The sequence below is a fragment of the Dermacentor albipictus genome, chromosome 4 (assembly GCF_038994185.2).
Source record: "Dermacentor albipictus isolate Rhodes 1998 colony chromosome 4, USDA_Dalb.pri_finalv2, whole genome shotgun sequence".
NCBI lineage: Eukaryota > Metazoa > Arthropoda > Arachnida > Ixodida > Ixodidae > Dermacentor > Dermacentor albipictus.
The window spans coordinates 135,255,350-135,832,065 of record NC_091824.1 but is presented as its reverse complement, the minus strand read 5'-3'; the positions used below and the strand labels follow the sequence as shown (position 1 = coordinate 135,832,065).

The 576,716-nt window shown below is 48.2% G+C and overlaps 6 protein-coding genes across 23 annotated transcripts in view; 5 read left to right on the top strand and 1 right to left on the bottom strand.

The window, feature by feature from the left end:
• LOC135898385 (serine/threonine-protein kinase SIK1-like) overlaps positions 1-89,479 on the top strand; it is a 466,770-nt gene extending 377,291 nt beyond the window's left edge. For all 7 annotated transcript variants that reach the window (XM_065427280.2, XM_065427281.2, XM_065427279.1 and 4 more), the window contains 14 exons: positions 48,363-48,479; positions 49,371-49,434; positions 49,930-50,091; positions 50,963-51,087; positions 52,148-52,271; positions 53,541-53,767; positions 56,208-56,358; positions 58,090-58,229; positions 59,724-59,991; positions 62,362-62,477; positions 64,835-64,944; positions 70,015-70,145; positions 81,180-81,313; positions 82,272-89,479. In XM_065427280.2, coding sequence (XP_065283352.1) covers positions 48,363-48,479; positions 49,371-49,434; positions 49,930-50,091; positions 50,963-51,087; positions 52,148-52,271; positions 53,541-53,767; positions 56,208-56,358; positions 58,090-58,229; positions 59,724-59,991; positions 62,362-62,477; positions 64,835-64,944; positions 70,015-70,145; positions 81,180-81,313; positions 82,272-83,429 — 3,027 coding nt within the window. In that variant the 3' untranslated portion in view covers positions 83,430-89,479. The remainder of the gene's footprint in view (positions 1-48,362; positions 48,480-49,370; positions 49,435-49,929; positions 50,092-50,962; positions 51,088-52,147; positions 52,272-53,540; positions 53,768-56,207; positions 56,359-58,089; positions 58,230-59,723; positions 59,992-62,361; positions 62,478-64,834; positions 64,945-70,014; positions 70,146-81,179; positions 81,314-82,271) is intronic.
• On the bottom strand, positions 14,876-40,022 carry LOC135898435 (phosphate-regulating neutral endopeptidase PHEX-like). The gene is made up of 12 exons (XM_070538142.1): positions 39,870-40,022; positions 38,574-38,679; positions 35,405-35,724; positions 33,863-34,063; positions 29,422-29,583; positions 24,226-24,519; positions 23,155-23,507; positions 21,936-22,251; positions 20,148-20,260; positions 18,957-19,131; positions 16,204-16,461; positions 14,876-15,487 (listed from the first exon to the last, which is right to left on the bottom strand). Exons 1-12 carry the CDS (start codon positions 39,936-39,938, stop codon positions 15,254-15,256), a joined length of 2,601 nt encoding a protein of 866 aa, XP_070394243.1. The 5' UTR covers positions 39,939-40,022; the 3' UTR covers positions 14,876-15,253.
• A 2,451-nt stretch (positions 89,480-91,930) lies between the features above and the next one.
• On the top strand, positions 91,931-402,489 carry CdGAPr (GTPase-activating protein CdGAPr). 4 transcript variants are annotated; one of them, XM_065427287.2, is made up of 17 exons: positions 91,931-92,105; positions 178,927-179,067; positions 250,834-250,934; positions 297,354-297,438; positions 325,073-325,531; positions 357,217-357,435; positions 363,646-363,723; positions 365,079-365,157; positions 366,913-367,062; positions 369,649-369,751; positions 371,850-371,994; positions 374,694-374,881; positions 381,807-381,952; positions 383,434-383,629; positions 384,491-384,653; positions 391,800-391,941; positions 398,225-402,489. In XM_065427287.2, exons 3-17 carry the CDS (start codon positions 250,864-250,866, stop codon positions 401,473-401,475), a joined length of 5,475 nt encoding a protein of 1,824 aa, XP_065283359.1. In that variant the 5' UTR covers positions 91,931-92,105; positions 178,927-179,067; positions 250,834-250,863; the 3' UTR covers positions 401,476-402,489. The 4 variants fall into 4 exon arrangements, with proteins under 4 accessions (XP_065283359.1, XP_065283357.1, XP_065283358.1 ...); XM_065427285.2 differs by lacking the exons at positions 91,931-92,105; positions 178,927-179,067 and adding an exon at positions 204,747-205,283; XM_065427286.1 differs by lacking the exons at positions 91,931-92,105; positions 178,927-179,067; positions 250,834-250,934 and adding an exon at positions 284,278-284,391.
• A 7,986-nt stretch (positions 402,490-410,475) lies between these two features.
• LOC135898390 (phospholipase A2 inhibitor beta-like) lies at positions 410,476-422,529 on the top strand. Of its 2 annotated transcripts, none has more exons than XM_065427291.2 (3): positions 410,476-410,874; positions 416,370-417,411; positions 419,350-422,529. In XM_065427291.2, the coding sequence occupies exons 2-3, from the start codon at positions 416,372-416,374 to the stop codon at positions 419,618-419,620; spliced, it is 1,311 nt and encodes a 436-aa protein (XP_065283363.1). In that variant the 5' UTR covers positions 410,476-410,874; positions 416,370-416,371; the 3' UTR covers positions 419,621-422,529. The 2 variants fall into 2 exon arrangements, with proteins under 2 accessions (XP_065283363.1, XP_065283364.1); XM_065427292.1 differs by lacking the exon at positions 410,476-410,874 and adding an exon at positions 410,890-411,029.
• A 2,418-nt stretch (positions 422,530-424,947) lies between these two features.
• LOC135898389 (leucine-rich alpha-2-glycoprotein-like) lies at positions 424,948-432,653 on the top strand. 2 transcript variants are annotated; one of them, XM_065427290.2, is made up of 3 exons: positions 424,948-425,176; positions 428,026-429,114; positions 432,118-432,653. In XM_065427290.2, the coding sequence occupies exons 2-3, from the start codon at positions 428,033-428,035 to the stop codon at positions 432,428-432,430; spliced, it is 1,395 nt and encodes a 464-aa protein (XP_065283362.1). In that variant the 5' UTR covers positions 424,948-425,176; positions 428,026-428,032; the 3' UTR covers positions 432,431-432,653. The 2 variants fall into 2 exon arrangements, with proteins under 2 accessions (XP_065283362.1, XP_065283361.1); XM_065427289.2 differs by having other exon boundaries at positions 424,949-425,266.
• Positions 432,654-434,800: 2,147 nt separating this feature from the next.
• LOC135898392 (thrombospondin type-1 domain-containing protein 7A-like) overlaps positions 434,801-576,716 on the top strand; it is an 818,428-nt gene continuing 676,512 nt past the window's right edge. For 6 of the 7 annotated variants that reach the window (XM_065427299.2, XM_065427298.2, XM_065427295.2 and 3 more), the window contains exons 1-2: positions 434,801-435,216; positions 503,898-503,979. The gene's annotated coding sequence lies outside the window, so the exon portion shown is untranslated. Of the gene's footprint in view, positions 435,217-503,897; positions 503,980-575,182; positions 575,240-576,716 lie in introns of all 7 variants that reach the window. The other variant, XM_070537606.1, reaches the window with a different exon arrangement.

Sequence of the window (576,716 nt, the reverse complement as noted above, 5' to 3'; positions counted from 1 at the left end):
TAGATAGATAGATAGATAGATAGATAGATAGATAGATAGATAGATAAAGAGAGAGAGAGAGAGAGAGAGAGAGAGAGAGGGGGACGAACGGACGAACGGACGGACGGACGGACGGACGGAAATTTGAATATATTAGTGAACTCCTGCTGTGACGGCTGGCGTTTTTTCAAAACTGGAGAAAGTCACTTAACCAACGCCCGGCGCCTTCGTGCGAAACCAGCGTTTCGCGCAAGCGCGGGGGCGAGTCTTTGAACGCTCCTGACATGTGCTCGCTGTAAGGGTAAATGCTAGTCACAGACCCCCCCCCCCCCCCCCCCATTCTCCCCACTTGGAATGCGCTTTAACGACCGCGGAGCGCGAAACGGGAGTGTGATGCATCGGCTCATTGTCTCCCAACGAACTTGTCAAGCCATCATCGCGCTCAATCACTACGGTAGCTTGAGAACTACGCGGCTGCTTTACAAGAAAATGGCAAATGGTTTCTCCCGCCAGGGCCGGTAATTGTGAAAAGAAAATGTCCCGCTGTGTCGAGTGTCATTCGTCTTCACCTGAATGCGCATTGTAAAATGCACGCCGTCGAGCTCCCGGCGCGCACCTATGCATGCCTATCCTGGGAGTGGCATTTCTAGGTCGGTGTACGACGCACTGAGTACAGACGCACTCCAGACTGAGAGCTGTTCCATGTGCACGAACCTGCAAAATATGTGCTAGGTATCTGCCGTTAGTACATGAAAAAGCAAGAAAATGATTTATGCTCTTGCCTGTCTCGACGGCCAACCGTTGTCAGAGGACATTTTATTTCGCCCCATGATGCGATTGTAAATATAGTTTTGAGGCCATCGGGACCTTGCATTTCTTTTCTTTCTTTATGTTCGGGCCCTGTACTTTAGGCTATGCGTAGACCTGCCCGTTATCTGATTTGTCACTTTCCTCTATCCATCGTCGTCACTCATCTTGTTAATTTCCCTCTTCCCCTTTCCCCAGAGCAGAATAGCTGGCTGGAGGAATAGACGTCAGGTTGAGCTATATCTTTTTTTTTTTGCTTTCTTGTCATTAAATTATCTCTCTGTTTAATGTCATGGCATATAGCGAAACATGTGCGGGAAGTAAAGCTGTGACAGTGTCCCGTTCTCTTTCTGCCATGTCTAATTTAACGTTATCTTCTTTTAGCCAATGCCTTTATTTGTTCGCTTTTTGAAAAAGACCATACAGGAAGTGCAAACACTCTTTGGACCCGTAGGGATCCTATAGAAGCATGGCAGTGTTACTACGGATACAATGGCAAAAGAGACATAAGTATTAGAAACAACGTTGTACAATAATATACATTCTGAAGAAGAAGAAAGGTACAGCACTGAAATGCAGCAGAGAAGTTTTTCAAGAAGCAGCGGCACACTGACAAGCTATAGTCATTAATGTCATGATAATAAAACTAAGCCCATGTAGTGGTGTTTCAATAAAGAATTAATATTTCTGGGATAGTTCCATATCCGGGAGTATCTTGTTCCAAACTATGGCTCCAGTAGTTATAAGTTGACGTTCCCCATAAACCCTGTGAATAACAGCTAAATTAAAAGTGTGATAGGTAGTATTTGTGGACACACTGCATGAACAAAGAATTATGCGTATCTGAAAAAGGCTTATTCAGTCTAATGACCCGACTGACAGTCATGCCTTTTTACACCTTACGCAAGTGATCAAAGGGTAGTTATAAAACAATGGCCTCCTCGGGTGATCGTATCTCGAGTGTGCCAATCAGTCAGTCAATTGGTCAGGACCAAGTTTGTTAATGTCACGATGTATAAAAAAGAGACGAAAGAAATGAGAAAGGCAAGAAGGGGTGCGATCGCGCAAACAGCTCGCTTTTCCGTTCGTTCGGTCTGGCTGCTACGTCACAAAGTGGGCCGTCCGCAAGATTTGTGAGAACGGGAGGGAGAGCACAGCCAATAAACGAGCGAGCCCAGCCCCGGAAGTTTGCGTCACCAGTTTGGGCTTCGATCGGGGACAATATATTACGTGCAGAATGTTTGTGATGCTTTAATAATTAAACACGTAATATAAGAAAAAAACACTTTCTGTTGCAACATATAATCTGCGTCGGAAATGTGATGCGAGAGAAGAAAACTAATTTAAGCGGCATATATTTTGGTTTAGTCCGCTAGGTGGTATCGCACACGCCAAAACAAATTGGCAGGAGCGCGCAGTTCAATTGGCGATCATTGTTCATCGACTGCGAATCGTTATGTCGTCGCACAAAAATCTAAGACTTGACCCGCACGTGTCGCCGCACCAACGCGAACTGTTGGTCGCGTTCATAGAGGGCCATCCGTACCTTGTGCGGACATTGCGCGCGCTGACCCAAGAGCGTCCCGTCGACACAGGGCCGGTATTTTGTAGCGATGCCTTTTCCGATTCTATGCTTTTTCAGGCTTTTTGCGCTAAGCCAGATGTCAGAGCGACGGTCTGCCCCCACTATCAACGGGATCAGGCCGCCGTGTGTGGTGGATGATAAGAATAGCATAGAATAAGGCATAAGGCATCGCTACAAAATAGCGGCCCAGGCCACTACACCGGGAATGCGGCCGCGATCCGTAAAGGCCGCCTTTGCACTAGGCTTGCCGGCCGTTGTCAACGGGAAGCTCACCCAACCCTGTTGCTGTTGCCGGCGCATCCCGGTTATTGTTTCCGCAACTGCGCGAATGGTCTCGCTCACGGAAGCCAGCCCTATGGATACAAATTCTTCGCTGCCGATGGATCTTTGGAAGCTCCCCGTCGCGAACGGAGAGCACAAAGCACCTTGCCTTGCGTCGTGATGCCACCGGTCCGAAGGCCACCCATAACGTCTTCCAATTGCTCGCAGAACCACCGTACAGTGCTCTTCGAGAGCCTGAATTGCTCGCGGAACTCTTCCTCGGTAAGCTCGTCAAATGCGTCCCGAGAGATGCGTCGCCGAGGCTGCCCGAGAGACTCCAAAAGCGCGATAATAGGAGCTGTCATCGTGACTCGTGAGCGTCAAACCGCCGAACCATGAACGCGATTCTCTGAGCACAACGTGAAACGGCGAGCATTCTCGACAAATGAGGTCAGATCAAACAACATTAAAAAGAAGAACACTAGTTATATTTATCACAGCGCAGGCACAACATTTAATTTCACTGTGATCACAGTTGTTTTCAATAATTAACATCGCTAACGTTCTGCAGTGGCGGATCGCGCTTTAATCTAAAAAAACTGGACCCCCGGCAGGGCCAACCAAGCTCGGCGAGCGACGACATTACGAGCAGACGACAGGCGCATCGTCTGCTACTAGCGCTGCTATGGCAACGGCCATTCATTCTTCGAAACGAATGCCCTTGTCGACCGTTCCACGATAGCGGCCGATTTCACTCGGTTTTGGAATGATTGACAGGAGTGTGACGTAAGCGCATTTTGTGGTCCCGCCCCGGCGCAATGACGGCCGTGACGAAACGCGCGGGCGCCAACGAATCACGAGAGAGCAAGCGAGAGAACGGAAAAGCGAGCTGTTTGCGCGATCGCACCCCAGAACAGAAAGTCCGATTTGATACCCCACACTGAGGGGATGTTAGATAAGAAGAAGAGAGATAGAGCGCATGCACACCATCACAGTCGTTCACAGCACAGAATATCAATTAACTCTAATCAGTGCTAGAGTAGCTTGTGCAGGTTTAATGAACTTTTTAATCATTCACCCTGGACACATGTTGCAGTTGGGAAATTTAAGCCGAGCAGTAGAGAAGGTATGTTTGTTTATATATAGCGTAAATTCTAAGACTGGCACCACCATGTCTACTTCGCAGGAATCCTAACAATGACAGGTCTTTCGAGATATCGGTCCTCAAAAGGTCTCAAAAGTACACTGGCGTTTCACTAAAGATCGTTACAAACTACTACAGGGATGCCAAATGTATCCCTTCTTAGGATGTGCTACGAAATACATTGGCTCTCCACTTAAGTTTCTCGAAACCATCCCTCTGGTGGTTTACGACCTTAACTAAACGCTGGTGCATTCTTGAGTTGATTTTGGGGACTGATACCTGGAAAGTGCCGCTAGTCTTACTTGCTAAGCAGACATGACGGCACTACAGTTCAGAAATGTCAACATCTGCCTTCTATGTTTGCTTCTCATACCGCGCAGCCATTCCGCTTCCGCTCTTTATTGTTGAGTGCTTTTGCTTTCTCTCGTCCGTTTTTTTTTTCCTTGATCTCTTTTGAACTTGCTCCTACCACTTTATACTATATTTTCTATGTATTTCTTGGTTTTACTTTGCTAACTACGTGTGCCTGTATCAAAGGAGCACTGAAGGCAAATACTAAGTCGACGCGCACTGTTTAAATACCATTCCAGAAACCTACGAAAGAGTTCCCTCAGTACGTGCTACATAAGTGTTTTTCCAAGCGTGAAAGGAGCCCACGAATACACACGAAGTGCATCGCGCGGCAATTTCGCGCGTATTCGCAGGCTTCTTTCACACTCGGAAAAACACCTTTATGCAGCACGTATTGACCAACAGAAAGCTGTACCGGGAGTTTTTCATATTGCTCTGCAATTTTCTCATTGACGTTTTTCATCTAATTATAATATTTGAGAAGTTGATTGATTAATGAAGACTAAAGTAATTAGGCAGAATGCAAGAAATACTATCATTATCTCCAAGCGACTGCAAGCAACATTACCTTGGTTCTGTCCGGCTTTGAGCTACATGGCATTTGCATATCTTTAAATCATAGTGCATGAATGTTGCGACGCCCCGTATATGCATGTGGACATTGTAGAGGCGTGCTCCGCACTCGTTTTGATCGGCTATAGTTCGTCATTCTGTACTGATATTTCACCACCACCTCCGCTTTCACGGTACCGCAGCCGGGAAGCGAACCTACCTTGTGCAGTGCGGCGGAACGTCATAACCAGTGCGCCATCGCAGCGCTCACTAAAGCTGCGACGAGTGGATTCCGGTTAAAGCAATTAAAAAAATAACGGGCAGCGTTGCAAGCACGACATAATGTGGCGCGCATCCTATTTATTTTCCTTTTTTTTCAGTAATTTCGCTTCGTCGTCAAAGTCGAGACTGTAATGCAATAGGAAGATTTAGAAGATTACAGTGGACCCATGCATTTAGCGGTCGTTATATTGCATGCATCCTGCGCTCGAACGCACACGATGCTATAGTTTGGGTTCTGCGCACGCCTGTATAGTGCCGGTGACGTTGCTGTTCCTTGGGCACGCTAAGGAGCCTGCCTGCGGTGTATCTGAACTCCGTTAAACTGGTGTGGACATTCACCTTCCCGGAGTCCGCGCCTCCGTGATGTGAACGTTGAGCGGACGTAGACTTGGAAAGTTCGACAAAAGGAGAAGAACGAGGATATTTATTTATTTATTTATTTATTTATTTATTTATTTATTTATTTATTGTCTCAAAGTAACACTGGGCATCTGAGAGACGCAGTAGTGCAGGGCTGCAGCTCAGTTTTGCTTTCTTTAACGTGCACCTACAGCTAAGTACGCCATCGTTCTTTTTTTTTTTCGCTTCCATCGAAACGAACCCGCGACCTCGTGCGCTGCAGCATAACACCTTGGCCACTGAGCCACCGAAGTTGGCCAATACCTAGAAGGGCCTCTGGCGACTACACTCTAAGAAGAATTACAGGGAAAACGAGAGTAACTGCGCAGTTCGCCCCAAAAAGGGCGCTTTCGTCCCTCAAGGGAGTAACTGCATGGATGTGCGTGCCGTGTGCAAATTTTGGAGAGTAAGTGTTTAGTCCCTGGTCGGAAAGAGAGCAACGGGAGGACGAACGGCAACAGTTACTCCCCATGCGCTCGGCTGTTTTCGTCCGTGTCGTGCAGTGATGCGGCAAAAACTGTATTGTCTATAAATCGTGAATAGTTCGAAGTTCGTGCACTGTCCATTGAACTACATGCAAAGCAGCACTTTGCCTCTTCGTGAGAAAATTGCGTGAAATTTAAAGTTGGAATGTGACGAGCCATGCCCTTCGTGCGCACCCCATAAGTGAGCGATATAAATTAAACGCGCAAGTCATTGATAGACTGCCAGATTTTGCTGGTCAATAGTACCTAAGTACCTTTCGTTCCAAGGAGATTACGAACTTAACTGAAGCGATGTGTAGCTCAAACGGGACACACTAAGCGACAGAGCAATTGTGCGTCTCTGTCGTCTTAGGTGCCCCGTTTGAGCTCGCTACACGTTTACATCGCGTAGTGCCTCAGTTTAAAGCACCCTAAGAATACTCGGGCATATTTCTTTTCGCACTCACTGATGGTTGCAAGTACACTCAACGTTACACTCTCCCCGCGCAACATACACAAAATGCCGAGTCGCTTTTACATTGCCGCACCTGCGTTGCGATGCTTAACTTGTCTCAATTTCCTAGTCCCGTCAAGCAATCTGCCGTGGTGCAGTGGTTAGAGTAGCTAACATGGGAGCGCGAGGACGTGAGTTCGATTCCTGCTTTGGGGACGCGCTTTCTTTTCTTTTTTTTCAGCTCAGTAATCTTTTTTATTAGCGTATAAATGCCCAATTTAATTATTTCCACCTTTGCGGAGCATCGGAAATAATGACCGTTACTCCTTTGAGGAGCATCGGAAAAGAGCAACTGTTAGTCCTCGGAGGAGTAACGGCATGGGGAGTAACAGTTCATCTCCTCGCACTTACCCCCTAAAGGGAGGAATTCTTGTGGCACATCAGTTGCTCCCCTAAAGGAGTAACCGCAATACCCCATTTCCTCCTTTTCTTCTTAGAGTGTAGAAACAGGCGAGCTAGACTTCCGCGAGCCTGGTGAGGATGCGAACGAAAAAGCTCGGCGACGCGTCGTCGTCGTGTGCGGTCGCTTGCCCTATGGCGGTATTGACGTCAGCGCGCGATTCGATCTTGGTTTTACGACCAGTAGGGTGATGCATTCACAGGGGTGCTTGGGAAGAGCGTGCGCACATAAATGACGCACTTTGGCGCTGGGAGGAAGCCGGGTCACTGACTGAAGCGCACTTTCCGGCATCGAGTCGGTGTCGAGTGGAGAGCAGCAGCGTCTGTAAACGCGCTGCGCGCGTACCAGGTGTTCGTGCGCAGTGTTGCCATGCCCAAACTTAAAAAGTATAGCTACGAAATTTGTAAACGTAGCGAAAAGCTAGCTAAAATATATATATATGGCACAGGCCAGTGAAATAGCTGAGGAAGACGGCCAAACATGGTCTAACCGGTTGCCATAGGAACACACACTCCAACAGCAGCTGAAAGGGGTGGTGGTGTCCCGCAATTAAAAAAAAAAAGAAATAATAATAATGATAAAGTAAAACATAGACCGTATAACGTAAGACTGTTCCATTCTGACTTTATGCCTATCTCCATGACGTCAAATTTACGTGACCGCCGACGCAAGCATGACCACCCGCAGCGTTATTTGAAGCGCCAAATCAAACGGTCTCCTCGTTTGTAGGAGGTCAATTATAGTTTGGTTTGGAAGCGAATAACACTGCGCAACTTGCGGGGTTTTCGTTATCTCGTTAGCTGGCAAGAAGCGAGGAGCGCTCACAAGTGGAGAGGGTTTCAGTAGGCCCGAGCTAGGCACAGTGAAAGTAGATAACCGGATGAGAATGGCGGTGCAGGCATCTGCGATTGGTCCGCTTCCCCTTGCTCAGCAGCCGAAGCTGGTCGAACATCGCGGCGACGCGCAACGGAAGGGTAAGAAATACCGACTAGAACGAATCCTCAGCGAACAAGAGGTGGCAGGGCGAACGTGGGCAAACGATGCTTTCGCTGAAAGAAAGAGTTGGGCACGTCATTTAATGCGTGCAAGGGGTAAGCGGTGTTCCATTTGAACAGCAGCGTATATTCCCCGGGAAGGAAAACAGTCCTGGGCGTCAAAGGAGAGGATGTAGGGAGGAAAAGCAGGCAATAGGTGGGCTTGGTTGACGCTGCAGGCTAGGGGAAGCTGGAGATCTCCAATGGATGGATGGATGAAAAACTTTAATAAGGTTCTGAGGTACGCGACTCAGCGCGTTGCGGGCCGCTCCCACGTTGGGACAGTCAGGCCTTGCCCGACCGCCGCATCGTGGGCCCTTTGGACAGCCCATGAGAAACTTCTTGTCTTGCAGCAGAACATATATATATATATATATATATATATATATATATATATATATATATATATATATATATGATGCAATTTGCGTGTGGGCTCACCGACCCTGGCAAGCGTCATTTCGAACTTGTCCTGTCCTACCCTCGAAATACATATAACAGGGGCTTTTTTTTTATTTGCGGAAAGAACGGGTTGGTATTTTGATTAAAACAAGGGAAAGGGAAATGCCGGCGAAGGACACGTCGAAAGCAAAGCAAAACTTACGAAACGCCTCGCGTTGAAAAAAAAAAGAAAATCATCAGGCCACAGACGGCCTAACGACGCGATGCGCTGTACAAATGGGTGTTATTGCATAATAGAGCGGAACTACATACAGACTCTTCATAGGAAAGACACCGGTACCCAGCTTCCAATACCGGAGACATTCCCGCGCCCGTTACAGCAGCACTCACAATTCCGCTTTCCCGTCTGTATCGTGCACGGTGACATCAGTTCCAGTGCGGTACCTGGGACAGTTATGCAAATTGAAGCAATAAGCAGGTAGCACGAGTGAAGCCGTGCCGTTTCGCATGTCGCATGTTTGCACAGCCAGTTTTAGTGACGTGCAGCTGAGTCACGTCGTGTCTCGCGTCTCCGCGTTTCGTGCCACGAAACGAGAGCTTCGGTCCGTTGTGTATACAGTAGTGGGGTGTATATAGACGTGCAGAGAGACCGGGATTCGGTACGCGGTATAGGGAATAGGTCACGTACGCACGGCCAAACACACGAAGCGCGTGGAAATTTCGGAGATGCCATTTGATGGTCCCCTCTCGCGCGCGGAGGAGGCGTGCCTTGAACCGTGCAGTCTATTTGTAAGAGGACTGCGCCCCGCCCGGGCGCGTTTCTTCCTGGCCTGCGCCGACGACGACCTAGCGTTTTTTGCGGGCCTTTGGGGGTTGGCATATATCCGCATTCTTTGCAGATCCTGCGCGCGTGGAGAAACGTGGTAATCGCGAAGTGCTGAAGACGCGTGTCGTCAAGCTTTGCTCTAATGAGAATGGTGTAGTTATTACGTAATGCACGCGTGTTGAGTCTTGTCGACAAATTATTCGTTATTCCAATGTTTCGCGCCACTCTGGTGTTCCTTTGCGGGCTGCGTAGCCTTTTCAGAATCTCGGAGGCCGTACACTAGCCGTGACTGCGACCGATCACGGAGTACGGTTGCAAGCTGTGTCGGATTTTGTGGGCCTGTTTTATAGGAGTTCACTAAAGGTCGGCGAATTTCGCGTTGACCCTGTCGGGACAGCAGTTTCATCCAGATTAAGCTCTATAGATAGCTTTGAATCCGGATACACATTTACGGCGCACAAAACGCACATCCTTCAACGATCAGCGCGCCTGCGCTATTTCCTGCTTAAACGCTTGCATTGACGAAAGAATAGAGTGCGGAGCTCTTTATTACCTAGTTTTAAAGTCAAACTGAACTTCCTATTACGGTACTTCTATAAATTGATCAGCAGGGGCCGAACAAGGGTTAGTTATATCGGGCTAGTGTCAATGATTCCGTAGGTGGGGGTGATAAACTTTATTGAAAGGACTCCGTAAGGTTGCCTAATTTTGAAGCCCTGACGAAGACTAGTCGCCTTCTCTGAAATGTCTCCAGCTCGAGACATTCCTTGTTCGACTGTGCTCCTGCGGACGTCTTCTTGAGCTTCCACGGGTGCTGCGTATAGATGTTACTCGCTGCTTGCAAGAGCACGGTCGTGTCTTGCAAGAGGCTGTTCGCAGAGAACACAAATGAATCAATCTTATATGCAGTTGACCCACATCCATCTAGTCCTTTATCTTCCACGACGCGTCGACACCCTCTTACATTTTCTGCCCTTCGGAACAGCATACAAAAAGCACTTCCCATTTCAAATTAGGCGTGTGTCTTGTCCATGTTCGTGCGACTACGACGACGACAATGTATACCACCTACAACTAGACTGTCCCAAGCACATGTCTACACACAGACAGAGCCTTGGACTGCTGCTGCTTTTAATTGTCGCATCTCGATGGGGGCGAAATGCGAAAGCACCCGTGTACTTTGATTTAGGTGCACGTTAAAGAACCCCAGGTGGTCGAAATTTCCAAAGGCCTCCACTACGGCGTGCCTAATAATTTGAAAGTGGTTTTGGCACGTAAAACCCCATAATTTGTCTCATAACAGCCGTTTTTCACTTGCCAAGGTGTTAGGCCCATGACCATCAAAAGTGCATCACAAAACAATGAAAGCACTTCACCGATTCTTTGAAAACGCTGGCATTTGTAACAAATGTTGACTATACTGCATATTGTGTAATTGTCTCATTCGTGCATATCAAAGCTTTGTATCACTGACATTCGCGAACCAAGTGGAAAGGATTCTACGTTGCCAGCAAACGGCGACAGAAACTCTTCTGTTTATTTCATCTCAATAAAGATAAGGAGAGAGAGAGAGAGAGAGAGAGAGGGGGGGGGTGCAGGAGCGACTCTTTTTTTAATGGCTGGTAGGCATGTGTGAGTGACGCGACGAAATAAAGGAGAAGAACGTAAATTTTGCATGCCGTGCTTGTCTTTCGCTGAGCATCTGTTCGGACTATTTCGGCGTGCAGCGCTTGACAAGATAGGCAGCTACGGATATGCCATGTCGCGAGGCGGGGTGCGTCGGAGAAGAGAATGTCAGCTGCCCACGTCTGCATTCAAATCCCTACAGCGCCTTCCTATCCCTTAATGTTGTGCGCTTGTAAAGTTGGCGGACGCGGGTCCCTTTTGTGACTGGTGATCACTGGAATGGAGAGACGCATTGGTGTGGTGGTGCTTGGTCCGCATCACCATTATAAATGCAGCCGGCTATCATGAAGACGGGTCACTGGTGATTTATACCGTCGCGCTTAATATCAGTTGTAACATGAAGTTCCCGTGGTGCAAACGGATCCGAGACTTCACAGCGGCGCCAACACGCGAAAAAGCACTGAACTGTAAATAACCGTAAACTGTAACTGCGCCGAAAATAGCGCCGAGTAATGCCAACCCCATATTTCAACAATACATTCTTGCATTTACGACCATTATTGTTGGGCATTAATTAGTGTTCATGTGTTGGAACCGCGGTGTATTTTTGGTCCGGCCGGTTCCGCCCGGAAGTTGTTCCGAGTTTCCGCAAATGCGCCCAGCTCGATTCGCGAGTAGAAGAGCCACGGTTGTGTGGGACGTTCTTTGCAGTGGGTTGCAGAAGGCCACGCTCGGCACATGTGCTCCGCCCAGCGAAATGTCGCCCATCAAGGGAAACGTGCTTCTGCTGTATACCTGTACATCATTTTTTCCCATTTGGCTCCTCCATTCATTTCCGCTGTGCTTCACCACAAGGCCTGGCACGAACCTAGAGTTCCTGCCAATGGGAGCGGAGTGACCCGACGCTCGGGGGTGGTGGAGTCCGGGGGGGTGGGGATGGGGGTTGATAGATGCTGCAATAACGGCGCATGCCGCAAACCGATGGATGATGGCACGCGTTTTTACTGGCAATTTGTTTTATTGTAACATATCCATTTGGACGTTATAGGAAGTTCATGTTCATGGCTGAGCGAAACATATACGCAGAACGGGACCTTTTATAACGTGCTGGAATGAGCCTCACCGCGCGGGTTGAGTTGAACGTGCGTCGTTGAACAGTGGGATAAGAAGCCGAGGTCGTTACGACACGCCCCCCCCCTTTTTTTTTTCTTTTCACCGCTGTTCGTTTCGATAACTCCGGTGCCAGGCGCGGTCGGGCACTGTTGATAGATAACGCGGGTCACCTATCGTGCTCTTCGCCCGTCTGTTCCTCGCCGCCTACTCCGGATACATCGCCCCGGCTTCCGACTTGGGCTCGTGAGGACGAAGCGGCTGTCTTCTCTCGGCTTCCGCTTCGAACGTTATCGCGAGAAATGAACGTCGAAGTTCCTCAAATACGAAGAACGGGAACGGCGCGCATGGTGTCCACAAGTCTCATGAGACGTACGTATACGTTCTGCGTCGAACTCCTCTCATGCTGAAAAATAATAATAATGAAAAATAAATAAATAAATAAATAAATAAATAAATAAATAACGCAGATACAATGCACACCTTGGAATGTGTGCAGCGAAGCTTTTGTGGAACGGTCAGCCAAACGCTATAAATTTTCCCGCTTCATTCCTGCGTATTTGGTCTAATGGAAACTGGAGTGCGCGCCTGAACTGGTTGCGCGCCTATACATTGCGCGCAACCTTGCTGCGCCATGTGAAAAACACGGCGATCTCAAACAGCTCGTTGTAGTTGGTGCGATAGAAATTAACGTGCGACTGTGGCCTTATGGTTAGAGCGTCGGACTGCTGTGCTGGGGGGACCGACGAGCTGTCCGGTACCACCATCACGTACGTGTGAGCCATTCGACGAGAAAGCAGCAGCCTCCAACAGCACCTAGCTGCCACAGTTGGGGAGGGTTCAAAAAGAAAGCTTCGTCTTAAAAAAAAAAGAAAATTAAAGAAGAACTGCAAGGTTTATGAGGTGCCGTACATCGTAAGGGTTCTGTTCCGGAATGACGAAATGCAATAAGAATAGAAGAGAGTCGTTACAAAATGTTGGCCGACTCATGACCAGAAACGCCATGGTGGCTTGCACTAGGCCTTGGTAAAGCTGCCGACAATTAGTAATGCTTCGCGCCAACGACGTTCAATCACAGTGACGTGAGTGAGTATTAGCTGTATGTGAGTTTTTTCGTTGCATGTCACTCCTTTGCCTCTTGACAGCTCGCATTGCGACGACTTGCTGGTCTGCGCTAGAGGCTTTGTCATCGTGAAGACAAGTCGCATCGTTCGCTGAGAGCTGCGCATATTAGCAAGTGATGTTGGTGATTATTTGTATAGGATTAGGCGTTTTTCTTTTCATTGCATATGTTTCTTGTTTTGTATTATCTTTATTTCAAATGTGAGTCAACGTTTAAACCTAACTGGCTGCATGCATACTTCAATAAGACGCTGAATGCTTTATCATTACAATTCAAGTGGCTCGCGATATCACACATGTGAGTTTCTTCCTGCAATGTTCTGCAGCAGTTAGGTATAGGCTCACCGATTCATTGTAACCAAACAGCTGGTTGGAGTTGGCACGATAGAAGTATACGTGCGATTGTGGCCTCATGCGGCGGTCTGCTAGGTTGGTCTGCGTTCAGATGAATAGTATACATTGTGGTTCTGGTTGAATGGTCATCAGTTTTTGTTTTCTACCCTTTCTTTCATCTTCCTTTTCATTGCGCGTTTTCTCTTCCCTCCCTCCAGTAATGCTGACGTACGAATGACTTTACCCGAGTATAGAGCTGTGACGTTACGCCGTCCCACCTCCGAACAACGTGAAGTTTCGCATTCAGTCGACCGGTCATCAGGTAGTTTAGCGTTTTCAGCTATTAAACACTTTAATACTCCTCTTCATAAATAATAAAAAATATACAAATAATATAAGGAAGTCTCCGCGACATATACGTTGCTAGGTCTTAGTAACGCGCACCTTACAGCAATGATAAAATTATTTTAGGTAGGCAAGCTCGTTGCGTAAGCTATATTATAGACATTGCTAAAATTGGTGGCATGCGCTAGCGAGCTTATTCTGTGCAGTTTTTTTTTTTTTTAATACAGGGCCGAGTGCACTTTTCAATCAAACACGAGTGCACCTGACACCGCATACGTCCACACACCTCATCTCAAACAACAGCGCAGCACAGCGATTTCGCATCATCGCGAGTTGGTGCGAGCGCCGAGTGCCGTTTCCTATAGCCGTCACGGTTGACACCGATTTGAATAGAAAGCGGCACCGTTCTGTCAACTCAGCGCCATCGACTATATGTTACGTAACAATATAGCCCACGTAAAGAAGGAGCATGCATGTTGTATACCGAGTATACAGTTGCCTTTAGCTAGGAGGCTATGGTTGCGTTTACTAACTGGACACGCTCATCGATTGTGCGTCTCGCGTGCCGAGACGAAAGCGGGATTTTTTTCAGTGCCTTTTGCGCTTCCTCTTCTGAACGAGTCTCTCGTTTAGTAAGAATGGTAAACACGTAAAGCGACGAGGATAAACATGGTCGCGTCATATATTGCGGTTTAGATCCAGTCTTTTGCGGTGTAACATTAGCCAAGGCTATCCGAAGGGCGCTATGCCAGAATTATCTCCCTCTCTTTCTCACCCCTCGTTTCCCTCCTGACTTTATGCGCTTGTTTTCGGCCTCTTAACGTGCTTAGATTAAATTGCGCAATGTATCCCGGATGGCGCGACACGGCTCAACTGGATACGCACAGAACCATTGTTAGATGTTACAAAACAACGCTATGGGGTCGCAACTTGGTGTTAGGGTTTGGCGCTCTAACTTGTAGTTAACTAAAGCAATCCAACCTGAAGGCGATCTATAGACACCACGCTCCTCCATGTGTACGTCAGTGCGTCTCTCTTGCGCCTTGTTCCCGCGTAGATGAGCTACCCATAATGAGCTATCTTGCCCGCATTCAATCACACTATTTAAGCAGTTAGCCTATATAAACACAAGCAACATCCCGCCACAGCATTGTCATTGACTATAAAACAATCTCGTTGAAGACAGTGAGGAAACGACAACGCGGCGCTTATTGAAAAACACGCAGGAGTTGAGATTTCGGCATGTTGGCATGAGAACATGTATACGGTATTCCAGCACAAGCACGAACACGGGACGGAAAACAAATAGCGCCGTGTGTGTGTACTTTACGCGTCTTCGTGCGTGTACGTGTTCCTGCTTGCGCTGTACTATACAGTACCGCACGAGGCAAGTGCAGACGAGAATCATGCAGAATCGCTGTTGCAGAAGCTCTTTCGCTTCGTTACGTTTGTCGGCGAATTGCGATGGCGCGCGCACTAAACCACACGCAAACCTTGCGCGTCGTTACGGAGTGTCCGATTCGAGACTTCGCCGCAGGTTTGTCTTCCGTTATTCGCGCTTCGTACATGGGTGAATCGAACCGTTCGATAACACGCGATAGCACCCGTATGTGTGGGGGATGTATTGTCACAGTTATACAAAATAAAATAAAATGTCCTGCACGAAGGCGGCCTCGGCGCGTAGGCGTATGCGTAGAGACGCGCCGACGCGGCCCCTTTAGAAGTAGCTGCACTTTGCCTCCGGGTTCATGGGGGTTCCGGGGGCGCAGTTGAAGCTGCTCGCGAATCCGTCCACGTTGCGCACGGCGGAGTTGACGAGCTGCGACTCGGCGTGCACCCCCTCGGAGGAGGTGCAGTGCAGGAACGCGAAGGCGACGAAGAAGAGCTGGTCGCCCGAGAACTGCTCCAGGCCCTCGAGACGGGTGTCTTCGGGCGCGCTCGACCGGTACGCCTGCAGCGCGTCGCGGTCACGTGGGATCAGCCGCAAGGGCTGTATGACGTAGCACTTTCGAGCATTGAATTTCCTGCAAAAGAGCTCTTGCGCTGTGAACTTTGAGCCATGGGAGTGATAAACGCTACACGGATTTGTCTACTTTTCGTGCTCCTCGATTCAGGCCTTGCTTTTTGCTCTATTTGTTGATTTTATTTTTCTCTGCAAATTTCCGAAGCAATAATTATTTTCTTAATGCATGAGGGCGACACGTTTCTTCGCACATGCATGGTCATTGCGAATTTGCGCATTGCAAGAAGGTAACATTTTATTGACAAGTATCCATTTGCAAAAGTCGCAAAGCCGTTTGACGCCAAAAGCTATGCAGTACCCAGCGTATATCCATGTTCGCTGAACCGCCATATCTGGAGCTCCCGTACACACTAGTCCTTTAGTTCCCTGTCGTAATTTTTGCAGGAAACAATATGTTCTTGCGGTTATCTTTCAACGCTGCAGAGCCACGTTCTGCGTTGTATCACTTAGCTGTTATAGTAGCGGGACGCAACATTCAGCGCGATGCATATTTGTATTGGGACTTACCGCGGTGACTGTGTCGTTAGGCCGCGGGTGCGATTCGAAGCATTGTATCGACTGCTAACGGTGCAGACGGCAACTCTTCGTATAGGCGCAGTGTAAAATAAATAAATAAATAAAAGGCTCGCGCCAGTGTGTTATACCTGCCAGGCGAGACCGAGTGCCGCCTCCTCGGTTCCGCTCTCACGGTGGTCGCGAGTGGGCGCGTAGCAGGCGAGCCTCCGACTCAGCTGGTCGTGGCCGCCCGCACGGCGCAAACTTTGGTGCAGCAGCAGGAACAGGTGGGTGGCCACCCGCGAGCCCAGGGCGCCGAACCGGTGCGCCGCGCTCGTCCCATGCACGTATGCCGGCATCAGGAGCGCGCTGGGCGACAGACTGGCCGGCTGACCGTGATGGCCGCCCTGCAGAGCCACAGGTCTGCCTGGCACAAACTCGGCGTTGAAACTCGCACGCCACGGAGAAAGGAAAAATAAAATGACCCTGTGATCGATGCTGCTCCTCCCTCTCTGCGGGACCAGTCTGCGTTTTCTTTGGAAGTAGGCCCTCCGTGGTTGCCGGACCTTTCAAGGCATATTTTGGTTCGCGGTAGCGCTTAGTGACGCCTTCGTTATGACCGGTCCTCGACGCCCCCCCTCTCTTCGCTCGAGTCTCCTCCATACTCCACGTGCGCTCGGTGGCTAGAAATTACCGCTTGCTTATTCAGTTCAGTTCAGCTTTATTCAACATCTGCCAGATGTTTGGAGTACGGACAAAAAGCCTGAAAAGGCTTGACTGGGTCCGTACACCATAGCATGGCATACAAAAGTAACGATGTTGCGAAATCGGTCACGTGATAAAAAGGGCCACATGATGTGGCCCGCACCACATCACGTGGTGCGGGCCCTTCTTTTTCCATGGGCCTTTCCCTTACGTTTTTTTTTTATTGTGTTTCAAAAGTGTCACACGACGCTCGCTTCCAGCCTTTTTCCTTTCTCAGTGCCGCTCGCACACAGTTCCATGGATGCATTTCTTTTTCTAAACGGTTTAGTGGCCACTTTGCTCGTTCGATCGCCGTGGTTTACGCTACAACTGCCAAAGCGTGTTCGTCGATTATCGTAAATCCAACGTGGAGAAAGAAAAAGATGCTGAACACGCTTCACCAATATATTTGGGATCTCCCGTCTTAAAAGACAGCTTTGATGGCTGTACATTGCGGGTGACCGTGCTCCGAAGAAAAAGCGTATCTGGGGGTCTTAAACTATCTCTCGGCGTGCACACGTGCGTGCTGTGTGCGGGTACCACAAGCACCAGTAGGCGGTATATTGTATTGCTCCTCGGTCACACGGGAACATATTTGACTTTGATCGTAGCGAATTTAATGCGATGCGTGAAACGACAACGTCGATGGCGATGTGGGCGAACATTCGAAGTTTCGAATACAAATAGTAAGTGCGTGATATTCAATTATTATTCTAAACTACCTGGCAAGTTCGAATATTCAAAACTAGGCAAATATTTCGCAACAGCCAACTGTTTAAGCATCGTTACTGTTCTTTCGAAGAAATGGATGGATGGATGGATGCGAAACTTTAATAAGGTCCTGAGGTACGCGACTCAGCGCGCTGCGGGCCGCTCCCACGTTGGGACAGTCAGGCCTTGCCCGACCGCCGCATCGTGGGCCCTCTGGACAGCCCATAGTTGCACCCCGACATCAGGGCTCTTGATAGCGGAGAGCCACTTGTCTTCATTGATTTCTTCTGTGCCCCGTAACGAGGGGCAACGCCAGAGCATATGATCTAGGCTAGCGATGTCATTGCAATGCCTGCAAGAACTAGTGGCATAGGTGTCGGGATAAATTTTGTGGAATAAAGCCGGGCTGGGATATGAGCCTGTTTGCAGTAATCTGAGGGTCAATGCCTGCGCTTTATTTAACTTCTTGTGTGGAAGGGGAAACTCTCTCCTGCCGAGATAAAAGTGCTGCGCAATTTCGTTATATGTGGTCGGTTGATCTCTATTCTCCACCGCTGCGGGCCGGCGTTGCGGGCCGGCGTTTCGAAGAAATGCGTAAATAAATTGCGTAATACAGGCTTCGTTTACGGTTTCGTGGTGGATGCCTACGTGACAACCTGCGATTTCTGCTTACACTCACTTAACGGTTTTGGGTGTCTGACTGTATAACAGCTTTATCTTTTACGCTACAACCAGGGATATAACCAGTGTGCCGTAGATGTGTCGTAGTTAATATTTTTCGACACAGACAGCGAACGTGTGAGCAAGACAGCGGCGGTCGCACTACGTCCCGCACGCGCTTGTCCCTTTCTGCGCCAAATCTTTCCAGCGTCCGAACACGCCGAGGCCTTCGTTTACCAGCCAGAACGCTTAAACAGTATATAAAATTCTAAAGCCACGTCCTGGTCACGCGTGCTGGAGGTTAACTTGCAGAGGTGGGTGACAATAACAATAGAGTGTTCACCTCCTATTGCTGATAAGAACGCAGTAGACTGCAAGGGAGACAAAACGTTTTGTCTTCCTTGATGCCGTCTGCGTCTTATCGGCACTAGAAAGTCAACACCTTACGGCAGTAAATTTTGCGGCAGCTTTTTTTCTGGTGTAGGGAAGTAATGTAGTATGCGTGAGTAGTATTTGTCGTTGGGCTAGTTGGTTGACGATTGTTTACAATAGGTTTATCGCGAAGCAAATGAAACACGCATGTCAACTCTGGCTTTGCATGTAAGGTCGTACGCTTCGCGCTATATAGCAAAACCTATATTATTAAGTATTTTGGTACAGCCTCTCCGTTCTATAGCCTTAACGTTACCGCTTCCCACCGAACTGCACATGCGAAGCGTGCACGTCAGTAACACTTGATGCGGTAGCTCTGTGCTAGCAGAGTAGAGCAACTCGTTAAAAGGCGTGCCTCGATGTCGCCGGGCTCGCAGAAGCGCGTTTCTATGCGCCTCCACAAGCTGACGGGTTCGGCCCGGCGGCTGCGCACCGACCGATTCCAGTTGTCGGTCAAGTGCTCGACCATGTCGGCCATCCAGCTGTACGCAGGGTCCAGGTCCAGCAGCCTTGGGAACTCGGCCATCTTCCTGCATCCCCCCCGCCGGACGAGAGAGGGTGGCAGTGATGTAGAATATATCGTGTACACGCACATATATTTGCTTCCTTTCCGTTTGCGTCCGCTACCGTATAATACACGTCTGCAAAACGATGCTTTTTTTTTTAATTTGTCGCAATTAAAGGATCGTGCAGCGCTCCTTTTCTCTTTTTGGCGCACTTAGGTCGTTCGTAAGCCTTTCTGGGCCGTTATGTTAGGCAATGAACTGTTACGTCATTGATAAAAGCCGCCTGGGTCGCCCTCCCAATGCAGGTATACCCTATGTTCGCAGTGTCAGAGAGAAAGAAATATACATAAGGTAGTATATAATTGTTTTGACAGCCCTATATAGTATACCAAGGTTGCTGCATTTTCCGCGCCTGTTCTGCAAAATCCATTGTATTTGTTACATAGTGCATACAATCTGCGGAATGCGACGTCATGAAGATGCGGAGGCCCGGCTTCAGTGTAGGGAAAGCAGCTAGGCTTTCAGTGGGTTCTAGTCTTTAGCAAACAGACGCGGCAGAAACTCGCTGCTCGATTCATGAGAGTGTTCTTTGCAGACGGGTACACCTCTACCCTGGAAGCCGTATACTCAGGAACGGCAGCGATGATGGCGACTTCTTGCGAGACTATGTTCCGCCACGTTAAAAACATTCTCGTGCAGCACCTAATATTCCCATCGAGCGAATAAAGAGGTGTCAAAGTTATTCGTTATAATTTTAGGACGTGTTAACGCGTACCAACGTGTTAAAAGCCACCTGATCGATGAGTGGAGCGTACGCTCTCTCAGTGCAGTACGACTTCTCAAACCGTTGGTCGAGCACTGCGTCCTGAGACGCCGCCACCATTGCCGGTGCTCCTGCCTATATAGACGCATAATGGTTGTTCCCGCATACCACTATGTGTCTGCACTAACACGTCTACGCTATGCTGAAAGTACGTTATTGCGGGCGCAGCCTGCATGAGTACAGTATACGGTGTATCGTGGCGCCGGGTAGCACTTACTCGAGGAAGGAGCCTGTACTGGCGCTGGGTAATTCTCCGACGTCCATGTTGCGGAGCCACTCGCTCCTGCCAACGGCGCCATGCAGCGCCTGCTCGATAAATGCGGCCAGGTTCTGCGGAAACGAACGAGCGCTCGGCTGTTATAGTTCGCTGTCGCCCACGCTGTCGCACCTAGCTATCTGCATATTGTCGGGTTAACGGCGAGCAAGTCTCATATCTTAGCCGTATCCTTCCTCGTAAGATCTCAGACACGACCTTCGCTGAAACTCGTGATCCAGCCTGTCGAAGGAGTCACTGTTTCACCCTGCTGCGATGAGCTCTTTCGCACGGGGAACGGGGTTGACTACATTTGGCATGCATTGCCGGTTGGTTCGTCAAGCAAGCGCTCCGTGCGACCAACCTGTATTTATGCCGAGGAGAGACTTGCCGACAGTAGAGCATGGTGTACACGCGTTTATGTCTTTATGCATATTCAGTTAGATGGAAGAAGGAAGTGGTGATAGTTTACGAGGTTCTGCAGTATGAGAGAGGAGATAGTGTTGCATGTCTGTCGCGTTTGGAAAACGGCGCTGAGCACAAGGTCAGGGCCAGACGAAAGGTTAAGGTGCACAAAGGAGGGATATAGTGACACGTAGCAACGGAGTGCCGCAAGCCGCCTCGACCAGTCGACGCCACGCAGGTGGATAACGCGGTGTCCTCGTACAACCGTGGCGTTTAACCGCATCACCACATCGGCGAAGTCAGCCGTCGAACAAGAAAGACCGGAGAGACGTACAGTAAATCCTCGCTTGAACGAAATCGCTTTATTCGAAATACCGCATTATTCGCAGTTTTTCGCGTTCGCACGTTACTGTGATTTATAGTTTCTCCGCTTTAACGAAATACCGCTTATAACGAAGTCAATTTCCTATCGTGGTATCTCCTTTACGAAAGACCGCCTAAGTGCTGCTGCGATATTTGAAAGCTACCGGATTGAGTCACCGTCTGTGATCCGGACTGAGTGACCGATCGATATCTCCAGTGGACTTTCTCTTCTTCTTTTGATCTGTCCCTCCCCTTTTCCCTTTTCCCAGTGTAGGGTAGCCAACCGGGCTCATTCTTGGTTAACCACCCTGCCTTTCATTTATCATTATACATACATACATACATACATATATATATATATATATATATATATATATATATATATATATATATATATATATAGTATAAGAAGCCAACAAACAATGACACCAAGGACAACATAGGGGGAAATTACTGTTCTTTCGAAGAAATGCGTAAATTTATTGCGTCATACAGGCTTCGTTTACGGTTTCGCGGTGGATGCCTACATGACAACCTGCGATTTCTGCTTGCACTCACTCAATGTGTTTGGGTGTCTGACTGTATAGCAGCTTTATCTTTTACGCTACAACTAGGGATGTTTTTCTTGCAACTGGCCTTTTTACATCAGTATACGGTATGACAAGTCCTTCAGTAGCGTTCTTTTTCTTTCCTTTTTTTGTGTCTGTTGTTTTTTCATAATCTTTCTCCGGCGACCACTTCTTTTTTTTTTTTCTGCGCTAACAAGTCTACGCACTAGTAATTTCCCCTATGTTGTCCTTGGTGTCAGTGTCTGTTGGCTTCTTATGGTATCACTAATAAAAAAAATCGGGCCCCTTAGTTAACCCTCTTTCTTCTCGTTATATATATATATATATATATATATATATATATATATATATATATATATATATATATATTCAGGGCGCGACGGGAGCTTGGCAATGCAGTGCGCAGCGAACGTGCCTCAATAGACAGGCGAGTGGTGAGCGAGGCGGCGCTGTCCGTGAAAGGTGCGAGAACGGCCCAGCCGAGGAGCATTTCGGCTAGCGCCAGGCAGCGCTGTTGGTGGCCGGCGACGACGTTGCCTGCGACGTCGATTGCTTCCGCGAGGTCCTTGCTGACCAACGGCGCCACCTCCTGTAGCACGAGCCAGCCGACAAACAGCTCGGCGTCCATCTCGCCGCGTCGCTTGACCAGACTGCTCAGCGCTCCGAGCACCGTCGCCGCCCGTGAGGAGACCGCGAGCGTTGCGCTGGACTCCGAAGCGAGAATCTTCTGCCTGCGCGCGCAGTGACGTGTTGCTAGCTGATCGGGCCGTTTTCAACCGAAAATGTTGTAGCTTAAGTATCCCGACTGACTTTGAGGTACGTTTAACATCAGCGTTCTTCATCAGACACGTGTTCTTGAAGCACTCGTCACGTAATTAAGTAGATGCCCACATAAGCAGGCCTGCGATGACGCCGCTAGCGTACAACTCCACCCCCCAACCGGTTTTCGCAGGCTAAGCAATATTGTCTGTAGACGCAGTTCCTGTGACATAGTTACTTGCGCTAACAAGACTAACGGAAAAAAAGTTGGGACAGACTAGCACTCTGTCCTGTCCTAACATTTTTTCCGTTAGTCTTGTTAGCGCTAGTAACTATGTCACAGCAAATGCATCAACACCAACTAGCCCAACTTTATGCGTTAATTGCCTGTAGACACCCTGGAGAGCATAAGATCACGGAAGTTAGGCGGTGCTATTTACATCTAACAGTGCCTGTTCCGGGGTAGGCAAAGTTGGCAGAATAGTGCATTCACGAAGTGCACTGGCTTGCGTTTTCTTGAAACGCATGATTAGGTGCCTGGGGGCGAGCTATATATATATATATATATATATATATATATATATATATATATATATATATATATATATATATATATATATATATATATATATATATATATATATAGAGAGAGAGAGAGAGAGAGAGAGAGAGAGAGAGAATAAGGTTACCTGTAACAAAATAGCCTTCGAGATCGGGCAGCGCGCACCACCCGATCTTGGAGGTTATGCTTACCAACTAGAAGTGCCCCGTTTCCCTTTTCTGCCTCTCGCACTCTTGAATCCTATAAGGTCGAAAATGCCTGCTTTCCAAACGCGCAGCTGGTTGCATCGAGCGTCGAGAGGGGCAGAACGTACTCGCGCAATTGCGTCTCCCATCGCTGCTCGGATATGTCCGGCGTGGCCCTGGCGAGCCTCTCGAGTCCAGTCTGCGGCGGCGTCGTGTAGTCGAGCTCGTCGCTGCTGTTCGCTGGCTCGAGGGCAGGCGCGAACGCGGCGAGCCCGTCCTGCTCGATGTGCCGGAACGCGTCGTAGTCCACGCTGGGACTCCCCTTGGCGTTGAAGGCGTCGAACAGGGCTCCGTAGTAGTCCTTGGCCTTCCCGCTCGCCTCGTTTCGCTCGCGGCGCCGCTTGGCTTCGTTCAGGTAGCGCGTCACCGCGCGCACCTCGAGCACCGAGACGTTCCGGTCTCGCACGGGCTCCTGCTGCTCCTGCGACGCGCGCGAAGCGTTCAGTTAAGCCATTCGATTCCACCGACGTTGAGAGTTGCGAGAGACTCTGTCCTGCTCTCGCAAAAGCGCGATCCCGGCAGCTGTTGTTACGAAAGCTGCCGCGCCCACATCCAGACCATCTATACAATCCGAGGGCGGACGCGATCAGTTGAAGACCACATCAGCGGAAGCGTATACTAGATACACTCCTGCAGCTTCTCTTGGAGAGAGAGGTCTTCGTTGCTCAACTCGGAGGTGCCCCGGCCACTGCTGTTCCCGGAGTCAGCCCCTGATGACAATACCCAAAAGGAGATGGGAGCTATTAAACGACATTCGTTCGAACAACAACCATTTCTTTCATCATTTCGTTATCTGGCAGCGTGTATTTCTTGCGCAGGCTACTGTTGAACTTCACAATAAGTACGTGTATTTAAATATACGTTCAGTGAATATAGTTTCAGGCAGGCGAAACGTCGTCCTCCTGGCTGTATCGGAATGCTACAGTGTTGTCAGCGGATTGTGGCGTCAGTATTTCTCACTTCTAATTGAGCCGGACTTTCCTTGAAGCTTACTTGTTGACCGTTTATCTCGCTTATATTATGCAGCAGACTTTAGAGAGTACTGAGAGCGGCCTTGGCGGTAGCTGTTTCGTGGAAAACTGAAATTCCAAGCACCGCGCCGTTATAATACAATGGTTGCGCAAATGTTCGAGCCGGACCTTAATGCTGAAGAGGACGTGGAGTGCCATCTTGGAGATGAGCCTGAGCAGTGTCCGCAGCACATCCGGGCTCGGATTTTGGTTGGGCCAGTGCACGCCGACGTCCCTGAGCATGGGTCCGAAGCGGCCCAGCTCGCTCTGGCCTGCGGTGATGACCTTCTCGCAGGATTGGTACAGCAGGGCCGCTTTTTGCACCGCGCTCTGTGCCGCTCGCGCGGTGCTCACCTTTCCTGCGGACGTCAGAGCCTTGACCGCCTCTACCGAGAAGCGGCTCGCGAGGTCACTCATCACCGACTGCGCAACGAAACAATCCCCACGTGAGACGGTGTTCAACAAACAAACAAACAAACAAACAAACAAACAAACAAACAAACAAACAACAACAACAACAACAACAACAACAACAACAACAACAACAACAATAATAATAATAATAATAATAATAATAGTAATAATCGTTTATGCAGCATCTCTTGTGCGTGTTTACATGGTTCAAGCCTACCGAAGCCGTGCAAGGTACGCAAATCCATAGGTTTTAAATTAGCCGTGTAAAAAAATTGCAAAATACTCCACATCAAGAAGTGTATGCAAAACTTTTCGGTTAAAGCAGGGGAAAGCGCATGAGCGGATCGATGCAAGGGTCAATGTGAAATATGTTGCAAGAAGGATGCACATGTTTGAAGCAAGATGGATGTGATAACCAAATGGACCCATCTAGTGGATGCTATAGCGGCAAAAGCTGATCGCACGTGCTGCCATCTAAAGCAATATAACACTAGCAATAATGTCAGACAGAAAATTGCGCAATTACACGGTGCATTATAGAAAGCAATTGTTACTGCTACATCGTGCATGAAATAAAATAGACGGTAATAATGCATAATGACTGTATTGGATCGATGTTGGACAAGTTTTTTCAGCTTATGTTTGGAGTGGGTAAGAACGGCATTGGTGGCAGTTCGTTAAGGTATGCTGGCATATAGTATCTGCGCGTTCTCTAGATATCTTTCGGTGTAAGCGGTCGTGATTGGGCGTACATAACTTTGTAGTAATCGGACCAGAAATATTTTAATGCATTGCTTCGGTCAAGAGTGATATGTAATTGGTCAGCCTTAGTATATTGAAGACATCCAAATGAGACGCGAGACATCATAAGCAGTGATTTTCAACGGGGAACGCGATATGGAATTATTTCTATTCTGCCATCCAACAGCGCAGTGGCCGCATACGGTCAACCCATAACGGAGCTAATGCGTGTGTGATGATTTTGCGAACGCAAAATGGCGTGCAATACTTAATGTTGTTTAAAAGGCAAGACACCGATCGAAGTTTTTGACACACATAAGCGAAAGAAAAGTTTCGTGCGAGATCACAAGCAAAATATAAACCCGAGTATTAAACGCGAAACATTTCTTGACGAAAATTTGCTACTTCGACAGTATCTACCTTATTTGTCTACGTCTTGGTGCTCTCATGGTCGCAAAGTATGACAAGGGTGTATGACTAACATAAATGATAGGTCGTGACAAGGATGTCATGACATGCATGTCATGTAGGCCATGAAACAGCCGTATCGCTTCTAGGCCTTTTGGCTAAGATCAGAGTGTAACAGCCGTCTACATCTTGGTGCTTTCATGGTAGTTTCGTTAACTTGGTAGGCTCCTTGTACACTGACACTGCTTCGCATAACATCAATTCCCACAGGCCTTGGGATCTGCCGGCTTTTTTACATAACAGTTTATTCAAGAGCTTTGCGTATGCATGGCGGACAATGATATCTGTGTAGGTGTAGAGTACTGTCTTGTAGGGGGCGGAGAATTACCTTTATTTCAGTGTATCATAATCGCATTGATTAGATAAACATAAAACCAGTCCTTAGCTCTGTCGGATGCTTCCTGTAGTGCGGGGATTGCCTCTGAATATTGCCTCGATTGAGATATTATGACATCGTCGGCATACGGGAACAATGGAATCGGAGCCATTGAGATGTGGTTTTCAAAAATAAGTAATAAGGACTCAACGTAGAACCTTGAGGTGCGCCTGCCTTCGTCATTCAGAGCTTAACTGCGATTTTGGCCAATAGCAGCGAACTGCTTTCCGTCTGGCACAAAGTCCATCAACAACGCCAAAATTGGACCCCGGAAACCTAACAACGACAGTTTAAGTAGGAGAAGGCTATGGCAAACACTATCGAACGCTTTGCTGATATCGTGGAACAGTGCACAGACCACTTCGTTGTTCCCAAAAGTGAGATTTAAAGCGTCTGAAAAGTCCTGTGTGAAAACTGTGTGCCCTTACCTGAAATGAAGCTGTACTGCGATAAGGACATAATCGTCATGCACATTTAACAAGCTAGTCAGTCAAGAATAAATGTTTTTTCTAGAATCTGCGTAAAGGAAACAAGATTGAACTCGGCCGATAGTTTTCAACTTTGACACGCGAACCGCCCTTGAGAAGAGGAATAACTTCAGCTGCCTTCATGTTGAGCAGAAGGACACCATTATAAACTATTATCTAAGAAACACAACAAAACATTCTTAATGAACTCGAAATTCCTACGCAACCCAACACCGAAATTACGTCTACACCGGAAGACTTATTGAGTTTAAGGGAAAATAGACTTATACGCTGCTCTTTTTCTGAGCGAAGTGAAGAAGTTGATCAGACTAAAGCGCTATAGGATAATGTTCAGAGTCCACTGAAATACTTCGCAACACATGATAGTCTGGAAAAATGTTGGTTCAATTATTTAGTAACACTTACGCCATCATTTTGAAAATTAACCAAGATCAATTGCTTATCATTTCTTCCAAGTTTAACTAGCGTCGGCTATTTTTACGAGCACAGTCACATTTATTTCGAAAGTAGCGCCGCTTGGAGGTATCACGCCATTTAATGGCGTAACTGTTCATATTTGTCCCGCAATTCACATGTAGGTGTGCGCTTTTTAACCTTCCCTGAAGAAGGTCATTTTCGTCAATTCCTGCCATTGTCTCGCATGCAATCCATCGGCTTTCCTTATCTGGATGTCTGACTATTTAGCTGTGTGTAGTCACATGCTCAAATTAATTTGGCGTTTCTATGAAACGATCACATTTCTCGGTGGGAGGAACACTTGATGGCAATGAATCACGACTGTAACCTGCTACCGTTTCTGCGAAGCGCGCGGGATCAACCGCAGGGATTGTTTCAGCGCAATTATGAGCAGTGGGTGTTGCGCATGGCCGCGTTAAGGAACGGCGCGCAATATAATGGTCTGCGGCATTATTTTGTGTACTGCTTCAGATAGCGTCGCGAAATTACGAGCGCAAACACTGATATGATACACGAACGAAAACAACCTAAATGCGAGGAAACGAGTTCCTCTCGCGTGGGCGTTTCAGTTAAAACTCCGAAAGCTCAATTTTGATAACACATCCAAGGTAATCTGAAACCAGGGACAGAGTGAGACAAAGGATATCGATATTTACGTCACCTAAAAGGCACGCGTGTTCTTTCAGAGGGAAAAAAGAGAAGGCGTTATCTATTTCGCTTAAATAGAGGCGTGCGCTTCACAGTGGAAGGCGGTAGACCGATAAAGGAAGTAAAGGTAAATGTTAGGAACATGCGACATGACGAATACGGACTGAGAAAATAAAACGTCAATTTGTGGAATCGCCCGTGTTTCTTTCGCGAACATGGCGGCCCCACCACTTTTTCCTGAAGATCAACATTTGCAGCATGCAGCAGCAGCAGCAACAACAAAATGTTTTAAAGCCAGGTAGGCAAGATCTGAATAGACTGTCTGAGGAAACATTAATTCCAGTCATTGCAAATACATGGAAGAAAGAGTGAAAACGGAGAAGAGCAGCAAAATAATCCCAGTGCTTACGAATGCTACGAAGATTAACATGTTTAGCTGCAATGCCAATGCTTACGGTATAGTTGTAAAAAAATTCTTAACTTCGGCAAAGGAAGCGCTTCTAAATGATTGTGCTGCGTCCTTGCTTTGGCGATTTTATACAGGTCGGCCATTCTTTCAATGCGGATTGCGGGCCAGCCTTCCGTCTTCCTTGCTCGAACTTTGCCGTTCCGAGTCCAAAGAATTTTTCTTTTTTTTCATTTCCCCTTAGCCGAGCCAAGAGATAAAGCTCGCGGTTGGCACCCACACGGTTGGCTCACGATGGCACGGTCGTGCCCCAAGGCATTCTTGTTTAGCTACACTTCTCCGCGTTTTCACATTGATAGATGGAATCGAATCCGTCTTGGCTGGCTGCCTGTGTGTTGTAGTGATTTATCTCAAGTGGTTTGTTTGTTTGTGCCAAAAGTGAAGTTAGCTTTAAGTTATAGTTGGGCTTGTATATATAAGGCTATGGTACTATGTAGTCTAAGTTTTAGTGTATTAACAAATTGACGCTCCGCCGAAACCGAGGCGCACCTAACCGCGCAAGGCCTCGCCCGAGCGTCGACACGCGCCAAGCGTGCCACGATCAGTTTCTTGCAGAAATCACTAGAGGGAACTTTGGCGCTTCGATCGTTCAGCAACTGTGAGAATGACCGCGGTGTTGTTGCATGGTTTCGTATACATATTCCTGCTGGCGGCTTCAGACTTTCCTGTGGCGTTATTTGTTACGCTTTATTTTGCTACATTTTCAAGCAATCATAGTTTTCTTAAGGCAACAAGATTATAAGTATGTGCACACAAGCACAATCATTGCGAATTGTTGCGTTCGTAACGCAACATTTTCCTGAATACGATCGATCCGCAAAATCACGAAGATGTCCGAAGCCTTTTCGTAAAGCAATGAACGGGCTAGTTGGTAGACGTTCATGATTGTTTTGCGCTTAGTGGCATATCCTGCGTTGTTTCGGCACGTAAGCCAAATCAATCAATCAATCGATCAATCAACCAATCAGTCAATCAAGGTGGACGTCGTGGCTTATTATGCTTCGCAATTCAAATCAATGCCTGTGATATTAAGTGTTTTGCTGTGTTGCACGACTTTTACCTGTATGTAGTTACTACAGTGTGTTCTACTACTGGAACATGGTTTCACCACTTCTATTTTGGTTTATTGTTTGAATTTGTTAGCTTTCTTTGTATTATGCCACCGAAGCTTGGTCTGCGAACTGCAGCATGTTCTAATTAAATAGATTATTCGAATAATGAATGGTTTAATTATAGGCGAATTTATATTGTTCTAATTCATTTCTTACCTCGCCGGCTTTCCAGCCTTTGCAGACGTGGCTGTAAAAGTCGCGGCAGGCGTCGATGCTCCAGTTCACCGTGGTCGACAGACGCTGGGCGTATTCCACGCACGCGCTCGTCTTGCACAGCGCGTGCGATTTGGTCGCGGTGTACGTAGTGTTGGGCAGCACCTTAGTGAATTCGCATAAGTTGACGTGAGGCGAAAAGGAAAAATATTAGAATAAGGAAAAGGTATCGGCTAACTTGGGAACACCAGTATCGTGCTCCGTTGCGGGCTCCATCTGACAATTTATGTTGTGCTAAGCACTGGTCAACACGTTCCTTAGTAAACCCCGGCTTACTGAAGTACTATAGCGCCAAACAGACGACACAAGAAGAGACACGGACGAGCGCTTACCAGCAGAACTTTTTGTTGGGCTAGTTGGTGCATGTTACTGAAGTACTATAGCGCGAAACAGACGACACAAGGAGAGACACGGACGAGTGCTTGTGTCGTCTGTTTGGCGCTATAGTATACTTCAGTAACGTGCACCAACTAGCCCAGCAAAAAGTTCTGCCGGAAAACCCCGGCTTGCTTGGATAATTTGAGGAATGCATACAGAGAAAATCGCTCGTCCAGCGTGCATTGCTCCGCACATGCGGATGCGAAATTTCCGGAAGTCAAGAAATTTCTCTCCTGTATTTCTAGCGGGCGGAAAAACAAACTTTTCTAGGTTTTCATGAAATTTTAGAAATTTTGAGAATTGAAATTCCATTACAATAGCATATATTTATTATTCCAGTGATGAACATAACTATTCTTAAATACATGGGATAATTACGCAGTGAACTAGAAGAGAACGGAATGAACGCCTCGTTTTCTCTTCTACTAAAGATTGCTAACGTCATAACCGAAGAAAAAAGAAGGTCGGAGTGTCCTAGCCAAACCCGCTAAAACACACACTCGCATTATAATCGGTCGCGGCTACTTGCGCACACAAATTTGATTGTACTTAGACGAGTATTTGAACAAGTTCACTTGTGAGTCTGTTGCAAAGCTTTTTATGAACACTTCCAAACAGAGACTAGTTTAGTTTACAACTGGAGTTTAGTGACGGTATCTGCAGCAGCTTAGAAAGTATATAGTTGTCAGCGGCAGATTAGTGCAAAGGCTTTCCCACCGGGTTGACGGTTCCACATGCTTTGCGGTCTCCCAGAACCCATTGCTGGACCAAAATTCAGAGGGCGTCCTGTGTCCCGATACGTTTGAAAGTTACGCTACGTTTCCGTTACTAGGACAGTTGAAGAATGTACAGTCTCTGTGAATCCCGGTATTTCTGATAATACAGTGCTGTTGTTATCGTGTAGTCTTGAAAGACCTTGTATTGCACACTCTGAAATAGTTTCTGTAAAAGATTTTTTTGTGTGTGTGTGCCACAGATGAGAGTGTCCTGGATTACCGTGAATTAAAATTCAGCAGCTTTCAAGGCTCAGATGTTAATATACTTTGGAATCAATTTAAACAGATATGCGCTTACTGCCTCGATAATGTCGTACCAAACAACAACTAAGAAAAATAAAATCGAATCCCTGGATAACGAGAGATATCTTACATCTAAAAAGAAAACTTAAGTGCCTTAAAGAAAGAGAAGCAGCTCGAACGGCGTTTAATGGGGCGTTGAAACGTTCCAAATGGCATTATTTTCAATATATCCTACCAATTTTTTAAAAAAGAATCCCCTCAGAAGCTATGGGACTTTTCGAATCAGAAGAAAGAGTCTGTTGACGAGACACAACTCGATGGTGTTCGAATTGTTGACAAGGAGGCCGTTGCGGAACATTTTGACTTGTATTTTCACAGCGTGTTTTCTGTCCCTTTTGAAACAGTCTCCCCCCTGTGTCGTGCTCTGATCTCGAAGATAATGTATCGCTACTAGGTGCTGTGGTCATGCTCCTTAACGTGAAGACTAGAGTATCACCTGGTCCTGATGGTCTTTCAAATGCGTTCCTATGTCGCTACGCGGAATCGCTCGCCCCATTTTGCATGCATTTTTCGCGCAGCCATATCTGCGGATCAACCGGCTGACTGGCTAACGGCGCGTGTGGTGCCGACACACAAGAAAGGCGACACCTAGCTGATTTCAAATTGTCGTCCTATGTCTCCGACTTCTTCGAGCATCTAAGATGCTTAAACATATCGTCGCTAATTACGTAATCAAATTCTTAACAGGTAACAACATTCTTTCTTGTTTCCAACGTGGTTTTAGGAAGGGTTTTTCTACGGTCACACAACTAACCATAGTAATTCACAACTTTGCAAGCGTTATCGACAAGTCTGGTCAAACTGACGTCATTTTTTCTTTTTTGAACTGTCGAAAAGCGTTCGACCTTGTTTCACATCAAAAGTTAATCTTCAAGCTAAAATACATTGGCCTCCCCTCTAATAAACTGGATCATAAACTGGATTTCCACCTACTTAGCAAGCCGCACACAGTCGGTTTCTGTTAATGGTCACAACCCGCGTCGTTTGCCAGTTACTTCCGGGCTACCACAAGTTAGCATACGGGGACCACCCTTATTTATTATTTTTAACAATTACATTGATAGTGCTATTACTGAACCGGTACAAATACGTTTATTTGCTGGCGTCTGCATTTTGTTTTATGAGATTGCTTGCCGAGAGGATCAGGAACTTTTGAATACTAACGTTCATAACATTTATTAATGGTGTAAAGAATGGGACATGAATCAGAATGGAAGAAAAAACTGTATTCATGCAGATAACCAAGAAAAAACTGTAGGTGGGCGTTTTCCCTACAGTCTTCCTACTCATCCTCTCGTTGAAGTAAATGAATCTAAATACTTAGGTGGGACAATAACTAACAACCTAGGTTGGAATTTTAATATCTCTAATGTATGTGCTGCATCATTTCGCGAATTCTGTATTCTGCATCATAAACTAAAAAGAAAGCGTCACAGAAACTAAACTTCATGCAAACATATCTCAAATTAGGCCGAAAATGGAATGCACGCCGTCTGGGATCCACGTAATAAGCGTAATATGAATGCACTGGAAATGATGCAGCGGAAAGCAGTTAGGTTTATTTTTTTCCAAGTACCGTATAACTGGCTCACCAACAACTATCATGCACGATCATGGTATGCAGACATTACAACTGCGGCGGAAAATTCGAAGGATTAATTTTCTTTTACCTCAAAAATAACAAACTCTCTATTCATCCTGCTCCATACGCTCGATCGTTAACCTCAAGACAAACCAGACAACGCCACCGTGAATCCTTAACTCCCCATCAAACAAGAACTAATGCCTTCAGATTTTCCTTTCTTTCCCCCATACTATTGAATAATAGAAGGCACTACCATTATAGAATGTTAAACAGCACTGCCTCAGTTGATCTAATTAATTTTTTGATCTCTTAATTTCGCAACAGAGGTGTCAGCGTTTTGTTCGTTTTCTTCTAAATGCATTACTTTATGTAATTTTACCACTCCTGCTTCGGCCCGCATGAATGTGAAGTATTTTGTAAATAAATAAAATAAATAAAATGAAACTGAAAACACATAATGAAGACACTTGCAAACTGTGCGGCCACTTTTTGTATTATTATTTTTCTTTTTCGTCGTCGTCGCTTCTAGAATAGTTATACATGCTGCACAGCAAGGAGTGGCAAGTATTACTGTATGTGGAAATTTTAATGGTACTCTTCTACGTTCTCCGTGCTGAAAAAAACGAAAAAAAAATTGTTTTCTTTTTTTTTCTATCTTCCCGCGTTTTTTCCGTGCCCTTACATCTCTAATCCGCACACCAGCGCTTTTCCAAGAAGCGCAGTTATCTACGCCACTTGTTCCTAGTGTGCCGCTCATAAAACGGCGAAGAAATGAGGACGTGCACGCGTTTTTCGTTTGGATTCCGCCTGTGCTTCCACCATGCAACGGATCTATGCCTTGGCTATAGACGGTCGTTGTAGGTCAATTTGTATACACTGCCACGCTTGTTTCATGACCCGAGTGGACGACATTCGGACGTGCAGGACAAAGCGGAGGCGATGACGTCGGTCTCGTGCAGAAACACGTCATTTCGCGTGTTTCTTCCGCGACGTTTAGTGCGGCAAATATGCTATGCGCACTTTGCATATACTCGTTAACATTACAGGCTCATACAGTCTGGTCTACTGTTCAAGGAAAGACTAATGCGCGGTTCTTACTTTGCTATATATGAGGTGTCCTAGCTTACGTTATCCAAGTTGTTCAACGAAAAAAAAAAAGACATTTAGAAAACACTGTGCAAGATACGATTTTAAAACCTACGGTGTTCGAAGTCTAGTAATTGTATTTGGCAGCGTGTTTTTTTTATTTCTTTGTTTGTTGAACAGCTTAGCTAACGTTAGCCAGGACACACGGTACCTTAGATATCAGTCGTCGGTGAAATTCATCCCGCACGGTGGGTACCTTGAAGAGCACGACAGCGATCAGGATTCCGCAGGCGACTAGCGTGACGGCAACGAGGGGCACGACGTCGTTGTCCCGCTGGCCTTCTCCTTTGTCGCCGTCGGGCGACATCAGACCGGCCGCACTCGTGGAGAAAGTGCCAGTCGTTTGCGCTGCCAACGGCTGCTGCGCCGGCGCCTCTGCGGAGCGTCGGGGCAGTTCCTGCACCCCGCCACAAGACGATACAGCGGCGAAGACCTGCACATCACAGCTTCAGCCACCCGCTAAGAGCACGCGTGCGAAAAGAAAAAAAAAAAACCGATCCGATCCGCCTTGTCGGCAACCGCATCTAGGAAGTTTCCTGGTGCCAACAACCGGAGCAACCAACCATGTCTCCGATGCGTCGTCCGACGAATCGGATGGCTTTGAATTACACGCGTGTTCTCCATTTTATGGCGACGCCCGAGGAGCTGATCTTGGAAGGATCCATATAGGACGGCAATATAAGTCCATATGAAGTCTGCAGACGATCCTTCTAGATTAAGACTCCGTGCGCACAAGGAGTTCTAGCTTGTCCGCAAATGTATGGCCCTCCGCGGAATACCGGGTTATCGGAGACGTAAATGCGAGCGGTGTGGCTGGTGGCGCCACGTTGCGGCGCAGTGTTATACCAAGGAGGACACTGGTGTATTATTGCAGGGATCAACCATACCGCACTTAGCTGCTGTTGTAATGTGTATGCAGCCGTAAGCATTATTATGCAGGCTTTTTCCCCCCACTGCTACACGAATACCGTCGTAACACGAAAACTTATCCTGCGCCGTGGTTGAAGGAAACGTCGCAAGGTGTCGCTACAAGCACTTTTGCTGAGGTATGTGTATGCTGCAGCAAAAATACGGAGACGACGCAGCACGTCCCAATGGGATGCGAAGGGATTCACCCAGTGAGCCTCGTAGGTAACGTGCACCTTCCAGAAGTGCTTGGATTTAAAGCGGACGGAAGCATCAACCGGTCATCAGTCGAGATGAGCAAGGGACATTTAGAGTATTGGTAGAAATAAAGAAGGGAGGAGATTGATATGACCGGATCCTTTACAGGCATAGCTAGCGGTACCAGGTCGACGGAGAAGTTTTGAGGAAGAGAAAAATAGATTAAGGAGATGTATAAAAAAAAATGCTAGAATGAAAAGCATGTATCGCACACCAGATTAACCCGAGCAGGCTAGACGACTATTTGTCACCGCCCCATTTCCAAAGGGGATGCCAATAAATCATCGTCATCGTCATCATCCTCTGGCTTCTACGTCTCCAGTAACCCTGTGTTCCGTGAAGGTTAATAAGCTCACGGACAAGCTGAAGCTCATAGTAAGGTTCGTTACAGCGCAACGCAAGACAAGGACAAAAGAAGGTATAAAACGACGACACGGCGCTGTGTCGTCGTTTGTCCTGGACGTTCTTTTGTCCTTGTCTAGTGTTGCGCTGTAACGAACCCTGCTATGAATCCCAACCAACTGGCCCAAGCTGAAACTCGATCGACTCCCGCGTAGCGCGCGCAGGCACGCACCGCGGGGCTGAGCATGGCAGCGTTGTAAGGACTGAGCATGGCGCTGGCCGTCGCTCCCGCCCTCCTGCCCGGAGAGCCCCCGCTGGGCGTGGGCATGAGCTGCAGGTTGGGGGAAGCCACCTGCCGCTCTGGCTGCTGCGGGGGTCGATCACTGGTGCCTGGAAGGGCCGGCGCCGCCGATGCCGATATCGAGGCGCTCGCGGACCCGCTGCTGGAGGGGTGCAGGCCTTGCGATGACCCGCCGGCCGGCGGCAGTGTTTTGGCTTCGGGCTCCACTCCGGCGTGCCCAACGGAAGGAGACCGGTGGCGGCGGTGGCTGCCTGCGTTGGCAAGGGGGCGCGTTTGGCACTCATTTCGTTCGAAGGCGGCCGTTCGTTCGAGTCCCGAAGATCGCAGTATCTGTACGGAGGGTATATCCTCCCGAGACCCGAATGCAGCTATATATAGCGTAATCGCTTTCCAAGTCGGCTCCGACTTGTAGGTTATAAACTTTAAAGAATTTTTGAATTTAGTTTTATTATTTTTATTTTAGCACATGTCAGTTGCTAAAAGCAAAATATCGGTGTATGTGTGCAAAGTAACCATTTCCGCGTGTTTGTTATGGTAACCTCCCGTTTCAGTGCCTAAACTAAGACATCAAGACGTTACCATGTTGATGCTGCGTCCTGAATTTTCACGTCGTCTCGCGGTATTCGGCACGGACTGGCGCTTTTCGTTGCTTGTGGTGACACAGTGGCCTAGATAAGATTACCGTGGATTTTTTTTTTCGAACGCTGACGGCCCGCATATAACTAAGCCACTTTCATGCACTTCCGCAGGCATCCGATTTTCATATTCGAGAGGAATATTTTACGTACTAGTTTCAGAGTTCACTTTGAAAAGGTTTCCTTGCTTAATGGAAGGAAAAAAAAAATTGCACCCAGCGCTCGTATTTGTTCGCGCCACATGTGTAGCAACATGCTGCGTCGCTCTGCTACCGTGGTCACGAGAACCACGCGACAATGGCATTACGGGGCTCAACTGAGTACAAGAAATGTCAGCAAACGCCAGAAGACCGTATGCGTGGGAGCTGTGTGCGAATGCATCCGCTGTCCGCCGCGATGCGACCGCGTCCTTACCTGAAATTTGTAGACGAAAGCGTTTTCCACTTCGCGAATTTTCGCTGAGCTCACTTAAATGCATTTTCGTGACCACCGAGATCGCGAGGGCGAACGGTACAACTTGCTCAGTGTTCCAGCGCTTCCAGTTTTCGACAGACCCGCTCTCGCCTTTGTATGCCTGTTAGTCTGCCGGTTAGTTCAGTTTGTGTAATGGCTCGGAAAAGCGCCCGTTCCGGGTTCGGTCACCAGAACACCACGAGTTTTCAGTAACTTGGTGGATAAAACTTCAGGAGGACTAACCCGTCCAATTCTCTGTTGATCCTAAATAACGTTTCTTTTTTTTTTCTTTCTTTTTTTTGCCGAAGGCGTAGCAAGCTTCTTTCCGAGAAAGCCATCTTGACTTCTCTTGCAGTATTATGCCTTAAGTACATGGACTCGGCTATAGGCGGGAACCTGGTGAACGTTTTGCGGAACTCTAGTGGTTTGTCTTTGTCTCCCGAGGTTTCTCTCGTCATATGAAACTATGTGGACGACCCAGGGGCATCCGGTGCAGGCCGTGTGATAATGCCCACAGTTATTTGCCAGCTCTACCCATATACCAACGTTGCTGATTATTGCTTTCACTCCGTACAGTGCACGTGTGCACTTCCTTACAAGGAAATTGACCAGTGGTGGCTTCGATCGCCGCTGATGCAACTTGATTGGTACGACCGAATCGATTAGAGATTGTCGCACGGTTTAAACAGGAAAACTTCGCGAACGCTCCATGTGAGAGAACCCCTTCTACTGCAAGTGAAGCTTACTCAGCTTATACTCGTCTGAACTGTGCCTATACCTTAAGAGCCTGCGGATATTGCGCGCACTTGCCGGGTGGTCATTTCCGCGAGACGGAAGTTAGGGCGCGGTGCCCTTAAACGAGTAAAGACATTAGGGCTTGTTAAGCCGTTTTCTCGGAAAACTGCGCATTGCGACTCATTGCCTGAACCTCGGTGAACAATAGCCCAACGTGCGGTGACTGCGTACGTCAAACGAACTTTTTTCTTCGTATAGTTTTGGTTTCTGAAGCTGCATAATAAAATACAGTCGTCTGCACCCTGATATGCATGGACTGACATAAAATCGGCCCTGCTTGAATCGTAACGTTACGCATGTAGGCAGGTAGAGCCTATCGACTCCTCTTGCAGCTGTCTGTTCACTGCACAGTTTGCAAGCGAAAGTTCGGCCGCCTGCCCCGGTTAATTAACGTCGCGCTTCTTGTCGACCGCGCAGCTTTGAATATAGGTGGCGTTGCGTGGACTGTACAAACGCATGTGCGAGATCCACTTCGTGGCTGAGACGCTTATAAGTGAAGTGGTCGAAAATGCGCGCTCTCCTTATAGCTTGAGGAGCGACGCGTCACTTTTTTTTCTTTTTTTGTCGCTTTGGCGTTTGTGTTGTTCAGTGGACATGACGTCAAGTAGCTCGACTTGGAAAGTATAGCATATGTGCCCTGCGCTCGAGTTCGCTGCCGCACAGAAGCTCGGCCTGCGCGTTCTAATTGTGTGCCGTCGGAAATGGCAATGACCAGCACTGCCTTCACTGCTGCAGGTCTTCGGCGACATGTGCGAGGAATGACTGGAGAAATGTTGTCAATCGATACGAAGGCCAATATGAGATAGCCAGGACTTAAAATTTATGGGCTTGTTTTCAGCCTGTGCTGTTGATTTCTGGTGGTATTTCCCGCTTACTCGAAGGGTGTTTCTCGTTCTCGCACGGATTGCTGGTATTCCGGCAGAGAGTTCCGACGCAAAAACAACCACCTCCTCCTCCTCCTCCTCCTCCTCCTCCTCCTCCTCCTCCTCCTCCTCCTCGGCTACGTGCTGCAACATGTGTAACAAATTGCAACGCGGAAACACAGGTGTGCACGGTGTGTTTCTTTTGCTATACGGAATACCTGCAACCTAGGTTCATCCGACTGCAAGTCTCTCCGGGTCTCGCTGTTTGGATGGATAGCTTGCCGACATGCCAGACTTCTCTCCGCCGTTATCTTTTGACTTCCCGCTCTCTGAAGCTTCGAGTGATGCGCGTACCTTTGGGCCGCTTGCTCCTCTGCATCGGGCTGCCCTCGTCCGCACTGCCGGCACCCGCGAAAACTTCCTGCCCATGGGCGCCGCTGCCTCTCGGGCTCCGCCGCTTCTGCGTCAGTGGAATGAGCGATATGCGAAATTCTTTCTCTCGCTCTCTGAAATTATTATGCGAAGCATATTACTAGAGCTCAACCCAGCTCCTCAGGCGCGGCGGTGTCGCCTTCAATACCACGTGACACCGTGACGTCATGACAGAGGAGAAACGGGGCTCCAACTCGCGCCGTCGCTCGTGGCGTCGCCCCCCGCATCGGACGCGGTGAGCGTCGAGCAACGTAGCGTTTGGCACGACAACGAAATGTGCGCCTGAGCAAGCGCCGCACGCCTGAGCCGACGCCGACGACACCGGCTTTTCTGCGACACGAGCTCCTTAACGCTGTCGCGTTAAAATAAAGGCTAGTATGCTTCGCATCCTGGGCTTAACCTTAGCTAAGCCACAGCCATTTTTTTTATATATCCCTCTCTACATACTGTTCCGTTAGAATGGCAAAAGGCGCACTACCAGCGCCGCTCGTATAGCTGCCGCAGTTCCCGCTATGCTGTTCTGTAACATGGCGGGCGTGATGCCTACGCAAGTAACCTGTACTCTTATGATGTGCTTCCAAGCTGAACGTTTGTGTCAAACCGCTTCTCGCCTCTCATAAAATATTGCGCTTTAGATAGTGGTGCATATTTTTTCGCCCACATGGTGATACTTTCTGGTTCGCTGGGCGACTTGGCTTGTATATATCTATGGGTGGTGGCTCTGCCGAATTTTTTTCGCGACCTTACGCTTGCTCTCCATTTGTCTTTCCATTTCTCTGTCTATGCATTTCGTCGCCCGTACATCCAAACGCCTTTATAACGAAGAGCTTGGGGTATCTGAAATCATTCGTTATGCAAGTCGCTTCCTTGTAAAGATGAGTACCGCACAGCTTACAGTAGAACCGGGCCAGAATTATGTTGTAATACAGGTCATTTCGTTGTATAGAGACGTTCCACTAAATTTTTCTTGCAGAAAGTGTTGGCTGAAGACGGCTGTCTGACGGCCACCTCTAAAGCATGCTTTAGTGGTGGCCGTATAGTCCACGCATGGACTATGGCTGCGTACTAAACGGCACGTTTTAGCAGTGACTACCGTTTGACGCTATATATGCATAAAGAGATAGGGCGCTCAGCATCATTTTGCCCTGTATGCGACACCAGCGCTGCGGCGGTGTCTCGACGCCCGAGCAATGCGTCCCAACACGATGTCGCGCTTACATGCTTCTTGGACGTGTCGCCATCTTGCTTGTGCGGCGCGGCAGCGCCCTTGTCCGCCGTCTCTTCCATTGCGCCGGCCGCGTTGCTTCGAGTGGCGAGCGCCTGTTCGGTGAGCGCGGTGGACGTGTCACGTGGGACGCGTCTTCGTGCGCACGCGCCGTGCGGCTACCGGTGATTCGCTTTCTTGCTTCCAAGCGGCGGCACTTACCCTCTACGTGATGCTTGCCGAGAAGCAAAAAGAAGAAGAAAACGCAGCGAAGGTAGTAAGAAATGAACGTTATTGTGGGGGCCACTCAATAACATATTTAAAGAGACACTAAAGGCAAATAATAAGTCAACGCGGACTGTGTAAATATCATTTCAGAAACCTCGCAACGCTTGTTTTGTGTCAAGAATGGACTTAGTTTACCAGAAGATAGCATGTGAAGGGTGCGTATACCTTTTTTTTTTTCGAAATTCAAATCTCCCGCCATCCAACCCGGCAGTGGTGACGTTGCATACGCCATCACCACCCTTTGCTGACGTCGGTGAGTAAAACGGCGCCCGACAGACGGCGGTACCGAGCCAAAACATACAGAGCGATGGATTCGCCGCTGCAGCTGCTTATTTGGTCAAGTGGCGCAGACCGTTCGGGCATCCCGCGACATGTAATCGAAGTTGAATTGTCTGCCACTTGGAGTTTGTGAGAGTTTCGCGAGCCAGCAAAACCAGCTCAGCATTGCGCGATAACGTGGGGGCGCAGAGTAAAGTAAAAACGAAACCTTTCGGCCACTCGCGTCGTTGTCACGGATAATTTTAATGAGTTATTTGTCTAAAAATGAAAGTGAACTGAACAAGTAGCATTTTATTACGTCTTCTAATACTATACAAGGATGTTTTTTTGCAACGAGTGTTTGAGTGCTAGTAGTAGAATTTGACTGAGGAGTGCTTTCGTCATCGGACAAGTGCTTGAATGTCCTGGGGGAGTCTAAGCACGGACCTGGCGGAGCAGCTCTGGGCCGTCCAGCGAGCCCACGATGCGGCCAGGGAGTTATAACTCCCGGTCCCAACGTGGGAGTAGCCCGCTCTATGGGACCTTGCGTCCCGTAGCTCGCAGGACCTTTCATTATAGTTATTCCATCCATCCATCTAATCATGTCCTGCATTTACCTCAGTTTCTCGATTATTAAGGACCTGTTCGCGATAATATTGACGCTTTAGAGATTCTCGTGCACTAATCGATCACTTTATCTTGAGTTAATATTTGCCTTTAGTGTCCCTTTAATTGAATATACAGATGCGGGCTTAACAAAATGGGCCCTTGATTTTAAGAAACAGTGGACAGCGGAGCAATGTGGGTCGTCTGTTGTGATGTTCAGCGAAGCAAACGAGCAATAATGCACAGTCGAGAGCAATGTTTGGAATCCTCGGCATCACCTCCTCCCCCCCCCCCCACCTTTTCCACTAATGTAAGTAAAATTCTTCAACAGGCGCACTTAGGATGTACCATTTTATTTCAGCCGTCCTAGGCTGCCTTTTTTTTTTTTTCGCATCACCCGTGGTGTGTAGACTTTTACTGGCGACTATAATTTGCTTTGCTCTCCAGTACTTGAAACTCCTCTTCGAGAAAGTGACATAAATTTCTCAGCCCTTTCGCATCTCAGTCTGCATCCAGGTGCCGCATTCAGTGGAAAACCGCGAAAAATGTCTGCATGCGCACCGCTTTGTTTGGGTGAAAGGCAAATTCGCAGGCGCAGATACGATTCGCGGAATGAATACGGCGAAGCGCTCATGTCTCCATATATATATATATATATATATATATTGCGGTCGAGTGATCGAGTATGATGTGGTCACGACAGTACTGAGTAAACTCCCTCCCCTGTCTGTATTCGTGTACAGAAATTTGCCCGCGGAAGCTGGATGCCACACTTTCGAAAAGTTGCACATATACCGCATATATAATAATCTCTCATTAACACGTTTTTATGACATGGCGTATACCATCATATGAGATTGCTGGATATGTGTTATATGTGAAATAAGAGTTTTCTTGGTGGTTGAAAGCCCCACCCACACTGGCGGAAGAACGCGCTGCGTGTGGGTCTATAGCGGTGCTCTTTCTTCAGCCAGAGCACTGTCTCTCGCAGGAGCGCCATTTTCTTGCTATTTTGCCTTCTGCCATCGGTGCCCGAAGGTCGCGGGGAGAGACGGAAGCCCTGCGTTGCAGCCTTGCCCCGCGAGTGGCGAAAGGTTGAATGCATCGCTGCTGATATGTTGTGGCCCGAACCGCGGGGCTTCTTCGTACCCTGTAGCCCGGGGCTTCAGCGTTCACCTTTCCCCGTTCGACCTTCGGGCAATGCGCTGCCGCAGCGTCTCGGTACATACCACGTGGTTCCAGCGTAACGCACGCGTCTCTGGATTCGCTGGCACTTACTGCGGGCGGTGCCTGTCGACTTCGCTGATTGGACTTTCCGTTAACCGCAACCAACCCGCGAAACATTCGAGCGAATTTGCGGCCCGAGGGGCGTCCTGTAAATGGGTCGCAAAGGGTGGGCGGTCGGGAGAGACGGGACCGCCTGGGGATTCCGCTCTGTCGGCGCGTGGTGGTTCCCTTCTGAAATTGGGTGTCTCGATCCGTTTATGAATTTCCAGAAAGAGTTCGCGGTCGTTCCCTTTTAGCGTGTCCATCTATAGGCCGCGCTTCGAATTAGTGTGCGCGCTCTCTGTGCTGTTGAAGCCCCGAACGGTTTCGGAAAGGAACGTGGCTCGGGGCGGTCCGGCAGGCTCGAAATAAATGCCGGAGCGCTTTGAACGCGGAAACACATACGAGCTGCCGCGATCGTTTAATTTCATCGCGAGGCGGGCTTCTGTCTCTCACTGGTTTCTTTTTTTTCTTACGTCCTTTTTTATTTTGCAGAAGTAAACACGAGGCCATAAAAACTTATTCTGACCAGATTGACGGTCCGGCGAACGACTCGAAGCGTATTATAGAGTGCGCCTAAGTTAGAATCACTCGCCGACTTTAACCCTGGAGCACGTGTAGAATGGGTCATCAGTGCGAGGCCTTCGCGTCGGCACAGAAAGTTTGGATGTGGTGCGTTGAACGCAAAGCGGTGACCTTCTGGGGAGTGCTGCAAACGAAACGTGATGAAGAGTAAGCAGGACTGGTGGTTAACTAACATTTATGAAATTTATTTGAAGAACACATCATAGAAGGCGGCTCTTCTCCGTGTCCCGTCTGATTCTGCGGGCCATTATACTAGCCGCACGCTACAGCGCTGTTCCAAGTTTGGCTGCTGCCTGCCCGACGAGTGGCTTTACCGCGTAGGCCATTAAATTCCGTGGCGCCACCATGCGTGCTTCAAATTCCGCGCCCCTAACGTGCGTCACAGAGGGTTTACCTGCAGATATAGACAAGAACGGCACCGAGAGCGGCGCTGCTGCGCCGGCGTTGAGAGCGCCGCATGCGGAGCAAAATACTATTAGCCGGTGGTACCCCTCTCCCATCTCTCGTTCGCGCCGCCTTGATTGCCTCCTGCACTGCGCGTGTTTGGGCACGTTTCGCGCCGCGCGCGGTGTGTGCGCGTGGATATTTCCTTCGAAGGGCGGTGTACAGTCTCTCTCACATTTAGGGGAAAACTCGAAGCGCAGCAGCTCGCGCAGATGCTCGAGGGGCGGGATCTTGAACGGCGTCGTCTGCTACGGCGGCGCACGCTGGCCGCATTGTCGAGAAACGTTCTACTGTCAGGTGCAGGGCGCTGATCACATCGTTACTGCGTGAAAGGAGCCGGTATTCTTTGCTAAGCGTTGCGCGACGCCCACTGATACGCCTCGAATGTAAGTTCATCGCTGCATGGCAGTCATAGACGACGTACTGATTCCATGCATTCTTGACGGCCCATTTCTGGAAGGCGACTATATATTCTAACGCGATAGGACGCCGATCCACACTGCTCGTGCTGTGCAAGAACTGCTAGAAGAGCGCGCAGTCACTCTCTTGGAGCGGCCGCCTCAATCCCCGGGCGCCAACATCATTTAAAATGTCTGGGGCTCGTTGAAAGTATCGCTGGCGCAACATCCCCTCTATCAGTCGCCCGAGGATAGGCTTCGATCCACCATCTTCAGTGACTGAGACGTACAGCGAATGAACACATCCCTGATCAAGTCATTCTACACTTCACTGCCTTCCAGGATGAGCGCTGTCATCGCTGCCGCTGGGGACATGACGAGATACTAACTGAAGTTCCGAGCGTGACGTGTCCAATTCCCCACCGGCGGGCAGGGTCTGTCTGGTGTAGCGAATGATTATCGAGAAAAATCACTTCCAGCTCATTGTCTGAACCTAAAACGTTCATTTAATCGTGTCCGTTTGTTTCACCGTGTTCGACTCCCATTGTTGAGTGCTTTGTTTTCCTTTCGAGTCAAACAAAGACTGAGCACGTTGCGCGCACATCTTGGTGCGTTTTGTCGCTGCTCATTACGGTAGCACAAACAGTGAAGAAATATACGTGCACACGCTCAGTACTCCGGCCCTTCGAAAGAACAAATGAACCATGTTGTCAAAAGAAGTTTGTGGAACTCTATTGCGCCAATGAAGGATCAGAGTGTGGCGACGCACAACGTTTAGCAAAGAATATCAGCTCAGTTCCCGCAGTACCGATGAAATCGGTGCACTGCCCCTGACAGTACCACGCTTCCCGAAAATGCGGCCAGCGCGCGCCGCCGTAGCAGACGACGCAGATCACGACACCGCCCCTCAAGCGTGTGCGCCTGCTCGAGCTGCTGCCGCCGCACGACTCCATTGCTTGCCGCATCGCGATGCAATACGTTCCGAGTTTTCCCCTTAGTGTGAAACAAACTGCACACGCTATATTTGCCTTTAAGAAGATCGGTACGCTTGACGATTATTTTTATGGCTGCAATGCGGCGAAAGGGCAGCGTCTGCTTAACCATGTAAGGGACGCTGAGCAGGTAATTGGAAACGACATCGTATGTGCCGCCGGAAAAATCGTCAGCACATACGATGCGGCACATACATACGGCACCTACGAGCTAAAGTCATTTTTGCAGTTTCTCACATTATGTTTGCTGCAAATCCGTGTTGTCTCTGATGGCGACAACGGACTTCTATCGACACTGTGCGGAAATAAACAAGATATATCGCTGCGTAGCACAAGTACGACATGCGCACACAACTTTAACTAGTACGTCCCCTACAGTATGGAATAGAGGCAGCAATGTAGACAGCTTGGTCATTTTTTAACAGTACTCAAGAGACGGAAGTTGAAAGTATTATTAATCATTCCTGCTTCAGCAATGCCGGCGCGACCAAGACGCGGGTGTGTATCGTCCAGTAACCCGATCGATCGGTGCGATGGTGAAGCGGGAATGAACTCCGGTCATGTTCAATGCATCATGCACATATTCAATTTCTCGGCACGCGTGAACTTCGGCCACTGCTAGCGCATACAACAGACGTGGTTTCCATTCTTAGACAGCGCACACACAAACGAAACACGAGAAAGAAGACAGGACAAGCACTCGTTGAACTTAAAGTTTTTGTATGAATAAAAGGATTATGTACCGAGTAATTATTAATTTCACGTGGGTTAGATATAGAAACTGCCATACACTCAGGAGTGATCAATAAACGATCTCGCTTCGTTTGCCAGATGTTTACTTCGCTCGGCGCACTGCAGTAATCCATGTCTGTCGTCTGCTTCTTTCGTACCATTTTCTTGTGAATCGGTATAATTTCACTGGTGGCATCAACCTTTTCATGTTTACATTGCTGTCGTGACAGTTAACAACACAATAATAATTTCCGGTCATCCGAAGAGGCGCCGTCGCAAACAAGAGACGTTTCGCGCGCAGCGCGAACTGAACGCGGGCGCGACCGCGAAGGGAAGAGGCGACGGAAACCTACACCTTCTCGCGTGCAGCGCGCGCTCAGCCTGGCCTCCTCTGGCTCAGCGCGAGCGAAGGGAACCGGCGGAAGTAAACCCCCGGGGGATTGGAAACCGTGCCGCCAGGGGAGAAACGAGCGCTGGCGTCTCGGGCGAAACTTGGCGTGCGCTCGTCTATATAGCGTCCTATAGACGGTCGTGCCACGCTTTGTCGGGCAGGCTCCTGTCATTGTTTTGTTTGTCAGGCGGATTGTGCCCGAGATGAGCGCTGCTGTCGATTCCGTCGCATGGCGTAGACAATGCGCAGTTTTGCCGAACGCACGACGCAGCACAGCTCGGGCCACGCCTTCAGTGCGCGTCTCGCGTGCTCAACGGTGTCGCAAACAATCCCCAGCGGAAAGCGCCCCGCGCGCTCCGATGCGCGGCGGTGCGAAACAAACCTGTGTACGCCTGTTCGCGGTGGTTACCGTGGCGGCTCAAGTGCAGCGTGGCGTGAGGTTGAGGTGGAGAGCGGGAGGGTGCACTGCTTAGACATTGGGAACACTTTGCCACCGCTGTCGATTTTGACGTCTTCTTATCTTTCTCGGTACGACTGGCTCTGCAAACTGTTACATACCCTTTGATTAGCCTATATGAGTGAATCTGACAACATGGCGGAATTCTACAATTGTGCTGAATAAAGGAAATGCTCGCCAGGACAAGACGCCTCTAACTCATTTGTTATCCGAAACCTACCTGCCATCCCAGTTGGGCTTGAACCGCGCATCTTTGGCTGTGTTCCAATACTCGCCGTGGACGGCAAAGTAAACGGCTAAGCGAACAGCAGCCACGTAAAGTCTCGTTCGAGTTCTCATGAAGACGTTAAAGTAGACAGCTTTGTGAAGACAGCATCGAAATCAAAAACCGGTGCAGGCTACGTTCCTGTCCAAGCAAAATGGCCACTCTGCAGGACGCTTGAAAACTGGACGGGAAGGTCGTCCTCGCAACTGTTTTTCATGGGTTCACGCGTACAAAAACTTAAAATACAGAAATAGTGTGTGCTTTCTATATCAACTTCTTTTTTTTTTTTTTCTGTGAGATGGCGTGATGTTGCGGAAATGTCATAACGCCCCCATTGTTAGTTACGGCTAGGTGGTAGGTGGCATGTGCCACAGCCCCATTTAAAGGGCTCAGTCTTATCCATCCATCCATCTTCCAGCCGTCTCGAAATGCCTTCCATTACTTGGCCTCGAAGCTGTCTTACCTGGCTCCTTATCTGTCTACGTAGACTGTCTCTGAGAAAGAGAGTAAACTTTATAGAAAAGAGCACACGAGCTTAGGTAGCTCTCTGTTTGGCTGTGTAGTGGGTGGCCCCCTCTGTCCAGGAGTCCAGCGGCCTTAGCTGCCCTTCTCGCTCAGTTGACAAGGTTGAGCTGGTCCGCTGAGTCTAAGCTGGACAGTGCTGCCTCCCATTGCTGTGTTGTGGGGTGCGTTATGGGTGAGCTGTGGTGTGAGCTGTGGTGTGCAAGCTCACACCCATAACACAGCCGAGGTAAAATAACACATTCATAAAACCATACCATGTGGTAAAGTGTTGCGCATTGATTGCAGTTTGGGCATTCATAGGAATACAGCATAGGGTGTATGGCGCATTAGATACTCAAATGTGGATGTGTGTTTGCTTGGAGTTTTCACCATATTACGGCTTTCTCTCATGTCAGAGCATTATGAGGTGGTGGTAGTGTTCTTCGTGAAAAGCGATAGTGTTGTAGGATGTGCATGTAGGTTAGTGGCATGGGCTCAGAGCGGAACTGTCTCTGATGCTGGCCAGAGTTGGAACACACCCTTTGTTCTCTGCGTCCTTGAATGCCTGCATGCCTCCTTAACCTGTAGGAAGAGGGCACTACGTGAATAAAGTTTTGTTGACTGCACTGTGTTGTTCTGAACAGTGTGTTGTTTCAGAACTGTTGGATGTATAAAAAGGAAACTTGTTAAAAATGAAGTGTAAAAATAAAGTGTGGCTTTGAAGTAACATGCTAGAGAAATATCAAATGTTTTAGGTTCCTTGAGGGCACCATAGGAAATTTCTAGGCTGGCATCAGTACTTTTACATTGCTCCCTTGAGCAGTGAATGAAGCTTTAGGTTTATTCAAATGAATCAACATTCCTGCTTGAGACTTTGTGCACATATACAGTTGGCCATCTATGCTTAGAATCAACCTCTGAAGGTGTCTTGCTAAGCAGAAGTATTAGTATTTCGAGTGTTAATTGCAAAATTCATTTGTTAAATTGGGCCAGCACAACAGCTGCGTCTCAGTGCAGCTCATGTAAGAGGCGAGGAAGGTGTGCAAAAGCTTTAAAAAAAAAAACTCCACAAGAGCCAGAGATGCCACTTGCAGTAGCAGCAAAACTCTGGTTTTAGCAAACTCTAAACATGGCAGTGTTTCCGTCGTTTGAAAATGAACCCTTGGAATTGCATGAGAATGAACCTTTTAGGCAATAGTATCTACTTTATTAATAGTTGATGGCTCCACAAGTCTACGTGTTGTGTATAAACGCTTTACAAATTTCCCTGCAGCTTCATTCTCCTCTCACCTGCATGTGCCTTCTTTTTTTGTCCTTGCAGGTAGCCATAAAGATTATAGACAAGACACACCTAGATGAGGAGAACCTAAAGAAGATATTCAGGGAAGTCCAGATCATGAAGCTTTTACATCATCCCCATATCATTAGGCTATATCAGGTAAGGCAAATACTACTACTCATGGTCATCTTGCCTAAAATTTATCATATCTTTACGCAGTAGTCTTGTTCTTGCTTTTATGCTCTGTTTCACACGTAGGAGTATTAAGGAGAGGCTCTTTCCTCCCACTGCTCGCATTCATGGCCAAAAATAGACCAACAGATACGAATGAAATGTACATCTGTATGTTGTGTAATTCAATTTAACATTAAGTCTCATACTGATATATTGCTAAATATGACATAATTATTACATGAAATTTGTCGCAAATCTGAGTCTATTTACCACCGAACAAATTGAGTGACGCATTTGTGCAACCAGCGACCACAGCACACGACTTGCACTCATAACTAAAACATAGTATGTTGCATGCTGAAAGCATAAAGATGCATTAATGCGTGATTTGACGTAATCTTTTGTTCATATATTGTAGTTGCAGTATATGACATATGTATTCAGTAGAAAGCATGACAGCTCAAAAATAACTGCACTACAAAACACACGCAGTAAGATGTTCATGAACGTACTACTTACATAGTTTCCACAGCATTGCCTGCTAAGTGTAAAATGTAGCATGTAGCATAGAAAACACAGTTTCACTGGAACTCTGGATGTGTCAAAGACTGAAGCATTGTGCTTGTAAATGTGAATGAGAATTCGCCTCCTTTGTGCCAAACTATGCCACAGATTTTGCTATGTACTTCTCCACATAGATTGTGTGATTGCTTGTGAATATGTGTCATGCTAAAAGGAACATGTTACGCTGCTGTTCAAAAGTCAAGGATTCTGTGAAGTCACTAATGAGTCTTTTGTAGTTAAAAATAATTATGCCTATGCTGATATTTTCACTGTGTACCTTGGTGCAGTTTGTGTTAAATGTGTATTTTACAGGTAATGGAAACCGATAAAATGATCTACTTAGTCACAGAATATGCAGACAAAGGTGAAATATTTGGTAAGTGGCACCTATCACCTGCATTCTTCGTGTGGCTTTCATTGCGTATTTTTTAAGTAGAGTAGACTCCCTTTAAGATAAACTCGAGGGGACCATGAAAATTGTTAGTCTTATCAGAAGTATATCTTAACAGAAGTGATCCACAGAGCTATGAACCTGCTATTTTCGCTGCATCCAAATTTTCACAACACAAGATGGTTTGTTCAGCAGCATGGTTTCTTTGGTTTACCTAAGCAAACTTCTGGAAGCATGTTTATAACGTTATGAAGAATGGAAGAGTATGGGTCTCTATACCATCAGATTAGCAAAATTTCATTCGCACCCATAGTTAACTTGCAGACGCCAAAGTCCTGAAGCCTGCCTTTTAGCTCCAAAAGTCTCTAGTTATACGATAAACCAGTTCACTACAAACAATGTCATAGTAGAATTAAGCTGGAATTGCCTCAATATGAATGTTGAGTCATATTGAGCTTAATGTTGATAACTTGGTGGCAGACTACTTGGTGGCCACTGGTCCGATGCCGGAGGACATGGCCCGGCGGAAGTTCAAGCAAATAGTGAGTGCTGTCCATTACTGCCACAAGAGGCATGTGGTACACAGAGACCTGAAAGCTGAAAACCTTCTGCTTGACAGTGAGATGAACATCAAGATAGCAGGTGAGTGCAGCAAGCTTTGGCAGCCTCTTGCTTTGTATTATTTATTGCATTGTATTAAACCTTGCATTAGTATTAATTAATAATTACTGGGTTCCTGCAAGCATGCATTGTGAGCATTGCATGCTCACAGCCATGCGTGGCAGTAACGTATACGTTTTGCCGCCTGAGAGCTTATTGTACAGTTGACGTCAGAAGTTAATAAGGGAATGGTCTCGAGAAAGCTGAATTGCCAAGCAGCTTTTGCTTGCAGCCAGTAAGCCTGAATTCCAGACTGTGCGCTCAAGCTGCAAAAATATTCAACTTTTTTGCAGATCACCCCTTCGTAAACTTCTAGCAACCATATTAATGTTACTAATTAACCCTAAATAAGCAAGGGTGGGCTTGTTGTGTCAGGAAATGTTCTTGAATATTAGAAGTGAGGGAAATAGGCTTTTGCTCAGTATCTAATACAATTTCATAGTTATTTGGGTAAGTGTGCACACGTTTAGCGCCACAAACACAATTTGCGCCATGAGCAAGGTAGCTGGGCCTTATCTTGGCACTCATATTCATTGTCAATAACAGCTTCTTGTAGTTTTTTAGATATTGAGAGTGTGACCCATTTTACTTAAAGCTCCATTTCTCTTTGATCATATTATGCAGTGTATTACGACCAGAATTGAATTCCTTTGTTGCTCACATGGTAGAATTTCAGTAAAAGTGGCACGTATATGGTGTCCATGTGCCGTATTCAACCATTGTACCTTCATTTCACCATTTTATGGTTTACCTCTCGGCTTCTTTAAGTGAGCTTGAGAGACCTTTTCTTGTTTTCATGTCTACAGTGGTGTATATATGGTAGTGATTTGTTTACATTGTCTGCTCATTTCAGACTTTGGCTTCAGCAATCACTTTGAACCCGGCAAGAAGCTGTCAACATGGTGTGGCAGTCCCCCCTATGCAGCCCCTGAGCTTTTTGAGGGAAAACAATATGATGGGCCCAAGGCGGACATTTGGGTGAGTCTCATAGAAAAGGTCGATATTGAATTAAACTCAAATATAAGTGGTAACTTTTGCATCTGTTTTTGTTCAGAAGTGAGAACATTTCTTTGTTATATGTGGTGTACTCTGGAACTTGCTGTGTTTACATTTGACCATTTCTAGCTTTCTAGTTTTTTTGCTCTCATTGCTGATAATCACTGTCAAACTTAATATATGGGCCAGTGACATAAAAGCCAGAGTACTAGCCTCTATCTAGCATTCTGTGGGCATTCTGCCAAGACTGTTCTGCAATGTAATGCATAAGAAAAGGCAAGTCCAGGCAATTCTAAAAGTGATACTGACAGGACATGGCATTTTATAATACAACCAAATGCCATTACAGTGAAGTGAGCTGGGGACTCGGAATGCCCTTTACGTTTATACAGGTCACATCAGTTTAAATTTTGCATCCCTTGGAGCACTGAATAGGGCAAAATAGATATGCCGAAAGAAATTAAGCTTTATTCTGATACTGATGATATGTGTACTTTTTTTTATCAGTGATTAATTTCTACGCACACCACTTTGTAGAATAATTTAATACCGCTGATGTGATATTGTTAAGGGTGACAACATGCTTTGTTGCAAGTGCCTGCAGTTATTCTAGTAGCAGTTTCAGAGAGCTTAATGCAACTTTGCACTTCAAGGCAAGAGTGCAGAGATGTACTTTGCCTGGCCCTGTTATTCAGGCACTGAGTGGTCGTGCACGTTGCCATTGCAAAGTTACAAGAAAGCGCCCACATGGGCCTTTCAGCGTAACTTGATTACAAAATACCAAGGTTGCACAGGTTATTTCATTCTGCAGGTGAAGTCTTTGTAAAATTCTTCATTACTATGGGACTTACTGTGGAAAGCTGCCCATACCATGTTCTCCTCTTTGTTACACTGGTTATTTCATAGTAAAAGTGTTCATTATAATGTCGTTCAACTGTAGTATGACATATCAATGTTTTGTGAATGTGCTGATGTTGCTCTCACTACTTCTTGGTTAATGCCTGAACTACAATTTTGCCTTCCTTGTCTGCTTTGCCCGTAGAGCATGGGAGTAGTCCTGTATGTTCTTGTGTGTGGTGCCCTTCCATTTGATGGCAAAACATTGCAAAGTCTACGCACAAGCGTTCTCTCAGGAAAATTTAGGGTACCTTACTTCATGACGACAGGTAAGTGATGCCTTGCACAATATGTGCATACCAATGTTCTTGCTTGCACCAACCACATTCTTATGTACCATAGCTACCACTGCATTTAAATAAGAGAAACTTAACGATTTTATATAGCACCTGGGCATGATGTAACTGCTTACTCACACTAGGCCAACAGGACACCAACTTCGGTCTGCCGACTGTTGGCAACCGCGTTTTTTCCTTCGTGACGGCACCTCTGTCACACTGTACCGACGTGTAAATGAGCCTTAACTTATAACCTCCTGAACAATTTTTTTCTAGGCATCTTAATCAGTAATAAAACAAGTTCACTTACAGTGGTCTATCAGCTAAGCATCAATCAGTAGAAGTTAATTGCATGCAGTAAATAACAATTGATAAATATAGGCTCAAAACTAAGTCAGACCTGCAGGTCTTACTTGAATGGATAGCGTTAGCTAAAGCTAAATCTGTATGCTTTTAAGGCAGCATGTAGGGCATTCTTACTGAAAACAGAGATGAGGCATGCCATCAAATTATGTAAAAGTGAAAGGTGATGTCATCTTCGAGTTCGTAAAGCAGCTCTCTGTGATGTAATGGCTAGTAACCAAGATAAGCTAATTGTTAAGGTAATGCAGTATAACATCATTATGAAGAAGTCATATCCAATGTGAAACTCCCTTAAATGCAGTATTTGTTGCAAGCACACACACTGACATCAGCCGGGAAAAAATTGTGATTGGAGACACAATAATGTGAAACTATTCCACTCTGTTTTTATTGCGAATCCACCATCAGCCAACCTGAAGTGGCCAAAATTGCTTGAACCCCACCCTTACAGTGCTTGCAAGTGTTACAGTGCTAAACCATCCATTGGTGGCTTACCATGCCGATACATGGCATGTGCAGAACACTGCATTGCAAATGTGCAATCAGTGTTTCAAGTTGCTAAGTATTTGTCATTCTTTACTACGAAAAACAAAAAAGAACACTTGAGCCACAACTGAACAAACATCCTATTCACTGTAATCAACGTTGTTTCCGACCTTGACTTTTTGGTTTCATTATAGCAATAAAATACTCATTTAAATAAAGCATAGTCAACCAAATTTTAGATTAACCTAACTATATCCAGTTATCATTGCATCTGTACTTGTTGTATCAAGGTTTGGCTATCGTAGATTATTGAAAAAAATAACGATATTGCATGTTTGACAATCTCTGCATGACCTTTACCACCTGGGTGTACGCATGTGTGATCTTGACAACATGCACTCTTGTTTGCAGAGTGTGAGCAGCTGATCCGGCAGATGCTGGTGGTGGACCCCGACAAGCGCTGGTCCATTCGACAGGTGGTGCAGCATCGGTGGATGCGAATGGGCACACCGTACCCCGAATTTGATCGTCTCATGGAGATGCCTGTAGCCACTCCCACCGTCCACGAGAAGCTCGACCCCATAGTGTTGCAGCACCTGCTTCAGTTGCCAAATGTCACACAGGAGCAGATTGAACAGGTTTGTGCTCATGGTTGGCGTGGCACCTATGCTTTTCTTAGCATTGACATATGTCAGATGGTAGGTTTTTCAGAAGATGCTGTGTTCATGCATGTGTGTGTATGTGCCAGTAATATGTATGTTCCTGTTCCAATCTCATGAGTTAAGTTGGATTTCTATATACACATGTGTCACTCTACACTCCAGAGCAATCGCTGTTGCTTGCCTAGAGTTGAGATTGTACAACTGTACTTGTGTCGCACATGTAATCTGATGTCTCGTGCAATATAATTGGCGACAACATTCAAGAAATTTCGTATATGGCCAAGCACATCTTGCGCAAAGCGACGAAGTGGTAACAGTGATAATACTATGAAAAGTACTCATGGACTAAAAGTAAAACAACATGTCTGTGCCTATGTGCATTTCACACCTTATGGTTTATGCTTAGGTTCGGGGTTCAAAATTTTAGAAACAATTTTTAGATGCCTTTTGCCATGTTTTGTTTTTATGAAATTGGTCAGGGAGGTTAACCAGGGTTAACCAGACTGGTTTGCTACCCTAGCACTGGAGGAAGGTGAAAGCGCAGGAAAAGATTAAGAGAAGCAGAGAAAGTCAAGAGTTGTATGTACACTGGAGTTGCGGAAAATATTGAAAGCTCACAGCACTGTGTCACATATGTTGGCTCAGTCTAGTTGCTTTTAGGATTCACAGCAGTGCATTTGTGGCCTTCTGCAGCCGTGATATGAGACCATGGTCCCCAAGATCTTGTCCAATAAAGTCTTGAATCAAGCAGGTTTGTAGTGGCACGGAGGACAAGCCTCTCATCTTCAGTGTTGAGGCCATACCATAGAATGTGTTCTACTGTTTCTTCACCATCACAGGCATTGCATTCAGTGCCGTTGGTCATTCCTATCAAGAATGCAATGCCCAAACAGGAGTGTCAAAGCAGTGTTTCTCCACTTTGGGGGAGGCCAAGTAACAGACTGAAAGTCCCAAAAAGTATAAGTGATCATAAGTGATGTTCTTGGTTCATGTAAGCAATGGAAATGTCATTAAAGCTTGTTCCAGCTGTTAACATGATATATGTGCTATTTTGTGCATCTGAAGATATATCTTACCATGCAGAGGTTGCAGTAGCTTCAAGAACATTGCCCAATTAAAGGGCTGTCATTATGAGCTGTGCAGTATAATTCTCCGAAAGCACGAGTGTCGTTCTGTGCAACAAGTGACCTGTAAATGGCCGTATGCTGAGCCTAGTTTTCACAAGGAACCGTGCAAACAAGGGAACAAAGGTTGGCAGCTGTGAAAGCACTGTGTGCACAAAAATAAAGTGGACCAGAGAACACGAAGCATAATGAATGCACTTGTGGGAGATGGGCGACTCTTGACAGCTGGTCAGCTGACACAGTATGTTGGCACGATGTGAGACCCGTGGTCTCCAAGCTTTTTTCTTGGAGATAACGGGTGCTGACTGGGAGAAAACCCTTTAATTTGTGACCTAGATGTGCAGTCTGAGGTGGAGCAGTATAATGCACAAGTGTGTGGTGTGTGTTCTGTCAATGCAACACGTTTTCCACTTCTAGGCTTCACAGTTGTGCCAGAAGAAAAAGCGTAATTTTCACTACTGTCGCGGGCTCTAAGCTATAGCTCACAGTAATAGAAACGAAGCGTGTGCGTAGGTGAATGCATCAGTGGTAAGATCCGGGATTTCAATGATAGAGGCGTACACAATGGCAAGTGCTTGTTTCGGTAGACAACTCTGTTGGTCTGATAGGCATGCACAAGGGCACCCATCAGGGAAGGCCAAATGTTCCCGCAACACCCCTTAGTGCCTTTATAGCCACTTAATTTTCACCCCATACAACCTAGATTGAGCACATCCCTGGCATCCAAGCTGGAATACCCTGTCAAACATTAAAAAAGCCAGACGTATTTCTTACCCCTAAATATACCAGTGCATACGACAGTCTTCCAGATTCAGTCATCTGTCTCATTTGCAGGATACCAAGTGATCTGAGGCAGACTAGCACCCTCAATATAGGGGATTTGCTGATCAGGGGAGATGGCATTGCCCATTGCCTGCAGTGTTGTGAAGTTGCATTGTACTTTGCGGGGATAAAAAAAGCAGAACAAGATCGTTTTTGGAACTTTGCCCCCTCTCCCTTCTCTTTGCTCACATAGTTTTGCTGGGTTGATTGCGTGTCTGACAACTTCTGCATCATTTTTTTTAAATTTATACATACAGGCCCTTGATATTGATTTGCATTTATTTATGTTATAGTTTGTTGCTGTTATTTGTCGTTTCTTTCTATTTAGCTCCCTCTCTTTCTTTTTTGTGTGCATATGTGTGTGCGCACAAGTTACGTGTGCCAGAATATTGTATTTCGGGCTTGAGTTCCTGCTTTGTGAAATTTTTCACTGCCATCATGTTGCTGTCTTGCTTGCCACATTGTTGCAGTCTGTCCTGGAGAAGAGGTTTGACCACTACAGTGCGATCTACCACCTGCTTTGTGACAAGTTGCAAAACCAGCAGAAGCACGCCCTCTTGCCTCAGAACCTCCCGCTAACTGCACAACCACAAAGGAAGTCGAGCATCACTACCGGCATCGGTAAGAGCTAGAAAGCGATCGTTAACGTAGAGGCATAGACATTGGCTTGAGCTTGCTGGTACTAGCCTGCTGTGCATTCTGCACGAGCAAATGGGATGGGAGAAAATAAAAGGTGAACGATGGTGAAAAAGAAAGTGAAGTGCTACGCATGTACGTGTACGCAATGGTGCGTCTTTACTAAAGTCCGGTGTCTTGCATCAGCTACCTCTGTCCCAATCCTGCAAATTTCCTAATGTCATTATGCCACTGATAGTCTTACACCGTCTTCCTTTGCCTCTGATTTGTTGCTTTATCATTTGGCTGCTTTCTGCATTACACGACCTGGCCAACTCCACTTGTTCCTTTTAATCTCAACTACAATATCAATTACCCGCATTTGCTCGCTAATTCGTACTGCTGTCCTTGTGCTTCTTATTGCGATGCTTATCATTTCCTGTTCCATCACTTGTTGCTCGATTCCTAGCGCCACAGTAGGAGCTGCCTGCTACAAAACTGAACATGACGCCATAGTTTCCTAGTAAGTTTGAAAGTTCAGCGTCCCTAACTGTTAGGCCTTGGCTTGAACCATCAGGTTGTAATTCACGCTTTAACTAAGAGAGCTTTCCTTCCACAACTCTCAGAAACAATTCTACATGAAATACACTGTTCAAAATAAAGTCTGTCTGTAAAGTCTTGTGCTGCAATTGATCTTCTCTCTTGGTATATGTTTTAGCACAGGTGCATACCCAGGACTTCTTTCTGGGGTAAGGGAGGGGTAGGGCAAACCAAGGTAACTTTTCTATGCACATGAGGGGGCAGGAGGTACCTTTACTGGCACAAATGTGAATAATGCCCACCATTCGCCATAAAGACCCGTAAACCCGCATAAGAGAATTGAAATCAGATGCATCTCACAGGTACACCTGTGAGATACACCTCTCGTTTACTTGGCAAACAAGAAACCGCATCGAATAGACTCATGCATGAAAGAAGCTCAAGAAGAATGCTACCAAGAACAAATAAACAAGTGAAAGTGTAAAGATTTCTAGTAGTGCTTTCTTAATTAGCTCTGAAAGCGTTACAGATAAATATATATTTGCGGTACAATCACAGGTTCTCTTGGAACCCTCGTTTACTGCTCTAAAAGTGGCAAAATTGACTCGTATTATTATTTGGAAAGGGTCGTAATGATGGCGTGGTGAGCAGTCTCGTGCAACCGTGCAGAGCGCAGGACGCTGCGGTTTTAGACACATACTGCGTCCGCCGCGGAAGGTTAGAAAAACACCCACATTAGCACAATAGAAAAGTGGCTAAATCAGGCTGCTCAACTGATAACTGTAGAAGCATCATTCAAAACACGCGGAATTATTCTTCACTTCCGTGGCATTTTCTCTACTTTCTTTTTAATTAAACAGATGTTGATCAATAAATATTTTCACAAACAATGGTTAAATTTGCTAATTTTCACTTTTCCTTCCTGTTTGGCTGTTGCCTTGGCACTCTCCCTTAGTAGATCGCTTAATTTCTCAACTCCTTGCAACTCTTGTTTCCAACTGCCAATTTTGCACCAAAAGTGCTGTACTGCTATGAAAAACCAGATGAGGTAACGGGGACCTGGGCCTCCTCCCCCCCTGAGTACGTGCGTGTTTTAGCATGACTATATTACTAAGGCGCTGTCACTGCTAAATTTTGTGCTGCTTTTTGCCACTTGTTCTACCTTCTGACCTTAGTTACACTTGTGGATATTTGTAGTTGAAAAGAACCCGCAGCCAGTTGACCCAGACTCGGAGCCACAGCAGCCACAACCGAACCTGGTCCCGAGCCCTGTGCTGACCGTCAGCCCCATGCCAGAACTTCAGCCCATGTTGAGTGGCGATCAGTCACTTGAGAAGGTATGCGCACAAAATATCTCGGTTCTTAAGTTGCTTCGTATTTTTCTCTCTCTTATTAGAGTGTTAACACACACAACAGTTACAGCCTGTCCATGTAATGCATTAAACTAGACATCCAAGATGTCAACAGCAGTGGGAGCACTGGTAGCATCATCTTGTATTTTCGTCACCTGCAACACGTTGGAAACATCCTTGTGTTGCTCATTGCTCTCACAGAAGGAGAAAAAGAAAAAGCAATATGCCTTACAGTAATGATTGTTGCTGTTGATGCCTTTTGCACCATCATATGGGCAGAACATGCCTGTTGTGAATAAGCTTAAGTGTAGTCTAGTTGATGTCAGCATCACCAGATGGCGCCGCCAATGCTGTTGCACATGTCCGCCTATCTGGTGTTATGATGTTCCACCACAACCTGTTTACAGGCAGGCTAGAACACTCTATTATAGTCTTTGTTCTCTTATTCAGCAACATATTTCATTCCTGTCTCTTCATACAGTCTGTCTCGTAATTTGCAGGAACTAAAGTCATGTGTCCCTTAGGAGAACATAAGTAGAACTGCATAGGTGTATTGTGCAGAAGCTAAAAGTGGAAGAAACAGCACCAGTAACTACTCCACATATCTCCTACTTCCATGTAGTCCTGATTTTTGCTCTCCTGTATGATTGTTATTCCTGTTTGTTACAATAAGTCATGTGTCACATGCAGCAGCTAGACCAGTAGCAAGCTTTTATAATATGCCCATTTCTGTTATATTTCAGCTGCCATTAGCCCAGAAGAAATTAAATTATGTGTACATTACTGTGAATAATTCTGGTGCCTGTGTCCCAGTGATGTCTGTTACTCTTATTTCATAATCTGGCCTTGCACAGTGAGTCTTTCATTGCCATAGCGTGCCTACACACAACCTGTGCGCATTTGTTTTTTCTGTCATTCATGTATCCTTTTTCTCTTTTTTTTCTGTCTGCTGAAAATGTGCTGTTGCATTTTATTCTGCTGTACCAGGCTGAGTGTCAAAGGGTACAAATGCAGTGATGCTGCCTGCTGTGCATAGGTCCTGTTGTGAGAGGATTACTTTGGTTACTTAGAAAAAATAAAAGCGTACCATAACATGCAACACAAACGCTCATCGTATCTTGTGCTCCCTGTGTGTCATCTGCAGCATAACTCGAAAAATCCACTTCAAGCCAATTAGTGGATGTACAGTGAAGTGCCATTAACTCCTCTTTTATCAGTGTTGTTGGGTGGGCGAGAAGTTCATTGAACTGTCATGCCTTTTGTCCTTGGGATCCTTCATCGCCATGTAATGATGGGAACAGATAGTGGACGTACAGTGATGCGCCATTAATTCCTCTTATCAGTGGTGTTGGGTGGGTGAGAAGTTCATCGAACTGTCATTCCTTTTGTCCTTGGGATCCTTCATCACCGTATACTAATGGGAACAGGCATAAATATTTGCCAATCGCTTTCCCTCACCACCCTTCTGCCTGCTTGCAGTTCGGGGAGATCGAACTGGAGTCTGACAGCGAGGAGCTCTGGCCTGACCAGCAGGTACAGCCAGCAGTGTTCAGGCGGCACACTGTGGGGCCCGGGGATCCCACCGAGGGGGAGTGTCCTCCTCCTCCCCCTGTGGGGGCCCTGCCTGTTAGTGCTCTGCCCCACACAAACCTGCCCCAGAACCTGCCCCGTGTCCAGCACCACCCGCCACACAACTTCTCCGTCAAGGACCAGCACCTGCTCAAGCCACCACCCGCCATGGGAGCTTGTGAGTGTCACCATTTAGGATCCACACTACTGCTTACAGTGGCGTACGCGAGAGGTTCATTAACTTGATAAGGGAAGTATTCAGCGCATAAGGTATGGCCCCATCACTGGAGAGAAAGGACAAAGCAGTAACTCGCAAAATAATAATAAATATGTTACTAAGGCAAGCGGACACTCTCTAACACCGAATATGATGTGACTGACAGTAGTACAAGATAAACACATTAATGAATCAAAATCCAGTGAAAGGTTGTCCTATAATTTTTGTCGAGCTAGAGTCGCTCGGTGTCCTCAAATGGAATGCTAATTTGGAAACATTCAATTAATTAATCATCTGGAAGTGAATGTGGCCACTTGCAGCATGCTGTGAAGGCGAGAAAGTGTTGAGTGAAGAGGCTGATACAGCCTACAGAGTGACCCCAGCTGCAGCAAGGATGTGCAGACTGCAGGCACAGTGCAGTCTGCACACCCAGTGACTGGGCAGTGACTGGGAAGTTAACCCTTTCGCTGTCGGACCTTTCTGACCGTGACGCACCCCCAGTGTCGGCTTGGTTTCAGGGAACGTGCATAACAGGGAATGAACATAGCAATTTATTTTTGATTATGATTGGTATACAAATCACATAGTCAATGTAACATACACATTTCAGTGTTCTGCAGCTGTTGTTAGTAAACATCATCATCATCATCAGCCTGACTATAAAATCCCTTCAACATCCGAATCTGACGACGCGGAACCCTCTTCCTCGCATGCGACTCTGTCCGAGTCCGAATCCGAGCTCGGCTCGTATTCTGATTCGGAATTGAGCCACCGCTCCAATGAGCAGACGAAGGTCCCGCGCGCTGAGCCATCCGAAAGTAACCGCGCGCAGGGGGGATGCGCTTTCAGTCGCCCGCACAACGGAGATAAATGGGACGTTGCGTGATCAAGATGACAGAGAGAGATGGAAAAAGGCTAAACAAAGTTCGAAGGGCTTTACGTTTACAGCTGCAAGTCGAAAGCGAGGGTGCGGCGAGAGAGCGAAAGCAGCAACGAGTCGCTCTTTTCGGAGAGGCAACGGCACGTGCGCCTGAACTTGACGCGCTGTAGCAGGCACACCAACAGAAGAAAAATAAAAACCTTCAAACCAGTGGAGATGGCAGAGCAACCCTTGAACCCATAACCACAGGCGCGCGACGCATGATACAGCGAACACGGAGCCACCGCGCCACTCAGCAAAGAGAAAGGGGGGAGTGGCCATCGCGCAGTACTCTTCAATACATGGAGTAACAAAGGTCGGGGCGAATATACGAACTTGTAGAAAGAGTCAACAGATTGCGTGGCCAATCCAGGAGCGCCAGCTTTGCGCTCTGGCGCGAAATTTTGAACGCACGATAGAGAACGTACCGGTACGTCAGTGACAGTTTTGGGGGGGAAGCGCGATGACGTACCGGTACGTCCGTGACAGCGAAAGGGTTAAAGGGGCCATGTGTAACACTTTTTGAACATATGTAAAGAAATGTCGCGATTCTGTAGAAGAGGCTCCTGTGCACATGTGAGCCAAGCATTATCGCACTGTATGCAACAGGGAATTTACAATGTCGTAGTAAAATTATTGCCCTGCATGCAGCAGAGAATTTACAATCTCGTATCAAAAACTGTGTAAAATCACTTGCTCTCACCTACGAAATGTCGTCATGCAGCGATGCCCACCAACAGCTATTGATTGATTTCGTGATCACGAGAACATTCTCAGTAATACTATTACTGTTGATTTTGAGTTAAATAAGGGAACACTATATGTGTCTACGATTATCCATATGACAGAAACATTATTTCAACTTAGCACTGCCGGCCTACACACCACGGTTGCACGTAGCTGCATCTGCTGCACGCGGCGTCCGAGATAGCAGTGGCGTGCTGCATAGTGTAGTCTACTGCAGCCACCATGAGGTGCCGTGATCAGCTTTCTTGCCACCGGGACACTCAGCATTTGGGCAAGGCATTGCCTCCTCCATCACCGTGTAGCTTCCAGTGCGCTAGCGGAGGCAAAAGGAGAGGCAGAGCAGCTTATTGGTGCGATAACCAGGTGTAACTCTGCTTATACTTGAAGGATTTTAAAAAATTTCAGTAGCAGGAGATTTTTGAAGTGATGTCTTTTAGTTAGGTCATTCTATCATTAGTTATAAAGGTGTCTTAGGGCCCCTTTAACAAAGAGGAGTGAAGTATGGAGACAGTGTTTCAAGGGAAGGTGCCTGATGAAGGCAAATTGCCGGTCAAAATGTTGGCTCCAGGCTGCAACTAATCTTGGGCATGGTGCATCTTTTGGGTTCTCTGTCACCTGACCTTGTCTAATGTCTGTGTGTGTTTCGTCTTTCTCAACTCCAACAGTTGTGGGCTTTGGCCGGCGTGCCTCAGATGGTGGTGCCAACATCCAAATGTTCTTCCAACGTCATTTGTGTCAAGGCCAGTACAGCCACCCATCGAGCAAGGAGCTGCTCTCACCTGTGAGTTTGAAAGCTGTCCCTGTGCTGTGGCATTTCCTTGTTGAGCACGTGCTATGTGTTTGTGGTGCAGCGGGTGATAGCAGCATTAATTCCTCTCCTAATGTGGTTAAACTGCCTTGATTCTTTGCCTTCGTGGGCTTTTACCATATTGACATGAATCTAATGTGCACCTCTTTTCCAAGAAAAATGGGTCAGAAAATTGCCTGCACATTACAACCAGATATGGAACCAAACTGCATTCGCCCCGTTGGCAACAGCTTACAGTTACAACTGTCAGGCGCAGGTCATCGGCATCACAAAATGGCAAGCAAAGGTGGCGGTTGGTTCATTTTGGGTTCGACTAGGATCTAAAGCGGTATTCTCGGCCAATAACTTTTGGAGCTACTATCACTTTTGCGAGATTTCACGCGACTTGGCTCGGGATGCGTGGGTGTAATCAGGTGTTAGCAATTCTGGGGCTGTGCCAAGCTTGCTATCTGCACAGAGTGCTAGAAACGCTCTCGGACTTATACAACTCCAATGCAAAGTCTTATGAAAATTATTGCAGTATCTCTAAAAGTGATTGCTTGAGAATACCGCCTCTACATGCTTGGTATCTGTGGCCAATGAAGCGCAAATGGCCATGATGGCGTACTGATTTCATTGTGAAAGCTCATATCAAAACAAAATTTCCTCTTTGTGAAGTCAGTTCTGCACATCTCGTTTTTTCTGATTGTGAAATTCAGGCGCACTTTTATTTTCCTACTTTAAGCCCGCAATAAGTGGGTGCGCGTTAATTAGGTTTTGGGGCACATTCAAATCTGGCAAATATGGTACCCACATTCTGATCGTCCTGATCAGAAACTATTTCGCGCATTTTTGACAATGCTCGGGAAGAGCATTCGTGGGAACAAATGCATAGTGAGTGATTTATTTCAGAAAGTTTCTTTATTCCTGAGGCTCTAGTACAGTGCACAGCCTCCAACCAGCATCCAGCATCCTTTGTGGGTGATTGCTACAGGAGCTGTTTTCTCTAGGATTCTCATTGTCGCTTTCTTCAATGGTTTTTCTCAACGAAAATTCCTTTTTGGCTGAGAACCAGCAAGATGGTGGCGCAGTTTTAGTCTCCTATGGGCTGTTCTACATTTAAAGATACACCAAAATTTGCCAGCATACATAAAATACCTTTCCAGTTAAAATACCTTTCTGATTAAGATATATTGCCACTTGATGTGGTTCTACTAGACAAAGAAGCTAGTGTTAGTTTAAGACAACCACACTGTGGAGCTGGCAAGAAGTGTTGCTTTTTTATTTTTCAGCCTAACATAGTAGACTAGCGGTATACAATTGTCTATAGACAATTGTACAATCACACAACAGTATCAAGAGCGAAATAAAAAAAAGCTAAAGAAAAAGATGTCTTTTAGACAAAACGTCTAAAAGGTGCTTGTGTTGTGGTATAGTGTATGTCTGTGTAAAACCCGCACCTGCCAATCTTGGCTGTCAGTGCAATTTGTGCATGACCACAGCTTGTCGTTGGTGAATCACTGGGACAGCTGCTCTCCTTGCTAGAAAGAAAATAGTTTTTTAACCAAGGAAGGATGAAGGCAGGTGCAGCATTCTTTTCTGAGAGGAGCCTCTCATGCCTCCTTGACATGTAGCTGAGTTTCTATGTGATGAACTTCTTCAGTCACTGCTGCGAAGACCAGATTTTGTGAATGAGCTTTTTGTTTCTTTGGAACATAAGTTGGGTAAGCGAAATAATTGCATGCACCCTCCACCTTTCTTCTCACTGGGGCAGTGTTGCTGATCACTTGCATTTAGCAACAATGCAAGGTAGCATGACATTAAGAAACAACATTCCTTTAGTCTTTGCCAATAGGCTGTGCTATGCCTCAGTCACGTGGAAACAGAATATGCTGGCATGCTGTACTTTTGCAAGCCTACGGTGCCCAACATGTCATCTACCTCGGTGAATTTGTGCTCTTCTTTCCACATAATATATAAACACTCTGTTCTGTTGCCATTTGGTTCAGCATAGCAAACAGGACTGACAATGGGACAAGACAGACAATTGGACATGTAACATGTGTTATGTCACCTTCTGTGTGCAAATCTCTGCACTGTTTGCCATACTAGACACAAATAAAATAGTCCAACTTTATGCTGTCATACTGTTCAATAGATTGAGTGTGGACACTTATTGATGAGCCGCACGTCTGTGCTCTTTGTTGTAGGTATACATAGGGTTAAAGGAAATGGGCATTACTGAGCACCCTTTGAATGCTGGTGATAGTGCTTGAATTTAAAGCATATGCTAGAAGCCCGTTTGTTAAGTGTCTTTCTTTATTTTATCACTCTTTTCCTTTTCTTACCAGAAATTGTCTTCTGTGAGTCCTGCCGTGCCACCGTCTCTTCATCCAATTTCTGCACTTGGTGATGAATGCAAGGAGCTGGAAGAGCAGATGGACAGCAATGCCATCTCAAGGTTAATAGTGGCTCCCTTTGATTTTTACTGTTACTCTGTTTAGTAATGTCTTATAGCTGTTAGGGGCACTTCATTAAACTTTCATTTTGCCTGTTGCAAGTATCATCGTAATGATTATTATCATGCTTCCTTGACAGACGTCTCCCAAAAGAAAAAAAGAATAGGATTATGCACTCAGTGCATGATACTACCTCTCCTCATGCCTTGCTCCTCTTGCACTGCCCCTCTCCCCCTCCTTGCTGCCTGCGCTCTCCTCTTCAGAGTCCAAACAGTGCCACCGACCGTAGCATTTAAACTCTCTGGACGCCACAAAGAAAACCTAAGTAACTTCCACAGTAGCCCCAGAAACCCAGAAAAGTATCCACTATAGTAACCCAGTCCAACCACAGACCGCAACATCAAAACCTCTCTCACTCCATAAAGCAAGCTTTGCTTTACATTCTCTTTTTCCTAACCCAAGATTAATTTCCAGCCGCATTCAGCAGGGCAACAACATGAGAACTATGTGTAATAGTGAACTGGCAGGGCATGCATTGTCCTGTCAGTTCACTACTTCCTGTTCTCATGTTGCCGCACTACCAAAGGCAGCTATGAATCCACTATAATTTTTCCCTCTTTCTGTCCTTTCACAATTCACACCCAAGTCTGTGACCTGTAAACCATTGGACTATCATCATGCCATCATGACCATTGCTGTTGCGCTGGGGTTGTTGACAACTTCACAGTGTTGTCACTGTCATTGTCTGGGGACCAGCCACCACGTACTTGAGCTGCACTTAATTAAATGGACACTCAGGGAAAATATTAAGTAAAGCTAATATGATAGATTAGTGCTCGTGAACGTCTAAGGCATCAATATTATTGTGAACAAAGCTTTATTTAAATGTGGAACATGGATAGAGGCTCCCCGGGACATTGAAGTAGTAGCCTGATGGCAAATGCACTCCTCATTTTAATTGTCACGCTTGTTCAACTACCGGTAATAAAAAATTCATTGTATTGCATTATAAAATGAAAGGAAATGCTACTTGTCGAGTTCAATTTGGCTTTTAGAATAAAAGATCTCTTTAACGTTATGCTTGACAATGACGCGGGTGGCTTTAAGGTTTTGTTTTCTCCACTCTGCTGTGCTCGCACTTTTGCATTTCAGTAGTTTCATTATCATGTAGTGCTGCACTGGTTTCATTGGCTCGTGAAGCTCACACAAGCTGAAGTAGCAGAGAATTCCACGTCCATGTGATGTTGCGAGATTCCCGAATAGCCCATGCCACTTAATTAAGAGCAGCTGCAATGGCGAATCCAGCGCTTTGTCTTGGCTTGGGTTCTCCATTTTTGTACATTTGCGCTTTGCACAGAAAACCGCAGCGCCGTCTATTGGGCACCGTTTTACTCACCAACGGCAGTAAAGAGTGGTGATGTTGTATGCAACGTCACCGCTTCTCGCTCGGGGGCAAGTGGTTTGAATTGCGTTGAAGGTTTGCGACCCTTCAGACGCAATTTTCTTGTAAACTAAGTGCTGTGAGGTTTCGGGAATGGTATTTTAACACTCCATGTCAGCTTAGTATTTGCATTTAGTGTTTCTATGAGGCTTTCCTTTAAGTCTGCTTTTAGTTTTATTTTAAATCTTTCATTTGTCTCCATGCCAAATGCACATTCATGCAGCCACTGCCTGAAACATGGAAAATTTTTTATTCTATGTATTTAGTTATTTGTTTTAAATAGTGCCTTTTAGTGATGAGAAGAAATATTTTATCATTACGAGTCATTCTAATCATATTTCATTCATTCACAGGAACAAATGAACTATAGCAGTAGTAGCTGTCTTCAAGCGTGATTAGTGCACATGCTTCCTATTCTGTGATAACACTGGCTATACGGGAGATCTAAGAACTTGGAAGAAGGTAAGACATGGGAAAGCGCAAGATGTTAAACAACTAGCCTTGACTAGGCAACAGCCCCCCACGTTGTCCGCATCCCCTTTCTCCCTCCGTTTGGGGCCCGTAGGCATGTCAACTCTTGGAAATTGTGCTCTGCACATTGCTAGTTGGCAAACCCATAGAGTTTTCTGCTACAGTTACTACAGTGAACTCTGACACTACAACCATACAGCAAACACGGAATTATGCTTAGTACATGGATGTGTATCATCATTGTACTTGTGGCTTTGACGTTCTGTTGGCTTTGTTTAGTACACTTTATCTGTGTTTATTGGCCTTAACTTCAGAGCAACCGTATTTTTCTAAATGCCAATGACAGTAGAATTCCACTTTCGTGGGTAATTATTTTGAACAGTTGTAGTTGTAGCGCAATATTTTGCTGAAAATGATCAACTTGCAAAGTTGCAAAATTGCAAAGTCATTTGGAGCCAGAAGGATGAAGTTTAGGCACATTCATGTACTAACAAATGCTGGCTATTGCTGGCTAAAGTTTTACTATTTCGGCACTTGAACTATTACTGCGTGAGATTTCTATGCTGGCTGAATTACCATGCTTGCAGCTCCTACAGGGTGTGCACAGGTTCTTGAAACCCTTGAAAGACCCTTGAAGTTGAAAAGTATGTTTTCAAGGCACTTGAAAATCCTGTAATTCTTTTTCTTTTTCCCCTTGAAAACCCTTGAATTTCTCAAGTAATACATTATAAGATAATTTCATGACCAGCTTTCTATAGCACATCAGTGTGGATCCAGCAAACTCCCAATTTTAAAAAGAATTGATGTTACAGTAAAAGAAAAAAGGAGAGAAAAGAGCAAGCCATTGCAACTGCCTGCGTGCTGCACACCTTGGCCACACGTGCCTTTGATCTGTGCGCCGCACATAGAGCCTACAGAGGGGCTTTACCCCCACACGACAGCCGCCTTCGACAGAGTCACACCCTCGCACCTTTTTTCCATCTTCCATCCACCTTTTCCCCATCACTGCTGCTGGGCTAGTGTTTTGGAGGAGTGGAAAGGAGGAGGGAGAAAAGCGTGTGAGGCTGGTGATGTGGCAAAATCCTGCCGCAAAGGGTGCGTGGCACAAAAGCAGGTGCGGCAACTTACTTTTTTGTTTTTTCCCTTTTCTTTCGGCACTGTCCTCACCCTTTATCTTGGAGGTAATCTGTGGCAGATGCAGGAGTTTATTCATCCAAGATGGTTAGCGTCATCCCACTACAGGCGACGCTATCAGCGTGGCCCGTTATCAGCATCGTGACGGCAAAGTGGGCATGAAAGCTTCGCAGGCTTCATTTTGTACTGCCGATATTAAGATGCCATCAACATGGCATGGAACCGTTCCTCGGTTCACAGACTCTCAAATTCAACACAATGTCTTTTCTCCTCAGCAAAATAAGGTTTTCTTTTTTTTTCTCTCTCTTCTTTTTTCCTGATTACACGATAATGTGATAACTTCAATGGTCTGTTGTGCAAGAAAAATACCTCAGCAACTGTACTTATTTGTATAAAAAGTCCCATTTCAATATAATGAAATTTCAACATAACAATGTAGCGGCGCGACTATTGCCTCCAGAGCCGGTGAAGAAGACGATGGCTCACTAGCATGTAGCGCATGAATAAAAAACACGCTACCACGCTTGACCTGAATGGCCATGGCGTTGGCCGCTCCTGAGATCTCGCGGCACCATGGCTGGCTGGCCTAATAAACCGTGGCAATGGCGGCTACCTCTTCGTGCCACACCTCTTCACGCCGGCGATAAAGTGGCAATTTCACTGACTTCATTATACATGTAGTACTTAAGTTTAGCTATAGTGTTTTGGAAACATTGTTACTGTAAAAAAAAAAAATTTTAATGGGATGCTGCTCTGCAACTTTAAAAAAAGCTTTGACAAGGCCTTGAAAGTCCTTGCATATCCTTAAATTCTTGGCTCTGAGACTTGTACAAACCCTGTCCCATAGGCACTCTCACTAGTTCTATAGAGTAATTTTTGTAGGAAACTCTAGGGGCAGATCTTTCAGGGTGCTGTTTGCTTTGACGTAGTAATTTTGTAGCATCTGCCATCACAGATTTACTCCTTGTAATGTGTGAAAAAGCCAACACATAATGCTTGCCTTTTATGTGCAAAGCACACTGTTTGCGTGAGCTTTCCTTCATAATTTTATGTTGAACAACTAACTTGGCCCAGCGGTCATGGAAATCTTATGAAGGCCTTCTGTTTTCTTCTGTGTCATGATGCCACTGCCCCCTTGCTTTCAACTCAGCCTCTTCATGCAGTGGGGGAGGGTTTATGCACTCACCTCCGCACAGGTTGCACTGACCACGCCGAGGTGAGTGGGTTCTCGCAGACACGATGCCAGACCCGAGCAGGCTCCTCTTTATCCCAGAGTTGACCTTGCAGTCAGTGCCCGCCGCGCCTGACGACTTCTAAGCTGCGGTAGACGACATCTCAAAATATCTCCCAGGAGCTCCCCTGCTCCAATCGTTCCGTGAAGGCGTACACACTAACAATACTTGCTCCGCCGACTGCACCTAGCTATCTCGGCGCCGTCCCCTGGTTGACGCAGCGCATTCTTGTCTTCGCAAAGCCGGTTGTCGCTACAGCCGACATCCCGGCATCGAACGGCTGGGGAAGCAGCGCATTGTCCTCCCTACAAAGCGGGTCGCCGCCGCAGCCATGGTGGCGCCGAAGGGCTGGGGACTGACGTCTGGTCATCCTTTCAAAGCGAGTCGTCGCAGCAGACCTGGTGGCGCCTTTCCATAGGTCACTTCCCGGAAGATCGCCAGCCCCCGCTGGTCAAACATAACAATGCTGGAAACTTGCCGGATTTTCCACTTTACGGGGCATATAAGCCTTTCGCCTTAAATATACGTTGAAATTTATGATGTCACACTGACATACTGGCTCTGGGATTTTGGCATAAAATTCCAGAAGATGGGAACTTTGACGTTCACTTTCTCTTCTAATGATCAACATATTACTACAAAATTATCAAAAATATAGGTTTGATAAATTACTTTATTAGCCTGAACTAGTTTAGTCTTTCTCTTTGGTGCACCTTTGGAAGTAAGAAGAAAGAAGTTTGCTACTGGTAGGTGCAGCTTGAAACACTCACATGTTTGTCGCTTCTCTTGTGCAGGTATCTGCAGGCACGTGGCCATGGCAAGAGGCATACGGTTGCCATGGGCAATGCAGAAGAGGTGCAGGATGCTCAGTGGAAGCCCCGGCAACGGAGGTCTGGCCTGTTGACCGTCATGGAAAAGCAGCCAGGTAGTGAGATGCTGCAATCACCGCAGCATTCGAACTCGGCTCTGTTTAGCAATGTGCTGTTGTGTCAATTGGAGCTTGTTGGTATAGAATTAAAGTCAACTCTCGTTAATTTGACCTCGGGTAATTCGACTTTTCATTTAATTCATATGTACTGTACAATCACGGTGAGAAACCATACATTCCCATGGAAGGAAAACTTGTCCAATTCGAACGCGAAAGCATGCTGCTTCGGTTAATTTGACCCCCGCTGGTGACCCTTCATGCTAGCGCTAGTTTCCAAAAAAACATAAGAACATAAGAAATTAAGCAGACAGTGCTACTGCTTGCCTAAGATTGAAGCTGATGTAATTAAATTTATTTTTAACCTTTGGTGGCTGACGCTCTCTCCGCCCCTGAAGCCATTTGTTACCGCTCCTTTCTTGTCGTTCCATGTTGAGGCAGCACTCAAACATGTAGGCGCTCTTTGCCTCATGCTCGTCGAGTTGCACTTTAAGAGCAAAAAACAATAAGACATTACGGACAAATGAAATCATGGGTTTGACTAAAACTTGTCTGGTCAGGATTAATCATAGTGAAAAAAGAAAACACTAACCAAAAACATAAATGCCAACAAGTCTTTTCGGCTCACACAAGAGACCCTTCTTCATAAGCCAGATTGTGAACAAGGCTCCCGCATGGGAGCCAAAGCATCTTGTTATTATTTTTGTGGTTGGCGTCCATTTTACCTTTCTCTAGGTTACAGTCTACATTAAGCAACGAAAAAATTATTTGAATTTGTTCAATTTACCGCCATTTGTTATTCAACCGAATCTTGCAGTCCCGCAAGGTTTGCATTAAAGGCCTATCCACACGACGAACCAAATTGCTCTTTTGGACCGTGGTCCGCGCATCACATGATAGGACGTGACCAGTTTGTACGGACTTCCATTGGCCCATGCAAGACCGCGGCCCTCACGGTCCAACAAATCACCGAGGCTTTTTCCACATCAGTTTTGGCGACGGACCGCATTCAAATCGCAGCGATTTTGGCGTAGCCAATGAATGTTGTCCGGCAACAAAGTGTCTTCAGCCAAATCCAATCTAGTTTTTGACTCAGCAAAAGCTAGTCGTTTCATGTCCGCCGTTCTGCCTACACGTGTGTGCAGCAGATATATTTTTTAAACACCATATCCTCTTGAAGTGACGAGGAGGTTTTTTTAATCTTGTATCCCTTGTTGAGCCGTTCCCGGCTTTATGGGACTTGAGCCGGAATGATTACAATGATAAGGCGAAAAAGCATTAGTGTAGCTGGTTGGTCCGCTCTGCCTTCTGCTATGGCGGTCCGCCATGTGGATGTGCACTGTGCCAGACCGGACCACGGTGGGCTGTGACATTGCATCACATGATCGATTGGCCCGCAGACTTGGTCCGTCGTGTGGAACAGCCTTAACAAGAGTTTGCATTTTTAAGATCATCACAGCACAAGTGCATGGCAGACTTTTACACCTCACGGAAAAACAGTAACCAATTACAATTACAGCCCCACAAAAGTAACTGAGCATTTACTATATAGTAATTGATTACTTTAATGTTACTTTCATCCTTACTTTTATTAACTTTGCACGAATACGGTAAAAAGAAACAACTGGACTGGTTCTTTCATGCGTCCTATGCAGTCCTTTGCAAATAATTTTCACTAAGAATTGCTTTAAAAATGTTTCTTCGCTAATCTTCCCACGTTTTCTTGTGGAGACACCTGCAGCAACCTTGAAAAATAGATAGCTTAACTTTTTCCTTACTGTGCCCATTGTGCATCGTTAGCCAGTTAATGATGGTTTGAAACACCACTTTCGAGACCTTCCGCACCACTCATGGACACACTGCGCTATTGGAAGTGAAGGAGGAGAACTATGTTTTATTTTCTATGCAGTTTATTTTTTTTTCCCACAAGGCAGTGACTTTTGAATGCGCTTTAAAGTTTCGTGATCGTCAAAGTCGAAAGCAAGAATGGCCGCCCGCTGCCGAATGTTTGAAATGCTCCTTTCGAGACCTTCCGCGCCACTCATGAACACACTTCGCCATCGAACGTGAAGGAGGAAAACAGTAATTTTGTTTTCTAAGCAGTTCAATGTTTTCCCAAGAGGCGGTAATTTTTGAACGCGCTCCGAAGTTTCACGATCGTCAAAGCTGGTAGGAAAAGCGGCTGTCTCTGAGAGCGGCAGGCATTGGCAAATATAGTTTTATTATATGAGAGAAGCTCTAAGGTCGGACTTGTAAGAGAGGTGTTCAAATATTAAAGCTTGCCATGTTCATGTGATCGAGGCATAGCTGCTGTGCACTGATAACCCATGTACATGTTTGCATCGCTGTGAACACTGTAGTTCCCACAAAATTGAAGTGCTCATATCTGAAAAATCTAATTTGTTACACGTAATCGATTACCAAAAAAAGTTATTGAAGTACAGTGAGCATTAAAGACTAAACAAAGTAATTGTTGAATGACAAAATTACCAAAGAACAAAATTGATTACGTGTGATTAATTACATGTAATTCGTTATGTACAAGTCTGGTACATGGAAAAGAAGAAAGAATAGACAAGACAGAGTGCTCTCTCTTGTTTTGCACTACAAACATCTTCTTAGTAATAGCAATGTACTATTTTTACATCTTAACCTGTGCTTTGTACATATACTCACATAAGTTTTCAGATGTGCATGTGTAAATGTGCATTATGTTTAAGGGTAAAAGAAAAAGTTGCCTCGTAGCAGCGTCTGCGTCAGCAGGCGTTTGGTGTGTTGCGACACCACGTACCCAAGTACACGAGGGTTGGACCCTCCCACGTCTAACCATGCCAATTCCGGGGAAAGGGGGACCCTGGGGGTTGAGCCGATGCCAGGTGTTCGGACCTTTAAGGCCCCCCACCGGAGGCAATGCACCTCTTAGGCCTCTGCTTCACATAGACAGCACCCCCGGACTGCCCCTCCTGGGGGCAATCGGTAGTTGCCTTTTCCTGTCTCTCTCTCTCTCTCTCTCTCTCTCTCTCTCTCTCTCTCTCTCTCTCTCCAACCTTCGTCTTTCGCTCACATTCCACCTTTCCTGTCTTCTCCTGGCTTCCCTTTACTTGCAATTTTTCCAGGCAACAAGGGTTAACCTTGTGTGAATAGCCAACCTAGGTGATTTCATATTTGGTTATAGTGATAACGTACAGCTGGCACTTGCAGAACCTGTTTTTACAGTCCCTGTAGCGTCCCCTTGTAGGGCTCCGCAGTTGGTGGGTGGCGTTATTGCCGAAAACAACACATTCACGTATGGATAGTTCCTTCCCTGCACTCCCTGATCACCCTCAGAAAAGAGGGTGCACCGATGAAGTTTTCCAGTTGTTTGGTCGGCAAAAAGAATCCTTCCCCCGTTTCCATGTCATTCATTCTGAAAAACCAGATAAACCAGTTCGAACAATTTCACCCTTCCTTGTTTCCAAATCATTGACTGAAGTGTTTGGTCCAGGTTATAAGGCGTCGAGGATGGCAAGCGGTGATCTCCTCTTAGAGCTCCGCGATCAGAAGCAGTATTAGAACTTGCCAAAACTAGTGTCATTTGGGGAAACCCAAGTAATTGTAACCCCGCACCGTACGATGAACACTACCCGGGGCGTTGTCTCGGACGATGACTTGCCGGAGCTCACTGAGGCTGATCTCTTGGAGGGCTTCAGTGACCAGAATGTTATCAATGTCAAAAGAATTAAGGTGAGACGTGACAGCAAAGAAATCAAAACCAAGCATCTGATACTGACATTCGGCTCAAGTGTTCTGCCCGAGTTTGTAGAGGCAGGGTACATCAAGCTTCGTGTTAGGCCATATGTGCCAAATCCCTTGAGATGTTTCAAATGCAAACGTTTCGGCCACAGTTCGTAGAGCTGCCGTGGCTGCCAAACTTGTGCTAAATGCACTGCCCTTGAACATACCCTTCAATCTTGCGAGAACACACTGCACTGTGTAAACTGTGATGGGGAGCACGCCGCGTACTCACGGTCGTGCCCATCCTGGAAAAAAGAAAAAGAAATTGTCACAATCAAAGTCAAAGAAAACATATCTTTCAAGGAGGCACGTAGGTGGGTGGGATACCTGTCTAAGAGCAGCTTTGCCGATGTGACGCGTCTTGGGGCAGCGCCACAACGGCCTCCTGCGGCTGTCCGGTCCACAAACAGTGAACCGGCGGTGACGCCATCCGGCCCCCCGGCAGCTACAGTTTGTACTGTTCCGCCACCCCAGAAGAAGGGACCATCAACCTCCGGGCAGGTGGCCTCAGAGGCCTTGTCCAACGTGCCGATGCCTTCACGTCAAACACAGCGCTCGGAAGAGCGTGTGTCCAGCGCCTCGCAAGAGGCGATGGACACAACAACCAGCCAGACGGCGCCACCAGCACCTAAGGAGCGGCGAGCCTCTCTTGACCGCTCCAAAAAAGACAAAACTCGCGTCACGGCGCCTCGAAAGGGCCCGTGAGCCAATCCTCGTCTCTTAAACACATAGCATTAAACACATTTAGCATAATGGATACACAAATACTACAATAGAATGTTAGAGGACTTCTTCATAACATTGACGATATTAGATAACTGCTACACAAACATAATCCAAAGTTGCTGTGTGTTCAAGAGACACATCTGAAACCTACTAACACTAATTTTTTTTTAATTACTCTATCTTTCGGAATGACCATGACGAGGGTTACCGCATCTGGCAGTGTAGCAATAGTAGCACTGAAATCTGTCGCTTGCTGACCCGTCATCCTTAACACGCCCCTTGAGGCAGTGTCATTTTGAGACATTCTTTTTAGTAAATTAGTAACTGTGTGTTCCATTTATATACCACCGAACCAGCATCTCGAAAAAACAGATTTTTATAACCTCATTGATCAGCTTCCAGAGTCTTACATACTTGTGGGAGATTTTAACGCTCATAACACGATGTGGGGAGTCACGCGACACGAGAGGTCGACTCATTGAAAATTTCCTTTTAACCTTCAGTGCGTGCCTGTTCAATAAGAAGGAGCTGACCTATTACAGCACACAACACTACTCATATTCATCGATAAACCTAGCAATAGGCTCTGCTTCTCTTCTGCCTCATCTGGAATGGAATGTGATCAATAATCCTTTTGGAAGTGACCACTTCCCTATAACCTTAAACTTAATAATGCAGCATGACAACCGTCCCCGTGTTCCCATTTGGAAATTAGCATCGGCTGACTGGGGGCATTTTAAGGAATCAACTCATTTAACACCCGATTTTATAAGCAATTCTAGTATAGATGATGCTGTCGCATATTTTATGGCTTTTATTTGTGATGCTGCTGAAAAGTTTGTCCCGCAAACCAATGCTGGTTCACTTAAAAGACGTGTTCCCTGGTGGAATGAAGATGGTAGAGATGCGCGAAAGAAGCAGAATAAGGCATGGGGCATATTGCGCATATCGTCGAATACAGAAAATCTCTTTGAATTTCAACACATAAAGTCGCAGGGAAGGCGGATACGACGTCAGGCGAAGAGAGAAAGTTGGGAGAGGTTCCTTTCAGGCATAAGTTTGTACACACAGGAGGCCAAAGTTCGGAATGGCGTAAGGAGGCTGAAAGGGCAGCAAATAAATCCGTTGCCTCTGGTGAATGATCAAGGGAATACCTTAGAAGAGCAGGCGGACTTTCTTGGGGAGCTCTTTGAGCGTGTGTCGAGCTCAGTCCACTATTGTGAGTCCTTCCTTAAATGCAAAGAAATAGAAGAACGTAAGCCAATCGTACCTAAATGCAGACAGAATGAACCATATAACCGGCCTTTCAGTATTGCCGAGTTGAGAGCTACCGTGAACAAGAGCTCTGCACCGGGACCTGACAGAGTCATGTATGACATGATCAGAAACTTACATACTGACACACAAGTTACACACTACTCGCACTTTTCAACACTATTTGGGCTGCGGGTTATCTTCCATCCACATGGAAAGAAGCGATTGTGGTCCATGTTCTGAAGCAGGGTAAAGACCCTTTCTTGGTGGCAAGTTATCGTCTGATAGCTCTTACAAATTCTCTGTGTAAGCTGTTTGAAAAAATGATTAATCACAGACTCATACATTTCCTTGAATTTAACAATATACTTAATCCCTATCAGTGTGGCTTCAGAGAAGGGCGGTCGACAACAGATCATCTTGTGTGCATTGAAGGATATATCCGCGATGCATTTGTACATAAACAGTTTTTCCTATCAATATTCCTCGATATGGAGAAGGCGTATGACACAACATGGCATTACGGGATCTTGCGAGACTTGTCGGGAATGGGCATCTGTGGTAATATGCTGAAAATAATTGAAAGCTATTTGTCGAATCGTATCTTCCGCGTGAAAATCGGCAACATATTATTGCGACCTTTTATACAAGAAACTGGTGTACCGCAGGGAGGCGTCCTCAGTTGCACACTCTTTATTTCTTAAGATGAACACACTTCGAGCTTCGCTACAACCGGCCATTTTTTATTCCGTCTACATAGACGATATACAAATAGGTTTCAACTCCTGCAACCTTACAGTGTGTGAGAGACAGGTACCGCAGGGCTTAAAAAAGTTGTCTAAGTGGGCTGACCAGAATGGATTTAAAATCAACCCCTAAAGAAGTTCTTGTATTCTCTCTACAAGAAAGAGAGGCCTGGTTCCAGATCCTTGTGTAGAACTGGGTGGACAAGAAATTTTCAACAAGGAGCACAAATTTCTGGGTGTTATGCTTGACTCCAGGCTTACTTTCATTTCACACATAAAATTTCTTAAAGCAAAATGTCTAAAAACAATGAACTTACTTAAAATCCTATCCCACGCAACATCGGGTAGTGACAGCAAGTGTTTACTGAATCTTTACAGGAGCCTAGTTCGATCACAATTGGACTATACTGCCGTAGTATATCACTCTGCCGCACCGAGCACGCTAAAGATGTTAGACCCCGTTCATCATCTTGTTGTCCGCCTGGCCACTGGCGCAGATAGAACTAGCCCTGTCAAAAGTCTATATGTAGAGTCAGATGAGTGGTCACTCCATTTGCAGAGAACATACATCAGCTTCACCTACTTTCTCAAAGTGCGCTCTAATAAGGAGCATCCGTGTTTCACAACCGTTAACGACTTGATGTGTGAAACACCTTTTTTGTATTAGACCTTCTCTGAGACTTCCTTTGTCACTGCGTGCTAGAGAACTTAGCGAGGACATTGATGTCCCACTTCTCAAACATCGCCTAATGACTACAGCTAAGCTATTACCACCCTGGGAGTGGCCGGTGATAGACTGTGATGTATCCTTTGTAGAGGTCACAAACCATGCACCTGACCTTGAAATCGCTATGCATTTTTGTGAATTTCAATCGAAGTACTCCTGCTTCGAATTCTACACAGACGCGTCGAAATCACATGCTGGTGTATCTTACGTTGCTGTTGGTCCCTATTTTTCTAAATATGACGTATTGAACCCGCAAACAAGTATCTTCACTGCAGAAGTCTATGCAGTACTGTCTGCACTAAAACATATAAAGAAATTAAAACTCGACAGAGCAATAGTATTCACAGACTTGCTAAGTCTTGTAAAAGCATTAATTTCTTTACAGAAGCATGCAAATCCTGTTTTCATTGAACTTTACTCACTCTTGTGCAATATTTATCTATGACATAGACATGTAGTAGTATGCTGGGTACCTGGACATAGAGGTATCGAGGGTAATGTACTAGCTGATGAAATGGCCACATCACTCACATCACTAGCTATTATTCTTACGGCTGCTGTCCCTGTCACCGATTTGAAGCTTTTCTTACGAAAGAAACTGCGGAAACACTGGCAAGGCATGTGGAACGCAGAAATAAATAATAAACTGCATGTTATAAAGCCACAATTAGGTTTTTGGCCCTTCCCAAGAAAATCTCGGCAGACAGATGTCCTATTCTGGGTTCTCAGAATAGGGCACACATTTGGTACCCACAATTTTCTGTTTACTGGAAACAAACCTCCAACCTGTGGTCGATGTGGTGAGAGGCTGACCATCCTCCACATCCTCTTGGAGTGTCCGAAAGCCGAATCTGAGAGAAAGTAACATTTTCCTCTTGCATATCATTATTGTGTCCCTCTTCACCCGGCTATGTTTCTTGGTAAAGAACCGTTTTTTAACACCAAAGCAGTCCTCAATTTCTTAGATGATGTTGTCCTACGTGTTATAAGCCCATTAAATTCATAGTGCATCCTCTTTCTAGAGGATGCCGCTGTGATAGTTGTTTTGTATAGCGCATGCCTCCAGGCCTTTGTGTCTCAAGGGCTCTAACGAGGCAGTGGTGCTGTATTCAATTTTCACAAGTTAAATTTTTTGTATATCGTATCGTTATTTTGCAATCACCATAATCTTATTGCATATAGACTTTATGCGCTTTAGAGCGACCATATTTAAGGTCCCTTTACAGCCATGTCACATCAACTTCATAGAAGTCATAAGACCACTGCAAGGTCATCAACACTGGCTTGGTGCTCTTTGGCCATACCTGGCCCTTACGTCACTAAACACTACAGATTCATACAAAAAAAGTTGGCTCGCATTCCGGGTGCAGCTTGGATTAGAAACAGTGGAGAGAGGAAAAAGGTTAGTCACAAAAGAAACCTTCAATCTTTACCGAATGTGTTCTAGGAAATCTTCAGAGAGATAGGTTATTCAAAACTGGTTAAGTATTCATTCAAAACGTTATTTGTGTTTCTGTAGGAGGAACAGGTTGAACGTAAGCAGAAAAATGAAGAACCAGCATTTCTTTTTCAGAATTTCGCAACCAAGCTGCAGTGTCTGTCACATAATTTTTGGGCAGGTAAACTCCCCAGAACTTGTAAGGCTGAGTTGCAGCCTACTTAAGGATATTTAAAGTAGCCGTTTGTTCATTTAGACATAATTAACTACTTGAACAGACATCTTAAAGATCCAGGTTACATTGCAGGGAGCTTGTTATTGAGATGTCATGGTGAGGTCGCTACCTATTCTATATCTTCATCATCCCTTTTGCCTACTGAGTTTCTGCTTATGTTAAGGCTAGCCACTTTGGCATAATTTTAATCTAACAATTTAGCTCAATTGAACATTTTTCTTCAAGTGTCCTTTTCACATCCGAAGCTACTCTGCACTTGGCATGTGTATTGAACTGGCCTCGTCAAAAGGTACCAAAATAAATTATTTGTTGTGCTTTCTGGAAATGGAGGCTATATAGTATAACTACTGGGTTGGTGGCTATCTACTAAAGCAATTAAAATCAGACAAACATTTTCTGTCAGTACTCCTTTCATGCCTGCTATTCAGCATGAGCAAAGGGAAGGCAGAAGGAAACGATAAGAGGTCAGTGATATGACAATGGTAACAAGCCAAGAGATGATAATGCAAGATTTGGGCCACAATTTTGTAGTGATGCCTTTTCCAATGCTCTTTCTTTTTGTGCTTCATCAGTAGTCAGTGCAAAACTCCATCTGCATTATCAATGGGATCGTTGGCCATGAACAGTGGATAATAAGATTGGCATAGAATTGAGCTGATGACATCTCTACAAAATTGCAGTTTTGCATGCACTGAGGAGCTAAGGTTTACTTTAAAGCCTTGCATCCAATTTGCTCATATGCAAGAACCACACCGACACCCTAAATTCTGAGACACACAACACCTGTGTGGTTGTTGTTCCATGATGACGCTTTCTCATAGTTGCTTATAGTCTAGCAGTGTCATAAATTGCACTGCTGACTGACATACTCCAGCATGTATCGGGGGCAGACAGGGATATGCTGTATATTATTTCACACAGGCATGAATAATGTAGTGGCTACATTCTTAAGCAGCATGAAAAGAAAGGATTTCAGTTACATGAACACTTGAGATGCATTTGCGCTGTTGGCGCTGCTGTTGTCATGCTGTCCCACTGACTGTGCATGTGAGGCTTGCATGCTAAGGATTAGAGGATCTCTAGAGACACAGAGTGCATTTGGCTGCAAAGACGGCGACACAAAGTGGACGCACTGTCATCATCTCTATTGCCTTGGTGGCACCGCAAGGGCGGCATTCTGCCTTTTGATGCTGGCATAAGTGTTGTGTGCATGCACTGTATAAGCACGGTAGCGTTCCTTCCAAGCTCCTGTGTGTATGCTCTAGTCTGAGCAGTAAACATCAGGCTAATATTATTTAACATTTCAATCATCGCTGACTAACGGCAACGCTTTCCCGTCGGTCTCATCTCGTGCACCACAGAGGTCTAATGCATGCCACACCACCAGTGATGCTCGTCATGCCAGCGTTGTGAGGTGCCTGGTAGCTGCCAGGACACTGTTCTTTCTGCCCAGCAGGGGTTGCGTTCATGCTGCATTTTGCCAACATTTCACGCCTGTGTATAGTTAAAACGCCGTCCAAGGAGTTCAGACGGAACACTTTACTTTGCTATTGCTGTCAAGGCTTCGCCCTTCAGGTAAAACTGCCAAATTCTTGTGGAAACTACATTCCAAAAGCATCAATGGGCAGTTTGTGTGTGTGTCCTATGTTCCGTGTTGCATTGATAATTTGGCGCACCCTAACACAGTAAATGGGGCTTAGTAAAACTTTTAAATAAACAGAAATAAGTATGTAACTTTGGGTGGTCTGTGCTCACCACGAAATTATTTAAGATGCTCTATACTGTTACTAGTACTTACACAATGCCCCGTGAGGCTCTATGGCGAGCATTTCGGCCACAATAACTGCATGGTTGATTGTAGGGCAGGAAATGTACTAATTTTAGCTGGGCTGTGCCACAATAAATACAGACAGCAAAGTGTGGTTGCTGGCGCCAATAAGAATCACACAATTGGTCCAATTAGTTTCAGTCCAAAAGCATAATTGAGACCTATTAAAGCCATTTAATGCCAACTGTGCTCTTGAGCCATAAAGTCAACTGGAGCAAAACATACATAAACAAGAAAAAGTTGGGCTCCTTGACGTAGAAAGTGCAATTTTGCATTGGTCATGTGGTTCATTTATGTACATTTCAGTGCCAAGGAGAGCAAGCGATGGCTGCCCCTCTGTGAGCCCCCACCGGACGCAGCTTGAGAGGATCTACAATCAAACCGTTGCGGAAAACAAGTGCATAATCAAGGCCCTTCAGCAGGAGTGTCAGCAGCTGCAGGTACTCATCTGTCCTGTGTCCTGTATGCACCACACAGTCATATATGTATAACAAGCAGAAGAGTGTTGGGGTGGTTCAGCAGTGAATTTTATGGCTATAACTGGACAGTGAGACAAAACACGGGCAATAGCAGGTGGATGAAGAAAATAAATGGGATGTATGTGCTCTATTTCTTCATCTCTCTCCTTTTGTCCATGTTTATGCCGTGCTGCCCATGTGTAGGTGGGAACTTGCCACACATTTCAGCCAATCTGTAATGACTTTCACATGTGTGAAATTGTGATGAAATGAACTGGCTACTCAATGTGCTTTTGCACTTCTGCAAGTTGGTGTACTACCGCAGAGCTTTCCTTCTGTTAAACTACGGTGTTCAACAGAATCCTGTCCAGTTATAACAAGTTGCTAAGAATGTGGAATCGCTGTCACTGATGTTTGTCATTAATGGAACTTGAAGGAAACAGTGCTGAAAAACAGGCTGATGACGAGAGAAGACATACACGGTGCCGTGTTTGTTTCGTCTCATAATCATCCAGTTTCTTTAGCACCGTTTCTTTCAAGTTTTGTAATGTACCAACCAGCTGAATTCAACATGCTACTGCTTGTCCTTTATGATGAAATTTTCTTATTTTTACAAGCTCCTTGATCATGTCTCTACAGCCTCAAGTTGAATGTGGAAGGAATTATAAAAATTAGTGCATGGTAAGATCTGGTTTACAAAATTCAAACTAGTAATGTGTGGCACTGAAAAGAATTCTTATCCTTTGACATTTCACTTGGATCAGTAATGACAGGAGGTCCAGATAAACAGCATTAGTGTGTTTATAGGCTTTGTAGTAGCACTTTTTTCACAGCTGTCTTGGTTTGTTCAGTCGCGGCCATTGCCTCTCTTTATTTTCTTAATTTTCTTATATTGTTGTTGTAGAGCAGATGATAAGCACTGATGTTGATACTCGTGCAGAGGCATTGTTGTCCCATGGATGCCCAGCAGCAAGCCGAAATACAACGGCGGCATTCCCTGCATGTCCAGCAGATGGCACATCTACAGCCGTCTCTGATGGCTTCGTCAGTTTCATCACCGCCTTCCATTGCCGGGTCGCCCATACACCAGAGTCCATCACATGGGGCAGGGCCGCCGAGCCCTGCAGCCACCCTCTCACAGCACTTGCAGCGGCTTCACCTGCAGCGTCAGGGCAGCCCCGTTGGCTTCTGCCCTGACCCATTTGCCCCTGACCCGCTGGGTCCCGGCGGGTCGCCACCCTTGGACACCGGGGGCACGTCCCCAGGGGCATCGCCCCCATACCCATGCGGCAGCGCATCCCCACAGGGCGCACCCGGGGCCTCGCCGCCCCCTTTCTCAGACGCAGCCCACCCACGACTGCAGAGCCTTGTGGCTCAGCAGCTGGCGCGAAACAGCCCGCCGCCGGTGTTTCCTAATCTGGGCATGATCCGCGAGGACTCCACCGAGAATGGCGGCTTGGGCCCACTCCGGGTGCCCTGCCTGCGGCCAGAGATTGTGGTCAGCCCTGCTGTGTTCGAGCCATTCCCAGGTAGCAGCCGAGGCTTCCCACCACACATCAGCGTGACAGACGAGCTGGGCAAGGAGGTTCTGACGTCGTCCTCATCGTCCACCACATCTCCCTCGTCGTGCTCGTCCGCGACAGCCTACTCAGAGGCCTCGCTGCTGCCCCTCGACCTTGCTTACTCACCTGTGCGTTGGCAGGCGACACCGCTGGATGAAGTGCCCATGGCAGCCTGGGCACTCCCACCATCACCTCTGCATGCGTGCTGTGGCGAAGCCCCTCTGCAGAAAAGCCCCAGTGGGTCTTTGTGCCTGTTGCTTGGTCGAGGCATCTCACCTTGTCGGGGCACTGGCGGCGACCTGCTGCTAGACATCCAGCGGCGCTTGGATGCACATGCCCCTGAGCTGCCACTTGTTCTACAACCGTCGGAGCGGGGGCTGGCACTCAAGCACCCAGCAGCTGGTGTTCAGATAGAGCTGGAACTCTGTGACGGGCCGCACCCAGATGAGTGTGGCCTTAAGATGCGCCGCATTTCAGGCGACAGTCTTCAGTACAGTGAGCTGTGCCAGCGGCTCGTGGCGTGCATGAACATGTGATCTCCGGACAGCCCACCGCCGATCTAGCGGCGCTGCCAGTGCCTCTGTGCGTGTCTGTGCTTGTCCGTGCCTGCCCTCCAACCCAGTGACTACCCATGGCTGCATCAGCACTGAACTGTTGAGACTGGGTGCTGGCCGTCTGGCTGACCACACGGGTCTGTCATTTGTCGCGTCCTCGCTGGCCAACCTTTTTTTCCATGGCCACCCTTTGGGATCATCGTTTCACTCAGAAGGGCTCCTTTTTGACAGTACTAAACCAGCCTATCGAAATGGCCCCTTACCTGAAGATTGCAATGTGATGTCAGAAGGATGCCGAATAACCTTTCCTGTGTTTTGATGATGTGTGTATGTGCTCAGGGGTACGTGTGTGTGTATGAATGCAAATACAAAAGGAAGTACACTGGTGGTGTTTATTAAGTTCAGTCTTTTGTTTTAGTGTCAATTCAAATGAATTACGACTGGGACAAAAACCATGATGTCTATTTTTTATGCATTTTTATTTTTTGCTCTAAGGTAACAAAGCAGTAGGTTATAACGTTCAAAGATGGCTGTGAGGTTGGAGAGAGAATGACTGTTATTTAACATCTTTCTTTTTGTTTTATCTGAAAATGTTTGTCTCCAGGCAGTACAACTTCTTTTTTCCTTTGTGATACTGTAGAAGGCAGTGTGGGAAAGCCCACCAGAGCAGGAAATGCAGTTAAGGAAGCATGTAAATGTTTGGTGTGAGTGACAGTGTGGGCATATGCAATACAACAACCATCACTGTTTGGCAAGGTAAAGGTCATAAGGGCGTGGCAAGCACGTTTGCCATATGAGTAAGCTACGCTACGATCGTTTATTAACTTTTTTGTATTAATGCAGTGAAATTGACAGTCACGAAGAATAGGACTGGGACGTCTTATGCTAGAACAGTAATAGACGACTGTGTTTAGATTTTCATGTTTGCACTGTTTTCAGCAACCTCTAGCAACCTCTATTACAGCGCTTAAGTAGGGAGTTCTTGATGGCTCTCTAAAATCTGGTGGCTTGGTTCTGCTTTCTCAATGCTCCTGTGTGAGCTTTTCCTATTTGTGCCTTGTAACTAAATGTTAAGACCGAACCATTCTGCAAGATTGCCACCTGGTATGGAACTTGTAATTTGAGCATGCAGTTTGCATGTGGCTAAGGAAGAAAACCTGCTAATTTGGCACTTAATTGTGGATGAGCAGATTTGTATAAAATATTTTGAAATAATTTCTGTCATGAACACAGGCAAGTTCCAAATACCAAAGCGATCCCTTGAAGGTGGGTATCAAATATAACTGCCTTTGATCAACCTGTGTCTGTGAAAATTCATTGTGCACTGCTTGGATAATGATGTTGTCATTTTGTAAGATGTGTTGGTATATGTTTTTGCATCCAGAAGAGTATCTCTTTGGAGTTAATGAGGATGTTTCAATGACCATGTCTCAGTGGATGGTTTGCTTCGTAATCAGCATCAAGAGTTATCTTCCAAACTCAGTTTTATGAGTGGTGTGTGTGTGTGTGTGTGTGTGTGTGTGTGTGTGTGTGTGTGTGTGTGTGTGTGTGTGTGTGTGTGTGTGTGTGTGTGTGTGTGTGCGTGCGTGCGTGCATGCGTGTGTGTGCGTGCGTGTGTGCGTGTGTGTGTTTGTTTGTGTGTGTGCGTGTGTGATCATTACTAAGTGGGAAGATTACATCTTGGTAATCTGCATGAAATGAGTTTTAAGTTCATTCATCATTAAAAAAAATGGTGGCTGAGTGTAACAAATGCAAGAACAATGATAGGAGAAATGCATGAACTCTCTAAACTTTTTTATTTGCAAACTGATGCATTCAGCATATGGCTAAAGAAGCTCATGTGTGCAAAGCAGAATCAAAGGCAAGGAAATTGATGACTAGATCTAGGCGTCCCAGCAAAGGATGTACGTTAAACAATCCATCATAGGTGCAAGTGATAACAATGACATATTATTAATAACCTATGGACATCCATTACGAGGACATGGATATCCTAGGGATGTTTCGAATACATTCTGCGGACATCCCTCACAGAACCTTTTGGCCTCACTTTCCGTGTCCTGCAGACATCCTGTGCATGTCCGCAATAAACGTCATGGGGACATGCTGCATACATTTTGCGGACATATTCCAGGGCCTTTTACACGTTGTTCAATTGCTATAATGCTTGTTATGTTCGCAGCACACGTTGCATGGCAGATGCGTGCCCACACATCAAGAACAGGTACATTGCGTGAACATGTTACACATGCATGCACGTGTGTGGTAGTGCAGTATTACTCCTCGTTCTTGTAGGCCTTCCAAAAAGTGCAAGTGTCATATTGAACTAACTAAAGTTTTCAAAGCAAATTATGTCAGAAAATTTGCAATGGACAGTGTACACATGAGCTGCAGGCATGATAGTTTCAGACTGTAATTCAAACACACGAGAAAACAATTTCGTTTTGAGGAAATTCAGTATTCAAGTGTATGCTGAGAAAGGTCTGTGAGTGACATCGTTGGGACATCTTTGGTCAGATATCCATAACTGGATGTCTAGCATATGTCCCATTTTGTCCAAACAGTTGGCGCGGACATTAGGGCATGATTTGGATGCCTTATGGACGAAGTGTCCTTTCTTCACAGGGATAGCGCTGCTTGTGGTTCGCTGACACTCAGGTCCCATCTTTTCTGTCAAAATTTGCCTCTTCTAAAGGGCAGGCAACTTTCAGAGCATTTTAACTTGGGCACACTAGCTGGGCTGGGGTACTCACCAAAAGGAGGCGGGCACCCCCAGCCGATCAGCATGTCAGCAGCAGACCAAAGGGGCATGTCCACTAAGTGGACATTTACAGAATACCAATCCAGGCTTATCCTCAAATGATGTCGTAAATGCATACCTGCCAACTCTCCAGAGTGTTCTATAAGGTTAATGAACTCGGGCTTGTTTTGCAATTTTACGAATGTTGCATCCAGTTTTACAAAAAATAAATTCTGTCGGGAAAAAATATTTACTCATTGGTCTTGGAATCTTTCATTGGAGTCTCCCGATGGTGATTTGACATTAGAGGATTCTTGCTTCTAGTGAGTTTAAACGGAACAAGTTCTATAAGCAGGCGAAAGTGGCAGCAGCAGTGTCGATGAAAAAGTCACTATTATTTAAAAACACTGTGTTGCTTCTCAGTCTTTGCTGTTTCTTACGTGCTGTAGCTAAAGGTGTCAGTATCCTTAATCATTAGGTGATAAGGTTCATTAATAAAATGTGTATGTATCCCTCAAAAAGCATACGCTCAGGGCAAGCATTGAAGAAATGCCTGCTATCGCCCCTCCCCCCCTTTTTTTTCTTCAGTGTTGTATTCACGGGATATTACAAATATTGAAGTTTGCAAGTTGGCAGGTATGTAGATATTAAGTTGCATTACAAAATGTGTAAAGAAATTGATGTCTATGTGCATCTAGGCATTACTTTAAACTTGTAAGTTCATACACATATGTTGGGTACATTGTCGCTATGCCCACAAAATAAACCTAGGGCGTACCTTCGTGTCCACAGCTTTCAGGCGAAGAGAAAATATCTTGATTGCCGTCTTGTGTCAATAGCATTGAATCATTGGATCATGATGTTTGATAGCTGCCCTGCGTTGGAGTAATGCTAAGCCATGTGTTCTAAGAAAGTTGTCACATGCGAATTTTGTAGCTTTGGATGAACTGCTTTCCTGCATTAGGTGACATGCTGTTTCTGAGTGGTTATCTAAGTAAACTCATAAAAAGCCAGCACTGCAGAATTATGCAGCAACAAAACGAAGCTGGGTGTTCTAATTACATGCGTGGTTGTATGCAAAAAACATAAAGTTAATATGGCATTCAAAAATAATTTTCAGTGTTCATTGAACATCTGTAGACTTGTCTATGGACAGGTGAAATGAATTGAATAACGTGTAAAAGCACTGTGCGGCTTTTCACCGTATCCTACTGGTAAGTTGCGTTAGCGATAGCATCACTGTGCAATGAGTAGGTCAGAAAAACCGGATAAAAGATATGATTTTTTGGCGGCTTCATCTAGCAGTAGTCATCCTTGCCTGGTGCGATGAGAGTTTCTAATTTAGAAAGACATTTGTTGCCATGAAAACCTTGACCACACGTGAGGCGTAGAGACACTGCAGCACAGCAAAACCTTATACGAAATGTTTACTTTGTTGAAAGGCACGGACTGTGTTTATCACTGAATCGGCAATAGTGCTTGCTGCTAAGTGGATGCCATTGTGTCATTTTGGTCATTGGGCCTACCGAAGGGTGCTTCATCCTGTAGACGAAGCACGGCGCCACCTGAAGTGGTGCACAGGGGAGGGCACAATGATCTTCGGAACCGTACTGAAAAACCGATGTGGTAAGTTTTTCCATTGCCTAAATTTAGTGCTAGAGTGGGCACAATGATTTCACCTTACCTGGGGTGACAAAAATGGGTCGGAAGTGCTGGTGGGTCTGTTTCCTTTGCTATTGCCATTCTGAACATGAATGCTGACGCCTATTTGTTGCATGCATTTATCCAAAGATAAACTAGTTGAGAGCACGCATTTTGTCCTACTGCCTTTCGTGTACTTGTCTTGTTAGCTGCGCTAATTTTGTGTGATGTGTGCACCAACTAGCTGAACAACTGTTATGCAGGTTTGACAGGAAGCACTTGAGCTTTTGTAGTATTTGTGCAAGTGTTTGGTTATGTGGCACCATTTCAGCTATGAAGGTACATATACATTTAGTAATGTTTAATTTCTCAATGTTGCTTAGTTGTGCCCAAAGCAACTGTGAATAATGGGGATTTAACATGTCTGCATACACTGTGATCTGCTCTGCAGCACTTGTTATCGGTATTTTGTGGTATTCTGTCTTTAGAAGTGTGCACTGCTAGGAATACCTGATTCAGACTGTAAGCCAACTGTTTTTATTTCTTTTTTTTTTCGCTCCTTTTTACCTCAACTAACATTTGCATCCTGCAGAATCAGCATGAAATCATTGAACAGAGTTTGTGAAGGCAACAGTGTTGCAGAGTGTCCTTTCCAGATTCCTGCGCGTACAGCCGAACCTTTTTATGAAAAAGCCGCATTCAACACGAAAATATTTTCATTACAAATGCATTATTTGTCATAAGGAAAATTTTAAGATTTACTTCATCGTATTCTATAATTCGCTATAACCATGTTCGTTATATTGAGCTTTCTCTGTATAATTTTCTACCCAAGAGACAGCGTGTAGCTACCTTGTAGTCAATGCGTGTTGCCTGTGCATAAGCTGTCAATTTGTTGCTCTGTTCGTTTCGAGGGTACATATTGTCGATGCAAACCATTCCTGAACTCCCTGCTGCTCTTGTTGTGTAAATAGACGATGATGAAGAAAAAGTGGATGCTGCATAGTCGCAAGGTTTGTATAAAATGGGAAGACCTTCTGGCAAGTTCTTGCAGGAAGTTTGTGTACAGTTGCTACTACCTGATGTCATTTTCTAGACATACCACGCCTTTTGACCAATCTTTCCTGTAGATTGGCCGACCAAGGGACCCCTGTGTCGTTGGCCACCATGTATTTACTGACAAGAAACCCACGACTTCTTTTTTTCTTTAATGCTGCAGGTAAACGTCCAGCTGAAACAATGTGAAATTTTGAATCTGCTTTCCCTATGTGTTTAACTAACTCTCATGTGTCGCAGACTTGCAGCCAATGCAGACTTGAGTTTACAGGGGACTTAAGAGAAGCTCAACTCATGGTGACAGGCACTTCGAGGGTTGTTTACACAGCAACTCTGCGCCAATGTTTTAACCATGCAATTTCTGTACAGCATTGGTAATAGTTGAGGTAGTTACCATGGCTCCAGCTGTTTGCACGTAAAAGATTTCAGTATGCCACCAGCTGCATTGTTGGGAGTTTTGTTCATGTTCAAATAAAAAAAAATCTGCTTGGATAAGTGCTCCACCTTGGCCCAATGCCAGTGGGGATAGGGAGTTCAAAGTCATTGCAATAATGGGTGCCATTAAAAGGATCCAATAAAATATTTATTGATAAGTTGTTGGCGTTCACCGTGCAGTACATTGAATGGCCAATATTCTTTTCTTTATAATGTCCACACCTGGTTCATTTTGTATGGGACCGAAGTACATTGCACCTGGATCTGCTGTTACATGTTCACATTTTCTTTTAATGTTGCAGCAGGTACAAAGTTTGCATATTCTGTGTTGAATATGATAAATTTAGTGCCAGGTAATTTGCAGAAGTTGACATTACAAATGCAAGCCCCACGCCACACAAAAGCAGGTCTGCAGTGCTCTCATGGCCTGTAGTACTGCACTGAACATACCAAGAACTGGGAAAATTGTAGAGATGTCTCAATGAGTAAAAGAGAGATGGCAACACTTGCAAACATAAGCATATGTTACCTAGCTTAAAGCATTGAGCAAGAAGAAAAGGGCTTAATATATACTGATGGGCTAGTTAGTGAGCCACGATACTGAAGCAGTAGTACCTGTGTATGGCCTTTTTATGTGTGCGTGAATGTGTCGGATATAAGTGCGCTGCTTCAATGTCAAGGAAAAGAGGATCCAAGGGCTCTAGTCCTCATCTTTCTCTCTGTTTTTTTTTTTTTAAATAGAACAACTGTCAATGAAGCCAGAGAAAATGGGAAATTAACTTTTTTTCAGTAACAGTTGAATTCCCCTGATGCTTTATCTGGCGCAGTGAAGAACCTGTGGCAAGTTCTCACTTCAACTACTTTCGTTTCTTATTTCTTTATTTTCTACATCTTATTTCTACTTCTACGTAATATTTTCTATTTTATTCCTACACATAACAGTAAGTTTCATTATGCTTTCTCGGTCTTCACTGTCTATTGTCTTGATATGGCTGTAGCTTTAAGCATATTCTAGAGTGTGAAGTGAACGTTCAGGTTTAGGAAGACCGTGTTCAAGTTACAGAAATATGCGAAGAAAAAAAGATAACTAGTACAATAATAATGAAGACGCATCTCGGCATTTGTTAACTGGCAGGACCTGCGTGTGCGCTTGCCGACACCCTCGATTGGGCTTGCTAGTAAGGCGTGTTTTTGTTTTAAAGGCGAAGCATTTGTTCCCGATAGAACTGCTAATATGCGTGGTCATGTCGAAACAAACGTGTTTGAAGCTCTCGGTGTATAAGCTAACACTGACAGACTCCACGTATGCCCCATTAATCGGAAAATTATTCGGACATTAATCCGCTGTTGGAAGTTGACCGACCAGGCCATGCAAAGCAGCACGCAGCTCTGTGGTAGCTCTTGAGGATGAGGCATCGAACATTCCATTAACAAAAGCCGGCAGTTCTCGAGCTTACTGCCAGAACGGCCCTCTAAAGCGCCAAGTACAAGGGCACCATTGTGGACAATTAAGGCTCCCGCGTTTAAATGTCTTTTGTTCTTCCTTTTAATCTTGTAGTGTTCTTATGTGGTAAGTGTCCGTATTTTTAGAATCCAATTGCGCCATTATCAATCCTGACCAGACGAACTTGCGTCATACCCTAGATTCCGCGTGTACACTGTTCACTTCAAGGTTATGCATGCTCAGCACGGGGTGGACTTCAGCCACGTGGCACTGCCCTCTACAGCGTAATAGATTTGGCACTACGCGAATCCAAATGGCAGGTGTCAAGGCCATATGTCTGCCAACTCGTGAAATGCTTGGCGGTGCAATCGTAGATACGGGTAAGAGGTCGTCTATGGCGAAGGCCAGCGGGACCGGGTGTAACATTTCGTCGCTGAACGTTTGCACCAGTCTTTCCCAACTAAAAGCAACTAGTAAATTCCTGAATTAAACTACGACAGATTGAAGGCTATAACCATATATGTAGCACTTCACTGTCGTCGGTGAAATTATTGTACCCTATTGACGTTGCGTATGAACTTCGTTGATGTTTCGTAACTTCCAGAGCCCTGCCGGAAATGAGCTGAAGATAACAGAAATGGGATATAACACACTGCCATCATTATAAGGTGATGTGATTCTCACTGAAAGAATTCTGGAGTTCTCACAACTTTAAGGCAGAATTGTGCAAATGCATATTGACAAATTACAAATGAATATCTTGCCTCTAATAAATATTTGTTCCTTTCGTAAAAGAACATACTTGGTAGTTCATATTCGGAACAGATCACTCTTGATCAACCTTGTTGGTTTGTTGTGATCATTATGAAGTAGTAATATCAACTGCATTCACTGCAATAATATTTGGTTCAGGTGTTCACAGGAGCCTCATCTACAGATCAGGAGTGTCTGTCTTTGTAGAGAGCGCTGTTCCTGGTATCTGCACCGAAATAGTTGCATTAACAAACTTACAGGCTTGGTATCGGAAACGCAACGCAGTGAAAACTTGTGAACAAAGTATTAGCGACCCTGCTTTTTGCAAGATTTTGAAAGGCGCGCGGCTGGCCACTTTGACCAATCGAAGCGCTCGTCGCATATGCAGCTGCCGACGCCAGGGCGGGGCGGCGCTGCAGTGTCTGTCATGGCGGCCGACCCGCGGAGCGAGGCAGGTTGGTTAGTTGGCAGCGCGGAGTACGCGGCCGAGTTCGTTAGACCTACTTTTGAGTTGTGTGAGTGCCGTTTCTTGTGAAACACGTTGTGGATTGCGCCGGAGGCATGGAGCAGAAGAGAACGGAGTGACTCGGTAAGTCGTTCTCTCTGAGAAAAAAAAAGTATTTCCAGGCGTACTTTTTTCGGGTTTGAAAACATCGTGGTCATTGATCTGCTAACCTGACCCATTATTGCACAGCACTGAATATAGATCAAAAGCACGTTCACGTTCGTGCAGATAGTTCTGCTTCTGCGCACGACTTGTAGCACAGTGCGACCAGTTGGGCACCTTACTCGAACCTTATAGTGATTAATTGTGGATATCGACGGGCTACTTGGCGAGCCGTACTGGACGGAGTGCGCGCACTATTTTCAAACATGGGATAACCGCGTGCGCTCGCGTTCAACTTTCCGTGTTCGTTGCCCTGCTTCAGGCAAACATCGGACTCCTTCACTTATTAATTTGACCCTTTTAAAACTTTTTATCGCTGCAGTAACTTGTTTTGACGGGGTCACGCTGCTGCTTCACGCAGCGACGTTCATTTGCCTCGATCAGTAAAAGATGAGTCGAAAGAATCGGTGTCACGGGTCACTTATCACAATGCATTTCTACTGTCCCGCGATCATGAACGGCGCATGATAGCCGAACTGTACATTATCTTGTTCAGTGATTACAAATTCGCGATCGCTGCTAGGCGTGGTGAGCCGGAGATGTTGACTCGGGATCCGTCGGTAATGTAGAGCTCTGCGGCGATTCTTTCCTTTTGCCTCAGCATTGCGCTCACGCGATACCGCTGGCACAAAGCTGATCCGCTCATCTCGCTCGTAATTAGTGGCGACGGCAGATTTTAGCGTGAAATGTTTAAACCGAGGGCATCTTCACAGTTTGTCGAGGAGCCTCTAGCACGCTTTTTTTGCCAGCGGCGCCACGGCTGGCTGTGCAACGTATTGTCGTCCGGAACTCGTTTCCGCCACAAGTGGGACATACGCCTGTGATGAGATGTCAGTGGATGACGGCGTCGCTGGATGATAATAACTGAAGGCCGTTTTGAGGAGATTGTGACGCCTGCTTTCAGTTCGCAAGTATACCACGCATGACAATAAGCCGGGATAGGCTATCTGGTCGACTGAGAGCTAAGCTTCGCGCGAAGTGCGGCGTGCATATTGGCGGACGTTTCCCTACCGCTGCGCTTTCGCTGATTTTGTTTTCTTTGTTGCCTGATTTGCGCATGCACTTACAAGCAAAATGAGTCCACAGTTGATGCAAAACGCAGTATACCCGCGCATGGTACCCACAGATGCAGTGTGTCACGTTTGTTCTCGCTTTCACGTTTGTGTAGACGCTTGCAGTCAAATTGAAACTGACGGGAACAGCTCATCCGGAGATCTCCCGTAACTAAAGTCAAACATGCCCCCATTTCCTTATTATTTAATTTTCTTTAATCCATCAACATGTGTAGGTGTTTCGACCAGTGGCGTAGCTAGGCCGTCTGGCACCCGGGGCCCATAGGTCTTCTGTCACCTACCCCCCCCTCCCCTGGGTGTAGTCGGCGGAAAGAGGGGTGTCTTCAGACGTACATGACCTCCCCCCCCTCCCACTGGCCCCTGGCACCCGGGGCCCACGGCCCCCCGGCCCCCCCTGTTGCTCCGCCACTGGTTTCGACGCTATGTAGAGGGTTCAATGACACTTCATTGAAGGTTACTTGATCCACCATTGTGTCACAGACGCTGACAGGTGGCCTGTCACTTGTGCCGACCGAGATTCGGTACTTGTCTCTTCTCACTGGAGGCGAGGAAAAGCAGGAACAATTGCGCTACGTTGTACGGGTGCCACTTGGCTTTCAGCGCATGTTCGAGGTACCGTTTCGGCTTGTTCACTGACGGCGGTGCCACATGGCGCTGCATCGAGTGCAGACGTAATAAAATGTTGCTGTGTATCGGCGTTCCTGCACTTCCGAACACTTTGACGCCGCGAATTCTCGGCCTTCCCCGTGTCTGTCACTTAACGTTCCTCGCATCGTGTTACACGATACCATACAGTTTCTTACAATAATTACTAAAGGGAGCTCTGGCGCTGCGGTCTTTCTGCTACCCTAGGAATGATGGTTAATACATGGATTTGTCTGAACTTGGGGCTTGGTGCTTCGTTTGTTACGCTTTAGCTGCCTTGAATGACCTAAATTTGAAAGCAATCTGTACTTTTATTTTTGTTAATGCTGAAGGCAGTAGAACATGCTACTACGTGTAATCGCTACTAATTGCAGTGATTGTACTTGTCCATGCGTCCGTGGCGTAATGGTCTCAATATCGAGCTTCTCTGCTAGAGGTCCGAAGTTCGCATCTTGCCGTCGGACAATTTTAGTAATGTTTATGAATTATTTATACCGCAGTAATTTCTTGAAACTGATCAGTTTGCCAAGTCACGAAGCCGTTCAAAGCTAGAAGGAACAAGTTTGGGCAAATCTATGTACTAGCCATCATTCCAACTAGAGCGTACTAGGTTAGGGCAGTAATCTAGTACACTCTAATTCCAACTCTATGATGAGTCCCAGTTGGCTGAACCGCGCGGCTAGCAGCTCCCGTCGACACTAGCGCTACAGTTCCCTCTAGTAATTGTACGAAACTACGGGACATGAACAGTGCAGATCACTGAACGTCGCACTTACCTGAGCACTTTGTGCTTGCGTGCAGAACCAAACGAAACTGCATTTGCGTTGCAGCTTCCAGCATTACTAAATCCCAACAATAACACGATTGGTGTTATATGAGACTTGAGTTGTCGTTCTTTTGAAAGTAACCATGGCAACAGCCTGTTTCACATGCAGGGTTCTTCCACTGCGTTATTTGTAGTACATGCGAACTTGGCGTACAAGCATGAATTACGGCGGTTGCGATAGTACCTAGTAGAATTTACCCTTAGCGTTTCATCCCGCTTCAGTAAAATCAGTGAAACAAACTAGAAACAGTTTTCGTGAAACGTTTGTCGTGTTCAAACTCGTTTCTCTGCAAAAAAAAAAAAAAAAAAGCAGGCGGATTACCGTGGCGTGACGTCTCTGACGATCCGCGTCTGTATTGGTTCCCCGTACACGCCGCGTGTGCGATTTTGCAGAGAAGTTCAGCGCTCCGAACATCGAAAAATCCCGCGCGCGAAGGGGACGACGGCTGATATTTGCCGTACTAGAAGATTCGCAAACGCGAAATTGCACCATCTGAAAGCCTGAACGCATGCGGGGGTGCGCTTGTAGCACATGTCGATCGTTCATTAAGATGTACGCGTGCTTGTTAAATTAATTCAATTCTGGGATTTTATGTGCCACAACCACGATCTGATTACGAGGAACGCCGTAGTGAGGGACTCCGGGTTAATTTTTGACCACTTGGGGCTCTTTAACGTGCACCCAATGCATGGCACGCGGTCGTTCTTGCATTTCGTCCCCATCGAAATGCGGTCCCCGCGGCCGGGATTTGATTTCGGGACCTCGTGCTTACCAGTGCCGGCGTGCTCGTGTCTTTTTGTTGATGTAACGAGGTTCGCTGTAGCGAGACATTTGACATTTCTCCGGTGGTGTTGAGAGCCAGTGAATAGCAGCGAAATGCGCATTAAGGCGATTGTAATGTCACAGCGTACTGAATTGGGCAACACAGTGAAGGGCATGCGCGGAGTCACGTGCTTCCTGATCTGGACGCGCAATCGAGTTGGCATTGTTAATAACTAAATTTGCGACGAAGCAAATCAAAGTATGGGAGAGGCAAACCGGAGATGAAGTCGAGTTAGGGATTCGAGACGACGGGGGCGGTACTGAGAAATGGATGTGGCATGTTCTTTGTGGAACGACGCTATCTCTTAGACTTTCTTCGTTTTCCTGTTTGGTTACTTGGACAAGACAGCGCTCTGATGCGCATAATGGTACAGCGATGCGAACTGAATGGGCAAGAAAGCAAATGAAGGTTAACAAAACTACCCAGAATCGCTTTAGCGGCAGGCAGTACTGAGAAACGTTTGTGGTATGTTGTTTGGATCCTACCGCGGAAGCTACCGTGTGGAGAAAGCCTGTTTCGAACAATTTCTTGTATATCCCGCGCACGAAACGGACACCGTCTGTAGCCAAAACTGAGAGCACGATACCCGAGAATATGATCTGAGTAATAAATGTTGCTGTATTCAATATGCATCGAAGATGCCGTTCTACGCAGCAGGCGGTAGTGTCCGTTCGTCTTCTGCGCATGCAGGCTAAGCCATTTCCGGGGCGTCTTCGGTCTGAAGACTTCCGGGCCCGGCAGCGACAACGGGGCGGTCTTTTAATTCCTTAATTGAGTAATATAGGACACGATCAGGGCGCCCGTTCCCTCTCCATCCCGACGCTACGCCCCGCTGTCGCCGGCAGGGCTCCCCCGCTTCCGCCGCAGTCGTTGCATTTGTCTATTTGTGTATATTTCGAGCAGTACAGGGGGTTGAAGAAGACGGTGGTGGAAATGTCACAGATGGATGGATGTTAGGAGCGGCCTCTTTGAAATGGGGTGGTGGTCATAGCCACCAATTGTTTTCTTTCTTTGTTTGCTGTAGTTCTCCTCATAGCTGTAACTGTAATAATGTCCACTTTCGACTAGTCGCTTCGTACAGGCGTTGTTTAAGACAGCAGTTAAGCCAGTGACTATATAACGAAGCCAGAGATTCACTTTTAAAGCCGCCTTCCACGGATTCCTCGGCACTTCCAGAGCGCGTTGAAATGACCAGTCGACTATCTCCATTATTTTACTTCTGAAGTGGTGCATTTCAATCTTTGAAATAAAGAACAACAGCAACCAAACAAAACACGGTAGAGTTATGACTGTATAGAGTTATCGTAGATCGCAGCGGCCGAGATTGCCAGAATCTAGTAAGGATAAGGAGCCCGCTTGTCGTCGCACTAAACGGGTGATGTTAATTGAGAGAGATGGAGATGCCTGTCATTTGACAATTCAGTTCGCGTCTGAATCGCTGTATAATGTCAAGTTTGTGCATGGGCGTGTTTCTCGGTTTAATAGGCTCATTCGTAGTTTTGACAATCGGATACACGGACCAATATCCTAGAAGCTTTCGCGCACTTCAATTATTGTCGGGTGGCTTGTGCGTAATTAGACGGCTCGTACGCGCTTCTCACCTCGATCGGGTGAGTCCGTCGTATTCGTGGAACAGATTTATTTCATCGTCGTCTGTCGCGCTCGACGGGGAGAGGAACGGCTGCCGAGGTGCGACAGCGGAAGAGCCGACGGGCCGCCCTGATTCAGCCTCGTGGGGGGAAGTGAACAGGAGACGTCGTCGGGGGACGCTTCCGTCCGGGTCCGATGAGACAGGCGCATCACGTGCGCCACGTGTAGTACACTGGGCTGCGCAGCCCGCCCGGCTGCTATCGGAGACGTCGTTACGGACGCGGAGCGGCCCAGCGCTATCGTCTCTGTTTGCTTGGCTCGAGCATCGATCCTCCTCCGCTGTCCCGAGATCGGTGCTCTCACCCCGATAAGGAATGCTGCGGAGTATATACGAGGAGCACGAGCTGCCGGATAGTCGGTCGGCGGTTTGCCGAACGAGCTCGTTAATGAAAAGCCGGGCATGGTGTTAGGCTGCTGAGCATGAGGTCGCGGGATCGAATCCCGGCCACGGCGGCCGCATTTCGATGGGGGCGAAATGCGAAAACACCCGTGTACTTAGATTTAAGTGCACGTTAAAGAACCCCAGGTGGTCAAAATTTCCGGAGTCCTCCACTACAGCGTGCCTCATAATCAGAAAGTGGTTTTGGCACGTAAAACCCCATAATTTAATTTTTAAAAGCCGGGCGATGGCACCGTAAGAACCGAATTTATATACGTATAGTTACCTGTTTAGTTATTTGGGACATACTGCCAGTCCCAGTAGGGATTACTGCAGGTAGCTGTACCATGCAGAATAAATGCCATCAGGCAGCACAGTAGTTTCACGAACATCCGGTAAGTGAACACTTGTAAAAGGCTAGAATAGAAATTAACGTATTTGGCAGAATATAAAACAGGGATTACGAAACAAAACAGTAACAACACACCAAAAGAGAACAACGATGGTATACAACTTATGAACATATAACAGAAATATGAAACCATCATTGCGTAAGCGAAGGAAGAAAAAAAGTAATACGAGAATTACACCTATTAACTTTTATTATTGGTTGAAATTTAACATATTAGTCAAATTGTTTCTGTATCTGTCACCGAGAAAGTGGTAATTACGGTCCAACAATGTGGTTAGAGATAGGTGTGGTTAGCGCACCAGGTCGCCAAGTGGCTGCAAAGCCACATACGACAACTATAGCGACACCACTTAGCAAATTTCTCTCGTGTGCATGTAAAAATCGTAACGCAGGCGTCAGCATACGATCGCGATGCGCGGGTCGCGATCGACTGTATCCGGACCGAGCTAAGTGGCGATCGAAAGTGCTTGTGTGACATCGATATAATTGATTGCTTCCAAGGTTGCACCACACGTCGAAGCCCTAATCAAGCAAACTAATATGTTTTCTGCCTCTATAGTGCATTCTTCCCGATTTGCTGCTCCTATTGGAGTTTTCCTGTTCGCTTTTCATTTACTTATTGTATTTCATGGCCCTGCAGACACTGCAGATAACAACGGAGCAAGAATTTCGGGGCGCGCGAGATTGGTGTATCGGTGATTTGTGCATGTTTGATTGTGAGTCATGTGATTATCTCTGTACTGTACAATCCGCAGTGGCTATGGGATCCGGTTACGCTTTTTTTTTGTCACTTGTTGCCGCAACACGTTTTTATCTCTCAGTGTTTCTAATTAAAGGAATGAAACCATGATTGAATACTTTTTTTTTTAATTTGAAGTGGAACCATTGAGGTGCCACACCGCCAACAAAATAGAAGAAGGAAACGTTGAAGACGCTTAAATAAAGAGAACATTGCTGTTTTTTTATGAAGCGAGAATCTGCAAGAAGGTAGTTACATCGTTTTTTGTGTGAAGCGCAAACCACATGGAGCGCATTTTCGACGTATCTTCGGCGTCGCGCCGCCTGGCGTCAGCTGGTCCATGTTACGTTGCTTGATAACTACGCTGTATAATCCTGACCGGGATGTGTGATGTGCGTCTCATGCTGTTGTTGATTAAAGCGTATACCCTTATACAGTACATCACCCTTACAACGCCCTTACGTGGTTTATGGGTGACGTTAAAATTGATGCGCATCTCGGCGCCGAAAAGGCGCCAGAGTTACGTACTCTGTATGGTTGTATCTCGATACTGGAACTGTTTGTTGTAGTTTTATTTATCTAGTTATTTACGAAATACTCTGACCCTTTACCGTAGGCTCCGAGACGAATGTGTATATTTGGGTATACGAAGTAATTAACACTAAGAAACACGACATAGGCATGATGCTCATACAAGCTGCTAGCAAATAAAGGCCTGACTTGAAGCGAGAACAATTATACGAGGAGAGAGGGGTTTGTGGGGACGCTAACGGACCTTGCACAACCATTATTGTAAATTTGGCTCGAACTACAAAGTTAAAGCAATCCATTATTTATAATACATAGTTCATAAATTAAGCGTCACGAAATGGGCTGAAGTTATCACATGCAGGGGGGTACCAAAAGAAACCATAGTTTCTTCAATATCTTCGTGCGGTACAGTACCTTAGCTTAAATAATTCCTGTCATTGGTACTTCTTAGGAAGTATTACAACGTGTGTAACTAGTCGTTTTATTGTTTATTTCGCAGGATACGTTATATTTCACGCGTGTCGTAGTTGTTTAAAGTGCAGGCCAGGCAGAGCGCCGTGAAACCTGCGCGTGCCTGAACGTACTTGTACAGGAATCCGGCGAACACGATGAAAGGAAGTCCCTACTGAGCGGCCGAGTCGTGACGGTGATTTCCTGCTAGGAAAATTCAGGCACCGTCGCTTACTAATCTCCGTAGGCAGAGCAGACAAACGAGAGCTGCTGGTTTATATTAATAGTATACTGACCTGATGGAAGTCCGGTTAACCTCTTTGCACTTTCCCTGTCCGCTTCTCCCCCCTCTCTCTCCATCGGTGTGCTAATTAATGATCCAGCCTTCACCGCTGCAAGCGAGGAGCCGTCGGTTGCAGGTTAGTTCAAGGCTCTGCAGCGCAATAAGTAACGCCCTCCCGGGCGTTATCTATTGCCTACCGAGGCGTCTGGTACACGCATTTGCCGCATGACTTACGCGATTTGTGCCCGCAAGCTTGACCGCGCAGCCGTGCTTTGCGTCCACTTCGATTAACGCGAAGAGAATTGTATATATAGAAGCGGCGCTCGGAGCCGCGGAGTCGGTATGTGCCTCTCATGAATATGATTTAAGATCGTATGGACGGATATTAATTAGGACTCGTCGTGGGTGTAGCCGCACCTTTCGGCTGTGAATTAACCCAGAAGCTTTCTAAACACGTTTCTTGGCGCACGCTGTTTCACGGCAAGTCTGCCAGCAGGAAACGTCGTATGCGGCCGCGCTGGGCGCCGCAAAATTTTGTCGACTTAGCTATGTGTGCGTGCATCTATGTGAAAGAAAGAAAGAAGCCTATAGATCCCGGCGCCGCTTTCAGCAGTGCGTATACCAGCTCACGGAACCAGCGCGTACAACGTTGACGCACCAGACGAAAGCGGTCTGCCTGATCCCAGAAAGTGTTCTTCGTCAAGCGATGCGCATTTGCAGCGTTTTCATTTTCTCTCTCTCTCTCTTTCCCCCCCCGTTTTCCCGTACATTTATGCTCAATTTTTCCTGTTCTTTCTTTTGTTTCTTCGCTGGCGTTCTCACTCGTCGGCGAGTGTCGGCGTCTTGGTCGTTCACCCCTGGACGCTAGCCAATGTCCCCAAGTCTGTCTCCCCGGCAACATCAGCAACGGTGGCTGCCGCCTTTGCTCCGCTTTCTTTCATCGTCTCTCTAAGTTGGCCGCGACTGTGTGTGCCGAAACCCTGCCCACGTGATCGTAAAAGGGGTGGGTGGGGGGCGAAACAACTTAACGAGAGACAGAGAGAGAAGAAGAGGGGACGTGGTAGTCGTAGTGCTGACGTCCGTCTCACATCGATCGAGAAACTTTGCAGCTCGACGATTTTGGTGCAGGCCCGGTTGCCTGCCGTATTCACACCTGCAATCGCATGTTCGAATCCTTGCCGCTTCTGCTGTTTTGCGGCGGTGAAGTATCAAAGTGCTCGTGCGCTGTAATTTCTTTGTTTAATGATTATACTGTATATAGTGCGTGCGTAGCAATGTACTGATGGAACTATTGCGGCTGAAGTGGGGGCGCTGCGGTTGATGCAGGGAGGACTTTGAAAGCGAAAGCGGCCACGCCCGATGAAAGGTCAAATGTCGCGGTATATCGCATCGTGGTTTGAGATGGAATAGTGAAACGGTTCGGGTTGCGTAGTGAGAACGCTGCAAAAAGGGAGTGGCTGGTAACTCTTTTATGAGAGAGTAGGGGCATGTCGATCCCGTATGTAAGACTTTTCGTACCTTCAGTAGGAAGTAGGTTCACCGGGCTCGGGCACAGGCATAAACGTCTCCAGATTTTATTAAATATGCGCCGTCCCTCTTTGGTAATGATCGCTGCCGTTGATAACCTGCAGTTAAATGTTGTTCTAGTAACTGCGTCGTAAGTTTGGTTAGGTTTTTGGTAACGTATCATGACCGCAGTAACTCTTAGCCTAGGTTCACCCAAACCGCGGTAGCAGCTTGTATAACGGTACTGTCCTGTGCGCACGCCTTTGTGTCATTCTTTCTAGTTTGTGGGTGATCAGATGGATCGAAATGCAACGATCATTCCGTATGACAGTCATGGGGCCTCGCAAGGCCCGTATGCTGTCGTCTGTGAAGCGTTCTTGCTTGCTTTTTCGATCCGTGACACAGTTCACTAGCCCATAATGCTGGGGCAAGAAAGTTATGACGTCCGCGTAACTCCCATTTACCTTCCTCCCTTCCCCTCCTCGCTTTCTTTTTCTCCAACATTACTTATTTGTTCTTTCTTCCGCATCGGTCAGATAAGTCAATCACTGAATCACTGAACTCTCTTTCGCTGCTGATTATATTGAAATGCTAGAACTGCGATGCCGAGAATGCACTAGCTGGGCTGAACAACACCGAGCGGCAAGTCCTTCTTACTGAAGTTGAAATATAACGCGAAGGCCCCCGTCTACACAGATGGACAGAGGCGCTTACAAATAATGCCACGCGAAAGTCACGCGAATGAGCTGAAAAGGAATAAGAACAGGCGACACTCTGTCGTGAGCGGTGTGACTCTGCGCTGCAGGCTGCGTATTCGGATTAATTGCTTTTTTTTTTTTTAGAAATGACAGTGTGGCCGTCGGTTTCATACCAGCTGCTCCTACTGCAGCGAGCGACACATCTGGTGCGCGGACGTATGTGTAGCGTGTACTGTTACAGTACCGCCACCATGCTATCCTGCGTTTTCGTCGATGTTGTCGCACTTCGTTGTTTCTACGTTTCCCGTTCCGCTTTTACTCCTGTCTGTGTTATCGCTAACGACTGACGTAGGCCGTTTATATATATTATGTACGGTAGCACATATTTCGTTAAACATCCTTATTGTTATTTCAGGAAAATTTGCCGCGATGCATATGTGTAATAAAATAAGATCAACTAAAACTACACAACTCTGTTTCGCTGATGTATACCGGTCGGAATAAAAACTTTTGAATACCGAGAATAGGGCACGGGTGTCTTGTTAAACAGCGCGAAACCAGACGAAGCATGCAAAAAAAGGAGACGTAGACAAGCGATTGTCTACGTTCCCCTATTCTTGCATACTTTGATTTCGCGCAGTTTAGCAAGATAGAACGCCTACGAGCTCAATACCCTATATACTGCTAGACACGGATGTGCCGAACGAGCAGGGGAGAAGCGCTATCGGTTGACAACATATCGCAAGCAAACCTACGTAGGCGAAAATAAATACGAAAGTAAATCTGTTCTCGTATTCAAATGATGGTTCACTGCCGCCGCTTTGTTTCTTTTTCTTCCTGTCTGTCTGTGTGCCTGCCCCTTGCACCTCTTTGTGTTCGTGCGTGTGTGCGTGCATGCTTCATATCAATTCTTTCAGTGCCCGTTGAGGCGTTACAGAAAGGAGTGGTTTTCAAAAGTGTAGACAAATCCGTGTCGTAAGATCAGCTTATAGCGCAGGCAATTAAGGAAATGCAGATTTGTACAACGTAACATCTTGAATGGGGAATTGAGCGTGGAATGTTTGCGGCTTAGTACACGTTTGATGACCTGTCTGCGTCATGAAGTTAACCGCACGCCTTTCCCGTTGTGTCTAAGTTAACCCTCGCCATGGTCGTTTCGTTCCTTAAACTGAAGAGGTTAAAACCTTTAACGTCATATACTTCTTTTTTTCTCGACGGGTATTTCCACGCATGGTTTTAAAAACCTACGCCGTCCGTTACCGTTTCGTCCTGCTTAGGTCTGGCATACCCTTACGCTTACCAACTCTCTATATTCCTCGAATAACCTATACGCTGCCCTCGTTAAGTACGTGAGTTTCTCGCCCGCTAGCGCAGGTCGTCGTCGTCGCTCGCGGTCCAATGCTGGGCAGCGAGCGTCGCGAGGGGGTCGAGAGTGGCAAGCGTGACGCTCGTGTTGCAACGAACAGCGACGCGCCAACCGCGCCAACTCGCGCGAACGTGATCGCGCGCAGCTCGGCTGAAATTCATGCGTGCTCGTGGCGCTGCCTCGCTTTCTCCGCTGGCGGCGGCGAATTCCGCGTCGGTGGCTCTGGAGCGCGTCCCGCCGTTGACCCGTGCCCGCACGACGTTGCTTCTCTTCCTCTCTCTCTCTCTGTACGTTCGAGACTGGCTCGTTCGCGCAGGCCGCGCACACTCTTCCCATCTGCGTGTGCGCAGGCATTGCTGCGTTCGTATGCGCGAACTTTACGCGGTGACCTTTCACGATCGCGGGCCACTTGCGCTTGCCGTCTCGGCCGCGTCTCGTTGTGTGGCGGTCACTTGTCATCTTCCTTTCTCTTTTTTTCATGTTTTTTGTTTTCTTTTTTTCCTTTTTACACGCGGCTCGTTCGCCTGGTTGCATTGTGCCTCGGGTGGAGTCTTGTTAGATTTATGAAGGCGGTTGGGCTGGTCGCCGCATATTCCAATGCTCTTAGAGAAAATTAAGCGCCGTAGGAGTCGACGGGTGAGAAGAAACAGACAAGGCCGGGGCGTTCATTTCAGCCGGCGTCAACCGATCACGCGGGGCAAGGTTTGTACGTTTACTCACTGCAGGCCTCATCAGTGCATCCGGCCGACCAGAAAGCGCTCCTATTGGCAATGTCTTCAAATATTGTGGGTCGGAAAGAGAAGTCTGGAAGGGGGAAGGGGACTGTGGCTTACTAGCCAAAGAGGAAGGGGGAAAAAATGCTACACCGAAATAAAAGGAGCTCGCTGGGAGGAAATGCCGATGGAGGTCCAGTTTCGCAGTGGAATGAAATGGCGGGCGACTCCTGTCTTTCTGAAATTGCTTGCGACTGTACACTTTATCGAGCATCTTTTTTCGTCGTCGTCTGGGCACGTCTGTATACCCTCTCTCTCCCTTCTCTTCCCCTTCTCCCTTCCCCCAGCGTAGGGTAGCCAACCCGACTCTTGACTGGTTAACGTCTCTGCCTTCCTTATATTCCTCTCTCTCTCTCTTTCTCTTTATTTTTCTTCGTCGCAGAGACAGCTCTTTAAATGCCGTTGATCAGAAAAAGCATGTTCACTGTCAAATATTTTTCGAGATAACTAATCTCTTTACGACTGAGTGCCAGTGAAGGTGGGCCTACGCACTTGTCGCCGGCTTTTTGGATGCAAGACGCTTGCCCACTTGCAACTGCCTATAGAGCCGTCTCAGGACACGTTTCCATTCCAAAGTTTCAAACTTCACTTACAGCGCATACATAGACAAGGGACCAAAACAACGACGAAGACAAGCGCGTTGTTTTGGTCCCTTGTCTGTGTATGCGCTGTAAGTGAAGTCTGAAACAATGGAATACCAACTAGCTCGTACCCAAACCTTGCTGCATTCAAACGTTGGCGTACATCTGAACATTCAAACGTTGGCGTGCATCTGAAGTTAGCGCCCTGTCCTGCGTGTTGTCTTTTCTCGCGCTCGATTTGCGCCTCGAGTCTCCCTCTGTGCGATGTCGGAACGAGAGCATGCGTTGCGCAAGTGTGAGTCGACGCGTAACGGTTCGGTTCGGATGGGCCGGATCGTGTGTCACTCGAGCCGAGAGGCCGGCATTCAGCGGCCTCCCTGCAATCGCAAAATTTAGCGCCCGAAGGTCGCAGCAGCCAGCGCCCCCCGCTTTCTTTCCGCATACTGCTGGCAAGGTGCACGGTTACGAGTTTGGTTATTTGTTAAAATAGAGGATGGCGTCGTTTCGGACGCTCGACCGGTTACGCACATTTATTTCAGCGAGCGTGTTCTGTTGCGGCAAGTTTATCGACCAATCGCTTTTAGTTGCCGGCCCGACTGAAGCGGAACGTGTATGCTGGAAACTATAGTAAGAAACGAGGAAGGGTGGCACATCGGGCTTTCTTTTCTATATTTTTTTGCGAGGCGTATAGCGCGAAGCAGTAAACACAGGACGACAGGCAACAGAAAAGTCATACTGTCGGTAACTTCTAGCGCTTTTAGCGCTTTTATTGCCCTTGCGAGTATAGTTATAGTAACGAGTATAGTTGACGGGCTTTTGTTTGCGCAAGCTGTCCACCCGCCTCGTCGAGTGCTATAGAGGCTCCCGCCAAGCGGCATGAGAAGCGAACAGCTGCATCGAACCAGCCGCCATTGTCGCAGTCATACGCCCACGCATCCTTTGGCCCGCCGCCACAACACTTTCCATTGTGCAGCTCCCTGTTTTTGTCCCGATAAGCGCGCGGAAAGGATGCGTATCGTGTGCCGGAACTTTTTATTATGAAGCGGTATGCGGTTGACTCAACAGAAAGCGTTAGTAATGATGTCGAGAGAACGTGGCAGACGTGAATATCGGTTCTATTTCATTGTCAATATGTGTGTGCCTGTGAGTGGTGGTTTAGTGCTACGGATTCGCATTATACTCGGAGACGTACTGTAGTACACTGGTGAAACAAATTTCTGTAGGATAGTTTGTGTCATTTACGTGATGATGGCTATTTTAGTATTATTACTTTTTGCGTTTGCGTGCTTTTATCATGAAATTGAGAAAGTTGTTTGTGGCGCCTGCTGCGAAACGCACGTGGATCTGATGGTGGGGTGTATTTGGCAGTGTATTTCGGAATGGGATTAGTGCAGCGAAATTTCGGACCGCGTATATAGCATACATTTAAAGCGGCCTCCGTGCAAAATTTTACTTTCGAAATACAAGTGGATGCGCCACGAAAATATCGCAAGAACAGGCGTTTCCAATACAGCGAGCTGTAGGCCAACGCCCGCCGGAAATGACGCAGAACCCAGAATGTTGAGATCCACCGCGGCTCCTCGGCGTAAGCTCCATGATTAAGCGGCGCCCACGGTGGGCTGTCTACGTCAGAGCCTATGTGCTGCGATTTGCGTCACGTCCGCTATATAGGTACCTGCGTCGTCGACTTAGATGCTTTTTAAAGTCTGTTAGTTGGAAAATCGCAGGATTGCGAGCCCTGCAGCTTTGTCATTGCTTCACTGATGTACGCAAACTCATTTGTAAATAATTTAGGCAAAGCAAAACTTCATTGCACTTGGTCCTTAAACTAAACTAGGGAGGAGCCATTGGCGATAATAGAGCACGAAGTGGCGGGATCGAATCCCGGCCACGGCGGCCGCATTTCGATGGGGGCGAAATGCGAAAACACCCGTGCACATAGATTTAGGTGCACGTTAAAGAACCCCAGGTGGTCGAAATTTCCGTAGTCCTCCACTACGACGTGCCTTATAATCAGAAAGTCGTTTTGGCACGTAAAACCGCATAATTTAATTTTAATTGGCGATAATACTTAACCCTTCAACAACAGAACAATGTAGCGAAACGGTAGCGAGCCTTTGACGATGCTTTGTTCCAAAAGGCAGTTCGCGTAACGGCGCATTATAACGTAACAGTTTGCATAGCGCGCGTAAGAGGCTTATCTTCTTCCGCTTCGCTTAAACTGCATTTCTTGCTTCATTCTTTATCCCCTGTTACGGTGCGCGGTCACGCCGTCCCGGTTCGTGCGACGTGGTCTTGCCCGCGTGGCGGGCGCAGCGCCACGAGCGCGCCCTGGTTTTTGATGTAGACGCGCACGCAAGTTCGGATCGACGACGGAATGCGGGCTTCGTTGAGCATTGCGAGAACGCGCGTGGGGAGAAAGTAATTAGATGCGGCAAGCTCCGCTCGGTGGAAAAGCCTTGCCTCCTCACTTTCATGCGATGACGTTATTACTCTTCCCGACCCTGCCGAGCAACGTGCGCGGCCGCCGCAACTTACCTTTGCCCTCCTCCTCCTCCTCCTCCTCCTCCTCCTCCTCCTCCTCCTCCTCCTCCTCCTTCCCTTCTTTTCCCATTTTCTTCCCCCAACACCACGGTTGAGTTGTGTCCGCCAGTGTGTGAGACAGCTACTGTTTCTTTTCGGGAAGGGGGGCGGTGAGGAGGGGTGCTTCGTTGTTTGTTCTCTGCATATGTTTCCTTCGAACAGTTCCTCTTGCCTTTACCCGCCGTGGTTGCTCAGTGGCTATGGTGTTGGGCTGCTGAGCACGAGGTCGCGGGATCGAATCCCGGCCACGGCGGCCGCATTTCGATGGGGGCGAAATGCGAAAACACCCGTGTACTTAGATTTAGGTGCACGTTAAAGAACCCCAGGTGGTCAAAATTTCCGGAGTCCTCCACTACGGCGTGCCTCATAATCAGAAAATGGTTTTGGCACGTAAAACCCAAAATATTATTATTATTATCCTCTTGCCTTTACTGCCTGTACTGACGCACTTTTGCGAAGGTTCCTGGGATGAAAAAATTTGATTCAACCAAGCAAAAAAAAAAATTGTGGCGTTTTAGCGGTAAACGCGAGAGAAGTACGTTAGCATTACATCGTAACTCTTTGAGGTCCCGGACTCATGATTTAAACTGCGTTCTTCACCACATTGCAAAGTGTTGTTCAGGAGCTCACTCGACAGGCGTTCTCTCTCTCTCTCTCTCTCTCTCTCTCTCTCTCTCTCTCTCTATATATATATATATATATATATATATATATATATATATATATATATATATATATATATATATATATAAAGAGAGAGAGACGAGAGAGTTGGTGAGTGAGAGACGACGGTGTGCTACTGCCAAGGCCCTCGTTAAGTGTAAACGACGCATTACGGAGAGTACTCGAGCGGCGCCTGATGAGGTGGCAAACAGGATGTTATTAGGAGGGGGACGCTTATTTAAGGATTGCGCACCAAACGGGCGCTGTCGTGCGTGGGCGACGTGCAGCTACTGGCAGCGTGGCCGTCGGCGCAGTTGCATGAAGATTCGGCGCTGCGTCAAATAACATCGACTCGACTGCTCTTCCCCCCCCCCCCCCCTCGCGCCATCGGCCTTGAAGGAGGCCGCTGACGCGCGCACGCGCTACGGTCACCGAGCCCTGTGGCGCGATCGCCGTGGCTGTGTAGGCGACGTGCTGTGTCGATTACGACGCGCGATGTACTTTCTTTTACGCTTTGACAGTTGAGCCCAGCGTATAATTCGTTGATTTATTTTCAGCACAGCAAGATGAAAAAGATTACTAGCAGATGATAAGAGAGACTATGGCGGTAAGGTTTGTTTTTTCTTTTCACTAGAATAGATCGCCACGCGACTAGCGAACCCAGCGGGTGATATAATGCGTAGAAAGGAGGAGAGGTTGTCGAAGCAGCGTGTACGTTTGTGTGAGGCCTGCAGCTCCTCAGCGGGGCAAGGTGAAAGCGCAGAGACAAGGAAAGGTGACAGGTGACGGCGCAGTACCACGATTAAATGTATTTGCATTACTGTGAAATATACGTCTAACGCGGTATTTGCACTGTGCGCTCACTTTATAGTATACAGGAAGAAGTAATGTGTAGGTGATGCTGGCGATGATTGTTCTATAATGGCATACACTTTGAAACGGGACGGCGACAAGTAGTCACTTAACCTGCTAGAGCCAGTAAACTTTCATTAGATATTTAGCAGTCTAGCATTTTGTCTGTCCTTACTTTATGTTATACTTCTCTTCATTAAAGCCTCTATCTCTACACTATAAATTTAGTTGCTATAGCCTTTTAACGACCCGGCTCCACCTCTCGACTGCTGACCAGTTATAACGCTCCTATCAGCTTTGAACCCTAGCTCCTCTGGAAGGTGGGCGTTCCCTACAGTCCTGGCCGGGCGAATTTCTTGGCATTAGATTAAAATGCGCCAATCGCCTCCGAAATTTTGCTGCAGGTGACACGTGCCTCACCCTGTTGCGAACATTTGCTCCTGTATATGCACTGTAATTATTGGGGTCGGGCATGAAATATATGGTAGCTGGCCCATGCCTTCGTCCAACTCATCCACGCTGAGGACGTTGTTGAAGGCAGAGACTTGTTCTCATCGAGAACGAGGAATATGGGATTTATTTACACTATGTACATGAAGGGTGGAGGACGTTACAGTTCATCAGTCTAGCATGACACAAAGAGAATGCACACTGAATAGCCGACAACGGCTGCTTAAGTACACTCTGTCCTCCCTAGATCCCTAGGTGAGGGAAAACGACCGTTCAACCTTTGACCATTGGGAGCGTCCAAAGTCATCGTAGCCGACCCGCTTTTGAGGGAGAGGCTTCACACACTCACTTCCGCACAGGTTTAACTGAACACGCCGAGGTGAGAGGGTTTTCGCAGACAGAGGTCTTGGCCCGAGCAGGCGTCTCTGATGCCAGAGCTGAGCCCACAGACAGCGGCCGCCGCGTCTGTCCATTGACTGACGGCTTCTGGAGCCCGTGAGACCGCATCGCAAGACATCTTCCATGAGAACCTTTCGCAAAGAAGAATAAAAGGAACCAAGGAGCTTGACCCTTTTTTTTTTTTTTGATTAGAACAACCTCAACCCCACAGACAGTCGAGCCAAGGAAAGCTCAGGCAAAAAAACAGTGTTCTTCTTAATTGAAACGTCGAAATAATAAGAAGGAATGCGCTGGCTAGTAATCTGGCGCTGGGTAACACTATATCTAATACACAAGCACAAATAAATGCTAAGGCAAGCAGTACGGGAGGACAGCCGCCGCGGCAGCTCAGTGGTCGAGCGTCGCACGCGTTAATGCGGAAGGTTCGCCTCCCAGCTGCGTCCGCTTTTGTTTGCCTTTTCCTTATGCTTTTTCACTACGTTTAAGTAATAAAAAACATAATTTTCCCTATGCATAAAAGGTAGCATGGATTTCCACGCAGTATATTATCGGAATGAAATTACATATAAGCATGGAGGCCCTTTCCATGCAGATACTGCAAAAGTGACTGATAACATGTATTGTCATTGAGCCGTCGTTCATAGTGTTCAGGTTGATTTCGTTTGTCTCATTGTCTGTTGACTTCATCGGATCGTAGAGAGGGAGGGAAGAGAAGGCAGGGACATCGACTAGACTTTCTACTGGAAGGGAATGGGGGAGTGAAAGAGAGCGGAGACAGCAGTTCAGGTCAGTGACGCGCAACAGACTAGCCGCTGCATGTCTACAGTATAGAGCACTCAAGTCTGTCGCCTCCAGGTGCTCTGCGCAGAAGAGCTCGACCGTCCAGCTTCCTGGGCTGATGAGCTGTGAGGGCATCGGCTCCGAGGGCTTGTAGAAGGCCGTTCGGCCAGTCTGCTACACCAGGCGCACTGGGCAGTCTGGTGTTGTTTGTCGAAGCGGGAACAGTGGCATAGGGGATTATCGATAGATAAATAGAGTGAGTAAGTGGGAGTGAGAGAGAGAGTGAGTGAGTCAGTCAGTCTAATGAAAACTGGATAGGTTTGCCTGACAGGCTGCTCCAGGGGAATGCCATGACAAATTGATTGGTACAGAGAGGACATACGACATTTAGCACACAAATAACACACAAGCGCATCGGTCGATCGTCTCTTCACATCTGGACATGAGCGCATGTAGGTGAGTCAACCCTTGTGGCTGTAACTTTCGCAAGCACGTCGCGCGTTCTCCGTGGCATTTGTCATTTGTCGCCACAGTGTATCGGTCTTCCTCGTTCTGGCTCGCTCGCGAGAGCCCGTTTCGAGTCTCGAAACTCGTGCGCGGCGCAGACATTGGCCAACGAGCCAGCCAGCGTGAAAGGCGGACCGCCGTCACAGCAGCAGCAGCAGCAGCAGCAGCAGCAGCAGCAGCAGCAGCAGCAGCAGCAGCAGGAGCACCAGGAAGGCCGTGTGCCTCGCGTCGGGAAACGGCGCGCTTGTCTGGCTTGTCGCGAAGCGCACGTTCGCACGCGAAGTGGCCGCCCAGGGCCGAACTAGTTTCGCCTTGTCAAACGCGACCTTGGTGCCGGCTCGGCGCCGCCGCGGTGCTCTTGTTTCGCCCGTCGCGCCCCGGGGTCCGCGGCAGTGCGCTCTGTGTAGTCGCCGTCTCTCTGTAGTTGTGTGTAGCTGCGCGCGCACTCCGGTCTCGGACAGCGCTTTTTTATTGTCGCCGGCACGCTGTCAGGCCGAAGGACTCCGTGACTGAACAAGCAGGTGCTTCACTGTGACAGCGCGTTTCGTTTTCGTGCACGTACGCTGGCCTGTCTGTTACGAGGCCGCGTGTAGAACGGCGCAATTAAACGAAATTTGAAGTCTGAGTCATCGTGTTCTGGCGCAACGCGGCACGGTGATATCGCGGACAAAACGTAGCTCCCTAGTAAGCCCCCGCCCACATTTTATTCCCTCTCTTTAATTGGAAAATTGATTTGAATTTCAGAAGGACGGGCAGATATCCAGTCCGCGGAAGTTCGTTGTTTCCTGTAGCGCTGCAGTGCCCGCAGTGCGCCCGACGGCCGCAGTGCTGAAAAGGAATGTCGAATACAGAGTTCTCGCTGAGGGAGTCAAATCGACTCTGAATCTTCGCTTTCAGCTACCAACCCGAAGTTTTAATGATGCTGTTGTTTCTTTTTTTTTTTCTAAGAGTAGTGCCAACAAGCGCCGCGGAAGTATTTGCACTGTACAACCTCATTTGGCCGGGGTACTTTGACGGTTCCACTAATACTGTTCCATTACTATCCTTTTTCTCTTTAGGTTTTGCGAAATGTTTTGCGAAAATAGTGGGTGATAGGGAAGGAATAGAATCGAGGAATAGAATAAGGAATTCTTATTACTTTATACCTGTCGTGGCTTGCTTAACCGGCACATCGTGGCGTCTCTGTTCACTTCTCAGAAATACCTTATACCGATCTCTCTCATAACTCTCTCTATACCGATCTCTCTCATATATATATATATATATATATATATATATATATATATATATATATATATATATATATATATATATATATATATATATATATATATATATATATATATATATATATATATACAGTAAAAGCTCGTTAATTCGAACCGCAAGGGGAAGCCGCTTCAGTTCGAACTAACGAAAGTTCGAACTAACGAAAGTGAAGGAGAGCGACAGTACACTGCGATTTGGAAGCAGTAGCGAATGTCAGAAATTTGGCGTGTCAGAAAGTGATGGCGTGTGCCGTGGGCACACGCCATCTTCAAGTCGAAGCTCTGGGTCTGACTGTGCCACACCACCGATGTCCACCGAAACGAACGTTAGCCGAGGCTTAACACCATCACAATGAATTGCGACGGCCGATACCTCCTAAGCTGAAAACAGAGGTACACAACCGATGAAGACTGCCGAGACAAAGACGCCGAACATGTGAAGGTGGCGAAGGCCCTGATTCGTTGGTTCTTGATTGCAAGCGCAGCTGCGACGTACTTGATTCGCTGTGTTTTGGCGTTTGCCGTGCCAACTCGGCACAGCATTACCAGCTGTACAAGATTTGCAAAGCCTCCGAGATTCGCAACGGGCAAAAAGTCTCGGAGGTTACGTAGAACGGAGAGGCGGCAGCCGCCGCTGCCTTCTGGCTGACCCCGCGTCGGTTAGATTTTTTTCCGATTTTGCCTTCTCTCGCCGTCCTCTCCGTTTAGGAGGCAATACAACCTTGTGTGTAGGCAGTAAGCGCGTTTCTCTGGCCGTGTGCCAGGCGAGCGTAGTTCGAATTATCCGTGAGGGAGCCTTCTCGCGTTCGAATTAACGGACTTTTTTATACATAGACTTCTGTGGAGCTTGGCCGGACCAAATCGTACAGTTCGAATTATCCATAAATTCGAATTATTGAAGTTCGAATTAACGAGCTTTCACTGTATATATATATATATATATATATATATATATATATATATATATATATATATATATATATATATATATATATATATATATAATTTCAAGCAGAATGGCTTTGTAGGGCAGGTTCGCGCGTAGTTGAGAAAAGGGAGTACACTTACAAAGAAGAAGAGAAAGGAGGAGAAGAAGAAGAGCAATATTTTCTGCTGCCCAACCCGATCGAGCACGGCGCAACGCCCGGCCAGTGCGGTTCACACACTCGCCACGTCTGTGCTGCCGCGAAGCCGCCGCCGAATCGCCCCCCTCTGCTCGCGGAGCCTCCTCTCGTTGTTCTTGCAGCTTTTTTTTCTGTCTCGTCTCCTACAACCTCCTCGTTGTCGTACAGCCGCGCTCGGGTTGCGGTCGGCCCCGTCCAGGGCGCACCTGCCGAACGACCGAGTGGTTTTGAATAATCGATGCGCGCAAGCCGTGCTTCGCTTCTGCGCCGGCCGCGCCGGTCCTGCCCCGTCCGCCGCCTAAAATACATCGCCCGAGTCCCTGATCTCCGAGCCGGACCGGCTTCCCGAGAGTGCTTTTGACACTGGTGTCGCGCGATCAGTCAAACCTCCTCGATCGCGCCGGCGAACGAGGCCCGAGGAGGTTTGAGAACGAGACGCGGTTGGTGCGTGCGCTGTCGCGCGCGGTGACCGTAATAAGGGAGGCCAGGCGCCGCCGCGCTGTTGCTAACGCGCTTACGTAATAGAGCTCCGGACCGGGGGCAATAAGTTGGGGCGAGCGAGCTCTCTCGTCTGTCCTTGGGAAACCCAGTGGTTTGGCCGCGCGTGCAGTGGAGCGAGGATGTAATCAGAGCAGGCGCTCCCCCCTTTGCTTTGTCCTTTTCGTTTTTTGTTTGTTTGTTTGTTTGTTCCATGTTTCCGAGCAAAGGTTTGGGGTTGTTCGGTCAATAGTGCTCGATGAAATTGCACTAGATGGTATCGACGTTTTAACGACTTGACGGAGGGATTGCCCGGTTTCCACGTTGCGGCGTAGCTGCGTAGTGGTAGAACGGACTTGCTAGTAATAATTGCTGAGACTATACACGTACTTCTTTTTCTTTTTTATTCCCAGTCACATTCTGTACGACTTGCCCCGCGTGAATCTCCTATGATCTATACGGAGGGAGGAGCTTATTTTTTGTTATTTGCGCTCTGTGCAGCTCGTACGTATATGAGCCTAACCCCTATCCCCACGACGTGAATTCGCTCGTGGAGCCATCTTCTTTTGCGATTATCATTGGTTCTTCGTTGTTATCGCATTGGGTCGTGGTGCTGATGTTTCTACAGGCGTGGTTATCTTGGCAGACCAGCTAGCTGTCAGTTGCTCTGCCTGAGCGTCTCTTTCTGCTCCAAAAATTATGGGTTTTCACGTGCCAAAACCACGATTTGGTTACGACGCACGTCGTAGGCGGGGACATTAGAAAAATTTAGACCACATGGGGTTCTTTAACGTGCACCTAAATCTAAGTACACGGCTGTTTTCGCATTTCGCCCTCATCGAAATGCGGTCGCCATGGCCGGAATTCGATGCCGTGACCTCGTACTTAACATAAGTCCGACGCCATAGCCACTGTGCAACCACGGCGGGTTTTCTGCTCCAAATATGCCACCACGTGTGCGCCCTGTTGGTCAGCGGACCTTCGTCGTTAGAGGATGAAACACGTGAGACGAACTGGCGAGAATGTACTGTGGAGTTTAACTGGCGAGCTGCGCAATTGGCACAGAACCTCTCTCTCTCGTTGAAGGCTCGCCATGTGCATTCGCGAAGCCAGTCCGGCATTGGTCAACCAGCGTCTTATCGACATCGATACGTTGTTGAGCAACAACGTTCGTAAGCAACGAAGGATCATGTAGCCTATCGCTTTCTCTCATCTCACGTAGATGACAAATATTGAACGATAAGTCGCTTCTTTTTTCGAGATCGGTTGTCTATGCGAAAGCTCGTAGGTCTGAAGCAGAAACATTTCGTCTGGCGTATACCCTATAGTGTGGATTGTCTTGGCTGCACGCGTCTTAAGGACAAATTATTTAGGTAGCTCTGCCTCGCTGACAGTTATGTACGTTTGAGCTATAGTTTTAGGCGTGGAGCAACTTTACGCATTGTGATAATTGGTGCGTTCGTTTCAATGGCTCTATTTCTTGAATTTAGTTCTGCGCTGCGAGCTCGCAACGTTAATGCAAGCCGCAAACTCTGTGCATACCGGGCTCTATACGCTATGGGAACGCACAGCGGTCGCTGGTTGTCGCACTCTAAGCTTGGAGTCTTTATTATTCAGCGCCATTGTCAACTATACACTCATTAATTATCATAATATTGCTTCAAAACTATCTTTCATCACTTTCGCAGCACCTATAGACAGCTCTCTAAAACAGTCCGTCGAATATGCAGTAAGAGATTCATTCGGTTTTACATAATTGTTACGCAACAATGTATTCGGCATTTCCTCTTAAGTTTCCCGTAAGTGAAGGAAAAAAACAAGAATCAGATGTATAAAAGAAAATGGGGAAAGAAAAACAGGCAGTGTCGTTTTAGTGTTACTTTTTTAGGTATAATGAAATTGAAGCGTGGGAAAATCGCTCTGTTCTAGTGTCTATAAGGGTCCGTTTAACCATGGAATTTACTAAGAAAATTACTGGAGGGAACTCTTGACAGTAGCGCCTATGGGAGCTACAATCATGGCAGTTCAGCCAGCGTGGGAATGGTAGTGACTTCCTGGATTTGCCTAAACTTCGTCCTTATGGCTTCAAACGGCTTTGTGTGCGATTTTTCGAATTGTTGATTTCCAGCGAACTATTCCGTTGTAAATGCAACAATTCACAACAATTTTGTATGTGTCTTACTGCGTGTCTGCGTTTAGAAATATAGGATAAGTTTGACGTTTTGTCCGATAAATGCAGGTAAAGCGCAGTAAATAAAGCCGCAAGAACGTTTCAAGCCACAGGTACGAAGATCAGACATGTATATGTACTTACCATTATTATCGTGCTTGCCGAGCGATATCGCAGCGCCAGGGTTCTTTCTAATCCAAAATCAAGAAGGGGGCCGACAGATGTAGTAGCACACTGCGGTATGAAAATTACGTAAACGGCGGTAAAAGTGCCTCACTAAGGCTGGCCTGCGTTTCGATATGGGGACCGATAGGTGTGAAATATAGGTCCACCTACGAGGTGGGAATTCGTCGTGTCTTTTTTTTAGAGCGCAGCTCTTTGGCGTCCGTTCCTGGGTTTCGCGTCGTCGTCGTCGGCCTCGTAACCAACTCGCCGACGAATCTGCTGCTCCGCCGCCGCGCATGCGCGCTGTCGGCTCTCCGGGCGAGGGAGGATGATGGAAGGGAGGAGGAGAGACTGTGGAGGAGGGCTGGCTACACAAATGGCTCTTTGGCGTCCGTTCCTGGGTTTCGCGTCGTCGTCGTCGTCGGCGTTGTCGTCGGCCTCGTAACCAGCTCGCCGACGAATCTGCTCCGCCGCCGCGCATGCGCGCTGTCGGCTCTCCGGGCGAGGGAGGATGATGGAAGGGAGGAGGAGAGACTGTGGAGGAGGGCTGGCTACACAAATGGCTCTTTGGCGTCCGTTCCTGGGTTTCGCGTCGTCGTCGGCGTTATCGTCGGCCTCGTAACCAGCTCCGCCCCCCTTTCATCCCCCCAGCGCTAGCAGCGACCGACTGATACCGCTTTCGTGAGTCCGCTACCGCACTCACGAAAGACGTCGTGCACTTCCTGCAACTCGCATTAACCGTCCATCGATCCACACCGATGTTAGTAGTGGGGGACTTTAATGTTGACATAAAGACAAACAGCAATTTCCTAACACTTATGCGGGAGAACATCCCGTTCCTCTCGCTCGTAACGCGTCCCACGGCTGTGACAACCTCGCGAGGCACTTGTATAGATCTCGTCTTTGAGAATCAAGCATTGGTGTACCAAGTCGAACATATATCAGTCTATTTCTCCGACCACAAAGCTTCCTTCATGACTGTCAAGAACTGTTAGTGGAGTCTTTGTTAAAGGAATACGTGTGAAAAATAAAAAAAAATTCTGTGATAGCGCATACATGTGTTGCTCGATTTCTTTGCGTCAATCTATCGAAAAGGTGAAACAGATTATTTGCTGCGCTCAAATTTCGCATTAGGAAGTAACGTAATCGTCGGTAATTTTTTTCTTTTTTTTAACCTAGGTAGGACATTAGGCAGTATAATGTCAAGAGCATGGTGGCGCAACCTACCGCCCCGTTCCAAAGGGGACGCTCATAACATCCATCCATCTGACGTGCCGCGCGCACCGTCTGAGATCGGAGTGCCCTCTTTGAAAGCCTTGCGACTTGTGGTTGCAGTGCGGGCTGCGTCATCGAGACGCACGCTTCCGCGTTCACGCTTGCGTAGAGAGGAAAACAAATGCTGTTATGTCTGGGCTGCTGCGACGCGACATTTGAGCTTGCGAGCGAGCGTTGCTCTGGCTGGCGTGTTGTGACTATAGGGGTGCGTAAACTTTGCGGCGTTTCTCGGCGGTGCGTATTACACGTGGCTTGAGAAAGTCGCGCTTGAAGCACTCTTCACGTATGCTTGGCGTAAGCGAGAACACTTTCACCGTTAGGTTTTGCGTGGAATAGCCTTGCCAGCGCGTTTTGCGTCGAATTCATATACCAGGTGCGTTGTTACGAAAGCAGAAGAGAAAGAATTAAATCACTAGGAAAAAAGAAATCTTTTCTTTTTAATGTTTACCTCTGGATGTCTTCAACTGTTAGGCAGTTTAATAATACGGACGCCTTCGAATCACGTTTTATAGCTTGCTACGTTTCGTTTCTGGCACTGTCACTGATTGCCACTCCTGCTGGGCACTCTGGGCACAGAATAGGAAATGACAGGTTGATTTCGGCACGCTCCATTTGCTTCTCTCTTCAAACAACAACACATGACGACGAGGACGAAAACAACAACAATAAAAATTTCGCTAAAACTCTTATACGACAACTGTTAAAGCATGCGAATAACCTATTTTTTAAACGAAGATTAACTAAGGAAAACTTTCAAGTGTTCTTTCCTTTTCTCCTTTCTTTCTTTCTTTCTTTCTTTCTTTGAAGGGCGCCGCGAGCGAGGTTGCGCCCACATTTTTAGACTGCACTATCTTCGGGATCAGCTCACGAAAATGGTCAAATTTAGATGACCGCGGAAAGAAAACTGGTCTGGCGATCGATGCCAGGAATGCCATTCACATTAATAGTAATAATAATTGCTGTGACCTTCGCCGAGCCCGAGGGTTCCGGATCACCGTCAAACTTCTGAAAGTTTTCAGCGTGTGCGGACGACGAATCAAACGAGAGTCGCTGCATTTACAAGGACGGCATAAAAACATTCGCTTCGATAAGATAAGCCACTGTTCTGCTGCGCAACGCCGAGCAATGCGTCTCAATCGCCCGGACCGTCGCATGCTTCTGTAAGTTGTCGGTTCCAGCGTTCGTATATGCGATACGAGAACACGGCCAAGAGGCCCACCCGTGACGTATGCACTCGCGTGTACGCGCGCGTGACCGGTGACAAAAGAGGCCGTTCGGCGCTGACTGGGTGTGGTATACCGTGCATGCATGCCCCACTGCGTGGGGCTCTGGCAGCGCTGCGCCTGGTTCCGGGAAACTGGAGCCGATCGCGGAGGCCCGGGGCCTTAATTCCGCCGGCGGCATCGGCGATGTGGGGCGACGGAGTGCCCGCAGACTCGTCGTGCGCAATTAATTTAACTCGGCCGTCACCGCCGTGCCGCGCAGTGACGGCTTCGGGGACGCGAGATAGACATCCGCACACGCACGCAGCCTGCATGCCGAAATCCCGCTTCACTTACGCGCGCGCACGCCGGCCGCTGCGCCCCTAAATTGCGGCGGGGCGTTGGCTGCCAGAGCGGCTCCGAGCGGGCCCGATCGCGTGTATACACATTTGCGCGCAATACTAATAGACGCTGTGGCGGTGGCTCGGGTCTCGGCGGCGACCGACCATTTGCGACCTTCGATGCCGCGGTTGTCATCTCAGCTATTCCGCGCAGTGCAGGGAAGCATGCGTGGGTCGTCTCAGCCGACCAGAAAAGGAGAACCAGAAAAGAAGGGCTTCGCCGTCGGTCGCCTTTGACCGCCCTCCGATGCCGGATCGGATGAATGGAGGCGTCCCGGAAGGACTGGTAGAGCACAATGAGCGAACCCTCCAACTTTCTCTGATACGTGCAGCCTGCACAGCTTATTGATTGGCTGACACGAGGCCTAGCCCTTCGCTGCACTGCATGGAATTAGTGAGACGGAGTAGAGATGGTATTTGGCGGGCGCGGTTGGCGTAAATGGGATTCCTTTCCATTTCGCGCCGTGGCTGCAGTATGGTATTCCCATCGGCGTCCAGCGGTCAGAATTGTATCGCGTTGGCGCAACGGCAATGTCACGTAGGAGGAACGGGAGCACACGCTTTTCTACGTGTTCTTTTCTCATTAGGCAGTGCTGAATGCGGACACAAAAGCTTGTGGTCGATGGTCGCTGAAAAAAATTAAATAAACCGTTCCTTGATAGACTGCATACGCGGACCTCGCAATGTAGGCACATCGCGCACATAAGAACGGTCTGCTCATATAATAATAATAATAATAATAATAATAATAATAATAATAATAATAATAATAATAATAATAATAATAATAATAATGTTATTTTTTGTTGATAAAATTATCTCCAGTATTCACGTTCCGGCAACTGACTACGTACTTCGTGGGGCCTTTCCTGTCTGATCGCTGTATTTCGAGCGGATTTCTCGCCCTTATCTACGCTATCTTCAGGACGGTAGGAGGCACGCATATTAGGGCTTCCGTTAGAACTATTTTACTTTGAATAGCATTGGTGCAATACTGTGCAGCGCTGTTTCGCACAGATGCGTGCCTGCAGCCACGACCTGAAGTCCCCGTTTGCTATAGATGCTCGCAAATTCCCTTCGCTGTAGAAGTAAACGCCATCAGCGCTGAAGAGGCCCACCGACGAACTGAAAGATGAATTCATATATGTGACTGATATTTCACAACATACGGTGTTCGCTTCATTATGTAACCTAGCAACTTAAACGGTAGAACCCTTTTCTGGCGTCGTCGTCACTTGCCGTTTGTGATTTCGCTCATCAGTTTCTCACTTGTGCTTGCAAGATTTGAACGCACGCCGCTGCTATCTCAAATGACTTCCGCGGTGTCAAGTAGCCGGGACCGTTACCGGACGCATGGCCATGCGCAGGCGCTGCTTTCAATATCACGAAGAACGAAGTCATTCGGAGCCCCATTTCCGGTTTAGTTTCACCCGTTTCACTTTCATTTCCTGTCCATTATTCATCCATCAAGAGCAGATATTGCGCGGGTGCAAAGGCGCTAGAGGCTGCGGTTTGCCATTCCCTCGCGCTTCTTCCGCCACGTTTTCCACATACCTTCAAGCCACCTTTCCCAGAAAACCCGCTTAATACGGTGTCCACTGTTACGATCGGCCAGCGAGGGTAGTGACCTTCTAGCCTCTCCTAGACCGCTGCGACGAATCGTTTCGTGAAGCCAACATGCGGCTCCCTCGGACAGACTGCCGGCGCCGCATGGCGAGACACGTTTGTCGGACGGAGTATTGTTAACTGGTTCGCTGTCGCCTTCACGGACCAATTGGAGCAAGATAACTTCTGGAATAGGATGTTTTACGGCGTTCTCCCACCGAATCTGGTAATCGCCACAGTCGTTTGACAGACGCGGCAGCTAACTGCGGAGTCAGCTCAGGAACCAAGACGTGCCAGCTTGAATCAAATGTGACAACTCCTGCCTACGAGGTCCCACTACTTTCGGCGTGTTCAGTGAAACAAAAGTGTGGGACTGAGTGAGTCAACCCTGGCCCTCAAAGGCGGGTCCTTCGACGATTTTGGAGACTCTGACTAGACTAAGGTTGTATGGCAGTTTCCCTGGCCTAGGGATATAGGGACAAGAGAGGGGGTTTTAAGCAGCCCTTTTCGTCTCCTAGGTGTGCTTTGTTTCAGTCATGCTAGATTGATGAAATGTAACGTTCTCCACCCTTCATGTAGATATTGTAAATAAATCCCGTACTCCTCGTTCTCGATGTGAACAAGTTCCTCCATTCAACAACTTCCTTAGCGTTGATGAGTCGGACAACAGCATGGGCCAGCTACCCCGTTTTGACATGCCCGAGCCCAACTCATACAAGGCTTTGTTCAGGGATATATAGAGAGTGTTACTTCACTCCACGTGCGCGCATTAGTATACAGTACATGGCGAAACGCTAACGTCGAGGAGTGATGAACCTTCGCGCCGTGCGTCATAAAAGACTAAGTTAGTTATGTGATGTTATGCCATTACGTGGTGAGCTGTGTAACTGTGGCTCACTCGTCGGCAAAGCTGTGAACTGTGTGTTTTCGCGGACATCGTAAATTACATTTATTTATTTATGGAACTGTGCATACTTATACATGCTTTTGCGTATTTGCACCTGCCCATTTTTAACAGCTCTTTCGAGGCATTTGTGCTTGTGAGGTTTATGTCCGTTTGCCACCAAGCAGACACATTGCCAAAAGGTATATCAGTATGGCGCACCTCCTCCTCCTCCTCCTCCTCAAATCTTGTTCAGTGAAGAAAGGTCGTGCGCGACATCCCGTCTGCAGAAAGAACCGCTACGCGGATAGTTTCCAATCGCGTCGATTCGCGTGTCAAGGTATGCGTAGCCGTCGGCCTCGGGCTTCGCGCATCGTGGATCGGTGGGTTCGGCGACGCGCTTTCACCCAGTCTTTCTGCGTGCCTGGTACGCACTCGTTATGCGGCGAGATGGGGGGGGGGGGGGGGCATCGCACTCATTTCCCGCGTATCCCTTTCTAGCAAGGGTTGCTCGCTTTGTGGCCGGCAAAGGGAGGTTACTGGTTAGAGCGCGCGCGCGCGAACGCCTCGAGACGGTTGCGAATACCATATAAAAACGTGGGCGGGTGTGCTGTGCACGGGGGCTTGATGAGCTCGGCGCTCCGCCGGCGGGTTTTATTCTTCGCGCCGCCTCATTGTGCGCGAGCCTCACTTGGTCACGTTTTCGTGACCGTTTCGGTCCGGCACGCCGCCCCTCGCGTCGCACCTCTATTTCTGGGTTAAGAGCTTCGGCTCCCGCGAGATGGTCCCGTGCGCGCACTTTCACACCCTCTCGCCCCGTGGCTTCATTAGGGGGACGCGCGAGGTATGTATAATTGCGCACGTGCGGGTCCATTCTTTCCCCCTCTCTCTCCCTCTCTCTCTCTCTCTCTCTCTCTCTCTGTGTGTGTGTGTGTGTGTGTGTGTGTGTGTGTGTGTGTGTGTGTGTGTGTGTGTGTGTGTGTGTGTGTGTGTGTGTGTGTGTGTGTGTGTGTGTGTGTGTGTGTGTGTGTGTGTGTGTGTGTGTGTGTGTGTGTGTGTGTGTGTGTGTGTGTGTGTGTGTGTGTGTGTGTGTGTGTGTGTGTGTGTGTGTGTGTGTGTGTGTGTGTGTGTGTGTGTGTGTGTGTGTGTGTGTGTGTGTGTGTGTGTGTGTGTGTGTGTGTGTGTGTGTGTGTGTGTGTGTGTGTGTGTGTGTGTGTGTGTGTGTGTGTGTGTGTGTGTGTGTGTGTGTGTGTGTGTGTGTGTGTGTGTGTGTGTGTGTGTGTGTGTGTGTGTGTGTGTGTGTGTGTGTGTGTGTGTGTGTGTGTGTGTGTGTGTGTGTGTGTGTGTGTGTGTGTGTGTGTGTGTGTGTGTGTGTGTGTGTGTGTGTGTGTGTGTGTGTGTGTGTGTGTGTGTGTGTGTGTGTGTGTGTGTGTGTGTGTGTGTGTGTGTGTGTGTGTGTGTGTGTGTGTGTGTGTGTGTGTGTGTGTGTGTGTGTGTGTGTGTGTGTGTGTGTGTGTGTGTGTGTGTGTGTGTGTGTGTGTGTGTGTGTGTGTGTGTGTGTGTGTGGACGCGGTCATGTCTGACAGGGAAAGTTTGAGGCCCGCGCGCTATTGCGCGTGCCTTATCTCTGGCACGCCAGACTCTCCGATATTATTAATGTGGGCGCGACGTCGATAGGCGACTTCGTGCGCGCGTCGCCGTGGCGTCTCGTGCGCGTGCTCGGCCGTGTGGGCCGAGAGCAATAACCGAGTCGATGCTGTACGACGCGCTCTTATAGATCATCCGTTTCTTCAGCAGTTGCCAAGGGTAACAGTATGAGCGAATATGTGGGTTTGCTGTCTGGAATTTTCTCCTTAAAAAAGGAAAAAAAAAGGTATAATGTGGAAGGAATATCATAAATAGTAAGAGTTTAGGAGCGTGTGGCTGGGGCAAATGCGACAACTATTTCAATACCAGTGCCGTCACACCATTCAACCTGGCAGTCGGTCTTATTGCGAAAAGTAAAGGAAAAGAGAAGCGTGTATAAAGGGAAGCCACTTCAGAATCAATTTACAAGGCGCAGTGCATTTTCAGCATTGCATGTGTGCGGGGGAGGGGGCAGATGTGTACAAGATTTTGTATAAGCAAGCAATCTCTCCGTGATTTATTAGGGTTAGCGGTACACTTCACGCACATTTGCCGCTGCGATGCGAGCTGTTCGATCCGTTTGGCTGCGTAGCAATATCTCCTTCGTCAGTACCTGGCCGTGCTGTCTTTCTGCTGAAGGGGTCCCTCGTTCTATCTCCGCCATTCTCCCTTCACTCTCTCAATTTCTGTCCCTTCCCTTGCTTGTTGCAGAAAAGAAAAAAAAATTACGCGATAATCATGTCACACTTCCTCACCCTCACGCGTATTCACGTACAGGAATGAGGAAATCCGCTTAACGACAAAAGATTTTCATATCCTCTAACCAGGAAACAGGTGGATCAGTCAACGCGCCACTTCGCGCCCAGAAAGAATGAGCTTACCACTTCAGTTGCCGAGTTTTTTCTCATGCACAGAAATGCGCAAATTTGCCTAAATTTCTTTTTAAGGGGCCGTGTTTTTGTGATGACAATCTGATTCGAAATATACGTTATATGTGTGGGAGCCTGAACGCAAGACGAGTATGCGTAAGCAGTCTTCTAGCTCCGCAGAATGTTTATATTTCTATATTCATCCATATATTTGAAAGATTGCTCTAAATGAAAGGGGCTTTCCTTCGAAACATACGTTAGCAGTACATACGTGTGTGCGAAGCTATTAACTAACATTGTCTGAACTCATCCCCAAAGAATGAATGCATATTAAGTAATCAGCTGAGCGCGCAAGTTCAGCAGCATTCCCCGAAATGAGCTGACAAGAATTACTTAGCTTCCGGCTAACCGAGAAAAACAGGCTTTTTTCCCGGCATGAGTAGTACTCTTCTTTGGCTATACTGGAGAGTTTTTTGCTGGTGCTTGTGTGCAATTTAGCCTTATAGCTTTAGCACAACAATGGGACGGATCCGCGGACAGCGGCGCTGGTGGCGACTTCCTGCGACGTTGTTCTGAACCAAACCGCCGTGTTCATCTTATTGCATTCTGCGTTTGTGCGCTCTTATCGGTTTGCGTTAACTCTTCCGCTATGGTACCCACTTCCTGCCATTGTTAAAAATGTTGATAACCGTCAGTACTCCAACCAACTGAGTTGGTTCGGGCTAATAATCGTCTTACCTTAATTTCTTGAAAGTATTTCCGCATTCATTGATGTGACTGATGCTGGAAAGTTGCCTCTCGCTGTAGCATGCGATGCGTTAATTCTGGCCGCCAGATTTTTTTCCCCTTTGAAGTTTCGTTTTAATTTATAGTCGCCGCCCGTGTGGTCTGTATTCTCCTGTTGATTTTGTCAGCGACTTTCTTGCGCGGCTTTTAGTGCTCTTTACTATGAGGGGTTGGGTAAGCCTGAAAAGACGCAGAAACCAAAGACTGGTCGCGATGTCGCCTTGATGTTCCCAAACCAGCACGCTGCGACGTCATGAATTTTGACGGCGTCTGCTCAGGCCTATATAGCCAACTTTTTTGTCGGTAAAAAGGGACAGTACTGTATTCTAATACACCCAAGCACCAAACTTAGCAAGTTTCTAGAACATTTACTTGGCCACAAGGACCTCAATACGAAAAATTTCTTTGAAATCCGTAGCGTCACTCTGACGCTCAGGGCTAGCAGCGCTGGAACTTCGATACCGAATAATAATAATTTACGGGAAGAATTGAACTTTGATCGTCATTTTCACTTCTGGTAAACGTGTTATTAGTAATCGCGAAGTTAGCGAAAATGTAGTTTTTGAAGCATACTTTATCAATCTACGCTGCTATAGTGTTTCTGTTTCATGTCCCGTTGAGGAGACGACACGTTGAAGCCTTAATTGAGAGGCCTGATATGAAGCAGGAGAGCGTGACAGGGGAGAGCGCGCAGCATATATTTACTTTTTTATTTTATTTACATAATACTGCAGACCTCATGTGGTCCAAGCAGGAAGGGCAGATAACAAGGCATAGCTTCTTTAATCGGCGTAGCTTCTTTTAATCGAGCTAGCTGACAAGGTTCTGTATTTAAAACTCCGAGGAAGCTAGAAGTATATAGACTTGCGCTGCGTAAGATGATCCACTCTGTATAGGCTGTTAGTTATATCAGCGACTCGAACACCCAAGGAAGTGGATCGAACGTGTTCGTGTGCGGTGGAGGTGCAGAAGTATAACGAGGTCAAGGAATTTGTGTGCGCAGCTTGGACTGTACAAAACAGCGACAGGGAGAGAGCATCACGAAAAAAAAAAAAAAAGATGTTCAGAAGCGTACAAGTGGCAGGTTAGTCGGTGTCGCATAGTCGAGGATGAAACCGCGTAATACACAGAACAGATGGTTGGTGTTCGCCTTGCTGGTGTTGTTTCGTCTTGCGCTCGAGATCTGTTTTATCCTATAGACAAAAGGAAAGCGGTCTTGGCTCTTCAGACCATTTTATTATGATTATTACGATAACAGTGATATCCGCTGCCTTGTTTTAAGTGTCCGCACAGCTGAGAATGCAGCTGACAGAGCCACAATTTTTCTCCCGTTGTTTCGGAGGGCACAGCCGAGCAAGTATGCGTGCATGCGATGCCATCTTTAAGGGTGGCGGTCTCTGTTGGTGTGCCGCGGCGCCGGGGCGTTGTCGCGCGGCCGGGGCACGTCCTCTTTGTGAACGTGGTTTGCATTCAGCTGAAGAGGCCTTGATCAGCGGCGGGAATCGCCAAACATCCGAAGCCGCGTGGTTCGCTCCTTCGAGCTATAACCCTGCTGCTATCGAACGCTTGCGAAGACTATGTGCACTCGTCACTTCATCCTTTTCCACCATTTTCTTTGAAGGTATATCTCTCGAACTTCACGTACATCACGCCTTTTATTCCTTTCCCGCTTCGATAACTAGTGCAACTTCGTTGCACAACATAGGCGTGGCGCGCCTGGGTTCAGACGTTTTTTAGAGCGCAGGACTTAGGCGCCCGTTCCTGCGTTTAGCGTCGGCGTCCCTCGGCCTAACCGGGCGAATGAGCGCAGCGCGGCATGAAAAAGCAAGCCCGGAGCACAGCGGGGAATGAAAGACGACTATTGGCGGCGAGGAGTTCCGGAGTCGCCATCTAGCGGAAGCGCCTCGCTGGCGTAGTATGAGGGATCACGCGGCGCGCTCCTCATAGGTTTTGCTGTCAGCGTTCACTGAAAACACCACGCGCGAGCTCTCCCGGACATTTCTTTAAAAACTTTCGAAACGAGAGAAGTATTTTACTGTCTAAATAATAATCTTGGGCAAACTGAAAGCACACAATCGTTTACAGACGCTATCTCTTTACCGAATACGTACAGTCAACGCCACTGCGCGCGGTCGCCGCGATGGAGTCTCCCGAACCGGCTTCTTGCGTGAAAGATAGGTAAACGCTGAGAGCAAGCTATGTGAAATATGTCCTTATGGTGTTTGTATAACTAAATGGAGCGTAATAGAACTAAGCCTCAATGCAGCGACCGGCGCGTCTGGATGCTTGTCCGCGCACTGTTTCGCTTTCTCCGCGCGCGCGTTTTCGCACCGTGCCATGAGCTTTAGGTCGCAGAATATGAGCATTTGACAGTATACAAGCAACCATTGTTGCGTGGGTGCTATCAGAGCTGTTCAAAAATAACTTCATTGTAGAGTCTTCGACGCCTACGGGGACTGTGATGTGCCATCGCGACGATTCAATCTTTTTTTCCTTCTAAATTCTTTGACGTTTCAATATTTCTCGAGTTGCGTCGCACTGTATCCTTATCGGTGTTCTCAGCGTGCAGTTTCCCGCTGCTCCTTTTTTGTAATCCAGTGCATGCATTAATTCATAACACAAACATCACCATATGACATGCTTCTTTTAAATGTGCTTCTTACCGCTGCCTTTCCACTCTACTCAACTTGCCAGTATCTATAGCATCGACAAGTTCATAGACCAAACCGTCATGACATTAGTCGGGCAGCGGACTCGGGCGAGCGTCTCGGTGCGCGTTTTCAGAGCATCGCAGACCGGGCGCCGTAGCAGAAATCTTACTCGCGTCTGTGCTTGCTGCATACCCGAGTTGTAGCCGTTGTTTGCCGGTTTTATGTTTCGCAAGTCAAACTTCACGCAGCTTGTCCTGCGGCTACGTGCGAATAAGGCTGACTGCGGGCTCCGTTGTGTACATCCGGCATTGTGGCACCGAGCAGTAGCCTACCATGTTGCGCGCCTTCAAAGGCAGCCACTACCTATTGTAGTGCTTTCAAGCGTTGTAAAGGAGACACTCGAAGCGGGAAAATTTCGCCACGAAATGAGGACCGCTGCGTACGAGGGAATTGAAACTCTCGTTTTCAGCTCTCTTCGGCGCTCCCGAAGCAGCCGACGCGGCCGCTATGTCCACGTGATCCCTCCTAGCACGTCACGCCGACGGTGGCGCCAGCTTTTCCAGTGGTGGAGCTCGAGGCATAGCGATGAGAGCGCGAGGTGGAAAGCGTTGGAGGAGGGTATATGGCGAAAGCGCGAGAAGAAAAATTTAGTGCCGCGCAACACGGGCTCTGCGGCGACGATCGCTACGAGATGGCGCCAGACTAGCGCGCCCTCCAAGCGCCGTCGTCTGTGCACCGACACGATGTATGGAAACAAAGCGCTGCATGAGTGGTGGTCTGTCTGCGGCGCGGCGGCTGCTGTGTATCGCGCCCACGCGTCAACCATGCGCTGCCTCTTGCGATCTTCCGATTAGCGAGGTGGTCGCGCCACACTTCGCACCGTTTGCAACGTGCCGCACGAGACAGATTTAGAGCTGCGCTCAAATTTCGCATTAGGGAGTACATGTATCGTAATCATCGGTGAATTCTTTTGTTTCTAGATACAGGTTTGGAAGGTCGACTTCCCAAATTATGTTTAGTGCCAAGAAATCGTTCAATGCTTTAACGCCGTCATATATTCCCTTGGGTCGCAAGGCAAGTGAAAAAAAAAACAAAAAAAACCTTGTCGGTGGCCCGTACGTGTTTACTACAAATGCGAGGGTTCTGTGACGTCGCTATGGCGGCTCAGCAGGTTTCTGAGCAACGACCGCGTAGCAGAGACGGCCGCTTAGCTATTGCGGCTATAGGGACAAGTGAGCTGACGTAGGACTGTATAGTGACTCAGTGTGCTGACGAACCCGCGCTGTTGCAGGCCTGAAGTAAAGGTGTTGTGCTGCATATGTGTATTTTGGCATCGCAAGAACATTTTACTCGCAGAACGACAGTCAGGGAACGTTAACAGAGCCTGGAGTTTTCACTATAGATGGTGGCGTTCATAATGCAGTCTGCCCAGTGAACCCTTGCTTTTGGACCAACATTCTGCGGCGATCGTTCTTGAACACGTATTTCGCCCACGCTCCTCATCCATGTACGCGGTGACAACGTAATAATTCAGTACGTGCTTCGCCCAGAAAATCGCACAGCACCTCTGTGAATTCACGCTTCAAAATAAACACCGAAAAAAAAGAAGGGGGGGGGGGAGAGGTAGCTTTTCAAAAGTATAGTTTCTGGGAGACGTCAATGTTGAAAGAGCTTAGCCGTGACATCACGAAAATGAGCGAAGGTAAAGTCCCTTTGCGTCCACGTACACAAGCTTTCGTTGAGTAGGTCGATGATGCATTTGCCGCTGCATTCTAGGTTAGTGGCTGACTATATAGTGATTGTGTGCAGTTTTTACAGCATTGTGAGTTCGCTCATTGCTACATTCTTGCATTTTAATCGGCAAGTCCGTTTTGACTGCCGGCTGTTCCTCAATTCTGGCACAAACATCTCCATTCATGGCGCCTGTCGGACAACAATGCAATTTCTGAAATTGCTTTCCTCGTGCCGACCCGTTATGAGCGGCTGCTGGTCGATGGAAAATATGACCCCCTCCATTGCGTAACCCATCAGGAGGCTTTTATTGTCAGCGCTTCTGTTTCTTTATTTTAACTCTCTTCCCAGATAGACGGGGGATGAGCTAAGAAGAGCTCGGAGCACAAAGCACAAAACACGGCGCGTCCGCCAGCGGACCTTGAAGATGGGAGTCTTCACGTCGCTCGACTGCGCCTCCTGGCCGCGCGCTAACGTTGTGGCCTGGATCGTGAGCCCGGCACCGTGAGACGGGTTCCGCTCCTCAGGGCGGTGCCATGGAAGTCGGAGGGCTGTGTGTGTGTGTGTGTGGGGGGGGGGGGGTAGTGCTTTCGGGGGTGCAGAGGCGCGCTTCACTTTTAATTCGCCGCCGATATGCGGCCTTTTGTGCGCGCTGGTAGTGGAACCGTGTTCCCTCGATGCGGCGGCCCTCCTGTTCATCGCCTCAATGGAGGTCGTGACTGATGTGGTCTAATATTAGCACGGGATGGGGAGCGGTTCTCCTTTCTCCTCGTCCCCTTTGTTCTTTTACCTTTATTGAAGGTTGCCACGTCTTCGCCGCTGTCCATTATTCGTGGGACATGCGCGCGGCGTTGTCCTCGAACACCGCTGTTAAGTGGTTCTTGCTCGGTTATTTCCTGCGCGCTTCGCATCTTGCAGTCCCTCGAGTGGGCCCCTCTCTTTTGGGAACTGCCGAAAGGGGCGCTTTCGGCGCTCGGCCTGATCAACGTTTCTCTTTTTTGCTGAAGTTCGCAGACAACGACTTGCCACAAGTGGATTTTACACTTCATCTCGTTATGACTTGCAAGAAGTCTGACTGCTCCGTCGTACAGGAGTGTGACATGCTGCCGAACTTTTTTTGTTGTGTTCATTTTTAAGATGTTACTCTGGAAGGTGTCCTTATTGTTCTTGCGTCACAAAAGCGCGGAGTACGACGTCCGGCGCCATTTGACCTTTATCGCCGTGTTTGGCAGGTAAAACCCCGGAGCTCTCTCTTTGTCGCCATGGCGCCATAAGGGCCATCTTTCTCTTCTTCTCCCTTTCCGCTTCTTGACCATCATTATGGAGCAAACCAGAATGTGCGCCTTTAGTATTCAAGAACCATCGGCGATCGCGATTGGTCTGGAGCCGTGCATGCGACCGTCCTCGTGACTCAACTTTTGAACATATATAAACTTGCACTGGAAAAGGGATATATGGTCCTGAACCCGTTGGTATCGAAATGTGCGCTCGAATTGCGGAAGCAACCCGGTAGTAACACGCAACCGACTTCCTTAATTTGCCGTGCCGTTAAAGAAATGACGCTTTTCGTGCGCAGCACGAACAGTTCGGGTTGCCATGTAGCGCGACGGCATGCATACGCGACGCCTATAAGGTCTCGTGCACGTATGCCGCCGCGGCCGAATAATCGTCGCGCCGTCCCACTTCGGGGCTGCGTGCGAAGGGGCTCAAGTCACTCGCTAAGTGGCCGATTTGCCTCGCTCGCCGTTCACTCGACCGCGCCTTGTTTCCGCCCTGCGCGCGCGCCCCTCGTGTACGGTTCGTTGTACGATCGCGAGGGACAAAACAAACGACGCCGCCGCCGCCGGCTCGCGGTCTCTCTAAAGCGATTATTAGCGGCGCTCATATATACGCCCGCCAGGCACACGCGGAAAGCTCACACGCTCCACATAGATCAACGTGCGTACCGCTAGTATGCACGTACTCGCGTGCGTGCATGCGAAGTCGAGTATATTAACTACACGTGTTCGCGGCCCAATCGAGCGATTTTCCCGCAGTTGTGCAACGGCTGCGTTTTCGCCGATCTGAGGCAGCGGCATCGATTCATTTGCGAAACCAGCGGAGCGAAGCTGTTTTGCCGCCTCTTGTAGACCGTGTGCAACGGGCGTCGTTAATGCGCGGAGCAAGGTGTACGAACGAAGTAAGACTTGGTAGGTGGGGAGGGGCTAAGCGGAACGGACGTTGCCGTCGGCGGGAATCGCCTAAATTGCGATTAGTGTCGCGCGCGCAAACTTGTGCGGTCGTCCGTGGATTGGGCGGCCGATCGAGGTCGGCCGTTTGTTGATTGTTTGAACGGCGCGCGGAACGCCCTTGTGGCAGCGTTTTGCGGGGAGTTACGGTGCGCGACTTTAACGGCGTTTCCTCTTCAGCTACTTGTGGAGAAAGAGAGTAAACAAGTTTATTTGACATGTTTAAATGCGCCTCCGGTGTGGATATTTCGGCCTCGGGCCCCATATGTACCAACTACCGTCTCCGCTAGCACACATTATCTGTGTCTGCCGGCGGTACAGTGCTGAGAGACAAATGATGTGCAGAGTACTGGACCAGTTGGACAATCGTCCACTTTCAGAACTAAAAGCTTTAGGCCAATGCTCCGAAAGAACATCCGCGTTGAAGGCCTTACTCGCGCTATTAAGGTTCTTGCGGTCCACGGGGCTTCACGACGGTCTCTAAGAATGCCGCCCCCTACCGCTCTGTAGTGTACGCGCTTTGTTCGTGCTTGTCTCCCTTTCTTTCTATCTCCCCCTCCCACTCTGTTTCTTTTTATCCCCCTTAACCCTTCCCCTGCGCATGGTAGCCAACCGGAACTACCTCTGGTTAACCTCCCTGCCTTTCTCTGCATTATCTTATCTCTCTCTCTCTCTCTCCGCCGGCGCCCCGAGCCATTGTTGCATATACACGGCATAACGCAGTGGAGGGAACACTTGACATTCAACAGTGGCTTATCGCATCGACTTCTTCATATTAACCGAAGGCGCCCGACTGTTCCGCTTTGAGTTGGCACACATTGCTGTTGTGCAGCGTCATAGATAACGCAGGGCATGTAAGGAACTGCTGAAATTTGATGTGCGGTATATGACTTTAATTGTTGTAATACGAGAATGAAATTAAAACCACGATTTGATTGTGAGGCACGCCGTAGTGGGGACCTCGGATTAATTTTGACCAACAAGGGGATCTTTAACGTGCCCCCAATGCACGGGACACGGGCGTTATTTCGCCCCAATCGAAATACGGCCGCCGCCGCCGCCGGGATTTGATCCAGCGACCTCGTGCTTAGCAGCGCAACACCATAACCGCTAGGCAAGCCACCACGGCTGGTGCATACGAAGACATCCTCGTTGACGCTGTGATGGTCAGCAGCTTCCCCCCTCTCTCCCCAGCGAACTTAGATTTCTTTTTCTTCATTTTTGTGTGCACCGCGCATTTCAATTTGTGCGCGCCCTAGATCACGGGTGTCGTCCCTTTTTTTTTAATGCGCCACAAACCTTGCTCTATCTTGCGTATACGCCTTGCGGTTACGAGGACATCGCTCCGCCACTTGACGGGCACACCGTAAAGCTGAGTGAGGTAAAAGAACCTGTGAAAGAAAGAAAAAAAGAGAAAGAAATGAAAGAAGCGAAAGATCGCGAAAGGATGTGCTATAAGCCCTGACTTTGCTGCGGTGTGCTGGTGCTGTTGGTGTGCGTCGTATCTTTGCGACGCCCGCTATCGTGTACAGGCCGGCGTGTTTACAGCGCACTTCGTGAATGGTGTCTCCCGTATGGCGACCGCGGAACGGGCCGCGCGAGAGGTGCGCATCGGGTAATCAGTGGCGCGCCGCTGTCGGCCGCGAGCCCGCACGACCGTAAACAGGAGAGAAGAGGTCGGCCGCGACGTTGTTTGTGTGTGTACACGCGCACGCCTCTCGGCGAGACTGTCCCCGCGCTGGCGACAGTGAGTTATAAAAACTGGACGATGCGACAGCACTGCTTTGCGATGCTGCGTTTCGCTTACTAGAAAACCCCGTTTGCACGTGACAGGCTGATCGTGAAGGTTATCCGACTATTAAAAAAAAAAAAAGAATGCCAATAAAAATATGATGTATGTTTGGCCCATATAACGTCCTTACACAATAGTCGTAAATGATCATATGAGATAATTAAATGCACATGTCTATATGCTTTTGGGGTCAGTTTGTGGCTGGCAGTGCTCGCAACGGAGTCCGAGAGTTTACGAAATGCGTGAACCTCGCGGGAATCGTGAGTGCGTTGGCGCAACTTTAGTGTTTCGCTGTCAAAACGTGGTCCGTAAAGGCGCCAATTAATTGTCCATTTACGCATTTACAGCATCGAATTTTCCCCGCCATGCCCGTTCTTCTCACTCGCCCCTGTGGTATTTTAAATATAATGATTGATTGATCTCACATTGTCTTAATATTTCGCTCGGGGAGACGATGGATATCGCAACGCAGAGCACCACATAAGTTCCGATTATCTGGAATGCTTCGGCGTGGACCCAATTCTTTTTTTGTCGCTGGTGTCGCGGCGTTTTCTTTCTTTCTCTTTTTTTCTGGAATTGGTGTTTTACGTGTTCGGTGTTCTAGGTCGGGTGCGTTGTTTGTGTACGCAGGCCTCTAAAGTGAGTGTGTGCTGCTTTACGCAGCGGGACACGCTTCGCGGCTGGAATCAAACAAGAGTGAGCCAGCCGCGCGGCTCGCTGTTTGGCAACCGACGGGCTCCCGCCGGTTGCGTATACTCGTGCCGTTGCTCCCCAAGCGGTCAGAACAAGCGCTGCGTGCCTTGGCTGCGCTCCATCAGCCAGGTGCCCCCGTTGCGATGAGCCCGAAAGCGACGAAAAACGGATCGCTTTGCTTATGCTATATACTCTGCCTCGCGTGAACGACGGGAGGCTGTGGCTGTTGGAGCGTGTGCCTTCTTTGCTTCCCTGCTGGGTCAACTGGCTTGAGAGGCTGTTGTTGTTTCTTCGCAACAGTAGTAATAACACGCCGCTCAAGTGAACGTTGCGCGCGTAGGAAACTGTTTTCTTCGTCGTCTCCGTCGTCGTATATTATTTCGCGGAGGCGGAGCGAGCGGAAGGCAGCGCGGCCACTTGCGCAGTTTGTCGTCTCTCTCTCTGCGCACGAAAAAAAAAAAAAAAAGAAAAAGAAAAAAAAGACACCTACGTGCCGCGGAGCGAAGCATAAAACACGCGCTCGATAATACGTGGAGTCCCGGGAAACCGAGCAGAGATAGCGGGAGACGAATGAAGGAAAACAAACTGCATGCATCCTCCGTGCCTTCTCGATTCGGAGACTCTTCGCGACGCAGGCCACGCGAGCCTCTGCGGGAAGGATGCGACACAGAACAGTAAAGAAAAGAAAAGAAACAAATAAACTGAGCGAAAAGCCGTCAAACGACCGTAAACCGGGAAACAAACGGGCGTCGAAAAAAAGCTCGCGGAGCGGAGGGAGGAAAAGAGCGGCCAGCAGAGTTTGGAAGTCGCGATTAGGGTGAAAAATAACGCCTCCTTTGTATCGGAGCAGTGGCGACGACGATGCTCGTGATTTCGCTCCGAAGCGGAGGGAAAAAAAGAAAAAAAAAAGAAAAAGCCAGAGATGAACGCGCTTGACGAAGGCTCGTCCGCACCATACCTTCCGTATAGTGTACAGTGGCTTCTTTTTCAACGCTATACGCTGATCTGGTTTATAGCGGTGCTTGCAGCACCTCTTTCGCGCTGCCGTGTCGGGCGGCCCTCGTTTCTCTCCCGTTATCTCCGCGATGCCGCCTGTCCTGGTTCACATCTCTCCGGTGGGCGCGGTACCTGTTTTTTTTCTTTACGTTTTGATACTCCTCTTTATCTGCGGTGCCACCACCCGCAGCGGCCCCCGTTCTTCTGCCGCGCCTTTATTATTCGCGTCGCCGTAGTCGCGTGAGCGATGATAAAGCGCTGGCGAAGGAAGGAAACAGTAGCGAACAGTCGAGAGGTGAACGCGAAACTGCGCAGCGGGGCGGTTGAGAGTATCGCGTAATTGGGGTATAGTTTGTTTGCGCTCGTATATAGTCCTCGGGATCTTACTCGTGGGAAAGTATCTCTCGCACGCATACATACTGCAGGCTAACGCGCAGTCTTCTGGGCAGCTTGTGCGGCGATATGGAGAACAGCACATGTATGCGTATACGAGCTATATTTAAGGAACCAAACTCAACTCAACCGTGTTGCTAGTTATGGAACCCCACAGAACCCACACACTGTCTTCCAGAGATATTTGTGTCTCATTTATCCCCGTTTTTATTGCGTCTGGGTAGATGGGGACTCGATATTTCGTGTCTCTACGTTAATCATATGTGTGGTCGTTGCAGCCAATTGCGTCCTGGCTTTAGTTCTTATTTCAGCATTTAGACCGCCGTTTTCGTCTTGCTGTCTTGCTACTATGTGTCTTGAGTCGCTCACTCCGGTCCCCGTACGCACGTACACCTTCCTCCCGCTGACTCACTTTCAGTCAACTGACTCATTGTCGCTCATTTTGGTGGCGTAGAGCGACAGAACGGGGGACCCCAGTGAGGAGTTTACCTTTACTCTGAAATCTCCTGTCGTGGACCGGCGGAACACGCCCGCCCTAAGTATAGGTTTACCGCTCGTTAGACAGATAATTCTAGCCTCTTCTGCCTCGAGGAGGAAGAAAGGGTTGGAGGAGCGCGCATGCGTACTGACGTTCGACAGTGCGTACCCTGCTGTACCGGGCGCGTGTCGCGCAGAGTCGCTTGTGCGTCCGCTCGGATTGCTACCTTCGCTGGCGTCCTGGCTTGCACACTATAGGTCGATTTGCTGACAGTCAAACTCGCGAGTATATTTGTGATCACGCTTTCCAACATTCCGCCCTTTCCCGCTCTCTTTCCCTCGTTTTTTTTTCTTTAATCAGCCTACGCATTGTACCTGTGTTTCCATTCATACTTCCACATGCTTTGTTTCCCAGCGATATATCTGTTGAGCTCCAAGGTCAAAACACTTCATTTCACCGAAAAAGGACACTTATAAAAGCTACGCTTAATTTTGCTATTCTCTCTCTCTCTCTGCCACACACGCACGGACAGGCACGCACGCGCCTAACAAACGAAGTTTAAGAAAGACAACAGCCTATGAGTTACGGGAGAACTCTGTAGTCTCTCTCTCCCACGGCACCGCAGCTAACTTTACCGAGGGCGCGCCCGTATACGGTGCAACCGGTTCCCCCAGGCACGGTGTCAGAGCTGTATCGAAAAGCCTCCATTAATCAATCCTTTTTCAAAACCGGGCGCGTACGAATATGCGTGCGCCAACGCAGGTGCCTACACTTCTGCGCGCGGTGTTCCTTTCTTTCAGCGGCCCCGTGGCGGGCGCCTTCGCATCGTATACAGGCGTCATGGCGTGCGCGGTCTGTAATCATCGCGAGGCGACTGCGGGAAACCGGAGCCCGTGCACATTTGTTGTTCGAAGTGGCCGGCCGGCGATGATACGAGACTCGCTCTCCGCAACAATGGGGCGCTCGGGTGGCGCGCGGAACACATGCGCCAAGCGCGGTGGCGGCGAAAGCGAGCGGCGCGCTGGCAGGCGAAAGTCATTTTCCACGCGCAAATTGCTTCTATGCGGTGGTCGACGGGCGCTACGTACTCACTACCTTCTCTTCCTTCTCGCTTTGTTCTTTGAGATTGAATTACGATGAATAGAGTCTGAGGTTTCGGAATGACGTTAACAACGGCCGCGGATTGAAATGTGCGGTGCTCAGCGATTCAACCGCGTTGATCGGTCGTACCGCATGGCGGCGGGAGCTTTTCGCGCCACCGTCGAGTGCTGGGGTCAATTTCAATTAAGTTCACTCTACTGGACGTAGTTACAAAATGTCGTGAATACAGAAAAAAAGAACACGTTTTGATTGATGGCTCGAAGAAGCCTTGTGTTCCAGTTGATATACAGCAGGGTGCAGCATTGACCTGCATGTAAATTTACAACCTGTGCAAACTGCGTACGTAAGTACATGGCAATCACAATTTACCGGTCGTTACGCATATGTTTAACGGTTGTATCATATACGAAAAAAAAAAAAACCCAGCAGATCCCACGCCCTGGGGGAATTGATGTTATGCGAAGCAGTGTGCGAGGAGGCTGCCAAGTTACCTAAATGACCACGAGAGCACCAAGACGTAGGCGGCTGCTTCACGACCTAAATAATACGCATGTCATCAGCTATCATTTATGTTCGTCATGCACTCTTTTCATACTATGCCAATTACGGTACATACCAAGTTAACGAAACGACCATGAGAGCACCAAGACGTAGGCGGCTAGACAAATAAGATAGGTACTGTCGAAGTGGCAAAGGTTCGCCAAGGCAAGGCAAGGTTCGCATTTAAAAGCAGTCGCAGTGCGTCACAAAAGCTCTCGCTTTCACCGTGTATCAGCTCGGTGTCCCCGATGCAGGTCGGTGGCGCGAAAGGTGCCGGCAGCTAAGCACCGTGCGCGCCTCTTTGTGTGCGCGCTGCAGAGCTTGCGTGTATATGTGAGCGGGCCTAATTTGCGCGCGTATATCCGCGCACCACTCTGGCCAATTCGCAGTGCTTCGCTTCGCAGTCCGGCAATTCGCTTGACTGTCCGTAAACTGAGTGCGAATGAACGTGGGCGAACTCTCTGTTTGTTTGTTCGAGCGCCATGACAAACTGTATTGCGAGAGAAGCCGACTGAATATACGGCTGCGTGTTTTCATCTATGGGAGTGGCTCACGCGCGGTATGGCAGCGGCGTCCGGCCGTGCATGAGGCGATGGTATCCATTTAATTATGGGGTTTTACGTGCCAAAACCACTTTCTGATTATGAGGCACGCCGTAGTGGAGGCCTCCGGAATTTTTGACCACCTGGGGATCTTTAACGTGCACCTAAATCTAAGTGCACGGGTGTTTTCGCATTTCGCCCCCATCGAAATGCGGCCGCCGTAGCCGGGATTCGATCCCGCGACCTCGTGCTTAGCAGCATAACACCATAGCTACTGAGCAACCACGACGGGTAAGACAACAACAACGACAACAGGATGCAACTAAGTCATTGTTTGAATAGCATAGGGCACATAGGAAGGCAGTAGCGCTGTACTGAAACCATGGCCAGGCTTTGTATAAGCGCCGGTAGCCGTTATAGGTCTTTGGTATCTCACGCGCTCTCGAGCAACCTCTGTGCGCCTGTTTGCACAGACCGAACCTGAAGTGTGCACCTGCGCAAACCCCCCGTCGATGAATAGCTTGTCCGGCAGCAGCCTGAATCATCTTCGTTTGTGTAAAGTATGAAGTGATTTAACCACAATTAAAAAAAATATTTCTCTTCGCAGGCTAGTAAATGATTTCGCTAAGGAAGTCCTTCTCGAGGGACAGAGGTAATAAAATTCAGATTATATAGACGTTTCTCCTCTCTTACACCGCAAGAAACTGCGTGGATACCTATGCCGTCACATGCGGGAAGCTTTCTCCCTTGGAACTCAAGTCCCAAGTAATTAAATAATAATAATAATAATAATAATAATAATAATAATAATAATAATAATAATAATAATAATAATAATATAGGAATAGAATCCTTGCCAACAGAGCGCGGCAGGAGAAAGGGCCTAAATAACGGGGAGAGTTGATAGAACAGAGGGCAGAGGTATAAAAAGCTTATTTACAGCTCTGTTAAAGTTTGGACGAAGCAAATGTTCACACATAGTTTGCACGCGTGTCACTGCAGATTGCAGAAGTTGTTTGGGGCACGGTCAGAAATAGCCTCTTTCTCTCGCCCTTTCCTTATCTGCTTCTTGTTCATGGCTGTGCTCTTCACGCCCTGTCCAGGTGCTGAACGGTGACGAGTGCTGCACACTATAGAGATGCGTGCCCTTGTTGGCACACGTATGCAGGCCTGATGGACGACGTTAATGTTGGCAGTGGCGCGTGTAATCTTGCCTGTTCGATCCACCCGCCCTCCGTGTTTCGGTTCTCGACGCGCACGTTTTTATCCGCTCTATTTTCTTCCCGTTCGCTTCGTTCGAAATGGCTCGCCCTCATCGGAGGGGAAGCGATGGGGTCCCGCGCGGTCTTCGTATAAGCCGTGACGTGATTGAGGTCGGAGGAGCAGCTCTCGTCCTTGTCCAGGCAACCGTCTTCGAACAGCTCGCGACACGTGCTACCTCTGCCGCATCGCGCCGGTGTGCCACCACGTGATTAAGTAAGCTAAAAAAAAAGAAAGACAGACTAAGGAAATGATACGGAGGAGAAATATGAGACGAGTATAGCATACAGGCAAGAAGGAAAGGTTTCAGGCACGGAGAACTGGTGAGTGTGCCTTCCTCCTGGCGATGTCGAAAGGGTGTAATGTGTGAAACGCTTACGAGGGTAGCGCCGCAGTCGCGGTATTCCATAGGCGAAGGACGTCCCGTCACCGTTTGGCATAGATCGCCGACGCTTGTTCGCCGGTAGGGCAAGGAAGGCAGCGAGGCGGCGATTGTGCGATCCAGGACCGCGGCGGCGTCCCGATCCGGCGCGCGTTGGTTGCCGCTAATCACCCGTTGATGGAGCTCTCGAAACAATGGGCAAAGGCGATACCTTCGGCGTCTTATGCCTGCGGAGTGGAGGGAGGAGAATGGGAGAAGGCTATGGGTGAGCGACGCGAAACGAGCGCGCTAGCGCGCATCCGACCGTGATGATGGCACCGAAGCCCTCGTACGTAGCGGGAGGCTCTCGCGCATAGGTGCTAGGTATGTGCGGGTGTTTACTCTTTTGTTTGTATCGGCGGGTGCCCTGCGCGCTTGATTGCACTTTAGATTGCACAAGAATGCGCCGCCGCCGCGTGTCGGTGTTCCTCGAAGGGTATTGAAGCGTCTTTGTGATAGCGCGCATCTCGACGTGCCTTAATCACGCCGGCGACTTGAGGAGTTCGCGCGACAATTTGCGACTGGCGACTAAAAAGCGAACGAACACGACCGATGCTCACACCGGCAAGCCCGGGCGAGCGCGACCTGCAAGTCGCAATCCCGGAGATTACATAAGCAAGGCTTAAGGTGAGTCGTCAGTTGAACGCCACTGTGCACTCTTGTCATTTTGTGACCCTACAAGCGGGCAAACTCATCCTATTCTTTATTTTGGTTTCCGAGGCTTCGAGTGGGATGTTTCTAGCAACCGTGAACCTATGAGCAGCCGGTATGTTACCGTGACGTTACAGGCTTATCCCGATGCCTAGCTCATGTAACTGCGCAGCTAGTGCAGTAAACTTTTGACAAGGACTCTTCCGAAGGGCAATGAATGATGAGCCAGGAACCCATTTGCATTGAGGAGGAATTCTAATCAGAATCTCCTTGGAGCCGGTGCCCTTAGCCTTTTTGTGCATCGTTTCACTGGCTCTCGCCGACGCGCCCAGAGATTGAAGTTTCGAAACCTACGTCGGCTGCTTCTATCATTTAGCGATCTATGTGGTGCTACGATTGGTCGAGTCGATGGCGAAAGACGGCGAAATAAAGCGGCCTATGTTTGATTTGTTTATGCTCGGCTCTGATTGGCAGTGTTCCTTATACATCTCGCGCGAGTCGATATGCCCGCTGCTGAGGAGCGCTCTGCGCCGTACCGGCTATTAGGTATAAGTAATCACGGACTTGTAATGAATAAATTAGGACCGCGAATGAGTGCGCGGGGCAGCTCATGCGGGCTTCGTCCGTTCCCGAAGATTAAAGGCGATGAAACCGGTCGGCAAACAGCAATGACCGGCGTTGCGTCGATCTCGGTTCTCCTCGTTTGATGGCTTTGCCTCGGCGCGGCGTAATTGGCTCCGGAGACGAGTCCCCCTTAGCTTCCCCGCCGGACGCTCGCGTAGCGAGGCGAAGCGTCACATCGAAACGTGCGCTTGCTTGCTTAATATGGCGGCGCTCTGCGTTTGCTTGTGCGCAGTGCTGTCGTGCGTGCGGGGACAACGTTCCTTTAATGTTCGTGTGTGCGCTCCCTTCGGGCCGCATCTACTCGAAAACGCTATCTGGTCCAAGGACAACCCGCGGCGCTGCGACGCTGTTACGGTGCCTGCAGCAAACCTTGTCTTCGTGCTTTTGATTAAGGAATAAACGAGAAACCAACAAACTGTGCAGACGACGTTACCGGCTTTTACTGGCGCCTGTTGCACTCTGCGTGTCCTTGCTGCATGTTGTGTACAAGAGGTCAAAGACATAATCATTCCCTTGTAGATGCAGTGCAGATACGCTTACGTCAGTAGTTTCTCGCGGCTTTCGGGGTTGAATGTTGTTTCGATGCTTGCCTCGTTGGGGGGGGAGGGGGGTGGGGTTCTGCGCTCTCGTTTCACCGGATTAAGTTGCGCTCGTGCTGTTTAGCTGAACGCGTTTATCGATAGGCTATTTCACACGTGTACGCGCCAGAGTTCGCCCCATTACGAAAGCGTCTCTTGTTGACCGTTCCCATCTGGATCATCCAGCAAATGGGTCGTGGTTTCGTGGTTGGAAGTCTCCACATTTATCTGCGCACTATCTCTTTTGATATGGACGTGTCGAAGTGGCGCGAGTAGTCATGAAATCTTGGTGTCCGCATGCATCCTCTGCGGTCGACCATCTAGGCTGCGTCTGCGAGCTAATGGAGACACACTTTCTTGAATAGGTGCCCCGAAAGTGCTCCCTTTTCTTGTGTGTGCGGATTACGATTCGATCTCTACAATCTATACATATGTGTGGCTACCACTTGGAAGCAGGGCGACGCTTATAGACCGACGGGGCGGTGGTCCGGTTCGCTATCTCGGCGTGGTGTCCTTCCACGAAGCCGCGTATAACTTACCGCTGTTCCAATTTTGCGCAGCAGTGCATCTTCTGATGCCCACGCGCCGTCTACTGCTGAGCGACCTGGAAAGGAATAAAAAAGAAGAGGGCGGGAATTAAGAGCGCAGTGATGTTCTTGCGCGTTGGGGGTCCTCGTTCGATTTGATTCCTCCCATACTCGGCTTATCACTTACACGCGCAGGGACAGCTGAAGGGATTGAGCGTGCTACATAAGCGATTGGTACGCTACACGTATAGTATAGTCGATAGAAGGACTGATACGATGAGGTCACTCTACGCGCGATGCACTCATTCCTGAAGTAGCCAAGTAAACTTATGGCCGGGCCGGCGTCACAGTTCTCATTATTTCTATCTCTCTCATGCTGCGCGCAGGTGTAAGCGCTGTTGTTCTTGTTTACTTCGTTCTTTATTATTATTTTTCGCTTTTATTAGGTCGCCTGGTCTGCTCCGACTTCTGTCGGTCATCCAGGCGGGAGATAATATGTCTAGTTGTACTCCTGCTCCCGCAGTTAGCTTCTCTGCACGAGCTTAACTGTTAAGTGCGAGGCCATTGCTCGCATCACAGGCGCGCGACATAGTCCGCCTTCTTCTTCGAAGTTTCGCGTCCATTTAACTTTGAAGTCTCCCATTAAGTAATTATAACATGGTGAAGGCGCAGATTTGTATTAAGAAAGCAGTATTATCTTTTTTGCAACCTGCATGTGTGTGTGAGCGCATAGGTGTGAGCGTGTGTTATAAATAATGCCGCTCCGGTTCTTGTTAGTGCAACCATGATTCAGAGTGCATTGTATTCCCCTCCCCTCTCCCCCCCTTTTTTAATCTCTCGCTTTGCGTTCCGAGTCCTTACAGGGTTTGATTGTTGGTATGAAAATTGTGTCACTTCCAATGAGGGTCAGAGTTGTGAGCTCCTGGTACAGTCGCTTCCTTCTCTGTAGTCCGCATCTGTCAAGGCGCGACGCCTCAACATGTTGCAAACCTGTTCGGCGTCCGTGGCTCCGATAACTAGTTTGTTCGCCCTGCTTACAGCCCCGTATAGGACATGTACGATAAAATATGGCCGCTGAAGGAAAACAAATGCAGGCGTGCGTCTCAAAGTTACTCAGAGTTGGTAACGCGCAACTGACAAGCGAATGAATACAAGAAGTAAGCACCACGGTAACTAACACAAGGGGGAGAGAGAGGGACGCCGAAGAGGAAGGGGCACTGATTTGTGTTTGAAGTCGGCCGGAGCGAGCTCGATATTTTTCTGTCGAAGGAATACGCTCTTCTTTTTCTTTCTTTTTTTCACCGCTGGCCACCCGCAAATTGCGATGCCAGTGTAGGGAACGTATAGTAACAGAGGATTTATACCCTCCTTCCTAGTTTCTCGGTTGCCGAGAATATGATGGCGGCAGTGACCTGGTTCTGGTGCACTCGTGCGCGGCGACTTCTGCATCTGTCGATGTAAGCAGACTGAGATCGGCAACAAGCAGCGCGATTAATGCGTGGCTGCGGTCCCCCGCCGTCTCCCAGGCGGGGCTGCGTAATACTTCGGCGCTGTGCGTGGAAGCGCCCTGCCGAAAACCGGTGGTAGCAGTGCAGAGTATACGACGGTGCTCTGCGATTTGGAGCATACCGATCTGGATCCCTTTTCAATATACACCCTTCTCTCTCTCTTGTTGTTGCTCGCTGACCGCAAATACGACAGCTTGATATTTAGGAGAAGATATACGCACAAACGTGTATGCATCTCGTACTTAAAATTTGGCCCCAGGGGATCAAAATTAATCCCGGAGTCGCCGACACCACGGCGTGCCTCGTAATCAGATCGTGGGCTTTGATCGTAAAACCACAGAATACATATTTCCGGCGAAAAAATATCACTATTTTTGTGACCTGCCGAATCATTTGCTGTCATGCTGTCTAGTTATGCGGCGACGCATGGTCGACTAACAAAGAGGAAGTTTTCGAAATTGGGGACTTGACGTTAGGCGGTGGCCCCATCGGCCGGCCGTGCAAAACCAGTAAAGAAGAAACTTAGCAAGATTTGGATATTTGGGTATACGCTGTCACTTGGGTACACTACTTCTAAAGCCAGTTAGCGTGTGGTATTACAAGAACGACGCTTTCTTTATAGTTTGGCTGTATATACATATGCGGTAAGCCTAGTAAACGGGCGTGGTGTGAGATATATACTTCACCGTGGTAATAGGCAAGACGAGGCGCCAGGCCCCGTACGACTTGTACTAATGGCGTTGCTATCGTCGAGGACCCACGAAAAACACGCTGTCAGCACGTGGTCTTACAGCTCTCGTTTCTCTCTTATTGGATTAGGTGGCTTGCACAAACGACCTAGTGGGACAAAAGAAGTGGCCCACGCAGGTGGCCTTTTTACATCTCGAAGCAGCTCGCGTTCTGTGGTATATACGAATACATATTCACATGCGAAGCACGAGGAGGGCGTCGACCGCTGCCAGCAGGGTTTCGACGCGGGGGGAAAGGGGCGGGGCGGGGAATAAAGCACATTTTGCGCGCGCATTTGCGTCCCAGACCACGCGCCCGGCCCTCTTGCGTTATGTTCTGGCGGTCACCGCTATCCTTCGTCGGGCGTTAGGAGGAGGACTCGTTTTTTCTCGCCTTTGTTGTAGCAGCTGAGGTCGCTATACTTGGGTGAGGGTGTGGAGGGTTTTTCGGTGGGAGGCATGGCCGGCGATGCTTCTCCGGGGCCCTTGCGGGCCGACCGTCTTCGGGGTTAGGCCGGGATTAACCGTGGTGATTGCGGATCGCTATCGCTCGCCGGCCTTGCCTGGTCGCGTCCACCACCGCCACCCGTTGCGCTATACATAAGAACCCACGCGCGCTTCCCAAAGTGCGGTGGATGCTGCCCGATTCCTCGTTGGAAAGCGCAGCGCCCGCCCAGCCCGCCACGCGACGTATCTGGGATGGGAGACACGTAATGCGTTGGCCTGCTGCCGCCGAAACGAGGTGCCGTTGCCGCCACGCGGCCCGGACTGCCTCCTCCGTGACCCGCTGCGTGCTATCTCGGCTGTCCCTGTGTCTTCATTTGCGTGCTCGCGGGTGTCCCACGCGGAGTCAGCTCGTGCAAGGCTCGGTGTTCGCACATTCGTTGATCGGCCACCGCGAGAACCTGATGTGTTCGCGATATGCGAGTGCGAGTAGTTTCAAGTGCGACTGGTTACTGTGTGCTTCTTCTTCTGTGAGTTTCTGTGTGCTTGTCTCGCTTCTTCTCCCACGCTTGGACAGCGCAGAGTTGGAGCAGTGACAAACGCCTGTTAAAACCTCGTGAAAATGCAGTTTATTTATAAACTGTCTTTTTTTAAAGCACACTCTAGGCCTTCAGCTTTATCAGTGCGGGCTCCTTGAGCTTTTTAGCCATCGTCACTGGTGATTATTTAACAAGAAGAATCATCATGTATCATATAAATATAAGAGGGTGCGCGATTGAGCATTGGCTAAAAGCCATATTTAGGACGCTCTCAAATAGTCTAGAGAGTCTAATTTAGAGAAGACGACCGTCAGATTTGTTGGAGATTTCGGCCGGCACCTCTCCAGATACCTGCACATAAAAGGATTCTGCTTTAAAGAATTATCTAAAAAAATACATGAAAGCGTAAGCAAGGGAATAATTTTAGACGAGTTGCAGATGTCGTGAAGATGCCGCGACACTTATGTAGAAGTGAAAGAACAGTGTCAGCGTGTTCGTCTGCTCCTTGCGTTCTTTTTTTAAATTGTAGCAACATGGGAGCTGCGTTCTTATCACAAAACCTGAAATTCGTAACTTCGTTACTCCAACAACAATCTACACGGAAAAGAAGAGAAATGTAAAGACAAGAAGCACTATGCACATAGGAACAAACATGCGCACAGAGGTTGTCTCATCTGCGGGTACCAGCGCCTAAAGTCCAGCAACTATAGCATGGTCGCCCATTACAGGAGAGGAGAGTGGAGATCACAGAAGTATCGATCGCCACTGACCGGGCCGCCCACGTCATGGAACTCCATGGACTCACAAACGTGTAGTGCTGTAGGGTCGTGCGGGGACTCTGAGACCTACGTGCCCAAACCCTTTGGTCAAATAAAGTTGTTTCTCTCTCTCCCTCACATAGGCTCCTTGTGCCTACATGACGCGTAAGCGCAAACGCAGGCCACGCAAGATGACGGAGTAAACGAGTGCACACAACGACGCGTGTGCTCTCCTTCGTCTTGCTTGCCGCGGGTTTGCGCTCTGCGCAACAGAGCCCATTAGTCTGCCCTTCTGCCGCACTCTTCGTCGCCACGCCCACGTGTTTATAAACGCGAAGTTTGTTTGCGGTGGCCTATATATACGGGGCCGCACGCGTCGCCCAGCTGACGGATGGCCCACGAACGCAGCGTACACAGCGTACGCGATTCGGCCTATATATGCTTCGACCTCTGGCGTCGTTCTTTTGTATAAATACAGCCAGCCTTTCTTGCGGAAACGAAGTCGATCCGTGGGCGATTCTTTCGCCGCACCAACGCAACACCCAGGCGCGCACAGAGAGAGGCCCACTGCATCTTCGAGGTGGGTCGTCGTGGCGTCCAATACATGCAGCCTCCCGCGGTGACAGCTTCGGGGTTGAGGATTACGTCCCCGCCGCTGCTGCAGCGGCTTCGCTCGACGCAGCGCGTGTGCTGCTGCTATATTGGCGCGCTTCTTCGCTTATTGCCCGAACGCGCGCTTATACTGATCGCTCGGGCGTAGCCTTCTCTCCTCCGCATGTGACGCGCGCTGTTTCACCCGGCGCCTGGCTTGCCTGTCTCTCCGCAAGCGTTAGCGCAGGCGCGATAATTTACGCGAAAGGCACGCAAGCTTCCAGGATTTATGGAGGGAGCGTCGCGCGTTGGGTTGCTGGTTTGTGTCCCCTGACGAAAAGCGCACGAATTGCGTCACACGCGTTCGAGAAAGAAGCACGGTGTTGCTTCTCTGTTCGGTGGAGGCGTGTGTCGTATTAGCGGACTGCCGTATTTGCGAGGTTTTGGCCGCTCCTCCGCCTCGGCTCTTTCCACCACGTCAAAGCACGTTCCCTCAACTTATACGTCATGTTAGATAAATCCGCATATGCTATTCAAGCCGCGGCTTGGAAAAGGCGGCAAAGTATCGCAAAAGATAAGCGCAGTCGCTTATGTAAAATAAGAATAAAAATAACTAGATTATGGTGTTTAGCGTCCCGAAACTATGCAGTGGGCTGTGAGGGACGCCGTAGCGGAGGGGTCCGGATTAATTTTAACCACCCGGGGTTAAAATTCTGACGTGCACCTATAAAGCACGCACGGCACGCGAGCGCTCGAGTATACATGAGCGGTACACTATAAGCCCCCTTATGCATGGTCCCATCGGAATGCAGTCGCGCCGCGGCCGGGGATCGATCCCGCGACCTGGTGCTTATACGTGCGCTTATGCAAAGCGTCGTCGTTGAAGCGTAACGCTCCTTCCACAACACATGACAGCGGAGGAGCAATAATTTCCATCGGATGCGAATAGCTATTTGGGCGAGCTCGTCAAAGTTAGTGGCGTGATTTGCAACGCCATTTATACTGAAGTGCGGAAAGAAAATAACGAAGGGTTAGCGAATCGAAGGCTGATACACGAGCGCTGATTATAACTTCGGTGCTTCGCGCTTCAAATGAAGCCATACTAATTTCCAATAAAAGTAGGAGCCAGGGTGACGGTGTGCCGCGGGAGTGCGATCGCAGCTGTCGCACGGTAAAACACATCAGTGCGGTTCTGTTAACCGTGATGTTATTCGCTCCTCGTACGGTAGCTTTCACTAAACATTTCGAACAAAATGTTGCGAAATCGCTCTCCCTACTTCAACGAGGGCGTTTTCGCGCCTCTGTTTCTTACTGACTTCCTCCTTCTCTTTTCTTTTTCACTCTTTAACGGCGATCGTTAAAAAAGAAGTGCGACAAAAGTGGGAACATTTCGGATGTCTGTGAGATGCCTACGTTCGCGTAAGTACGGTAGTTCGAGCAGGAACTTCGTCAAGCGCGCGCGTCTCTCGTCGCTCGTTTGTTTCTCGCGGTGTTTCTGTTCGTGTCGCTGCACCATACCTAAAGGCTGCTCATCTTGTAGCCTGGGGGCGCGGCTGCGCAGCGGAAGAAGAAAAAAATCTGGCGTCTTCTTGCCGTTGGCTCTTAACCCCACAAAGCTCGAACACCATTCCATATTAAGAAACGCGGAACTTGTTCAAATTTATATCTGACTATGGAACATACGGTGCTGTTGGCTGCAGGCGGATCTAGCCTTGCCAGATTGGCTGGCAATTGCTCCGCCCGAGCGCCGTCTTCTAGCGGGGCTGTAAGAAACTTAAAGGGACACTAAAGGGAAAAATGATTTTTTCTGCATCAGTAAATTACCGTTCTGCAACACCAAAAACACCGCTCTTACAACGGTAAGACGTTTGGTAAGCCAGAAAAAGCGCAAGAACGAAATACGGGTGGCGACGCCTACTTAAGTTCCCGCGCCGGGGGCTGTGACGTCTTGGATTTTGATGGCATCTTCTAGGGCCTACCAATTATATATAGCGGTACAGATTGACTACATTGTGTTCTAAAGGAACCAAATGTTAAACATGGCAAGTTTCGGGAACCCTTATGCGGGCAACGCGGCCCAAATGCGAAAACATACTTTGGAATCCCTGACGTCACGACGACGTACTGGCGCTGGGGTTTCGGCGCGAAATTCAAATACTGATACTTGAACCTCCATTTTCGCATGTAATAATCGAACTATATTTTTTTTTAAATGACTGCCTGCAGGGTTCTCAAAGAATGCTTCATTAGTCTAAACTGATTTATTGTTTCGCTTTAGTGTCTCTTTAAAACCTATAGACATTCTTCATCGGGCGAGAAGGAAAGGGCGCGCGCGAGCATTTCCTCCTCTCTTGTTCGTGCGAGCCCGCGCGGCGCCGTCTGAATGCGTTGCCGCATGCACGCTGCGCAACGATTTGGAGGCGTTTCAGCTACTGAGCGTAATTTACGTGATCTCGGTTCCTGCGAGGTTGTCGAGCAACCACTGTTCAGCTGTGAATCGGGAAATCTTCTCACTCTCTGATCGCTTTACGTGCGAACTAAAGCATAGGAGTGCTCGTGTACGGCCAACCCAATGCAACCCCGAAGCGTCTAAGCGCCAATTTTTATATAACATTTGCATCAGCCACCGACATCGTTCTCACGCATTTCAAGTTGTACACCTCAAATCGCTATGTTTACGTTAGCCTCCTGTATGAGGCTGAAGGCCTTGTTCAACGCAGCGTGCACTGCGGTTGGTAACCCAACTCGATACATACGAGCTTTGTGCTTTTTCGCTTGCTTTTTTGTCGTGTAATGTAAGGCATACCTACTATTCAAAAGCGATCGCATAAAAAGAATCCAGCAGCTATGTGCAAGGACACAATTCCCGTAAGATGGGTGGGTGCGTCGTAGAGGAGGGCACTGACAAGACCGCAATAAAGAACATCAGAAAAAGCCTTTTCATTTGCGAAAAAGAAAACGCACAACACGGGATAACGCTGCAATAAGACTTCGCGTGGTCATGCCGCATGCTTGCTCCACTTGGAACATGCGCTATATAAAACAAAACAAATCTACTACTGCTTCGGACGCTCGCGCGGTCTACATTTGGTCTTTCGGCCACTCGACAAGTGTGGTTCGCAATGTACGGTATGCAGTTATTATTGCGATAGCAATTATATGGACTCTCTCCAGGCGCATTTCTGCCGTCGCCGTCGCCGTGTGGTTCTGTATGAGTGGAAGCGTGTGAGGAGTGTGAGGATGAGCCGGCGAACGCGGTCTCGCGTGCGCGAGTGAGGTACGCGGCCCGGATGCGTGCCCTCTCCTGTGGCGCTCGATGCAGGGGGGTGAGGCGAGGGAGCAGGGGCGTTCTTCTCCGGCAGCTGCTAGGGTGCCTCGTTGTCCTCCTCGCCCGCCATGGAGTTTCTCACTATTACGTAGAGGGAATTTTGGCGCTGCTGCGCTGTGGTATGCATGGGAATGCCGGTATATTGTGACTTCTGATTGGCATCGTTCTCGAAGAGTCAGGCAGGCACCGTTCCGTTTGTCACAATGACTCATTTTCTACTAAATCTGCACGTAAAAAGCTGTTTTAGTTTTATTATTACCCCAAAAAATGTTTTGTTTAACTGTGAGAACGTGTTAGTGCACTTACAATTATATGATATGTAAAAAAGTATCAGCGGGCCGCTAAAGTTAGAGGACAGACAAGATTCGCGCTCGCTTTGAAACAGTTTATCGTCTGTTTTTGCTTTTCTTCCCTTCGTCATGCATTTAGGTTAGTAAAGATGTAATTTGCGTGAATGGAAACATTTTATGAAGATTTTACTTTCAGAACGCGTTATTTGTGTAGCCATATCAACGTTTTAGACGAAGCCTCTTACAACACCAGCCAACACAAGTCTCGCAGATACATATACCGTCATTCCCATGATGGCATGGCGCCCCTTAAGAAACTCCCATAGACGGTGGCGCCAGATTTCCCTCTAGGTGTTATAGTGAAAAACTCTTATGTCGCCTGCCGTTCCGTACAGAGGGGAGACAACCGTGGCGTCTACTACGGCGTTGGCCACGCGAATCGCGGACGCCGTAGTAGACGCATGGTAGACGCTTTGGCGGACGCCGAAGAGACGTGTTTCCGGCGTTCGTGTGTCTTGAAAGCGATCTGCGACGTGGCTAAAGTGTAGCTAAAGTGGGCGCCCGCGTGGGCCTCATCTTCAAAGCGATCTGCGGTGTTTTCAGAGCGCGCGTAGTGCCGGTAGCTTCGTATCCGCTGTGCTTTCGATCTTTCGTTCGCGCTGAAGCGAGACATGCATGAAGGTCAATTCGCTTGCTGCTGCCGCGATTCCTCACTCCAGAATTTTCACAGCGTTGAAGGGCTAGTTGGTTTGAATCCATGATAGAATGTGTAAGCGCAACTGAAGAAGTACGCAAAAAGAAGTACACAAAGGCAGCGCTCTCTCTTTCTACGTCCTCGTTGAGTCACGCTTACATATTCCATCATTGTTAATTTATTTTTATTAGCCAAAACTATTTTATTTGTGCGCGGAAACCTTGTGCAGCAGAATGGTATCCGCGATGTTAGGATTGTCATACGTTTTGTTGCTACTCATTGCTTCCAAACCATAGCTTACAGGGTTACTGTGAAAATGCTGCAGTAAGGTCACATTCGTGAAATGAATTTTCAGCAATACCGAACTGATATCTGAGGCTGATTGTACGTAGGCTCGAACAAACGCGCACACTTCCCGCTTGGTGCTCCGTCCTGCCTAACGCCAGTATAAACTCCAGCCATACCGGCTTAAATCACTTCTGTACGCCTCACAGAACCGTTCCCCACGTAGAATACGCCATTTTATGCTATATATAAATAGAAAGCATGAGCGCAAAGAAACCCGCAATGAACTGCTGCCGAGCTTGTACCACAGCGTGCAGCACGGATTGTTCGCAGAAGCCGGCATGCAGACTGCCCATAGATGGCACCACTGCCTACGCAATATGGCGGCATCCATGAAAAAACGGTCTATAGGTACGACGTCGTTAAGTGCGGCATCATTCAAAGCGCATCGCTATAGACGGACGAACAAGGCGACGCGGGCAACGATGTGCGCAACAGAACGCAAGACCATCCGCAGTTCACGGTGCGGATCATCCGTTTTCATTTCCATTAAGTTATGATTTGTTTAATTCAACTATGTATATTCACATTGTTCGTCCGATTATATATATATATATATATATATATATATATATATATATATATATATATATATATATATATATATATATATATATAATCTGCGAAAGGTATATATATATATATATATATATATATATATATATATATATATATATATATATACCGAACGCATTACGCTTTCCATGGACCGCCTATCTGGGCAACCCGGCAAAATTTCTTTTTCGTGACATTTGCGCTCCAGGAGCTTCTCTGACCGGCAGCACGCTTCTTATTTCTACTAGTGTTTTTTTTTTTCAGTATTTTTTCCCTACTTTTGTGGTAGAGATGTATAGGAGGCAAGCATTTTTTTTTTTTTTGCCAAATCTCGTTTTACAATAAGTGAAGTGCCTGTCACTGTCAACTTGTGTATGCCATGCATTCGAGAGTAAACAGGTCTCGCCAGGAAAGCTTGTTTCGTGTTTTCTTCTCCTTTCGCCTCCTCCTCTTCTTCTTTACGCCCTCAATTTGGCCGTCATCTCAGCGGGCTACTTTCGTCGGCCGAAATCTCGTCATATGCGATACTCGTGCTTGTTCTGCTCGGCCGAAAGAGCACCACCGCGTGAGTTTGCGGCTGATGCAGCAAATCTGCCACGTGCGGGTATATATGACTTCCTCCTTGTACAGAAAAGTGGCAGCCCTTCCAGGCTTCGGGTGATTCGCCAACGCCCTCTGTGGACACAATCTCTCATCTCCGAGTAGAAAAGAAAGAAAGGGAAAAAAATAGTAACAAGTATGCGAACTCACTCCAGAGCTCCCGTCCTGTATGATGCTGACCCCGTTTCGAGATGACGTCCTGGAGGACGCATATACGCGCCACACACTTGTCGACGCGTTTTTTTTTTTTTTTTGTACGCTCTGCTGCTGGTTTGTCGTGGCGTGGGTTGGCGGATAACGCGCAGCTATCGGTGCGATGTCGGTCCTTAATAATCGTCGTGCCGTTCACTCTCGTGTATCTAAAAAAAAAAAGAAAAAGAAAAAGAAAACGTTTCTTATAGTCTCTCCCCATTCTCATCACTTTTATGTCAGCGAGACGCTTTCGGCCTTGATTGTTTCGCTGGCCCTCGAATGGCTGAGAGGGGAGAGAAAAAATTGCTCGCTCTGCCGTAATCCAGATTACATGTAAGCATAAAATGGCAACCGGTAAAGCAGATTGGTTGGAGATGATACCAGCCACAATCTTAAAGGGCCCCTCACCAGGCCCCATAGCAAATTTTTGTTATACGCTGAAAGTTGTTACGTGTCCTCTAGGGAGTGTTCTGCCGCAAACAATTTTTCAAGTCGGCTCATTAATAGCCGAGATAGAAATATTTCAGTGCCGCGAACCCAGGATTTCAGCAGGCGGACTCCACTGCACAGCGAGACTCCCTCTCCACTCGCCCCGTCTTGCCTTCGCAAGCGGGCTTCCTTCCCTGCGTTCTCCCATGCCGGACCTCGAGGATCGCGTGACACATACGTCACGGGCCCCGCCTTCAATTAGTTTTTTTCTGCTCGCTTACTTTTTTTTTTCGGTGATGCGCATTTGCCCTGGCGGCGTTGCGCGTGAGCTGTTCTCGTTTCGCGCAGCGCACGATTTTGCTCTCTGTACGCAAGGACACATGACTAGCGGTATAATTCTGTGCTATACGAATACAGAGGCAGAACAAGCGATTCGCGAAGCATGATCACGCACTGGAACACGGTAGAAAATGGCATAGTTTCGGTACTTGTGCACGTGACCGCATGACCGTGGGAACGAGCAGACGAAGCGGAAGTACATCTCTCTTGCTTCGGTGCGAAGTAAAGCAAAAAACACGCAGACGTTCCATTTGTGTGTTTTTATCATTTCTCTAAACTTCATTTCGTTAATTCAAGCAGCAGATCACGCAAATAACAGATGATGCCTTGAATAATTGTCGAAGTCACGTGTCACCACGAGCGACGTCACACTGCGGACTCGAGTACGTAGGCGCAGGGACGCGAGTACGTCATCCTCCGGCTTGGAGCGCGGTGGCTGCGAGGAGAAGGAAAAACGGCGTTCGGTTTGAAATTTCAGATCCCGAGGAAGTGGTACTCGAAGTACCGGTTGGCTTCTGCGTACGGGTAAGGCACCATGGTAAGGGGGAGTGCCCCCTATAACAGAGTGCAATATAGTGCCGCAAATAACCACCTCCCAATACATGCTTAACGTATTCTTGAATAATCAGCGGGTTGTTCTTCATATTATTTTTTCATTATCGAATAATATCAAACATTTCATCAGCGCAATTTCAGGCGTGTGCGTGTCAGACTGTGTTCAGAGTTTTAGTTTAGAAAGTATGGAGGACGCTTAACGATTTTCATCCTCAGATTCCTGCGTTTGTGGTTGTCCATAGTGTTGATTAAATGTGCAGACGAAATTTGCAGACAAACCGGAGCCAGCACGGAGGCTGAGGCGCCTTCCTCGGTCGCTTGGCGCGCGCGCGTGAGACAGAGAGAGACAGAGAGAGAGAGATTGTGAAGAGGAAGAGGCGCTATTTTCTTCAGCCCTTTAGGGAGCACGACTTAGAGCCTTGGGGAAGGGGAGGGGGAATGGCAAGCGAACGAGGAAGAAGCACTTGCGTCGTCTCTCAGCCAGCGATACAAATCACTTTTGTCGTACGATAACTTTCTGGCACATCCACAAGATTAGTGATTTCTCCTGTCACCAGAGTATAAACGCAGCTTTAGGTGCACGTTAAAGAAACCCAGGTGGTCGAAATTTCCGGAGTCCCCCACTACGGCGTGCCTCATGATCAGATCGTGGCTTTGGCACGTAAAACCCCATAATTTAATTTTTTTTATAAATGCAGCTGTCGTTCTCGATGATTAATTACATTGATCGAATTTAACGTCCCAGACCAACACGCAGGGCTCTGACACAAGCCGTTGTAGAGGATTCCCGATACTAGTAAAACTTATTGATCACCACCGCCACCACACTGAGCGACCTCGGTGGGTACTCTTTCTTTCTTTCTTTCTTTCTTTCTTTCTTTCTTTCTTTCTTTCTTTCTTTCTTTCTTTCTTTCTTTCTTTCTTTCTTTATTTATTTATTTATTTATTTATTTCTTTCTTTCTTTCTTTCTTTCTTTCTTTCGAGTTTCCGTGACGAGAACCATTTGTCGCGATATCTGCAGGTCTGCGTTGAAACGACTCGCAGACCGCCGATGAATGTAAAGCAGGGACGGCGGCTCGGGTGGATCGCTGGCGCAGAGCCGCCTTTTCAGGCGCGCCACATTAGAAATGGGTAGATGAGGAGATATTGTGCTCCGGCAAGGGCGTAGGTATGCGGGCGTTGGCGAGTGCACAAAGCGAGTGAGAAAGAACGGCTACGTGGCCGCAGGCGGTAGGGTGGGGGACCTCCTCCCCCCCTCCCCTTCCTGTTTCGGAGCGGTGCTGTATACGCCGCTGTGCCCTTGTTGCCTGTGGACTGAATAAAGTTAGGCGCGACACACACACACTTGGCCGAGGGGCTCTGCGAGTGATCGAGAGATGTAGAACGACTGTTTTCGTTCCACGATGTCGCGTGCCGACGAGCGTTTCTATTCTCTCGAGGGGCACGTTCGCATACCCACATCACGTAGCCACATCATGCGGGGACCAGGGCGTGCTTGATTATGCGCGCAATATGTGTATTCTTATGTTTTGGCTCGGGCGTCACGTAACTCGGTTTCTTTGGCAGTGTGTGTGCCGAGCACTTGAGGTGTTTTGGTTGGGGAGTATGCCCCGACGAGCATGGTGTGCAAAGGTGAGGACGAGATACCCGCTGTCATTCTATGTTGCGCGGTGTGTGTACTTATGCGCGCCTAATAATTCACGGGTTATGATACCTCCGCATATGTAGCTTTTCACGAAGAATAAATTTACGGTTGTGAGCGCTCCCACCCGCCGCGATAGCGCAGCGGTATATGCAGGGTGTTGCGCTGTTGAGCCAGAGGTCACGGGTCGGATACCGGCCGCGGCGGCCACATTTCGATGGGGGAAAAAATGTAAAAAAACGCTCGCAAGTACTCACCTACTTACATTCAGGTCTATGTTAAATAACCACAGGCGGTTTAGAATAATCCAAAGGGCCCCACTGCGACGTACCGCATGATCTGATCTTGGACTTGGCACACATAGTCTAAAACACGTATGTAATTTTAATTAGTGAGCTCTCCTGTGTGCCATCGCATCTTGTCCTATTATAAGTCTCTGTTTGTTCAGCCAAGTATGAATATCGCGTCAAACGTTTACAGTTCACTGGACAAGAGAAGGCGCTCAAGTTCCGTGAAGTTTGCAACCGTTGCCAGTAAACGATGAATACTATGTTGTAATCATATACCGGTGTACAGGCTTCAAATTGAAATACGACGGAGACTGTACGTGCCCTTGCACGTTGCAAAACTATTCAGCTTGTCATAGATTCCGCTGCCTGGGAACTTTTGATGGGGGACTTCACCTACCAGCCCAAATTAGCATCATTCCTGTTGGCTGGCCTTCACATTCATCCGCATGCGCAAATGGTTCGTGCGAGACCTTTGAGAGGTGCTTGATTTATCGACGAGATCGCTGACCGGCTGGAATTTGCTGTCAGCGGGGAATAAATCTACGCGCGCGCAGCTCGGGTAGCCGTGATTGCATTTCTTGGCGTCTGATCAAAGAAAGGTTCACCGGAAGAAGGTGCTACTGTGTAGAGCAAGAGTGGCACAGGCGTTGTTCTGGCGATTTGCCCGGTCCTTTCGCCACACGAGGAAGTCACCTTTATTACGCATAGGTTGCAATTTCGTGAACCGGAACGGAAACGGAAAGCTGCAGGGCACCGTTGCGAAAGCCGTCACCCGCCGAACCGAAACGGAACCCAGTGGGAACTGTTATTCTTTTTTTCCGCCGTCGGGCCTAAATGCAAGTGACTTTAAGTATAGAAAGCTTTCCGGTCGGAAGTTGTGTGACTTAAATGGGCTGCTTATTCTTGGCTCCCTCTAAGGTACGTAATCCGTTATGTCGCAATGTAAAGTTGCATAAGAAAAGACATCGAAGAAAGAAAAAAGAAGGAAAAGGCAAGTGAAGTAGCAAGGTTGGAAACGGGGCTTTGGCCTGTCCGCGTCTGCGGCACGGTTTGCGTTCACAAGTTTCAAATATGTCGCTCTCGAAGCACATTATGTGCCGCTCGCGTGTCCCTCCGTGCAGTTCTGCATGACACGTAGTTGATTGTAAAGAACTGTTTGTGAGAAATACGGAAAGAAGTACAAAAGTGCGGTCGGTGGTCGGTACTTGTGCTCTCATTTCACGCACCCGCTATTTGACCTCGTTTGGTTGGCGTCGTTTGAACGAGTATATAGCTTCTAGCCACGCAGCTCAGCGGCGGTGTCCGCGTGCCGCACCGGAGAGGCACAGGCTCACCTTCCTAATCCGCCCGTTACTCGCATATCTTAACGCATTCCGCGTCGGCTCCCACATTAATGGAGAAAGAGAGGAAGCGGGGGGGAACGGGGAATGTGGGGGTCCTCCTTAACGACCCTTCTTGGGGTCTCCATTAGCATGCGCTGATGAGTTCGCGCCTAATCTGTGGCGGCGCAGAGCCCCATCTCAAAAGACCCGAGCAGCCAGCCTGAGCGCACTCGCGAGGCGGCATCTCGCACCTTTCGCCGCGCGCGAGCGACTTTAACGTCACGCGAGACGACGGCAGCCACCGCGGAGTTGTGCGTGTGCGCGCCCCTACACACCCGGGGTCACCGACCTTTTTCGGCGCGGGTGCTGGCGCGGCTTGTGCGTGCTGCACTAGGTTACCACTGCGCCGAGTGTTTCCGTGCCCTTTCGCGTATTTATTTACCTTTCTTGTTGCCCGCGCTCGCTCGTCGCGGCCGGCTCGTTAGCGAGCAACCGCGAACTTTTCGGGCCAAGGGAAAAAAAAAGAAAAAAAGGAAAGTTCCTTCTCCACGTCTCCGTCGCCACGAGCTATAGTGGAGGCCCGCGCGGACACGCTATGCAGAAGGAAGCAAAAGTGTGCTACGAGGAATAGGAGATCGTAAATCACGCTTTTCCCGCTTCTTCCGTTTCTTGTCGCTGTGAGTCTCGTTTCTTCGTTTCTTCCTTCTTTTTTTTTTTTCCTGTGCCATCCCCTCCCTGTCTCTCCTTTCTTCTTCTCAAAGCCGCGCACTCGCGTGTTGCGTCGACCCTTATAGAACACACGTATTCGCGCATCGCTCTCGTGAGTGATGATCTCCTCGGCGGCATAGCGGTTGGCCGGCGCGAAGAGTTGCGTGGCGCAGACGCACTGGGGAGGAGACGCAAGAACCGCCGATGCCGCTCATCTACTCCTCCTCGGGCCGGAAGCGAGACGCGGGAGGCTTGTCGACATCCACCTGCTCCGCCGCGGGGCGCCAGTTGCGTTTGGTGGGAGTTCAACCAAATCGATTATACGCTCTAGAGAGTGGATGGGTGTAGTGCTCTGGCGCTGGAGGTAGAGGTTGCGGCTGCTTGGCTTCGAGCGGCCGGAAATGAAAAGACGATAGCGCCATTTGTCTGCGAATGTCGCGCTCAGATTAAATGTATATATGGCTTCTTTCTTTCTTTCTTTCTTTCTTTCTTTCTTTCTTTCTTTCTTTCTTTCTTTCTTTCTTTCTTTCTTCTCTTTACTATTCGGAGGTTGGCTACAGCTTTCGCCCTTGGTAATCGTTTCGCTATCGACTTAAGTCGTCCATCTTCTCTGACGGTTGTCGAAGCGATCCGATTCGTTTATCTGGAAGGAAGCGAGTGGATGTTTTATCTTCTTGGTTGTTTAATTTCCCGTATCACCTTTAAGCCGTGGCAGCCCGTTAGTAAATGTCGCCCATTCTGGAGTATACCGGCTCCGAGGTCTGCGCAATTCTCGGTACCTTGTCGTCGCCGGCGGTGTGCTCTGTTAGGATCTGAGAAATCATTAGAGAAATAACTTCATGGAGCAGCGGACAGCGCGCGCTGTCCTTCGAGGGTCGGTGAATTGGAGTATTGTTGCGCACTGAGTATTTGTCGTCGTAGTATAGCATATATATGTCGTTGAGTGAGTCGGAAGGAAAAGGACGCGAATATCGATCGTATACAGTCTCGTGTTTATTACGATTTCCACGTACCACTTTACGTATTTGTTAGTTGAAAAAATCGCTGTTTCAACGCTGCGATATTGGCGCCTGTGTCAATCCGTGCATCGCTCTCCACGCGCAATCACTCTGAGCGCAAATGCAGGAAAAAAGGATGATCGGCGATGTAAACACCGACTTCCCTGTCATTGCAGGATTTCGGCTGACCTCGGCGTTTTTGCCTTCCTTGTTCTCTATTTAGTTGTCTTTCTTTGCGACGTTCATTTTTATCCTTCATGTCACATCCGCGACATTCTTTCGCTCTTCGATCCTGTTCTTTAGCATTCGTATTTTATTTAGTGTTTCTCAAGAGGCCTTCGCATTTAACTGTGCGCTAAGAAATCGCGTTGCTGCCAATCTTCCGAGGTGCTCTTTTCTCCCGTTCGATGGTGCGTGGAGTAACCGGATTCATTTGCTCGAACGGCGGTGGTTTCTTTTTTTTTTCTCCTTTTGTTAATCGTTATGCGGCTTCGGCCTAATTGCGACTGCGCAGGCCTTTATGAACAGAGAGCAAGTCTATCCGTTGTATATTTTAACATGGATCCCACGACTTCGGCACTTCAATTACGTCTCCTCGTCCACTTGTGTTTGGTTAGTTCCATTTGTTCGTGGAGCTCCGCCTGCCATTTCGCTCCTGGCGATTTCGTTCCTTTGGGCTACACGTATTGGTCTGTTGCCGTGCCGATAGCGATGGAAGATTGACCGTAGGACGCTTTTTCGGACACGAGTCGGCGCTCTTGTTCCAAGGCGCTGATGATGATCGGGGTTAATCACTGTCAGCGCGCGGATATTCACGGAAGCCACGATCATCGATGTTCTAGATGCAGGGGTACTTGTCACGACAGCGCAGCCGCTCACGCCTATAATTCTGTGCCTTGGTAGCCTGTTTGCAGGGCAGCACTGTTGCATCGTGAAAATGTGGTTTCGGCGTCACTTAAAGGGACACTAAAGTGAAAGATGATTTCTTCTGCATCAGTAAATTACCGATTTTACAACACCAAAAACACCACTCTTACAACGATAAGACGTCTTGTAAGCCAAAAAAAAAGCGCAATAACGAAATACGGGTGGCGACGCCTTCTAAAGTTCCCGCACCTGGGGGCTGTGACGTCATGATTTTTATGGTATCTTCTAGGGCCTACTAATTATATATAGCGGTACAGATTGACCACATAGTGTTCTAAAGGAACCAAATATTAAACATGGCAAGTTTCTAGAACCTTTATTCAGCCAACGCGGCCCAAACGCGAAAACATACTTTGGAATCCCTGACGTCACGATTACGTACCGGCGCTGGGTACCGGCGCTGGGCACCGTCTTATATAGCTATCATTATGCTGCTTCAACAGGCAAGCTAGGATATGTGTCATGACGTCACACCAGTGTCGATGACGCCGGAATCGCTAGAGATTTTATCAATGAACATATCTTGCGTTTCCCCATCTTCACACGCTTAACGTGCGAGAAGCATGCGGCAGAGTGTCTACACGTTCGGATATATGTGTCAGCATGCTCCTCTAAAAGTACGTAAGGGCATAGTCGCTACATAGACGCACTTCTGACTTTGTATCTGTTCCTGTCATACGTGTATCGTTTTTCTTTTATTTGAATGCGCACGGGTGAATGCCAGGCGCCTCTAGAAAGCGGCGGAGACGGCGCGCACACTCATATCCGTGGTCAGCGGCGCGTGGAGACGCTTGGCGCGGGGCCGCTGCACCGGGCGCCGTCTTCTCGTCGAGCCGGAGTGACTCATTTCGCCTCGCATAGCGGCTCTAGTCTGTGGCCCTGAGCTAACGGAGGAGCTTGACGAGCGGTGCACGCGTGTGTGGCAGGAAAGCCGATAGTGCAGCGTACAAAAGCTATTGGGACCGTGGAGTAACGCTGTGGCGAGGAAGCCGGTCGTGCAGCATACAAAAGCTATTGGGACCGTGGAGTAGCGCTCCAGCGCAGTGAACCGCTCCGCGGCTCTAGTAGAATTCCTGTACGAGAGAAGCTGACCGCAGTATGGAATCATTGATGTACAGCAATCGCTAACATTTCTTGGTATTATGTTCTTGCATAAAAAAAAAAGATGTTTATATCTACTTATGTTGCAGTTCTCACATTTTTTTGTAGGTTATTCAATTGCGATTTTGTGTTTACACGTGTATTTGGCTTTGATGAAGTCTCACGACTATCCGTGAAGTGTTTGTGAAATTACTGTGTGCCCTGGAAAACTGTTTTCTGCTGTCCATACGTTTCACTATGAAGAATGTGCTGCACTCTCTTTCTCTTCGTGCATTTCTTTGTTTATTGCAAGGGACCGCCCCGTGTTTGTTAGCGAACTGCTTAATAGCTTAAAATTCTCACTCCAACCGTCATCAGCCTTCATATGTCTAAAAATTTAACATTTCGGATAATCCACCTGCATGCTGTACTTGTTGCCATAATTTCTGATTCATTATAAATAAATAAAATAATCGAAACTCTGAATGATCGAAAAGGAGTGGCGTGGATTATGGACGACAAACGTCAGATTGGAATGTTATGAAAGCCGATGAACATACGCGGTAAAATGTGGCCCGCATCCACAAAACTTGACGGTGGGCCACTGCTGCAATAGTTTCCCACAGAAACCATTAAAGGAAAAACTGCAGCTGCGGTCGCTCACCGGCCAAAAAAATTACGGTTGGTACGTTGATTTGTGTATTCTTTGTGCTTGTGGCTTCAGTTATTCTTGTGACGTTGTTTATTTCCATTTATCTGTCTAAATTCCTGCGCACTGACACTTTTCTAAACAGATAGGTACAATTAGTCTCCGAGCACACGTGAAACTGTTACGAAAGTTACATTTACAACGGAATATTTTGTTGAAAACGTTTAATTTCCAAAGTCACAGAGCCGTTTGAAGCCAGGCAGGCGCAGTTTAGGCAATTCCATGCGTTACTCATCGTTGCCATCGTGGCTTGAACTGCCGTGCTCGTAGCTTCCTAAGACAACAGCGCCGGAGTTAACTTCTGTTTCACTCAAGCTTTCGGTCTCCTATTTGTCCTGTGATCACCGTGGCAGGACAAGTCGTGTTGCATCAAAGAAGTGTGTGCACACACACCTCTCGGGGTCCTTGGGTCCTCGGTGGCCTCGGGACGCTATACTATTTCACCTATCTTGTCTTTCTTGCGCGCCTCATACTCTTGACGCGTATTTCCAGCCAGAGGCAGCGCCATCGCGGGCGCTTCCGCCACCGCGTTGGTCCACTTTGCGCGCCCTGCTCGAAAAGCTGCACGGGCGAGATTACTATCCCACTCGAAATATCGGCGCCCTGCGCTCTGCTTTCTTTCCGCTGGCGGTGATGGACGCTCGCCGGCGCCACTGTTTCCTCTTCACCGCATCAAGTGGTGTCGTAATTTCTTCAAAAGTGGCACATATATCCCCCCCCCCCCCCTCCCAAATATCTTGGGGGAGATGTATAACCGGGACCTTTGCTTCTACGTATATGGGCGACGGCATGCGTCGCGGACCCACGGGGCGCGCGCATCTGGTTGCGTATCCGGCCCCTTGCCCGCTGTTCCTTCGCCGCGCTCCTCCCCCTCCCAGCATCCAAGCGTCGTGCGCGCGGAGTTCCTCGAACTCGATCTCTGAGGCTGCTGCCCCGGAGCCGTCCCCTGGCGCTGACTTTCGCGTGACGTCGACAGCAGGAGGCTGCGACTACGTCACGTAGATGTCCCGCCGCGAGGAACGACGTTGTCCCCCGAGCGCGCGCGTGCCTCGTCTGTCGCGAAGACTATTATGCAGTATTATGGAATTCCAACCGGTGCCGCCAGTGTTACGAACTTGCACCAGCTGCACCACGATAACGGCTTTGTGGTCCCGTGGCGCTCGTCACCCGTTTCGTGACAGAGCGTTGGTAGCGAAGACTCCGAGCCTGGCGTCGATGAGAATAACAAAAGGGACTTTATACATTATATACAGGTTATCATACAGGACATGAACGGATCGGCACTGGGGCCGAGAGCTCACACAAACGCGACTGTTCTCGCACGACGGCGTCCGGCGAAAACGCGTGACACATCTCACCCCAGTCGGGAGCGACCCTCTCTCCAGGTGGGGTCGGCGGATCCTGTTTTTCAGGCGGCTTGTCACTGCTTTTATAATCCCCGAGGCCCATTGTCACTCAACCGGCCCAATACAAAGTCAGCACACGACGGTCGTCCGAGGGGTCCAACCAGCGACCGCGCTGGCCACTCGGTTCAAAGTTCGCGCGCTCGGTGACCTCCAGGCAAGGGAGGTGCGGCGCCGGGCCGTCGGGCACACGCGAACACGTTTGAACACGCTGCTCCGCCGAGGCTTCTCCCGCACGAAGGCGCAGCATCTTGACTTGTGAAGGGAGAATTGTGGCGCTCGCAGGATAGATTCTGCATCTTGCAGATTCGGGATCCGGGCTTGTGGTAATGGCACAACAGCATCCCCGCCCTCAGATAAGGCGCCGGGAAGACGAGCTGCCTCCACGTGGCTCGGATGCCAGGCGCGCACGTTCGTCAGGCTCGTCCAAGTTCACGTCCAGTGTCGGGACGCCAGGTAACCTCACGTGCCCAGGTCCGACTCGCCAGGACAGGAGCTCTGCTCACCACGTCGTCGCCAAGGCACCTTGACCAGCTCCGCTCGGGTCGTTCCTAAGACCTTGCTTCTCGCCACTGGTCCCGCTTGGTCGTTCTGCAGCTTGCAAAACCGACCGGCAAAAGGCAACACCCAACACGAACAAGTGCCCTCTGTCTCCCGTCAAACACCAGACAAGGCCATAATTCAAATCAACCTAACTAAATTGTTTTCCCCTTTTTTCTCCCGCTGCAACAAGAGGCAGGTGTACGATCTAGCACACAAGGCTTAAACAATCAGTTTTCAAATCAACAACACACCAAAATAGAAACAATTATTAATCAGCAATAATAATTACAAATAGAATGGTCCCCTTGAAATCGCTTTGGACCGAAAACATACTTCTGAGGAAGCAAATGAGGTCATTCATTTTTCCCGGCGATATTTCCGCGGAATCTGAAGCTGCTTATATTTGCGACCCTGCTTATCCGTGTAGCGGCGGTACAATAAGCCAGGTTCCTTGCCAAATGAAACCCCCTTTTTTTCCACTCCCCGTTTGACGCTCTTCCTCAGATCGGCTAATGAACAATCTTCCTGTTGCTCGCGAATCAGACTTTTTCTTTCAACTGCAGCCTGCTCCTGCCGGCTGGCGGAAACCGGAGCGAGTGTGGAGCCCGCGTCGCCTAATTGCGGCGTCGAGTCTATATCGCGGCTAGCACTGCACGCGTCACTCCCACTCACTTCCAGGACCCGCTCGTCTAGGCCAGCCTCCGAGCTCTGCCTCTCCCGCGACTGCTCGCCACTCAAGTTACCGTGATCGGTCCGTGTGCCGCACCGCTGTTCGCTCACCGACGCTAAGTCAAGTTCCCTCGACAGCGGGCGCGCTTTGGATCGCGTGGGGGCCATGTACGCCACGTCGGCAAAGAATGATTTGCCGTGATCCCTCAGCAACTGCTCCGAGCTATTTGAGAAGAGGTAGGAAAATTGCTCCGGGAGGGCGGCTGACACAGCGGCTTCGGTGTTAAGTTTCCCAAATTCTCCTTCAATGCTAACCGTTGCGATCGGTAAACAGACACTCTCCTTCTCGGCCACTTGCCGTATCCTAACGCACTCTCCCGTAAAATCACTCGAGGAGACGAAAGACGGGTGAACAACGTCCATAGTTGCTGCAGAGTCCCGCAGTGCTCGGCACTTCTTGCCGTTTACCTTAATTTCCTGCACATAGGGCTCCAATAGACGTATGTTTTTGTGAGTTTCCTGTATCGTTGCAAAAGCAATTCTCTCTGGGCAGCTTGCAGCGATGTGCCCTTGCTTTTTGCAATTGTAGCAGGTTAACGGTCTCCGTTTTTCAAAAGAACGCGTCATTTCGTTTCGCTGTTTCGGACCATCGTCATCATTCTGAGATGCATTCTGTCCATCCCTTACAGTTTCTTTGGGAAGGGACTCGTCGTCCCGAAACTCGCGACGCGTGATTTCCTTCCGTTCGTCGGGCTTCCCGTAAAACCCATCTCTTCTATCTGCTTTTTCTATGCGCATTGCCTTGCTGTGCAAGCTGCGGCGGGTGTAATACTCTTCCGCTAACTCTGCTGCCTTGTTTAGCTTAACCTCCTTTAGCCTATCTTGCAGCCAGAGCCGGACATCCTCATCAATGCAACGGTAGAACTGCTCCAACGCGATGCATTCGACAATTTTGTCGCGGTCGTCGTAAACCTCTTCGCCCTTCAGCCATTCCACCAAGTCGGCTTTTAGACGAAACGCGAAGTCAACATTCGACTCCTTACCCTTTTTTGCATACCGGAACCTCTGCCGGAAAGCTTCGGGCGACAATTTGTACTTCCGCAGTAGCGCTTCCTTCACATCACTGTAGCTCTCAAACGCCTCTTTCGATAAGCAAGTTATTACGTCTGATGCCTCCCCAGGAAGCAAGGCTAACAGATTCTGTGCCCAAAGGGATCGCTCAATGCTATTCCGTTCGCACACGTGCTCAAATTTCACGAGGTATTTGGCCATATCCTCTCCGACGACAAAGGGTGGAAGTTGATCGCGTATTCTTGGAACATTAGAAGTGAGACTAGGCGCTGGCGAGCTATTTCGGGTCTCCAACTCTTTCATTTTAAGCTCGTGCTCACGAATCTCTCTCCTTTCCTCCTTTTCCTCCTCGCGACGTTGCTGTTCTCTCCTTTCCTCCTCGCGACGTTGCTGTTCTCTCCTTTCCTCCTCGCGACGTTCCTGTTCTCTCCTTTCCTCCTTTTCCCGTCGTTCATTTTCTCTCCTTTCCTGCTCGCAACGTTCCTTCTCCTCCCTTTCCCGACGTTCATTGATACCCGCCCAGGCCTCAGCGGCTTCCTCAGCCGTTACGTCCCCGGTCCTCATGACCTCAAGGATCGCATTCTTTCTTTTGGTTGAGCCCAACTCAATGCCCAACTCCTCACAAATTTCGAGAAGTTCCTTCACCTTGTACTTCTCCATCGTTCACACTGTCCTCCTGCTGTTTACCCTTTTTGAAAATACCTGCCGTACGCTACTATAACACTACTAGTAAGACATATGCAAGCATTTCACACACTGCCCCGTTTTACCCCCTCAGCATCCCCTGGTTTTCAAAACACTCTTACTAGGCTTGAAACACACAAGGTTATCACAATGCAACACCAAATCCTTCCCTAAGCTACTATAACCTGTGTCAGAGAAAGTCTGGTGTTTGAGGTAAACTTCAGGCACTCACCGCGCCGAGGTAGCTGATGCCGGTCAATCCCGTAGCTGCCATCCAGTGTTATGAACTTCCAACCGGTGCCACCAGTGTTACGACATCCCACCGCTGCCACCAGTATTATGCAGTATTATGGAATTCCAACCGGTGCCGCCAGTGTTACGAACTTGCACCAGCTGCACCACGATAACGGCTTTGTGGTCCCGTGGCGCTCGTCACCCGTTTCGTGACAGAGCGTTGGTAGCGAAGACTCCGAGCCTGGCGTCGATGAGAATAACAAAAGGGACTTTATACATTATATACAGGTTATCATACAGGACATGAACGGATCGGCACTGGGGCCGAGAGCTCACACAAACGCGACTGTTCTCGCACGACGGCGTCCGGCGAAAACGCGTGACACATCTCACCCCAGTCGGGAGCGACCCTCTCTCCAGGTGGGGTCGGCGGATCCTGTTTTTCAGGCGGCTTGTCACTGCTTTTATAATCCCCGAGGCCCATTGTCACTCAACCGGCCCAATACAAAGTCAGCACACGACGGTCGTCCGAGGGGTCCAACCAGCGACCGCGCTGGCCACTCGGTTCAAAGTTCGCGCGCTCGGTGACCTCCAGGCAAGGGAGGTGCGGCGCCGGGCCGTCGGGCACACGCGAACACGTTTGAACACGCTGCTCCGCCGAGGCTTCTCCCGCACGAAGGCGCAGCATCTTGACTTGTGAAGGGAGAATTGTGGCGCTCGCAGGATAGATTCTGCATCTTGCAGATTCGGGATCCGGGCTTGTGGTAATGGCACAACAAGACCCATTTCGTGGTGCGCTATTTTTGGGGGTGCCACTGCAGCAGAACACGTGGCGAACTTCTTTCTTTTTCTTATTGTACTTTTCTTTTTTTTAAGGAAGCGTTGTTTACCTTGGTCGCGTAAGGAAATAAAAGTGTCTGTGGCGCGACGCAAGAGTTGTCGAGGAGTTTTGTTGCCTTCGTCGCCGCAATTGTCGCTGGCAGTCGGAGCGACGTGCGTTTTACTCTGCTCTGAATGTGTCTTTTAGAGTTAGTCACATGCATCAAGCAAGAGGCTGCTTTGCTCAAATGCAAGGAAGTAAAAATACTGATAGATCCTTTTCAACCGTGTATTACTCGCGGTGGCAGAGATCAATAAATCTGCGGTAAGCGCAAATTAACTTTAATTTATTATGCAATGTTCACTTAGCACGACTGAGTTTAATTAGCTTTAGCACATGTCGCGATTGACTGTTTGTCACGACGTGCATTCATGCTCCGCATAGCTGTGTGCCGGAATGTACAATGAAGTATATTAATGAAAATAGCAGGAACCAAGTTGCATTTACACGCACGTTTGATGAAAAATCACGCGGAACTCGTGCTTGTTTCTGGTTTCTTATTGGCAGGGGTGTCTTGAGCAGAGGCCGGCTTCAGTTCCGCAGTTTCTTCTTCATTGATTGATCGTTCGATCTATAATTTGATCTCGTCCTGGACTCGGCTCAGACTATGTGCTAAAATAATATATTAAGACCTAATCGGTGAACGTCAGAAAAATTACTCGCCAATCAGGGACGATCATGTGTATGAGAGCAGCATTCCGGGCTAGTTGGTAATCCATTATTCAAATAGTATTGCGCAACAAAAAACGACACGGACGTAAGAGAAGACGACACACCAAAGCGCTTGGTGTGTCGTCTTCTCTTACGTCCGTGTCGTTTTTGTTGCGCAATGCCATTTGAATCATGTGTATGTCCAACGCAGCCGCCGATAATGTGTGGCCTCGTCACGAAAGTATACATATTACGAGTGAAGAAAAAATTGACTCTTAATATGCAATCACATTTCCTGTAGCGCGGGTACACGGAACCCATTAGTGTTTGGTGCAAATCCTTTTGAGCTCCAAAAGATAGTGATGCTTCTCACCATTTTTCGTATAGATTAAAGGGTTTACGACTTACATTTAATGAGAGAGAGAGAGAGAGAAAAAATAGGATGAGTAGTTGAAGTAGCATGTCAGTGCTCCATTAACAGTGAGCTACTGTGGGAACGCGGCCGTATATTGGTCTGGGAAACTAGCATATCGTCCATCGCGTGGGTGCTGAATTCGTTATTGTTTACAGAGCCACTTTCAACATTCCCGAATGAGCGAAGAAAATTACTTCTCCGTTCATTTCTGAATGTTTAGCTCACGTAGATGTGTCAACGCGCCACTGCCGTAGGGCGCGCTGTTTCTTCTTTTCTTTTCCCCTGCTATCGTCGAAGCGGTCGTAGGCACTATTAATGGCGGGCAGCGACTCTAGACTCGCGAGGAATAGTTTCCGGTGTGCTCGTCAGCTTAACTCGGTTGCCGGGAGCTGCCGCGGCGTCTCTGTTCTCGCGTGCGAACCCGCTGCTGCTTGTTCGCATCTCGGCAAGTTTTGCTTTTGCGAACGTGGACGGGGAAGAGGCAGAAGACGCGGCCCTCGCGGAGATCGTAGATTCCGGCGGTCCGCGCGGTATCGGCGCGTGAGATCGAACGCCGAACGCCCGCGGCGGCTTTTGCGGTGCCGGCGCGGAAGCTCTCGGACTCCTCCCCCCCCTCCCCCCCTCTCTCTCTCTCTCACACATGAAGCTTCGCCGGATGTGGCACAAAATAATAAAGACCCCTCCCCCCTTCTTCCTATCCGTATACCGTTTATTATGCTTGCTTCATCTAACTCCTTTTAGTGTCTTTCCCCTTTGCTGTTTCTTTCTTTCTCTTCATTTCCTGAACTCCCATCCACAACATTATTGAGAACCACTTCTTAACCATTTTGTTTTTCTTTCGTTCTAAGATTTATCAATTCGGTTCTCTTCTCTTCCTTATATAATTATATTTCTTCTTCAGTTGGCATTTACCCCGCGATACATTGTGGCGCCTCCTCTCTCTCTCTCTCTCTCTCTCTCTGCACTCTTATTCCTCCGACCCTTCGCGGTAGAAGCGAGCATTGTTGCTAGCGTGTGTGCGTGCTTCCCGGCCGTATTTCACATTCGAAAAAAAAAAATAAAGCAGTTTCCGAGTACCGGGGCGTTCAGGTGTGGTCGCGCCCGGTTCGCGCAGTATCTAAATTTTATCGGCCACAAATCAAACGGAAGATGGCGATCGGGGTCCGATTTCCTCTTGGAACGTGCGCCGCCGCCGCCGCGGTGCGCTAGCGTTGCTTCCGTGTTTTTTATAGGAATGTAGGGGTGCTGCCGGAAAGGTGTTGCCGGAGGTGGCATCCCCGTGCCCCGATTCGTCGTCCTCATCGTTCGCGGCTGCTGAGAACGGACGTTCGATGCGAGCACTCTAGCTTGAGAACGGCTGCGATCGACGATTCCACACGTCGTGCGACGCACATGCGGCTCGCGACTGCGCCGCAGTTCCGTATATATTATCGCAGTTCGACCCACACGAAGTTAAAGGCAGCTGCAACGCTAACTTCGCAGCGCAGAAACCCGACCAACAACAACAACGACAAAAAGGTGAAGAAAGAAATGGCAAGAAAAGCCGGACATGGATAGCATGTAAGCATCATAGACCGTCAACCAGCTCCAGTCCTATATACCTTGTCAGGACTGCCCGCTTTAGGGTGGTATATCATTAACTCTACTCTTCCCTGCAAAGCCCTGCACTGCAACTTCTCGAATAGCCGCTGTGCTGCGCTTTGGGACTCAAAACTTCCTGAATCAATGGAGAGTTCTTGCACCGTTACGGTTGCAGTGTGGTCGCATTATCTTGCCATTTTGGCACAAAAAAATCCTAAGCATAATTTTTTCTTTAAACGTCATTTTGCCTGTCGAGTGCAATCGTCCCGTGCTTGGTGCGTGTACTCGGCTGCGGCGCTGGCGCCGCCCAGGCAGTGTTTGCTGGGAGGCAGCCTTCGGAAAGGACTTCGTGTTTCGATGAGAACGTCTGTGAACCCTTTGCCCATAACTGTGCGTGCGTGCCTTCCCGTCCTCGTCGTTTAATATCGTACGGGCGTCCCGATAGAGCTGTTCATAACAAGGCGGCCCCGTTCATTCGGGCCAAGATCTTGTTTGTTCTGTTTTTAAACTCGCGAAGTAGCTCTCCGTGCTTGTTCAGCGTTTTTCAATCTCTACCGGTCCCGGAAGTGGCGCACTGTTTTACGCAATCCCGGAGTGTGCGGGGACATAAAAGGACGGTCTTGGGTTGGCGAATTCTCGTGCTTGCCGCCGCACGATAGGCTATACGGCGAGGGAGCTTCATCTTGGGACTCTTGCGACATCCGGACCGAAGGAGGCTTGACGCTTGTGCGAAGTATAGAAGCTGCTGAGAAAGATAGAAAAAAAACTATAGACCGATATAGGTCGAACGGGCAAATGTTTTGCAGGAAAGCCGCTGTTTCGACCAAGTGCTTAGCGCTCGCGTAAGGAAGACGGGGGGGGGGGGGGGGGATATGGTCGATTGATTAATTTTATTGAGATGTCGGGAATGTTAGCAACGAATGCGCCTCTAGCTACTTGTGGGTCGCATTATATTGACGCGCGAGGCTTTGTGGGAGTAACCGCGTGGAACCCCTAGGTATTTCGCCGCAATTGCGGTGGCGGATATCTCAAAACACGTGCTAATCTGAACGTGCCTGTAATTACGAATAAAATGAAAAAATAAGGAGCCATTACACTTTGTGAAGGTGGATTACCAGCGAAGCTGTAGTACATCACACAGGCTTAGACAACGGCGCATGTTACGGCATGGTTAGACAACGACACACATTTTCATCATTTGGTAATTGCAGTGATGATAGTTTGGTGGTTAGTGTGATATACACTGATTGGTTTAGCTACAGCCTCAGACAGATTCTTGGCCAAAGTTAAATCTATACACGACCGTTGTTGAGTAGTTAGTGACTTGGATTGATGGGGCACTTCAAACCAAACTCTTCTAGCAGAGACTGAGTGAACGATTTCTCGCCTGGTTTTGAAATGTCCACATTGTCCACAAAGTGTGATCACAGGGGTAGTGTTATCATGGCTAACCGATGCAGAGTGCATGGTCATGTACTTCTCGATATCACACTGGGCGCGCCTGGAGATATAAAACCATGAGCCATTCCACTCTGTGAAGGTGGATGACCGGCGAAGCTGTGTAACGCACGACAAAAAGGTGACACAGAATTTGGAACATATGTACGAACACACCTATTTGTCTTGATCGGTGGTCATCGTGACGAAAGGTACGCACCCACATTTATCTTTATACCTCCGCGTTCATTCGTGTTATACATTCATTATATACATTCGTGTTTTCAGTTCGCGATATATTGAGGCAAAGAATTTGAGACCGATTTCACCGCACCGACTGGCAGTGGGCCAGTGCCGTCAGCGCCTCGAAGGGGGAGGGTATGGGAACGCTGGAATGATGAGCGGCAACGGAGCCAGCTGTGGAAGACGACGACGACGACTAACGCGCGAACAGTGGCACGAGTCATTGCTGATGATGATAGCTTGTGCTCGCGCAGACTTGTTGACGGACACCAAAAATGCACGGAACCCTAGCCATAAACAGGTTTTCTGTAATATAATGTTTTATAGTTATTTCATAATAGTTCTGTAATTATGTATCGTTAACAAAATCGTATTCAACTAATTGTGCGTCGTTTTTTGTCGTACAGGAAGTCGCCTGCTTCCTCCGTAAATCAGCGAAACGGACGCAATAGCGCTGTTCTACGAAGAACATGTTTTTTAGATGCTTTGTCACTAACTTAGTAGTGTATTTTACGCTAACTATATTGCCAGAATCAATGCGGAATATTAACGTGACGCAACCTAATCGGGTCGGGTTGTAGGTACTGCAACCAGATGGCGCCACACAAAGGTGCTTGTGCGTATGCGGATTTAGTCCCAGCACAGCACCGAGTCTTTTGTAAAGATTACTAGAGGGAACTCTGGCGGCTGCGATCGCTCAGCGATACAGTGGGACTCATGGGGTGGTACACAGAGTTGCCTCATCTTAGTGCTTGCTGCCTCAGATGTTCTAGTGGCTTTACTTACTACGCTTCATCTTTCTACCTTTCCGAGATATATTTCTTTGAACGCATGAAACCAACACGTTTCTGCATCCATGCACAACAATTGCGAACTGTTTCATTCATTAACGCGATATTTGTTCAATATTATGTATTTGTAATGTCACAAAGCCGTTGAAGCCATGAAGGTCGAAGTTTAGCCATCATGTTCATGCTGGCTGCACCGCCATTCATTCATTCATTCATTCATTCATTCATTCATTCATTCATTCATTCATTCATTCATTTGAATGCCTTCAAGGCCCGAAGGCGTTAAAGAAGGGAATGGGTAACGGATAAGTATTACAAGAACAAAGCAAGACAATGCCGCTGCGAAAAATAAAAGTAATCTTCAACAACAGCCTTAAATGCAAGCACAGTTCGGCGACAGAGGCGAGCAGGTGATTTCCTTCGTCGGATGTATTAGTAACAGAACATTCATGAAACAGCTTTGTGCGGGAGTGTGGCGCGTGTACTTTATGTTGATCAGTTCTGTTTGATAAATAGGATGGTTCTGGAAGAAGATCATGTTTTAATTGTATGTTATGGTGGATTTTATTGAACATAAGTATACGGGACAGTTTGCGAGCTGAATAAAGGGGTGGAAGATCCAAAAGTGTTTTAATAGATGGTGCACTACATGAACGTGGATAGTCTGAAGAAATGAAGCATGCACTGCCATTTTGGAATTGCAGCTCTTGTAGACACAATTGCCCCAATTTTCTTTAGTAATCTTTTGCTGCAAGCTCTATGCACCGTGGATGCAATTTCATACTGCGCGTTTGGCACGCGCCTCTCCGTTCTCTCCGTGCAGCCGAGCAGTGCTCCAGGAGGTTTTAAAAAATAATGAAACAACAACAGAAAAACATATTCTGGGTAGCGCTACCTGAGCGCGGTTTCTAAATGTGCGCTTGTCCTTTCGCGTTTCTCTTATAAGCGTGTGCGTCTTGCTTCTGCTTCAACTTCGGTTTCGCTGGCTCCGTGCGCGCGAGGGTGCCTACACTCTCTCCCTCTCTCCTGCGGGGGGAGGAGGAGAGCATTCAGGCACGCTAGTTCGTCTGTGCGCGTGCGCTGGCGTTTCTATAATTGGTCCGCCCCTTGCTATACTGGAACGCTGTGTGCATCTTCTATTTGTACACGCGAAGAGCAAGTTAGTTTGCCCTTTCCGGAAGCTGCTTGCGCCCTCCCCCTTCCCCCCGCCCAATTTTCCGACACTCGGAACGTACCATACGCACGAGTCACGCCGCAGTTAGGGTTTCTCTCTCCGTTCCAGGCACCTTTTTCACTGCGTGAACATCAACGTGGCGTCGGTGTGAGCTGTGAAGCTCAATGGAAGCCGTTGTGACGTCGGCGTCAGGTGCATAATGAACGGCGACATCCGCTGTCCTGCCATTGCAACTCGAGCATCTATTACAGTATACGTCTTGAGATGAAACAGCGCAAAAGAACAGGGCGTATAAGAAAGGGACAGTGGTCCCTTTGTTATCTCCTGTTCTTTTGCCCTGTGTCAACCAACCCAAATGCGTACGCTTCTGCAGTTCTCTTACGTCACTCTACAGACACTGTAGATTGCGGCGGCTCTTGATAGCATGGAAGGCGCAGAGCAGCGGAGACGCTTGGCGACAAGTGTCGTATACGGGGTGACTGAACATCTGAATCGTTATACTGCTGCGCGTAACTCGATGCATATACAGACCACCTTATATCAGTCGAGGCGAGAGGGAAAACGAGCACTGAAATTTCGTATCGCGCTGATGCAGCCTAATGCAACCCGTTTTATTGTGCCCTCTGTCGGAGCCCACCACTGCGTAAGTGCTGTGGCTGTCGAAGGGCGCATACGTTACTGGCATCAGTATTTTTTACAAGCCGGCGGTGACACGTTTGTGCTTCTATATGGTGGCCGGTGACACGTTCCAGTGCTTTCTATATGCCAGAACGTGAAATTCCGTACGTGATAGGGCTAGTTTCAGGAACGGAACTAACGTAAAAGAAGTATGCTCGTACGAATTGAATGTATGTATTCTGCATTCTGATTTGCAGTGGTACACGATGCTTTATGAATATAAAAAACCGCCGTCAAACTGTTGTTATTTGTGCCTTGTTTGCGAGGTGTCTGCACCGTTCTCGTTTTCTTCTTTTTAACACACAACACCATAACGCAAGCGACGGGCGATACTCTGACATGGTCGGTGAAGCTCCTACCATACGAGACGCAGCGACACAAGGGAGCACAAGTCGCCGACCTCAGTGAGGTCGGCGGTACGTATGCCCTTTGAAATGCGTTCCCAAATACGCTGTGGCTGCCGCGGTTTCCCTTCGCGTGTGGGGCGAGATTCCGGTCGGGGAGCAGTGGTTATAAAAGGAGATGGCGAGATGGCTTATCTCTGGATGAAGCAGTGTACGCCTGCTGCCGGGTCGGGAGTGCATTTCGCGTGGGCGGGAGGGCAACGTGCGCCGGGGAGCAAGGTCGGGGAAATAGTCTGGCTGCTTCGTTGTTGTTGTTCGCTAGTTAATTACCGTCAAGTGGTGCGTGCGAGTTGCGAACCTAAAGATAAGTAAGGAAATAAATAGACAAATAACCCCCTCTCCTGAGACAGAGAGCATCAGTGCTGTACGCAATGCCGTTCCAGCTGTATTCCTGCTGCGTGTGTATCTCCTTGAATTAGAGAGAGAGAGAGAGAGAGAGAATAAAGGAAAGAAATTAGCAGTTTTAAAGGCACTGGATTTCGGATCCCGAAGACTGTAGTTCGTATTTTAAGGGCGCCATTTCTCTAACACGTTCCTTCCCGGAGGGTCACACGCATTGAGCGAGCAGGTTCGTTTTCTACGTGTTCGTCCTTCATAAATGAGAGACAGGATGAGAACAAGAACATGCACGTCCAATTCACGGGACAGGGTCACCGATGTACGCTTGCCCACGTTTTTTGCGTACGCGTAAAACGAGTACTGCCTTAAAACAACAGGGGGCACCCCGTTTGACGAAACGGAGCGCAGCGCCTGCCCGGTCAAAAATAGGGCACACGCATCATCGCCGGGCGCGGATATTCCTTTTTCTTTCCCTTCTCTCAGTGCGTCAAGGAATACGCGTATATGCGCTCGGTGATGTGTATACATATACACAGCGAACGCATCGCGACGGTCGCATCAGGGAGCGGGCGCTCGAGCTGGGCCGTCCGTCCGCGTAGCGGGGCGAGTCGGTGCCCGAAGCCTCCCCAGCACGAGTCCGCCCTGTTGCGCCGCGCACCCCCCGCGGAGCGTTTCGGCGCGGGGTGAGGGTTATGAGAGCAGGTCAGCCGCGCATATTGTCGGGAGACGACGAGCGCGCTCGCGCGCCCATGGGGGCGATCCGAGTCGACGAGGATGCCGATCGGGTCTCCCGATTGCGCCACGACGGACCGCTCGCTCTCCGCCCGCTCCTCCGCGTCTCTCCTCCCCCACTGCACCCCTTTTGCGGCTGTGTTCCCTCGGAGCAGCCTCTCTTTCGCCCCTCCGCACCCGAATGGGGGTGCTCTCTCGCAGCGCTCTCGTCGTGCCATCGTTTGTGTGAGCGCCGCGGCAAGCGGACCCGCTACTGCGCACCGCCGCGTCGACTGCGTCTCTCCCTCTCTCTCTGCTCGATTCCTTGACGTGTGCGTGTCGCGTCGTCTGCTCCTTTTTGTCCGTCCGCGTCTGCTGTGCCGCCCCGCGTCCTCTCTTTCCTCGGCTTCGTGACCCAAGTGTTCGAGCGCTCCAGGTCTGTAAACTTGACCGCCGGTTCGCCCGCAAGCTCCCTGGTCGCCGGTAGGAGTTTCCTCGGTGCGGGTGCCGGTGTGTCCCGTTGTGGCTGGTGTCGGTGTCTGATCGGCTGTGTGGTTACCAGTGCGCGCGCATCTTCGTGTTGGTTTCGTGCGGCGGCCGTGTGTGTTCTCGACCGAGCGGCGACGCCTACGACATCGTCGGCACTTGGAGGATCGGCTGGGTCGTGCCTACTTGACTGCTCAGAGACGCCGTTGGACGAGTTCACGCTGATCGGCACGTGTGGGTTGGTGGGTCTTTTGTTCTCTGGTCGCTTCGCCGACCTTCCTCCGCGCGTGCTTCCTGCTGTTGAGGTCGGCCGTCCGTGTTTTCGCCCACGCCGAGTGCGCGTTGTGGGTGGCATGTTGAAGCTGCAGGGTAAAACCGTAACGCGCTTCCTTTATATTGTACGGGCGTCAGGGGAACGATGGCCTCGAAGTTTCAGCTCATAGAGTTGTCAGGCTAGTCGTCGAGACGGTGCCTTCCAAGAAGAGGTCATTGTTTCACTGCTTGCTGTACGGATTCACTCTTTCTTTCTTTTTTTTCTTTCTTTCATTGAAGTCTTCCGGCCGTTGTGGAACTCGATTCTGGTGTTCTGTGGTAAACCTACGAAAATGTGTTGTATGAATCTCAGACATTCCTCATTGAATGTGAAAAAATTGTGACCCGGGGGTACCAAGTATATTTATATAATAACGGAATCTTTTGGCTTTATCATTGTTCTTATATTTTTTTTTGGATAGACTCCACCGCACGATATCTGCAAGTCTAAGCAAAAGCTGCCCATCTTTAGCATTTCGTGATCAACTATTGTGCAGGGAGTCAAGGTGTCATGTTTTTCGTTCTGTGCCATGCTTAGCTGTAGCACTTGCCTGATTTGTCGAGAAAAAAAAAAGCAATGCAAACAACTTTGCGGTCCTTTCCATGTTTTGTACTTAGCTAATTAGAACGTTATTACGTTTTAGTCGCCAACCAGGTGTAGGGAGGTGAGATAGTAACGGGCCACACTGTGGCTAAAAATAATAGCGGAGGCCACGACTCATTGCAGGCGTGGGAGATTAAAAAAAGCAGCAGCCTGTGAAGTGATGCGTATCTTGTAGACATGCATGCAGCAAATGCGTTAGGCTGCGCATCAGCGCTTGCTCATTATGATAGACTACACATTAGACAATGCATACGCGGTGCAGCACTTGTGCACCGCAGATATGTGTGCTGCTCTATACTTCATGCATTTCTCCTCAAGTAAAGATGCCCGAAGGCATGTATTAATGACTATTCCTATTATTGCTGAAAACATTATACGTTTGCAGATTAGTTATTAAAGTGCTTTATTGACTGGTTCGCGTTCGTCGTTATCGTTTGGCTCGTTCAGTCAGTCGTGCTGATGGCTGTCGCGCCTTGGCACATGGTTAATTGTAGGGTTCAACGACCCGCAGATGGCTCTATGAGGAACGCTGTAGTGTTGTCGTTGTTGTTTATTAACTGTGCACGGATGGGACGGTAGGCTACATTAGAGCCGGCTGTCCATCCCAGCACACAGTTGAGAAAAGCCCATTTACCCGAAAATATGCACACACATACGCCACAAACAAGCAACACATACAAATTCTAGAAAGATGACGCCGGTGTAATTTTGACAACGTGGGGTTCTTTAAGGTGCACCCAAAGCCCGGTACGCAAGCGTTTTTGCATTCAACCGCCATCGAAAAGCGGCCGCCGTGGCCGCGGAATCGGACCCATGACCTCGCGCTCACCATCGCAGCGTCGTACCCACCAAGCCGCTGCTACGGGTTGGTGCGTGCTCGGGCCCATGCCTGGTGCACGCGCCTTCCCGGCACGGCATTGAAAAAATGGCTGCCTTTTGATATGTGGCTCTATCTCAATCTGCTTTCATCGCCTTAATGGAAGGCAGCGCCATTGTGTCCCGGATGGAGGACTGATAAGGTGGCTGCAGTCGCAACTCACATTGTCCGCAGCGTTTAGGAAACCGTTAAGCTGTAGGTCATTCGAAATAATGGCGCCGTCGCCTCTGTGCCACATTGAGAACGTTTAACCTTTGGCAGTGGTGTCTTGGGACGTTGCGCGCGCAGGCAGCGCGACGCGGAACATTCCGCGCCGTCAGTCATCCCGAGTCGCTGCTATTCGCTCAGCGGGTGGAGGACCGCATCGCTGAGTGTGGCTGTCGCTGCTATCTCCCAGTAGCAGCGATAAAAGAAGAAACTTTACAAGTCGTAGCCCCTGTATGTTACTCCATTGTGGGTGGTATAGGCGGCGTGCGTCCTTGTGTTCGTGACTTCGTGTGAAGCGCGCACCAGAGGCTGTGCCGGCCTGCGCTGCTCCTCTCGCCTCGCAGTATTTGAATCATACAGTTTCCTGCAATATACTAGAGGGAGCTCTGGGCGCTGCAGTCGTTGACCCGCCGTGGGAATGATGGGAAGCATATGGATTTGTCTGATATTCGTGCTTGTGGATACAGACGTTCTTGTGGCTTTGTTTATTACGCTTTATATATGTCTTCATGATCGTACTGCCAATGCGTCGGTTCGGAATTGACCGCCTTTGGAATCCCCTGCTTACCAGTCAGAGCTTACAGGTTTCACTAAAAGGCCCCGCCTATTCCCCCCCCCCCATAAGAACACTAATTATACGCCGTTACGTGGAACCCAATTGTACTCAATTTCTGGGATCCTTGTACGCGACAGTGTTGGAGATGAGGACGAATAACCGATCTCTCCTTTCGTTTGCTCGCTGACTCGCAGGTAGGGACCAAGAAGCATGACGTTGGATACCGGCTGCAAGTGTCGGCAGTCCCAGCGGCGCACCAGATTGCGCACACCGACCAGTCTTATTCCCATGGACTCATCTTGAGGACGAGCGGTCGACTCTCCTAGCGCATCGAGGTGAGTATTCCGCCTGCTGCCCTTCCTCTGTCGACGCACTGTTGTCTTGCGAAATGTTTTTGTGAAGTCCGACGACATGTTCGACACAGTGCGAATCGAAATTTCCGAGAAGAGCCGGCCGCGCGCAGGCCGTGGCGCTCGCTGGACTGCCCAGGAACGCGCGCTCGGAAGCGTGAAGAGCGCGTGCTTCGCTTTGCATTTGCAGTGCGGAATGGGCTTGCGACTCGTGCCATGGGAGTTTGCCGGGCAGAAGTCCCGTCTGTACTGAAATGAAGGCATCAGAGCTACGTTGTCGTAAGCGTACATGTTACCAGCATAGCGTTACCATTCTACCATTACCGCTACCGCTTGCCACCGACTGAGCATGCACAGATGGCGAAAACGGCTTCGGCGATGGGGGCGCTCTAAAAAAATGGGGGGTGGGGGGGAGAAAGAAAAAAATCTTACATCGTTTGGGCCTTATCTGTGTACTTCCCCAAAAATAGTCGTCATCTATCTTGCCTACACATTTCCTTCTTTTTTTTTTAACTATACGCGTTCGCTATTTCCCTCTCAAGAACTCTTTCACGCTGGTGTACGCGCATGCCGTTGCTGTCCGAAAGAACCAGGCACGCAGGGTTAAACCAAGGAAAGACACTCAAGATGACAATAGGGAAATTTTAGAACCAAGTGAATTGGGGAACGCTGTGGGCATACAAAATGGGGTGAAAGAAAGTAGAAAATCTAAAGAGTGTATGAAAGAACACGAAAGGGTATACAAAGGAGTTTGGTTTTTGGTTACGCCGAGCTCCTTGGGGACTTCTCAAGCTATCTGTTCTTTGGTGACAAGATTCTTATACTGTAAGACTTGAACGCTAAGACTATACGCTAAAATACTCTGTGAGGTTACATTTGATTGCAAAGGTTCCCACCCGATTTTCTTTGCAGGCTTAGTCTACTTCACCAGGGCGCGTTTCTGAATTATAAGGCGTGCATGGACAGTACCCTCTCGAATTGATGAAACGGAAAATATCGCACCTAATGTTTCGTGAGGTTTCTTTTTTCTTTGTATGCATTAGTAAAAGCCAGTGCAAGAAGTGTTGCATACTTTGCTTGAATTCTATCTGTGAGCTATTTATTTCAGGTAGGGTGCTGCCGCTGCTTCGTAGCGACAGGCGTGGAGGTATTTGTCGAATGCCTTCGTTAACTTGCAGCGTGGCGCCTGCTCTTGCTGCTTCTTAGAAGGCCAACTTCAACGAAATTTCGCACGACGTAAGAAGCGTAGATTCAGATGGTTAAGGCTTAGAGCAACTTCCGTGCCAAATTCGGCGTTTGAAATACGAGTGGATGCCTCACGAAAGCCACGCAAGACTAGGAAGCTTTCAAAACAGAAACTATGGGAAAAAAAAGCGCAGTCCTTATTCTTTGACGGAAATCACGTAGTGCCTGGAAAATTGAGACCCAGCACGCTCCGTCGGCATAGGCTTCGAGATTAGGCTGCGTCCAAGGCGCGCTGTCAGTCTCGAAGACCACGGTATGAGATTTGCGTCGCGCCAAACCAGCAGCACGTGCGGTCTGCTTGAGTTCTGTTTCAAGTCTGTTAATACGAAACAATTACAACTGCCAGTCCTGCAGCTCTGCGAAGATTACTTCTATGATATTATGCGCGCAACACAGAATCTTACGAGATGCAGCTTTGAAGTGCTCAAAAGTGTTCGAACAAGGCATTCCGCTATAGAGCCAGCGTTTCGCAACAAGGGAACTTTTTCTCCGTCAGGACAGACAGGTTCATTTGTCGAAACGTTGGCCCTCGCGACATTCCTTATTCGACCACTGTTGGATCACTCGAATGATACATACTATACTTATTTATAACCGCTTTAGTCGAATTGGAATTTCTTTACAGTTGGCCTTTCAAATTCGGCACATTTACGTGCACGGCAAGGAACTAATGGTCGCAAAGTGGAAGTGAACTTTGTGGAAAAACTGCAAACGTACGCTCTCAAAAGAGAAGTCAGCTTTACTTGCCAGTGGCCCTCAGGGAGGGTGAGGGCATTAAACCTTGTTTGCACTTGCGACATTTATTGCACATTCGATAGGACATTTGGTGGGCGCTCTCGCAGCACCATAGGGGTCGTGTAAGGCCGCAACTACGGTGAACTAGTGGAGGTACCCGGCTCCATGGCAGCATGTAAATTAAAACCTGACTAATTGTCGTGGTTCTATGGCCCAATTACGACTGAAACAGAGCCTGAATTCTGTCCACTGCTTTATAGAGCTGGCGGATCGTTCGGAATGACTCTTCGGTGATGCCATTAAAAGTTCTCCGCGTCAAATAAAAGAAAGAAAAGCGGGGAGAACTGGTTGCCGCATACAGCAGACAAATTGCGCCCACACATAAGGACGTGACAATGTTGGCTCGGTGCACCAGTGGACCTTCGTTTCACTGTGTACGTATGTACGGACGGTTATCTACTCCACAGACGAAACCGGTGCCAAGTGACCGTAAATCACCGCTTACCCCGTAAAAGCGTTTTCCTTTCTACCGATCCACCGCCTAGCTCTTGGCTGTTATTTTATTTTTGTTTTTGCTCCTTGCCTTCTATCCTTGCGAGCAGCATCGGGGTCAACGCGGCGTCAAATCGCACTTTGTACCCGTTGCGGCCCCCTGCGCACGGCCTCATCAGCGCATTTGTCTTGCTTGCTTACGTTAACTTGTTTCCTCGCTTTCATGCGGTTTCTTGGCTCTGACGCTACCGCTCTGTTTCAAGCGGGGCCTTGGCTTCCAAGCAACGCTGCTCCTCGTTCACCCCTTATGTGGGGATAAAGAACAAGAAATAACGGGCTCCACGGATAAAAGGAACAACCACAAACTGGTCTCCTTAAAACCGAAATTTCAAACATATGTGCGTTCCCATTTTGCTGGTGTACGCGCTGCGACAGGCGGCGAACTCGGCCCTGTGGGCGGTGCACGGGGTCGACAGACGAGCGTGCGTAGCTTCGCGGTGCCAAGCCGAACGAACGAGCGCATTAGATCGCGTATTCTCCCTGTTCGGCGCGTGTTGTACGTCGCGTATCTTCGCCCGCCTTTTTGCTTGTCGTGCGGCGCCCGAAGAACGTTACACGACGCAGAGGAAGCAAAGAAAGCGCGCTGGCGGCCAGCTTTCTTTCCTCGGTTCTTTTTTTTTTTTTTTTTCTTGATCTAAAAGGAGCTCGCACTTGCTGTGTGTGCGCCAGGCTTGTTCGACCTGCCGTGGCCTTTTCCTCGCTGCCGGTCTCTCGTTCCGCGGAACAAGGCGTCCGACCCGATTCTGATGTCTTGTACCTTCCTTATCTGCGTCTCTAGTTTCTTCTTCTTGGTCCACGCTTGTTGGTCCTTGTACTTGCGTACGCGAGTCGCTGTACCCGAAACGAGCTTCGCGCGCGCGCGCTTACGGTTTTCTATACTTCTCCGTAAGGTCAGGGCGACGTGAAGTGCGCGCGTGGCGCTGGGACGAGGAGTGCGCGTTTCCAAGAACCTGAGAAGCCATCGCGATGTAGCCAATGCAGCGTCGAAAAGAGGGCTTCCATGCTGGCTGGATGCTGTCTTTGGCTTCCCCTGGCACCCGTATAACTCCCTCTTCGTCCGGGCAATGCCTCCTTTTTCCAGATCTTTCTGATCAGCTGTGTGTGCTCGCCGCTGATCGCGCTTTCGCGTGCGTCGTCGCCCGCCCCATCGGTCGTCTTGGTCTTTTTTTTTTTTTTTAACCGGCGAGAAAGACCTGCTGTGACGTCAGCGAAAGCGCGACGCGATCCACCGCGCTATGGGGGTCATGCAGGTGGCCTGGTTGTTTTTGTCGCGCGCTCTCCTTTTTGCATCAAAAGGCTTGTCCCTGGCGTTCGAGCGGTTTCGCCATTTTGGCACATTTTATCGAAGATCGGGTCCGGGGCATGATATGGTTCCACATAATTGTACGCGGCTTTACACCCTAAGCCCCGTTCGCATACGTGAACGCGAATGTAGAACGTTGAATTCGCTCTCGCTAATAATGTACAGCAGGGTGCCATCGTTTGCATATAAAGCGCGGCGTATGGCGATACCGTGTCGTTGTGCCGTGCGGCTAGACTGACGAGCAGTACAGTGCAGCGCGCGCGCGCGCGCACGCACGCACGCACGCACGCACGCACGCACGCACGCACGCACGCACGCACGCACATGCAACACACACGCGCACAACAGATAGATAGATAGATAGATAGATAGATAGATAGATAGATAGATAGATAGATAGATAGATAGATAGATAGATAGATAGATAGATAGACAGACAGACAGACAGACAGACAGACAGACAGACAGACAGACAGACAGACAGACAGGCAGACAGGCAGACAGACAGACAGACAGACAGACAGATAGATAGATAGATAGATAGATAGATAGATAGATAGATAGAGAGAGAGAGAGAGAGAGAGAGAGAGAGAGAGAGAGAGAGAGAGAGAGAGAGAGAGAGAGAGAGAGACCTATACAAACGTCGTTTGTGACGTGTAAACCAGCGCCACGACACAAGTGCCTCATCTTGAAACACATCCACGCTGACTTCACAGCTGTTCTTCATGCTTTCCCTCTCCGCACCTCAGCTATGCTAGATACCCTTCGGTGCATTAACTCTGCGAGATACTGAGGCCAAAACCAGTGAATGTGGCATAGAACACATAGGCCCGCATGCGGCTGTTTTGCTTCAGCATTATCAGGGTCCATACACGCGTTTCATTGCCCTGCCTCCAGTATCGGCTTGCATTACGAACCACATTAAAACGAGTGCCAGGGCACCTATTGTGGACTGGTGTCACAATCGTTCGACCAACTCACTACATTTGATGACAGTCTCCAGTATTGGTCCACTTTACCATTACCCTGTCTCCGGGATTAGCCTAGTTTAGTGTGCGAGACGCACGACGACAGGACAAACCCCGCGAGGGTGATCAAAGAAATCTTCGCTTTAAATGTATAGAGAGTTACGGGGACTAAGGAGGGGATTCTGAGTTTGGCTGGAAGAAAAGGCCTTGATTTAACTTGAGCCGCGGGAAAAACCGATATTTACATTTACAATGTACTTTTTCAAGTTCCTGCGGATACCTCCTTGTGGGAGCGACCGCCAGAAGGTGTGTGCACCCCTTTACGACATGTGCGGTGTACTGCTTCAAGTGTACCCCTAAAAGAAGTGCACCTCTTCAAGACAGTTCCCAGGCAGCTGAGTGCGTGAGAACTGCTATAATCACTGTGCTGGGACCGCCTATATTACGAGCGTCTGGCGCTATCTGACACTAGATATAGTCGCAGTTGTAGCTGTCGAGTGTGAGGACGGGAGTTCCTGCCAACCTGTAGAGAGCCACTGGACTGCTAGGGTTATAATACGAGTCCGGCTAGTATGGCGTGTGCACGCAGCAGTATGCGCATTCGCGAAAAGTGGCAGCGTACTATACACATACAGTATACGAGTGCATGCGTCTTTCAACGCCGCAGACCCTCATATAATGCACTTTGAGGCTAATGGATGTGGACGGGTCGGGTCAGAGCCCACGTACCGGTCGCCCGAACACGGACAAAGCTTTGCGGCGCGGCTGCGTTCGCGTGCGACGTATGACGCTTGCATAACTTAGAGGGGGCGCTTACGTGGTTGCGCAACCCGATGCGCACCCTTGTACCCTTCCCATACGCGCGGGACCGACCCGTCGTTCGTGTTTGGGAGCCGGCTCGATTCTTCCGCAACTAGTCCCGTGTTTTTCTTTGCTCGGGAGAATAAGTTTGGATCGGATTTTATGATTGTGGTTCTTCTTTTTTTTTTTTTTCGGCTGATGCTAGGCGCATAAAAGGGCCCGTCGCCGTCTCGCCCCGCGGGCCGCTCGTTCTTGGTCGGCTGCGTGCGCTTCTGAATAGCCCCTCGGGCGTGCCGGGCCCAGTTCGCTCCTCTGCACGTCTCCGCACACGGCCGCTCGCGAACACACTCCTCCATAGTTTGTCGTCTTTGTCGGATAGGAGAGCAAGAAGACAAAAAAAAGTGGATTGAAGCAGGAGGTGGTGTTCGTAGAGGAAGCAGGAGGTGCGGGTGTACGCAGCCCTTTGTTGCGCCAACGTATATGCAACGGTCGCGCGCGGTGTGCTGGCAGCGCGCGTCGCGTCGCATGTTCTTTCTTTCTTTCTTTCTTTCTTTCTTTCTTTCTTTCTTTCTTTCTTTCTTTCTTTCTTTCTTTCTTTCTTTCTTTCCTTCTTTCTTTCTTTCTTTCTTTCTTTCTTTCTCCCTCTCTTTCTTTCCTTCCTTCTTTAAAAAAAGTTTTAACTCGCTCCAATGCAGGAACCGGTGCGTTTCGGTTCGTTTTTCTGGTCACCCGTCTACCGCCTTGCGCGCGAAGAAAAGAAGAAAAGCTTGAAGATGCTGCCTACAAGCATCCTTGATTCGTGCTGCCATGCGCCTACTGGTGAAGAAGAGAGAGAGACTCGGATCAGCGACTCTCGAGCGTCCTTCTTTCGCAGAGTGACACCCGTGCGTCGGTTTGTTGTCGCATGGAGTCACTAAAATGTTGTCACGAGTCGAAGCTCTTCTGGGTCGGGCGCAGTGGCAGTGTATGTTATACGGCGGCTTGACTTAAAACGTCCGTGTCCAATGCACGAGCGGCAGTTACGTCGATGCCCACGCCGACTGCGTGATTGAAGATGTCACAATTGAGAATCGAAAGGTTTTTCTTTATCTTGTTTTCCTATGATGATTGACGGCTCACCTGGCTTGACCGTGCACGTCTTCTGTTTCCGAGTGCGTGTTTCACTTCTGAGATGCGCTGAATGTCTAATATCCTTTTTAAGTAAATAGAAAGAGCAAGAGAGATGAAGAGGAAAGGCAGGGAGCTTAACCAGATAACAGTCTCCGGTTTGCTACCCTGCACTGGAGATGGCAGATAGGGGTTAGAAAGAGGACAGAGAGGACAGGGCAAATTCATATTACTAGTATAAGGCAAGTTCTTATCCGCTCGACTCTTGTATTACTCTTTGTTTACTGAAACTGAAGCGCGCACCTTTTGGTCATATTTCGCCCTTGCTATCATCTTCGTACGTTGCTAGATACTGTAAATCTTACTATTCTAGTGTAACGGGCAAGCTTAAGCAGTGTATACCGCTCCCAACGCGTTCCGTCCCACTTCCCAGCGTCCATCCGTATCCTTCTTCGACATTCGTTTGAAGAATCTGTTCTGTTCTGCTCTGTCGTGCGTGGGTTACAGTGGAAAGATTGAGGTCTTGATAGTCCTTTGGCATTCCTTCCGTTTGCTGTGCAGCTGCATTTCGACAGGAGCGCACGTGAACGCTTTTTGTGGCTTTCTGTGGATGTCCCTGCGTGGCTTCGTCCTTTTTAGGGGGGGTGGGGGTGGCACAGGAATGCAATGGCTGCTCTTCATGCGGTGTTCTTTGTCTTCAACGCGCACAGCGCGGTATTTCTGCAGACACAGCCTGCTCGGCCGCTTCCTCGGTGCGTAAACGGTCGCGCGCTCCTTTGCCAGGCAGGTGTTCCCAACGCGCGAGCGCTGAGCTCTCTGCAGGCGCACTTCATGGCAGCGGCACACGTAACAACACCTCGGGCGCTGAGCTCTTTTATTCCGGCCTTGCCCCGGCGTTCTCTCCTCAGTGGCAGGCCGCCTGGCGTCTAATGGACGCATGCTCTTATCGCGGGTTGCAAATAACCCTCGTTCGCCTGTTATGCGACCCGCCGCGGCCTTCGCCGTCTTGCGCATGAGCCGTACGCGTCGCTGCGTCGGCGCGTATACGCGCGCACCGTTCTGCATCTCATATGTGCGCGGATCAGAGCTTGCGTTCTGGCTGTCGCCCGAGGCGACAGGCTCCGTAGCCCCGCGGTGACCCCGCCAGAGTTACTCCCCCGCATTACCCCCCCCCACACACACACACACACTTATTTCTTTCTCTCTTTGTGCATGCTTACGTGCACTAGGTTGTGTTTGCACGTGCGTGTGTGCGTGTGTGTGTGTGTGTGTGTGTGTGTGTGTGTGTGTGTGTGTGTGTGTGTGTGAGAGAGAGAGAGAGAGAGAGAGAGAGAGAGAGAGAGAGAGAGAGAGAGAGAGCGCCTGTGTGTGTTTGTGTGCGGGTGTTGCTGTGCTTGAGCGAGTGAGTGAATGTGTGTGCGCGCACGCGCTCCTTGCCCCACATATACGCGGCCCGGCCGTCTCGCTTGGGGTGTCGCATCCAAGGGGAAAGTGCCGTAATTGCGGCGTGAGCGCCGAGATCTCGCACTCTTTTGTAACGCCACTAGCGTTGGCTTACTTCCAGGCCCCGGCTCCGGCTGTGCTCCCTTCCTCGATGAAGTCCGCGAGGGGCTCGGCAGCTTGGAAGGAGTTTGGCCGGGAAACGCGTGCGGTGCTTGGGGCGTGGGACATGGGCGCTCGTGTTGTCTGACGTGCTCACGAGCGCATTTGCCTGTGTGCTGTATAATTGAAACGATTGCGAGCCAGCTGCCACCTTCCGCTCCGTTTTCACTGCTGGCGCCTTTGGGGCACCTGTTGGAAACGACAGCCGCGCAAATTTGACGGATAACTTGGCACTTGCCCCTTCTGTTTGCTGTGTGGTGTGCGGTTGCCCGATATTTGGCGTCCTTTTTGCGTCATCGCGTGTAATTACCGATCGGCATTCAGGGCTTTCTCGTTAATGTGTTTGGTATTTATAAGACACTCATAATTAGACGCATAATGTGTCCTGCCTTGAAGGCTTGGCGACAAGCTTGGAACAGTGGCGGCTTAATACTATATGCTATGAATACTGCGTGAACCATGACGCCATGGACCCTCTGCTGTACTGCATAGCTTCGTTTGCTGCCTATTTGCGCCCCTGAATAATGCAACCTCGTGAGAGGTTGCAATATATGTAATAGCCACATTGGTACTTAGCCTGCATAGAGCACTCGTTCCTTACATGAAAGGGTCCGCCTCGCACGTGACGCTACTTTGACGTGTCACATTGAGTTGAATCATTGAACAAATGATCGAGCTAATATTTTTATCGTAGAAACGGTTTTTCTCGATCTTTTCTGCAGACTCCCGGATGCAACTGATGTATGCCATTGCGGCATAGTGGAGTTTGACCTGCGTCAGGCCAAACGGATAGCCGTTTGTAACTAGGGTCTTTCGTTCTCGGATTTTATATATACACACACATATATACACACACACACACATATATATATATATATATATATATATATATATATATATATATATATATATATATATATATATATATATATATATATATATATATATATATATATACATAGTCATATAATGAGAAGCCAACAAACACAACTTCTCATTATATGACTAATAATTATCGGGTCCCTCGGTTAACCCCCGTTCTTCTCGTTTCTATATATATACATATATATATATATATATATATATATATATATATATATATATATATATTTGAAATTTGGGAGATAAAAACCGGGTGCTCTGTTTAGAGGAAAACCGGGGTTTTGTTGCCCGGCAATATAGTTAGGGATTTTTCTGGTTGAATTATAAAAACAAAAAAAGGAGGCAATGACCTTCTTTCAGGCACAAACGTTCTACTTAAACAAGCGAGATCACTCACGTCAACATGTAATGGAAAATTATGTGACGAATTCATCTCTTCAAATCTTCGTTGTCACGCATTATTTCGCATTAAAAAAGATCCACGTTAACAACAAACAGGCGCGGGTTTGGCGATCCGTTCTTTGCATTGTTCTCCGCACTTTTTTAACGCAAGAAGAAAGTACAAGGATCAGTCCACAAGGGCGTGCTTCGGATGAGGTGGGATGACTTTCCTTTTGATTAGATTATGCGGTTTTACGTGCCAAAACCACGATCTGTTTATGAGGCACGTCATAGCGGAGGGACTCGGGCAATTTGGACCACCTTGGGTTCTTTAACGTCATCTAAATCTAAACACACGGGTGTTTTCGCATTTCGCCCCCATCGATTTGCGGCTGCCGTGGCCGGGATTCGATCCCACGACCTCCTGCTTAGCAGCCCAACACCATAGCCAACAACACAACACAACACCATAGGGAATTTTCCCCCCCTTATGTTACAAGCGCTTGGTCACGTAAATATAACACATGCATTGGTAGCATTTCTATGTCTATCTTAAACCTGGCGGCCTTTTCGTCCTTGTCTGTTGTCCGGTTTTAATTGGGTCCCAATGCACTCTCTTACAACAAAAAAGCGGAATACCAACAATACAAATTAGTCACCATTCTTTGAACGTAAGCTTGCTAGATAAACATCGTCTCAACGTCACAGCTACCGCTCGCAATACACATCGTCAGTGTTGCGTTAATTTGCTTCCTACGAGATTACCGTTGTTTACATGATGCTACCTGCGATCAATGCGATGCAGTGTGCCATTTTCGTATTCACTTAAACTTGGCTATCAAAAAGAAAGAAAAACGAAAAAGCAAGGTTTTGTTCACTGAAGGCTGGGATGGCGCTGAATGTAATATACCGTACATTTCCTGCTTGATTGTTAAGCGAGAACGAGACATGTAATAATAATAATAATAATAATAATAATAATAATAATAATAATAATAATAATAATAATAATAATAATATATTCTCGCCCACTTGCTCTCAATGGATGGATAGTGTTGATTAGTTTTGTAACACTTCTACTACTTATTATCCTTTACAAAAGAGCGAAATTCGGGCAGAAATCGTGTGTAATCCGCTTCTCGAAAGTTTTTTTCGGGGTCCAAAAATAGAACCCGATGGTTCCTATAAACGAAGAACCCTATTTATAACCTGTTCGCCCTCTTCACGGGTAGTGGATGGTGTTGTATGCTATTACTACGCCTTATCTCACTTTGGCAGCAAAGTTCGGGTGTTATCTCGCGGTCTTTTTGAGATTGGTTCTTATCATCGAGGGATGAAGGCTGAGCCTGCGGTCGAGCGCACAGGCAGCTCGCAATGTCACTGCACTGGAACAGTGGCGCCGTCTGCTACGGCGAAAAAAAAAAAGGCAACACACGCCGCCTGGATACAGATGGCGCCACCGTACTGTTGCAAGGAAATCGCTGTCCTTTGAGCAGGCAGCACACGCCAGCATAGATACTCCCATCGCTCATGCATCAGCATTCGGACGCGTCCAGTCGTCTTTATAAATGTTTCCTGAATTTTTGACGCATCTTGCATGCTTGAGCTTGTCGTGGCTAAACTTTATGGCTAAATTATGTGTGTGACGACCCTGCATGCCTACGTCGGGAGCTATGGTTGCCTCGACGGCAAATAATTCCGAAGCAGTCTAGATTGCACCGCCATAGAAAACATATGGCTGTATTCCCAGTAGGACCTCCCAAACGAGGAAATCTTGGGTCTGGCCTAGTGGCTCAAACCACGCGGATGGGTTTCCACGTGCTAATACAGGTTTTAATGTCATATGCTTCCAAACCTATTTGTGCTACGTTCACTGTTTCTATGGCACTCAGCGGCCACAGCCTTGGCCGTAGCTTACTTCGGTTTAGAAATTTCGTTAGCGTGCCTTCGTTCTTTGTACCGACCGAGTGCTGCATGAAGAACGATCTCATAGATGTTCTAGATAGTAATCAATCAATCAATCAATCAATCAATCAATCAATCAATCAATCAATCAATCAATCAATCAATCAATCAATCAATCAATCAATCAATCAATCAATCAATTTGATTAGCCTCCCCAGGAACAACAGGCTGGTAGAATAATAATAATAATAATAATAATAATAATAATAATAATAATAATAATAATAATAATATGGTTAACCCCGCTCTCTCTCTACCATATGCCTTTCTTGTGACGCGGACATACTTAAAGCATCCAGTCAGGCTGTTAATTTCGCCATCCTCTGTCAAAGCGTTGCTGTCCCCTTCCACCCTCTTCAGTTACAGTTTGATCCAGAAGGTTTCTTTTCCGGCTGAGTTTTCGACAATAAGTGATGTGTGGGTACACGTAGCACATTTCCTTGCGCATTAAAAAAGCGGTCCAAAGGACTAGTCCTCTTCGTAAAAAGTACAGTAACGCTACATTGATCTTCTATTCGGATTATGGTTGAGTCCATGGTTCCAGTATATTTTATTCCGTCAACGCTATCTGTTCAAGTCGACTTCAAGCGCCACGCAAAATCTGTATTTTATCATCAGCGAAAAGGCAGTAGATGAATATAAGTTCTAGGATCTCGTTGGGGGGTGGGGGGTGGGGGGGGAGGATTTCAAAAGTGGCACGGGACACCTCCTATAATGCCGATATGAAGCCAACACGAAATTTCAATCATATTTTGGGCCTTCACTAAAGCTGTTTAATAATAATAATAATAAACGTACACATACTATCTTGCTGTGCGATTATGCTTCTGTAAGACACGCGGCTTTGCATGCTCGAACCCGTGAACTTAGCGCTGCAGCGCAACAATGATGATTTCCACTTCACAGTGAAAGGCTTTCAAAATGGCAACAGGCCGTTTGAAAGGAGTTAGATTCTCTAAAACGGCGAGAGGCTTCAGTGCATTGTTCGCGCACCGAAGGAGCCAAATTGTGTGGCAGCTCCTTCGAAGCGACCCTTTGTTACCATAGCGAGTCGGTGAGGATCGCACGATCTCATCAAACGCTCCCTGCGCTTATGCGCTTAATTTCTGGTGACCTAGTTGTTTACTGAAGCCTTTGAACTGCTTTGACTCGCCCAGATTACCGCCTCAGATCCCAAAACGGGCAGTAGGAGACTAGAAGGCGCTTTAGCGACGCGGGCCGTCATTGTGTGCCGTCCTTGCATCGACCTTTCATTTGTCTTGTCTGCCCATACAACATAACTAGTGCGTTGGCTTTGCTGAGTATTCTGAATCTGGAGCGGCGCACTTGCTTTTCTTCGTTTTCTTTTCCTTCCCATCGTCCTCCGTTCTCTCGGCCTGTGCTGCGTCTTTTGGGCGCGCTGGACTATTCGCGTTTTTACTGTCGACGCGCCAGACATCATTCTGGCGTAGCCGCAAGAATGTGGACTCTGCAAGCGTACGCAGAGGAAGGAGGGAAGCCGACGAAGCATAAGAAGTCGCCGGGAGTACAAGCGGTACGAGCTCCGGGACATTTGTCGCGCTTTCGCTGTCGCCAGCGCGGCGGCACAGTTTTCGCTCTTTTGTTCCGCGTGCGCTCTCTCTCTCTCTCTCTCTCTCTCTCTCTCTCGCTTGTCTCATCTTCTGCCCTTGTGTCTGTAACGTGAGCTGCTTCGTCGCGCTGGCATGTTCGAGATTTCGCGGCGAACGTGAAAGAACTTTCCTCTTCCTCGCTTTTTTTGGGGGAGACTTTCTTCTTTTCCTTCTTCGGCTTCTTTGCTTCCTTGGTTTTTATCTGACCCTGCTTTTGCGTTCGCCTGTCGCCAAGCGCGTCCGTCGCTGACACGCCGTTGCTGCAATGCTACTGTCGCTGTGCACTGCACTGGGACGCACACGAGTTCCTCAGTGCCATCGCATCCTGGAAGTGCTGGCGACAGTTTCGTGGTTCTTACAGACTAAATGACAACTACTAGCAACTAGGTCGTGGCCTCAGCCTTCCTTCTCCTTGCCGACCAGTATACCCGGCGGTGTTTGAACTTTTGTTTCAGAAACCTAAAGCACTGCTATTTATTTCCTGTAGGGACGTCTAAAGAAACAGAGTCCAATAGAGCTTCGTTCTCGGCTTAGTCTCTAATGTGCGACTGAACGCGAGTTCCTTTCTTAGAAGTTACTCAAATTTTATGCATCTCATACGCGTTTGATGGTCACCTGTTTCAGCCGGGAAAATTATATTATGAGTTAAGTAAGTAAAGAAAGAATGTTCACAAAGTTCGTGGTTTTAATTAATCATCCATTGAAGAAAAGTAAAGCAAGTAACAAAAGTGGCACCGGCCCCTCCTCGCCAGGTTTAGAGAAGCTAATACTGCTCTTCATCTTCCCCTACTGCCGAGACAAAGAAAGCACTCACGCGGTCGGCATCCTGTTCTTGAAGGAGGTTGTTTGCTCTTTTAATGTTCGACTGCCTTCCAAAGCGGAAAGTAAGTGTAGCTGCTTGATCTAGTGGCATTTGCCTAAGACTCAACTCGCGACTTCGTCTACGTCCGAGGTACACGCGAGTTATTTGCTTAGATAGGATGTCTCGGTTCCAGCACCGCGCTATTAAGGAGCCGTATACTTTCTGCGCGGTTATTGCACCCGGCTAAGTCAAGGTATTACCTATCACTTCGGGGGAGAGGACCGTTAACCTTCGAGCTTGTTTACCTCTATCAACAGCGGTAGACGTTCTTGTAAGCAGCGTTTCCATAGCACCGCGATTTACTATATAAGATTACCTGCCCCTCACGCGTGACCGACGTTATGCAGTTCTTTTATGTAACAGGCAAACGCCTTGTAACGAAGCGCTTGGAACCTCTGAACACCTTCGTTATACGGGTTACCTGGTATTAATAGTCGCACACCGCACCGCTCACAATAGAGCAAGATAAACGCGTTCAACAACAACAACAACAACAACAACAACAACAACAACAACAACAACTACTACTACTACTACTACTACTACTACTACTACTACTACTACTACTACTACTACTATTACTACTATTACTACTACTACTACTACTACTATTACTACTATTACTACTACTACTACTACCACTACCACTACCACCACTACTACTACTACTACAACTACTACAAAAATCGTTGCTTAACAAATGAATTCAAGATATACTTAATCAATAACGCTCGCTACTTTCTGCTCCACACTTCGTTCGTCGGAATGTGCGACTCCAGCCAAACTTATATGGCATCGAGGATTACTGCATTTTCCTTGCCTTTGTTGAGAGAGAGAGAGAGAGAGAGAGAAACAACTTTATTGACCAAGAGGTTCGGGCACGTAGGTCCCAGGGTCCCCGCACGACCCCACTGCGCTATACGTTTGTGAGTTCATGGAGTTCCATGACGTGGGCGGCCCGGTCAGTGGCGATCTTCTGCCTGGCCGGGTCCGTCGAGCGCAGAAGGGTCTCCCATTCCTCCCATGTAGTCAGGAGCTCCGGGCCCCGCGGGGGAGGGTCCGCCGGGCATTCAAGGAGAATGTGGGTAAGCGTAGCATGGGGGTGAGTGCATTGAGCACACGAGGGGGTGTATGCTCCCGGGCGGATGCGGGAGAGGAAATAGGGGGAGGGAAGGGTGCGGGTCTGGTGGCGGCGCCATAGTATTTGGTGATAGTTGCCAAGGGATTGGTGGGGCGGGGGGTATAGCTGACGTTCGGCGCGATATGCCTGGGTCAGCTCGCTGAAAGAGTGCATGCGCTCCCGGGAAGAGCTCGACTCCGATTCCGCCGCCGCCCGGTTGATGAGACCTCGGGCGTGGTCATTGGCGGCTTCGTTGCCGGGGTTCCCAGAGTGCGCAGGCACCCAGATCAGTTCCACCTGGCGGGGCGGGTTTGCGGAGGGCGAGCTGAGAATGCGGAAGGCGGTCTCGTGGACTCGTCCTCGTGCAAAATTTAGGAGTGCGGTTTTTGAGTCGGAAAGGACGTACCGAGCATTAGTGTGTGTAAGGGCAAGCGCGATCGCCGCTTCTTCCGAGGATTCCGGGGTGGATGCGCCAGGAAGGTGGAGAGTTGCGAAGGGTTGGAGAGTATTGTCGACGGCTACAGCTACCGCGTCGTCGCCCGTGCAGGCCGCATCCACCCATACGGCGTCAGCTTCGTTACCGTAGTATTTGTGTAGAGCTTTTGCGCGGGCTTTGCGGCGGGCCTAATGATAGGTGGCGTGGGTGTTCCGAGGGAGAGGTTTTACTGTGAGCTGAGTGTGTATGGGGCGGGGAACTGATAGGAGTGTAGGGTCGGCTGCTGGTATGTGAATTCGGAGAGCGTCTAGTATGTAACGTCCTGTGATAGATTGAGCTAAACGAGTGTATTGTGTTTGCCTGTGGGCCTCTATGAGTTCGTGTGTGGTGTTGTGGAGCCCAAGCTGGAGAAGTTTGGTGGTTTGCGTGTTAGGGGGGAGGTGTAGGGCCACCTTGTAGGCTTTGCGAAGCATAGCATCTAGGGTGGCGATTTCTTCTTGTCGAAGTCGAAGATATGGTATTGTGTAGAGGAAACGGCTAAGTATGAAGGCATGAATGAGACGACACAAATCGTGCTCCTTCATGCCATAGTGTTTGCCGGAAACTCTTCGGATGAGGTGCGACAGCGCTTCCGTCACCCGCTTGAGTTTCCGGATAGTGAAAGTGTTCCGGCCGTTGCTCTGGATGTGTAGGCCCAAGATCCGCAGTGTGTCGACCTCGGGGACGGAGTGTCCGGCCAGAGTAACGGTGATTGGGGCGGTGGGAAGAGTACGTGGTGAGGGACGCATGAAAATTATCTGAGACTTTTCCGGGGAACAGGATAGACCAATGCTTTGTGCGTGCTGTTGTGTGATGTTTGCAGCGGTTTGTAAGGTTTCCTCTATGTCACCATCACTGCCGTGGGTGGTCCACAGAGTGATGTCATCTGCATAGAGGGTGTGGTGAAGGTGAGGGATATCTTGAAGAGCATGGGCTAAGGGAATGAGTGTGGAATTGAAGAGAAAAGGGGAAAGGACAGAACCTTGCGGAGTACCCACTCCGCTGAGGGTGTACGGAGGGGACGCATGGGAGCCCATATGAACCTCGGCCGTGCGTCCCGAGAGGAACGCTTGTATGTACGCGTACATGCGGGCGCCTACATCGAGGGGGGAGAGAGCCGCCATGATCGCTTGGTGTTCTACGCGATCAAAGGCCTTGGACAAGTCCAGGGCCAAGACGGCTTTAGTATGAGCGGGGATGAGAGGGTCAAAGATGTCGTGCGTCAATTGAAGCATTGCATCTTGGGCGGAGAGACCTGGGCGGAAGCCCACCATGCTGTGCGGATATAGGTTGTGGTCATGCATATGCTGATTGAGTCTGTTTAAAGCAACATGCTCCAGAAGCTTCCCGAGACATGATGTGAGTGATATGGGGCGGAGGTTTGATATGGTTTGGGGTTTGTTCTGTTTCGCGATGAAGATAATTTTGGCATGGCGCCAGGACTGTGGCAGGGTGCCCTCTCTCCAGCATTGATTAAAATATTCTGTAATCTGTGTGATAGATTGATCGTCCAGGTTACGGAGCATAGAGTTTGTTATTCTGTCCTTTCCCGGTGCAGAGCTTGTGCGGATGTTTTGCAGGGCCATGCGGACCTCTTGTTCCGAAATATCGGTGTCAAGGGCCTCATTCGCGGCTCCTGTGTAGGGTGGTAGAGGGGGGGAGGTGCCGGGTGCCGTGTGTTCTGTCCGGAGTTGGTCCAGAAGGGTGTCGGGGGAGAGCGTGGAGTTGTGGATGAGGCGTGTGATGTGATGTTGTGATGCTGTGCGCGAGTGTGTGGGGTCAACAAGATGCCGTAGGAGTTGCCATGCGTTCTTGGTAGAGAGGTTGCCAGATATACTGTTGCACACTTGACCCCAGTTGGAACGGCACAGCTCCTCGGCGTGTGCAGCGATTTGTGTCTGTAGCGTGGCCAGTCTTCGTTTTAGCTTTCTGTTATGTTTTTGGCTTTTCCATCTCTCTAGGATGCTATGGTGTGCCTCCCAGAGGTGGGCTAGGCGCGTGTCCAGTGTTGGGGTGTCGGGTGACGTGGTAATGTGTTGTGTGTGCGCGGTTATATCGTTTAGGAGAGATGCGACCCACTGATCAATGTCTTGTATCGGGGTGTCTGGGTGTTCTTGTCGTGCGGACCAGATTGCATCCCATTTGATAAGATTGTGGGTGAGGAGTCGAGGGCTGTGTTGCGCGTGAGGTATTTGGATGGCTATCATGTAATGGTCGCTTCCGAGTGTGTGTTGCGTTCGTGACCACGAGATACCTTTGAGGCAACGGCTAAGTGTAAGGTCCGGACTAGTATCCATGGTTACACTGTTGCCAATTCGGGTTGGCGTGTGAAAGTTGTTATGTGTAGTAAGGCGCAGGTCTTGGACAGTAGTCCAAAGCCTGCGACCCCGTGCTGTGGTGTACCGATAACCCCAGTCTGTATGCTGAGAGTTAAGGTCGCCTCCTATGAGTAGGGGATTTCGGCCCGCGATGCTATGAATTTTATGGAGTAGAGTATCGAGAGTGGTCATAGCTTGGCGCGGGGTGTGGTATATGTTGGCAATAAAGATCGGAGGTGTATTACGTTTCGTGGGGATGATTTCAATGAGGACACACGGAGTGGTGGATGTGATTGTGTGTTCTTGGTAGGTAATAGTGCGATGTATCAGTGTGGATACCCGAGGGTTGGCGGTGGTGTCTGAGTGTACTGCGTGGTAACTGGGAAGTTTGGCTTGGTGTTGTGTGTCCTGCAACAAAAGGATCTTAGGTATGGCAGGGAGGGTAGGTATTAAGAGCTGCAGCGGCGCTTGCTTGCCCCGAAAGCCGCGGCAGTTCCATTGAATTAGTGATAGGTGGGTAGAATTATCCCGGCCCGCCATATTGGAGCGTGGGTGGGGCGAGGATAGGTTCTCGTTGTGGTAGTGGAATAGGAGGAGTAGGCAGGTGTAGGATGGAGGCAGGGGAAACCTCCTGTGAAGAGCTGGTGTTTGTCTCTAGCCTCTGAAGGCGCGTCTCAAATTGTGCAAAAGTACGTTCAAGAGTTAGGCTTAAGCGTGTGAAAAGTGTGTCCATCTGTTGCTCAAGGCGAGAAGATAGCTGTTCGGCGAGTGTTGTGAACTTGGTTTCGAGGCGCGTCTCCAGAGCTACCAATTTGGCGTCAAATTTGGATTCCAAGTCTTTAAGATCAGCCTGATAATCGGCATGCGAGTCCGATGTGCGTTTCTTTTTATGGGGGGGTGAGGCGGGTATGGCAGGTGCGGTGGGTGATTCTGCAGTGGGTGGGAGGATTCGCTCTGGGGAGGGTTGCTGGGGGGTGGAGGGGGGAACGGGGTTGTGTGTTAAAAGTGTTGTGAGGCGGCTTACCTCCACACGCAGAGCCCGAAGCTCCTGGTCGCGGGGGTCCGGGGTATGCGGGGTGTGGCTTGCCAGTTTTGTGTTCACGTTGGGCGTCTTCAGCTTGTCCGCCCATGTCGGTCGGTCCGAGCTCTTAGAGCGCCCTGTTTGTTGGCCGGCAGATGGTTCCGAGCGTTGGAATCCTGAACTGCGCGGTGAGTTGTGGTCGTCTTGTCGCCGGGATCGTGCTTCGCGTTCGGGGGTAGGCTTCGTTGTCCTGTGGAGGTGGCGGTGCTCGCATTCCCGGGTTCCGGACAAGTGCGGGCCTTGGCAGATGATGCAAACGGGAGTGCATGTTGGATTTGGTTCCTTCGGGTGTGATTCGCCGCATCTGGGGCACTTGTGTGTCCTAGGTTGGATACAAACATCTGTGCGGTGGCCTATGGTCCGGCAGTTGCTACAGGTCTCGATCCTTGGTGTGTAAGGCGTGCACATATGCAGTCCTCCGCCATAAACAATTTTTCGGGGGACGATGGCTTGACCGAAGGTGATAAGTATCGAGCGTGTAAGACCCATCCGTCGAGCATCTAGTATAGTAGCGTAGGGGTTGCGGGCGATCAAGTCTGCTAGAAGCTCTTGCGGCGATTCTTTCCAGTAGGCATTCGTGATAACTCCCCTAACTGAGCCATCAGGGGGTGCGATATATGCCGCCATGGCATACTCACGTTGGTCGTAGATGATGTGCTGGAGTTGCACAAGCTTGAGAGCGTCATCTTGATTCGCCGCAGACACTATGCAAGTGTTATTGACCGGGTGAATTCGAAGTGTCAGCGTGGAGGGGTCGGTAAGTGCAGCGGCCTGCATGAGAGCGGTGAGGAGGTAGCGTGGCTGGAGCATCGTCAGGTCAAGGCCTCCCTGGGAGCGGAAGACGACTTTATATTCGTCTGGCGGAAGAGCCGGCAGCTGCTTGATCTTTTGTGCAGCTGTACGGAGCACGCGTAGCTGCGTCGAGGAGCTGTGTGGTGCGGGAGTTGTGGCGGTATCCCGCGTTTCCCGCGGCTGACTCTGCGATTCCCGACCGGTAGGATCGGCGCTTGGATCTTGGGTCGCTTTTCTGGTTTTCCGGTGATTCGCCTGTGTTCTCAGGACTTGGGTCCAGTCCCGAGGGTCATACTGGCTCGGGTCCATGTCGGTACCTTGCACCTGAACCTCCATGCTGTATGAAAGCGTTGGTGTAGTCGTGCGCACTCGAGATAGCAGCGACCGGCAGTTTTCGCCGTCGCGGCGGCCGAGCGTCTCTGCCTTTGTTGATGTGTCGACCGGAGCGCGCTATGTGCACCTTGGTTCATTGGCGACTGCACGGTGCACTGGTGGCGCCACCACGTGCGTCCGTTGTAAAGCAACAAATCAGCCGCTGGGGACGTCTGCATCCCTTCGCTGTGCAGGCTTGTTTGTTGTAGAGACTTTCGCCGTAAGAGTGTCGGCAATACTCAGTAAAAATAGGAATTTGACTGGGGCATATGGAAACCTTAGTTATATATGCAGGTCATTTCGTTGTAGAGGCCTTCGACCGCAGCTGTAGCGTAGCAGTTTATGAAAACAAGGCATCAGGAAGCCGCATATTGGAGTCTGTGTTCCGTAGCCGCGCACTTCTCCCCAACCACGCACTTTATTTTACTTTATTTGCATTAAAACTTACTTCATCAGTGCATAATATCATGCGGAGGCTTTCTTTTATATTGCCACACATATAACGAGATATTGGCTCACAAATACAGCGCCGGCTACTCGTTGGCTTTTGAATATGTGGTACATACAACAAAGTTGCGTTGCCACATACGCGTCAAAATAACTACACGAAATTACAAAGACGCTCTTAAAGCGATAATGCGAACAGTGGTGTCGAATAACAATTCAAGGGTGTTCATTCGAAAGAAGTAATGAGGCTGGAGACGTCACTTTTCCTGCGTCTTGTGCTGGCTACCTGTTCTCTCATCGCTGCTGAGTAGTGCGAAAGGGATTTGCGTGATAATGACACTGCAATCTGGCCGTAATAAGGCGCGCACACCAACCAATTCGTGCAGCAAGATGTAGGAAGCTATTTTGCTATTTTAAGATTGCGTTTGCAAGCTTTCGACACTTATTTCATTATGTCTGCACGTATGTAGTAATCACCTTTAAAGCTGGTTTGACCGTGCTAGCAGGTTATGTAAGGTGAAGCCCACTTCTGCAACTTCTTTCGTTTTGCAGGCTATGGGCAATATTTCATTTCATTTATTTACTCTCAAGGCCGTGCAGGCATTAAATATGCCTAAATATGCTAAATGTTCCGTGTATTGTTAGGAACGGCCTGCGGAGGTACTGACATGCAAAGTTTTCTCAGCCAGCTGCACCTGCGAGCGTGGCGAGCTTCCCCGAAGCGACCATGGAAGCCTTCACCACCTGCCGCGGTGACTCGTTTCGTAGGAATGACGATGTGCCGCGTCAACACCGCCTCGGCGCCGCTATGACTAAACGCGGTCGGCGGACCAAGCATTGTTCGTGGATTCGCCGTGTCCTCTATTTGAAGCAGGGGAGCCCCTGGAAGATATTTTGCGCGGCCGTCTCACGGGGCTTAGAAGTAATGGGCGGACGCGGTGGCCATTGCCTGCGGGGCCAACACTGGGATGAAGAGGTGCCTGCCCGGGCCAAGCCCTGTGTCTCCAAGAATCCACTCACCTCGGCGTAGTCAGTAAAACCTGTGTGGAAGTGTGTAACGACGACGTTGGACGCTACGAATTGGCGATGAACTGCCGTTTTTCTCTCACCTAGGGATCTAGGGAGGACAGAGTGTTTATAGGCAGCTGTTGTGCGCCTGCTGAGTGTGCTTTCTCTCGCAGTCATGCTAGACTGATGAACTGCAACATCCTTATGTAGATACTGTAAATAAACCCATATTCCTCGTTCTCGGTGAGAAGCAGTTCTTCCCTTCAACAACGTCCTCAGCGTGGATAAGTTGGACGATGGCATGGGCTAGCTACCATCTATATCATGCCCGACCCCAAACATGACAGTATATGCTTCATCAGCCGCCGCGGTGGCTTAGCGGCAACGGCGTTACGCTGTTAAGCACCCTGCCGCGGCGGCCTTATTTCGACAAGGGCGAAATGAAAAAAAAAATAATAATAAGGGAAAGAGGCTGTGTACTTAGATTTAGGTGCACATTAATGAACCCGAGATATTCAAAATTAATCCGGAGACCCCCGCTACGGCATGCACCATAATGAGATCGTGGTTTTGGCGGAGCAGCCACGCTAACTTCGTTCGAAGTAGGGATGAACAGGATACAGAGGCTTCTTCTATAAATTGCGATGGAGTAAGAAGGGCCTTGCAAAGCATGACCCGGAGAAAAGAAGAAAGAATAGCAGTCAATTTAAGCACGGATGGAGGCGATGTCTTGCTTAAAAAGCTTGTGGTTGTTTATACGCAATGCCTCACGACTTCGTGTATACCAGGGAGCTGGAAGAATGCCAACATTATACTAATCCATAAGAATGAAGGGGTTAAAGAATTTGAGAATTATAGGCCCATTAGCCTGCCTTCTGTATTCCATATAATATTCATCAAGATAATTTCCAATAGAATCAGTGCAATACTTGGCTCCAGTCAACCAAGCGAACAAACAGGCTGGCTTCAGGAAGGGGTATTCTACAATCGATGACATCCATGTCATGAGTCAGGTATATGAGAAATCTGTGGAGTATAATCAACCTCGCTATAGGGCTTTCAATGGTCATGAAAAGGCATTTGATTCAGTTGAGGTACCAGCAGTCACAGAGGCATTGCGTAATCAAGGGGTACAGGAGGTGCACGTGAATATCTTGAGAAATAAATACAAAGATTCGACAGCTACGTTGGTTCTTTACAAGGAAAGTAGAAAGTTACCTACCAAGGAAGAGGTCAGGCAAGGAGCCGCAATCGCTCTAATGCTAATCACTGCATGCTTAGAAGTATTCAAGCTATTAGACTGGGAAGATTAGGGCTAAGGATCAACGGCGAATATCTCAGCAACTTCCGTTTGCGGATGACATTGTCCTGTTCAGCAACAGTGGAGACGAATTAAAACAAATGATTGAGGACCTTAACCGAGAAAGTGTAAAAATGGGGTTGAAGGTTAACAGGCAGAAGACAAAGATAGTGTTCAATAGCCTGGCTAGGCAACAAGGATTCAGGATTGCCAGTAAGCCTCCAGAGGCTTTATCTGAGTCATTTACTCACAGGGGACCCTGATCATGCCAATGAAATTTACAGAAGAATAAAAATGGATTGGAGTGCATACGGCGGGGGGCGGGGAGGTGGGGCGACTTCGGAATCATTTTTACCACCTAAGGTTCTTAAATGCGCACTCGTGCGCGGTACACAGATATTTTTGCATTTCGCCCCCATTGAAATTCGGCCTCCGCGGCCGGAATTTGATCCCATGGCCTCGGGCTTAGCAGCGCATCTCCAAAGCCGCTACGCCACCACGATGGGTCGGCAGCAATATACAGGAAGAATGTACCCCCTCGTGCGATGCGCCCGCCTAGACGTTTTCTGTAACTAAATGTTCAGTGGGAAAGACAGTTGTTAAGAAATAATATGTTAATATATACATAGTTCGCGAGCAATCATTGTTTCAAAGCTAATTCGCTGTTCCCTCGCATATTGCTCAAGACTGTGTGTACATGCGTAATCGAAAGCTTGCTTTACGGTGTCACACATCATGAGGAAGACTAGCCTACCGCACGGTTCTGAGTATATGGTTAAGGCGAGCTTATCAACTTTACTGAATACAAGGAATAAAAGGGAGAAAATTCAGAATGTTCTTTTCGATCAACCTGGTGAGAGTTTGTGCGCGTTTATTTCTTCTGTTTCTGTCTGTGTCATTGATATTGAACTTTTTGGGAATACTTTTTACCCATCGGTATTATTAACTATCTTTTATTGTTGTTCTTTAAAGTTTTGTCAACTGTTATCAATCTGCGTCTTGTTATGTATATGTATTCTTTCTATTGTGAAGGCTTTTATTCCCCTTACACGTAACGTCCTACGGGCACTGTACGTACTGTAAATAAAGAATACTAGGGCGCTTCCTCTTGCCTCCATGCTAATCTCAGCTGTTGAACGCGCCTTTAGCCATCAACCAACCATCTCAGCATTTATATTGAATACGCGTCTGCACGTATCTGGGTAATGCCTTTAAAGCTTGCTTCCCCGCATAATGGGACCTTGTGAGGAGAAGCGCGCTTCTTCAATTCCCTCTGTCCTTTATGGTTGGAATCAAGATCGCTGCATTGGCAGTGTGTTAAAGTAGTTATATACAATGAAAGCATATCAGCCGCTATCGAAAGCAAGCCCTCTAGAATTTGAGTTACCATGGAACGAGGAGATATTCACAGATGCGTACGCGCGCAGGCAGCGCAGTGAATAGAGCAAAATATATATTTTTATTTTAGCGCACCCTCGTACCTTTAATTCATCTTACCGTTGAGGGACCTTGTGGCCCAATTTGCTTGCTCGTATGTGTGCCATAAAATAGGGGTAACTAGTTTAGAACTTGGTGCTGCCACTTTTGAGAGATTTAGCATTCCGCGAGGAAGGCGCTCTACATGAGTAACATGACGGCGCAATTTACTCTTACGTAGACTTTACTTCCGTATGGCTGCGCAATTTGCGCGTTCAAAGTTGCAACGCTACGCCGACGGCACGCAGCGCATCGCGCTGCAGCGCCTTCACGTGCGTTGTGAGCGTGATTGCGAGATTGCTGCATCAGAGCCTATCAAAACGCGGGAAAGGTGTTACGGCGCGTACGAGGCAGGACGTTTTGCGCCGCGCCGCGAGGTGAACGAACGGCTACGCGTGGCCCCGTTCTTGAGAACGAGCTCTGTTCGTGCGCGCGTGCTGCGTTGTGAAAACAAAAGAAGCGGCGGCGCCGGCGACGATTCGCGCGCGAACATCTTCGCCCCCCGCTGGGGGAGTTCGCCTCCGTAGAAATCGAGATGCTGACGGCTGCGGGATGGTTGGTTATCCATCGGTGATTGAGCTGACCAATTCTGACGCTACAGCGCAGTAGCATCATTTCGTCGCCGAGGTGGCCACGCATAGCCGAACGAATATGAAAAGTGAATATTTCGAAACTTCAGCACGATTCGCGCAAATTTGTACGCTCAAATTAGGCTGTAGTTCACATAATGCACCTTGATCGACCTACAATCCCGGATGCCATCGTCAAAGCCTTGAAGACCCGTAGATATGGGCTTTTGCTGCGAAGTGCCTCATTCCCTCAAAAGGAGAGACGAAGCCGACGCCAGCGTCGTTGAAGCTCTGTCGCGGTTTCCCCCTGTTTCGCCCTTGTCACCTCGAGCGCTGCCGTAACGACGCCAAGGCATCGGGCTGTCCGCGTCCTTTCAGACGTCTCCTCCAGATGGTGCGGACAGCCCACGCACTACGCGCGGGTTCCTCACGAGCGTCGATCGATTTGTGGGCTCGCTCACTCTCCCGCTTTACGTCGTGTTCGTCCTCCTCCCTCGCTCTGTGTCCTTCGTCAGGCAAGTGGCGGCGCGTGGCGGCGCGTCCCTGCACACGCAACGCGCACGCGGCTGTGCGAACGCACGCGCGCGGCTGCGGCGGCCCCGGCGAAACGGGCGGCGTGTGTGCCTGTAGACGCGCTCTCCACTCATCGGCGTAGCCACGCTCGACGTAGTCGTAGTAGTACGCGCGCATCGCGGCGGCGACGGCAGCGCCCAGTGTTGGCTTCCCCAATCGGCGCCCGTTTTGCTGCTGCTGCGGCGGCGGTGGCGGCGAGCGTGTTCCCGTGCCTTCTGTTTTGTACATGCGCGCGTCGCCAGTGGCCGTCCACTCGTGGCTCTGTGGTGCTCGCGCCCGGTGTCCGTTTACCCAGTGCTCTGCTCGGAGGCATCGGCGGTGGTTTGTGTGGGTCAGTCTGGCCTTCGGTTATGCGGTGCCCCTTTCCCTTCGGCCGATGATGTGGTGCGTGCCGCCCTGGTGGTGGCGAAATCGGCGGCGTCCGAGCGGGCCCGCCTGCGTGTCTTCGGGCCTCTCCTGCTGGTCACTGTCGTGCGAGCCGATGGCTCCCCGCGGTCCAACCGCCTTCCGGCGTGCTTCGACCACCTCGTGAGCTACAGCGGCGACCTCGCCCCCTGCTTGTGAGTCAGCGGCCGCTGTTCAGAGTGGGAAGCGCTTCTCGTCGCCTCCGGAGAGATGCCATCGGGCTGGAGCGAGCTGGCGCTCCAATGCGTCAGCGTGAGTATGACGGCGGGGAGACCGCCCACCTCGTTCTGTTCATCACTTGCTCCGGCTTGCAGATTTCTTCGGGCACTGTGAACCTTGTCGCCGTTGTGGTTGGAGTCCGAGGAGCGTTGGCCAGTGCCAGGAGACGGGGAAGATTCAACAGACGGAGCATTTCTCCTTCTGTCCGCTTCTTTCTTACATCTTGGCGCTGGCAAACGCATCCCGTCGTTCGCAAAATGCCGCTATACATTCTTACAGTTTTATTTCACATGATTTATCGAAAACATACCCTCTAAGACGAATTTTAGAGCGTTCTCGGGCCCTGCAGTGAAGGAAGTTCGTTATGACTATTTTGAGTTGTAGAAGTGTAAAAATACTTTATCGGTGAGTACAAGGACCCTCTAATATTGGAGGTATACATGGGACAAACAGCAAAAGAAATCGATTTTTGCAGTGCAGGGATAGCTGCGTGTGCAGGAACGCGTTGCGTTAAGGAGATAAGTACGCCGTGGTATCGGTTTTTGGTAGATTAGGTAGGAAGGCCGAGCAGTTAATTACTGTCTTTTAACCGGCGTACAACGTGCGGTGCGGTGGCATTGAGATGTCAAAGAGGCAGCTCCGTACTAGCTATACTGATAATTAACGCGTTAGCATCGAGCAGATCGGGGCACAAAAGAAAACAGGAAAAAAAGAAAAAAAACTGGGGGCGGGGGGGAGATGGCGTACTGGTTCTACATCTCCAAGACGCGGCAAGCGTTCTTAATGCCATTTTCGTGTTTCCTATCTCGTTCTTTACGCCGGTGATATGCCAGTTTAGTTCAATAACCAGTTGTATTGTCCGACCCCATGAGGCGCAGTGCTCCTCTCGGTTTTTCTTGAGACGCCCGTCTTTTACGCCTAGTCGTTCTTTTGGTTTCATAAAGTTTTGTTTCTATGCGAGCGAGTATAAAATATATGTTACGCATTGTGTTAGTGGATATCACTGGCCCACTTTTCTACGCTCTTGCACAACAAACAAATTCTGTAAAACCATAGGTATTATAATAGTTATCTTTCTCGGATTTGTTAATAAGAAAGTTGAAGTCTCGTACATGTTATATGCAGTTGACGAAGGTTGATGGACCCAACTGCTTTATAGACGACCGGGGAGGAAAGGTAATGTCTATTATAATTCGTCATCACGACAGTGTTAGCCGTACTGTATTCAGGTTCACAGTAAACTGGTTTTGCGGTAGACGCTGAAAGCGCTGGAAACACCGGCGCTTAGACGAATGGCAGTAAAATGTTGATGCTTCCAGGTCATGTACAAACACCTAGGAATTTCAGCGTGCGCAGCGTGTGAGGAGCGAAAAGGCGGTGGAACGACTGTGCTTGTCAGGCGTAACAAGATCCGTACGTCAGGCATGCACAACACGTCGTTGTCAGCGAGGGTGGAGAGGAAAAAAAAAAGGCCACTGTGCAACGTTGTGTCATTTCAGCGCATTACCTCATGAACTCACGCTACTGCGTAAGAAAACTCACACAAAAGAAGAAGAAAAAAGTGCTCGAAGGCAGAAAGAGAGAGGGAGGGAGAGGGGGTAGAGCGTGATTGGTTGAGACTCACGCGACGGCAGAGTGTTTCTGGATGCATGCGTCAATCATTCGCGAAACCTGACTCAAAACGTACAATAAGCATTGCTTATAACATATTCAATTAAAAACTTTGTTATGAGCGGTATTTCGTTAAAAGCGGATAGTGACGCGTAAGCGCGTACAACAAAAGCATATTACAACCAAGCCGCGCTCGATAGCCGCATAGTCTGACTGTAATCAACACGTGATACAGTTATTAGCACGGATGGTCTGCCATGTAACTGAGTTACCTTTCCCGCGATCATCGCATCTCTTAGTTGACAGGACCCGCCTTAGCGGTTATGTGCTGCGCTGCTGAGCACGAGGTAGCGACATCAAATCTCGGCTGCGGCGGCCGCATTTTAATGGCGGCGAAATGAAAGAACGCCCGTGTCCCGTGCTTTGGGGGCAGGTTAAAGATCCCCTGTTGGTCAGAATGAATCCAGAGTCCCTCACTACGGAGTGCCTCATGATCAGATTTTGATTTTGGCACGTAAAACCCCAGAATTCAATTAAACTAAGTTGACAGGAAAAAACGCAAATGTTTACCATGGATCGTCTCTGGCCCATTTCCAGTTTCGTGCTTTGTACGAAGTGTAATCCGATGCTACTGAACTTCGAATAATGCGTTGTGTATTGCATGCGGTGCTGTCGGACCGCGAAATACTTCGAATAAAGCGATATTTTAGATAAAGCGATTTCGTTTAACGAAGGACTATTCTATCATGAAATAATTTTCTGGGCCTTCTTTCGAGGTGTTCGTGCGATTGCCTAATCCTTATCTTTAATACACGTGTTCACATTATTAATGCATAGATGTACGAGATAAAAAGAAAATTATCCTACACTTTGGTTTCACTTCAGCACTCGTGTCTGTTCATTTGTGCTTGCTGCGCTGGTATACAATGGAAATGCAGTATACCGGCTTGCTCAAGCTGCCATCCTGCATAAAACTTTCGGTGAATGCATAGCCGTAGTTCTTAGGAATACTTTGGATGTGTGTGCGTGTGTGTGTGAAGTTCCGTAATATACGTATGCTTTTAATTCTCTTTGTTCTTGTATTTTTTTTTTGTTGCATTCCTTTATTCGGCGCGCGTTTTGGAGGTGGCTCTATGCACCGTTCCATGTCATTACCGCTATGTATGCGGCGGGCTGCAGTGTCTGCGTAGCTGCAGGATTTCCTTCTAGGCAGCGGATACGCACGGTCACAAATGTTACGTAACACGGGTGACGTAAGGCGCGACAGTGTAGAGTATATAAGTCGATTACTGTTCCTCAGTTCCGCGGTTGCCTTGAATGCGTGCTTCGCTTTCTTTTTTTTCTTGTACGGCTGCAGCATCTCAAATATCGAATGAGTCCGTCCTTTTCCGTTTTGCTGTCGCTGTCAACTTCGGCAGGTCACCTCCTCGCCCTCAACCTCTACCTCGTTATGTGGCGAGAACGAACAAATATTTGTCCATAACCGACACTATAGGGGCTTCGAACTAAGCGCTTGTCGAAATGTGCATTCGAAACCCGGGCGCGCCTATACCACTTCGCTATACTACGCAATTGCATGCTCGTCAGTTTTTGTGTGGAGCTTTTTTGGACCACGCGGACTCTTGAGAATCCGTGATTGTGTCTTTGCATGTGTGTTTCGGAGGCCACGACAAGCAACATACATATGTGCACTGTAGCGGATGAAGACGACATTGGCGCATCGCAGCGAAGTTGCTCTTGAGAAGATGACGCTGTTCGCTGCGTAAGCCTACTGGGAGAAGGAGGGGGGGGGGGAGTATTCTGTAAGAGTTTACCTAGTGGACTGTCCATTCCGGCTGCTGCTGATTGGCTAGGGCCGCTTGTCTCCTCCTCTCTCATACAGCTGCATCCAATCAGCAGCGGACGAAATAGACAGTCGATTAGGTGAACTTTTACAGAATCCCCCCCCCCTCCCCTTTGCTCTCGCAGTTGAATGAGTTGGGGGTTGAGGCCCTGGTCTGCGAATTGTTTTTATTTATATATTTATTTATGCGGACTTCGTCGAGCGAGATAATTTCGAAAGTAGGTAACGGGTGATAGCCGGCGGCCGCATGGGCCTTATCGATGTCTCCGATCATAGAATAGTTATGAAGCAAGCTTGCGGCACACAACTTGGTGTTTATGAAGCTTGCTGTAAAACCCGGAAAGGGCATTGCAATGCTCACTCGCGAGTCTCAAGGCCACGGCTGTGACGGACAACTTTCTGGCGCTTCTAGTCTTCTGTTTCCCTTTGCTGTCCCGGTAGCCTTGTGATGCACATGTACGCTTACACAGAGCGGGCGTGGTGTTAACAGACGCGATTATTTAGAATATACAAACAGATGCCACACGCCGTGGGCACCCATATTATGCGAATAATTTTTTTAGGGAGCTGTCTAATATCGAGCATCGTTACCAAATAGCGAGCATTGCCAAATATATAAACGTGTTTGCGCAAGGCCAGAAATTGTGTGCATGAGCTGGCGAGCTTGCGTGTGACGATCACGGCAAGGCGACGACGATAGTGTTACGGCAATGGCGTTACCACTGATCTGCTGATATTTTGTGCAGGAGAAGGTTCCACAGTCAGTGACTCTGCGAGGACCTGCTATGCGCCTATGTTAAAGGGTCGCCAGACAGAAAAATAATTTCTTCTGTATGAGTAAATTACCCGTCTACAATATCAAAAACACCTCTATTACCCCGATAAGAAGCTTGGTAAGCCAGAAAAAGCGCAGTAAGGAAAGACAGGTGGCGACGCCTCCGTGAAGTTCTCGCACCAGCTCACTCTGACGTCATGGGTTTCGACAGCGTCTTTAAGGCCTAGTTAATTCTTCAGTGGTAAAGATAGACTACAGGAGTTCTAAAGGAGCGAAAGATTGAACATGGCGGGTTTCGGGAACTTTTGCTGAGCCAACGCTGCCTAAATACAAAAATAAAGCTGCTTTGAAATCCGCGACGTCAAAGTAATGCGCCGGCTTTGAGTTTTCGGCCCAAAATTCGAAAACCGAAACTTTGACTTTCATTTTCTCTTGTAATAACGAACTTCTTATTCCGAAATTAAAAGTGTTTGAAAAAGCTTTATCCGTTTAAACTGATCTTGCGTTTGGCTTTAGTGTCCCTTTGTGTATGTATAAAAGAATAAGTTGCAGCGACAATACTGAAGACAGGAAGTTACCTGTTGCCGAGTGCTTTATTGCAGCAAAGGTATAGTGCCAGTAAAGAGATCATTGCACAGGGCTAAGTAGCTATTTCTGCCAAAATTTAAAAGCGCTATGCGAGACAAACATATTGACATCGTAAAACGGACTATTAGAAAAGTCCTCAATCTAAAAATCAGCATGATATAATATTAATAAAAGAAAACAGTAAAACAGACAAAAAAATATGCATTGTCATAGTTAAGTTTTACGTACCTGTTTGTGTATAAAGTAAAGTGATCACAATTCTTACGTAGCCCGTGTCATATCTGCACGAATAATACCCTTATCATATAGATTTTTGAGCATGCATACCGTAGCATGTCATTAGGCACCGTCTTGTGTGCGGTGCATGGAGGGGAGAGTCTTGAAAGATCTTGGGAGGAGGATACAAGGGGGTAGTAGTACAGGATTCAATTCCAAAGCGCTCCGCTTTGGAAAGCGACATTTCAGCTAGAAAACGTTTATTGCGAAAAACAGCCTCCGTCGTTTGAGTGCAGTGGCTATGACAGTTTGAGACTCAAATTACTTGCCGTATGTTCCGCGCGTCCTCCGTGCGCAAAGTTTTTTTCCGGCCCCCTGTCACCTCGCTGCGCGCGCCAGATATGGCAGCCTGAGAGAACAATGCGAACCGGCAGCACTACGCATGTCATTTTTCTTTCTCTGTTTCTTGGCTGGAAACACGAGATAAGTTTAGGAATTTTGTCCTCGGGGTGAAAGCCTTCCGCTTTGGAAAATTTTACTTCTACCGCACGAAACTTCGGAAACTAAAATGAATTGTGCACGACGAATGAGTGCGAACAACCGCAAGAGCAGGCTCGCGCTACGCGCATCTGTTTTTGATAAAAGCAGCGTTACGCAAAACCTCGTGTATGTTACTGTGTGCACGCCTGGATAGTTTACGAACATCGATGAAATCACTGCCACGTTCCTGGCTTGTTATCTTTCCGCGCACTTTCGAGCCTTCCGTTCTGTCTTCTTGCAGCAGCGACCAGGGAGATAGCCAGCCCAGCGCGGTCGCTGGTGCGGCCAGTGGGGCGCTCGCTGGCTCGCGGTTGACGGCGTGTGCACGAACCGGAACCGCGCCGCTGTCGCTGGGCGGAAGCAGCGGCGCATCGTTGAGCGGGCTCGCTTCCGGTGCCGGTCTCGCGTATCCGCCGCTGTGCGAGGAAGGGCATGGATTCACGGCTCCGGTGTGCGTGCGTGCGTGTGTGTGTGTGTGTGTGTGTGTGTGTGTGTGTGTGTGTGTGTGTGTGTGTGTGTGTGTGTGTGTGTGTGTGTGTGTGTGTGTGTGTGTGTGTGTGTGAGAGAGAGAGAGAGAGAGAGAGAGAGAGGTAACTGTGGCACGTTGGCGAGGTTACGATGGTACGCCGTTATCGTCTTGGTCTCGGCGTGCACGGTTTCGGGCGGCCCGCACCCGTAGAGTCACCTCCATAGGATCCATTGCGCGTTCCTGCAGGCAGAGCCTCCGCGAAAATGCGGCTTCTGTACACGCGAGAACATAGCGCGACTGTAAGGCGTGTGTGGTGGGGGAAAAGGGGGGGGGGGAGAGGATGCGACATGTAGGGGACCTTGGGACTTTCTTTCTTTTTTTTTCTTTTTGTTACAAGAACCGCCGCCGGGTTCAGTTGGTGTGAATATAAACCCCTCTCAGTGTGTTTGGCGGCTTTGCAGACCTGTTACAGGCCTCGATGTTTTTATATATAGAGACAAGTTTGATGTATACGGAAGGGGTGAGTTGGAGATGCCTCGTTGTTCTTTCTGCTTTATGTTATTTTTTTCTAGTCGCGGCAAAGTGTGTGGCATTTAGTATCCCTTGAGTGGCGTGCCATGTAAATGGAGTGAGTCTTCTTTCAGTTTGACATTTTGATGGCGTAGGCTGCACGAGATGGTTGCAGGCGTACCTCCCTTTTGGCATGTCGGCGTGTCTCGGGACTGGTCTCGAGCGAAGAGGCCCCTCGTGTATATTTTGTCGGGCGCGGTTTCGACGAAACTGAGAACATAGAAAGAAGGCAGCTGAGCACAGCGAAACTGAGGTTCCTCCGTAGCTGATCTTCAGTGCGGGGTGATCGGGGAAGGCGGGAGGGCTTTAAGCGAAACTTCTGTTTCCTTCAGCCCTTTCCTATTCGGAGAAGGCGAAGGGTTGAGACAGGTCAGTTTTCTCCGACGCGACTGCATCGACAAGCTCCGCCGGACGATGCGGCGGCGTCTCGCGCGAGCGGCCGGTTTGACGCGCTTGCGGCTTCGCATGCTGTGTACGAGTGCGGGAGACACATGGTGCGATTTTCCGTGCGATCAGTCGTACGGCGCGTCGTGTGCGACTTGCCGCATGCGGCGATTCGGGACACATGGTACGAATGACCGAGCGGCGGCTAGCTCCGCCCAGAACCGGCGCCCCTGCCTGCGTGGAAGTTTGGAATGCTGCATAACTTCGAACAGAAAGTGAAAGCAAACGTATTTGCACAGCTCTCTTGTTTGGAACCAACGATGACAATATAAACACGCCCATGGAAGCACTGTAGACGTGTTTCCACAAGGCCGCGTTAGCAGTAACGGCTCCTTTGACAGCCGCCGATGGCTGTGCCGGCAGGCACAGCTCGCTCGGCCACCGAATCCGACACCGGTGGCGCTTGTGACACGATCGCCGATCGCTTGCAGCTCGTAAAACGAAGCGTCTATGTTAGTCGGCACAACGTGTACGCAGTTATCCTACGCTTATATTGCAGCACATTTGATTTCATTGGCGCCGACAGAAGCGAACGAGCATGCCAGGCGAGCTTGCGATCGCTGGGAGACCGTGTAGGCCTAGCTCGCCGGCCGTCTATCCGAGGCCGAGGGCCCATGCCGATGCGTCCGCAGCTCGTAATTAAGCGCCTAAATTCATCAGCACAATGAATGCTTGAACATTTATGTTTTTTCTTAAGTGAAAATACGGTTAGTTTTCTCGGTGCCGTTAGTAGCGATGAGTAAACACGCCACTCAGGCGAGCCGCTTCGTATAGACGATTGCTGGCGCATCTGCGCTGACGGCGTCCGTTTACTATATCGCACGACGTTTCATAACATGCACTCTTTTGAGGCCACTTTATTCTATAAGTTATTTCATGTCAGAAACAAATTGCTGCTTATTTATGTGCCGCCGTCAGCGGCGAAAGAGGCCCTCGTTTCGACCAGGGAGAAAAAAAACAGACATGATCGGAGCGGCGAGGCGCTCGCTCGCCGGCTCCGCCCCGTCGGGTCTATGACGTGGCCGTGACGTTCGCGCTACCTGCGCTGTCATTGGCTGCGGTCGCCCGACCGATGCGGCGGTCGCACGAGAATATTCAGCAAGTTGGTCGCATGCGCGGCGTGCGATTCGGCGCCGCGTGCGGGGGATTTGGTTGAGAACCTGTTGAGTGCGGCTGCCGGTGCGAATAGTCGTACGACCGATCGCACGGAAAATCGCACCATGTGTTATGCAAGTCGCACCGTGTGCGACTTGCCGCATGCGGCGATTCGGGACACATGGTACGAATGACCGAGCGGCGGCTAGCTCCGCCCAGAACCGGCGCCCCTGCGTGGAAGTTTGGAATGCTGCATAACTTCGAACAGAAAGTGAAAGCAAACGTATTTGCACAGCTCTCTTGTTTGGAAGAAACGATGACAATATAAACACGCCCATGGAAGCACTGTAGACGTGTTTCCACAAGGCCGCGTTAGCAGTAACGGCTCCTTTGACAGCCGCCGATGGCTGTGCCGGCAGGCACAGCTCGCTCGGCCACCGAATCCGACACCGGTGGCGCTTGTGACACGATCGCCGATCGCTTGCAGCTCGTAAAACGAAGCGTCTATGTTAGTCGGCACAACGTGTACGCAGTTATCCTACGCTTATATTGCAGCACATTTGATTTCATTGGCGCCGACAGAAGCGAACGAGCATGCCAGGCGAGCTTGCGATCGCTGGGAGACCGTGTAGGCCTAGCTCGCCGGCCGTCTATCCGAGGCCGAGGGCCCATGCCGATGCGTCCGCAGCTCGTAATTAAGCGCCTAAATTCATCAGCACAATCAATGCTTGAACATTTATGTTTTTCTTAAGTGAAAATACGGTTAGTTTTCTCGGTGCCGTTAGTAGCGATGAGTAAACACGCCACTCAGGCGAGCCGCTTCGTATAGACGATTGCTGGCGCATCTGCGCTGACGGCGTCCGTTTACTATATCGCACGACGTTTCATAACATGCACTCTTTTGAGGCCACTTTATTCTATAAGTTATTTCGTGTCAGAAACAAATTGCTGCTTATTTATGTGCCGCCGTCAGCGGCGAAAGAGGCCCTCGTTTCGACCAGGGAGAAAAAAAACAGACATGATCGGAGCGGCGAGGCGCTCGCTCGCCGGCTCCGCCTCGTCGGGTCTATGACGTGGCCGTGACGTTCGCGCTACCTGCGCTGTCATTGGCTGCGGTCGCCCGACCGATGCGGCGGTCGCACGAGAATATTCAGCAAGTTGGTCGCATGCGCGGCGTGCGATTCGGCGCCGCGTGCGGGGGATTTGGTTGAGAACCTGTTGAGTGCGGCTGCCGGTGCGAATGGTCGTACGACCGATCGCACCCAAAATCGCACCATGTGTCTCGTGGCCACTGTTTCGTCACGCCTGTCTTCTTCCTCAATGCGTACGCGCCTCGTTGTTCCCTACCCTGGCGTGCGTACACCTAGGAGGGTGCTTTGTCCGCTGTTGCCCGCTGTCATTGCTCGCACGCCGACCCGTGTTTCGAGCGTTTCTTTTATTTCCTTCTTTCTTGGCTCGCACGGCGTTTGCACGCGGCTTACTCAGTGCTTAGGGAACGGTGGAACGGGTGACGCTCCGAAAAAACGTGCGTTTTCTACGCGGAAAGCAACAAAGTGAAGCCAGCGGAGAAAACGTGACTACGGCTTCTTCGTCTTTCTCTTCGTCTCCGTCCATTGCGCGTGTGTTTGCGGAGAGATCGTTGACTCGCCACCCTTCCTCAACGCCTCCTCCCCTCCCCCGACCGTTTTAACGGCGGGAAAAGTTGTACGAGGAAGGCGACGGGCACCTCCGTACCGCGGCGGAGAACCTGAACTGTTGGCTTGGAAGAAGCGAAGAGAAAGCTCGCACCGCGCGCACGCCCGCACGCCCGCACGGAGCCCCGGCGAGTGGTCTTAGCCCGTTCGCCGTGACAGCGGTGCCGGGTCTGAAGATTCTATTTGCAGAAGTGCTCGCGTGCTCTTCATGCTTACGCGAACTGCTTACTGTTTGCTGCCGCCGCAGCAGCCCTTTTGTTCGTCTGTCCGGATGGGCGCCGACGTCGGCATGCTTACACAGCTTACTTTCTTACCGCGCCATTCTTCTTTCTCTCCAGCCTTTGCGGCCCATTGTCGAGCCCGGGCCCGGTCGTCGCCTCCGAGATTTCCGACTGCTATACTGTTCCTTGAATATCGGAGGATCTGTTGTCACGCGAGGCTCCGGCCTTATCTCCGGGCACCGCCGTGTAAACCTGGCTTGTACCGACAATGCGCGACCTGAGCGCGACAGCGAAGCTCTTTGGAATTTTAAATTACTGCTGGAAGTCTCACTCCGCTTCGTGTGTCAATCATTTGGCGGTGAAAGATTAATTAAAACGCATTGGTGGTGCGCGCTGATTCGTTCCTCAAAGCTGTCATTTTCCTGCAGTTGCGTACCGATTGCAAGGTTGAATAGTGCTCGCAATCTCTTTGGTGAGACCAGTATTTCTGGCCCCCACACGGCGCTATTGGATGCTTAGCGAGGATGTTTCGTGTCTCCGTACATCGTAGAGCTTCTACGGCGCACGATATCTCGACAGACTTTGAGACACTTTTCTTAATTGCGGGCAAACAGCAAGCATGTCTCGGGAGAGACATTAATAAATCACCCGTCTTTTCTTCATCAATCTTCAGACCTGAATAATCTAGCATTACGAGACAAAAAACAGAACTTCCTAGGAAGGCCTTACGACAGATCCGCTGTGTAATCAAAACGGGCTGTCGCTGCTCTTGAGCAATTTGCGGTTGAAAAATGGCGTCTCGTTGAGCACTCCATTCCAGCTTGTCGATCATTCTTGTTGTCTCAAGGCCGGTTGCGCATAGACGGGAGCGAAAGAAAGAAAACAAAGAACAAACAAGCCGAGCTTCGGGCAACGGTTTCGTCACGCGATATTCAGGGTAAACGGATTGTGTGCGCTTTAAGAGTCCGAACTTTGATGCCGGCCGTTAACTTTGGGGCGTCGAAAGCGCTACTTGCGCGCCCGTCCCAGGAAGCGGGGATCGCATGTTCGTACGTGCGTGGCATCCGAGATCGTCGTGTGACGCAAAGTTGCAAGGCGTCGATGGTCTCGGAGGCGACACTATAGTTGGACGTGCTGCTCAGGATACCGGGTCAGAAGCATGGACTTCTGGAACGAGAACGGCAACCCATATCCCGCTCCCCAGATAAGCAGCTGCATAGGTAGCTTTTGTCGATCGTGTACTTCGGCAGAGGCTTCAACCATCTGCGTAATGCCATATGAAGGTTCCTGGGACGCCTAAAGCGGTACCGACCGACACAGGTGTTCTTGCGTTTTTCAGGTCAGCTGACACTGATCGGCGCTGTCTCGCTGCGTACTCAGCGAGTCGGCGTGTTTGCACAAACGCATAGCGTGGGCACGGACATGTGGGAAGCCACCAACTGTTGCTGTTGCTCATCTCGCACAGGCAATGTGGCTGCATTACAGGAAGATTCATTTCCTGGATATTTTTGCTCAGCCTTGGGATAAAATCGTGGCTCCAAATGCTCCATGCCTCTGACTCTGTTAGGCTGCGTGTTTTCTTTTCTTTAGAGGCCGTTCAAATTGCGATGGAATGCAGTCGACTTATAAGTTGTGTGGAAATGTCGGGCATTTGTCATGCGCTGTGCAGTGGTGACCAGGCAATTTGTGTAAGCGTTATACACAAAAGACATCAGCGTTTTTTTTTTTTTTTCAACGTCCACCTTTCTTTTGAAGCTAAGCTCCTCCCAGCTCTGGGAAGCGCCGGCAAGTCAGCGAAAGGACTTGCCTCGACCCTGGGTCATCGCGTAGTGGCTAAAGTTATGCCAACGACTTGCTCGCTTACGTAGACACCACTCTGTCACAAGTTATATGTCTATCTTTTTATTCGAATTGCATGCAAAAACAGGCCTTGGCAATAAATGAGACTTCACCACTGCGTCGGACGCCTATAAATAATGAGCAAGTGTCCTTCACCCGTTTCTTTCGCTGGCATACGCGTATGAAAGCGATGTCAGCAAACCTTGGAATTGAGATACGACCCCTCTCCACGGTTTGTGCTAGCCGTTGCTTCGGCATAATTCTGCTATGCTTTCTCTCTCTTTCTCTCTGCCTCGTTCCCTTAGCGTTTTATTGCATCTGTCAGGCCGTTGGTCTAGCTCGACCTGCGGAGGAAGAGAAGCATTCATCTGGAAGGTCGACGAAAACGTGACGCTCGCGGTATACGGTGTCAAAGAAGGGTCAAGAAGAAAGCTTGCTGATTCAGCGAAGAAGTGCCAGTTTTACTCTCCCTCAAGCCTTTGTTCGCTGCGCTAACTCTGATTTTCCCAGTATGACTGCTGTTTTGACCGTCCTTATCCTGAAGACTTTTCTCTCTTCGCAGTTCCTTTTGTCCTTTTGACTGGCATGTTGTCAAACAGACGAAGTCAGGTTTCCTTGCTTTCGTATATAATCAATTGTTTCGCACTAACCGCTGTTTGCTGCGAGGAAGCGCAAGGGAACAAAACGCAAATGCACTGAAAAAAAAAAAGCAAAGGCTTAACGACGTTGGCTTGCCACATAGCGAGGGGCATGCAGTTAAGAAATCGCGTAAGAAAGAAAGTCAACAAATATAAAGTGAGATATCATACGGTATGAGAATCGGGAGCGGAAAGGTTCATGTTAGGCAACCGTAAAAATGGCAAGCGTTTTAAAAGGGACGCTAAAGCAAAACACTAAATCAATTAGGCTGATACAGTATTGTTTGACAACTCTATTGTCGTTAATTTCGCAATAGTAGGTTGATTATCATAAAGGAAAATGGAGGTCAACATTTGAGTTATTGAATTTCAGAGCCGGCACGTCAGTGTAACGTCACGGATTTCAAATTCATTTTCGTATTTGGACTGTGTTGGGCTCAGCGAAAGTTTTTAGCCGGAAACTTGCCATGTTCACTCCTTGGCTACTTTAGAATACAATGTAAATTTTAACCCATAGAGAATCAGCTAAGGCCTAACAGGCTCCGCCTAAATTAGTGACGTCGTGGTGGGCCATGCATGGTGCGGCAAATCCCAGGCGGCGTCGCCACCCGTCTATAGTTATCGCACGTTTTCTGGTTTACCAAGCGTCTTTTTGTAGTAAGAGCGTTGTCTTTTTTGTATTTTGGAAGGGTAATTTGCAAACGCAGATGAAATCAGTTTGTTCTTTAGTGCCCTTCTAAGTAGATGTACACGTAAGCGAAGCGAGTTACACTTATTGCATTGTGAGCATAGATATACGTTTGCGTTAGTATGAAAACTATGACGAAAAATTGTTACAAAGTGGAAAAGACGACCTTGCTGTTCGTACTGTGCGAATCCACGGCCTTCTCGTGCAGGCAGCAGTGTTTACATTGAATAAGCGTCGTAAATTTTGATTGAAGGAAGTTTTGTATATATAATATATATGGCGCCCTCGCGTACCGTTACTGCTATCGCTCTTGCCTTTTCGCAAGCGCGAGTTAGAGCCGGCGAATAAGCTTGGTAACTATAGTCGGGACGTTAGCGGTGCGCTTCAAGCGATGTAGTATTCAATTCTCAATTGATCGTCCTTGAAAACAGCTGGGCGCCTGAAAGTCGACCGCGAGCCTAGTCGGGCGTGTCGCGCTATCAAATGACCGCGACATACATGCGCGCTACTTAACCTCGTTTTCCTTTCTCTGTTTCCGTTTCGCTTGTTCGCGCCGTGTAATTGGGCACCGAGCATGAGGCACCGAGCCCACGCGCTTCGTCGTCGCTTTGTTGCCGGTGCTGCTCGGCGTAGCCTGCGTTCGCCGCGCTGCTGTCATCCCCCGTTCCGATCAAACATCGCGGCGCTCGTCGCACGGACCACCTGTTTCGAGTCGAAGTCGGACGAGGCCGTCTTTCTTCGCACCGATCGCGTGTAGTCGTCGTCGTCGTCGTCTTCGCGGTGGCCGTGACGGCGTTTCGTTTTACTCGCGCGGGTGGGGGACACGGAGGGGGGGGGGGGGGAGACCAGCAGCACGCGTGCGGTCTCCGCGAGCACGTGGGCGACGCGGGCGACCTCCGCTCGCCTCGTGTCGCCCGTCGCGCGAACGCTTAGCGCGCGTGCGAGCGCGGTTTCAACAGCGGCAGCGCGCGTGGGGGCAACGTAACGTTCGGCGGGCCGGGCTGCGCCCGACGCGATCCTTGCCTGGCGCGGCCTTCGCACCTGAACGCGACAGAGATTAATGCGCGCCGATCGCGAGGCGCCCGCATTATATATACACACACGTTCGCTGGAAGAATTCCCGTGTCAGTGTCCCACTTGCCGCTGCCGCCTCTCGTGGGGCTTCTTGGCTTTCAAAGTAACAAGCAAGGGTGTTTAACTGTTTCAGATTTATTTATCTATTTATTACAGCTTTTTCCTTTCGTGTTTGTGTCCTGTCTCTGGGGGAAGGACCCTTAGTGAGGTGAAAACTGAACATTTCTTTTTCGGGATCAACAGCATACTGGAACGAATGAGGGTAGAGTGTTAGATATGGAGCTGGTTCCTGCGATTACTTCGAGTTCCCCAGACCACATCGGATTGCAGCACAGCTAATTGAGGAATGCAGAAGCAGGAAAGCGCATTCCAGAGAAGCGGCCGAGCAGACAAGTTTAAGGTGGGGGTACTACGGCAGCCATCTTGCGAGTAGTTCATATTTCCCCACCAGGCGACGCCACTGAGTCATGACTGAAGGGATGCTCTTTGCCGATGCAGCACAGCGTTCGCTCGGAGCAGGACATGCCTGCGCCTGCATGTATAGGAAGTTGCTCGAACGTTGTCGATGCTTCCATCCGTTGTTTGTAGTCACCGACGCTTATGAAATCGGATTGTATGAGCGACGCGAATTGTCTAGTACTTACTGGAAGACACGCGGGAAGCAGGGATTACTGTGGAACCTTCGATTACTCATGTATAAAAGCCGACGCGTTTCGCCGCTGATCAGATTTCGACGATCGCCGACTGTGTTTGCCGCTATCGTTGTGCTTAGAGTACAACTTGCTTTTGTGGGCACAGGATCGCCCAATAAAGTCCGTTCCGTCAGTCACAGTTTTGCGACTGTTTTCTTCACGGTCACTACTACGTGGAATACAACTGAACAATAATATGACAAAATCCTTCACACCATGAAGCTCACTGCAGGTTGCCTTTGCAGCGCCACTTGATTAGTGTCTATTTAGGAATCTCAGTAGCGCGAAGGAACACGACACAAAAGAAAAGCAGGATAGTCTGTCGACCTCAGTGTCTACGCGACAATGAGACATTTCCGGAAAGACGAATGCGTCCATGTCGGGTTCTTTTTCTATTTTCCCTGTATTTGCGACCGTTTGCCTGGCCGTCCCGACGCACTTACCACGTGTAGATGACGAGGCGTGGATTTTATTCGTGGTTGTGAGAAGAAAAGGCTGAGGGAAGTTTTGCTGGCCTGACAATCCGGATGGCTGACAGCTGAACGTCGGCCAGCAGGAGCATAGGGTAAAGAGTAGAGAGGAGGGAAAGTGATAACTCAGCGCACTCTCGCATTGCGTGGCCAGCGCTGTTTTGTTCCGCGCGACATGCAGGCCGTGGACAAAAGCGTGCACGTGGGCTTTCGTCTGCCGTGAGGATGCTGTTCTAAGGTATCTCGTCAAAAAGGCGCATTCTTGTAGAGCAAATTTCGCTATTACTGCGTTCTTCGATTTTTTTATTTGAAGGCTTTGCTAAAGCAGGCATTTGTCTTCTTTATTGATATGTGATGTATGTAATGTTTTCACTCTATTACATTCCTAGCTTACTTCAAGGTCATAAAAACTCGCTACAATAGATTGAGGTACAGAAAAGCGAAGATAACGGAAGCACGTAACGATGTTATTTATCACACTTTCTCGACACGTATGGTATTGTGCAAAACAACACATGAACGAGACACTCTAGCTAATAAGGCTGTATATCGGATCCAGTCATTATTTACATGTTTCGAGAGGGGGGGAGGGGGGGGGAGGTATGAGCTAGCGAGAAGAAACACAAATAGACGGGGCATTCGCAATAAAGCTGGACACGAGGCTCCCTTTTCATATTTCTCGTCCGTTGATTTCGGGACCCTCGTCTGCATATTGTGTGTACTAAACTGATGTTTTATTATGTATTCATCATTATCAACATATGAGCTGCTCCTTTTTGTGCGCTTCGTCACGTGTTCTCTCCTTGACGTTACTTATGACAATGCAATATGCAAAACTTTTTGCAATAAATTCGAGCTCGACTTTTAGTGAAGTGTTAGAATAGTATATTGAATGGCGAAATTGCACATCAGGTTTGAATAGCCTGCCAAAAGATGTCGTAATCGATAAATACGATCTCCGCGGCGTTCGTTTTTCGGAATGGTCGACTGTTGGTGAGTTTTCCTTAGAAGGTAGGGCGTTTTAGGGCCGCCAACTCCCATATATTTGCAAATCGTCTGTTAGGTTCGTTTGTAGTCACAAATCAAATCGTAGGGCGTGTGCGATCCTCACTTCAGCAGTGCATACTCAGGTCGATTTTATACCGAAACACTACCAGGGTGCACATGCGCAAATGACAAAAAAGAACGTATCGATTAGAAACGTGCGTCCAAATAGGCAGGGCCCCATTATCTAAAACATGACACCTATAAGACAGAGTGGAACCTTTGACAGCATCTTTAAAATTTTCTTTCTCTCTCTTCGGGAACTACACCTTGAGGTCAGCTATTACAGTTTATGTATCCAAACGAAGGACAAAGGAAAGAGCGTACGTACAACAAAAAAACCCATGGTACACAGCACACTTTCATCACGTACAGTAATATAATATAAGGCTAGGTCGCTTAGCGGTGTTCTTGCCCAATTTCAGATAAGCAGGATTGAAACAAGCATTCGGCGCCACAGTCTTGTTGTGAAATATGCGCGAATCATGTTCTACTAACATGTGCTTCCTTTGTCATGTCAACCAGGGTTCACGATGCTTCAAACAAGGGTAATTTTGCAGATCGCCGCCATCAAAATGCGGCCGGTACGGCCTGGTGTAGAACCAGTGACCTTGACTTCAGCAGCTGACACGTGCGTCACACGGGTCGGTAATATTTTTCTAAAAAAAAATATGGTGAAGAAATTCTGTTGGACACATGTTCAAGTATCATCGCACTGAGCGCGTCTCTGGCTTGGATACGCCAGTTTGTGCTGCTGAAAGGTGGCAGCCGTACCATTGCTAATTTCTGAAACCTCTCATGAAAAGCATTCCCGCGCTGGTCATAATTCATCCGTGTCGAGAACCATTTTGTCGATGCTGTCGGCCCTTTCACCATAATCGCGCGAGCCGTGACCGAAGGGTGTCGCGGAGTGAACGGCCGATCACAACATCCCGTCCACCGGCTCGAAAGGGGGCAGCTCATCGGTGCCCATTGAAGAGGCCTTGGCCGCTCAGCAGACGGAGCTCCGGCTCGAAGACCCAGGCTCGCCAGGAGGACCGAAAGGTCGATCACAACAATGCGTTTTCCTTTATTCTGTGCTAGTCTTATCCACCGCTCACGTCCGGCTGATCCCGTTGATAACGTGAGCGGACCGCATACTCAGGTCGATTTTATACTGAAACACTGCCAGGGCGCACGTGTGCCAATGACAAAAAAAGAGCCTATCCATTAGAAACGTGCGTCAAAATAGGGAGGACCCATTATCTAAAACACGGCACGTAGGAAAGACAGAGTGGAACCTTTGACAGCATTTTTTTTTCTTTTCTATTCTTCAAAAGACTAGTCACTACAGAGAGCGTTACAAGTCGTCTGTTCACGAACACTGATAAAAGCAATAAAAACAGCGCTAAGCAACAGGACGAGTGAAGGGACACAGACAACAGCGCTGACTAACAACCAAAGTGCCAAAGTGCCTCGGAACCCCCATCTGCCTATTGTGAGTGTGCTTGCAAGCCGCGAGACAACGCCGGTGGCAAGTCACCCTTTCTACGGAAGAGCCCTTGGAGCAACCCCCCCCCCCCCCCCCCCGCCCGCCGTATATGACTGAACTCGCATGGGCGTCTACCATTGTAGGAAAAAGGCGACACCTGAGCGGGCTCGACGATTCGCCGAAAGGGACGTGACCTCGAGGCACCGAAGGGGAGACAGGGAGCCGAGAGAAGCATTCCTTCATTCAACTCTTTCGGGCTTCTTGCCATGGGCCGCAGCGTCCGATCTACTGTCGGCTTACTTCATGTGTTTACTGTAAATAATGTAAATAAATCTCCAGTTTTCATCTCAAAGTCCTCCTCGACGTCGGCCAACTCCCGCACTCAACGGCAAGATCCAATAACTGGGGGAGAGCGGTGTAAGATTGTCCTCCAGATCCAACACCGCTGACCAAGCACGAAAAGCACGAAAATGCATTATCATCGGAAAGGCTTCGCTACAAAATACTGGCCAAGACTAAAGGGCGACAACAGGTGGTGTGGATGAGGTGTAATTCGTTCTCTACAGTCTCGTCTTACTGCGCGTTGAGTACTACAACATGCGTGCTTTTCTGTAGTTCATACAATCAGATTACATAAGCGCCGGTGACAACAGACAACGGATAAAGCATCGATAACGTTCGAGAAAATTCCGATACATGCAGGCGCGTCCTGCGTTCAGTGAAAAGCGGTCACAGGTGTACATATGTCAATACAACTCCATTCCAATGCGTTGTGTCAGCCAAAGAAAAATGAGACGGGAAAGATTCCTTTATTGTGTTACCGTAATCGCACCACCTACAAAGTCGACAACTGAACAGAAGTTTCACGGAGGAATTTTAGCGCACCATAGGCGAGGCCTCCTCCCTTCTTCGGCCACGCAAGCGGCTCTTATGCTTGGCTGGCACGTGCTTTCACCATGGTTGCTATGCACGTACTAGCCCAACAAAAGCAGGAAACAACAGCATGTCTTGGGGCCTTGGCCATGCCTCTGGAAGTGGTTTTTCTATTCAGGACGATTGACAGGCATTGTGGGCGAGCAAACTGCCGGAATCTTATAACGGTTCCCAATGCGAACCGGTTCGCTTTACCACTTACGTCGCTAAATAGGCCACTTTCAAAGCCTGAGGTGGAAGACGGGGAGTACACGACCACTAAACCAGAGGGTGCCGCCTCTGAAGTGTACGTCATCATATGACGAGGTAAGAATTGCGTAATGTTTCTTCTTGCTCAATAAATATGAACTATTATTTAAATATTGCCCTGAAAGTTTTCAATTGTCGTCGCATGTTGACATATTCTTTTATTGAGCATTAGGCAATATAAAATTGCCGTTTCTTAAACTGTTCGTCGCCAAGTAATAATCCACGCGTTAAAAATTGTTTACAGTCGAATCAAAGGATCATCACCAACAGTTGAAGCCCCATCACCAACAGTTGTGCGAAAATTTTGAAAGTTGGTTCTTTATTGTATGATATCGTCGCACAGGGACATTTTCTTCGGGTCGTACGTCTCGCACCGGCAAAGGGCGATGGCTGCTCGTCTCCTTCAGTTCGTCGCACAGCCATCGGATGGTTCCCTTTGACAGACGATAATGACGACGAAACTGCTCATCGGTCATCTCTGATAACGCGTCTAGCACCTCCAGTCGTTGGCGGGTCGGGGAGAGCAACCCGAGGCAAAGAATGAGTAGCGCCACCATGTTTTCATGTGTGTGAAGTCGTACCTTAGAGACGATCAACGCGCGCGAGCGTGCACCACCCGCGAGTCTCCCAGGCGGCGCGGCCATGGTCGCAAGCAGACAGCCAAGCCACAGCAACGGAACCCAAAGCGGACTACCTCTTCGCCGGTTCCACTCAAGGCCGACTATGGGTTCGCTTTGAAAATTCTTGACTTGTGCGTGACGTGTTCAAAATTTGCAGTACCGCCCGCTCTCTGATTGCCGCTGACGCACCCACTATTCTGACGAATCACGTGAGGGCATGGGAACCGGCTCTCTTTCGGAACCGTTATAAGATTCCGCCCCGTGTTCCGCCCCAAGAATCGTTCGGCAGAAAAGTCTAAAACGTTCTTTCCTGAAGTAAAATGTTTTGGCCCGCCACATTCGGAGAAACTGTGAACTTCCAGGCTCAGCACTTTTGTGGCTGTCGTGTAGATGGCGCTAGGTGAAAATTTTGCATGCAAGTGCGAAAATAGTATAAATTTCTTGCTTTCTTTGCAGTTTGTCGCTGTGATTACAGCATATTACAATAAAAATGACCATAACTGCTAATTTTTAATATACGAGCCCTTAGATTATGGTACGGTTTGAACGTTGCGTCGACTTTATCGATGTTACCAGTGGCAAAAAAAATAGTAAAATTCACGCGTCCCGTACAGCGTTTCTTTTTGCTTCATTGGAAAAGCACGCGTTGAGATTTTAAATTAAGGCTTCTAATTGTCTCATCCAAAACCGCAACTTCGTAGCTTTAGTACCTTTCCGCAAAAATGGGCAAAAGTAGGACCAGAATTCTAAATATTGCCTAATTTCTGTCGCATTATTAGGAAATCTAATAAAGGTACATGAATGAAATTTTGTGTCCTAAATGGAAATTCCTTGAACTCTAACTTATCCAAAATTTAGCTTCCTTAAACATGTTATAGCCGGACTGTTTAGATTAGAAGTTGCGATATTTGGCAATTTTCAAAAGCAAATTATTCAAAAAGTAAAAATACAACATTATTTTGCTGCGTCTAGGAACAAGATAAATATGTCGTAAAGCTACAGAGCAAGCCGCAATGCCGTAAATGCGGTAGTTTCTTCTAAATATGGTCACAACTTAGACACTGTTCGCAAAAACCATGTATTTCGTGCTTGTTCTTGAACATTTATTTCTAAATCACATTAATCAATTTTTTTATATTACATATAGTTGGAATCTACAAGAAATAATCTTTGTTGTGGTATATACGACAACTTTATATCCTAAGTAGAAGAGCCGCCACGGTTGCTCCAAAAGTACTGAAAACGCGGGGCTCGTGCCGCTGTAGTGGGACCGCCACCTTAAGGCAACGAGTTTACATGCCAACAAGTTCGTGCGCCGCCGGGATTAGCAGGTGGGCATCCGACAATGAAGCAGGTGCAGCCCTCCCCTTCTCTTTGTTCGAAGTGCATTGCCAGTCTGCGATGCAAGACCGCAGCAAGCCGCCAGGTGTGACACCACGACACGGGCGCCTACCATTGGCTGAAAGTGGCGTCATCGGAGCGTACTCTCCCATTGGTCAAACATGACGTGACTTGCAGTGCTCGGAGGGTTTATAAGAAGCCTTCCAGAGAGACCTGAGGATTCTGGGACATGCCCTGATTCCCTGATTCTCCTCTCTCGAACTTCTTGCCGCGGGCCGCAGCGTCCGAGTTGCTGTCGGCCCGTAATGACTGTACGTCTGTTAATTGACGCTCACCCTCCCTGTATAAATGTAGAATAAATCCTCCCAAGTTGTGGTTTTCATCCCGACGTCCCGTCCTCCAACCCCTACATCTGGTTGGCAGCGGTAGGATCGCCTCCGAATGCATCAGCTGGTGGCAGCGCTACGGATCAACCTTCGTCGAGAGAGACCCTAAGGAACCGGGAAGAGCGAAGAAGAGAGAGCCTTCGTCGAAAGAGGTCCGAAGAAACTGGGAGTAGCGAAGAAGGAGCGAGCCTTCGACCCAGGGAGTCCGGAGGAACCGGGGACAGCGGACGAACGAACCGGATGGCAGGGTGCTGCAACCGTAAGTGAGCGCGTGGTTTTTTTCCTTATGATTCGCCAGACTCAAAGGTTGTGTGTTCAATTTTGATAGTTCTGGGAATCGGGAATTTGTTGCATTGTGTGTTTGCACAAATTAATTAAGGAAAACAGTTTTAACCACCTGTCGGGGCAGCTGCCATGGATCTTAGAAGGTTGATGAGGTTGGATTTGTTGTTGGTGTGCGACGATTTGGGAGTTGAGGCGGACGAACGGATGAAAACGCCAGCTATCATAAAGGCGATTAACGATAGTGGCAATGATGACAAAAGCATTGAGCTTGCTTGGGAGGTGATACAGGAGCCACGGGAGCGTGTGCGTCGTGTACGTTTGCGAGAGCGTCGTGAGCTTAGGAGTGAGCGTCAGCGTGAAGAACGCGAGAATGAACGGAAGCAGGAGCTTCAAGAACTTACTCTTAGGTGTGAGCGTCACGGACGTGAGAATGAACGCGAACGTGAGCGAGAGGAAAAGTATGAGAGAGAGAAGGCAGCACTGATCAAAGAGATACAGTATTGTGATCAGTTATTGGCACAGAGACAACGGCTGTCTGAGAATTCTGTAGGTAGTACAGAGCGAAAGAATGAGGAAGCATCTAGCAGATTTTCGCCAGAAGCCGACGAAAAGAGTAGTGCTTGTGAGATTGGCTGCCGATTCATAAGTAAAGGGAAAAGGCTAGCTGCTAACGATGCCTTAGTGGCAATAGAGGCCGTTAAAGGCCAGAGTGAGAGCGACGAGGTGCTGTGCCAACAGATGACTGTGGAGACAGCTAGGCCAGCTGCGAACAAATTGGCACAGTTACCGAGTGTGTGCGTCGCTGGTGATGTTAGCGAAGTTGCTAGCGAAGAAAAGGGTACTTCTGACCCGACAGAAGCGAGCACCCATGTAGAGCCAGATCTGCGTGCAGGAGTGAAGTGTGAGCTGAGCGGTGCAGTTGAGGGTAATTCTCAGGATTGCGAGCTGCGTAGCTCAAGAGAATACAACTGCATTGTTCAGGGATCGGTGCGGCTCTCCGCCAGTCTAGATAGCCTAGATAGGGATGGTTCAGTTATTAATCATTCGGACTGTGCGCGTGAGACAGCGATCGATACCGACGGGCTGTGTGCCGATGCACAGCGTGAGCTGGGCAATGTAGCAGAGGGCAGTTCGCAAGAGTGCGCGTTGTCTAACTCGAGTAAAGCCTGTTGCATTGTGCCAGAGTCGGTTGGGCTGTCCGCCAGTCGAGGCAGAGAGAGAGTAGATTTAAATGTAAATCACTCAGGCTGCGCGGGTAAGAGGCCGATCCGGGCCGACGAAATGTGTACCGGCCAGCACGAGGCACGAGACGGCGACATGAAGGCTAGTGCAAAGAGAAAGCGCCTTAAAAAGAAGCGCGGTAAAAACCGAAAGTCGGTAATTAATGTAGCGCCGCCAAAGATGGCGAGAAACCCAAAAGGGCAGGGCGCGAGGAAGAAGGTGCGGTCGTCTAGGACGATGTTGACGCATCCAAAATGGTCGAGCCACCGGTCAAAGGGGGACCGCGAAGAATGTTCTGCGCGGACGCGGACAAAGGGCACGGGGCAGTTAATCTCCTCGTCGTTCGGTAGTTCTTTTCATAGCTCAGCGTGCAGTTCGAAGAAACGCAAGGTGGCAGGACGAGACCAGGTGGGGAGAAGCGACGCGGTCAATCGGGTTTGTGTTGAAAGCGGGGCGCGAGGACGCAAATTGGCAGGAGACCGTAACGTCTTGGGGGAGCTGATAGTGAGTCAGCCCTTTTGTTGTCTCTCGGCAGCCAGAGTAGCTTTCAAGCCGCGACCACCGCGAGGAAGGCTCAGAGTACGAGTCAGACATAAGCGTTTGAAAAGGGAGGCCAAGAGAGCTTCCGTAGAAGTAAAACGTGTTATTTTTTTTATTTTGAGCATCGGAAGGTTTTCGGGATTTGAGACTGGGAATTCTTTCAACGTGTAAGGCATGAGCTTTGTTTATGTTTTGGTCTGAGAAAGCTCCGTGATTTGAAAGATGAGGTTTATGTAAACATGTAGTCTCGCGAGATGCTCATTAATAAGTAGATAGGCTTTTTTTTGTGTGTGTGTGAGTAACCTGAGGGTCAAGGTTATCGTTCAGAGGCCTATGGTAAAGCGCGTGTGTTATTTAACCTTCTTTCTTTTTAAGCGTTTTTGAATTTTCTAAGGTTAAGCGCGTACATTTTCAGTGAGTGCATGATTTGCACGGAGAAGCGTTCTTAGTTCCAGTTAGCGCGTGTCCTGTGTGGACGGAAGGAAGCAGATTTATGACTGGGTTGCTCGTGTGTGGAGGGCAGCCGTATTCTGACTTCTTTAGTGAGCGTGCCTGGAACTAGTTATTAGAAGACGCATCATTTTAAGAGTTCCGCGGAGTGTGTAAGTCCCGCGAGTTTAATTGTTCGTTTACGTCACGTGTCCTGTAGGACTTTCAGGACAGAAACGTGAGTAAGCGTGAATGAAAAGTTTGCCTACAATGCAAGTACGCGTTCTGTTTAGTGACCACAAGGCTGGTGCACTTGTGATTACGTACTTGTGAAGTTGACCAGATTGTTCAGTGGCACCATTACGTGCGATAAGTACGCCACTGCGATAGATTGGAAACATGCTGTTCGTGTAGTTAGGCCACTTAAGTTATGTTCGGCTGTTTTCATTTGTTGTTTGCATCGTCAACGACCCTTTTGTTTTGCAACAACAATAGTACTCTGGTCTTGTCGGCATTCGGGGAGAAATGGATAGCGGTTGGGAAGGGTGGTTGGAACTGTTTTGTCGAAATTGGGGAAATAAAAGATCAGGGTTGATTTTGACTCAGTAATAGTCTGGCGAGTCAGGGGTGAAGAGCCTGCGCTTACGCGTGGTGCAGCGCTGTGCTGTTTTGTTTGTTTGACGTCTGTTCTCCAGGGCCAAGGATCCCGAAGTTCGTCAAACGAGGCTCGACCCCAGTACCCTGCAGCTTCTTTCAGCGTTCCTCATGGCCAGCGAATTGATTTCACCGGCCATTCAGAACAACCGGGGCGAGGACGAGCTGTTAGATATGGAGCTGGTTCCTGCGATTACTTCGAGTTCCCCAGACCACATCGGATTGCAGCACAGCTAATTGAGGAATGCAGAATCAGGAAAGCGCATTCCAGAGAAGCGGCCGAGCAGACAAGTTTAAGGCAACGAGTTTACATGCCAACAAGTTCGTGCGCCGCCGGGATTAGCAGGTGGGCATCCGACAATGAAGCAGGTGCAGCCCTCCCCTTCTCTTTGTTCGAAGTGCATTGCCAGTCTGCGATGCAAGACCGCAGCAAGCCGCCAGGTGTGACACCACGACACGGGCGCCTACCATTGGCTGAAAGTGGCGTCATCGGAGCGTACTCTCCCATTGGTCAAACATGACGTGACTTGCAGTGCTCGGAGGGTTTATAAGAAGCCTTCCAGAGAGACCTGAGGATTCTGGGACATGCCCTGATTCCCTGATTCTCCTCTCTCGAACTTCTTGCCGCGGGCCGCAGCGTCCGAGTTGCTGTCGGCCCGTAATGACTGTACGTCTGTTAATTGACGCTCACCGTCCTGTATAATATGAGAATAAATCCCTCCCAAGTTTTGGGTTCTTCATCCCGACGTCCCGTACTCCAACCCCTACAAGAGTTAGGCGCATATAGCTCAGAACATCCGTAATGGGCACCGTAACCTTCAGCCCTCTCTAATGTAGCTCACAGACATGCGATTGAAGATGTCAGGTTGGTGCCGAGGAACGTTTTCAGTTCAGTTGCTCTCGCTCCACCTCTTGCGGCAAGCGTGCTGCAGGAAGGCGCAGCGGCATAGGGCATGAGGTGCGGACAAAGCGAATTGAATATCCCAGATGAGAAATGTGGTGAATGACGGAGGTGATATCGTTTCTCCGCGTAGGACGCGCGTGCTTCGGAGGCCACATGAACCGTTTTTGCGGACGAGTACAACGTATATTATACACGTGTGGTGCGCATCGAAAAGATGACGTTGCTCTTCTTGAGAACGGGGCAGTGTCCGCCGAGCGAGGGGCCTGCTGCAGTCGCGGTGAGCGAGTTCGGAAACGCAGGGATCGCTTTAAGTCCTCGGGTCTTCTTGCGTCGCAACCGGACGCGCATATACATTTGTATTGAACGTACGGATGCCGAGATAAGTAATGTGTGTCGTGCGGTCGGCGGAAGCCACTTTATCTCGGGAAGACGTTTCAATCGGCCGCGCTCCGCAAATTGGCTTCTCTCTTCGACGTGTGAGAACGCACGAGGCGAGGGTCTGCTGCACGGTCGGCCTCGGCCGTTTGTTGTCGGTTTGACCTCCACTCGCGCCTTCGCGAACGTGGTGGCTTTTCATTCTCTGTTTTGGCCACGCACACGCACGCACACTCTCTTTGTGGCCTGCTATCGACTGCGACCGCAGGTGTTATTCGTGGTTAAGGCCTTGCTGGTGACATGCGAAGCTGCTTTACTGTCTGCTTCTCGCCTTGGGCTTCCGTATCCGATAAACAGCACAGCACTTCTTGTTGCTGCGAAGAGCCAGCATCGATACGTATGCCGCCTAATTGGTTTCTTAAATGCGAGGGAAAATGGATGGTCTGCACATGTGTTCCTCGCTATGATGTTCAAGGTTATTCATCTTTCTGCGGCACTCTTGTTCTGTCGAAGTATTGCTTCAATCTCTCTCTCTCTCTCTCTCACTCTCTCTCTCTCTCTCTCTCTCTCTGTGCGTGTGTGTGTGTGTGTGTGTGTGTGTGTGTGTGTGTGTGTGTGTGCGTGGACGGGCGCGCGTGTATTTGTGTTAATGCGGTTTTTGTTTTGATATTAGTTTCTTGTTTCCTTCGTGCTCGCTTCCACAACCACACCCGATTGCGGGCAGATCTTTGTTTGCCAAAGGGGAGCAGTCTGATTAAATGAGTTTCCCTAACACTTCGCGTTTAATGGCTTTTAGATATATAGTTTGATGCATTCGCTACGCGTACCGCGAATGGTGCTGGTTGGTACGGCATCTCGCTTACCCCAGAGAATCTAGTGCCGACGAGTATCCAGGCGCGAAAACGCACCGATATCTGCGAAGCCGGGCGAGGTTGCTGGGGTGGGCCGATAGCGCCATTCCTTTAATATTGTTTTCTTGCTTGTGAAGTGATTTTTGCCATATCCTACCGAGTTGCATTCTGTGGAACTGTGGTCTGCACTCTTTAAGAAAGTTTTGGGTGCAGCGTTGTAGATCACTGCAGCGTTTTTAGGGGGATGATTGCTTTTCTTTTCAATTCACTGTGTCGCTTGCAGCAGTGCTCGTGAGCAGCAGTCTCGCCAGTTTTGCTTAGGCTGCATAACCTTATTGAGATACATTGAACCTAAACGAAATTGGCCAAGGGCACGCATAATAGAGCTTAGCCCTTGTGATTTATGACGGGCGATTCGATTTGAGAAATGGCCTTTGCCTCATGGGGGACCATATTTATTATGGCTGGGCGGCGATTAATGCCTTTCGTTGGGTGAATCGCCAGCCTCGATCAAGTTGATTAATCGATCTATGGAGCGATCGGCTGTGTTGCATGTTATCTTACAAATGAAGGGTGCAAAAACTGCGTGTTTTGTGATAGTCAGCTGGCTCTTCGAATCACCGCCAATGAGTAAAATATGGCATTTGCAAAACTCGTAGAACTGCAGAATTGCGGCATGACGATTGCATTTACCCACAAGGGCCCTAGGTGAACGGAGGTAGCTTGACCTACTGATAAACGTGCAGCAATGGAAGGTAAGCTACGTAAACACGAAAGCTGTACAAGGCCGAAAGAGCATGTCAGAATCTCTCTCTCTCTCTCTCTCTCTCTTACACACACACACACACACACACACACACACACACACACACACACACACACACACACACACACACACACACTATATATATATATATATATATATATATATATATATATATATATATATATATATATATATATATATATATATATATTCCACGGCATAAAATCACTTCGCGTACCGGCCGTGGTGACGTAGTAGCAATGGCGTTGCGCGGTTTTACACCCGAAGGCGCGGGATCGAATCCCGGTCGTGGTGGCCGCATTCCGATGCGGGCGAATTGCAAAAACGCCCGTGTACCGTGCACTAGGTGAACGTTAAATATCGCCTGGGGGTCAGAATTAATCCAGAGTCCCCCACTACGGCCGTGCCTAGTAATCATATCGTGGTTATGGCACCTGGGACGGCAGAATTCAATTCAACCCCACTTTCAGAGGTTTGAGAATGTGAGCGATCTTATCAGACTTGATAAAACTACAACCACCGTGGCAGCTGCCGTTGGGGAATTTGGATTGTTCCACCGCTTCGCGCAGTCTTTACACGAGTGCCTGTCGAGCATCCATACAGGAGCAGATATACGCTAATTATGGAGGCTCTTTAACTCTTTTCTCATTTCATTCAGTCTCCTCATCCCGTATATCTTACCACCCTCTCCTCCACCACCGGGCAGGGTGGCAAACCGGATCACTTGCATCTGGTTAACATCCCCTTCACCCCTCCCTCCTTTCCCATCTCCCAGTGTCTGTGTCTGAATCGACCCTTGTTTTCACTTTTGGCCGCACGCACTGATGAGGGCGACCCAAACGGCGCTGTCGTGCGCTCTCTCTCTCTCTCGAGTTTGTTGCTTATGCATGCCCGACTATACGCTGGACGTGCGTTCATAACGCGTTTACGCCGGAAGCGAAGCAGCCTGTCTGGCTGCACGCGAGCGCGCCGGTTGCATAATGCAATGCTGCGGCGCAGCTACTGACTGCAGCGGCGAGCAGCCTTGGGGCGCTGGTCGAGTCAACAAAGGCGGCTCGTGTTTCCCCGTCGTGACGGACCCGCCGAAGCAAACGAGGTTGAAGCACAGTCCGCGCGATCGCCGCTGTCTCAGCGCCCCGAAATGCCCGAAACGTCTCTCCGCTTGGCTACTCGGAACGTTGCCCGTGTTGCCGCGTGCGTCAGCTGGCGAGGCGTGCGGTTCGGCATCGGCTCGTTAGCGGGAGCGCGCGCTGGCCTCGTTGCCGATTGCGTGGCCGCTCGCTGTTGGGGCCGAGCCGATGCTGTCGGTGGAGTAACGGAGTTTGGTGGGCTGTGATGGAAGGTGAAAGGGGGGGGGGGAGGCAGTTCAGCCGAGGCTGTTCAGCCGTGCTGCAGCCTGGGGCGAGTCAACGGCACCATTAGCCCCTGACTGTACCCCTCCGCGCAAGCGCTCGTATTGTTTGCTTTGTGGTGGCCGTACGATTCCCGAGGGCTCTCTCTGGTGGCACGCGTGCTGCAGAACCATCGTGGTCGTTATGGTGGCCCTTCGCTGTTCCAACGTGGCTTTAGACGGCTCACGTTCTACCCGAGGGTCGTTTAGATACGCGGGGCCGTCGTAGGTGTTGGAAAAAAGTCGCGTATATATGTGGTTGCCGTCGCGATCGATCACTTTCCGGGATATAATTTTCAGTGCGCGCGTTGATTGGCCAAGCCGCAGCGGAAGCGAGTGGAACTGAAGGCACGCCTCCGATCGGCGTTGTCTTCACGTAGCTTATGTAGTTCACAAGTTCATTGACAGGAACATGCGCGTCGCTTCAGCGCGGCGTCTTGCAAACAATGTATCGCTTCAACTATTCGTTGGAGGATGAGGACCGCGGTCACTCGCGATCGCGACTTTTAATATATATTTGTTTGTGCGACTTTTCTATACCGTATTTTTGTTGAAGCGGCGTGAGTTTCTTTTGGCGCTTTTAATACGCTTGTGCAATTAGTAAAAGCTGTAGGGAGTATAGTGGGCTGGAGAAAAGCAGTGGAAAAGCTTCCTCAGCCAGAGGGGCTTAGGGATATCCAGCCGAACTGGTTTGTAATCCCGGGGTGTCATAAACGGTCTGTCTCTCCATTGTCATTTTACAACTTGTCTTTGCCTTTCATATCTGCTTATTTGTCCGCACAAGTTCGTGGACGACCGTCGCTCCGAACTCAATATCTTTGCATATCAATCCTCCTCACATCATCTCACCATCGTTTCTTAGCCACCTGTACTTCCTTTATGTATACACCTTGTATACCCAATACCGCTTCGGTGGCGTGCTACACTGGTCCCGTAAACTTGACCTTTACAATTTATTCTCCTGTCGCAAATGGCACGTAGGACGCCCTTCCATCCTGCATCCAGGATCCTGCTGATCGAGCTGATTGTTGGCTATCGTGCCCCCCCCCCCCCGCCTTTAAAAAAAAAAAAAAAAGAGAGAGAGACAGCGCACCGTTTAGTCCCGGCAGCACCCCTTCTCGCCTCGGACGGCCCCGGCTGACCGCTTTTTCACGGTCCGCTCGGCCGATATACGCGAGCTGCGACCGGCTTGTCGATTACGCGCCTCGGATTGTCGGGAGCTAAAGGATTACGCCGCAGCCTCCTCCCTCCCGCCATCCCAGGCCAGCCACCCCTTCGCTCCCCGACTCGTCGCCTTGCGCGCCTCGCAGTATACACACTGCATTGGGCCGCCTCTATTTTTGGCGATGCGTCGCCCGCACAGCCGTTTCGCCTGCTTCCTCTGTTGTTCGTTTGAACGCCAATGTTTCCTTCTTCTGCTTTGTTTCCTTCCCGCTTAACTCGCATGATTTGTGCCGTCCTCAAGGCGCTTGGCCATCACGATTAAAGCGCCCCCCCCCCCACCTTTTTTTTTATTATCCTCTTGCTGTTTTCTTTCGTTATGGGCTCCGCTGAACTTTTATCGAACTCGCTCTTCTAGTTAATTTTTTTTCGTCGTCGCTCATTTCTGCTTCTGGCGAGGCGTCGTGGCGCCACCCGCTGCCGCCCCGCGCCGACTTCGTCTCGTCATCTGCGCGGCCGATCAAGCTCGCGAGGGCTTCCCGCAGAGCACGCGCGGGCGCGTGCAGGGCGCGTGGGGTTCTCGCGCGCCTCGAGCCCCTCTCGCTTTTATCGGATCGATCATCGGCGACGGCCGAGCGAGAGTGTCTTCCCGTGTTTTACGGGCGCCTCGGCGGCGGCGGCGTCGATACTGCAGGGGTCGGTGGGAACGCGAGACTTCGGGAGCGATTTATTTATCGTCTCTCTCGGCAGGCGAAACGGGTATATACGGCGTTGTATGTAGGTGCGCCCGCTGCGTCGGCGGAGTCGGGCGACCGGGCAACGATGCCTGTTGTAATAGACCGCATAGGCCTGGAGCGAAGGCGCCTATATCGGAGCACGCGGCTGACCTGCTCTGCGTGGCGCAGTAGTGTGTCGGCGTATTGGATAAAAAGAGCGCTTTCTCATTCGCCGTCTTTCTTCCTTTTCTGGGTGCGGGGTCAACGATCTCGTCTAGTGCGACAGCCGTATTCTTCAACGTTGCTGCACTGGGCACTGGACCTCGAATTAGGATAGCGATGATCTGATGCTTGATAATGATCTGCCGATCAATCCGTAAGCGGTGGGATGATGACCACGATAATTATGGAAATCTGCCGATTAATATTTTGTAACGTGCGTGTGGGCAAAGCGTACATTGACAGTTGAAACGTAAAGCGAACAAAGAAAATCTACTTAAGGAATGCAGAACAGGCAAGGACAACGAAATCTTGTTTAGCAAAGCTTATACATCGCGGTGCTGGTTGACCTGACACATTCTAGACGAAAACGTGCGGTTGCAAAACTATCAGACAATGGAACAGCACAAGAACAGTGCACATGTCTGCCGTATTTGTGTACCTCGTGTACACGTCTACCGTTCTATGATTTTGTCCAAAGCATGGCAAAGCCGGTGCGAACTTTCGGTATGCATAGCTCAACCTCCTTCCGGATAGTATTTAGAATTTTGTACCTAAAGTGTTTTGCTCAACCGAATAATCTTCTTGAGCCCGCTGTTTGGACACGAAGTGAAAGCTGTGAAAATAGTTACAACGAAACGTATTATTATTATGCGATTCGCAACATTTGTTCTGTGTATACAGGATTGATGACGAGCTCCTCAATTTGAGCTCTTGGCTGTAGGCTTTTCCAATAACGCGGTTCCAGGTGCGTTGGTCCATAGAATGAATGCTAATTTTCGTAATTCTATTCGCGCGGATGAGCTCTTGACTTGTATCGTAGCAACCGCTCGGAGGAACCCAATGAAATATCGCTCTCTGCAGGAACTTTCAGTACAGTTTGCTACTCGGTCTATGTCTTCACAGCTCCAGGTCGTGCGGCGTATATCTTCCGTCCTATACGTGGCTGGTGTTTCTGTTCGTTTTCGCCTGCAGAGACAAGGAAGAGCGCAGGCACGTTTCCTTATTTTATTTTTGTGTTTCTCCACTTTCTCAGCAGCCACGCTTCCCGCACCCTTCCTCACGAACGCACGGGGTGGTGCAAAACAAATGGCCACCACGTTCGCCTTGGTTCCAGGGGTCAGTAACATTGGGGAGCCGCAGCCGATCAGGTTTTTCTCGCCTTGGTTCGGCAGATCGCGCGGGCGCGGAAATAGGCTTCTGCCCGCCTTGGCTTACACGCGGCCTTTCCTATAGTGTATACCGACAATTCGCGTCGCGGAGGCGCACAACGTCCGGTGAAAGTTTGCCTTTGTGGTGCTTTGCGCGCATGTATACAGCAAGACACTGCACCGGCAAGGTCGGTTGAGCACCTCCTCCGAAATTTTATTTCTTGTCTCGTCAAGGATTCCTGTACGAATTTCGCACCGACCGAAAATGGTGGGACGCCATGTAGCGTCACACTTACGGAAGGCCGGATCAATCACTGAATGGGTAGCTTTGATGACTTCGACGGACGTTGATTCCGACGAAAACTGTGTTCACTCTAGGCGGCACGTGTTCCTCGGGCAACTTCTCGCCGCATGAGTCGCTGAGAAGCGCCGTGCCGCGCTTCGTGGAATCGAGGAAGGGCTGATAGTCTATAGGCAACTGTTCGGTTATGTGGGGATTCAAAAATAGCCGATAGGGCCGCGTGCTTGTGTTTGTCTGTGCGGTAGGGTGTGTGTCGTTCGCGCCTTTAGGAAGAATTACGTAATTCAATCAGCACATCAATACAAGGCCGGGCCTCGTAACCGTGTCGCGTCACACACCTTCAGACTTCCGTAACCCACTGCGTGCCCCGCTTGTGCTTTTTGATGTTGGAATAACAGCGCAGCCGCCGGACGGCACGGTGTCCGAGAAGGAGTTCGTCGAACCTCGCCTAAATATATGTACACCGTCGTCGGCGTGTTCCTCGCTCCCATCCCTCCCATCCGTTTCGTGTTAGAGGATGACTCACCGGCGCGTCTCTTCATTTACGCCTCACGGCCTTGCATGCGCGACGCGCGTGTGCGGTGCGAGCGTAGCGTAAACGCCGTTGCAGTACGCGTTCTCGTGTACCGCGCGATGTAGACAGTGCAGGATGTTGCGTAAGGCTTCTCTCCGATTCCGCGCTGCGGTCGCGCACGCCCTCTCGCCCGCGGCGCCTTGCTTGCAGTGTTTCCTGCCGCCCGCGGCCGCTGTGGTACGCAGAGAAAAACATGTATGTCGGCACGCTCTCGTTCAGCTGGGGTGGTCCTTTTGAAGTGATAGTTTGCGGGCTCCGCCGCCACGTCTTCGTTTAGCACGGAGTGTGTCCCAGAGAGTTGTGTTCGCTGCCATTCGTGCTTAGCTTCATCTAATCGCAAACGGGAACGCTTCCTTGCAGCACTTTCCAAAAGGGCCTGCTCTTGCTGCCCATGCTCCTCCCAGCCATGAACGTGAGCATTCTTTTAACCTCAAAGTGGGTATGTTTCAATGAAACAGTTGGGCAGTAACAATGCGCAATTATTCATTGATTTGGCGCCGCTAAAGCGGCATCTACCTCACCCCGCGCTGCGCGCCGTATTGCTGCGCTCCCGTTGGAAGGAACCCTCCGGGCCAGTTTTCGTGGTGAAGCATAGCAAGACGAATATGTGCTGCTGAAGCCAAAGGAGAAAAATTATATTCGCATGTGCAGAAGAGGTGCCAAGGGGGGAAGGGAAGCGCAGTCGTGGACGGCAGAAAATTAGGTGGGGTGATGAAATGAGGAAATGTGCAGGCTCAAGTTGCAATCAGATAGCGCAAGACAGGGGCATTTGGAGATGGCTGGGAGAGGCCTTCGCCCTGCAGTGGACATAAGGATGGTCTGATGATGATGGTGATTCAGGAGAGGCGCGCCTCCATTGCTGGGCGGAGCAGAAGAAGAGCGGGCTCTTTTGCAACGTACTGAAAAGAACATTTCCCGTCGCAAACGATGCCGAAATCATCACGTGACGTCTGAGCACTGCTGTTCGTAGCAGCATTGGCACGGTGGATTCAGATACACCGTGCCAGACGAAGCGGGAAGAGTGTATATTGTTGCCTGGTGACCGTCATGCTGCGTGATTATGTGTTTTCAAGCGTGTGCTTCGTATGATATTGCTTAGATCAAATGCACAATTAAGTTTTATGCATATATAGATGGAATAATTCATTAATTCATTCATTCATTTAGGCTTGCTTCATTCAAAGCCCATCTTCGCTGCTTCGATGGTCCAAACTTGAATGGGGTGCTAGCTCTACCCCCCGCGGTAGCTTTTAGTGACGTTTGCGTTGCGCTGCACTGTAAATAATTTACACCCTAAAAAGTGAAAAAGGGTGTAAATGTGTCTATAACTCACACCCTTCTATAGGATGTTATCTATATAATGCACACCCTAAGGGTGTGAGTTATAGACACATTTGCACCCTTTTTCTCTTTTTAGGGCGTAAATTATTTTACAGGGTGATGTGTTTGAGGTCGCGGGTTTGCTCCCGCGGCCGCGTTTCGATGGGGGCGAAATGCAAGAAGGCTCGTGTATTAATATCTAGGCGCGCGTTAAGGAACTCTAAGTTAAACCGGAGTCGCCCACTACAGCCTTATAAGCCTCATAACAAATCATAACAGCCTCATAATCAAAAATCGTGGTTTTGACACGCAAAAATGACACGTAAACCCATAATTCTATTGAAAACTTCAATTTTATGGGGGCGTTTCATCGCCGTTATTTACGGGAGACCTATACGTGCAAGACTTTTCCATCATATCCTTTGCGCGTGAGCGAAATAGTACGTCTTCCTTGTTTGCCTGTCAACTTCTCGCAAGCTTATGGGCGCTTTGCTGAAACCGCGGCGTCAACACTCTCTTGCTGATAAGAATAAGCGCTGCCGCAATCATATCGCACGTTTGTAAGGACACAGAAAGTCTGTAATGTTGTCCGGGCGACAATTTCTAGATAAGGAATAGGCGCCATCCGCTATAGAGCAAGTAATGGAATAACAGTATTTGCGTTCGCGTGCAATGCGCCAGAGTCGGCGGCGGTTCATTGACCCGGCGGTGTTTGGTCAATAAGCGGCCGCTGGAGGGACCTGGTATTGTAAATGGCAGTGCGATGTCAGGCTGTTGCGACGAGGGTGAGTCGTCAGGTTTCTCGTTTCGTTCTTGCGGAGGAGCATTTATGGCCTTTTGGTGTGCTCAACACCACGCTAGCATTTTTCTGTATCTATAGTCCAAAAAGGTTCTAGGCCTGCTACGAGGTAATGACATTGTGTTTATGTTGAATAATCTGTACGCGGCGTTGTCTCCTTTCTCTTCAGCAGATAAGGCGCATAATACATACCGTCATAAGGTGCTGCAAACTTTACTTTGTACTTTACTTTATTCGCTGGTTTCTTGCGTTAACTTTCATTCTCTATAGCAGCGGTGTTTCTTGTGGCATTTCTCAAACAAACAAACAACTGCAAAAAGACCAAAATCGAATTGTTCGTAGACGGCACCAACGCTTGCAGTCTCTTACGTGAATCAAGCTGTGATCTGCCATTCTCGATGAAGGCCGTGCAGAAATGTCGTATCTCACTGCTCACTTTCTTTCTTTCTTTTTTTTTTTTGCTCATCCACGGGCGGCGGCAGCCGCTGGTCGCTCGCTATCTGATGCCCATTGTCTGTCCATTTCGGGTAGTATGTACGATTGCCCGGCACGGATGCGTCCGCTCGAGCCTCAATTGTTCGTCATCCCCCCACGTATATTCGTTCTCTCTCAATCTCTCCATCTCTGTGGCGCGAGCCTACATGACCGTCCGCCTTCCTCGTGGCTTAATTGCTCGGAGCACGAGTGTGTGTGTCACGGGCGGCGCCGGCGCAGCGTCCACTTTTTTTCCTGGCCGGCCCCAAGTCGCGACGGCGCCGCGCTCAGCTATACGCGACGCCCATGCGTCATCGTGGCTCGCGTGCGGAGCGGTGTAGTGGTTGTAGCCGGTGCCACGTAGCTCACACTTGGCGGTCCTGCCGTGTATCCGGCGCGTGCGTATAATGTTGCGGCCGAATCGCTGCGGCGATGCAGATGCGCATATAGTTGCCATGGCACCACGGTGCCGGCGACGTGTTTTGGTTAGTTTGTTTGTTTGTTCAATTCCCACGATGCCGGAAGTGGGTGCCTCCTGTCGCCACTCTTGTCGGCTACCGCGCGCATCTCATGTATGTTCCAGAATGGCGCTCTCCCTCTCCACTTTTCCCCCTACCGTCTCCGTGTTATTTCTTTATGTTCTATCGTTGTTTTCGGACGTCTATACGGTCGCACGGACTTTCCCGTCACGTGCCGCAGTTTATGGCTTCTTCCGTGCGCCTGCGCTTGTCGTTTTGCTCTTATTTTTGTCCTTGCCTACACAGCGTTCCTGAGTATCTACTGCGGGGCGATCTCGTGCCTTCCCTCTCTCGTGGCATACACCCCCCCCCCGCCTCCCCCCACTTCGCCGCCTTCCGCTCCGTCCGTCTCGTCTATGTTTCAAAGCAAGCGATGCCACCGAGGGCGTGGTCTGTTGCTGTTTACGTTGCCGCAGTCCTTCGCGTAACCGCCCCGCATTGCCGCCGCATTCGTATATAGCCCTCGTCGTCCTCTCGTGGCTGCATCGCCGGCCCGGGGAGAGCGCGCACGCCTCTTTGGCGAGTCGTTCCTATATATACGGGCTCTTTCATTTTATAGTGCGCGTTCTCGCACGCTGCGCGCCTACATTCACGTAATGGAGCGCCGCTGCGCGCGGCTGCATACAGGGTTGCGCCTCTCACTTTTCCTCGTTCTTCCCTTGTCCGGCTCGCCTTCTACAAGTTTCGCCCGGCCGTCCTATAGCAGAAAAAAAAAAAACAGCAGCACGTGGTCTCTCTGCACTGTCATTGTTATTGCAACCGCAGCCGCTCTTACCGCAATTGCAGTTCGCTTCGCCGTGCCCAGCTATACAGTCTGCGTTGGAGCCGGGAAAATCCCGTTACGCTGCCCCGCAGGCCCGTTTTCTGCTTGCTTTCCACCTCCACGAAGCTTTGGCAGATCGATACAGGGCGGCGCGGTGTGCTACGAAACGGCAGTCTTGCCGTGGTCGCTCGGTGTGGTTAGCGCGAATAACTTTCCCGATGGACTGCCCGGCCTCTTGTCGGGTGGTTTCGGTAATGCTCGTTCGTACCTGTACCTGTGCTGTGGTTTCATTTTTGACGTCCGTTCGCTTCAATCCACGGAGGGCTTGGTTTACGCCGACGTGCGGCGCGAAGCCGCTGCCGCGGGACTGGCGTGTGTCGCGCGACCATCGGGCTCGCGGGGAGAGGTCGTTGAACCCGGCACTCGCAGCTGATGTCCGTGCATTGATCGACTTTGGTGGAACGCGCTTGCTCACCACGCGGAAGTAACGGGACTTCCCCCCGTCGCTTTCGGCTGCATTGGAAATGGTCATTGTCACGGCCGCTTCGCTCGCTGCTGTCTGCATTTGCAAAGTTGGTGTAGGTGCGTGTCTGCGTACGTGAGGAAAGTCACCGGGGGACGTGGCGGTAAGCTTGAGGCATGACTGCACGCCATATATATATATATATATATATATATATATATATATATATATATATATATATATATATATATATATATATCGTTCGGAACTCTTTTTCTTGTTCCGTCTCCGTCTGCACAAGAGGAAATAACAAGAAGAGAATAACGCGTGATATCAACTAGCGGCTATTCAAAGTTGTATTGCAGCCTGACTCTACACCTGCTCATGCATTGTACTCGGGTGTGCAGGCTCGTGCGCTCTGGCATAAAAATTCGCTTGTCGTCCGCCATAATTTCCGCATGTTTTTCACTATTCTTGTGCTTGCGTATAATTGGTCGCGTTGGATTTGTATGCAGGATTAATGAACGCTATTTGCGTATAATCGATTGTTTATTTGTTCTAGAGCCATTTTGTTGCTCTCGGTGAAAGAACTGTAGTTTATCGTAATCGCGGCGGCCTGTTTTTAGAAATCTGCGCGTTGGTAAACAAAAGCGCGTGGTGCCGTGTACAGTAGTGTACGAACAAAGAGCAGATATTTGACACACCGCTTCCGTTTCGTTGAACAATAGTAGTAAGCAGCTAGCTTTTCGGAACTTGCCTCCAGTTGCTGGTCTTCCTTAACAAAGCTTGCCACGAGAAGCCGTGCTTGTTTGTGGAGAGGCAAACTTCACAGTTCAAGAGAAATTCGTCCGGGGCCCAAACACATTTCGAAACAGGACGCATTTATCTTTAACGGCGAAGCTTCCTCTTTTGTCTGCCTGCTGTAAGCAGATGGATGGCGAAGTTTCCTTTTATCAGTAGTTTACTTCCACCCTGTAGCAGATTTCAGCTGAGGCGATTTGCTCATATGAATGCTGTACTGCATCTGAAGGCATTCTTTTCTCCCCTGCAGCACGCCGCCGACAAGACCGAGAGTTACCGCGCATTCAATTTTTTTTTTTTTCGTCTGCTCAAATCGGAGCTGTACACGCGAAGTGCGCGGCGATGACAACGGTACAATGGAGTGCTCTCCCTCTCCCATCTCGCATGAAAGGAAATGAACAGAACTAAAAATAGAGAAAAGAAAACACGCGCACACAATGGCACGCAGACATCCGAAGAAAACGTAAATGAACGGGCGCGACCATTGTTTCGCGAAAGGCGAACACGCGACACAACGCCACGATGGTTTCTTCTCCTGCCCGTCCGCCCTGTCGTTTTCGCGTGCCATTTTCTTGTTCGGCGGCTCCCGCTTGAGCGGCCAACCGTGGGATTGAGATGAATGCAGTCACTCGGCGGGCTCTCGCGAGGGAAGAAGACGCCACAGCAGGCTCGCGCGTCGCGGCCCGGCGCCGTTAATTCATCGCAGTCAGACTGCGGCGCTTTTGCTTGTCCAGTATCCGCGGCTTCAGTATAGTGCTGTTCTGATTGCCATCAAAACGGACGACGACGAGGAATGGAAAATGTTCTGCCCGCTAGTTCCTGATGAAATGGCTAACTACTTGACTTGCCGAAATCTCTCTCGTGCTGAGACTATAGCCATTATGTAGAAAATTCAAATCAACGTCTATGCGTGACCATGGCGCTTTCGTTTACGTTCTCCAGTCTTTCTTGTTTCGCTCGGAAAGGCTCGTAGATGGTCCTGCAGTCAGATCAGCAGGTAGGCGGTTTCTCTCACCCGCGTCCAGGGAAGCGTTCTAAGGCGGGAGACACATGGTGCGATTTTCCGTGCGATCAGTCGTACGGCGCGTCGTGTGCGACTTGCCGCATGCGGCGATTCGGGACACATGGTACGAATGACCGAGCGGCGGCTAGCTCCGCCCAGAACCGGCGCCCCTGCGTGGAAGTTTGGAATGCTGCATAACTTCGAACAGAAAGTGAAAGCAAACGTATTTGCACAGCTCTCTTGTTTGGAACAAACGATGACAATATAAACACGCCCATGGAAGCACTGTAGACGTGTTTCCACAAGGCCGCGTTAGCAGTAACGGCTCCTTTGACAGCCGCCGATGGCTGTGCCGGCAGGCACAGCTCGCTCGGCCACCGAATCCGACACCGGTGGCGCTTGTGACACGATCGCCGATCGCTTGCAGCTCGTAAAACGAAGCGTCTATGTTAGTCGGCACAACGTGTACGCAGTTATCCTACGCTTATATTGCAGCACATTTGATTTCATTGGCGCCGACAGAAGCGAACGAGCATGCCAGGCGAGCTTGCGATCACTGGGAGACCGTGTAGGCCTAGCTCGCCGGCCGTCTATCCGAGGCCGAGGGCCCATGCCGATGCGTCCGCAGCTCGTAATTAAGCGCCTAAATTCATCAGCACAATCAATGCTTGAACATTTATGTTTTTCTTAAGTGAAAATACGGTTAGTTTTCTCGGTGCCGTTAGTAGCGATGAGTAAACACGCCACTCAGGCGAGCCGCTTCGTATAGACGATTGCTGGCGCATCTGCGCTGACGGCGTCCGTTTACTATATCGCACGACGTTTCATAACATGCACTCTTTTGAGGCCACTTTATTCTATAAGTTATTTCGTGTCAGAAACAAATTGCTGCTTATTTATGTGCCGCCGTCAGCGGCGAAAGAGGCCCTCGTTTCGACCAGGGAGAAAAAAAACACATGATCGGAGCGGCGAGGCGCTCGCTCGCCGGCTCCGCCTCGTCGGGTCTATGACGTGGCCGTGACGTTCGCGCTACCTGCGCTGTCATTGGCTGCGGTCGCCCGACCGATGCGGCGGTCGCACGAGAATATTCAGCAAGTTGGTCGCATGCGCGGCGTGCGATTCGGCGCCGCGTGCGGGGGATTTGGTTGAGAACCTGTTGAGTGCGGCTGCCGGTGCGAATGGTCGTACGACCGATCGCACCCAAAATCGCACCATGTGTCTCCCGCATAAATCTTAACCGAGACTGCGGACAGGGCAGCGAATGCCATATACATGGCTCGTCTCAGCCGATTCTTCACATAACGAGAGACGGCTCGCCTATTGCGCGTCGCTGAAGCTGAAGCTTTCATTCAGTCGGCGTCGCGTCCGATGCCGGTTTCTCCTTTCTGCTTTTCTGGCACGACTTACTGCAATGCAGTTAGGGAGGCGCAGTACCGGGGTTCTGCTTCATTTCCGTTGCCGATAGTGCTGTCGTCCTATGCTCTCTGCGGATAACCAGTGATTCCAGTACGTGGCTCGAAATTATTTAGATTATTAATTAGATTGCTCAAGCTCATCTAGTTCTTCATGTGGTTCCCCTTTCCCTAAAACGTTGATTGTCAGATGTACAGTCAACCACAAAAGTTTACGGACCACGGTATTTGGGAAAACGTTCGATACCCGAGCAGCCTGTAACAGTAGCCTGTGAAACCGAACGTCAAGATGTTCTTCACATATGTACTGGCAGACGCTGTAAATGTGAATTGTAGGCTGCGTTGTGACGCTGCGCAGACGTTCAGCTTTTTCTCAGATCTCGTGTTCCGTAGAATTTCGGGGTTGACTGTGCTCATCTTAAGCACTGGTGCAAGTGCTGATACTTCGCTGTTGACCTTTATAATACCGAGTAAAATGAGAGAGCCTCGAATAGCAGTTAGTGTGTCTACGCCGCATGATCGACGTATGTTCTCTTCTTTTTTATGTTATGCAATATCTTGCAATAGCGCGTGCGCCAGTTTGCGTTCCCATGGTGACGAGTCTCCGTAGTTGCTGTTCTTAAGGGGACCTTAAAGGGGGATGCTGGATGTAGCTGTATAAGTGAATTATGACGGACGTATAACATTAAATTACGTAATTACGACGTAATTGAAATAGTGCTCTGGAATTATAAACCTCTGTTGGTAGTTTCCACTCTGTGTGTCTTCCTGTCCTTCCTTCTCTGGTCGTTCCCTCTGTGCTATACAACACGATGATCATGAAACAACAAGCCTAAATGTCCTCTGTATTGAAGAACCACCACTCTTGCATTCGTTATGTGGGGTAAATGAAATAAGAAAACCAAAAGAAACAAGAATGTTTCTTGATGCGGCCAATTCGCCCTTGCCTAGCTGGATGAAGGAAGGAACCTACCTTCATCGCCTGTCATTTAACTAATGCATAAGCAGTGGAAACATCATCGCGAAATGCTTCCTACGCCGTCTGCCTGCAGGGCGTGCAAACCTTTAGTGACAGCAGTCATTAATTACCAGGTTTTCCTGCCCTCCCCCTTTCTTCGTTGCCGGTCTGTACGGGAAGCATTAGAGTGATAGCAACATTCTCTTCTTTTTCTTACGCCGTCATACACTCTATGTTCGTCTTGCGCAACAGTGGCACTGGTATTATTAATGAGGCTTCCGTATCATCAGCACACCGCTCGTAATTTTTTTCTCTTCGCACCGCGGCTGTCTCACGTGGGAAAGCTGCTGCGTGTAACGCTCACTCACGAGGGGGAGGGGGTGCGCTCCAGCCCGTCAGCGAGGAAGCACAGCGGCCGCGTCTCCTGTGGTCACTGCGTAAGCATTCTCTCGGGGTACTTTGAATACATAATTTGTCGGAGTTCAAGTTAGACAATCAGTGACGTACAAAAAAGAGCTCTTACTGGTTCCCCTCCACTTTGTCATCCTTATCAACGCAATGCTTGCCCGCCGGAGACGTAAATGGGCGAAATAGGCATCAATATGGAAGTTTCCATGTGTGCATGGGCGTGTGTGTGTTTTGTATAATCATATAAAGAAATCAGAAGCGACGGTTCCTCGCTTTGTTGTTCGTCTCGGCGTCGGTGAACGAACCATCTCGGCCTTTCGACTGGCAGCCTGGTAGAAAAGTAACTGCTGTATAATCTTTTTGTTTAACCACGTTCTCGATAGTTGTCTCGTTCGTGGTCGTGCATTTATGCGGCTTCCTTGCATTGGAAAAATAACTGAGGCGCAGCTGCGGACCGTTTCTTCAAGTGGACGTCGCTTTGCAAATCATTTGATCTCGTCCCGTCCGTGTCTGCATGGGGTGTGCGCCTCGCTGCCCGCCCTTGTAGCGATTTCCACCGCCTTTGATGCGGTGGAAAGGAGGCCAGACAGCGTCCAGACACCGGCTCTGTGTCGAATTTAGGCCTTGGAAGTGCGCAGCTATTCCGACGCAAAAAGAGGGGTGAGGGTGTGTGTGTGGGGGGGGGGGGAGATGGGGGCCGAGGTCGGGAGCTTCGGTCCTTGGCAGGCTGCCCCGGTGTCGCGACGTTGCTTCCTCGTCCGTGCCGTGTCAACGGCGAGATCCAGCCAGCCGTCTGCAGCCGCGTGTGACGGTCCTCAACCCCTTATCGTAAACGAGCGCCACGCGCGGTGACTGCCCCACCGAGGGTTTATTTGGACTGCCGCCTGGGTGCTGTGCTGGAGACTGGAAACACATTACAGACATGTAACTGTGCTATATGTACCGTGATTGAAATGCGAGCAGCTTTGCGCGTGCTTTCTGCGCAGGCCAGGGAATAGCAACAGGCACGAGGACGTACGACAAATATACTCACGTGTCACGGACACTGCTTGAACGAGAAGAAAGGGGGTTAACCGAAGGGTTAGAATTTTAATAATCATATCAAGAAGTCATATCAATATCAAGAAGTCAACAAATATACCAAGGACAACACACGGGAAATTACTTGTACTTAGGTGTGTGATGCTATGCTAGCGTCGCACACGTAATGCGAAGGCGTGGGATCGTTCCCCACCTACAGCAAGTTGTTTTTTTCATCCACTTTTATTTTCATTTCGTTAATTCAGTTAGTAAGTACAAGTATTTTCCCCTGTGTTGTCCTTGGTACGATTGTGTGCTTCTTATGATACGGACACCACTTGTGGTACATCGCGGTTGGCCGTTCATATGCATGAACTTCACTTTTCACTGAGCTGCGCCAAAAGCACGCGCACAGCAGTACGCATATTGACTGCAGATAGTACAATACTGTCTTAATGATGTCTTGATGAAGACAGAGAATGTAAAGTAGAGATGGCCAAAGTTCTAGACTGCAATAGATGTAGTAAAACCTGACTAGCTCAAGTAGGCTACGTGTCTGTTTGTGGCCGGACCGTTTCAAAGGGGGACGTGAATAGAAATAATAGGAAACCATCAACGCACTTAGCTGGGGCGACAAGATGTAAAGGAGCTTGACGAGAGGTGGCTACGCATAATAGTAGAATTTGAAACTATAGGGAACACTTTCGTTCTCTGCCTAACATATTAAGCTGGACATATTAAGTGATGCAGATGATATTGCAGAAAATAATAGCCAAGTGCAAATGTTGATAATAACTGCGTCTGGGTACTCAATTTTACTCGTTGCACTGTTTTTAGCTGTACAGGGTGAAACGAACTTGCACTTTAAAACTGTTGAACCTCACTACCGATCTGCAAGGTTCTCGCGCCGCCCATGTAAGAGTACAAAATGCATTGTAAGCGTTATAAGAGTATTCATTCATTCATTCATTCATTCATTCATTCATTCATTCATTCATTCATTCATTCATTCATTCATTCATTCATTATCAATACTTTACAGAGAAGAGTGAGTTACATACATACGAAAACATGCAAGGAAAAACGTACTACAGATACGTAAAGTAGGTAGTGATGGCAGTGTCGGAAGCATTGACTTAGATAACGGAACTGATTGAGGTGCACGGGAAAGTGTTCTATTCCCTGGTTGTAGTAGGGGCTAATGCGTTAAAGTACAAATCATTGTGGCAGGTGCTTGCGCCTACAGTTCACCCCTTGTACTTGTGGGTGATCTTTGGAACAGGGAATATACGATGGAGGAAAGAAAGTACTATGGTATATCATATTGCAGACCAGGACTAAACCGGTGTACTCTGTGGTAGAGACGGAGACGAGGAATTTTTCACGTGCACAGCGCAAGAGCCCCCCACATCAAGATCCTGCTCTCCACTGCTACCACTGAGGACCGTCTCTCGTCGCTCACATTACCGCGCAGAACGCGTTGAAAGAGGCGAAAAATGCGCGGCGGTGATAACCCTGCGATGGAGCTCTGTTATCCTGTTGCGAAAGGAAAAATATAAGCGTGCGCGTCCTTGCAGCTGAGCGAGGTAATAGGAGGAGCTCATGCCGGCGGTCGCTTCAGTTCGTCCCTCATCCTCCCAATACCGTTGTATCCCCTCTCCCCCTTCCTTGGAGGGTAGCGTGTACGCGCTTACTTCTACGCCGGCAAACCTGTCCGCTTTTTTTGCTTTAATATATAATGAGCAGTTCTTGTTCCATTTCTATTTCTCGGGTCGCTTACTACGTAAGTTGGCAGTAGGCTACGATCACACCTCGCCTACACTGCGGCAGTGGTTGTAATGTCTTCTATAACGAGACACAGCGACGGCGCAGTTACGCCGAGCAATTAATTCTCCAGCGTTGGAGGAATGGGTGTTTTCTACGACCGCTGCGGGCCGCTGCTTGCGAGACGTTCTTGGGACCGCCGTCGGAGATTTTGCGCAACAAGCCGCCTTCTATTTAATTGCAACATATATTTTAACAGTGCACGCACGGCAGCACGGCCACTGCGAAATGCAAGCAACTCCAAAGAAAGATGCTCCAAAGAAAAAGACACGCTCAGAGAAAAGTCTCAAGCACCGCCCCCCCCTGCTTCCTCCTCTTTTACACACTCACACACACACGCACACCTGACCTGGAGACTCAATTGAGACTCCTAGACCAGGCCCGGCGCGTGGTCTAGGAGTCTGCATAGTCTCTGCATAGACCACTGCATAGTCCTGGACTGAGGAGCCACCCTCGGGTCCCCTTAACCCTATTTTTCCTGAATAAAATGTTGTCTCTATCTCTCTCTTTCGTCGCCTGGTCATCATCCGGGCTGATTGTTGTCATATCCAGCGCAACTTTTCTTTATGGGTGCTTTCTCTTTTCTTTTTTTAGCCGGGCTTCTTTTTGGTTACTTGTACAGATTCGTTCTTACATTTGTGTGCACGTATCATGCCGCCTGCCTATATTAGTTTGCATTATTGTAATTATTGGATAGGTTTAAGTGGGGGTCCTTCAGTAACAACGTGCTCTTCTCTTTTTGTACTTGCAGGGTGGCGGCATCTGCTCGGTGACGGAAGGCATGGAGAACCTGCGCGCCCAGAATCCCACCGTCTCGTCACCCGCCAGCGTCCGCATCAAGAACATGCCGCGGTGAGTAGAAGCCTTACCCTGTGCGCTCGCCGCATAGCGCTTGGTGTGCTAATGCCGGACACACCCGTGTCAATAAACCCGTATGCCCTATAACTCCCACATGCAATGATTCCGCATGAAACGTATGGGATCCCATATGAGGAACCGCATGGGCTTCCCGTATGTAATATGGGATTATTGGAATTGGTTTGAGTTTCTTCACTCGGGATATGTTCAGCGTGTGTTTAAGGTACCCCAACTGCAAAAATTTTCAAGGCACGGGATCTGAGACAACAACAACAACAACAACAACAACAACAACAACAACAACAACAACAACAACAATAACAACATGAATAATAATAATAATAATAATAATAATAATAATAATAATAATAATAATAATAATAATAATAATAATAATAAGTAACAGTAGTAATAATAGTAGTAGGAGTAGTAGAAAAAGAAACAAAGAAGAAAGTCTGATAACGTGTTCGTCCCAGAAAAGCAAATCCTACTCCGTATGTCTTCCCCGTGCAACCATCAGCATTAGAGGACTATGCAGTGGAAAGGATACGACAGAATTAAGATTTTTTCCTGTATTTCTTCGTTTCACGTGCCCCTTGCTGAAAAAAAGAAAGAAAGCAAAGTTAATAAAATGTGCACACAGTCGGCATTCTATGTGGCGGCGGTAGCAAGTTACAGGTTGGGAACTCGCTCGTATACACACGATCACACACGTTGCTTTCCCTCTATCAGCTGACGAGGCGTTACGGCTGTCTCCGCTGTTTTGGTGCTTACTCAGGATGGCTGTTTGATGCATGTTGTTTTCGTTTGAGAGCAGAAATAACGAAACAGCAATAGGTCGTGTGCCTCGTCTGTTTTACCGTGAAGTGATTTGGCACTGTTTCAGGGAGCAAACACTTCGCTCAGGAGAGGCAGAGGTCGTTCCGTACGGGGTCTGTTTATCCCCTCGAAAATGGGAGATCTAGCTCGAGCTATGTGCTAGTTGATGCGAGTAGTAATAGGGTTGGTAGGGGGGGGGGAGGCAGGGAGGGCGGGGAGGAGAGTGAGATTAAACGCGAGTCCTCTCCATAGCAGTGGAGCGCCCATGAAGCAGCTCTAGAGCTACTTATTCTGCACTCATCCTGCAGTGTGCTAATTGTATGCTAACGCAACACCAACAACGTTGGCTCTCTGAACACGAAGCCGCGGGCACAATTCCCGGACGCGGCACGATGTGGAGTGGAATGCAGAAACGCTGGCGTGCTTAGTAAAGAGGTATTCCGGACTAAGCGCGCCAGTTCTAGAATTATTATAGTCCACTGTGTAGCTTTGGGCGGTATTGCTTTGGGACGTAAACCTCGTCGGTTCACGTGACCGATGGGCGTCACTGGGTCGGCAGTATAGTCCGACGACAGCGAGCAAGCGCCGGTGGGCACGTCGACAGAGCTTACACGCGTGCTTTGTGCGTGTTTGCGCCTGTCAGTGCGCGCTATCGTGCCTGGTATATTGGCGTGCGTTCCGGCCGCCCGGTGAAGGGCGTCGCGCGTCTTCCGCCGCCGCCTGAGGCCGGGGCGGACGCGCTGTCAGCGCGTGTCCCCCCGCGCTCGCGTGCTCCGCTCGAGCGCCGCGCCGCTTCGCATTCCCCCGTTGCCCTGTCGGGACCCGATCCATCCTGCCCTCCCCTGCCTCCGCGAGCGATGGCTCTTGCGCGCGTTTGGCCTTGGCGTAACTGCTGCCGTCGTCTTGTGCTCGGCGCGCTTTCGCGGCCAGAAAGGGGTCCCGTGGCGTCCCGCTGACTAACGCGCTCGTTGCGAAGTGCACTTCCCGCGCGACCGCTAATGGGCCGCCGCGGCGTTGTGGAAGTGCTTTTGCGCAACGCTTATAGCAGGATTCGCTTTGAGTGGCAGTGTACACGCGTGGAGATACTGCGAGAGAAAGCGAAATTTGTGCTCAACAATCGCCCCGCCCCGGTTGCTCGGTGGCCGTTTTGCTGCTGAGGGAAGCTGTGTGACCGGTCGTATATAGTTGGTAATACAGCAGCTATATACGGCGACCCTCAGCTCACTGTGTAGCTTCTAGACGTTAAACTCAACAATCATTACAGCCGCATCCCATCGCTCAGTATACGGGCAAACGCATTGACTGCCGCATCGCACGTACGCTTATACAGTCCGTGGTCTGCGGTCACGCCTGAACTTTTGCGCCGTAGCGCACTTGCGTCACGAGGATCCCGCGAGGCACTTCGCTTGGCCCCTGAGCGCCATAGTCCATGGCGTGTGCTCACGAACGCGTTGACCAGGGTCGGCCGCGTGCTCCTGTCCCGGCGTGGCCGACGTGCACGGCGGCGGGCCTGTCCGCGCTGACCTTGTTCTCCGCTGTCCCCGATGACGGCTCCCTCGCTCTCTTTTCCGCTGCACTGTGTCGCCCGTAGGACGCTGCCGTAGCAGCCACATTCGCTTCCGTCCCGTCGTTTGCACGCAACGCGACCGAGTCGCGTGGGACGCGCTTGCCCTTGCGGTTCTGTTTGCCGTGAGCGCGCCGTTTCGGCCTAATGGGCCTTTGAAAGCCCCCGGTGAGAGTTGCGTTTGCTGGCTTTTCGGTCTCTGTGGCCCGTTAGCGTGCATGGCGTGGGTCGCTTGCCTTGCAGCAGCGATTAACCAGCGCGGCGCTGCCTCAATTTTGACGAGCGGCGGTGAAGTATAAGTGGATGGCGTGGAACTTCAGTTTGACAGCTTGGGATGAAGAGGCTCATTTAATGGCTGCGACAGCGGCGCGGCTAGGGGTTAATGTAATTTCGGAGGGGGCTGCTGTCCTCTCGTATGTAAATGCTTCTCGTTGTTCCGGTGGTGATAAATGAAATTTCGGGTCAGTGTTGTGCTAGTGGCGCCACACGCGGGCCGTAGATGCTCGGATGTTGATCTGGACGCCTTCACAGCGTAAACGTGCACCTCCAACGCGTGAAATGAACTGTCCTGAATACAGTTTACGGACATGCGACAAATGGTGACTCCCTCACATGTTGTCGACACTCCTGTGCACTTATAAGGAGTGCGTAGCCCGCGGCTCACCGCCAAAAAGAAATATACGTGGCCCGTTTCCTGTAGCCGAACTGGTAGTCTAGCCTTCTTCTGAAGAAGGAGCTCGCGTGTATAAGGGTGTCGTACAGCCTCCAGGGCGCGTCTTATGCTGCCGCTCCTGGCTCCGCGTATATAATTAACAGCGACGAGGGACGCCGAAACCGCCGTGGGACAGTCGTCGCGGGAGGGCGCGCACGTATTCGGCTCGCCGCTTTGGCGACACAGTGTCACCGCCCCGATTTTAGGTTGCTTCTCAAGCGACGAACACCCGAGATTGTCTTTACACCCGGGGAAAGCGGCGTTGTGACCGAGGAAATCGTGGGTAGTATATAGACCGCCACCCGCGCGCTGTTGTCCAGCCCCGCGGCTATGCGACACAGCCCCTGTGACGTCGCGTGTAGGTATACATATACTGTATGCGACTCGCGGGAAGAGATCGGAGGGGACGATGGTCCGTCTTCCTGGACGCTCCTCTTTTTTTTTTTTTTTTTTTTCGGACGAGGATGGATCGCGCGACCCGTGCCCGTGTGACTCGAAATGGAAGCAGGGCGAAGGAAACCGAGTCAGTCCCCCTGCTGCGCCGCGGACGAACCACGGGGTCGCCTTTGCCGCTTGCTGTCGTTGCGGAGCCGGCGCTGTGTTCGCGTATATATATGTGTGTGGACGGTTCCTCTAGCTGTTATTCTCTTGTTGCTCTTTTCCTCGGCACATTTTGCGGCCGTAATGTATTTACCGCAATTATAGCAGTCTGGGTGGGCGTATAAACGCTGGCGAAGGCGCGGGTGTGGCCGGGGAACGTTATCTTAATTCTTTCTCGTCCGTCTTCGTCCTCTTCTTATGGCGCGCTTTCGTGCGGAGGAAACTCGAGATAAACTCGGTCTTCGCCTTTCAGCCCACTCGGGTCGTTGACTGGCAGTCGTTTAGGCCATAGTGAACTTGAGTTTCGCGCGAACTTACCAGGCTCGATTGGCGGCTCACTTGTACGCTGTGTAGCTTGGGACCACATGTGACGCTGCCTCGCTCCAGCATTCATTCCCCATGAAGCTTGTTCTTCTGCGCCGTCCCGCGTATTTTGCACGGGCAAGCTGTAAGTTGGCAAGCACTCATTGCCCGCGTACGTGCCGTCATCTTATATAGTTGCAACACTAGCATTCGAAATCAATTGATTGATTTTGGTTTCACAGAGTGCCGGTATAGCGATAATGATGAAGTAGTCGACTCCGTATGAATTTCGGGCGTCTGGGATAAAGTGAGTTTAGCATTGGGTAAATGTACCCACGGTATTGGAAAGCTACGACCAAATGTTGCTCCATTGTCACTCCGCAATCCACTGTGCGTCCGATTTTGCAAATTCGACGTCGACTTCGAATGTGCGGCGCGCACATTGACACATAGAACACGCTGTGGGATTTCTCTATAAAGATTCCATCGACAATAGCCGTTAAAAAGTTTAGGCTGCGTAAGTTCTTAGACTGTGTATGGACTAATCCATAAAATTTGCCTATAAAAGTTGTCTGCAGACACTCCAGTAGTCTTATAGACAAATGTAAACGCAGGCTTTCTCAAAAATGTTTGCAAGGCTTAATTCAGATGATAAAACGTACACTTGGGGCCATACTCCACGTTTAGGAACAGGCTGCAAAGCGATTACCCATCGCACTTCCATGTAATTGCGCGCAACAGGCGTTCTGACCAGCCGTTTCCTGTTCTCGTTTATGTCGGTGGCGCGTCTATCTTTTGCAAAGTGCCAACGCGCGTCGCTTGCGTTTTGCGGCAGGTTGACGCGTCTGGAACTGGCTTCTCCCAACAGTTCCACGTCAGCCCCGTTATGTGTATAGGCGTGCGGAGACTACTACATTGCATCGATCCGTCACGTATACACCGCGCGGCGTTGGCCCGCTCGAGTAGCGCTCTCCTCGGCGCACAATAGAACCGACATCTCCGCGCTGCCGCCCGGCATAGCGCGTTGCGCCCCCCCCCCCCCCCCCCCATCCCTATCCCATTTCTCCGGCGGCGCTCCTTTTGTCTCTGGTTCCGCAGGTGCTCTCGTCACGCTTGTGAACCGACGCCTGCCGACAGCCGTTCTGCCGGCATTTCGGCGATGGGCTGCGACTGGCTTGCTGTCTCAAGGAGGAAGTTAGTAACGTAATACTTGGGACTCACGTTCCCCGCAGCCACTCGCTATGCGTATATACTGAGCGAAGCCATATATAAACGTACTTGTGTGTAAAAAGAAAACGGAAGAAAAGCGGCGACGGCAAGAATCTGTTCGTGGTTCGGGAATCTATAAGCAGCGCTCGATCGCGACTGTTTCTTTTTCTACTTCCAGAAGCATAGGCCCAAATAGGTGCGGAAACAGAAATGTGGAGAGGTGGGGAAGGAGGAACGAAAACGTTTCGAATTATTTGTAGCTGACTACTACTTGAAATGTTGCCACTGTAGCGTTTCTTTTGCCAGCATGTGCTTGCCCTGACGTCGCCCATAGGTCACTTGGAGCGCTTCCCGGAGCTGCCCGGCACGTTTCTGATTTCGATGTAGTGTCCCTTGCTTCAAGGGACACTAAAGTTAAAGATGATTTCTTCTGCATCAGTAAATTATCGTTCTACAACACCAAAAACACCACTCTTGCAACGCTAAGACGTTTGGTAAACCAGAAAAAGCGCAAGAACGAAATACGGGCGGCGACGCCTACTTAAGTTCCCGCACCTGGGAGCTGTGACGTCTTGGATTTTGAAGGCATCTTCTAGGGCCTACTAACTATATATAGCGGTATAGATTGACTACATTGTGTTCTAAAGGAACCAAATATTAAACATGGCAAGTTTCGGGAACCTTTATTCAGCGAACGCGGCCCAAATGCGAAAACCTACTTTGGAATCCCTGACGTCACGTTGATGTACCGGCGCTGGGGTTTCGGCGCGAAATTCAAATACTGATACTTGGACCTTCATTTTCTCATCTAATAATCAAACTATTTTTTTGAAATGACTGCCTGCAGGGTTCTCAAACAATGCTTCATTAGTCTAAACTGATTTATTGTTTCGCTTTAGTGTCCCTTTAAGGACAGCTACTATAACGTCGATTAACTACACTTCACGCTTACACTGTCCGTTGCCTTTTTGGCACGTAAAACCCCATATATTATTATTATGTCCGTTGCCTCGGCTTGGGCTTCGACAAAATTCGATCAAGAAGTGCGCCCTGAGCCAGCTCGACTCTTGTGGCAACGTCAGATGCTCGACGCCTGCTTTAGCTGCGCCCTGGAACGTGGGTTGTGAGGCATTATATATTAAGAAACGCTGGACTAAAGCAATATGCACGTGAAAACTACACCCGCTGGGTACCGGATGCTAAATATGCAGACATTACTGTAGTTCTTGCGCAACGCAGATTTACAAGCTTTTATTGGACATTTTTATACCCCATATGCCTCGCGGTAAATCCTCCCGATGGATGGGAAGAAGAAGAAAAAAAAAATCCATCTACCTCGCCGTGGATGCGCAGAGAGATGCAATTTAGCCGCTTCCATGGCTTGGTGCAAAGAAATGGCTGAATGTGCCGTTTGATTAGTACGGGACCCTCAGTGTGCGTGGCTTAAGCACGCATGTAATACAGCTATAGGCTAAGTGCCGCAGAGCGCAGCATTTTGACGCTTGCGGTGCATTGCTTGTTACGAAGGCAGTGTGCATCGCCTTAGTAGCCGGCGATATATTATCACTCCTCATTTGGCGCGGGCAGGGAGCCGTCAGCAACAGCGGCGCCAATATCGTGGAGTCGGCCGGAAGTAAAAGTGGAGATAAGCGACCCACCGTTGCGCGATGTCGCTTTTGCGGTTGCTACCGCAGCAGGTGGGAGGCGGCGCCCCTCCCGTGTGTTCCATGGGTGTGGGTCTGTCGCGGGTCGTGCCGTGGTGTGACTCGATCGTCACCCATCTGCCGGTTGCGTCACGCCCTCCGAACGCGTTCAGAAGCACACCCCCCCCCCCCCCCCAAAAAAAAAAAAAAGTGCGCATCCCAGATTTGCGAAATATAGTGCTCTTGCGCTCGTGGCCTTTTGGCAGCGCCCTTATATAGTCTGCCGTTTCTTTTTCTCGATTTTTTCTTCTTTTCTTCTTTTTTTCCATTCACACGCAACACCAAATAACTATATACACAACAACAAAAAAAAAAGCCCGCAGGCTTGTGTGACGTTGAAGAATTGCAACTCAAGTTCCACCGATGCCGTTGCTTTGGAGCGGTTAATTGCATTAATAGTTTCAGTCGCCTTAAGAACGCACTTTAGAACGTTGTCCTCATATGGCTAACGCGTCTGAAATATTGCCCGTATTTGACGCTTTCAAGCACTTCCTTAAGGAAATTATAGCCAAAGCCCACGCTTCACCTGTGCACATTTAGCTTCGCATTCACATCAGCCATAACGCATCACCTGTGAAGGCGTTCGTGGAAAGTGCCTGAAGAGAAGGCATCTGTGGTACGGACCACTGTCAGAGGAAGTACCAACTCGGCGTTCCGTCAAAATTCAATTTGTGGGGTTTAGTGTTACAAAACTGCACTGTGGGTAATGTGGGAAGTACGGCGTAAATGAAACTTTCGGATTAATAAGCACCGGGCTTTATTTACGGGCACCTACATCTAAGAACTCAAGCGCGTTTTTTGCATTCCGCTCCCACCAGAATGCGGGGATCGAATGCTCGACCTTGTGCGCAGCAGCAGAATGCCATAGTCACCGAGTCACTTGCGGTGGATATTAATACGCAAGTCAAGGAATATTCACATTTTAAAGTAAAGTCAGCTGCTGCTGTAGTGCATTAGGTCGAGGTCAGTTGATAAAATTGCCACTGCGGGTTTTTCCTTGTCTAATCTCAGTAGCAGTTTTTGCAGGCATTCTAATTAGGTGTGTCCTCGCTTTACTTTAGAATGATGTACAGTTTTTGGCTGGGCTGAAGTTAAGAAATCGGTCTGTACCGTTGTTCGGTGAACCAAACTCACCGAGGGCGCTTGAGGACTAACAAACGCGTCAGTCAGTCCTCAACTAACCCGCCTACAATATTTTCTTGGCGGAGAAACGTACTGTGATATACAGCGGTTAAAATAATAATAATAATAATAATAATAATAATAATAATAATAATAATAATAATAATAATAATAATAATAATGTAAGGAAGATGAGGAACGTGCGCGCAGTCAGCAGCATCGGCAGCATCAAGCGCGCAGCAGAGGCTCGGCTCGAGGACTGTGCTCGGTGCATCGTAATAATAATAATAATAATAATAATAATAATAATAATAATAATAATAATAATAATAATAATAATAACCCAGACAGGCAGGAGCGTCTTTCCTGTCTGCCTGATTTCTTAAAACTTTGTCACCGCTATATGCCACGGTAACGTGTATACCGCTCAGGCAAATATTCCATCCGTTCTGATTATGTCAGCAGAAGTGCCTACTGCAATGCTCAGTCTGGTGTTCATGCGCTGCACAAGCAGATTTGTCATTCGAGAATGCGCAGCAGCATTTGTGTGTCCAGACTCAATTCACTGTGCTGTGCTGCAAGCTCCTTATTTCGGGAACCGCCTGTCTTCCGGAACACCGCGCTGTCTGCATGTTCTTTCTTGTTCAGAAGTATGATGCTGGAAATTTTTTGTTTGTTTGTTTGTTTGTTTCTAAAAATAGGCAGGACATTAGGCAAAATAAGAAGGGCTTGGTTGCGCAATCCACCTGCCCCGTTTCACATAAGGCGCTGGTTGCGTCCAGGCGATAGGAGGATTGGTGGAAGAAAAAGTAGGGCAGCGACAAAAAACGGTGACGTACAAAAGTAAAGTTTGCAATAGGGGATCAGAAAATTTGGTTGTGGGAGTTCATAGTGTTTTTTTTTTCTTGTTTAACCTAGGTAGGACGTTGGGCAGTATAATAGCAAGAGCTCGGTGGCGCAACCCACCGCCCCTTTCCAAAGGGGACGCTCATAACATCCATCCATCCATCCATCCATGCATCTATCGCGCGCACTCCGGAGGCGCGGCTCTGGCTTGTCTTGTTGACGTGCTGGCGAGCGCGCTCTCGTCTTCACGCCCGCATCAAATCGGCGGTCGCTGGCGCGTGAAAAGGTGCGGGCGCCGCTAAATCTTCCCCGCCATTTTTTTTCTCTCTCTTTTATTTCTCTTTTTTTTCCCACCCACCTTTATCCCTTGCCGTTTCGTTCGTTGTTTTCTTTTTGTCTTTGCTCGGTCTGTGCGTGCGGCACGTGTAGAAGCTGTTTTTCGGTTTCGTATGCTGTGATAAGGGATCGTGTTGCTTCTGCTGTTCTTGTACTACAGTCGGGGAACAGCAGTTGGTCGACTGCGATTTACAACGGAAATGCAGCTTTCTTTTTTCTGTGGGTCCGCGTAAACTCACAAGGTTATATAATCTGAAGCTCTATGTACTAGGCACCGCGGACACTAGACAGTTTCAATAGTGGGGCGCCGTGGCTACAATTAAATTCAGTTTTCTTTCGTTTTTCGCGCTACCGTGCTTCAAAAAAAAAAAAATGCCCTATGGTGTTGTACAACTCTTATTCTGCTTCTCGTTATTTTTCTCTGTACTAAGAGTGCTTATGTATTCGCATTGATGTTTTCCCTTCAACTAAAGGACACTAAAATGTGTAGCCATGAAGTAGCCTAGGCAGTCTAGAGCATAGCATTTGCATGTCGTAATTGGTACGTGAGTGAGATATCTACCAGTATTCCGGCAATGGGGTGTGTAGGGATCTTTGCGCCTGTTGAGTTGGGCTATTAATTGTATAGCGTTTGTATTTCTTTCGTGCTCTTTTTTTTTTATAGGCTCTTACTCGAAGGTATCCCACAAGATTTTTAATTTTCAACGTTCTAAGCTCTTGAAATAAAGAGGCTGAAAAAAAGTTGTGTGACGTGTTACATATAGAATGAACAGCTTTCTTTTTTAGTTCGTACAACTTCTTAATCTTTGTTGCAGAATTCATACACCATAAAAGGTAATAGTATAAGTGGCCCATGAATAAGGAATGATATATTAAGTACTTAATGAAACGGGGGAAAAAGTTCGGTGAATAGACCAGACCAGCGATTTACGAAATGTTGCCTGCAAGGAAATCTGTGTGATTATTCCAGGTCATGTATTACACACAAATATTTCACAGTTTCAGCGAGTTCAGTCGTTGAGCGATTAATTCTAAGGTATTCTTTCAAACTTTCGAAGTGACTTGCATATTTTCATCGCCAGAACAACACGACCGGCTAACCTCCCTGCCTTTCTTCACACTCTCTCTCTCCCTCTCTCTCTCTCTCTCTCTCTCGCGCCCACACACACACACACACACACACACACACACACACACACACACACACACACACACACACACACACACACACACACACACACACAAGCATTAGTATTTATGCTGCGCACCCAATGCGCCAAGCCTCGAACATGATATATGGGAGGGCATCGTCCATTTTGTACGTAATTCCTGTTTGCTACCGTCGGTGCGGAGATAAGCACATCTCCCTGTAAGCGTTTGGTCGGTTGGAGCACACGGTTTGCAGCAGGAGTTATACTGTGCCTGGTCCATGTGTTCGCTAAGGCTTCGTACGCGCGGTCAGTCACGTATGCGCGCACGCCAGCTCCGTCACCGCCACCAACCACCGCCGCGCTCGTGCGATGTACCGCAGTTGCTGGCCCGGTTATCATCGACGCATTCCATGGTTTGTTTGGACATTCCCTCCTCTTGGCATGCGCGTGTCGGCGACTTATTCTTGGCGCGCATTTAAACCTTCCGCGCACTTCGGCACCCTGTCTCTCATCTGGTTCGCCCCCCCCCCTCCTCCTCCTTGCGGGTGCCCTTCGTTTTGCCTTCTCCCCGGAGTTGCAGTTCAATCTCGGTATCTCTTTCCTCTCGCCGTTTCCGCGAGGCCTCGCTGCGGTGTTTGTTTTGGGCTTGTCTGTAGCTCGCCGACACGTCTCGGGTTTCGCACGAACCGCGCCTGCGCGGTGTGTGTACGTGTGGCCCTCGGTGTTTTCTCGTGCAGGAAGGCTACGCAAAAGGATGGTTAGCCTGGTGGCCTCCGTTCACCGAGCGCACGGCGCCACCCGAAGTGCAAACGTCAATTTTCAAAGGCAAAATAGCTGCAGCTGTAGCCCCCACGGGGTGAGCGCGAACCTTTGGACAGCAGAGAAGTCGATATGTATCTAGGGCCGCATCTTTACATCTTCCTGGCGATGTCCCATCTCTTCGTGAGGTACCGTGCGCGATCTTGTCTCTTCCGAACACCAGTATAACAAGTTCGTCCTTGTGATGTACGGTACAACGTGAAGTGCAGGACATCGAAGAGACAGGCAGAAAGGATATCAGAAATTTAAGAGAAAAACAACAACTATTTACATATATAGTACATTGAATAGGTAAAAGTTTATCCGTAGTTTGCCCGTGAAGGGACAGTTAACTCAAGAGGGATAGTCACTTGGCTGGCTTCGCACATTGGCACTGTGTAGTTCGCGTAGATTAGTCGAGTTGCAATACCCGACTGCTCGAGGAAGTCGCACACCCATGCAACCGAGTTTCCGCTTGTTCATTAAGGTCTCGTATTACGTGCGACTAAGCCTGTTTAGAAAGCTCTCTCGCAAGTACTACACGTTAGCCTTATCCTTTGAGACAACGCATGCTAGTACGGTTCGTCTCTTTTGCGCTCGCTGAAGCTGTCGGCACCACTTTCTTGGCGTCATGTACTCTGAAGCCGTCTGCGCAAAACGGCAGAAAGCCACACTGTGGCGATTTAGCGGTAAATGCGACAGAGATGCTTTAGTGTTACGCAGCACCTACTTGAGGTCCTGGATCCATGATTTAAACAGCATTCACCACATTGCAAAGTGTTGTTCAGGCGCTTACTCGACACACGTCCTGCCCCTTCGAGGAGGTCCGAAGCAGACAGCCGTCAGTTGCGCTACATTGTACATACCACACACACACACACACACACACGCACACGCACACGCACACACACACACACACTTCCGAGCTCACCCATCCCCTCACTGCCTATACCACGTGACCGGCTTCCCACATTTCGCACATACTTTTTCCACTTTGACATTCTTAATGCTAACGGATTAAGTGCTACGATAGTAGCTTTGCATGTGCATAATTAAAAGCTTTTTCAAACGGGACTACCGCCTTCTGCGTGTAGAAGCCGGTAGGACTCCTTATGCGCGCTTGGCCTCGAAGCCACCTGCACGGTGCAACAGACTATCCAGGCAGAGAAGCGTGCTTCGTCGGGCCCATCGGTTGGCCTTGGCTTGCGCGTGTCGGGCCCCTTCTGAAGGAAAAGCGCGCGCGTGATAGTGGGACGCGCTCGCCGCCCTCGGTAACCGACTCGTCCGTGCTTGTTTTCGTTTTCACTGGCCGCTAAAAAGGCTCGTCGCTCTTTATGAAGCGCTGTCGGCAGTTTCTTGTTAACGCGATACTGTTTTCTAAGAGCGCGCGTTGCAAGCGCATTGCGAAGCTTCGGCGCTGTTGCTTGCGTGTTCTTCCTTGGGCCTTCTCTCTCCGCTCCGGCGTCGCTCTCTGTCGGCGGTGCGATTGCCGCCTGCTTCTTTCGCTGACATAAATAAAGGGCTCGTGTGTCGTACAGCGTCCTTGTTTATCTGTGAGAAGGGAAAACAGTCGTCGTACGACGAGCAATGAGGCAAAGAGTAGCCGCCCTGCTCTTTTTCTTTGCATTCTATCGGGCCTGCTGTCGTGCAACGTAGAAAGGAGCGTCATTGGTCCTATAACGTGCTGCGTTAAAGCGATGCAAAAGAAAGGAGATAGCAGTTTTAGTGGCTGCTGAAAAACTTGTTGCGTAGCCCGGAATCCGGGCTGGCGCGCGAGGTCATCGTTAAAAGGTGTTAGATCGAATGATTCCAAGTGGTGACGAAACCGTGTTACCCACTGGACTGACTTTCGTGCTTCGCTGTTGTGCCAATGTTTGCAACGGAAAAGAGGGAAAATCAGAATACTACTGCTCGGAAAGCACTCCACCAACCTTGCTTCGCATTCGCGACCGGGAGATTCGACAAAACTGGCTGGTCTACCAAATAAGAAAGCACAGTTGGTTGCAAAAGTGTGCAGGCAACCACTTTCATCTTATGAGCGGGACATCTCACGCATATGCTGTACTTAGCGTCTATCAGCGACCGTTAGTTTGCTAATTTAAACGCGTTCTCGAAGCTGTAAAGTTCATACGTGCCGTCAACACATAAGAAGCTGCCGCGCTTGGGCGTCCTTCACAATTGTATGGCGTACCGTGCCGCGTACGCGCCGTGTCAAAAACAAGCTGTCTCTTCTTCCTCTGATTTATTTATTCATTTATTTATTTGAACGGGCCAATGCAACTGTTCTGTTTGAGATCCTCAATCGGCATTAATTTTGCCTACCTAGCGTTCTTCGACGTGCGCCTCTACGCGGTCGTTTTTGCGTTCTGCCTTCCACCGAATTCTGGCTGCACCACGGCCGGGACTCGAACCTGCAACCTTGTTCTCTGTAGTAAAAATGCCACAGCTACTGAGGGCCACCGAGGCCGCTTTTGTTCTTGTGTTTGTTACTTGTCATGTAGGCGCAGAAGAGTCGAAAAGAGGCGGTAAACTCCCGCACTTCCCAACAGCTCGGCTTTCACCTGTTTGCGCGGAAGAGATTTGCGCGCTGCCTCCCTTCCCCCTCCCCTCTCCCCTCACAGTGACACCACAACTCAGTGACCGTCCCTTGGAGATTGCGCAGTCAGCTTTCGTATTCACAGGCGGGGAAGGCTAGCACCCAAGAGAGCAAAAGAAGTAGGAGTAGAAGGAGAGCATGAGTTGCGCGTTTGTCGGCTCCGGCGCCCGTACTTCGGAAGGCGCACGTTGAGCACGTAGATAGCAGTGCTTTCTGCTGCCGTGTCCCAGTCAATTAAGGCGGAGGCCCTCCCGTGGGGTCGCCTCGTCTGAGGGACTCGCGCTGCGCGGCTGCTGGCCTAATGACACCGTGATGGGCGCCTCGCGGTCAACTCTTGAGCGCATCTCATGCTTCCTTGAGAACTGCGTGATGTCGTCGTCGTTCACCTCTGCAGCACCTCTCGGCAGTTGCGTACAACGGATACCTCTGCCCTTGCCCATTACGCAACACTTAATTAGTTTACTTCTGCTGTGAGTGCAATCGCAGGCCAGTATCATTTGCAGAGTTATACGAAAGCATTTGTCCGTTTATGGATGTAGGAGCCCGTATCCGTGCCGACAACACACTGTAGGGGTTGGAGTACGGACTTCGGGATGAAAACCAAAACTTGGGAGGGTTTATTTACATATTATATACAGGGAGGTGAGCGTCAAGTAACAGGCGTACAGTCATTACGGGCCGGCAGCAACTCGGACGCTGCGGCCCGCGACAAGAAGTTCGAGAGAGGTGAATCAGGGAATCAGGGCATGTCCCAGAATGCTCAGGTCTCTCTGGAAGGCTTCTTATAAACCCTTCGCGCACTGTAAGTCACGTCATGTTTGACCAATGGGAGAGTCCGCTCCGATGACGCCACTTTCAGCCAATGGTAGCCGCCCGTGTCGCGGTGTCACACCTGGCGGCTTTCTGCGGTCTTGCCTCGCAGACTGGCAATGCACTTCTAACGAGGAGAAGGGGAGGGCTGCTCATGCTCCATTGTCGGATGCCCACCTGCTAATCCCGGCGGCGCACGAACTTGTTGGCACGTGAACTTGTTGCCTTAAACTTGTTTGCTCGGCCGCTTCTCTGGAATGCGCTTTCCTGCTTCTGCATTCCTCAATTAGCTGTGCTGCGACTCGAAGTGGTTTGGGGAACTCGAAGTAATCGCAGGAAACAGCTCCATATCTAACAGCTCGTCCTCGCCGCGGTTGTTCTGAATGGCCAGTGAACTCAATTCGCTGGCCATGAGGAACGCTGAAAGAAGCTGCAGGGTACTGGGGTCGAGCCTCGTTTGACGAACTTCGGGATCCTTGGCCCTGGAGAACAGACGTCAAACAAACAAAACAACACAGCGCTGCCCCACGTGTAAGCGGAGGCTCTTCACGCCTGACTCGCCAGGCTATTACTGAGTCAAAATCAACCCTGATCTTTTAGTTCCCCAATTTTGACAAAACAGTTTTAACCACCCTTCCAAACAGCTATCCATTTCTCCTCGATTGCCCACAAGACCAGACTATTATTGTTGTTGCAAAACAAAAGGGTCGTTGACGATGCAAACAACAAATGAAAACAGCCGACCATAACTTAAGTGGCCTAACTACACGAACAGCATGTTTCCAATCTATCGCAGTGGCGTACTTATCGCACGTATTGGTGCCACTGAACAATCTGGTCAACCTCACAAGTACGTAATCACAAGTGCACCAGCCTTGTGGTCACTAAACAGAACGCGTACTTGCATTGTAGGCAAACTTTTCATTCACGCTTACTCACGTTTCTTTCCTGAAAGTCCTACAGGACACGTGACATAAACGAACAATTAAACTTGCGGGACTTACACACTCCGCAGAACCCTTAAAATAATGCGTCTTAACTCGTTCCACGCATACTTATCAGAGAAGTCAGAATACGGCTGCCCTAACACACACGAGCAACCCAGTCATAAATCTGCTTCCTTCCGTCCACACAGGACATGCGCTAATGGAACTAAGAACGCTTCTCAGTGCAAATCATGCACTCACTGAAAATCTACGCGCTTAACCTTACAAAATTCAAAAACACTTAAAAAGAAAGAAGGTTAAATAACACACGCGCTTTACCATAGGCCTCTGAACGATAACCTTGACCCTTGGTTACTCAAACACACACAAAAAAACCTATCTACTTATTAATGAGCATCTCGCGAGACTACATGTTAACATAAACCTCATCTTTCAAATCACGGAGCTTCTCAAACGAAAACACAAACAAAGCTCATACGTTTACATATTGAAAGAAATCTCAGTCTCAAATCGCGAAAAACTTTCCGATGCTCAAAATAAAAAAAAAACAAGACACTCCATTTCTACGGAAGGGCTCTTCGCCTCCCTTTCCGAACGCTTACGTCTGACTCATACTTTGAGTCTAACCCGGGGTGGACGTGGTCTGAAAGCTACTCTGGCTGCCGAGAGACAACAAAAGGGCTGATTCACTATCAGCTCCCCCAAGACGTTACGGTCTCCTGCCAATTTGCATCCTCCCGCCCCGCTTTCAACAGGACCTCGACTGACCGCGTCGCTACTCCCCACCTGGTCTCGTCCTGCCACCTCGCGTTTCTTCGAACTGCACGCTGAGCTGTGAAAAGAACTACGGAACGACGAGGAGCTTAACTGCCCCGTGCCCTTTGTCCGCGTCCGTGCAGAACATTCTTCGCGGTCCCCCTTTGACCGGTGGCTTGAACGTTTTCGATGCGTCAACATCGTCCGAGACGACCGCATCTTTTTCCTCGCGCCCTGCCCATTTGGGTTTCTCGCCATTTTTGGCGGCGCTACATTAATTACCGTCTTTCGGTTTTTACTGCGCTTCTTTTTACGGCGCTTTCTCTTTGCACTCTCCTTCATGTCGCCTTCTCGTGCTTCGTGCTGGCCGGTACACATTTCGTCGGCCCGGATCGGTCTCTTACCCGCACAGTCTGAGTGATTTACATTTAAATCAACATTCTCTCTGCCTCGACTGGCGGACAGCTCAACCGACTCTGGCACAATGCAGCAGGCTTTACTCGAGTTAGACAACTCGCACTCTTGCGAACTGCCCTCTGCTACATTGCCCAGCTCACGCTGTGCATCGGCACACAGCCCGTCGGTATCGATCGCTGTCTTACGCGCACAGTCCGAATGATTAATAACGGAATCATCCCTATCTAGGCTATCTAGACTGGCGGAGAGCCGCACCGATCCCTGAACAATGCAGTTGTTCTCTCGTGAGCTACGGAGCTCGCCATCCCGAGAACCACTCTCAACTGCATCGTCCAGCTCGCACTTCACTTCTGCACGCACATCTGGCTTTACATGGGTGCTCGCGTCTGTCGGGTCAGCAGTACCCTTTTCCTCGCTAGCAATCTCGCTAACCTTACCAGCGACGCACACACGCGGTAACTGTGCCAATTTGTTCGCAGCTGGCCTAGCTGTCTCTACAGTCATCTGTTGGCACAGCACCTCGTCGCTCTCCTTGCGGCCTTTAACGGCCTCTGTTGCCACTAAGGCATCGTTAGCAGCTAGCGTTTTCCCTTCACTTATGAATCGGCAGCCAATCTCACAGGCACTACTCTTCTCGTCGGCTTCTGGCGAAAATCTGCTAGATGCTGCCTCATTCTTTCGCTATGTACTTCCTACAGAATCCTCAGACAGCCGTTGTCTCTGTGCCAATAACTGATCACAATACTCTATCTCTTTGATCAGTGCTGCCTTCTCTCTCGCATACTTTTCCTCTCGCTCACGTTCGCGTTCATTCTCACGTCCGTGACGCTGACACCTAAGAGCAAGTTCTTGAAGCTCCTGCTTCCGTTCATTCTCGCGTTCTTCACGCTTATGCTTACTCCTAAGTTCACGACGCACTCGCAAACGTACACGACGCACACGCTCCCGTGGCTCCTGTATCACTTCCCAAGCAAGCGCAATGCTTTTGTCATCATTGCCACTATCATTAATCGCCTTTATGATAGCTGGCGTTTCCATCCGTTCGTCCGCCTCAACTCCCAAATCGTCGCACACCAACAACAAGTCTAACCTCGTCAACCTTCTAAGATCCATGGCAGCTGCCCCGACAGGTGGTTAAAACTGTTTTCCTTAATTAATTTGTGCAAATACACAGTGCATCAAACTCCCGATTCCCAGAACTATCAAAATTGAACACACAACCTTTGAGTCTGGCGAATCATAAGGAAAAAAACCACGCGCTCACTTACGGTTACAGCACCCTGCCATCCGGTTCATTCGTCCGCTGTTGCCGGTTCCTCCGGACTCCCTGGATCGAAGGCTCGCTCCTTCTTCGCTACTCCCAGTTTCTTCGGACCTCTTTCGACGAAGGCTCTCTCTTCTTCGCTCTTCCCGGTTCCTTAGGATCTCTCTTGACGAAGGTTGATTCGTAGCGCTGCCACCAGCTGATGCATTCGGAGGCGATCCCACCGCTGCCACCAGATGTAGGGGTTGGAGTACGGACTTCGGGATGAAAACCAAAACTTGGGAGGGTTTATTTACATATTATATACAGGGAGGTGAGCGTCAAGTAACAGGCGTACAGTCATTACGGGCCGGCAGCAACTCGGACGCTGCGGCCCGCGACAAGAAGTTCGAGAGAGGTGAATCAGGGAATCAGGGCATGTCCCAGAATGCTCAGGTCTCTCTGGAAGGCTTCTTATAAACCCTTCGCGCACTGTAAGTCACGTCATGTTTGACCAATGGGAGAGTCCGCTCCGATGACGCCACTTTCAGCCAATGGTAGCCGCCCGTGTCGCGGTGTCACACCTGGCGGCTTTCTGCGGTCTTGCCTCGCAGACTGGCAATGCACTTCTAACGAGGAGAAGGGGAGGGCTGCTCATGCTCCATTGTCGGATGCCCACCTGCTAATCCCGGCGGCGCACGAACTTGTTGGCACGTGAACTTGTTGCCTTAAACTTGTTTGCTCGGCCGCTTCTCTGGAATGCGCTTTCCTGCTTCTGCATTCCTCAATTAGCTGTGCTGCGACTCGAAGTGGTTTGGGGAACTCGAAGTAATCGCAGGAAACAGCTCCATATCTAACAACACAGCGTGAAGGCGTTCGTGTTTTGCCCCCGCGAGAACGGTCATGAGGCTTCGGCTAAAAACTACAGTGAGGAGGGAAAGAGATAAGTAGAAGGCAGGGAGGTTAACCAGGATAACGTCCGGTTGACTACCCTACACCGGGGGAATGGGAAAGGGGGAAACAAAGATAACAGGGAGAGAGAGGAGGGAAGGAAAGAAGGAAATTGCGGTGAGTAAACTACAGTGCAAGCTGAAAATTGGCGATGCCGCAGGTTTGCACGTCAATTCACGCGAAATATCTTGGCTTCTTAACTTTCGCGAGCAAAGCTCCAGGTTTGCAAGGTTTGTTACAATTAACAATATGGCTGCTTGTTGATGACTTCGTTTTGCCAGAAGACATATCCCACGTACGCGATGTCGTGCATGGCGTTGTCTTACTGCTTGAAACGGTATAAAACGGGGTCGCACCAAAGTGAGAACCAGTACCGTCCGGCACTGTAGAGTCATTCGCGCACATATTACTCACGTGGCAAGTTTGCGCAACCCTTAATGATACAGCGCAGCCACCGGAGGTGACGCCGATCGCAGGAGGGGAAAAAAGTCAAATGGCGTGAAGGCAACGTCGCCTCGCGCTCTTGGAAATTATTTCTTCTTCTAGCCTTCTACGTAATTTTTGTCCGCTTCTAGAAGGCATAATAAAAGCGAGACCAACTTTAGCGAAATTTTATTTCGACTAAAATCGTTATAAATGAGTATAGTGTATAATACTATTGAAGTATAACGTTGCACGGCGGAGCTGCAGGGCTAATAATTGTATAATTTTCTTATCGACAGCCTTTAAATGGCACATCATTAGACGGCGTGTGCCGTACCTGGTGATTAGCGGATATTAAAGACGTAAACCCCGACAGGCCACTTCTATAGAGGTGGCCTGTCGGGGTTTAGGCTGGAAGCCGCGGGCGGTGCCCAAATCTGGAAAGGGCTTGCCGAGAAATTGCGTTTGCTGTCAGCGTTCTGGGCCGTATGTCACTTTCGGCAAGCGGTATTGGCGGCATGACTTTTTCTTTTTTTTGCCGTATTTTTTTTTCTTCCTAGCTCGTTATCAAAAAACGACTATTTTGCGAGCCTTTCCCACGACGCATCTGCTGGTATTTCAAAAGTAAAATATTGCACGGTAGGTGCTCTATATGTACACTGTCTACACTATTAACCTTCTTGCGCGGTTCGAAATTTCGTTGCAGTTGACGTTTAACAAATTTGGATGCGCTCCTCGACATGATGTGTTCACGATGCAAGGATGTTTGTCTCTCGAATCGGAAGTTTTTTTCCCTTAATAAATCTGCTAAAAATGTCGCCGAACGTTACACGAAAGCTTATGTTTATGTGAACGCCATGTACTTTGGACGTGCCTTGAGACAAAGATAATTCGCGAAAGTGTATTTAAAGATGTGAAATTGAACAGGGATCAAGCTGAAGACTATGAAAGTTTGATTAAGGACAACACATTTTATAAGTCATTATTGCAGTATCTCTATGGGAAGAGCCTGCATGCTTATATTTAGTTCCATACTGACGCTATGCCGCCTAGCAACTCAAGCGGAAAAAAAAAAAAAAAACGTGTGAACGAAAATATCATCATCCAGTGAACCTAGCATGAAGCTACGTATAGGCTACATCGGCTAGCATTCTGGTTAACTGAATTGAGAGAGAGAGAGAGAGAGAGAGAGAGAGAGAGAGAGAGAGAGAGAGAGAGAGATCAACACGGCTCTGTTATCCGCGCTACTTCTGCGGCCTCGCGGTCCGGTAACTCTCGAAAGACTGCAATTATACTTTTCAGCGCGTATGAGCGGGTTCTGACGATGGCAGTAAATCATGATTATCGCCACTAGAATGGCATATTCCTGTGATACATCTTTAAAGTTGTGTTTTGCGACCTTGGTGGCAGTTCCAGAGCGCTCAGAAATGACAGCGCGAGTGGGTCATGAGATTGTGTTTTACGTGTTGCCTTGTCTCAGGCGTTGAGCATCGGAGAAGAGGCACGTGACAGTGTATACTTTCACAGCGCGTGCTTGCGTGCACTTGTCCTTGGCCCTCGCTGCGACGCACTGACCGAGACTGAAAGCGTGGAGGCGGCGTGGCAGTCCGCTTATCCGAGCCTCCGGGTTTCGTCCTGTATAGGGCCGGAAATATAATATGGGCGGTCGATTTGCGGCCGTCAGCTATACATTTGTGTACACTGCGTAAGAATGCGGCGCGACGTGGACGAGGATGGATGCGGGGAAGGAACGTAACGAATGAATCAGTGGCATGGAGGAGAACGGTAACTGTATTCAAGAGGAGATGCAAGCCTGTTTTCCTCCACGGCGGCCACGAAGTGCGCATGAATGAATGCCGAGCCTATGTTTGCCCGCAGCCGTGAAGAAGTGCGCGCTTGCATACGGCATAGGACGGACGGAGATGCAGTTGTATCCGTTCTTCCGCGTACGCGCGAAATAATGGAATCGCTTCCCGATAGGACAGTGGAAATTGCGCGCGCCCATTCCTGACTCCCCCGCAGAGTGCGCGGACGATATTTCGGGCGCGCCGTAATGACGCCTCGCGGCATGTTCCGATTTCTCGTTTCTTGGCTTCGCGACGGGGTTACCGTGCGTGTGCTGTTGCGCTTTTGTGTAGACGTCAGGAGCTTGTTTTTCTCGCCCCTTATTAACATTGCACGCTTTGAGTGTTTTAATGCCAGCTGTCTCGTTGTCGGCGGGGCTATTGAATGCGTCCGCCTGCGGCCGCGTGTGGTGCAGTCATTATAGCATTCAGTCTGGCGTGATGAAAACGGTGATAGCAAAATCACTGTTCTCTACTCGAGAGCATCCCCATTAGATTCTATGGCAGTCGGGCCAGGTAACATGACGTCATGGATCGGAGTGAAAAGACCTTGTGCTATCTACGTGGTGTTGGATTAGCTGCGCCATTAGTGACGTCGTTGCTCCGCGTCGCAGCCGGGCGCGCGCGCAGAAGGTTCTCTCCGGCTCCGAAATGAGTAAGCCACGCGTCATGCGTACTTCTGAGGAGCAGGTAGCTGTCGATCAGCAACTTCGTGAGCAGAACCGGAAACGAGCTCGTCTACGCCGTGCCGATGCTGTAACCCGGGCACAAGAACATGTAGGCTCGTGCAGCCGAGCGCAAGCAGCAACTGCGTACCGAGGATCCGGCAGCCTACCAAGCTGTCGTTTAATGAACAGTCGGGATCCCCAGTGATAAACACCGGGGTCGCACATTTCAGCTTCGCTGGTTAACCATCTGCAGGGAGGGCTTTGGTGGTGTTTTTTTTAAAAGCGAAACTTTATTTGCCTACACTTCCGGGTATGGCGTGGCTGCTGGCTGGGTCCCTTAGCATCGCGGCGCGCGTGTATATTATATATTTTCGCCTAATTGCGCTACCAGCGTGCGGGCTTATATAAAGTGCAAATGCACCCGTTTCTGCATGACAAAAAATAAGATCCTCCACGTAAGGTTGGCGCACATATATGTAAAGCACACTGACCTGTTATTGGAATGGTGAATCGTCATGGTGCACCAAAAACAGGAGACGAGGACGTGTACTACAAAAAAAAAAAACAGCCTGTTTAAGAGAATCAAGTGTAGGGCCATCTATTTCGTCTTCGGATCCTCCACACTACGAGACTGAGTGCGCTAAAACTCATGCCGTTGTCTATGACGTCTACACAGAGCAGACGTACGCGGCAATACTTGACGGATTCTGTGATTTCTTCCCTCGACAGGCATAGACAGGCGCAGACGTCTTACACTGTGCGTCCGACTGATTTAGAGTTAGCATTTCGACATATCTTGAGAGCGGTGCAGTTCGTAAACATGAAAATAGGATGAGATAGTGAACTTGTGATTCTTGTGGGACAAAAACAATCATGAGATCGCACGTTACATATGATGAAAGTAAACAAAGTTGTACGCACATCGATCAGTGGTAAAACGTTTAATTAATCTCCTTCCTAAACCTTCGCTTCACATACATTCCAGCGTATGGGTTGAATCTGCGTTCTCTCTTCTCTATATCGTATATAGATATGCTCAACGATATCACATATAAAATAGTTTATCTAAAGTGGAAATTCTCAAGTCTGCCGATTTTTCATTGAGAAAATTTGTGCTATATTATCATTCTATTGACCCTTTAGACGAATGTGCGTATATACTTTCCATGGCCTGCAAAATAAACAATAATGGCGTTCTTGGTTTGCATGGGAGCTTGGCTTCGGTGTTCCAAGTAACTTAGAGATATAGAGAAAACAGTAGATACCCCCTCACCCCCCCCCCCGCCCAAAAAAAAGCAGAAATGATGAGAGAAACCTCACTGTATATCTTGTTTTCATTTCTTCTTCTTTTTTTACGAAGTTTTTTTCATTACGAACCTTTGCAGGCTTGTAACTGTTTGTGTGAACGCAAAGCTTCATTAGAAACGCAATGAGAGTCACGTATATTCTGACGTCGGCGCATTCGAAAACCAGTCGTTGATCGCTGATGTTAGATCTTGTTAAAATTTCATCTAATGGTATATAGAGCTCGCGAAAAAGACGGGATTGTGGCTCAGTTATATTGATTTTGCTAGATATTTGACTTAGAAATCTACGGATTGAGCATTAAAGTTTCATTCAATGTCGATACTGCCCGCTTACTGTCATAAGCTTGTGTAATTTTTTTTTATGCTAGCGAAATTCGGGAAACTTAAGGGCTCATGAAATCCGATATACCTAAGGTGTGCTGGGAACACCGTGTGACCCTGAGCCGAGATCGAAGGCTCAACTTAGTCGAAATTCAGGTGCTTGATGCAGCGCAGCACTTCAGCCAACAGGCGAAGCGGTGGTCTAAAAATAAAATATTTTCCTCAATTAATCTCGAGGCTAGCCGTACGCGCGTGCTTCCGCTGTTTTCGCAGCTGTGTAATCTATGTCACAGCTGCTTGCAAAAGTGCCGCGTATTGTTTATTCAGGTGCGCGTTTAGGCATGGCTGAACTACAGGTACAGGTGAATAGGTAGGCTGGCCACATTGCTGATGTATTTATTTATTGAGTGGTTGACTGATTGATTGATTGATTGATTGATTGATTGATTGATTGATTGATTGATTGATTGATTGTGCCGCGTATTGTTTATTCAGCTCTGTGCTTAGGCAAATGAGGTTATATAGTAGTATGGAACCTCCTTGGCTTATGTACGGGTGGGCTACAGGTGCACGTGAATAGGTAGGTTGGCAACACTGCTGATATTGATTGATTGATTGATTGATTTGAAGAGAGTCGAAATGTAGAGAACCGCTGTCGCAAGTTTACCCATCACTCCAATATTATTGATGATTGAATAAACGCGATGGAGCTGAAATGAACTTTTTCAGTAGTACAAGTCCTGCTCCATGCGACGTAGTTACTTCACACGAAACTTAATAAAACTAGTAAATTCAGCATTGCTTTCTTTAAAAAAATTTAGCCGGGCTTTTACGAAGTTCAACGACAAGTTTAAATTTTTCACGAAAAGAACGTGTTGTCTGGTTTTTCCTTTTTGCCAATACTCCGGAGCGCTGTCGTGCTCGCGCCAAAATGTAACCGAGATTCGAGCTTTTGCGTACAGCCATGGCTAATGTGCAGCAGCGGTCGCCGCCAATATCACACATATCTTTCTGCGAGCGATCATCTTTTATCTGCAGGCATTTGCCATATAGCCCTGGACCGTACGCTGTTCTGACGCTTCCTTCTTTTGGCGTCGCCCGTCGGATGCACGATGTTTCACGCGGAGTGTAGTCCTTGAACATTTCACCGGAAACAAGAGAGCAGTTTCTTCTGAGAAGCTGTAGTTGCAGCGCCCCTCCCCTATTCCTGCCCTTTCGTCGCTTATGGAGTGAGGACGTTAGGCGATTGCATTGAAACTCGAGCTGCACGCTTTTCCCATCGTTGCAGCTGGAAGAAGTGAGCGAGAAAATAAAGACGTACAGAAAGACCGGGTTCTAATGACGGCGGAAACGCCCCGAGGCTGGGCCATCTTTTCGCCCCAAGTCTGGCGCAGCGTGATATGCTAATCTGCTATTGACCGTCACGTGAGTCCGCCGTTGTGTTGCCGCCGGCATGCGTGTGTGGAGACCGGGTGCAGAGAGAGAGAGAGAGAGAGAGAGAGAGAGATTCGAAGGGCGGGAACTGCACCTGCCGCCTTGCTACATCCCAGACTGCTGAGCCCGGCAGATTGCGTGGCGGCGCCAAATAGATGCGCGCTCCGAACGCCGGCAGCCTGGCCGTATGGTGCTGGGGCGACGTTTATTTGGTTCCATTCTGCCCTCGCAAATGTGCTGGCAACGTTGTTCTTCGGCATTCCTGCCTTTTCTTTGTTTTTTCGTCCAGAACTCGTCCTGAACATCTTTTCTTTCGATCAGCCCATGTTGTAATAGGTATATTGACCGGTTCGGTTAAGGTATAGTTTTCGCGCGAGATCGTTAATGTAAGTGGTGCGGTTTTTAGGAGCGCTTGCAGCTGTTTGCTCGCTGCTTCATTCATGGAAGATTTCTGGAGTTATGAATGCCCGTGTAGTATATCGCATGCTGTGTAACGTATCCGGCGTTATTCATGCCTCCGGTTATACCGTTCGTATACCACGGTACGTATACGCCGAAGTGAACGCAGCGGCGGTCGGTATCGCGACTAATTGCAGCCGATCGCGATATCGCCTCCTCACCTGCCCCCGCCGTCGAGCTTGATTAATCGCTCATATAGTTTCCTGTTGAGTTCCTGTTGAGACTGTGCGCGCGCTTATTAATGATCGTAGGATGATCGATCACATGCACTCCACCCCGGGGTGCTTGTACGGAAAATCTGGCTTAGGGGTTCTCTGAGCAACGTTCCTTCCGTTGTTGGACGATTTCATCAAAAGCTTCTTCCTGCCCCGCTTACCGTTGTTAATTTGGCTAGACACTTGCGAATAGCAAAATATCGCTGACTGAAGGCAGAAAGACATTGCGCGTTGTTTACGCGTGCTGCGGTAGCAGGCCTGAGCGGAGGGAGGTACGGTTTATATTCATTCGGGCATGATTCCATGCAGCCAGTTCTGTAACGACCTCTTTCAGGAACGCTGCCACCGACGCTCTTCGATCGTGAGACCTGTTAGTTTTATTATTGTTACTGTTGTTGCGTCATCCGCAGAATCGCATGCGAGCGCCTCTTGGGATTTGTCTCCATACACAACCAGTTCCCGCAAGGACGTCTCGTTTGTCGCTGAGAAATCCACGGTCACATAAACTTCTGGTCATACTCGAGCTGAGGAAAGTAGGAGGAAAAGGTTTGTTTTCCTTCGCGTAGTGGAACCTCTGTTTAAAGTCGCCATATCAATTTGCATCAAGCAAACAGCACCTTCCAATCAGTATTTAGCCTGAAAAACTCGGCAAAGACACCGTGAAGACGAGTCTCGTAACTGTTAAGTTGGCTTTTCTGCTCAGTCTGCACTGCCAGTGAAGTGACAGCAGCGCATGTTTCGAGCAGGCACTCAACGCATTTTCTTCGCGTGTTCGCACATTAAAAAATGGCTTTGTTTAAGCGGTGCCGTTTTCGTTAGCACATACGGCGACATCCACTTCAATATGGGCAGTGTAGGGGTTGGAGGACGGGACGTCGTGATGAAAACCCACAACTTGGGAGGGTTTTATTTACATATTATGTACAGGGAGGTGAGCGTCAATTAACAGTAGTACTGTCATTACGGGCCGGCAGCAACTCGGACGCTGCGGCCCGCGGCAAGAAGTTCGAGAGAGGTGAATCAGGGAATCAGGGCATGTCCCAGCATCTCAGGTCTCTCTGGAAGGCTTCTTATAAGCCCTTCGAGCACTGCAAGTCACGTCATGTTTGACCAATGGGAGAGTCCACTCCGATGACGCCACTTGCAGCCAATGGTAGGCGCCCGTGTCGTGGTGTCACACCTGGCGGGGCTCTCTGCTGTCTTGCCTCGCAGACTGGCAATCCACTTGTAGGCTGGAGAAGGAGTGGGGTCACACCTGGCGGGGCTCTCTGCTGTCTTGCCTCGCAGACTGGCAATCCACTTGTAGGCTGGAGAAGGAGCGGGGGGGCGCCCGTGCACCTGCTTCATTGTCGGATGCCCACCTGCTCCCGGTGACTCGGCTCCGCAGTGGTGGCAAATGCCTTCTTCAAAGACGAAGGGGGTCGATTGCGCTCCATTGTCCCAGGCCCCCTTCTAATCCCGGCGACGCACGAACTTGTTGCCTTAAACTTGTTTGCTCGGCCGCTTCTCTGGAATGCGCTTTCCTGCTTCCGCATTCCTCAATTAGCTGTGCTGCCACTCGAAGCGGTTTGGGGAACTCGAAGTAGCCTCAGGAACCAGCTCCATATCTAACAGCTCGTCCTCGCCCGGGTTGTTCTGAATGGCCGGTGAACTCAATTCGCTGGCCAGGAGGAACGCTGAAAGAAGCTGCAGGGTACTGGGGTCGAGCCTCGTTTGACGAACTTCGGGATCCTTGGCCCTGGAGAACAGACGTCAAACAAACAAAACAGCACAGCGCTGCACCACGCGTAAGCGCAGGCTCTTCACCCCTGACTCGCCAGACTATTACTGAGTCAAAATCAACCCTGATCTTTTATTTCCCCAATTTCGACAACAGTTCCAACCACCCTTCCAAACAGCTATCCATTTCTCCTCGATTGCCGACAAGACCAGAGTACTATTGTTGTTGCAAAACAAAAGGGTCGTTGACGATGCAAACAACAAATGAAAACAGCCGAACATAACTTAAGTGGCCTAACTACACGAACAGCATGTTTCCAATCTATCGCAGTGGCGTACTTATCGCACGTAATGGTGCCACTGAACAATCTGGTCAACCTCACAAGTACGTAATCACAAGCGCACTAGCCTTGTGGTCACTAAACAGAACGCGTACTTGCGTTGTAGGCAAACTTTTCATTTACGCTTACTCACGTTTTTTTCCCTGAAGGTCCTACAGGACACGTGACGTAAACGAACAATTAAACTCGCGGGACTTACACACTCCGCAGAACTCTGAAAATGATGCGTCTTCTACTAACTCTTTCCACGCACGTTTACTAAAGAAGTCAGAATACGGCTGCACTCCACACACACTAGCAACCCAGTCATAAAGTCTGCTTCCTTCCGTCCACACAGGACACGCGCTAATGGAACTAAGAACGCTTCTCCGTGCAAATCATGCACTCACTGAAAATCTACGCGCTTAACCTTACAAAATTCAAAAACACATAAAAAAGAAAGAAGGTTAAATAAAACACACGCGCGTTACGATAGGCCTCTCAACAATAACCTCGACCCTCAGGTTACTCACACACACAAAAAGAAAGCCTATTTACTTATTAATGAGCATCTCGCGAGACTACATGTTTACACAAACTCTTCAAATCTTTCAAATCTCGAGCTTCTCAAACGAAAACACAAACAAAGCTCATACGTTTACATATTGAAAGAAACTCTAGTCTCAAATCGCGAAATTTTCCGATGCTCAAAAATAAAACCAAATAACACGTTTTGCTTCTACGGAAGCTCTCTTGGCTTCCCGTTCCCGATTGCTTACGTCTGACTCATACTTTGAGTCTAACCCGGGGTGGACGTGGTCTGAAAGCTACTCTGGCTGCCGAGAGACAACAAAAGGGCCGATTCACTATCAGCTCCCCCAAGACGTTACGGTCTCCTGCCAATTTGCGTCCTCCCGCCCCGCTTTCAACAGGACCTCGACTGACCGCGTCGCTACTCCCCACCTGGTTTCGTCCTGCCACCTTGCGTTTCTTCGAACTGCACGCTGAGCTATGAAAAGAACTACGGAACGACGAGGAGCTTAGCTGCCTCGTGCCCTTTGTCCGCGTCCGCGCAGAACATTCTTCGCGGTCCCCCTTTGACCGGTGGCTCGACCATTTTGGATGCGTCAACATCGTCCTAGACGACCGCACCTTCTTCCTCGCGCCCTGCCCTTTTGGGTTTCTCGCCATCTTTGGCGGCGCTACATTAATTACCGACTTTCGGTCTCTACCGCGCTTCTTTTTACGGCGCTTTCTCTTTGCACTCGTTTTCATGTCGCCTCGTGCCTCGTGCTGGCCGGTACACATTTCGTCGGCCCGGATCGGCCTCTTACCCGCACAGTCTGAGTGATTTACATTTAAATCTACTCTCACTTTGCCTCGACTGGCGGACAGCTCAACCAACTCTGGCACAATGCAGCAGGCTTTACTCGAGTAAGACAACTCGCACTCTTGCGAACTGCCCTCTACTACATTGCCCAGCTCACGCTGTGCATCGGCACACAGCCCGTCGGCATCGCTCGCTGTCTCACGCGCACAGTCCGAATGATTAACAACTGAACCATCCCTATCTAGGCTATCTAGACTGGCGGAGAGCCGCACCGATCCCTGAACAATGCAGTTGTTCTCTCGTGAGCTACGGAGCTCGCCACCCCGAGAACTATTCTCAACTGCATCGTCCAGCTCGCACTTCACTTCTGCACGCACCTCTGGCCTGACATGGGTGCTCGCTTCTGTCGGGTCAACAGTACCCTTTCCTTCGCTAGCAACCTCGCTAACATTACCAGCGACGCACACACGCGGTGACTGTGCCAATTTGTTCGCAGCTGGCCTAGCTGTCTCTACAGTCATCTGTTGGCACAGCACCTCGTCGCTCTCCTTGCGGCCTTTAACGGCCTCTGTTGCCACTAAGGCATCGTTAGCGGCTAGCCTTTCCCCTTCACTTATGAATCGGCAGCCAATCTCACAGGCACTACTATTCTCGTCGGCTTTTGGTGAAACTCTGCTAGACACTTCCTCATTCTTTCGCTCTCTACTACCTACAGAATTCTCAGACAGCCGTTGTCTCTGTGCCAATAACTGATCACAATACTGTAGCTCTTTGATCAGTGCTGCCTTCTCTCTCTCATACTTTTCCTCTCGCTCACGTTCGCGTGCCTTCTCACGTTCGTGACGCTGACACCTAAGAGTAAGTTCTTGAAGCTCCTGCTTCCGTTCATTCTCGCGTTCTTCACGCTGACGCTCACTCCTAAGCTCACGACGCTCTCGCAAACGTACACGACGCACACGCTCCCGTGGCTCCTGTATCACCTCCCAAGCAAGCTCAATGCTTTTGCCATCATTGCCACTATCGTTAATCGCCTTTATGATAGCTGGCGTTTCCATCCGTTCGTCCGCCTCAACTCCCAAATCGTCGCACACCAACAACAAGTCTAACCTCGTCAACCTTCTAAGATCCATGGCAGCTGCCCCGTCAGGTGGTTAAAACTGTTTTCCTTAATTAATTTGTGCAAACACACAATGCAACAAACTCCCGATTCCCAGAACTATCAAAATTGAACACACAACCTTTGAGTCTGGCGAATCATAAGGAAAAAAACCACGCGCTCACTTACGGTTGCAGCACCCTGCCATCCGGTTCGTTCGTCCGCTGTTGCCGGTTCCTTCCGGACTCCCTGGGTCGAAGGCTCGCTCCTTCTTCGATACTCCCAGTCTCTTCGGACCTCTTTCGACGAAGGCTCTCTCTTCTTCGCTCTTCCCGGTTCCTTAGGATCTCTCTCGACGAAGGTTGTTGCGTAGCGCTGCCACCAGCTGATGCGTTCGGAGGCGATCCCACCGCTGCCACCAGATGTAGGGGTTGGAGGACGGGACGTCGTGATGAAAACCCACAACTTGGGAGGGTTTTATTTACATATTATGTACAGGGAGGTGAGCGTCAATTAACAGTAGTACTGTCATTACGGGCCGGCAGCAACTCGGACGCTGCGGCCCGCGGCAAGAAGTTCGAGAGAGGTGAATCAGGGAATCAGGGCATGTCCCAGCATCTCAGGTCTCTCTGGAAGGCTTCTTATAAGCCCTTCGAGCACTGCAAGTCACGTCATGTTTGACCAATGGGAGAGTCCACTCCGATGACGCCACTTGCAGCCAATGGTAGGCGCCCGTGTCGTGGTGTCACACCTGGCGGGGCTCTCTGCTGTCTTGCCTCGCAGACTGGCAATCCACTTGTAGGCTGGAGAAGGAGTGGGGTCACACCTGGCGGGGCTCTCTGCTGTCTTGCCTCGCAGACTGGCAATCCACTTGTAGGCTGGAGAAGGAGCGGGGGGGCGCCCGTGCACCTGCTTCATTGTCGGATGCCCACCTGCTCCCGGTGACTCGGCTCCGCAGTGGTGGCAAATGCCTTCTTCAAAGACGAAGGGGGTCGATTGCGCTCCATTGTCCCAGGCCCCCTTCTAATCCCGGCGACGCACGAACTTGTTGCCTTAAACTTGTTTGCTCGGCCGCTTCTCTGGAATGCGCTTTCCTGCTTCCGCATTCCTCAATTAGCTGTGCTGCCACTCGAAGCGGTTTGGGGAACTCGAAGTAGCCTCAGGAACCAGCTCCATATCTAACAGCAGTTACGAATTTTAACATTACGTGCTGAATATGCTGCTTCCCGGAAGCTGACTCAACAATGGTACCTGGAAGGGTGACATTAATGCAAAGCGGCTTTTATGGTGCCAACGACGCACGCAGAGTACAAGCAAAGGAGCGAGAAGGCGTACAAGCAAAGGGGTGAGAAGCAGGAGGTCCCTTTATATGAATGACCTCCGAGATCTTCAACGCGTTTGTAATCTCGGACGCCGCGTTCTAGACCAGTACCTGATCGAACTATTCCGCGGCATGACATGGGGTGGTATGTCGGCGCAACCAGGCTTGCCACCGGCTACCGTGGCATCTTTTGCTTCTTCGGTTTGGTCTGTCCGTCCGTACGTGTCTCCCTCCTGTCCTGTCGATGGAGACCGCGAAAGGCTATCGCGCCCCAGGGCCAGTCGCGGGTCACCGCACGGAGAGATTCCCGGGGTGATTAGGGCGGACCGCAGCAAGTTTGGCGGCAAGAGGCGCGCGGTTGCGCCATTCGCGTGTGAACCGTTTCGGAACGCGTTTTATGGCCAACCGCACCGCCGCGGGATGCGTGTCTCCGCGGCCATTCCTCGTTCCGCCTGCTACTTGCTTGGTCGGTTGCGGTTCTCAAGCGCTGCTTAATGCGTCACTCGCGTCTTTTCTTTTCCCCCTCACCGACGAAGACGACAATCTTGCGTATACGAGAGGTTGTGCCACTGTACTGCCATAGCTGTATTCGTTTTTCTCGCGCGTTTTCCTATTTCTTTGACTGTCTTGTTGTGCAAATCTGACGGACCTAGCTCTTCCGGAGGCGGCTTGCTCGACTGAGATTCTTGTCTTTGCCGTCTCGCGGATTCCTTCGTTGTCTCGCTCGCGTTACTCTCCCACGGCGAGTCGCGGTTGGGTCGCGCCCGTGCGGGTTCTTCGCGCAAGCATCTCACGTCCCATCTCGTTTGATTGAGGAGCGTCATGTCGACGTCGAGCGGTGTGAATTCGTTGACGCTTTGCAACGAGGAAACGCGCACTTTTGACCTGTATACTTTGTCTTTGCCATCTGAAGCAGTTAGTTGGCTGCGCGCGGAATCGACAGATTTCTGGACAGCATCACTCGCGGTGCACGCCTGGCGATAGTTTAGTCTTAAATATTAAATGGCTGTCGCGTTTAACTACATGCAAAAATAAATGAGAACATGTGTTACGTGTTAAACAAAGGAACAAAGTGGTCAATCTCAGCCTTATGGTTGCTTAAGAGATTATGCCAAATATTGTAGATAGACAGACGTCAAGGCGAGAATGTCGACACGTTGACCGGCCGTCACTCAGAGAAGAAAAAAGAAAAGCGAGGAGGCCTACACATTTCTTTAGCTAATATTACTTTAATTTGTGCGTCGGTTTGGGGGCAATTTTCGAAATGTGTTTTTCTCGATGTTATTGGCTGTCTCTTTTAATCCAGGCTGTAAGGAAATTAACGTCATCTTCTGCCATGGGGCTTAAGTACTCCCCACTTTATATAGATATGCCCTCATGTTTGTGTTCAATATCTACACCTGAATCCTCGGCCGTTCTTCACCAGCGGTTATGTGCTGCAATGTATTGTTATCAAGAAGATGAAGAAGCGATCACGCTGTAAAAGTCCAAAATTTCGGTGCCTCAGTGCTCGGTTTTAGCCACAGGGACGTCTTTGGTGCCGTTTGTGGTTTCATTCAATCAAATTATCTTAATGATATTTCTGTGTTAAATCCTAGCAGTGCCATAATAAATTGTTCTGTTTAGGAAAATTGTTAATCTCCCTGCTCTGATCGCACAATTGCACATTACTTGTAGTTTCTTGAAATATTATGCAAAAGTGCAGGTGCCCATTTCTTGGCCTATCCCCGAGTGTGGGTGTGAACCATAGTATAGGGACATCATCATCATCATCATCATCATCATCATTATAATCATCATCATCATGTTGCGTCATTTCTCTAGTGTACGAATACAACGTCAGTTCTGCCAGCTTGCGGGGATCGCGCTGCCACCTCAGCATCATTGCCAGCACAGCATCAGCATCAGCACAGAGGTCAGCGACGGCGGATCTTTCACAACGCGATCGATTTCCCTTGTATGTGCATGTGTGTGTTTGCGGTTGTCGACACGTCGACCGTCGGCGTCTCATCCGCAGCAATGGAGCTTCCTAAGATCGTGCGGCGTTGCTTCAGCGCGGACTGCTTGACGCATGCCGATTCGGCCGAAGATATTTTCGACGAGCCCTCGACGTAAGTTCCCTTCGAGGGCGTCCCACAATTCTTGTGTCGGCGACGTTTCGCGTCGTCTCTGTTATTGCCGAGCTCAGGACGTCGTACGTGACAGGTAACCGAAGGAGTTCGTAAGAACACGTGTACAAGTCGATCCACTGTTTAACGGAACACTAGTTTTGCATATGGCTGGCTGCCAATTACCGATGAATAATTGCACGGATTTATGGAGAATAATTTTCATTCATAGGTGTCAGGTTGATGTTTACTGTCAGCTATGTTTTTCTTCTCTCGATCAAGTAGAAGTGTTTCAGTTATATTGACATTATTTCCAGCCGTGCTTTCCCTTCGAGAACGGACGGTGCTGTACATTTCAGGAAAATATGTTTTTATCGTCATGCTTACTTTTCCATGTCATGTCAGACTATGGGAGGCAGTCTGATGTTATGAATAAAAAAAAAAAGGGAGCGAAGATAGTTGGCGCTAACGGTGTCTTGTAGGCGCCGCTCGAAAATGAACGCAACCGCTGTTACCGTTCCCGCTGCCGTCGTGCTATTCATGGTACACTCTGAATCAAAATTACACCCTTTGCGTCGTATCTTGCCACACAACGATAATCGTCATCTGTCTTGTCCGCATTTCCTTTCCTTAACGCTGCGAGCCTGGTACTTTCAAGTCACGAACGGCATGCGCGTTATCAGCATGACAGCATTCTCGGCAGGAAAGTAGCGAGCGCAGCGTTTTCAAGAGAGGTAACGCAAGCAAGACAGATGACGATTATCGTTGCGTGCAAATATACACCTCAAAGGGTGTACCTTTGTCTAAGAGTGTAGTATCGTGGGCTTTGGGTGGTGTGTCGCTGTCCTCTTTTTGTGCGTAAAGGACCCGTCATCATTTCTGTCGCATTAGCTCGCGAAGAGACACGCCACGCACGATGAACGCATCGGTGCTCTTCGAGAGCGTAGGGAAAAGCGAAAGCAGGAGGATGGCCGGCGCTCACCTCCTTGTCCAAGCTCACTTTTCCTGCAGAGCAAGCGTGCGTGGCGGAGAAGCCCAACAGTTGTTAGACGAGGAGGCGTCACGAGAGGTGCGTGGAGGAGAGAAAAGAGAGAGGGTCATCACGCGCGCCGAGGGCATCTTTGTTCCGGCGCCTGTGTCATCCGTTGACGTGCCAGCAATCGAGGCCAACGGTGCGTGCGCTCGCGGCTGCCTGCGGCGACGCTTTGAAACCGACGCCGGACAGCTGCTGCCGTCAGTGGCGTAGCCGCGCTCTCCCGCAGTTGCGCTTTTGTAGCGTGGAAGCGCCGCGGGGGTATTCACGCCGGCCGCGCACCTTGGAAGACGAGGCTGTTGCGTGTCTGCCGGATATACGACACCGGAGAGTCAGACCCGGCGTTCGCTGCTGCGAATGTAACCCCCCTCCTTAATGCGACCCCTTTCGTGCGGTCGAAGGTGATGCCTGTGTCTTGCAGAGAGCGCGCAGTTTCGCCCGGTTGCGCCTGCTGAGGCAGCGGCTTCCGCTGCTGCTCGTTTTTGTTGCGTTTGTCGTATTCGGCGCGTACAGCGCAAGTACTACGCGCTGGACCGTTTCGGCGTCACCATTGCTATACTTTGCCGAACTCAACCAATTGCGCGTGGCGCGCTCAGCCTCGACCGCACGGGCGGGCGGGCACTCGCACGCTTTATCCCCGAACCGCGCCAGTCGCCAGGAAGGAGGCATGGTGGCCGCGCGTTGGGCCTTCCGGAACTTGTCGAGCATATCGGGGCCGCGCCGGATAAGACGGAAGCGACTGGCGTCGTGGCCGCGGGTGATATTTGCGGGCAGCCGCAGAGATGACCCCGCGCTCTCAATTGGCGGAGGATATATGAAGTGTATACATTTGAGGACGCGGTTATACTATATGGCTGACTGCCAGACACCTCGCTCCCGTTCTCTCATCCCCCCGTCAGCAGCGAGACTGACTGGACAGCCTGGCTCAGTTCCGGGGACGTCGACCGACAGCTTGAACTGGTGGACTGGGCGGAGAAGGCCAAGCAGGCCCAGGGCCTTACTTGAGCCCTATCCCTCAGCCACGTCTCCCTTTACCCTTCGCCCTTTCAATAAAGTTTATCACCACCACCACCAGACTAATGCGCATTGCCGTGCGCCATGCAGCTTGAACCCTGTAGCTTGAACCTTGCATACCTGCGTGCTCCTCAGTTGTTCCGCTGCAGAAGTTAAGCACGCGGAGAAGGAAGCTGCTGTGTATGTTGGTGCCATGAAACGACCCTGTGAACGCTTCACTTGGCATACACATATTGGCATGAGCCCTATGTAGGCAGTTGTTTCAGTTGTTCTTGTGTGTATTCTCTGCTCGTGCCCCGAACACGTCCCACATAGCATCATGCGAGGCACTTAGGCGTTCCCCGATAACAGAAAGCAAATATTTCCATGTGGTATACCTGAACTGGTACAAGGCACGTGATTAGAGGATAACCGTGCGGATAGCTTGAAAGTGTGGCACTGCTGAAACTCGCTAAAAGTCCTTGCTTTAGCTGTCACTGCATTAGTATATTGGCGTTGTTGGGGCTCCGTGATGGATATCGCTTCTTTGATCAGTCGACTGAGTGTTTTGAGTTCGTTCTTTAGCAGGCACGGTTTTGACACCGAAAGGTTCACATGGAGAGGAACGAACTGCAACTTTTGCATTCCATTTAAGTTTCACAACGCGTTCCGCCACGCGCGGCGTTAAGTGGTGACGGACTGATCATGTGCGGAAATGGCGCCGCGTCATCACGCTCTGCGGCAACAGTAACACGCTGGGATTAACCGATTGAATGCCCTGAAAGAGCCTTGTGCCAATGCAAAACTGTGTACTTAAAATGATATGCCCTTCTATAAATGTTGCGTAGCGCAAGTTTTCATTACTGTGACGGGTTTGGAATAGCTGTCTGCAATTCTGACTACCACTTATTACTTTTGTTATGTTTTATCTGATAATTTACGTGTTTCAACATTTATTTGAACCACGTATGTCAGAGTTTCTTCACGTCGCCAGTTTTCACACGCTGTCCCGAAGCATTGAATGTTCTCACGATACGCATAGAAGCCGGACACACTGAATCAGGTTGCGTTCTGTGCTTATGGCTAAAGATACTTCGCAGTTCTCGTACTCGCAGTTTCACTTCCGTAATCCTCGTCGAGGACCACGGCTGCAATGCCATTAGGGGAACCCCACTAATCTCTCTCGACGTCTTTGTGTGCAGGGAATCGTCGCTATCTTCCTTCGTAAAGTAGAATCGGGGGCACGAACAGGTGCACCGTGGGTCGCATCCTGCGAGCAGTCATCGTCGATGATTGCGGAAGAACACAGAAGTGACCCGTAGCACGCGCGCTCGCGAACATCGCCACCTCTCCCGAGGCTCGAGCATGCGACCGCTAATAATAACCGAGCACCGTAAATCGGGTCGTGGCCACCGCGAAGCACCCTTGCGCACGGCCACGACACCAGCATATTGCGACGCCTGCCGCCGCCGCTTCCTGGTCCGCAACGCGGCGCCCGCCAGCGAAAGACTGCCGCTGGTCGCACGCGTCGTTCGGCGCGCGGAGCGACAGAACTTGGCCGCCCTCGGGATTATATGTACGCCCGTCGTCGTGATGCGCATGAGAGGCACGGCGTGCGCTTCCACTTACTTCTGTCATGCGTGTGTGCGTGTGCGTGCTGCTATATGTGCTTGCAGCCGGTTATACGTTGCGGGCGCAGGCAGAGACACTATTCCGTTGTTATAACGAATGTATAAGAGAGAGAGGGTGCGTGTGCGCGTGTGGGTGAGAGAGATGTATATTGAGGGAAGAGGCGAGCAACGGGTCGTGCTGCCATCGGCGGCATGCCGGGGAAAGGAGGGCCGCCGTACGGCCATCAGCTGTCACGTCATAACCAGCCGACCGTTGAGAGCACCTTTGGGAGCTCAACGGACCGCCTTGTGTGATAGGACGCTCGATGGCACCTCCGTGGCGGCAAATGTAGCGGGTGCTCGTCGGGCCATTGCTGATGAGGTCACAGCTGACGGCCTCGGGCTTCCTCTCATTGTCCGTCTGGTATGCGGCATGCGCGTGTGTCCTGTGCGCGGCGAGCGGTCGGCGATTTCTTGAGCGCTTGTTTGCTGTCGCCGATCATCTTCGCGGTGGTCACTGGTGCGCGCGTGGACATGCGGGTCTGTTGGACACCTTGCGCCTCTTCATCATGTTCGAGGGGACATTCACTATATCTGTATGCGGTCGCTGGAGATTGGTTAAACGAGACATGACAGTGTCTTTGACTCGGCGTCTCTTTTCTGTCTCGTCTACATATGTACACGCTTCTATCGCCTTGTTTGGACCTGGAAAGCATTCCACCAGATTCGCGTAGTTTGTTATTTCTCACTTATTGACAAGGGCTTTGACAACGATGTGGCTTGTTTTTGTTTTGGTGGTAGTTGTGTCTACTGTACGAGCATAGCGCTGCCTAATTGCCACGTATGCTGAAGACGCGATATCAAATGCTCTCGTCTCCTTGGCACCCCAATTTGAGAGGGTCACTCGAAGATAATGGAGATAGAAGAAGAGCGATTGCTAGTTATAGGTCATTTATTACGGCGCTCACAGCAGTGAGCAGTCGAGCCAAGGAATTTGGCAACTGGATACGAACGGCTTTGCGCCTGCTGCACTCGAGACGCTTTTTTATAATTTTCCGTTATACTTTTTGTACCCCGAGCGCTTTCTGGTCGTTGCGGATGACTTCCGCAGCCTGAAGTTGGGGCACGTACCGACGAACTTTGAGGAAGCGCAGAGCTAGACGTTGCGGTCCCTCCCTTAGCTCCGCTACATCCAGGAAGCACGGTTTAATCGCTCGCCTTTGGGCAGCGTTAACCTGAAAAGCCTGCGCTATAGCCGGACATCGGCGCAGGGGAAAGCGTACGCGAAATCGGAGCGCATCTCTCCGAGCACAGTCCCTCTTTAACCGCCGCCATAAAAGCATGCGTCGCTGTCCCCCACTGAACGCGGACGGTTAAAGTTAAGCAGCGCCCTTCGTGCTGCTGGGTATATACGATCGGTGGCTTGAGAGGCATCGTCTTTGTGGATGCTTTCTTTTCCAATTTTAGCGTCTCGTCTTCGCGAGGTCGGTTCGCGCAAAGGGGCCCCGCGCTCGTTACGAACCATCGGGCAGGCTGCATGCAGATGCTCAGCGGGTACACGTCGCTCAAGAGAAGCCCGACGTCTCGCGCAGAGCCAGTTTGCCGTGAAAGTCGGTGGCTCGCGCTGGTATTTCGGAGGCGTGCCTCTTTTCCCCTTCGATCGTAAAACGCGCAGCTGAACGGTGCCTTTGACTTAACGGTGCCGCCGGCATCTCGAGCCGCTTCTGAATTATACGACGCGCCTGCGTGCAACGGTAATGGGCGGCGAGCATGCGAAAGGGGCCTCCTCTGTTTTGCTTTCTCGCTCGCCTTATGCGATGCCGTTGCGACTCTCCCTTAGTCGCACGAAATGGAAGCAACAGTCACGAAAGAGAAGACAGTGCTTTGTCTGCGCCGTCTTCCCTGTCTCTTTTTGTGAGCGCTCCCGCTGGTCAGTGTGCCAGCTATAGCCCAGCGACGTTCTCTTCTGTAGTTGTCGTTTACTACCAGTCGAATTTTGTTTCATTGGTAGCATGCCGTTTAAACCTATAGCATTCTGTTTTCATTAGATCAATAACGGCGTGACATATACCTAAGTGTAAAAAGAAGAGGAATAAGAAGTAGAGAGAGGTTGAAGACCACCACACGTGAGCTGCAGCGTGCTCGCCGCCGTACAAGACAGTTTGAAAAGCGGACAGGTGCACTCACTGCTGCTGCCCGCCCACCGTGCTTGAAAAGCATATATAAACAAGGAAGTAATCATTTCAGATATAACGCACGGAACCCTGTTTTCGGCGTATTTTGGATGTGGCGTCGGTCCACGGGCGGAGCGTCGGCGCGCTGATTTTGCACTGCGTACTGGACACAGCGCTCTAAGCCCGGCCAGAATGTTGTAGCCGTGGTTGAATGTTGCAGCCGTGGTTACACATTTCATCCATGGTAACAGCCTAATTGGGCACCCGCCGTGGTTGCTCAGTGGCTATGGTGTCGGGCTGCTGATCACGAGGTCGCGGGATCGAATCCCGGCCACTGCGGCCGCATTTCGATGGAGGCGGAATGCGAAAACACCCGTGTGTACTTAGATTTAGGTGCACGTTAAAGAACCCCAGGTGGTCGAAATTTCCGGAGTCCTCCACTACGGCGTGCCTCATAATCAGAAAGTGGTTTTGGCACGTAAAACCCCATAATTTTAACAGCCTAATTGGAATTCATTGCGGCCGGATGTCGCAGCGCCAGGAACATTAGTGAAACGTTCCCCGTGTTTGCCGCTTGAGCGTGTGGCTGAATCTGGACGGGAGCATTCATTAATAGTAATTATTTGACCAAATTTTAAAGTGTTGCTTCAAACGCAACGTCTTCAGTGGAGGAGTTGTACAGAGCCTGTTGAGAACTATCCAAATAGTTTTTGTCGGTTATGACAGCTACTGTTGCTCGAGTTTGTTCGGGCTGAAAAGAAAACGGGCGAAATTTGAAAAATGTATACCACGTGACTAGGCGCTTGCGCGCATTGACATTAGTGCCGTCAAACATGCTGCGAACGAATGATCGATGCTGCACGCAGACCGAAGGCATAAATAGGCCGCTAGCAAAAGTGACACGCGATGGCAGCACCGTCGTCTTCGATGTATCATCATCCGCCGCCAAAACTCTCGGTGGGCGGAGACCGCGCGCATTGAGGCGTCCTACTCTCGCCCTTTACGCTGTCTGTCAACAGCAAGAACTTTGACTGAGCGTCAAGAATTACCGTGCATAGCTTATCGCACATCTAGTGGCTCCGTTTCCTTCGTTGCTTCAACAGGCAAGCTATCTGGGGAAAAGTGAAAGACAAGACCATTGTATTTGCTAAATCTCTATTGCTTAACGTATCTTCATGCAGTAAGTCTACGTGTAGCATAGACCATTCGTTGGTACAATGCATGTGCCGAGTCGCGTGGTACTTTTTTTTTTTTTGCAGATCTCGCACGCCTTATTTGCAGCCTGGAAAGAATTAAAACCACAGCGACTATCACCGCCGAAAAACACATTTGGATATTTTTCCATAGGCTCTAGTTTCTCTATTCCAGATGTCGCTTTTGTATGCTTCAAGAGTTTGTTAATTATTGTTAATTGATTATCTGTGCTCATAACGAAAATATTTTCAGTTGCTCAAGAAGATAGTGAACATATAACTATGCTAGTTGCATTCTCGTAACGCTCTGTAGATTTTTTTTTCTCTTCTTTTTCAGGCTTTGCACAGTGTCAGCTGAGACACTCTGTTTATATTGTAGAGTGGCGGCTAGCTCTGCGGAAAGGGGATGCGAACACCCCGACCTTGTGAAACATACATATAGAGAACCACCAGGGTACAGCATCAGTGTGCAGACAGAGGCAAACGGAGATGTCATATAATATACGAAAGTTGAAGTGAAGGGGATTCAACGCGCTCAGCAAGCAGACTTGCAGCACTATAATCGTGACAAAAACTAAAAGCCCGAGAATCCTGGCTTGTCAAAAACGTAACTGGTTTTTAGGGTGACCGCGGCATAACTTATGCCAAGGAACTATCATTTAGGCAGGTAGCTCTCACGGGGTCAAATGCCTGTTCACATTGTCACTCGTAATCTCATTGCCATGATCCGGTAAGTATTTATAGTCGAGTCCGCGGCGCCCGTTTATTACGACAGTGATAAAAGTCAAAATCTCTTGATCTGAGCGTTACAAAGTTAGCAGCCATAACGCATTCACTATACAGACTCTATTCGAAGAACCACAGTTAGGTCAAATGAATCACAAGTACTACATTATGTACTTTTCTTTTAGGCACATATTTAGTACATAATATTTAGCGGTTCTCCACTTCGCTTATTTATTTACATGCCTATTTGCTGCCTGTCAATGCGTCAGTGTACTTCGAAAGGTCATTTCGTGGGCCGTGCAGGATTTTATCTAAAATCGTCGGCACTCTTGTACGTACTGCGAAGGGACATTGCTTCTATGACCTATATCTAAAAGAGGCCGATTTTGCGGCTTGAAAAGATCCCATTTGTTCAAGACAAATGTGATCGTGACGAGGCTGCCGACTCCATCGGACGTGCGTTCATTTAGCCTCTATACTGCTTTTGGTGGTTTATTTTTTGGTGGAACCACTCAAGAGTCGTTCCGCCCCCCCCCCTCCCCCTTCCCCCGCATATCTATCCCGACGACGCATTGCAACAGTTTCAGAAACATAGAGTCTGCCGTCTTCCGAAGCACCGACCCTCTTTTTGAAACCCGCCGTGGGGCCTTGAGAGTTAAAACGATTATCATGTACTATGCACTGCATGGGTACGCGTATATCCCCCCCCCCCCCCCCTCCCGCGTCGTCACATATTTAAATGGCCGCATATGTACAGCCGCGAGAGCAGGGCAAGCGGCTTCCTAAGCGAGCGCCTCCAAGATCGCCTTGAAGCAGGCATGCAACTGCCGTAAACGATGCTCGCCAGTCACGAAGTCGAAAACGCATTTACGAAATGCGATTCGGGACGGCAGTCTCTGGGCCGTTTCTTTACATCACCGCCAGTGATCGAAGCACGCGCACTGACGAGTGCCTTATGGCTATCGAACTGTGGAGGGGCCGCCCTCGGTGTGATTAAGTATATATGCGGAAGCCTAGGCGTACCTGCGCGCTCGTCGAAGCTAACGGCGCAGCGTAATGGCTGACTGGCTTCTCGGCGCGAGCGAGGCCTCGTGTACGTAATAGGTTTGGCGGTATAGCTGACTGGAGAGAAAACGAGTCGTAGCTGCCTCTACAGGGATGCGAGACACGGAGTGCAGGGGGTGCATTTTGCAGAGGACGTGATGAACCGAACGATGCTTACTGTATCACCGCAAGCTTCTCGTCTGTGTATACAGCTAAAGTCTCGGCAGGTGCTTGTCTCGGTTGATGCTTTGGTTATCGGCTGGTCTAACGTTCGGATTAAGTTTCGGAGATAGCAGCCTCTGGAGGCACTTGGGTTCACATTCCTAAGGCTTATCTAAGACTCGTCCTGTAGCGCGCCTGGTGCTTCTGAGCTAGGAGAGTCGCTTTTAACCCGGCCGCATTGATTATGTTGACAGCGTCGTTCAGTTATTGAAAAACAGGCGTGCAATCACGGACACCAGTAGGAACGGAAAGGACAACACAAGCGCCTTAATTGTGCATGTGCTTGCACGCTTGTCTTTAAGTAATATACCAACTTGCTAAACTTAGCAAGTGTCTTTCATTGTGCGAACTGTGTACCATTTTGTTCAGAGCCTCGTCCTTGTACTTGTAAATACATTCTGTAAATAGTCGCAGTTTATATTTTATTTAAGTAACGCTTTGGTAGAGGTGTCATCAGAAGCCAACAAAGAAAGACGCCAAGGACGACATAGGGGAAATTACTTGTACTTACTGATTGAATTAAAGAAATGTAAATTAATGGCAATCAAAGTGGATGAAAAAACAACTTGCCGCGCAGGTGGAGAACGATCCCACGTCTTCGCATTACGTGTGCGATGCGAGCATCGCACGCGTAATGCGAATACGTGGGATCGTTGCCCACCTGCGCGGCAAGTTGTTTTGCCTCGCACGCGTAATGCGAAGACACGAGATCGTTCCCCACCTGCGGCAAGTTGTTTTTCATCCACTTGCCATAAATTTATAATTTCTTTAATTCACTTAGTAAGCACAAGTAATTTCCCCTATGTTGTCCTTGGCGTCTTTGTTGGCTTCTGATGATATGATTAATAAAAATCGGGCCCCTCGGTTAACCCCCTTTCTTCTAGTTCATTTGGTGGAGGTAGTACCTTATACACTCATTTACGGAAGCACTGGCGTACCGTCATCTTGGGCTGTTCATGCCGCATTTTTCTGTATGGAACAACACGTAATGACTGTAAGCTTGTATGACAATCGAGTCGTATGCATGAAAATAGTTGTACAGACACGTCCGGTGGTAATTTTCAGTCACTATAGGCACAAACGTGAGAAACTGTTCGTGTGCGGCGACCACAAAAGCGTCGTTTCCTTTTACCTTCGTCGCATCGGTCAAACGGAGCGCTCTAACCGCAGATGCGACGATATCTATACGTCTAAGCCAGCTGGCTCGCCTGCGGTGGCCTTTCGTCGAGCCGAACCCTGGGTTCGAGCACTCACTCGGGCCCGCAAGTGGCTGTCGTCGAGGCGCAAGTGGGTCGCCCTTTCCACAGCCGCCCCCTTTCCCTCCGCCCGTCCTCCACTCGAGTTCGTCCTCTACCGCTTAGCCGCAAATGCTGGCTCGATATCAAGCTGCCGTGCTCCGCCTCAGCTGCTGCTCGCCAAGCTGCTGCCGCAGTCGCAGTTCATTGCTCTCTCGCTCTACACACATCACGGTCGCAGCAGTCGCGCTGGAGCGTTCGTGCGGCTACGTTTTCTCGTGCGGGTGCTCCTGGCCCGCTGGTGCAGCGGCCGTCGCTCATGTTTCGCACCCGGCTGCACTCTTTTTATAGACTGCGTTGTCGCCACTCGCTGCGCGAAGCGTTTACGAGAAAGCAATGGAGATTGAAAGTTGCGCACTTTGCATCTCCCGGCCGTTTGCCTCCCCCTTCCCGCGCGCTTGTCTTATTCCTAAGGCGTGGTCGTGGACGGTGCTGCATACAAGCCCCGCTCGATTGAGACAGCTAGGAGAAGCCCATTTCCTCCTTGCGCTGTTGTCGCTCCTTCGTGGAATGAGAGTCAGATTGAGCCGTTCCGGCTTCTCTTGAGAAACGGTGTAATTGTTGAGCCTATACGTGCTTGCATGCCGGCGCCACCTGCTGGGCGCCCATCGGTCAAGACGCCCGTTTCCTGCATAAGCCCGCTTGCAGGAAGCATCGAATGTGACAGTAAGTCTCCGTGCGACCACTTCTAGAGTGACTATATATAGGGTACATAAATATTATGCAGATTCAGCGTACATTCTGGCATCTGTGTGAGGTGAAGCTTTCGCGAAGCGCCTAGTTAAGTGGTGGAAACGCGTTTTCACCACTTATAGGCAGGTACAGCCGGTATGCGTACAGGCACGTATAGCGATTACGTGCCTGTACGCGCCAAATCCGAAGAACGCGGAAAGCCCCCACGTGAGTTCCGCGACCGCGGATTACACGGCGGCAGTGTCTACGGAATCGGCCCAGCTTACTATTGCAGTAGCTTCACCATCGGGCCACCTTATTCGGCAAGAAGCCAACCTACCAGACTCGTCAAAGACATATAAATGGGCAGAAAGCACAGCTTTAATAGGCGAATTATGCACTTGAAGGCTTGTATTTGTTACGGTGAGGATATTTAGGTATCGTTTGTTGTTTGCTTATGTAATTCCGCACAGAACGGAGCCGGCCACCTCCGGCTCTGTATGCGGGTCGTACAGATGAGACCGGTTCGTTGTATGAGTGCTATCCTGTGTGTGAGCTACTGGGCGAGACAGCAGCAGCCACGGTTACCGAAGTCCGGGAAGATTCGCAAAGAAATATTCGCTTTAAAAGGAAACCTTCTCGTACCTGTCGACAAAAGCGCTGTCGGTTGCACGAACCGTTACACCCGTCGGTAAATTTACCTATACGAAATCCAGCGGCCACAGGCACGAGCCCATTTTTACCTCGCTAAAATTAATCGTGCAGGGGACCGCTGGATTTCGTTTTTGCCGCTTTTCTGTCATTTCTCTCCGAAAGCATGATATCTTTGCCAAGGACGGTGCTAGTCTGCCCCATCCACTGCTGTCAGACGTGAAAGCGGTGCCATGTAATATAATATGCTGCTCTGGAGCCGCCGAAGAACAAATGTTTCCGTCCTATACACAATCGGTCGCCGGAAGCAGACCATTGCAAGGTCGCTGCAATGGTTCGCTTTTTTTTTTTTTTTCTGCCAGAATGTCCATTGTTATATGCGTGTCCTGTGCGCATGTGTTAAAAAGAGAAAGTGAGAGAAAGCGGACAATATCTGTCCAGAATATGGAATTCCATTTCTAACAGCTTGCAGTACTGATGCGTTTATGCTTATCGTTTGTGTTTAGTATAGTTTGTTACTTTAGTACGTTTAGATGAGAGCACAGAAATAGCGCTGCCAGGGAGCGCACAAACGCGCTTCGCAGCACGAGCGAACTTCTCGTAACTTATAATGCACACATTGCGTGTATGCTGCCACGCCACGGAGTAACACGGGACAGTTCACACTACGAGCACTTAATCGGATGAGGAAGTACGGAAATACTTTCGTGGTTTTGACAAAGCACTAACACAACTTTCATCACTTTCATCACTCCGTGACCTTGTCAGAAAACGCTCTCGTGTTTCTGTACGATGTTTTTAAGTTTGTAGAGGCAACGGTTTCTTTTTTAATTAAACTTCTAGATAATGGTTTTTGTTGCTTCAAAGCTCTTCTAACTGCAAATTCTTACTTTGTGGTTGGCACATCATAGGGTCAGTTGCTTTCGCGTCATAAAGAACTAATTAACTAAAGTTAGTTAGGTATATAATCACAGTACAATTACTTCATCACTCATCCAAGCGACGTCAATGTCTCGTGTTTGTACGCGAAGGGTTACAACTCATGCGAAGATCCATTGGCATTTGTGCAAATGGCTACACATTGACATCACATCCCACAAGGCGTTTATATGAACACACGGTAAAGGGGCTAGCCGAGTTGGTAATAGTATGTAGTGCCTATAATGGTACAAGGTGATACCAGAATGCCTTAACTCTATCATAGACATTATAGTCAAAGTAGACTGTCTTCGCTGCTGTTAAGAATTGGAATATATCCATGACCGATGCGAGGCGAACAAGCCGCCTCTTGTTGTGTCTCGGGTTTGGTTGCAATTGTTCGTACGTAAACGTGTGGCTGTTCTCTCCTTCAGGAACGCCGAGACCGGGACGCGGTTCCCCAAGCTGGGAGAATGCGCCCACTTTCACTACGACATGATGGACCTGGGGACAGTCCAGGTGAGTTGGATCTTTCTTTAACGCACCGACGGTCTTGCCTTTTGCATAAAGTTTATCTAGAGAAATCGCGTCACCCACTTACGACGCCATGCCGAGCGCGAGCAAGCCTAAACCAGTCGAAAAAAAAAAAATTTCTAGACACAGTCGACGTTGTCCCGCGTAATTATCGCGAAATCTCATTTGTGTTATGCAAGCACGTATAAAATCACACGGGGCCTGATGTTTCGTAGTGACTGTTGTAATCTCAGTAGTGGGCAAGCTTCGTGTCATCGCAAGCCACTCATCGTCAGTGCGCTACAGGAGCTCGGCGCCCCGTGTCTGCGGCCCTGCCGGAGGGGTCAGTAGCCCAGGCGCGGAGAGTCGGGCTGCCAGAAAGTGGTGAGGTGGCGGTCGTCAGCCTCGCGGCTCTCGGTAGCCGTCGCCGATGCTTATCTCTCCTTCTCCTCGTCGTTGCGGGGGGGAGGAGAGCCTGCGCATATACGCGCTGCTACTATTTGCTCGGTGCTCCCGCTGGCTGGCCTGGCTGGCTGGCTGCTGCCGCCACCACCACCTCGCTCGCGCCGTCACGACCTAGCGCCGATGCTATCGCCGCGGACGGCGTCGTCTCTCGTTATATGTGCGCTTCGGGGCCGTTGGGGCCGCGTATTGTTGTCGGCGGCGACGCTCGCGAAACCCACCGGGCCGCGGCGTGATGAGACACGGCGCGCGAGTCTTTTGTGGCGGCGCCTGGCCGCCTGTCGCCCGCCTTGCCTCTCGTTCTTCGCTTTCTCCTTCGTTCGGCGCTGCCCGGACTGTGAATGGCTCGCGGGCACCGGCAGCGGACTAGCGACGTCGCGGCGATTAGCACTCCGGCGGCTCCAGCGAGCGTTGCGCTGTCGTCTCGCTTTCCCGCACACCGCACAAACGACGTAAGCCCTACCCGTTGGCTTCTGGCTCGTTGTTTTTCCTGAACTCTCTTACCCCTAATCTTCCCCTCGTTTTTTCCCTCATCGTCCGTTTGTGGTGTTTCCTTTTGGCTCGTGCTGCCGTCGACCCAGTGTTTGGTCAGGGGAAGGCCGCCTACGCGCGTCGAAAGAGTCGGATAGCGCCTTGGTCATCATATCCATCTTCACCCCGTATTTACCGAGCATCTTGCAGTCTCTACCTCTGGTCGATTGAGACGAAAACCAGCGAAAGCAACGCATACACAAGATGCATGGAGTATACAGGTCGAACGCTGGGCTGACACGTCAACTTAATTTGTTGACATAAACCAGCAAGGTTTCACTGAGAGCACGCGCGGTACAAAGCAGTGGCACAACCACAAGTGGTTGTAGCCTCTGGTTCCCCCACCTGCGTTTTCGCGTACCGTGCAGCGGCGAACGACGGTCGAGCTGGCTTCCGGCGCATTTTGGTTGCGGGCCAAAGCAGTATTTGAAAATGAAACGCGGAAATATATACGTCACACTACGTGACGAAAGTGTCGGGAGAGCAACGCCATCCGCGCACTTGAACAGCCGTCCGCGTCACGACACTGTCCAGGCAAGCTGGCTTTTCCGCAATACACACGAATACGCAGCAGGTGCCCGCCTACGGGCTCTGGTGGCACTTGCGGCAATACTCGCCGGCTGCACCCGAGATGGTCGGTAAACACGCGTGCGAGCCACTCCTGGCGGTGCCCTTATTTGCGGAGCACTCCTTTTACCGCCCCGCCGGAGAAAACGTGAGCACTATCGGTGGGCCTCTGTGTGCCTGTCTTTCCTTGGTCGTTGTTGGGTTGTGCACGAACCTGGCATTCGTATCTGGTGGAGTCCACTGCGCGGGCTGTCCGTCGTTGCGCAATTAGTTCGTTCCACTTTTGAAGGTGATTGTGCGGCCGATACGGGTTGCGTGCTCCGCGGTGACTAATAGATTTACCCGTGTGTCGCCGTACTTGATGTTCTATAGAACGCCACGTTCTGCTAACGGCTAACTGAGCACTGCTAACTTGCGATGTGCCATGGATGATTGCCCGAGTTCTAAGGCTTGAAAAAGCGATGCTCTTAAGTCTTCCGAGACGCCGTGCTTTGGAGACATTGAGAACGCGCCTTAACATTGGCGAAGGGACGCTTTCCGCTCTCGATCTTTCGTTCAAAATGCAGTAGATATATTGCTTGTTAACGAAATTCGAACACATGTACGTCGCGAAGATCTTAACTGTCTCATTCAAGGCAAAGCAGAAGAAACGAAGAGGCGTGCGTTGGGTACCCCCTTCATGGGACAGGATTATGTGCGCGAAATTGATGCTATATAGGCCACTATACTTAAAGCCAAGCAAGCAGATCTGTTCGGTACAGGTCTTTGAGAAGATTGGTTTACTACTTCGCTCTAAGGCTTGTATCTCGCTTAAAGCAACTTGGCGGACGATTGATAACGTATACTTACTGACCCATTGATTGTCCTCTCTGCAGCCTTATCTGCAAGCGTCCACTGACCGCGTGGTCATTTTCCCTCCTCTATCGTATTCTGCCTCGGTGAAGAAATCACAAGCAGAGCGCGTTGTAACGAAAGGACTGGGTTCCGGGGACGATGCTTATTCCTGCTACAGCCAGCAGCTGCGCTTTCTTCCATTCCTCGTCTGTGCATCCTCCATCCGGGGCCGCGCGGTCCCTTCGCACCGAGCTTGCAGCGCTCGGCGATCTTTCCTGCGAGAGCTTCTATCTTGGGACTGGGCCACCGGCGGGACCCGCGGGGTGGCTGTGCACTGTTTGCGCTTCTCTCTGGCTTCAAAGAGGAGACACGGCACCCGGCTGGTTTGCGCAGATGGCTGGCTGCAGCTGCGTGACCCGGGCTCGCTGCATGCCTCCTCCGGCTCCCCCGCCTCTCAGCTTCCCACCCCTGGACAGGTTCCAACATCAACTCCCGTTTCTCAACGCTCTAGAAAGTGTCTGTCTGCGTGCGCGCGTGCACACACACGCGCGCGCGCACGTGTTTAACTTTTCAGCGTCTCCTGATTCGCGACCATTCTGACACCGACAGAAGCCTTGCAGCGCAGCAGATATCGCTGGTGAATGACCGGGTGGGCTTCGGGCGTCGCGTTCGCGGTCCGTCTTCTGGGAGACGAGTGCACACTGCTTAGTTGCACGAGAAGAAATTGAAGGAAACGACGAGAGAGAGAGAGAGAGAGAGAGAGAGAGAGAGAGAGAGAGAGAGAGAGAGATGGCAGGGAGAATCAATCAAGCATAGCCGAAATACAAAGTATCATCTCGTCGTTACGTTCCATCGCTTCCCCGTACGCCGCTCCGTCGAACCTGATATAGCCATTCCAATTATGCGTAACTGCTTTGCAGCGCGAGAGGGGCGATTCAGAGGCGCCTCATTTATCGCGTGCTCTAGCTCGTGCAGTTGTCTTCGGGACGTGCAAGTGCCTTAGTTCATGGGGACCATGTTTTCCTGCGCGGTACGCAGTGTGCGGCCCGACTGACCCATGAGAAACCAGCGGTGCCCAGGCGGCGCTCGTGAAAAACGGCCCTCAGCGCCGTGAGTGAGAAAGTGCCGTAACATTTAGACTCCCAAACAAACGCGAGGCCGCAAGGACCACGTTACTTTTACGTTCTGCAAGGCTGTAACCTTTTACGGAACTGTAACCTTAGCGAGTTTGGCGGGTTTCTCGTTTTAGGCTCTGTCAGTATGACTATTAGAAACGGTGAAGAGGCTACATACGATCATCGAGGATAAACTTCTATTTTAAAAAACACCCTATGTCTTGCGCGTAACACGTAGGAGCCGCCACCACCAGGAAGCGTGTATACGTACTGCCGATAGTGTTGGGATACAGTTGCAAAAGGATCGAGTAGCCGTAAGAGTGCTTTCATCAAGATATCTTGAGAACGGCAAGTATTGCATACAGCAAATTGTTTTCCGCCTTTAGAAAACAATGCCTGACAACGGCGGTTCGTCGTTCAAGCGAAAGACAATTCACGAGTCGAGGAGGAGGAGGATTAAACTTTATTTGTGCACAGCAGATTTGAGACCTAGGCCTCTACCTAAATGACGGCCTCGAGCCCTTGGGCCCTGGCGGCATCTTCGGCCTGCTGGATTGCCTTGCGTTGGTCTTCCGGTGCACAGCTGAGCAACGCGGTCTCCCACTGCTCTCTGGTTTTAATTATTTTATTCTGTATGGGTGTACGAGGACAAGCCCATACCATGTGTTGTAGGTCCGCCCTTTCTTCACAGAATCTACATCTATCCGTGTAAAGGTCCGGGTAGTAGCGGTGGTAGGCCACCGGGTTCGGATATGTATCTGTTTGTAAGAGGCGCCATGCCGTCGCTTGCCGTCTATTTAACGAGGAGTGTGCCGGGGGGAAATGGGCCCTTCCCAATTTATAGTGTTTGGTGATCTCGTTAAAGCTGGTCATCCGGTCTCTCTCCGTTCCCAGTATTTGTTGCGTGTCACCTGCTCGGCCTGTCAGTTCTCGAGCCAGGTTGTGCGCTATTTCGTTCCCGGGAAGGGAGGAGTGTGCGGGTGCCCATATAATGTGAATGTCGCGATCTTCACGAAAGTTGTTTAAAATTCTGAGTGCTTCCGGCGAGATTCTTCCTTTTGCATAGTTCTTGACTGCTGTCTTGCAGTCGCTTACTACGGTGTTGGCTTCCGTGGAGGCTATTGCCAGTGCTAAGGCAGCTTCCTCCGCCACCTCTGCCTTCCATGTTTTCACCGTCCCACTAACTCTGCAGTCACCCTCTAGACTCGTAGCAACTATCGACATACTCTGTCCATTTGCGTACTCCGCCGCGTCCACATAGACCACGTCCCTGGCATCACGGAATCTTTTGTGGAGAGCTCTCGCTCGTGCGTTTCTTCGATCTTGGTGAAACTCCGGGTGCATGTTTCTGGGGAGTGGGGGTATTGATAGATGTTCCCTTATTTTCTTTGGGATGTCTCTCCGCACTCCGTGCTGTGCTTCGTAGGTTATTCCGATGTCATCTAAGATGTGTCTCCCCGTCAAACTCTGCGTAAGCCTTTCATACTGCGCTACTCTCTGTGCCTCAATAAGTTCGTCTAATGTATTGTGCACGCCGAGCGCCAAGAATTTCTCGTTTGACGTATTTGCCGGAAGTCCCAAGGCTTGCTTATAGGCCCTTCTAATAATGCAGTCTATCTTGGCTTTCTCCGCAGCGTAGAGCTTGAGGTAAGGAACCACATATACAATACGACTGATTACGAATGTTTCTATTAATCGGATGAGATTGTGCTCTTTCATGCCATAGTGCCTATTGGATATCCGCTTTATTAGTCTGATTGTTTGATGAACACTATTGTCAAGTAGTCTAATGGTTTCTCCGTTATGGCCGTTTTTGGATATGCGGAGTCCCAGTATTCTCAGGCTCTCCACTATCGGTATTGTGGTGCCTTCTACTGTGACCACAATGCCCGGCCTTTCCCTAATGCTTTTTCGACCCCGGCATGTGGGCCTATAGAGCAGAAGTTCTGATTTTTGCGAGGAGCATCTCAGTCCCTTGTCTTTGATGTAGTCTTCTACCGTGTTTACTGCGGTTTGAAGGATCTCTTCCACATGCCCATCGCTTCCACCCGCCACCCAAAGGGTGATGTCGTCCGCGTAGAGGCTGTGTCCGAGTCCTTCTATCTTTTCGAGTCTCGCAGGAAGACCAATCATTGCCACGTTGAATAGAAAGGGAGATAGGACTGAACCCTGCGGGGTACCCCTATTACCTAGCTTGAGTTCGTCCGATTTGGATTCTCCAATTGAAATCTTTGCGGTACGATCTGTCAAGAAGTCTTTGATGTACGCGTATGTTTTACGTCCTACATCCAGTTTTTGGAGATTTTGTAGTATGGCCTTGTGCGTGACGGTGTCAAAGGCCTTAGTTAGATCGAGACCTAGTATGGCCTTAGTGTCTAGACTTTTCTCACCCGCATCTATGATCTGATGTTTTAGTTTGAGCATAATATCCTGCGTCGATAACTTTGGTCGAAATCCAATCATGGTATGTGGGTAAAGTCCTCCATCATCCATGTATCTCGTGAGACGTGTGAGAACCACATGTTCCATGAGTTTACCGACGCAGGATGTCAGGGATATGGGCCTTAAGTTAGTCAGTTGTGGTGTCTTTCCAGTCTTTGGTATAAAAATAATTTGGGCTGATTTCCATTGACTTGGAATACTGCCTTGCTCCCAGCAGTTATTCATGTAGTCCGTGAGAGCTCGGATGGATACATCGTCGAGATTTCTAAGTGTTTTGTTACTTATCCCATCAGGTCCTGGTGCAGATTTCGAGTTGAGCCTGGTCAGTTCATATCTGACTTCTGCCTCCGTAATAGGGGTATCAAGATCTGGATTCTCGTTACCTAGGTAATCCGGAAGTACTTCTCTATCCGCATCTCCAACGTACATCTTTTGGAGCTCTCGGAAGAGCTCTTCTTGTGTGCCGTTGTAGCTGTGTATAACCTTCTGTAGATTGTGTCTTTGTATGGTTTTTGTACTTCCGGGGTCCAAGAGGCATCGGAGAATGTTCCAGGTCTTGGACATTCCTATCTGCCTTTCCATCAAGTCGCACGTGGCTTCCCACTTCTGTTGGGTTAACCTATTTGCATATATCTCGATTTCCTTGTTTAATTCCACAATTCTCTTCCTTAATTTCCGATTATGTTTTTGCTTTTTCCATCTTTTCAGCATGCTACCTTTCGCTTCCCACATGTGCAATAATCTGCTATCCATCTCCTCTATACCTGCCTCCTCTGGAACAGTTTTGGTAGCTCGTTTAATGTTTTCTTGCAGTTTCTCTGCCCATTTCTCTATGTCCGTTATAGTGTCTTCCGCATCATCTTGTCGGATTTTGCGGAAAGAGTCCCATTCTACTAGCTTCAGTTCTCTCCCCCTCTTTTTCCTTGGGCCTGCTTGTACCGTTGTGACGACGATGTAGTGGTCACTACCTAAGCTTTCCTGCATGTTTGTCCATTTAGAAATTGCTACATTCTTCGTAAATGTGAGATCTGGTGTCGTGTCGTTGGTTACGCTGTTTCCTATTCTGGTTGGTGCCTGAGGGTCAGTTATGAGCGTTAGGCCTTCGTGCTGAGCGTCTGCCCACAGGCTTCGGCCCTTAATGTTCTCTATGCTGTATCCCCAAGCCGCGTGTGGCGCGTTAAAATCGCCGACCACGACTAGTGCCTGCTTGTGCGCTACGCTCAACACTTTGCGGAAGAGTGGGCCGAATTTGGGCTTGTGCCGGGGTGGACTATATATGTTCAGAATAAATAGACTTCCCTCTTCTTTACGGGAGGGGATTATTTCAATCAGGACGTGGTCTATGCCGCGCACACCGGTATCGTGCTCGACAGCCGAGAGGTTTCTGTGTATGAGCGTCGTGACGGTTGCCTTCTCGCCGGAAGCACTATACGATTTATACCCCGATAATTTTGCGATCCCCCCGGTTTCCTGCAGGGCGATGACATCTGGCGCCTCCTTACTTGTTATGAACTGCTGCAGGTTTCCTCGCTTGCGACGATACCCGCGGCAGTTCCATTGCCAAATCGCGTATTGGTTACGCGGCGCCATGTTGATTTATCTGTTCTTCCCCGGTGGCCTTGCTATTTTCTACCGCATTCGGCCTGCTATACGGCTTGCTTTTAACCGGTCCTGCGCCTGCTGGCCTAATATCCTTTGGTGTGCTTTCTAGTGCCGATACTCTATTCTCTAATCCATCGAATCGTTGTTTAATCTCTACATACATGTTTGTGATTTGTTGCTGTAACCCATCGAACATTCCTTTAAACGTTCCCATAACCTCGCCGATTGCAAAGACGTTCTTTTCTTCAGCCGTTTCTCGCGCCCTCCTTTTGTGTGGTGGTGCTTCTCCGTTCGCTTGCGTGGGAACGGGCGTTGGAGCCCGACTCCGCGTCGACGTCGTACTGGCGGAGGGTGCGTTGCCATTCTTTTCTTGCTGAAGCTTCGCGTTTTCTGCCCTAAGCTGCTTGATCTCATCTTTAAGCAACGCATTCTCTCGGGTAATCTGTTCTAACATGTTTGTAATCTGTGTCATTTCCTGTTCTAGGGCGGACCCTTTAACTTTAGGCGATTGAGTAGCAGTGCCGGAGACCGCGCTTGCCCAGCTCACCTGTGCTTTGCTCCCGTCTCCCCCTCGATTAGTTCTCGAACCGGACCTCGACCTTGATCTCGTCCACGATCTGGTCCTGGACCTGGACCTGGAGCGTTGGCGACCGGCTTCCCCTGGCAGTCTCGGGAAGGAACCGGAGCGGTGTCTTCCATAGTTTTTCCTGCTTGTGTCTTCTCTGTCGGTTGAGGGCTGCTTGCTCGCTACAGTCTTATGATTATTATTGTTGCTCCCTCTGTTTTCATTGTAGTTGTGGTAGTAGTACTCTTCCTCTTCGGCCTCTTCTTCCCTCCTCCGTCGCTCCCAGCGGCGTCTCCTGACCAGGTACGGTATCTTGTATCTTGCTTGGCACTTCTTGTCTCCCGTGAGGTGGTCTTTGCCGCACTGTTGGCACTCCGCGTTGCAGTTGTGATCCTGCTGTGGATTCTTGCACCCACACCCCCGGCAAATCTTGTCTTCAGGGTTGGGGCACACGTCAGCCCTGTGCCCTGTTCTTCCGCATCCATAGCATATGTCGATGTGTTTTTTATACAAGGAGCATTGGATAAGCATCGCTCCATACCTCACATATCTTGGGACGTGAAAACCTTCAAATAAAACGATCACGTTGTCAGTGTTACCCATTCTCTTGGCGTGCAAGACTCCAGGATTGCGTGGCGTGACCAGACTGGTCACTATGTCCTCCGGACTCTCCTCCTGAGATATTCCTCTGATGAGACCCTTGGATGTATTATCAGGAGCGGCTCTGTAAGCACTTGCTTCAAATTCTTGTTCTCCAAGGCGTAGCTTATTGATAGCCCCATATTTCCTGGCTCGGTCCTCGGAAGGCGTGCTGAGCACCACTATATTTTGTTTGCTGTTTATGCATATGCTGTCTTCCTCCGCTGTCTCTCGGCCGACCCCGGCAGCGTTGCGCAGACAGTAGTAAATGCGATCCAGCTTGTAGTCTGATACCTTAAGTCCGCCACGTGGACGCACGATAACCCTGTAGTCTTCTTTTGGCAGGTTAGGCAGCCTACTTGCTTTGATGATTTGTCGCACCTTGCGTTCGTTCTTCCATTTGTTTCTATTTTTTGCTTCCCCGACGAAGGCTCTTTCCTGCTGTTCGTGTCCCGCCAATCCGGCACCACCGCTGCATCGCTTCTTTGTGCCTCTTCTAACTTCGCACCAACCTGATTCTTTTCCGAACTCCTCCGGTTGCATTTCATCGCCTCCCACGCTCACGACTTCCATTGGGGAGCAGGGCCTGGGTATCTCCGTCGGTAGGCCGAGCTCTCTCAGCCACCGCTGCGGCGGAGCCGTTCGAGGTGTCGAGGCGTTCTAGTTAGGTGTAGATCTACCGCCACGCGCAGCGAGAGGAAGGACCGATTGACGGCCGAAAAACGGGCCCACCTGGTAGGGAATGGCGTCCTTGGACTCCTTGGCACCTGTTCTTTTGATGATCAATGGATTTCTCCACAAAATGCGATTTTCCGCCGAGAATCATAAGAAAATGCGGAGCTGACGCGATGTGCATTCGCACTCCACGGCTTCTTCCTCACGAGTCGAAGAAGGTATTTATAGACACCGTCCGAATTTGTTCCAGCGATCACTTGTTCCATTTATTCATGTTCTAGACGATATAATAGAGAGTCCGTTTGTAAGCATGCATAGTGAGGTTAATTTCTCTGGAACTAGTTATGATGTACACGGCGCCGTAATTAAAGGCGCTTCTACGTTAGCGGCACGGCAACTCGCCGCATGCCATTTGGGGTTCCTGGACTGCCGGCCGACGGTGGTCCTGCTATCAAACGGCGAGATCTGCTTGTCACACAGAGGATCTCTCTGCGGTGCAGCGACATGGTCATTCATCGACAAAGGGGAGTGGTCGCGGCTACGATCTGGCGTCGTCGGCAGCATCGCCACCGCTGATCGTTCGCCGTCGATATCGTTGATGTGTAGGCCTGTTCTGGTTTACTTTGAATCTGTAGCCTGATGCCGCTTCAGAACAAACCACTCATGCTCCCAAGCCGCGATGTTTTCTTACCGTTGTTGGCACTTTACGTTCTCCTCGCAATTAATTGCATAAGAAGAAAACATGCTGATATTTGTGGCGCCGGCGGCAATGCGAGCATGGTCGAGGCGGTTCGCCATCGGTATAGCCGTGCTTATACAGCTGAACTTGACTTGTAACGGAACTCTCGTTTGTGCTAAACGTTTCACTGTAGACGTCGCTTTTAATAAAATGAACATTACGAGTCACTTCACCCTATAGCGGACATCATTATGTCTGGAATAGAAGCTTATATATCCAAAACAGCCAACGTTTGTGTCGCCGGTCGCGGAGATGTGCTGTTGCAGCATCAACACGCTGTTTCTGCAGTAAACGTGAAGTGTTCACCCTTTACGTTGGCTGTGATTTTGTATTTATAGCAATTTCATTTACTGCCTTTTCGTTTTGCACTGTCAAAGGCGCACACCGCTGAAAACCCACTGCGGCATTTACGCCGGCTGGCACTAATGTTACTCTTTGCGCTCCCTAAAGAAATGCCGGCTGTATATATTCTAATTGCCATTTCGCTTTCAATTAAATCAGATGCACACGGATATTTTGTCCGAGGAGCTGTAGAAATAATTGTTGAAGCGGCATGTGATCGCACGTGCCTGCATCCAATGTTGCCGTCTCTCATGCTCCTAGGTTTCACGAAAAATAATAGAATGACATGGCTTTTCTAGTTGACAGGGCTTTTCTGGAATGCGGCTTTTCTAGTTGTGGATTGACCATGCAGAAGTAACCACGACTTTCAAGCTTTCTTTTTTTTTTTTTTTTGCACGGCTTTTTGCACAGTACCGCCGCTGGCCATTTTCTTCTATTTGCATGACTGAACAATGCGCGCGATGTCCGTAAGGGTGCGCTGTGTGTCAGTTCGAAACTCCAGCGTTGGTTCCCCATTGAGCCAACTATGTTCATATAGTGACTGAAGCGTCTTCTTCATCACCGTGAGTCATCACGCGCCATTGTTATCACCACTGAGAATCGTCATGTCGTTTTACAATGATGGCGTGAGAAAGGATAATTTAAACGTTCTTATGTTCCTTGTTTAAGCCATGGCCAAGGGAAGCATATACAGGGTACCTACCAACCGGGAAAACAGGAAAAGCCGGGAAATCTAAGTGATTTTGAATAGTCTGGAAATACTCGGGGAAAACTCAGGGAATTTGTTCTTCCATCAGGGAAAATTAGCTGTAATTTAATTTAAAGGGAACGAAATTCGCGGTAATGCTGGCTGGAGTAACAGAAAGGAATCGTGACGCCTTTGAACTTTGACGTGAATCGTGAACTTTGACGCCGTGTCGTCGGCTGGAGGAGTTGTCAGTGTCAGCGACCGATTTTCCGGATGCCCGATAATTCGGACAGCTTCGCGGCACCACCACGTACCTCATGGAGTCGATGTATAAAAACGTCTGAAATTTTGGACGCAAGAACCTTTCGCCGTCCGATTTTCCAGACACTTTGCCATGACCGCAGGTCTGAAGTGGCATTAAACAAACAAAGCCACCACAGCCGCCATTTTGATTACCTCGCCGCCTCGAACCGGCGTTCTCGCACGCAGATCCGCTGGCAGCCGTCGCCACCACCGCGGCCGCGCTAGGCCTAGCTGCTTCGACGTTCGCCGTTAAGTTTCTTGTCGTTCGGTGCCGTGTTTTTCAATGAAAGAATTCGCCACTGTTAACAGTGCGATTCCACTTTTGTGGTCCTCACTATTAGCTTCGAGGCTCGGAAAGCACAGTGCCTTTATGCCTAATGCCGGTTTCTGAAAGTTGTCTTCGGCTTAGTACAGTAATGTTACGTGGTGAAGCATACGCGAAAGTATTGCGGTGAAGCATAACAAGCGTGGGAAGGGGAAATTGTCACGGGACGCAGTATGTATTCCTAAATTATACACGCGCGCACTCGCCATCTCTGGTCACAGTACCAGTACGGATATGCCTGATAAGTGTACTGGCAGACATTCAGAGCTTTTTCAGTTGCGCTTGTGACGATTTGAGTCCTTAAGGACAGTAAAAGGCATACATTCATTTTGTCGAACTGCCCGATTTTTCGTATGTTTTCGCGGCCCCCAGGAGTACTAAAGATCATACGTTGACGGTACAAATGACCAGGAGGATGGTTCAAATGGTACGTCAAGTTAACGTGTGTCGGAAGGAGGACGGAAGGAGGACAAGAACAGAAAGCACCTACGAATTGAGGATTGAATGGGAAAGGAAGCGTGCTGCCGCCGTTTTGAAGGAATTTGAGCTCAAAAAACGAAGTGTTGGCTAATGCCGATGTGCATTTGTCCCTCATCCAAACCAAAATATTTGCTTCTGTATGCATCTCCTTTTTATTAGTATTTGAGTACGTTCGACTCGATTCACAATAGGTTTTACCATTTTTTTCAGGTATTTTATTTGCTGAGCATTTCACTACCCCCCCCCCCCCCCTTCCTTCCTTTTCTGTTTTCTTATTGAATAAAACAAGCACTGCTCCTTATTATAAAAGCGGAATTAAGTCGTTTTTTTTTATTTTTTACATGCTTACTAGAGCGTGACAGCATCGGGTGACATGGTGTCAGCTCGCTTTGACATAAAAAAAAGTTCTGTGTCACTCACTCAGGAATAGATTATTTTACTCGCTGAAGTTAAACGTAGACGGGTTGCTCATACAGCGTCTTCAAGGCTCGTGTTGCGCGCGCTAAGAACCACCGAACCTACGCATGTACGTATTTGCAGCTAGCACCCCAAGTCTCCGTGAACTAAAGTAAGAAACGATACTTAAGGCCGTTATTTATTATCGTTATTAATTTTTTGCGTGCGTTCCCACGAGTGTCCCGTGGCGAAGCGAGTACAAGACGTTGCGCAAGGTCTTCCGTTCTCGTCCCGGCGTGGTGATTGGATGCGGTGCCGGTTCGTGAAAGGCGTTGTCTTGCTTTGTTGCGCGCGTGCGTCGAGTGCGTTGACGGCTCACGGTGCGGCTTAAATCGAGGGGGCGTGGTTGGGGATCGGTTTTGCAGGAAAAGGGAGAGAAGGCGCGCGAGGAAGACGCCGCGGGCGAGAGGCCTCGCGCGACGAGAATATTCGCACGCGTTTGCGTGCAATCTGTCTCCTGCTCGGATGCATGCGCGCTCTCGGGAGGGAGAACGCGCCCCGTAGCGGCGGTCTGGAATGCAGCCGCGGTCAGCGGCATTAAATCTTGATTACGCCGCCGCCAGGGTGAACTCGGGGCACGCTCGCTACGCTGGCCCGGTGAGCAAACCGGACTGGCTTCTCTCGCGCGGGCCGCGGCCACTGCGCCGGCGGCTGCCAATTACCTCGGCTGGCCGTCTCACGTGCGCCCAACGCGGGCGCCGGCAATTCACTGCGCTAGCTGCGCCACTCCGTTGCCGTGGCGACTGCTTCAACAACCCTTCCGCGTCGTCCTTGGGGCTCCGGCGCCGGACGTACGCCGATCCCGATCACTGACCTCCTCTACCGGTTCGCGCGTGTGAAGTGCGAAAGATATTATGCCTATGTAGATGCCATCCGATGCGACGTAGAGTGTGAATCACACTTGTCTAGTGTGGTGAATCAGCCCATTTGATCGCCATCTTTCGAGGAAGGCAGTACAGGCCGACGCCGCACGAAAGACCGCGTATGTATGCATTCCGCATGCTTAATTGATCCATGCGGTATAGGAGGAAGAAGAAAAAAAAAGGGGGGGGGCTGCAACTCTGCTGTTGCTGCTGTTGGCGACCACTGGCGCAGTTCGTAGCTAGCAATTTGACCACTCTACTGTACAGACTAGCAATTCACACTGTATACACTGCTGCACAGGGAAGTGGCATCTGGTGCATCCAGGGATCCAAGTTTCTGCCCACTGAAATATAGAAAGCAGTCTACTGGTACGAAGTGAAGCCGAGACTCGATGAACTCAGACGTACGGTTTTGTCCCGTACGTGTGTAGGTCGCTCCTGTATTAGTAAATAGATAAATCAACGAGCCCTCTTCCTCATGTTTTAAATTTTTCTACAGTCAGCGCTAACGCCTTCCTAAGGATTCGCCCGTAAATAGAATTAATTTGACGCACATGTGCTTTTCCATGTCGAGCGGCGACCACAAGAAACGCATTTCCGACGTAACTTAGCGGCGACAAGAACTTGCAGCGTCGGTGCGCCAACGTTTGCGACGCGCTACGACTTTGCTCCTCTATATATAACCGTATGATGCCTGCAGAATAAAAACAGAAGGGAATAGTTCTACGCTATTGTGACCATAGTGTGCGAGCAACGGAAGGTGAGCTTTGTGTCAGTTTCCTTATAGGTAGCGGAGAATGTGTTTTCGAGAAGGGCACATATGCACCTTGGCAGAACTTCTTACGTTCCGCGTGCAAGAATTGCAAGCTTCTTCTTAGAAGAGGCAACGTTTGTATCATGTTGCGCCAGATAGGAATACTCGGAGCGTGCTGGAATTTGTGTGAACCGGCACTCTTCTAGGCGCATCAGTCGCCTACTGAAACCTAACGGTTTCTGAGAAAGTAATCCTTTTCATTTTGGCCCTTATGTGCGTTCCTGCTCTGTATACAGACGCCAGAACCCTGGCGCAGTAATGTATTCACCGTCACGACGCCCGCTCGACGCCTCCAGACGATGCCAAGGATGCGTCGTTAGGCTAGCAGGTGTTTGGAAAGCGTGGCGGTATGCAGAGCGCCGGGGCAACCGGAGCTGCGGTCTTTTGCCTTCGCGCGTTTATTGCGTCTTTTCTTTCTTTTTCGCTGCTAGAAAAATAAAACATACGTGAGGTCGAAGCAGCTACACCTTTACTGGCGCGGCTAATCGCATGCTCGAGGATATCCCGTGGGTCGACGGCGGAGCCATGTTTCGTTAGAGGAGCCGACTTAATGTCAGTGCCAGGCTGCTCTGTGCTATATATACGTGGGCGGCTGGGGGAACGTGGCGCGCCTCGCTGAAGAGCCAGACCGCGACCTGGTGATTAGGTTTAACCTAACCCGTATGCACCCAGGGGGGTCTCGCCGAATGTTTTCACCGAAAGTGGCTGGAGAGAGAGGTTTAATTGGAGTGCTCGTTGCTTGGCGTTGTCGATCGAGGTGTCCAGAAGCGCTTGCCGACGCAGATGTGGTGCGATCGCCTTTATTGCATCCTTCGTTCGCAGCGCAACAGTCCAAAATCCAGAAAGCTCGTCTGGTTTGTGTGATTCTGCACGCCTCCGTTGGGACTACGAGGAGAACAGTGTTGGTGAACATTAAATGTTGGCTTACCTGTTACCACTGAATTTGCGCCAGCTAGACGAGGCAGATATATGCGCACCATACTGGTTAGTCAAAATAGCAACTGGCTTGCTAACCACTGTCAGGATTGGGGGCTCAATCCCATCGTCCGTGGTCCTTTGCCAAGATTGGAGTACGGCATGAATTCGGAGGTAGCTGGCCCATGCCGTCGTCCAACTTATTTACGCTGAGATCGTTGATGAAGTGAAGAACTGCTTCTCATCGAGAACGAGGAAAATGGGTTTATTTACAGAAATTAAATCAGTCTAACATGACTCCTTGAGAAAAAGAGTATTAGTCCAACAGGACTGCATGAGAGAAGTGACTCAGTCTAACATGACTGCTCAAGAGAAGTGTCCTTAGCATTCGCACAACCACAGTTTTTATACACTCGATCCGCCGGTCCTACGACGCGGCGACTGTTCGTTTACTCATCACCAACGCGCCGCTGCTCTGCAGACCAGTTTACGTACACAAAGGCAACCGCGCTCTGATGCCCGACGACGGCGTTGGCGGGTGCCGTTCCGGGAACTATCGTTGCCGCTCGAGGGTCGCTTGTCACTCCGAACCGTGAGAAGCACAAAAATACGTCGTTCCCGTGGCAGCTTGTCCATGCGTTTCAAATCAGCTCCGCGTTGGGGAACTCCGGAATCATTGTTCACGCACCGAACTAGTTCCGTCACAATGTCGAAGGGGCTGGAGGAAGGTGGCGGATTCCAACGCAAAGGCCTCTTCTTTGAACGCCTCCCAGCTGCAGCGACGGAGAGGGAGAGGTGCGCGTCTTGCACCCCTTGTCGTAATCGGGTGGCAAGGTGGCAATCTTGCTTCGAAGCTCGCCATTCTTGACACCACATGTAAAAGTTCTCCTCAACAAGTTCCAGGACGGCAGTGATTAAAGAAGATAACGATGTACGCATCGCATTGCAAAGCGGTACTCTATGACTACCATATCACTCGCACAACTAAGTAGCTCACGGGTTCGCGTAAATACCCGGCAGGTGTTGAGGAGCATGGCTACTACGATTGCTGGATTGATGTAACACCGTACATGATCTTCGGAGGTTGTGAGTTCGATGCCCACTAGCGGTCGCAACTTCCACAACATAAAAAAGTCGCTGCAACAACTCGCATCGAAAGCGATCCATTCGTGAGTGCACAGCTCCTAAAGAGCGTCCGTCGAAGCTGGCTTCTCCACATCAAGTGCGCATGTGAGGTGAAGCGCGCTTCAGTGGCGAAGTGTTTCTGTTTTTGCATGCGTGTGATCATGTGTGCACCGGTGCCCTCATTGCTCTGGGAGCGTCACTGCTGCAGGCTAAACTGTGGTCTCCGATTGTCACTCATACATCGACGAGGACTGTTAATCTGCAAGTACGTGCGCAGTGCAGTCATAAGCATTATATGAAGGCAGGTTATCCCCCAGCTTTATGGAAGCCTTGTTTTTTATAGCAGTTTTAGCCTTACCATATAATTCGCAGAAGTGGTAGAAGAGCCAGACAGAAGGTTTTGCAGAAAGCGTCAAGCAGTCTTAGATGGAGAAGAAAAAGAGGAAGAAGGCTGCCTTTAATTCCGTATGCAGCACCCAAATCCCTTCTAGCACTTACGTATGGTATCTTCTATCGCGTAATTGTAGGCGAAAATAAACATCTATGTTTTCTTACCCTGTCCCACCGGTGACCCGCAATGTGATCACGGAGGGAGCGAATAGGCGACACGCATTTCTTGCTGGGCAGAGCGTCCGTGTCCATGACGGAGGTTTCTGGGTTCAGTCCGGCTCTTTGCATATATATAACTGTTTCTCCACAGCTGCCGTCCTTATATTGAACGCTGTTCCTCCCGAGTTCTCGCAGAAAGCGATGTAAGTCAAACGAATGGACCGAACGGTATACTGCCGTTTACAAATAGACATATGGATGGAATATGGATGAGATAGTTCAAGTGGCTGAGGAGTTCTATAGAGATTTATACAGTACCAGTGGCACCCATGACGATAATGGAAGAGAAAATAGTCTACAAAAATTCGAAATACCGAAGGTAACGCCGGAAGAACTAAAGAAAGCCTTAGGAGATATGCAAAGGGGGAAGGCAGCTGGGGAGGATCAGGTAACAGCAGATTTGTTGAAGGATGGTGGACAGATTGTTCTAGAGAAACTGGCCACCCTGTATACGCAATGCCTCATGACCTCGAGCGTACCGGAATCATGGAAGAACGCGAACATAATCCTAATCCATAAGAAAGGGGACGCCAAAGACTTGAAGAATTATAGACCGATCAGCTTACTGTCCGTTGCCTACAAAGTATTTACTAAGGTAATTGCAAATAGAATCAGGAACACCTTAGACTTTTGTCAACCAAAGGACCAGGCAGGATTCCGTAAAGGCTACTCAACAATAGACCATATTCACACTATCAATCAAGTGATAGAGAAATGTGCAGAATATAAGCAACCCTTATATATAGCTTTCATTGATTACGAGAAAGCGTTTGATTCAGTCGAAACCTCAGCAGTCATGGAGGCATTAAGGAATCAGGGTGTAGATGAGCCATATGTAAAAATACTGGAAGATATCTATAGCGGCTCCACAGCCACCGTGGTCCTCCATAAAGCAAGCAACAAAATCCCAATAAAGAAAGGCGTCAGGCAGGGAGATACGATATCTCCAATGCTATTCACAGCGTGTTTACAGGAGGTATTCAGAGACCTGGATTGGGAAGAATTGGGAATAAAAGTTAATGGAGAATACCTTAGTAACTTGCGATTCGCTGATGATATTGCCTTGCTTAGTAACTCAGGGGACCAATTGCAATGCATGCTCACTGACCTGGAGAGGCAAAACAGAAGAGTGGGTCTAAAAATTAATCTGCAGAAAACTAAAGTAATGCTTAACAGTCTCGGGAGAGAACAGCAATTTACAATAGGCAGCAAGGCACTGGAAGTCGTAAGGGAATACATCTACTTAGGGCAGGTAGTGACGGCGGATCCGGATCATGAGACGGAAATAATCAGAAGAATAAGAATGGGCTGGGGTGCGTTTGGCAGGCATTCCCAAATCATGAACAGCAGGTTGCCATTATCCCTCAAGAGAAAAGTATATAATAGCTGTGTCTTACCAGTACTCACCTACGGGGCAGAAACCTGGAGGCTTACGAAAAGGGTTCTACTCAAATTGAGGACGACACAACGAGCTATGGAAAGAAGAATGATAGGTGTAACGTTAAGGGATAAGAAAAGAGCAGATTGGGTGAGGGAACAAACGCGACTTAATGACATCTTAGTTGAAATCAAGAAAAAGAAATGGGCATGGGCAGGACATGTAATGAGGAGGGAAGATAACCGATGGTCATTAAGGGTTACGGACTGGATCCCAAGGGAAGGGAAGCGTAGCAGGGGGCGGCAGAAAGTTAGGTGGGCGGATGAGATTAAGAAGTTTGCAGGCACGGCATGGCCACAATTAGTACATGACCGGGGTTGTTGGAGAAGCATGGGAGAGGCCTTTGCCCTGCAGTGGGCGCAACCAGGCTGATGATGATGATGATGACAAATAGACAAAGTTTCGCGGCGTCGGTCCGTGTTGTTTTCTCACTCCCAGCTGTTCGCGTCCAGTGGTTCACTCCATCTTCTCCGTGCGGCCTTCGCATCATCCCCCGCCCGGAAGCCGGAAAGCCGCGACTTCAGTTCTGCGCCCCCAACTGCCCGCTGGTTGCCAGAGCGTCTGATCTGCTTTTAATTTTTAATTCTCCTTTTTTCTTTTTTTGACGGCGTTTCGCGGCGTCCCCTAATGATGGAGCGGCGCATTGATGAGACGGCAATTAGGTGCGCTTTGTCGGCTCACCCGTGCGCGCCCGACAGGAACGGCAAGCCGAGCTGCGCTGAACGAATAAACAAAACATCGAAATGAGAGGAGCTCGGAACCGTTCGCCCGCGCGTGCCGGTTTTATAGCGTGAGTATAGCGAACGTCTGTGTAGCTGCGGCGGCAGCGGTGGCCGTGCAGAACGCTTCGCGGAACCAATCGGTCGTTGAAGGCCGCTCCGGAAAGGGGGCCAGGGTGGCTCAAGGTCACCGGACCACCTATCTTCGCCCGTATTATTATTTCTTTCCCGCATCTCATTCCAGCCTCAGTTTCTCTCTGCATATTCGCGTTTCTTTTGTTCCGCACCCCTGACCGGCGGTGCGCCTCCTTGCAGAGCGCACCAGCTGGCCCTTCATCCATTGTCCAAAACCTGCTTCAGAGCCCGCTTGGTCAGCTTTCGTGCCAGTCGGCCAGTTCCGCAACTTCCGTCTATTAGGCGAGCCCGTGGGGCGATCTCGCGCGATCCATCGCGGCCATCCGAAACTTTCGGTTCCGTCGTGACGCGAATGGCAGCAGGGCCCACGACGGCGCGAGCGCGCACGATCTGTCATCGCGTGTGCGCTGGGAATGCGGCTCGCACTTGGCCATTGCGCGTATACACGGACGAACTGTGCACCAGCTCGTGCGAGTGCCCTATACGTAGTATAGCCCTTTGCAGCCGCCGCGTTTGCAAGGATGGTGTAGCGAAGCCAATTTAACCACAGCGGGGGTTACGCATGCCGTTGAGCAACATGCCGTAGAGCAACTGGCAGTAGAGGCTGTTTACATTGGTCTTTATGTAGCGCAACGAGCTACATCAGTGATGACGATTTCATAGAAAATAAGGAAACACCTTGCGGCGTGAAGCTTCGCGCTGTCGCGCTTCAGAACAAAACCGTTTCTCCACTGCCAAGCATGTGCAACCTAACATTCCCAAGAGAGCGGAATGATCATCCAGACAGCGAAGCCAAGGGACTTAGAACGACAGAAAGCTGAGCTAGTTGGTAAGGATTCATTATGCAAAAAAGACGTGAGGCATGTAGACAGGACACAAGAGTAGAGAAGTCGGCGTTCGTGTTGTCCACTTCTCTACTCTCGTGTCGTGTCTGCACGCCTCACCTCCAAGGGACTTGCATCTCATTTCCACAAATTTCGTTTCTCCACTGAACCGGATGCTTTTGCTGCACCCACTGTCTTCAGCAATTGCAGTTTTTTTTTTCCCCTCGTTCTTCTGAGCCTGCAAAACCTGCTGAAAGCGCAATTGTGGATCCTCGATGTGTAGCAGAATAACCCTGCACGACTTGTGAAGGCGCGCGTCGTATGTGAAACATGTTCAAGGCTACGATAACAGGCCTTCACATGCTCGCGCCTTCTCTTCCGCCCGTGACTTCACACGGGGAGACCGCTGCTGCGAGTCGTGATTACCAGTAATTAGGCGTTCTTGTTATCATGACTGTGCTTTTACAACATGTATACGTTGTAGGGGTTGGAGGACGGACTTCGGGACGGAAAACCCAAACTTGGGAGGATTTATTCTACATTATATACAAGGAGGTGAGCGACAAGTAACATTTGTACAGTCATTACGGGCCGGCAGCAACTCGGACGCTGCGGCCCGCGGCAAGAAGTTCGAGAGAGGTGAATCAGGGAATCAGGGACTGTCCCAGAATGCCCAGGTCTCTCTGGAGGGCTTCTTATAAACCCTTCGAGCACTGTAAGTCACGTCATGTTTGACCAATGGGAGAGTCCGCTCCGATGACGCCACTTTCAGCCAATGGTAGGCGCCCGTGTCGCGGTGTCACACCTGGCGGCTCTCTGTGGTCTTGCCTCGCAGACTGGCAATGCACTTCTAACGAGGAGAAGGAGAGGGCTGCTCATGCTCCATTGTCGGATGCCCACCTGCTAATCCCGGCGGCGCACGAACTTGTTGGCACGTGAACTTGTTGCCTTAAACTGGTTTGCTCGGCCGCTCCTCTGGAATGTGCTTTCCGGCTTCGGCATTCCTCAATTAGCTGTGCTGCGATTCGAAGTGGTTTGGGGAACTCGAAGTAATTGCAGGAAACAGCTCCATATCTAACAGCTCGTCCTCGCCCCGGTAGTTCCGAATGGCCGGTGAACTCAATTCGCTGGCCATGAGGAACGCTGAAAGAAGCTGCAGGGTACTGGGGTCGAGCCTCGTTTGACAACCCTCGGGATCCTGGGCCCTGGAGAACATACGTCAAACAAACCAAACAACACAGCGCTGCACCACGCGTAAGCGCAGGCTCTTCACCCCTGACTCGCCAGGCTATTACTGAGTCAAAATCAACCCTGATCTTTTAGTTCCCCAATTTTGACAAAGCAGTTCCAACCACCCTTCCAAACAGCTATCCATTTCTCCTCGAATGCCGACAAGACCAGAGTACTATTGTTGTTGCAAAACAAAAGGGTCGTTGACGATGCAAACAACAAATGAAAACAGCCGAACATACTTAAGTGGCCTAACTACACGAACAGCATGTTTCCACTCTATCGCAGTGGCGTACTTATCGCACGTATTGGTGCCACTGAACAATCTGGTCAACCTCACAAGTACGTAATCACAAGCGCACTAGCCTTGTGGTCACTAAACAGAACGCGTACTTGCGTTGTAGGCAAACTTTTCATTTACGCTTACTCACGTTTCTTCCCTGAAAGTCCTACAGGACACGTGACGTAAACGCACAATTAAACTTGCGGGACTTACACACTCCGCAGAACTCTTAAAATGATGCGTCTTCTACTAACTCTTTCCACGCACGTTCACTAAAGAAGTCAGAATACGGCTGCCCTCCACACACACTAGCAACCCAGTCATAAATCTGCTTCCTTCCGTCCACACAGGACACGCGCTAATGGAACTAAGAACGCTCCTCCGTGCAAATCATGCACTCACTCAAAATCTACGCGCTTAACCTTAGAAAATTCAACACTTAAAAAGAAAGAAGGTTAAATAACCCACGCGCTTTACCATAGGCCTTTCGACGATAACCTTGACCTTCAGGTTACTCACACACACAAAAAAAAACCTATCTACTTATTAATGAGCATCTCGAGAGACTACATGTTTACATAAACCTTATCTTTCAAATCACGGAGCTTCTCAAACGAAAACACAAACAAAGCTCAAACCTTACACATTGAAAGAAATCCTAGTCTCAAATCGCGAAAAACTTTCCGATGCTCAAAATAAAAAACAAGACACTCCGTTTCTACGGAAGGGCTCTTCGCCTCCCTTTCCAAACGCTTATGTCTGACTCATACTCTGAGCCGTCCTCGCGGTGGTCGCGGCTTGAAAGCTACTCTGGCTGCCGAGAGACAACAAAAGGGCTGACTAACTATCAGCTCCCCCAAGACGTTACGGTCTCCTGCCAATTTGCGTCCTCGCGCCCCGCTTTCAACACGAACTCGATTGACCGCGTCGCTACTCGCCACCTGGTCTCGCCCTGCCACCTTGCGTTTCTTCGAACTGCACGCTGAGCTGTGAAAAGAACTACGGAACGACGAGGAGTTTAACAGCCTCGTGCCCTTTGTCCGCGTCCGTGCAGAACATTCTTCGCGGTCCCCTTTTGACCGGTGGCTCGAACGTTTTCGATGCGTCAACATCGTCCTAGACGACCGCACCTTTCTTCTTCTCGCGCCCTGCCCATTTGGGTTTCTCGCCGTCTTTGGCGGCGCTACATTAATTACCGTCTTTCGGTCTTTACCGCGCTTCTTTTTACGGCGCTTTCTCTTCGCACTCACTTTCATGTCGCCTTCTCGTGCCTCGTGCTGGCCGGTACACATTTCGTCGGCCCGGATCGGCCTCTTACCCGCACAGTCTGAGTGAATCTCACTTAAATCAACACTCTCTCTGCCTCGACTGGCGGACAGCTCAACCGACTCTGGCACAATGCAGCAGGCTTTACTCGAGTAAGACAACTCGCACTCTTGCGAACTGCCCTCTGCTACATTGCCCAGCTCACGCTGTGCATCGGCACACAGGCCGTCGGTATCGATCGCTGTCTCACGCGCACAGTCCGAATGATTAATAACTGAATCATCCCTCTCTAGGCTACCTAGACTGGCGGAGAGCCGCACCGATCCCTGAACAATGCAGTTGTATTCTCTTGAGCTGCGCAGCTCGCAATCCTGAGAATTACCCTCAACTGCACCGCTGAGCTCGCACTTCACTTCTGCACGCACATCTGGCTCTACATGGGTGCTCGCTTCTGTCGGGTCAGAAGTACCCTTTTCTTCGCTAGCAACCTCGCTAACATTACCAGCGACGCACACGCGCGGTAACTGTGCCAATTTGTTCGCAGCTGGCCTAGCTGTCTCCACAGTCATCTGTTGGCACAGCACCTCGTCGCTCTCCTTGCGGCCTTTAACGGCCTCTGTTGCCACTAAGGCATCGTTAGCAGCTAGCCCTTTCCCTTCACTTATGACTCTGCAGCTAATCTCACAGGCACTACTCTTTTCGTCGGCTTCTGGCGAAAATCTGCTAGATGCTTCCTCATTCTTTCGCTCTGTACTTCCTACAGAATTCTCAGACAGCCGTTGTCTCTGTGCCAATAACTGATCACAATGCTGTATCTCTTTGATCAGTGCTGCCTTCTCTCTCTCATACTTGTGTTCACGCTCAAGTTCGCGTTCCTTCTCACGTTCGTGACGCTGACACCTAAGAGTAAGTTCTCGAAGCTCCTGCTTCCGTTCATTCTCGCGTTCTTCACGCTTAAGCTCACTCCTAAGCTCACGACGCTCCCGCAAACGTACACGACGCACACGCTCCCGTGGCTCCTGTATCACCTCCCAAGCAAGCTCAATGCTTTTGCCGTCATTGCCACTATCGTTAATCGCCTTTATGATAGCTGGCGTTTCCATCCGTTCGTCCGCCTCAACTCCCAAATCGTCGCACACCAACAACAAGTCCAACCTCGTCAACCTTCTAAGATCCATGGCAGCTGCCCCGACAGGTGGTTAAAACTGTTTTCCTTAATTAATTTGTGCAAATACACAGTGCATCAAACTCCCGATTCCCAGAACTATCAAAATTGAACACACAACCTTTGAGTCTGGCGAATCATAAGGAAAAAAACCACGCGCTCACTTACGGTTACAGCACCCTGCCATCCGGTTCATTCGTCCGCTGTTGCCGGTTCCTCCGGACTCCCTGGTTCGAAGGCTCGCTCCTTCTTCGCTACTCCCAGTTTCTTCGGACCTCTTTCGACGAAGGCTCTCTTCTTCGTCGCTCTTCCCGGTTCCTTAGGATCTCTCTTGACGAAGGTTTATCCGTAGCGCTGCCACCAGCTGATGCATTCGGAGGCGATCCCACCGCTGCCACCAGATGTAGGGGTTGGAGGACGGACTTCGGGACGGAAAACCCAAACTTGGGAGGATTTATTCTACATTATATACAAGGAGGTGAGCGACAAGTAACATTTGTACAGTCAGTACGGGCCGGCAGCAACTCGGACGCTGCGGCCCGCGGCAAGAAGTTCGAGAGAGGTGAATCAGGGAATCAGGGACTGTCCCAGAATGCCCAGGTCTCTCTGGAGGGCTTCTTATAAACCCTTCGAGCACTGTAAGTCACGTCATGTTTGACCAATGGGAGAGTCCGCTCCGATGACGCCACTTTCAGCCAATGGTAGGCGCCCGTGTCGCGGTGTCACACCTGGCGGCTCTCTGTGGTCTTGCCTCGCAGACTGGCAATGCACTTCTAACGAGGAGAAGGAGAGGGCTGCTCATGCTCCATTGTCGGATGCCCACCTGCTAATCCCGGCGGCGCACGAACTTGTTGGCACGTGAACTTGTTGCCTTAAACTGGTTTGCTCGGCCGCTCCTCTGGAATGTGCTTTCCGGCTTCGGCATTCCTCAATTAGCTGTGCTGCGATTCGAAGTGGTTTGGGGAACTCGAAGTAATTGCAGGAAACAGCTCCATATCTAACAACGTGCAAGTAATTGAAACTTTGCATAGCTACATGGGGCTTTCCTGTTCCTGCCGCCAATAAATCGGTGGTATCTTGCATTACTTGATCGAAATTTCTATACATGTGCGTGTCACGAGCATGGCGGGTATCACAGCTGTCGAAGAAAATACGCGAGTAAATTTTTTTCATATGTCGTGCGAAACACTGCGGAGAAGCAACTCCGTATGACGCAGGGCAGCGTGCCTCTCTTTATTTGCTTTTCTCACTATGCCTTTCAATAAAAGAAGCGCGTTTGGTCCTCTCACAAACTGGTGTTTCGCCGAGTTCTGCGCACGTGATCGTCGAGCCGTGTGACCGCCGCCTGAGCGCTATAGGCATGAATACCCTGTTCCCAGTACACGAGGATTGAATTTTCACACACGCATGACCGAGTACACGTGTTAGGCCTTCAAAGTAGCATCGTGCCCTGCGGGGGTGCGACATCCAATCTCGTCTGCTCCTGATAGGACGCCGAGTAAATAATCGAATCAAAACCCGCGGACACGAACCGAGCTAGTTCCGCGGCTGCGCTGTCAGGGTAGAGAAACCGACTCGCCTCCCAGAATTCCTGCATTGGTCCTCGCCCTATACCGGTGACTTCGGAAGGCTTTGTGACGGACTTGGGGGAAACTCGCATCAGAGTATTTCTGGCTGCGAAGTATGGCGGTTCAATCATCGCGCGAATGATTCGATATAGTACATCGATTTGGCCTAGTTACCGTCCTTCTGGCTTGATTTGTGACTTTAGAAAGCGATCATCTTCAACAATGTGTTGCGTCATAAGTTACGGTTATGCAAGCGCGCAGAAACATATATCGCTTTCATGTGTATGAAAATATAATTGCTTGAAATTTTAGAAAGATAAAGCGTAATAAATAACGTCGCCTCTGAGGCCACAAGCACGAAGATTATATACAATTCCGTGTAGCTATGCCTATCGTTTCCGTAGTGGCTGAACGATCGGATCGCCAGAGTGTTATTGGAAGCGACACCTGCACGCAGTCTTGCCTGCAGGCATCTCGGGCAAATAATTTGAGATAATTTGAAATGTTCAGATAATTGAACACACACAAACACACACACACACACACACACACACACACACGCACACACAGGCTGTGCCGGCACTTTTGCGAATGCGCCGTAACAAGAGAAAACAGTGCGCACTTGAATTTTACTGAGAAGTGTGCACATGTTTGATCACTGTGCCGATGAGGCATCCTTGAATAGTCCCGCGCTTAGCTAAAGAGCGTTTTACGGCAGCATAGAGTCAGGGTCCGCTTCTCTGCGGGGAAGGAAACTCGCACATATTTAAGAGTCTGTTCGCAGTGTAAACGCCGGAGGATGCGAACGGCCGGTTTCCGCAGGGATACAAGTACGCTTTAGTACTGTACTTTATAGCTATTAGGATGATACGGCAAACTGCTGCCTTAGCTGTATGGGACAAGTATATGTTAACCTATCCAAGCTTTCCAGCTGCCAGGCGTATTCAAACGGTATACTCGTCCTTTATGCGAGTTCAAGAATCCGCAACAAGCGGAATTGACGCCTGCCTCATTTTTATTCAGTACCTTAATTTTCCATTAATGGCTATTGTTCCCCATTTGTAAGATTCTTTTCAAAGTGGCATTTTAACTTTTCTAGGACTTAAGTGACAATTAGCACTTTCGATCGTCATCGAGCCAGATCCTAATCGATTTTCTCAGCAGCGATTGGGGAGACCCTTTCACAGTCTGTTCGAAGGATCGAGCCAATCGCAATCGATAAATTCGATCCTGATCGGGCTCGATCGCGATCGAAGGTGCCCCTTGTGACCCCGGTATCTCCCACGCGACCACTTCTGATCGAACGTATTCTTTACATTTAATAACAGTGCTTGCACACCTTCGGATCTCTACACGCGCACCTCCTATAGTCTGAAATTGATGAAACGGTGAATACGGAAAAGTGCCCAAACTCTTGTAAAGTGAAATGCGTTCCCACGTGCGGTCCAGGTCAGCTGTCGGTGTCCAAGTAAACTCGCCTGGTGCGCCACCGTTGACATTGATGGTGTTACAATGGCCGTGCGCATGCCGTGAAAGCGAGAATATGTAACGAAGTTTAAATGAAAACGCGATACATGTGCACATAAGGACCAGCTCGCGTCCATTTGACTTCTTATTTCATGAATGCAGCGCACAACCGCAAATGAGATTGAGTTGCGTGATGTCAAAATACGCTTCTGCTGGCACGCAGGTTTGGAGCTTGATTGGCACAGACGGAAGTTGTATGCGCCTAACTGAGCAATGTCCTAATACTGTCAGGTTAGCTGCCGACGTTATGCGAAAGCGCTTCGGCATGTGCATGTAGTCCAGATACAATTGCACGTTAAATCATGCGGGGATATGAAAGTTCGCGAGCATGAGCTTGTTACGTGGTTGCATGTTCTGGAGTCGTGACAAAACTTTCCGCGCTTCTTCCCCGCAGATGTCCCTGGTGGAATGGAGCGCCGCCGGGCGAGGCCACGACGAGGCGGACAAGGAGAATCGCGAGCAGCCCGCCAACCAGCTGCAGCCGCAGACTCCGCAGCAGCAGCAGACCCAGCAACAGCAGCAGCAAGAGCAGCAGCAACCGACTCAGCAGCAGCAGCAGCAACAACAGCAGCAACCGACTCAGCAGCTGCAGCAGCAGACTCAGCAGCAACAGACGCCGCTGCAGCAGCAGCACAGCAACGAGAGCTGCGGCGGTGGCACGCCGGCTTCTGCTGCGAACTGGTGGGCGGTCCAGGTGACGAGCCGCGAGCGCAGCTGGACGCTGCGGCGCTCGTACGACAACTTCCGGCTGCTGGACGAGCAGCTGCACCGGTGCGTCTACGACCGGCAGCACTCGCGCCTCCCCGAGCTGCCGGACCCCGCCGACCTGCCGCAGGAGCCGCAGGAGCGAGAGGTCGGTGGGCGCGACTCCCTTCTCACTAGCGCACGCGGATCGCGTGCTGTTCGTTTTCAAGTTGGCCACATCTTAGTAAACACTAGATGCGCACCTCTTTCCGCTCGAGCACACATTAAAGTTTCTTTATAAGTGGTTTTAGGTGCAAAACATAAGACACGGATAACAGAATAAAAGACACGGACAGGCGCACTAGCAGACGTTAAACTAAACAAACATGAACTCTTGTAGACGATGACGAAGGAAAGCGCGGATACCTCTAACTGGGACCGGCGGCTGCTTTAGACACCTGGCCTTGTCTGGGAAAAGCTTACAGTTGATTGCGAGTTTGAGCGGTATGTATGGTGGTTTGAAAGACCCCAACAAGGCACAGTTCTTATCGAAAGTTTCCACGCCGCTTGACGATCGTTCCATCCACTCTCCAGAGCTCTGGAGTGCCTGGGACCCCACTTCGTGCTGCGCCGTCAGGTCTTGTCATACACCCTGTAGCCTCGAAACTTTCTACAAAGCGAGCATATGTTGGGGGATCGCACTAGAACGTTGCGCAAAGGGCGAGACGCCCGCACTGCGGGCCTGTTGCAGCTTCACACATCCTCATACTATGGGTTCGTTGACGTCGCCGAACGCTTCAGAATAACGCTTCCTCGCCGCCTGATCGAAACCTCGCAGTGTAATTCGAAAGCGCCGCGTCTTCCTGGAGGTCAGTCATTGCTATTGTTCTTCGAGGAAAGTGCAAAGGATGATGGGAAAATGCTGTTTTCCTCAGTTGCAGTCCTTCTGTCTTTCGGCGGCCCACTGCTTGTATGTCTTGCCTTTGATATGGCAAAACAGCGCGAAAGAGAGAGAGAGCGCTATCTTTCGAAAAGCAGAGGGGTTAGCCAGCGTATATTCGCCTACACGCCAGTGTGCTGGGAATGTGACAAAGAGGAAGAAAGACCTTAGAGGAAGGCAGGCAGAATAAAGCAGCTATAATAAAACAGCGCGAAGTACTTAAGGTGCATAGGTACATACAGACTCTGTTGTTTCCTTTTCTGTCCATGTATTTCGCGTTACTTTACCGCTTTACGTTACTTTGCCTAATGTTATAGCGGCTATACCAAGCATGCCTCCGGTACTATGATTGCCCAAATCACAAGCTGAATTTCACCGTCGCCGTGGCTGCCTGAACAGGAAGTGAGTGAGCATTAGTTCTACAATTGTACCAGGCACCGTGGTTAAGCGCGTTCGTAAACACCCGAAAGCGTGTCTTGGCAAACCTCGGCGTATAGCGACCGTTCTACACAGATATCTTTTTTGGGATCCAGTGGGTTCGCCTACATGCACTTGCTTAACCTAGGAGGTGCTGCACTGCGTTGCTCGTTTGAAACGGTTCAGACTTCGAGCAAGAAGAGCTCGCGTAATAGAGCACGCTTCTCGCAAAATGTGCGTTGTTCGTCTCTCACAATCACAAAACCATCACTAAATCAGTTCGAGGGGCGTGCAGGGCGAATCACTTTTCACTGCGTTGTGCCTATATATATATAGAGCTACGTTGTTTTAGCTTGTAATGCGTTTGCGGAATATCTGGTTGCCGGTTAGGTGTACGGCAGCAGTCGGCTAGTACTACGTAACACATACTACGTATCCAGCTAGTACTACGAGCACATTCTACGTAACTGCTTGTGTTGATATCGACGTAGTCGTTAACGTGCAGTATTCTTACAATTTTCCTTCGGTAATAACACTGACGCCACACAATAATTTATCAAGCACGTGGTAGTTGGACAGAACTTCACAAGCTGTCGCTACGAGCTCTACCTTATACTATCCTTTTGCTGCAAAAAGTTTGTGGACTAGCGAAATCTCTGTTGCCACAAAAGTACCAGGCAGTAGAAACGGGGGGTCGCGCAAGAAGCTTCCCTTCCTAATGACCTGTTCGCCCTGTCACTATGATTTACCGACTCGCTTAGTAATCTGCCTTTTTGACACGTTTTCATTGTCATGTTAACCTTGGAATTAATCGTGCAATCACATGCTCCTGACGTGTTGCCCTTGCGTTACTCTGAGGAAGAGTTGCGATTATAGCTTTACAAGTACAATTACAAATCGGCGTTGGCTGTTTGAAGAGATGCGCGAATCACGTGACCTGTCTTGCCGTTTGTTGCACGTCCGTGGCCAGCACCATCCGCAATAACCGCCGTTTTGCAGGTCGCACATTTCTCTCCTTTTCATGTCTTTTATAGGGCGTTTGATGGTCTGACCAAGCGTGAAGTTCGAAAGGCTTGAACGTAAAACCTGTATGCTTTGCGCCAGGGTATGTTTTCGTTCGATGCGCTTGTCGAGGGGGGCAGGTAAGCCGAGGTTGCCTGGATATCTGATCTATTGTTAAGACGGCATCGTTTCGGATGGCAGCGAAATTGGGCCGGTCGCCGACACTTGCACAACACCTCAGGCCTGGCGCTTGGAAGGTTGTGTGCCGACGTGCTGCCAGAAAAAATGGGTCGAACCCATCCGTGATATTTCGGCGGAATCCGAGGTTTTCGAACGGGCACTCTTTTGTCTGGCCGCGGCAGCGGTCTTTTCTCGCGTGTACGTTTTCGGGGCCACGTGAGCCTCCACTGGCAGCAGCAGCAGCAGCAGCGGCGGCGGCACAGCAGTTCATCGGGGCGTCCCCCGGTCCTTTTGACGGGGCATCGCCACGTGGGCCGCGTATCCCGCGTGGCGTGCGCGGTAGCCGGCGCGTCTCCGCGGCATTCCTCGCCCTCGCCTCCTCCTCCGGATTCGCGGCCGAACCGGGCGGCAGCCCCAGCCGGGCCGGCTGCGGGCGTCCAAGTCGCGGCGGCGAGAGCGGGCCGCGCTGTCCTATTTCGGCCCCGCGAGGGTTCTCTCTCGCGAGGCGGCCCGGCCGACCCATATGCCGCTAGCGCCGCTCCCCGTCGCGCCGCGTGCGTGCCGTGCTCCTGCCGCTCCTGCTGCTGCGGTTGTCGCCGCAGCCGCTTCTTCTTCTGCTGCTCCTCGTCTTCGTCGGTCTGCTCGGATCCCCCCTACGCCAGCTGCGGCGGCTGGCTCTTCGCACCCGGGCCGCCGTGTTCGTCCGTAGGCAGGCGCTCGCCCCTGCCGCCCCCGGAGGGTCCCGTTCGTGCGAGAAAGCCGCGGCGGCGTGTGGGAAGCGGCAGCCGCCGCGTCTGTCGCCCCGCGCGTCGTCGCCTGCCGAGGCGCTGCTGCCACCGTGGGCGTGTCTAGCGGCAGCACCGTACCGTCTCAGATTTTAAACATTCCGGACCGCTTCTCCGTTCGCGATCCTCTCGTGTTCCTGCCGTCGCTCGAAGAAGACGTCTGGCGGTGCGGGGCTTGGCGGGTCCCCCCCCGTTGTGTGGGCCGCAGCGCCCTGGCCGCCCTCCTCTCCCTCGAGGCTCCACCGCTGTGCTCGCAGCAGGGGTGCTCGCGCTTCTAGAGCGCTCCGCAGTTGAGCGCGTGTGATCTCGGAGTGACATCGCCTGCTCGCATCGGTGACGACGGTCGTGCCGGAAAGTGCCTCGGTCGCCGGACCTTTCTCTGCGCCGAGGCGGTCGATTGCACGGCGAGTGATCACACCGAACTGTCGCCTCCCGTTTCCCAGTGTAGAAAAAAGGATGCTCTCCCACGTCGTTTTGGAATTGCGCAATCTCGCGGATTGCCGAAGAGGAGGGTATCTCGCGATCGTCGTCGGTGCGTGGTCGTCCTGCTGCGCTGCGTGCCTCTGCGGCCTGCGGGATTGATCGCCCTCGAGGGTGCATTCGTCGCCGCCTTCGGTCTCCGGCGTATTTTCCCACCTCGTGGGTAGGCAGGTATATTGTGGGCCCATCGCTCGTGTACCGAGCAGCGAAATACCCTCGCCTATTCTCAGTTTCGTCCGGGTCTTCGATATCCACTCGCGGGCCCGCAAGTGGGATCCGTCGCTTCAGCCATACTTACTTCTTTCATTTATCTTGTCTAGGTCGCGTTCAACGCTTACGTATTATTCGCGAATGCCATCCGTGCGATTTCGTTCGCTTAGTTCTTGTAGCTGCTGCGGTCTCGAGTCGTCAGCGAGATATCGTCGTCGCCCACTCTTGTCTATCCTGAAGCCTGGCTTTATAAGTACATCGTCAGCAGACGTACCTGTAGCACGCTTTCCCGTAATGATTATTCCGTGATGTAAACGTGCTCAGCTTTCACGATTGGCTGTACTAACTAGTTCAGCCTCCTTCAGTTCGTTGTTGTGAGTGAATTCGTAGACCTCAATTGCTAAGTAAAAGAAGAGAGAAAGAAACAAAGGAAGCAAGAGGAGAAATAAATTAGTTCCGTGTTTGTTTATACGCACGTTCACGAGACCTGCCTCCCGAGGCGCGCGCATCGTTGTCGTTAAGAAGCGGGTTGTCAAAAGAGCACAAACGTTCGTGAGGACTGCTTCCCGCGGCGCCCACTTCGTTGTGATTCGGAGACGGATTGCCAAGAAGCGACAGTTGTGCAACGGCGGACGGAGGCCGACGATCACGCCGCTCGCTTCCTCCCCCGCCATCAGTGATGGGCTCTGCACTGACGCGGTGCAGCGTTTGTGGATGAAGACACCACGGGATATGCCTTTCGCTCTCGGTGAGTCATTCCCGTGTGCATGACCGCGCGGGCATCTGACACCGTTGTGTCAGTTTGCCCGGGGCCTCGACAGAGTTTGGCCCCACCGCGACGCAGCCGAAGACTATTCCTTTTCCTTTGCGGTCGTTTGAATTTGTTATTGCAATTGGAGGAGAAAGGGCAAGACGTGGCGTGCGGGCACATGTTGAGTAGTTGCGAGCCTTTATGAAAATGACGGCGCGCTGTTTCTCTTTTTCTTTTTTTTTTCATTGCGATCACTAAAAAGAAGTGTGCGGAAGAACACAACTAATTTGTTAGCTCAAGCAATTTGTTCTGTTTTCTGCTTAGGAATGACTCGTTAATTCTAGGATAGCCATATTATGCTCGATATTTCTAACGCAACATCATAAATAAAAGATTATGAATTATGACCGCTGTAGGGTGTGCATCAATTCCAGCGTATGCCGGTTTGTCATTTTAGGCCTCCATTGAACCTTGGTTCGCGTAGCCAGTGTTCTTTCTGCAGAAATAGAATTCGTTAACTCCTTCCTTGTACCGACATCATGTACTGAAGTTTATGAGGAGCATGTGGAGTTTCCTTCAAGAGTGTTGTTTGTTGACAAAAAAAAGAAAGAAAGAAAGAAAGAAAGAAAGAAAAACCCGTTGCTAGCGCCATGCGTCTTTGCCACTTGTTATTGTTCTTCCCTCTTCACCCCCTCCCCCGCTTTTTTTCTTTTTAATTTCGAGGTAGAAATGCGATGTGATTAGCCTGTTGATGTGAAAGCCTGTTGTGGATTATCCATTAGGCAGTAAACGCACTGCTGTCAATACATACAGCCGAGGTCAATGCGCTCAAACTCGTAAAATCGGTGAGCATGTCAGTTAGGAAAACTAGAGAAAACGATGTAGCCCGCTCAAGTAAAACCCGCTCCTCCTGCGCAGTTTTGTCGTTCGCAGCTAAGCCCAGCGCATTCTCTCTCTCTCTCTACCGTCCCCCACGAATGGTTGACAAGTAACTTCATCCGAATTCTCGAGCCGCCTTTGCACCCTCCTGTCCTGTCCGACTGCCGTGTAAACACGTCAGCGTATTGTGCAGTGTCGACTGACAAGGCGTGAATACCAAGCTTTGGGTTGACTTTCTTTTACACGCGCACTCCATGCACAGGTTCACAGAGCCACGTGACGGCTCAACTTATATCCGTTTTGAGGATTTCCTTTTCTTTTCTCTTTTTACCCTTCAGGCAAGAATGTTGTGCGTCAGTGTTGTGTGGGCTCTGCGTTCACGCGCGTTTTGTCGCTTTGAAAACGATGCTGGTTGTTCGCGGATGTCACGGGTAGTGTTGGCAGTAGTCACAGGTGTTGTACGCAGGTGGACCTTTTGCCACCAGTCTAGCAGAGCTTGATGACTTTTGCTTTGGTTATTGTGAGATTGCCCTATCATGGCTCGAAGTATTCGTGACAAAAAAAAAAAGAAAAAAAAAAGTGGGCTTCGTTCCTTGTATAGATCCGCCTCAAAGTTTCCACTTTGCCTTCAACCACGACTTTATTTTTCTCAGTTCTGTATACGTGTTAGGGTAATATTCATTCCCATGTCACATATATTTACGTAAAGCATAATTCATTTCATGTTGTTTATCAGTGTTATGTTCCGTGGACGAGAAACACGATGAACGTAGCCTAATATTGAACCCTGCGAAACACATTGGGCTACTTGGAAAATGTTAACGACCTCGGGCACCAAAATTGGGATCTTCGCTGCTGGCTGCGCGATTGGAACGCAAGTGTCTCCCGGCGTGACAGCGTGTTCGCTTGCCGCAGTCACGCTACTTTCTCTCGTCGATGACTGATTATGTGCCCATCCCGTTTGACCGTTCACAGTGCCGCATATCGGTGAAACCCATTTCCTGCAAAAATAAGTCGGTTGCCGGACAAGGTTATTTCTTTCTTTCTTTAACCAAAAATCTATCGTACACCGACTACAATTTTTCTCTGCAGTTGTCACCTGCGAATGCAGCCGGCGTTCTTGGCGTGTGGGGTGCGAGCGCACGTCGCAGACCCCGTTGAGGCGAAGTTGAAAGACGTCGCCGTCACCACACAAAAAGTTGCGCAGCAAAAGTTTCTGCGCGATTCGCGACTGCGAATATTTCTAAACGTAACACCGCGCTCTTTGCTGACGCCGCCCTACAGGTTATAGAGGCCCCACTATATGTCTAACATTGATGTCTATTAGTTCAACGACGCGCGTTGTACAAGTCGTCTTGATCGGCGGGCTCGCAGCAAGGCTTTTGAGTGCGCGACAGTGTCACTTGCGTTACCTATACGTTCCCTGTCGTTTTCCCGCCGTATGGATGCACCAATGTACGCGTCATTCCCATGGTCGTGTATGATTCGACTTTTATTCGCCCTTCGCGACCTCAGAAAAGTAACCAGGCGTTCTCCTTAGCGCCCGTGTTGCGCTGGCTTAGATGTCTCGGCGTCGTGCCAGCTGAATAGGTAAGCCCTCTCGAAAAGCATCGAATGCAGGGCTCTCTTAACGCCAGCCAGTGCGCGCACTCCTCGACCGCGGCGTTGCGTCGGCCAAATCTCAAGCCCGCCGCCGCATATACGTGACAACCCTTCGTTTCTCTGTTTTGCTTCTCGTCGACTCTCGCCCGCGCGTGCCGCTCGCGTCTGGCCCGTGGCCGCGCCGCCGCAGCGGCCGGAAGCCGCCGTCAAGGCACGTCCATTGTTCCAACTCGCCAGAGCGGCCCGCCGACACTGGCCCGCATTGTTCGCCGCAGCAACGCTCGGCCGGCATGTGGTCTCTCGCGGAGTGCCGCCCGCCATCTCTTCTCCCCGCTCCATGACGTGGGGAGAGCAGAAAGGATAGCCCGTGCATCGCGCCGTTCCCGCTAAAGCCATTCAGCGCTGTTAAGAGCCAGGACTGACGCCTTTTAATCAAGGAGCAAGATTCCGCAATGTTGCGTCAAAGAACTGGCCGAGAATGGCCGACATCTTGGCCTTCATGCCGCTTGCAACCCACCCCAACCCCCCGCGATCGGCGTGGCCTACGCTAGTGTCGCCGTCGCGCACTCTTGTGAGCCTTTACGGCCAGCTTCCATCTATTATTAACGCCCGACTGCTCTTAACTTCCGTAACGCTGCACGGTATTGTATAGACGGAATGTATTCTGTCTGGAGATGAACAGCCGGGGTTTGCGGGCGCATTGCTCTCTGCCTGTTCCATCCCATAGTGGCTTCGACTCGTTCTGTGTCCGGGATGATGGTCGTGCCTCGTCTCGTGCAGCCAGCCACTGTGCGACGGTGTTTCTAAGTGGTCTCATGGTTCGCGAGGCGCGCCACAGCACGCAGAATGCAAGCGCAGCCGAAGGCACTCCTAGGTTGATCACGGGACTTTCGTCAGAGTCGCCAGCTCACTGAAGCCATGCGCGAAAGTTGTCTCGAGAAGAAGACGTGCAGGTGACGGCTCGAAAATCTCGCAGAGGCTGCGTTTCTCTCGTTGGTTTTCTGTGGCACTCTACCTGGTCGATACAGTTACACTTCTTCCGAGCTTCTTCCAATTTTCGTAATACCACTTCGTTTCTATGAAGCTTAATCATTTATTCGATTAGAGAAAAGGAAAAAGAAACAACCAAGAGAATAATACTACTTGCCCTCACCTATGGCAGGAATGCAGCCGAGTGCTTTACAAGCTTTTATTTTAGTTTCTAAACGCATCGTGAGAACATTGTAGAGTAGCGCTGACATACGAGTACGTATAAAGATTTAACCTTGTCAGCGTACACTGAAACGGTGGGGAGTATTTTGCACGACGCAGTCGCTCAAGCCCACGGGCGTATGAAGACTGCACACCGTCGACGTAGTTAGCTGAGCCATCAGGGCTGTCACGTGAAGGGAACCCTCTTCCTCGGCCTTCTGCTTGAAAAGATTTACCTGTGCTAGAACGTCCGAACACCACATACCATACTGTGTCTGCGATCGTCCACGGAAGTATGCTCGTATTTCGTATCACATTCGGGCAGGCCAGCTTCCAAAGAGGGCATCGTGCATGCGTGCTTGCCCACGTGTCCGCCAGGCTACCATTATACCCGAGCTACGTTTCCTCGATCCCGTGAGACCTGCTTGCGAGATTTCCCACGCCCGTGCTGTGGAGCCAGCTTCACGAGTGCAGCTTGCAGGCGGAATCCACGCGATCTCGGGCAAACAGGCCGAACCCCTTCTGTCGTGCGTACGTGGTGGACCTCGGTAATGGCGGCGCCCTCCATCGAGACGTTGCGGCAGAGGGCCTTTTGTTCCTGCGACCGCGCTCGGCACCGCTGAACCAACAGCCGCGCCTAGCTCTCCGGCGGTTGGGTGACCCCGGAAGAATACTACGTGTCGGTCGGGATGCGGTGTAATGGCAGGGTTGGCTGAGATGGGTGCGTTCCGCGGCGCCCCGGCGGAGGGATCCCCCTGTTTGCGCGGCGCACTCTGCCGCGTCCTCGTTGGTCCAGGTGTTCCGAGTGGGCTCGCGATATGATACACGCCGCCTGTTCCCGCCACAGCGTCGTGTGAGGTGCTGGCTTCTGTTGCGCGACTGAGTGCCATGCGCGATCGTCGGACAGATGGTGCACCTCTTCGTAGCTCGGCAAAAAAGATGAATGCTCGCGGCCACGTATGCAGTTTCTTGCGGAGTATGGCGCAACGCTGTATTGTGAGGCCCTGCTCCTTGTCGTGTCGCTGGATAGGTGATTCTCGTACCGTGAGCTGAAAGGGGGTGCATGATCGAATGTCTTGTAGCCTATGCTGTAAGGCCGTCTGATCTCGGCATGTTAGAGTCCATCTATGTCGCGGTCTCCCCTCGTCGTGCTTTCCCGAGCAGTTTCCTTTGCTGAAAGCATGTGTCACTGGAAGGTGCACTTTTATATCGCATATCGGATCATTGATGGCGGTAATTTTTTACGTGCTCGAATAGCAGCTTGTGTTTCGACAGCAACTGTGTTTTGGCAGTTGGTCATGTGCTAGCTACTCAACCGGGCAGCAATAGCGCCGTCTTCCCCCCTCCTATGCAGCAAATAACTTCAATCTTCGTGCAGTCCACGAAAGCAACATATTCTCTGTGTAAATACTAGAGACTGGAGAGTTTTTGTTTGGCGTACGAAAAGCACTGGCGTACGCTGTAGAATTATCAGTCCAAAATCCGCATAAAAATCTATGAAGAGCCTTCGGGCTGCGTACACACGCTAACTTATGCATTTGCATTGCGGGCTTTGCGTGGCTTACATAGTTATAGCGTAGCAACATGCCTCCCCCCCCCCCCCCCCCCCCACACACACACACGCTAAAGCGTTGCTCATCTATCCGTGATCCTTCCGTTCATATGGGCAAGCGTGCCTTGTTCTCGTTCCTGATTGGCCAACTCAACCCCTACCTTTCGCCGCACTGCCCTGACTGCGTGGAGCTGGTAGGCAAGACGGAGCACCGCGGGCGATTATACTTGCTTCCGCAGGTCTATCTGATGACCGAGGTTGACGGTGTGTTGTCCTAACGTTAAGCTTTAGCCTAATGCAAGAGGAGCTGAGCGCGCCGATAGCTCTTTTAAGTATATATTGTCGTCTCAACGGGAGGCAGGAAGTAATGTCGACTTGATCGATGAAACGCGGACGTCTTCTTGTATACGCGCACACACTTGCGGAGCTCGGGCCGGCGCGATATCTTTCTTCATCTCAGACTGACACGCGCGTGCTTGTTTTCCTAGCGTGTCTGCCCCGAACGCATTTGTACGAATGAGCGATGTTTCCAGCGCCCGCGCTTCCGCGTGCCGCGCGAGCATTGTGGGGAAACATCTCTCGCCGGCGTAACGGGTTTGTTTAGGGAAATGGACGGCGTATCGGCTCGGGAAAGGGAGCCGGACCAGCGTCGGCGCGGCGTGCATACCACTACCCTTGTCTCGCTAGAATTATGCAGCGTTCAGCAATCTAGGCGGTGTGCTCGGGCGGTTACTATAGCGCGTGGCATGATGCATTCACAACTCTACACTGGTGTAGTGCGCCTATACGTATTATTGCCGTAGTCCTTAGGTGACGTTGACTCGGTTGGACGTGTTTAGCGTGTATAAATTAAGTATCCACCGGAGAACCGCCAACGTTGGCGAGCAATGTGTGCTACATTTGCGAGCTCGCCTTATGCGTCAGTTGTAGTAAATTCATTAAATTCCGGGGTTATGAGGGACGTCGTAGTGGAGCGCTCCAGGTCCATTGTAACCACCCGGATTAACGTGCAGCTAGACCTAAGTATACGAGCATCTTTGCATTTCGCCCTTATCGACATGTGCTTGCTGCGGACGGTAATCGAACGCACGACCTAATTACCCAAGAGCATAACTGTATCGTACTCTTTAAGAGGAAGCTTTAGCTTAGGGCCAACTCAGACGCCGCCTGTTCAGATACATTTAAAACGCAGAAATAGTTTTATCAGAAAACCCCTGGATCGATATGAATGACATTTCTGGGATTTGAGAAAGAAATTTAAGTTCTAGAGAGTGTATAGAAAGAGAAATTTTGAACGTGCAATTTTTTACGAAAATTTCTGAAAATTGATGTTTAAAACAAACAAAACAAAAAAATAGAAGAACGAAGTTTATAAATCTGTAAACTGCATTTTGCTAGAGCATATTAACGTACAATTTTAATGTGTTATTTTACAGCTTACGTGGTTCTGTTGCAATGTCTACAAAGGAATGTGGTTTTTAAGTAATGTTCTATCAGACGTGCATTTAGTTAGTGTTTCTCTTTGTGCGCTCGTGGCCCACACTCGCTGCATGGTTTTCGTGAGACGTGTTGCGGATTGCCGTGTGGGACGCGCCCCGCTCAATCTTGATTATCTGCAGGCGTGCTTCGCCGCTCTCCTCGTATTTGCCTCCTGTCGATTCCGATCGACACGTTAACCCGCACGCCCACCGCGCCAGTTGTCCGACGGGAGTCTTGACGGCGCTGCGCCAAGAACCAGGAGTGGGGTGCACAAAATAACTTTTGTCAAGCCGAGGAGTTCTTTATTTTGCTGTCGTTCACCGCCGCCATTTTCAGCAGTCTCTCGCTCTCATGAACCGGCGACCAAAGTTAGCTTGACCCGGGAAACCAGAGCTCACATCATGGTTGACCCCGTCCCGCGAAACATCCACCCAGTGCATAACCAAGGAAGAAGATTCGCGAGAGCCAAGTCCATCCTTAAAAAGATCAATCAGCAGAAGCTAGATGCCCTCTTTGTCGATGCTGCCAGATATGACAGTGGGGATAAGTTCGCTGTCTCGGTGGTAGACGCGGGGGGCAACCTGGTCAATGCAGCCTCTGTTTATACTAAGTTTGCCCATGTGGCGGAGGAAGCGGCGATCGCTCTGGCTTTTCACAGCTCAAAAGTTCCCTCTATCATCTTCTCGGACTCGCGCACCGCGGTTAGATCCTTCTCGTCCGCCCTCATATCTGAACAGGCGTACAGTATTGTCATCAAAGCACTACAAAGGACTAGGGAGAGTACCGAAGGAGGATACCAAATCTCGTGGTTCCCAGCCCATCTAGATAGCTCAATTAACCCGCTTGGATGTAATCCTAACGAGCAGGCCCACCGGAGAGCGCGCGATTTCACGCACCGCGCTGTCGCGGGTAGCCAGGCTTGGAACGAGGTCAACATCCACAAAGATCCATTAAGTACATTCCACGAAATTGTTTCTCATTATCAACTAGGCAGGAGGACATTTCCACCCCCTCACCCCAAATTGAACAAACCCCAGGCTACCACACTAAGACTCCTGCAAACCCGTACATATCCCACTCCTCGGTCTCTTCACAGGATAGATCCTGAACACTCACAGTCGTGTCCCAAATGTTGTCATGACTCATGCTCCTTTGACCACATGCTCTGGCTGTGCCCAGCCCTTAACGCCTCTCCACCCATCACGAAAGAACAATGGCAGGACTCTCTCAAGAGCACCAATCTCAACATCCAACTCCAGGCTGTCCAGAGGGCCCACGACATTGCCGCGGGACTTGATCTCCCGGTTCCATCGTGGCCGGAGCCACCGACTTGATCTTCGGGAGCCTTCGGTTTGGCTCCCCGAGGTCTCAGTCCCTCAGGACTCAAATAAAGTTCTTGTCATGTCATGTCTCGCTCACTGCCGGGATTATAGCTGGCGCCGGTTCTTATCTTACAAACCGTACCCCTTCAGATCGTACGCGAACGGCTTTCTAACGACCGGCTTACCGTTGGCCGAACCGCTGTTGTGCCATTACCACAAGCCCGGATTCCGAATCTGCAAGATGCGGAATCTATCCTGCGAGCGCCATAATTCTCCCTTCACAAGACAAGAGGCTGCGCCGTCGTGCGGGAGAAGCCTCGGCGAGCAGCGTGTTTAGACGTGTCCGCGTGTGCCAGACGGCCCGGCGCCGCACCTCCCTTGCCTGGAGGTCACCGCGCGCGCGAACTTTGAACCGGGTGGCCAGCGCGGTCGCTGGTTGGACCCCTCGGACGACCGTCGTGTGCTGACTTTGTATTGGGCCGGTTGAGTGACAATGGGCCTCGGGGATTATAAAAGCAGCGACACGCCGCTCGAAAACAGGATCTGCCGACCCCACCGGGAGAGAGTGTCGCTCCCGACTGGGGTGAGATGTGTAACGCGTTTTCGCCGGACGTCGTCGTGCGAGAACAGTCGCGTTTGTTGTGAGCACTCGGCCCCAGTGCCGACCCGTTCATGTCCTGTATGATAACCTGTATATAATGTATAAAGTCCCTTTTGTTATTCTCATCGACGCCAGGCTCGGAGTCTTCGCTACCAACGCTCTGTCACGAAACGGGTGACGAGCGCTACGGGACCACAAAGCCGTAATCGTGGTGCAGCGGTACAAGTTCGTAACACTGCTGGCACCGGTTGGATGTCGTAACACTGGCGGCACCGGTTGGATGTCGTAACACTGGTGGCACCGGTTGGAAGTTCGTAACACTGGTGGCAGCGGTGGGATTGACCGGCATCAGCTACCTCGGCGCGGTGAGTGCCTGAAGTTTACCTCAAACACCAGACTTTCTCTGACACAGGTTATAGTAGCTTAGGGAAGGATTTGGTGTTGCATTGTGATAACCTTGTGTGTTTCAAGCCTAGTAAGAGTGTTTTGAAAACCAGGGGATGCTGAGGGGGTAAACAGGGCAGTGTGTGATATACTTGCATATGTCTTACTAGTAGTGTTATAGTAGTGTACGGCAGGTATATTCAAAAAGGGTAAACAGCAGGAGGACAGTGTGAACGATGGAGAAGTACAAGGTGAAGGAACTTCTCGAAATTTGTGAGGAGTTGGGCATTGAGTTGGGCTCAACCAAAAGAAAGAATGCGATCCTTGAGGTCATGAGGACTGGGGACGTAACGGCTGAGGAGGCCGCTGAGGCCTGGGCGGATATCAATGAACGACGGGAAAGGGAGGAAAGGAGAGAACAGGAACGTCGCGAAGAGGAGGAAAGGAGAGAACAGCAACGTCGCGAGGAGGAAAAGGAGGAAAGGAGAGAGATTCGTGAGCACGAGCTTAAAATGAAAGAGTTGGAGAACCGAAATAACTCGCCGGCGCCTAGTCTCACTTCTAATGTTCCCAGAATACGCGATCAACTTCCACCCTTTGTCGTCGGAGAGGATATGGCCAAATACCTCGTGAAATTTGAGCACGTGTGTGAACGGAATAGCATTGAGCGATCCCTTTGGGCACAGAATCTGTTAGCGTTGCTTCCTGGGGAGGCATCAGACGTAATAACTTGCTTATCGAAAGAGGCGTTTGAGAGCTACAGTGATGTGAAGGAAGCGCTACTGCGGAAGTACAAATTGTCGCCCGAAGCTTTCCGGCAGAGGTTCCGGTATGCAAAAAAGGGTAAGGAGTCGAATGTTGACTTCGCGTTTCGTCTAAAAGCCGACTTGGTGGAATGGCTGAAGGGCGAAGAGGTTTACGACGACCGCGACAAAATTGTCGAATGCATCGCGTTGGAGCAGTTCTACCGTTGCATTGATGAGGATGTCCGGCTCTGGCTGCAAGATAGGCTAAAGGAGGTTAAGCTAAACAAGGCAGCAGAGTTAGCGGAAGAGTATTACACCCGCCGCAGCTTGCACAGCAAGGCAGTGCGCATAGAAAAAGCAGATAGAAGAGATGGGTTTTACGGGAAGCCCGACGAACGGAAGGAAATCACGCGTCGCGAGTTTCGGGACGACGAGTCCCTTCCCAAAGAAACTGTAAGGGATGGACAGAATGCATCTCAGAATGATGACGATGGTCCGAAACAGCGAAACGAAATGACGCGTTCTTTTGAAAAACGGAGACCGTTAACCTGCTACAATTGCAAAAAGCAAGGGCACATCGCTGCAAGCTGCCCAGAGAGAATTGCTTTTGCAACGGTACAGGAAACTCACAAAAACATACGTCTATTGGAGCCCTATGTGCAGGAAATTAAGGTAAACGGCAAGAAGTGCCGAGCACTGCGGGACTCTGCAGCAACTATGGACGTTGTTCACCCGTCTTTCGTCTCCTCGAGGGATTTTACGGGAGAGTGCGTTAGGATACGGCAAGTGGCCGAGAAGGAGAGTGTCTGTTTACCAATCGCAACGGTTAGCATTGAAGGAGAATTTGGGAAACTTAACACCGAAGCCGCTGTGTCAGCCGCCCTCCCGGAGCAATTTTCCTACCTCTTCTCAAATAGCTCGGAGCAGCTGCTGAGGGATCAGGGCAAATCATTCTTTGCCGACGTGGCGTACATGGCCCCCACGCGATCCAAAGCGCGCCCGCTGTCGAGGGAACTTGACTTAGCGTCGGTGAGCGAAAGGCGGTGCGGCACACGGACCGATCACGGTAACTTGAGTGGCGAGCAGTCACGAGAGAGGCAGAGCTCGGAGGCTGGCCTAGACGAGCGGGTCCTGGAAGTGAGTGGGAGTGACGCGTGCAGTGCTAGCCGCGATATAGACTCGACGCCGCAATTAGGCGACGCGGGCTCCACACTCGCTCCGGTTTCCGCCAGCCGGCAGGAGCAGGCTGCAGTTGAAAGGGAAACTCGGATTCGCGAACAACAGGAAGATTGTTCATTAGCCGATCTGAGGAAGAGCGTCAAACGGGGAGTGGAAAAAAAGGGGGTTTCATTTGGCAAGGAACCTGGCTTATTGTACCGCCGCTACACGGATAAGCAGGGTCGCAAATATAAGCAGCTTCAGATTCCGCGAAAATATCGCCGGGAAAAATGAATGACCTCATTTGCTTCCTCAGAAGTATGTTTTCGGTCCAAAGCGATTTCAAGGGGACCATTCTATTTGTAATTATTATTGCTGATTAATAATTGTTTCTATTTTGGTGTGTTGTTGATTTGAAAACTGATTGTTTGAGCCTTGTGTGCTAGATCGTACACCTGCCTCTTGTTGCAGCGGGAGAAAAAGGGGATAGCGATTAATTAGGTTGATTTGGATTATGGCCTTGTCTGGTGTTTGACGGGAGACAGAGGGCACTTGTTCGTGTTGGGTGTTGCCTTTTGCCGGTCGGTTTTGCAAGCTGCAGAACGACCAAGCGGGACCAGTGGCGAGAAGCAAGGTCTTAGGAACGACCCGAGCGGAGCTGGTCAAGGTGCCTTGGCGACGACGCGGTGAGCAGAGCTCCTGTCCTGGCGAGTCGGACCTGGGCACGTGATGTTACCTGGCGTCCCGACACTGGACGTGAACTTGGACGAGCCTGACGAACGTGCGCGCCTGGCATCCGAGCCACGTGGAGGCAGCTCGTCTTCCCGGCGCCTTATCTGAGGGCGGGGATGCTGTTGTGCCATTACCACAAGCCCGGATTCCGAATCTGCAAGATGCGGAATCTATCCTGCGAGCGCCATAATTCTCCCTTCACAAGACAAGAGGCTGCGCCGTCGTGCGGGAGAAGCCTCGGCGAGCAGCGTGTTTAGACGTGTCCGCGTGTGCCAGACGGCCCGGCGCCGCACCTCCCTTGCCTGGAGGTCACCGCGCGCGCGAACTTTGAACCGGGTGGCCAGCGCGGTCGCTGGTTGGACCCCTCGGACGACCGTCGTGTGCTGACTTTGTATTGGGCCGGTTGAGTGACAATGGGCCTCGGGGATTATAAAAGCAGCGACACGCCGCTCGAAAACAGGATCTGCCGACCCCACCGGGAGAGAGTGTCGCTCCCGACTGGGGTGAGATGTGTAACGCGTTTTCGCCGGACGTCGTCGTGCGAGAACAGTCGCGTTTGTTGTGAGCACTCGGCCCCAGTGCCGACCCGTTCATGTCCTGTATGATAACCTGTATATAATGTATAAAGTCCCTTTTGTTATTCTCATCGACGCCAGGCTCGGAGTCTTCGCTACCAACGCTCTGTCACGAAACGGGTGACGAGCGCTACGGGACCACAAAGCCGTAATCGTGGTGCAGCGGTACAAGTTCGTAACACTGCTGGCACCGGTTGGATGTCGTAACACTGGCGGCACCGGTTGGATGTCGTAACACTGGTGGCACCGGTTGGAAGTTCGTAACACCGCTGAGGCGTGACCGGCCGTCGGCCATGTCATGTCGAGTACGCCGGCTCTCATCATAAGCACTAAGGCTGAATTGTATCGCATTGGTCTCGGTCTGTGCTTGGGAGGGAGGCCAGCTGGGTGTACGGAGTGCTGATGGCTGCTCCCTTTCTGAAGCTATGGGTCGTATTTCGTGTAAATACACTTCACTTTTCCATTTTACGTTTCTTGTCAATCGTGGCACTGAGTGGCTAATCCCGTTGACTAAGACTGCACGGCGACGTCCGAGCCAGGGCATAAGGACGATAAGAATGGAGAATAAAAATGGATCGCTTCAAAATACTGCTCCTGCGGTACGTGTGCAACAGCGGGACGCTCGAACAAGAGTTATCCTGACACCTTAGTGCGAAAGCGACTTCATAAAGCTACAACGTGCCTCATAATTGTCATTGTCATCATATAGGTATAGTGATCACCGTAATCATTAAAGGAGGGCACTCTAGCAGTATAATTCTTGGTTGATGGCCTATGGAAACATTCAATCAGCCATGCGTTGAAGTGCTTTAAGAAACGTTAACGTTGCTGTACTAGAACATTAGTATAAACTACGTAAGTATTATGGGTCCAGCGTCTTCTCTCACAACGTTTCGCGTGGCCTATAGGGCGTACAAGATTGCGCTTTCCACGACCCTAAATTCGCGTTTTGTGATGCGCTGTGCCAACTTCCTATTAAAATTTGAAGCCTCCAGTCCAAGGCGCCGTCCCAAGCAATACCTATGCACCCTGCACCGTTCAGAGGGCGTTGCGACGTTGCGGTTTATCAAGTCCAGTGTTGCCGACACCATCTGCCGGGCACGCGAAGAAGGTCAGACTATAGAGAGTTTTAGATGAGGGGGACGCTAGCCCTATAGCTACCCCCTCATCTAAAACTCTCTATAGTCTGACCTTCTTCGCGTCCCCCTAATCTAAAACTCTCTATTAAACTATCCGCGTTCATCAATATGAAAAGCTGGGTAAGATTCGCGCTTTTAACTTCGATCGCGAGAATGCCGAGTGCTGCGGAGCATGCGTGCTTGGACATTTTCATATCTCGGACACTCTTGCCTCGTGATAAGCGATCCTTCGGATGCACTATATATGCCGCGGTGAATGTTACTATCGCGTCCCTCCCATTTTCGCTTCCACCGCTGGCTAAGCTCTATGCTCTGGCGCTGCTGTAAACTGCGGAATGCTTAATTCAGAGCAGGGTGCCTAAAGAGTCGGCCTCGAAAGTTTACGGCCCACTGAATTTTTTAAGAAAGCTCAATTTCCGCGAATCCAAGTGGCACACTGCCTCGAATTAAAAGTTCCCCTCTGTAGTATAGTTTTGGCGATCTACGTAGTGGTCCATTAAATTATACCGAGCAGTAATACACATTTGTCGTGGAACCCAGTTCCCGTAAAGTTTTGTGTCCGTCTGTATATACATGCATGGTAGTACCATTTTCTCGTGTTTTCGCGTGGAGCTCTTATGCCATCCAGTGCCCTGCGTTGAAGCCCGTTAGGTGTCATAAAACGAATGGAGATTCTCCCTCTCGCGACTTCTTAACTCAGCGCTATATAACTGGCGCTCCCCTCGTGCGTGCGAAGTGGTTGTTCGAGTGTGCGCAGCCACCCACGCGCATATAGAGGTCGTGGCACCACCTCGTTTGGGAGGCGTTCGAAACGACAACCGTTGTGTTGTGCAGCTGGCGGTCGCTCGGTTCCGCACAGCGCCTGGCACGCACTGGGGCCGCTTTTTGTTTGCCGACCGCGTGGCCGCACTTTTGCTCAGCGCTCCCGCCTTCTTCGTTACTTTGACGCGGAAGCGTGTTATGGCTATATACGTCTGCCGAACTTATTGCAGGAACGGTGCGATCGAAACTGTGTCACCGCTGTAACACGTTTGAGTAGTTCCGTTTAAACTTCACACGGTTGAATTACGTCGTTCTGTACTGGGGGATACTCACCGGGAGCTTAACTTTGACATTCGCCTGTTGTTGATTCCGCAATCGAATTATCGAGCAGCTAATTTCTTTCTTTCAGTTCCCACTCATAAACCGCTGCGAAAATATGGATTGTCGATGGAGCTTGACTCCCAAACTTGCACGGTGCACGGGATGCCTCGGGGGAGGGCTCCGCACAAGCTCTGCGTACTTGGGGTTTTCTTTAAAGTGGAACCGAATGTTGGCGTACTCGCGCGTTTGCCGTATACCCTGCCCCCTCCAGTCATGAGGCCCCCGCTGTCGAAAGTCTAACACGGGACCTCGTACTTGGTAGCATAACGCCGTAGAGCTCTGCTTACCCACCGCCGCCAGTACGACAAGATATCGGGCTCTATGCAAATCTCGCACCCGTCAATATCGTAAAGATTAGCGCGTGGCTAGTTATTGAATGTTACAGTATCCGCATGTCTTCAACAAGGCTAAGCTTCTGCACCGCGTGCCGCGTCATTATATGGCAGCTCCTGACGGTCTGTCTTGTTCTTTCACCGGCAGAACGCGGCCGAGGTTATGATGCGCATCTCTAAACATCTGTCAATATCGCGGTGTCAGCGGTGGTGTAATAAGACTAGGTCAACTTTGTTGCGGCTTGCGCTTTCGGATCCGCACTCTTTTTTCTCTTCGGAATTTGCCTTTGGCATTTGGCTTGGGCATTTGGTTCGAACCTCCGGTTGCGCGCCATTCGAACCGCCGAAGCCGTCGTGTTGGCCCTGCGCGGGTGCTTTGACGAGCGGATGCGAATGCCCGTCTCCCACCTTGCCTTGCGGGGGACGCGAGGCGCGCGTCGAAATCGCCGCCCGCACGATCGCTCACGCTCCCGGCGTGTCGGTCAAGGCGCGCGCCAGCTGCGCATTCGAGGTCAGGGCGAAAACTCGGCCCCGCGCTTCAGTCGGGCGCGGCGTTGGCCCACTGGAAATTAATCTCTCGTTCCTCCGGGGGTGGGGAGGGGGGGTCGTCTTTCTTTTCTTACGCGCCGCCACCGCCTGACCTTCCTGGTTCAGTGGCTCGTGCGCCCCGATGTAGCAGCACCACCGTCCGTCCTTCTCTCTCGGCATCGCCTTGTGTTTCGGTGTTGTTCTCGATCCTTCCTGCTTTGTGTGTGGGCGATTGAGGGGGAGGGGAGGGGAGCAATTGAACGGTGGTGCCTTGCGGTTGAGCGTGCCGTGGAATTTTTGCGGGGTGCTAAGCCTGGTAGCGCGACTTGAAGCCTGCTACAGAGTTCTACAGGTTCAGCTCCGCGTCGGGCTTGCTTAGTGTGGTTAGTGCCGCATTGAGCGAATGTTTCCTTTAGTGTACCGTAACACTACGGTACTATAGTCTTCACTGACCGTGAACATATGGGGCACGCGCATTGGCTGCATTACTGAGAAACGTATACTAAGATCTATTTAATGGTCGCACGCACGCACACACGCACACTTCATATACACTTTTTTCCACTTTGATATTCCTAATGCTAAAGCATTGCAAGACAGTGTACTACAGTAGTATTAGTGCGGGAACTAGCTAGTAACGCACCACCGACGCAGCGTTCGTTTTAATTCCCCAGGAATGGATACATTGAGAGAACGCTGCTGATCCAAAATGTTTATCAGCTTCACTGATAATGCATACTTTCAACCGCCGCTCAAATGCTTGCTTCCGCTGTTGGCGCCGCGCCATTTCGTATACAATTAAGAATGATTAAATTCTGGGCTCTTAGGTGCCGGAACCGCGATCTGATTATGAGGCACGCCGTCACTAGGGACTCCGGATTAATTTTGACTGACTGTGGTTTTTCAACGTGTACCTAAATGTAGGCAGGCGAGCGTTCTTTCATTTCGCCACCATCGAAGTGCGGCCGCCGCGGCCGGGATCGCACCCGCGACCTCGAGCTTAGCAGCGCCGCGCCCATATTAGCCTCCAAGCTCCCGCCCCGGTGCACGCTTTGTTCGTCATTTCTTCTCTCGCTGGGGAGGGAGCTTGCTGCCACTCGGTCGACAGTCGTTCCAAGTGCGAAATCCTCGCGAGGTCATCTGTAACGGGCCGCGCTTTCGCGAGACCACCGGTTGCGCCGGCCGTAAAACCTCGCCGCGAGACGCGCAACCGCCCCGTAAATCCGCGCTTACGTTATCAGTTGCGCGCACGTGATGGGAAGAGTGCGAGCTTCGCTGCTCGTTACATCCGTGCCAGCCGCCGCTTGGTCACATGGTATCCCACTGGCACCCTTCTTCCTGTAATATGTATTCACGTGAGCCGTTCTTGGGCGACGCCGACGATATAACTGTCGGCTGCGCGGACTCCGCGTAGCAAATCGGAAGTTACGTATCGCGAGGGCATCGCCGCACGAGAGCGCCTGCTTTGTGTGTGTTGCGCGTGCCGTGCTCGTTTAACATTCCGAGTTGTTTCGGCTGCAGCTTCTTGTTTTCTTTCCGCGCCTCGCGCCTTGAATGCATTATTCACCGTACTGCGCGCGCAGTCGATCGTCGTCGGCCGCTCCCTTCCCGGCACGCCGCCTCCTTTCAGCTTGGCGCGTGGCGATGCTAACCGCCTTGGGTGTGCGCGTTCGAAACGCACACGACGAGCAGTCGACGTTGTTGCCTGTTCTCTTCTTAAGCGGTAATTACGGCCGCGCGTCTCAACGTGCGCCCGTATGAGTCTGTCGGAAGGGGCGCGTATATTATAGATGCGTTGCAGTGGTCGGCCGGGTATCGTAGGAAAACGCTGAGTATTTATATCGCAGATGAGCGAACCAATATAGCCAACTCGCCACGTAGCAAAGAAACAGTGAGGTTACACTCGTGTCGGCACAGTCATTCCACTTCGCACGTGTGATCAGTCTGTCATGATTTATGTTTGTTTGTATTTATAGGATTATTCTGTGACATGTGGTTCTGGCACCGGTTTGTGTTCTCTCCCCTCTCTCTCTCACTCTCTTGTTAACCTTTGAAGGAACAGGGAGAGTTTGTGTGGCCGGATTGTGAGCGAAATTGACTGCTAATTTGGTCGTCCTCATGGCGTTGAGTTGGAGACGTATGCTCTTGACCGTGACCGTTATACGTTTGATTGCGCCGGGACATTACCGTTTTGGCTTGTACTTGGGCGAAATCGTGCGCACGAAGATCTCTCCGCGCTGAAGATTTGACGGTTACAAACAAGTCGGAGACAGAGTTCGTTAACTGTTTACCTAGAGTCGGCGTACTTGGCGCGTCAATAACATTACGCGTACCAGTTTGCCACACCGTCTGTAGCCGAGCAACAGTTAATTGGGCTACTTTCCTCTCGAATACAGCACTAAAAGCTCACTTCTTACAGTTCTTACAGTGCGCTGTGCAAGGTTGAGAGATGACGCACTGCGTATGTGCTTCGCCCATGAAATTTGCAAACTGCTGGCTCATCGGGAACTGAAATCCACTGTCTGACAATGGCCTGCGGCAAGCCAAAGGGAGCGAGCATGTCCCGGAGTCAAGCTATAATGCGACGTCCAATATTGTCGATCATCGAACGGAGGTAGCCACTCTTTCTGCGAGAATCGACGAATATTATTAACTGGTGGTTGGTCTCGAAGCAGGCAGATGTGGCGAAGGCAGTGAACTTTATTCAGGTCCTGAGGAGCGACTCCGAAACCCCCTTACGATCGTGGGAGGAGCCGTCGCGGGCAGTTCCCACGTCGGGACGGGCAGGCCGTGCTGGAAAACAACTAGCTAGAAGTATCAGAACTATTCCTTCTTCTTCCATGGCAGACGAAAGTTGCAGACTATGCGCGAAGTTGCGCGAATTGATGGCTTTTAATGACGGATGGGTTAATAGATGGACACACCGCTTGAAATGGTGCAATGAAGAGTGCCATCACGTGGACAAACGTACGCAGACTATATGGATGTGGGCGAAAGCGGCAGCGATGGCCGCGGTGCGGTGGCGTAACAAATGTGAACCGCTTGCACAAGTGCGGAAAAGATTTTCCGCCAACTTACCACTTCCCAAGAGTGAGACAGAACGAACACAGCGAAGGATGAAAGCGAACGCGGAGTACAGCGCGAGATAAAAGGCGGCGATAGGGAAGAGAGCGCGAGGAGCAAAGTGGAGGAGGAGGGTGCAGCGGAACCATGAGGTGGAAAGCGGAAGTTGAGGGCCGACATGGAAGTCGACACTCCATGAAAGGTTGCTAGTAACATACAGGCCAAGATATTTATAGGAGTTAACGACCGACAGGGTAGTACCGTTAATAGAATATGGGAATACATCACAAGAGGTAGAGCTAGAGAAGACGCGCGTACTTTTGCATTTAATTATGTTAAGCTGCATTAACAATTTGTCGCATTAGTTGGATACGCTATCCACGTCGTCCTGTAGCTTACCGGAATCACTAAGGTTAGTTATTTTGCGATAGATGACACAATCGTCCGCGAACAGCCGAATGGTTGAATTAGAGATACAGTCAGGAAGGTCATTAATGTAGATCAGAAAAAGCAACGAACCGAGTACCGGGCCTTGTAGTACGCCGGATGTTACGGAACAAGGTCTGAACGAAAATTCGTTAGCGGTTACATGCTGGGTAAAGAGGAAATACTTTAGCTATGCAAATAACTTGGGGTCTATATTAAGAAGGGAAAGTTTAAATATCAGTAAATCATGAGAAACAGAGTCGAAAGCTCGCGAGAAGTCCAGAAATACGCAGTCGCTGTCAATTTCCTGGTCCGCATTATTGAACAAATCGTTCTTAAACGAAAGGAGCTGCGTTTCACAGGAAAATAATTTTCAAAAGCCATGCTGCGCGTTGCTAAAAAAAGGTTGGTCTCGAGAAAATTAAGATGTGAATAAATTATATGCCCCAACATTTTACTCGGGATGCATGTTAAGGAAATTGGACAGTAATTATTAGCGGAATGGACGTCACCTGATTTATGAACCGGATCCACCTTTTGCACCTTCCAGTCTTTCGGCAAGGCAGAAAGCTGTAAAGACTGGTAAAAAAATCTTCGACAAAATAATAGATGAAAATAATTCAGTGCATTTTAGCATTTTTGAGTATATGGAGTAAGGGCCACAACACGAAGAAATTTGTAGACTGCTGATAAGTTTGCCAACGCCCACCCAGTCAAAAGCGATGGATTCCATGGCCGCAAAATTTGCGTGTGATCGGAGTGGCACAGCAGTTGCAAGTGACTGCTGTAAAAATGAGGAACAGGTGTCGTTCAAGGTATGACAGCACACGTGAGGCAAAACAGGCACGGCAGACTGAATTAACTGCATGACATTCTTTTTAGTACCAGTGAAAACAGACCAAAATTTTCGAGGGTTAGAAACCAGAAACGATGGAAGAGTATTGCTCAGAAAAATTTGTTTGGCATTGGCTAACGCCGAACAAAATTCAGCGGCACTGTGGCGATAATGGGACCAGTGATCAGGATGACTTGCAACCATGGCGCGGCGAAACACCCGCTTTTTCCTTGTTGCGCAGGCGCTTTAGCGAATTGTTACACCACGCTAAACGGTGGTTAGAAGGTATATACCCTTGTTTTAGGCACGTAGCGCTAAATTAAAGACACAAGTTTGTTCTTATACAGAAACAAGTTTTCATCTACAGTTCGTTGTGAGAAGTGCACGAGGTAGTGTCCAATGAAAGGCTCAAACTTGGCAGTTATTTAAGAAGCATCGGCTCTCTTGTAATCTAGTATAATTTTTGAGCTCTTCTTACTGCTAACATGCGCCTTAAGAGTGAAGTGAATCATTAAATGGTCGCTTATTCCTTGTAGGAACGTTAGGGGATAAACCAAGTTGGGTGCAGTGGTAAGAATAAGGTCGAATGGGTTGGCTGAGGATGAAGGGGGCCCCCATCTGATGATGAAGGGGGCCACCGTCAATTATTCCCGAGCAACGACGGCGGCTTTGGATTCTCAGGTTGCTATCCTGCCGCATATTCCATACCATCGGGTTTCGGAGACGGTGTTACTGCGGAGCTTTGCGATAGCATAGGCGTAGTATCGCAACGGATTCGACGATTGTGATTTGCTGCTGGACATTCTTCAGATTCCCTAGGCGAGACGACGGTATTAAAGGCGGATGCTTTTCGAGCAGTGGGACAGAGGGGAGGGTCCTGATGTGAAATCGGACGTCTAACTTGCTCCTGCATAGAGTGGGCTTCCGTAACTGAGGCCGTGTAACTAAGTCAATACACATCTTTTTCCTTCATTCGTATACTACCGGACGTAGTCGTCGATGCGTTGGTGGATTCCTTGCCCTAACGCTACCCTAAGTCGCAACAGGCTCCGACCGCCTCCGAAACGTTGGAGCGGGGCTATTTCCAGGCGTGCGGGATTCGGCTCGTATGGCCGTGGTCTGGGGAATTGCACCCGCGGGAGTATTGCTCGGCGCCGCGCGCGGCTTTTATTGCCGTCCATTATGAGAGTCGAAAAGGTGCTTATGCTTAAGGGGCAGTTATTGCCGTTATCGCATTGCCGTCACACTGAGTAGTAGCGGGGAAGAGTCACAATGAGTAGCGGCCCTATAGGGCCGTTAGCGGTGCCTCGGTGCCTGATAAGTTGCCGCGGTGCCCGATGAGTTGTTTGCTTCGAATTTGGGCTGCGGCGATTCCCATCATACAAATATATACGCGAACGTATCAAAGAGGCACACTGCATGGTGGCACAGCTGCGAGGTTTCCGGCCCTTCGAAATTGTACCGGGGTGCTGTTGCAATTCCTCCGCATTGTTGAATTCGTCGTCGCTCAGCTCTGATTGGTCTAGAGGTCTGCTGCGGCCTCTCTGATTGGCTCAAAACGCCGCCATTGCAGTGTTTGGCAGTACGGCGCGATTACACAACTGTGATGCACGGACGGCGTCGACAGCCTCAATTCCCCATGCATGGCCGTTCCCGTGCGCATCGCGCGTTTCTCGTTATGCTAATGTTTCGGTTTCATTTAACTCGCAGCGAATGCTATACTGATAGCGGGCTTCTTGCGACACTGGAACATGAGCGGACGTGTGTCGTTGAGCGCTTCGACCGACGCTAACTCAGTGCTACGCATGATGGTAGTGGCGGGTTTCCCCCCCCCGCGAGTCACGGTCTCCTATATAGATCTACCGTATCGTGCGTGCATTGAGGGCGACGGAGACGACGTTCGCGGTCGCCGCGCTCATGCTGCATGATGTTTCCTCCACGAGTGGCCATGTGCAGTTTACGGCCAGATGGCTTTCGCCGACGCAGCCACACGCAGCTGTTGCGGAATCGACGCTTCCGTGAACTTCTTGCTCTCTCTCTCTGAGCACCCCTCCCCATTTTGTTATGTTTCTTTCCCCCTTTGAAAAGCGATCACCGGACGGACGGTCAGCAGCGTGTTGTGTTGTCTGGGGCCCCCTTGCGTCGGTCAAAGGTGCTGCGCGCTGATGGAGACTTCCGCCACGGAAATGGGCGTCTTCTTTTTCCATCATTTCCTCGCTTTCTCCAACCTCCCGCTTTCCCATTAGACTCCTCCATTTTATTTCTTCTTCCTCTTTTTTCTTTGTCTTCATCTTATCCTCCATTCTTTCCTTTTACGAAGCTGGCACGCGGAAAAGAGTGGACGTTGACATTACTGAGATAGCGAGCGGCTCTGATTAAACTTTCCCTGAATCGCGTGGCGAGAAAATTAAATTGCTTCAACCGTTCCCGTCGCGTTACTCCGTTATTTCTTTCTCTTTCGGTTTCTTTTTTTAGATTAAATCGACAACAGACGTTTCTAATCTTTTTCCTTTTATATCCGACAGTGTTACCGCGTTCGCCGACTTGTGTCCATGGGATTCTCTGTATATATAGCCGACTTTCTCGGCGAAGGAAACCCTATATGTACACGCACGAATGGGAACGGAAAGGAAAGCGATTCTGACGCGCCGCCTCCCACTGTATACGTATACGGTGCCATTCGTGGAAACAATCCCGCAAGAGTGCGCGCCTTATAGCTTGACACCGAAATAGCCGAATTTCCTTCATCGCCTGCCCGCTATATATTTTCCGTGCGCTTAGTTTCTTCCCGACTCGCGGCGGCCTCCCGTCTGCTCGTCTCGTATACTTGCGTTCTCGATTTGTACGGCGCTCCTTCGGAGGTGCGCGCTGAAGTTGTGCCGGGGCAGTCGGCTGCTCCTTCGTGGGGCCACCCGAGCGCTGGAGCCTTGTTGCGCGTGGCATCCGTCAAGACTATGGAGAGCCGTGTTTGAGTAGGGCACGAAAATAACGTGCCTCTTATGCGCCGCATAACGCGGCCGACGCATCCGACACTATAGACTGACTATATGAAGAGGGGGGGGGGGGGGCTACTTTGGCAGGGCTGTTTATCGCAACTTGCCAGCACGCGAGGAATTCGGTTCCCTCTTCTGTATACGCCTGTGCACGTACAGCCCGCAGCTTTCGGTGCCGGTCGAGGCATTCGAGCGATGCGGACAGCGTCTGTATAGTTCTTTCTGCTGTTCACGCCGCCCAGAAAGCTTGTTTATCTTACACTGAATCCCTTGAGCGGCTCACCAACTATGCGCGCTTCTCTGGACTCGGCGTGGTTCGGGAGCATGCAAGGCATCAAACAGTTTGTCTTCGGTTGTCGATTAGCGGCCTATGCATTCCGCTTCTGCGTCGAAGCGGCGTCTCCCGGCGATATGCGAAATTTCGTAAGCGGGCTTTCACATTCGGCTAGCTTGCCCTAGCCGTGGTGGTCGCGTTCCAGCTTTAGTAGCACTATTTAGCCTAAGGCCCGTTTTCAGAGCTTGTACTCTCTAAGAAGAAAAGGAGGAAATGGGGTATTGAGGTTACTCCTTTAGGGGAGCAACTGATCTGCCACAACCATTCCTCCCTTTAGGGGGTAAGTGCGAGGGGATGAACTGTTACTCCGCATGCCGTTACTCCTCCGAGGACTAACAGTTGCTCTTTTCCGATGCTCCTCAAAGGAGTAACGGTCATTATTTCCGATGCTCCGCAAAGGTGGAATTACTGAAATTAGGCATTTATACGCTAATAAAAAAGATTACTGAGCTTAAAAAAAAGAAAAAAAGGGGCCCCAAAGCAGGATTCGAACTCACGTCCTCGCGCGTTACCTACTCTAACCACTGCACCACGGCCGTTTGCTTGACGGGACTAGGAAATTGAGACAAGTTAAGCATCGGAACGCAGGTGCGGCAATGTAAAAGCGACTCGGCATTTTGTGTATGTTGTGCGGGGAGAGTGTAACGTTGAGTGTACTTGCAACCATCAGTGAGTGCGAAAAGAAATATGCCCGAGTATTCTTAGGGTGCTTTAAACTGAGGCACTACACGATGTAAACGTGTAGCGAGCTCAAACGGGGCACCTAAGACGACAGAGACGGACAATTGCTCTGTCGCTTAGTGTGTCCCGTTTGAGTTACACATCGCTTCAGTTGTGTTCGTAATCTCCTTGGAACGGAAGGAACTTAGGTACTATTGACCAGCAAAATCTAGCAGTCAATCAATGACTTGCGCGTTTAATTTCTATCGCTCACTTATGGGGTGCGCACGAAGGGCATGGCTCTTCACATTCCAACTTTAAATTTCACGCAATTTTCTCATGAAGAGGCAAAGTGCTGCTTTGCATGTAGTTCAATGGACAGTGCATGAACTTCGAACTATTCACGATTTATAGACAATACAGTTTTTGCCGCATCACTGCACGACACGGACGAAAACAGCGGAGCGCACGGGGAGTAACTGTTGCCGTTCGTCCTCCCGTTGCTCTCTTTCCGACCAGGGACTAAACACTTACTCTCCAAAATTTGCACACGGCACGCACATCCATGCAGTTACTCCCTTGAGGGACGAAAGCGCCCTTTTTGGGACGAACTGCGCAGTTACTCCCGTTTTCCCCGGAATTCTTCTTAGAGTGTATTGTGCGAGTGAGGGAAGACAGCAGGAATGGTGTCAGCAGCCCGCATTTTGTCACCTTCTAATTAAGATTCTAACCCGATATCCACCATCGTGGTTAGGCATAACTTGGCGTGCAGAGAAGCACACTTGCAGAATTTCGCATATCCCCCTTTGTCTGCGCCTCCTGCTTGATGGTCTGTTGCATTGTCAGCCTTGCTCGCCACCTCCGCAAACAAACAAGCACATCGACATAAGAACAAACAAACAAAATACACTTTATTTTTTCATCGACCGGCACACCGCTGAACCTGTCGCATTTTTTACGATATTCGATCTGTAATCACTACTCGCTTGTTCAGCTTCAACCATTTCAGTCGGTTTAAATGGTAGGGCTTTCAGGAGTCACAGTGTTCGCTTTGTCGTCCGCCATTCTGCATGTCACCGGCGAATACATGCCCCAGCTATAATGTAGCCCTGCTTTCCCGCATAGGAGCCGATACCAGCATGCTAAGGACATCACCAGCAGAAACAACAGTGTACCATTTGCGTATAAATCTGATGTTCCGATTATCGGAATGCAGTACTCGCTGTCGCGCCCAGATTGAGAAGGGAAAAAAAAGTCAGATCTAATGAGTTGGACTCTAGATACAGCGAAGCTTTGTTTGAGTACATAAAGAGTCGAAACGCGCGTTTGTGTTTTTCTGGTTCTTTTTTTTTCTTCCCCCCACATGGCCGCTGCCGCGGAGGCGAGCGCCATCTGTTGGTAGTAAATGAACCCAGCGGCGGTGACGTCGCGCACGTCCTCCGCTGTGATTGGTTGTCCTATTCGGCTAGAGAACAGAAGCACTGCACCCACGGTCACGAAAACCCGGCGAGGTTCGCAAAAAAACCTCGCTTAAAAAAAAATGCCGAGCTTGGAGAAAACACATCGCAAAATTCCTGCGGCAGTCGCTTCCTGTTGCTTTCACTATACTCGGGATGCCTCGCATGCAAGTACGTGCGCGTATATGGTCTCGCGATACGAGCTGTGCGCCCGCTGCGGCACCCTGCCCGAAATGGGACTGTGTATTTGCGTGTGCGCGGAGCTCCCGCACGGCCCTTGCTTTCGCAGGGCGAGCGCGGGAGGCCCGCAAGTTATTCCTGGCGACTGCGACCGACGGGGTGCCTTCGACAGACTCCCCGTGCAGGTCGCCTGACATGTGCGCGTGTACTCCGTGCGCCACCAGGAAATGGTGAAAGCACTCGAAGCGCTCAGTCGGCTGGTGCGTTTCGATCGAAGTGGCACAGCACATCGTCGCTTGTTGGCGACCGCGCAGGCGCTCGCGGTATAGGATGAGAGACTTTGCTGAGTCGACTCGTGTCCGTAAGACTGACGGGACCCTGCGGCGGTAAAGGTGGCAACTATAGTGGTTGTAACAGTCGATGTTACCCGCCTTCGCTGCGTATCATATTTGTGCCTAAAGCGTGGACGCATTCATACATTTGATGTGGCCCAGCGGGGAACTCAACAGCTGCAGGCAACACGATGGGATAGAAAACGTTTGCTTCAACACGACTCAACGGTGTTTGTGTGGTAAAGCACAATTATGCACCGCTTTCGCTGAAGGATTGCCTTCGCGATTTCTTGAACGAAAAAAAAAAAAAAGCAGAGCGTACGCGGAACGAAACGCAATCTACTCTACAATATTCTCTTCGTCGTCCGTCTCGGCTTTTTAACGCCTGCTTCACACCGCCGCCATTTTGCAACGCGAACCGACTTGCGATAAGCGCCACGCTTTGTGAAAAGAGGCCAGTGAGGCGCTAAGAATCGTTCGCGTCTTCGGCGTGCGCGAACATTGGCTGACGGATAAAAAGAAGCTGGCGGGCTTTTCCTTTCTCTGGAAAAAAAGGAGCACATTCGCCCTGGTCATTACTGAAGCAATTTGCGCGTTGGCGAACGCGGCACCTGGACATTTCGCGCGACCCAGAAGGGAGGGACGGCCGCGCTAAGTGGGCAAGATAATCGTGCAGAGCGTGGATATATGCCGGTTAGCACTTGTGCTGACGTGGCAGACCCTTTCAAGGCATGTATATATTAGCTTGGCTGAGCGGGGGAAGGGGATCGTGGAGCCGTAATGATGTAGTGTGCCTCGATGTCGGCGTCGTCGTACAAGGTGGTGAGAGCCATTGAACCGTACAAGCGCCGCCTCAGCGCCACATTCGTTCAGAGCGCTAATAAATCGTGTTTTATGACTCATGTGCAAGTGACGAAGCGTCGACGGGTTAAAACCTGGAATTAGCGCGGTGTAAGCGCGTCTTTGATACTACGGGGAGGTTTGGCGTGCCGTTGACGTGCTGGCATTGACATGTCCTGGAACACAGAGACGTACCCGAAAAACAGCAGCGCTAGTTACGACATGTTATTTTGCACTGCCTTTCTGCAGTAGATGCGCCACTAGATTACCGGAACACTGTCACGAAGAGCTCTGCGCGCATTACAGCGTTAAGGCTACGCTATGTTAAAGCTAATTGTGGTGCTAGGATAGTTTATCCCAGGTGTTTGCCAGTCCTGTTGGGCCTGTTTTGGCATGCCACCTCCAGTAGTCAAACGGTATCCAGGCACACCAATGGGGCCCCGGGCGCTCTTAAATCGGCGACTAAAACATGAAGTTCTGTGTTAGCATGCATTGTGACACTATTGCGCTCCGTCAATGTTTTCGCTGCGCCTCGTTCCTTTTTCTGACAGAAATGAGATTTCTTTGTTGTCACGCAATTGAACACCTGTTGCGGAACGCGTGCAGGTGCTGGTGCGCGACCTGCTGTCGGACTACCTGTGTCGCTTCTCGTGCCTGGTGGGCAACCTGGTGAGCTGCGGCTCGGTGCTCAACTGGCTCGAGCTCGACAATCGCGGCCACCGGCTGCTGGTGACGGACGAGTCGGCCATCAACACGCCCGCCGTGGCCGCCGCCTACGTCACGCGCAGCTACGCAGCTCAGGCGCCTGATGAGATCTCCTTCCAGGTGCGTATATAGTGGCCACGCACGTTTGGACTGTTTCACTCCGCGTTCTGGGCCGCGGGATTGCTTATCGCGCGCTGTAGGAGCGTGTGCGCTTTGTGTTGTGCTTTTATCCACACTTTTTAAGGCATATTCTATATTCTAGATTGCATTTGATCCGCTGGTATCGGCGCGTTGTTCAGTGCAGGTCTGCAGAACATGGCTGTTAGTTCTTCTAGATTGCGTGAAAGCTATGCTGAATAAGTTTTCTCTTTCGCATACGAGGTCTTATTTCTCCGAATGATGGAAAGGGAGCAGTCCGCCCATTTCGCGTAAAGTTGCACTGTAACGATCGCCAGCTCGCGATTTTTACGAGCCTGCTCATTTCGACATGTGTTCGAGCTAACCGACATGGGATTTCACACTTTGCAGAAGGCACCGCCAGTTTCATTTTGCCATTCAGCGTCCTGTGAAACCACTTTGATTGCGGAACAGGTGCACAGAAGTATGTGTCCGCCCTGAGCGAGAAAGTTACCGTGGCAGGACATTCGGATTCACGAGGGGGAGTTGGGCGCATGACATGTATTCCATGTTGCGACGGGCAGTCACAGCGAGGTTCTTGGGCATCTGTACAACTTAGCAGGAGTCACCAAACTGTTAATAAACAGCTTTTAGCTTGGGTGGTCAATCAGTATCTAGGTTAACGAAGTGAGCTGATTCCTTGTGGGAATTACCCTTCTCTATATTTTCTTTGCGCCCGTAAATTTACCGCTATATTGCGTTTTAGAGGCTTGGAAATCTCCCGCTCACTCTCCGCTATTCGGTGCATGTCCTCCGCGAACGTGGAATGCGCTGCAGCTGTCCGAATCGCCGGAGAGCTCATCGCGGCCGTGCAGGGGTGCACAGGATACGCGAGAAACAGCTCGCGCCGTGTCCCCTTGAGCTGTCTCGTATTTCCTTCACCGTCGGGTGGCTGGCGTATCGCGCGCATCTAGCGCGCGTAGTCATCGCCGCCGCGCTCCCTTATCGGCGTCTGTAGCGACGCGAGACCACCACATGGCGACATCTGGGGTCGAGCAATCCGCGCGGCCGCACCAGCGCTGCTCCGGGCTCGCTCGACGTGAGCAGCGCGGCCGCCAAAAGCTTTACGGCGGCGGGGCCAGGACCCCTTCGGTTGAATGTGCAAGGCGTGCCAGAACCAGCTGGGACGACTTGCGCCAGCGGCCCGGCCCGCCTCGGCAGCTGTAGTACACGAAGTGCTTCCGCCCTCCCCCGTGGAGTCGCCGTCCCCCGCTTTCGCCCGATAAGACGCGATTAGAGACCGTCTCTATGCCCCGTCCTCTGGTCTGCTCGGCGACAGGAGCGAGCAAAATATCCTGCCGTTGAAAGCCCTTCTCGCTCACGTTTCTTGCCCGCCGGTGCTTAGAGGCGTCGCCGGTGCAAGCTCTCGGAATTACGAAAAGTGCGACGGTACCCCGTGGAAATATCAGCTGTAGTTGGTCACACTTGTTTAAAACAGGACATCGCCAAAGACGCATGTGCGTATAGAAAGCGCACACCATAATAGACCGCGTTTCACGTATTTTCTGGCGCAGTACGCTACTTCACGCGTTGCTTCGTGTTCGCCTAGTTTGCCCGAAATCAAAAGAAGGGGAGGAAAAAAGATGTAACGTATTGGACCGTACGGTCCAATACGCTAATGGTGTTGTCGGGCCCACATGCGTAATCCAGGGAAGCGGTTGTCCTCGCCGTCCGTTGACGACATCGGTGTGAACCACCACCTCCACACGTCGCCCTCCCTCGCGTATCTGCGTGAACACATGTATCCAGTAATTTGGCGACTTAGCAGCGGACTTTGCCTGCATATATTTTTGCCGCGTTACCATGACCGCCAGAGTTCGGACGACTTTTAAATAGAGCCTCCTCCTCCTCGGTCGGCCTCCGAGGCAGAAGCACATCTGTGAGATGTGCCAGCCGGTGACCCGCGTGCGTGACTCGCAGCCGGCCTCCATTTAGTCCTGACTCAACGTCGCGTGGCCATGCGCGGCGCGCCATGTGGTGTCTGTTTACTCTTGAGCGTTGGCTGCCTGCTCGCCTCGTGCACCACTTTTCCTTTCCAATGCGCGCATTATGCAATTATCCGAGCGGGGGCAATTTTCTTTCAGCAGGGCGTGGGCATATGCGATCGCAACATCGGCGTTGGCCAGCGCCCCGTTTCCAAGTTCTGGGAGGAGGGCGAACGTGCTTGTCTTGGCCGCTTGCGGCTCTGGAAGGGGCGCTGTCGACGTCGCATGACGAGGTCGGCCCGCATTTTTTTTTCTTGCTTTCAGGAGGCGATCATTAGGCGAACTATTAGAGCTGGGCGGTGGCTAACGCCCGACATATTCTTTTGCTTCGGCAACTCGTCGCCTGCTAGCTCCTCGGCAGGCGTGATTTAAAACCGTCTGTTTCGCACTGTCATTCCTCGTGACGCGTAGTGCAGTAAGTGGACCCGTCTGGCCAGGGTTAAATGTCGTCGCCTCGCCAGAGAGCGCCGCGTCGTTGACAGAACGTCCGCTCCTGCTGGTGTGAACCACTTAGGACAGCAGCGCTTTGACTTGGCGTTGCTGGAAGCCGTGTGGTATACGTCTTCTCGGAGTGCTCCCCGACGCACGTGAAAGTCGCGACACTAGGCATTATATATATATATGTATATATATATATATATATATATATATATATATATATATATATATATATATATATATATATATATATGCGTTAGGGGTATGGTTGCTATTAACACGTAGAGTTAACAGCAACTCAAGGATAGAACGTCCGGCTGTTGCTCTAGTGGCCTTGTTCGAATCTCTTTCTTCTTTCATTGAAGAAACTCCAGACGAAGCCAAGCAGATCGCAGGCGCAAAGTGCCTGAGAGGCAAAGAATGTTTAGCATTAAAAACAGAATAAAATCAACGAAACAGCAAGACACGATTGCGTAACCACGGTTCGGCGACTGTTTCGCTGGGACTTCCGCTTTGCGCTGGTGCAGGATTCCGCCGGGCTACCAGAAAGATAGCACAGGGTAGATAGTGGTCCGCTGAAGGGAGCGATCATTCCGTCACCGCAAGTTTCCCAGATGTGACTTTTTTTTTTCTTCTTTTGGTCATTCTTTTGGCTGCGAGAAGACCAGCCTCACCTTGTGCGCACTGCTTGACTTCCTTTGCGCCGCCCTGCGCCGGTTTGACGGGTGCGGCTATTCGTCACCTGTCATTCGTCAACATGCCCCAGCGCGATGCTCAAGCAGGATTTCTTGTTCGTCTCCGTTTCCAAGTAAGGTTGCTGCCGGCGCCCGTAAGAATGTATCGATTCGGGGACCCCCCTCATCGTTGCCGTTACCACAAGAGCCCGAAACCGCCGCGCACACCTGTAGTGTGCACGGTGCAGCAGTTGCGGTTATATCACTTTGGCCGCTTTTGCGCCGCGGTGGTAGCACAAGATCAAACGACCATTCCACGGGGCCTTGAAGTCCATCGCCGTGCTTCGCGAGCAGGCATTTTCGGGGCCAAACGCTAGTGCACCTAATCGAGGAAAGCCATCGTTAGGGACAGGCCGGTGAGAAAGAGACTCATCGCAATCGAGGTTACGTGGACGAACGGAGCGTATTCCACGGGGGACGGGTGAAACGCCGAACTCTCCCGGTGTCGCCCCGGTTCCGCCGGCGGTCTTGACCCCCCCCTTCCGCTTCGGTCTCGTTAGCCCGAGGCCCTCATTGTTTACGGTCGCTCACGGGCCATTAGTGGCAGTGCCTCAATCGGCCATGCGTCACTCTGCGACTGTGGCGCAGCACAATGCACGCGCCAATTCAAGCTGCGCGCCGAATTCCAGCCGGCTCACGGACCTTGCGGAGTGTGGCGGCACGTGGGGGCCCCTCTGAAGGCGGGTCGGCGTCAGGTACCCGCTCACAAAGGAACCGCCTGGTCCTCCAACACTCATACCCGTCGAGAAAATAAACAAATAAATAAAAAAGCTACGAATGAAACTGGAGGGGAATTCGTGGCTCGGCGTCGGAAGGCGGCGGCAGCGAATGATGCGGCCCATTGTGCGCCCCGACGTGGGTTGTCAAGACAATGTGCCGCCGCGATCCCTGGCGGGGCGTGTAAGCACGCAAATGGTGGTCCTGTGGCCGCGCCTCGGGCGCTGCCACCGCGGCGTCGTCCCGCGAGACGATGGCGACGACGGCCGCGGGGCATTGTCTCCTGGCGCGGGCGTCGTGCCATCGGTTCTGCCCGCTGTTGTCGCATACTCGGTGGCGATCTGGGTCAAGGCTCCTTCGGCTCCGCGCGTTCGGCGTGCCCTCCTAGAATCCGCGCTCGCCGGCCCCGACAGAAAGCTCGGGGGGTCGTTTTCCTTTCGACCCGCGCCCGACCTGGAGTGGCCCGGGCGTGAAACGCGATGCGCAAACAAGGGATTATTGTTCCCCGGTGTGCGAGGGCGTGCCCCGTCCGCCCGCGGTCCTGGCGCGGTGCCTTTGAAAAAAATGGCACGCTTTGGAGCACGGCTCTCGATCGGCCCGAACGCCAACCGGCGCTCTCCCGCTTGCCGTGCTCGCTCGTCGGCATGTGTTTGTGGCCTTACGGCGGCGTTGGTCGGCTGTGGCGGCCATGCGAGACGCGTCGAACTTGTCACCGACGGCGCCTTTCGAATCGGCTACACGTTCACGCGTTCCCCCGGCTGGCCGGAGTGGGCGCACGCGATTGTATTAGCACGATTGGTTTCGGTACCACTATGCGGTCTGACAACTCTAATTCTACTGCGCCTGTCGAAGCAGCAGCCAGTTTCGGCCTCATGATTCCTGCGCCGACCATGGGGGCTGCAAATGCGCAAACACAACGAGATTGCAGGTTCGATTTATAATTTCGACTGCTACTTTTTCATGGAGGAGGAATGTGAAGATTCCCATTTACCCACCCATGTTTAAGGGACCATTAAATAAGTAACCCTTTGAAGTAAAAGGTATATAGTCCCGAGCCCTCCACCGACCTCTGTCATAGGCAAACTGTTGCTTTGGGATGTTAAACTACACACTCGCAACGCGTAAGTTTTCAAAAATAAAGCACGTGCACTGCAGTTAGGATACTGTCAGTGTCTACAGTGCTGTGCTCGTTGACTCTGTTTTGAGAAATATGTCTGCAAACAGTGTTGTTTTCAGTGTCTAGTGAACATGGTAAATGCTTTGTTACATATACCTTCTTTGGTCAAGTGGCATGCCTTGTTGCATACATTAGCATATGCATGACATAATATTTGCCACAAAAGGCACATGCGGAACAATGGCTAGCAACGCTGGCAGTACTTTCAGTGTGCCGTCCGTCTTTGCATCTTTTCACAACAAGCTGTCTTGCAACAACAGGGTTATGAACCAGCTACTGAGTGCAGAGATACTCCTAGCTCTGGAAGAATGGCCTCCCCTGAAAGCAAAATGAAGTCATTGATGCAGGTCTGATCGCAAACATCTAAGTAAGCGGTGGGACCAGCCTACTTAGCCTACTGCCTGCACTGTGCCTCCAAATACTAATAGTTGCATGCAATACATTTGATTATTAACTAGAGTGGAGCACATTAAGAGCGAAGTGAGTTCGTGAAAGCGGTAAGCTTAGGTACTTCAATCGTGACAACAATCTGTTTTCCTGTGCATCTGCCATTGTGTATGTATTGCTGCACTTTGCAAGTTCTTATGATACATATGTGGCCACATGCGAGCAATATTGGAAAAAGTTGGGGTGAAACTTTGGTGGTCTGATATTTCTACGCTGAGATGTGTAGAAATAATGAGCAAATATGCTTAGGACATGCAAGTACTTGTGTGTCACTGCTCTCTGTAGTTGTCTCTTGGCGTTTGGTTCTGGCAACAGTGGCATCTTCCTCCCTAACATGAGATTATTCTGCTTCTCTATTCATTTGTTCTTACACTACATGTATATATAAAGTATTTCTTTTTTAGTTAAAAGCATGTTAATTTACAAATTACAACTGTTTGTTAGATAGAAAGCAGTCTGTCCTTGTGAGTGCGAAGCTTCAGAGGAATTGTTTACCGCACTGGTAGCATGCTGATCCTTGGTGCATGATTGTTTATAGTAATAAAGTGCTGCTACATGAAACCACTTGCATTTCTGCTTAGTGGTTCTGTTCCCCTCTACTTAATAAATGTGCTCAATGATTATTGTGTCATTGTTTTCTACTTGCTCACTACAGGTTGGAGACATGGTATCAGTGATTGATATGCCACCGGCAGATGAGTCGATGTGGTGGCGTGGAAAGCGAGGTTTTGAGGTATGTTATCGCAAGCTCAACACTGATTGTAGTGCTAGATTGTTTTTAGTCAAAAAATAAAAAGGCGAAAACAATGCTTGCATGTGTTGGCATGGAAATCACTGAACAGTGTAGTGGAAGCTTTAAAAGGCATGACCACCACCATCACCATATTTAAGTACAAAGCAAGATGAAAACCTGTGCCAAAGATCTTAAGTACAGTGAACCACAAAATTTTAAGGAACGAGTATCTGAGAAAAAGCTGAATATCTGCGTAGCCTCGCAACACAGCCTGGTATTCACATTTACAGCCTCTACCAGTATATGTGAACAAGATTGTGATGTTTAGTTTTACTGACTACTGTTACAGGCTGCTCAGAATTCCAACATTTTTATGAGGTCCTGCGGTCTGTAAACTTTTGCGGTAGACTGTACCTCCACCCTTGTTCAGCAGAACACTTCACATACCTATGGATTTGCTTTCATCAGTTACATCTAATATTCTGTGGCCCTCAACTGCATCTCATTTCCTTTTGGACCCAGACTATTTTTCTGATAGACTGCTTGTTGCCTGCTTTATGCACACTATATGTCTATTGCTTGTGTGAATCCACCCCTTGTACTTAATCCAAACTACAATATCATATGCCCATGTTTTATCTATAGCCCACATTGATGTTATTCTATATATGAATGTTATTCCTAAATTATATTTTTTACCATTGCCTGTAATCAATCAATCAATATATCGGCTTTATTATCAAGAAATGCATACATAATACTCAAATCAAATAGCCAACAGGCTAATTTCAAGTGCAGACAAAACTGCATGTACTAGTCACTAGAATAGCAGCTTGGGCTTGTTGGTTTTCCATCCTGCTAGTAACAGCGCAAAATGTAGACAAGGGACGAGACAAGAAGACGAGACGAGACACCGCAGCGCTTGTGGTGTCTTCTTGTCTCGTCCCCTGTCTACATTTCGCGCTGTTACTAGCAGGATGTACTAGTCAGTCATAGGAGAAATTAGTTACATGAAATTTAAACAGTTCAGTGATACTTCAGTGATATATAACTTCAGTGATGTAAAGATTTTTACATTCACAATGCAAGCTTAAACCCATCACCAGCATTGAAGCAAGAAAAAAGAAATTCCCATCCAAGTATGCAAGAGCAGGTCACTTCTTAATGTTTGAATTGATGATTTACACACTGAGTTTGAAAATTTTCTGTCAGCTTTTACAATTTCGTGGCAAATCATTCCATATTTTAGCATCATGAAATTTGGCAGTGTTCAGGTTATTTTATTAGTGCACGGCACTTCTTGATGTTGTCCCTGGCTCTTACAAACTCCTGACCCTGCTGCTGTTTGCCCCTAGGTTGGCTTCTTCCCAAGTGAGTGTGTGCAAGTGATCGGCGACAAAATTCCTCACAACCTGAAGATTCCCACAAAGCCAGGTGATGAGAACTCATTTATGCACTCGGCATTCTTTCCTCTTCCAAAATATATTGTGCCTAGGGTCTGGAATGTGTGCTGTATTGCTCGAAAATCTCAAATCAATTGAATTCCTTAAAAATAAGCAGCTGCACCTCTGACTTCATCAGCTAGCTGGCTAGCTTTCCAGACTCTAGAGGTAGCTGAGCTCTTGCTAGCTGTGTAACCATAATTCTAGTTGGAGATTTTATTCACTTGTAGAATTACTATTGTGCTGCTTTTGAGTGAAAACTGTTTTTGGATGCTTTCATGTTCTCATTGTGTGATAAATAATCTTGTTACAAGTCTTCTAAATGGCATGAGATTGCAAACCCATGAGCTTCTAGTTAACATCTTTTAGATTGTCATGTAGTAGTGACAGTGAAAAAAGAAAAACTGTGAATGGCAAAACTAGCGTTTTATTGGGCGAACTTTTGCCCACAAAGCAAGTTACACTCAAAGCACAGCAAAAGTGGCAAACACAGTCGGTGGTTGTCGAAATCTCATCTGCCGGTCAAGTGCGTCACTTTTTTACAGGAACCATCGAACTTGCCAGAGTAATTTCTGGTGCCCACATGTCCTCCAGAGAGTTCTACACCATTCACGTCACGCATACATGTAATGAGATTACACAGCACTTGGTGACGATAAACAGCAGATAGAATCGTCGATGACATTACAGAAATTTCCTATACATGCAGGCACGTCCCGTGCTGAGCAGTAACATTTCTTAGGCGTTGACAAGCGCTCACCCGAAAAAGTCCATGTGTTAATATATAGATTGATGCATTAAGGGGATATCTTTAATTGTGCAGAAGAGCGTATTTCATTGAATATGCAAACATTTTTCTGTTCTCGCAGCTTTCACATAATTTTATTTTATATTTTCATCTTGTGTCTGCTACTTGGACCTCAAGTATTATGTTTTACATGATATTCTTTGCATTTCTCATGTGGAATTAATTACTGGGTAGAACATGAAAAGGCTGTGCCAAAACATGCATGTAAGTAAAATATAAGGCTGAGTTTTCTTTAATTTAGACTTGACTGAATTTTTAATGCTTGCAGCAGGACATTGTAGTGACAAGCTGAATTGGACACTACAGTGTGTGGTAAATGGATGCAAGACCACTTGTAATACCTGGAACACTTTTTAGTTGCATGCAGTTTTATGACCAACAGTATTCTTAGAGAATATCCTTTGGAGTGACAGATCTCTGTTTTCAGTGTGGCATGTAACACTGACTAGGTGTATGGGTGAGGGTGAAACCCAGAGGAGGAAGCTTGAGTTGTGCGAGCACATGCATTTTACAGTTAGTACAGCCTTTGAAACCGACTGTTGCATAATCGGTCTCTGTACTTGTGGAAGTAGGGCCCTTTGTACTGCAATTTGTGGCTTGCATCACCTTAATCGCTGGGCTTCCTGCCATAGCTAAACACCCTCATCACTAATTGTGTGCTGGATTGCCGCCTATGCAATGGTCTTGTTTTTCGGCTGATGGCATCAGGCCCTGTTCACCGAGATTTGCGCCATAGCACTGCTGCAATTGTCATTGCCACTTTCATGACTTCCCCGTAAAGTCCTTACACTGTTTGAAGGTGAGAAATGGGAAGCAGTGGTAGCTGAACATAAAAGGAGGCTGTGTGAGTGTTCTAAAATGGCTGTAACCACTGTGTGAGTTTGTATGCACTGCACGAGATTTCACAAAGTGTTTGGCTTGGAACGTTGTGTGCTGCAGTGTTGCGGAAGCACGGCAAGCTGATTGCCTTCTTCCGGTCGTTCCTGCTGTCGCGGCCTTCGCGGAGGAAACTCAAGCAAAGTGGGATCTTGAGGGAGCGGGTCTTTGGCTGTGATCTTGGTGAGCACCTCACCAACACTGGCAGAGATGGTTAGTATGTTCCTCTTTCCACTATGTTTTCAGAAAAAACATAACACTTTCTGATTGAAATCACTGATGTGTGATGCTGGCATTGCACTTTCCACTGGCCAATGAAAATCAAGAGGCAGGTTTTAACCAACCGATTGAAGACTTGTGTGTTGCATAAGGGACAAAAATATATATATATTGCTTCAGGGATATTTTTAACAGTTTAAGTTTCTAAGCTGACATTTTGAAGGACCCTGAAACACCTTTCAAACTAATCATAGAATGGCCTCACTATTAAAGGACATTGTCTCACGGGTCTGATGCTGCAAAAATTTTTGAAATTGTTCAACTATAAGTGGAGTTATTGTACTACTACATAGCTTTCTCCCTCGTTCCATCTTCACTAGTGTGCTGGAAGCAACATTGCGAAGAAGCCAAGAGGGCAAAGGCCCGGTCAAAAGTTGCGTGTTTCAGCCGCCAAAGGGCTCGTTGTGGCACCCTGTGGCAGCCGCAGTAGACTAGGCTATGCAGCCTGTCGCTGCCATGTTTAGGCCACACGCCGCAGACACAGCTACACATAGTGCAGAGATGAAATTATATTTTTGTCTTTTTGAGATTGTTGGCATGTGTATTTTTCATTGATTTAATTAATAATTTAACATTAGCTATGATGCATTGCTGAGAATGCTCTCGCGATTGTGAAATCAGCCAATGGTGTTGCTGGGTCACGTTGCTGTCGGTGATGCTGCACGATACCATTGTGAAAGCAAGAGCAAGCGATCTCTCACCGTGTTTGACAGGAGATTGTAAATTCTCCTGGGCATGTAGTGCAGTAATGGCATTTGGCCCTCATGTTGAAACCAGCCTCGATGACAGATGAGCAACATTTTCTTGCGATGTTCAAAAAGTGTTTCAGGGTCCATTCAAATGGCTTGGCTTTGTCTTCTGGTTCACTGCACTAGTCTGCACTGGGTTATGTCAACACATGATGTGAAATAATTTGCATCATTTGCAGCTGTGAAGCTTGGAAGTGCTGAAACCATTCAGAATTAAAATTATTCAGATATTCACTGGGCAGAACAATCCGCAGCAAACCAAATTTTAGCTTACATGTCTGTACAAAGTGGAGGCATATGAACTTATTCATCCAATGAATCTGTACTGAGAGTGATATAGACGTTCCACAGTGAGCAGGCTGTCTGTCAAGCTGCAGTGGCTGCCACAGGCTCGTCGCCATTGATTGCCTTCTGAATCGGGTTCAAGCAGGTGTCAGTTGCCACCAGCTATTCCAATAACATTCCATTAAGAAGCTGGAGATCGCTTAGTAATATGGCACTATTTATTTCAAATGTGGAAGTGCAGAGGGAGGATGTGCTCGGTTGTGAACTACAAAAACACTGTCGGATACTTGAAGGTGTGGGATGAGAATGTGTGCGAGCTTCGTCCCCCTCAGCTGCACAGGGAGTGCCGGTATTCACAACCTTTCTTCATGTACACCTTTCCACAAGGCAAGCACAAGAAGCTTAGCGATGAGCATAGGAGTGCCAATTGCAGGCAAAGACTGGCAACCTATTGTCAGCAGGGACTACCAGGCTAACACCGGCTGCAGCAATAGCACGACGTTACTGCCAGTATGCCCTGCACAACACATCACGGAATGTTGAACTTCGATAAGTGTGCAAGTCAGTGCTACGTCGTTCCCATGCAGGCACGACCGACTTAAGCAACTTCACTTTCCATAGCAGTGAAGTCAGACTTGGAATAATATGCGGGCACCATGAGGTTTCTTTCTGTGCCGTGAATCGAACAGCAGGCAAGCGATCGCACAGCCGCTTGCAACATTTTTGCCCACGGGTTTTTTGAATACGTTTTAACCTGCGATGTAAGTAATCGGAAAACCTTTGGCAACAGGAATAACGTTGAAACCAGCCACCGTAAATGAGCAGGTCACACACACACACCTATTCCTGAGTGAAGTTATTGCACATACAGTTAGCAACAGCCTTGGAAATCTACTGCTGTAGAGGCTAGAATATAAGGGGTGTAAAACAAGCCTTGGGGCGCTACATTCATCGCCTTCAGCCTGTAGGCTTGCACATAATAAGATTGCAATGCAGAGAGAATGAATAAACCAAAGGTACTTGCACTGTCTCCGCAGCTCTAACCAAAGTGCTGCATCGTCTACCCGCTCACTGCTCACCTTCGGGGTCGAAATAGCGGCTGTCTGAGCTGTGCCTGCCACCTCTGTGCCAATTGTAAACAAGTGAGGAAACACCGATTAGAAGATGTTCAATGGTGGGCACTGTCAGATGATCAAATATGACAATGCCCATGGATATGCCACTGTAAAATTTCTGGACCCAAAAGTGATGACAGAGAGTGCAGCCCTGAATTAGGCATATGAGACAGGCAAAAAGAAGGACTTGAGGGTCATATACGTGTCCATAAGCACTTCATCTTTCAGGTTTTAACTAGCTGGTTTTTCTATTCTTTTGTGCACCCTTGTGTGTGAGTGTGTGTTTGTGCTTGTGTATATGAATGTTGTGTTAAGCTGTTCGTGCTGAAGTTTTTGCATGATGCTAGAAAATGGACGTTTCCTGTTTCCAGTGCCCTTGGTGCTCTCAAGTTGTGCCAAATTCATTGAACAGTTTGGGATCGTGGATGGCATTTATAGGTTGTCTGGTGTGACATCCAATATCCAGAAGCTAAGGTGAGTCAGGGAAGGATAAAAAAATCACATTTTTGTTAAAATATTTCCCATTGAGCTTTCTCTTGCAAAAATGACCTGAGACATTCTGTGCTTAAATTTTTAAAAAGTTGAGCCCAAATTCTGACCAATAGTCTGTGAACAATACATCTGACTGGGAGGCAGTCAAGAATACTGCAGCACGGTGAGCATAAGCGTATTTTCTTGTATGCTCTCACCGATTTGGGCACAATTAGGAGCTTATAATTTTGTAAGAGGCCGGCTAGGCTGCATCCTTAAATATGAAGAAGCATTACCTGATCTCGAAATGGAATAGATAACAGCCTTTCGTGTGGTTACTTCCTGTGGTCACCATGTGAAGTGCCAAGCCACATTGTGTTCAGTGATTAAAACTGTGTTTTCATTGTTGGATGAATAATGTCAATTTCAACATTACTGTGTGCTAAAACATGTTTTAATGTTTAGCAATTTTAACCAAAGTTTGTATGCATGTACTGAAATGTGTGCTGAGCACATATTTTTGGGTTTGATATTAATCTGCAGCAGCACTCATTAGGCAATTTTAAGGAAAGCCCTCAATCTCTGTTAAAAACATGCACACAAGAAAAGTTTTGATCAAAAATATTTTTTTATTGTTTTATGCGAAGCATATTACGAGAGCTCAACCCAGCTCCTCAGGCGCGGCGGTGTCGCCTTCAATACCACGTGACACCGTGACGTCACGACAGAGGAGAAGTGGCTTTGGCTCAACTCTTGCAAGATGGGCTGGGTGGGAATCGAACCAGGGTCTCCGGAGTGTGAGACGGAGGCGCTACCACTGAGCCACGAGTACGATGCTTCAAAGCGGTACAAAAGCGCCTCTAGTGAATGCGGTGTTGCCTTAGAAACGAGCTGTTTCTAAGGCTCAGGCGTGCGTCGCTTGCTCAGGCGCACATTTCGTTGCCGCGCCGAACGCTGCGTTGCTCGACGCTCACCGCGTCTAATGCGGGGCGCGTAGTCGCTGCGCCGTAGCCCATTGTCATACACCCCCTGGCGGGTCGGCGGGAACGCTTTCGCGTTCCACTCTTGAAGGCGATGCAGAGTAACGCATGAGTTGTTTCTTCGTCTAGCCGAACCAAATATAGCCAAGCAACAGCAGTTCACCAGGTTAAGCAGTGGTTCAACAACTAAAATAAAGGCTAGTATGCTTCGCATCCTGGGCTTAACCTTACGTAAGCCACAGCCATTTTTTGAGTTGCAACACACACATGTTTTGCATTGTATTGCATCCTTTGGCCCTACTAGCAGCAAATAAAGTTTTATAAAATGTGCTCCCATACCAGATAAGATACCATAAGTATGTATGAACAAGCAGGCATTTCCAAGGTTAATGATATTTATGTAATTAAGGAAATGGAGGCTTAGCTAACTTTGGAGCAAATATTTAAACAAGAATCACTACTCAACAAACTCCACAAGTTTAATTCAGGCACCTTCATGTTCATTGAGGCACTTTCATGTATACCCCTATTCATCTGCACATGATTGATCAAGTCACTTTCATGTGGGGCATGAAGCCACCTGGCTGGCTGCCATGTCGAACAATTGTTTTGGTGTCTTGCCTATTGTTACTCTTTTTCCAGTACATTAAGGAAACTCGCTGCAGAGGAATTAATAAGTATGTGACTAGTTTTCCAGGCCTCTTAAAGAGAAAGGAATGGCAAATGCTTTAATGGATTTATGGAAAGTAAGCTTAAGTGATAGATTATGGCCTGGAATATTTGTCAGAATTTGTTCAGTGCCAAGAGATTGGAAATACTATAGTGAAATGAACAAGCAAATACACATGTACTAAACTGTCTAACTTTACGTTAGTACTGGTTGTGGTATCAACACCAACGCGTCACAGTGTGCAGGTCTGAGGATCACTGAATTACAAACGCTGCTTTCGGTTTGCATCTTATCACACCATTACTTAGTCATTCATATGTTACATGAAAAGCAGTGCATGTCACTTTTGTTCATAAAGAATTATTTCTTGACTGCAGCATTTATATTTATTACCTCTAGAGCTCTGCTGGAGCATCGTTGTGCAAACATTTTGTTTTTATCTTTGTTGCAGGGTAACCTTTGACGAAGACAGAGTGCCAGACCTGAATGAGGAGGAGATCCGCCAGGACATACATTGCGTGGCCTCTCTGCTGAAGATGTACTTTCGAGAACTGCCCAACCCGCTACTTACGTACCAGCTTTATGACAAGTTTGTTGTAAGTGAAAGGCTTGCTCTGTGGGGATTTTATTGCATGCTATGTGAAAGCTCGACATAACTGCACTCAGACTTGCACATCTCTTCAGGCAGAGCACAATGGACATGCATTTTTCTTGCAGCATGAAATGTCACGGTTGGCATGGAAAGGATGGAGCATGCAAGGGCTTGGTCATGTCATTCTTCTAATGTCCCTTGTGTTTTGCAATGCAGGAGTAATGGATCACTTGCCATTTCTGCCTGGTGTATTGCTAGAGGTATAGGCAGCTTGTCAATTGAGCAACGTTAGCGCCATTGAGTGCTATCCAGCATCTCTGTGTATGTTGGTCTTCACACACGGCTACCTCTGCTAGTTCCTTCTCCATGCTGCGTGGGGTTTCACTATAAGACACAAATTGTGAGTCAGGCAAAGGCACAAGGGCTCACACAGGACTCACGCTCACGAACACCATCTCATCCCCTTTGGTACTTTGAGTGGTTGCTTCTATATGCAAGACTGCACGGAAACTAAAAGGGAGCTGTGAGTACTTGAAAAGAGACTGTTAGGATCAACCCAAGTGCCTGATGGAAACTAAGTTTCATTTATTGTGCCACATGACAACCACTCCAAGAAATATTTAACCTTCAGTTTAACTGCCAGGCAGCAACAGTATGCTTTACCGAGCTCGTTTTCGATAGATTGTTATCTTCCTATTCAAAATCAAACAAGGGTTTGTAAGAGATTAGCATTTTGTCTCGTCACTAGCGCTGCTGCAAGCATCATTGGCTGTTACGTTTTCCCAGATCGCTCAATCTTTTTTTAGTGGTCTCTTAAAAAATGTGTCAATGGGCGCGCGGTAATGTGCTCAAGCGTGCACCAGGGGGGGTAGGTGTGGTGGGTGCACATGAGTGTTTGTCTTGCCTGCCCTCCACAACACAAAGGCTGAAAAGGCTTTGTTGAGCTGAGATGGCCTTGGCTTCCCATGTGTTTGGTGCTGGATGTTACGAAATCTTGAGTTTTGGAGACTCGTTGAAACGAGAGGCAGGCGAAGCGTTCACTGTCCTCTGCCTGCGCTTTTCATGATAGTATCGTCCCACTGCAAGTGACCCTTGCAGCCATAGGAGAGGAGTGGATGTGAAAGCATTGCAGGCTTTGCCCGATAACTCCAAAAATTTTGCAGCACCTCCTGTGTAAAAAAAATTTGTCGGCAACTGCACTTACTTTGTCTAAAAGGCGGAAATACAATGTTGTGAAATTTCGATATAAGGAAGTAAAAGACTGATTTTGTAGACTTTAATTATATCAAGCTTTAACATTATTTGCCCCCAGCAGCGAGGCTCGTTTGAAGAATGCATTCATGCAGGGGCACAGGCATCTGATGTTGGGATGCACCATATTCATAGACATTGCCATTGTCCAATGCAGGGTCTACGAACCATGAATGCATGACATAGTGACTGTGGGCATGAACCACAACTTGGTGGCGCATACAGTCATGAAAATCTTCCCATTATGAATCCTGAAAACATTGTAGATATCCTTAATGTTAGTTGCGTGTACATGTGCCTCTTGTATCCTGCGACACCATGCCTATCAGTATGATTGATTAGACAGTCGGTGCCAAGAGTGCGATATGCCCTGGAGAGAGCATTATAGAGAGTTTTAGCATGTGTGGTATTCCGCTAATCGCGGGCAGATCCAGTGGAATACTGGTTGAGCTTGAGTGAAAACATGAGTGGGCCGCAGTGCATAGATCTTTCGCATTCTTTTCACATTGCTGGATGGGCCGTTCTGCCCATCCAGCAGAACGGCCAATCTGCCTGCGTTTAGTGGAATACCGGACATACTAAAGCTCTCTCTTGTCAACTTTATAGGCGCCAGCTGGTGGTACCATACATATCTTGACAAGGCCAGTCATATTCCCCTACATTCAAAACAACCGACTACCCCACACTTTCTAGATTCTAATGACCCACAAAATGATATTGGTATCAGTAGTGACGGTATTACTGTGCATTGGTGTCGATAATAAGGGGGTATTCTCACATTCTTCCCTCGTGACAGCTAGTTTTTTGAGATGCTGTTCATTGAGATTCTGCCCCTCTGGTCAAGGATGCAGGCACTGCTGTTTGAAACGCTACGGCTCTCAGAATAATTTCTATTGGTTATGCATCCCATTCTCACCTCCAACTCACACAGGGAGACATTGTCTTTCATCGACGTAAACTAAAAGATCAATAGCCTTCAAATTTTTTTAGGACCTCTATTCTTTGAGTTACAGGACTGAAAACTTGTAGAGAGAAGAGAGCACTGCCTTAAAGAAATTATTAGTCAAAATTTTCATGCTAGTATAGTAGATGTTTAGCCCTTTCTCTGCCACTGACGATTATAGCCATCATGAGAAAACACACCTCATAGTGTGAATCAGAAGCAAGTGTGTCTGCCAGCTTGCTCCTTGTTGCAGTTTATGACAGTGGATGGCAGTGCCTGTCAATGACAGTGGCATTGCGTGCAGTTTTTATCTTAATTGCGGGCTACTTGTGCGTTTGCATTGGAAACATGGCTGCCTGTGCATTGTAGTTCTGAGAAATTACTGGGAAATTTAGTAAAATTTTCACCATTTCCTGCAGTAGAGAAAGCGTTAGAATTTTCATGTGATTCCTCTAATTAATCCTTTCTGTGCCGTGTCTCTCACTGGCCTTTCTTGTTCTGTGTCACAGGCGGCCATGCAGCTTCAGGGCAACAACCAGTTGCTACGCATCCGGGAGGTGGTGAAGGAGCTTCCGCCACCCCACTACCGCACTCTCGAAACGCTGGTGCGCCACTTGGCAGTGGTAGCTGCTCACGGAGACCGCACTGGCATGACAGCCAAGAATGTCGCCATCGTCTGGGCACCCAACCTGCTCAGGTCAGTGCTCACCACGTCATAGGAACCATTGTGAAGTAAACAATAGAGACTTTTAGCGTGTCCGCTATTCTGGCAAACCAGGGCAGTTTGGGTGGATTACCGGATGGTAGGGGGCGTAAACCTGAGTGGCCGGAGTGGTGCAGCCACCTGGTGTCATAGAGCTCAGTCAGACAAACACGGAGCTAAAACTGAAGTAACCTACTTTATTCTGCTTCGCTGCTGGAGCAAATTTTCGGCAGCGGCGTAATTGTGTTCACAATTACGCTGCTGTCGAAAATGTACACCCTAGCTAAGAAAAATATAGTAATTGGCTCTGTGTTTAGGTGGTTGAGCTTTGCACCACCAGCTGGCACCACCAATCTGGCCACTCAGGTTTACGCCCCCAACCATCCGGTAATCCGCCCAAACCGCCCCGGTTTGCTGGAATAGCGGACACGCTAGAAGTCTCTATTGTCTCCACCAAAGGTGTAACAAGGCATTATTAACGTCTTCTATTTATCACCTGCAGGCTGTCACGATACTACAGTCAAACCTGGTTATATTGAACTTGCCAAGAAACATGTACCAGTTTGATATAAGGCATAATTCAACATAAACTTTTAAAGAATTCGACAACATAAAAGCACATACCATTTGTGAAAGCACTTTGTTGATGAAATGAATTTACTTTTGATTTATTGTGGCATGAAATAGTTGTGAATCTTCTTCTGCATCAATAACTTTGTTGCCCAGAAAAGCATGCATTTTTCAACGGTGTCCAAGGACTCTGAGCAGTTGAGGCTGCAGCCTTCCACGTTTGCGCAGAAGCGCCGCTACAGGGCAAGCTTATGCTTCACGTTGGAGCTGGTGGACAGAGGATCCAAGTTGTCCTCACTGTTTGCGTCACTCGTGTCTCGATTCACAATGTTGGCCTTGTTCTGGCAAAGTCCTTGTCCTCAAGCTCTCTGGTGTTGTGGCACCTCCGTCCACGGATGTACACTTGTTGACCGTTGACCTGTAAACAGCTTCTGGAAATGCTGACAACTTACTATATACTTTGTGCAAACTGGCGACAGCTTTTTTGCACCTGTCGGAACACTTTTCGTTGTCGTCATTGGCAATCCGGCAACCAGCTTGACGGACGCAGTTTGGATTGTTTCCTTCTTGTCAGCCCAGGGTGCTGCGGCAATGTCAGATTTCCTTTCTCTCTGCGCTCTACTCGATAATTTGCAACTTCACGGTGAATGGCAGATTCTGCCACATTGCGCTAGCTATTCAAAACCATAGGCAACACGTGGGAAAACAACCCAGTGAACTGATCCTGTCCTGCCCTGCAGCAAGCGACCAGGATTTTTAAGCGAGAACATTACTTGGCTCATTGTGCGACCCCGCCATCATGAGAAAGCCGTGGCAGAAAAACTGCACACAAATTACATCATGCTCATCTAACTAAAAGATAAAAGTGGCCATGGTGAGGCTCAATCCTCTGCCCCACCACCACTGCGACCGCTCCGCAAACGAGCATGCTAACCACTGCACCACCGTTGCATTGCGCCACCGTTGCAATAGGCGACAGTAATGGATATCTGTAAGGCCGATCCCAACTTAACTCGCCTTTCCAATGTATGCAATCACCACTTCGCAAGACACCGGAAATGACTTGGTGTTGGAAAACTTACCACGCATAGTGCACGAAGAAAGGTTCGCATCGACATACTACTCTGATCGCGAGGCCATGCTACTGTCGATCAACTTGGACCCGCAGACGCTGACGCCCATCGATGACGACAACAAATAAGATGCGATGTTCTTGGGTTACCCATTCGACGATGACTATGACATTCCCCCAGAGTATGAGGTGGAGTTTGCCTACGAACCCAATGAAGAAATGTAGTGTCAACAGGATGCTGCTGCTCGGAAAAGTACTATCATTGCTAGGCAAAGTGGTGTCATCGTGCTGAAAAGTGGTGACATCAAGAAAGAAAACTCACTGCAGTGTGCGTGAAACACTACTTTAATGAAAACTCTGCAAATAAAACTCAGCTGAGAGCGCCAATGCAGGAGCGGTAGTATATAGACGCGCAGGATCGAACTAGCTATAAAACAAACCGTGCAATGAAAAGTGCGTGAAAAATATTTCCTGTATTCCCACATAGTGGCAGCACATGACAGAAAAGAAAAAGTTAGGAAATTGGCGAGCCTTTTAAACATAGAGACTACGGCGTAAGTACTATACGGCATCGACCATTTTTGGACTTGTTCGCGGTGCCATATATTTACATCATTGACCCTCAAAGAGTTAATAGATACATACGCAAAAACCATGGTAAAAAATGAAAGGGCCCTTTTTAAAGACTAAATACTAAATATGCTTAGGCATTATGTCACTGACAGGGGAGCCCAGTTTGCAGTGTTGAGAGCAAAAGATCACAGATTTTGACATCTGCCACAGGCAGTGGGTCTATAGGCAGTTGGCAGGTTTTCCTCCTGCTGCTGCAGTTCAGTGCACGCATAGTTTCTCAACGTACAGGGATTACAGGGTCAAGAGCATGCTATCATGATTGGAACTCGGAGGATGTTATGTACATGCTTTCCCAGTCAACCCTGTTGCCTGTAAACCTGAACTACTCAGCGATAGTTTTTGTAGATGGCTTTCCTTTCCTGATATCTTAGCAGTGTTGTTTCAGACTTGTTTCCGAGTCCACCTGGGTAAGGCTTTTCTGCAATTTGCATGGGGAATCTTATAAACTTTGCCTAGGAATCATCCCTTAGCTGTTCGGTATGGCTCCACAATTTGCTGCTCATGGCATAAATTCAGGAGTTCTTACCCTAGTTTCCAAGAAGCCATGGGTGCCACAGGTCGCTTTATTTGAGTTTCATAAGCACCTGAATCTGTGTGTACACATGTCCTTGCCACCAATTTCTGCACTCTTCAGAGAGACGGGTAGTTTTGCTTGACTATAAGACAACCTAAATGACTTTGTTCACCAGAAAACAGCAGAGATGGGCAATACTGGTGGAGACATCACATTAAGTGTTTGTTTGCCAACATTTGTCAACATTGGTTACTGTTTTGCTATTCTACTTCTAACTTCACGATTTGTACATCTTATCTTTTGCCAGTAAATACTTTCTTGCCCGTTCTCTAGCCCCTTTAGTCCTTAGTGTACCTAACAAGCTCTGAACATTCTTATAGCACCCCCTGCATGCAATGTTCCAAACTGGAAACTGTGATGCGAATGTACGAATAAAAAATATAGTAAGCAGTGCGTGGCTGAGGCTACAGGTAATTTCTTGTTAAAAAATCAACAAAATGGTGCATTTCAAGGAACAGAACATTTAGCAGATTTCCGTAACCTTTCCTAAGCATATACAGTTAAACCTGGATGTAACGAAGTTGACAAAAGCTCGCAATTTTTCGTTACATGCAGGTTTTCGTTACATGCAGGTTTCGCGTTAAGGCTCGTACGAATGATGCAGAAACGAAACCAAATAGCTCAATATATCCGTGAAGGTGAACTCACCCTTCAAGCATTTATTTTACACCAAAAAACTGCGTAATTTCTGCTTGCTTCTTCGGCACAAGTGACGGCACAACACGCCGCTCCAAAGAAGCTAAATCGTGTAGAGCTCCTTCATCGTCGAGCGAGCCGATGAAACGGCGCATAACGTCCATTGCGTTCATCACCTCCTTTGCAGAAGGCACGTCACACGGATCTGCCTCACAGGCACCATCATCACCGCCATCGGGATTTTGCACGCTTTCAGCTACTGCTGCATCAGACATTTCTTCTGTAGCCACGGCGGCGTTGTCGGCAAACAAAAAGTCAGTCAGTTCAACGTCGTCGGGTACACCACCGTTAGTACATAGCTCATTCCACGCTTCGGCCACATCGGACGGAGTAGAAAGGTCTTCTTCCTCCTCCTTGTCGGCACCAGCCCGTGCGTTTTTGGCTATTCCGGCCTTTAAGAAGCAATTCGCGATAACTTCTGCCCTGACCTCTTGCCAGGAGGCAGCAAGCATCTCGACTGCTTGACAAATGTCGATCTTCATCTCCCGTGTCGAGAAGTATTTTCAGGATTAGTCGGCGCCGGTAACAGCATTTAAAACTGTTAATGACCCCTTTGTCCAGGGGCTGTATTAGGGACGTGCAGTTGGCCGGGAAGTAATGCAGTTCGATGTTCGACAGCTGCAGGCCCTCGACGTGGTGCGCCGAGCAATTGTCCAGCAGTAGGCAAACTTTACGGCCTTGCCGCTTGACGTCCTGGTTAAATTCCTTCAACCACTCAGAAAATATTGGCCGAGTCATCCAAGCTTTGGAATTCGCCACGTACTTCACGGGCATACGCTTCGTTCCCTTAAAACACCTGGGACAGGCACTTATGCCGACAACTAGCGGGACTCGCTTGTCTGTGCCGTCGAGGTTGGCACACAGCAGAATCGTTATGCGGAGCTTGCTCTGCTTTCCGCCGCGGCCGTCATCGCCTTTTAACGCTAGCGTGCGGCCCGGAAGCATCTGATAAAATAGAGCCGTTTCGTCGGCATTGTAGACATCAGTCGCCTCGAAGCGACTCAGGATTCCAGGCAGCTTGTCAGCCACCCACGAAGCAGCAGCATCGCTGTCTGCGGAGGCAGATTCACCGCTGATTACTCTTCCGACGACACCATGCCGGCTCTTAAATCCCTGCAGCCACCCGTTGCTTGCCTTGAAATCATCATGGCCCAAGATAGACGCAAAATCCTTTGCCTTCTGTTGCAAGATCGCGGCACCTATGGGTACATTTCTGGCTCTCGTGTCCAAAAACCACGTGAACACTGCCTTGTCCACATCAATGTATGTGGACAGCTTCAGTCTTTTTTTCTTCAAGCTTGTTCCCGACTCCACTGCATTTCTGATGCTGTGTTCCGCACTCAAAATTGTTGATAGTGTGCTCGCTGGAATGCTGAAACGGGCGGCAACGTCCTTCTTCTTCTCGCCCGCGGAGACTGCATTTAAAATTGCGAGTTTGTCTTCAGAAGACAGAACTTTTCGTTTTCTGGCAGTAGAACTCATCACGACCAGCCGACGACGCAGTTAGAAGCGGAGACGCACGACTACACGCCGACAGGCAGGCCTAGCACCTCCAAAACAAGCCGGACAAACCAGTACCAGAGCACAGTTGACACACGCACACGTGCAGAACGCAGGACAACACTCAAAATGGCGAATGCAACGCTTCCACAGAGAAAGAAAAAAAAAGTGACGCATGTCGTTCGTCGTGGAGTGTCGTTCGTCATCGTCCCTCCCCCTCTCCCTTCCCGCGCCCTGGCAATGAAAGAACCGGCTATCAGCGTTGCTTTTCAAGTGAATTCTTACACATAATTGTGTCTAAGCCGTTGAAGCAAATAAAAATCACTAAATAAGAAAATAAGAATGCTTGTCCTCAAATCCATACGAAGCAAAATAAATCTGAAAGAGAAATCAGCTGCCGATACCAATGCCACCTGGTGTCACGCTAGACAAGCAAAGCCTGAAAAGACTGCTACGTTAGGCACGGAGCGGCGCTAGTTGCCGCCATCATCATCATCATCGCTAACTTTGCTCTGTCGCGGCAATCCCTGGCGTTTGCGTAGCTGCTGGCTCCTGACAATATTAATATTCAATAATCTAGAGCATTTCTTTGGCCGAATGTTCCTTAAAAGTGCAAAAAGTAATGACTGATCAGCTTTGGGAGTTCGTTACATCAAGGCTAACCGCCGCAACGCGTTCGTTACATCAAGGTCGAAAATACATGGGCTTCAATGGGGGCAGCGTTGGGGAATTCAAAAACTTCGTTAAATTAAGGAATTCGTTACATATAGGTTCGTTACATCCAGGTTTAACTGTATACCAAAGGCAGCGACAGCTTACAACTGGCACTCCCCACCGCTTCCCCAATCTTCCGTCGTTCCTATTCTTCCAGGGCTCAGGAAACACGCCAGGTCCACTCTGCCGCCACCTTTTTTTCATGCTGCTCCTTCGTGAAGGCTTTCTTTTGTTGTTGTTGGGGGAATCGGATCCTACAAAAAGTGCAACCAATTTTGTACATACGCCTGACATTGGACATCATGCCACTACTAGCACACTCCCATGTGCTGACACGACATAAGACAAGCCCTGCCTGTACAACGGTTCCCTGGCCCATTGTCAGCCCCCTTGCAGTAGCTGCAGGTTCTGGTGCGCTATCTCATTCAACCTAAACCTTCATTTATATAGGCATAATTGTCCCAGAAACATTTTCAAACCACCGCAATCATTTAGAGGAGCTGGTGGAGTTGCGCACGAGTTTCAGTCTGCTGCGTGTTTGTCCCTTCTTCTCATAGCAATTGCTTATTGATTTTTGTAGCACCCTGCATTGCCTGTAGCATGTGTTATGCAGTTTATTGACCTTTAATCATTACTAGTTGCTTTTAAATGTTTAACCAATGCACTTTTACGACTTTCACCAGTACCTAAACAAATGCTTCTCTGCCAACTCCAGTTTTTCACCCCAATATCAAACTGAGTTTGAGCATTGAAAATGCTCAAACTCAGTTTGAAACTGGCGTGCCATAGACTGGACACAACTCCACAGAAAGCACTAAGGTGTAACCTCAACAGCCAACACTGTTAAAGTGCTACAAAGCCTGCTTCTATAGTCTTGAATTCTGTAATTCACAATTATCAGATTGTAATTAACAATTTAAAGCCTTTGTTGAGCTTAGTATGTTGACGGCGAACTGTTTTAGGCAGCATCTTTTAAGAAATTTAGGTTTCTAAAAAACGTGGATTTGTGTTTTGGTGAAATCTAATTAGGCCTTTCTCACTCTTATGTTCCACAGATTTGGTGTAGCTCTGGCATGCATACTTATTTATTTTTTTCTTGAGAACCACCTAAATAATGTCTCAGATTCGCATTTATGCTGTGGTGTTGGCAAATGCTGCAGGTCCAAGGATCTGGAGGTGGCGAGCGTTGGTGCCCTGCACGTCATAGGTGTCCAGGCGGTGCTGACCGAGTACCTCATCTGCTACGTTGATCTCATCTTCAACGACAAGATGCCGACTTATCCAAGCAGCCCTGAATCCGTAGAGAGTGAGTCCAATTTTAATTCTCATTTCCCCAGTTTTCAATAGCTTAGTGATCTTCACCTGTGCTCCCAGTCACTCACATTGAGGCACGCTTTCAGTATTGCACATCATAACCAGTGCTATCTGAGGCTACCTGGTGCTACCTGGTGCTACAGGCGTTCTGTCAGTGTCTTAGCTGATCATCAGGTGCTGAAAGGAATCCCTTCAGAATGAAGTTATTTGCTCACTGAATTGGAGATTTTCCCTTTACCCTTTAATGGATGGTTAGACATACTGTTCCTTCTTGTTTCAGCTTCAAGTACCGTAGAGCTTCCATCACATCTCATGATTTAGCTCTGTTTCTATGTGGCCAACAAATACTTATTGTTTTATGTTTGTGCTAAGACAGAATCATATTGCCTAGTGGCTACACTTCTTCATTCTTAGGCAGATTTGTCTGTGCAGTACACCTCGATCGATGTATTTGATGACACATTTACGACAAATGCTGCATTATGCTTGAATTTTAATAATTTAGATGCCTAGCAAATGCTAAAACATTTGGAGAATTGGAATTTATCTTGTGTATTTTTGGAAAGGAGAGTGCTAAATTGGTATGGAGATAAGCAGAGAAAATGAACAGGAAAGATGCATGTTCCCTGCTTTTTAATGCGTAAGCATTCTTTGGCAAGTACCCCAGCGAAATGTGTATGTCACCTGAGAAGTGTAATGCCTTGCATCTGCACAAAAATGCGTAATTTCCAAAGTTAAAACATTTAGTCGTTATAATAGCGTAAATTTAGACGATTAGTAGCTTTTATAAGCAATAGGGAACAATTGAAACCAAAAATAAAAATAAAAAAAATTGATCTGAGAGAAAACCCGTTCTTGTCAGGCTGCCTTGAAACTACTTTTCCGCATTGCGGGTGTGTGTGCAGAAAAGCCTGCTGTGTGGGGCTGCTGAGTTCAACCAGCTGATTGATATGTGATAACAGTTTAATAATAATAATAATAATAATAATAATAATAATAATAATAATAATAATAATAATAATAATAATAATAATAGATTGGCAGCATTAAAAAAAACTGGTTGCATCATCGCTGCATCAAAATCATAACAAAAAGGTAAAAGAGGAAATAGAATAAAAGAAGGGGGGGGGGGGGGAATAGCAGCCGTGGTGAAACCGGTTATGACGGCATTCCAGCTCAATTGATACGATCGCTTTGAAAGGGCCATACGGTTTCCTGGCAAATCATCTCCACACCGTTCAGTACACGGATTTCCTTTCTTTGGCACCGGAAAAGTGATGGGTAGACATGCATGAGCTATGAAAAGCCAGTAAGCAAAAGCGAAGTAACAGCCGAGCCAAAGAATGCTTATGCATTAGTAGACAATTCTCAGAATTTCTGTGGCATCTTTTTCATACCACGTTATATGAAATGTTGTATCAACTAGCCCAGCAATTGACTATCTTGTGTTCTTTTATCTTTTTTTTTTTACAGGCACTCCTCGAAGGGGCAGCAGGCCCAAGTCTCTGGCCATCTCCACCCCCACCAAGCTGCTTTCGCTAGAAGAGGCTCGCTCACGGGCGCTGTCATCAAACTTGCCTGGCAACCCACAGCAGAAGTACATCGACGTGGGCGGTGGACCCGAGAGTCTGCCAGCCAAGTACCACACAGTCATTGAGCTGCCCCATGGGTGAGCAAACAGCACAACAGCGAATTTGTGTTTAGCTTCTACATTTATGAGGTTTCTTGCATATCGTGCAGAAAGGATAGTTGGGGGGATGGGTATGTACCGAGTGTTTCGTAAGTAGGAATGCCTTGTATACATGACTCTCCCAGCTAAGCCACTGGCAATAAAATTTCGCACAGAGGTAACATATTACGGTAGTAATTTAACACCATGTTTTAAAAGCATTAACGTGCCTGTTACATCTGGGTGCATATTAAACTGAAGGGCATGTTAAAATTGGTCAAATACTGCCAAATGTAGCAGTAATGTGTTTGAGCGGTTTTTTCTGCCTCTTGTTTAACTTCACCTGCTAGATAATTAGTATATCAATTTTGTCATTCCTGTCGGGGTTGAATTAATGGATGTCAACTGGACTTTTTATATCTGATAAATTGTTCTATTCGCATTTTGTTATATGGAGGTTTAACTTCATTATTGAGGCATGGAAAGAAATAAAAGGAAGAGGAACATTCACAGCTGTAGGCCTCTAAGGTACCACAAGCTATCACTGTCTCTTGTCCCTAATTTTTCTCAGACAAGCTACTGGCTTTCTATAGAAGTAGGAACAAAAGAACTCATTTATGAGTAGTTGGGCCTCTCAAGAGATCAGTCACCAACTTCCGTCTCATTGCTTTTGCAGCTCTTCATATTTTCAATTCATGCTAGAGTTGGTAGCTACACTACTTTCATTGCCACATCCTAACATCATGCACATAATGCCATGTGTCACTCCGTCAATGTGTGCTTGTGTAAGTGAAATTAGATTTGTCGTCATCGTCATCTTGTGACTCTGGCTGATTGTCTTGCCCCTGTCTGTTGGTGCAGAAAACGAGGTAGCGGCAAACTTAAGAAGTCCCCGCTGGGATGGAAGTCGTTCTTCGCGCGTGGCTGGCACTCGGGTAGCACCAGAGAGAAGGACAAGCACGGACCAGGCCTGCGCAAGGCCAGCACTGGGTCGTTGCCTCACCATCAGAGCCTGCCAATACAGGTAAGGGCAGGTGCAGGGGCTAGGAAAGGGCTAGGGAAGGGAAGGGCTAGGGCGCAGTTCTAGGGAAGCTGGCCCACATAGCTTCACCTTTGTGTCACTGGTGAGCCTGCCGACCAATTGTGCAGAGTCTTTGGGATCCCCATATGGGGTCACTTTCAGTCTGGTGTTGGCTGATTTGAAGCAAGAATGGCAACACACAATAAATGAATACCTATTTAGGCACTTCTAATGCATACTTCCTTTTCTGAGAAAATAGGCCTGAAAATTGCGTATGCATTATAATTGGATACAAAACTGCAACTGCATTGCATTCGGAGCATTGACAACAACTTCCTGTCAGAACCATCATGGCCACCGTTGTCATCACAACGTGGCCGCAAAGCAAGCGTTTGCTTAGGTTGGCGATAATGATGTGCCATTTACATTATAATAGGTAATTGAAGACGGACATTATTTTATCTGCTAAGCATGCGCTAACAGATTCATCATGGGCTTTCAGCTTTTTCTAATCTTGTCTGCATTGCAGAATGAAATGAAAAAGTGGTGTAAGTTTAGGCGCAGTCCATCACGTCATTTGCAATGGCTGCAGAGTTGTTCAAAAAATGCAGAATGTTAGACACAGTGGTTTGCATGGAGAACAGTGTGTAGCCCATAGCAACAAAGAGTTGTCCAAGTGTGATTATGAAAAGCATTAAGTGTAAACAACATTCCATTCGGTATAGGCAGACTCTGCAGGTTTATATTAGAGGGTGTCAAAAATTTCAGTGTTGAAGCGAATTTGAATAACGAAAACCAAATGCGAATCAAGTAGAATATTTTTAGGATACAATTACAGTGAAACCTCGTTAAACCATAGTTGGCCAGAGCTAGGAAAAAGTATGTGCTAAACGGTAGTACTGCTTAACCGAAGTAACATGAGGTCGCCCACTTACCTGTCAAAAACGGAACTCTGGGAGAGTGCGAGGAAAGGGGAAAAAACATGCAGTATTTATTCACTTCGCGCTAGAAAAGTGTTATTTTTGTTTGATGCAGCGGTGGCCTAGCAGCAACGACAACGGCGTCAAACTTACCGAAGCTGCGAGCCAGCTTTTTAGCCAGCCCCCTCTTCTCTGCAAACACTCGCATGGCAGATTCCTTGTTGGCGTTGCATGTTCTCCGTGTGCGCGGGCAGTAGCGCTGCAGAAGTTGCGGGGCATCTCTTTCATTGCGGAACGTAACACACAGATTCTGCTTCCGTCGGGCTTGAATCGCCCATGCTTTCGCTTTCTGTGTCGTCCTCATCACTGTCGCTAGTCAACACTTTGGCAACAACAGAGGCAACGATGGCGAAAAGTCTAATCTCGTAGCCAACATCTTTTCACGGTCGCAGCAGCGCTGCCGAGCAACATCTTCGCCTTCCAAATGCCACACACCGTAGTCAACAGTAGATCCCTGTCACGTGCCAGCGCCGACTTCTTCATGCCGCGTTCGATAGCACGAACAATGTCTAATTTTTCTTCTATGCTGAGGACCCGGCGTCTTTTTTATCCGAGCTTTGGCATTACGCAAGTCCTTGTTTGCACGACGCCACAATGCTCTCTGGCACGGCGCTGAAATGATGTTGATATTGATGTGGCTTCATGCGCAAACGCACAGGGTGCTTGCAGGCTGCTGTTCTGATCTCTGAGGCTTGTTGTTCTGCCGAGCCTCCCGATGGAGACAAGGCACCGCCGTGTTTGTATGACGAAAAGTGGAAACACTGTGTTAACCAATACGCATGCAATAAGCTGCTACAGTTTATGTGGATACAAAACACATTATGTTCAATGGCCTAGAAGTTGGGGATTTGACTTTACTACTTTTGAAACGAAACTTTTGTTTAAGCGGGTACAGTTTAACGAGGTTTTACTGTACTATTGTGTTGCAGAAATGCAATTTTTTTCGCCAACCAGAGGCATAACAAAAAAGAAAGTTTATTGCACAGTAAATAATGTGCAAGAATATTATGCTTTGTGGTCAAAAACATTCTCTAGAACAACACCTTTGCTTGACAGTATCATAACTGCGATTATTTAATGTTGTCATGAAGGAAGGATAGCCGCTCAACATGTTCGGCGAGCAGTGACATTGTCGTGCATGTAACAATTTCTTCAGACACCGAAAAGAGCTGCTCACTGGGCACCCTAGTGTCTGGTATCAGTAGGTATCTTTTCGCAAGCCGAGTTAACAGTGGGCACCATGCTACACCACCACTCATATGGATCTTCCTGCGCAAAATTTCATCGTGCACATATATTTTTCAACCTGTGCTTGTTGCATTGAAAATTGCTGCCAGAAACAAGTAAATATGGCTACTGATTGATGAGCTCATCAAAGTCGTTCCACAGTGTTGACTTGGAAGGAGCATTCTAACAACTTTTGATTGTTGAGTACGTATCTGGGTTCCTTGGTGTTGAAATTTTTCTTTTTTCTTCTAAACTCAAGTTTTTAATCCAGTTTGCCATTGAAGCCTCCTGGTGGTACTCAGCTACTTCAAAACGAGCGTCTAAAAACATTGCCAAGCTTGCTACTTGGCCAGATTTGTAGTTTGTAAACTGTGTTTTTAAGCACTTAGGCAATTAGTAGCAGCGAGAGGTTTCCACCTGGTGGCTGGTGTTTTCTAGATCCATTAAGAGTCGGCACAGTGTCAGGGCTAGAGCTGGTGTCGGGTAGCTATCGTAAGCACAGTCACAGTGCGCCTTCTTACTTCTTACGTGATTCACTGCAATATTTTGCAAGATTTGCCACATAAAACAGCTGTGATCTGGGGAAGCTGATTTAAAGAACCGACAAAAGCAATTTTTGGAGTATCGAATATGTCAAATATTGAGACTGTCTCCCAAATCGAACCGATTACTAACATATTTGGATCGAATATTCACACACCATTAGTTTATATCCTTTTCTAACTGCAAGAAAGGAAACTATGGTACATCTTGCTTGTTTTAAAGTAGGGTATGCATCACGTTTCTTTCAGTGAACCCATGAAAACTGGTTGCACAAAGGAATTGGCTAAATGCTGCCATATAAAGCAGTGACGTGTTTGAGATTTTTCCTACCTCTTTTATTTAATTCGACCTGCTGTATAATTTGATCCATCAACTTCATCAGCTAATTCATAGCAAGCAGTGTCACTGTTTGGTGAGGTGAGATTAATATGGTCACTAACGAAGGCAAATTTGCCATTATTCAGTGGTTTGGCATACTGATACAGTTAAACCTGGATATAACGAAGTTGACAAAAGCTCGCAATTTTTCGTTACATGCAGGTTTTCATTACATGCAGGTTTCGCGTGAAGGCTCGTACGAATGATGCAGAAACGAAACCAAATAGCTCAATATATCCGTGAAGGTGAACTCACCCTTCAAGCATTTATTTTACACCAAAAAACTGCGTAATTTCCGCTTGCTTCTTCGGCACAAGTGACGGCACAACACGCCGCTCCAAAGAAGCTAAATCGTGTAGAGCTCTTTCATCGTCGAGCGAGCCGACGAAACGGCGCATAACGTCCATTGCGTTCATCACCTCCTTTGCAGAAGGCACGTCACACGGATCTGCCTCACAGGCACCATCATCACCACCATCGGGATTTTGCACGCTTTCAGCTACTGCTGCATCAGACATTTCTTCTGTAGCCACGGCGGCGTTGTCGGCAAACAAAAAGTCAGTCAGTTCAACGTCGTCGGGTACACCACCGTTAGCGCATAGCTCGCTCCACGCTTCGGCCACATCGGACGGAGTAGAAAGGTCTTCCTCCTCCTCCTCATCGGCACCAGCCCGTGCGTTTTTGGCTATTCCGGCCTTTAAAAAGCAATTCGCGATAACTTCTGCCCTGACCTCTTGCCAGGAGGCAGCAAGCATCTCGACTGCTTGATAAATGTCGATCTTCATCTCCCGTTCCAGACGGATGTCGAGAAGTATCTTCTGGATTAGTCGGCGCCGGTAACAGCATTTAAAACTGTTAATGACCCCTTTGTCCAGGGGCTGTATTAGAGACGTGCAGTTGGCCGGGAAGTAATGCAGTTCGATGTTCGACAGCTGCAGGCCCTCTACGTGGTGCGCCGAGCAATTGTCCAGCAGTAGGCAAACTTTACGGCCTTGCCGCTTGACGTCCTGGTTAAATTCCTTCAACCACTCAGAAAATATTGGCCGAGTCATCCAAGCTTTGGAATTCGCCACATACTTCACGGGCATACGCTTCGTTCCCTTAAAACACCTGGGACGGGCACTTTTGCCGACAACTAGCGGGACTCGCTTGTCTGTGCCGTCGAGGTTGGCACACAGCAGAATCGTTATGCGGAGCTTGCTCTGCTTTCCGCCGCGGCAGTCATCGCCTTTTAACGCTAGCGTGCGGCCCGGAAGCATCTGATAAAATAGAGCCGTCTCGTCGGCATTGTAGACATCAGCCGCCTCGAAGCGACTCAAGATTCCAGGCAGCTTGTCAGCCACCCACGAAGCAGCAGCATCGCTGTCTGCGGAGGCAGATTCGCCGCTGATTACTCTTCCGACGACACCATGCCGGCTCTTAAATCCCTGCAGCCACCCGTTGCTTGCCTTGAAATCATCATGGCCCAAGATACACGCAAAATCCTTTGCCTTCTGTTGCAAGATCGCGCCACTTATGGGTACATTTCTGGCTCTCGTGTCCAAAAACCACGTGAAAACTGCCTTGTCCACATCAGTGTATGTGCACAGCTTCAGTCTTTTTTTCTTCGAGCTTGTTCCCGACTCCACTGCGTTTCGGATGCTGTGTTCCGCACTCAAAATCGTTGATAGCGTGCTCGCTGGTATGCTGAAACGGGCGGCAACGTCCTTCTTCTTCTCGCCCGCGGAGACTGCATTTAAAATTGCGAGTTTGTCTTCAAAAGACAGAACTTTTCGTTTTCTGGCAGTAGAACTCATCACGACCAGCGGACGACGTTGTTAGAAGCGGAGACGCACGACTACACGCCGACAGGCAGGCCTAGCACCTCCAAAACAAGTCGGACAAACCAGTACCAGAGCACAGTTGACACATGCACACGTGCAGAACGACACTCAAAATGGCGAATGCAACGCTTCCACAGAGAAAGAAAAAAAAGTGACGCATGTCGTTCGTCATCGTCCCTCCCCCTCTCCCTTCCCGCGCCCTGGCAATGAAAGAACCGGCTATCAGCGTTGCTTTTCAAGTGAATTCTTACACATAAGTGTGTCTAAGCCGTTGAAACAAATAAAAATCACTAAATAAGAATGCTTATCCTCAAATCCATACGAAACAAAATAAATCTAAAAGAGAAATCAGCTGCCGATACCAATGCCACCTGGTGTCACGCTAGACAAGCAAAGCCTGAAAAGACTGCTACGTTAGGCACGGAGCGGCGCTAGTTGCCGCCATCATCATCATCATCGCAAACTTTGCTCAGTCGCGGCAATCCCTGGCGTTCGCGTAGCTGCTGGCTCCTTACAATATTAATATTCAGTAATCCGGAGCATTTCTTCGGCTGAATTTTCCTTAAAAGTGCAAAAAGTAATGACTGATCAGCTTTGGGAATTCGTTACATCAAGGCTAACCGCCGCAACGCGTTCGTTACATCAAGGTCGAAAATACATGGGCTTCAATGGGGGCAGCGTTGGGGAATTCAAAAACTTCGTTAAATACAGGAATTCGTTACATATAGGTTCGTTACATCCAGGTTTAACTGTATATAATTCAAGAAATTTTGCCATTTATTTATGATCCAGTAATGGTATGGATGATTTCCTAGGCCTTTATAATGTGCATAATCACACTGCATAAGTGTAACAGAGCACTACGTTACAAAGCAAGAGCTGTTGGATGTGTAAAATGTGGCATATCACTTACCATATTTACCCGACTCTAACGTTAACTTTTTTTTTGATAAAGCAGGTACAAAAATTGCCCACACGTTAGAATCGAGTACTATCCTAAATTTGCATTATCACATCGCCATTGGCATTTCAGTATGGCCGCCTCGTACATGCTTTGAGCCTAGCTGCCATATCTTTCTCCTTGTGCTGCAGTACGTGTGCCTAGGCAATGCTTCCTTTGGCTTAGGTTAGTGCACCGTCCATCTTCCTGTTTTCTGCGTTTGCTCTATCAGCATGGAAGTGCCGACTGCAAGGACATGCCGAGTTCATCACGATGTGGCAATTAAAAGGAAAGCGATCACGTGTGTGGTGATGGACGGAAATCGGGCCGCATCACGGGCGTTCGCAGTTCCCGAAACTTGTGTGCGAGACTTGCACAAACAGGAGAGGTGTTCTACACCGGTGGCTGCTACGTACGGCGCGGCCGCGCGGCCCCTATCTTGAAAGCGATCTGCAACAGAGACAAGAGTCTCCGCATCTAGGCACACCGCACTGTGTTCTCGTCGCTTAGTTTGCGTTGAAGCGAGAGGCCGCACAAAGGTCAATTCCCTCACTCCTGCTACCGCGCTTCCTCACTCCAGCATTTTGATATAGAGTTTCCACGGTCATTGAGTGAGACGTGTTTATGTTTGCTTGTGCGCACGTGATGCCATGCTTGTTAATTTAGTCAGTAAGTGAATGTTTAAAGTTTATATGGCTGGTAAAACTACTATCCTTACTTTTCGTATAGCTGTTTAATAATTTGCTATCTAATATTTCCTAATAATTCGCCTTTGGGCGAAACTGAGACTTCTTTTATTTATCGTAACTTCAGTGCATTGAGCGTAAATCCTTGTTTTTTTCCAAATGAGAGAAAGTTGTATTTCTGTATGAAAGAATGAGGTGTGCGGTGCTGTAAAGAACTTTTCTTTTTTTTAGGTCACGGCAAATGGGTGCGTTTTACAATCGAGAGCATTCCCCCCCTTTGTTTTTGCTTGCGGAAAACAGGTGTGCATTACAATCGAGTAAATACAGTATGTTTGCATGTTTTGTGGCTGACAGCAACAGCTGTTCCATGTTTAGTCATGATGATAGCAAAGGATCCTTCATACTCGTCACTAGTCAATGATCTGCTAATCGATAGTGCCTCCTGTCCTCATCCTTGTTGGCTCTTCTCGTATATAGATAACAACTGTTTTTAGCACACCATTACAAATAAGTGCGACTTGTTTACAGGCTAGCTAACTTTTATACATTCTTGTTCATTTCTTTTTGCGCAGGACAAAGCACTTACAGAGGCAGACCTTACACACAGTGCGTCCAAGCAGCTTAGGAGTGTCAAGAGCGCCGAGTCACTCATTTCCAGTGGTGGACACTCGGGCCGAAACTCTGATGTTCTGGACTCTTGCAATTCGTCTTCAGGTATGTACTAGTGGCTGATTCTTGCAGCGTGCTTCTGGGTTTATTGGGTCAGTTGCTTAGCTGCCACAACTTGCCTGACGACTTTGCCTATTACTGTGCCTGCTAGGCAAAGTTGGTAGCGTGCGCCGCTGCATAGAATGCAGTCAACGTCCGCTCTTTGAGACTCCCTAGGCACCACAAGAACATCAGAAAACTCGGGCAGTCCGAAAGTACGAATGCGTGCTCTTTACTGTCCTGGAAGGCTCAAATCACCACAGCCTTGTTCGAAATAGCTGTGAAGGCCTGCCAGTACAGTAGAACCCCACTGATACATTCCTCGTTCACATGTTTTCCCAGCTAAAACATTGCTAAAATCTGGTTCCTGCAATGTTTGAGAGCTTTATATGTTGCGACTTTGGCATATACAGTCGAGCCCACCTATAACAATAGCGGATATAATGAGCAGCCGCAGCATTGTGAACCTTTGCATGCATTCTTTGGTAAAATAAACTATTTAAAACAATGTTCACGTGGTGCGTTATCGGTTATGACAATTAAACCTGGCTACTGGGTGTTTCTGTGGAAAGGGAGGGGGTGGGTGGAAACATCTCAAGCTGCCACACACACATGCATGCTGCTGGGCAGTAAAGCAATGAGACATCCTGCGAAAGAAAAAGAAAAAGATATTGGGTAGGCTGTCTTAGGTACACAGAGCCACAGTGGGTGACATGAAGTGTCTTGTGTGTGCTGCAGAAGGTGTATGAGCACTAGGGTTACATTCGGAATGGCTTCTTTCCTCTACAAAACGATGTGAAAGTAAGGCATGTGGGCAGTACGGTTGCAATGATATAAGCATTGCCAGTCTTGTGCATCTCTCTCCCCCTCTATTGGGCCCCCCTGAAACACGAGTAGACGGCCACCTAGCAAAAGGAGAAATCAGCTGTGTGGTGTAGGTGTTCCGTGGCTGCACCTTCAACTTTTCCTGCGTGTGCTCAGTCGTTTTCATTGTGTCCAGGTGTAGCATCCCTCCCAGCCATGTGGTCCCAGCACGCGTTTGGTTTCCACACTTTGTTGTCTTACTGCCGAAATGCAAAACGGCTCATCAGCCCGCGAATTATCAGCAGTGCACTAAGTGGTTGCCAGTAAAAAATAAACGTACTATTACTGTATACCACTGGAGACAGGAATATTCAGAAGGACCACAATGATGCTCAAAAGGTCTATGACCACGTGAAAAAGCGTGAATTTTCACAACAGATGATGTCAGTCTAGTATCGGCAAGAGGCTTCTCTTCATTGCATAATGATTGGTTTTGCCCTTAATTTCTGTCGTAAGTAAAATGTTTTGATTATTGTTGCATTTCTTCATGGCGTGCAACCCAGTTAAAACAATAATTGGTTATAACAATGAAATTTTCTTGGCACTTGAATGTTTTTATGGTCGAACCTGGATATACCAAACTCACATACTGTATAACAAATTACAGTGTCTATCAAACAGCTGTAAAATCCTCTTGAAAATCCCATGCAAATGTGTAGGGCTTGTGCACGTGTATGTAGAATGGCCGTCCACCAGCACATTCAATATATCGAACACGGCACCACGCCAAAGACTTCAAAATGCACTTCGTTGTACACTTTGAGGTCTTCTGGTGCCTGTAGGTGGAGAAGAGAATTGCGTGCAAGAGAAAGTATGGAGGAGCGTGCTGAGTGTGCAACAAAGCAATGCCACCTAGAGGAAAGTATAGGTGGCATTGAGCGAAGGGGGGAAGGAGAAACGAGGTGAAGCATCGTGGCGACCCATACGCTTGTGAATCACTCGCATTGACGAAGTGAAACGTCGCTAACCTTCCTTTTTTTTTTTTTTCGCTTCTTGCATCTTGCATGCCTCGTGTGAGCAGTCAGATGAGCACCGTAGAGCTGTTCGGCTAGCCTGCGTGCTACCTCAAACGTCAACATTCCTTTTTTCTGATCTTCATACCCTCCTTGCGCGGGTTGAGTGCCTATTTGTGGTGTCATTTTCTGTAAGCGATGGCCGCTGCAATTCTAAAGAAAAGAATCAACTTGGACATTGCAATGAAGTTGAAAGTGATCCAACTTGTTGAGGCAGGCTAGAAGTCCACGGTAGCAGATAACTTTGGCATTCTGAAGAACACATTGAGCATGTTTGTGAATACAGTCTCACGTTACAGCGGACCCTGATAGTCCGTCAAAAAACATCCGTTCTATCCGAAGTCCGTAATATCCGAAATGCCTCGCTTCGAAACTTTCGTTGTGATGTCTAACAACTTTATTGCAAAGAGTGAGTGACGAACGTCCAAATAAAAAACAAACACAAAACGTCACAGTTTGGCCCGAAAAACGGAGCATCGATTGCGACAACAAATTATGCAAGATAAGCACGGCAGCAGCAGCAGCAGTAGCGAGTGAATTGACCTTGGTACAGTCCCTCGCTTCAATGCAAACTAAATGTTGCAAGCGCAGTGCATACGAAGCTACCGGCACTGGGCCCACTTTGTCCACACTGCAGATCGCTTTGAAAATGAGGCCCATGCGGGCATGCACTTTGTCCACATAGCAGATCGTTTTCAAGATAAGGCGTCCGCACCGCAGATCGCTTTCAGAATACGGCGGCCGCACTGTAAACAGAAGCCACCAGAGTAGAACCCCCCCTTTCTCTTTCTCGAGTCTACCCCCCCCCCCCCCTCCCCGTGCTTCGCGCGCTAAAGAAGACTGTGCGTTTCCATCTTGCCATCGTCCCCCTCGCATGCGCGATATTGAGCTGCAGTGGTTGACTGACCCTCGCAAGTCAGTTGTCGGCCCGTGTTGGCACAGCAAAAGTCTGGCAGATTTTGACAAAAATTGCCGCTAATTTTGACCGCTGTAGCCGTCAGTCCATTGTAATGCGGTCTGTTAAAGGCGAACTTCATTGCATTAATAAAATAGGTAGAATAAACTAAGACTGAAATATGATCCATTATATCTGAAAGCCTGCTGTACGCGGGTTCGTTGTATGAGCGTAGACTGTGTATATCTACCTAGTATATCAAGCTTTCTTGCCATCCCCTTCAGATTCAATATATTGGAGTTCGACTGTATAACTGGGTTTAACACTATTTACAATAAGAATATAAAACGTACCCTCTATAACATAAAAAATTTATAAGAAAAACATCAGCCGCACTAGACAACCTAGCTGTGTACTTGTGACCACTGCCAATGTGTGCTTTCGATACACCATGGCGTTGGCGGGTTTCACTTTATGGCTGTGCTTGCATTACTGCAGGCTATTTGGCCATACAGTCGAGTGAAAACAGCGCTATTTTGGTTTTAAACTTTTAAGAAATCGTTGGCCCAGTCGTCCGCCATGTGTTATGCCTCCTCAAAGCCTAGTCTATCCAATAGTTGTCAATTGCACCCCAATCTACAAGTCAAGCCAAGCCAAGCTGCTAAGTGTTTAAAGGTTGCATCAACTGTCTCGTGTGAGCAGTTTATTTGTGTGCATTGTTCATTTACCTGTTAAGTAGCGACATTGGTGTTAAATAGCGACATGATCCTAGGCAACCTCTTCAAGTTGTCTCATGTGGCACTAGCTCAGCCCTTGAAATCTGCAACGACAAGGGCAATGATAAATGAGGGAAACGTCGGTCAGCAACTGTTGCAAGGAAACCTACAATCACTCCGCCACTGCAGCTCAGTCCACTTCTGTAGCACTACTAGGGGATGAAGTTAGGGTGCATGCATTTGACTGCGCTTTCATCTATCTGTAGCAACATTATGACAATGGTCGAAATGCACACTGACCAACTTGCAGACAGCACATGTGCACACCGGTTGGCAAGCTTGGCCCGCATTCTCTTTCGGAGGACCACTTTCAAAAATGAGTAACTGTATACAAATGACATCGGGTAGGCCGAACTTCTGGTTTAGCAGCACTTAGCAGAGCATTCTGCGTATTGTGCCAAAATGCTATGCGCATGATGATGTCGTGTGTGAAGAAATGTTATACGCTCGATGATGTACTGTCACTTTCGTAGCACTGGATGTGTCGATGGGCGACAGCAATTCTGGCACTATACGATGGCATGGTTTTGACAAGGATTGTTGCATTTGAAAGAGAAACATAAAATCTAGTGACTGTTGGTTTTGAGTTGTTGATTTAGGTCGTCAGTTCTTTACTAAAAATGGGCAAGAATTGCAAATTCTCAAAAAACAAAACTATCAAGTTTACAACTCTGTAGTTCAGTAGTGAAAAGTGATATCACAATTCTGTGAACTGCATCTAATAGTACATCTAAAGTGGACAAAATTGATATGTCACACATGAATCTAAAAAAATTGAGTAATATGAAAATACAGCTTTTGCAGGCCCCTTGTACACAACATAACAAGTTCACGTAAGCTATAAATTGACATATAGAATTTGTCCGCTTTAAATGATCTAATGAAGGCTGTTCACAGAACCGCGATATCTGTTCTTAATGCAGAGCTATTTATTTGTAAACTTCGTGCTTCTACTTTCTTTCAAACTTTCGAATTTTTGAAAATCTTTCTAAAAGAATTCAGGCCCTAAATCGAAATTCTATTTCCAACAGTCACTAGAATTTAACTTTCTCTCTCAAATGCAACAAATTTCATTTATATTGGTCCAGGGGTTATCTCAGAAAGATGTTTCTGTGTTTTACATGTATTTGAATAGGCCGTGTCAAAGTTGGGCCCGAGCTAAAGCTCCCTCTTAAATCCTTGCTGGGCTTTCCACTCTTCGAAGCCATCGGCAAAGATGACGCAGGTGGAGTTAGCACCATTGCTCACAGCGACAAATCCTTTGAATGAAAAACGTGGCACCGAACAGCAGGAAGCTTGGTAGTGAACGTTGAGGCAGCTATACCTAACATTGCAAAGCGCATGACAACACAAAATGACCACACAACCACGCACCAAACACCATGGGACCAAAAATAGATGTCTATGGTGGCTACAGTGGCTATGACTGCCAGCAGGGTGGCATGCGAGAGCGCTGGTTCAAGGCTGCGAGATCATCAAAATTGCAGTCCTAGTGGCTTCAGTTAATGCCATTTCAGACTTTCTATCACTGCAAAAAGTCTGAAAATTCTGAAAGGGAAAGGTTTCTGCGTCAGAAATTTTGGACGTCTTTATACATTGGCTCTACGGGTCATTGATTTGGTCATTGATCGTTTGATGAAGAGTGGTCAAACGTGACGTGACCTCCGAAGTAGTGTGCATGCTCCTGGTCTTGGAGGCCAAGCAGTGCGTGACATCTTCTCATTGTCCACTGTGTGGTTGCAAGCATGACAAACTTTGGTTGGAGGGTACAGATCTCAGAGGCAATGCCAAGTGTGGCCTCACTTCATTGTCTCATGTGGGGGTACCCACAATGCACAATCATGGCTTGTTGATGCTTGCACTTGTAGCTCTCTTGAGGTTCTGAGGAGCTTGCGGTTGCTCTATGCAACATTGTTGCTCGAATTTAACCGCATTCATTTTCTAACATAAAATTGGGCCTCTTCTAGGGGAGAAACAACACGGTATAGAAGCTGGATTAGCCTGGGGGCCCATACACATAGCAGCATTGACAGCATGCATATAGTCATCAACTAATGCATACATTCCCACTTTTTTTAAGATTGCAATATGTGGCTATTGATGCATGACGCATCTTAAGAAACAGAAAGATACATGTCTTTTGCATTTACACAAGCAGCTCACAATGTATTTATAATTTATAATGGTTTGACACCCACATTAAGACTTGTAAGGACTGTGCATTCAGAGACATTCCCTCCAGTGAGTGTTCCTTGTTTGCTACTCATCACATGGTGTATATGGCGACCCACACAAAGAAGTCTGTCTTGTGCGTATCACTTCTCGTTTTGGCAATGCAAGACTCTAGTCCGCTGCAAAGCATGTGCGAAGTGCCGCATCTAATTGCCTTGCTTCACATGTGCTGAGCCGCATAACATGCTACCACTCTTCTGTCACTTCAGTGAAACTGCCGTAATTCAGGCAGTGGTCAATGTCCAGGTTGCAGAGGAAGTCCCGAGTGTGAATGGTGCTCAGAGATAAGGCATTTTCTGCTGAGTGGTAATGTTGATCAAAAACCAACCGATGGAAATACTTGCTCTCTGAGGACTGCTTTTGTGATTTCATAAATGATTATTATCATTAAAGAAAGTTGTAGTTCATAGGCAGCCTAGTTACGAAAATGTACCAAAATACAAAACTGCATGTGATCAGCACAACACCTCTACTCACTCTGGCTTTTTGTCACTTCATTCCCTTTGCAGATGCCTCAAGAGTTCAGCCATTCCAGTGGCTCCCTGAAAGCACACCTGCCTCCTCTCCAAGTGGACCACACAAGCACGTGCGCTCTGTCTCGCACGACTCTTACTTCGAACGGGGTGGCCTGGACATGTCTCTGGAAGATGTGCACGCTGCGTTTGCGCTCAGTTCTCAGTACAATGGTGCTCGAGTCGACCGGGTAGCTTCCCCACCGGTCGGCCCGCATAAGTCACCTCGAAAGCAGAAGCTCTGTCCTGACAGTGGCGATGGTGCCAGCCCAAAGGTGCAGCGGCTCAGCGATTGCTCACAGGCCCCCACATTCCACTCTAGTCAGGAAGCCAACGTGGAAGGCACATGTACCAAAATGGACACAGCTCCTTCCGGCCACCATGCTTCATCTCATCCCCAGCTTCCGACGTTTGCGACAGCTTCCAACGAACAGGCAGCTGACAGACGACAGCAGTCAAGTCGTTCGCTGACTCCCTATACGAGCCGACAACCAATGGCTGTACACAGCCCTGACGATATCGAACCGTACACATCCCCATCGCCTCAAGATTACCCACAGCCACCGAGCCACTTCAGGAATGTGGAGATTCCCCCACCTCACCATAGCAATGAGAAGATGGTTCTTGTAGAAGTTCATGCCGTCGAGGAAGGTGGCGACTCCTCCCGTGAAATGATTGATGGTGGGCTCGTCTTTCATCGCCCTTTCGTTGAAGATGTTGACGAGACGAGTGGTCCGTGTGAGAGCGCAGGCGGCTCAACCGACTTCGACGAATCCGAAAGCAATGTCGGGACAAGTTTGTCCCTTGCCGAGGACATCGCAACTTCGCTTAAGATGAGCTGCTGCCAGTTTGACACAGACTTCCTGGTTGGCGACACGCGTGCTGCAAGCCTCGAAACAAGCTTTCTTAACCGTATGAGTGCTTCGCTTCCGTACATTGAGGACACTGACACATCAGCATCACCCTTGTCATCGCCTTGTGCTGGGTGCGAGTTGCTGCCCCAGGATATGTCAACTTCAAGGTCAACACCATCACCTGTCGACGTGCAGCAGAGTGATGTTTGCGACGCCAACAGCAGTGAACACATGAACTCATCCATTGTGACGGGTTCGGTTGTGGACGAGAGTCTTGAGACCCCTGTGTCTGTGATGCCAGAGGACGATGGCCTTCGGACGTTTTCGGACAGTGATCTGCATGGCCTGTGTGGAGGGGTTGACATGGTTCAAAGAGTGGAAGCGTTGAACAGCAGCATTGTTCCTGCTGCTGAAGGGGAATGTGTCGTGGCTGCTGATGGACGGAGTTCCTCTTCAGATGAGGAGGAAGATAATGAGGAAGCCATGCCATACTCTTACTTAGATGAGAGCCCATTGTTGAGTGATGCTTGTGGGGGCATGCTGCATTCTCAAAGTCAGGACCAGAACCTTTGCCTCCTCTCTCCTCAGGAGCCAACAGCTGTTGAGGATGAGAGAGAAGTTTCAGGTCCAACTGAGATGAGTGATATGGCCGAAGAAATATTGGGCTCGGCTGAAGAGTGCAGGATGCAGGTAGAGTCTTGTGTAATCGAACCAGCGCCAATGTTGTGTGACAGTGGTGCAGACACGGGGCAGGCCATTTCTGGGGACATGGAACACGCACTATTAGATTTTAGTAGCGACTGTGGTGAAGGACCAAAAAAAATTTGTGATCAGGGTTCACCTGACAATGAGAAGAATTCTCTACTTAATTCTAGTCCTGAAATCTCACTTAATTCTACTTGCTTACCTGACCATGATGTTGTGGCAGGCTCCAATTTGGAAAGTGCCACTCCCTCTGATTTGCAGAGTCCTGTCGATAACACTGACATGAGCGAGACTAATTTATGTAATCAAGGAACTGTAGTCACTGATGATTTAGCTGGGGAGCTTCGGCAAAGCGAAGGCGTTGATTCAGAAAATACAAAGGAAGTAGAACCACTAGATAGTGTTGGTAAGCCAGTTGATTTTGCTGTGCCAAATGAGTCAAAACCACTGATTGACTTCAGTGATGATGAGGTGCAGCTCAGATCATCACCGCGACAAGTAAGAGTGGTTGAAGCAAAGCGAAAGTCTGAAATGGCAAGATCAAATGGCACCAGTCTAGATACCGACAGGAAGCGTTTATCTGAACCACCACACTATTCCCGTTCAGAGAAACGAGGCTCTGTGAAGGAACTCATGTCGAAGTTCGAAGCAGGTGATGCGCATGTTCCTGCAGACTTAAGTCCCTCTAAAACCTGCCAGCCTAGCCTGTTTACACAGCTCAAGGTTATGCGGCTACAGTCACTTAAAAACCCATCATCTCCTTCCGCCAATTATGATCCATGGTCTGACCCCATACTTGACCAAGAGGACCAAGAGGAGAGGGTGTGCTGCACAGAAGAAACTTCCACTGCCAGCACTGTTTCCAAGAGTAATGCACTTCATGAAGAAATAGGAACAGCACAGACAACTCAGTGTTCGGCTTCAGAACCACAGGCCAGTGATGCCATTGCGGAGATAGTTTTAGACGTTGCTGTAACAGATGGCAGTGCAAGACCTTCCACACTTGAATTGCGGAAGGTGAATGTGCCGATCCAGGCAGAGGAAAAACGAATTGACCCTGTCCCGCCCAAGCCTGAAGCAACACGTAGTGCTTCAGTGCCAGCTGTTGAGAGTGAGGTGAGTCGCAGGCGGATCGAAAAGATCAAAGAAGAGCGCCGTGCTCAGCTGAGGGAGAAGCTCAAGTCTGAGGGCTGCCGCTCCCAGTCGGATGAGGCGGTGACAACCAAAGCAGAAGTGAAGCTCAGGCGGACTTCGGAAGATGTCGCCCTGTGGAACGTGGACGTTGTCCCGCTTCGGCAAGTGAATCGAGAGAACGAGCGGCATCAGCTATCCAGTGTCAGGAGCTGGCCGAAGCAGGCAACTTCGGGGGACCAGAGGAGAAGAGACTCCACAAAGCAAATCGGTGCCGACGTTGTGGATAAGAAGCCGCCGCCTGGCAGAACTTCACCTGTGAAGACATCGCCTGTTAAGAGTTCGCCTACGAAGACCTCGCCTCTTAAGTCATCACCTGTCAAGTCACAACCTACGAGGTCACCGGCTCAGCAGACAGAGACCATTGTGCGAAAGCAGGACCTTTCCCCGCCAAAGCGGATTCGTGACAGGGCAGCTATGTTTGAGTGTCGCAGCCAAAAGGAGCAGGCACGTCCGGCACCACCACGGCTCGCCCGGGCAGATCTTTCTTCATTTTAAGAAACTGGCCACCATTCCACAGCGCCCGCTGCATGTCGCTTTCTGGAGTCTTTTATTACTCTTCACCTTCTATTGCGTGAAAAAGCGCCCTCGTTTAGGTTCCCACTGTGTTGTCGCAAGTGAGCATGGAGAAAAATGTTTGGTGCTACTTTGTCGTAGTCTTGTTCTGCGTGTATGTTGTGGGGCACCGTGTTGTTATTCTTGTAAGCATTGACAGCATTTGACAAACTCTTTATTTGGTAGAAGAGTTAGATGGTGGAAATTGCGTGATGTAGTCTCATTAATGACGAACAAAAATTAGGGACCTCCCATGACACGCTAAACTTTGCCAGCTTCTAAGTAGGGCTTGAACATTTTATCTGTCTTGCAAACGTAAAAACAGCTTCCAACTGAAGAGCCAAAGTATGCGTAGTGACAAAACCAAGAAGTGTCGCTTTGCTGTACAATAGCTGTTCTCCTTTTTCCAGTATACTGGTAACTGCGCTCGGTGAATGTACATGTTGTATGTTTGTCTTCTTCTTTCACAGCGCACCGAGATTACGTCTTTTCTTTTTTATTCAATTATACCATGCGAGTGACATTTTTGTTCATGCCTAGAAAATGGGGTTCAAGAGGTGAAGTACACTTGTTGCATCTGTTTTTTCTCAAATCTTAATTTTGTTTTTACTTTCATTGAATGCTGTGTACATACTTGTTGCTGGTTTTTACGCTGTAATAAGATTTATATATATATTATAGATATATACATATGAACATTTATGAGAAAAATATATATGTATGTGGCATCATCATAACAACACGCTTGAAGCCTGTTTTCTTTTATAAGCAATATTTATGTGTAATTCACATGCAAATCACTGTGGTGATGCGGGGCTTCATTAGGTAGGGGAGATGACTCCTCTGCTGCCGATATGTGGGAGCAAATGCTTACATTGACACTGTCATGCATTAGCATGAACAACAAGTAAAGTTAAATAAAAAGCTCTGCAGGTTAGTTTGTAGTGGTGACAAGAATGTATGTACTGTCTTTATTATAAGTGAATTGAGAGTGCGAAGCCCTGCATGTTCTATTGCTGGCACCGCATTCGTAGTGCTGAATAGGAAATGCTACTACCCGATATATGTCATTACTTCGGTTTAAGTTGTTTAGTGGCCCCTCCACAGGTAGTCCACCACCTTTACTGTGAAAGCTGTATATGCAGAGTTGACCATAGGATAGATTGTGCATGTGCTCACTCTATGTCGTTACCATAGCAACGAGGTAGGCTTTTGAGAGTGCAGAGGGAAACATGAAGGAACTACACAAAATATAAACAGTATATGCCATTGAATAAGTTCCACATGGGCAAAGCTCTGGCAATCTGAGCAACGCCTTTGCACTAGGGTACTGTGTGGTTGCATGGGCAAAGGGACATCATTGGCAATGCGAATGCTGCAGCACTTCAAGGGAACCATACTCCAGGGCAAACTATTCGCATTTGTGCCCACTGGAGGATCACCACTTTGGGCTGAGTGAAGGGATGTCACTGAAAGAATGAGAAGTCTCGCTGCATAGAGAGCTTCTTTTATCACGATGATGCTGTCATGAAAGGCGAGTGCACGATGAGTGCTAGAGATGTTAACCATAGCTGGGTCTGCTTGGAGGCAGTGACGGAGTAAATTTCTTTTTTTTAATCCGCCGATCTACTACCATACCGGCTACGTGCCAGCTTTGTGCAGCTAGTTTTTATGTGCACGCACCCCTTTACAGAGGTGGTGTGATGGCTGTCAAGTGCTTCATTGCAGCATTTGATGTATCGGCTATCGACCCAAGATAAGCTGTAACACTCGTTATCGCGGCCGGACACTCACTGCGTTGATCAAAGGTTTGTGTGCTGCAGACGGCATGCCCCTTATATTATTCGCTTCTGCCGTAACATCCGACCTACGACGTCTGAATGCTACTTAATTGCTCAGTCACATATAAACATCAGCAATTTCTGAAAAAGGTTTTTGCCTTATAACATTTGTTCTCCCCAACCCTAGTACTTCGTAGTTGTTTATCAATATACCGATCTCACCGACGTTCAGAGCCAAGGCGTAGCGTAGCTGGCGCCACAACGACAGTACAGATTCACAATACATACACACAATGTACCTAGATGCTCTATTCTGGGCACAGAGTTGATATAACGCATTCTACAGGCAAAGATCTTCATAGCGCCCATGTATTGATACCGGTAACCGTAAGGGTGCCGCCATGTTGCTATGCTGGGCAGGTGCGCAGGTCTTGAAGACGAGATACGATTCATGAGATGAGCAATCTCGATATCTCGAGCCTCCCTCAGTATGGTGGCACCATCTGTTTCAGGTGCCCTCAAGCGCACTTTCAAACACTAAGTTCTACGTAGAAATTTTATAAATAGCTGCCGGATCTTTCTCAAAAATACACGGAGTGAACTTTAAACATTGTCCATACGTACATGCTACGTGATAACGCTTGTTCCAGCATCGTATTCTAAATATATTTAGCATTACGAAAACCAGAGGTAGAAGCATGGCGCCGTCATTGCAGTAGCCACTTTTTAGACGTAGCCGCAACACGTACAAAATGGCGCTGATGGCCCTGTTCACGGAGGAAGGAAACTAAGGAGAGGCCCTACCCCCTCCGCGCGCTAGGAGAAAAGTGTGGCGGGAATGACGTAGTAGGTTCTCATTTTTTTTTGCTGCTTTTTTTTTGCTGTATGGTCACGTTTTTTGGGTCACAATGGCGGCGTTGTTCTGATTTTGAGCGCTCACACGTGTTGCTCTGGTAGGTTTCGTGCCGTGGCAAAGGCGCTGTGTTGGGCGGGTTTGCGTTAGTCACCGTGTCTTGTTGCGCTGTGTTACCTGCAACGTGCTCTGCCGGATGTAGCGCGAGCGCGCGCGCTCCGCGCGCGAAACAACGCGCAGCGCGGCGTGGTTTCGCGAAAGATGTAAACAAGAGAGGAGGGTGGCACAAAAGGCGGAGCATCGCCATGAGCAACGCCAACTTCCGGCTTCACTTTTGCTTCACAAAGAGTGACGTCAGGGCCTCTCCTTAGTTTCCTTCCTCTGTGGCCCTGTTTTTCTTTCGTAACTTTATGGTGGGTAGAAGGGGGCAGTGTGGCGGGCGGGAGCCGGCGGGGCGCACAGAAGCGCGATGAATGGTGTAGATGGCGCTAGTGACAGCTGGTGTGCAGCTTTGGCTGATTTTGGAGGTGGCAGCGCACGGCGACTAGCATGCGCTTCGCGTTCACGTTGCCTCGCGTTTGAATTTGGAATGTAATGCGCGGTGCAAACATCACAAAGTCTTTGCAGCTCAGAGATGCATTATAAAGAAGGGTGACACTTCTTCGGAGAGCGGAGAAAGGAAAGATGCGTTATCTGCAACACCGGAACACGCAGCAAATGTTTAGCCATGCGATTTAAAAACGGATGAAGATCACATTTGAAGGCCACTCTGGACGAGTTGGTTTTTGCTAAAAGGCTTCGGGTTAGCGCAAGTGAACATGGACTATGAACGCAAACAATCCAAAATGCCGCATTTCATCTTTCTTTCATTTGCTCATCTGCTGCAAATGTAGTCATTGGTCGTAAAGAAAATTGTACACGCAAACAGACAAAAACAACGCTGGGGCTGCGCGCAATGAATCTGGGAATATGACGTCACCACATTGTTCAGTTCACTCTCCGCGTCCGCATGCGCCAGCAACATGCCGTTTCAATATATTTAGCTTTGAAACAAAAAAAAAGTGAAGAGTAGTAAGTACACTACAGTACAGTACAGTAGTAGTACAGTTATCCACATGCACACACCAGACCAAGCTTAGCAGTAAGCTCTACTTCACTCTCCTTAATGTCAAATGTTCCTGGCGCTCCATTTGAAGAGTCTTGTCCTTGCCCTTGTTCAAGATTTTGTGAAAAAGTGCAGTTTAGTTGATGCCACAAACTATATTGCTTTTACATTGAGCACTTTGCGGTGGAGCTTGCATCCCACTTGGGGGAGTGTTAAACTGCTCAAGAACTGCATAAAATCACGCACACTGAAAACATAAAGCTTCTCTGTTAAAAAAAAAAAAGCGAATGCCTCCTCTAGCACTTTAACGGGCTCCAACGTACAACACCCCTCCCCTGTCAAATTTTTGCGTGAACACGCTGTCGGCGTTGCATTCAGCTGTTTCTCTAGTGACTGCGAAACGACATGCACAACGTTGGCAAGAAATTTGTATAGTTATACAAAATGTGTTCCCGCTTTCGACGCAATAAGTTCACGCCGCGTTATTTATTACATAACGCAGGAACAGCACACTATCACGCACTACGCAGCTCAAAATAATCAGTGGCACAAGTGCACCGCTTCCCAGCTTCCAGGTGATCACGATTGGCGTGCAATGAAGCGTGGACTACAAGCCTACGCTTGCCCGGCAGACCTCTCTGGCGCTACACTGGCAAAGGCCGCGCTGCGGCTTGTCCTTGCACGGATGGATGGATGGATGTTAGGCGCGTCCCCTTTGGAACGGGGCGGTGGTTTGCGCCACCAAGCTCTTGCTATTATGTTGCCTAGTGTCCTACCTAGGTTAAACAAGAAAAAAAGAAAGAAAAAAACACTAAACTCCCACAACCAAATTTTCTGATCCCTTATTGCGAACTGTGCTTTTGTTCGTCTCCGTTTTTTTGCCGTTTCCCTACTTTGCTTCCACCAATCCTCCAATCGCCTCTTACTAATCCCTATTGCGGACATGTTGACTTTTCCACTGTTCTCGCTGAACCCCAGGGCTTCAAAGAGGCCAGTGGTGCCTAAATCGACCACTGGGTAGACGTCTTCCCATTCTAATAAAACGTGCTCCATAGTTTCCCTAGCTTTACCGCAGCAAGTACATGCTTCTTCTTCCTTAATATATCACGCTTTATAGGTCCGTGTTCTAAGACATCCCGATCTCACTTCGAAAAGTAATAAGCTTCCCTTTGAGTTATCATAAATTGTTTCTTTCTCGATTTCGTTTTTTCCTCTTAAGTAGTTCCTTACGGCAGGTTTCTTTTCCATTGCCGCCACCCATGAGATTATCTGACTTTCCGCTTGAAGTGCTTTGTTGCTGTGTTGCCCACCCTACAAGCCGCATACTTGCTGGTAAGCTTCCTAGTTCTTTTCCTCCACTTCACAGTTCAATGTTTTTCCTGTACAGATACCTGAACACTCTCCCAGCCCATTTACTTTCTTCCATATTCCTCAGTCGTTCTTCATACTCAATTTTACTGCGAGCTTCCCTCACTTCAAAACTAGTCCAGCCCGTATCACCCTGCACAGCTTCATTTGTAGTCTTCCCGTGAGCGCCCAATGCGAGGCGACCCACCGACCTTTGGTTCCCGTCGAGTCCTGATTGTACCCTTGATTTAAAGCAAACAACCGCATTTCCAAATGTAAGTCCTGGAACCATTACACCTTTCCACATACCTCGGAGGACCTCGTACCTATTGTATCCCCATAGCGCTCTGTGCTTCATTATGGCTGCATTTCCCTTCACCTTTACTGTTATGGTTTTTTTCTGTGTTTCCATATATCCATTGCCTTCGTTTATCCATATACCAAGGTATTTATATTCTGTTACCCGAGGTATCTCTTGGTCTTGTATCTCCACTGTCTGTTCACTCTTTTCATTGAATATCATAACACCTGATTTTCAAACCTAAATTGTTCCCTTCCTGTCCACAGATATTAGCCAGACGTTGGAAATCACTTTGCTTGCTCAATAGCAACACATTGTCGTCCGTATAAAATAAACCTGGGAGCTGCTGCTTTTACTGTACCCGTCTGTTTGTATGACCGATTAAACCCGATTTTACTTCATTCTAGCGCCCTCGATCTCCATCCTCACCATGTACATCATAAACAGCAGCGGGGATAAAGGGAACCCCTGCCTCAGTCCCGTGTTGATATGAGCTTTCTCCTCGCTCCTCATCCCTTCCCATTCAACGCAAACGATATACACCAGTGCTTCGGTATATGGGTGGATGGATGTTATGAGCGTCCCCTTTGCAACGGGGCGGTGGGTTGCGCCACCAAGCTCTTGCTATTATACTGCTTAATGTCCTACCCAAGTTAAACAATAATAATAATAAAAAAAACACCAGTGCGCTTCAGCGCCCCTAGCGGCGCCGGAAAATTTCATCGCTCATCGCTCGCACGGCGCAGATACGGCGCCCGGCTGCTCTGGCCCCTTCTAGCTACCATAGTAACCGGACGCAAACTTACGTTTTGCCGAAGAAGCTAAAATGGAGGCACTGAACATTACGTGCTTGATGAAGCAAAACAGTTTTCCTCCTCACTGAATATAAAGCAGCTAACTGAAAGCGTACGATTATTCCCTCAAAAGTGTATTTCGCTTCCGTAGTCTGCTGCGTACAAGCCATCGTCTTCATTCGTCATCAGCAAACACGACCTGCCAGTGGTGATGAGCCAACACCACCTAGATAGCACAAGGCCTTTTCACTCCGATCCATCTGCTACCTGGCCCGACTGCCATATAATCTAAAGGAGACGCTCCCGACAAGGCAACAGTGATTTTGACGTCACCGCTTTCATCACGCGAGCCTTGCCATGGAAATTTGGGGCCAGGTAGCGTGACATCATGGATCGGAGTAAACAGGTCTTGTGGTATCTAGGTGGTGTTGGATGAGCGCGCGTTCTGGGCAGCGTTATCGCTATTTCGTGAAACGTTGTCATGAAACGTTATCGCTATCGCATGCGCAGGCCTTACGCTTGGGTCTGCGCATGCGCAGTACTATCGCCCCTAGTTCTTGCGTGCGCGAGCCGCTTGCGTCCGCTAACCGCGTTGCACCCGCCACATGCAGCCACTTGAGCGACGCAAGCGCCGGTGCTGCCATCTCTCGTTCACTTCGCTGCTTATCGGCACCACGTGAGAAAACTTGAAGGTGTCGCCTTGCGTACATTTCATTTTATAAATAAAAACACCGCCGTTGCCACCTCCGGTGATGTGGAAAGTCATTAATATTAAATCACCGTCGAGCTTTCTGCATCTACAGCGAAGCTTTGTAAGCGGACCCTCCCGGATTTTCCGAGCGTGGCTGCTGCTGCTGGGCTCAGCATAACGGGTAACAGCATATCATCAAAACTTGTTCTGCCGAATAGGCGTGTGTCTCACGTCGCGTACGTAGCACGTGCGCGCGAGAGCATGTGCGCTCGCGGTAGTTTTAAATTGGGCCTTGGACGCTGGAATGAAACGGGACAAATAATAGTCGACCATCTCACCTGCCTTTCGCCTCGTCTGCGTACTTTTCTCCGTATACATCCGTCCTCGCCATTCTTCTTCCCTCGACAAACAACACCTATGTCTTCGTGACATCACTGCGTTAACTTCTTACGGTGTGCATTCGCATAAACTGCCGTTTGCATTTCGGCTTAGATTGGGAATGGTGTAGCACATAAACAGTGGATCACACTAAAGTGGTCAGTACGGTGCATAAACATAGACATTGCATGACATCGCACATTTCATAGCTGACAATGAAGACAGTTATATCATCGCATTTAGCTTATGTTTTTTTTGGTAACTGCTTCTCGAAAGCTTAAGGATGTGGACTGATTGGACTCAAGTGTGCGACCCTTGACGTTTGCTTGTTTCCGAGAGGGAGTGCTGCTCAACGCGACCAGGCCCATAGAGCCTTGCTGACAACTTTCATGCAGAAAACTGACTCGGCCTTCCGTTAATAGACATTTTTTTTCCGTGTTCCTACTTTCTTTTGTCCGTATCTCTGCGATTTGTTTATTTCCTATTTTCTTTCCTATTTCCTTGTTTCCTATCTTTTTCTCCTTTTATATTTTCATTTCCTCCTCCCGTATGAGTAGGCAGGCAGGCGTTGTGTCCCTCTCGGTGGCAGTTGTCAGCTTGCTCCCTTCCCGCTTTCTTTCTGTGATTGTATGTTTCCATATAATAATAATAATAATAATAATAATAATAATAATAATAATAATAATAATAATAATAATAATAATAATAATAATAATAATAATAATTGCTTCACAGATAGGAGGGCAGGTGGGTGTTTTCGCACGTAGTTTTGTGCCAGGTATCCTAAAGTAGATAGAAATTTCGGGATGGTAACGTGCCCGATGTGACCAAGCTTCCTGGCTACGCCCCTGATGTGTTGCAACGGCTACGCAATGTGGGACAATGGAAACTCGCAAACCCCCAAGAGGCCCTGATATGTGAACTCTGCTCTCGTCCCGTCCGTGCTTTTTATGTGTTTGTTTATATCGCGCTGCGATGTACATTTCGTGCAGGTGTTTTCATAGCATTTGTGTTCTGGAATGGCACTTTGGTTGGACATCCTATCTATTGGCGGTCTGTCGTTGATGGCTGAATTGCTTTCACATCTTGTGCGTTTCTATCGGTAAACTTTATCGACGAAAAATTATGCGGGCACCGTACGTGCATACGTACTGGTTCTTGAGCGTAATTAATGTCGTCTGTACTGGAATTAACCGGGCCATTTCTTCGAAAGAACAGTTCGCATGAGAAAGGGCTCGGACGGCCACGGCGGCCGCAGTTCGATGGGGGCGAAATGCGAAAACACCCGTGTACTTAGATTTACGTGCACGTTAAAGAACCCCGGGTGGTCGAAATTTCCGGAGTCCTCCACTAAGGCGTGCCTCATAATCAGAAAGTGGTTTTGGCACGTAAAACCCCATAATTTTTAATTTTTTGCGCACTCGCGGAGTGGCTTGGAAACTTATAGCGTAGACCGTAAGTGAACCGCGCTGCTGCCCGCACATGAAAACGACGTCCGAGAAAAACAGTTAACTTTTCACTTCCGAGGGAGAAACAAATAACTGTGTCACCACACTGTTTTTTTGACTCCGAAGAGTACATACATGGCGAGTCGTGTTGACACATTACGCTGTTTCCAAGTGAAGAACGCGAGGCTCCCAAGCGTGTCATCCGCGCGTGTGGCCTCACGTGTCGTGTCGACGACGGAGTGCAAATGAGCGGGATTGGCTTTCCGTTTCAGCCTTTTTTTTGTTTTTTTTTGTTTTACGTGCTCTTCGTTTCAAGCACACGCCGCGCGTGCATTCCTATGCATCCGCATGAGAAACGGTGCGGCCGACCGACGGAAGGGTAGGTGTGAGTGGGAAGCGGGCTCCGAATTCCTCGGATGCACGCACGTCTTGGAAGGTCGAACGTCGCTTGGTCCGCTGCTCGCGCGCCTCGATCTTCTCGTGCGCGGCGGTGGTTTTTAGGGGTTTCCGCGGGCTCGAGATAACGGCTGATAACGGCGACCCGTGCTTGCGCGCGGCTCTCGTCGCTCTTATCGGCGAAGGCGGCGACCAACGGGAACGGCGGCACAGGCACCGCAGCCACGGAGACCCAGCCGAGCTTTCAGGTAGGTCGACGTGTTGGGTGGTGCACGCGATGTTGAACTGTTGTGAATATACGAAGCATGGATCTACGGTGGAGGCTAGGTCGAGTCATTAAGTCGTGATCTTCCGCGTACAGCACGCAAAAAGACGAGACGCAAAAGAATACACCCACTTAAGTGTGCGTGAGCCATTCTTTATTTTGTATCCTTCCTTTGTGCACGCCGTACGTAGAATACCGTGAATGCGAACGATGAGCATAATTCGGACATAGGCTAAGGGTGCTTTGTGTTAAGTGTCGAAGTGCTTCCGTGTATAGCAAACGTCATACGCCCAGAGAACGTATACCTCTGAGCCTTCCGGGTATTCTGCGACGTCGGAGTGAAACACGAACGAGAACAAAAAGAACGTAACACCTCCTTCGCTTAACGTGTTGAAATAGGCGGCTATACGCCTTATATTGACGAAACCGGGTGCTAAACAAACTCTGGTCCTGCTCTAAGGGTCCGTGAATGAATCACGCCGGCGCCACATACATTGGCGAATGGGGTAAGGGAAATGCACCTTCTAGTTTGCTTTTTCGTGCTTGCGTTTCGTTCGGGCGGGGTAGTACGTTAACGCCGCGGAGAACGCGGCGTTCTCCGGAGTCGCGATGTAAGACGAAGCGAAGAAAGCGACAGTAATTTTGTACCATGATTCTGACGGATACACTCTGGCGTTGCGATAGACGGACCGGTCATGTATAAACATGTGGCCGTGCCAAATTTGGCATGTTGGCATCGTGCGTTAGCAGTAGAATCGGTCTTTCTTAAGGTGTCCTGCATCTTTGAGACACACATGGTCGTACAAATTGATTACACGGGCACCGTTACAATGATCTAGGTCCATCGAGCGTCTCCTCTACTGTCGTATTACTCGATAATGTAAAACTTTGGAATGGAAACACGGGGTAAGTTCGAGGCTGCTTGTAGCGTTGAAGCCACTGCCCGTAAATATGTTGAATACGCAATCCCGCTAATACGACTGTTCGAACATAGTTCGCCTTACGAGTACACAAGACGGTATTTTACGGAGGGCCTCCTCGTAAATTAAATTGTCAGTGCATGCTCCCTTTGTGAATAACATTACTGCGGGATTCCTCGACATTTCCTTTTGCACGTTGTTCCCACGAAGGAGAAGAAAAAGTAATAAATAGAAAAAGGAAGTGAAAGCGAGAAAACTGATCTTCGAATTCAAGGAGCAATCGCTGTTCAACGAGGTTCTCTTCTTATAAGAGCTGACTGTGCAGAGGTATATACTGTAACAGGATACGGATTGGTTGGCAGTTTGCATATATACGGTATCATACTTCGTTGCAGCGTGACAAGAGGTAAACGTACACGCGAATATTCGCCTTTTGAGTGACTGAGCCTGGGGGTTATTACTTGGGCCAAAAATGCTTCATTATCCACGAAAGTGAAGGATCTACCGCGGCGCGCGCGCATTCAGCCTTGCTCTTGAGTATACACGCACATCGCGCGGCAGAAAATTTCGCGGTTGTGCCACCCTCCATAGTATTGGTTCGGGACTACGGCTCGGCAAGATTTAATTCACAGTAATTGCTGTGTTGAGTTGTCGCATTCCACACTCATTGTCCTGTTCAAAAATATTTGTTCTTTCGCATATGAAGTTTCTATCGAACTGATGTTTCTATATATCTGCATCGATTGCCGTTTCGCTCACCACTGTCTCTGAAACTTCTTTCTGATTTATCGTGTCCCAACGAAATGTCGCAAAGAATTACGAACAAACGGAAGACTTTTTACGCGAATGGCGCCCATCGTATATCGATAGGCGTTGTTTGTGCGTGCTAGTCATAAGTACCTTTTTTTTTCATTTCGCTAAATAATTATTTCAGTTTAGTGAAAGTAGCGTTTAATTAACTTACCTAATCTATATGTTTGTTTACAACAGTCGGCAGTAGGCGAAAGGGGATTGTTCAAATAGTTTAGCATTGATTTTATTATATAGCCTGCAGATGTCCTGAACACATCGGTAGTGTTAGAAAGTACAATTTCACGCCACCGTGTATCAATTTTGATGTGCAAAGCTAAGTTTTGCGTTGCCGAGGGACGTGAAATCGGGCGGCCTGCAGAAATGTCAAACAACGCCGACATGACTGATAACATTGCAGTCGCATAGATGCGCAAAACGGGAGATTTACGGACAGCTGCAGCGTTGAAGACGAATTTTTAAGCTGCAGCCGGCCGGCCGACACAGATGCAAAACTGTTGCCGTGCGAAAATGTTTGCTCATTAGAGCAGTCGATTTAAAATTCCATGAAATACAAGTGATATTTTGTAGGTGTGGGCGAAATTTCGAAATTACGAATGCGAATCGAACACATTTCGCAATTAGCTTCGCAGTCGATTCGAGAGTACACTGTTGGAAGTCGTCGACTATGCGTTTCTGCTTGAATGCAAAGGACAAGAGCACTTAATTAATGGAGTCTAGAGGGAGAAAGCAGGATGCAAACGCTGACTGTTCCAAACGATGCTGCTGTTAATTGTGTGCAGTCACGGTGGCGGCGCGGATGCCCTGCCGTCGCTGAACGGACATGTGCAATAGCTAATTTCGACTTGATAATTTCCATCCATGCAATAAGGATTCCTCACTTTTATGCAGTCTACGAATTTGTATTTTCGATCTAGTTATAAAGCAATTTATTATTTGAACGCTCTCACCGCGTTTGCAACCCTTTAAAACAATATGCGGTGCTCTACAGTTGGCACGTGCTGTTTGTTCGTGTATTTCATTACCGTCATTGTGGTGGTGTGCCAGATACGGGCACTTTTTAGTTGTTTTTCATTTGCAAGCTCCTCACTTAAACCGGAATTTCCATGGGGAGAGACATTATACATGTACCAAATAATATAAATAACCTTCCCCCTCATTTTTTTTTTATCAATCGGACATTCTGCCTCACTTTTATATTTCACATTGTTTATCGCAACAATGTCGCTCAATTTTCAAAAGTACTTTTTCTCGAATAATTGCATTTGATTCGATTTGACAATTTCGCTATTACAACAACCGCAACATATTGTTTAATTAACTACTGGTCTTGCCTTTATTTTATAAATTGACTATAATTCTCTCTCTCTTTCTCTCTTCGCTTCCCCCATACAGCCCAATTCCTGGCACATTACCCCTGCATTACGTATGTGAACAACAAAAACAACAACAACAAGCAGGGTGCAGGTAGCAAGGCAGCAAACGCCATGAGAGGATACATTTCCAGCAGGCAAACCTCGAGGTAGATGCAAGATTGCAACGTTTGCAAACGTGGGATAACTCTAACCTAACTTGTACGTCCCACCGAGTTCAGGATAACGAAAGTCGACTGCACTACACCATGGAGTCGTAAACAGGCTCTTTCGATGTTTAGCTTGAACAGACGAATCTTCACTGTAAGCGCTCTTCGTTCTGTCAAAATAGGTTACCCAAGGGGATCACTGGTAAACCGTGAAAGGTACCGGTATAATCCTTTACGTAGCTCTGTAAACAATGACATTAACCAGATAAAAAAAAGAAAAGAAAGGAAAAGTAGGAAACATGAAGCAGAAGGAAACGTATCCTTAATGGACCAAAAGCAGACAGAAGGCTACTGTGGAAGCAGCATGAAGTGCAGTGTTTAATGCTGCGTTGCTTCTTTCTTCACATTCGCTGTGTCGACTCGTATTAAGTTAAGTCGACTGCGCAGATAACTTACAAACCTACCTACGTAGTTAAATGATCATCTTCACTTGGAGAGAGAGAGAGAGTGAGAGGCTCTTTACTGAATCTTGCGTGGAGAGGTTTGTCTAGCGGCTTGCCTATAGCATGCTACTCCAGATGGATATGATGAAAATTGAAATGGCATGCACAGTTCACAACACATATGCACAACACATAAGCATTATACAAAGAGCATCACTCAACAAACTAAAGTATCTAACTGAGACCGGTAACTCTTAGGAAGGGTAAAAGTGTTATCGTTGTGTGAGATGAACCGGCAGCGTTTGTCTAGGGACCAAGTAGTACGTGTTGCAGCTTCTCTAGAAAGGCGAAGTCTTGTGGAAGCGCGATGTTCGTCCATAGAGCGACAGGTTGCACCGTAACTACCAAGACAATTATCGATGTAAATAGATACAAATATCCATATGCTCCACACGTATGGATATTTGCATACGCTCCATATGCAAATATACATACGCACAACTTCTCGTTGAAGTCGTTTCGAATTCATTTTATGCGAAGCAAAAAATATGAAGAAAGTGAGTTCAGGATGTCGTAGTTTGGCGCGTATACCTCTCACCGAAAACGTATTGAAAGCAGTTTATGTAGAAGGTAGTCTTGCGTGTTAGTTATCACATTTTGCCCTTTAGTATTGTCCATGGCAATGCCTTTGCGCAGTGCCGTGAAGCTGCATTCAAAGACAAGTGTATTTATTTATTTATTTATTTATTTATTTATTTATTTATTTATTTATTTATTTATCTGAATACCTTCGGGGCCCATAGGGCGTTACTGAAGGGAGTGGTAACAATAAATAGGAAATAAAAAACACAAATCAAATATTAGGTAACATATTCAAGCGCATTTTTAAGATCACTGGGGTCCGTAATAGATACAATGCAGGTGGGCAAGTGGTTCCAATCATTACAAGTTCGAGGAATGAAAGAATGAAGGTGTTGGGGGGGGGGGGGCGTGAAGGTTTACTTTAGAGTGAAGTTGTATTTTCGTGAAGTCGGACAGTATTTCAACACAGAGTTGCGAAGAAAGTGACGATGACACGAAAAACAAGATAGATTCCGGAGCTTTGTGCCGGCAATTGTACCACGATTATACGATTTTTTGTATCCGGTTATTTGTACGGATTATACGGGAATATGATATTTGAAGTTATTTGTCAGGGTTTGGGGCGGTTTATTCGTAAGGCATGCGCAAAAATACGATATTGGCTTCAGCCTTTCTAGAGATATGCGATTATATGTAAACTGAGGTAGTAGTCATAGATTGTGTTCTTTCTTTTCTTTTGGTGGTCTGCAGCGATAACGACACCGATAAAAGAGCGATGCTGCAGATAAACCATACTTAAGGGCCACCGTACATTGCGGTATTCATGCACGGTGTAAATGTATTTGCCCCATACTTTTGGCGCGGCGCTAATAATACAGGCAGTACGAATGGTGCCCACTATGCAACCAGGGTTCAATTTCATTCCACGTGGTTATCACGTAAGCGAAAACAGAACGGGTATATCAGCCGTTGTCATTTGAGCTGGCGCACCAGCAACAGTGAGTGCGTCGTGCTAAAGCATAAAGTTTAAGGCTAAACCTAGTATGAATTAAGGACATGTCGTCTTCACTGAGTATTCAGTCTTCCACGGATGTTAATATATAGTCGCGCGAGGACCTTTTAGATGCCACTGGCAGAGACAGCTGGCGACGCATTTCACTCGCCCTTAGTTGCTGGCTGTTTACATCACTTTCTCTTGCAGGAATGAAGACCGCACTAATTTTGTGCATCGTGTTCTGTTCGTCAGCTTATGGAGGACCTGAGTTGACGCCAATGTGTCCGCACGACTGCCACTGCGGGGACAACTTTACGGTTGTCGCCTGTTCGCATGGGCAGTTGCACCGTTTTCCCGAGCCGCTTCCCCGCGGTGTTCAAGAACTGGACGTCAGTTTCAATTCCATCGAGGTCGTTCCGACTCTCCAGGTGGCGGGGCTCACCAAAGTCACGTTTTGCCACAATCACGTGAGGACAATACCGCGCGGCACTTTCGCCCACACGACCGCTCTGCATACGCTGGACTTCAGCCATAACTGTCTGGTTTCACTCTCAGCCGATGATCTGGACGGTTTGGAATCGCTTACACATTTGGATCTCAGTTGGAACGAACTCCGCAAGCTGGAGCGATACGCCTTCCACAGGGTTCCGAATCTGAGAACGCTGAAGCTATCGGGAAACCCGCTGAGGTTTGTCGACAGCTCGTGGTTCAAGAACTTGGACGTCCTCGAAACGGTGGAGCTGCGGGCAATAGATGCTTACAGCCTGGCCCCCGATGTCTTTGTGCTCGCTCCCAGGCTGCACACGATTGATCTGTCTGAAAACGACTTCACCGATGTTCCGAAAGGGCTTGACAGCGCACGGAATCTCAGATTCCTAACAATGGACCAGAACCCCATGGTGAACTTGAGCAGGGCTTCTCTGTCGGGTGCAAGAAATTTAGAGGAACTTCACCTGAGTGATATGCCGCGACTCGAAAGCGTTGAGAAGGGCAGTCTTTGGAACATGAGGCGCCTAACCCTCGTTAATATGAGCAACAATGTGCGACTAAAGGAGATAAGTGACTCGGCGTTTCATTGGGTAAAGTCGCCGGTCATCAAGCTTATACTGACCAATAACAGCTTGCAGACTCTTGATTACGCGTACAGCGGTCTCTGCGATGCAGGAATGCTGAACCTTGATGGTAATCCGTGGATGTGCGACTGTCAAGTGCTATGGATGAGACGCTGCAATGCGACGCAAGATCTAAGGTGAGCAAGAACGTATGGTCCTCTTTCTTCATGTAGACAAAACCCGGCGCATAGGAATCTTGTCGAGAACATTAATTATTGGTATCGCTTTTCAATCATTTTCTGTGACAAACACAGACCTCAAGATTTCGATCTGGAATTTCCGCACCGCGCCGAGCATTTACTATAACACTATGCGAAATACTCTAATCTTTTGTTTTAAAGAGGTTCAGGCGCAATGTTAGGGTCTATACGGAAATTCAATACGGCAATTAGCAATGCTCAAGCGCCCGCTCCCTACCAACCAATAATAAAAAAAGTATTGTCTGCAGTGTCCCCGCAGACCGCACCGCGGACCATTACAATTACGTGTCTTTGATTTAAAATATATATGAGATTTACAGTATTCCTCACCCCTTTCTGATCAATCTCGCAGTGGTAGAAAGTTAATAGTCGTTTTCTTGCTGCGCAAGATGCACGTTGCCTGTGTACTTTTCCAAGGCACTGTGGCTAAAGGAAAACAGAGGGGTCGGGGGTGGGGGTGGAGGACGTAGCAGTGAAGGGTTGAGTGGTTCGGCATTGAGTGGGCAATGTCAAGGTTTGGAAAAATGGGCAAATTGCTGCCGGCCCGCTGCAACTGTTTAGCTTGAGAGGCTGACACTTGAATGACGACGAGAACAGGGCGCTGAAGGTGTGGGAGTAAAGGACAGGGAAAGAGGATAGCAGAGATGATTGTGGAGTAGTTGCTGTATTATATATAGAATAAACGAATTGATGAAGTAAATGGCTGAACTTGAGTGCAATATGAAGGCTAGGCGAAGATAGACTGATTGAGGCCTACCTTTAATTCACTTCCTGATTCATTGCAGGGACGCGCTGGTGCAACAGTTCATAGATATAAGAAAGAATGCGTGCTTCGAACTGTGAAGTCACGTGGAAAGGCCGAGAGCACATATGTTTCAGCAGGAGTCGCGGGTGACCCTTGGTGTGATTGTAGTTTTCAAAAATACCGCTCTTCAGCAAGTGCGTCGTCCTTCCTATAAATGACGTCATGTACAGAGCGACCATTTCTCTCATTTGACTAGAAGGTAAATAGACGCGTTAAACGACGTCCTTGTTAGCGGCTTCGTGCTGTGTGTCGGCAGTGAAAAAGTGGGGGCCCCTGCCGCTGTCTGAGCGTAGTTTTCATTGTGTGTACATAGTCTCAGAAACTTGAACTGCGCGCCAATGTTCAAATCTTGGAAGCTATACGAGGGCCCTTTGCACTTACGGAGCCGTCCACAGGATGTCACTTATGATCAAGAGTCAATGACAATGGTGGAAGAGCACGATAACACGTGAGAGGAGGCAGCGATACAAGGTTACGCATAAGGGAGAGAAAAAAAAGACAAACATAGTTACCTGCATGCCTGTGCGCCCTGTGTGAATGGAACAGTGATTTGTCTACACTGAACGCATATTGAATTCTGTCTGCAGATGTAGCATTTTATTTTGGCTGTTCGAAACCCCGTGTGGCAAGGCGTACTTAGTTCATAACGTACACAACACGTGGTCGAGAACACATCATGGTCTAGAGTAGCCAAGAGTTCGGAGGAAGGGTGTCGATGACAATCTGTGTCTTCTGTCACATTAACAGCGAGTACAAGTCTAAAAAAAAAGAAAAAAAAGGAACTATGCAAAGTGGTATTAGGAAGTGAATAGACTTAGCATAAATCCAAAGAAGGCAAAGAATGGGGAATATACTGCGCTGTTCGGCGGGAAAAGGGTTGATGAGGGGGTTAAGACGTCCATCAAAGCTTTAACAGATCGATACATTTTATACGAATTACATTGTGCGGGGCTGCACCCGCTTTCTCCGCCGATGGAGTTATTTTAGTGTTCAACTTATACTCTTTGTCCTTGATCGTATATTTCGTGTTGTTATCTGACCACTGCGTCCCCCCCCTCTTCTTCTTTAAGGTGTAACGGCCCGCCAACCTTGGCTGGCAAGTACATCGGCCACCTGACGCTGTCCGAAATGACCTGTCCATTGAGCCAGCGACTTCTGCTTCGCTTCGAAGAGACTGGCAGCAACAAACTCATGCTCGCGATTGTGGGTGTGTGCGCGCTCGCTCTGACGTTGGCCGCCGGCTCGTGCTTTTGGCGGGGGCGGAAGCGGCACCTGCAAAAGGGCGCCCGTTATAGCGCCGTCCACTACGCTCACGTGACTCCGAAGGGCGACGCTTCGTGAACGTGTGTGTGAACCTGCCTGCTGAAAAGGAAGGCACTTCGAACCGCAAACTGCAGTGGGCGCAACCGCACCGTTTGTCGCTGATGGGGACGTGACCAAACGACTTAGCGTGGAAGCTCTGGCCTGTTCGCGATTCACTGAAGAAAGGACACAGCGCAAGAAAGACAGGGACACGAGAGAGCGACACCCTCAAAGCGCTGACTTACAACAGTTTATTCATGAAGACATTAAGGAATAAATATATAAGGTGCTACCATGTGCAATATGTGAGTGATCGGCAAAAAGCCTGGATGATCATTTGCAATGCTGGTAACGATAGCCACGTGCCTACAGAGCGCACGGAATGCTTTCCATTGAAACCCTGTCAAGACACGCCATTTCCCGAGATAATAGGGCAATCGAAGGAGAACTGACGCACGCGCTATCAAACTTCCTAATGAGATCTGCCTCAACGATTTCACGTGACAGCTGTGATTTATGTTTAGCCAGCACTTCGCTTTTTTCCAAGTAGGGCTTACACCCGTGGTCGTGGCAATGAATAACCAGCGTGTCGCCCTCTCGTGTCCCTGTCTTTTTTGCGCTGTGCACTTTTTCCAGTGACGAAACCTTTTGACCTTGCGTCAACAAGCACGCAATTATAAAACATCCACGTGTGACACTGCACCACATCACCACCAAAATTCACGCTGCACAGAATGGATAATATCGGTGTTTCATAAAACCTTAGGAGAGTTAACTGTACCCTTGGGTACAAATGTGCCAAGCGTGTGTGTGCTTGATTACAGATGTTCGTGTCACGCCGAGAATTTTTATGATGGTAGTTTTTTTTTCACGTGACAGAAAATGAATGGCGTTGTTCGGGAAAGTTTGCATCTTTTATTTTTAATGAAGACAACGTGGCCTTCATTCAACAATAATGACATTTCCTGATTTCATTTCATTTCACTTTAATGCCCCTATAAGCATATATCATATAGTTGGGTTGGGTATACAACATATACGAAGAAGTCTTACCACAGTTCTCAAATCAAGATAAAAGTTTTTGCATATTGAAAAAATTTTGACGAGCAGGTGATGGCAGTGATTTGACGAAGAAGTGTGCTACTTCATATACCTGCCTCAAAAAAAACGAGGCTTAAAATGCATTATTAATAACAATAGCTAAAGAAATTTAAAGCATAAGGAACCATTTGGTATTATCACTCCTTCCTGGTTAACTGGCGACAATGAACAACCACCGGTACACGCGGTGTCATGCATGGAAAGAGCCTTGGTCCTATCACGAGAAACCAATGTGTGAACAGAGCGGGGGGCTCAGCCACCGCGATGCTGCGTCGTTCGACCGAAAAAGCAAGGAGCTTGCTGGTAAATTATTATCGAATGAAGAACATATTGTTGCGGAACTGTTCCAGTGGGACTGGTTATATTTCAATAGTGGTTCTTCAGAGGATATTTAGTGCAATTATTGTAGTAAAGCTGCGACAGGCTAGTTGGTGCGATTTCGTCATCGTCAAAACTTGGCAACGCGCTCTTCCATGAAGCGATTATCGTAATCGTCATGCTCAGCGGCGAGTATTACATCGGGCTTACCCGCCGTGGTTGCTCAGTGGCTATGGTGTTGGGCTGCTGAGCACGAGGTCGCGGGATCGAATCCCGGCCACGGCGGCCGCATTTCGATGGGGGCGAAATGCGAAAACACCCGTGTGCTTAGATTTAGGTGCACGTTAAAGAACCCCAGGTGGTCAAAATTTCCGGAGTCCTCCACTACGGCGTGCCTCATAATCAGAAAGTGGTTTTGGCACGTAAAACCCCAAATATTAGTATTATTATTACATCGGGCTCCTCATCCGATTTGACATGGCCGTCTCGGCAGCTGTCCCTGTTTAATATGGCAGTGGTAATATTACATTTATGGGAACTACGAGATTGACGTGACCTTTAGTGCGCTACGGTGTAGGTTGAACTCTCCCTATACAACTTTGCTGAGGCTGTGATCTACACTAACATCCAATTCGTTAGTCGCACCCAAAACACATATCGCAACGTTCGTAAGCTATACCTGTTAGTGTCTTAAGCGAACAAATTTGATATATTTGGAGCCCACGCGCAATTGTTACACCATTTGCGTTAGCTTCGCAAAGATCTACTTACAAGCAACGTAATACTCCATCGCTGACAGATTTCCTCCGGTTTGGTCGTCTTAATTGATGCGTTCACAGTATTGAGATATCTGCTTTCATAGCGAAGTCAAGAAGGTTGTAAGGCTAACGCGTCAGAAGTGCTTTGCTGCGGACTTGGCTCCTACTGAACAAGTAACTTACTGCACGAAACACAAGGCCGGATAGGACCACTGCCCTCTGTCCTATCTCTCTTTCTCGCCGGTCTTGTATTTCGCATAGCATTCGTTAGCTGTTTGGTGATGGTTCACCTTTTGGAATTCTCGCGTTGCCTGTGATTCACCTCATTAAAAAAATATACTGAAGCATCAAAGCTGTGATTATATCGTGTGTTTCACGAAACTAGAATCAAACTTTAAGTATAGACTGTACATGTTAGACGAATGAGACCGACGCATAATGTTCGCAGTCGTGTTGAACTACTCGCACTATGTGTTGAAGTGCGATTAGTTAGCTATAGTCGGATACAACTTTAGAAAAAAGGGGAGGCCCCGCCCAGATGACCGAAGCGGCGAAGTCACCGGCCGTCCGGCGCATGACGTCGGTCCAGAGTGCGCGCCCATTGGTGGATGCTTGTGTGCACCCGCCTCGAAGGAGTAAACGTCCCCTTTTTTCTACAGTTGTATCCGACTATAGTTAGTTACGTTTCTTAAGTAAAATTAGAAACATTCATTTGAGGACATGAGTCATAAAGCCTGCTCAGAAAAAAATAAATTTGTTTCGATGACGTTATCTTTTACGCGATTGGTTTTCCCGTGTTCTGCATAAACGCATAACAAAATAATGACGTCATTGCGCCCCTTGCGCGTCTTGATTTCCACGCACTCAGTCGTGTTTCCAAAGAAAAGCCCGCATGTCTGTCGAAAGGCAGCGAGTGCGTTTGCATCTTTGCTCAGCGGTGGTCTATCACTTTTTATTTAAGACCGTGGACCGTGGTAAATTTAATCTTCATAGCGACGGCACGTGGGAACGTACGCTGGGCGCTGTGGCCGCCCGCTTTCTTTTGCGATGTGCCTGCGGGCTTCGTTCTTTCGAAACGCACTTGAGGGCGCTTCAATCCAAACGCGCAGGCGCGCAATAACTTTTTTTTTTTTTGTGGCCTTCGCTCAGAGTTTGGAAAAAAGGAAACGCCTAAAAGGCAACGTCATGGAAACTTCTATTCAAAGTCGGTGGGAGCACAGCGCGAATATTCGCCGCCCCCTGCTGATAGAGACACGGAATGGCCTTTGCTGTCCTCTATACACATGGGCGTGACACCGTGCCCTATAGTAGTCCTCGACGTAAATAATCAAATGATTGGGGTGATAAAGCGGGTGACGCTATAGGCAAGTAACAATATGGAAAGAATGAGAACAAAAGCGCTGAAAAAAAAAAAGATGAAGCATCTGCAATCAAAGCGCGTGGTTCTCAGCGGTGTTGAGACTCTGGCTGCAAAAGGCGCCGTGCAATGACTGGAGCGGCTTACGGCAGCTCTTTACATACTGTAAAGCCTGTTTCTTGGCACCCGTGCTGCTCACGCGGGGGAAGCCCACGCACGAATATCTTCTTTACTCGTTTTTTTTTCTGAAGTTTCACTTGAATTAGTTACCTCAGCCACGATCTGGGAACTGGATCTGGAGCAGAATGCTGGACTTGCCTTCGCCGTTGTGCATTCCTCTTTTGCATCATCATCATTGCTCGTCACTCCTTTACGTGCCCGTTCCCTCCTCCCCCTGTGCAGAGTAAAAGGCTATAGTGCGCTAGCCCAGACCGCCCTTTATACCTTCCTTTAAAGAAACTCTCTCTCTCTTTCTCTGCCCTAATAACGAATATTTATGATCTTGCATAATTAACCGTGATTAATTAGCTGTTTAATTGCATTTCAATAAATGACTTGAATAACTCAAGACGACTGCCAACGATATGCTGTTGTTCTCAGTCATTCGTTTAAGATGCGCTACTCTATTTTTAATGTTTGGTTCTATAGAACCAAACTATATAATTACGTGAAACACCTGGTATATTCCAACAGCCGGTGGGTGGAGCGTATCTTCCTCTTTAAAGTGGAGACGAAGCCCACCCGGTCCTCTCAGTGCATGTCAAGCAAAAGCTTTTCTCCGTTTTCGTGTTCCTAAACAAAAGATTCAAATATTAACTTTTCTCTCATGGAAGCTGCGATGACGTAAGCGAAATAGCGGAAGAGAAAAACGACACCAGATGAGAGGCAGTGCTTGTTCCCAAGTAAGTGCTTCGAGTAATATTTCATCAAAGGAGACCGCGATGCGTCACGCAATCAAGCGCGTCATTCTCTGTATGACGCGCTTGATCCTTGAATGCTCTGTCACCCTCGGGAGAGGTAAAACAAGTTGACGTGATTGCGTTTGTTTATATTTCTTTGTTCGTTCACACTAATCATTCGCCATAGCATTCCAGAGATTTTGATAGTCTAACCTCTCCAGCTCTCAATAAGTCTCTCTCTTTGAACACGTGACCTGAGCGTGACAGGCACCTCAGTGCTTTCACATGACGTCATTGCGATATTGAGGTTAGACGTCACTGCAGCAGAACACGCTGAGAGGCGGCCGTATATATATATATATATATATATATATATATATATATATATATATATATATATATATGTGTGTGTGTGTGTGTGTGTGTGTGTGTATTAGGTGGATTTGTCGGTTGCTTGCACACAGTGAAATAACAAAAATGAAACGTTCTTTACGTTGAAGCAAGACAGAAAGGTGGGCGAGCTGGTTAACATTCCTCGTACTTTTGGCAACAGCGCAAATGCAACACGGGCGAAAGGACACGGCCGCGTTGTCGCGTTTTTTCCCTCCCTTTTGTCCGTTTTGCTTTTTGCGATGTTACCCAGAAGTACGACGAAACATTCTTTAGCCAGCTATTGTTTCGTCGATGCGAGATGCAGAATGCCTTCCCCCCATTCCACCCTTTATTTCTCTCCATTCTCGCCTCCTAGCATCGCTATAACAGACGCCCCTTTTTAACGAACTTAAGCGTGCTGCAAAGTGTTATATACCGAGTAACCGGTGGTATGCGACCACAGCGCGCCGTCGTCAAGGCACGTAACACGTCACGTGCTTATCTCCCCGCGTCGTCACCTACACGGCTCGCGCACGCTTATCTCGCTCCTCGGCGCGTCCCCGGCAGGCGCGCACTTATGGGCCGCGTCGCCAGATAATCTGCACTCCCTCCTCTTCGGAAGCTTAGCCGATACGCGCGGCGGCCGCTTTCGAGCACCGCCGTTGCCTCAGCACGACACGACTTGAACTCTGGAGCCTGGGCGGGCGGCGATAGCCGCGAGAAAAACACGTCTCGCCGTGAGACGGAGCGGGAGCGCGCAAGTGGACGCCTTCCGTGCCCACGTGAGCTGGTACTGGTGATTCTTCGTCTTGCTTTGGATTGGGATGGCGATTATGTGAACGTATTACAAGCAAGCCCCACTGTTCCGTACACGGGAAAGGTAACGTGCTATATTTGTCAAACGCACGTGTTTATAAGTTTTCTCGGATGCGTTCATCGAGCGACCGAGCGTACTACTCGACCCGCTCACTGTTTAGCTAAGTTATGATGATGTTGTGACATGAAGGCCTGCTGTGGCCTTGGATGTGTAATAATAATAATAATAATAATAATAATAATAATAATAATAATAATAATAATAATAATAATAATAATAATAATAATAATAATAATAATATAGTAAACATACACAAGATAAGTGGTTTTCAATAACGCACGAAGTGCACAGTTCAGAATGCTTTATTTTTCCCACTTGGTTGAGGGTAGCAGTGCAAGGTGCGAGCTAAAACCTTCGTTTGATGCCCTTTTACCGAGCACGCTGCTGGATACCATTCTCGGGCCGAATTGATAAAGACCTCCATTCTAGAAACTGCTTGCCACTTGCTGGCTGACGCACGGAGGTGCTCCGGCTAGTTTTGTCGCATGAAGTTCCTACCACATGAATCTGAATCGCTGCTTTCTTCTTGCGCATCACTTGCTCAGGTTGCTGCTGCCGACTGAAGCTATAGGGGCTGTTTTCTGTTGTCGCGTCTAATATTCTTCACTTATTGTTAACTGGCGAATACACGACGAAAATAGTTGTAAAGCCGACGTTTCAGTTTGTTTTAGGGAATTTTGAAAATGGTGCGTGATATTCTTCAAGAAATTAGAGCGCTTTATTCATTATAACTTTAATTTACTTTGTCAGTGAAATTAACAACAACAACAGCAACAAAAGAAAACACAGAATTTTGCGCATCCGAGTGTACGACATTTGGTGAAGAGTGACGATTATTAGGCGTAATGGACTTTCGTACTCTTGTCGAGCGGTTTCAAGAGCTGTTACATTTTTTTACGGCTGAGAAAGGAAGTCTTGAGTTTACTGTCAACATTGGTTGACATTGGTTTTTGTAATGTTGTTAGCATTAGTTGACTACAGTGTAAGTAAGAGAACTTTGTTTGCTAGGCAAGCAGAAAGATAAGCTAAAAACGGACGAGCCTTGACCGCTGGAGTGTTTTCGGTAACATCACCCCTGGTGGAACTAACTCGCGCAGTGCGTCCGACGGAGGACTACTCAACAACGTCACTTTAACAGATGTGACCGATTGGTGCAAAAGCGGGGATTTGTGAAACTTAGTAGAAATAAATGAATAAATAAAATTTAGGTTACTTTAGTTGTCTCGCTCTGGAATCGTTGCCGTGATATCACATCGTTGGGCTTCCATGCTTGCAGCATATAGTACATGAGATATCAATTGTCTATGGCATGTGTGAACGCTTTCGAAACATAAATGAAGACAAGTTTAGAAGAGATTTTACGGACACGTGGTCTTCATTCTTCCTTGCGATATTCTGCGCACCGCGGAGTACATAAATCAGCTTAAACTGGTGATTTGTTCTGTCAAAACATGGCGGAGAAAAATTGGGGGAAAATTGAAAGATTCACTTGCTGGGAAAGTGTTTTTGCTAACTTTGAAGGAAATGACAGTCAAACTTACTTGCCGGGTTACAAACTACACAAGGGCTACATAAATGAAACGATAGAACCGTGGTCCTTATGCTGGCCGAACTTGTCGATGTGCACTGACTAGCCCAGTAAAAAACCGCACAAGCTTTCTTATCCTGAATTTCGCACTGAAGCATAAGCGCTGGTACGTCACTGTGACGTCGAAAAGTATTCATTTCGTCTTAGTTAATGGGGGGGGGGGGGGGGGGTTGAGTTATTTATTTACTTGGTATACAACGTAGTTATTCGCTGTACTTATAAACAATTGACCAACTCAAGTGGATATTAAAATAAAATTTTAATTTATAACCTCGAAAACGTTTTGCAAAAATTGCGAAGGTTCAGTGAACAAACAACAAGAAAAAGAAGATCAGTCAGGCAACTGGAGCCTCAAGTTTGCTACTTCATGACTCCATACTGAAACAGATATGGCATATGTAAAGTGTATCAATCATGCATTTCATTGTATTATGACATCTGTTTTCATTACTAAGCTGGAGCTGCAAAGTTCATGCCTCAATTTAATGAACGCTTCTAATTTTAGGCAATTTTAGCAGAAGAATGAAGGGGGTTAAATAAAAAGCTTGCTCCCATCAATTACTTGACCTTACGTTTCTCTCTCTTTGAAATGCAACAAATCTCACTAAACTCACTCCACTAGATATCCAGCCAAACGATTTCTCTGTTCCCACGTACTTAAGTGGGAACCCCATAAGTGAAGCTTGCCCTTAAGAGGAAGCTGTGGAGCTCAGAAGGTCATGCATTGTGTCTAAGAGATAACCGGTGGCTTATAATAGATTAAGAGTGCGTGCCGAGGGAAGGCAAACATATTTCAAAGCGCCAGACTTTTAGATGGAATCGTGTTACAAGCATATGAGTATGTTTTTTGTCGGACATGGGTCGGACATAGGAGACCTGGCTTTTGTCTTAATCTATTAGGACAAAGAAGGCGCTGATGACGACCACGATAATGTAGTCACGGGTTTTGAATACATGGAATCCTTGCAGTCTGTATCAAGCGTGCTTCAGCAGAGCTATCGCTGAGCTTCGGTAATTTGCAACATCGTTCCCGATCTAACACATTCATTTTGATGCATGCTTCCGTGCCACAAAAACGCCAAGTTCAAGCACGTGCGACAAACTACTGCGCACTCTGCGTGTCGGTGTTTTCCACTTATTTGAGGAGTCAGTCTATCTAACTTTTCTTGTCCAGGTGAGCCATGGGTAAGAGGATGCACCTGAAGCCGTGGCTGCTGTTGCTGCTAGTCGCCAAAGTTGCATCTGAAAGTGCCAAGGAGACGTGCCAGGTGGCTGGGTGCGCATGCAACGTGTTCGATGACGTCGGCGAAATGTTCCTTCAGTGTGCCAACCGCTCGCTCCAGAGGCTACCTGAACTGGTCAACGCCGTGGTCGGCGTTGACGCTAGCCATAACATGATTAACGAGTTGATCAAGTTCCCCAACCTGCCTCTTGAAGTGTTAGACTTGCACTTCAATCGCATCAGCGAGATACCGGCCGGTGTGTTTGCCGAACTAAGCTCACTCGAATTCCTTGACCTGAGCCACAACAACATCGCCGACGTAAGTCCGGAATGCTTCGAAGGACTCGAGAGGCTTTCGGTGCTGAATTTGACTGAGAACTTCCTAGAGGTTCTCCAGCCCAAGGTGTTTAGCACAATGCCCCAGCTCAAGAAGCTTCTGCTTGCTGGAAACACTCTCACAGCCATCGACTCATCGTGGCTGGCCGGCTTGCACAAGCTGGAACACTTGGACTTGCGCATGCTTGGCCTCCGTTCGCTGCCCCAAGGCGTGTTTCGGGACTTGCCGCTGCTACATCTGCTGGAACTCTCGGACAACGAGTTCGAAGACGTGCCAACAAAGGCGCTGTCCAGCGCGAAGTCCCTGAAGATTTTGCACTTGGAGCACAATCCTATCGTTACACTCACTTCCGAGTCCTTTGCCGGTATCGTCGCTATCGAAGAGCTCCACCTATCGGCGATGCCCAAGCTGGAGTCTGTGGAGGAAGGAGCCTTCACTGGCCTCCAGCATTTGAAGATCCTGGACCTGGCCAACAACCCTGCTTTGAGTTCCATCGCTGCCGGCGCTCTTAGCATAGAACCCAGCAACAATACCCTGAAGGAACTGTACTTGGCTTACGCCAACCTGACGTCACTTTCTTTTGCCGGTTTCGAGTGGTGCAGCATTGACGTTCTGGACCTGCGTGGCAACCCTTGGCATTGTGACTGCTCCTTGTACTGGGTCAAAGGCTGCCACTTCGCTCCGGAACTTATGACGAAGTTTTTGTAAGCGATAATGATTTTTTACCTTTTGCATGTCTCTGTTCTTTCTCGAATGCAATTTTCTCTACTATAGATGATTTCATATGACACTACCGTTGACAGTGCATCATGTTTAGTTACTACTCATAGGTTTAAGAACAAGTTTTACATAAGGAGTTCTCATATAGATATACATGAATGAAACAAAGAAAGAATTTTTGTTCGGCGTCCAGTGACGTTACTCTGTAGACCAGGCAAAGCACATTTCTTGCTTATCTCTTGTTGGTTTTACGTAAATATTACGTAAAATTGAAATATCTAAATTTTATGAGGCATTAAGTATACAATTCCGTAGCTCAGCAGTGAAAATAAGCTGTACGACGCCGCGAACTGTGCATCAACTAGGCCGTACTATATATGATTATGATGTATAATACAATGTTGTGAAATACACGTATATCTGCAATTTGCGAATAAACCTTTTTAGTAACACACATAAATGAAATGAGCGCAATAATTTCACGTAATCTCTAAACTAATAGGTCATATTTGCCTGCTTGAAATGCTCAAATGGACGCGATTTACGCAACATCCATAGCTGCACCTGGTGCGGAGTTGCGGTGTTGTAAACTTCGTTGTTCAATTTTTAATACGACGCATTCTGTGCCTCATAGCAGACACATTGCGGTGGGTCGGTAGGCATAAAAATTCCTGACCCGGTCACGCGGTCCCCCTTCGCGCTCGGGAAACAGCCCACAAAACACTGTGCGATTCCTTTGGGCAGCCGGGCCTCGCCATTTGGCTAATCTGCGTTACCTAACAGAGCCGGTGTGCGGGGCCGAGTGATAAACACACTCGAGGAAGCCACTCCACAAGTAAACTATGGATATTCTTACCTGGTAGCTCTTTTGTAAATATGCAATTAGTTCTCCTTTACTTATACGTCTGTGCGATCCTCACTCCCTGTTCTATTGCTCAACTCCCCCCCCCCCCCCCCCCCCCCGCCTTCCTCGTCCACTGCTGACTCCACACTCCAGGCGTCAGCAGACTCCGATAGAAAATTACTGCAGCGAGTAGTAATTTCTTTCCGTTCCTTTTTCTCTGTTTACTTACATATCTAGCTATTTATGTATACTATGAAAAACCAATTTCTGCTACTACTACTACTACTGCAAACGAATGACATTAAGTATAGGTCCACGTTTTTAGGTTGGACCCCCATATTCGGAATTGGCCCACATTTTTGTTGGGATAGCTATATAGCCGGAAAGAAGGGTGTTGAAGCGCAAAAATGCTGTACGCATTAAAATACGCATCTGACAGTGGGATCGAATCGCACTCATCACGAAAGCCCACTCTTGCCGCTCACCAGTCTCAGTTGGAAAAAAGCGCATTTCTTGTTACTGTTCTGCACAACATGAGCACTTCGCAGCAACGTTAGTGAATGTTTGCTAGTGTTGAATTGCATTGAATTGAATTAAATTGAATTAGCGAATGTTTAAAAAAAACTCACCGCCATGAGTAAAAACGCTAGCACGTGCGATATGCTCGGTTAACGAAGCGGCAGCGAAAAGCGTCGAAATTTTGACGAGGATCTTCAAATTTGGCGTGGTTCTCTAGGTAATTAACGTTCAGGAATTTAGTACACCGTCACTAGACTCAAACAGATCACACGTAAAGATAAAAGTAAATATTACTTTCAAGCAAAAACTACAGACTCCTACTACGAGGAGGAGGAACTACCAGACGAGGGCAGGCCCCGCAAATGCAGCGTTGCGACTTGTCCGCTTCATTTGCACGTAGTTTGTGATAATCACTTTTAGCGACTTATTTACGTTCACATTTGGTCTTGCGCAGCCACGAAAACGATTAAATTTTTCCCTTGTCCCACTTCACCGCAAGAACGGCAGGCGTCGAACGCTATTCGTAAGGTACTGGTTGTATTTCATCAGCATCATTGTTATTGACTTCCCACGAGCCACAAAAGAACTGTGCGAGGAAATCACGCGTACACGATAACGTGTGGTCAGCCTTGCACGCGGCGTCTGTGACGTCGCAGTCGCTTCCTTTGTACAAGGTTTATCAAAAAGGCTGCAGCGACAAAAAAGAAAAAGAAAAGGAAAAAGGACGTTTACTCTACGGCGCAGACAAATTCGCGTATTGCCCTGCGAAAAAACTGAGAAAGCTTTGTCAAGTTCGCGGAGATTAGAAGTGTCAATCCATGTGAAGCCGACAGTGCTGACACAGTGGCGGGAAAGGAATGATGTGGCCTTTTGATAGCAAGAAATTGCGCACACCAACACGCCATTGCAAAGGTATACCGAAACTCACACATTGACAAACGCGCAGAAGCTTGTTGCTTAGTGGCATGGACATTTTCTGCGCTATGCAGGTAAAGAACGTGAACAGGCTGTCAATTTAATTTATTCATTTGGGAAGAAATACAATGAGCAGATCTGGTGAAGTCAAAGTGCCATCAAAACGTACATTTTCTTCAAACACATTGTAAATGTTTCAAAACACAAACACACACAAAATAAAAGCTCGTGCACTACTTATTCTGCTCGATATCCCTGCTTTCGCTTGGGGATTTCTTCGTCCCCTTACTGAACAAAATTTGTTTAAGTTTTGCGTTGTTATTTTGGGGGACTGAAAATTTTGCCCAATTTTTCAGATGCTTAAGAAAGAAAAAGACAGTTTCTTTTCGACATATTCTCTCCCCTCAATTCTCTTCGACTCTCAAATCAAAGCGAAGTACTGATAAAAAAAAAAACAGGAACTTAAAATGCTTGTTGTTATTTTTTTGTTTACTGCATTGGACGGTGTTCAGTGTATATATGCGAGAGAATGTATTAATTGTGGTAATATGAATTTAATATGTTGTTTCACCAACTGCCTGGTCATTTTACAAGCACTGCGTGCTTAGATTGACCAGCGAATTCACCCTGTACAAAGAAATTTGGATAAATAAATGAATGAATGAAATGAATGAAATGATGCTTTAGTCACCGCCACACCAACCCGCAGGTGCGACTCCCCGGCCTATCTCTCGGGCATGCCGGTGACGCAGCTGACGGACGATGACCTGCAGTGCGTGCAGCACAGTGCAGCTGCTTCGGGCAACGGGCAAGAGGAGGAGGAGCACCACCACGGTCACATGACGCTGCGGCTGCTGGTGGTCACTGCGGGACTCGTGACGCTTCTCATGGTGCTGGCCGTGGCGCTGGTCGCCTTCCGGCACAAGGACATCCGCGACTGGTTCCAGGACCGGAAGCGCATCGGCGCCGTCTACTACGTCAAGGCCAACTCGGGCCCCTCGTCGCGTTGCTCGCAGGTCTGACCAACGCAGGATTGAAAATCGGACGAATCTTGGCCCAGCTACTTCAGAGACCCCTTCCCCGGGCCCCTTGTTCTTCTTCAGGCGGACTGCTCGTGCAAATGTATAATATTCGAAGGATTGTGAGTGTTTGAGTGTTTTATGCTTTGAGTGTTTTCTGTTTGAAACACCAGGGTGCCTAAGAACACAACTGCTTCTTCCAGTCATGTGACCCCTTTCTTTAAAATATAGCTGCGGATAGGCTTTTTTCCGCGACTATCATAAGTGCAGCTAGGGCTGTTGCTATGCCGTCTGCTACTATGCCGAGATACTTCGCTTCCACTCGTTTTCGTATTTATCTTTGTTAGAAGCTGGCGGAGGGTGATGAAGTGTGCGTACGGGAGGGTAGGGATTTGAGGAAAGAGGACGACAAGCACGAAGAGTTGAGCCGGTCGGCACTGACAAATTTTGTGTGTAGGTCCTCTCAAAGTTAGTGTTATCATTTAATTGCCCAATGCTTCGTCTTGAATGTTTTTCTTTAAACCTATAGGTACTTTGTTGAGTGTACTTTTTAGAAAATTCAGTGTGGCCTAGTCCCCGTCGCGGGTACGAGTCATATTTTGAAACAACAACAACAACAACAACAACAACAACAACAACAACAACAACAACAACAACAACAACAACAACAATAATAATAATAATAATAATAAATGAGGAACCTCCGGATGCCCACACTCAGTGTTGACGGACAGAATATGCTCCGTTCTCGCACCCAAGTTAACTGTCATACTAGGGCGCTTCTATTACAGGAAAAAAAAAAAAACACCATCGCCTTAATCATGCGGCATAACGGGCAAGTTTCTGGCAGGGCGCAAAATACGCTCATGTATATGTGGTAGGAGGCACCGTAAAACCAACCCGTTATTCATATTCGTTTTCAGTGGTTGTGCTCGCTCTTTCATGCAAAGCGTGCTGTCATCGTGGGAGGCAATTTTACCACACACGCCTCACAAAATAGGCCGCTCCGTTAAGCGGCGTTGCACAAAAGGGCCTGCACTTATCGTGACGTATAGAAGCTTGATCCATACTGAACACAGAAGTTCGCTTTTAGCTGATGCTGTTCTTGATGTATCCCTATTAAGAAGTTTGCATAAATCCGCTAACGACCTCTTTTTCTCTTCCCGCTTTTGTTCTCTCATATGACGCTGCTATCTAGGGGCAGTGTTGTGATTCATGTTTAGCTAGTCAGCGCAATACTATGGCGGCGGCGGGCGGGGGGGGGGGGGGGGAGGCGGAACTGCAGTTCAACAACAGAAGAGCGGGAAAGGAAATATAGCTTCTTTAAGGGGGGCGTCATGTTGTCCCTTGATTTCCCTTGTTCGCTCTTTCGACAGTATAGTTTTTTTGCGGTCCTTTTTTGACACCACTGCACCGCTTCTGAAACCTGTGCGCGTAAATTTCGATCATTCAGTGAGTCTTTTAACTAACTGATCAGCGTTCACGAGGCAGCTTCTTTAGATGGTGGAGTATGTTATCGAAATGACGACATCCCTGTGGTTCAAGCGGGCACGCTAGAAACGCGTTAGCCGCGTGTCCCCCATTTCCATCCCCGCACCGTAATGCTTTTTGATTTGCGCTGCCAAGTGGTCTTACATTTTTTGTCTACACTTCAGCATAAACATATCACGCACCCTCGCTCATAAATGAGCGTGTTATTTTTTTATGCGCACAAATATTATTTATAGTTTTTATTTGTGAACTGCTCTTGATAATAAAAAAGGATTTAAGGAAGCTGAGTATTTGTCACTGTTTTCCGTACAGAGTTATGTATATTTGCTTGCGCTTGTATAACGCGCACCCAAGCCTCTCTTCCCTCTCATCCCAAGCCTTCTGCTAGGGCTGCTAGGGATGAGAGGGAAGCAAGATAAGAAGGTAAAATGAGCATTTAGAAAAAAAAAAAGGACTTAGTGCCCGTTCGCTCTGTGAAAAAGTATGACCAGCGAAGCTGTGTACGTGGGCCCATTAATGGCGAACTGCACCGCCGCCGCGGTTCGGCACTGTATTGCAAAAAGTGTCGGTCTACGCGTGGACGCGATCTTCCAGATCCCAGCCATAGACAGCTCAGCTGTAAAAAAAGAAGGTGTTTTGCGAAAAGTTGTACGATTTGCGCAGGAAGTTATGTGCGCAATTTTTCGAACCCTTTATAGTTATACTGAAAAGCTTTCATTTTGCTATTCTGTTCATGAAAGGGAAAAATTACCAGGATGAAAGGATACTTGTTTCCGTAAACACAAAGATGCTTCGCATCTACTGCAATATAATGTACACTTGCAGCAGCAAGCCGCGAGTACTGAACGATGAAGATTTACAACAAGTGACACGCCCCCAGACCCTAAGAAAGACGCACTTCTAAAAGTTTCCTGGCACTGCCGCGAATGTGAATGTGCTCAAGATTTGTAAAATTTTGATAAGACACAGGAATGAAGAAGTTCGTCGGTCTGTTCAAGGCGTGCCATATCAGTAATTGCGGCAGCACACTCATAAGCTATCGTTCGGTAGCCTTCATGAAGAACTGCCCAACTGCCAAAGGAACTGTCGTGCCTGAACTGATGTCAGTCGTGCCCACGATGGACGGGTTGGCGCTGCATTCACCAGAGCATGTGCTAATACGTCGCTTCATGCGTCTTTCAGTAGACGTAGGCGTTTGCGTTGTCCTTTTCGTTCCTTTCGTGCCGGTTTTTTCTACGCTTGACCTTTCGCAGCGTGACTCGTATTTCCTCGCGACGTCGGCTCTAACTGGAATCGAGGTGAGCAATGTTCTGGTCATACGGGGAACATCTGTTGCACGTTTTGTTGAGAGGGCGGGTGACTGGCCTCGACGAGATTTTTTTTTTTTTCGTGGATTCTGTGTTTCGGAAACTTGTGTCGTTAGGAGTATACCTCAACTCTAGAGACGTTATATATTATGACATGTACCGTCGCGAAAATGCCAAACGGACTCCTTTCGTTCTGGTTGAAATGGTGACAAAGGACAAAAAAAAAAAGTGTCGAAATCAGTCTTCGCGATTTTGCAGGAGACGATTAAGTTGGTTACGTGGCGTGTTCTGAATTTCTGTTCACTGCAGTCCTATACTGAATTGCTCGAGGAAAAAGAAAACGATGCAAAAGAAGGACGCTTTTGCATATAAATAGCAATGCATTTTTGCGAGAGAAGATAAACAGGAAAAGACTTGCACATACTTCAGCACTTGAACAAGTGCAGGCTGCTATTTCACCTGTAACGCAATCTAGACAGCATAGTATTTATGAGTTTGGCGCCAATGCTATGAAGAGTGATGGCATAGTACAGATCAACAGAGAAACGTTTGCGAGGTTATGGTCTTGCAATATGCCGTGCCTTTCACTTTTGCAACGGGAATCCAGCTACTATGGCAACTTTGACGCATGAAGCATAACCTGTAGTTTCCGCTTTTCGTCACCACTGACGGTCCGTGCAAAGCGTTCTTTAAGCAATATTTTATAACGTACGGAGGAGTTTATAGGCAAAACCATTGACTAAACCTTCAGATGCCAAATCACGCTCGCTTACTCGAAAAAAGAAACTGATCTCATCTGCGTACATAGCTGCGCGCTGAGATGTAATAAAACCATTAGGCTTATACTTTGCATTCACCTAGAAATTGTGCGTGGTCTTCTGCATTTAGGCAACAGATAAGCGATCTCTACTGAAAGAAGGATCGGTTGCTTGGCAACGCCACCTTTAAGGGAGTGACCACGACCACTTTGCGGAAGCGAACAGAAAATACATTTGCGTTGTATCGCGTGCACCCTACACCACAGCGTTATTCGAGACTTGGCGTCCGCAACCATGGCCTCTAATATATGATATGCGGAGGCCATGCTGCAATCAGTCTCCTGTAAGCATTGCTGGAAGGAATTCCGACGCTGCGATTGTTCGGCCACCGTGGTTACACATAGATTTGTTACGCGCTTTTAGCTTCAGACGTTCTTGTGGCTTTATTGCGGTTTATTTGTCTAAATTTTCAAGCCTCAATATGCGAATATCTCTAAACACACCAAGGCATATGACATTGCGTAAACGCATAGTCATGGTAAATTGTTATATTTAGGACGCAAACCTTTTGTACGATATGATCAAATTACAAAACACGCAAGGTTTTTTGAAGACCCCGGAGGAATTTAAGCAACTCTATCTACTGCTCGTTATTCCGCTGGCGGATCCATAGGCAGCGGTTCTATCCTGTGCTAGTGCGCAAACATAATTGCCATGTTGACGTCAGTGTGCTGTATTATCACATGTACATTGTTTTACTTTTTAACGGCGACCGTTTTTCACCGAATTATCACTGCTATCGATTTGTGGCTCTGTGCATGACGGACATGTCGTGCTGCCGCGTTTCTTGTTTACGCAGTTTCTTGAAGTGCAAGTACCCCAATATGTCAACTACGATGACCTCAATGCAAATAATTATATAATTTTGTACACGCCGCTTATCTAAAGCTTCACTTCATGCACTTAGATTCCGGCATTACCGTTAGGTCGGCAAAATTTTCCCCATACATTGAATAACCGCCGTCGGCAAAATAGTAAATGTATGCGTGTTTGATCGAGAGTCTCAAGCTTACGGTACGGTCGTACGTAAGCGTAAGAGTACGGTCGCAAAACCGTACTCCCGCATGCACGCCATGTGGGCCGTCAGCAAGCGACCTGCGGGGCTTGGAGCGTAAGCCAGCCAGCTACGTCAGCAACTTCATTGTGAAGATACAAAGCCACCACGGTCGCAAATGATAAGATACAGGTAGTCGCCGGGGGGCATATAGAAACACACTGTTCCTGTTTTATGGGCAACACGCGCATACTTGTTGAAAACATACTTGAGAGAGCTGCGACATTATTTATTACACATTTCGCTACCTCTCGTGATAGCATGGAAAGTACTAAATTAAAAGCAATTCACAACTCCAGAATCCGTTATCTGTGCTAGCAACGCTCTTTAAATAAACAAAGATGGCTGTAACGCAAAGGTCAAGGAGGTTAAAGAAAGACTGCTGGAGTGGAAGCTCCCGTAGCTTCTTACCAGGAAAGATGAAGCCAATGCTTCCCCCTCCTTCACCTGAACTAGAGCCTTGTCGGGTGATCTCCGCTTACAGAGTAAGTGATTTGACTCTGTTATTCAATTGTGTTAATATTATTATGTTAAGGTTAATGTTATTCAATTAGTCAAATTAGAAAATAAAAGCTAGTTGTTCCCAACGAAAATAATTTCTTCTGAACACTGATGACGCTCGGAATATTCTGAATATACCAGGATATTCAGATTTCACACTAAAAGCAGTAATATAGAGGTACACGTAGATACGTATCTGTCTGGTAAAATAAATCACGATTATAACCAAGGAGGTTGATTAACTGTTGGGAAGTGTGCAAAAAGCACTCCTTCACCATTTTTTTATCGTTTATTCATAGTTTATCGTGCCCCCCCCTGTGCGGGTTCACCTTCGGGAGATCGGTTCCACTCCAGCAGTTTTTCTTTAACTTCCTTGACCCAGGTTCACGCCGGTTATTTCACTTGGTGCTCTGTGCGCTGTGCTGAAACTTCTCATTTGTGGCGTAGATTCCAGGTGTTTCGTCGAAATCGAAAGGGTCCTTGCTGCTGATTACCTTATTTTCATCGGTCTCAAAGATTTCGGTAACGAAACCGCGGAAATGGTAGCGCTGCGCGTATAAGTGTCTGTCCTGCCGAACGAGCCGCACCGGCCTTTTGAAAGAGAAAGCCAAGTGAGCCGGAGGTTGGGAAAGGGGGACGTCTGTGCATAGCAAACCTCCGAAAGGTGCTGCTCCACTGGTACAGGTACAATACTTGACTGTTTTCCACCTTCATATAAGCAACTCTGCACTGCGGCTCGTGCTGCAGCATAAGTTCATTTTCCAGGTTATATCGAGTAGTATCCCACATTTTATAGGCATTAACGTCTGTCGTGTCTTCAGAAGCTAAATGCGGATATCGTGTACTGATAGAACGATGCTAAAAATTCTCGAGTTACCTAATCAATGTGTCTCGGGGTAAAAAAACAAAAACAAATGAGAGTTCAGGTTGTGAGTCGGGGTGCACCTTTCTCTTTATAGTTTGCTGCTCCGTGTGATAAGGTAGTCTGCGTCTTACGCTCGCAGTATACGCAATGTTTGATGTAGCCTCCAGGCTTGGGGGACACAGCAGACGCCTGCCGCCCGCAGTCATTCTCAAACTCCGGTGAAACGACGCGAGACGCAAATAACGACCAATCGGACCAAGCTGCGTGTCTTCCATGAGGCTTCCGAAATTTAGCGAGGGTTTTCTTTTGAGCAATGCCACTTGTATTCGGGTAAATGCGTGGCTTTGAAACGAATCAAACGAGTTGTGGTTGAAGTTAGCTGTGTGCACAGAGTGTGAAAGCAAACTAGCGGCGCTGTGGCCAAGTCGAATGCCCCAAATCTGGAACGAGTGGTGTTTACAGCTGCTTCTAAATCTATTGCCAGCGCATGTACTGACGACTCGCCACGCGAGTGAGAATACATTTTCTTCTCGCAACGTTAAACTAAAGCCGTGCTGCTGTCAAAACCATAGGTCGCCTCGCGGCATAACATGCGGACACGCGGTGCCTGCGGACAAAGGCACATTGGCGAGGATATTCCTGGTGTTTAAGGCATTATCATAAAATCAATACTGGTGCAGAAATCTAAACTTAAAAAACACATTACAAATGAAGCTTAAGCGCACATCACTGATTTATTAAAGCTCCTGCCTAAACAAAATTCACTCAGCGATTTGAAACGCCTGCAACATATATATATATATATATATATATATATATATATATATATATATATATATATATATATATATATATATATATATATATATATATATATATATATATATATATATAAAGAAAGCAATGTTCTACTCACCGGGAATCGAGTATAGGATATCCCGAGTGAAGTGTTTCGAATAATCCAGCATAGTATAGTTCACCAATGGCCGTCGTCTGCTTCTTCAGCGAAACGATGAAATCATACGTTGCTGTCTTTCCTCTACGATAACACGCATAATGAGACACACCAAAAATTCTTTTGGCATCCGATACTTTTCTGTTTTTTGTTCGGGCTTGTGCGCGGCGGCATCACGGCGATTTGAGAACTACGAGGCAACCTTGCAGCGCACGGTGTAATTTGAGAATGTCCGGTTCAACCTACCCTCACTCCGCTAGAGAGTGAGCATTTAGTTGGAATCGCGAGTAGCTGCACAGAAAGAACTCCATAAGGTACTTGTAATCACCCCGTACAATATTCTAAGGTAGTCGTTACTAAAATTGAATTTATGAAATTTGCATAATCGATTTTAACTTATCATGGCGAAAGTGAGCTCGAACGAGATAGGGACGTAAAGAATGACATGAGCGCTTTCTCGCTAGTTCTTTATTGAGGAAAGCAACGTAATTTACAGAGTCGTGAAAGACGGCCCAAAAAGAACAAATAAAGAAATGAAGCCAATGTGGAGGTTTAACGATGATTACTAAATTATTCTGGCAGCACCACACGTGATGGTCAAGAAAGCGAACTATTTATCTTCACTTACATATAACAAAGCGTTCTACAAACAATATCATCACTAGCTCAAGATGACCGTAAACAGCATGCCGTTGATAACACCTGTCCACGAAGATATTTAAAAAGTTTGGTTGTATGCAGTTACGTGACAGACTCTGTATATGGTCCCTTTTGCACCAAGCTTCAACCTCCTTTTCTTTATATTGGTGTGTGACGCCGCAGTAAGCTATTCGCGTTTAAAGAAAGAGTGTCGGAGAGTTATTGCAGTGCCGTCTGTCGAGATGGCTGCTACCGCCGCGCGGCGCTGTAGCTTGCTGGGATGCTCGACTGCGAAAGCGGCTGCTAATTAGAAACTTCGCGCGCGAAGGCGCCAGCGATGACGGTGTTTATATTCACCTGGACGCCTGCGGCAGTCGAGGCGACGTCGAGAGCGCGGGTCATCTGTCCGGGAGATTTTTTTGGGGGGTGAAAACTTCTTACTTTAATTAGTGAACTCAGCAGAGCACGGGGGCTAATCGTCTTAAGCGAGCGAGTGCACCGAATAAAGGGCGTCATTGAGTCCGAAGCAGACGAAGCACAACACGCACCGGCAACACCGGCTCCACTGGTGCGTCACCGCATGAGAAGCAGCCACAACGAGTTGAGTGCAGCGCTTCGTTATCTTTTGCTTAGTGGCAGCTGCTGCGTGCAGTATGACTCAGCAAACTGTTCTCAGTAATGAGTTTACTTAATAAACCGTAATAATGACGCCCGAGGCGGCAGAAGGACGCGAACGAACTTTAATAAGGTTTAAAGCTCCCTCACTGAACATGGACACAAAAGAAAGCTGCTGAACTTTCTTGCTAAATTTGGAAGAGTAACTGGAAACTTCCGTGTCTTCTGAACTCACATTTACGAGTGATTATGGAACGACGCTGTTACTAGGATGTCCGCGCAAACAGTTTCCGGCACTCTGCCCACGTCTACCGATTGTAATCGGAAGCCTCCGGGGACGGTTGGGACGGCAACCATACACAGTGCACGCGGTCTACAGTTACACGGAGCATGTCTAGCTTCAAGTGGCGGCTGAAGCTATGTTCGGTGCATTGCATGCATGTGTAAGAAGGTGCGCGGTGACACCACCCGCCACTCATCTGCTGCAAAGCCGGCGATTGTTCACTTTCCGGAGAAAAATACTCGTGTCTGCACAGCACTTGTATACTCATAAATAGTGGATACAACTGTACGTTGGAATATTTCTTGGACAGGTAATTCTGGGAGTATCGAAAAAAAGAATGCATCCGCGTAATAACAGCAACTTACCTCGGACTACTGATGTGAGTCGCCAGTCATTGAGAGAATGCTGACTTGCGCTTTATTTACAACCTCTAAAGTTCGCGCCTTTGGTTAGGAAACCAACCGCGCATCTCTGAGGAGAAGCAAATGAGCAAGTGATTAACGAACGTCAGCGCCACACTGTTGTACAGGGTGTCTCACGTAACTTGGGCCAAGAGAGAGAGAGAGAGAGAGAGAGAGAGAGAGGCAAAGGAAAGACAGGGAAGTTAACCAGAGATTATCTCCGGTTGGCTACCCTGTACTGAAGGAGGGACAAGGGGATGCGATAGGTGAGAGAGAGAAGGATAAAACATTAAGAGAAAAGAAAAAACCTACAAACACAAGCACGTACACACAAACTGTTTCTGTGGGCACTGTCATGCAGCCCGCAAAGGTGTTCCTAGTGTTATGCACTGTCACCGTACAATTCTGCGTCACACAGTGAAGTCACAATCTGTCAGAAAGTCCAGTGTCCTTTAAGTACCGCAGCAGCGCCTTCATAGCCGATCGCGCTGATGTTCGCGTAGGCCAGTTTTCAAGGATCTAAATGATGATGGTCTTGTTTTCTGTCATTGGGCGCTTGTCCAGTTTGTCTAGGGTGTCTGAGAGGACTGCTCTTTGCGGGTTGAAACGAGAGCACTGACAAGAAGGTGCGCGATTGTTTCATTGCACCCGAAGAAGTCACAAAGTGGGCTGTTGGCCATTCTGATAAGAAAAGAGTACGCATTTGAAAATGCTACTTCAAGCCATATACGAACTAGAAGGCTGCAGTCGCGTCTTGGAAGCTTGAGCCAAGATTTCGAAAATGAAAGGTGCGTCGGAAGGGAATTGAACCGAGCGCATACTATTCGCACTGGCCTATAGTAACTCAGGCAATTTCTTTGTTTACCCCATATCTCCCCATATCATACAGGAAACAACTTGATCGGGGGTTTCTGAAGGTACTCTACAAATCTGCTTAATTAATTAGCGGGTTATCGGGAATACAAAAATATTGTCTGAGTTACTATAAGCTATTGCGAATAGCATGCGTGATGTTCAATTCGCTTCCGACGCGCCTTTCGTTTTTAAATTCTTGGCTCAAGTTACGTGGGACACCCTATAGATTATAAGTACTTTACGTGAAACTAACATCTGTACGTATCTAAGACGCGCGTAAGATGAAGAAAGCTTATACGTTACCTCGTTATTCTTTCTTAAGAATCACGCTAATTAATTGCGCACGGGTGTTACAGCACTGGCTTTGCAGCGTTTTCTAACATTGTTTTCATATTTAGAGTACATACTTGCGGCTCGAATAACCAGTATTACTCGGCAATATTTCTGACGAAAAATACTTCCCAAACATTTATCTTTCAGTTCAATTGTTTCTCAAGTACTTTAATGGAGGACAAGACAGCTCAGTAATCAAACCTTACAAATTCTAGCCCTTTTACGGCTAAAAAAATTAAATTGTGGGGTTTTACATGCCCAAACCCCTTTTTGATTATGAGGCACGCCATAGTGGAGGACTCCGGAAATTTCGACTACCTGAAGTTCTTTAACGTGCACCTAAATCTAAGTACACGGGTGTTTTCGCATTTCGCCCCCATCGAAATGCGGCCGCCGTGGCCGGGATTCGATCCCGCGACCTCGTGCTCAGCAGTCCAACACCATAGGCACTGAGCAACCACGGCGGGTCCTTTTACGGCTCAGCACACTCGTTCACAAATTAGTGGCATATTTGAAAGCTTCGTTATATGAATTCCGGGCGCGTTGAACATACTTGCGCAACTCGCGGGATTGTAAAATCTGTCTTGATTGTGCAGTTGCAGTATCGTGATCTCGATGCTTCAGTTTTAAAAGATTATTATATTGTTCGTCGCTTTTGTCGAGTATCAAAGCCTCAACAAAGCATCTGCTACCAACTGATCAGACTTCAAAGTTCACTTTTGAATGCGATGAACCTCATCAGAAGAGGTGTAATGAATTGAATGCCTTGCTGAAAAAGTTGGAACACTTCATGACCGAGCAAAACAAATAAATAAAAGAGCATCAAGTGTCCCCACTTGTTCTTTTTTTCTTTTGTAGGTTAATCAGCGCAACAGTGCATGTGTGTCAGTATTTACTGTCTCTTATCACATTTAACAATTAATCAGGAAGTGGTCGCCGTGATGAGCATGCGGCAATAAATGGGCCTTTACGTCTTCTTGTAACCATGTCATCGGGAATTGGTTTAATGAAAAAGAAAACCAAGGAAGAAAACGGTGTAGCACACAGAGAACTCTAACGACTGGTCTAACGGCCGGTGCGGGGTGCACCAAATACACGACGCAGTCTCGAATTGTGGCGTAGCGTGGAGGCAGGATTTTACTTCCTCCATGCGGCAAAGGGTGCGTGCGTGATTCGGGGCAACAGCAAACAGTGCGCTCACGTACACGTAACTGACACTGTCTGAAACTTTTCCAAGAACTTGGTCGCACCGCGAAACTGTCGCTATACACTCTGCTGCGTCGTAAGAAATATAAAGAAAGGCAAATGTGAAAATGTTAATGTAGACTGTTTGACAATCAGGCGCACCAGTTTGAAATTCTTTTTAAACGAAAATTTATCTCTGCTTTTGTGATTTCTGCGCCGGCGATTTTACTTTTTAAGTTGCTAAATATGGCGATGGGGGAAGAGGGAGAAAAAAAAATGGTTTTGAGATTCTCGCATCCGACACCCCCGGCCTCTCTGTCGGCGTGGCAGTTATGACTTTGCACTCAGAAAATGGTATTATATTTCAACAAAACTACCACCTCCATCACGCCTATACAGCTCCACTGAGAGCAATTTGCGCACCGCCGGAGAAAAAAAAAGAAGAAAGGAAAGATTACTGCTGTATATGCAGCCCTGCATTCCTTTCGTTGTGCCTTGTTCTTCGGGCTTCCTTCTTTATCACCCCGCAGGAACTGGCCGTCGCCATCGTCACTATATTATACAGCGGATCCAGACACAGTGAAGTTCCATTTCTTTTTAGTTCTCTGTCTGCCTTTTCATAAGTGAAGCCTTGCGGGGTCATTTGATTGCGCGATATTGCATTATGCGCCCGTATACTTGCTAGAGGAGAGAGAATGAAAAACCGTGCTGGCTTAGCAAATGGCACGATTTAGGTGGCTGTATTTTGTTGTCTGTTTCTTTTGGCCAGTTTCCATTAATGTTGCGGAACCAACGTTGTAATGAGGCCATGCTGCAATACTAAAGTAGACTTGACTGTGACGTTGTTCTTCCGCGAAAAGCTCTGTTTATTGCGGTACGCTGAACGAATAGCGCTCGTGGGAGAGTATGGTTTGAAATTGCAGAGATTTGCCAGCTGCAGGAACTTAGGGAAAAATTAAACGTTACCCGTCAGGTTGAAATGAGCCCTGGTTCTGCAGGTGGCTGTTACCGTAAATCACCAGAGAAGGCACAAGCATGGTGCGGTTATAAATATGCGCGAGTGAAATGTTTGCGCATTCTCACCGTTTTTTCCTCTTAGCATTGTGCAGTACAAAGAGGGTAATATACAAACTTAGTGACTTCGTCTTTGATTGCTTGCAGACCTTTTCTTGCGACTGGTCTCTTGTGCTTCCAGATAAGTGCTGTTGGAATTAACGTCCCAGGAGGTGGTCATAGAGATGATGGCATTATAGCTATACCTCGCATAGAACGGCGTAAGCGCCGATAGTTACGAGATATTAGGACGAGTATAAAAACCTGCGAGGGGCAAATCGGTTGGTCTTGACTGTTTCGCAAGGTAAATTCTGTGCTTTTTTTTCGAATGAGCGTTTCAGATCGATTTGGCAGCGATAGCGATATTGTTTGGGGCAGCAATGAAGCTTGGATGCGAGCGTAAGCGGCGCTTCAATGGAGATAATGAAAGCTGAGCGTTAGTATCAGTCTTCTTACTCTAGTAATACATTTTGACTGCTGTCTTACATGACTTTTTCAGCGCAGCCGGGGTGCTTTGAAAAGACCTTTCGTGTGTATCACTTACTGTGTTCATGACAAATAATTAGAATTGTAACAGAAAGTCGACATTCTTATCTTTTATGTTTACTCTGTCTATGGTCAGTGCGTTTACTTCAATGACTAATTTGCTGGGTCACAGCAGAATTGGAGCGGCTTCGAGCAATCCGCCGTCGCGCGGAAAGAAGGTACAGGCGCACCAAGTCCATCTACGACCTAAGGGAGGCGAGACGCATACAGAAGAAGATCCAGCGTCGTATCAACGCCCTGCAGTCTCTAAGATGGAAAACCTTCTGTGATACCCTTGATCCGCATAAACCCCTGTCACATATATGGAGAACAGTGCGTGGTCTTCGAACATCACCGCAACAACGCCACCCCTTCAAATGCCTGGCTCTCTACCAAGGTCGCAGAGAGCTCGACGTAGCGGACGACTTCTGTGTCAAGGTCGCTGGTCTACCGCCATCGTTCGCTACACATGATCCCCGTGATGTTCCAATCTCGCGGGATTCTCGTATGGACAATCTGTTTTCCATCGAGGAGTTGCAGGCGGCGTTGGCAGCGTGCAGACGTTCCTCATCGCCTGGGCCTGACGGGGTGACATACGCAGCTCTTGGAAACCTCGGTCACACAGCCCGGCATGCACTTCTAGACATGTACAATAATTCATGGCGTGAAGGAGAAGTTCCAGCTGCTTGTGCCTTTGCTCAAGCCAGGTAAATCACCCCTAGACGTGGCGTCTTATCGTCCCATTGCTCTGGCCAGTTGTCTAGGAAAGGTGATGGAGAGGATGGTGCTGACGCGTCTAGAGTGGTATCTAGAACATTACAAGTTATATCCTGACGCTATGGCAGGCTTTCGACGCGGACGCTCTTCTATAGACAACGTCATAGATCTTGTCTCGTCTGTTCAGCACGAAAAAAGCCTCAGGAAGCTGTCAGCGGCGATGTTCCTGGATGTTAAAGGCGCATATGACAACGTAACCCATCAAGCCATCCTGGACGCCTTGGGTGATGTCGGCCTAGGCGGCCTTGTTTTTCGGTGGATATCCAGCTTCTTGAAGGACAGGTCATTCTTTGTGCAAACAGAGGACGGTGCGTCATCACAACGCAAAACCTACCGAGGCGTACCACAAGGCGAAGTCTTGAGCCCCACTCTATTTAACCTGGTGCTCATCGACATGGTTCATACCCTTCCGGAATCCGTCCATGTGTCGATCTATGCAGACGATATATGCATTTGGTCATCAGGAGCGACGCGTCCTCAGGTGCGCGCCAGACTTCAAAAAGCGGCCACACTAACATCAGGTTATCTTCGAGCACGAGGTCTGGAGCTGTCTTGCGAGAAGTGCTTTATAGTCGCTTTCACGCGTAAAGCAATGAAACCATACGTTATCAGAATTAATGGACAGCCAATTGCCTACGAGAAGACGCACCGCTTTCTAGGAGTGATAATAGACCGAGACCTTTCCTGGAGTCCTCATATCTCCTACCTAAAAAGGAAATTAGTCATGATAACCCAGTGCTCAGATTTCTTGCGGGAAAGTCATGGGGTGCGTCTGTGAGTGCGATGCTCCAACTCTATAACGCACTGTTCCTCGGTCTCCTGCGCTATAGCTTACCTGTACTGGGTGGGACCGGCAAGACCAACCTCCGTGCCCTCCAATCTGTACAAGCTCAAGCTCTGAGAATTTGCCTTGGTCTTCCTAGATGTGCGTCCACGGCAGCAACAATAGCCATCGCGCATGACCACCCTATCAACACGTATCTTCAAGTCGACACTTTGAGGATGCATATCAGGCACTTCGCCCGACTTCCATCGCATCATCTCGCCTCCCTTCCTGCCGCTCGACCTCGTTCAGCGTTTAGTAAGATTATTGCCGCCAACAATGGAACTTTACCGTCAAACTTCACGCCTGCAGCACGACCATCTCAACCGCTGTGGTGCCTCCATCCACTCCAGGCTGTCCTTGTTATTCCCGGTATCAAAAGGGAAACAGAGATGTCAACTTTTGCCCTCAATCAAACCGTGCTTTCAGTGCTACATGAACAACACAGAGGACGCATCCACGTTTACACTGACGGTTCTGTATCCTCTAATAGTTCAGCTGGAGCAGTGGTGATTCCCACAGAGTGCGTCACCCTCAAGTTCAAGACATCTCACATTACATCATCGACGGCTGCAGAACTCGCAGCTATCCGTGCTGCTCTGGAGTTTATCGTTCAGAAATCATCACATTCATGGTCCATCTTATGTGACTCAAAGGCAGCTCTTCAGTGTCTGATGTCCCCTTTTAACCATGGACCTAATGAGCAACTAGTCGCAGACATCCGACTACTCCACCATCACGCAATCAACAAGGGACACAACATCATCTACCAGTGGATACCGGGTCACTGTGGAATTTCAGGAAATGACAGTGCGGACGACGCTGCCCGGTCGGCTCATGATGGCGCCCAGATTATAGCCATACCACTGTCAAGAACAGATGCAGCCACAAGTCTTCGCTCCCTCGCCCGCGAGCTTACACAAAATCTGTGGAACACCAGTGACTTCACGAACGCACGTCTCCACAAATTGGATCCACGTCTGCAACTCCGCCTACCACCAGGGTTGCCACGAGCGGAAGCAACACTTCTGTGCCGCCTGTGGCTCGGCGTGGCGTTCACGAACTCATATTCATTCCGTATCGGAATGGCCGACAGCCCTACTTGTGACACCTGCGGCTGCGAGGAGACGATTGAACACCTCCTTTGTGACTGTCCCCGTTACTCAGTGCGAAGAACAGTGCTTGTGACCGCTCTCGCAAAACTGGACAATCGCCCCTTTACAGAGGAAAAAGCTCTAGGACATTGGTCCAGACGGGCTTCGGCACTGAAGGCCTTAGGGGCTTTGTTGAAGTTTTTAAGGACGTGCGAATTGTGTGACCGCCTTTGAACGTTGTAGAGCGTAGTTTCGCGTTACTCTGTGAATTTTCTTTTTTTTTTCTTTTTTTCCCTCTTCTTCTTCTTTCTCCTTTTATTCCCTTTACCCCTATCCCCAGCACAGGGTAGCCAGCCGGTACTTACACTGGCTAACCTCCCTGTCTTTTCCCTCCTTTGTCTCCTCCTCTCCTCCTGCTGGGTCACTCGCAGCAAACCCTGTTGCATAATTTGCTCTTCATCTTAGACTCAGAGATAGAAGGTCCCTTTAACATCCTTGAGCTGCTAGACCTACTTTTGTATGTTACACAGCCAGGAATTATATACATATTAGAATGGAGTTTGGCCGCTGCATCCCCAATGCCACCGACACCACCGACATCACTACGTACACCACCTCCGCCGCCTCATGGCGTTCCGTGCTTGAGCTTTCATGGTGACGCAAACAGTGACCTAAAGCCCAAATGAGAAGCTTAAGAAAAAAATAAAAATAAAACGAGAATGTGTCCCGTACGCAAGAATCAAAACGACGTTCATCGTAGCGGTAAGCTTAAACTCCGTTTGTAAATAGAACTGCGCTACAGCCCAACCGAGCGCGCTTGCCCACCAGCAAGCATCTAGCGTTTTGCGTTTGATTTTGTTCGTTTGCGCAGAAACAAAGCAGTCTCTAAATTCAAATTTTCCTCGAATTATCTAAATTCAAAGAAAAAATCAGAAGAAAGTATCAAAGGTGAATGTCAAAGTAAGCTAATAGCTTTCTTAATCCGCTGAATTATCTGCGGAAGTCGTCGGCGCAACGTTTCTTCCGGTTGCCATGCGGTCGTTGGCGGCCTCACGTCACTTTTCCAGTTTTTGTGCCTTTTCTGCTACAGACTTCACAGCAGCGCCCTAGGCAGCCGCTTCGCCTACTCGCAAGGTTCGCAAATCACTGCCGTGACGTCAACGCCTCTCCGAGCAACAAGCGAGTTCCGGAGATACCGGCTACTTTCCCACTTTCCCAGTAACCTACTTCCTGTCCGTTGGCTCCATCTGTATAGCAGCCCACTCCTTAGGCCTATGCCGCTAGCCTTGCCTCATTCTATGAGCGGAGAAAGTCCGGCCGCCGAGCACGAAAACTGGGGAAAGTGACCACGCTGAGTGCGCATCCTCTTTCGCTTCTGTTGCAAGGCACCATCTATGCTTTGCGAATACAAACTTAGGGAGGAGGAGGGGGAGGAGGAGTGAGAAAACATTTATTGAAAAGAAATGAAGAAAAAAATTCCCCGGTGATTACGATACTCCCTAATGCGAAATTTGAGCGAAGCCCTATACGAGTTTTCATTTCGCGATACATTGGCTGGCGCGGACAGTCTGTCTCGTGCGGCACGTTGCAAGTGGAGCGAAGTGTGGCACGACGGCCTCGCTAATCGGGAGACCGCGAGAGGCCGTGCCTGGGTGACGCGTGGGCGCGATTCGCAGCAGCCGCCGCAGACAGACCTCCGCTCATGCAGCGCTTTGTTTCCAAACAGACGACGCGCACTGCTCTGGCGCCATCTCGTAGTCATCGTCGCCACAAAGCCCGTCTTGCGCGGCGCTATACTTTTCTTCTCACGCTTTCGCCATGCCCTTCTCCTCCGCTTCCGGCTAATCCCCTCCTCCGCTTTGCTCCTCGCACTCTCTTCGCTATCGCCGTCTTTCATCTCCAGCTGCGCTCCGCGTTCGCTTTCATCCTTCGCTGTGCTCGCTCGCTTGGTTGCGAGGGGCGACGCCGACGCCAACGCTAGCCGCATTAACGGGCAGCTAAAAGCTGAGCTCTAAAAAAAGGAGAAAACAAGCGGGCGTCGGGGAACAGCCCATCAGCGAAATTTTGCATAATGTGCCCGTACGACTGTGTTCCAATGAAGCTGTGTTGTAACTAAAGTCAGACGAGTACTAAAGTTTCATTTCGTTCGGAAAGGGTTAAAACGAGAGTTGGCAGATAAAGAAAATGAAGAAGTATCACGAGGGGCCCTATCTGACAACACTCAGCCGTGCCAGCTGTCGTGTTTTTTTCTGACTCGATGGCCTTGTTTCTTTGTTTTCGGCGATGGTGGGACTTTTTCCTCCCAAATCCTCTGTAATACGACGCAAGTTCATTTGGAGAATTCATAACGACCATGCACTGAAAAAAAAAAAGAACGACCCCCTTTGTCATACTATTGAAAGTCTGAGCGCGTTGTCGTCTCGAAGGCGAAGTTGCACAATCGGAAGACACATATGAATGCGGAAACTTCTGGAGTGGATCGGTGTAGCAAAAGTAACCTGATGTTGTTTAGAGCGCTGCAGCACTTAATACTAGTGGAAACTCTTGAAGTTTGGAACATGGCCGGATAATATTTTTAATTAAAAGAAGCCCTGCTTTTCTCCGACCACATCCCCTTTTCTCGCCCAAAATTGGGGTCGGGAGTTAAGTGTTTCGCAGTAAAGGTTGTAAGTCCTGAAAATTTATACGTACCCGTTTATACATACATCAGCGCCTGTGTATGTCCTCATCATTCATGTTTGTGTGAACATCTTTTTTGCAAGTGCGCTGCTTCACCAAAATCATGGATCACCAACATGCCGTCAGTATCTGTTAACGAAATTTAAAGAAAAGAAATGACTGGGGTACGGCAGCTTCTCATGAAATGTTCTGTCTGTGTGTGCGTGTGTGTGTGCGGGTCTGTGTGCGTGCGTGCGTGTGTGCTCTAGTTGATTAGAGCACTTGTACCTACTGTGTGTACGCAACTTCCTTTCAGGAAAATAAATTACAACTTGTGGTGCGCCAAGCGAGATATGCGGGAGCAGGTACACGAGAGCAAGACGGGCGAATCTCTGGCGCTTGGAAATTCGTGCCTGTCTTAGCGCACCACACAGGCTCTGAGAATTGTGGTATATGTGCATGTATTTCGAAGGCCACAGTGGGCAACACTGTAGCGAACGAAAACGACTTTGGCTGCGTTGCAAAGAATTTGTACTCGACGGAATGCTGTGCCCACTGGGAGTGACGCTGCTGCCCAAAATCGGGGTCAAACCACTGTAGATTAAGATTAATTCAGAGCCCGAGGAAGGGTCGAAGTCGGCGCATACCGTTTACGGAGACGTTAGAATGTTTGTGATATAAATACGAAAAGGAACACAAATAAAGAAAAGGGGAAAAAAGGAACAGCAAGCGTCAACCGTTGTAAGGAATCAACAACCTCAGCAAATAATGGCGGTGAGAATTTGCACTTTCTGGGACCGTTGTGCGGTTGAATCCGAGTTTCTTCAACAAAAACATGTAATAGGTAAGACTTTTTCAGGCATGTGCGTTGCAGTGACTTCCGCACACTTTATAGTGTGTGAGGCAAGCCGATTGTACTGGTATAAACCTTATTTATTGACACTTAAGTAAGCAAAGAGCATCGGTCCGGCCTCAAACGAATGTACAAACTTCTTGCTTCAAAGCGCCATGGCAACGCAAGCACGTTAAGTACGGCGATGGCACTGTGCGGAGGCAGCTGCAAACCTAATCCTCGCGTTTTAAAAGAACTGTACTGCGAAATGGTAACGTGGAACGCATTCCTTGTGGATCTGCGTCGGCCGTTATCTTGTTTATTTTACATCAAACGAACAATATCCATGGTGCCGCCGTGCCTGAAACGTATTTCGTTGCACTCGCTGTGTTAAATGAAAGCCTAGCAGGATTTAATGAACTCCTGAGAATAGTGAACCTACGGAACGACAAGGAATAAGTAGCTGTTCTCGAGTATCGTAATTTTCGAATTGAATACGAATGTTCGATTACATACAACAAAAACAATCAAATATAGGCTCGGACACGAAATATTTTCTCGTTCCTAAAGGTAGTGAATTATAAATGTTGTGCTAAGTCCGTTGCCGAAACATCAATGCCTACTTAACTAATATGATACAAGCAATGCCGTTCAGATGTGGACGTCCTGTCAAATGCAGAGCTTGTAAATGACAAACAAGTGAAAGACGATCGCATGTTCTACACCGACCACATTGGTAGTAATAGAACACAGGAACAGCACGTCACCAGGTGCACGTACAGGGTGCCGTGTTCGTTGAATGGAATAGGGTGTAATGCTGCAGCAGCGCACGTCGACTAACATAAATGCCATCATGGTGAGATTTCTCAAAAATACTCAATTGCTTTGCTGAAATGGAGAGAACCGTTTCTTTAACTGCCTGACTGTCCTTATTGATCGACTGGAAATTATTGAGCAGCAGCCAGTTATACTGCATGCATTTGCTCAGCAACTGGCCGCCACCGCGGCTCTCTAGTATAGCAGAAGCGTTCTAAAACGGCCACCACTTGCATCTCTTTTTCTCTCTGTAAACTCCAAAATGCTTTGTTCTCGCTAATAGTCGAAAAGCAAAAAAAAATTGGACAACATCGAAATAGTGAATTTTGGAATGCTGCTCGAGTCGAACAGCAGGAACTGTTAGATATCGTATTCGAAATTACGAATGTTCGCACAGCCATAAAAGTAAGTGACAAGGCCCGTAGGCTGAGGGCCTGGATATGCAATGGAAAGAGAGAGAGAGAGAGAGAAAAAACAAGGGCAGGAAAGGCAGGGAGGTCAACCAGAACAGCATCCGGTTTGCTACCCTACATTGGGGGTGGGGGAATAGAAAGAGGAAGAAAGGGAGAGAGTAAGCACTGAGTACGTGTGGGAGGGACACCATACACAAGGGCACTCTAAACGGTCTGTTAAGCCCGTGCACTTCAAGTACCGCACTAGTGCACGAATCGCTTTTCGAGCCAGTGACGGGTGTGGCCACGGTCCGAATATCTTTGACTCGGTGAAAGGTCTCGAGTCCAGTCGGCGTAAAGTTGCCCGCAGAGAGAGGCGTTGGACATCGTAGCGAGGGCAGGTACACAATAGGTGCTGGATGGTCTCCTCGCACCCACAGGAGTCGCACATCGGGCTCTCGGCCATTCCCATACGGTAGGAGTATGCATTCGTGAACGCCACTCCCAGCCACAAGCGACACAAGGTTGTTTCGCCGCGGGAAAGGCTAGATGGCAGTTGTAGCCGGAGCGTGGGGTCCAGTTTACGTAATCTGCAATTGAAGGAACTTGAACTCCAGAGTTCTTGTGACTTCTTGCGCGCAAGTAGGCGAAGTTCTCTGGCAGCGTCCGACCTCGCCAAAGGTGTTGGAAATACATTTCGTGTGGGCGGCCGCATGATTTTCGTCAACGAAGCTTATGTGAGTCACTGAAAATTTAGCTGTCGAACGTCCTGTTGGGTTCGAGCAAGGTTCTGCGGCTGCAAGGACTGGAACTGGGGCCACGAAGCAACGAGCGTTGCACGTTTGCACGAAGCGCCTGCAGCGGTGTCGCACACTTCGACTGCGTAAATATGCGCGGATTAACAGCCATGCATGTATATTTCTGATATCCGAGAGATGCGACGGTGCCAGTGCAAGGGTACCTATATGGAAACACGTACTTAAGGAGCGTATAATACTTTAGTACGAAGATAACAGCAGTCCTACATTCCTAATTCCTTGCCAGGAATTAGACAATGAGAGTGGACGTTGGCCGCTCACGCTGCCGTCGTAAGCTTTAATATTTGAATTTTCCGCAATGACGCGAAGAGGAAGGTAGAGGTATGCCACCAATAACCATAAGTTAAGCCGAGTTAACGGAGCAAGCAAGCAAGCAAGCAAGCAAGCAAGCAAGCAAGCAAGCAAAAAAAAAAAAATGACGCGGATCCAACTCACATGTTGGGATCGCGTGAAGCGAAGTATGTAGTAAATAATAGCTGCACACCTAAATGCGTGGTGTGCACTTGTTTACTTTTATCCTATGCAACGTATAGCCTTAAGCAAGGTTTATGCATCACACAGGTTGCGATTTTAATCTAACGCAACGCTTATTCATTATAGCGTTCACAAGCTATGCGTACGCCTTAACCAAACTAGCGAACTCGGGATGGTGTTATCGACGAGTTTGACCGGTCATTTCGGCTAAATAGCAGGCTTATACGTATGATATTGCATTTCTCTCTCTTTCACTCCCCATTCCCCTCTCACGTGTAGGGTAGCAAACTGCACTCAGTTTGGTTAACCTCTCTGCCTTTCCGTCTTCCCTTCTCCCTCTCTCTCTCTGTCTCTTGACGTTTGACAACGTGACTTGGTTATGAGTATCGCATCTATAAAACAACTTTCTTGTCGTTGTGAGATGCGCTGTCATGACCAGCTCATGTCGGAATCTTTTCAGTTTGCAAAACCCATGAAATATTCCAGTCGACGCCGTAGTTAGCTTGTAAATCATTTAGTCAGCGAAAATAACACTGCTTATGTGGGATTTGGGGCTAACGGTCTATGGGGCTAAACGTACGATTCCTCCACACAGATAAGTTATTCGCAAGGAAAAAAAATATAAAGAAAATGTCGTTTTCCTATAAAATACGCGTCTGTTTTGAGCTCTCAGTGAGCGCTGGTTGTTTATATCCCTATAATTTGGTTTCTTTCGACCACGTATTTGTTAGGAATTACAGACTGTTCGGATAATTCTGAATTCAAAAGCTAACAGTGAAGATAAATATTTAGCTCGGCGCTGAAATAAACAAGGTTGTTACGTCCTGAGGAGCGCAAAATGAAAGCGAAGCTTCATAACATGCGGGTTCAAGCTCGCTCTAATGGAAGAGATTATAAAGTACAGTGACTTGGGGGTTTCAGTGTAATCCTCTCATCGGGGATAATTAACTGACGTTCATTTATAACGCCAAAGCTAATTGTTGTTCCTTATGTTTTCCTATCAGAAGTTCTTTGTTTTTAATTTTTTTGCTAAATACACATGCGTAGCGTTTGAAATATTGAGAGGCTAGTTGCTTGTTAGTGTTTTTACTGGTAGAAAGTGCGAAATGGTGACCCTCAGGAGAAAGAAGCAAACAATTCAGCAAGCGAGAAAAAAAAATGGCTGTGGCTTAGGTAAGGTTAAGCCCAGGATGCGAAGCATACTAGCCATTATTTTAGTTGTTGAACCACTGTTTAGCCTGGTGAACTGCTGTTGCTTGGCTATATTTGGTTCGGCTAGACGAAGAAACAACTCATGCGTTACTCTGCTTCGCCTTCAAGAGTGGAACGCGACAGCGTTCCAGTCGACCCGCCAAGGGGTGTAAGACAATGGGCGCGTTAAGTTAGCGCGCTCCGAACTCCAAAGGAGCACGCTCGAGTGCGCTCGAGTGCGACGCCTTCGGAGCCTAACTTAACGGCCATTTTCGCCGACTGTTTTCGGGTGCGTGCGACTGTTTTCTGGCGAATGTTATGTTGCTTCCGCATCCGCTATTGCACTTCGCGCGCTTTTCGAAAATGGCCCCGCCGACCGTACTTTTGCAGTCCTTGAGGTAGAAGAACTTGACGCGCGGCGACGGAGGCAGCAGCAGCGAATTACGATGCGATGCAAGCTCAAAGCGCGCCAACACGTTGCCGATCTCGCCTGACAGCAGCTTCAGACGCCCGGCAGCGCGGCGGCGAGAGGAACGAGTGGGCAAGGAGAACGGACCTGCATTGGTTGAAAGAGTAGGAAACACGTCATTTTTCCGGAAGCCGTAGCAGGCGCGCGCTCTCGCGCACCGTTTCCAGGATGGTGCGCGTAGAGCGCGCTCCGCAATCACGCACCGGAAGTCGCTTTTTAGCCGTTAAGCTTAAAAGAGCGCGCTCTGCTGGCTAGAGCGCGCTCGAGCGCCTTAACTTAACGCGCCCAATGAGCTACGGCGCAGCGACTACGCGCCCCGCATTGGACGCGGTGAGCGTCGAGCAACGCAGCGTTCGGCGCGGCAACGAAATGTGCGCCTGAGCAAGCGACGCACGCCTGAGCCTTAGAAACAGCTCGTTTCTAAGGCAACACCGCATTCACTAGAGGCGCTTTTGTACCGCTTTGAAGCATCGTACTCGTGGCTCAGTGGTAGCGTCTCCGTCTCACACTCCGGAGACCCTGGTTCGATTCTCACCCAGCCCATCTTGCAAGAGTTGAGCCAAAGCCACTTCTCCTCTGTCGTGACGTCGCGGTGTCACGTGGTATTGAAGGCGACACCGCCGCGCCTGAGGAGCTGGGTTGAGCTCTCGTAATATGCTTCGCATAAAAAAAGCTTTCGTTATGCGCAGCTCCTCATAAAGGAGCAAGCGAAGAGGCCACCATAGCGCTCGCATATGCCTCCGCGCAAGCCAGTGTAATAATCATTGATTAGAATACAGCATGTTCGTAATTTGCTCAAAGGTTTCAGTTCTCATTTAACATTGCGCATCATTAAAGGCACCCCTTCCGACCGGCACCGCACACTACAGTTGATCTGTGCTCCGGGCAACTCCGGTCTCGCTGGCAATGAAGCGGCTCACAGCTTCATCCGCGAATTAGTCCACCGGTCTCGCTAGACATTTTTGGCGGAGAGCGACAATCAGCCCTCGAGTCAGGGCCTCGTGGCCGCATCAGACAACCTGCGCGTGTAGTAGGCGAGGAACCGCATGATCACTTGCGGCGAGATCCTCCAATACTATCGCAAGGCGCGCTTCAAATACCAACCCCTCACCGCTCACTCAACGAACAACAGTCTAGCACGTGGAGCTTACTTCAGTCCAACAGCTGCTCTAACCCTAAGCTCTACCATCGCATCTACTGCGAAATTTACTCCCCGCTCTGCACGTTCTGCAACGATCTTGCCGACCTACATCACATTATCTGGGCCTGCCCATAGGTAACGCGCACTAACAAACATGGCGCCCATCCTACACTAACCATTACCGCTGCTGACCAGTGGGAGGCTATGTTGCTCAGTAGCGACCAGGAGGATCAGCTCTGGGTCGTCCGGATGGCAGCGGACGTCACCAGACTGCAAGGACTGGCCGCCGTCTAAGGGAGGGGGCGAGATCACTCCCGCCCCTCTGGCCGCCTTTGACGAGCCAATCAAGGACTCAATGAAAGTTGCTTCTCTCTCTTACTAATATTTCCGCAATTTGCGTGTCTCACACAACGCTAAATTCTCTTTTACCGAAGAATGGATGAATTAATAGTACTACGAAATTCGCACCGACTTCACTTTGTTCATTGTAACCTTATGCATGCGCCCATGTCCTTTCCGCCTTCTCTTACGCTGTGTCTCTGTTCCTCAAGCCTCTCTGAGAACATGTCGTGCTAATAAGCGTAGTTTGTCGTAATGGTGAGAAACTTAATAGTGAAACCGAAGAAAGGCTTAGAGCGAGTAAACAGCACCGCAGACACCCGCGAGTTAGCTAGTGTTTGTGCATAACTTATTCTTCGCCGTCGGCCTGGCTCTGTGCATCTCACCGTGATCTACAGTTGACTCGTGCTTTGTTTCGCGGAATCTTGACTTCCAGCTGTGCCCACTTGCGGAGTGCGAGAGAAAGAGAGAAACAGAGAGGAGGCGAGAGCAAGAGGCGGTTTTTCCGCGAGCTAGCTCCGCGAAATTTCGCCCGTTACAGTTTTGGTCGTGCCGGAGTGGCTTAGTGGCGAGGTGGTCGACGAGATAGCAGTTCCATAGCTGCACGCACTCGTGACGAGAACGTATGCGGGTGATTAGCGCTGCCAGCTGTTGCGAGTTCTGCGCGAGCCTTGCGCGCCTACAAGCACCCCGCGAACGCACGCTAGTAACTGCGCAATTCCTAATTAGAAGCCTACAGCGGGCGAAATGGAGGTAGCGTTCCCGTTCTCACGTATATAGTGTCTATATGCACCTGGCCTGGAGGAAGGCGCGTCCCGTGATGACTCTAGAACACTGGCCGGGAGATAGAAGGTTCACATGCTTGATTTAATGGCGCGAACAATCATTAATTAGAAGGAACCGAGTGGCTACTCGCTGACAGTTCATAGAAATGCGCAATTCATGTTACTTGAGAGAGCAAACATCTGCGCTGCGTGTATGCGACCGCGCAGATCAAGAAAAAAAAAGTGACAAACCTTGCTGCTGTCTTTGTTCTCGCACTCCCGCTAGTGGTTCAACAAAATGTAACGCGTATCATGTTGGTACGAAAGTGTGGGTGTTTACCCAGTCTGTCGTGAGATACAATAAAGTGAAAGGTTTTCTACAGTTGATTGATTGATTGATTGAATAACTTTAATGAGGTCCTGCGAGCTACGGGACACAAGGTCCCATAGAGCGGGCTACTCCCACGTTGGGACCGGGAGTTGTAACTCCCTGGCCGCATCGTGGGCTCGCTGGACGGCCCATAGCTGCTCCGTCAGGTCCGCACGTGCTGCGTAATGCTTCTTGTAGCCTGGCGGAGTCTTGATTCGATTTTAAAGTGTTATTTTATAATCGACTATCACTGTCAACATTTATACCCATCACTCCCGTACTGAAAACGAACAAGTCCATCAATTTGTTTTATGTGCGTACTTATTCGAAAACTGAGCTTAACTCTACAACGCAATGACTGAACGATAATCTCTAAAGAGTCACCACGGCTGTCACCACCACTGCGTGGAAGTTGTGAACCCGGACAGAGTGGCTGAAAGGAATCTTGCGCAGGGGCTTCTGTGACGTTCAGTAACGGCTAACTGTAGATTGCATTGTGTACGCAGTTGTATGTGTTTCGCTATCGCATGCGACCGGATAAGCCCTCAGCCGCAAACTGAATTTCAGTCCACCGCCTGAACGTGACTCGTGGCCACGTATGAGTTGCGGCTCGAATCGCTTTTACACATTGAAATTAAACGCAAGAAAGGCTAACTAAAGTCAAGAAATGCATTAGGCGAAAGTGATCCGCTTGTGCATTCCATCATCAGAATTGGACGTTTCTATCGAGGATATTAAATAATCGATGTGTGTGACTCGCTAGAAACGCTCCGCTGGGGTCATTTTTTTTCAGTTCATGCTGCACAGATTACCTCGCTAGAAAGGAAGTAATGAGGGCTTTGTCTTCAAATTTTTGTTTCTTGTGGTCTAAGGACAGCTGTAAAATTACTGCACTGCAACAGAGGTGCGCCCAATAACTGAAACTTCTTGTTCCTTGTCTGTGGTACGTTTTGTCCCCCGAACTGATATAGGACCGCGTATAATATTGACCGAAAATAAAGGCGGGGGGACAGCGCGAGAGAACACAAAAACAACACGGGCTGTTTTTGTGCTCTCTTCCACTGTCCCCGTCTTTATTTGTGGTCAATATGATATGCAGTAAACACCAACTAGGCAAAACGGAAGTTCTTCTGATGTAGGACCGAAGTACCGACAAGAGAGAGATAGAGGAAGGGGGAAAGGCAGGGAGGTTAACCAGAGAAAAAGATCCGGTTTGCTACCCTACGCTGGGGAGAGAGGGGAGGGGGAGGTAAAGTGGTAACAAAGTAGAGATAAGGAAAGAAAGGAGCATAGACATACAATCACAATCGGTCACTGTCACCGCATACTGTCACCGCACAGCGCAGTAACACTTGCAGCGCTATCAACATCTGTTCAGGCTACAGCCACTTGTCCAATTCTGTTGCCCTCAAAAACCGCAACAGTGCCCATGTCGCCCTCTGCTGCGATGGCTTGTGATGACGGCATTTTAAAATAAGTTCCTCTGTGAGAGGTCTTCGGTCAAAGCACGCTATCGCGATTGTGAGAGATCGACTCTGTAAATTGTTGCGAGGACAGTCACAGAGAAGGTGTTGAGTAGTCTCCTCGTTACCACAGTCATCACACGAGGCGTCGTCGGCCCATCCGATTCGGTATGCAAAAGACTTGGGGAACGCCACCTCTAGCCATATTCGACAAAGCAGTGCAGCTTTGCGACGGCAGAGCCCAGCTGGAAGGCAAAGGCGTAGAGAAGAGTCTAGGTTGTGCAGCCGGTTGTTTCGAAAACTTGCTGCATTCCACAAGGAGAACGTGATATCACGGCTGAGAATTCGAAGCTTTCTAGCGGCATCTGTCCTTGATAATGGTATCGGCTCCTCTTCGTCGCCTTGAAGGGCCGACCGAGCACTGTTATCGGCATGTTCGTTCCCTATGACGCCGCAGTGACTTGGAAGCCACTGAAATGTCACACGGTGTCCTTTCTCAGTCAAGGTACGGATTAGTTCTCTAATCTCGAATACAAGCTGTTCGTGTGGTCCACGTCGCAGGGCTGATAGCAAAGACTGCAGTGCTGCCTTCGTGTCACTGAATATTGACCATCTTCGAGGTTGTTCTTGGCTGACGAGACGAAGTGCCGCGCGAAGAGCTGAAAGTTCCGCAGCCATCGCTGTCGTTGGGTGACATGTCTTGAAACTGATGGTAGTGGCTTTCGCTGGGAAGACCACGGCTCCAGAGGAATACTGGAGAGTTGCCGATCCATCAGTATAAATATGTACGTGTTCGGCGTACCTCTCGTGCAAAAGGAGGAGAGTTGTTTAAGAGCAGGTTATGACAGCTCAGATTTCAGAAGTACCGACAAACTATTAATGTAACAAACGGACTTTCTCGAGAAGGAGAAATAGTGTGCGGGACCTCTAGCACCTGTCTTTCAGCACACTTGATGAAAGTCTACTAGTAACAGTCGTAGAAACATCACCTACGCGAAAATAAACGCTATATATAGTGAAAGCCCTATCTACCTGCACTATAGGAGAGGGCATTCTACAAAGTGACTCGTCGGCTAGGACGTCGGGTTGGCTTCCTTGTTCAATTTAGTTAAGTCATCGACCGAGCTGGGTGTGGCACCTTTGCATAAATCTCCCAGGGCATTGCGACAGTGAAAAGCGTTCACACTCTTTGCAGAGCAATGACTTTCGCATTGCATCACGGGCGTTCTACAGTCTTATAGAAAGTGAGACATGTTGTTCTTACCTTTCGTAGCATTGTAGCCTTGAGCATATCTAAAAAACCCAGACGTACTTGGCAGCACAAGCTCCTGTGAAGTTTGCGGAGGGTCAGAGAACTGTTGACAATAATGTTACGTGCGTCAAATTGGAAAATAATAGCAGCGAAAAGGAAGACATAGATGTGGCAGGAAAAAAATTATGCAGGTCTAACGCGCATGTTCGAATATATGTGAAACGAAGGTTTATTAAGCTGGTTAATTAAATGGGTTACAAATAACTGCGATGAATACAATTTTAATTACTTATGCAGATTCAATTCTGCAATTCTGGAGCATTGGCCAAGAACGGGCACACCTCCGGTGTCACATACCGAACGGCAAAATCAAATAAAGTAAATCAAAGAATTTGTGCAATATAATTCACACTTCTATTACCAGACCGGTGTGATTTAGAGATGCATGTGAAGCGTCATTATATGCTTAAGTGCTACGTAGGCAGTTTTGTTTTGTTTTCTTACGTTGGACAGAGGTGCTCATATTTCGTCAGTACACAAGGTTTATTAAAAGTTACTTCGCAGCACTTTTATACATGTAACGTTTGAATATATATCCAGAAATACATCCACTGATATAGCGGCCGATCGAGTAGCCAGGCAACCACGCCCTACCCGAGAATGTAGGCAAAGAAAACTTCGCTTTAAGATGGTTTCGCGGAACAAAAACACAGTTGAGTAAGAATAGAGAGATTCCTGAAGGGATAAAGGTAGTTAGTTATCAAAACAAGAACGACAGACCACATAAAAAAAACGCTCATAAAAAAACAGGGAAGGGAGGAAAACATCAGGCTCGTGCAGACATAGGGGACCCCATAGGAAAATACGTCTTTCGAGAATAACTGTTGGGTTTTTTCGCCAACGTTGTGCTGAAACAACGAGGTGACGGGCCTTCAGAGGCCGAGGTGCGTGCCAGAACTTCATGCGCGGTTGTTTCTCCGTCCTCCGAGAGCACACCTCAGCCGATCGAGTGGGTGCGAGTGCGAGAAGCTCGTGGCATATTGTAGATACCCCGCGACTTGCATGTCTTCGGAAACCCGCATTGATGCACTGGAACCGCGTCCTCCTGTCTTGGCGATGACGAAAGTCGAAAAGGGAGTCTCCACCATCAAATCACACCGAGTGGCTGGTTCCGCGAATTCCTACTCTAAGTGAGTCAAATGAGTAGACAGGGATCTTTGTTCGGCAGTACCGGAACGTTCGCAAAACAGCGCTATACGCTTTGAAGCGAACATAGACCCCTTTGTCTACACTATTCCGGATTTCGCGTGCTTCGGTGCAGTCTCGCCGATTAATCTGACTTGTACAGCAATGAACGCTCATAGATAAAGTAGTGCCAGTGAGAGCACCAGTGTAATGCGTTATGAAACATTAAACCACAAGATAAAATCAGTACATATATCGTCGGTTCACTGGAATCTGTCTCGCATATGCATCTTAATGGACAAGCGCATGCTGTTCAATGGCATTGGTTGTATTAAATTTCTTATATTTGGCGTATGTCATTCTTGGGATGCTGGATATATTGCTTTATCAGCATGCTCTATCAACATGGGTAACAGGCTTATCTCGGCGCCGGACTACACGGCGCTCGCGTTTCCCAGAATGATCCGCGTGTATATGACCGGCCGACTTTTGGCTCGGTGTGAACGTAACCATGGTGGAGCTGCAAGCACGCGAAGCATCATTGTAGGAAAAACACCATAGGCAAGCGGCCGTGCTCATCATGGTTGCGCGTGGCACCGACACCTGTATTCGGAGAAGTGGGCCTAGCATCCGTCCCTTTAGTACTGCTGTCTGCTAACACTCGATGTACGTCTCTGTCGAACAACGATAGACTACAAAAAAACTCAGTGCCCTTCCCCACTGTGAAGAAGCATGACTAACGAAGCTGTGTATGCGGGCCCGTAATGACGAACTGCACCTCCGCCGCGGGTCGGTCCGGCATTGCACTATCTTCCGTATCGGCCCACGTACGGGGAGTTTTGTTTCTGCAGAAGGCTACGATGCTGGGTGAACTATCCTTTAACAGCTTCGATGTAAAATTGCAGTGAAGTTTCACTTTGTGTAGCTTCTCACTATACAGTCCAGACTGTTCACTGACTTCGACAAAAATGTCACTAACGGCATCTTCCGCTGGTCGTTTTGGAGCGCTCTAGACCGCTTTCACGAGTAGCGTTGTCTTCGAGTGGTTGAAATAAAGCACGTGGCTGGAGTTCGGCTGGTTTCTTTCGATAAGTCGCCTCCCGCGCCAAGCGTTCTCACGCACTACAGGCCATTCCAAGCCATGTCGTCGGAGCAGTCGTCGAGACTGAGAGCGTTTCCTGCCGAATCATAATGACACAGCGTCACACCGCTGTGGGCGACTATCCGCCGTAACCGGCCATTGCCTACTGGCGTCTTAACAGACACTCGTCCCACCGGTGCGTCTGCCGTTTTTCGTGGCGGCGCCGGTAGCGTTGGGTAGGCGGAATCGTATGTTTGCTGTAGTCGCATGGTTTCGCACCGGCCATTTACACCTTCGAGAGTGCGTCACGCGTTCGGCTTGCATGCTTGTCCCGTGTCGTGGAGTTCGAAGAACGCCCGATCTGCCCGATTCAGACCTGGCAGGACGGATGCGACCACTCAAAAGTACCATTAGATTTGCCTCTAACGTACTTAACTTTACTACGGCTTCGCGTCATCTCCCTGCTAATTATGTATACATGTGGCTGTTGTAAGACAATATTACATCGATAAACGTGTTTTCTTTCCTTGTGGTATCAATCTCTGGAGGTACAGCGATCTAGTTGTGTGGTTGTCAACACTTTACTTGACCTTCATAAATACACTTAGGAGTGGGCTTAGGAGTGAGGAAGGCTTAGGAGTGAGGATCAACGCAGTATATTTCAGCCTTCGGTTTGTAGGCACTATCCTGTTCAGTGACACTCAGGGATGAAGTACAACAATTGATTGCGGTCCTTAACCGAGAAAGCTTAAGAGTAGGGTTTAAGATTATTATGCATAAGGCAAATATAATATTCAATAGCCTGGCAAGGCAACAAGGATCCAGGATCGCCAGTCAACCTATAGAATCTACAGAGGAGTACGTTTACTTAGGTCAATTACTCAAAGGGGACCTTTATCATGAAAAGCAAATGTACAGAAGAATAAAAATGGGCTGGAGTGCATACGGCGGGTAATGCCAAACCCTGACTGAAAGCTTTCCATTATTGTTGAAAAGTGTACAATCATTGCATTCTCCCAGTGCTAACATATGGGGCAGAAACCAGGAGGTTTCAAGTTTGAAGTTTATTCTAATAAAAAGCATATGCAAAGGTGCGTATGATACTGTACAGAAGGAGGTCCCATAGTGAAAACATTGTAGTTGGACCTCCTGTGATATGTTATATGAAATGGAAAAGTACTAAACATATACAAACAAACAAATAAAATACGAGCAGTAACATAATTATTAATAAAATAATTAAGCAAGTACAATCACTTCAGTGATTAAACAATTATAGTAAATGAATACATAGACATTCTTCAGCAGAAAATAATAATGGACAGGCTATTTCATTTGTCAAATTGTGTTATTGGTTACGAATAAAATCACAAAGCAAACGTTTAAATGATGACACGGAAACAGCAGCTTTGATATTAGAAAGCAGAGAATTCCACCTACTTAACTAAAGCAAAACCAACTCTATAGGTAGTATAGTTAGTCCGGACTTTTTCAAGTGCTCCGCAGCCACTGGGGACTGAGGACCACAGTTTAATTGCAAGAGTCACGAGAGGGGTAACACACATGTCACAAACGCACAAATATGCCAAGTATACAAGTGAATAAATGTAAAATGCGCTTTTGTAAGGTTTCGATATCCTAATTAGTGTGCACTGCGATACAGGTGATAAGACGGTCTGCTGCTTAGCACGAGGATATGTTGGCATTTTCGGCAGGTTTACAAAGTGGGTTGAATTGAAAAATTTTTGGATGTGGGGTACCATAAATGGGCGTCCTTGTGTAGGTGTTAGGGAATTCCAGGGTCCTAGAATTTATTCAGAGTCCCCTCTGCTATTTGCTGCGACATCTTTCGCAGCAAGTGTGCGTTATATCGGTGTGCTAAATCCCGTAATTTATTTTTATATAAGATAAATAATAACTAACGTGGGCTTCCAATAACTTTATCGTAGACATGTTTATAGCGATACCGTCCGGAACACAGGCGCAGGGGAGGTTACTTGTTAGATGCCTGTAGCAAATTATCGAAAAAAATATTGCACTAGAAGAAAAAGAATAAAAGGAACTCTGCAACGTTGGTTTTTAAATTTTTCTACGTAGGACAAGACGCCTGCTTAGAACAGGCTAGCTGCGTTCTCGGGCGCGCGCTCCATCTGGCGTTAGCACCTAGAGTTCGAGGCCGGCTCGATCTGAGCACGCGCGGATACATTTGCGAGATGAAGCTAACAAGAAGGTTCCTTTCTGGAAATTATTGCTTCTATGCGTGGTTTTCTTTATGCACCTTTCGTATTGTCTTAGATTGCGTTGAGTGGTCTCGGTCAGTTCCATTCTGCGGCGCAGTTACAGCAAGCGCACTGTTGTGAATACGTACCCTTAAGGCCTTTCCGGCATGTGTCAGCAATAAGGAATGTAAAAAGTTAATCGCTGAAGGGGGGGGGGGGTGGAGGGGGGGAGGACGCCGAGGAGGCGGGAGGGTAGTAGCCTGCCTCTGTTATTCTGCCTCAAGTTGAAGTGCTGTTTTACTTCTTATTGGGCACTAGAAATGAACTAAAGGTAAAAGAAAAAATCCACGTGTTGGAGTCTCGAAGGGAAGTTCTTCGGGGTTTCTTCGCGGTACGCGACAGAGACGCATCGCGGCCACATAGACCACTGTCCTAGAAACTTTCCTAGGACGTCCGTATTCCCAGGGCAGCCTTGCCGACAGGTTAGAAGCGCGAACAACAGTGAAGCTGGCCGGAGAAAGAAGGAGTGAACAAAGATGTCAACGTTGATCAGGTGGCGAGCCTGCTGAGATTTTACCGACTTGGGTAAAGTTTCGCGTGAAGACGTAGATAGAAATAAAACCAAGAAGGAAAAAAAGCTACTTAGACAAGGAAAAAAAAAATTGAGTAGTCCTAAGGTGCATAATAGTCTACTGTAAGGGTCGGAGTTACGTCAGGGAAATGCCCGGTGGAATTCGCGTCTCGCCTCGTTCCCATCTAGACCTGTCTACTCGCCTTTCACGCTAGCTTGTCTTAGTATTTTAACTACTGTGGTATCGAGGGCGTCGTTACGAACCAGTGGAGAAGGAAGCCGAGCGACATCGGCAGCGCATTAGCCTTTGTTGGCTCGTGTCAAACTTTCCTATTGTCACTTCCTTAACTGAAGCAGACACGGCCTAGGGAAAAGGACCGAAATAAACTATGGATTTTGCATCACCCTAAATAGGGGACGTCAGAAACAAAACTTCCCACGCGCGGTGATTATGTGTTCTCGGTTTTCTCATTCCTAGACGATGCAAAGGGTCGAAAGCCCAATGCCCCATCGGCATTCCGTGGTTTGTGCGCGTCAACTCTCGAACGATGCGTCGTAAGTGGAATACGCCAAGCGAATTTTGGTCAGATCATTTTGGTTTAGCATCGGCGACAACATTAAAGAAATTTAGATTGCCGAGGTATCACTGAATAACGCTGGTATTGCGGTAAAATCATATGCAACACCACTACGTGCGTGATATCTGGTGACTCGCACTGAGCCCACTCCGATGAGGCGCGGGCCCCACAGGATCTCATTGGCGTTACGTCACGTGAGAATGCTGTGGACTTCGCCAACCAATCAGGCGCCCTTCTGTCTCCTCCTCCTTGCTCTTGCTACCCTCTCTTGTTACTGCCCTCTCCACTTTATCGTGCGACAACGCCGTCCCTCCAATCGTTAAAAATGCGAGAAGTAAACAAAGAAACGTATCGCTTTCTATAACCACAGCGGTGCACAGAAGGACTAGTACTATCTGCTCAACGAAAGCTGATTCAGTATGCGGAGATAGTATGTGCAAGTATAAACGCCTAACTCGCTTCTCTCGGGCAAGGAACCGTGTGTAAACTCAAGTTCATCTCTCTCTGTCTCTCTCTCTCTCTCTCGTCCAGATATGTGTACCCTATAAAGCGTCCTGAAAAATCATGGCTTACGGAGTGAGATAATCAGAAGCGCCGACTCGCCGTTCCAACTTGTCCCGGCGAGCCAGCTGCCATGTGGCAGAAATCGTAGATGACGCGAAAACTTCTTGCTAGCACCAGTGGCGTAGCAACAGGGGGGGGGGGGGGGGGGGGGGGGCCGGGGGGCCGTGGGCCCCGGGTGCAAGGGGCCATAGGGGGGGTGTCATATACGTCTGAAGACACCCGGAACTTGATATCCTCGCCTTCCTCGACTACAGCCGGGGGGGGGGGGGGAGGTGACCGAAGACCTATGGGCCCCGGGTACCAGACGACCTAGCTACGGCACTGGCTAGCACCCAGACCTGCGTCGCCTGCAGAGGCCCAAGCGCGGCGTGGTCGGTAGCGAGGCATAGTGTGCTTTTTGTTTGTTTACTAATTCCTTTGTAAAAGTATTAAAAAATACTACAACAGCAGAAATGCGTGCCACACGCGCATATCCGCCGTTGGCCGCGTGACGCTGTGTGTGTATGTGCGCGCACACGCAACGTCGACCCTCAAACACAAAGGGCAGTGTGCCTTGCTATTTGAGGCTTGAGCTGGTTTCCTAAGGACAAAAACATGCCGCAGCAAATATTCGCAATTAGATTAGACATATGTACGGTGCAGCGAAAAATCCGGAGACCACTCAGCATATCCTAATGGAGTGCAAATGGATTCACCTAGTGAGACTAGTAGGTAACGTACACATTCCAGAGGTGCTTAGATTTAAAGGAGACGGAATCATCTTAGAACTGAGGTGAAACAGCGCGAAAAAGACGGACACAAGGAAACAAATACCACAGACAAGCGATTGGTATTTGTTTCCTTGTGTCCTCGTCTTTTTCGCGCTGTTTCACCTCAGTTCTAAGTATGAACCAACTAGCCCTCATCAAGATCTTACTAATACGGAATCATCAATCGGTCAGCAGTCGAGATAAGCAAGAGACATTTGGCGTATTGGTGGAAAAAAACATGCAGGTGAGAGATTGGTACGACTGGATCCGTTACAGGCACAGGTAGTAGTACAAGGTAGATAGAGAAGTTTTGAGGAAGAGAATGAAGATTAAGCAGATGAATACAATAATGCTAGAATGAAAAACATGTTTAGCATACCTGATTAACTCAAGCAGGCTAGGTGACTATGTGTGACCAGCCCTTTTCTAAGGGGATGCCAATAAATCGTCATTGCAGCGCGCGCTATTGAGTACCGCTTCTCCCCTGCTGAAGTTCGCGAGATATTTGTTGCTTTTAGATGCATAAAAGTTTACTGTTGTAAATGCTAGAATCATGGTAGCGGCTGTTAAGCATGCCAATTTTTCCATGTTGGTATGCTTTCACTGAAGTTACATTTGTTAAAAAAAACTGCCTCGCGTCTGTATGCATTCAGTAGATCACCGAGAGAAAATCTGATTTATAGGTTTGCTTACTTGAGTGTATTTTAGTATTTTGTTTGTGTTCGTGAATTTGACTTTCCGGCATGGTTCGGCCTGTGTCGTGACATCCTTCAGGCGGCATGCTGTACATCGTGCGAGTCCCGTCATAATTTTTTTTTTTATGAGGACCTGGAACAACAACGACGCCTCGTCGCCAGGGCCAAGGAGGCAGCGAAGGCCAGGGGGTTCCTGGAATGAGGAAACCTCCCACCTATAAAGTAGCACCGGGGCTTACCCCGGCATACTGTTTTAAAAATAAACGTTTATTCTTCCTCCTCCTTCTTACAGAGTTAACGTGAAGTTTCGAAACTGTCTACGACAAAATGATAGCAGTGTTGTTATAATGCAAAAATTATGGTTTGAAGTTATGAAGTCACTTTAGCTGTCTGATTGTGCAGCAGCGCGGTTAGGTAATGTCGTTTGGGGGTTGTTTATACAGGACCTGACGAATTTGGAGCAACACGAACAAGCAATAACTGGCGAAGTCCAAGCGCTGCGTCGAGCAAAAAAAAAGAAACAAACGAGAAAAAAGAAACAGCAACGTATGTTTACGAAGCCTGATAGCTTGCGAATTTCTCCGAAGTCGAAAAAAAACAAAACAAAATGGAGAGTTTGGTTTCTTGAGCTTAAAGTTTTTCGAACTCACTTCCGACGCCTAATACGTCCGCCGTGTGACCGGAATACCGAGGGGTTTGTAAAACAATTTTGCTGGTCCCTCTATTTAGGTAGTGGAGCGTTTTTCGGCCAAGTTGTTCAGGTTTTTCTAGTGAGTGCCCATCTCGACATCTGCGCTGCGAGGTCGAAAGCTGCTCATCCTGCTCAAGAGGAAAAAAAAAAACTAAAATTGATGGCGAAATATGTGGGGCCTAAGTGATTGCCGATTTTCAATGAACGACTCGGCGAGAGGCAGTTGAGAAATGTGACTAGTTGAGGAAGTTCCAAGTCGGAACTTATATGCCCTCCCATAATAGTACTTCAACCGCTCTCCATATTGCCTTTACAACACGGTTGGCTTTCTTGATATGTTTTACTGGAGCTTGTTATGAAATGGGCTGATGAAGTCACGGCCGGCATTTTACTCTGACAGCATGTAGTTAAAAACACGAAATTCGGTTTGCTGTTTTTATGTGCCCCTCCCTTTCCTTATGCCGGAGTCGTCACCGTACGGTCGTCGCTGCCGGTTCACTTTCTAATCTACATCTGTGCTGTACAGCAAAAAAAAAAAAAAAAAAAGAAAAAACAAAACTTTGCCTCGAATCGTCACTGGAATATAACTCATGCTTTGAGGCAACTTGAAGATAAGAGGAGGAGGAGGAAATAACATTTTCACTAGGCGCGGGGTAGCTTGGTGGCTTCGGCGTTAAGCTGCTGATCGAGCGGGAGGTCCGCATTACGATGAGAGGACGGTAATGCAACAACGCTCGTGTACCGCGCATTTGATGCACGCTAAGTAATCCCTGGTGATCAGAGAATTCATCCCGTGTCCTCCACCAGGCCGTGCCTCGTACTCGCGTCGTGGATTTCGCACATAACACCTCATAAATTATTAATGAAAACAAAAAACAAAAAACAAAAAACCTTTATTAGTCCCACGGGAGAACGAAGACTCCAATCCGAGCCTATTTGGTCGGCTCACGTCTCCCCGGCCAGCGCACTGTGACTTGACAGTTCGCACGGAGTTTTGCACACGGCGCGCAGACGCCGAGTCCGTGGGCGTCCTCGCATGTGTTTCGGAGTCTACAGCAGGCACTACTGTGTAGCGGACAAAGGAGTTGTTATCGAGAAGCTTGCGGCGTGTTTCGTGAGAGCCTGCTGCCGCCGCATAAAAATGCGCTCAGATTATAAATATTCGCTGATGTGGGCTGATTTTCTTACATTTAGCCACACACGATGGCATTTGCCGCATCAGACAGTGCCTGAACTTAGTTTCTAGTGGTTTTGCGGCTTAGGGCGCGCTCTTGCGTTCATCGTTTCCCTCATTTGTTTATGTTGTCTCTCCTCTTTAAGGCGATTAGCGCTCTTTGGGAGCTACATCCACATGGCAGCGTTGTTGTTTGTGTCTAACGTCATTTATGCCAACTTTGGTCACTGGTTATGCGGGACTAGGTATGTGCCGTTCTGCAATGGGTCTCTCATTGCGCGCCAACTTGGTTCGCTTTTTTTGTGCCACCGGGTATGCGACACTCTTCCACGACAAAAAATAAAAAAAATAAAGAAAATTTATCGGGTACTGCGCTGAATCATACCCGAGTCATATAGGTATATTCAACCTTGTCTGAATGCACAGGGCGTACCAACTGTCGTACACCAAAATTTTAATAATATGCAAGTACCACGCAAGTGGACTTAACCAAGGTAATGTCGTCTACCATGGCTCGGAGATAAGCTATATTTTGCCTTTCGCCTAATAACATGATTAGTCTTAATCAATTTGTCAACTTCTCAAATATTACAATCAGATAAAGAAGTCAATGAGAAAATTGTACAGCAACATTAAAAACTCGTGATGCAGTTTTCTGTTGCTCAATACGCGCTACATAAAAGTGTTTTTTCCGAGCGTCAAAGAAGCCCGCGAATGCACGCAAAGTGCCTCGAGGGAGCAGTCGCGCGGCTGTGTTGCGTGTATATTAGGAGGCTTCTTTCACGCTCGGAAAAATACTTCTATGTAGCGCGTATTGAGCAACAGAAAACTGCATCGTGAGTTTTCAATGTTGCTCTACAATTTTCTCATCGACTTTTTTGTCTGATTATAATATTTGAGAAGTTGATAAATTAATTACGACTAATAATATCATTACACGGAACGCAAAAGTTACTCCGAGTACCGCCAAGCGACGGCAAACAAGGTTACCTTGGTTCTGTCCAGCTACGCGGCATTTGCATATGTTTAAATCTATGTGCATGGCAGTAGGTACACCCTGTATATTCAGACACGTGCCGCTTGCGGACTTCGCGGCTCTGCTAGATGGCGGAGTGCGTCCAAAGGGAAGCGCGAGAGAGGAGCCCCGACTTTAGTACACGCCTCATACATGACGCGTTTCAGCGGTGGCAATACGGTGTATCGCTACCGTGATTCACTGCTAATGGCATTAACATTGAGAGTCATGCTGAGATTGTTTCTGCCAGAATTGTTTCCCCTATCTAATGCCGGCAGCTTATGGAATTCGAAATAGCGTGCCGTACACAGAAAGTGGGAGATGCATCGTGCTGCAATTCAAAGTAAAATGCGCAGCAGAGATGAGCTATATGCGACTAAATTAAGAAAATACATAAACACACGCGACAACTGAAACAAAAGCGGCATTCAAGGAACAAGCCGGCTGGTGAGTGGCACCGTTCACACTATAGCGAATATCATCCTGCAAAATTAGACAACCGTAAACGGTTTTACTGTGGGGCAAAATACAGACAATAGCACCGATAGCATTTTTTTTTCAGAAGAAGGTACGATGATATACGCAGGACAATGTGGTGTTCATTTTCCACGCCTGTCGTAAAACAATACGCCTGGTGTAAAAGCGAGGTGCGGGACTTGCTGCAGTGTCATAGCTTGCTGTGTGCACAGAACCCGCATTTTGTTTCTTCAGTGCTATAAAAGAGCACCATCCAGCTTGCCCGTTCATCGAGCCCACCATAGGTTTAGGTTCTTTGAGCCGCCTGCGGGTATTGTTTTTTTTAAGAGTTCCAGAAACATAAGCCGAACCCACGTCGCTGGATTCTCAGGAAGATACCGGCAACTATTTACGTTTGGATCAAAGATCCGTGGGTGTGGGTGGCGATAATTTCTCAAGAATTTAGGAGAAACGTCGCACCGAGGAAAAGACGTGGCGAAAATGCGAAACGTATAATGCGGGGCTATAACGCGTACAGCGACAACGTCGTCACTGCTGTCGCTGAGATCGTTAAAGAAAACGGCGGCAAACAAGTACAACAACACGCACATCCAACGCAATGTTGAAAACTAAATAACGCGAAGCTTAGCTGAGTTTGCGAGGTAGCAGCCGTAGCGGATATTATGCAGACGGCCTCTTCGCCTGTAGCTGTTTGCTCTTCGTGTCAAGAGTACCAAGGCGATGAATGGTGCTTGTGGAGGGAAGAACGATTATAAGAGGTGCGTGGGGGCACAAATAATTTGTACCTATTGTGTCACCTATTCGTACAGGGGAGATTAACCATGAACGGTCACATTACCCGTGGCACATACCCAGGGGCAGTAACCCAGTTAGCCAAGAATGGAATAGCCTAACATTAAGAAATATAAGAAAACAAAAGAAGCCGTTGAAGGTTGCGTAATCTTATTACGAAGCGTATGTGCTTTACATGCATATACTTATGAGCCGACATTACGTGTACAGGTTTTATGTCGTGATGTATTGTCTGATAAAGAGAGACAAAATGGGAGGAAAGACAGGGAGGTTAGCCAGTGTAAGTGCCGGCTGGCTACCCTGTGCTGGGGAAGGGGGTAAAGGGAACAAAAGAAAAAAAAAGGAAACAGGAAAATTCACAGAGTAACGTGATGCTACGCGCTACAACATTCAAAGACTGTCGCACAATTCGCATGTCCTTAAAAACTTCAGCAAAGCCCTTAATGGCTCGAATGTCGAAGCCCGTCTGGACCAATGTCCTATAACTTTTTCGTCCGTAAAGGGGCGATTGTCCAGTTTTTCGAGCGCGATCACGAGCACTTTTCTTGGCACATTGTAACGGGGACAGTCACAAAGTAGGTGCTCGATCGTCTCCTCGCAGCCGCAGATGTCGGCCATTCCAATGCGGAAGGAATAGGAGTTCGTGAATGCCACGCCGAGCCACAGACGGCACAGGAGTGTTGCTTCCGCTGGTGGTAACTTTGGTGGTAGACGGAGACGGTCGTAGACGGATCTAATCTGTGGAGACGTGCGTTCGTGAATTCACTGGTGTTCCACAGATTCTGCGTAAGTTCGCGGGCGAGGGAGCGCAGAATTCTTTGATAGGAAAACTGTTGCATCCAATTTCTAAAAAAAGACAAGTGTACATTTAGCGACAACGTAAAAACACATTTTTAAAAGGCCTAGTCAATCCAATAAATTGTCTTTTGAACGTGTCTACTGGCATGCCTCCAAGAATGAAGGTGGGATACATTGTTCTTTACATCGAAATGTAAGGCTATGTTAGGAGTAACTATGCACCTCGTTGTATATATTGCACGGAACACCCACACTACCGCGATTATATCTTGCTTCTTAATATTGCACATCTCGTTTGGCATAGACCCACGTGCCAAAGAAACACTGAGTATTCGCATCGGTGTAGGCGCTGATTTTCTTTTTATTTGCGTCGAGTTTTTCTGTTCTCGTCTGCTGAAGATTGCCAGTAGCTTGAAGCTACACGATTCTCGCTGGTGAAGACCACGTGAAGAATCCGATGTTTACGGCAGAACACAGAGGCGCGCGCAAGGCGGCCATGATTTAATTAAGTGCTGCTAATTCGCAGAAGGAAAGCCAAACACAAGTTATGCAGACCAGGAACATCGAATCTAGGCGGTGTTACTAGTTCGAGGGAAATTGAGTTAGATCTACGGTCTCTCCGAGTGAAAGTTGGTTGTGCACACGCATAAGCGTACTATATTTGTTTGTCATCGACGTTTACTCTGCTCTTTGTAACTAATTACACGCAGCGCTGAGTATTCTCAGAGCGCCTAAGCGAAACGGTTTCTCATGCCTGCGCTCGCATGACCGAAAACCGGAAGTGCTTCACTATCGCTATGTCTACCGTGCACGCAAAGGTGGATGGTGCGAAAAAAAATCCCACAATTCCTAATGAAAAATGAGTGGTTTCAGGGAGTAGATAGCAGAGGGCATCGCTACACTGATAGTATTTTCACCGGCAACTGTTTCAATACATTCAACAGAAGTCTCGGTAACTTAACCAACTCCGGTAAGAGAAAGAGAGAAAAAAAAAATAGCTCTTTGTCGATGGTGGCCTAATTGCATTGGTTGCTTGCGAGGCGAAAACTGTGCTGTGCCGATGGCAGCCGCAGGTGCCTGTAGCCGTAAATCTTGCTGGAAGCTTTGTCGATTCTGCACTTAGAGCTTCGGGCCATCCTTCGGGAAAATACAGTAAAAACTCCGGCTCTCCTCCTGAGACACAGGTTGAGAGCTTGAGTCAGGAAAATATTGTGCAGAGGCCACGCACTGTTGGAATCGATGTTATGCGAATCATTTTGCAGGTACCTGCCTAGCCAATATTGTTTGGGGTTCCGCAAACCATTACGAGATCAACCAACGTGCTTGTGTAAATTGAGAAGTTTTATGTGTGGGCCGCGTGCGGTACGTGTGTGTGACGACAGCAGCACAAGGACTGCCACGTCGAAGACGACCGTATGGTAACAAAGACACATGCCGGCCATGCAACGCGAGCTTACGACGTGGCGATTGTTGGGTTCCTTATAGGTAGTGGACGGGTGCAAGTGAGAGAAACACATATCTTTTACGTCATCATAGACTACGTATTATACCGGATGTTTTGCGAACACTTTCAGAATTAAAAAAAGGATTGTATATGGCCGACAGCACAATTCTAGTCCGTGAGCAGGTCTACTCGAAAAGGTGGACACTGCTTGCACAAATGATTGAAATGCATAATCGGCTGATTAACAAATATTAACTAATGACTTTATCAACTAGTTACCCTATGGCACATGCTGCAATTTACGGGGAGTTCGGAAGGCAGATAAACACCCGTGTACTTAGCGATAAACACCCGTGTACTTAGATTTAGGTGCACGTTAAAGAATCCCAGGTGGTGCAAATTTCCATAGTCCTCCACTACGGCATGCCTCATAATCAAAAAGTAGTTTTGGCACGTAAAACCCCATAATTTAATTTTTTAATGCCTGTGGCAGAAAAGATGTTCCACATCTGCCGCCATGGTTTGTGAGTAGTGGTGCTGGCTAACACACCCATGGTTAGTTCTAGTAGTAAAGCATAAATACTTATAATGTGGATGGGAAAATGGCGCCGCGGTAGCTTAAATGGTAGAGCATCGCGGTGAGTTGTTTTCGGAACGTGTAGGCCTTTGTAAATGCCACTCGGAGCCAGAGGCGGCACGATACTGCCGCCACAGAGCGGGAAACTTACATGGCACTTCTGGCTTTAGGGATGAATCAAGTTTGAGTGACAATGGCAACATACAAGGGGGATGTTTGAACGAGCACAATCCAAGAAGAATGCATCAGGATGGAATTTGACACCTCGCGAGCAAAGAATGAAAGCTTAGAAAAAGATTTAGAGCTCAAAAACAGCCATATGAAATTTGGGAAAGGGCAAATTTCGCACGTTGCCTTTAAAATTCTGGCCAAGGTACTCGAAACCTGGCGCAGATGCACGCAACTCGTTTGGGCCCCGGCGAACTCCGGTGTTCCGGGAAACGAAGCTGCTCGCAGTGCGGCCCGAGAACTGGCCATCCGCTGCAGCACGACAACATCCTACGGTGAGCAGCTCGAATCCCTCCGCCCTTCGGGCAGGGACCGGAAGGTATCCTACAAGGAAATTCTCCAATTCTACCGCCAGGTCAGGGGACGTTACCCCGCTACTCACAACATCTTACATAAAAAGCAACCGGTAACCTGGCACCTCTTACAGACGCACACTTTCCCAAACCCAGTGAAGTACAATCACCTCTAACCCGCGCTGTAGACAGCAGATTGTAAATTATGCGCAGGTAGAGCCGATCTTCAACACATCATGTGAGCGTGCCCCTGATAAAGACAATAAAAAAGACGGACCAGCTCATTACCTCCCCTTCTCATCACCATCCTAAGCAATAGGAGACTGCATTGCTCAGCTCAGACTCAGATCTCCGATTCCGGGTCATCGAGATGACCGATGACGCAGCCAAAGCGCAAGGCCTGGCCGCCGCCTGGGGAACAAGAGTATGGACCCTCCCACTGTCTTCCTCTAAAACCCCATCGCGGACAACATAGTTTACTACTGTTACTACTGCGATCTACATGCCATCTTATACTGTTCATATCTGAAGTCCGCTCACGCAGCCTCGGTCTAACCATTTAAATAGTCTGTGAGCCGAATGGAGCAGAGAAATGTACATCTGGGCGTACGATTTTACGAGCAGATGTTACCTAATGTTCTGAGAAAAGAGCCATCCAGTCCTACGAAGGCAACAGCAGTAAGACTGTTTCAAAATCCCACCGCCTCTGCGCAGCGATGACAAACATCGCTACGTGACTGCCTAGCGATGGCTATTTTTCTAGTGGAGAATTGTTTTAGGTGAAGTAATGGACGCAGGAAGTGGCTCAGTTCCTTTTTATTAGGTATTTGTGGCGCATACGAAAAAAAAAGAAAGGAAAATGCTCACCTCAGCTACTTCCACTTCTACTCAGTTGCTCCAACCAAGAACGGCCTTTGCCAAGCGCTCGCGAATCATAGAGCACGTATAACGTGCTCGTTTAACGTTTATCGTGGTGTCCGGGAAAATAGCGTAGTTTTGAAGCTTGTATCTCACTGTTTTTTTTTTTTTGCTTTCGATATTTGTGTCGCCTGACTTGACTTTTTTTCTGTTCGAATTATTTCTCTAGTTTTATATCAATGGCTCCTCTGACCATGGTCTCCACCAACATTTCGGTCGTAGGTGGAGAGAGCTGAAAAAGTTATCGACTAGTTGCCCAACGAACCATTGCCAATGCCGAAGTTGGCTTGCTCTATCGTTTTTCCTCACGCTTAGGGAAGCACAAGGACACGTCTGTGGTGCTAAAAGGAAGACACAAAATATTGACGAGAAGTGCACAACTCTATGACGCCAGGTGAAAAATAAATTACTTCACACCAGCAACACACCAAAATTGTAATATGGAAGGCGACTGCCGTCCTCCTCTTTTACGGTGGTCAAAGGAAGAGTGGGCGGCCGGAGAAGAGCGAGGCTGTCCTTTTCAAGAGCTCCACTACGGTATCTAAATCTTCAGATGTCCCGAACCTCTCGCGTGACAGCGCATGCCTCTCAAATAGCTATAATACTTGGCTTTCGGTGACGAACGCGTCCGGCAATTCGGTTGCGCAGGAGTAGGCGTTGTGTCGGCAGTGACAGACCGACGTCTGTCGACCAGCAAACAATAAAACAAGCGATACAGCCAGAGAAAGGTATTCGCTTAAAAAAAATAGTAAACGCCAAAATAAAGCGACAAACGCTGGGTCAGGGAGAAGGCATCCGCTTTGAAAGGAGGAAAGCACAGATTTGGTGCTGGAAACTATAGATAACGTTGCAGGCGGTGCAAGCACATATTATGTAGCTCCTTTCAAAGCGAATAGCTTCCTTTGGCTATTTCGCCCACTTTCGCCGTGGTCGGACTTTCACTACAGATACAAAGGCGCCGATGCAATAGGTGCCTGCTCTCGCGCACTCGAATTGCCGGCAGCGTTCGTCTTCGAGCGCCATCTATTGTAGCTTTTTTTGAGACGCACATGTGATTGCACAAGAGGTTTGGGGCGCCTGAAGGTTTAGATGCTGTTATGGGGCACTCGGGAACGGCGGCTCAGCTCTTCTCCCGCTGCCCTCTCCCCCTCTGCTGGCTGCGGGATGGGGATGGCAGTTGCCTGTCCTACCGGCGCTAGCGACACTGGAGACAACGGACGTACGACGAAACCGCTTATATGTATAGCTATTTCTACTACTGCTACAAATGTGTTGGTTAACGGCTACTTTCTGTACGGAATTACGCAATTAATAAATGAAGGCTGCCTGATTATTCAGTGCAACAAATATACGCCTTCAAGCACACAGAAATAAAGCGAATAGCTTTCTAGAACTGTTCAGCTTTTCGTTTACATTGACAATCACTGCCGATGGTTACTGCAAAATTTTGTTATAAACCAAACAGATGTAAAATAAAAAAAATCGCAGTTCCGCCCGAAAGGCAAAGCAGCTATTGCGATAGCAAATTAGTATAGATATCTGTACGAAGTAAGGGTAGTAGTTTTATCGCCCGTATAAACTTGTAAACATTAGCTTACTAACTAGAGTAACAACGATGAATTATGTAAGCGAGGCTCAATGAGGACGTAGAAAGAAACAGACACACAGAGACAGCGCTGTCTTTGCATGTCTACTTCTTTCTACGTCCTTGTTCAGTCGCGCTTCCCCATTCTATCATGGATTCAAACCAACTAGCCCGTCAACGTGTTCTAATAAATTAATCAGCATGGTGTCACGCACGCACAGGTAAACGTGAACACATCTCGCTCAATGACAGCAGAAACTGTCTGTGAAAACGGTGGAGTTGGGTATCGTGGCAGCAGCCGCGAGCCAGTTGACCTGCGTGCATCTGTCGCTTCAACGCGAACGAAACGTCGAAAGCGTAGCGCGCACGAAGGTACCGGCACGACGCGCACTCTGCAAATATCGCAGATCGTTTTGAAGATGAGGCCCGCGCGGGTTCGCGCTTTAGCCACGTCGCAGATTGCTTTCAAGACACACGAGCGCCGGCAACGCGTCCCTGCGGCTTCCGCCAAAGGCGTCTACTAAGTCTACTACGGCGTACGCAATACGCGTGGTCAACGGCGTTGTAGACGCCGCGATGTCTCCACTCTGTACGGAGCGGTGGTCGAGGAGGACATTGAGACACCCTGGCAGCCGCCGGAGAAGAACGCCTTTCTTGAGATCACTATCATCTTCCCTTCCTTGACTGACCCCCATTGTCTCGCACGCCACAGGAGAGGTCAGGCATCCGGACCGCGTCCTTTGCTCGCGCACGCGAGATTGAACCGAAATAGAGAGAAGGGGTTCTTGTGGGGAAAGGAGGAAAGGCTAGCACTATCTTCTGCAACCCATTCGGGAGCACGGCTCAACGCCAGCAGGGTGGGGTAGATGGGAGTAAAGGAGAGAGAGGGTAGGCGGGAGTAAGGTAGAGGGTCGTCCTAGCAGCATCAGAGCAGCCCGGCCGGGAGGGCCCAGTGGGTTCGACCGGAGGAGTAGGCTGGTGATAGACCGTATAGGAGGTGGCCCAGCAGAAGCGAAGTTGTGGTGGATCAGGAAGGCCAAGGTGGTGGGATGGCCGTTAGGCTATCTGTCTTTGTAGAAATTTCCTATAGTCTCGCCGAGAGCCCGACGAGTCGAGGTACTCGACGACACTTAGAAAGGCTGGTAGCTGATTACGGCAGAGGAAGAGGATATCTTCCTGTCATGAACATGGGAGCCCCAGGCGGTGGAATTCCTGCAGAAGTCGGCCGTGGTGCTGCAGGTGAGCAGGGCTGGCCAGCAGGAGGTGCTCCAGAGTCTCTGGTTCACCCCAGGCGGCACAGGCTGGCGAGGTGGCTTCTTCAAGGCGGTACCGGCGGGCTGCCGTCCAGTAGCAGCCAACTCGCAGTCAGAGCAGCAACGAGGCATCCCTTCGTGGGAGGCTGTGCTGTGGAAGAGGCCGTGGAGGTCGGCCCAGGGATACCCGTTTGTCCGGGTGGCAAGCGATGATATGCCGGCGCAGCCTGTGTCTCGAGAAGTCTGCGGCTGTTACAGTAGTGCTGAGGGGGCGCTTGAGTGGTGGGCACTCTTTGCAAGAGTGTCCGTCCCTTCATTGCCCGGGATCCCCATGTGTGTCGGTAGCCAATGCAGGGATAGTGAGCATCCTGCGTCCTGAAGGGCCGTCAGTCTTGAAGAAAGCAGCGCAACCCTATGGCTAGCCCTGTCAGGGCTCTGCAGGCAGAGCAGCGCCGCCTTGGAGTTGCAGAAGATAGCTGCCGGGGTCGCTGGTAGCTCCTCTGCTAGTATGTCCACAGCAAGGTGGAGTCCTGCTAGCTCTGCTGCGGTAGAGCTTGCATGTCCCGGGAAACGGCGCAGCTTGCTCTTTTGTAGGGCCGGTGCAACGCAAGCTGCTGTGGATGAGCCCTTCTCCGGTATCACGGATCCATCGACGAAGATGTGAAGGTGGTCCCCAAGTCTCTCTTGGAGGAGAGAGGCTGCCGTCTGCTGTAGGGCACATGTTGGCGAACGGTTCTTCCAGACACCTGGCAGCTCCGTCGAATTAGGGATTGGTGGTCACTGTGGTGGGCGAGGCTGTACAGCGTTTGCAGGCGTGTCCCCTATGACTTCCTTACAGAGGCCACACAGCCGTCGGCTGAACCGCGTTCGCCGGCTCACCCTCACACGCTTTCACTCATACGGAACCTCACGGTGACGACGACGCCGACCGCAGAAATGCGCCTTGAGTGTTCATATAATTGCCATCGCAATAAAATATGACCGCCCTTCCACTACTGTGAAGAGGGTTGCAAGCGAAGTTCGGCATCCACGGCACTTCGTTGTCGTAACGCCTCGGCTACGCGCTCCCTCACGGCGAGGTCGGCACGTCGACGACGAGCCCTTCCTCGAGCGAGTTCCCGGCGGCGCTCATCAAACGCCGTGTGTTTTTCAGCCGAAAGCACGACGCGTGGCCCGCTACCGCTGCTGTTCCTTCAACGCAGCCTGCTCTTCGGCAGAACGAACCAAGTGAGGCCTGCCCATCTGACTGCCGGGCCTGAACTGGCGGGAAACGGCGGGCGCGAGGCGAGCGAACACGCGATCACAACTTTTCCCTCCTCCAGAGGAAGGGGACGCCTGTGATTGGCCAGAGCCTTGCGCTGCATCTACTTCTTCATGTGTATAAAACCCCGCTTTAAAGGGCGCGTATGATGAAACGACAGTTCCTGAATCTGTAAGCGTGGTGATCTCGGAACCCGACAAATAATTATTCTTTGCGCACAGCTTGAGTTTTTTTGTACGGCAACACGAACGCCGACACGAGTGAGGCAGTACAATAAAAAACACCTGTGACAAATGACGCGGCTCCGTACCTTAACCCTATTACGTTAATGGTGAGGCTTTGCTTTCAGTACGAACTTCAACGCTGGGAGCTGCAGCGGAAATCCATTTGAGCTTTTCCAGGAAGCTCCGCAGTCGAAGAAATATTTGTCGCCTTAAGGAAATCGCCATTGGAGCCAACACATTTACGGATAACTCGCTGTACCAATTTTAGCTAACCAGGAGCTACCCTACAGTGGCAAATAAAGTTGTTTCTCTCTCTCTCTAAGCTTAGAAGACAAGGCCAGGGCCCTTCGAGAGACTACTAGAAATTCTGGAACGTTCCAGGCAGTCCATTTACGTGCCCCGCTCTGGAAGAAACGCGAAGACTATGACGACGCCACAGCGCTCCCAGATGAATGACGCGCCATGTTGGACCTTTGTGTGATGTGAATTGAATGAATTGGAGTGATGAAGTGAATTGCAGTAGCAGGTTTTTCCCATGACATATAGTGTAGTGGAGAAGCAAGCTTTTCAAGTGTCAATCAGTTGTACGGACATTTTTTCTAAGTCCAAGCAAGGCACGAAGACTGACGAAGCTAGAGCGCTCGCGGCCAGCTGACGAGCCATGTTATTTCTTTGGGAAAAGTGTTCTGCAGTAAGACCAGCTAATCCTGCGTCGGTTCGTTCGCGCGATACTGTACAACGAAGGGAACTGCAGAAGCGGGCTTGTTCCCACGTTTTTACGCATAACAAAGAAGCCAGCTTTCAAGAGTTTAACTGAACGGAGATTCACTTGAAAGGTTGTTCAGTTTCCTCTAGGCTACCGATTGCAAAAATTGCAAGTGTTGTTTTAGGGTTACAACAGTTATGCAGCTACATTGTTTTCAATACAGTTAGCCATTGCCGTTATCTTGTTCTACAAACGCGATGCCAAACGCAAGGAAACGAGCTGTGACTCCTAAGCCCGGATGCTGATCGTGACATGAGTGTTAAATGCATCGATTGAGGGGCGATAACTTTTTTTACAATTACGTTTAGAAAGTAATTGCGGTATATTGTTTGTAACTTGGCAGTATAGTTATGTAATTTTATTACTTAGTGAGTACTGTAATTGTTGCTCTAATTCGGTTACTTCTGCCAATTAACTTGGCCCCGGTCATCCGATGCTGTACCGAAGTTATTTCCATGCTTGTACCAAGACTCGATATAGAGCTCGACATATGCAAATGAGTAAACGCGTCAGTTGTAACTTCACATTGCTTCCGCTTTAATTTATCTTTGTACGCTAGCGGACGCGTGCTGCACTTTGAGAATAGGAATATCTTGCCAGAGTGAACTCTGGCATTATACAGCTTATTCCCGGCAGGGAAAAGGCCGATGGTGGAATGTAGGGGTTCCGCGTGACTACGGGCTCAGTAAGTGGTGAACAGCTCTTATTTTCTTTTTTCTTTATTGCATGGTTACCTATGAGAATGGCGCTTCGCAAGACTCTTCTACAAGTTGGCTAAAGCCTTTAGAAGCATTTCCTGGACAACATTGGGTTCCTAAAGCGCTTTCCGGTGCTGCAAGCTGGTTTGAAGATGTAAGCGCTTGTAGAAATATGTAAGCTTGATTCTTGAAGAATTCGTTTTTAGAGCAGCCTAAATTGCGGCACCTAACCCGCAGGCCTTGCCGTTGCATCGCACTGCGGCTTCCGATAAACAAGCCACCGAACATTGATCGGCAAATGTTCGCCTCCCACAGCACCACCAGTGAGCCAGCGCTCTGAAAAAAAAAAAGAAGTGCAGGCTGGCTGAGGAGCCTTCAGCAAGAACTTGGTATTGAGCTCATCGATATTTTTGGTAGCAGCTGGCGAAGTAAAGCTACATTGTAAAAGTTCCGTAGCGGGTGTATCTTTTTTTAAAGCTAGTCAGCAATTTTCGAGCTATGGCTTCCGAGCAATGTACTATGGTCGTCCTTGGAGGATGCTTTGATCCTCGATCTCCTAAAGACAAAAACAAAGTAGTAGTTAAAGGCACTCTTTTTATTTAGAAACCCGACTAAATCCATACCACACCACAGAAGGCACTGATTTAGTAGAGAATAATAATAATAATAATAATAATAATAACGATGATAATAATGACGTTAATAATAATACGAATACTAACAATAAACCTGATTTAAGCGACTCTTCCACGAGCTTGAATTTTCATGCGTACTGTAAAAAGCTTCCTACGTACCTATAGGCGACTTGAAGGCGTATTAGGAAAATTAAATTCAGCTTCATATGTCTGCTTGTGTAGAAGCACGACATAAACTGAAATGATGTTGAATTGCGATGACACAAAAAGGAATGACAGAAACGAAACACTTTCATTTTATTACTTGTGTACAAGTCGTGCTGTTCCACTGCATCTCATCCAGATTAAATATGGATGACCAGCAAGTCCACACTGTTTTTCTTAGCAGCACACGATATCGGTACTGTTGTCGTCTAGCATACCACTCGTTCAAAACACTTAAACCGCTTCCTTAGTTGTGTTTTCAATGCGCAAAAAATTTCAATCTTTGAATAGTGTCTCGGAAAACATTTGCTTCTGCTCACTTCACTCACGTGATAAACAACGTTGCCTTACATACGCGAAGGACGATTGCCGCAATCATAGCGACGCCTACTTCGAAGTAAGATCACGTATTTCTTCATTTGCATACTGTCTTGAGCCTCAATATTGACACGAGGTTGCATCCACGTGCGCTGTTTTCATCGCCAAAGCGAATTTTAAAGGAGGCGAATATTCGGGGGGATATTTTGCATAGTCGTTGCAAAAGAGACTGCCTGCTACCTTCCTTTGAGCAAGCTGCTGAAGAAGAAGTGAATGCCAAAAAAAGGCCGCGCTTCCATGATTTGATAAGCATTGAATATAAACACCATCATGCTAAACAAAATACGCTCTCGGACTCAGCCGACGTGCATCGATAACAAATTAGAGACTCAGGCATGCGGTGCGTAGGAAACAGGAACGTATATTAAACAGAACCATCTGAAGCTTTGAAGTTTCTTTTTTTAATCGCTGAAATGTACGTAGGCGTGTGCGTCAGTCTCTTTGGCCTAGTTTAGAGGAGGGTGGAAGAGGCTCGATCGAGTGCGAAGTTTCTGTAACTGAATATGAAACAGGATGCAACGCTGTAGCGGGTAATGCCGCGCGTTCGTATAGCGTCGCTTGTATCGTAGCCTGAGAGCAGATGCGTTAGCTAGGTATTTCGGTAGATGCTCTGACAGCAGCCCTACGTTGCTATGCTGCCTCTGGATCGGGGTGACATTTACGAAAGCTTACTCATTCCCAAACGGAATGACTGACGCGCCTACCTGTGAGTCCTGCGAGACCGGAGAAACTACTGAACACCCTGCCCTTTTCGTCCTGACTTTTGAATTCCTCACTCTTGACGTTACGCCAAGCATGTTTCATTCCATCGCTCTTTGCGCGGTATTTTCGGGCTTCTTTGTGAACCTCCAAGTTTCTGCCCCATATATTAGCACCGGTACAATGTAGTGATTGTACACGTTTCTTTTCAACGCACAGTGGTAAGCTTCCAGTCAGGATTTCGCTATGCCCACTGTGTGCACTCCAGTTCATTTTTATTCTCCTGTAAATTTCCTTCTCATGATCAGGATCCCTTGCGGGTAGTTCACCTAGATAGACGTACTCCTGCACATACTGTAGAGGATGAACTGGCGATCATGATTTCTTGTTCCCTTGCCAGGCTATTGAACGTTACATTTGTCTTCTGCATATTGTTACTGAAAGATAAAAGAAGAGAAAGGAAGAAGAACGCGAAACGCTGTCTGATGCGTGTTGTTGCTGGTCAGACACCTTAACCACATTGACTCTGTTTGTATATATATTGTAAATCATCATCATCATCATCATGATCATCGTCATCATGGTTAAGTCCACTGCAGGGCAAAGGCCTCTCCCATACTTCTCCAACTGCCCCGGTCATGTACTAATTGTGGACATGTCGTCCCTGCAAACTTCTTAATCTCATCCACCCACCTGACTTTCTGCCGCCGCCTGCTACGCTTCTCTTCCCTTGGAATCCAGTACGTAACCCTTAATGACCATCGGTTAGCTTCCCTCCTCATTACATGTCCTGCCCATGCCCATTTCTTTTCCTTGAAATGGGCATGGGCAGGTCTGCCTATACAGTCTGCCTATACTCGCAACATCCCCGTAACAATAATAATCTCCAACCATACTTTCACACTTTCTCGGTTGAAGTTCTCAATCATCTATTGCAATTCTTTTTGTATTATAATAGTTTAAATGACATTACTTTCACTTAGATTGTGCATGTTTGTTGACATTCTCATTTGCTAGTGACTGCTGTTCCGAAAAGCAAAATAATTTTCCTCACCTCGCCCCTCCTTTCACGATGAAGAATCCCTGTGCACTCCTGTGCAGATATTATTATACAAATGTCTCACGCAATTCCATTAAAATTTTTACAATATGTCGTAGATCACAAAAAAGACTAGCAGTGAGAGGCAGCGAGAGATGGATAGATGGATAGATGGATAGATGGATAGATGGATAGATAGATAGATAGATAGATAGATAGATAGATAGATAGATAGATAGATAGATAGATAGATAGATAGATAGATAGATAGATAGATAGATAGATAGATAGATAGATAGATAGATAGATAGATATTTTTTTATTTAAAGGTAGTGGTCTTGGCAGGCGTAGATGTATTAGCCTACATGCTACTCTGCAAGGAAATGACTATAAAGAAGTGCGTTAGCACTACGCCGCACCTCTCTGAGGTGCCGGATCCTTGAGTTATATCGTGTTCACCACATCGCAAGATGTTGTTTAGGAGCTCGCGGGACACACGTCCTGCCTTTTGGAGCGAAGTGCAACTGACGGTGATCCGCAGCAGACTACCGTCATTTGCACTATATATTGTAGCGAGGCGATCAGGCTGACTGACCACTACGGTTCATTACGGGCCGTTCTTAGCAAGCGGCTCGCCATGTTAATGCCCGCGTCTTCTCACTTCCTCTGCAATCGTCTTTGTGTATTGTCTGCTTTAGCGCCGTAACTGTGTAAATAAATAAATAAATAAATAAATAAATAAATAAATAAATAAATAAATAAATAAATAAATAAATACCTCAGCCCCGTGACCGGCTTCCTGCGCTACACGCACTTACACTGTTTTCCTATATGGCATTCCTACAGCTAACGCATTATTGTGCTACCGTATGAGGTTACCGCAGAAAATGTAGCTTCATCAAGGACATCGTTTGAAACCTGAGTTGATAAAGGCAATAAGCCCGCCGCAGCCCTAACTCTAAATACGTAGAAAGCAGCTTCTAAAGAAAGAGCGTTCCATTAATGTTTACCCTGCTGATTAGCTGCGGCGATCTGTTACATTGCTGTCCCCGACGTTGCACTATTAAATCTTGCCGTTCAACCGTTAATAGAAAATTAGGGGCGTCCCAAATTAACTTCCCTTCCTTCTCAACCACAACAACATTATTTTGAGTACGTTTCCAGAAGTATGCAAGTCGGAGGAAGGGGAGGGGGTTGTCGTTTTTCGTGAATTGCTCCCGAAAGCAATTAATTTTAAGCTGACTCACGTAGGCACAAGAAGCAACCTACATGTTGTACCCACTGTAATGCTGTGTCGAGCTTAATGAATGTCGGTGCTCTGATTCACCGGGCACTTCAGTGCTAACGAGCAATTGTTAGCCTCTTGACAGCGTTAACTCTTCCTGGACGCCCAATTATCTTTCGCAGAGAAAAGGTAAATAAGAAACGTTTGCCGGCGTGAGCAATGTTCATTAATTCGCCAAGGAAGGAAGCAGTTTCATTATTTCCTACCAAAGCAAAAATTTCACCTTCGGGAGGAGCAAGACAAACACTTATTTATTTTAAAGAGAAAGAGCATGATTGATTGATTGATGGATTGATTGATTGATGCATGGATGGATGACCCTCAGTTTGGTGGTGTTGTGAGCGGTAGCAGTATCCAGTAAACGGGTTAAGAAAATACATTGAAGGAGTTGATGGTATGCCATGCCTGTATTCCCGATGATGATGATGATGATGATGATGATGATGATGATTTATTGGCATCCTCTTGAAGCGCGGCGGTGACAAATAATCACCTAGACTGCTTGATTTTATCCGGTATGCTATACATAAATGATTTTTATCCTAGCTTCTTTGCATACATCTTAATCTCTTCTTTTCCTCAAAACTTCTCTATCTGCTTTGTACCGCTACCTACGCCGGTACATAATCCGGTCGTATCAATCACTTCTCTGCTTTTTTCTCACCAATACCGTAAACGACTCTTGCTTACCTCGACTGCTGACGGGTTGATGCTTCCGTACACTTTAAATCCAAGCGCTTCTGGAATATGTGTGTTGCGTACTGGTATCACTGGGTGAATCCTTTCGCAATCCATTAGGATGTGCTCAGTGGTCTCCGAATCTAGTTTTTTTTTGTAGCATACACATGCCTCATCTAATTGCGAATATATGCTGCGGTATGTTTTTGTTCTTAGGCAACCAGCTCGAGCCTCAAATAGCAAGGCACTTCACTTCGTGTTATCGTACAAATTTTACTTCCTAGTTTACTTTTTCTCATTCTTGTAAATCTCCATGGTCTATTTCGTTTTAATTCTTCGCATTCAATTCGCTGTTTCTGTTGTTGTCACTTTCTTTCTGATTCCTCCGGGTTGTCTATCTACAGTTTAAGTTACCCTGCACTTGGGTGTCAATTTTTTTGATATCTTCCTCCATTTTGTGTCCAAGCTTTTCAGGTACAGATACTTGTGCACTTTAGCCATCCATTTCTTCGGATCCACGTTCCTGAGTTTTCTTTCAAGCTCATCATGCTCTGCGCTTCTCTGACTTCAAGTGAGGCCCATCCCATGTACTTTGCACTGCCTCTCATCCTGTTGTCCTTTCCACGTTCCTTCTTTCTGCTGCTTACCCACTCGTAATTGCCAAGAAAATGCTTACAACGCCGTGTCATGACTTCTCGCTAAGCAAACCAGACATGTCTCAGTATTTGCAGGTTTTAGAGTTGAAATTTTAACCCTACTGGATAAAAACGCCCATTTATAGGTATTGAGTGGAGCTAGATATTGGCAAATAACGTAGGTGCTGGATATTGCGGCAATATGCCGCTGAATATGCGGGAATAGTTAGCCTCTTTCACTTTCGCACGTTATTGTGAGGTAAGGCTCAGACGCCTTGTTCTGAATACACATCGTTTCATATTTCGCGCCGGTGATATTATGCTGCGGCAACATGATATTGGCTTCTAGCGCGAAGTGAAACACGGACACAGAAAGGAGCAGACAGGACGAGCGCTAACTCTCAACTAAATTTTTATTGAAACGAAGAACATATATATAGGTGATTGCGAAAACCGTAGCATCAGAACATGACAATGTAAAAGCATCAGTTAAACATGTCAGTGGGTAAGGAAGTCAAAGAACAAAAAAATTATTTCAGATTAGTACACGTATTGCGAAGGTACTGGAATTCGCAATCTAATAGAGACAACGAAGCATGACTGACACAAGTGTCTCCTAATCTTTTTATGTGGAAAGCCTCGATAATTTCCCTCGTGGTTTGGCATCTGTGTCTAGAAAGAATTTTTGTGTCTTTAAAGAAAGGCTTGCATCCACAATCGAAACAATGTGCGGCTAAATGTGATGCGTTAGGGTTGTTTAGTGAATGTTTGTGTTCTTTTAGTCTAATGTTAATGCATCTACCACTCTGTCCAATGTAAGCTTTCCCACATTCGAGTGGAATCTGATAAACTATGCCCGTGCTGCAAGGCACTAAAGGGGACACATGTTTAACTCCGCAATCATCTTTTCTTTTTTTGCCTTCCTGTTCAAGTCTCCTATTTATCAAAGGGCACATGCTAGCCAACTTTCGTGGGGCCGAGAAAACGGTACTGACGTCATACCTATTGGCCACATTCCTTAGACCATGTGATAATCTATGAACGTAGGGTACTACAGCAAACTTTGTATCTTTTTTCTGTTTTTCTTGTTTCTTACCAGGGCTTTTAACCCATTTTACAAGTTTTTCGCAGGTTAGTGATAATAGATGCACGGGATAGCTAGCCTTTGCAAGCCTTTCTATCTGTTGTGAAAAACTTTGTTGCATATTGTGCGGACATGATTTAGTAATGGCAGACTAATGGCAGAGGTAATGACAGTAATGGCGGAGTTAAACATGTGTCCCCTTTAGTGCCTTGCAGCACGGGCATAGTTTATCAGATTCCACTCGAATGTGGGAAAGCTTACATTGGACAGAGTGGTAGATGCATTAACATTAGACTAAAAGAACACAAACATTCACTAAACAACCCTAACGCATCACATTTAGCCGCACATTGTTTCGATTGTGGATGCAAGCCTTTCTTTAAAGACACAAAAATTCTTTCTAGACACAGATGCCAAACCACGAGGGAAATTATCGAGGCTTTCCACATAAAAAGATTAGGAGACACTTGTGTCAGTCATGCTTCGTTGTCTCTGTTAGATTGCGAATTCCAGTACCTTCGCAATACGTGTACTAATCTGAAATAATTTTTTTTGTTCTTTGACTTCCTTACCCACTGACATGTTTAACTGATGCTTTTACATTGTCATGTTCTGATGCTACGGTTTTCGCAATCACCTATATATATGTTCTTCGTGTCAATAAAAATTTAGTTGAGAGTTAGCGCTCGTCCTGTCTGCTCCTTTCTGTGTCCGTGTTTCACTTCGCGCTAGAAGCCAATATCATGTTACCGTACCAACTCGCCCAGCTTTCTATCCTTATGCTGCGGCATTTGGTGTTCACTTCCGCGTGGGAAAAAAGTGGAAAGCAAGATCTGTACTTGGACATAGAGAAAACAAAACAAAACAAAACATCGACGCTGCTGCTGTTAGGGTGCGTGTGTTAGGTTTAACGTGCACAAAGAACAGCGAATTCATTTATTTTTAAAAATGTCAGATGCCCACCGCTGCACTCCACTTCAATTCTAGTATAAAAACTTCACAAGTTTTCTTGTTGTATAAGACAAAAACTCGTTCAAATATGCATTTTATTACAAAATAAGGAAGAATGAATAAATTTCAAGGTGACTCTTATACCAACGCAGCTTCACTAGACCAGATTGTAAGATTTATATGGCGGCTTGTTTCTCCCACGACATCGCGTAATTATCGTCTTTTATCCGTACAGTATGTCTCGTACTTGAAGTTATCTCATAATAATATACAGAATTTTTCTCAGTACATTACACTGGAATAAAAGATATTTATTACCGTAAAAGCTAACTGCAAGCACTCAGAATTGCTATCTTTTATATTACGAAGAAGAGTGACACAACTAGTGGCGCTCAAGCAGACGAAAAGCCCTTGCAGAACCTCTAAGAAAAAAGATATAAGAAGTTTGTTGTCGATGAATCAATAATTATTGTTGCGAGCTTCTTGGCTCTCCCTCTCTCACTCTCTCTCTTGTCTTTTTTAATATGGGGCAAACTGTCCCATACTAAAATATTGTGCTCGCGATCCTTAAACTGTATCTGAATAAACAAGCCAAACGCGATAGAAATAGCTGCATTCTCCTAAAGGCAAACGCCCCTGAAACGTATCGATTTCTCGCTTGTAGGAAACCTGACGGGCTAAATCAGCTCAGATAATCGGCTTTTTCCTGTATAAGCCCGAAATGCGCGATAAAAGAACGATAAAAAGTGTAAGTTTGCAAAATGTCCCGAGGAAAGCGTAAAGCGCCGAAGCAACGAGTAAAATCTGCCTTCAAGTGAACAGGACAGTTTTTTCGGTCCAGAGACCAGAAGGGAAAGCTAGGCGTCAGTGTTATTGACAGGAACGAGGCAGCGTAACTGAAGGGCAGGAAACAAGCGCGCTTCCAGAAAATGGCCTTTCCACGATAAGGGAACCGGGTGCTGCGACGTGTGATGTCAACATGCCTTCTTGCCTTTTTTTTTCTTCTTTAATCGCAGACATTGAGAACTGCTCCGGTTAGGCGGCGGAGCCGGCTCCATGTTTCAATCTGGTTTTCAGCAGAACCGTGTCGTTCTGTTCTGCGTACGCCGATGGCGGGTGCGCGAGAAGTTTTTCGCTGTGTGGCAAGTACAACACTTTGACACCTTGCTGCAAAAGACGCGCCTGTTACCTTGCTTCACAGGCTAGTGGCGGCGTGTAACGGCAAAGTACGTTTAAGAGGGAGACCGAGAAAGGAGACAGTTGCCATGGCCTCGCATCTCTCGAAACCGCGGGGCGTCTGTCTTTGTAGGTTGCGAATGTCGAAGGATGTATTTCTTTTCTTGCACAGATGTATACTAGCACCAAGTGAATTGCGCAGTAAGAGAAATTAAAGCGCGGCTTTTAGAACATGTTAGGCACGTGCAGGGGCTTGTTGCTCGTCGAACTCTGAGTCAGGGGAAAGGAGGCAAAGCTTTCACGGACGAAAATACTTTGAGACTGTGTCCTCGTAATTCTGCGACACAGAGAGGAGTACAAAGGGCTGATTCGTTCGTTAAAGTGCACCGGGCTATTTGAGAACTTACGATAGGGACGAACTCTCGAGAATATGTGCGCATGTGTGCATTAACTTTGAATTTGTAGATGTGCTAATCCATTTTGTCCCATTGGTCGCTTTCCTTGCAATTAGGACGTTCTATGAAGCTTGGTGGCGAATGCAGGGTGATAATACTTAAGCGTTATGGCATTTTTAAAAATCGCCTGTTTGCAGATAACATAATTCTGGTCCTTGAGCTGGATTATTCCGAGAAGCGGACATTAGTTGCACGAGAAATAGAAACACATATGCAACTAATTAACAAAAATTCACTAACTAACTTCTTCATTAATTACGTTACGGCACATATTGGGACCTACGAATTGTGGCCCATGAGATTGCGAGGCGTATCCGTTAGGAATGAAATTACATGATGACACCAGTTTGGATATATGCGCCATTATATTCGCCGTAAAATGCACTGTTCCATTAACTTTTCTTTAACAAAACGCTCTGTTATGTCCTGAAGCACGAAAGTAACTGGAATGCCCATGTATTTCTTCCTACTCTATGGGAAATAATATCTCGAAACTGATGTCATTCTCGAGATTCATTTCAAGTGGATATGTCTTGCAAGCTCAGCTGCTACAATGTATCGTAACGTAAATAATTACTATCTTAATTAGTGGATATATTTTACTTCGTTGAAAACGTGTTTCAATTCCTCGGGCTATTAATGTCCGCATCTTCGTATAATCCAGCTCAAGGACAAGAATTATGCTATTTGATACTGATGATGTTTAAAAATTCAGTAAAACTTAAAAATGGTCATCCTCTATAGCGAGCGCGATGAGTAGACGGCGTTTGTATGCGCATGATATCATTGCAGCTACTTCGTATGTCACTCAATTTTCGCTAGGTAAGTTATCAACAGTATCAGTAACAGTATGTACATGTCGCGGCAAAAACACATGCTGGAATGAAGGCCCACACGATCGCAAATAGAACCCGCGTACGATTTGCAGTTATTATAAGTAATTGCCACGGTTGCTTATGTCAAAGTAAAGACGAGAGTGAAGGCGCTTCTCAATGATGGCCGTCTAACTCAGGCTGTGCATATTTCATCTCGCATTAACAAGACAAGCAAATTGGCTTTACCACTTTGTTGCGCTAATACGTATGATGACTCATTTATTTCACTAACTTGCGCCAACTGGAACCACACTCTCGCCGCCATTGCTACCATCCGAGATATTGCTAACATCAAGATTGCTGAGCGAATTCCGTTTGGCTGATACATATAGTTTTAGCCTCAATTTTTCTTTTTGCGCATCAACGTAAAATGTTGACAAAAATTCTGCTGTATCTCGCCAATATATTTCATCTCCTTAAATAAATTATTTCATTCATCGATTCTGTCATTCCCTCAACGGCCACGAAAGTACGCGAAAATGACAAAACTAACACGAGAATAATACAAAGAAGGAAGAAAAAAAAAAGAAACAGTGACACAAGAACTTGCTCCGGAGGGATTTTTCTTTGTTGTCTAGCCGGACATCCTTGTGCCTCACAGACGACAGGGCAAAACACTTTGCTTGGCTGCTTTTGCGCGCGTCTAACGCCTTCTCTTTATTTTTTATTGCCTGTAACACACACACACAGGCCCTTCTTCCGTCCCTGTTCATGTCGCGAAGTCAAGCGATGAAAGACGCGAGCGTTGTTGCGGGTCGCCAGCAGCTGCCGTCGTGGATGATGCGATCGAACCGCGCCGTGTCACTCGGAAGCGATTAATCCTGTCGACGCGGCGTCGATTCTCCTGCCTGTCCCCCTCCTCCCCCCTTCCCCTCCCTTCCCCCAGGAACGTTGTCGCTTCTCTGCTGGACGTTCTTTTGAGATGAATTTATCGGCCCCTCGACTGAAACCGTCGGTGCTAGCCGGCCGCTTATTCCCGTGTTTGCTGTTCTCCTTAGCCGCCTGGACCTTTTTGTGCGGGCACTCTCGTGTTGTAGTAGTCCTCCCTGTCGTAGCCGTAGGCGTCTGGCCAGTTAGATTGTCGCGTTCATTGCAGAGCGTGAAGGAATTACGATTCAGTTCAATTCGATTTTATTTTCCAGAATAGGAGTAAACTGGAGGGACGACAGGCTAAGAATGCCGCTGCGGCTTGACGAAGGCCCAGGGTCCATGTAACATATAACAGCATATGGTAAGACGGCGGACATGTCAAGAAAAAGAAAAGAAGCCCCTCCCCCCCTCCATAAAGAAGAAGAAAGGAAAAGAAAACATGTGCCTTCTGTCTAAACAAACATTATTTATTTATTTATATTTTTCTATTTTCCCTTTATCTTTGCCCCATTTTAACGTATGTCTAAACAAACAAGAAAAAAGAGGGAATCACAGTGAAAACCAATAGGATTTAGTAAATATTTATATAAGCATGAATACTACGAGTAGTAAATTGCTGATATTCAACCCCGGTTTCAGTGGTGGAGTGTTTTGCGAGCAGCGTTTCATTTGCAGTAAAAAAAGGCGACACACGAAGCGAAATAAACATTCACGAAGTTTAAAGTGGACTCCGCTGTACACAATTCCGAGCTAAACGTGAAAGATGTGCTGAACTGCCCACTGAAAAACTTATCTAGGAACAGGCTATTCTTGGCCATGGCGCATGCACGAATTTCCCCCAGTACAGGGTAGCCAACCGGAGATAATCTCTGGTTAACCTCCCTGTCTTTCCTTTGCCCCTCTCTCTCTCTCTCTTCCCGCAGTGGTCCGCTGCAGTCTCACCCGTTGAGCCTTTTGGCTGGTTGCTCAGAAAAGGCTGTCTTTTCTCATGCCATGGGCATAACGTCACATGAAGTCCACCGCCAAAACTGAAGCCGCTGGATTGCGCGCATAGTATTGTAACGCACTCGCAGTAGCACAGCAATCGCTTTGCGACTGTCATTCTTTCAATAGACAACTTCCTTATCACCGCGCCCGACAAGATCGACAACCGTCCCAGTAGCAAATCCAGAATTATTGGACCCTGGTCCCAGCCGAGGTCCGCCCGAACTGCTTTAAAAGCGCTGCTAGTGTGGTTTTTACAGGCAATGGGACTGATGGAAAAAATAGAGTGCACAAACCTGACGGGTTCTTTTTTTACCTTCTCTTCTTTTATCATTTTTTCTCCCCTTACGCCATCCGCCTGAGTAGAGTAGCCAACCGGACACTTAATCCGATTGACCTCTCAGCCTTTCACCTCTTGTTTCCTCCCTTGGCCAGCAGCCGACGTGATGACAGCGATTCTGACAAGCGTAATGTTCGGAAAAAAAGCAGGGTGCAGGTATCGTAGCTATGCCCTGAGGACGTGCGAGAAAAGCATTTGCGCTGGACACGGTTCTTGAGGTCCAGCAGCCGGCTGGGGTGGCCCTGACAGCAGCTGTCAACTGCGCTTGCGGATCTGCGAGTGACAGCCCTATAGGATTGTCACTCGTCCTGCGTGCCCGGCACTTGTACGGCGGGCACTCGTCGCCTCTCGTGGCTATGCCCCGGTACTCAGAAAATATCAGGCGCAAAGTGCAGGACGGTCAAACTGAAGCCGATTGTTCTAGGTGACAAACGACCTGCACGAGCGACCATCACGAGAAATGGTGTTCGCTGTGCTAGTTGTGAAAGAGGGTGGCGAGAGTTTGTGGGAATAGTGACCGGCTGTGGTCGTGCATCAGTGCTCCTCGTCTCTCTCTACTTTCTTATCCTTTCACCTCCTCCGCCTCCGTTACCCAATGTAGGGTAACATGCCGGATCTTATGTTCTGGTTAACCTCCCTGCCTTTCCCCTTTCTTCTATTTCTCACGCTCTTTCTCCAGATGAATTTACTCATTGAGTAACGGGCTAAAAATGCGTTAGTTCATTGCTGCAGTATCTACGTGAAACAGTGGCCGGATGAATGTATTTATTGCCATCTGGTTAATTTTCTTGGTACATATGCCCTGCGGCAACTATAATCTCCATATATATATTTATATATATTGCTAAAAATAAAACGCGTTTCGTTCGCAGACGTTGAAACTAGGGTCAGACTCGCGCTCACTACGCGGTAAACGCGTCCCCCCCGAAACGCTCTAAATAACTGCAGATAATTAAAGTAATGGTTTTATGCTTTCGACTTTCCACCATCCGTTCGCGCGGAGCTCTCTAGTTAGCAAAGGCCGAACTAGTCTCGGAGCATGTTTTTCTTCGCTACTAGCTTTTTTAGTTCGTACGAATGTGCAGTACGTGTGCGCGGTTACTGTAAGTGCACCGCTTTAGCAAGCCTGCTTAAGCAATAAATTTCTGCGAAGCCGCGCTCAAGCTTGCCGCCGTTAGTCAACTAGCCACCCCCTCCCCCCCCTCTCCCCCCGCCTTTTTTCCGGGCTTTGTGGCATTTTGCACAGGCGCTTTCAGAGAAATTGTGCGGGACGCTTAAGTATAGGTTGCGGTGGTATCCACGAAGCCAAAATGCCTCTAGCCCTATCTAATCCTCAATTATGTAAAAGCAGCTCACTAGGCCTAGCTAAATACGGTCTGTGATGATTTAGTTGTCTACGCTACGCGAATGCGCAATATCGGTACAAGCGAGAAACAATATAAGAGAAACAAAAACACATAGGAAGAGTGACATGTCTAAAACACCCGAGAACGTATTATACTCTTTGGCATATTTTATCTTCCAGAAACTATACCAAATGGCGTGCAAGTGAATAATTCACAGTAGCCGGACCACGGTTTCACTGTAATAGCACTGGTTGTGCATTGCGCGAGTTGCAAGTTTCATGAATATTTCACGCGAGTTAGGATGGAAAGCTAAAGCAATGTCAACTTGGCGACGAAGCGAAGAAGCTGAAGTCGCCCTTGCGTAAGTCCCAACTGATGACGTCTCTTACACGGAAAGCACTCGGGCTGACATTCCTGGTAGAGTAGATAACACTAGAAATTGCAAAACCTGTTATTTATATTTATTTTTTGATCACAAGTATAGCCACAACTTAGAAATCCCACTACGTGGTAGTTGTTATAGAAGAGGTCGAGAGCTAATTAATGGGAAGTGCAGTCAACCACAAAAGTTTACGGACCACAGGATCTCGGGGAAAACGTTCAATTTCCGAACAGCATGTAACAGTAGTCAGTAAAAACGAACATCACGTCGTTGTTCACATATACTGGAGAGGCTGTAAATGTGAATACTAGGCTGCGTTGTGAGGCTGCGCAGATATTCAGTTTATTCTCGGATTTAGTGCCCCGTAAATTTTTTTTGGTTGACTGTACTTCAAGAAAGTAATGTGCAGACAGCGCCCAGTATCGTCCTCTTACTTATTGCGAAGAGCCTGAGCTTAGCTGCATTGTTGCATCCTACAATAATCTTATCACAATACTGATGGACCACTGATTCTACGCACACGGGTAAACTAGAGCACCATTGCTAGGGGCGTTGCTTCGTAATCGCCTAAGAGAGGACAGAGAATCTAACAGAGAGCCTACCCGTCAATGAGGCCGCCTTAATTCGCTCTATATCGGGTGGACGGACGGATGGATACATCTTCCTCTAACATCACCACAGCCACGGCCACCAGATACATCTTTAATCGCACAAGATGGCCTGAGGCCTTATTCGATTGAAGGGAAGGAAGGGAAGGGCGCATCAGTATTAATATGAAGCCTGCAGGCCGTTGTAGCCTAAGCATAAAAAGCCAAGCGCGGGGCGAACGAATGCACTGCACAGGGCATTCCATGACGTCACTCTTACTGACGGTTATAAGGGCACGCTTTCGGACAACGGCGAATAAACGCTTTTCGTTCTTGACCGGCGTGTTTCCTCGATGATACTTCACAGGTAAGCCTCTTCGACAAAATTCCTCAGCGCTGTTGAAGCGCAACCTTTCTGGCCTGCAGTCGTTAAAGGTTCCCACTGTCTCGGGCTTGTATTGATCCCAGATTATATCGAGTCCTGGACACTCTTACAGCAAGTGTCCAAGATCCGGCTGCTGCGCGTAAAACAATATACCCCCCTCCCACCCATGGTGCGAACATGTGGGGGTATTGCTCTTGTAACTGTTGTACAAGACCGGCTGGCCATTAATAGACACCGGGTATCGAGTCATCGATTTCGGCGTGAAGGTGACTAATGCGCACTTTTCTGTTGAAATTCTGAGGCCTTGTCTCTGAAGATAAGTAGACGTCATCGTTGCAGCTTTTCATAACCTTGCGCGAACCTGCGGCCGAGTTACTCTTGACGCCGGGATGCAGATGTCATCTGCGTACATTGACAAACTGACCGACTGCGGCAGGAATTCCGCCAGCCCAATCAAAAACAGAAAGAACCAAACCGGGCTCAAAACGCCACCTTGTGGAACTCCAGGGCCGGCGCAGTGGTCGGAAGTTTGACCATTATCGGTGACTACAAAGAAGCTCTTTTCAGTCAGGTAGCTCCGAATCCATGGAAAAGTGCGGCCTCCGACTGCAGCAGCCACGAGCGCCTCAAGAATGTCTTCGTAAGAAACATTATCGTAAGAGCCGCTCACATCTCAAAATAGCGCTACAGAGAGGCGTTTGGATGGTTTCTGTTGTTGAATCGAAGACACAAGATGAATGACGTTGTCGACCAACGAACGGCCACGTCGAAAACCTGTCATCGCGTCTAGACAAACATTGTAATGTTCGAGAAACCACTCGAGGCACGTGAGGATCATCCTTTCTATCAACTTGCCAACACAGCTGGCGAGAGCAATAGGTCGATATGATGTCAGTTCAAGGGGAGAAGTTCCATGCTTTAAGATTGGGACAAGACCGCTACGCTTCTATTCAGGAGGAACAATTCTGTCACTCCATGAAACGTTGAGATGGACCAGCAGGATCTCTCATGCTTCATGGTCAAAGTGGCGGATAGCAACGCAAGTGAGAGAGAGTAAACGCTTATTGTAGTAGAGGTTGTTTGGTTATGGTGGGTGATGCCCGTCTTCTAGGGCCCCAGTGTTATCGGGTCAGGGCGAAGAGAGACGCCTTCTAGTGGCTAGAGCAGCCTCCAGTTCTTCCATGGAGAAAGGATCGTCCATTGCCTAAACTTCATCATCATCATCAGCCTGGTTACGCCCACTGCAGGGCAAAGGCCTCTCCCATACTTCTCCAACAACCCCGGTCATGTACTAATTGTGGCCATGCCGTGCCTGCAAACTTCTTAATCTCATCCGCCCACCTAACGTTCTGCCGCCCCCTGCTACGCTTCCCTTCCCTTGGGATCCAGTCCGTAACCCTTATTGACCATCGGTTATCTTCTCTCCTCATTACATGTCCTGCCCATGCCCATTTCTTTTTCTTGATTTCAACTAAGATGTCATTAACTCGCGTTTGTTCCCTCACCCAATCTGCTCTTTTCTTATCCCTTAATGTTACACCTATCATTCTTCTTTCCATAGCTCGTTGCGTCATCCTCAATTTGAGTAGAACCCTTTTCGTAAGCCTCCAGGTTTCTGCCCCGTAGGTGAGTACTGGTAAGACAAAGCTATTATACACTTTTCTCTTGAGGGATAATGGCAAACTGCTGTTCATGCATGATCTGAGAATGCCGGCCAAATAACGCACCCCAGCCCATTCTTATTCTTCTGATTATTTCCGTCTCATGATCCGGATCCGCAGTCACTACCTGCCCTAAGTGGATGTATTCCCTTACGACTTCCAGTGTCTCGCTGCCTATCCTAAACTGCTGTTCACTTCCGAGACTGTTAAACATTACTTTAGTTTTCTGCAGATTAATTTTTAGACCCACTCTTCTGCTTTGCCTTTCCAGGTCAGTGAGCATGCATTGCAATTGGTCCCCTGAGTTACTAAGCAAGGCGATATCATCAGCGAATCGGAAGTTACTAAGGTATTCTCCATTAACTTTTATCCCCAATTCTTCCCAATCCAGGTCTCTGAATACCTCCTGTAAACACGCTGTGAATAGCATTGGAGATATCGTATCTCCCTGCCTGACGCCTTTCTTTATTGGGATTTTGTTGCTTGCTTTATGGAGGACTACGGTGGCTGTGGAGCCGCTATAGATATCTTTCAGTATCTTTACATACGGCTCGTGTACACACTGATTCCGTAATGCCTCCATGACTGCTGAGGTTTCGACAGAATAAAACGCTTTCTCGTAATCAATGAAAGCTATATATAAGGGTTGGTTATATTCCGCACATTTCTCTATCACCTGAATGATAGTGTGAATATGATCTATTGTTGAGTAGCCTTTACGGAATCCTGCCTGGTCCTTTGCTTGACAGAAGTCTAAGGTGCTCCTGATTCTATTTGCGATTACCTTAGTAAATAGTTTGTACACAACGGACAGTAAGCTGATCGGTCTATAATTTTTCAAGTCTTTGGCGTCCCCTTTCTTACGGATTAGGATTATGTTAGCGTTCTTCCAAGATTCCGGTACGCTCGAGGTCATGAGGCACTGCGTATACAGGGTGGCCAGTTTCTCTAGAACAATCTGTCCACCATCCTTCAACAAATCTGCTGTTACCTGATCCTCCCCAGCTGCCTTCCCCCTTTGCATATCTCCCAAGGCTTTCTTTACTTCTTCCGGCGTTACCTTTGGGATTTCAAATTCGTCTAGACTATTTTCTCTTCCATTATCGTCGTGGGTGCCACTGGTACTGTATAAATCTCTATAGAACTCCTCAGCCACTTGAACTATCTCATCCGTATTAGTAATGATATTGCCGGCTTTGTCTCTTAACGCATACATCTGATTCTTGCCAATTCCTAGTTTCTTCTTCACTGTTTTTAGGCTTCCTCCGTTTCTGAAAGCATGTTCAATTCTATCCATATTATACTTCCTTATGTCAGCTGTCTTACGCTTGTTGAATAAATTCGAAAGTTCTGCCAGTTCTATTCTAGCTGTAGGGTTAGATGCTTTCATACATTGGCGTTTCTTGATCAGATCTTTCGTCTCCTGCGATAGTTTGCTGGTATCCTGCCTAACATAGTTACCACCGACTTCCATTGCACACTCCTTAATGATGCCCACAAGATTGTCGTCCATTGCTTCAACACTAAGGTCCTCTTCCTGAGTTAAAGCCGAATACCTGTTCTGTAGCTTGATCTGGCATTCCTCTATTTTCCCTCTTACCGCTAACTCATTAATCGGCTTCTTATGTACCAGTTTCTTTCGTTCCCTCCTCAGGTCTAGGCTAATCCGAATTCTTACCATCCTGTGGTCACTGCAGCGCACCTTGCCGAGCACGTCCACATCTTGTATGATGCCAGGGTTAGCACAGAGTATGAAGTCTATTTCATTTCTAGTCTCGCCATTCGGGCTCCTCCACGTCCACTTTCGGCAATCCCGCTTGCGGAAGAAGGTATTCATTATCCTCATATTATTCTGTTCCACAAACGCTACTAATAACTCTCCCCTGCTAGTCCTAGTGCCTATGCCATATTCCCCCACTGCCTTGTCTCCAGCCTGCTTCTTGCCTACCTTGGCATTAAAGTCGCCCATTAGTTAGTGTATTTTGTTTTCACTCTACCCATCGCCGATTCCACGTCTTCATAGAAGCTTTCGACTTCCTGGTCATCATGACTGGATGTAGGGGCGTAGACCTGTACAATCTTCATTTTGTACCTCTTATTAAGTTTCACAACAAGACCTGCCACCCTCTTGTTAATGCTGTAGAATTCCTGTATGTTACCCGCTATATTCTTATTAATCAGGAATCCGACTCCCAGTTCTCTTCTCTCCGCTAAGCCTCGGTAGCACAGGACGTGCCCGCTTTTTAGCACTGTATATGCTTCTTTTGGCCTCCTAACTTCACTGAGCCCTATTATATCCCATTTACTGCCCTATTATTCCTCCAATAGCACTGCTAGACTCGCCTCACTAGATAACGTTCTAGCGTTAAACGTTGCCAGGTTCATATTCCAGTGGCGGCCTGTCCGGAGCCAGTGATTCTTGGCACCCTCTGCTGCGTCGCAGGTCTGACCGTCGCCGTGGTCAGTTGCTTCGCAGCTGCTGGGGACTGCCTAAACTTGCTTGAAGGGAACTTCGTACAATTCAAGAACCTTTAGTAGCTCTCTGTCACTTGCAATTGCCTCACAAAACTCCTCCACAACATCCACTTCTCGACAGCCTTGGTGATTTAAAGGTGTGGCGTTGCTGAGGGGGAAAGCGAATGCCTTGGAGAGTACGCCATGCGCGAGAGAGAGCTATGCGTGGGTCCAACGAGTTACAATATTATTGCCATCGTTCGTTGCATACTTTGCCCATGTGACGACGTATTTTCTTCTGCGTGCGCCTGGCCTCTCTAATGTCTAGGAACGACTTGAGTTGTAGCTAGAAGCCGGATCTGACGCCGCATGAGTGTTTGATCGGTGAGCCAGTTAAAGCTTTCACTGCCTCCACCGAGTCCGCGTACACTGTATACTGCTGCCGTATATGGTATGGTTGATATACTCTGCGTATGATAGCAGCGCTTTTTGATAGTTCAAGAGATCTTGTCCTAGTGTGCGGTCGTGGTGGCTCACGCCATAGCTGCGTGTCGGTACCAAGTGGAGCCACGAAGGCGAGGCCACATGTGCGAAAAGTAGGGTACCAGGCTGCGTCTGTAAATACCGTTTCAGGTTCGCGCTCAGCCGGCGTGGTTCGATACGCTCGTTCTTCTCCACGGTCATCACATCGCTGTTGCCTGGTTAACGACTTGTGGCATCGCAGCTGCACTTTTTGCCATGGTGGTTTTCCGGTGTTCATTTTCACTATGTTCGGTGCCGGCCGATTCAAATTATATCCACATGTTTAAGCTGCGCTGTCTCCGTGATCAGCCTACATTTTTTGGAGACAAAATGTCACCGCGTCTTTGAGCGTGACCTTGCTCTGATCTTGGCTCCCACTACAGGCAAAGAAATGCTTCGCATTTGTAAAGCCACTTTCACCGTGAGCGGACCCTCTAAAAACCGGAAAAGACGCAAGATCAAAATACGGGTATAAAATACGGCTATATAGGACAGTGTGCGTTGGATTTCTGACTCTATGACGTGGTTTCTTTTTATTTTCTTACATATATTTTCATATTGTTGTTCCCGCTATGCGAAAAGGATAGCCGTCGCTATTATAAAGTGGCTACGTCTCTTTCTTTTATTGTCATTTCAATAAAATACATAAAAAAAATACGGGTGGCAATGCCGCCTTGATGTTCCCGCACCAACTCGCTACGATGTCATGGATTTTGACGGTGTCTACTGCGGCCTAGTTTATTTTTTAATCAACAAAGAAAGACTACATTGCATCATAAAACAGTGAAAGAGTGAACTGAAAAGAGCGAAGAGAGAGCTTCGCGTACATTTACTGCTCTGCGACGGCCCAAACACAAGAACATGCTCTGAATTACATTTAAAATTTAAATTCTAAAATAAAGATGAAAGTTCGACCCTTATATTCTTTTCTACTAGTGAACCACTTAAACTTTGAAATTTAATATAATATTTAGAGACTGCCTTAATAATCTGAACTAGTTTATCGTTTCCGTTTACTGTCCTTTTAAGCAGGCACTACGTGTCGAAGGCACATATGGCACTCCATTTTGTTGTGACCAGACTTCGTAGAAGCCAATTCGCTGCGGCGTAAACTTGTAGCGTGCTTCTGAGATCTCAGGCAGGTCACGTCATCTTGGTTGCCCACTGGACTGCGAACAGGAAAGGAGGACGCGGCCCATTTGAGTTCGACCAGGCTTTAACACAGTTGTATACCTTTCTCACGTTCGAGCGTCAGCTCCACTGCGTGCAGCGTGGTGGTGCAGCGACCCGTAATTTGATTTTGCGCGCACGACTGCGCAAGTGGGTGCGGCATTGCCTGGTGTCTGCATAAGCTACGGTTGCGAGTTGCTTGCTAAATTAAGGCTCGTTTGCGAGGGTCGCAGTGCTCGCGCAAGATTCTAGTTGCTTACGTATTTCATCTTGTCTCATGTTTCAGCTCCTCAAGTTGATTGCTGCGTGTGGGATGCTCTTCACGTGGTATACCTAATGGCTGGCAAGCTAAGCTCCATCTGACCGAGGTATGAATACGTGCGTGGACGCCGTTTAGTTGAAACGAATGTGAACAGTCTTTGTCGTTTTCGTATAGAATAGTACGACAAAGAATGGGAAATTTTAGCATTGGCGACAACACTCGTCGCATTAATGGTTAGTTAATTTTTTTCCATCTCGTGGAGTGTCAACTAAGCCCCCGCGCGTCGCGCTAGCTAGACCGCTTTAATGCGGCGATTACATCCAAAGGAAGCATGCGTCAAATGAATGAGAAAACGATTCTGTAAGTCCATTTCGGTCGCCGCTGATTGATCGGAAATGGAAATGTACCAACGAGAACGAGGCAAGTGGTGTTGCCTGTCGATTTCTCGCTCGTTTCGCAGCACCGCCAATCGGCACTTAAGCAACAGCCAAAACGGACATGTGTGTGGACACTTACACAATATCAACTCCCCCCTTGGTCATATTATTCGCCCATCGCCCGTATTAAATCTCGAGTAAGAAGGTAGCCGGTTTCCAGGGGGTCGACTTGAAACTGTACGCGTATGAGTGCTTTGTCTGGCGTTGCGTGCAAACCATGCTCCAAGCGATGTCGTGCAAATTTCAATGTCAGATTAGTCACAATATTTGAATTCTCTCTTGTTTCTTATCTTGTACAAAGAAGATGTAGTTTATCGGCATTTTATAGGCAACACACGGCTTTTGTTAAACTATATTTCTAGTCGAGCACTAAGTGATAAATGTTTAGGCCGTTAACACTCGACTGGTAATATTGCTTTAAAAAATCCGTGTGCAAAGGTTTCTTCAGGACAATGTTGATTTTGTTCAAGAAAGGCGAAAACAACGCAAAAAAAAACGCCGGCACACAGATGAAGAAACACACACAAGCCCAATATAGAGCAGCGTTTAACACTACTGCAATGGATTTTGTTTCTAGTTTTTTTAATCACCCGTCTGCACTGCTGTCTCTGTCAATCTCTTTACGTTCCACTCTCATAACTATTGGCTTGCTGTCCACCAATATACCAACTTTTGCTCGTCATAAATGAAAGCCGCAACGTTGCTACACTAGAGTATGTCCGGTGAAAAATATCCTTCTTTGTTGTCCCAGACCTCTCCGTATACGTGGCATCATCATCATCATCATCATCATCATCATCATCATCATCATCATCATCATCATCATCATCATCATCATCATCATCATCATCATCAGCCTGGTTGCGCCCACTGCAGGGCAAAGGCCTCTCCCATGCTTCTCCAACAACCCCGGTCATGTACTAATTGTGGCCATGCCGTGCCTGCAAATTTCTTAATCTCATCCGCCCACCTAACTTTCTGCCGCCCCCTGCTACGTTTCCCTTCCCTTGGGATCCACTCCGTAACCCTTAATGACCATCGGTTATCTTCCCTCCTCATTACACGTCCTGCCCATGCCCATTTCTTTTTCTTAATTTCAACTAAGATGTCATTAACTCGCGTTTGTTCCCTCACCCAATCTGCTCTTTTCTTATCCCTTAACGTTACACCTATCATTCTTCTTTCCATAGCTCGTTGTGTCGTCCTCAATTTGAGCAGAACCCTTTTCGTAAGCCTCCAGGTTTCTGCCCCGTAGGTGAGTACTGGTAAGACACAGCTATTATATACATTTCTCTTGAGGGATAATGGCAACCTGCTGTTCATGATTTGGGAATGCCTGCCAAACGCACCCCAGCCCATTCTTACTCTTCTGATTATTTCTGTCTCATGATCCGGATCCGCCATCACTACCTGCCCTAAGTAGATGTATTCCCTTACGACTTCCAGTGCCTCGCTGCCTATTGTAAATTGCTGTTCTCTCCCGAGACTGTTAAGCATTACTTTAGTTTTCTGCAGATTAATTTTTAGACCCACTCTTCTGCTTTGCCTCTCCAGGTCAGTGAGCATGCATTGCAATTGGTCCCCTGAGTTACTAAGCAAGGCAATATCATCAGCGAATCGGAAGTTACTAAGGTATTCTCCATTAACTTTTATCCCCAATTCTTCCCAATCCAGGTCTCTGAATACCTCCTGTAAACACGCTGTGAATAGCATTGGAGATATCGTATCTCCCTGCCTGACGCCTTTCTTTATTGGGATTTTGTTGCTTGCTTTATGGAGGACTAGGGTACTACGGACTACGATACGTGGTATCGTAAATATAAAACACACGTATTGACTTTTTCTGAAGAATGTGACTAGTCATCGAATGTCTGGACAGTGCTGATTTGTTGCGATGTAGGAACAAATGGGAACAATTCAAATGCTCCCTTAACACCTCGTCATGCCTGCGGTACTTATAAGGTGATGCAGTGTGCTCCATACCGAACATGGCGAACAACAATAAAAAAAAAATATATATCTGGGCCTTTTAATTTTGCTTTCTAGTTCTGCTATAGTGTATAATTCACTTATCAATTGTTTTTCCAAGCTAGTCCGTTATCGCCTAATGTCTCGAAATTTGAGGTTTTTCCAAATCAAGACACGGAGGTTTTGTTTCATTACCTCAGAAGTCGTATGCTTCGTCTCAGACTCCAATTGCGCGCCCACATGCGGCCATAATGGCCACGAAAGATTGTTGTACGTATAATGGCATATGCTAATCACTCCCTAGAGCTTCGTCACACCAAATCGCGGTCAGTTCATTGTCCACTGCGAACGCAGCCATGACACCTCCCTGTACCAAACCTGAACAAACTCTGTAATAAAATTAAAGGAGACGAACGCGAATGGAGCAACGACGCCATCGAGCTCAGCTCGCTTTTCGTTGGGCACCAGTAGCTTAGGTGCTTCGCGACCGTAGCGAGTGCCCAGTGAGCCTCGTTAACCAGGGTAACGTTCTAGAGGGCTATCGTGTATACCGGAGCCACGCGTAGATAACGGCGCATTTTCGGTAAGGAAAGGCTCACGGATAGCTGCGCCCGTCAGTGCGGCCACGTATCGACCTCGTATTTACTCTCTGTATACGTCCGTCCGCTCGATCCAACCCCATCGGCCACTAACATTCTCGCAGCAGTAAACTTCCTTACCCGCGCTTTCCTCCTCCTCTCGTCAGGGTCCCGCCCACTTCCCGCCGGAACGAGCATTTGAAACTCTCGCCTAATGGTTGCCCTACGGAGGCCGCCAGCGGCCAAGTTCAACGCTACAAATGGGGCCGAAGAGAGGCGTCGTCGTAGTCTCGCGGCATTGGACGCGGTTGTTTGCCACTAGACGGCGTTGCTGCTTTCCGCTGTAGTCTGTGGCTTTGTGCGCTCTTTCTTTTCCTGCCTTAACCAGCGTTGATCTTCGACTTTCCAACATTTCATGCTTTTTTTCGTCTGCTTTTTAACGCCAGCAGTGACTTGCTCCGCCCCTGCCAGGTCACTCGAAAGTCATCTCGAAACCAGGTTGCTTCATTTGTACGGTAATTTGGCTAATCTGTACGGAGATACAGAACCGGTGCATTCAGCCTGATATGCATCTTATTGACCTGAGGTCAATTGCTGGTTCACTGTTTAGTGTCTTCACCTTTTTTATTGCACAAATAGTAGCCGAGGCCCCCTGGACCACGGAGGGCTGAAACATGACCAAAATATTATACTACCGTGCCCAGTGTTTTGGGCGTTTATAAGGCAGCAAAATTATTTTTCAGATTTACGCTTCGGTATATATTCAGCAGCAGTCTTCGGAGGCAGCCTGGGGCTTCAGAGTTGGCATACTTGCTACCGTGCAGAGTGGCTGAAGTCCTAATTGGGAGGCTCCTTGGAAGGCTTGTTGAGGAAATTTCGGAGAACAGGGATATATCACGTCCAACATTTAGACATGAGGGTTCGGTTTTCTTAATGCGTCGGTGGTCAATATTCTAAGCGGGGGAAGTGAGAGGGGTGGGGGAGTGGATGACTGGTGTTGCCTGGACGAGGGGGGCTAACGGGAAGCATACAACCACCAAGATACAGAACTGTTTACGCCATGGTGCAAAACAATGAAACTGAGGCAGCATGAACTTTTGTCTTAAACTGCTTCCAGCAAAAGTGCATTACTAGGTGTGAAATAGCCTCGAAAAATTATTCCATGACACTGAGTGTTTTAAGAGGCATGTCTAGTTTCGAGATGCAGGTTTCTTAAAAAAAAAAGACTACATTCACGGCCGAAATTCAGTCACCATTTTGCGTGCAGTAAGACTTCAAATGACATGGCCTGTGTTCCGCATTTCTTTTTAAGCTTTTTAAGGCCGCTTTGACAGTACATTTTTTTCAAGTTCGCAAACTTAACGCATCACACATGAAGGCATTAAATATCGTAAAAGTAAGATTTGGAGCTGCAGACAAGCGAGTTTTGTTCGAAGGACAAAGCTTCGTGCAACACTGGGTTAGCCTGTTTCGTGGTGACGCCACTTAAAACACAACACGACCAAGTAAAACTGCGAATTTTTGTTTTCGTTTAAGCAGACAAATGGCACATTTGTTACCGGCTTACAATTATCATGTTCACCACTTGCGTTCCCGAAAATACCTTTATTTCGCCATTCGCAAAAGCGGAAGTAATATATTACAAAGAGGCAATGTTTGCCGACTCGCTGAGAAAGAAAAGTGAAAACGCAAACGGCGTAAGCACACCATTAGAGAACCTGCTACAAGTTCAAAACCCATTTCGAGAGAGCGTGTTGTCAAACGTCTTTCCAGCAGCACGCGGCCTTGTGGATAACATAAATGCAGCTAATGCTAAGAACTGCCTGAAGAATGAAACCAGGCAAAAGCTTCGGACGTCAATTTGAAATGCGATTAGGCTTACGGAGACGTCGACGCCTTCATTTACACACGGTCATTTTTCACCAGCACGCTTCATAAACAGCTTCACATTTTGTTTTCCTCTCTTTACAAACTTAAGGCAAGGCGGACTGGTCTGAATGCAGGCCGATGCAATTTTTCATGAGCGTATTCTTCGAGTGCCAAAGCACTCGAATTTGGCAATCGACTATAGGAAGTTTAATAACAAAAACATTGGAATCTGGTTTTCTTTATGCAGTTAATTGATCGAAAGCGGAATTGGCTCAAACAGGGAACTCGAAAGGGCAATTATTTACAAGAGCGAGCATTTTAGATGCGCGTACTTGTGCATTATGATAAGTAGGGCTTCTGTTTCATCCATATTTGTGTAACGGCTGCTTTACATAAATGTTTCTCTTCGAACTCCCGTGAAGAGGGGCTTTGTAGCGTACAGGGTGTTTTTTTAACATGTAACTAGCCTTTGCTTAACGCGCAAAGGCTAGTTACATGTTGCCAGCATGCCGACTTGTGCTGTATACCCCAGAAGTTAAGCCTATCTGTGCGATCATTTTAACGCGATAGCAGTTAAAGGCTGAAAATTTGGTTTGCTTTGTCTGTACGTTTCCCCTTGCGCCCATACATTCTGTTACGCTGACGACGACTGTTGTCATAGACATTAGTTTGTCGTCGGCAGATTTCCACTCCATATTTTACAGCGGAGCTGTTATACGCTAGCTTCTGGTGGTTTGTGTGCGTAGCCAAAAAAGAAATTAAGAAAGAAAATTGGCTAGAAGGCTAAAAGAGCTAAAGCATCAAGCAAAAGCGTATTGCCAGGTATGCCTCAGCTGAGTTTAATCGCGAGAAGTGTCAAAACGTATTGTGATAAAAATTATCGCAATAAAAAATGAAACCGGCGTAGACACTGTTTAGTATGGATTGCAGTTTGACGTCATGGGCTCTATAGGCAAACCACGTAACCTTATCTCAGTTGCCTTCCACCCGTGCCATGTTTAGGCCGCGTGCGGTGAGGACTTGGAAGAACAGCGTATCTACGAAGAACACCGTCGGGGACACAAGCGGGATTGGGCGTGGTGACAGCGGGCGGCGCATAATACTGACGAAGGCCGTGCCGAAAACGCCAAGCATATCCACCTTTTGTTGGATCACCCCTACCGACTCCACTGCCATTGTAATTGTGGGTGATATCAACATAGCCTTCCCTTTGCCCCTTTCCCCAGCACAGGGTAGCCAGCCGGTACTTACATTGGCTAACCTCCCTGTCTTTCCTCCCCATTTGTCTCCTCCTCCTCAACATAGACTTGTCTCGGCCAGACGGAAAGTGGTTCGTGGCGTTTCTATAGAAAATTTTCGACATTAAATGTTACACAAACATCAGTGTGCCCACGACACGTCATCTGTCGTGTGTAGATCTCACATTGGCCAAGAACCTTTCCAGTGTCGCCACAGAGCCACTGGTTGTATATTATAGCGATCATGAAGCGATAGTTATCTGCTTGACCAAATAATAAATCCAAAGAAGCAAAGGAAAGAAGGTAAAAAAAAAAACGCACTGAGTATGCAATTTAGAAGAACAAATCGTGAAAAAACGAAATTCATTTTGTTAGATGTCTTTTATTTTCAATCAACATAATTATTATCAACATACATATCACCATATATACATCTCCACTGGTCACCAACCTTCACAGAGTGGAATGGCTCTGCATTTTTATTTGTTGCCTTGGTCACAGAGATTTGACCAGGTGTTTCCAGCTCTAATTTTTAACTGCTTAATTTCTTCTTGTAATGTTTACTCTCATGTTTGTTGTTTGTTGACGGGGATGTATGCTTATCTCAGTCAATTTGCATTTGAGTGCTGAGCTCATGTTTACAGTTTCAAGATGGTATTCTGCTATATATTTATTTCTGCACTAGTAATCCGCCTAAACATGTACTCCCGCTCTCCTACTGTAATGCTTCGGCGCTGCAGGGCAAACTGTAAAAAGAGAAAAGAAAAAGGAAACGTTGATACATTCGCAGCTTCAACGTCATCATTTATAGTGAATAAAATTGGGCTCGCTGTCACCCCCCTCCCCCCCCCCCTCTTTAATATACATCACTCGCACTGCAGACACTCAAAGCCATAGCAAAGTCACTTACTTATATGAAACGGAATCTAGTGAGTGCATGTCTATAGTGCGTAACAAGATTATCAAGCCTATACACATGCGAGTGTCAATATACATACTTCGCAAACGTATTCGGAGAACCTAATGCGTGAATAGGTGCTAGCACTGTACACTACGTAACGCTATAAAGATACAAGAATTTATCCGCAGCAACTTCCGAAGCGCGCTGCCGAAACGTGCTTGCTTAGATTATGCAAAATTTCTGCAAAAAAAAAAAGGAAGAGAGAAAGGTGGCGAGAAGGCTTTACAGTATTCAGACGAAGAATGAGGATAAAGCACGAAGTGAAAGCAGTTGTAAAGTTAACACCCACATTTTCATCACGTCGAAGCGGTCGTATTTGCGTCCAATCCTTTCTTCTAGATTTGCACTTATTCACTTTCGCATGTTTCCGTTTGTGTTCCCGTAGATTGTATTGCGAGCGCGGCGGTAAAAGGGTCGTCGATTGCTCCCCCGCGCGAATTGTACAAACATGTCTCACTGAACGCGGATGCGCTTGCTGTAGCTTAAAGGAGGCACAACATGCCCGGCTTGCTAGAGTCTTGGTCTGAAAAGAATTCTTCGAGGCCTGCGGCAGCGAGGCACGCCAGAAAGCATTCGAAGGTGTCACCGCACGTACGTGTCTCTTAGCTTTCGTGGTAAGCAAAGCGGCGCATTTCGCCAATTTTTTCTTCTCATTAGCTCTCGTATAAGCGCTGTCCAAACATGTGGAAATGTCGAAGGCACCTAGCCGCTGTGAAGTTTGCCTGTTTCACGCGCGCCTCAGAACGACATTGCTCTGGCGGCCCATCCCGCCACTCTTAGGATTTGCACGTGAGGGAATGTTTCGGTTTATATTTTGGTATATGTATATGACAGTGCACCCTTATCACGCCCGATGACTCGACCTTCGGCAGCGCAAAAGACGGCCAGAGGATATGATGGGTCTATTCTCATTTTCCTTTTCTTTTTTTCACACTCACGTTTTAAGTGCTGTTCAAATTCGCCGAAAATATATTGTGTACCCAGCCGCGTTCATGGCCGCATGCGTAAGTGCAATTCCGAAACCACGATGTTAGAACAACTGAGAAATGATACTATTGTGCTACATATCGCGATCAGCAAAACCCGCCAATCGCGGATAAATCAAGCGAGCTCTTAGGCGTGTAGGATCCTCTGGGCTGGACTTCTCAGCGAGGAGGTAGCCTTGCCGCCTACAGGGTTATCTAACTGAGCTATCTCATAGTCAGAAGTTTGAGGATCGAGTTCACTTCCTCAAGTGCACTACTTCTCGAGGCTTGGAGTGGGACTTGACACCGACAAGGGGGGAGAGAGAGATAAAGAGGAAAGGCAAGGGAGGTTAACCAGATATCAGTCTCCGGTTTGTTACCCTACACTGGGGATTCGGTGATAGGGGTTAGAAAGATGACAGATAGGAAAAAAGACACCGGCAGCCAGGGGGGCTAAACTAACCCAGCTACAGCCAAATTAGGAATACCCGCAAAGCTTCAACAAAGGACACTCCCTCACCAGAACAGGAAATGGCCTCCCTGGTGCATTATACGGCCACTCCCTCCAAAATGGGAATAATCCAGCGGTTCAAAACTTCCCGCATTACTACGTCCACAGCTGCAGAGATCGCGGCTCTCCGCGACGCACTCCATTGATAAATGCCGAAAGTCCTCAAAAATGGGCACTCTTCTGCGATTCAAGCCCAGCCTTGCAATGTGTGCAGTCGTTTCTCCGACATGGAACTCCCAATCAGCTCGTATGCGAAATCATAGAACTTGTCCATCACTTGAGAGAAAAAGGCCACGATAGCTCCTTTCAATGAATACCAGGCCTTTGCGGTATTGTAAATGATAACGCAGATAAGGCAGCAGGGACGTCAAACAAAGAAGACCGCTACGTCCCCATTCCTCTCTCAAGGACCGACGCTTCTATCACGCACGCCCTCCATAGCAGAGTGGAATACCGCACATACAAGGCGCACCAGACTGCACAGACTGCACAGACTAAACCCTTACCTGCAACTCAGACCTCCGGCCGGACTGCACCGACGCGAAGCGTCTCTTCTGTGTCGGTTGTGGCTGGGAGTTGCCTTCACGAAAGCTTATTTAGCACTAATTGGAATTGCTGAGAGTCCTGCAGGTGATGTTTGCGGATGCGAGGAGAAATTGACCACTTATTGTGCCAATGTCCTCAGTTTCAAGCGCAAATAGAATCTTTGCCCAACACATTTAGGAAACTAGAAGTTTGTCCTCTCAGTGAACAGACAACACTAGAACACCGTCCCCACCGATCATGGGCTCAGAAGGCGGTGAGGGCACTTTTGTGCCTTCTGAGAATGTCTGCTTTGTACTAGCGGCTTTGACTCAAGTACTGTCCGTGCACATCTCTATACCCCCTCTCTCTCCCTCTTCTCTCTCTGCCCCTTCTTGGACTCTTGACTGTTTAACATCCCTGCCTTCTTTATCTCTCTTTCTCTCTCTCTCTCTCTCAGTTGATAAAATCAACATGATCACTTGTGAAAGGACTAAATATTATCAAAATGCACATGAACAGCATGAATATAAAGGGACAGAGTTTAACTTCGTGTTAAGTATATTTTATTGTTGGCGCTTACAATCTGTATTTCATTATGCAAAGCTGCCGGAGGAAGATCTTTCGTACAATTCGTCTGTTGGCGCTTTTGCCATCGAGAGGGATTATTCCTCACTTCGTTTGAACAGGAAGTGGAAGAGCCTGATTGGGAGACAACCTGAGGCAGCACAGTGAAAACAAATCGATGCCTCTCAGCGAACCCACCAAGGAAAACAGTGTGAAAGACAAATTGCTCGGGTTCTAGCCGCAGCCCTCTAGCGACCGAGTGTTTCCTCATCCATGCCTTTTGTTTGCATTGGCTGTCCGGGTTGCGAAATACAGCGCACTTTGTGGCCATAGAGAGGGAAGAGAGAGGGAAAACCAGGAGACAGTCGCGTAAGGGCCGGATGAAAGCACAAAGAGGCAACGATTACTCTGTTTGGCGAATAGCAACAATGAAATTGCCAGTGCCCTGATGAGAGCTACAAAAGCTTGCCATCCTTCTGTCAACTTGTCAAGCTGGACGCGTCGCAAAAAGAAAGAAAGAAAAAGGAAAACGAGAGCACGCGAAAACGTGCGGCTGCGCTGTTGCCCCACTTTGACTCGCTGATCTCTCCTCGTTAGACGACGGTTAGATGGCACTCCCATGCTTTCTGATTCTCTTCGAGTTTTTTTTTATCAACCTTTCCAAGCCACTTCTTCTGTGAGGCGTTCCTACGGCACAGTTATGTCGAGCCGTAACGTTCAAGTTGAGACAGCGTTTCTCCACCACCTTTACAAAGCAGCCTAAGTATTGTCGGGCTTCTCGCGGTATGTCATTGGCTAGACTATGAGCAGCTCTCTGCCTCTTCTCATTACTCCGCCTTCGCACTTTTGGATTAATCTCATGGCTGTCTTCTTTCCATTCTCATCTGATTCATTGCTTTTCGTACACACCTGCTCCAGAGGCGAAGATAAACCTTCAAGCTAATCGATTGCTTGGACCGCCATGGCAGACCTTATAACACGCTGTAGCTACGTCGTACCCTGTCATGTTGACACTACGTATTACCGTCACATTACATCCCGTACACGCAACGTTACCAACATAACGACCACATATTATTGTGATTGCGTGCAGGTACGCTTTGTATGTATCACGAAAGAAACTATTTTTTTTGTTTTACTAATATCTTTTTTGTTCTTATATATTTGCATATAACAACATGTTCGACAAGTAGGCGTAAAATAATAGCTAGACCACAGACTTCGAAAGAAACATGACAGTAGAAAGTCTAAGTAAAATGTCTAGGTATGCCACGCTGTACCCCTCTATACCGGGAGTTATTAAGAAACCACGTACGCACACACACGTGCACTTACGCACACACACACATGCGCGCGCACACACACACGCGCGCATGCACGCACACACGCATGCACGCACACGTACACTGACCCGTCAATGTGTGTGTGTTAGCTCACATTGACCATCGACCATTTTTGCTTAGCCCATTTTTTTTCTTCTCCTTTTTGATCCCACCAAACTTCTTTTTGTAGGCACATATTACTATTTACAGCGTCATTTCTCATGTTTACTCCCTTTGTTGATGAGGTCTCTTCATGCTTTGTCTGCTGAACGGTGTTTCTTCTTTGTTTTTGTTTTTTTCACTTGCACTGTGCTCTGTTTATCGTTAATTTCCTTTATTGTATTGATGTAACCCTTTCGTTTTCTTCTTAGTTTTATACAAATTAACTGCTGTTTTTTTGTTTTGCATTTTATCGCATGTACCCATGGGTACATGGATACATGTACCCATGTACAGAGGGGAGTGCACTCCCCTATGTAATGCCCTCGGGCCCTGAGACTTAATAAATAAATAAATAAATAAATAAATAAATAAATAAATAAATAAATAAATAAATAAATAAATAAATAAATAAATAAATAAACTTCCACCATAGCATTCGCCATACCGAATTTGTCGGCCAGTAAACGCGTTCGCGTCAACCAGAAAACTACATTAACGGCCACTGAGATTGTCGCCATCCGTGAGGCATGACATGACATGACAAGAACTTTATTTGAGTCCTGAGGGACTGAGATCTTGGGGAGCTAAAACCGAAGGCTCCCGAAGATCAAGTCGGTGGCGCCATGTGCACCCACGATGGGACCGAGAGATGAAGTTCCGCCGCAGTGTCGTGGGCCCTCTGGACAGCCTGGAGTTGCATGTGGAGATTGCTGCTCTTGAGCGATTCCTGCCATCGTTCTTTCGTGCTGGGTGGAGAGGCGTTAAGGGCTGGGCACAGCCAGAGCATGTGTTCAAAAGAGCATGAGTGTTCAAAAGAGCATCCGTGAGGCAGTCCGCGTTATATCCATGTTACCACCTTATGTCTGTATTATACGCGTAGTGCCCCGATCGTAGGGGCACCACTGTTGGCCACCATGCGGGCGCTCTTGAAACTGCGCTCGGGATGCAGCAGAAGACGACAACCCTTTGAAGCAATGATGGCTGAAGTTCGTGGCTGCGACTTTCCCATTGTCTGACGGCCAGATCACTACTTCAGCTGTGATAGCTGCAGAAAAGGTGACTTGGAAAGCACGACGGAAAAGGTGATGTGAAAAGCAAGTAAACAGGACAGCGGTTGTGGCCAAACTGAAAGTATGTTAAGTTACGTTACTGCTCCTTCTGAAAAGTAAACGTCATGCAAATTTGACAGCTGAAGCAGGGTGTGCACACGTAAAAAGCAGCGCAGGGTCTAGACGACACTGCGGAAGCAGTTGTGTGTCATATCAGCAATTCTGTGCCCGCCGCGGTAGATTTGTGGCTATGGCATTGCTCGAGGTCACGCCTTCAATCCCGACGGCGGTAACCGCATTTCGTCGGGAGCGAAATGCAAAAGCGCTAGTGCACTTACATATATGTGCACGTTAAAGAACGCTAGCCTGTCAAAATTAATTCGCAGTCCGCCATCCTGCGCTCTCGCACATCATATATCCGGATGTATATCCTACGGACAAATGCGGAACATGTGAATCCAGAGCCACTCTGGAGCATATATTATGGGAATGCCGAGGGCTAAATAGCAATAAAGAAAACGCGGTCTCTAGCAGCAGCCTTCGCACGCGCTGGGAAGCCGCGCTGCTCAGCCCCGCCCTCGAAGATCAATTATGGGCCGTCCGGCGGGCCGAGGATGCCGCCAGGACCCAAGAACTCCTGGCCGTCACCTAGGCGGGCCCTTTGGCCCTCCCCACCAACTCGCAGGGCAAACAATAAAGTTCTTTCCTCCTCCTCCGCCACTACGGCATGCCTCATATTCCGATTATGGTTTTGACACGTACAGTTCCATATTTCAATTAAAGTTTAACTAATATGCCACGAAATTAAACATTCGCCGTCGCAAACAGCGCAGAAAACTTCGCTTACATCCATTCCCACAGTGCGTGGGATCCGCACACTTTCTATTTCTACAATTTTCGTAATATTGTTTCTGTACCTATATACTAGGCAAACGCCGTTGGTGCAGACTTATATCTCAAACGACTCCGCATGGCTTGATTTTGGCACATATTTTAGTGATTTTTCTACCAACAAATACGCATGACATCGTCGAATAAGTGCTTTCAATGTCGCCTCAAATAGAGCAACTACGAATTTGTTAATGGGCATGCGTACACTAGTCAACGTAGTTACCAAACGCCCTGGTGAACAAAAGCGCGAGTCAGTGCTACACCGCTCACGAAATTCCACTGCGTACGACGACCTTCCTGCTGCAGCTTTCGCAATATGAAATTTCATTGGAAGCGTACAAAGCTAAAGTCTTACCATATTCTGAGTATACCTTACGAATGTTACGGAAGAAAGACTCCACACGATCTATTTAAAGGCGAATAAAAGCCGGCTAAAGCAGGTGAGCACTGGCAGCAACGCCGGGTTTAGTCCCTTGCGGCGTAGGCGTTGCACTGATACGCTTTGAAATATAGTAAGAAAAAATTCAATTGCACAGAAAAATACGCATGCAAACAAACAAAAAAAAAGCGCTCTGGGCGGTAAGTCTGCATAGACAGCACCAACGTGTAATGATTTTTCTAACATGACGCGAATTTTTTCAGCGAAAATCTAACAGCAATACCATATGCGGGAGGTAACAGCAATGCTCGACCGGAGCTACTTCTTTTTAAACACATTTTCAAAGCAACCATCATATTGGATATGTCTTTAGGTTCAACGAATAAAGCTGTTAAAGAAGCACTTGCCTGCGTGCATTCCGATAGAACGTAGCGTGATTCAAGCCCCTTACAAACAACGTGCGGTGAAGACTTAGTACTTAAAAAGTTCAACAGTTCTGCATGAAGCAACTAGCAGCGGTTCAAGATGCGCGAAGCCACCCACAAAATAGATCCATAAAGATGAACTGCGGGACAGGTGGTGGAATGATTTCACTTTCCACATGAGACCATCAAAATCAGTCCTTGCAAGCCTTAGCAGCTTTAGCACACAATACGATGCACTCGTAGAGGTGTCTACCCTAATAAGGGCAACGCGGTAAAGAAACGGCAAATGGTAGATGCTGCAAGCGCCATGCAGAACCAAAGCGAAATGCTTTTTAACCGCATTCTGCACTGCGCACGCACCGAACCGAAACTTAGGTAGGCCGTGATCAACTGCGTCGTTTACCTCTGTGAACAGGATCGAATGCAACAAACATCGAGATTACGAAAGAGAGCGTCATAACAAGCAACTTCGTGCCGAACGCGGCGATTCATTGCTACCATTGCTCTAGCTCATGTGGCCTCGTGGGAAATAATTAGATCCGTCTCACCGGCAAGTTCTTGCAGGATTTGAGCGCCCCGCCGGGCAACAATTGTTGTTCGACATGCCTTGGAGCTTCAGTCACCACAGCAATTCGACGGGTGTTGCTTGTTTCGCTCGGAAGACGCGAATCAAACGGAAAATCACGACAAACGACGCAGAAAACTACGATGGACGGTTGCCTCATTTCTCGAGTGCACATAGCAAGGCCGCCGCTGTAGTGGCACGTCCGTCATTGCGCTTGTAATTTGTGACGCGAAACCACCGCTACAAGTGATTGATTCTGCCCTTAAACTAGGGCCTTACTGTCTCCTTGCTCAAGATAGGGCAGAATTACATGATTTCGCTCTAAAAACTGGCCAGCGTATAACGTTTCAATAGAGTCCAGGTGCTGTGGCTTCTACAGAAATGGGCTCACTGACAAGGAGGAAAAAAATGGCAAAATGCAAAATCCCACGACAGTGCCCACCCAGTTTTCTCGGCTGGACAGTTTAGTGTACACACTACTGCATTAAAATGCTGAAACATTTTGGTCACTGCTGAGTCACCGTGATTGCCAGCTTCACGGGCTCGACCCAGACATATACACTAAAGTTACCGCCCATTATTGAAACAAGTACTGCAACCTTACGACCAGATCAATAACTGCTGCGCAGGTTACGACTACGCATGACGTTCACTCGGCGCTACGTACACCTTATCAGCCGTTCACACAGTCCAGACTGCGAGGAAAGAGATCTACCGGGGACTACGGAACACAAATCTTGTGCATCTGCCCTTGGTAGGCTGTGCAAGGACAATCATTGACGAAACATTATTCCAAGTTCATCAATCAACCTTTGCCTGAAAAGGTATTATTGGGACCTTGGCCGGATCATTGTAGTCGGCGTTAGGTTCTAAATGCTTTCATCAAACTGTTTCACGAGGGTGATCTGGATGTAGTACTTGGAAGGGCCTTCACTGTTCAAGCTCATTCATCATCCTTTTCGTTCCCATCATCACCCCATTCCTCTTTGTCTTTGCACACTCTGTGTAGCAGGTCGGACCATTGATTTAGGCTGACAACTCGGCTTTCTTGCGGCTCTTTCAGAGAGAGAAAGAGAGAGAAATCGCGTGGGGGTGGCAGGTAGGTTAACAGTAGGAGTTTCTGGTTTGCTACGCTGCACTGGGGGAAGGCGAGGGGAAATGAAAGAAGAAACATAGTGATGATATAAAGCAACGGCACTGAAACAAAAAACTGGACGAGGTGGGCAACGTTCGCGAGTGGCCTCTCAAATAGGCCATTCGAACGCAAGAACCTCAAGAGTGCCTCGACCGACTCGTGGTTTGACGACTGTATAGGCCGGCGTTCCAGAACTGTCTGCTCGAAAAGCGGCCGGTCGTCAAGGAGGGCCAGCGCGCTCGCCAGTGACTCCCTCTGTGCGCTTTATCGGAGACAACGATAAAAAGACCGTGTTCAATCGTTTCCTCGGTGGTAGTGATGCAGAAGATGGTGTTGTCGAAGATAATTGAAGGGACTGTGGACTATCTTCAATTAGGGCTGCGACGACATATATGGTAGTAATGATTCCTGGATGTGATGCTTCATGGATTTAGTAAACACTGTGGCATAAAACACGGCCGACGTGTTTCCTCAACTTTTTTTTTTAGAGGTACGTCACGTGAATCTGGCAGTCTGCTTTATTAGTACGTCCGACATATATCTTTAGTAAAGGTAAGGTAAAATTTACCTCAACAGCACGACGTTAAATCAGCGATAACGTTTACATCGAACAGCAGCGATTGTGGCTGTGACCGCCAAATTTGTCTTCAGTCTGTTCTTGGCACTTGTTTCCGGCTTTGTGGCAGGCCCATTGCGCTAAGTTCAGGACGTTTGATGAGACTACGTTCGCACTGGTATATGGAGGGCCTGTTTGAAAAATACCGTGGGCGAACACTTCACATTTCTGTAAACATTGCGCCGCAAAAACAATAATTAACCTCCCATTAATTGCTGCGAAGCTTCAGCTTTGTGTTCTTTCGTCAATACTTGCAAGATTCATGGTCGCGGTTTAGATGGTCATGGGTTCGAGGCCTTTAGAATTTCTACAACCGCCGCAAATTGGTTCTTGCGAACACAAATACGCTGACCAAAAAAGAAAAAAGAAAGACAGCTAACGGAAACTCTGCTATTTAACAGGCTTTTGCAGACTCACCGCTTCGATGCGTCAGCTGGAAATGAAAACCGACGAGACATTCCGGACGGGAAAGCCGGCAACTACATGGACACACTCGTGGACAAAAATAAGCCAGGCGCCGGTGCTATTTTCGGTCATCGACGAGGTGGAAAGAGCTAAAGTGGCGGCTGCGGTAGCAGTTGGTAATTGAAGACCTGAGATGAGGCTAGGAATGTTGCTTTTCGGCACGCCCGACAACATGACGATGGAGTGTACTCTTTCGCTAACAATCTTCTATATCCGAAAGCTTTGGCTGCTTGACGGCAGCATTGCTCCTGTCATTTTCATTACCGAACGACTAGCTTACCTTTGGAGACACTAGCTTATTTATGATTATATGATTGACGCAGGTATCGATTGCATCTTCCCGGCGAAAAGAAGTAGTAGAGGTTCCGAATTCTGCTTCTCCGATTGCACAAGCAGTACACGTGTCGGCACTCAGGCGTACTTAGGAGGAGATCGGACGCGGCAATGGCGACCGAAGCTGAAAGAAGAGAAAAACCCCTGGGAGAGCAATGTCGAAGACTTCTCTGCGGGTATTTATCTATTAAAAGGAATGGTGGCGTCGGTTATGAGACATAATGAAATAGTGCGTAAAATGGAACACGGAGCCAAGGACAATAGCACAGTTTGTCGTCCCCTAATCTTTATGCCCCTTTAGCGTTGTTTTCACATGAGGGATACGTGCGCTAACAGACACTGCGCGAACGGGATGGCATTGAGGAAGCATTGGTCGATCAACTAGGGCCTAATGACTGTCACCCTTTCTTAAAGCATGTTTCAAAGTATCTTTAGGTGAATCTCTCACGCACTAATTTATGGTAATCATGCCTGCTGCACGGTGAAACGTAGCTTCTAGCAGTAAAGCAGTTGACATATAGGTCGGCTTGTCTCACCGTGGCTTGTATGCACGCACATGTTTCTGCATGCAGGCGTGTGTACTCTTGCTTCCAGTTCGTGCAAGCACAAAGGTGGACGCAGTGTGCCTGACGCTGCATAAGACGTCTTTTTGATTGTTTCTTGATGTTTTGAGCTTTGCACAATCATGCTAGTGAACAGCCGTTGGAATGCGCCAACCGTGCACTGCACCGCTAAAACGTATAGAAGAATGCGCACCATCTAGAGCAGGTAATGTCCCTCCAAGTCTGAGGAAATGGGGTATTGTCGTTTCCCGGTGAAGCAAAAAAATGCTATTAAAAGGCCGAAGGGCAACCCAACATATAATTTCAAGCGCCATTGCTCTTAGGAAGGACATTTCAATCAGTTTATTTGTTCGTGCTCGTTTTATTGCTGGGAATATCCGCCGAATTGCTTTTGCATGCATTTTACGAATGTTTGTGCGGTGCGAAAATTCCTTCAGAAGTTATTCTTATGCTTCGTGTGCGTTCCATCTCTAAGATGAGTTTCCGGTCAAGATGTTTATTTGATGTATAATAAACGTCTTAAAATATGGCAGTGCTCTCCCTGTGTACATTTTTCGCCTCTCACACTCAGGACATGAAATAACTACTGGAACTTCCCTCCCCCCAAAGTTAGTACTACTGCCAGTCAGCCTCGCCAGTACTTCTTTGGTGAATATATCGATAACTCTACTCTTGAAGTATCCTTGACATCTTGAAACGTTTGCTTTTCAGGCAATTAAAAAAGTAGATTTCAACATGAGCGATGTTTGTTTGGTTGGTTTGGCTTTAGTTCGGTTTTGGCTTTAAAGGTTTCAAAATATCATTCCGCGCCGAGGCCTGCTATGAGGAATAAAACAAAATGCTCGTTTGAAGGGCGCCATGCAGACATGATGGCAACTTGGTTTGCAGATGAGCGTATTTCTTTTTAATCCACAGTGGGTGAAGTAGGGGAGCATCGACAAGAGGACTTGTGTTCTATGCCAGTGCCCTTTACGAGTCCCCTTGTCGAAACATTGGCTCCAGCCTGGAGCTTCACTTGTTCGCCCGCTGTTGTTCGCTCGCTGAGCCTCCATCTGCCTTGGCTTTCTTTGCACATGCCTTCTATTGCAATAGCAATTACATGGACACTTCAGGCGCATATTTGCCGTCGTCATGATGTTCCGTATAAAGTCAAAGGGCGACAACACCGTCACCGCGCGCCGTACGCTGTGTGTGCGAGTGAAGGCATGCGAGGGGAGCCGACGATCGCGGCTCAATGTGGCACGCGCGAGGGAGGAAGATGGAGAGCAAACGCACCGTCTTCCGTCGCGGGAAAGGTGTGGGAGCTTGGGAGGAAGGGAGGGGGGGTGCGTTGGGCTCCGGAAGCAGCTGCGTATTTCGCGACCGGGCACAAGGGGAACTGACTCGCGGCTAAATCTCGCGCGTGAAACGGAGGAAAGTGGGCAGGCAGCGAGGGAGGGAGGGAGGGAGGGAGGGAGAGAGCTTATACTGTGCCACAACTGCGTATTTTGTGGGGCGGCGCATCTTGAAAGCAATCTGCAGGCGGCTCATACCTCTGCGCCTGCTGTTTTCTCGCCGCTGCTTGCGTTGAAGCGATACCGAGTACGAAGGTCACTTCGCTCGCTGCTGCTGCCGCACTTGCTCACGCCAACGTTTAGACTGCGAGCGTCAGCGGTCATCGAGTGTGATGTGCTGATGTTGGCCTGTGTGCGCTGACACCACGCTTGTTAATTCAGTTAGTAAGCGAATGTTTCCAAGTTTACACGGCTGATAGAACTATTATCCTTACTTCGTATAAATGTCTACTAATTCGTTATCGCAATCGATGCTTCGCCCATGGGAGGAAACCATGAATTTTCTTCATAAATTCATTAGAGGGCTTGGAATAAACATAATGGATCAGATTACTATTCGTAGACAAGTAGAAAGCGAACACGCGTCGCATGAAAGTAGCACGTATAACTGGTTTGAAAGAGACGCGCTACAACCACGGATGAAAGACGAGAAAGAACATTGCATCACTCGCAACCAACTTTATTCACGGAAAAGCAGCGTAATATATAGTCGTTCTGAGCATGCGCAAATCACATCACTGCAAACACCCATTAAGTTACACCAGCCAAGAGGATTCCTCGAAACCAATCTAGCAAAGATAAAAAAAAGTCGTATTCCCCGCCACGCAGAACCACAGACGTGTCACTGATACATGTTTTTTTTATGTAGTAGTAACACGTATGTCTGTGTTTATCTCTGATGACCCTCTTACCTGTCACGGAGCTTGAGAGAGGTTTGACTCTTGCGGCAGCTGTGAACGATATTCCGCAATGAAAAGCCTCGTGCAAAGCTAACTTTTCTTTATTTTCTTTCTTTTTTCTTCGCTGTAAGAGTCCTTGCCATTTCTGCTGCGCTCCGTGCGATAGAGTTGACTTCTGGCTTCGGTATATGTCTGGGCGGAAATGGAACTTTGCGTCACAGCTACGTTCGCGTTTATTATCCGGGAACATTACTCGGGAACTCGAGCACGCTATCGCTCACATAACTCATTTCCGCAGCGCGCCGTATCTTCTCGGCTCGGTTGTGCGAAAAAAAACTGACATGCGTACGCCTCTGCCCAAAAAACTCCGTGACACTAGTTGAGCTCGAGCTACGTAGTCACATGTAGACGTCGCACTGGCTGTGGTAGCGACTAGACTCGAGGGAAGCGTACGAATCCTCCGCAAACAAGCGACACTTCAAGTCCCCGATAAAGTAACCAGTACACAGCAGTTTTGGGACTACTAACGAAAGCAGCAATAATCTAATTCAATAATTCAATCTAGTCGTCCATCGATCACCACCATCACCACCACCACCGCCGCTGCCGTCGTCGTCGTCGTCATCATCATCATCATCATTATCATCATCACCACCACCACCAGCTCACTGCAAAATGAATGCCTCTCTCAGCTATCTTCAGTTACTGCCTTCAGTCGATTCTATCACATTATTTTTCATCGCCCTTCCTAAATCTCTTAAACCCACGCAGGCGTTTCTCTCCCATAGGCACACATTTTGCTCCTCTAGTAGACCAGCTTCGTATGGCGCAACGTGCCTTCTAATTACTCGTTTAGTCTGTTTTTTTAAGACCATATTATTCACTTGTATGGAGCCGATGCATGTGCATTATAACGTGTCCTCTGTATTGCTATTGGTGCACTTTGTGCACCTCTGTATTTTCTTATGGTTATATAGAGTAGCCAGAAGTATTTTGACAAAAAAGGATGTGCAAGATTTAGAGTTAGTTGGTTAACTTCAAGAATCACTAGATTTACCAGAGTTGCAGAGGTTTCTGCGTGAACATGGAGTGCACGAATGCTACTTTTGGTTCGTTTGGTCTATTTCGCTCCTTCTGGCCTAGCTGATGTTTTTTGTTGGCGCTAATGACAGGCGAACTATAGTAACGCCAGATTTACTGTGGCATCATGTTGAGCACCACGTGCGTCAAATGAGAACGATCACGTGGATCAATTGCCAGCATGCCTTCGCAGGGCTAGATTTTGTAACATATATTTACCTGTAACTAACAACGATCTCCTCTCCCATTTATCACGAAATATGCTGCCTTCTGGATCTGCTTCTGGATCCCAGTTGACTTTGTCGCGTCTAACCGAAGCCCTGTTAAGAATGGCGAGCTGCAAGGCAAGATTGCCACCCAGTTACGACTGGGGGACACGACGCGCATCCCCCACTCAACGTCGCTGCAGCTAGGAGACGTTCGAAGAAGCGGCCTTTGTGCTGAAAACCGCCTCCTTCCACCAGCCCCATCGACATTGTGACGGAACGAGTTCGGTGTGCGAACAATGGTTCCGGAGTTCTCCAGCGCGGACCTGATCTGATACGCATGGACAAGCTGCCGCGGGAAAGCCGTATTTTGGTGCTTCCCATGCCTCGGCCAGCCGCAGGACAACGAGCTACCCACGATTGGCACCGAAACTTCCCGGAACGGCACCCATCCAACGCCGTCGTTGGGCATCGGAATGTGTGTGCCTTTGTGTACGTAAACTGTTCGGTGGAGCGGCAGCAAGTTGGCGATGAGTAAACGAACAGTCGCCGCCTCGTATGGCCGGCGGACCGAGTGTATAAAAACTGTTGTTGTGCGAATGCTGGAGACACTTCTCTTGATCAGTCATGTTAGACTGATACACTTCTCTCGTGCAGTCATGTTGGACTGACACTCTTTTTCTCAAGCAGTCATGTTAGACTGTTTTAATTTCTGTAAATAAAGCCTTATTCCTCGTTCTCGATGAGAAGCAGTTCTTCACTTCATCAACGTCCTCGGCGTAAATAAGTTGGACGACGGCATGGGCCAGCTACCTTCGAATTCATGCCGTACTCCAATCTTGGCAAAGGACCACGGGCGATAGGGATTGAGCCCTCAATCCTGACAGCCCGTATCTAAAGGAATAAACATCGACGTTTCTTGGCGTTACTTATTCGGAACGTGTCATGCACGGCCTGTAGAATACAATAAGGAGTAACTTCTGACGTTGAAGTAAAAACACATTGTCTCATAATATGGCTCCGTAAAAAAGTGCCAAATTGTACTAAAAATTTATGTTGTGCGCTTATCACTAGTGACAACGCAAGGAAAATTTCTTGTGCAGGTTTCTCCCAATAGACACACGATGAAAGCATTCGTTGATTGCTCCTTTTTTGGTCATTAATTTGGTGCCTTCGTTCGCAGAACAAGTACGAGCAAATACAAAGAACCCAACATTCCGCCTGCCATTTCAAGGACCCTAAACATCGTTTTCAACGTCTTCCGAGCTTATCGCTCTCTTGTAAAAACGACAACGTAAGCGCATATTAAAAAAAAAAAAGTGACTAAGCTTTATGAATCGCGTGGGAGCCATTATTTTTCACTGAATAAAGATGAAGCTTCGTTGTGTGGGAGCGCCGCGCGGAATCGTCGAAATACTTCCAGAATCGTCGGGATGAACTTCATTTCGAGAAAACACGACAAAGGGACGTCGGCCAAATGGTGTTATATAGTGAAGCTACCTTTGATGGGCTTTTTTTTTCTCCTCTTTAGCTGAGTTGACGTCGAGTAAAAATATTGAACACGTGTCTTCATTCCGACCTCCACTCGTCTGAAGTGCTAAGGAATTGCTACTTCCTTATGAAAGTAAAGCTTTCTTTCTTTCTTTCTTTTGAACAATATGTAATGAGGAAGCCTGCGTCTACAAAGTAAAGCAGGGATCTTTTTCTTTTTTTCGTGTTAGGAAAATCTTTCTCCATGACGTTCTAAATAAATATAGCGGTAAATGTTGAAAGGAATGTTCGCACCTACGCACATTAATTAGCGTTATCAGGGTAGAACAGTTGTCATCGCTGCTAAATGACTGAAGAGGCTCGGTAGGCAGATCCACATTTCGCTGTAGAACCTGGGGCTTCCGTTACCCTGTGGGGAGTCAATATATCCTACAGGGGAACAGCACGAAAACGCGAAGGACAAGAAGGGGAACACCCATCAGTGGTGGCTGACGATTGAATTCTTTATTACGAAGAGAACGCACACATATATACCTAAAGAAAACAAAAGTACATTCAGTCGTCAGTCAGCACTGGTGTGTGTTTCCCTTTTTGTCCTTCGTCTTCTTGCGCCGTTCCCCTGTAGAGTATATACCGACTAGTCCAAGCTGCCACGCTGTTGTAGTCAATATATAACGACTATCTGCGTATACGGTGGCGAGGAGCTAATTATAAAAGAACCGATGTTTTATGATTTCATGTGGTTATGTGTGCGGGCTTTGGTGAGCAGACGAAACGAGAACGATCTGCGTAATGTTGAATAGGTGGGTGAATCGCGCGCGAGAGGTTCGGAGCTTAGGCATCGAATTAAAGAAATCGAGATAAAGGGCGCACTCCTAAGAAGTATAGGAACAGACCGCAAAATAAGGTGCACAGGGAGTGGCCCTATAACTGAAGCGAAGCGGAACGACTTACCAGCGGCACGCTGTTCTTCGCTGGCGGAGAAGCCTGTGTTTTGTGGTTTTTTAATGATCATTATACAGATAAATCAGGGGCTCTTGCGTGGCTGTGTTTGTCATAAGAAACGACTCCATAGGGTAAAATTGACTGTGGTCTCCGGCGAGGTTAGAACGCACGACTTTTCGGTTACGAAACATTGTGTTCCATCTACACCACAGTGGCAGTTCTCTCTTCAACTACGAGCCTGGAATTCTAAGCACAGCATGTTACATCATAGTAGGAGCATGTTATGCAGTTCTATGCAACGGCACTGTGGCAACCAGGCGTGACACTTTGCGTGGGCTTCGCGGCGAGCCAGAACTAAACGTTGGGTGTTTGGAACTGTTTAGCACCAGCTGTCCCCACTAATATGCCTAGAATGACAATATATGATCTTTTATACCCACGATTAACAATTCACGTAGTGCTAGCCAAAATATTCATTATACTGCTTCGTCTATCATGGTGCGTTAGTACATCATATGCCATCCCTAATATCGAGCACGTGAGGGGCTATTATGGACGTTGCAGGAGTTTTGTGTTCGTTCAACAGTGTTTTCTCAAATTAGTCGTTTACATGACTGTTTCACAGTCTGTGTCCTAAAACGACGATTTCCAGCAGCCTCAGTTATCAGCAAAATGAGCAGTATCGAATGCTGACCTCACCAAATCATTCGGTGTCTCCCTCTGATCTCGAAAAAAAAAAAGGAATACCTACTCTACTGACCCTCATGCAAAAAAACACAGTCACTGAAAGAGTCAGGCAGTCAGGGCGTGTGCTCTGAGATCCTACATCGCGTCCCAACTACGCCGGTGGCATTTTGGGGAGCGTCTGTGCGACAACATTATTTACGGGGTCTCGTGTATAACGGCAACTCATTTGGAGCGTTGAAAGAAAGCTCTACCTAAGCGCGTATTCTGGGATGCACTGGGTCTCTGCAGGATGTTGATAGAGATAGACACAGAAAGCAGCATGAGTAACATAGCATCGTGTAACTTAGCGGACAAGGGAAAGCGAATGAATAGTAATGGGGTCTGGGGGTCGGGATGTGTTAAGACACAAAACATCGCGCCATGAACATGGCGTACGGGTCAGTGGCGTGTTACGCAACAAGGTAACAGCACTATAATGCCGCTCACTAGCCTGCGAGACCGGCGACGGTGTTTTGCAACAGGTTGCACGGACCAGTCCTCCATTTTGGCGGCCTTGTGTGACGAGGAGGTGCTTTAGATGTTCGGGTCACGCGGAGCAAGCGCTCTTGCGAAAAACATCCCAAGCTACGCGATGGCTCGGAAATGGGTGTGAAGGCGAAAACCCCGGGAGGGGATTTCGTGGGTTTTCGCTTATTTACAGAGTCTAATAACATCGCACTTCGTCACAAAAATGGGGGAAGATATGCTTTTTACACCCGGTTCAGAATAAAGGACGACATTTCTGGCCTACAGGCTTTATTGAAAGGATGAAACTCAAGACCGTTAAAAGAATCCGTCTCCTGCATGCTCACTGGTCAAAGGAGCGCACGACTTGACCTATAAGGCATTGCGATCAAGGAGAAATTTATTCTATTAAATCCATGGTGTATTGCTTGCTGTTACTGTGTTTTAGGGAGGGAGCTGCTGTGCGTTCTCGATTGGATTGAAAATGTCGAAAACCGTCGTGGTCATCATCTGTCTGAACGCGCTCCCCAGCTTCCTTATAGCAAATAATCGCAGCCGTTCGAAAACAAATACCACCACAGTATTTTGTAGATATGCTTGCAATGTTATTACGGGTGCATTATGCCCAGGGACTCGCATTCATTGTTGATGATTTATGCTTTTCTTTTACTCTCGTAAGTTCGTGTTAGTGATTTGGCTAGCTAAACGACCTTTCTATACTTCAGTATTAGTTTAAAGCAAATTATTTTGTGAGTAGGTGAAATGAAGCAGCCAGAAGTATTCTGCTTCCAACTTCTCCAGAATCTCGGTTAACTCTACCTCGCTACGTGGAACTAGTGTATATCTTAGATGCTGCAAAACTTCTTTTCTTCGCAGTGTACCTTTAGGTACGTCTCGCGTATCTTGGAATAGATATAAGTGAATGCGTGAACTGAAACAGAGAAAATGAGTAGCTGTCACCATTATAGGGCGACTACATCTCTTTCTTTTATTTTCATTTCACTAAAGAAAAAGAGAACTGGAAGAATGTCCAAATTATAATAAAACACAAAAAGGGAGACGTTAAAGAGCAGAAAAACTATAGGCTCATTAGCTTATTTTCAGTATTGTATAAAATATTCACCAAAATAATTTCGAATAGATTAAGTGCAACACTTGGCTTCAGTCAACCAAGGGAACAGGGTGGCTTCAGGATGGGACGCACTATAATGGATCACATTCATGCCGTCAATCAGGTAATCGAGAAATCCGCAGAGTGCAATCAGCCTCTCTATATGGCTTTCATAGATTACGAAAAGGCATTTGATTCAGTATAGATACTAGCACTCATACAGGCATTACGTAATCAAGGAGTACAGGAGGCATACCTGAGTCAGAAGAACTTCAGTTTGGCCTAGTTGGTGTTTACTGCATATCATATTGACCGCGAATAAAGACGGAGACAGCGGGAGAGAATACATAAACAACACGGGTGGTAAATTACCGCCCGTGTTGTTTATGTGTTCTCTCCCGCTGTCACCGTCTCTATTTGCGGTTAATATGATATGCATACCTGAATGTCTTGCGAAATATCTACAGAGGTTCTACAGCTACCTTGGTTCTCCACAAGAAAAGCAGAAAGATACCTATAAAGAAAAGGGTCAGGCAAGGAGTCGCAATCTCTCCAATGCTATTCATTTCATGCTTGGAAGAAGTATCCAATCTATTAAACTGGGAAGGCTTATGAGTGAAGATCGACGGCGAATATCTCGGCAACCTTCAGTTTGCAGGTGAAATTGTTCTATTCAGCAACAATGCAGATGAATTACAGCAAATGATTGATGACCTTAACAGAGAGAGTGTGAGAGTGGGGTTGAAGATTAATATGCAGAATACAAAGATAATGATGAATAGCCGGGCAAAGGAAGAGTTCAGGATCGCCAGTCAGCCTATAGAGTCTGTGAAAGAGTACGTTTACCTAGGTCAATTAATCACAGTGAACGCTAATCATGAGAAGGAAATTCATAGAATAATAAAAATGGCTTGAATCGCAAAGGGCAGACATTGCCAGCTCCAGACTGGAAGCTTACCATTATCATTGAAAAGGAAGGTGTACAATCAGTGCATTTTACCAGTGCTGACATATGGGGCAGAGACTTGGAGGCTGACAAAGAAGCTTGAGAACAAGTTAAGGAACGCGCAAAGAGTGATGGAACGAAGATTGCTAGGCATAACGTTAAGATAAAGAAAGAGAGCGGTTTGGTTCAGGGAGCTAACGGGTATAGACGATATTCTGATTGACATCAATAGAAAGAAATGGAGCTGGGCAGGTCATGTAATGCACCGGTTAGATAACCGTTGGACCATGCAGAATGGCTTCCAAGAGAAGGGAAACGCAGTCGAGGACCGCAGAAGACTAGGTGGAGTGATGAAATTAGGGAATGTGCGAGCGCTAGTTGAAATCGGTTGGCGCAGGACAGGGGCAATTGGAGATCGCTAGGAGATCTCCTTCGTCCTGCAGTGGACATAAAGATAGGCTGATGATGATAAATATGCGAGACCTTCTTCCTATAATATTCCAATGGCTGCTTTTGACTTAGTTTGTCATGTAGGTTAGTAAAAGTGCATTGTATGTTTTGTTCGCATCGTATGCACGACAGACTAAAGTTTCTTCCTCAGAAAGCTTGCAGAAATAGTTTGTAGAATGTTTATAAAGTTACAGAAATACATAACAGAGACGGAGAGCATATTCACAGATACGTTGCACCGTCAAACCGTACAGCAATGCGCAAGGTATAACTTAGGTGTACGGGCGTAGTCCAAACAGAACAGTGAGGATCTTAATTGTACCTAATATCCCGAGTACCTGGGCACAGCTAGAGAGTGTCATGAGTTTCGACCATAAATGCGGGAGAAGCTGAACATTCAGGACACATTGCAGGGTCCTCCAATCACCTTGCATTCCCTTTATCCCTTCCTGCAGGACAGGGTGGCCAGTCGGTATTTACACTGGCTAACCTCGCTGTTTTTCCCCTTTTTTATTCTATTCTACTCGTCCTCCTTTGAAGTCGTCAGTTGTAGATCCACAAGCCCACCTGACAGCCAGTGCTTCTATCATCTTTGCTTTTCGATATTCCTTATGGTAGTCAGGGTATCCTACTGCTTTTACACTGGCTTAACTTCCTGTCCTACTCTTTCTCTTTCTTCCTTCGGCTATTTGGTATGTGCCCTATACCACATATGTCGTAAAACATGAGCGATACTGCACGAAGAAGCAGCGGCGAGGAACGGTGTTTCATCATGCGCAGTTTGCTGAGCAGCACTATGTATATTTGGTAAAATTCTGCGCTCTTTTCCCCTTTGTCGGACTGTCACACAGACACCGACTGCTTGCAGCTTCAACGAACGACGGGATAAATATTATTTTATGCATGCGTCCGACATCCTTGAGCTCTTCTCGCTTTCTCTATTCCTTATTATTAACTTACCGACACCGACACGCCTGCGTCCGTAATCTTGAGACTTCTTGAGAAGAATAGCTCACTCGCACGAGTAGAAAAATGGTGCTGCCCACCACTATTAAGAGGACGGCCCGATTTCCTCTTCTTCCGTTTTACCCCTAATGCTCTCGCAGTTCTCAGTGAGGCACAAGGCAAATAGTCCCTTCGACGTGCTTGCCTTGTGAACAGCGCTGAATCAGCGCATCTCCTGCAAGGATACTGCGTCAGAAAAAAAAAAGTCGGATCCCACCCTAATGCGGGAATCGGTGTTAAGCGAAGCTCTTGGTTATGTGTGCCCAAACTGTAAAGTAAATGTTATGCAAACATAACGCAATGGCCGAAATGCTTGCAAAAGATGACGTAAGTAAAGTTTTAGTTTACGCCAATAACATGCTATTGTTGGAAGTGCAATTGCCATTTTTAATCAAGCAGACAAGTGCAAGGTAATGATGGAAATGTTCAGAAGCGTGCGCGCCCTCTATTTAAAGGTTGCAGAAATGCACAATAAATGCACACACGCACTACAGGGATCGCTTATACTGCCAACTTCATGTGTGCCTTTTTGTTGCCGGCTTCTTCTTTATTTCTTGCCTCTGGTGATGGGTAGTGGGTATTGACAGGAAAGGAATGGCATCGCTATAAAGGAGACGGAATGACCACGATGGAACCACGGTGGCCTGACAACCGCGGCATGACGGCTACGGAGTGAGCACAGCTGCATGACGTTGATAGCGTTAGAATGCGTCACTAGGGCATGTGACGAAGGAACGACGTCGAAGGAGTGACGAGATAATGGAATGGAGATATGTTAATTATGATTATGGAATGACGATGAGTGAGCGACAACAGATTCACGATGACAGAACGATGAAAATAGAACCACGACTACAGAATGACCACATCTGCATGCCAATGAAGGCATTCCCTCCGTCGAATGCGTGATTACGAAGGCGTCACGACGGTACATGAATGAATGAAGATGACGGAGTAGCAATACAATTATGAATGACGTCGATGAAGTGACGATGACAGAATGATTGACGAGAGATTGACGACGGCGAAATGATGGCGATGGAACCACGAATGGAGTGACGAGAACAAAGTGACATCGACAGAGTTACGACAGCGGTGTGGTGACGATGCAGGAGCGAATGCTCAGGACCACGGCATGAACACGACAGAATGACGACGATTGAAAAACTGAATGACTGCGACCAAGTAAATAACGACGTCTTGTTGACGACGCCTCAACGATGAAGATAGAACCACCAAAAAAGTGACGGTGGCGGAATGATGACAATGTAACCGTGAATGCCTGAGGACCACGGCAAGACCACGACGTAATGGCGGCGATGGAATGATGACTGAATGACGAAGATCGAATGAGTAACAACGACATATTGACCACGGCTGAACGATGACTATAGAACCACCAAGCAAGTGACGACGGCCGACTGACAACGGCGGAATGATGACGGTTCAATCACCAACGCTTGAGGACAAGGACATGACCGTTACAGAATGACGTCAGCAGCATGGCATTGACGCCATGCCCGCTACTGCTCTATTACGACTGGGGCACGACAGAATGATAATGGCGTGATGGCAACGAAGTAAAGAAGACGGCACGTGACAAACAAAAAGTGATAAAGAAATGACGATGGAATGATGACCACGAAGTGACGACGACTGCTATGCATCTGACATCTGTCCGGCGCGATACCCGGACAATGAAGGAATGACGGCGACAACGTGACGACGAAAGTGTTGTTTGTGTTGAAGATCACGTCCTCGCTTTCCTATATCATTTGCCGCGCCCGGCCGCCTCGCTTTGACCAATATCCGATGCTGATATGCATTATGCCCGGTACGGCAATCATGCAAGACAGCAGTCGGCACCCAGCAGCCAGCACCCTATACATGGCCGGTGGCACTTAACCAGTGGCCCAAGTTGCGTAACTGGTAAGGCATCAACATCGAGCACCTGAAAAGTGGGGAGACGAGCCAAAGAAAGCTTCATCTTAAAAGTTCCCTAAACACAGACAGGGTATGGGGTAACTTACTTTATGCATCGACATTGTTTAACATGGTAGCATTGTTTCGCTTGACAGGCATATCAAGGGTGACAGTCAAAGGAATTGGCAGAATTACGTTGTGTACAAAACTTCTAGGGCTATTCAGTGTGTTCCGTTAGAATTGCTCGTCAAACGACAGCGGACGTTAATAACCGATAAGAGCGTCAAATTGCGCACGGTAATCCGCTAGAACTGGAACACTGAGAGCATGGGTTTCATACCCTAATACCAACAGTGGTTCTCGCGACAGTTCTGAAAATACAGGCGTTCCCTCTTCGTTTCAGTGCTGGTACTCACGTTCATGGACACATAAATGCTAGTTACCGACACAAGGCGATTACTGCTGCTAACTACTTGTATTTATTCGTGTTGCTCGAAAGAGCCAAGGAACTGAAGGTGCATCTTAGAGACTGTGCAGATGCTTCTGTTATAATAAGTTCTGGTAACTTGGAAACAGTCAGAGCCATACCATCGCAAATTTTTGCAAGTCGCTGCCCTGACGACCACCCTTGTGGAGAAAATGTCTGGCGGACCTTTAACGCTTGGCCTGACTGACATCACTATTGGAGCTTTGCGTGTGAAATGTGCCATGTAGATCAGCATTAAATGGCTGGATGCAGCAGCATTGTTCTGGTATCTTCGGAGGCTGTAGTTAAGTGAACTGCGCAGAAAAGAAAAAGAAAGAAAAGAAAAACATATATAAGCACTGCTACGCTTCGCGCCATCTCACCCCTGAAGAAGGAGCCGGTAGGGCTCCGAGACGTCCGGTTTCAAAGGAAATTTTGGTTGGAGTTCTACCTTTCTTTAATTCACAAATCATGTTGCATTGCATTGTCACGCTATACTTGTGCCAATGCGTTTTTTTCATCTACTGCTGATTAATAAGGGTTCCACACAAAGAAGAACTGTCCCCCTAGTTATTAGAACTACGTTAAACTTGTTTCCATTCATCAAAGTTAGTGCTTGATACTTGCGCCATTCTCCTTCAAGGAAACGTTACAAAAAAGATCTGGGAACATTAGAGACCACTGCAAATTTTATGGCGACTGTGCACCATCCTTTAGTAACGTGTAACCCATAACTACATCTGAATGAATCGCATTATTTTGCTTTAAACGACACATGCATACATGCACGCAGAAAACCACTTCGGTAAATGTGTAATACGCATATGGTTCTCGGAATATGAAGAGCATTATGATTTGCAATTCACAATAACGTATGCTCAACGTAGGAAGGAGCATCAAGGGGACGCATCACGCTAACATGAAACTCGAAACAAGTTCCAACAATACAGGGCAAATGAAGGCGGCGTTGAAACACGTTCAGCATTCGTGAACTTTACACAAGCTTCGAACCCTGTCGCAAACGCAGGGAGCATGGGCTTTCTTTCGCATGTAGCTTGAGTTACAGAAAGATCTCGATCAGTCAGGTGATTTTCGAAGCATTTCATTTTGGTTCCAAGCCGAGGGGTGGAATTGTCTGACAGGGAACCGAAGGGCACGTTTCTATCAAAGAGAAAGCCCCGTGGATCGAATATCGCCGGAGGAATGGCAATACTTCGGAGATTGGGAACTCAAGCGTTCAAGAAGCAGAAAGTTCTAATACAGGACGCTGTGCTTTTGAAGAGTGCGTGGAAGCTTGCGGCACACAACAACACGTCTGAACGAGTCAGCGTTTCGAGGAGAATCACCATTTCTTTCCCGCGCACCTTTCCTGCAGGAGTGAGAAGCCGCAACTTAATCTCGGGAAAAGCATTCTGGGCAACACGGTAGAGTGCAAGCTTAGTAAAATAGGTCCGATCACATCTTGTAATTAGCTATGTGGATTTCTGCTTTTTCTCGTTAACAGCCTTCCTCTCCTTTTCTTTTTATACACTTCCGTAGTGAGCAAGAGTAATGTTTGCTTGCGAAGGATAAGGTATACATACATTAATAAAGAACCACGGGACGGACTAGTTGAATTAGCAAGGAGAGTTATGTTGCGCCCAGTCTCTTCTTTTCTCCTTTATCGCTTGATATGCGCCGCCACTTAGACGCTATCCCGTGCTCCCCCCTCCCCACCTCTCATTTCCCGTTTCTTGTTCTCCCTAGGAACCTTCAGCAGAAATCCTGTTTGTTTTGGGTAGCCTTGCACGCATTAATAAGAATCGAAGCAACAAAAACAAACCCAAGCTGTCGTTCCCAGGCGCATTTAGGCTCTCGACAGACCGCACGCCCACTAGATAGCTCCGGCAAACAACATAACTCGTATATCGAAGCTCATCGGCGCCGCAGCCAGCAACATTCAACAAACTGTTTTGGCTGTGCGCGAGAAACTGTGCCACAGGCATAGGCGCGTGGCAGCGCGCAACAGAGATTTATTGACGGCGTATTCCAGTATTGGCAGCGTCGTGGAGTGGAACGGGAACCCGGGGCCTCGCCGGGCTCTTCTGAAAAGACCATTAGTGCGCCCACGTACCATCCAGTCGAATGTCGCATGCATTGGGTTTTGCCGCTTTGCTTTGCTTCATTAGATTTACATTTCCTCCTCGTGTCTGCGTGTCGAGCTTGCCTCGAGTTTTCGCCGTTTGGCGACAAGCATAACGGCCTTCGTGCAGTGCTTTCTGCATTATTTTGCAAATCTGAGGCCTTGCCGGTATTTAGGTGAGCAAATGAAGTGCCGGGATGAAAGTGAAAATGCCTACGTGAACGCGAATGTGCCTGCCAAGTTTTGTTCCGATGGGAGACTAGAATAAGTGCGTACAAGGAAAGTCGAGCAAGTGCCCTGTCTCATCGAAAAGAAAAATGATGGAACTTCATTTACGAAACGAACGACATCACAAAAGAAGAGTCGGATGAAAAGTATAACTGCTTGTAATTTAAGGAGTACGAGATAGAGCACTCATGATTTAATTTGCGATTCCGAGACGCTCTATTAAAAATGAAGCGAACACGTTTACTAGACTGACCTCGTTAGATGCTGACGATTCTTTTTCGAGATTTTGGGTTGTGTATGAGTTATTCATAGTGGCACTAGCACTTACTAGCGGAAATTTCAACGCATCTGACAATTATTCACTTTCACAAGTGACAAGTGAAATTGGGTTGGACGGAAGCATGCTTACCAGTTAATCCTACTTATTAAATTAGAGACATAACTGAGCAGAGCAGCAAGAAATCATTGCTTTTGACGGCGTCCGAGCCAAGGAATGGGGGAAGCTGAAAGGTTTGTGCAGGCATTCCCCTTTACATCATCACATTTACTATCGTGCCGCTTCTGATCAACATTGCCAGTACTGCAGCATACCTCTTTTCCTCCCACTGGCCATGCTCGTAGCGCGGGGTATCAGCCTACAAGCCAAGTGCTCCAGGTCTATGTGCCGGCCTCTTTTACGTTAAACAACATCGCCAAATCGTGACTGCCATCGTGGTCTTACCAACCAAGGATCAACGTAAACTCGTGGCGTGTATAAATTTAAAACTTTTCGAGAATCTATAGCTCCCAACCAGAACGCGAAGCAGTCACAGCCTTCTCGCTGCATGTAAATGTCTTCTGTGGACTGCAAAGACTTGGACCATTCTATCAAAAAATGTTTCATCTGATCAACCCCTGATCTGATCAAGCAGGTGACTAGACACATGCCCCATGACTTGCACAATATACTCAACAGTATACGAGTACCGTTGACCTGATAACTTAGCCAAGTGAGTTCTGCGAAAATTAACTCAGTGGAAATATGAAAGGGGCCATTAGTATCCAGATTATTCAAACTCATTATTTCTTTCCCTTTTCTTCAATGGTGAGATTTTCTTTGCGAGAAAGCCGTACACGTTTCCCTCGGGGCTTCTTGCTTAATATGAATGCCAATAGTTCGGAACGTATTTTTGTGATCAGTTAGAATAGAGAAGTTTAATGGCGAAGGAAAACGCATTAAAGGGGGCACATGGCTATCTCTCGAACTAAGTCCATGTCCTGATTTAGAGGTATCCATCAAACTGTTTCTCTTCGGTCGTACTTTTACATCTGTAGTTAAATGTGCCTAATATTGGCGAACGGTGGATTATTGCACGTTGATAATGTGGTGGGAGGCGGGCGGCGGTAGGATGCCTCGCTCCTCCGCCAGTATGGCTCGGCTAAAAGAAAGAAAGACGCCGGTTAAAAGAAACCCACGGACAAGATAAAATACTAACGTTAAAGGCAAATAAAAGGCCGAAAAGCGGCAGCGCAGAGTTCACGATAAAGTTGAAACTAACACATTCCTCGAAGCGCGTATGTCGCAAAGTCTAGCAGTGTCGTGCGCTCAACTTCCGGCGGTATCGACGTCGACTTGTGGCGTCGCTCCTTTTTCCTGCTTCGAAATGGCCTGAGTCGTCGCACAAACCTGAGCATACGCGCCATTTTCATTACGGGGTCCATTCGTCCGGCGCAAGCATCGTCCCGCCCACATCTCGTCGGCTCGGCCCGCTTCTACCAACAGCATGTGCTTTCGTCATCGGAGCTCGGCCACTGCGCGGTGTCACAGGGCCGCCTACCTGAGTTTTTGAAACATTAACCGGTGCCAACACGTTGAAAACCTGGACTGACAATCAACCTGTTATATATGCTACTCCAAACTTTGGGCTTCATCTCTGCGGAGTTCCTCCTAGAACTCTTCATTTCTTTAAAGAGCTGCTTGCTATGTTTCTTTCTCTCTCTCTCTCTCTCCTACACAATTTTCTCCAGCGCTAGAACGATTGAACATAAGAGACGAAAGAATAACTTTTTTTCTTCTCAAGCGGTGGCGGTATTCTCCGATCGTGTTCCGCGCCCGCATGTCTCTATAACCTAGCACGAAGTACTCGAATTGAAAACTGCGCCCAGGGCGCTTCATTTATGGAAGACAATCGCCCTAGCGAGCACAGCGGAACGCTCGCCAGCTAGTGATGAGAACTGGGTCTGCTGAACACGCATGTTTTCAGAACCGCCCATAACTTAGTCGCATTCAGCGGTCCGCATTAGATGGTGGGAGAGTTACCGGACGAGTTCCTGTAGATGACATCCGAGATAAAAGCCTCGGAGAGAAAAAGAAGATCAGTGCGCTTTTACTGCGCGGATCTCAGCCGTTGCAGAAAGTTCTCCAGTGTCGTCTTTCCGTTTTTTCTTTCCTACTTCAAGCTTTTTTCCTAAGACATATTTTTTTTATATCACTGCCTTCCTATCCCGATTCTTCTAGTCAGTATTCCTTCGGCGCTGTGGCCTCTTTGTCCCATGCGCTTCCTCGATCGGGGCCCTTCGTTGATTGCTCATTCTGTCCGTCTGCAATTTCGCGGCGCGATTTTTGTCTGACTTTCGAGGCACCTAATTCAGCGCTCGGACCGACGCTGCGATCTCGCCGCCATACACTTTGCTCGCCGGAGGGCAGCAAACGGCGTATTCATTTTCCTGATGCGACGGCTGTCCGTTGCAAAAATTAATTAGGAGTGGAATACGTTCGATCGGCTCAGCAACGAGAGAAGGGGCAAGAACGCTGAGATCGAGATGAGAGACCCAACGACGCTGCATATCATATAATGCTTTCATATGATGAAACTTTTGGGGAAACAAAGTAAATACACGGAGATGCTGCTTCTTACAGGTTAGATAGTGTTACAAATGCAACTTGAAAGCACGAACGGTCTTATCTTTGATTACTGCCTCCTTTGGCGGCAGCAAATAAAAGTGAATGAATATAGAGACCATTACAACCCTACATTCACGAGTGGATCTTTCTTATCGTACATTACGACAGCGCCTGCCTCATCTCAATGTAGGCATAAGGCCTGAAGGTGCTGAGAAGCTTTTCATTCAATATACCACCTACGTTCGGTTGAGGCAGATTACGAGCGTTTGGCCTTTTTCAACTTTTCCGTTTTCTTGTTTTCTTTCTGGGAACATCGCATCTGGCAGCGACACATGTAGTCTTCGTTGTTAGATTCGAACATGAAGTGCACTTGTGCAAGTTGCTTTTCAATCATTCTTGTGCTTGGTTCTGGTTGTTTTGTTGTGGTTAGACGATTTAGACACGCTGACAGCACAGTAATAATATTTAGCGCGTAGAGCATTGAAGACCACCTGCGCAAGTATACTACAAACCATGAGCAATACCGTATGCAGTGCATCCGAGACGTTTCTTTTGCTTTTTTTGTTTGTTTCTTTCTTTTTTACAGCTGAGCTGCCTTAGAGTTTCGTGGTGCCCGCCGGCAAAAGCGATGGGGCGTTATGTCTCCTCTTGGAGAGAGGAGACAAAACTTCTCGTAGAGCACCGGTAGATGGCGCGTTATGCCTTCGTGTCTCGAAAACAATTGACCTCACGTTGTTTGCGTTGCCATCTACGCAAAGAACGACAGCGTCGCCGTTGCGCCCTATGCCTTACCGACGACAGGCGAGAGAGCCTTGCCGTGGAATGTGCCGACGCGTACGCCATACAGGCTAGGGACGGAATCGTTGTCGCCACTGTATGTGTCCTTTCCGGAACGTTAAAGAGGCAGCTTGGAGTCTTTATGGTCGACACATTTGGATGGATCCTCCCGGTGGACCCAGATGCCATCGCCATTGTGGGTGACGTTAACGTCGATGTGCCTCGTCCCGACGGAAAGTGGTTCTTGGCGTTTCTCTTGCAAAGGTCCGGCCTTCAATGTTACACCAAGACCTATGTCTCCACGACGCGGCTTCGGTCGTGCGTAGAATCCATATTCGCTAGGAACATCTCCAGTGCCGTCCCAGAGCCCATGGCCGTCTATCGTATCTACCATAAAGCCATAATTACTGTGCTCACGAAACAATTGCTTAAATACAGATAAATGTAACAATGTGCGTATTTGTGTTATACTGTTTTGGTGTTTTATGTCATTTTATTTTATTTATAGTTATATACAGATCATCTGATCATCCACCTTAACAGAGTGGAATGGCTCTGAATTTTTTTCACCTGAATAGGAAAGATTTTTTTATGCAACGATCTATATGGAAACGCATATCTCAACGTGACACGCTAATATACGCCAAACACTACTTTAATTGATTATTTAGTCTCCATAGGTAGACTTACGATTGGCATGGATGTTGAACATGGATTATGTTGAACAGGGGTATCGATGTTGAGGGGACGAAAGACAATTACGAACGCGACCACGACAGTCCACGTGTTCCAGCAACACGCCTTTCTAGAGCTATAGGCGTCGGGGCATGGTGCGATCCCTCTCTAGCACTGTGTGCCTCCGGCTTGGGAGTCAGAGCACGCCCCGTAGCTTCCAATTCAGTGACACAATGTTTTGCAAATATATATATATATATATATATATATATATATATATATATATATATATATATATATATATATGCAGCATATATAGTTGTTGGGACGCCGACGTCATTCTTAGGATTTTAAATTCTGGAAATTAACGACTCGTAACTGCATGATGGGTTGTGAATGGATTGTGTAGTGGAAGGCACCGGATTAATTTAACGTGCACTGAAGCATTAGCATGTGAATGGTTTTGCAGTTGCATTCCACCCCGATACAATAGCGACAGCTTCGGTCGCTGAATCGAGCCACCGACCTCGAGTTCAGCCGCACGTCACAGCCACTGAGCCGTCATGACGGGTCATTAGTATAGAAATCACTTTGCACACGAAAATAAGACAGACATAGATAAAAAAAAAGAACGAGAGAAAAGCACAATAAAAATATAACGCGTACATGGCAGCTCCTAATGAGAGACGTAATATTAGTTTATTGCTTTTACCGCTGCTCAGCTTGCAAGTCTGGTTAGTGTGTGGAGCTTATCAGCCAGAAATACTTGGCGAAATTGTACGCAGCTTTGGACACGAAAAACGTGAAGCTGTTCATTGCGTAACGTTTTACTGATGTACTGTTTTTTTTCTTCCGAGAGAAAACGACGACGTTAATCTTTGCGCACACAGCTCAGATTATAAGTCCCACTTCCATTTGGTTAATCTTTCAAAGGTAGTAATGTTAGAACTTCGACCTGGGCCGAAACTGAAAGCAAAATTGCAAGACAGTTACCGTTTAATAGTTTCTGGAGTATGCTAATTGTAGCGAAAGACGTTAAAGCGACAAGGAACGCTTAGCTGTTGCACGAAGCCGCTGCGATAACAATAAGGAAAACGTCATTCTTAGGCTATGTGTCAGTGGAGATTAGCTATGTTATAGCTTTTCTTGCAAGGGCACCATAAGGCAACTAAAAAGAAAATGTCGATTTATCGGCAAATGCGAGAGAAATGCGTTAGCAGTACGTCGCAACTTTTTGAGGTTCCGGATCCTTGATTTAAACCGCGTTCACCACATTGCAAAGCGTTGTTCAAGAGCTCATTCGACGCACGTCTTGCCCATTCGAGGAGCGAAGTGCAACTGACGGTGGTTCGAAGCAGACTATCGTCATCACTTCTGTTGTGAAAATATAAACAATGTAAAAAAGAAGGAAGGTGACCGGATAGATGTTCGATGGCAAGGCAGAAGGGCGCGACATGTCTTTAGGTTTTCTTTATTAATTTTCCTCTGTTCCGGGCATTCGATTTCAAAGGCATTTATTGTTCAAGCGTATATGGCCATTGCCACTGCCTTTTTCTACTGATTTACCGCACCCACAATCTTCACAGAACAAGGGAAATGCTTTCCGCGACAGTTCCGGATGATCTCGTCAAGCTTCTGTTGCAGAGCTCTGCGTAAAAAAAGTTTCACCTTCTAAGTCAGTATGATTTATGAATCCGTCTTTCGTGCAATATAAACCCGAGACAGTTGACCACTTCCGGCTTTGCTGCTTCAGCTTCTTCTGCTTCCGTTGAATGTTCCTTGAATGTCCGTAAAATTAACCATGGATTTGACTTTATCGACGTCAAGTCTCTTGCTGTTGCGTGATTATCAGCTGGGTGCAATAATGTGACCGTCTTTCACAAGTTCATTTGCGCGCCCGGAAAGTTGTGATGCTAACGTACTACATATAGTTACAACAAAAAGTTACTTTATCAAATACAAGTTAGAACAACACCACTACATTACAAAGACACTCTTAAAGCGACAATTTCACATAAGAAAGAAACGCTGTCTGCGTTTCTTTCTTACGATGCCGCTGTCTTCAAGAAACTTTTCAACGCTATTAAAGCGCACTTTCACGTGGCTTTTACGTGTTGGGCACGTCCCCACTAATTTTTTCAAACTCAGTAGTTCGAACGGATGCCGTTGTCGACATGTTCACTAATGATGTTTTAAGCCGGCTTTCTTATTGCGCATGGTGGCTTGGAAAGCGGTTCAGATAGTTGCAGGTGACTAGAGCATTCATAGTTCATTCGGACGTATTGCTCCTTCATTAAACACGCGCAGATGAATGTTCACTCAAGTGCGCGGCAAGGCACTTGTACATTCAAGGCAAGGCATATATACATGCGGGCTTGGAAAGTGCTTTAGGATGTTTACAGAATATTTAAACATTCCTGGTTCGTCCAAACGTGTTCCTAGCTCATTCGAACACCCGCACATAAATGTTCACTGAAGTGCGCGGCAAGGCACTTATGTCTACATGCGGGCTTGGAAAGTGCTTACGGTGGTTACAGAATATTTAAACATTCCTGGTTCATTCAAACGTGTTCCTGGATCATTCGAACACCCGCACATAAATGTTCACTTAACGTGGGAAAGCGGAAAGACGAAAGTAAAGATAACAAGGAAAGAAAGATAATAGAGTCGATGTGCGCACTACCAGCAGATGTTCATTCACAAACGCGACAGGACGCTTGAATGGACATGTGGGCTTAGAAAGTTATATAGGTTGTTTAACTATTACCGCTTCATTCAAACGTATGCAATTAGCGACGCATGTTTTGTTACAGGCATCGATAGAAAAGTCGTTACCCAATCCGTACTTTTGCGTAAAAGAAAAACGAAATACGTTTTTTTTTTTTACATCTGCGCGCTTCACATGAGATTGGAATGCATTGTTGTCTTATCGAACCGAAGCATATGATGCGCATTTCTAAGTCACATGTATTAACGAGTTTCAATGTTCTCTCTGGTACTTCGGAACGATCATACACTTCTGGCCGTGGTTGTGCCCGTGGGCACGGCAGCTCAAGGTAAGTGAAAAAGCGAGCGGGGCGCTGAAACTTCTATGTTTTGCTGCTGGGGAACTGCTGTATTTCATACCATGCATACATTTTTCCTTGGCGTGAGCATAAGCATATAGTTTTTCTTGCAGCTGCAGCGCTAAAGTTCGCACTTATGTACGTTAATATGAAAATCAAATTTCAGGTGACAGGACAGACGGCCACATAAATTTCCTCTATAGCGCTTTATCTTGAGCCATTTATTTTAGCCAATCTATTTAAAGGAAAATTCTGGAATAGCATTTAAGTTTTTCTTCTTCGTATGCCGGAAACTTCAGAGTACTTACGCGCGGTGCGCACTTCTCGGGCCGCAGTTTCGCATAGCGTGGATCCTCTCTACAGGAACTTCCACGGTGGCGCTGTTTTCATCACGCCTGCCTTCAAAAACACGAAAATGGCGGCATAATTTAAGACGCACGAGAGGAAGCCCCTAGTTTCATCCCGACCATGCGCTTTCTTTTTACCACTCTATGAAGTGCGATACTGGCTACCATTTTTTTTTATTTTGTGAGTGCTCGAACAGCGATATTCCCAAAATGAAGTATTATATCTGTTGCGGGCGCAACCAGTCATTTTGTTTGCGTTTTGTGGGAGTTTTGCTTCGCCAGTGGTGTTCAAGCTAGAGGCGAGAAAGATGCGGTCCACAAGCACAGTTTTAGCCACTTCCGTCGCCATTTCTAGCGGCAGTGGCGTCGTCGGTGGCGGTGGTGGTTGTGGTTATCATAGTGACGGTTATGATGATGATGATGATGGAAGAGGCGGCTTTATCTAGGCAATAAAGACCTGCAATTGCTCATCGTCTGCCCCCTCTGTCAGGGACTATACTTCATCACCACATGTTTGAAAGTCCACTAGAGCGAAGAAACTAAAAAAGAAAGCACCATTTATTTATTGGGACAATCTGGCGGCCTTCTGGAAACACTAGACGTTGGGCACAATTGTGTCAAAATTTCCTTCTCCACGTGACATCAAATAATATACGTTTCATTCGGCAGTACAGCACTGACAGGATCGTGTGCTGTAAAATGTTCCGTATCGTCCAACTTGCCACAGTCTTCACAGAGCAGGGAAGGCACGCTCCAAGCCTTAAGTGGCCGAGTTGGATTGCGCGCTGAATCCGCTCTGATCAGAATAAGCAGCGATACTATTTCTATCCACTCTGGTTCCAGCATAGGACACTGCCAATTTATCCGATAAAAACGAAAATCGTGCGCTAAAAACAAGGGAGTGCAGGCAGCACCTTTATTAGGTGGTTGCAGTCAGTCTAGTACCCGTGACCTTCGATTCCCGAACAAGGCGCCAAAAGGTCACTGTTTACAGCGCGGACCAACTGCAATAAAGCTAGGTGCATGACAGTCCTGAGGGATGAGGTAGGCGCAGCTTTCTGCTTTCTTCCGCGAACTCAAGTTCCGGCACGCAGATCTCTTCTTTCTGCTCTCACGGAATCGCTAACGAACCAGCCAGAATACAAACCCTATCTTACTTCGTAAGGTACGAGGTGTTCCTTTAAAGAGCGCAGGTAATGGCAAACGTAAATCTAACACAATGGGGTGAGTGTTCTTTGTAGGGCTTAGGTGCTGCTCATTTAGCGTCACTATAGGCTGTTAAAAGGCGCCAACTTCCCTAAGTATTCAGTCCCCTCTCACTAAGTGTTGACACGAACGCGGCAGTCTATAGCTGTACGACAAAACGTGCTATATCACTAACCCGCTTGGCTATCTTGCTCTGGATCTGATGGACTTTCTACAGGGGTTAGACAGTTCCATCGTAAAGTTTTGTCGTGTCAGTTAAGAAATTAGGCAACCACACCAAAAAGCAAATAAACAGGTAAACAAACAAACACACACGCCAACAAATAAAAGCGTGCATGTCCCACAAATCTCGTGTCGAATAATCCTATAGGACCAGTGTGTTCCAATAAACGATAACATATTACAGGCTGTGATAATTGAAAGCGCACAAGCTTCTTTAACAGGCAAATAACATAAACACACCCAACACCATTTGTAAGAGGCGAACAAGATTGCAGAGCAGAAAAATATACCTGGTTTAAAGAGAGGGACAAACGTAAACAGAAACGACAATAGTCGGTGTCGTTATAAACTGAGCTTTCCGCGCATTAGGCGCGACAACACGCTAAATCAAGTCGGCAAAGTAATGGCCTCGTTGTGCGTTTGCGCTCCCCTGATTACTCGCGTCAGGGTTGCCGCACTCCGAGTGCCGAAAGGAGTGCTGAGGTTCGGTGCAAAGCGCCACAGGGGAACGACGAATGGCTGACGCAATACCTAAAAAAGAAAGAGAAAAAGGTCTCGCACAAAGGCAGGATTTTGGGCTGCAATGAAGACGACGAAGAGAGAGGTCAAGGGGGAGAGAGAGAGAGAGAGAGAGCGACCTTTATATAGGCGGGCGCGTCTACTTTACGTCATTCTTAACAGGAATAAATGGAAGGAGAGGACGTCGCATTAAGAAAACTGCGGCTCCCATCCTTTTTTACCGCAACGTGGCGCGCGCTGTCATTGTTGGCGCTTTTAGAGCAGCGGTTGACAAGGGAAGCCTTTCAGCTCGAAAGGCGGCCCATTTGGGGCTCTATTCGCTGGGCGCCGCCGACTCGTGCATTTAGTACATTTTGTTGGCCCCGCTTTCGTCTTTGTGCGGTACTTCGGCGTCACCTTGGAAAACCGTCTCGCGATCTGAAAGGAAGCCTAAAGGAATCTAATTAGGAAATGTGCTTCCCTGCGGGACTCAACTGCCATCTAGTTGAGACGGATCCTCTTTCACGTTTAGCGCCCCCTTCCCCCCGCCCTTTCTCACTCTCTCGTTGACGTTCTACAGGATTGACGATGTTCATTGGTGCCATTGAAAATGTGCTTTGCTGTTGTTTCTCTACATCTTCAAACTCTTTAATACATTTCCTACCCCCGTCCCTATTTTCTAGAATATAGCGCGACTACACACTGAAGGAATACAATAATTTATAGAAATTTTCTTGCTTAGGAGTTCAACATAGTATTGGCCATATCTAATCTTACTGTTTATGCAAGGTTCAAACTAAGTTTGTTAACTTTGTAATTATGTTTACCTAAAGGTAACAGGTGTTGAACATAGAACATAGTGTCATGTTAGGTTATAACATGTTTCTTTAGGCCAATTTATCACCTATAAATTATGCTATAAAAATTACGACGGTTTTGCTAAAGTGGAAAGTTGGGTTAATTGGTGAGTAATCATCATACCTTGCATGGTGAAGCAGCGCACTGACACGGAAACAGTGGAGAAACGCAAGAAAAGACAAGTGCAGCGAGTGTCGTCTTTTCTTGTGTGTCTTCACTGTGTCCGTGTCAGTGCGCTGCTTTACCAGAAAGGTTTTGCTAATATTTTCAGTATTGCGTTTCTCTGTGATAACTGAAACGGTCATCTGTGCGAGTGCTAAAAAACAATTGCCGCTATAGTTTCGATTTGATTGACTTATGAAACTTATGTTCTGAGAAGCATTACCTGCACTCCAACCGAGAACAACACGAAGCTATACTGCTCTATGAAAGACATACTAAATGCCCTTCTCACTTACGGTTTAAAGAAGATTTCACTTAATTTGAAATATTTATCCACATATAGTTCCATGCTCATTCCCCTTTAACAAGGGATCTTTTCTTCAAGCAAACACGTTCTTATATACAAGTAGGACGAGAGAGAGCAACGATATAGGGTCAGTTAGCGCAGCACATTTGCACGTTCGCCCGGTAATAACACGCAAAGTTAGGTGCGTGCATGTTGGGAGAGAGTCAAGTCTGGGAGAAAGTCTAAACGCTTCCTTGCTTCGCAGGCTATAGTGGGTATTGCCACGCGTCTCATAATTCAATAGGAGCACGTGCACTAAAATTGTAAGCATAGGTTCTTGCAAGTGCACCTGTTTGCATTAATATGAGATGTTAACATGGAACAGCATGATTCTGCATGCAGTAAGCGGGACACCCATAAGTTTCATTCGTTCATGTAAACAGGCGGTATTGTGTTGTGGCCACGGCGAACAAGTCATTGTCACAGCCAGTTCTCACCTTATACTCTTCCGTAAGCGCTTAGGCGCCGATAGACTTCAGGAACGCCGCCCCCTACCGCTCTCTGTGTGCGCGGTTTGTTCGTTCTCGTGTCTTTTTCTCTCTATCTTCCGCTTTCACTCTCTTTCTCTTTTTATCCCCCTTAACCCTTCCCCCGTGCAGAGTAGACAACCGGAACTACCTCTGGTTAACCTCCCTGCCTTTCTATGCATCCTTTTCTCTCTCTCTCTAGGCGCCTGCTTAAGATCTTGCAAACTACTTAGACCCTGACAAAGAAAGCATTTAGTGCCTAGTAAAAAGAAGTCCCCTCGTTGAAACGCTGTTTACAGACAAAACGCTCAGGGTTGAGGCTCCCTTCCTTGGAGTATGTTTTTATTATGTGGTGCAGAGGAGATGTCTTTAATTGGCGCCGGATACTCCTTTTCACATAGAGATATGATAAAAAAAATTCACCTAGACGCATTAAAATTAGAAGCCAACTCCTAATCAATATAACATCCAGCTCAGTCACAAAAGTACACTAATGCCACCCTAAAACTGAAAGTGAACCGAGAAACACAGCAACATAGCCTCAGGAAAATTTTATGTCCTTGGCGCAACACACTCATTGCAAAGACGAGTGTTACTGGCCCTCCAACGATATCTTGAAGCGAGCACCATTCTCGGAAACCATTGAGTAGAGTGTTCATCAGTGATAAGATCCCTCTATGAGGTTTTTTTTCGACCCGACTTCGGCTAATTCAATGCCTGGATTCATGTACGTTCATATGAAGTAAAGCTGGTCAATTCTAATATCAATCTTCTTGTTACGCCCTTTATCTTTTTCTGAAGTTTCTGAGTTCGTTCATCACAACAATGTTGAATTCACATGAGTCTGCGTGAGGCCGCCGAGTGGCGTTCGGGAGACCTCCTTGTGTTGCGGGAAACATCCAACTAGTTATGAAGAGCCGTGGTTTGAGCATTGCAAAAGAATGTTTCCATGCGCGTGCTGGCAACAGATAGTGTTCTGGATGGGAGGCAGCATAGTTAGAGCTGTCGCCTTCCTTCCTTTACTCATGTTCGGTGCTTGAAAAGAGTCTGGAGAGTAGTGGCTGCATGTCCACGCAAGAGACACTCAGGAGGATGAATTGCCTGCCCGGATCGCCAGGCTAAATATAAAAATACTAACCACCACCACTCGACACAGCGACCTAAGACTAGCTGTACCACAAACTGAGCGAGTTTTCCCAGCGCTGCTTCTCGCTGCCGACAGTCCCTAAAAGAAAGCCCTCGAAACAAAAACGACTACTGAACGAGCATCGTCGTGGCTGCAGCGATGTTTCTTTCCGACGCTCTGAACCAAACAACGATGCCCTACTGCGGTCGCCACTTGGTTTTATTCTGTTACTACCCTTGATTTCTTCAGCTTGACCGTAATTCTTCTTCATTTCCCTTTCTTTTTGGCTTCTTTTAGGTGATATCAAACTTCTTGGTGGCGAAACTAATGCGCGCGGGAACTAACAACATTTATCTTTGCCGTAGAGAATGGTGGTTTGCTTTCATATTGGGCGTAAAATATGCCACTGCGATGTTTAGGAAGTGCATGACCCGAACCTAGAGCAATGGTGGTAGTCCCCGAAAAGCCAGAAAAGGAAGTGAGGGCTACTTGACTTTCACAGAACGCCGCTGTAGAACTTTCGACACAGCCTTTGACTTACTAGACCGACTTAGGCAGCGTTTTCGACTTCGTTTTCTTGTGCCGCTAGTGAGTGTGCGTCGCGGTCGGCTATGACTTGGCTTTGGCTCCGCATCCAATATTACTTTTCAAGCAGCTTCTATGTAAATCGCCAACAGGCCCGTCGAATTATTATGGCACTGTCTTTCCTGTATTCAATGCATTTTAGTATTTAACCCATTATAGTTATGTAGTCAATAATTGTACTTCCCTAATCCCAACGCTCCATATATTTAAGCGGAAGTTTTTCCTTTTATCTAGGTTTATGCTTCTGTGCGCAAACTACTTGAATGAATTAATTTGTCCTTTTTGCGACATAACTTCATGTATGAGCACTTTAGGTATTTTACCCTCGAAAACTACCACTCGAAGCAAAGGCAATAATTCGTCTTTTACTTTCCCTCAAAAGGCAGACATAGATAAAGCGAATCTACATGATTACTCCCTTCAAGTAAATATGAGGCAAATGAGAGGCTAAGCTTATGTCAGTCCACATGCAAAAAAAAAGAAAAAAAAATTACCGACGATTACGTTACTTCCTAATGCGAAATTTGAGCGCAGCAAATAAGCTGTTTCACCTTTTCGATAGATTGAGGCGGCGATGAGCTTCTGCTTCAGCCTCGCTTACTGCTGGTTGCTCTCGACGGCGGCGATGAGCCTCCGCTTCGGCGGCGCGAACTGCAGGGTCTTCTCGGCGGCGGCGATGAGCTTCTGCTTCAGCCTCGCTAACTGCTGGTTGCTCTCGACGGCGGCGATGAGCCTCCGCTTCGGCGGCGCGAACGGCAGGGTCTTCTCGGCGGCGGCGCTTAGCCTCTGCTTCGGCGACGCGTACTCCTGGATCATCTCGACGGCGGCGACGGTAAGCTTCCGCTTCGGCGGCACGGACCTCTGGATTCTGACGGCGACGGCGCTGGGCCTTTGCTCTGGCAGCTCGTTTAGCAGCAGCAGCAGCAGCAGCAGCAGCAGCAGCAGCAGACGGAGGACTTCCATCGGTCGTCTCGCTCATGGCTCAGAAAGAACTGGCAGATAATTTCGCAGTGGCGAACGGCAGCGGTAATTTCGGCTCGGGCGGTGCACATATACAGATCCGCCGCCACCGATCTGGCTCTCTAATTGCCACCGCACAGGGCGAACGGCAGCGGCAATTTCGGCTCGGGCGGTGCACATATACAGATCCGCCGCCACCGATCTGGCTCTCTGATTGCCACCGCACAGGGGTTGCATTGGAGGAGGAGCGAAGAAAGGAATTAAGTTCGAGCCGGCGCTTTGACAACCGGAGACTCGCAGGAAGAGGGGGGAGGGGGGCGGCGTGTACACCCAGCGGCAAACGATGGGGGCAGAAGCGCGCGCAGCAAGCGGACAACACGATAAAGGGAGGAGGGAAGAGATAGCAGCGACTGACTGATGCCGCTGACGCCGATAGTGAGTCAACCCCAGCTGTGGAGTTGGTTTCAGGGACAACGCCGCCGATGCCGACACAAACAATATGATACCCTCGCTTCCGCAGCGCTAAGAACCAGGTCTAGCCGTGGGAAGGTGGTCACGTATTCGTCGACGTGCCGGGGCCTACGTGAAATAACCGGCGCGTCGGCAACTGAAGAGCACCCTATCCGCCACACAAGAACAGGGGGGGGGGGACCCTTTCCTCCTCTTTCTGCATGGCGGCGACGGTGTTCTATGCAGTCACGTTATCTTGACTCTCTAGCGGCGTCAGCGGCATCCAGCGGTATCAGTCGGTCGCTGCTAGCGCTGGGGGGATGAAAGGGGGGCGGAGCTGGTTACGAGGCCGACGACAACGCCGACGACGACGCGAAACCCAGGAACGGACGCCAAAGAGCTGCGCTCTGAAAAGGTAAGAATTCGGCTTGCTGCCTTGCGTACGCGCAACCAAAGTGCGTATAGCGCAATAACCAAGACACAAAATAAAGGAAAAAATAAGGAATGAGAGCAATCAAAACGCATAAATACAGTCTCTGTGGTTCAATGACCACCAGAATAAATGTGATTTGAATAAATATGCGGAACAGATGCCGGACACGGGTTGTCTAGGGCCAGAGCCAGCATTTCACAAGAGCCCAACTCGGCCGAATAAAGGACCCCTGTTAATCTCTTCAAATCTCTATTTGCCTGTGAACTTCCGTCATCTTTGGGTCTCATAAGTGCACGTCACAGGAGGCTAAGCGTGAGCAATCGAATTATTCCCTCCTACAGTGGATGGAGGAACAGTTTAAATTGCCTTTCCCCACACGTCTCGCTTAACCCACGCATGATAGCGGACGTTGCCGTGGAAGTGAAATCAAGGAGAAGCGTACGAGCTGGTGCCGCCATACTACACCCTCCATCGCTTCCTTACTACACTCTCGCTGTTCGCAAGCTTACCTTCGGCCCAACGGTACCGTGACCGGGAGGTCGGCTATATCGTGCAGGGCAACCTAACAGTGTGTAAAAGCCTACTTACAGTATTTAGCGTGTCCTCCATTAGCCTCCTTTGTCGCAGCCCCTTAATCATTCTTTGCGAAGTGCTGATCATGTTCTCGTTCTCCTGAATTTTTTTCGCCACTTCCTTTTCCGCTCAAAACGGAGAGAAAGTTCTTCGAGTACGCGCTATTCATAAACAAGAGAGCGCTCGCGAAGCAATTTTTATGGTGCGACGTGTTGTTCATTTATTCGGTGGTTGGTCAAGATGCTGCGCTGGTCGTGCGTTTAATGTTTTAAAGGCATTACTGGGCCAACGCATGTTCACTGGTCTTCATTAACACTGCAGCACGTTTCTGAGAAGAAGGTGAAAGGAGAAGGGGAGGATGGCGTGTTAGGTTGGGCTGATGGGCTGAAGTGGATATTTGCATACGCGCACAAATTAATCTAAAACCGCAGCTCGTCATGCATAATATGTAAGACCGCGTTTTGTTGCTTCATCTAAAGAGGTCTCGGTTATTGCTCAGTGCAAGAATTTTACCGCTTCCACATGGAGATTGAATATTCTTACACATCTTACGCACAGCTGATTTCTGGGGGCCTAGGGTCACACACGAAGTACAAACTAGCCTGCATTAAACACTTCCTACGGTAACTGCGTTTGCGTGCACCGTTTTCTGCACTGTAAATTATTTACGGTGCAGAAAAAGCCACATAGTTTCCTCATGGCCCTCGAGCTACATGTGCTATGCGAACAATTGCGTTGCTGCATTAGTAAAGCATTGCATTGTGCTTGAATAGATTACCTTGATAATTTGTGTCTGGTTCAATGATTTCAAGTATACTTTTTGGTTTTGCCATTATCTTTGTCATGTGGAGTCGTCTTCCCACGAGAGGATGCAGGATTAAGAAACATTATGAGGTATGAATATTCAACAAGCACCAATCACACTTATCATTACGATTTCAAGATAAAATTTTCTGCAACACCAAATAGAATGCTTCGCTACTTAAAGCAAATGCAACAGTTGTAACATACCTGTATTATACCCGAAGCCATTTATAACGTGGAACGAGGCTAAAGGGGGAAGCAGGCACTATGTGGCAAGAGTTGAAGCCTCTAGTGAAGTGGAAACAGCAAAGAGGAGGAGGTGGGGGGGATGTTCTTATGAATTTTAGTTGGTCACAAGAAAACAGGCCCTCCCAGTTATGTCATTTTTTTATGTGTGCTCTTTCTTGATGCACGACAACCTCACTATTTATGTATACATATATATGAATGAGAAGAAAGGGGGTTAACCGAGGAGCCCGATATTTATTAACCCTAACATAAGAACCCAACAAACGATGGCACCAATAGAGAGGTATTTATTATGATAGAAAAGCTAAGAGGTCAACCTGAATCAATGTTCTGACTTTCTACTCGGCGTTGGGGGAAGGGGAAAGGGTGTAGAAAGAAAGAATAGAGATGACGTTGATTATGAGGATGAAGTTGGTGGTGAGAATCTTGCACGCTCCAAGACTCAGTTCTCTAAATGACACCACGGAGAACACAAGGGAAATCACTTGTACTTACTTATTGAATTAAGTAAATAAAAAAATAATGGAAATGATAGTGGATGGAAAAACAGCTTGCCGTAGGTGGGGAACGGTCCCACGTCTTCGCGTTACGCGTGCGATGCTCTACCAATTGAGCTACCGCGGCGCAGTTCTCCCATCCACTTTCTGGGGTATTTATGTGTTACTACTAGAACTAACCTTGGGAGTGTTAGCCAGCACCACCACTCACAAACCTTGGTGGCGCAAACTCAATTGGTGGAGCATCGCACGCATAATGCGAAGACGTGGGATCTTACCCCACCTGCGGCAAGTTGTTTCCTCATCCACTTTCGTTTCCATTATTTATCATTTATTAAATTCAGTTAGTAAGTACAAGTAACTTCCCCTGTGTTGTCCTTGGTGTCATTGATTGTTGGCTTCTTATGCTATGATTAATAAATATCGGACCCCTCGGTTAACTCCCTTTCTTCTCGTTCATTACATAACGAGAGTTTCGAATCCGGCAAAATTGATGCCTTCAGGTAGCACGTGTGGGTTTATTTACCAGTTGTCTTCATCCAAAAAGATCACGTACTTCTGACGCCTGCGGCAGAAAGGATGTTCCACATCCGCCGCCAAGGTTTGTGACTGGTGGCGCTGGCTAACGTTCACAAGTTTAGTTCCAGTAATAACACATTAACATCCTAGTAAGTGGATGGGAAAACGACGCTGCGGTAGCTCAATTGGTAGAGCACAGTACGCATAATGCGAAGACGTGGGATCGTATACCCCCTTGCGGCAAATTGTTTCTTCGTCCACTTTCATCGCCACTAACTTATCATTCGACACGCTATGCGAAGACATGCGATCGTTCCCAACCTACGGAAAGTTGTTTTTGCATCCACTTTCATTGCCATTATTTATCATTCGACGCGTAATACTAAGACATGGGATCGTTACCCAGCTGCGGCAAGTTGTTTTCGAATCCTCTTCCATCGTCATTAATGCATCATTCGACGCATAATGCGAATGCATGGGATCATTCCCCACCTGCCCCAAGTTGTCTTTTCGTCTACTTTCCTTGCCGTTAATTTATCATACGACGCGTTATCCGAAGACATGACATTGTTCCCGACCTGCGGCAAGTTGATTTTTCATTTAGGTTTATTGCCACTAATTTATCATTTCTAGAATTCAGTTAGTAAGTACATGTAATTTCACCCATGTTGTCCTTGGTGTCTTTGTTGGCTTCTCACGATATGATACATATGATTTTTCTTGCACACATGTTAGAGACGGTTCACAGCCCGTGTTTAACGGCAGCTTGCAGAGAGAGACAGAGAGGGAGAGAGGGAGAGAGATAGAGAGGAAAGGAAGGGAGTTTAACTAGAGGCGAGTTTCCGGTTCACTACCCTGCTTTATAGTGGGGGATATAGGGGTTGTAAAGACGACAAGGAGCTAGAAGAAAGAAAAGGAACAAGAACAAAAAAAGGAAAAATAAAAAAAGAATAAAAGAACGGTTACAGGAAAGGCGTTCCAATAACAGGCGTTCACACCGGCCTGTCCATCTCAAGAAGCGTTCTCATGCGATACTAAGTCGTGTCGATGTTTCCAAATTCATTCTTCTGACAGAGGCTGGTTGTCCAACTGGTTCAGCACGACGGATAGTGATTGTCTCTGCCCGCTGTATACTGCGGGCACTGGCAATGAACATGAAGAATTGTTCCCGCAGATTTTTAGCTTGCTTGCCATCTATGAATTGTCATGCGCATTTCGTACACTGTTATCATTCCTACAATAATTCGTTTTAGAGCGCAGCTCTTTGGCGTCCGTTCCTGGGTTTCGCGTCGTCGTCGGCGTTGTCGTCGGCCTCGTAACCAGCTCCGCCCCCCTTTCATCCCCCCAGCGCTAGCAGCGACCGACTGATACCGCTGGATGCCGCTGACGCCGCTAGAGAGTCAAGATAACGTGACTGCATAGAACACCGTCGCCGCCATGCAGAAAGAGGAGGAAAGGGTCCCCCCCCCCCCCCCTGTTCTTGTGTGGCGGATAGGGTGCTCTTCAGTTGCCGACGCGCCGGTTATTTCACGTAGGCCCCGGCACGTCGACGAATACGTGACCACCTTCCCACGGCTAGACCTGGTTCTTAGCGCTGCGGAAGCGAGGGTATCATATTGTTTGTGTCGGCATCGGCGGCGTTGTCCCTGAAACCAACTCCGCAGCTGGGGTTGACTCACTATCGGCGTCAGCGGCATCAGTCAGTCGCTGCTATCTCTTCCCTCCTCCCTTTATCGTGTTGTCCGCTTGCTGCGCGCGCTTCTGCCCCCATCGTTTGCCGCTGGGTGCACACGCCGCCCCCCTCCCCCCTCTTCCTGCGAGTCTCCGGTTGTCAAAGCGCCGGCTCGAACTTAATTCCTTTCTTCGCTTCTCCTCCAATGCAACCCCTGTGCGGTGGCAATCAGAGAGCCAGATCGGTGGCGGCGGATCTGTATATGTGCACCGCCCGAGCCGAAATTGGCGCTGCCGTTCGCCCTGTGCGGTGGCAATTAGAGAGCCAGATCGGTGGCGGCGGATCTGTATATGTGCACCGCCCGAGCCGAAATTACCGCTGCCGTTCGCCACTGCGAAATTATCTGCCAGTTCTTTCTGAGCCATGAGCGAGACGACCGATGGAAGTCCTCCGTCTGCTGCTGCTGCTGCTGCTGCTGCTAAACGAGCTGCCAGAGCAGAGGCCCAGCGCCGTCGCCGTCAGAATCCAGAGGTGCGTGCCGCCGAAGCAGAAGCTTACCGTCGCCGCCGTCGAGATGATCCAGGAGTACGCGTCGCCGAAGCAGAGGCTAAGCGCCGCCGCCGAGAAGACCCTGCCGTTCGCGCCGCCGAAGCGGAGGCTCATCGTCTCCGTCGAGAGCAACCAGCAGTAAGCGAGGCTGAAGCAGAAGCTCATCACCACCGCCGAGAAGACCCTGCAGTTCGCGCCGCCGAAGCGGAGGCTCATCGCCGCCGTCGAGAGCAACCAGCAGTAAGCGAGGCTGAAGCAGAAGCTCATCGCCGCCTCAATCTATCGAAAAGGTGAAACAGCTTATTTGCTGCGCTCAAATTTCGCATTAGGAAGTAACGTAATCGTCGGTAATTTTTATTCACTTTCGACGTGCAGAACGAGGACTTGGATTTGTTTCTTGTCCTAGAGGCTGTGTTTCAAGTATGGGATATTACATAAACGCTAGTAAATTGTTATTTCCCTCTTGAAAGATCTCCAGCATGTCTAAATAAACCAGACACCCTTAATACCAACGGCATCAACTGAATCTCCCTCTCCCTTTCTCATATCCCTCAGACCCTTTCTTAGGCTCTGAAGATCCTAAGTACATAGTATTTCGCATTGGCTTCAATACTTTTCAATGCTAATTCAAAAACGTCCGGGAAATATTTAAACGAATATGAGGTCAGATACCTGTGGAAGTGTATGGAAGAGGTTTAGTCATATTCTCACAGCCAGCTTTCGAGAGAATGAACCTGGTATAGATCACTGTGTAGTCGCAGACGCCGAAAAGCAGTCATGAAGCGCAATACGAGTACCGTGAAATGAGATAAAAAACAGGATGCAGAGTGGACATGGCAACTCACCCCATGAAGTTGCTTCTTAGTCTCTGTGTTTATGCAGACAGAAGTAGTTTTTAGCATATCACACACGAGGGGATGGTTACTTTGTCCCCTTACATAAAGGATGTTGTGAAGTTGGGGGTCAGAGTGGCCACGAACGGTCGCTTGTCTGGCGCCCTGCCAGGTACCGGGATAAAGAGAGTCCAGGGCGACGTCCGAGCAATGAGAAAAACAAGCTTTATGTACAAATTTACTTGACGATGGCTTACAAGTACGGTTCCAGGATTCTCGGAGAACACTACATGTCGTAGCCTTTACATGTCCGAACACTCTCTTCAACACTCCAGCTCCGCTTGTTATACAGTTTACTTCCCCCTTTTTCTCGACGAGGGAATTCAATGTTCCTCTCCTCGGTCCATTGGAATTTTCACAAAGTCGCAAAATCCCAGCCTTGGTGTCACACCACCCCGCTGCCGGACTCCACCTTTGGTGTCCGACCTACGACCCGCCCTCGATGCAATGAGGAGGCCAATCTCATGTGAAACGGTGACCGAGGCTGTTCCCGCAGAAGTGGTCAGCGACTCTCAGCAAGGGTCAGCTTGTGGCGATTTTAGTCTTAAGTGTCGCTACCATCTCCGCAGAATGTGGTAGTTGTGGTCACCTTGAAGGGATGTTCTTTGCCTGCCCGTAGATAGTCGGCACCGGGCGTCCATCGTTGCCTCGGCGGGCGCTGGTGCTTCGCGCGAAGCTCACAAAGAACGGCGTTGCCATTTAAAGAAGCACACGGCATGACCCATTGCAGTTTGTGGTCCCAGAACTCGTCTCGTTCGTCAGCTCTGGGTCGTCGAACAGACGTAGACGCGACACGCAGTCGTTGTCAATTATCTTGAGGTGACGCTGGTTTTGCCGCCAGCTTCCTTGCGTCGAAAAGACCATGAAGCGAGGATGGCATCCCATAGCTGCCCGCTCGTCGGTGTAGCACCAACAGTGAAGGAAAGCCAGGCACAACAAGGTCCTGCCTTTGGCATCTAACCGGAATATTGAGACAAAAAATTAGTTTTTCACCTTCATAAAAACCGGCTTGCAAAGCGATTATGCCTTTGGGATGCCTTCAGATTTCAGGAGGCTGTAGAGCTGTATTGCCTAATACGAATAGATAAGAGGAATTGAATCCATACGTAGCTACGCAGTTGGTTACGAGTTCACTGAAGCAGCATGAGCTTCTTGCCCATTTCGATGTAAAATCTTATAATTTCTTACGATTAAAGGGAGAAAAGCCGGGGAGAGTGTTCCGACAATTTTTTAGTGTTTGGGGGAGTGACGCTTTCAGACATAAAACTTATTAGCTTCTGTTTGGTTCCCAAGTCTTCTGCGAACGCTCGTAAAACGGATGGTTGGGACGTCGTCCGATTTAAGCGCTGAGGGCGAACAACGAAGTTGATACCCTCTGATGCACTAAAAGATACGGCCCACCAACCCAATGAACCTTATTTCCAGACTCACCGGCGGTCAACCGTATCAGACCTAAGCCTGGCGCAAGAGCCGCGATGGCTTTTGATTCGATCCCGACTAAATTTACGCGCTGCTTCGTCTCCTGCCAATGCACCAGTGATGCGTTTAACGACTCCATTCAGACTGTCGCTAAAGAAAGCGCTTAGGAGGCTAAGTATATGGCCCAGCGAAGAGTACGTTATTGACTCTTTTATCGGCACTGTTTACTTGCGAAAACGCGTCTATTCGTGAATAAATGACCACTTTTGTTAGGAGTAATGCGCTTATCAGTTGCTTATCACTGGCGCCGCAGCTAACGCAACGGATAGTGCGCAACCGTTGGGCAAATGTTCGGGTTGGCGATTTAGCCGAACAGAGACAACGAATGTGGCGTTCTCCACCGCCCCCTCCTTGAGCCCCGCACATCCAAAAAGCTAGATAGCAAGTTTCCTTGGTTGCTTTCATTAATTGCTACAGCAGTTTGGGAAGCCGTTCAATGATGTTTAAATAAAAAAAAACGAAACAAACAAACAAACAAACACGAAAGGCTCCCTGAGTATGTTGCCGCTCTATATCGCGCCTTTCGCCTAGCTTCGTTGAACAACTGATTTGCAGGGTGGTTTAAAAAAAATGAATGTTAAACAGAGTTCACCGAATCATCCGGCTTTTAACTCGTTTACTGTGACAGTGGCATGATCTCACGGTGGGCGCCGACATCTCCTCAAGGATAACGTACTCTTTACGATGCGTACAGCATCGCAGTGATGATGATGATGATGATGATGATGATGATGATATATTGAGATCTCTTTTGGAATGGAGCGGTGACAAATAGTCACTTAGCCTACTTGAGTTAATCAAGTATGCTGCATGTGCTCTTCCCATTGTAGCATTTTTGTATACATATCCCTCATCTTTCACGAGGTCGGTGGATCGAATCCCGGCAACGGCGGCCGCATGTCTATAGGGGAGATATGCGATAACACTCGTGTATTATTTAGATTTAGGTGTTAGGCGAACGTTAAAGAATTTCAAGTAGTGGTCGAAATTATTCCTGAGTCACCCCCCACCCCCCTTCTTAAGAAAGAGGCTCCTTCGATGACTTTCGCAAGATGGTTGCAACACATGGTCTCCCACTTATAAACTTAGCGAAAGGCTATAGATGTGGGACACTTTCCGCGGCCACGTGCACACGGCAAGGTATAGCAACGCCCACGAAGAAGACGAAAAAAGAAGCCTTAGAACGACGACAGTGGCAAGAGACTCGAAATGGGTGCGTAGAGAACAAGAAAGAACTTAGATAAGGGAACGCCTCTTCCGTCTTCAGTCGTTTTCTGAAGCACGACTTGCCGCCGCGTCGTGCCGCGCGACCAGCGGCTGGGGCATCGAGACGGTCAGCGATTGGATGAAGAGGCTAGAGTGAAGTTGACGCCTTCTTCTCTCCTTCCGGAGCCCGTCCACGCAGCTGCGCAAAGAACGCCGCCGAAGCGCACAAAAGAAGCAGTCTTGCGTTCGCACACCGACGCCATAGGGTTTTCCGAGCACGCTTCGCGCTTTCACTTCACTGCACGCCTTACTTCGACATAGCCGGATAGAAAATTGGATCCCGGTGCCCGCGTCGTATCTGCACCGCTTCCACTCGAACTCACTCGGCAATGCCCAGGTTTTCGAGAGTGAGGATGGTTCGTGCGGCATTTTGTGAGAGCTGCAAAATAGAGGCTGGAGGGAGATGCCAGCTGTCTTTGGAGAGGCAATCGGCATTTAACAGACGGCTCTATCTCTCACTGAGTGCGTCCCTTTCACTGTCCTTTCCTGGGCCGATGCGCGTGAAGCGCGGTTTCGCCGTGACATCCGGCGGATAAAACCCGAATTGGATAAACCTAAAATTTTGTAGGCCCTTCAGTTGTAAGGTGATGAGCTTGATCGATCGCATTCATTTTGGAGTATTAAACACAGATATAGACTAGCGAATAAACGTGGGTCGTATCACTTTTATTTTTTAGTTCTTTATTTATTTCCCCTCAGGGCCGAAGCACTACAGAGGAGAGTGTGAATACCATAAAGCATAGTGTACAATAATATAACAAAGCATATATTAAGGCATGTCAACTCCTAAATATACAATGTTACATAAAGCAGATTTAAATCGGGTGTTATCATAAATGGAAGCAATGTCGCAAGGAAGGCGATTCCAACCTTGTGAAGTGCGAGGTAAAGAAGAGTAAAGAAAGGTTTTAGCATGACATGGCTCGATACCAACCTTAAAGCGATGGTCAACACGCTCCAATATATAATGTGGCTGAAGAATGAATTCTTCACGGTGGGTCGGGGGATAATAAAGTCTATGAAAAAAGTTCAAGCGAAAACTTTCTCTATGGGATGCCAATGACGGAAGAGAGATAAGCGATTTCATGAAAGTTATACTGGCAGTGCGGTTATAACAGAAACAAATGAAGTGAGCAGAACGATTCTGTAGCATTTCTAGTGAAGCTACCAAATTGTTAGTGCTTGGATCCCAGACTGGAGTGGCGTATTCTAACTTAGATCGAACGAGTGTTTTATATAACAAGAGCTTTAAAGATGAAGGAGCTGCTGAAAAGTTACAGTCTAAGTAACCTAACCTGCGATTAGCGTTGTTAAGTATCTTCTCAGCATGCAAAGACCAACTTAGATTCGATGTGATATGAACACCTAAATATTTATCGGAAGAAACCGCGGCTAAGGGAGAGCTGTTCAGGTAATATGTAAAAAGACTACTGGATGTACGAGAGACCCGCATCACTTTACAGTTGTTAATAGTTCATTTCATTAGCCTAGTATTGCACCAGTTAAATAGAGAATTTAGGTTTGACTGAAGAATGTTAGCATTCTTGAGTCCTGACAAGTAAAAACCAATATAAGAGTAAGGCATGTCTTCAAGTTTTCTTCAAACCTATGTGTTAAGAAGGCAGCACGAAGAGCTCCAGCCAAACATTGACCAACTGAATCAACGATTTATTGTAGAAAACATGACTATTTCGCTTTATACAGGATAGAGGAAAAGTAAAGTGGTCCCCAGCATTTATGGTACGTGCTTGCTTCATTCTAAATATTCAATTATATGAGCCATTTTCACTGTCGGTGAGGTTCATGAATATAGTGTCGGGATTCTTGCTTAGGGAAATATGCTTGCACCGAAAATGACACATCATGGTATGGTTCATATGCGGGAAAGAACGAGAAGTATCAAAGGGTCATGTCCTTGCGTCTTTTAGGCATGCATTTGCATCTGTTAGATGAAGCGACTTTTTTACCCAGGTTTCACTCTGACACCTACTTCGATAGTATAAAATAAGTATAGCTAAAGAAATGCATTCGCATTTGCAATCTTTCTTGGTGTAAAACATTTTCTTGCTTCACTAATCCCCTTTAGTGATCGCTTGTTTACGCTGCCAACTTCCAAACCCCAAGAATTACACTGTGTGCCTTCCCAACCACGAGCTCCTACATCAAGTAGCAGGGAGAGGGGGTTACCACATTCTCCGACCGGTGCCCGCCGTAGTTCTATTAGCCGAACCCAATTTATGACGGCCATTTGTTTGAACAGGCAGCGCGCACGAGCGCCCATTTTTGTGTGTGTGTTGTTTCAGCAAATAAATGAATAGAGGGAGGGGCTGCTTGCACAAGCATATGGCTAGACGGAGAAATAGATCACGTGACAAGGAGGTACAAAGGATACAAAAGTGGCCTTTCGGAGAAAGGGACGCAGTACATGGAAAGTGGTAGCCAAGATTGGGTTTTAAAACAAGGATTGGTGGCCGCATGTGTCTACAGCGAGGACGGGAATGGCCCAGTAGTGCGTTACACTGATGGGCGTAAAAGGCACTAGGTGCCTCGAAGAGGCATCTGCGAGCCGGCAGATGTATAAGCTTTCGCAAGCGCTTGAAAGGCAAGCCCTCTCCGTTGCCTTCTGGGCTCTTTAATAGCGTTGGGCGGAGTATTCGTTCCTCCTCGCGTCCAGAGTGCGAAGGAACGGTGTGTCTGCTGAATGCGTGCGTGCGAAAAATATGCTCCGAGGTCGCAAATGGCCGGGAGGTCGACGGGCCCGTGGGAAGCTAGGCACATTTGTGCAAGGCTCTCTTCGCCGTTGGACAAGGCGTCGCGTCAGTTTTGCGAGCAATGTTCGGCTTGTTTCTTGCTTTTGAGAATTTACTAAGCTTACTTTCGCCATTTTTGTGACTGGCAATGCATCTGCCGAACCTAAGTTTCGAAAACGACTGAACCAATAGAGAAAACAATTCTGGGCGATGTAAAACTATGACGGATAAAAAGACATTAACTTCTTTTGCGTGGCCTGCAAGCCTTGACTATCGCACGCTCAATCATAGTACCACACACACGCACACGCACAAACGCGCACACACACACACACACACAAACACACACACACACACACACACACACACACACACACACACACACACACACACACACACACACACACACACACACACACACACACACACACACGCACACGCACACGCACGCACACGCACACGCACACACACACACACACTGTTAAGAATGGCGACCTGCAAGGCCAGATTGCCACCGAGTTACGACAGGGCGACACGACGCGCATCTCCCCCTCACCGTCGCTGCAGCTAGGAGGCGTTCGAAGAAGCGGCCTTTGTGCTGAAAACCGCCTCCTTCCTCCAGCCCCATCGACATTGTGACGGAACGAGTTCGGTGTGCGAACAATGGTTCCGGAGTTCCCCAACGCGGACCTGATCTGACACGCATGGACAAGCTGCCGCGGGAAAGCCGTATTTTGGTGCTTCTCATGCCTCGGCGTGACTCAAGACAACGAGCTACCCACGATTGGCACCGATACTTCCCGGAACGGCACCCCTCCAACGCCGTCGTTTGGGCATCGGAATGTGTGTGCCTTTGTGTACGTAAACTGATCAGCGGAGCAGCGGCGAGTTGGTGATGAGTAAACGAACGGTCGCTGCCTCGTATGACCGGCGGACCGAGTGTATAAAAACTGTTGTTGTGCGAATGCTGGACACACTTCTCTTGAGCAGTCATGTTAGACTGATACACTTCTCTCGTGCAGTCATGTTGGACTGACACTCTTTTTCTCAAGCAGTCATGTTAGGCTGATTTAATTTCTGTAAATAAATCCAATTTCCTGGTTCTCGATGAGAAGCAGTTCTTCATTTCATCAACGACCTCAGCGTAAATAAGTTGGACGACGGCATGGGCCAGCTACCTTCGAATTGATGCCGTACTCCAATCTTGGCAAAGGACCACGAGCGATGGGATTGAGCCCCCAATCCTGACAACACACACAGACACACACACACAGACACACACAGACACACACAGACACACACGCACACGCACACGCACACGCACACACTCACACACGCACTCACGCACACTCACACACGCACTCACACACTCACACACTCACACACTCACACACTCACACACTCACACACGCACTCACGCACTCACGCACACACGCACACACGCACTCACGCACTCACGCACTCACGCACACACGCACTCACGCACTCACGCACTCACGCACTCACGCACGCACGCACGCACGCACGCACGCACGCACGCACGCACGCACGCACGCACGCACGCACGCGTGCACACACGCACGCACGCGTGCACACACACACGCGCGTGCACACACACACGCGCGTGCACACACACACGCGCGTGCACACACACACGCGCGTGCACACACACACGCGCGTGCACACACGCACACACACGCACACACGCACACACACGCACACACACGCGCGTGCACACACACGCGCGTGCACACACACGCGCGTGCACACACGCACACACACGCGCGTGCACACACGCACACACACGCGCGTGCACACACGCACACACACGCGCGTGCACACACGCACACACACGCGCGTGCACACACGCACACACACGCGCGCGCACACACGCACACACACACGCGCGTGCACACACGCACACACACACACGCGCGCACACACGCACACACACACACGCGCGCACACACGCACACACACACACGCGTGCACACACGCACACACACACACGCGTGCACACACACACACACACACACACGCGTGCACACACACACACACACACACACGCGTGCACACACACACACACACACGCGTGCACACACACACACACACACACACACGCGTGCACACACACACACACACGCGTGCACACACACACACACACACGCGTGCACACACACACACAGAGAGAGAGAGAGAGAGAGAGTCTTTTATTATGCAAGGTGATCTTTGACGGGTGGTTTTAGTGCCGTCGATGGAAGTAGATAGCACATCCGTCTAGTAAATACAGCTACCAAGAAGTGCATTTGAGATTTTGGTTCAATATCAGCCGTCTAGAAGAAGATTGTGGGAGTATTTTCCCTTCTTCTATACCAGACATTCGTGGAATAAACTTGCATTGCACTGTACAATATGCCTTCTATATAAAGACTCATGCCAGATACCGGCGCTATTTATCCCGCGCGTTCTTGCTGAATCTCCCCAGGGCGAATGGTCTCCCAACGTATGCAACTTTTCTTTCTTGCCTTACATAAAAATGGCGGCATAACGTTATAGGCGTCTAAAATTGAACCTTCGATTTTTTGTTACGATGAATCAATCTTATATGTATCTATATGTCTATTTGCATTTCTGGCTTAAATTTGCGTTGTTTTCGAACTCGCAATAGTCTTTCGGAATGAGAAGTATACAGCTCACTATGGGCAAGCTTGCGGTTGCGGAGACGAGATTTGACGCCACCTTATTGTGCCTGCGGGTAAATCAAAGCAAGACATTCGCACAGCGAAAGAAAGAACCTTACGATAACACAGAATGTAATCGAATAGCGAAGTATTTTTCTTTTCGCTCACAGCGATTTCGTTTGTCTTTTCTCCGAACAGACGGAATTCTCGTTGCCAATGCAAGTCCGCTTCGTTTCGAGCGCAGTTTGCGAGTTCCATCGGTTGAAGCAGTTGCGTTTCGCTTCACCTATATATACCTAGAAAAAAGAGACATTTTAACTGCTGCTTTTTTTTTTGAGTACCAGTAATTTTTCTCTATATTAGCGTTTGAGTTTTCATTTGATGCTCTTGTTGTTGGAAGAGCACGCAAAGGTCGTTCGAGAGTGGCGTGCTCGCAGGCCATTCTACTCTTCCACCTCCAGTAGGCTTCTCTGCCTAGCAGGGTGTCGAAGTGAAACTCTTGTCGTCTCGGCATTCGTTCCGGTTCACTTTATGAGCTGAAAAATAATGATTTGAGATGGTTTGAACCAGTTTATTACTGCTCGCATAACCTGGGAATAATTACGGAAAAACCGCATAAATTTATTTTGCACAAGTTCTCGAAGGCACCATGGAAGCTACGCGCAAGGGCCCAATAAGAAAACAAATGATACGCGTGCTGTTATTCAGGCTCCAAGGAGTTAAAAAAATCTTATTGTGGAAGCACACTCCGGAATCAATACAACGGAAGCAACAGGTTATTAATATCGCGCGTATTTCCGTTCACACACCGGTGTGATAAACAACACCAACAACAGCAACAGCAGCAAGACCGCCTATACCTTTGAAGTTCTTCCTTATTTCAGCGATTATGTAAAGGTCTCCCACCACCTCAGTACTATTCGACCGTCAGCAATTTAGAACATGTCTGGATATACCGCGATGCGCTTCAACAACCGCAACAATTGCCATCTCCAAGGAACATCACATCAGTACATATATCGTCATAGACAAACTTAGAAATCATCTTCGTCACCTTTCCCGACTCCTGTCTGAACTTTGTCCTCTCTTGGAAAGTAGACCAGATGCAACTTCTTTCGGTTATTGTAGCCTCGTACCGATCCTCTCTTCCGTGTCTCCGGAAGCCACAAGTGCGGTTTTCCATTCGAGGAGTTGGAAAGAAGTCGGACTTGCCAACTTGCGCCCTGAATCAAGCCGCTTAATCTACTGCATGATTCATACTCCAATCGAATTCACGTTTATACAGATGGCTTTTATAGACTCTGACCGGCTCTACTGGTGCGGTAGTCCTTGCGTCGTCGGCAAGAAGTTCAAGATCAGCCACTTGAATACATGAACAGGATCCAAACTTTCCTCCCTCCGTAACGCAGTGCTATAAGTGCAGCGACAACCACGAAATCACTGGGCTGTATTCTGTGATTCAAAGGCAGCTCTGCAATCACTCATCATCTCTGCGCCACAGATCACATGAATAATTGGTAGCAGAGATACGATTACTCTACCATCAAGCAGTAGCTAGCCGTGCACTGTAACATTGCTGGCAATGAAAGTGCCGACAAAGCTGCCCTGGAGGCACATGATGTATGTGAAAGCACCTCGATACCATTGTCGAGAACGAATGCAGCACGGCACCTCAGCGGTCATGCCCATATTATTACTGTAAGAAAATGGAACATGCGGGAGTTCGCCAACCGGCGCCTATATGCCATGGACCCACATATGGCATTGCACATTTACCTCGTTATAACCGATGAGAAGAAACGCTGCTGCACCGCTGGCGAGTAGGTGTTTCTTTCACAAACGCCTATACTCATTCCAAATTGGAATGGCGGACAGCCCCAATTGCAGCAGATGTGGTGTCGAAGAAACAACCAAACATATTCTGTGTGACTGCCCGACATACGAAGACGAGAGAAGTATCCTTCGTACAACTTTGGGGCAGTTGGACGACCGTCCTTTCACAGAGGAGAACTTGGACCCGTGGCCTCGTGCGTCTGCTATGTGCAAGGCCACAAAGGCTCTGGTGCGTTTCTTGAAATGCACAAGCCTGTACGACCGCCTGTGACTGACTCCGTGGTGCACGCTTGTGTGCGTAACAGGGGAAACTGTGACATTCTTTCTTGCTTCTCTTCTTGCAATCCCGTTTCCCGCTTCCCCAGAGCAGCGTAGCCTACCGGCTCAGCCTGGTTATCCCCTCCGCCTTTCCCTTGTAACTCTCTCTCTCTCTCTCTTACGTTCACGAATGGATGATTAAGATGCCTGCCTACGGGCGGCGACATGTTCAAAACTGCACTAGTGGTGCTGCCAGTTATGAAATGACGGCACGCTTGTGCTTTTACGAATGGAGCAGCGTATTTCAGCTACATGCGCAGGCATTGTAAAGATGAAAAGTTCAAAATAAGGTGGCCAAGCGTAAACACATTTTTCTTTTCTGATTCATTTCGGAGAAAGATATTTTGACGTTCCAAGTACCTGTTCGCCCAAGAAAGTATGTTCTTGTTTGTGTTTACACAGCTTGGCTTCGGTTTAGTGGCCTGCTGCGAGGAACTGAAGGCATATTTTCGTCTGACTGAAGAAAAGAAAAGACAGGAGAAAAAGAAAACAGTAAAGGATATTGCACAAAATTACGCTTACGACGCAGTGATTTTCGACATTAATAGAAATCAGGATCTTCGCTAAGTGAACGATTGTTATAGATTAACGACAAGCTCCAATTTTTAAATCGCGGAAAGGTCATCGTGTGAATAATCTTGAAACATATTATCAAAGTGAAGACTGAGAAATGTCGCGCAAGTAATTTCCACATTTTGAAGTATTCCGTCTAAAAAGGCGGAGTTGCGCCTTTGTATCAAAACTTACCAAAGAATAAACTGTGCGAATGAAAGACTAAGCACTCGTATTGTTTGTATTAATTGTAAGTGTTTTTCTATTTGCTTCTTTATTTTCAAAGAAGATAGCAACTGTAGCATGGCAACGGTAGCGTACCTCAATGGCTCTCGAATTGTGTGTGAGCGCGTTCATGACTCACTAAAAAAGAAACAAAGAAACAAGAACGGTGCTTGAAACATTTCTTTCCCGCATCGCAGTAATGTGTAGAAAGAAACTTCCTTCTACCGTTTTTATTTGAACTGGCTGGTTAGGCGATCGGCAATTCGCCTCCCGTATGACGAGCTATACCCTATATGCTCAGCACAAAGCGAGTAGTACTCCCGGGGTATGCTAAACGCTGATGACGATCACAGCGTCGGAAATATGCTTTGGTCTGGGAAACAAATATTGGGCTAAGCTTTGAGACGCTCTAAAACGGCAAAAAGGGCGATACCAACCCCCTATATTTACTGCAGCACTTTACACATTTTTTTTTTCCTTTCTCTCTCTGTCATCTTTCTAACCCCTATCCCCTATCCCCAGTGTAGGGTAGCAAACCGGAGACTCATATCTGGTTAACCTCCCTGCCTTTCCTCTTCATTCTCTCTCTCTCTCTCTCTCTCTACACATGCCGTTCGCATATGCAGAAGGGTGCGTCTGCCGCACAATTTAATCGCTTCGAGCAATCTGGATTTCCGAGAATGGCATCACTTTCTGTTTTTGACGGTATTCAAGCGTATACATCGAATAGGACATTGCGATTCAGCGCAATCGAGGGAAAAAAAGCAAAGGGTAAAAAAAGAAAGGAGCAGACGTGCGCTGATTGCATGCCTTCACAGAATGGCGCACATAATAAAGAACATGGTATTTAGGTACCGGCATTGTGGTGCAGTCGCTATTAAAGATCTGGAGACTACAGACGTACCGAAAGTTTTCTTTCTACTACATGCTTGTAGCCCAAGCATGGAGCTGCAGGTGAAGCGGCACAGCTAATGATGGCGCGTTCGACCAATGCGATGCACTGACAAAATTTGGGGTGTTGCAAGATTGCCCAATAAAACAATATTTTCTGGCTAATGCCGCTGTTTCTAAATCTGTTTGCTTCCGAGGGCAATTTCTATGCCTAAGGTACCATGGTTTTCTTAAAGCTGTGCACCATGCTCGAAACTAAACCTAACGACCTCGCCCTTTTCGTTATCGTGCTTGAAGAATCTGCGCTTGTCTTCTAAAAGAAGAAGATAAATATTGTTTGATGTTTGATGCATCCACAATGCATCCACAATGATCATAAAGCGCGAGATTACTGATTGAAAGAAAGTCACCGATATATGGCATGCTATGCGGAAAACGTGGCTTATCGGAAAATGAGCAAACGCACGGCTACTACTCAATGTGTGAAACATTGCTCGCTTTCAAGAACATACAGCAAGACACATTATACCCGCGCTTTAAAGAACTATTATTACATTATTACAGAAAGAAGTTAAGAACGGAATTTATCCCACCATGTGGCAATTTGAAAAGAAAACCTGTTGTGCAATTTATGATTTATTTACTGTGCACGTGATACTGTGAAGGCATTGGCGCATGAGCGGCGCCAGCGACGTTTTCACGTAGAATGCGTAGATACTGAAAAGGAAATAACAAGCCGGCACTGAAAGATGACAAGAAGAAAGAATGTCAACTATGAATTCAAGTGACATAAATGCACTAAAGCAAACTTAATTACGTTGGAACATTATATCAGCTCTCATTGGTACACTGAAGACAAAAAACACTCGTAGCGCTTGTCCCGTGTTCCTGCTTGCCTCTGTGTCATTCTTGCGCGATGTATACCAGTTTGTACAAAAAAGACGGCCAGGTCACAGAAAGGCGCATCAATTGAGGCACAGGAACACACACACAAAAACACACACACGAACACACACACGCACACAAAGTTCAAATAAAACGCAGGCAGTTGACATAGGATGATGCATACTGCAATCAATAATTTTCGACTATAATACTTCCTTCCAGAAACCTCTGGAAGGCCGCATTTGAATGGCTTCGTAATGTCTGCTGGCCATATGCCTGCGATATTTTTGAGGCTCAAGGGCCTGCAGCCCAATTTAGACTGCAGGCTCCTTGTGCTTAGTATGTTTCTGCTTAAGTAAGAATCATTCGTTAAACCTCGCATGTTGTACAATTTCGTCGATTTTTCCCACCTCAGTATATGAATGTTGTATTTGTTTTGAAAACATTCTTTACAATTAAAATCTTTCATCGCTATAGCCAACAATACCGGATTTTAATGAAACCGAAATGTCTTTTTCTTTTGTAATTAATTTTTCGTATCAGCAGCGCCAAAGCAATATCACTATATCAGACTGCCGAAAACTGCATAATATCTATGCATCTATATGTACTTAAGAGGAAGCTTATGCTCTGGGAGCTCCGATCTTGGTGCATTGAAATGAAGGAATTTTTTTGCCGTGTTAGTTCTGTTAGAGTTAATGGCATTTAGAAGCAAAAAAGAAAAAAAAGAAAAACGTGATATAATGATTGTCGGCTGTAGATTTTTGAGTTAGGTCATGAGTGTACTTTTACAAGAATTTGCGAAAGTAAAAAGACAATTCAGAAATACTCAGAATTGCAAGGTGGAGGCGTAATAAGCGCTAAAAACAAAATCATAGTTTTCTGTACTGCATCAGTTGGGAGCATTGTAACATACCGGTTAATTGTGAGTAGCACTTTTTGCAAAATAGACCTAAATATAATTTATCATTTTTATTCGCTCCATGCGGCCTAACAGATACAGTAGTTTGCAAAACTGTGATATATGTTGTTGTTGCATAGTTAAAGGTGTGTCTAAACGTTATTAGAATTTACTAATGACAATAAATAATACTTGAAGCAATTAATCAATATACTCATCACTCATCATCAGCACTCATCACTCGGTATAATTTAGCTTTTGCTCCTAAGTGCAACAAAGTTCATTCATATCCGTTAAGCGTTTATTGGTAACAGGCAGGAACATTTCTTCGTTTGAGGAGTATAGGCTCATTCTTAAATTTTTACAGACCATATACATTTTGCGTCGGACTCAAGGTACAGCAGTGATAATGCAGCAAAAGTAATTTTCTTCACCGATCTTAATCAAGCACATTTTAATCAAAGAACATTTAATAGTAAGAAAGCAGTTTTTTAACAATCTTGAATGATAGACAAAACGTTCTGTTGTTCAAACCAAGTGATGTCATGCAAACCTATTGTTGTACAGATTGGCCCTTTCTCCTTTCAGGCAGCCAGTATTATATTAATGTGGAAGCAAAGTTTCGTCGCTGCTTATTTACATGCTGTTCATAAGCTCACAAAGCCTAAGCAGTATTTCATATCAAGATAATGTAAAACTTGTTTACTTTTATTTCTATCCATGGAGATTACATCTACACACTCATACACAGACACGCACACATGTACGCACAAGAAACAATAACAAACAATGAACTATTATTCGGGTACAAGATAAGTCGTATAGTAATTCTGTAATAATTGGTTGTATGAACTATCCCCAACTGCAGCTTTGCTCCAGCATAACAAAAATGCTACTATGGGCTTAGCGTTAAGTTTTCTGAGCTTAAATCAGAAATGTGTTATAACAAAGTTGGAGTATCAGAAATAATTGTTCGAGATTTTATGGATAAACGTGTCTCGGCGTTAAGTTCTTCTCAGACCGAAGCAGCGAATAATAGGTGCGGTCGCTTCATAGAATCGCTGAAGCATCGTACTCGTCTACTCTTCAGATTTCATGCACTGCTTTAATGGAGGCTGGAAATGGTGTGTGAGTGCATTGCGTGCCTTGGGGATGGTGCATTGCACAAGTTGCGCTGCAAAATGCTTGAGCTTGCACTCGGGTTTGCTTGTTATCTAGCCAACTCGAGGTCACAGTGTAGTGCCTATACTTATCTTTTACCCCAGCACTTTGCCATTTCGCTGCTACGTGTTGCTTTGTACCTGCTTCACCCGTTGAACAGGTGTTTTCCTGCTGGCAGCAAACTTCGATAATAAAGCAGTCTTTCATAAGTATTCAAGATGCACGAAGACGGTGAGACTGGCATGAATAGGACATGATCAACAGTTCATTATATGCGTATGGCCTGTTCTTTCTTCTGGTTCCTGTATGCGTTTGTCAGAAAAAGACTGGGAAAACATAATGCAAATCTGCGAACAGGATGAGAAAGGTATGCTCGAGACACATTACAGAAGAATTCTGACTTTACGTTGCACATTTCAAGGGCTATATAAAAAAGTGCGGTCAGTGCACCCTCAGTTACGAGCAAATGCCTGGTGACGTGCCCAGAGGTGCCTTACGCACCTCAAAACTACTGCCTCGATCTCCACTTTTCTTTTTTTTTTCTTGAAAGATGAAGCTTATTACTTTAACTACTTCTTGCACCGCTGGTTTCAGTGCGTTTTCCGGCTGCTTTCCTATTTCAGTGCCAGTGAATCTGGTAAGTGAGAACGGTGCGGCAGTTACGACTCTGGCGACCCGCCAGTTACGAGATTTCTCGGGGAAACTGTTTTATAATTCAACAGAACAAATGTGGATGAGGCCTATAGGGTCCCACTGAGAGCAGTTTGGGAAGCGCTGAAAAGAACTGCTTTATTATGCAGTCATCTTTCCGCGTATCGGTACTCTTTGTTCAGTGGGACTTTTCGTTTTCCAGTCAGAGGTAAATATCCTTGTCATCGGTATATTATGCAGCATGTAGAGGCGAATAACTTCTTTTCGTCTGTAACTTTTTTGTCATCTTTGCATAAATCATCCTTAGCGAGAGATGTGATTGCACGGCATTTCATTATGCGGCCTTGCTCAGGGGCAAGACAAGGAAGAAAGGAAAACCGAGACAAGCGGCTTCACGAAATGCTTCTTGAGGGAGGGCACGGTTTGTGGCTCGTATTTTTGTGACAGTTTCTGTCTGTGGTTAATGTTACTAAACTGATATTATAGCGAAGTTGGTTACAAATAGCGAGTGCATCAATAAACGTACGTGCTCCTCTGCCGAATAAAATGCGATTCGTTCATCAGGCTACGAAGATTATAAGATTATGAAGACTGGGATTGTAAGAATGTGATTACGCTGGGCTATAGTTTCAGAGATTTGGAAGGGATACGAAGAGAAATAAAAAAAAGAAAATGATGGAGCTCTCAAGCGCTGAAAGGTAGCTTTATGTGATATGTTTTGCGCTATATGCAGTAGTCCTTTGGTTACGCATCTTAGTTGACGGTCACTTCACATTTTTTCCCCCGCACTTCGTACAAGTAATAAAAATGGCCTAGGAATCCTGGAACTGCGTAAAGAAGTTTAAGCAACGTGCGACTCATGCGTACAGCTTTGAATTGAGGGAAGCACATTCTGCATTTGAGCGCGGGGCAGCATATACTATAGCGCCCTTCGTACAATGGCCTGGACGAGTAGGCGGTAAAGTACTCTAGTGCTCATACGTATACATTAAAGGAAAGACGAGAAGTTAACCAGAGGATATCTCCGGTTGGCTACCCTGTACTGGGGAAGGGAAAAGGGGTACGAAATTTGAGATGAAAATAAGGGAAGACTGAACAACATAAAACTGGAAGCACTTGACGTGTTTATTCAATAAGGAAAGTGCTTAGGAAATTGAGCTATACCCCAACACGTGGTTGCTCAATTCGCCGGAGTTCATGGTTGCGCCTCCTCGAAGAGGAATAACTTCTATTTCATCAGTGACATCCTGCTGAAGTGCCTGCCTCACAATCCTGTTGTATGCGCTCGATCAGCAACGCTATAGCTCCGCTCGCGATATTTTAAGAAGAAATTGTCACCCCCTAAAATTCTGCTTGAGCGACTATAATGATCAGTTTGGAATAACGATTCTGCTTCGTATTTTGTTTGACCCCGCATTAACAGCTAACATTTTTCACTCTCTTCGCTGTGGAACCGGCGATGGTTAGGGCGTTTTAGTGCTGTAGCAGAGGGTTATCGTGAAGCGATGGCGCCCTCCATCGAGGATTCTAACAGCATGTCGCGGACAGGTTGATCGGAAACAGACGCTCGCCTGCTCCAATGTTTCCATTAGGCCAAGAGTCTATCCAGGCAGGGTTAATGGATGCGCCCTAGTAGATGAGCATATGCCCCCTATTGCGACACCGGTTACTTGAACCTCGACCGGCTTTACTACTGGAAAGCGTGGCGTTGTTGGCAGGCTGCAGGCGCCCGGGAGACCATCGCGACTAGGTAGGGGTGAGACCATTTCTAGTGCTAAACTTGCACTGTTAACGGGTAACGAAGTAGAAAATGAAGACGAGAATAACAAAACGATACATTGCGGGGCCGCTTAAATAGTCTCGCTAAAGTTGTAGGTGGGATTTCGCTCACGCCAACGTCACATGGTACGTAGAGTATCGGTCGGTGGTTGGCGACTTCTCCCTCTCACCTAGGCGATGTTGCACCTGCTTGTCTCTGCAGGCGGTAACCCGTGGCTCTCTATTGGTTCGAGGAAGGAGGGCCTCTACAGCAAAGAAGGTGCACACACAAGCGGATGCGACGCACTACATCTCTTGGAATCGGTCAACCACATTGTTGTTAAGATAAACGAGATTATACATAAATACAAACCAAGTTGGTAAATGTACCTAATACACGTTGATGCTTGTCTGCGTCAAGAGTAGGTCCATCTTGCATTCTTACTTGAGCAACGATCAATTTGCTGATAGCTATGGCCTCCATGTTGACATCGGGCGATAAAACACAGGAGACAATGTGTTTTTATTTTGCCTCGTTGCTTCTAGTGTGTCTCTGCAGAGACCTTACAGACAGCTGCGCGGAGAGCAGTAACAGATGGAAAGAGAACGCTCACAAGGCTTCCCACTGAAGAGAAACTGCAGCCATTTGCACGCCAGCTACACTAATCCGCTTGCTCAGGGCACGTCACGTTCATGCAAGTCATCTTGTGACTAATCTGAAACGTCAAATTCTTGATTGGCTCACGCCGGCAACTACGTGGGCAATTTCGCTAATGACATGCACGATTCACACGCGACGGCCTCAACTACTGCTCGTACGTCGTGCCCCGACTTCCTCATCACGCGACGAGGACTACGTTGTTCCGGGAAGTAGGTTGGTGAGCCTAAGCCAGCAAAAGTGACGCCCGCCCGTGCTGGCGTCGAATTGCCTTACACAGTTAGAGGGAAAGCATAGATGTCGTTAAAGTCTAACGTACATTTGCTTTCTCTAGTGTTTAAAATGTCTAGACAGCCAATAACTCCTTCACGAAGTCATCTATTGATTTTGGCGGGTGTGAAGAAAATGAATTACGTGGGCACCGAATTGGTCGTGCCGTCTCCTTTTCTGTTTAATTAGATGGTCACACTGGATACTCTTCGATAACCGTAGGAGGCGTACTGTTTTACGCTGTTTTCTACTCGCCCGATTTGCTTACAGCACAATAAATATATATATATAAAAGGATTTTTGCAACAATATGGTGCACTGAAACAGGGCTGAGCTTTTGTAATACACAGGATTTTGCACGTATTGCAGCTCTCGAAGCACACTATTGTATTTAAGTACGCTACACGTGTGCACTGCCGGTTGCTTTCCGTGAAAAAAAAGCGCAACGTGCAACGCCTACCCCTTAAATAAATGCCGTTGGGACTTGTCAAACTCAACATAATTAAACAAATAAATGTTCACTCTATGAAGACTTGCTTCTAGGTTATCAAATTAACACAAAACATGGTCTTAAGTGGATAGGTGCATACGCTCCTTCTTCATGGGGGGAAAAAGCATATTTTCTTACGCATGCTTCAGACGCAGTGCTATCCTAACCTGGCCCTTTTCCACACGATCACTCCAGAGGCTTTCAGCTCTACTTGCCCCGACTGTGGGGCTGTTAGCAATCTCGCACACATGCTCTGGCGATGCCCCTCGTTACGGGGACCCAATCGCATCACAGAACAAGAATGGAGCTCTGCCATCCGGAGCTCAGAATATGCACGTC

Excerpts from the sequence above, each read along its gene's own strand:
- LOC135898435 (XM_070538142.1), bottom strand. The coding sequence starts at position 39,938 with ATGGAAGAGACGGCGGACAAGGGCGCTGCCGCGCCGCACAAGCAAGAT. Across the intron at positions 35,725-38,573 it reads GAGGAGCAAGCGGCCCAAAG|GCAGCCACCGCCGCCACCGG; the intron begins GTACGCGCATCA and ends TTGCCAACGCAG. Across the intron at positions 23,508-24,225 it reads ACGTCCTCTTCAGCATTAAG|GAGCAGCAGGAGCCCGTGCG; the intron begins GTCCGGCTCGAA and ends CGCGCGTCGCAG.
- CdGAPr (XM_065427285.2), top strand. The coding sequence starts at position 205,242 with ATGCCATCGGGCTGGAGCGAGCTGGCGCTCCAATGCGTCAGC. Across the intron at positions 367,063-369,648 it reads CACCAACACTGGCAGAGATG|TGCCCTTGGTGCTCTCAAGT; the intron begins GTTAGTATGTTC and ends TCCTGTTTCCAG. Across the intron at positions 369,752-371,849 it reads TCCAATATCCAGAAGCTAAG|GGTAACCTTTGACGAAGACA; the intron begins GTGAGTCAGGGA and ends TCTTTGTTGCAG.
- LOC135898390 (XM_065427291.2), top strand. The coding sequence starts at position 416,372 with ATGAAGACCGCACTAATTTTGTGCATCGTGTTCTGTTCGTCAGCTTAT. Across the intron at positions 417,412-419,349 it reads AATGCGACGCAAGATCTAAG|GTGTAACGGCCCGCCAACCT; the intron begins GTGAGCAAGAAC and ends TTCTTCTTTAAG.
- LOC135898389 (XM_065427290.2), top strand. The coding sequence starts at position 428,033 with ATGGGTAAGAGGATGCACCTGAAGCCGTGGCTGCTGTTGCTGCTAGTC. Across the intron at positions 429,115-432,117 it reads GAACTTATGACGAAGTTTTT|GTGCGACTCCCCGGCCTATC; the intron begins GTAAGCGATAAT and ends ACCAACCCGCAG.